Raw genomic sequence first — 576,716 nt, 5'->3', positions numbered from 1 at the left:
TTTGAAGCAACTGTTTTCATTGCAGTAATTTTTCCAAATGATGCTAACAACCTTACTGCATCACATTATTTGAAAATTGATAAACATTGTTATTTTTTTCTGATATTTTATTTAGCACTATGCCACTGTGCCTTATGATACATGTTCACCATTGATATCAGTCACAACCTCAGTTGAATTTACACTGTAGGTAACCTACCAACATGCACTATAGATTCTGGGCATGACTGTAAGGCCCTGTACACACGGGGAGACATGTCCGATGAAATCGGTCCGCGGACTGTTTTCATCGGACATGTCTCCCGCGGACAGAGAACGCGGTGACGTGACGGTGACGCGGCGACGTGCGCAAACCAGGAAGTTCAATGCTTCCACGCATGCGTCGAATCAATTTGACGAATGCACGGGATTTCGGTCCGCTGGTTAGACGTACTAACCAGCGGACATGTCCGATGGACAGGTTTCCAGTGGACAAGTTTCTAAGCATGCTAAGAAACTTTTGTCCGCTGGAAAACGGTCCGATAGGCCGTACACACGACCGTACAGACGACCGTACACACGACCGAACATGTCCGATGAAACTGGTCCGCGGACCAGTTTCATCGGACATGTTCGGTTGTGTGTACTGGGCCTTAAAATACTAAAGCCGGCCACAGACAGATTAAAATTCAGCTGGTTCAGCAGGAACTGGCCGAATATCCACCTGTCTTTGGGCAGGCTGGTTGTGCTGAAGACAATCCATCAATCAACTTTAGTACAACCTGCCTGTTGAGTTTTTTTCACCTTCGGTGATCATTGTATCCTGTAGGTGTAGAAGGCTCCACATTAAAGTTGATGGGGGAATCAAGCAATTTTGCATAATGTAAAATTGCATAATATATGACCTTAATAAAAAAAGAGAAAAGAACTCTGCGCTTGACCTAATATAAAGTGAAGATAAATTGAGCAGACAATATAAAAATATTAGAGAATAAGTGAAAAAAATATATTATTCAGAGGATGGTGCTGCTGCTCGTGAAAGCCCAAATACTTAAAGCCCAACAAAACATACAAACAATAAACAAGCGCGCAACCAAACCAAATATTCAAGTGAAGTTAACTCAAAATATTAATGCATATAAAAAAATATAATAAAATAAAGTCCCAAACATGAAGTGAGGAAATTATTAACAGTAGGACTCTTCTAGGGTTTAATCCAATGATTACTGTAATATTCGATGGAGTATCTAGAAGAAGCCTGGATCTTATTTTCAGCCAAAAAAGTGTGATATAACTGCCTCTTACCGGACTAGAAGGATCTCGGGTTAGGGAGATCAGTAGAGCGTGTGCATCAGCCTGCCGGCTCCAGTAACGAACAACTCAAATCAGGGAGGGATGCTTCCGTCTTGCAGGACGAGGACAAACACCTTCAGCTGTTTCCTCAGACCGGATCACACAGAAGATAATAGGCAAAATCCATTCGGCTCCGCTGAACACTAGATCTGAGAATGGTAACAGATGGGGAGCAGCCCCGTTACTCACCCCCCCCCTCGCGGGTCTCACGCAGCTGGAATGGAAGGAGATATCACAAAGGTTCTAGAAGGTTGGAGCAGATCCCACTGGAGCGCACGAGTGGGATCTGTTCCAACTTTCTAGAACCTTTGTGATATCTTCTTCGCCTCCAGCTGCGTGAGAGCCAGCGGGGTGAGTAACGGGGATGCTCCCGATCTGTTACCATTCTCAGATCTAGTGTTCAGCGGAGCCAATTGGATTCTGCCTATTATCTTCTGTGTGATCCGGTCTGAGGAAACAGCTGAAGGTGTTTGTCCTCGTCCTGCAAGACGGAAGCATCCCTCCCTGATTTGAGTGGTTCGTTACCGTAGCCAGCAGGCTGATGCACACGCTCTACTGATCTCCCTAAACCAGGGGTCTCAAACTCAAATTACCTGAGGGCCACAAGACAAGTTTTCATATGCCATGGGGGGCCGCATGCAAACTTTCAAACTTCAAAAACAACAGTACTGGTGTCAGCGAACACATTATTAACCCCCAGCACTGGTGTCAGCGAGCGCATTATTACCACCAGCACTGGTGTAAGTCAGGGTTTGACAAATTTGCTTGGAATCTAGGAGCCAGCTAAAAAAGTTAGGAGCCAGAAAACGCACCCCGTCCCGACGAGCTTGCGTGCAGAAGCGAACACATACGTGAGCAGCGCCCACATATGTAAACGGTGTTCAAACCACACATGTGAGGTATCGCCGCGATTGGTAGAGTGAGAGCAATAGTTCTAGCTCCTCTGTAACTTAAAACATGCAACCTGTAGATTTTTTTAAACGTCGCCTATGAAGATTTTAAAGGGTAAAAAAGTTTGTCGGCATTCCACAAGCGGACACAATTTTGAAGCGTGACATGTTGGGTATGAATTTACTCGGCGTAACATTATCTTTCATAATATTAAAAAAAATGGGGATAACTTTACTGTTGTCTTATTTTTTAATTAAAAAAAGTGTAATTTTTCCCAAAAAAGTGCGCTTGTAAGACCGCTGCGCAAATACGGCGTAACAGAAAGTATTGCAACGATCGCTATTTTATTCTCTAGGGTGTTAGGATAAAAAATATATATAATGTTTGGGGGTTCTAATTAGAGGAAAGAATATGGCAGTGAAAATACTGTAAAATGACATTAGAATTGCTGTTTAACTTGTAATGCTTAACTTGTAATACCAACGGCCACCACCAGATGGCGCCAGCTCACATCTGGTGGTAATAACTTGTAATACCAACGGCTCACCACCAGATGGCGCCAGCTCACCCCACTTCCACCCTGCCTGGGGGCCATTTAGAACTGGTCCGCGGGCCGCAAATGGCCCGCGGGCCGGTACTTTGAGACCACTGCCCTAAACCAAGATCCTTCTAGTCCGGTAAGAGGAAGTTATATCACACTTTTTTGGCTGAAAATAAGATCCAGGCTTCTTCTAGATACTCCATCGAATATTCCATCGAATATTACAGTGATCATTGGATTAATCCCTAGAAGAGTCCTACTGTTAATAATTTCCTCACTTCATGTTTGGGACATTATTTTATTATCTTTTTTTACACAGCGGTTATTTAACACTTAGTTACTTTGGTAACATTTGTTTACTGTTTTTTGTGTATTTATACGTACAAACATATATAGTTACTGTGATAACTATTTTTTCACTGTTATAATTTTTTTACATTTTATATGCACTACTATTTTGAGTTAACTTCACTTGAATATTTGGTTTCATATGGCCTGCCTTAAAGCAATGATATGACAGTTATGCAATAAAAACCAGGAGGGAGGCTACACTAAGTAGTCTCTACCTGCTCCAAAGTTTATACTGGTGCCACAGCTTTGATTTTCAAAACACAAAAAAAAACATCAAAACCCTAAAATAAAAAAAAAAACAGGACTTTTTAGGTACCACACCAAAAAAGAAAAAAACGTATATAAAGTTTTTTTTTTTTTACAAACATTAAAAAGGTTTAAAACGCAAACCCTAACACATAGCTAACAATAATGAACATCACAGTTATATATTTGCCATTGATTAATAATCATGCCCTCTGATGATCATAGGGAACTTTCCTAGTAAAAATTTTGACGTGTTTCACAGTACAATGCCCGCTTCCTCAGGGAGGACTGGAAAAAGTTTTTAAGCATACAAACAAAGTAACTCTCGAACATCGCAAAAGATCAGACCTGAACGACGAAACCCATTGAAGTTTATGGGACCCGAACTTGAAAAATTTGAAAGTTCCCATTTTGAAGGCTTTTATGTAAGTTATTGGCCGTAAAAAGGGTATGGGAGCCTGGCTACTGCCCAGGGGACATGTACCAATGCAAAAAAAAACTTTGAAAAAGATTGTTTTGGTGGCTATATGTGTAAGTGCATACAGCATCATTTGATTTTTGTATGTCTGTTCACCAATAAATACTGTACTTCCCCAATGTTTTTTTTTCTCTTTGTTAATGGTGATTCACTTTTTTGGATGGGATCACTGAGTCTTAGAGCATTTTAAAGAATATGGGAGAGAGAATCTTCTGGAATACAACAAATATATCTGAGCATATTTAAGAGACAGTCCTCTGGAATGGGAATAGCTTGATGTCTTGTGGAAAGAACAACAGTTTTCATCTTATGACCGATACCATGTAATATGCAAGATTTGCTGTTCTATATTCTAGACAGCAACTACATATGGTGAGTGTGGAGTTCTACTTTTGGTGGAGGCGACACTGGGTGTAAGAATCACATTGGTGGGGTGACTGACCACCCTGGATAAGTTATCCTTTCACTTTACGCAAGGTTCACTTTGGACTCTCATTAGTTGAATTTTGGACTTGATTTAGATCACTAAGGCCCCATTTCACACTAAGGAGTTTTTCAGGCATTTTAGCACTAAAAATAGCTCCTAAATAACGCCTGAAAAAATCTTGTCCTGCAGTCTTCAGTGTGAAAGCCCGGAGGCTTTCACACTGAAGCGGTGCGCTAGCAGGACCGCTCCAAAAGTCCTGCTAGCTGCATCTTTGGAGCGGTGAAGGAGCGGTGTGTTTACCACTCCTTTACCACTGCTGCCCATTGAAATCAATGGGACAGCACGGCTATACCGCCGGCAATGCGCTGCTTCAGCAGCGCATTGCGGGCCGTTTTAACCCTTTCTCGGCCGCTAGCGGGGGTTAAAACCGCACTGCTAGCGGCCGAATATCGTGGCAAAAACGACGGTATAGTGGTGCAAAAAATAGTGAGGCTATACTGCCAGCGCACCTCCCGCGCCCAGTGTGAAAGTGGCCTCAAGGTGTTCATATACTTTTTAGCACTGCAAATTTTTTGTTTCAGTTTCTGTATAGTGCCTTTTGTATGTCTGCACTTATTGCATGTAGCCATAAAGCAGTGACAAAGCATCTTCATAATGAGAGGGACCAGCCTGCAGGAAACTGTGGAAAATGATGTTAAATTACGGGGAGCATGTATAGATCCTATAGAGATTCGATTAAATGGGAGAACTTAGGTCAAAAATCTTTCAACACTCTTTAAATAGGCTAATAAATATTGGCCAAATCATATAAACAACCATATCTACATGCAAATCATAGCCATGGTGGCTCAAAGGTCTCTGAGCTACACCCCTACTTCCCTCTTTAATAAAAACCTAAATGTCTAAGGACCCCTGATGTCTCACCTTTGCTCCAATAAAATGAGAGAGTGGGTAACCGCTCAAAGAGAACCAGGTAATCTGATTCCTATGGTCCGAGCCAAGGGTGCAGGCAGTGCAATCAAAATGCAGGTTAGGATGAAGGAAAAAAGCTGGGACAGCCGCACTCCAAAAAAACTCCTCCTTTAATTAAAAATCACAAAATACATGCCACAGCAAAAAACAGCACAACAAAAGAAAAGCTGACGTTTCGCACTATGCCTTAGTGCTTCTTCATAGCTTTTCATAGCTTTTCTTTTGTTGTGCTGTTTTTTGCTGTGGCATGTATTTTGTGATTTTTAATTAAAGGAGGAGTTTTTTTGGAGTGCGGCTGTCCCAGCTTTTTTCCTTCATCCTAACCTGCATTTTGCTCCAATAAAGCTGATAGAATGCCAAGCACATCCATTTAAGCTGCTTCTTTCTCTCGATCTACTGAGTGTTTTGACATGTGGTTTTCAGTAAAGGTAACTACTGCTTATTTATTTTACTACTTTTCCATGTTCTCAGTTAACAAGTTTAATGTTCCCTGGTTTGTGGCAGTTTTTATTTTAAGGTTCATCAGCGTTACAAAAGGCCTGATGTGTGTGGGCTGAAAGTTGATCTTTCTTGCTGCCCATAGCAACCATTGAGCTTCTTATTTTTAAACCTGGAGCACGTAGGATGAATTTTTGCTACAGACAACACATTTGACATTGCCGGTTCACACAGGGGCAACCCAACTTACAGCATGACTTTGCAAGGCGATTTGGAGGCACTTCAGCCCGACTTCAGTACGACTTCAGCGTGACTTTGGGCAACTTACAACGCGACTTGAAGTTGCCTCCAGGACAGGCGACTTTGACTGTGGACAGGGATGGACTGGCCATAGGGACTACAGGGAGATTCCCGGTGGGCCGATGGCTCAGTGGGCCGTTTTTTTAAAACAGAAATGCTGCTTGGAGGACTTTTTGTAATGCCCTGGCAGCGCCCCAGTGTGAAAGCACTCAGGCTTTCACACTGGGACTGCAGCGGAAGCGTTTTTCAGTCGCTTTACAGGCGCTATTTTTAGCCCAAAAGCGCCTAAAAACGCCTCAGTGTAAAAAGGGGTCCTACACTCACCCCCTCTCTTTTACACTCACTCTCTTTTTCTTACACTCAGCATTTTATTGAATTAAAGTGGGCCGGTCTGGATGAAGTCCAGGGCCAAATTTTTGTCCCAGTCCAGCCCTGACTGTGGCCAATCACAGAAAAATTAGCTCTGTTGGAGGGAGGAGTTTGCCTGGGTAAACTATTTTCTTTTCCTGTAAAGTTGCTTCAGTTAAGATGGAGATCTGACTTTAAAGTCAACTTCCATTGAAATCCATGGGTACAAGTTGCCTAGAAGTCGCCTTGAAGTAGTACAGGAACCTTTTCTGAAGTCGGAGCAAATTCCAGTAGTGTACATTAAGACGGCTCTCATTCACTTCAATGGAATTTCTTATGTCCAGCGACTTGGGGCAACTTGAGGTCTGACATGTCGGATCCCAAGTCGCTGTAGTGTGAACCGGCACTTAATGAACTGTTTATCAATATTTTTACTTTAAATTCATATAACATTTACACCAAAAATTGACTCCACTTAAACATACGGTTAATTTAGAAAATGTATTAATCTTGGGTGAAAGTTATATGGATCATGGGTGAAAACCTTGATAATTATACACCTTAGTCCACTTCTGGGTGGACGTGTGTTATGTCATTCTGGGTTGCTAGGCCAGAAGCCTTTGGCCTATCCCGGCAACACCTCCTGGCTGCTAGACTCTCTGAGGCCTATCCAGGAGCAGGAATAGCAGCGTAGGGTTGGGACTGCAGGATTATAGTCCAACTGAGTTACAGAGGTTCAGCCGGACAGGGAACCAGTCCTGGTCAGATGTAAAGGGGAAGCAGTCGCCACTAGGAGACCAGCCACCTTTTTGCCAGAGACTACTGTGAGTAAGCTGAAGAAGAACCAGAGGAGTCTTCTCACCAGTCAGGGACGGTGAAGACGTGGGGAATCTTCAGCAAGTGCCAAGCCAGGGACCCAGCGGATTAGCGGGGGTGACGCTTGATGAATATACAGTGGGTTAGCTCAGGGGATCTGGAAGTCTAGTGAGAGACTGGGAGCTCAGTGATTGAAGAACTACAGTGGTAAACTGTAAGATAAGAGAAGAACCATACTCTATTGCCAAGTTCTATGTGTATAGATCTTTGGAAACTGTTAAAAGCTTAGTTGCCATAGGAGGCGGCGGTCCTGCCTATTGTGTCTCGGAGTCTGCTAATTGTTATTGCATCTAACTAAGGGTGTCCTGGCCCTAACCCTCTCTCCCACAGTTCTTGGTATGAGTCAATAAATCTCTGTATTTACATTCAAAAAGTGACTGGTGCCCATCATTTCATCTTGCATTACACCCACCATGCCTGGCAACCCACTCTATGAAGATGGATGTCAGCTTTCCTGACTCTGGAGGTTATCATCAGGCCTCTAGAGGTCTGGGAAGCCGCTATACCTTTATGCATAGAATGCATAAAGGTATAAAACCTTCAGGCTTTAGAACCTCTTTAATTCCGCCCACCACCATTCACCCTAAACATAATTTTTTGCTTACGGAATAATAACCCATGAACCTGAGGTATCTTCTAAAGATGGCTTGACTTGAACATTTGTAAATTTCCAAGGCCCTCTAGATGCAGACTTTTAGGGCCAGATTCACAAAAGGGATACGACGGCGTTTCTCCTGATACGCCGTCGTATCCCTGTTTCTATCTATGCGACTGATTCATAGAATCAGTTACGCATAGATAGCCATAAGATCCGACAGGTGTAATTGTTTTACACTGTCGGATCTTAAGATGCAGTACCGTGGCCGCCGCTGGGGGGAGTTTGCGTCGTAAACCAGCGTCGGGTATGCAAATTAGGAGTTACGGCGATTCCCGACGGTTTTTCGCGTTCGCTACATCGCCGCTAGTCTAGTTTCCCGTCGCAAAGTTAGTCGTTTTTTTTGGTGCCTTAACTTTACACAGCAATCGTATTGCTGTATAAAGTATGGCCGTCATTCCCGCGTCGAAATTTAAAAAATAACGTCGTTTGCGTAAGCCGTCCGGGAATACGGAATTACGCTACACGCGTCGCCGTTCGAAAAAATTACGTCACGGCGCGCAATGCGCGGTGGGAGTTCGGAAACGGAGCATGAGTGGTAGGTCCGGCGCGGGAGCGCGCCTAATTTAAATGGCACACGCCCATTTAAATTGGCCCGCCTTGTGCCGGAGGCCGCCGGCGTAGGTTTTCATCGCAAGTGCTTGGTGAATCAGGCACTTGCGATGAAAAATTGCGGCGGTGTAACGTATCTACGATACGTTACGCCGCCGCTGCCCTACGTGAATCTGGCCCTATGTCCTTTACAGATACATGTAAAAAAAACTTAAATTAGGGTAGGGGTGAAACTGATTAAACCCCTGTACGTGGAGACTGAAATCAAATTACAGAGAAAGAAACAAGATATTCTTCCTAAAATATAAAATATAGTATAATTATAGCTAGGCAGCCAACTCAGAAAGAACACAGGGCTCCTACTAAATATAAACAAGTGATAGTAAGACAGAATGAGCAAATTATTCGATAATGGTTCCTCTGTGGACAGACAAGGTATCGGTTTCAATATAACTGTAGTGCTACCCCCGATGGAGCTGCTTACGTTTTTTCAGTCCGTTACTCTGCCTCTCAACCCCAAGAACTGTCCCAGCCCCTCTGGCACACCTGGCCTATAGTGTAAGTGCAATGACCAATGAGAAAAACACACGTTATGATAAAACACAATAAGTGTCTTTATTGCAATATTTCTATGGAAGAATAACAAAGAGTAACAGCATATATTCAAGTAATCAACTAGAGAGCAATAACTGAGATTTAAGAGCAATATTGCTTTCAATATCATATTCAAGCTGCTTCTAGGGGATTTCAAACCTGAGAATGTCCCCAAGAGCAGAGGAACACTTAAATGTTAAATAAAGCACAATATGACACTTTAAATCAGATTGGTTACCTTTACTCAGGTTGGCTCTATGAGTCCAGGCAGGAGGAGATCAGGGGAATGATCCTCTTTGTGTCAGGCCTCTTTCTCCTGTCCCCTGACACCACAGGCCCAACTTTAAACACTTTATTCAAATCAACATACAATGGCTTAACCTCCTAGATAAGCTGTCCCACACACACCCACTGCATATACAGAGTCCTGAATATGTGTGTGCAGATCCGTATGGCACTAGTAGCTTCAGTCCTTTTGAAGAAAAGGTAAAACTTTGTGTCTTCAGCTAGCCACTTTCATTGTTGCACATAAACTTTTGGATAGCAGGGCCAAACACCACAACTGGCCCAGATTATCAAGTAAAACAGTCAGGATCTTTTTCAGCAAGGTGAAAGGACAATGATGTCTGTATACAGTGTCCCCAGAAATAGATGGCCTTATCCTTTATCCCTGTGGCACTACAAGTGTCAGCAAGATGACTACCAGCAATGATGTTTGTATACAGTTTTCATTAAACTCCTTCTGTGGTGTAGTGTCCCTGTTTCCTGCAAATGGGCAAATGCCCCCTCACTAAATCCTGTGGTCAAGGCCAAAATGAAACACCCTGGAACAGCAGGCTCTCCTGGTGACCCGACTGGTCACCTCACACTGTAACGCTTCACCGTTGGTGCAGATAAGCCTGGATGTGCACCTGGGATCCCCTGGGAAACTGACAGGCAGCTCTCCATCTGTGAAAAACTTGTGTACTCGTGACAGTCAAGGGAAGAACACCTGCTACTTAACATTTAGGTACCCGATAAAAAACAACACCCCCAGGTCGGTTGGAGGGTCACCCACACCTCACCCCCCGTGGGTCGGTCGTTCTTACAGTCGGTCACACTGGGGACTGTCGCTCCTCTCTGCCCATACTCAGCTCTGATAAGCAGCTCCTCCTCTGTACAGTTCAGAGACCGCAAAGCTCTCCAGCAGCTCCAGAGGCCTCTTCCATACTGTCCCCACCCTCTGCCTCCCTCCTCCTATGTCAAAGGGCTCACTTCTCCTTTTGGCCAATCGTGACACGGGTCTCAGGACCAACTTTGTGATTGGCCGGGAGAAGAATCAGTGTGACAAAAGCGAATATTCAATTGCTCTTGTCACACAACTGGGTGGGCTCTGCCCCCCCGAGCCCACCCTTTCTGGAAGCCTATTAGAGCCTCTGGCTCTAATCACATACAAAAAAAACACTGGAATCCATGCGTCCTGCACCCTGCATGTAGATTAGGGGGCCAAATGCATGAATGGGGGGGCAATGCCCATGCCCCCCTAATGGATGGGCCGCCACTTTTAATAGGACAGAATGGCATTTTCTCTAAGATTTATTCAGTTTCAAAACGACTCTACAGTTTTATTTTCCACTTTACAGAGCTAGTCCACCCAAAACTATTATTGCACTTTTAATCTCATGGGCTGCCTCATTTTCTGGCTAAAATCTCACTGTTATGGTATGGCTCACAGGATAAAGAATGACTGGTTTGTGAGCCAACTGTGGGTGCACAAGGCCTAGCCGGGATACAGTACATACTACTCTTGGAAAACACAAAAAAAACAAAGGCACAGGCTACGCGACCGCTATTTACTTCCTTCAAGAAAATTCAACATCCTGCAAGGCATAGGCTCATCTCTTGATGTGTTTTGCCCTTGTATAGGGCTTGAGCATAGAGTCTCTATGATTAAGTTCTATATTAGAGCAAAGTGCATCGGGTGAGGACTTGGAGTCTGTGTCAGATTGGATATTGATGTTCTTTGAACCATAGTAGGATTTTTGTACTCGTAAAATCTTTCGCTCAATTGAGGGACACAGAAAGTATGAAACCATCGCTTTATACTGCAGGACATTTGGACATTGGTAAGTCAAATAACTCAGCCATAGATATAACCCCTCCTACTACCAGCATGCCTTAGATTAGACGCAAAGTCATAAAAGAGCTTGATTATCAATACAATGTGGTGGGACCTGTGTCTTTCAAAGGAGATAAAAAAAATCCTGTTTTCTCTCACAGCCACTGAGGTACCTTATGCCTGAAATTGACACCAGATGAGGTAGAAACATTCACTTGGTTAAAACCTATTGAGTTGTTACACACTTACATGAAATAGATGCTACCCATACATTTTATTGCATTTTTAGAGTCCACCAACCCTTGGCTGTATAGCTGGAGGCAGCCTTTCTCACGAGACCTCCATTGGATCGACTGGGTTCCTTTAGCGGGAATACACCATTGATCTTTCCATAAGGCAAAAGCGAAGTTGGTTCTTTTAATTAACACACGGCTGTATATTAATCTGATCATCTCATTTGGTAGGTGATCTTTGCATAATAATACAGATGAAATCTCTTGTTTGCTGTATGTGTACCAATAATAAATGTCATGTTTTCTATTCATAGAAACCTAGGGCCAGATCCACATATAATTGGATAGGCGCAGCGTATCAGAGATACGCTACGCCGCCGTATCTTACCTGGCTTTAAGTCAAATCCAGGAAGATTTCGCACCGTAAGTTAGGGCGGCGTAGTGTATTTCTGGCGGCGGAATTCAAATCGGCGGGTAGGGGGCGTGATTCATTTAAATGAAGCGCGTCCCCGCGCCGATTGAACTGCGCATGCTCCGTTTCGAAATTTCCCGCCGTGCTTTGCGTGAAATAACGTCTCAACAACGTCATTTTTTGAACTTAGACGTGACTTACGTCCATCCCTATTCACGGACGACTTACGCAAAAAAATAATAATTCAAATTTCGACGTGGGAACGACGGCCATACTTTAACATGGCAAGTCTATCTATACGCCGCAAAATAGCAGCTTTAACTATACGCCGGAAAAAGCCGACTAGAGACGACGTAAGAGAATGCGACAGCCGCGCGTACGTTCGTGGATCGTCGGAAAAAGCTAATTTGCATACCCGACGCGGAAAACGACGCGAACTCTATCCAGCGGGTGCCGAAGTATTGCACCTACGATCCAAAGGCGTACGAAGCCGTACGCCTGTCGGATCAAACCCAGAAGCCGTCGTATCTTGGTTTGAGGATTCAAACTAAAGATACGACGCGGGTAATTTAAAAAGTAAGCCGGCGTATCAGTAGATACGCCGGCGTACTCGCTATGTGGATCTGGCCCCTAGGTTCTATGAATCTCCCCCATAAAACCCTTGAAGAAAGCATTGACCTCTTTCTGAAACGCATTGGGTTGCAGTGGAGACATTATGGTGTCATATACATATATCACAATAATATAAAATATACCAGCGCAAAAAAATTACAAATGTACAGCAGCTGAACACTCCAGGTAAATTTACAACACCCCAGATAGATATAATCCAAAAATAGTGCAGCGCTAGTTAAAGTTCATAAAGAAAAGAGTTTATGTAGAAAAGCACACAGATCTCCGGTGGTTTTTAACCTTTTCTCGGCTGCTAGCGGAGGTAAAACCGCCCCACTAGTGGCCAAATAACGCAGCGAAATTGACGGTAAATCGTCGCTAAAAATAGCGCGCTTTACCGCCGACGCCGCCCCCGCCTCAGTGTGAAAGAGGCCTTACAAGTGCACTTGTAGTGCAAAGTGGATTTGTCTTTCCTAAATAACCCCCAAAGTGTTTTGAAAAACAATGGACACCGTGCTGGAAGTGTAAAGCCTCCACCTTCATTTTCAAATTTTAATTAATTTTGTTCTAATTTATTTCAGATTCATTGAAATTCTTTACTATTGTCATTCTGATACTTGGATACATTCGAATCTTCGAACAACATTTTTTCAGAATTCATAACAAACAAATTGCACAGGTCTAATATTAATATGGTAAATAAACTGAGAGAATGGGACACTTATGCCGCGCACACACCATCACTTTATGTGATGAAAAAAAACGACATTTTCTGTGAAGTAAAAAACAACGTTTTTGAAACTTCAATTTTCAAAAACGACGTTGCCTATACACCATCGTTTTTTCACAATGCTCTAGCAAAGCGAAGTTACGTTCACCACTCTTTTCCATTGAAGCTCGCTTCATAACTAGCTTCTGGGCATGCGCGGGTTTAAAAACGTTGTTTTAAACGTCGTTTTTTGCTACACACAGTGAATTTCTGTGAAACAAAAAACGACGTTTTGAAAAACGACACATAAAATTGAAGCATGCTTCAATTTTTTTTGTCGTTTTTCACAAGACATAAAACAACGTTTTCCCCCACACACGATCATTGAAATTTACGTTTTTAAAAACGTTGTTTTTTTTCATCACATAAAGTGATGGTGTGTACGCGGCATTACATACAATATCACTTTTCTGCTGTTGTAGCCTCCTCAGTGACATAGTGACATCATAAATTAGCTAACCATCTATTTATTCCTATTGTACAACCTCAGATCAACCATTAACTATATAATTCAAGTCCCGGTTTGATTTGATACAATGAATGGATTTGTCCTCATATGAAATTGTTTTGGTAAATTGAAAGAAGATACAGTTTTAGATACATGAAAATACCTGCTTGTTCAAAATACCACACTCAACCTATAACAGCTGAGTCATGGGTGAAGAGATACACTTTATTATCAAAAGTATTGGGACACCTGCCTTTACACGCACATGAACTTTATTGGCATCCCAGTCTTATGCCACGTACACATGACCGTTATTCATGTCATGGAAAGTTTTCCTTGACGTGATTCCTCCCAAGCCTGCCTTGCATACACATGATCGTGATAGAAAATGCTCGAGCAAAGCGCGGTGACATACAACATGTACGACGGCACTATAAAGGGGAAGTTCCATTCGAATGGCGTCACCCTTTGGGCTGATTATGCTGATTTCCCGTCTCAGAACTTGATTCTGAGCATGCATGGTTTTCCCCCCCTCGTTAAAGTGTACACACGACCGTTTTTCACGACTAGAAAAACGACGAGAAAAAATAGAGCAGGTTCTAAATTTTTAATGCCCATTTTTTTCGTTGAGAAAAATGCTCTGGAGCCTATACGCGACCGTTTTTCACGACCAAATTTAAAAAATTGAATTTTTCTTGTCATGAAAAATGGTCGTGTGTAAGCGGCATTAGTCCATAGGATTCAATATTGAGTTGGCCCACCCTTTTCAGCTATAACAGCTTCAACTCTTCTGGGAAGGCTGTCCACAAGGTTTAGAAGTGTCTACAGGAATGTTTAACTATTCTTCCAGAATTTGTGAGGTCAGGCACTGATTTTGGACGAGAAGGCCTGGCTTGCAGTCTCTGCTCTAATTCATCCCAAAGGTGTTCATTTAGGAGATATTTACAGTATCTCTACAGGTAGGTACTATATAATAGGCTTACCTATAGGTACAAATAATCTATGGAAGTTTACTTCCACTTTAAGCTGGCTACATAGTTTTCTTTCATCTGTTTTACCAATTTAATCTTTAATTACATCTCTGTAACACTGTAGCATTTGATCATATTAAATCGTTTTTTGAAACCTAAGGTTTTGTTTTTTTCTGCATAAAAGCAGTTTCTAGTTGTTTGGATACTCTGACGACTTTCTCTTTTTTTTGCCCATGTCTTCAGTTTCCACGACATCCTTTGCTTTGACCAGTTTATGGCTTATAAAAACAAAAATATCCTTTAATTTCTCTATATCAACATTTTTAACTAACTCCAGATGGTAAGTAAAATATTCTAATACTTGATGTATTGTCCTTATTTCACAGCAACCTAAAATTAACTGCCTTTCATTGATAAAAAAAAAAAGAGTATTATATCTTAGGAAATGAAGGGAAATAAATGACTTAGTGGCAATTTGCCCAACGTCTTCTGGGCAACACTTTCCCTATGTAAAAAGGCAAATTATAGAAAATGTGTGCAATATTTGCCCAGTGAAAATGATATTTCCTGACATTTGGCAACATCTGTTCATCAATAGGAGAAGGTCTTTACTGTAACATTTACCCCATATAACAAAGGGGTTATATGGGGCACATTCCTTAACGTAAAATTTGCCTGGTTGAGCTGAACTGTTGAACCATTGCATTTTCAGTAAAAAAAAAAAAATGTATGACATGCACTCTATGAAGAGTGCTAAAATTCTTTTTTTTCTTTTAATACAGGTTCAATATTTTTTGAGGGAACCCCACTGGAAGCCCCTCCTGCACAATGGCATGCAGGCTGAGTGGTATCAATATAGCAGGGGGCTGCACACATGCATTGCTCGCTTGTTATGGTAATATAAGCTTACATTGATGTATTTTGTACTAGTTCTAGGTACTAGCCTACATGCCTGGTATGCTGAGCTGGTTAGCTCTATAAGGGGGAGTTTTAGTTTTGGCCCTATGGAGAGGTCCTGCCAGCAAGTGTCATTGTCAAGTTTAAAGCTGTTGTAACATCTTGATGTACTTGTGACATTCAATGTTTCTTCATTGGTTGCTATATCACCTTGTGCACATTCATCCTATTATAAATAGCCTAAATGCGACTGTGGCATGCTAGGCGAATGCAGTTGAATGTCACTTGAGCAAATAGCACTAAAGATTCTTTGAGAACAGTTCTCAGTGAATCAGTTATACATTTTTATATAATCTTTTTTTTATTTTACATTTTAAGCCATTCAAAAACTGTGTACAGATAAAGGGGTAAGGGGAAAGGGAAGGGAAAATGCACCTTAAGGGCAAATACTGTCATCGGTAGCGCCACAATACCTTACACCATAAGTGTAATTATTACTAGTACGAGCCCATCCCTGTCCTAGATTTTCGATCCAAGTGGACATTCCCCCTCACACTTTGGGGGAAGGAGATGGGACTTGTTCAATAAATCAGAGCAGATACCTTACAGCATCCTAGGCTCACATAAAGTAAAGTACGAACATAGAAGACATGGAGAAAAAAAAATGTACAAAAAAAATTATATCTACAAGTACCGCTGAGGCCTTTGTAAATCGCCAAACACACCTGGTTCATTGGCTAGTTGTGGTATAACTATACTAGGAACATAAATTAGAATTCCATGTCTGGTTCTGAACCTGATTCAGGGTCCAGTACGCTTGGACAAGTTGCCCGAAGGCAGGATCCGCCAAAGTTAACAGAGCAATATCTAGACTAGAGGAGACTGGGGCCTGTTCAGAAGTATGTCTCCGCCATGAGGCCCAGATCAAGTCAAAGCGCTCATGAGTTCCCTTGCATTCCTCTGCTTCCATGATCTCCGTCACCTTCCCAAGCCAGTCCAACTCGCTCAGAAATCGCAGGCTTTTCAGTGGACCATTTATAACAAATTAAAAAAATAATGTATTTTCCGGAAGGAAGCAGTTACATTGAGATACACTCTGATGGTCCTGACAATATCCAGAGAATCTTTTTTTTTTTTTTAAGATATTTTTATTAGGTTGAAGACAAACCAAGAAACAGAAAGAAACATAAAAAAAAAACAACAATACCATCAGACAACCTGGTCATAAACGTTAGGCAATACACTCAAACATAGAAAAATAAACTGACATCAGTGCAAAATATAAAGTAGGCACAGTGGTATGGTACTGTTCCCTTTAAATCTCCTGTGATCACCTTCAACCTCCGATATATCAGCTCAGCAACATGTTAAAATAAAGCACATATGCCTCCCTAATGCCCCGTACACACGATCGGAATTTCCGATGGCCTAAAATCCGATGGAATTTTTCATCGGAATTCCGTTCAAGCTGTTTTGCATACACACTGTCAGACCAAATTCCGACCGTCCAAAACGCAGTGACGTAAAACACTACGTCAATGCTTCCGAGCACGCGTCGACTTGATTCTGAGCATGCGTGGGTTTTTTCTCCGTTGGAGTTGCACAAGGACGATAGGAATTTCCTATCGTTTTTTTTTCCATCGGAAAAAATAAAACATGTTCTATTTCTAAACACCGACTGAAAAAAAGTCAGATGGCACCCACACGTGATCGGAATTTCCGATGAAGTCCATCTGATGTTTTTCATTGGAAATTCCGATCGTGTGTACGCGGCATTAGAGTATAATTGCATACACAACCCTTTATTTAGAATAGGAGAGACTCTTACATTCAAAACATTAAAACAGTGCATGTAGTATGTATAATACTCGCATGGTGTCTCCCATCACTTCCGGTCACAGCGGCCCTACACAGTGCGTCATGTCACATGAATTCAGTCATGTTCCCTGATGAAGTCACATGAATTCATCAGTCATGTTCCCTGATGAAGTCACGTGATGCAATGCGTAGGACCCCCATGAATATCACCTGACTAGAAGAAGGCAATTGATACACATCACGTTTGGAATTGGGACTGTATTATATGATTTTATTTATTCATCAATTGCAGTGGCACTTTTTATTTTTAGCAAACAAAAAAAACTCTTCCCTATGCTATTCAACACAAAAGAAAAGACAAAATAGTTTGGGTATAGATATACTTTTATTAATAGGAAACATTAAGTTAATCTAGAATAATTTTTAATGAGATACTTGGAGATGAAAGACTTTGGCCCAGATTCAAGTAGCAATTGCGCCTGTGTAACCATAGGTTACACAGCGCAATTGCTTACTTGCCCCGGCGTTACGAATGCTCCTGATTCAGGAACATCGTAACGCCGACTGCAGCCTAAAATCTGCGTGGCATAAGGCTCTTATGCCACGCATATCTAGGCTGCATTCTTGCGATGACCGCTAGGGGGCGTTCCCATTGTGGTCAGCGTATAGTATGCAAATTGCATACTAACACCGATTCACAATGTTGCGCGAGCCCTGCGTACGCAATTTACGTTGTTTCCGTACGGCGTGTTTAGCGTAAGGCTGCCCCTTCTAATAGCAGGGGCAGCCAATGCTAAAGTATACCCGTCGTTCCCGCGTCGCGACGTTCAAATTTTACGTAATTTGCGTAAGTGATTCGTGAATGGCGCTGGACGCCATTCACGTTCACTTTGAAGCAAATGACGTCCTTGCGACGTCATTTGCCGCAATGCACGTCGGGAAAGTTTCCCGACGGAGCATGCGCTCTATGCTCGGCGCGGGAGCGCGCCTAATTTAAATGATTCCCGCCCCCTACGGGATCATTTACATTAGGCGCCCTTACGCAGGGCAAGTTTACACAGCGCACACGCAATTTACGGAGCTACTGCTCCGTGAATCGCGGGTAGCACAGTAAATTTGCGGGGGCGCAGGGCAAAAACGCTGCCCTGCGCCTCCGTAAATAAGGGGCAAATCTACCTGAATCCGGGCCTTTGAGAGTATTTTTGAGGCATTTTAAAGGACTTTCACTTTAAAATTTACTTTCAGCCAGAAAAAAAACCTGTAAAACGTAATATTAAATTGTGTGCTTCCAATACTGTGGTGTCCACAACAAATACATTCAGGTTGTCACTGCAAAGCTTTTACTGTTGTTGTGAGTCTGGAATCTGGTCTGGAACAATAGACGACAGACACTCAAATTATACATTACTTCATTGTTAATTGCAAAAAAAAACAAAAAAACTTTTGCTAAGTTAAATATTCAGGCTGAAAAGTCTTGGATAAATGTAAGAAGAACTGTCAGCTCTACAAATACTCCAAGGATTAATACACATGCATTTAATTAAGGAGGTCTAGATAGTGGTTGGCAGGATAGGAATTGACCTCAACAACTTTCCATGGTGTTGATGTTTGAAGGAAACCTGCTGTGCTCCTGCTATTCTGAAACTACAAGTCTCAGCACATCGGCATCCTAATGATTATTTGTCCTGTTCACAGCTTTGGTTGAGGACTGTGTGATTAAAGTGACAGTCTTCCTAAAAGAGAAGTATGGCCAAAGCTAAGTTGGTCATACTTCTCCTGTGGGTCAGATGAGTGCACTTACCTGTGCTTTCCTGTGACACAGAATCAGCGGCTGTTGGCTGCAGTCACAGAGCCCTGGAAGGATCCTGTCAATAATTTTGGAATCCATCCATAAGTCTGACCGGCAGCTGGCTCTGTTTTGAAATCGCGGACACAATTGGGGCAAATCTGCCCACGCTTCAAAAAGCCCAGGTGTGAATGCAGCCTTCTTGAGAAGCGAGACTTCTTGTCCCTCCTTGATAGCTGATGTACTGTATGCCACCACTGTGGCACTGTCCAAATGAACATCACAAACAAATTTTTTCCCAGGACACTTATCAGCCAGCTGGCAAAACAACCACATTGGACACAATAAAAGTTTACATTAGGAAAAGAGGGGTTTGTTTGCACACATTTGCAAATATATGTGTAAGCTGCAGTGCCCATGCCAAGGGACCTCTATATACAGTGCCTTGCAAAAGTATTCACGCCTTTGGAATATGTCATGTTTTGTTGACTCACAACCTGGAATTAACATGAATTGTTTGAGGATTTGCATCATTTAATTTACAGAACATGCCCACAACTTTGAAGATGTTTTTTTTTTTGTTATTGTGAAGCAAACAACAAATAGGACAAAATAACAGAAAAAGTCAATGTGCATAACTATTCACCCCCCTAAAGTCAATACTTTGTAGAGCCACCTTTTGCAGCTATCACAGCTCCAACTCGTTTTGGATAAGTCTCTAGGGGCCAGATCCACAAAAGGGATACGCAGGCGTATCTACTGATACGCCGTCGTATCCCTGTTTCTAACTATGCGGCTGATTCAGAGAATCAGTTACGCATAGATATTCCTAAGATCCGGCAGGTGTAATAGTTTTACACTGTCGGATCTTAGGATGCAGTACCTCGGCCGCCGCTGGGGGCATTTCTCGTCGAAATTCCGCGTCGGGTATGCAAATTAGCACTTACGGAGATCCACTAAGCTTTTTCCCTTCGTTTGTTTTTCCGTAAGTGTTAGTTTGCCGTCGCAAAATTAGGGCTGCTTTTACAAAGTGTAAACTTAGTACACCATGTAAAAGTATACCCTTCTTTCCCGCGTCGCTGTCAAATTTTTTTAAAACATTTTTTTTCCCGCCGCAACTCTTTTTTTTTCTTTTACACCCGTCGCGATTCTCAAAACTTGGCGCAACGTAAATCCGCGCAAAGCACGTCGGGAAAATCGCGTCGGGAGCATGCGCAGTACGTCCGGCGCCGGAGCGCGCCTAATTTAAATGGGACTCGCCCCATTAGATTGGGCACGCCTTGCGCCGGACGGATTTAAGTTACACCGCTGAAAATTTCTAGGTAAGTGCTTTGTGGATCGGGCACTTAGGTAGAAATTTTGCGGCGGTGTAACTTAAATAGGAACATTTAAGTTAAGCCCGCTGGCTATGGATCTGGCCCTAAGAGCTTGCCACATCTTACCACTGGGATTTTTGGCCATTCCTCCTTGCAAAACTTCTCTAGCTTCTTCAAATTGGATGGTTTGCACTTGTGAACAGCAATCTTTAGGTCTGACCACAGATTTTCCATTGGATTGAGGTCTGGGCTTTGACTAGGCCATTCCAACACATTTACATGTTTCCCCTTAAACCACTCAAGTGTTGCAGGTTTTGATTAAGAAATATCCCTGTATTTAGCACCATCCATCTTTCCCTTAACTCTGACCAGTTTCCCAGTCCCGAATGCTGAAAATGGGATGGTGTTCTTTGGGTGATGTGATATGTTCGGTTTGTGCCAGACATAGCGTTTTCTTTGATGGCCAAAAAGTTCAACTTTAGTCTCATCAGACCAGAGCACCTTCCTCCATACATTTTGGGAGTCTCCCACATGCCTTTTCACAAACTCAAATCGTACCATTTTGTTTTTTTGCTGAAAGTAATGGCTTTCTTCTGGCCACTCTGCCATAAAGCCCAACTCTATGGAGCATGCAACTTATTGTCGTCCTATGTACAGAAACTACATTCTCTGCTGTGGAACTCCAGTGACATAGAGCTAGTTTTATTGACCTGAGCTCCAGAATGTTGATGGAGAGCTTTTCTTCTCTTGGAGATCAGGTTTCCTGAAAAATATTAGAACATTCCTAACCAGCCTGTGAGGCTAATATCGGCTGTTATCAGCTTCTATGAGTATTTAAGAATCTACTTCCCCATTGACAAGGTTGGGTTGGAAATCCACCAAGTTAGGGATTTCCTTGCTTGATTGAAAAGATGGATAAGGGGAGTGTATTAGTTCCAAGCCAGGAAAATGTTGTGCTAAAGATGCCTTGAAGGGAACTGAGTGAAAGGAACAGCATTGATCGAAGCCACCAAGGACCCCTATGGAAAAAAATTATAGATGTGTGTCTTTTTGAGCTTAACGTCTCAGTATGGGATCTTAAATGGGCAAGTTTGTTTGCTGAAAGTAAAACTTTTAGCTAGGTCATGTCTAGAAAGAAGGTTCTGATGCGAACCAAAGGGGGGGGGGGATGTTCGGCTTATCCCTACTCACCATGCCTCTTAGCACATACCTCGGGGCGTCTACTTTCCAAAATTGGATCATTTGGGGGGGGGGGGGGGGTTTGTGCTATCTGGGCATTTCATGGCCTCCGAAACTGTGATACATAGTAACAAGTGAAATCACCATTTTACGCCCTTAGAAATTCTGAAGGTGGTGATTGGTTTTCGGGGACCTGTACGCAGCTAGGCTCCCAAAAAGTCTCACACATGTGGTATCCCCGTACTCAGGAGAAGCAGCAGAATGTATTTTGGAGTGTAATTTTACATATATTCATGGCATGTTGGGCAATATATCATTTAGTGACAACTTTGTGAAAAAAATAAAAATAAAGACTTAACATGCCTATCAGCAAATAGCTTGTGCTGTCATCTTTCCAAAATGGGGTCATTTGAGGGGGTTTTAAACTGTCCTGGTATTTTATGCACAACATTAGAAGCGTTTGTCATACATCACCCACTCTTCTAACCACTTGAAGACAAAGCCCTTCTGGCACTTCTTGTTTACATGAAAAAATTTAGCCCCAAACAATATATATATTTTTTCTAAAGCAAAGGGCCTACAGATTAAATTGGTGTGTGTTGCAAAAAAAATTCACATAGCATCTGCGCAGTGATTTTTCAAATGCGATTTTTGTTTGGGGAAAATATATATATATTTAATTTGAATGTACTATAACACACCCAAATGTTTCGTAAAATATACAAGATGATCTTATGCCGAGTACATAGATATGTACAAATCTTATCTATTGCTGCTCCCCGGAATTCGTGCTTCCCCCAAAGCACAAATCCCTCCCCCAGAACAAATCTTACCTATTGCTGCTCCCTGGAATTTGTGCTTCCCCCAAAGCACAAATCCATCCTCCTGGCACAAATTGTTGGATCCTGCTATTTCTCAGGACACCATTACTTTGCCTCACTCTGGTCTGATTATTCTCCTCCACTTTTGCTCCTGCAAAGGAGCGTGCATTCTGTGAAAAAAAAAAAAAAGTTGATTAGTGGATATAACACAGGACTATCACCTTTCAGCTACATCACAGACAGCCTGGCACTTCTGCAATACTCCAAAGTATAGGACTTGGTCATTTATCATTCTGTATATATGTTTCTGCAAAAATGGCAGTTTTTATAGGGTAGTTTTCTCCATAGAGGAGTTCAGCCTAAAATGTAGCTGAAAATTTGGTGTAAAGTATGGAAGCCCTTTCTATATGTTCAGCCAGTGTCATAATTGTATCACCTTAAGAGTATAAACGTCAAAAGGGGAGAACATTATTTACTATGAGTCCTGAGGGATATATGATGGACCCTAATGGGACGCCTTGACCAGGCTAAATAATCATTGCTGATTATTCCCTCTCCTGTGCATCCCCTTTCACTTCCCCTTTCACTTCCCTCTCCTGTGTGTTCTTCCCCTTTGCTTCCCTCTCCTGTGCGTGCTTCCTCTTCCCTTTCTTCTCCTGTGAATTCTTTCGCTTCACTTCTTTCTCCTGTGCATTCTTCCCCTTTGCTTCCTTCTCCTGTGCGTTCTTCCCCTTCACTTCCCTCTTTTGTGTGTTTTTTCACTTCCTTCTCCTGTGCATTCTTCCTCTTCACTTCCTTTTTCTGTGCATTCTTCACCTTCCCTCTCCTGTGCGTTTGTCCCCTTCACTTCCCTCTCCTGTGCATTCTTCCTCTTCACTTCCATTTTCTGTTCATTCTTCCCCTTCCCTTCCTTCTCCTGTGCATTTATCCCCTTCACTTTCCTCTCCTGTAAGTTCTTCCCCTTCCCTTGCTTTTTCTGTGCATTCTTCCCCTTCCCTCTCCTGTGCGTTTGTCCCCTTCACTTCCCTCTCCTGTGAGTTCTTCCCCTTCACTTCCCTCTCCTGTGAGTTCTTCCCCTTCACTTCCTTTTTCTGTGCATTATTCCCCTTCACTTCCCTCCCCTGTGAGTTCTTCCCCTTCACTTCCCTCTCCTGTGAGTTCTTCCCCTTCACTTCCCTCTCCTGTAAATTCTTCCCCTTCACTTCCCTCTCCTGTGAGTTCTTCCCCTTCGCTTCCCTCTCCTGTGCATTCTTCCCCTTTACTTAATTTTTCTGTGCATTCTTACCCTTCCCTTCCCTCTCCTGTGCGTTCTTCCCTTTCACTTCCCTCTCCTTTGCATTCTTCCCCTTCACTTCCCTTTTCTGTGCATTCTTCCCCTTCCCTTCCCTTTCCTGTGCGTTCTTCCCCTTCACCTTCCCTCTCCTGTGCGTTTGTCCCCTTCACTTCCCTCTCCTGTGCATTCTTCCTCTTCACTTCCATTTTCTGTTCATTCTTCCCCTTCCCTTCCTTCTCCTGTGCATTTATCCCCTTCACTTCCCTCTCCTGTAAGTTCTTCCCCTTCCATTGCTTTTTCTGTGCATTCTTCCCCTTCCCTCTCCTGTGCGTTTGTCCCCTTCACTTCCCTCTCCTGTGAGTTCTTCCCCTTCACTTCCCTCTCCTGTGAGTTCTTCCCCTTCACTTCCCTTTTCTGTGCATTATTCCCCTTCACTTCCCTCCCCTGTGAGTTCTTCCCCTTCACTTCCCTCTCCTATGAGTTCTTCCCCTTCACTTCCCTCTCCTGTGAGTTCTTCCCCTTCGCTTCCCTCTCCTGTGCATTCTTCCCCTTTACTTAATTTTTCTGCGCATTCTTACCCTTCCCTTCCCTCTCCTGTGCGTTCTTCCCTTTTACTTCCCTCTCCTTTGCATTCTTCCCCTTCACTTCCCTTTTCTGTGCATTCTTCCCCTTCCCTTCCCTTTCCTGTGCGTTCTTCCCCTTCACTTCCCTCTCCTGTGAGTTTTCCTCCTTCATTTACTTTTTCTGTGCATTCTTCCCCTTCCTTTCCCTTTCCTGTGTGTTCTTCCCCTTCAATTCCCTCTCCTGTGACTTCTTCCCCTTCACTTCCATCTCCTGTGAGTTCTTCCCCTTCACTTCCCTCTCCTGTGAGTTCTCCCCCTTCACTTCCCTCTCCTGTCCGATCTTCCCCTTCACTTCCCTCTCCTGTGCGTTCTTCCCCTTCACTTCCCTCTCCTTTGAGTTCTTCCCCTTCCCTTCCCTCCCCTGTGAGTTCTTCCCTTTCACTTCCCTCCCCTGTGAGTTCTTCCCCTTCACTTCCCTCTCCTGTGAGTTCTTCCCCTTCACTTCCCTCTCCTGTGCATTCTTCCTCTTCACTTCCTTTTTCTGTGCATTCATCCCCTTCCCTTCCCTCTCCTGTGCGTTTGTCCCCTTCACTTCCCTCTCCTGTGCGTTTGTCCCCTTCACTTCCCTCTCCTGTGAGTTCTTCCCCTTCATTTCCCTCCCCTGTGGGTACTTCCACTTCACTTCCCTCTCCTGTGAGTTCTTCCCCTTCACTTCCCTCTCCTGTGAGTTCTTCCCCTTCACTTCCTTTTTCTGTGCATTCTTCCCCTTCACTTCCCTCCCCTGTGAGTTCTTCCCCTTCACTTCCCTCTCCTGTGAGTTCTTCCCCTTCACTTCCTTCTACTGTGAGTTCTTCCCCTTTACTTCCCTCTCATGTGAGTTCTTCCCCTTCACTTCCCTCTCATGTGAGTTCTTCCCCTTTACTTTCCTCTCCTGTGGGTTCTTCCCCTTCGCTTCCCTCTCCTGTGCATTCTTCCCCCTCACTTAATTTTTCTGTGCATTCTTTCCCTTCCCTTCCATCTCCTGTGCGTTCTTCCCCTTCACTTCCCTCTCCTGTGAGTTCTTCCCCTTCACTTCCTTTTCTGTGCATTCTTCCCCTTCACTTCCCTCTCCTGTGAAATCTTCCCTTTCACTTCCATCTCCTGTGAGTTCTTCCCCTTCGCTTCCCTCTCCTGTGCATTCTTCCCCTTCACTTCCTTTTTCTGTGCATTCTTCCCCTTCCCTTCCCTCTCCTGTGCGTTCTTCCCCTTCACTTTCTTCTCCTGTGAGTTTCTCCCCTTCATTTACTTTTTCTGTGCATTCTTCCCCTTTCTTTTCCCTTTCCTGTGTGTTCTTCCCCTTCACTTCCCTCTCCTTTGAGTTCTTCCCCTTCCCTTCCCTCCCCTGTGAGTTCTTCCCTTTCACTTCCCTCCCCTGTGAGTTCTTCCCCTTCACTTCCCTCTCCTGTGAGTTCTTCCCCTTCACTTCCCTCTCCTGTGCATTCTTCCTCTTCACTTCCTTTTTCTGTGCATTCATCCCCTTCCCTTCCCTCTCCTGTGCGTTTGTCCCCTTCACTTCCCTCTCCTGTGCGTTTGTCCCCTTCACTTCCCTCTCCTGTGAGTTCTTCCCCTTCACTTCCCTCCCCTGTGGGTACTTCCACTTCACTTCCCTCTCCTGTGAGTTCTTCCCCTTCACTTCCCTCTCCTGTGAGTTCTTCCCCTTCACTTCCTTTTTCTGTGCATTCTTCCCCTTCACTTCCCTCCCCTGTGAGTTCTTCCCCTTCACTTCCCTCTCCTGTGAGTTCTTCCCCTTCACTTCCTTCTACTGTGAGTTCTTCCCCTTCACTTCCCTCTCATGTGAGTTCTTCCCCTTCACTTCCCTCTCATGTGAGTTCTTCCCCTTTACTTTCCTCTCCTGTGGGTTCTTCCCCTTCGCTTCCCTCTCCTGTGCATTCTTCCCCCTCACTTAATTTTTCTGTGCATTCTTTCCCTTCCCTTCCATCTCCTGTGCGTTCTTCCCCTTCACTTCCCTCTCCTGTGAGTTCTTCCCCTTCACTTCCTTTTCTGTGCATTCTTCCCCTTCACTTCCCTCTCCTGTGAATTCTTCCCTTTCACTTCCATCTCCTGTGAGTTCTTCCCCTTCGCTTCCCTCTCCTGTGCATTCTTCCCCTTCACTTCCTTTTTCTGTGCATTCTTCCCCTTCCCTTCCCTCTCCTGTGCGTTCTTCCCCTTCACTTTCTTCTCCTGTGAGTTTCTCCCCTTCATTTACTTTTTCTGTGCATTCTTCCCCTTTCTTTTCCCTTTCCTGTGTGTTCTTCCCCTTCACTTCCCTCTCCTGTGAGTTCTTCCCCTTCACTTCCCTCTCCTGTGAGTTCTTCCCCTTCACTTCCCCCTCCTGTGAGTTCCTCCCCTTCACTTCCCTCTCCTGTGAGTTCTCCCCCTTCACTTCCCTCTCCTGTCTGTTCTTCCCCTTCACTTCCCTCTCCTGTCTGTTCTTCCCCTTCACTTCCCTCTCCTGTGAGTTCTTCCCCTTCACTTCCCTCTCATGTGAGTTCTTCCCCTTCACTTCCCTCTCATGTGAGTTCTTCCCCTTCACTTCCCTCTCCTTTGCATTCATCCCCTTCACTTCCCTCTCCTGTGCGTTCTTCCCCTTCACTTCCCTCTCCTGTGAGTTTTCCCCTTCATTTACTGTTTCTGTGCATTCTTCCCCTTCCTTTCCATTTCCTGTGTGTTCTTCCCCTTCAATTCCCTCTCCTGTGACTTCTTCCCCTTCATTTCCCTCTCCTGTGAGTTCTTCCCCTTCACTTCCCTCTCCTGTGAGTTCTCCCCCTTCACTTCCCTCTACTGTCTGTTCTTCCCCTTCAATTGCCTCTCCTGTCTGTTCTTCCCCTTCACTTCCCTCTCCTGTGAGTTCTTCCTCTTCACTCCCCTCCCCTGTGAGCTCTTCCCCTTCACTTCCCTCTCCTGTGAGTTCTTCCCCTTCACTTCCCTCTCCTGTGAGTTCTTCCCCTTCACTTCCCTCTCCTGTGCATTTTTCCTCGTCACTTCCCTTTTCTGTGCATTCTTCCCCTTCCTTCTCCTGTGCGTTTGTCCCCTTCACTTCCCTGTCCTGTGAGTTCTTCCCATTCACTTCCTTTTTCTGTGCATTCTTCCCCTTCCCTTCCCTCTCCTGTGCGTTTGTCCCCTTCACTTCCCTCTCCTGTGAGTTCTTCCCCTTCACTTTCCTCCCCTGTGGGTTCTTCCCCTTCACTTCCCTCTCCTGTGAGTTCTTCCCCTTCACTTCCCTCTCCTGTGAGTTCTTCCCATTCACTTCCTTTTTCTGTGCATTCTTCCCCTTCCCTTCCCTCTCCTGTGCGTTTGTCCCCCTCACTTCCCTCTTCTGTGAGTTCTTCCCCTTCACTTTCCTCCCCTGTGGGTTCTTCGCCTTCACTTCCCTCTCCTGTGAGTTCTTCCCCTTCACTTCCCTCTCCTGTGAGTTCTTCCCCTTCACTTCCTTTTTCTGTGCATTCTTCCCCTTCACTTCCCTCCCCTGTGAGTTCTTCCCCTTCACTTCCCTCTCCTGTGAGTTCTTCCCCTTCACTTCCCTCTCCTGTGAGTTCTTCCCCTTCACTTCCCTCTCCTGTGAGTTCTTCCCCTTCACTTCCCTCTCCTGTGCATTTTTCCTCTTCACTTCCTTTTTCTGTGCATTCTTCCCCTTCCCTTCCCTCTCCTGTGCGTTTGTCTCCTTCACTTCCCTCTCCTGTGAGTTCTTCCCTTCACTTCCTGTTTCTGTGCATTTTTCCCCTTCCCTTCCCTCTCCTGTGCGTTTGTCCCCTTCACTTCACTTCTACATGTTGTAGAACTACAGCAAGAGAACGGAAAAAAAAAACACACTTATTTATTTTTTTTTTTCATCCACAACTGCCACATTTTTTTTTTGTTTTTGTAATATTATTTAAATTTTATATATATTTTTATTGTTTTTATAATATTATTTATATTATAAAAAATAATAATAACACAATTATATATATATATATATATATATATATATATATATATATATATATATATATATATATATATATATATATATATATATATATATTTAGCGCCTGGCTATTTTCAGAGCCGGTGCTATTCTAAATTTAGGGGGAGTTCAGAGAGATAGGGCTAGATTCACGTAGGGTTACGCTGGCGTATCAATAGATACGCCGTCGTAACTCTGAATCTACGCCGTCGTGAATTTAAGCGTATTCTGGAAACCAGATACGCTTAAATTAGGCTAAGATACGAGCGGCGTAAGTCTCCTACGCCGTCGTATCTTAGGGTGCAATATTTACGCTGGCCGCTAGGTGGCGCTTCCGTCGTTTTCGGCGTAGAATATGCAAATGACCTATATACGCCGATTCACAATTGTACGTACGCCCGGCGCTATTTTTTTACGTAGTTTACGTTAGGTTTTTTCGGCGTAGGGTTACTCCTGCTATTAGGAGGCGTACGCCATGTTAAGTATGGCCGTCGTTCCCGCGTTGAAATTTGAAAATGTTACGTCGTTTGCGTAACTCGTCCGTGAATGGGGCTGGACATAATTTACGTAAATACGATACGCTGCGCCGCCGTAACAATGCACGAAGCTACCTCAATCTAGCCCATAGTTGGCTCTGAACATGTTATTTGGTTAAATTTGGGGTCTCTGCTCTAGCTTGCCTGTACTGTGTGCTGTCCTTTTGTCCGGGGACTCCCCTCACCCCCGGTCGGCAGGTGGCAGCAGTGTGTTTGAGTATCACTCATCAGCAGCCTATCAGGACGGTGGGCCACCTTGCTGTGCATGCTGGGGAGGGTTTTTTAAGGGGCAGACACCATTAGTTCAGGTCGCTGTGTTCCTGCCCTTGAGCTGGGCAGTCGTCCCACCACCCCCGTGTATGGCCACACTGGCCGTGGTGTGTGTTCTTGGCTCCGGGACCACGTTGGTCTGGAGCACATTCATCCGTTTGATGGATCCATAGCTCCCAACTGTCCCTGATTTCAAGGGACTGTCCCTGATTTGGAGCAATGTCCCTCTGTCCCTCATTCCTCCTCATTTGTCCCTCATTTTTAATTGATCTATATAGATGTATATAAAATGCACTTTTTATCTATCAAAAAGTGTTTCCCAGTGCTAAATCTTTCATCTGATTTCTAAATTGCTGTATCTGTAAACTCCAAAAGCCAATATAAAGGAATAGTAGTGGTAAAAAAAGCACTTGTCGGTTTAACCAATCTTATTTTTTGTATAAATCTCCTTTAAGGGGGCGTAGCAAGGGGTGTGTCCTATGCCTGCATACTTTTGCTGATAGGTGTACCCTCATTCCCATCTCAAAACATTGGGAGGTATGTGGATCCAGTGAGTTGACTGGATCCCTAAATTTGCCAGATGGTCCTGGGCTGTCCGTCCAATGGGAGGAAGTCGCCTGATGAGGAACCTGTCCAAGGGATACCGAGCACGAGGCTGGTGTTTCAGGAAAGGCCTGTCCATTTGTCAGAGGACAACTTTGGTTCTGCGAGGCTGGACGCAGGTCGCCTATCAGTTGCTGATTTGATCGAAGCTCTGTGAAGGAGAACCGGGTGCTGCATCCACTAAGAAGGGATTTTGGACCGAAATTGTCTCCAATCTTCAGGAGGGTCTGTGGCAGAGACTTAATCCTATTAACCGAGTGTCACGCTGGCTGCCAGGCTGGTGAGAGAGGCCTGTCCAGATGCACTATAGTTTTGGGAATGGAAAGGGGACAATGCACTGGGGATTATATGAAGGTCCACATTTAAATTATTTATAGTGGAAAAATTGATGTTGCCAATAGAGATGCTTTACTTGAATATCGATAGTAACTGCAAGACATCTTTACTACCTTTTTCTGCCCAACAGCCAGTTCTAAAACATAAAGTCAACTATTAGTTCTGTAAATAAATTGATATACCTATGAACACTGAATTACATTGTTTGTCTCGGTGGGCCTCTGCTCTTATTACACTGCAATGGTTTAAAACATTTTATTAGGCAGGAGAAGAGAAGGCTAAGAAAAATGCATATAGAGTAAAAGTGAGTTCAGTTATGAAGTATGCGGGATTTCCTTTAGGCCTCTCAAAATCCAGCATTCCAAGCTTTTTACTCACCAGTTGTCTTAGAAACAGGTCCCTAAAGGTGTACACCAGAGACCAGCAACAAAATGCTTCATGCCTTAACTATACTCTGCCAAACTGCCCAGAGGAGTCAAGCAAAAAGCCTTTCACATACGAGGCCTGTAACGCCTGGCTTCATCAAAGCTCTCTTTTAATAGCAGGACTGTGAAGGGCTGTGACTTGATAACAACTTAAGTAAATCATTATGAGGTAATGATATGTTACATCCGACCATCTTGCCAAACTGCAAATATGCACATACACTCAGGCGAATAGTGCCTTACTGGCAGCTGTGCTGAGAAGTTTATGGTGTTTTCATTATTTTATTTTTTAATAGAGTGTAGCTAGAGAATCTCTATTATTAGTACTATGCATCTTGCTTACTCGCTACTGGTAGATTATCCATGCAATTAGTGTATTTTTACTTGATCACTTGATTTTACTTGATTCAAATCTAATATTTCAGTTTCGGGTGGATGCCCAGCTGAATAACCATATTTCAGCATCTCAAGTTTTTAAAGAATATCCATAAGCTTGACCAGCATAGCTGCTTCAGTCAACTGTCAATTTTAAGCCAACCCACTTTCACTGCATCTCAAGTTTTTAATCACTTAACCCCCGGACCATATTGCTGGTCAAAGACTTTTTGCGATTCGGCACTGCGTCGCTTTAACTGACAATTGCGCGGTCGTGCAACGTGGCTCCCAAACAAAATTGGCATTCTTTTTTCCCCACAAATAGAGCTTTCTTTTGGTGGTATTTGATCACCTCTGCGGTTTTTCATTTTTGCGCTATAAACAAAAATAGAGCGACAATTTTGAAAAAAATGAATATTTTTTACTTTTTGCTGTAATAAATATCCCCCAAAAATATATAAAAAAAACTATTTTTTTCCTCAGTTTAGGCCGATACGTATTCTTCTACATATTTTTCGTAAAAAAAAATCGCAATAAGCGTTTATTGATTGGTTTGCGCAAAAGTTATAGTGTTTACAAAATAGGGGGTATTTTTATGGCATTTTTATTAATATTTTTTTTTTACTAGTAATGGCGGCGATCAGCGATTTTTTCCGGTACTGCAACATTATGGCGGACACTTCGGACACTTTTGACACATTTTTGAGATCATTGGCATTTCTATAGCGATCAGTGCTATAAAAATGCATTGGATTACTATGAAAATGCCACTGGCAGTGAAGGGGTTAACACTAGGGGGCGGGGAAGGGGTTAAGTATGTCCCTGGGTGTGTTCTTACTGTGGAGGGGGGCAGTGTCATCTTAGGAGCATTATAGGCCCCCGGGCAATAGAGTACACTGGGGCCCTGTCTACACAATTAAGCACAAGAATTTACTGACAAAAATCATGAAATTTACTGGCAGAACCACATTTTTTTACTGGCACTGCAAAAAAGTACCTAAAATTACAGTTTTCAGTGCCAAACAATGCAAATGTCAGTATTTAAACTATAAACACATAGCTAGTGCTATTAGCATGAAGGTTAGGTTACTATAACCCAGCCTGCACAGAGTTTCCTCTTACATCAGAGTCTGCAGGATTCCCCCTTACAGTGAAAGGGAACTCTTATGTAAAGGGGAACGCTGCAGATCATGATCTAAGGGGGAACTCTGATGTGGAGGGGGGCTCTGGTGACAAGAGACCACCTTATATCAGAGTTCCCACTTACATCAGGGTCCTCAGACTAAGTTCCCCCTTGCATTGTAAGGAGGAATCCTGCAGACTCTGATTTAAAGGGGAACACCAGGAACTCTGATGTGGGGGGCACTCTGGTGACCAGAGACCACCTTCCGTAGAGTAAATACACTAAGGTAAGGGGGGTCACTATTTTTGTATTCACTCCCTCCTTACATCACTGAGCTCCTCTCAGGTGCACCGTGCAAGGCTCAGTCAGATGGCTCCAGCTTGGCTGCTCTGGTTTTATCCTACAGTCTCCCCATGTCTGACTTCTCCCGTGACCCCCGTCTCGTCGGCACTCCCACTCCTGACTCCTCTCCAGACTCTTCCTCAGAGACTGTAGACACGATACAGTTCTACAGTTCTGACCTTCCGCTCTCCACCATTTTTTACTGGGGTCGCTGGGCAGCTGATGGGGCCCCCCAGGCAAGTGAGGCCCCCGGGCAACTTCCCAGCGTGCCCAATGGAAAAGACAGCCCTGGAGGGGGGGGGTTTGGTCTCACTAGGGGAAACACTGATCTTCTGTTCATACATTGTATGAACAGAAGATCAGCATTTCTCCCCCTGACAGGACCAGGAGCTGTGTGTTTACACACACAGCTCCCGGTCCCCGCTCTGTAACGAGCGATCGTGTGTGCCCGGGGGCAATCGCACCCACCAGGCACGGGAGTCAGGGGCAAGCGGGACGTGTGCCCCAGGTAGCCTGCGAGAGTGCCGACGTAGATTGACAGGCTCTCGCGCAGGAGAGCCAACCTGCCGCCGTAGAATGGCAGCAGCAGGTCGGCAAGCAGTTAAAGAATATCCATAAGCTTGACCGGCCAGGGCTGTCTTAATGAGAGGGCACACCTGGGCCCTGCCCAGGGGCCCCAGCTGCATGGGGGGCCCCTGCACTTTCCTCCAGGCAGCTGGTCCTTGAGCCCACACTGCCCAGAAATTGGGGGCCCCATGATGGCACAGAGAGTGATAGATGCAAAGGGGAGGCAGTCTGCCTCCTACCTACTTAATGTCTGTTTACCTGCACTGTCATCATTATAGGGGCCCCAGAGCATTACTTTGCCCAGGGGCCCATGATGCTATTAAGATGGCCCTGTGACCGGCATAGCTGCTTCAGTCAACTGTCAATTTGAAAGGGGTTGTAAAGGTTCGTTTTTTATTTTCTAAATTGGTTCCTTTAAGCTAGTGCATTGTTGGTTCACTTACCTTTTCCTTTGATTTCCCTTCTAAATGTTTTTTTTCTTTGTCTGAATTTCTCACTTCCTGTTTCTCCACAGTAAGCTTTCCACCATCATCTGAGCTGTTCTGGCTGGGGTTTAGTCAGCATGCTCGCCCCTTCCCTTGAGACTACATCCCTACGGGTGTTCACAGCGTCTCTCCGCAGGGATGTAGTCCTAAGGAAGGGGGTGAGCATGCTGACTAACCCCCAGCCAGAACAGCTCGGGTGATGGGGGCAAGCTTACTGAGGAGAAACAGGAAGTGAGAAATTCAGACAAAGAAAAAAAAACATTTAGAAGAGGAAATCGAAAGAAAAGGCAAGTGAACCAACAATGCACTAGCTTAAAGGAACCTATTTAGAAAATAAAAAACGGACCTTTACAACCCCTTTAACCACTTAAGACCCGGACCTTTATGCAGGTAAAGGACCTGGTCAGTTTTTGCGATTCGGCACTGCGTCGCTTTAACTGACAATTGCGTGGTCGTGCGATGTGGCTCCCAAACAAAATTGGCGTCCTTTTTTTTCCCCCACAAATAGAGCTTTCTTTTGGTGGTATTTGATCACCTCTGCGGTTTTTATTTTTTGCGCTATAAACAAAAATAGAGCGACAATTTTGAAAAAAATTCAATAATTTTTACTTTTTGCTATAATAAATATCCCCCAAAAAGATATAAAAAAACTTTTTTTCCCTCAGTTTAGGCCGATACGTATTCTTCTACCTATTTTTGGTAAAAAAAAATCGCATAAGCGTTTATCAATTGGTTTGCGCAAAATTTATAGCGTTTACAAAATAGGAGATAGTTTTGTTGCATTTTTATTAATTATTATTTTTTTACTACTAATGGCGGCGATCAGCGTTTTTTTTTTGTGACGGCGACATTATGGAGGACACCCACTTTCACTGCTTTCACATTCTGGAGCAAGAGAAATGATACTAGTCATTTGGCTTTGTAATGCTGGTGGTGATAGGGGTAGTATAAGGAATTCTAGTGAAGGAGGTCTCACCACTGGACCCCTAAAAGACCTAAGATGCCCATTAGTAAAAACTCTGGTATCCACACAAGGCTGAAAAATTCTATTTTGGGTGAATTGAGTGTAAAGTAGGGCAAAAGAAAAACGGCAACACCTATAATTTAGTAGACAGGAAGCCCTCCACTGTGTACCCGCCTGAAGATGGTTTCACAATAATGTTAAGGGCTTGGCTTTTCTAAGGGCAAGACTAAATTTAGCACACCTGATCCAACTCTGTCCAATGTGAGTTTCTCAATAGTCACTAAAGATGCTTTAATTAAATAGGTGTTGTACAGATGGGCAGAGCTGAGCTCTGAGCTTAGGGAAGTTAAGCCCTTAGAATCAGAGGGAACACACTTTCAGGGGCTCCACACAAGAGCAGTTTTGGCTAATGAAGTGCAGAACAACTCATTCCAAGAAGTTCCAATGTCTGCTCCAGAGATGGGCTACGGGTCACATGACTTTGTGCTATGTTGAGATGATCGATCTGCACATTTGCAAGTTGAGCCATTGATGTGCTCAGAACGCAAGTTTACTGGTAATTCGATTTTATTCAGCAAGATGTGATATGACTATGCCTGGATAACTGTAAAAAACAGGTAGAAAGATTAAGATTAATTTACAGTTTTGACTGTGGTCTGCACTTAACATACCGCGTTTCCCCGAAAATAAGACCTACCCCGAAAATAAGACCTACCCCAATTTTCAGGAAGGGCTGCAATATAAGCCCTACCCCGAAAATAAGCCCTAGTTTGAAGTGATTGTGGACTGCTGGAATCCTCTGTATTGTAGTATTTTGTGTGGAGGGTGTGTTTCTCTCGTATAGTTGAGTGAGATGCCTTCTTACCGTAGAACGCCGCTCAGCTGACCTCCCGCAGCTCGCCCCTGGCCCCCCCTCTGCAAGGCTTTGAGCAGGAAAGAGATTTAATGCGGGCCATCGGAAAGCGCCGAGCCGCGCTGAGCTGATCCCCACAGCTCTTCTCTTCTGCCAACTGTCAGCGGGGGATCTCTGGCCCCCCTCCCTCTGTAAAGCTTGGAGTGGGTAAGAGAGCACAGGAGGACCATCGGAAAGCGCAGAGCCGCGCTCAGTTGATCCCCACAGCTCTTCTTTTCTGCCAACTGTCAGCCGGGGATCTCTGCCCCCCCTCCCTCTGTAAAGCTTGGAGTAGGTAAAAGATCACAAGAGGACCATCGGAAAGCGCAGAGCCGCGCTTAGTTGATCCCCACAGCTCTCCTCTTCTCAGCGGGGATCTTGGCCCCCTACCTCTGCAATGCTTGTGCCAGGGAAGACGATCAGGGGGGGTCACGGAAGCTCCGAACTGCACTATAGGAAGGTATGTGGCACAGCACAGATTGCAGACACACATACTTTTTACATTACATTGTACTGTGGTGGTGAGGATTCTAGCAATTTGTAAGCATTTTTACTCTCTTCACACTGAGGATTAAATGGCAAGCCCGAACCCGAAAATAAGCCCTAGTGTGTTTTTGGGTGCCAAAATTAATATAAGACCGGGCTTATTTTTGGGGAAACACGGTAGCTAAAACCAGTCCCCAGAAGTAAACTGAGGCATATGCAAAAGCTGTTGACAGGATGTTGGAATTCTAGATCCTACTTCTGCCTTTTAACAATGTTGGGGCTTTTGCCATAACACAATTATGCATGCGGGTCGGGTGGGGATTCACAAGTAGGTTCAGAGCTTCGGGGGCAGCAACTGAAGCACATTTGTTTAATATTAGTAGACATTTTAGTTGTTCCCATAAGTCTAGTTCCTCTAGCAGCTCTTGGCTGCCATATTGGACCTGTGTTAGGACACTTTCATATAAGGAGCGTTGTTCAACACTTCCTTTATGTCTGTTTTTGTGGGCAGGTACCCCCTGTATTTAAAGTGAAAATACATGTTGGTTCCAGCCACCAAAAGAGTATACAGTAAATCCTTGTATTGCGAGCATAATTCGTTCTGGAAACATGCTTGTAATCCAAAGCACTTGTATATCAAATCGAATTTCCCCATAAGAAAAAAATGAAAACTCAAATGATTCCTTACACAACACAAATGTGATAGGTTCTGTAACCATAAAATGTCCATCCACAAATGGAAGCCTCCACAGGGGGATTAGAAGCAAAATCCAGCAGGAGCTACACGGTATAAAAGAGAGGTGCCTCTAAGTGTCAGCTTTACCGGGTGCCTGCATACTTAGATGCAGGGCCTTTTTTATCAGAGAATAGGTGCAGGAACTCCCCCCTTTTGAATTCCCAATTGTCTATGCGCCCTACGCTCCTCCCAACCCCGTCCCTTGGCCCCAAGTATAATTTTGTGGTGCTAAATAATTTTCTAAGGAATTTGCTATTGTGCTCTTGAGTGTCGCGCGAACGTTCGGTCCGTTCGAAGGTTCTGGTGCGAACCCGAACGGGGGGGGGGGGGGGGGCGGGTGTTCGGCTCTAGTACAGAGTTTCCTGTCTCCGGGACCACGTTGGTCTGGAGTCGTACCCTGCTGAGCAGGCCCAGTAGTCAGACTGGGTCTGCATTGCTAAAGAGGTCCTACGCTATCCATCCTAGAGGGAGGAAGCCATTGAATTAAGTACCTGTCTGGAGAGCACCCAGCACGAGGCTGGTACACTCAGGGGAGGCCTGAACTTCATTGGAGGACCTATCATTACTGAAAGGCTGAGCAGTGATCGCCCGTCAGTTACCTGATCAAACAAGTTATTACTTTGAGAAGAGATCCGGGTGCTTAATCCTGAACTGAAAGGATTCAGGACCAATCGTATCTCCACCTTTTCGAAGGTCAGTGGCAGAGACTGTACCAAGGTTCCGTGTGACGCCCTGGCTGCTAGGACTAGTGAGAGAGGCCTATCTGTAGTGATAATGTATAGTGTCCAGTACTCCGGTTAGATAATTGATATCTTAGATGTTAGTACGATGACTATAAATTACGTTGTTTCGCAGCAACTCACACCAGGTTCTCCAGAGAACGCAAATTTTATTAACTTCCAATAACACACAAAGTATGTTAAAATAAATAAAACCAGACCCATCCTGTCTTTTTTGCCCATTGACAATAGACAAACCTCTTTTGATGTGTAACATGTAACTACAGGTTACTGAAATCTGGCCTGATCAATCTTGGACTTATACAATACATATAAATAAATATATAAATATACACACATACACATATATATATATATATATATATATATATATATATATATATATATACTGGCCCAGATTCAGGTAGATCCGCGCAATATTTGCGTGGGCAAAGGGCAACGATTTTTGCTCTGCGCCCACGCAAATATTTTGATTTGCCCGCGATTCACGGAGCAGTAGCTCCGTAAATTGCGTGGGCGCTATGCTAATTTGCCCTGCGTAAGGGCGCCTAATGTAAATGATCCCGCCGGGGGCGGGAATCATTTAAATTAGGCGCGCTCCCGCGCCGAGCGAACAGCACATGCTTCGTCGGGAAACTTTCCGTCGGGAAACGTAAGGACGTCATTTGCTTCTAAGTGAACGTGAATGGCGTCCAGCGCCATTCACGAATCACTTACGTAAACGACGTGAAATTCAAATTTCACGAGCGGGAAGGGTGGCTATACTTTAGCATTGGCTGCGTCTACTATGAGTAGGAGCAGCCTTATGCTAAAGTCGCCGTACGGAAACTCCGTACCTTGCGTGCGCAGGGCCCGCGCAACTTTTGTGAATCGGTGGTAGTATGCAATTTGCATACTATACGCCGATCACAATGGCCGCGCCCCCTAGCGGCCAACGCAAGAATGCAGCCTGAGATATGAAGGCATAAGGAGGCTTATGTCTGTCATATCCTAGGCTGCAGTCCGCGTAGCGATGTTCCTGAATCAGGGGCATTCGCTACGCGGGAGCAAAACAGCTATTGCGCCGCGCAACCTATGGTTGCGCGGGCGCAATAGCTTCTTGAATCTGGGCCACTGTATATAGAGTGGCGACGAGAGTTTATGTTTGGGAGCAGGAGTGCTTCTTATCAAGTTCTACACCTGAACCCACTACCTGTACCCTACCTCACCTCTTCAACCTATTGTTCGTTCTTTTACCATGTTTGGTAAATAAAGCAGAGAAAAAGGAATGCATCGTGTGGACATTGACATTGTTTCAGCTCTCATCCAGTAACCTAGACAGCGGAGAAACAGATGAAATCAAATGTAGCCTCACCAGTGCCCCTTAAATGCAGCCTACCTGTGCCCATCAATGAATGCTTGCTTTCTTCCATTCATTCGGGAGTCGGGACACAGACACAGTTCTCCGCTGTGCCTCTGACACTATGCACACATAGAGTGGCCGCTGCCAGCTGATGCTGAGACTTAGTTGCTTGCTGCAGAGAGAAGAGAGTAGGGTGCTCTAGGCGGCAGCCTAGTTTGCGTAGTGGCAGCACCGACCCTGCACACAGGAGGAGGAGGGGGAGTAGGGACGTGCTGATTGAGGTCTTTAGAAAGTTTTTATTATGCTCTGTAGATAGACAGGGGGAGAGAGTGGCTGGGAAGGAGAACAACCTAAAATATGTGTAGTGACTGAGGGATTAAGAGGATATGTACTTGGGGGGGTGCTTTGGTAAGGAAATTGACTGATTTGAAACCTGACAACCCCTTCTAGCACTAGACCTCACCCCTCTCAAAGCACCGTCCCCCCAGCACATATCCAACCCCCCTTGCACTAGACCTCTCCCCTCTTAAAGAACCCCCCAGCAAATATCTGATCCCCCCCTACCCCCCCCCCCCATCTTGCACTAGCACTCTACCATCATAAAGCCTTCTGCCAGCACATATCCGACCCCCCCCTTGCATTAGCCCTCTTCCCTCTTAAAGCACCCCCTCCCAGCACATATCTGACCCCCCCCCATCTTGCACTAGCCCTCTCCCCTCCTAAAGCGTCCCCCTAGCACATATCCGACCCCCCACCCCCATCTTTCTATAGCCAAACCACCACTTCGGCACATATCTGTCTCTCCCTTGCTAGCTCTAGCTCTCTCCCCTCCCAAAGCACCCCCTAGCACATATCCAAGCCCACCTGCTAGCTCTCTCCCCTCTCAAACTGCCCCCCATTGCTAGCTCTTGCTCTCTCCCCTCCCAAAGTGCCCCCCCCCCCGCTAGCTCTAGATCTCTCCCCTACAAAAGTGCCCCCCCCCTGCTAGGCTTTCTCCCCTCCAAAAGTACCACATAGCACATATCTGACCCCCCACCAGCACTAGCCCTCTCCTCTCCCAAAGCATCCCCCCAGCACACATCCAACCCCCCTGCAAGCACTAGCCCTCTCTCCTCACCAGACCCTTATCCAAGCATGTAACCTGGCAGGCTGCAGAAAAAGGAGTGGGGGGACGAGCACCCCCCCTCCTGAACCATACCAGGCCACATGCCCTCAACATCGGGAGGGTGCTTTGGGGACATGGGCTTCATCACCACAACTCTTGCCTGGTGGTTAACAAGTGGGCCCTCAGATCCCGCCCCCCCCATGTGAATGGGTATCGGGTACATTGTACCCCACCCATTCACCAAAAAAAGTGTCAAAAAAGTAAAAACAATAGTTTTTGACAATATCTTTAAAAAAAGTGTCCATCTTCAATCACAGTGTCGATGAACCCGAAAAAAACAACAACAACCCCCCAGAAAAACTCTGCCTCCATGGAAAGCGTCCCTGCGGCTGTCGTCCTTTCTCTTTGACAGCTGTTATATGATGTCACATGACGTCAGAAGGGGGCGGGTCACTCAGTTACATCACTGAGTGACCCCGCAATTCCTTATACAACAGCTGTCAAAGCGAAAAGACTGCAGTCGGCGGGGAAGCCTCCCATGGAGGCAAAGTTTTTCTTTATTTTTTTATATTTTGCGAGTCTGACTTTGCCGTGATTGAAGATGGATGGACATCGCGGTCCACTTTTTTTTTTTTAATAAAGAAATTGAAAAAAAACTGCCTGCTGTCGTTTTTACTTTTTTGACATTTTTGGGGTGAATGGGTAGGGGTACAATGTCCCTGGTATCCATTCACATGGGGGGGGGGGTGGGATCTGGGGGTCCCCTTGTTAAAGAAGGCTTCCAGATTTTGATAAGCCGCAAACCCCAACAACCACCAGGCAAGGTTTTTTTTGCATTGATATATGTCCCCTGGGTCAGTACCTGGGTCCCCATACACTTTTTATTGCAAAAACTTGCATATAAGCCTTTTAAATGAGCACTTTTGTTTTTTCATGTTCGTGACTCATATACTTTAACGGTGTTTGCACAATTTTTTTGCCTGTTCGCATGTTCTGGTGCGAACCGAACAGGGGGTGTTTGGGGTCATCCCTAGTTACCTAGGGTAGCCTTTAAAGCTGAACTCTGATTTCCTCCCACTCCTACTTCTTTCACCCAACAAATGCTGGCAAAAAAACCCCCCATAGAATCCCTCCCTAAATTCTAATTTTATGCCCTTAATACACAAAGCACATTACTGTGAAGCAATCTTCCTGTGACATTGAACAGCTTCCTTCCTGAATGCAGTATTTTGTATTCTGAGAGGACCCCATGGAGCCTGGGTCCCTCTCCACCAGCCCAGCCATGCTTTGCCACCTCATTCCTAGTGACAATGTACAACAGCAAGAACGCTTTGAGGATGCACTTCTTTCACTCTCCCAGTACTTTCTGTTAGGTCTATAGGTATCCTGTGCCACAAGTTTGGTCTCGGATACAGAGGGACACTGTTCACAAAGGGAGGGGATCAGACCACCAAGCCCCTCCCTACCAGGGGACACTATCAGCCATGACCTGTACTACCTTCCCACCAGCTGGCTTCTAAAGCATTCCCACCAAACCTAGTTACTCATAGCAATGGCATGTTAGATCTTCCCCCCAACAATGCTGTACAATTAACCCCTTCATGTTGGCTCTCTTTAGTCTCCTCTTCATTCCATTTGATGTTACAGGCCCTGGTCTGTTGTATACACCATGCAACTTAATGCACCCCTTTAAAGGACTTCAGACCAGACATTCTGTTTACTGAAGTTCCTTACAAGTACAGAGTTAAAGTGGAGCTCCACCCAAAATGGGAAGCTCCGTTTATCTGCCTCCACCCCTCCCCCTCCTCCGTTGCCACATTTGGCACCTTTTGGGGGGGAGGGAGTCAAAACCAGGTACCCGCTCCCACATCCGGATGATCTTGCCATGTCCCCCCTCCTCCTTTCCTCGCCTCCGGACCATTCACAAAGCGCAGCGCGCTTCACACATGTGCAGTAGGAAACCGGCTGTGAAGCTACAAGGCTTCACTGCCAGTTTCTTCTAAAAGCAATGGCAGCGGCAGCACTCGAGAGTCGATGGAAAAATCGACTGGAGTGCCAACATCGCTGGATTCCTGGACTGGTAAGTATCTAATATTAAAAGTCAGCAGCTACAGTATTTGTATTTGTCTCTGAAGGAGCTCCTCTTTAACAGTTTGCAGTCTTTTTCAGTTCATTGTAAACACATTTCAGTTAATTCTAACTCAGGCTGATTCAGGCAGCCCATGCCTTACCTCTTAATCAAGGAAGAGTGCTCTAATAGAGTCTATAATCTGGCTTCAGCACCACGACTGGGTACCCCAAAAGAGTGTCTCTGTGTTCCATCAAAGAGTTATATCTTGAAGTAGAGCTTTCTGCTAGTTCACATGTGGAAGGTCCAGTGACCCAGATAGTCTGCCTCTCCTTGTATTTATAGTCCACCACAAGGGGGCAGAGCCATGAAAATCCAGAAGTATGCAGACTTAACCCCTTCCTAACCCTTGGGCAGCCTACGAACTCACTAACACAATACTGACAGAACAGATACTATATACCGGTACATATTTTACATCCCTCTTAAACAACAGTAAAAATAAAGTGAACTTTATTTTGTACCGAAAACCTGTAAGCACCCTGACACTGTACTGTACGTTATATACACTGGTCTGTATATGATGTACAGTATGGTGTCAGGGTATAAGACCAGTCTGTACCCTGCTGGCACCGTACTGTACATTATATACAAACCAATCTGTCCCCTGACACCATGCTGTACATCATATACAGACCATTTTGTACCCCTGTTACATACACTGGTCTGTATATAATGTACGGTGTGGTGTCAGACTGGTTTGTATATAATATACAGCATAGTTTTACAGTATAAGATCAGTCTGTACCCTGCTGACAACATACTGTACAATATATACAGACCAGCATGTACCCTGCTGACACCATACCGTACATTATATACAGATCAGCATGTACCCTGCTGACACCATACCATACATTATATAGAGACCAGCATGTACTCTGCTGACTCCGAACCGTACATTATAAACAGACCAGTCTATACACTGATACTGAATGGTGCGTTATCTATATGTTACTGTACTGAGCGGTATGCCGGGACAGTCAGTGAGCAGTATGTTCCAGCTGTCACTAAATATACTGGACTTTACTAACATTTTAAAGATTAAGTTTAGCTAAAAAAATAATCTCTATAGCTTTAGTGAGCTTACTTAACACTATTATTATTATTATTATACAGGATTTATATAGCGCCAACAGTTTGCGCAGCACTAGTAAAGGTTATCCCAAGCCGCTGGATCCTGGAGAATCTTCTGTGCAGGGAAGTGCCATCTTCTTCTAGTCTCTGAACTTCCATTGCAGTGGTTAAAAGCCCCCCAGCACACCTCTTCTACTGATGCCCCCCCATCAGACCTCTGTACTCCCCCAGCATTATTATACCACCAATATGCCCCCAATAGACTGCCTCCTCCATTGCCACCCCACCACACCTATGACTTAAATACCCTCCTCATCCAGCACATCTATGCCTTCAATCAGACACCTCCCCATCCAGCACACCTATTGCTCCATTCACCCCCCCATCCTGCATCTAGAACACCTATGGCTCCATTCACCCCCCCCCCCATCCAGCACACCTGTGGCTCTATTCACCCCTTCCCCCTCCAGCACACCTGCGACTCCATTCACCCCTCCCCATCCAGCACATCTGTGGCTCCATTCATCCCTCCCCCACCCCATCCATCACACCTGTGGCATTAACATTCTCCTATCCTCTTTTCTGGTGTATACAGGTCAGGCATTGGTGCACACTGAGGGTGGACATAGAGGACTTAAAGCAGGAATACACAGTTAGAACATTGACTAATCGCTCACCCGTTGATCAAGTGGGAGTACCACATCTGATTGGGCCACTTTGGAGCTATGAGGATCACTGAGATGACCTCCATTTTGAGCCTGTGTAGTAGAAAAAAGGCAGGAGTTGTAAAGGGGAAAAGGCATAGATCAGGCTGTACTGATCCCATGGAGTCACTAAATCCTTCACTGCTTCCATCAGAAGACCTCTGCATCTGGAGACAATCCAGCTTAGTTTTGTGTTGAACCTAGAGGCCAGGAGGTCCATGTCTGATGTCCCCAGCCTGTGACATAGGTTCTGAAACACTTCTGGGTGTAGGGATTCCTGCAGGTCCAGGTGCTGAAGGATAAGGTAGTCTGTCTGCCTGGATTGTGAACAGCAGACAAAGTTGGAATGTGAAGTTCTGCCCGGGCTAGCATTCCTTCTACCTCTCTTGCCACAGCAAGGCATTTGGTTCCTCCCTGAGTATTGATGTAAGCTATTGTGCAGTAGAAACTTTCGACGTTGCAAATACAACTCGTAACTATAGCCTCGTACACACACATGTTTTTCTCGGCAAGAACCATCAAGAAAACTGCTGGCAGAGCTTTTTGCCGAGAAAACTGTGCGTGTGTATGGTTTTTCGTTGAGAAAACTGCCGGGAATCTAGATGAGAAAAATAGAGAACCTACTCTCTATTTTCTCTTTGGGATTCTCGGCAGTTTTCTTGCCGAGAAACACAAGCGTGTGTATACTTAACTGCCTCCATGGAAACCTGTGCATGCTCGATGAGACTTTGGTGCATGCGCGGTAGCTTCCAAGGCATAGTGTAGGGTGTAGCAAGATGGCGGCGACGGCATCAAATGTGATGAGCGCATGGTCATCGTAGTCGATGACATCACCGCGTTCTTGCCATTCAAAAGAACGGCGGTTCTTTTGAATGGCCGCGTGTACACTCGGCGAGCAAGGAAAGCTTGCCAGGAATCTCGTCAGGAAAAACAACGTTTTTTTTCCTGACAAGATTCCCGGCTGTGTGTACAGGGCTTCACTCAGAACTCCTGATTGTTGATATATATTGTTATTCAAAGCCAGAATGTTGAGTTGTAATGGTCTGAAGTAAAATTGATATAATAGAACTGCTTTGGAAAAAGCTACCATCAAACCCAGAAGTCTCATGCAGAATTGCATGAAATGGTTCCTGGACAGCAGAATCCATGTCTGGGAATGGAGAGTCAGAAGTGTTTTTTGGGGTAGGACTAGACCCATGCATTCCAAGCAATGTGTAATTTCCAAGGTAGATTTTTGAAGGTTCAGAATCCTACCAGAGTCTGGACTGTCCATATCACATTAACGGTCAGAACGTGAGCCGATTTTTCTCTCAACGGAAGGTCATCAAAGTATTCTACATTAAGAATACCATGGGTGTAAAGAAAAGATAGCACTGGGGCCAGAACCTTGGTGAATACTTAAATTCAAGTGAATTCAAGTGAAAGGCCAAAAGGTAGGGCTATAAACTGGTAGTGTTGTGTGCTCACAGCAAAACGTAGATAACACTGATACATTGGAAAGATGTGACATGCAAATATGCATTTTTGATGTCCACTGAGGCCAGAAAAAATCCCTGATGGAGAGAGACTACAAGGTTGATTTACTACAACTGGAAAGTACAAATATGGTGCAGCTGTGCAATCAACTTCCATTTTTATTTTGTCAAAGCTTAATTTAACAAGCTAAAGTTAGAAGCTGATTGACTACCATGCACAGCTGCACCAGATTTTGCACAAATATTTTTTTTTTAGAATTAGACACTTAAGACTTCAATGTCGAGGATAAGGTAAATGCTGCCTTTTGGTTTTGAAGCAGTGAAACAATTTGATTAAAACCCCTGAAACCTTTCCTCCAATTGTTCTTTTGAAATAACTCCTTGGTTCAAAAGGTCTGCTAGTGCAGAATGGAGGTCTGTTAACTGTTGCAGAGACAAGGGTAGGTTGTATCTCATGAAGCTAGGTGAAAACAGAGAGCAGAACTGTAGCTTGTAGCTCCTGGACACCACATTTCTGATCCTGGCAATGGACATGCTCTAACCAGCTGTCCACAAAGGTCAACAGATGCTCCCCACTGAGAAAAACATCCCTTCATGATGAAGAAGACTTTTCTGCAGGCTTACAGTGGTTCTAGGCCCCTTCCTTACGCTTGGCTATGTAGTGAAATGCCTCAGAGAAACTCATTATGGCTTCAAAGGCAGAAAAAGATTTGCTAGGTTAAGGTTAGGCTTCCTCTGCTGGTCTTACCACTGGTGATGTCCTTTCTAAAATTATGTGAAACACCAAAAAGACATTCACCATCAAAGGGTTAAATTGTTTTTTTCAGACCAAAATTTTAGCCACAGAGACCTTTTGTATAATTATAGACAGGATACAGTGTATATGTATATATATATATATATATATATATATATATATATATATATATATATATATATATATATATATATATATATATATATATATATATATAAATATAAGATTGGGTGCTGTTGATGGTTTCCTCTATGTTTCAACTTCTGCTAAACAATTTATTAACTGTGTTGAATCCACTGGATTTATTTCTTGTGGACTTTTTTTCAAGCTCTGCACCTCATTCATAAAAAGTTAGGGGTGACCCAGGAAGGTCTTAACAGTCTAAAGCTGTTTCGGGGGTCCCACACTGGTAAAAGCTATGGGCTGCATCAATAAAAGTTGATATGGTATCTTTTGGTTGGGGATTTCAGCAGTTTGTGATTACTCAGGAACAACGGTATCGGTCCATATAATCTAGAAACCGCTGAAAATTCTTCCTTGAATAAAGCAGAAGCATGGACCACATCTAATGGAGTTATGGGAGACTCTATGAAGTAAGTTGTTTCAAGTTCAACCAGAGAAAAATAATGCAGGCTATCAGCATCAGCTCTCTTAGAAGGGACACCGCACATCACCGCAGAACTGTTAGTGGATATTGAGCTGGAGAGACTCAATGCTGCAGGACTACTTCCCTTGTGTTTGAGATTCAACATGTTATACTATGTTAACAGAATTAATTAATATAAAAAACAGGTAGAAACCTTAGTTTACCCACAATCAACTGCTTGAGCCAAAGAGGCAACGAGATCACTGTAAGTGGCAGTAAGGACTAAGGGCTTGTTCACACCAGCTACTACATTGCAGCACAGTGACAGGTGTGCAGTTTGATCTGGCTAAGATCAGTTCAGTGATGATGTGCGGAGATTGGTGAATAACACTAGAAAAAAGCAGGAAAACCCCCAAATCTGCCTAAAAAAAAGTCCCAGAACTTGTTTGAGCTTCAGGCGTTTTAGAGCTTCTGGCTTCAGGCGTTTTGGAGTGGAGATGTGAACCATCTCCATAGAGAATAATAGATTTTTTCCCCTCCAGCGTTTTGTAACTTCAGGCTTCAAGCTACAAAACGCTCAGGTGTCAATGGGGTCTAAAAGCTGACCACAGCAACAAACACTTGAGACATTCTCTTCAGTTGTCCACAGGAATCGTCTATTGGTTAACGTTAAAATGTTCTATTTCTCCTTTTGCTATTTAACAAGGCACATGTGTACATAACGTAGTGTTGAAAAGCTGCGTATGTGAACAAGACCTAACATAGACATCACTTGCTTCAACAGTGGTCATGTAAATGGCCAATGCGCTTGAACATTTAAACTTTATTCTTACATTGCAAGTGGCTCATAACTTTTCTTTGTATTTCCTTTGTTACTTAGCATTAATTATCCACAAATGATCTATGCCCTCAGCTCCCCATTATTCTAGACTTGATCCTTTGTGCCCGAGCTAATCTGAATCACTTACATCAGCCAATGTTTTATGTCTTCCTGGCTGCCCAGCATTGTTCATCTTTGTGACTCTTGCCATTAAGCACTTTAATTTGCTGCTTTTTTACTCGATGTCCTCACATGCCCATTCCCTTGCTAATGACTCTTAGCCACCGCCTCTATATACAGTAATTTTTTTTCATTGGTAGCCTTCCCACTGACTGGTTAAGATATATAACAAAAAGAGAAATCAATAAAACACACTTGTTCACTCTACTTTGATGTTAAAATTAATATTTTATTATATTCATTAAAAGGCAAATTACAGTGTGTAATTGTCTCCTATGTACTATATATATTATTAATTTAAAAACCGCCATTCTGCACATAATTGTTTAACATTGATTTTTTACTTACTTTTATCTCTAGGCTCATGCCTCAGCAATGACCCTGTTTTAATATTTTTTTTACATAACTCAATTACTGATCTAACAGAAACGAGATCAGTGTGAGAAGTTGTGGGGATTTGGAGACAAAAAAGATAATTCTCTTCTTTTTAAAACTGGGGACTCCACAGTGGTACATAATATAATAAAAAGTAAGTAAAAAAATAAGTATATTTATTTCATTTAAAATAAATAAGAAAAAGCATAAAAACACTAGTAAAATACTGTATAAAACAAACAAGTTTTGCAAAATCAAAAACTGTATTGAGAGAAATAAGAAGGTAAAAATAGTATAGAAAAACCTTGCGCTAAATATAGGTAAGACTGCTGCACTTTTACTACTCCTCGATCATGAGGAGATGAATATACATTGTTCAAAATATAAAAGATATACGCTGTCTCATGTGAATCAATAAAGTGAAATATTGTGAACAAGTGAAATTTGTGAAGTTCATCAGAAAATTATTCATCCAAAAAATATTATTCATCAAAAAAAATATTATTCATCAAAAAATAAAAGTTCATCAAAAAAATATAAAATTATACTTGTTTATCAAAAAAATATACATATAAAGTGTCTAATTTACTAATGAGGTGGCTTCTGAAGGCAACTGGTTCCACTAAATTTTGGTTGGAGGTATCAGAGTAAAGGGGGCTGAATACAAATGTACGCCACATTTTTCACATATTCATTTGTAAAAAAAATGTTTTAACTATTTATCATTTTCCTCCCACTTCACAATTTTGTGCCACTTTGTGTTGGTCTATCATATAAAATCCCAATAAAATAAATTTAAGTTTTTGGTTGTAACATGACAAAATATGGAAAATTTCAAGGGGTATGAATACTTTTTTAAGGCACTTTTTGTATCTTATCATGAGTCTTCCTAAAAATAAAAAATAAATAAAAAGAGGAGGGTAGTGGGGGGATTACATTAGCTGACAGTAATCAAGCCCAAGAAATCTACTTGTAATTATACAAAATTAGCTTTATTGATGTACTTATTTGGCTAATTTGTCCACGGTATATGCCATCTACAAAACGACTTACATTGATGAGTTGAATTCTGCAGGACTTTATAGAATACGCATTTATTCGTAAGGGTTAACCACTTGTAGGCTATATTCCAGGGAGGTAAAACTTAGCAAGACTTCCAAAATATGCCAAATGGAACAGGAGAAAATTGGTGCAACTCAAAATAGTGCTTTGAGAAAATTTCACTAATTGTAACTCACTAACTGATTCATGAAATGCAAGATTAGTAATTTATATTACAAACAGGAACAAGGAAAAAAGGCCCCCACAATCTAAACTGAGTTTTCAAATTTTAGTCAAATATAATAATATAAAATAGTAAAAAGTGTTTTTCTCCAACAATCAGTTTTAATCATTTCCTACTCAAGCCACAAAATGTTTTGATACTTTAAATGTTTAACCACTTGCCGACCAGCTCACACCGATAAAAGTAGTCAGAATGGCTCTCCTGCACAAACTGATGTACCTGTACGTCAGTTCCTAAAAGCAGGATAGCGTGCCCACGGGTCCCACTGACTCTATGTCCGTCGGCATTTCCCCAATCTGCCTAGTGACATGACATGGATCTACTGTTCTCAGTGATCGGAAGCAGTGATCTCTGTCATGTTACAGTTAGCCGACCCCCCTACAGTTAGCACACGCTGAGGGAACATACTTAACTTCTTGATCCGACATTTGTCTGCCGCACTAAAAATTCCATATACATAGTTTGTAGGCACTATAACTTTTGTGCAAACCAATCACTATACGCTTATTGGAATTTATTTTACCTAAAATATGTAGCAAAATACATATTGATGTAAAGTTATGAAAAAAATAGATTTTTGTACACTTTTCTATTAGATATGTTTTATAGCAAAAAGTAAAAAATATAGTTATTTTTTCAAAATTTTCAGATTTTTTTTGTTTATAGGGAAACATTTTTTTAAAACCGCAGAGGTGATCAAATACCACCAAAAGAAAGCTCTATTTGTGGGAAAGAAAGGACATATTTTTTTGGGGGTACAGCGTTGCATGACTGCGCAATTGTCAGTTAAAATAATTAGTGCTGTATTGCAGAAAAATGGCCTGGTCATGAAGAGGGGTAAATCTTCTGGCACCGCTGAAATGAATAAAAATACTTACTCTGATCTGTGTAAAAGCAGAAGCATTTGATTTACGAAAAAGTTGGGTTTGCCACTTTAAAAAGTTCTGTTGCTACATTGTTGAGCAGGATATATCCTCGGATGAAGCTTGATGTTCAGTGCATAGGACCCCGATTGACTCATTTATACTGTAGTTTCCCACAGCAGCTATTTTCGCACTGTAGTTAAAATAGGTAAAGTATGTTATATTTGGTAATGTAATGAAAAAAGCAATTGAATGGTCTGATCTATATTAAATAACACTAGCACTGAAAAATATTAGATTTTTTAAACTATGTTCTCAATTTATTCATCCAAAGAATTCAATTTAATCATACTGAATCCAACTATTAAAATCCAATTATTTAAAACTTATATTTATATTTGATAATATATAATTATATGTTATATTTGATAATGTAATGACCAAAATAATTTACTGTTCTGGCCTCTATTAAATAACAATAGCATTAAAAACTCTTTGCTTTTTTTTCTTATTATGCCCCCAATTTAGTTATCCCAAGAATTCAATTTTATCAAACTGCATCCAACCATTAAAATTCAATTATTTCAAAATTCCAGTGATAGAGACTCTTTTCCAAATCGACCTCATCCAACCTATAAATCATTTCCATAACTCCAGGTTTGCTCCAAGCACTTTCAGATCTAGTATGTACGAAAATCTTCCCAGTGACATAAATTAAATTATCATTACGCATTATAGAGCAACTGAAAACAGTTAGCAGTCGGTACACTGCCGGAGATTGACAGGGAAAGGATGACGTGTTTGCTTTTAAATCCTGGAAAAATAAAATTGGCTACAGCTTACAATTCCATTAAATGGAATAATGCTATAGAGGTTCTAAAAAAAGAGTAGCTTTCTAATACCTTAGCAGTAATTTTTTGGCATGTGAACTGAGTTAGAAAATTAGGTGGAAATGACTAAAGTCAAAAGCATGAAATATTTCCCTAAATACCTCAATAGATAAAGCAACAAAGCAGATGATTGGCCACTAATACAAGCCACAAATTTTCAGAGCTAGGTGAGAATCTGTCAGGCGGCTGAAAAATGATCACTGCAGGCAAGAAGAAGAGGTGATGATGGTGTGCATGTCAATGAAAATATACTTTATACTGTCATATTTTCCAAGATTTGTTATCTTTTGAAGATAGAGGATCGGTAATGTCACCACTGGTTACAAAAGTTGCAGCCTGCCTGGCGAGAGATTTGCAGAATTTGACTTATATTATCAAGCCTCAGAGAACACTGTTCAGTATCATTAGTAGTGACCCTGAACTCCTCTTTAAACCAGAGGTGAGGAACTGTTAATTTTACAAGAATCAAGTCTATTCATCAAAGCTTTGTGATAAAGAAATACTGACATGTATTCTAATTCTAGTGATATATATATTTTTTTTAGTTGTCTGTGAAATACCATCAAGGCCAAGGTATGTGTGGTATTTAAATAGCAATTACAGTGATCTGTTAATGCTATCCAGCAAACATTTCAAGTGAACTAAAATTATGTCCACTCAAGTTACCCTAAACAAGTATTTTAAGGAGATGTATGAGGTTACTAAAAAAAATATGTATACTAAAAAATACATGCTCACCTCTATGCTGGAGCATCACTGTGAAGTTGCAGTTATCTCCGGCCGGCTCTAAGCCCAAGAACTGGGTGATCACATGACTGCTTGACCGCTGATCGCTCTGTTCTTTGTCAGCTCTGAGCAGAGAGAGTGGTGACCAGGGATGGACTGGCCATTGGGACTACAGGGAGTTTCCTGGTGGGCCGGTGGCTCAGTGGGCTGGCTTCAGTGATATCGGACCGCCGCTCCCCTATGCTCCTCTGTCTCTCCCTTCCCGTATCTCTCACCTCCTCTGCCTACTCGCAGCACTCACCTGGGGGGAACAAAGAGGCAGGGGGAGTACCAGAGGAGCATGGGGGAGGGGACAGACAGCTGACTCAACATCTATGGCCTGGGAGTTTCTCACTTCTGCCTAATCTTGTCCCATAAGGGGGGGGCACCGAACTGATTCTTTGCCCCGGGTGAAATAATGTCTAGCTTCCCCACTGGTACTGCCTATAAGATTACCAGCACCAGCCGTTCTACTCTAATAAAGTAGAACAGCTAGTGAAGGGGGAGAGGGGGCTTGGATGGGCGGGAGGGGTGCAGGAGTTGTCCGGCTGCCATGGGAGAGACCTGTCAAAGTGGGCCAGTCTGGATGAAGTCCAGAGCCAAATTTCTGTCCCAGTCCAGCCCTGGGGGTGACACCTCAGTCACCATGCTCCACTCTGCCCCTGCGGTGCTCACTGAAGTGCTGGGCTGGTGAGCGGCAGTGCGCCGGTGGCTTTGGCACTGAGCCAAGCACTGAGAGTCAGAGCCAACTGTCATGTCAGGCAGCTGGGTGAATCCTGATGATATGGCTAGAGGCCTTCCAGAGTCTGTAACATCAGCCAACAGCTGGCTTTAGCTCGCTGTTGGCTGATTTTGGGCCACATAAGAAGTATGGCCAAAAAAGCTTTGGTCATATGTCTTATTTAAGAGCAGAAGCCACTGGATCTCGCTGCTATCTATCACAGCCAGTGCAAAGGGAGCGAGGGGAAGGGCCAAGCACTGCTCTGTGTGTCTTATGGACACAGAGAAAGAGGCTAAGGAGCAAGCATGCACAAGTGTCCCCATAGCAAAAAAAGCTTTGGCCATGTTTCTCTTTTAAGAGTGGGAACCACTGGCTTTCGCCGCTGTCAGTCAAAGCCAGTGCAAAGGAAGCAAGGGCCAAGCCCTCTTCTGTGTGACTTATGGACACACAGAGAGAGGCTCGGGAGCAAGCACGCTAGAGTGTCCCTATAGCAAACGGCTTGCTATGAGGGCACTAAGCAAGGAGGAGGAGCCAGGAGCGCCAGTAAGGGACCCCAGAGGGGGAAGATAAGAGTTGCTCTGTGAAAAAAACTTGCACAGTGCAGGTAAGTATAACATGTTTGCTATTTTAAAAAAAAGAACTAAACCTGCACTACTGCCTGGACTTGTACCAGCCCCAAACTTCTCAGTTTTTCTATACTTCATATACTACTCTGATGATGGCCAACACACCTGAAACAGCTGTATGCAGTTTGAAACAAGTGTCTAGACAATATCTGTGTTGGAAACCAGCAGTTGTGGAAGCATAGTTGGACCAGGGGCAAAAAGGAATTGTACCCCTAACCATAACCTGCCTGGTTATATTAATAAATGGCAGTTTATAGCTGAATACTACATTGCTGCTTTATCTGGCCCTAGTAGATACAGCTACAAAGGTGTGAATTATAGACAAATCTAGAGAAAATTCCCAGCTCAACTCACCAACCATTCTGCTTACCAACCAAATTAACCTGTCCAACAGTATGCTTTCAAAACAGGGGTTTAGTTAGCACACATTTGCAAACGTATGCATAAGCTGCAAGGCCTCTTCAGAGCACTCTGTTTCACTTGCGGTCCTAACCGTTCTAAATTTATGAGATTCTCCACAATGGGAGACAAACATACATTCTAATGGATAGAAAAGGGGCATGTGGGTCTGGAGGTAGCCCAATCCTCCTTAAAGGCACAGGGGCACATTGAGCACCAAGTGCATAGCACATTGGCAGCAAAGGTGCCCAGTGTGTCCCCATATTAAATTTACACTAGTAACAAAGAGATGGCCCCTGCCCCCACCTATAACTTCCCATTCTGGAGGCTCTCATAAATTTAGAAGAGTTAGGACTGTAAGTGATACAGGGTGCTGTAAGGAGGCCTTGTAGTTTACACATGTGTTTGCAAATGTGTGCTAACTAAACCCCTGTTTTAACACATACTGTTGGAGAGGTTAATTTGGCTGGTAAGCAGACTGGTTGGTGAGTTGAGCTGGGAATTTTCTCTTGTTTTGTCTTTCATGTGTTTGACCTTCCATGTGCTCCTTGCTGTGAAGGCCAGTTATAGGTGGGGGCAGGGGCCATCTCTGTTAGTTGTGTGAAATAGTCCTTTGCGGTTGCGCTGGATAAAATCGGTACTACATCTACTGAAGCTGGCAGATGTACTGTAGATAGATACAAATACTACAAATACTACTAATATGCCAGTGATGCCCAGGTCCAGATGCTCCCCGGAGGTTGGTGACCATGTGGGGCAGTGACCGCAATACTAATGGTCGCCTTAAAATGTTTTTAAATAAAGAGTACTGTACTCGCTCGATCAATTGACCAGTCTGGGTGAGTTTTTCACTCCATTATAAGGCATGCTGCTTGGATTATGTTATAAAATGTTTACAACTACTGTATAAACTTGCTTGTATATTTATATGTTTTATGCATATCTTGTAGACAAACCCCCTCCTGAAGAAGCGGTACACTACCGCGAAACCGGTCGAGGCGATCAACTCCTTACATGCAGACATAGTTTGTGTATAACTTACTGTTGTGCAATGTGGGGATTGTCTTTAAATGTTGTTTTATGATACCTGTTTTATGTTCAATAAATACTTGTTATTTTTTATTATACTGTGTTTAACCAGTGCCGTGAATAGTCCCCCCCAAAATCCCCTTTCCCCCTTTCCCTTGACCTAATTGGTGACAAACATTTGGTTTCAAGCAGCCAATGGTGTCTTAATTAATTAGGTCTCCTTATTTTACAGTACTGTGCTATAGTTACATCCTAGATACTGTGCCTATGTCCCCCCCCCCCTTTTTTAACTATTATTTCCCCCGCTCCTTTCCTATTCCAAAGTTTCTGCGTTTATCCACGCAAGGTTCATGTTATTTTTGGTACTGACTGTAATTTTGAGAACTGTTTTTCACACATGTATATTTTTTATGCCTAGTATCGTAAGCTTAGTGGCATCTGTTTACCACTGCTCTCCCTTACCCTTTACTTTATTTTGTAGCCCCTATTGCTTTACTTAAAAATATATTCAACCTTAATATGCCAGTCACTTAGTCCCCATTCACACCTAGGCGTTTTGTCGCCTGTAGTGTGACGCCGCTGCCGCCAGAGGGCTGGAAACACATTGCCCTCTATGGAGATGGTTCACATCTCCACGCCGAACGCCGGACGCCTGAAAAAAGGTCCCGGACCTTTTTTTCAGGCGGCTTTCGGCGTTCGGGGACCATCTCCATAGAGGGGCACATCTAGGCAGACAATCGCAGCGTTTTGTCGCCGCAAATCGCGGTACAAAACGCCGCTATTTGCCGCCGCAATTCGCGGGACAAAACGCCGCGATTTCGTCCGCCTAGATGTGAATGGAGCCTAAGTGATTGAGCTACAAAACAACAGAGCTCAAAACAATATAACCTCCTAAAAGTCACCAAAAAGTTGAACTAGCTTAATGCCAGAAAATAAATACATTAAAGAATACTGTACATGAAATGGCTTGGTTCACACATGTTTGGCTTGGCTCATTTTTGGAATGCCAGGTTGCAGGCGACAAGGTACAGTAACTTCTGCATGCATGGCCTTCATGTTGTCAAAGAGGATGACCATAGGAACATAAGACCTGGAAGGAGAAAGAGGGTGAAGATGTCAGCAGTGGGAGACAAAGTACTGACAGGATCGTGGGCCATCATTACTGGAGGACAGCACAGTAGGAGGTAAATTATACCATAATCTACAAGTATGTTCTACATACTTGCAGATTATAGCAAAAGCTCTTGACCATGTTTAATACCACTTTAATGTAAGTTGTGAACAAGCCCTATGCGTAGTATAGTCACAATAATTAAATTGTTATAGGTACACCTAAATCAAGAAGCCTAAAGGCCACCCATTCTAATGAATAGGCTGCTGTGCCTGTGCAAACACGGCCACCGGGAACTTGGCATAGTGTAATCCTTGCCTTATAGTATTGCAGACCGTGACTGCGAATATTGTGATAACAAGACACACCAGCTAGAGCAACCTTTCTCAACTAGGGTTCCATGGAACCCCAATGTTTTTCCTGAGGTTGCTAGGGGATCCTTGTGCAATGAGCAATGGCAAATGTATTCCTATACCTTTGAGATCCCCATTGAAGCTGGAAATGATTTCCGGAGACTGCTCGCTCTGCACAGGCACCATTCAGAGAACACTGCATTTTCTTAATGAGCGTAAAGCATTCTCTGATTGGAGGAGGTGGGATGTGATGTCATTATTTCAGCCTTGAATGCTTTGCAAATGTTCTCTGAATGACGACTGTGCAGAGTGACCTCCTTAATTCACTAAGCATCAGGTATCAATGCCTAGTACAGTGCATTCCAACTTCCATGGGAATCAGCCAGGTATGACACATGGAAACTTACATTGGTCCTACCGTTTTTGTGAAATTTGATTGACCACACCCACTGTTTGATGTGATTTGAAGGGTGTGTATAGGGGGAGGGATTTGTGGGCCCGTGGTCAAGTTCCAGCACCTACTATTTGAGGGAAAAAGCCCTGCTTGTGACCACTGCCTCCTGTTAAATAAAAAAACATCCAGGGCTCAGTGCAAAGAACTTCCCAAAAGGACTATGGCAGGCAATGGTGTCACTGATGTAGCCCTCCTCAGACTGGGCGATCTTCAGGATCTTGCCTCCTTCACTCCTGTGCCTTTCTGGGGTGGTGTATTATCTCGTTCTACTCACACTCTCTAAATTTTGTCTGTCATGTCTCATTCCTATGCTACATCTTTCTTCTCCCAACACTTAATCATGTTTTCTCTGTATCTTTCCCACCTCCTGCTTTAGACCCCTTCTCTTTTTCTCTTCTACTCTCCACTTCTTTACTTCTTGTTTCTCCATTTCTTTCTCTTTGTTGTCTTCTCTGCTGTTTTTTCTCTAATTTTCGTTTATCCTCCTAGTTATATCACAGTTATAATATACTTTATTGGCTCCTATCTGCCTTTAGGCATGCCACTTAGTCTAAGTAGCAGTGCAGTGCTGAGAAGAAGCCCTGATCCAATGCCCCACAGAGCATATAACTACAAAAATGTTATGGCTGCCCAATGACTGGTGCATGCATACAGAGCTGGATGTAGAAGACAGTCCAGAGCCAAGACTGATGGACTACTCAGTCAATCACCAGTTCCTAATGAACAGGTAATCATTTACAGGCACGTGCTGTCTCTATCATTGTTATAGCTGGGCAGGACATCATGTTTTCCGCAAAACTTTTTTTTTTAAGTTACTATAGCAACCTGGTTACTGGGATTCATCCAGCGTCGTAAGATATAATAACAAACTATATAAGACTTTAACATCATATACACGCATTGGTAAAATTATTCACATTAGGTTGATCACACGCGTGTAAAAACTTTACAATGACTAATGATTCCCTTAAACTTCTCATGGACACATCATCAAGGCAAATAAATCCCAACTCACAATTCAGCAGCATCAGTTGCTAAATTCTTATTTGTGGAGATAATATAAAAAATCGTGTTTTATTTCTGAGCACATCTCACCTTCTATTTTTATTTCATTGCTACGCTTTTTTTTAATCATTAGATACAGACTATGCACACAGTGTTCTGTTACAAATATAACTGTCTGGATCTCTTTGAAAACAGTCCAATAGTCTTGGCATCTTTTGTATTGCATATAAATATTCATGTGCTTTGAGGGTCACTCTGCTTCCATATAAGCTGTTAGCTGAGTCGTGACCATTACCATTATTTTGCTTTTTAAAGCGCTTTCTACACCTGTAACCAAATAAAGACAAAATAGGGTTATTCACAAAAACGTAAAAAAAAAGTACAGTTGGATATAACAACCAATCAGGTCCTGGCTAGCATGAATCTAGTGTTGGCTATATAATGAAAAGTGATATCTGATTTTTGGAACAAGACAGACTTTTTCATCTTTCATTTAGCTTTTATTTGTAATTCCAAGCCTTGTTAGGCAGAACAAAGCCAATAGCCTTATGTAATTGCACCACTGTGCAGTAATAAAAAAACTATTTATACATGGCTTTTGTCAAGAAGGTTTAGAAAGTGGTTTGAAACAACAAAGGGGGTTATTAGAAAATGCCTAATTATTGGCCAGTGTTTCACCAAGTATTTGCCAGTTTTTACATCTGTGTTGCTTATGAAGCCTATTCAGTGCTATTATTCACTTGTATTAACGGTTTTATAAATACATTCATAAACAGGTATTAACATCAACATTTGGTAAATCCAGGTGTGAATAAATGGTCTGTGTTTGTCCCATCTCTATAAACTGTCCCCAAAAAATAAAATTTTAACCACATAGGATTCTTTGAGAAATAACCACAAAACAGGAGAATCAAAACAAAAATCTTACAATGTAAATTTTTTTTGTTATGCTAAAAATAAAAAAAGAATATACAACAAGTATTTCTACATAAATGGATCATTTAGTGGCGTTAACCCCAAAAGCAAACATTTGTCACAGTATATTGCAGCTTAACAATTAGATGTGGTGGCTGCATTCATTTTCTTTGTAGGCTTTCTTTCCTTTATTTTCAACTGGGGATTGAGCCAGTAAGTCTGTTGCTTTTCATCAGAACAAGCTTTCCTGTAGATGTAACAGTTACAGGAATGAGGGAAATCATTTAACACTACAGGGGTATGTAAAATCTGTTTGCTGTGCACTGCTTAACCACTTGTCTACTAGCCACTTTTACCTCCCATCCCGACCAAGCCAATTTTAAGCATTTAGCACTGTCACAATTTATATGATAATTGCGTGTCATGCTATACTGTACCCATATGACATTTTTATATATAAAAAAAAATTGCACAGCTAGAGCTTTCTTTTGCTGGTATTTAATCACCATTGGGTTTTTCGTTTTTTTTGCAAAATAAGTGAAAATAGACCCCAAATTTTGAAAAAATAAATGTTTTTCTTAGTTTGTTATAAAACTTTGCAAACAAGTTATTTTTCTACTTCACTGATGTGCGCTGATGATGTTGCACTGATGGACACTCATGAAGTAGCACTGATGGGCACTAATGAGGTGTCACTGGTGGGCACTGATGAGGAGGCAGTGATGGGCACTGAAAGGTGGCACTGATAGGCAGCACTGATGGGCACTGATAGGTTACACTGATGGGCACTGATTGACAGCAGCAGCACTGATGGGCACTGATTGGCAGCACTGATTGTCAGCACCAGTGGGCACTATTAGGACTCCACTGATAATCAGGGCAGTGATAATCACTACTCTGATTATCAGTGTAGATGTCCCTTTCAAGCAAGCCAGTTATCGCTTCTCCTCTCCGAATGAGAGGAATGGTGATAACCGGCTTGTGTTCACATCGTGATCAGCTGTAATTGGACACAGCTAATCATGTGGTAAAGGGCTGCTGTGATTGGCCCTTTACCCTGATCTGTAATCAGCTGTGCCCTAAGGACACATCGATCACAGAGCATGCCACCCATGTGCCACGGCGGGCGCGGTCACCAGAGGAAGTCATATGGTGCCCTCCCAGAACTGGCCAGCCATGCTGTAGTCGTCAATCAGCTATAGCGCAGGCAGCAAGTGGTTAAAAAGAGTTAAGCCAGCCATACATGGATTGAAATACAGCTTGGTCAGCAGGCACCGACCAAATTTTGATCCATCTATAGTCAGGCAGGTTGTACATAAGTCGATCTACTAATCGACTTCTATTCAACCACCATGTCTGATTTTCCCCAATCGATCAGCACTAATGGCTATAGAAAGCAGCACTGATCAATGTGTTCTGATGGTTGGGACGCTGTCAAAATATAATAATTACTTGCTTGAATTTTGAGACACATATTTCCTATGCCCTGTGATTAGGCACTGCTGTGATTAGGCACTGCTGTGTCACAGAATTCACAGAGCCTGCCTTCTGAACTACTATTTGTTCAACTCCACTGTACACATAAGCACATGCAATAAGCGTCCATGCAAGTCTGTGTGCACCAACACAAATGTGCACAATTCTATGTGCAGAACCATGTAGATGACTACATGAATGCGCAGATGCTACAAGCTTACGTCTGGCTATACAGGCTGGCACAATTTTACTGGCACTAAAAGTACTGGACCAATTATGCTAATCAGTAAAACCCATGAACTGACATTTTAAGAATAATCATTTCGAAAAATGACTCACTACTGGTAAACCATGTCTATAAATGAATTTATCCTACATTCAGCAGTCCCTGACTATATTCTAATTGAAATTTAATTTATTTTTTTAAAAATGTATCAAAAGCTTTTCATTTTTTATTTTTTTATTGTGCGAGGAGATGAACATGTACAATATAATTTCATCCGCAAATTGTTTTTTATGTGCTTAAAATATGGAACTTATTAGTTATCAGAAAGGCCAAATGTTCTGTAGAATTAATTTTGTTATTTGCAGAGCCCTAAGGACACTAAAAATAACATATAAAGGTGCGAATGACTACTTTTTCCAATTGTTCACAGATCATTTACCAATTATTTGCAATTTTCCATTCAACCAATTTATATATTTTTACCTTTTAATCTTTAATGCTTCAACTCCCATTTTCTTTGCTATTTAATCTCAGATTTTTTTTTTTAAGTGAACCCGTGAGGATAAGAAATGTTTGAGCTGGCATTGCTGATAGTTTTTAAAAGTGTGATCTTTAGGGCTGTCATCCTTATCCTGGATTTCCTACCTAGTGAGTCTCTGACTTAGAACATGCATGGAGAGACTGAAGTCTGAAAGTCCCCCACCACTTGGTTCTGTCACTTAAGCTTATGAGTTTTGCCTTTCTGCTTTACAAAGTTTTATTGAATTTTCCATAAACGGGAAACAAACAGTAAATAAATAATCAATTCTGGTGAAAGCTATATACTAGGATATACTGTAGTAAAAGAGCATAGTTCCACATAAAAAAATAAATAAGTATGTAAGCAAATGATAGATGAGAAAACTTTACAAGAGAGAATAAAATATCTGAGTTAACGTAAACATTTTAATGAATTTGGTAAATTTAGACTTAGAAAAGGTTCTTTCTTTTGTCTGATAAAATATAACATAACATATTTAGACAAAATAAGGAGATAGGAGTATATTAAAAATGTAATGATGTAAAATTAAAATAAATTGCATAATAAAGGTTAAAAAAAGTGGGAGGAGGGGAAGGAGAGTTAAGGTGGATGGAAGGAGAGGGGTATCACATGTAGTCTAGATGCAGAGGCAAGACATAAAAAGGTGATATTAAATAATAAAAATTACACAGAGAGGAGGGCATAGTTGATATTTAGATCATTGACATAATCTAACCATGGACTCCAAATTTGAAGGTATTTAGCATGTGTATCATTAAGAATGGAGGATAATTTTTCATACCCAGCCAATTTCTGTTGAAGTTTATTGAGATGTGAAATGGGTTTATGTAGGAGAGCTTCTCAAGGGTTTTTGTTGGAGAGTAATATGGAGAACTGGATTTAGTAAATTATAAACCTTAATCCAAAAGTGAGAAGCCACAGTACAAGTCCATCAAGCATGAATTAAGTTGGAGATTTGATTAAGACAGAGTTTTGCCTTTATGTATGTTTAAACTTGCACAGGATTTAGAAAGCTCCCTTGTCACCTCCATGTGACAACATTTGGCAATGACAATTGAGCATTTAGATATCAAATGCTGCATTATGGGAGGCAGTGTTCATGTTTGACCCATACCCAGAAATATGCTTTATTTTATTGGGTTTATGGCTACAGATTGGGGCAATAGAGCGAGCACAATAAAGGTAAAAGAAGGCATATGGCACCTACTATGTTGCATACATGTAACATGTACATATGTAGCACCTTCCTAGATATATGCTAGGATTAGTTAGATTTAGTGTTGGCTTACTGTGTTTAGTGGAACTGTATTTTTTTTTTTTTTTAAGTGTATTTTTGTGCGTGTACTCGAGAGAGGAGCCGGACTGCAGGAGTTGGGAGTAGGCAGGCCTCCCCCAGAGGCAATCTGCCACCTTTCTCCATGCCCCGGGTGGCAATGGCGGGTGTGTGAGGGGGTCCTCCCACACAGCCCGCCCTACCTGCTCCGCTTTGAAGCCCAACGGGGCAGAGGGACTCCCTATAAGGGAGTGAGAGGATTAGCCCGCTCAACCAGCCCCATTAGTCCTTCGCCTCTCTTTTAGAGACCGCGTGGTCAATGTGAGTGTGTTAACCCAATTTAGAGTGCGTGTGTAGGTGTGGTGGTTTTTGTGGGAGGGGGGTGGGCGTACTAAGCACAGGCTTACCTTGCATAGCACACCCACCGGGAGCCGGGCTGAGACCACCAAACTCAATTCACATGAAGCCGAGACCGGGATCCGAACCTCTAGCTGCAGAGGTGAATGGCTTGTCAGCGCAGTGCCAATCGCGTTGAGCCACCACAGCTCCCATTGGAACTGTATTTTTGATTGCTAGGTATTAAAAATGTAGCTTGTCTCACTGTAAGCAGTGTGGCTGTAATTATTGTGTTAGGCAAATTTAGTTGTGCTCACTATAATCAGTGCAGCTGCATGTGATTAGTTAGCCCTGAATGTGATTAGTTAGCCTGCTCAGTGTTTCAGCTGCTGCTAGTTTCCTTGTGAGCTGGCAAACTCTCTGGAACATAGGTGTAAGCAATGCAAGTAGCAGCATGAATATTTGTACAGCCCTGGCCAATCCCAGAGAGGATGGCCCTGAAGGCTGCTGGGAGTCTGTATAAATACTCTGAAACTTATTGCTGCTAGGTCTTTTCCTGTAGAGCATCAGTCCAGCCTGGAGGACTACTGTCCTCCAGAGCAACACTACCATGTGCATAGTGTATGTGAGGCCTCAGGTGGGGGACCTGAGGGCCTGGATGCTGAAGCTACAAAGTACTGACTAAGGGGCTGTCTGCTGAAGATCTATCACTGGAGAAAGGTGTCGCATGGAAGATGGAAGGAGACAGTCAACTGTCCCTGGAAGTTTTAAGAGTACAGACTGCTGTGAGAGATCATAGTGACTGTTGGGCTGCTGCCCTCCCTCTTGTGCTAGTGAGTCAGCTGTGGCTAGTGTTCTATCAAACTCGGTGTGAAGGGACTTGTGTTTTTTCACCTTAAGGCAACTTGTGACACTAACTGACCCCCTAGCCCCCCCCCCCCCTCTTGTGAAAGAGCTCAAGGGATCCTGTGATGACTGGGATCTTGAAGTCTAGTGACAGACCAGGAGCTCAATGAGTGAAGATCTACAGTAAGATCCTGTGAGATGTGTGAAAAGATCTATAACTGGTTACTGTGAGTTACATTTATGGATCTCTATTGACTGTTCAAAGTTCAGTTGCCATAGTAGACAGCAGATCTACAAATACAGTTGTGGCATCCAGCTTAAAGGCCCTCTACCTGTATAGCTGTCTGCCTATTTTTGTCTCGGAGTCTGCCAATTTCTATTGCATCTGTCAAGAGGTGTCCTGGCCCTAAACCCTCTCTCACTCAGTTCTTGTTAAGAGACCATAAATCTCTTTTGTTTGCATCCAAAAAGTGACTGGCGCCCATGTTTTCAACTTGCATTACACCCACCATGCCTAGTAACCCATACTTTAAAGAAGGATGTCAGCTTTCCCTAACTCTGGAGGTCACCATTAGGCCTTTGGAGGTTGGGGATGCCGCTACAATAGTAAATAAATAAAAATATCCCATAGTTTGTAGACGCTATGGGCCAGATTATTGTAGAACGGCGTATCCTTGCGGCGGCGTAACGTATCCGATTTACGTTACGCCTCCGCAACTTAGACGGGCAACTGCTGTATTCTCAAAGCACTTGCTCTGTAAGTTGTGGCGGTGTAGCGTAATTCGGCCAGCGTAAGCCCGCCTAATTCAAATTTGGATCGGGGGGGGCGTGTTTTATGCAAAACTACTGTGACCCGTCGTGATTGACATTTTTTCGGAACGGCGCAATTTCCCAGTGTGCATTGCTCCAAAGTACGCCGCAAGGACGTCATTGGTTTCGACGTGAATGTAAATGACGTCCAGCCCCATTCACGGACAACTTACGCAAACAACGTAACTTTTTAAAATTTCGTCGCGGAAACGACGGCCATACTTAACATTGTTGCACCGCACTTATGCCACCATATAGCAGGGGCAACATTACGCCGGGAAATGCCTAACGTAAACGTTGTAACTTTACTGCGTCGGCCCGCGTACGTTCGGGAATTCACGTATCTAGCTAATTTGCATACTCAACGCAGAATTTGACGGAAGCGCCACCTAGCGGTCAACATAAAAATGCAGTTTAGATCCGACGGCGTAAGAGACTTACGCCTGTCGAATCTAATGAATATCTATGTGTAACTGATTCTAAGAATCAGTGGCATAGATACGACGGGTCAGATTAGAACTTACGACGGCATACATGGCGCTGCGCCGTCGTAAGTCCTTTGAGAATCTGGGCCTGTAACTTTTGCTACTAAAAGGTATGTGGGGAAAGAACCCACTCAGTTGTTCAAATACAACGGGCAAACCATAGTTATCTCCTTAAAAAATATATATATTTTACAAAATATTTATTTAATTGACACACATGGTATCAGACTTACACAATAGTAATATAAAATGATAATGTTGTCACAGATTAAAAACCCTGGGGTCCATCGAGACGGTGGTGTTACGAGCACACAGGAAGTACGGAGAGACAATTGGGGATGCCGCTGCTCCCACGACAATAAGGCTGAATTGTAGCGTAATTTCTGTAAGTGCATCTATTATCCAATAAATATTTTTTTAATTGAACATACTGCACCATGAAGGTTTCTGTCTTTTAATTCTGAGTCATCATTGGAACATTGGCGGTTATATTCTGACATTTTGAAAGATTATCTTCATATGGACTTTCTTTGTTACTATTTAGATTTACCCATTACACATGGCTTGCTATGGAGCACTTGAAACAGAGGAGTGGAGAGCACTGGCAGGGGACCACCAAGGAGAGATATAGGACCACTCAGCAGCTAAGTATAAAATGTTTTTTTATTTTTAATAAAATTAAACTTTTACTTTAATATAATTTCAAGGATATGGCTTTCCTACAATACACGTTCCTGTCGCGCCATGGGCGCATGCGTGCACCTCCTATCGGTCTTAAACGGCCCATGTACACCTACGGCAAAGCGCGCAGCCGTGCTAACACCCTAGAGAATAAAATGGCAGTCATTGCAATACTTTTTGTCACACCGTATTTGCGCAACGGTCTTACAAGCACACTTTTTTTTGAAAAAAGTCACTTTTTTAAATAAAAAAATAAGAAAACAATAAATTTGGCCCAATTTTTTTACATATTGTGAAAGATAATGTTATGCCGAGTAAAATGACACCCAACATGTCACGCTTAAAAATTGCGCCCGCTCGTGGCATGGCGTCAAACTTTTACCCTTAAAAATCTTGATAGGCGACGTTTAAAAAATTCTACAGGTTGCATTTTTTTAGTTACAGAGTAGGTCTAGGGCTATAATTATTGCTCTCGCTCTAACGATCACGGCGATACCTCACTTGTGTGGTTTGAACACCGTTTTCATATGCGGGCGCTACTCGCGTATGCGTTCGCTTCTGCGCGCGAGCTCGTCGGGACAGGGCGCTTTAAAAAAAAAATTCGGGGTTTTCGTATTTTTTTTTATTTTACAATTTTTAACACTGAAATAAAAAAAAAAATTATCACTTTTATTTCTATTTTATTTCTATTACAAGGAATGTAAACATCCCTTGTAATAGAAAAAAGCATGACAGGTCCTCTTAAATATGAGATCTGGGGTCAAAAAGACCTCACATCTCATATTTAGGCTTAAATGCAAAAAAAAAAAAAAATATTGAAACTGTCATTTTTTCAAATGACAAAAAAAAAATATGTTTCTTTAAGACGCTGGGCGGGACTGACGTTTTGACGTCACTTCCGCCCAGCAGATCTATGGGGACGGGTGAAGGACATTTTTCCCTCACTCGCGTCCCCAGTCAGCAGCTGAGCGGACCCGATCGCCTCCGCTGCTACCGACAGCTACGGTAAGCGGCGGAGGGTGCGGGAGAGCGGCGGGAGGGGCCCTCTCCTGCCACCGATAATGGCGATTTGCCATGGAGACCGCTGTTATCGTTGACATGACCGCCCACTGAAGAGATAAATATCTCGGTTGTGGCAGCAGCTGCAAGTGCCGACGTATAACGACGGTGGGCGGTCAGTAACTAGTTAATAGTTCACAATTTTATAAGTTAATATCTGGTAACAGGTTTAAGTACATTTTTTATTCAGTATATTTGAGTTTAGTGCATGTTTTTGTTGAGAAGGCTGAACCAACCCAACTATATTTGGGAAGACCACTGCACGCCTTTGACTTCCTTATCTATATAAAGCTGTACACACATTAACCCAGCCCATTCCTGATGGGTAAGGTTTGGAAGGCCACTAAGAGCCTACTGGCGATCACTGGACATAGTCGGTGTTGCCATGCCTATTTGTAGTGATTTTTTTTAGCATACACTGTATTTGTTAGTTAGTATAGCATAGATATTTTTTGAGACCATGTTGCTACAAGTTAAGGCCCCCCTATTGAAGAGGGTAGAATAAGTTCTCTGCAGAATATGCTGCAACAGGAAGTAGGGGGAGGAAGGATAATTGACTTGTAATCTAGGAATTGCATTGTATTGTGTATCCTATAGTTGGATGTGCAGCTTAGTAAAGCATTGATACACTACAGAAGTCTAAGCTTCCTTGGTGTTACCGCAGGAACCTTTAATAGATAGACGTCAGAAAAACATTGGGGACGCGTGGCCTGGATTTGCACTAAAAGCTCAACTGAAGCAGACCTGTTTTCTGTGGTGTGTTTTGTTGTTTGTGCTGGGGGAAAATGCTGTGTTCAGTCTTTAGGAAGAGTAGGGCTGCAAAGGTTTCTGGTGTCCAGGAGGAGAAGACGTACACCCTTCCTACCTGGGACAGAGATAGTCAGTGGATGTCTTTTGCTGGCTAGATATTCTTCTCGTTTGAACAGAGCTTGGGGGGACAGAGTTTCTGATCTTTCCTCAGATTTTTGTCTCAAAAGTTTTGGGCTCAGTGAGGAGGAAATGAGAGCAGTTGCTTTGTTTGGTTTGCACTTACTGTATACTCACATATTGAATCTGAAAATAGGAAAAAAGCAGAATCAGAATTTTTTTTATCGAAGGAGCAGCTTGCAGTGAAATCCAAGTGTTTGGAAGACACTGCAAGCAAGGCAAAATATTTAGAAAGTAGGGTAATTAAAGTTAAACCTGCAGTGACTTCTAAGTCTGTTCAAACCCTTGTAGGCAGAGCTAAAGATTTGAATGAGCGGTATGCAGCCCTCATAAACAAGTCTAATGATGTTCTAACAAAGGACAAAAGTCCTAAGCCTATAAGCAGAAGTAGGACATGTGCCACTGTTACTTCCCATAAGCGGGAAGCTGAGGATCTGATCAGCTCAAATAGTAATGGCCGAGTTCAGTCAGATACAAGGAAGGCAAAGTCTATGGTCTCCAGGAGACATATGTGGATTAACTTACTTTTGGTGGGGGTCCCTAGAGAGGAATAGATGGGATTCCTACACCAGCATTGCTTAAGAAGTGTAAGCAAGTGGTTGGGAATGGTAGATTCAGTCACATTAAGTGTTTTTGTTGCCATAGAATTGGGCATTTTGCTAGAATGTGCCATGCTTTAAGCACTGGACTGTGGTAAATGTGAGCAGTGAGCTATGTTTCTGGAACAGTTGGAAGGAACAGATATTCTATTTTGTCTCTTGCTTTTTTCAGGAACTGAGCATCGAGAAGTGGAGCAAGCAGAGCAGATGACCAGGCTAGATGGGAGGAGGCAGACCAGAGGAGTCTGAGGAAGATGGTGGCTGAATTAGAGTGGACTTTCATCTGAGCATTTCCTAATGACTAGAAGGACAAGAGACTTATCTCTGACTTTCTTTCCACAGACTGCCGAGGACATTGCTAATCCTGCTCAAAAGTAATTTTGCAGCCTTCCAGGGACAAAAGAAAAAAAAGTCTGACCGCCCAGAAGATACAGTGGTCGAAAGGGAATTTTTTCCTCCCATTTACAATACAGGGGGTTTATTTTGCCCATTCCTGGACAAAGACTTTTAGGGCTGTTGGAGTTTCAATTCTTTTGTATATTATGCTATAAAGTCAAGAGGTGGTATGTGTTGCCATGGCTATTTGTAGTGATTTTATAGTATACACTGACTGTATGTATTTGTTAGTTAGTTTAGCATAGTTATATTTTTGAGACCATGTTGTTACAATCTAAGGCTCTCCTCATTAATATGCAAATGTACCAGTTGGACTGGTAGCAGAGGAAGTTCTCTGCAGGATATGATGCAACAGGATGTAGGGGGAGGAGATTAGGTTTTGAAACAAGCATGTGGTGAGACAAAGGTAGTTGGTTTTTGGGAGGACAAAGAGCAAGACATGGCTGCCAGAAGAACTATAAAAGAAAATTACATCTTGATCCCTAAGTTGACATAACTGTTTAGTTTACTTAATGTGTACATATTGTACATGCTTATATTTTGCTAGAAAGGATAATTGGCTTGTGCATGTTGTAGGCATATTTTGTAAGCTATGAATTGCGTTGTATTGTGTATCCTACAGTTGTATGTGCAGCTTTTTTTGTTTCGTAAAGCATTGGTACATTACAGAAGTCTAAGCTTCCTTGGTTTTAATGCAAGTTTTTCACCTCTACTCAGATGGTTGCCTTAAAACCTTTAAAAATATACATTTGGAATTTGAACGTGACCAGAAATGGTTTCATAAAAGCTTACTGTTACAACATACACTCCATATCTTCTTCTCTCCTACCTGTCTATTTGATACTTTGGTCTAAGCAGAGGGTACTTAAGACCTTATTTCCAAAGCATATACACATTTGCTAATTAAATTCTCTCCGGATGCTTAGGAAAATTGCTCCTCCCCAGTCCAGTCTACGTTGTTAACATGTGTGAGATGGCCTCACCCTTGCACCACTTCCCAAGCCATGCCCTCTGACACGTTTCGCCCCACCCACCAGGGCTTAGTCATAGAGCTAAAGGGCAGAAGCAGGACAGAATAACTTATGCATCACTGGCCGTAAAAATGAGGAGATAAACATGTGCAAGTGTGATGAAGTGGATGTATGAGATATGGGGAAAGAGTCTGAAACTGAAAGAGAGGCTGACAATGTATATGCCGAAAATAACAGAAGAAAATTTATATTAGGAAAGATAATACAAAAAAAAAATTGGAAAAATGGAAAAATAATGAATAAAAAATAATGAAATAAAAATAACTGAAAATGAAAATTGGAAAGAAAAAATTAACAAAAGTGGAAAAAAAAAATAATGATGTGAAAGAAGTAATAAAGAATAAATAGTGATCAATTCAAAAAAGCAATGAATGATGAGTCAAATAATGAAGAACACTATGGGGTTTATTTACTATAGCACCTAGTCGGCAAATGGGGGAACAAATGGTCACAAACTACTAAAATCCATAGACACAACTACAGTAGGTGACCGCGCTATTGTGTCAATCTCGCTCCTTTTCTTGGCGAGATTGACAACCTACGAGTCCCGTCGCGGGAGCCAGCACCGAGCCGGCTCGCCGTGACGGGAAAAAGCCGACATAGGTCCCAGAGCATGCTGTGACGTCATTAGAGGCCTATATAAATTGTTGCGCACTGCACACCCGGCATTACAGCGGGAGGAAGCGTTGAGTTAACATCGGAAGAAAAGAAGAAGGCAGAAGACCGGGCTGGCCACCGCTAGTAAAAGAGCTTCAAAGATAGCGGCGGCCAGCCCCGAAGAATGCACCGGAGAGTGAGCGGGAGAAAAACAGGGGAGCGCTGAGACGACACCGGACAGCAGAAGAAGAGAGTGGAGAAGACGAAAGACGACCCCCGAAGTCAAAAGAAGACCCCCGGAGAGCGGAGAAGACCCCCGGAGCTGACTAATAAATTATTTTAAAAACCTGTTTTGTGTGTTTATTTTTTTGACACTTTTCCTCCAGGTGAATGGGTAGGGGTACGATGTACGAGAGAGTGTTTTTCGCGCCAAATGAAAATATACTAAAAATGTGGGATATATAAAATACAATAAATCAAAAAGCAGCTCCCCTAGAAAGAAGAGAACATATAGGTCTCTGATTCAGTGAATAGTTGGGTGATAGGGGGCGCTGTGACCGATACCTGATTAAATGTATCAGAAAAGAAGAGAACATATACTAGCTAGAATATATGCGCAAAGTGAATATAAATATAAAAATATAAAAGTGCAATTCAGGCCCTAACAGCAGGAACTGCATAAGGTGATATAGTAGCTGAATCTTGAATGAATAAATATAAAGTGCCAATAACCATATGATAGGTGTACAGGTGAACAATATACATGTGATAACACAATATAAAAATATATAAGTGCTCCCAAAAAACAAGAAACCAAAAAAAAAAGGAGTCCAAAAAAAATTATATGTATATATATTAAAAACAAAGTCCATGCACTCTTATGCCCCATACAGACGGTCGTTTTTTGTGATGAAAAAAAAATGACGTTTGAAGTGATGAAAAAAAACGACATTTTTGAAACTTCATTTTCAAAAACGATGTAGCATACACACCATCATTTTGAAAAATGATGAACAAAGTGACGGCACTCTAAAGGGGAAGTTCTATTCGCCTTGAGGCTGCTTTTAGCTGGTTACTTGTTAGTAAAAGATGATTCGTGCTTTTTTGTCTGTTAAAGCGTGATGAATGTGCTTACTCCATTATGAATGGTAGTTTTACCTCCCGTCTCAAAACTTGCTTCTGGGCATGTGCGGGTTTAAAAACGTCGTTTTGCCCACACACTATCATTTTCATTGACACAAAAAATGACATTTTGAAAAACGACACAAAAAATTCGAGCATGTTCGAATTTTTTTTTGGTCGTTTTTCTGAAGACATAAAACGACATTTTCCCCACACACTATCATTTTAAATGACGTTTTCAAAAACGTCATTTTTTTTCATCACAAAAAACGATCGTCTGTATGCGGCATTAGAGTGATAGTTGGCATTCTTCCAAATGGCAATAAATCAGCTTGACAGAGAGGCATGCAATCTTCTTTCAATCATGTGCCTATAATTAAGATTCTTCCACCACTTAAGAGTTAACACCCGAGAAGTGCTGATAAAAAATGGACTCTTACCAGAGCGATAGGGCTTGCTTAATTAAAAGAAAGCCAAAATCGCATGTAGCAGAATAATGTCTGCAAGCATTAGGTGCGTCCTCCACTGGTGTCACAGGCTATCTCACTCCAAGAAATTAAGGCAGATGGGACATGAAAAGGCAGAGAAACAACTCATAGTGCAACCGGTTTATTTAAAAATAAAGTTTAAAAACAAAGGGGGCCAAAAGGCCACTTACAATAACAGATGCCCAACCCGGCACTAGGACTGCAGGCTCAAATGAGGAGGCGTCAGCCTATACTTCCGTAGCGGCTCGGTCCCGTCGGGTTTCCTCGCTACAGCCAAAAGCGGGTGGGGGATTGAGTACAAAAGGGTGACCAGGCTACGCCGCCGACGATCGTTTCGTTAATACGTCTTCAGGGGGGCGTATTTTTTTTGGTTTCTTGTTTTTTGGGAGCACTTATATATTTTTATATTGTGTTATCACATGTATATTGTTCACCTGTACACCTATCATATGGTTATTGGCACTTTATATTTATTCATTCAAGATTCAGCTACTATATCACCTTATGCAGTTCCTGCTGTTAGGGGTACGATGTACCCCATACTCATTCACCTAGGGTGGGGGGTCAGTATCTGGGGGCCCCCTTATTAAAGGGGGCTCCCGGATTCCGATAAGCTCCCCCCCCAAAAACCCAGACGACCAACGGCCAGGGTTGTCGGGAAGAGGCCCTGTCCTTATCAACATGGGGACAGGGTGCTTTGGGGTGGGGGGCCGCAGGGCGCCACCCTGCCCCAAAGCACCCACCCCCCATGTTGAGGGCATGCGGCCTGGTACGGTTCAGGAGGAGGGGGGCGCTTGCTCGTCCCCACTCCTTTTCTGACCGACCGGGTGGCGTGCTCGGACACGGGTCTGGTATGGATTGTGGGGGAACTCCCACTCTGTTTTTTCAGCGGAGGGGGTTCTCCTTACAATCCATACCAGACCTAAGGGTGGTTTTTCCAATGAAATAATTCCACTCAAGCTTGGCTTGCATACACACGGCCACACAAAAGTTCTCTGAACTTTCGTCTGTCAAGAACACGTTGGAATTGCCACAGACGATTGGATTTTCCGATAGACCAGCTCTCAATCTTTTGCTGGTGGAAATTCCGACAGAAAAAGTCCAAGAAACATACTTAACACCTTGATCCAACGGATCACTTATGCCCCGTACACACGATCGGAATTTCCAATGGCCTAAAATCCGATGGAATTTTTCGTCGGAATTCCGTTCAAGCTGTCTTGCATACACACTGTCAGATCTAATTCCGACCCTCCAAAGCGCAGTGACGTAAAACACTACGACGAGCTGAGAAAATGAAGTTCAATGCTTCCGAGCATGCGTCGACTTGATTCTTTTTTTTTCATTCAAATTTAAGTTTATTTTCAATAAAAGAAGAGCATACAATTGTATTAAAATAGTAGGACATATGAAAATAGCATACATAAATATAATAAATATAATAAATATAATAAATATAATAAATTAAGTGTATTCTATATCATTTAATCCCATCATACTAACTCCCTCTCATATCTAGCAATTCCACATGCTAAGCATATAGGATAAAGTAATCTAAAATATTAATTCATTTTTGAAAGAGAGAAAAAAAAAAAGGAATATCTTTATAATTTAAGGAATCCCTAGGTCTATTACTACCACACAGTATATAAGAAGAAAAAAAAAAAGAAACACAGTGTGTGTATCAGACCAAATTATAGAGATCAATTAAAGGAAAAGATTTCCGGATTACCCCAACCTCCCCGACACCCCCAACGGGAACATTCTGTGTCCCAGAGGCTGAGCCAACCCTCCAATCCCCCCCCCTCCGAAAACGAATACTTTAACACACCCTTAACTGATAACATATTTTCAAAATCCTTTACAAACCTAAATTCCCCAAAGGCTGGATGGAATTCTTCAATTACCTCAAAATAAACAGATCTTTTGAAAGTAAAACGTACTGAGGATGTACAACATTGTAAATTTCATCCTCATAGAAAATAAAAACAACTAAATAAAACCAAAGAAGAATCAAAGGTAAGATGAGAGAAGAACACAAGACAGAAGGGGGGGTGAAAAAGGAAAGAGAGTTAGAAGACGATCAGAAGAGATAGGCAGCCTGCCTGCCATTAATGCACATCAACCTGAAGACATATATGTCATCAAAACCTGCACGGGGTATAAGATATCCCCATGTATTTCAACCAGGGTTCCCAGATCTCATAAAAAAGAGTAGACCTATCCAACATGGAACAGACCCTCTTTTCTTGTTCCATAATCCATGTAACCTTCCTTTTCATATATAAGATGGATACAGTCGACTTTTTCCATGCAGCTGCGAGGGTGATCCTGGCGCCTGTCATAATGTATAGGATGAGCTGTCTAGTAACCTTGGAAATCTGAGGTAACTTTCCATTAAGTAAAGCAATTGTAGGGGATTGATGCAAGTTACATCCTGTGACTCGTCTGACAATATTAAACACCTTATTCCAGTATCCCCATATTTTGGGACATTCCCACCAAATGTGTATCATAGACCCTAATCCCTGGCAGTTTCTAAAGCATAGGGATGAAGTTGATGGATACATGGAGGCCAGTTTAAGAGGAACTAAATACCATCTTGTATAAATTTTGACATTAGCTTCTATAAGAGATATATTGACAAAACCTTTGATGGATCTAGTATAATTTTTATACCAGTCCGATAAGTCCCAATCATTATTAAGTTCCCTTTCCCAAGCCAGCATGTGAGGTAATTTGATGTTATTAGTAGCAAGCGATTTATAGATAACTGAAATATTTCCCTTCCTGATCAAATCCTGATCACATTTACTTTCATAAGGTGTCAAATGTCCAGAGATCAAGTCCCTATCCCATAGGCTTTGTGCGCGATCATGCAGCTGAGAAAATCGTAGTTTTTCTGAAACAGGAAGACCTAGTTTGTCAATGAAATGCTGTTCAGGGAGAGGACCTGAACGTGAAAAGAAGCGTCCTATACGATACAACCCCTTATCATGCCACCATTTGAAGGAGTCTTTATCTATTTTAGAAACAAAAGATTGGTCTTGAAATATACTCGATAAAGGCCTACCCTTAGAAACTAGAGAGGAATTGTTCATAAGCGAATCCCATAAGACTAAAGCCTGAGATAGAGTCGGTGATAATATAGAAGGCCTCTTTTTGGTAGGACACCACATTAAATCCTCTATCGTTAGATTTGGGGTCGCCTGCTCTTCAATGTCTATCCAATCAGGACGATCGTGTTCGAGATAAATTTCTGACAATTGCGCTAATCTTGCTGATTGATAGTACCATATTAAATTAGGTACCCCCAGACCTCCCTGTTCAGGTAGGTTATAGAGAGTACGTGATGGAAGGCGTGGACCCTTTCCGTTCCAAATAAACTTGGTAATCTTGCCTTGAAAAGATTTTAGTTGACTTTTTATTATCGGTATGGGCAATGATCGAAAAAGATACAAAATCCTAGGAAGAAGAGTCATCTTGACCGAATTAATTCTACCAATCCAGCCTATATTCTGAGTACCCCATTCTTTTAAATCCTTCTCTAGTTTCTTATACATCGGGGGAAAATTGGCCAAATATAGATTCTGTATATGTCGACTTGATTCTGAGCATCCGTGTGCTTTTTTCTCCATCGGAGTTGCACACAGATGATAGGAATTTCCTATCGTTTTTTTTTCATTGGAAAAAAAAAACATGTTCTATTTGTAAACACCAATGGAAATAAGTCCGATGGGGCCCACATCGGACTATTTTCATTGGAAATTCCGATTGTGTGTACGCGGCATTAGTGTGCAATTTGTCTGCCGCAATGTTGCAGTCCTACTAAAAATTGCTGATCATCGGCATTACTAGTAAATTTTTTTTTATAAAAACTCCATAAATCTATCCCATAGTTTATAGGCGCTATAACATTTGCTCAAACCATTCAATATACGCTTATTGGGATTTTTTTACCAAAAATATGTAGCAGAATACATATTGGCCTAAATTGCTTTTAATTTTTTATTGGATATGTTTTATAGCAGAAAGTAAGAAATATTTTGCTCTATTTGTGAGAAAATTTTCTTTGGGTACAATGCCACTTGACAATTGTCAGTTAAAGTAACGCAGTACCGTATTGCTTAAAATGGCCTGGTCAAGAAGAGTGGTAAACCTTCCAGGGGACAAGTGGTTAAAGTCAGTGAGCCAGTACATACATGTTATACACATTCATTTAACGGCAGCCAGTCTGATCTCATCCATGTAGAAGCCATGCCATAAATTTAGTAAGTTCCAAGTAAATGACAGTTGGGATTTGAAGCATTATGCTGACCCAGGAGTTAGATGGCACGTTTTATTGTTTTATCTTCTGTAACAGCAAACCAAAGAGTTATGTAAGCTGCCCCCTGTGGACACTGCTCGTGCCCAAAGAATGAGCGCAGAATGGAGTGAGGCACACTCTAAATCCGCTTAGTAAAACCTCTTCTCCATCAATTAATTCTTCAGGGTTCTGTATAAATATATTTCATCCTCCTAAGTGTTCCGGAAACCTTTAATGGTAACTGTTAGCAGCACACTGTTTACTATTAACACTTTTATGCCTGACCCAAACCACCAGTTCTATGGCACAGAATTGAGGTCTTAGAAGAGCATTATCTTATAAAATTATAAAATGAGAAGCATCTCTACTGCCTATGCGTCTACTTTCTATTATGTTTATAAAATAGTCCTGCTGAAGTGTTTTAAGTTACCAGGGCCACAAGTCTGTAATATATATGGCTGGGATGCCTGTAGAAAATAACCCTGTTGACAATTTTAGCTCTAAAAAATGTCCTGCCTGCACAACCTCACCACTTAAGGCAGACCTAAATACATTCTGATACAGACCTAAATACATTTAAATGATAAATGTGAGTACTCTGGAATTCTTTTTTTGGAATAAATGATATACTAATTTGATATACTGCACCATGAGGGGTTACTTTCTCTTATTTTAATGCATGAACTTGTGGATCCAAGACATGCAGACCAATTTGATGCAGTGTGCACCGTATGGTCTGAGCATTGACAGGCTGCCCCCCCCCCACCCCTTCAACCTCTGCAGCAATGCTACCAGCACTCATACATCTATTTCCCAAAGACAACCTCTGGATATGACATTGAGCACATGCACTCAACTTCTTTGGTGGACCATAGCAAAGCCTGTTCTGAGTGGAACCTGCCCTGTTATTCCGCTGTATGGTCTTGGCCACCGTGCTGAAGATCAGTTTCAGGGTCTTGGCAATCTTCTTATAGTCTAGGTCATCTTTATTTAGAGTTACAATTCCTTTTTTCAGATCCTCAGAGAGTTCTTAGCCATGAGGTGCCATGTTGAACTTCCAGTGACCAGTATGAGAGAGTGAGAGCAATAACACCATATTTAACACACCTGCTTGCCATTCACACCTGAGACCTTGTAACACTAACAAGTCACATGACACCAAAGAGGGAAAATGGCTAATTGGGCCCACTTTGGACATGTTCACCTAGGAGTGTGCTCACTTTTGTTGCCAGCGGTTTAGACATTAATGGCTGTGTGTTAAGTTATTTTGAGGGGACAGCAAATTTACACTGTTATACAAGCTGTACACTCACTACTTTACATTGTAGCAAAGTATAATTTCTTCAGTGTTGTCACATGAAAAGATACAATAAAATATTTATAAAAATGTGAGGGTGTACTCACATTTGTGAGATACTGTATTTATTTTCAGTGCTGCATATACCCATTTTTTCCCATGTTATTATTGCACCTACAATTCTATACTAGCTGCTCCTTAGAACCCAATTGCAGTGAGCAGTCTCTATTTTTATTAAACACTCTCTATGTTGGATTGTTTTTGGGGGGTTATAAGGTATATAACACATGTCCCTGACAACAGAAAGTGCAAGATTATAGTGTTGAGTATACTGTTTATCTTCTTTCTATCCACAATGAGAAAATTATAGTTGTAAATAAATCATGGTGTACTGTTATCTGCATTTAGCCCATGTTTGTACCTTGCAAGTCACTCTATTAAAAATGTAAATGTCCAAGTATTAACGTGTATTAATTGTATGCCATTTTTGTAGACCCTTTTACAATTTTTAATACTTCTGGAAAAAACGTAAAAAATAAAGTATGTTAACAAAAACAAAACACAAAAAAAGGCAAGGGTAAATTATAATATGAAACTCAAATTTAGTACAGATTGTGATTATTTTTTAATGTTTTTTAATGTATAATTTTTTTAAGTGGTTCAATGAATGACTGACTGCAGTTGGCCCAAAGTATTATTATGTATGTAGAAAGGAGAGGTCAAATAAAAATTCTGTGATAGTACTGTGAAAGGGTGCTCAAAGTTTAATGCCTCCTTCATTAAGTCTGATAAAACATTTGATTAAAAGTATGCTCTTTGAAGACATTTGTCAAACTATCAGACTGTTTTTTGGCACAAAAGTGACATAGAAAATGTCACTTTGAATTTGCGCCTGCATGCCCTTTTTTTCTCCCTGTGTAATGTGTCTTTCAGCTAATGGTATTGAAGGTTCTATGTTCTATGAAGGAACAAGACAAATTAGGGGAGCTATTACATCATTCACATTAGTGAGACCATTTATCAAACTTTCCTGCCTGCCAAACTGAGCCAAAGAGATATTACAGAAACCTAGTGTGCATCCTATTTTGTCTTTCTTGTCCTGATTTAAGTATGGCAATTGCTACCCTTGTTTGTGTTGCAACCACCCTTTACTGGAAAACCATTTCATACACTGACTACATTATTTATACTATGCTTTAGATAAGCAATAACTAGGTCACTCCTGCCTGGAACATGACATCATTTTGCTCCTAAAGGCTTCAGCTGCAATTTGGTTTTATAAAGCAGGGCATGCCGTACCAAGAAACCTGCACTTCACCCTAGCTTATAAAACACCTATAACTTACAAGGCTTCTAAAGCCAGTCTGTGGATTTTACAAGTGATTTGAGCTGTGGTCATGTAGTAAAAACAGAAGCAGGACCACATTCCAAATGTATTTTTTACTTGCAACCGCAAGACATATAGTAAATTTCATGTTTCATATTATATGGGTTTTCAGTTCTTAATTGGTGGCAAGTTTAAAGGCAAACTCTACTCATTTTGAATTCTTGGTTAGAAGAAACACATGTGTAAATATCTTTTATCTCTATTCCTTATTACAAAAATCCACTACAGTTAAAGTCCAGAAATAACTGCTTCTACTCCCAGGCTGTACTGACTGTGCTTTATGTGCCTCAACAATATTCTTGGATCATTCATTTGAATAGGTAACTTACCTACTAATGGCCAAGAAATCTTAGAGTTCAGCTACTATTGCAATGTTAATTGTGATCCTTAGCCATAGTTGCCCTTTTTTCATTGGAACTGAATTATTTCATCAATATTCAGTAGCTCTCAGGCTTCGGGCATGAACTTGTAGTGAATTAATAGGACTGATTTTAATAGCAACAAAGGGGTAAGCTAAAACACAGTGACATCATTTTTCCAAGTTAACACTACGGAGAAATATAATAGGTGGCAATATAAAAAATATATATATAATTTAAGGAGCCTTATACAGTCAGTTCTTTAACCACTTCAATACAGGGCTTTTACACCACTTCCATACCGGGCCTATTCTGGCACTTCTCTCCTACATGTACAAATCATTATTCTTTTGCTAGAAAATTACTCAAAACCCCCAAACATTATATATGATTTTTTAGCAGACACCCTAGGAAATAAAATTACGGTCATTGCAACTTTTTATCTTGCATGGTATTTGCGCAATAATTTTTCAAACGCCTTTTTTTGTAAAAAAAAAATGGTTTAATGAATTAAAAAGTAACAAAACAGTAAAGTTAGTCCAATTTTTTTGTAAAATATGAAAGATGTTACGGTGAGTAAATAGGTACCTAACATGTCACGCTTTAAATGGAATGGCGCCAAATTTCGGTACTTAAAAATCTCCATAGGCGACACTTTTAAATTTTTACAGGTTACCAGTTTAGAGTTACAGAGGACGTCTAGTGCTAAAATTGTTGCTCTCGCTCTAACGCATGCGGCGATACCTCACATATGTGGTTTGAACTGCGTTTACATATGTGGGCGGGACTTACGTGTGCGTTTGCTTTTTTTTTTACACTTTTTTACATTTTTTTTATCACTTTTATTCCTATTACAAGGAATGTAAACATCCCTTGTAATAGAAATGGTGTGTGACAGGTCCTCTTTATGGAGAGATGCGGGGTCAATAAGACCCCACATCTCTCCTCCAGGCTGGAAAGCATGAGACCGTGAAAAAATTCACAGATCTCATGCTTATTAGCCACAATCGCAGCTTTGTTAACTTCAGGTAACCCGGGCGTGACGTCATCACATCGCGCCCGGGACTTCCGACGGTCATAGAGATTACTGGTGACCATCTGGTCACCAGCCATGTCTATGTCTATGTACAGTAGGAAGGCTGCCGCTCCAGGTGAGCACACTAGAACAATCAATGTCCACTCAGAAACCAATGGGTGCAGGCAATGCACGGGATATGCAAAAGAGGAAAGATATGGACAGCCGCACTCCAATTTCTTAAAAAGACGTGCCCTTTATTGGGTAAAGGAAAAATGCACTACAGGTATCAGCACACAGTGGGAAAAAACAGCTGACGCGTTTCGCATTGGATATCAATGCTTAGTCATAGCAGCTATGCTCTATGTCTATGCTCCATGTCTATGCTCGTCATGTGACAAGACAATGACAATGTCCTCTAGCTGCAGACATCATTCAGATATCCCCCCACAAAGCCCAGGACGTAATATGACGTCCACCCAGGATGGTAGATCCCATCTGTGGACGTCATATTACTATGGCTGGGTATTGAAGTGATTAAATTGTGTTTAACTTGGAGTGTATTGTATGCTTAATTTATTAAAATGGATTTGAAGTATTTTACAGAATAACATTGGTCTTGTTGAAAATCATTATATCATTGTAAAAATATTAGCAGTCAAAATCATAGAATAAAATCTAATTTTACTTTTTAACTTACTTTTATCCAAAATAAGAAAACATTTATTATGGGGTCCCATGTCTCATTAAAAATTTTCCTCCAAATGGTGTGCCAGTGCCCTTCAGCTAAACTATATTATCTATATTATCCTAAATAATCAGACCTTTTTTTATCCCAGTTGACATGAAAAAAGGAATAAAGGGAAAGACCACACATATTTCCTAATTTTCAGAAATTCTTTGACATGTCATGTCTGATGATTAAACGTATTTAAGAACCCATAGATGGTGTTTTTTCACAGAATGTGTTGTTTTTATGAGACTGGTTGATTACAGTGCTTACTGGCCTTTTGTAGATCCTATTTAAATGTACAATTTTCCCTTGAATTTACATTGCATTATTAAACCAATCATATTCATCAAAAAGAAAAGTAACTATAATATATATGTGTGTGTGTGTGTGTGTTAGCACATACACACTTTAATTAGAAGACTTTGTTCTGTCTCTAAATTTGTTCTCAATTTATGATATGAAAATTTAAATATGAGATATATTATTGGTAATGATAGCACTTTACTTTTTTGAGATTTTACATGTTTTGTAAATTTGTTGAAGGTAGATAATAAAAAGAAATAAAAATGGAAAGTGGGATGGGGTAGTGGCGCTGCCCTACTTATAAACTGTGTAAATAATATAATAAAGTAAACAGTGACCCTAAGGGGTGCGTGAATAAGTGAATAAGTATAATATTAATAAACCGTGGAAACCAACAGATGTGGACCTGCTGGGTAGTAAGTGTAATATCAGTGACCAGAAACTGGCATGTAAAGACTGAACTCAACCAAAGGTGATACACTATACGAATAAACCAAGCTGTGCTATTACTGATAGGCTATGCGCTAGCCTGTGTGTGTGTTTCCACTAAGTGGGTGCAATACGCTCATAGGGCCCATAAACATATGGGAATTACAATATAATAAATGCAAACAATAACTCAATTAATATAGTACAGTGGGACAATCAATCTTCATAGATATTGAAGATATAAAAATGTAAAAAATAAAAATAAAAATAAAAATAAAATTAAAAATACAAATAGTCCAAAACTGTGAGGCAATATGAGAGACAGTCTTCATAAAAAATAATAATTAAATGAATTAACAAGGGATAAAGTCCATCCAAGAATTGAAGGGATCCGTGCTTGTAAAGGTGCACCTAAAAAAGGTGAGTGCTCAATTGAACATTGGTGACAATTCCACGCAGTGATCACGGTGCTCCCCCTTTTGGGTCCCCACTCACCAGAGGCACTAACCCCTGCAGGGGTACAGTGCAAGAAGTATGCCTCCTACGGTTCTAGGATCTCCCACGGTTCCTCTGTTGTCCTTGGTGTCTCCTTTCCTCCTTATTGGTGGAATTCCGGGTTCAAGAATGGTGGTAGTGTTTATTGGTCCGCAGTCCTCCGATAAAGCAAATAGACTAGCATAGCGTAGTAGGTTTGATCAAACGCTAATTTATTAACACTAGCAATAGCATGCGCAGTGTATAAAATATAAAAAATAAAAATACTGGGAAATAAAAACAATAGAGCAAGGAAAATACTCTATGTAAGATAAAAGCTAAAAGCAAGAGTTGCAGGTGGAGCGGCTAACATAAGCTAGCATAGCTCCTAGCGCCGCACTGCGTGTACCAGGAAGTGTCGGCAATAGCCTGGGAACGGCGTGCGTTCCACCAACGACCAGCTGGAAACCGGAAGTGCGTGCGTGTGTGCGTGTATCCGCTTTACGTACGTTTCGTTCAGATACGTCTTCAGAAGCGGGTGCACGCATACAGCAGAGGGTTGCCTATATAGCTGACTTCATTATGCAAACGCCTCCCACCAGCGGCGGTAGCCAATCGTGTTTATTTGAATTCGTTTCCCATCGAATCATATATGAAGGGGGTGAGCCCTTGGGTTGTTCTATTTGCATATTTATGCCTCGGCGTCCCAAGTGAGGCCAATAGTGTGAATGAGATGTCAGCAATATAGGCGCAGATCGATAAGCATTACTATTATCACGGTATAACATTAGGCAACCTGCTCTGCTAAAATAAGCCCTGTATGGACAATCATGGGCAAGTATAGATATACAGACTAAATAAAGGAAATTGTATAAAAGTTAAATAGGGGAGATATAAGGTATAAGGTACAAACAGATATTTTGTTCTAGGGGGATAGGGTCAAGTACATTAACCAGGGGCTAGCTATCATAGGCTAGTTGTTGGAGAACGAAATATCCCCTCGGTCGTGGGTGGCTACATTTAAAGATGAAAAAATGTATATAAAAGATGTATATTAAAGCCACCATAGTCTCATGGCAATCCAATGGTAAGGTAGATGATAAATAATAGTTGATAATTAGTTAGCAAACAAAGGTGTATGTTAGCTAGCATTATATGAAAAGGCTCCCAAAGAGATCTTGCTAGTGATCCCTACTAGGCAATATGAATATTATTAATTTTGGTAATTACTTCGAAGGGGTAAGTACCTAGAGATCATCTTATTGAGAACTGTTCTCTTATTGAAGTAAAAACCTTCTAGGTGATGGGCAGAGGTGTGGTTGTGGTACACGGTCTAAATGACCTACTAGCAACATTTATAGTGGAAGTAAACGTAAATGTGAGTCACCCCATATCCGCTAAGTGATCATCAGTCAGATAAAGTTTGAAATAAGGGGGACAAAATATCAGCGGATGGTATAATACATGACCCAGCTAACATATAATTCTGTATCACCCCAAAAAAGGTGGGGGTGTACAGCGTGGGTGAAATCCCATACGGTATGTCAAAGGATAGGAGGCGACGAGATAGATGGAAGGTGAAGATTTCGCCTAATAAAGGAATAGTGTTCAGAATTAGTCAGATTGATATATGATGGTACATATGTCACGTTTTTAAATGGTCAAATTCAGGGGTTTGCCAAGAAACAGTTTAAATCTATGTCCTTATTTAACCCATAAGGCGCCAATGTTCCCAGACGGTAGATCCAACTGGTTTCGTTCTGGGAGATGGCGGTGGTTTTATTGCCACCTCTCCAGTTGTCTTTTACAAGATCTATACCGTAAAAAATCAAGCCACTAGGGTCTTTGTGGTGGACCTCTTTAAAGTGGCGTGAGAGGTAATGTTTGTCATATCCTGTTTTGATCCTATTTATATGCTCACGAATTCTCACTTTAAGAGGTCTGGTGGTTCTTCCCACATATTGTAGGTGGCAGGGACATTCGATGATATACGTCACATGGGTGGTGCTGCAGGTGATGAGTTCTTTGATCTTGTGTTCTTTAAAGTCAGTTCTTGATTTGAAACTTATTTTTCGTCTCGGTTGGCTTTTGCTCACTCTGCAGGGCAGGCATTTCTGGCATTTATAAAAACCTTTAAGTTCAGGGCATATATTGACTGATTTTGGTGGGTCTATGACGTTATGCACAAGGAGATGGCGAAGAGAAGGGGCACGCCTGTAGATAAAATTGGGTTTTTTCCCCAATATTTTAGTAAGAGCATGGTCTTCTTGTAGGATTGGCCAGTATTTTTTGATTATGTGCTCAAAATCCTTATATTGAGAGTTAAAACCTGTGATGAATGCTACATTTCGCTTATTCTGCTTGTTCTTTGTTTTAGGTGCCAGCATGTTGTTCCTATCCATATTAAGAACTTCTTCTTTCAATTTTAACAGGTTTTGCTCCTTATACCCCTTTTCCTTGAATCTATCTACGATTATGTCGGCTTGTATTTTGTAATCTGCAATCGAACTACAATTTCTCCGGAGCCGCATCATTTGTCCTTTAGGTATGTTTGACTTCCACCTAGGGTGGTGGCAGCTGGCTGATGGAATGTATCCATTGCGGTCCGTTGATTTGAAATGTGTTCTGGTCTGTAATGTTGAGCCGTCTTTGAAGATCTGAAGATCAAGGAAATCTATACATTCTCTGTCGCATTTTCCCGTGAAGGTGAGGCCATATCTGTTGGAATTCAGCTCCTCTAGGAATTCCTGGAAGCTGTCGACCGTCCCATCCCACAGGATGATGACGTCATCGATATACCGACGGTATAGTTTGATATGGGGAATGTTTCTATTGTAAACGTATTCCTCTTCCCAACAGTCCATTAATAAATTTGCAACACTGGGGGCATAACGTGCCCCCATCGCCACGCCTCTGGTTTGAACATAGTAGGTTCTATTGTACCAGAAATAATTGCATTTCATGGCCATTTCAAGTCCTTCTACAATGAAATTAATCTGTTGTTGCTTTAGCCCTGTGCTTTGATGTAGCGCTTTTTCCACCCCCATAATGCCATCTTTCTGTGATATACTGGTGTACAGTGAGTTGACATCTATAGTGGCTAATAATAGATCTTGTACTTCATCAATATGTTGCAATTCGTTAATGAGTTGCAGGCTGTCCCGAAGATGTGATCTCCCCTCTTTAACAATCGGTTGTAGGTAAGTATCCAGATATTCCCCCAGACGGGAAAAAATGGAGTTTATCCCGCTTATAATGGGGCGACCTGGGGGTTTGAGCAGTCTCTTATGGATCTTCGGAGTGTAGTAGATCACTGGTGTTTTAGTGGAGTTGGACACCAAATACTCTGCCTCCTTCTTATTGAGTATCCCCATGGTGGCACCCTTTTTGACATATTTAATCAATTTTTTGATATATCGCGCTTTCGGGTTGCCTTTGAGTTTTTTATAGGTGTTTTCAACCCTCAATAGGTTCTCCATTTCTTCCTCATAATCTGCTTTATTTAGGATTACCAATCCACCCCCCTTGTCAGCTGGTCTGATAATAACCTCATTTTTGTTGCCAATTTCCTTGATAGTTTTCCACACATTTTTATTTTTATTTTTAAATGTTTTCTGTAGTTTCCTTAAATCCCCCTCCACCATCTTTTTAAACGCTCCTATACACTGGTTGCCCGGTGTATTGGGATTAAACGTGGAGTTATTCTTCAGGCTAGTTTGAATGTACTCTGAAACTTCCATACCACTCTCCTCTGTGTTATTCAGAAAGAATTTTTGTAGGATAAGTTTTCTAAGGAATTAATAAAAAGAAATAATCACAGGCCCACGCAAATGCTGGACAGAGATTTACAACTTCCAAAAGATCTGTACACCACTTCACAGAGGTCTGCTGTCCAAGGTACTGAACAGCAGAGATCATAGCAATGACCTATAAGTAAGATATCACAAAAAAACATCCATATCCTGAATTGTAGGGAGTTGTTGAAAAGAGGTAAATGGCTCTAAGAGCGGATACAATAAGGTTACCAAGAATAAAGGGTAATCCTGAAGTGCAATAGCCATATAACGATTTTCAGTAATTATTAGATATGTGCATTCCCGTTCGTACGAATGTTATTTTCGTACGAAAATGTTCATTTTCGTACCCGCAGAATAATGTGTACATACGAAAAAATTAAAGCACCAAAATACAAAAACGACGGGATTACGAATGAGCCGCATAACGAACAACCGCAAATACGAACGAACGATCCAACGAAAATACGAAAAAACGAAAACGGCAAAAGAACGAAAATGACAAAATGACATTGTGTATTTTGTTTAAATCCTTGTTCTGTTCGTATTTTGATTTTCAGTCGTATGTTCATATGACATCTAACAAAAGATTTTCGTTCTGTATTTTGTTTGAATCCTTTTTCTGTTTGTATGTTCATATGACATCTTATAACAAAAGATTTGTATTCTGTATTCTGAATTCCTTTTTTCTGTTCGTAATTTGGTTTCAAAATACAGAATGGAAATCTTTTGTTATAAGATGTAATTTTCGTTTTTTTGAATGGGCAGTGAGTGTAGTTAGTTAGTGAAGCAGCTTCTCTTTTGTGCTGAGTACAGTACTTTTCTGTGGATTTTCGTCTGAAGGGAGATCAGTTGGCCAGACTTTTGAACCTGGAACCCAAAAATGGTTTTCTGATGGAGTTTAAAAACGAACGAACGTTCGGTAAAACGATCGTTTTTATGTTTGTTGTTAAAGTCTGACCAAGTGTATGGGGCTTAACAATAGTTAATATGGATGAGCTGCGTGTTGAAAGTGCCGCGAATCCCGCGATATATTTACAAAAGTACAAAATGAAGAAAATTCACGAAAATGATTGTCTAACAAGTAACGAACATGAATTAAACAGAATAACGAACCATCCCTCATGTACGAAAATAAAACGGTAACCAAAATACGAAACGATCGGAATACGAAAAAATCGCGTCGTACGAAAAACGCGAACGAACAGGAAAACGGGCGACTTGCGAAAAACGAACGGGAACGAACCTACGGAACGATACGAAACGGAACAAAAAAAAACGAAAAAATTTTCTGTGCACATGTCTAGTAATTATATTGTTATAAAGGTGTTCACAAACATAACAGCAATGTCTTCCGATCAGCCATACAACTCAACTCAGTAAGCATTAGATCCATTACAGTGAGAGTTTCCTAACAATTGCACATTATAACATAGGCCCTGTTAATATCTTTAGACTTAAACAGTATGTATTTCCTAAGTACTGTAGTCAAAGTTTTCATATTATTATTTTTTTTTTTCCTGGATCATTTTGGTAAAAAAGAAAGAACCCGGAAGGTCACAGATTTAACCAGATCCTCTGGTAACAGGAACTGAACTGTGTTTCCCTGGTTCTACAACTACGATGTCTTCACTGCCACTGTTTCCTATGTTTACTTTACACACCCATTGCAGGACCACTTCTGCACCTGTTCTCTTTTCTGCACATTTCCGTGGTGATAAAGGCTAGGGTTTATCATATTCACTGAAAGATTGTTCAGGAAGAAAAACGTTTGAAAAAAATTCAATGTGGAGTGTTACACGTGATTGATGGGCCCTTGGTGTTTACAGCATACTTGGTTGCTAGGATGCAAGTGACTCCTGTCAAGTAGCATTCTAGGATGCATTCAGCTGGTAGCAGCCAACAGGCTGCATTTATTTTGAACACTTATAATGTTATAATTTTCCATTTTTGCAGCTCAATATTATAGCCTTGGATGCACCTGTGTGAATGAGTCCAAAGACTTATATACTGCTGCATACAGATGCATGCAAAACCATACAATATACATAAGTGGACAGCATTTTTACCACCTGTGTAAATGAGCCCAATGGGGGCAGCTAAATGTATTCTATACATACATATTACATATTTATATTACTTAAAATGCTTAATGCTTATGCTCCAGTCTAATTATGGCAGCATCATATAATGCTGGTATGTCATATCCAGTGTTGTCAGTAACAGCGTTAAAATAAACACCGTTACCTAACGATGCCCCTTTTGAGGGTAACGAGTAATCTACCTAATTACTCTTCCCCTCACGGTAACGCCATCCCCATTACTTGGGCAGTGTTACCACAATTACATCTACCTGTGTGTCAGCCGTCGGCCATCCATTATTAAAAAAGCGCGCCTTCTCCTCTGACTGTTCCGTGATAGGCGGAACACTAATTTTCCCAGCAGAGCCTCTGTTTAGTGTTCAGCCTATCATGGATGCCTTCTCATCCTTAGCCTCGTCCTCGGACAAGAGGACATCCGTGATAGGCGGAACACTGAACAGAGGCTCTGCTGGCAAAATTACTGTTCCGCCTATCACGGAACAGCCTGAGGAGGAGGCGCGACTTTTGAATAATGGATGGCCGCCGTCTGACATCTCTGTAAACAGGAGAAGGTAGGGAGATCATCGAGGCATGTTTACAGATGGCACAGTGAGGCATGTTTACAGATGGCACAGTGAGGCATGTTACAGATGGCACAGTGAGGCATGTTACAGATGGGACAGTGAGGCATGTTACAGATGGCACAGTGAGGCATGTTACAGATGGGACAGTGAGGCATGTTACAGATGGCACAGTGAGGCATGTTACATATGGCACAGTGAGGCATGTTACAGATAGCACAGTGAGGCATGTTGTAGAATATAAAAAAAAAGTCACAGTTACTTTGCTGAGTAACTAATTACTTTTTCAATGTAGTAAATGTGTCACTAACGCAATTACTTTTTCGGAAGAAGTAATTTGTAACTGTAACTAATTACATTTTTAAAGTAAGATGAGCAACAATGGTCATAACACATATTAATGGCTATATATGAGGAACATGATATCTGCCCTTATGTCAGAGTGTTACACATAACGAAAAATTGTTATCAGATACTTACTGTAATTTTCCTTTTTCTGTCCTATCCTCAGCAAATGGGTTGACTCCTCCTCTGGAACCCACAGGACCACCTCCTCCTAACTAAGTAAAAGACAGCCCCTCCCCAACTGATGTATTCAATAAACTATGAGAAGAGGGGGGAAAAAGGGGGTAACCAAAAGGACCCCGGGGCTTTTGAACGGTGCAAATAGATAATCAGACAAAATTTGATTATAAAATTAGAAAATATAATTTATTACACAAATAATTAGTATGCCATAAATACGATAAATTTGAAATACATCTCGATTAAATACGTGATATCAAGACGAAGCATTGTTTAAGTCAGCTCTACATGTTTCACTCCGACGAGTTTCTTCAGGAGCTTTCAGACATACAATGCTAAATATCAGAAGAAAAAACAACAAGACATATAATTAAATGACTGTTGAAAACAATCATTTATATATCAATACATTTTGGTAAATAATGTCAAAAAAGGGAAAAGAAAAATATTGATCATGAATACATCAGTTATTGTAGATAATGCATGCTCAAGGATCTCAACTACATATAAACAGGGGCCAAAAGTAAAAACAATAATATTTACTTACCAAAGAGGTAAAACAGCAAAAGACAGCAGACCATACAGGAAGGAACCAGAGTCCTCAGGGAAAGACAGAATAGTTCAGGAGAACCACAGCAGGATTTTAAGCCATTGATAGAATTAATCTGAAAAATCAGGAAAGCACACGTGGAAACACATATGCAAACTACTCTCAGTTGTATTGTGCAACAATGGGTAAAGAGAATATACACTCCAAAAACTTGTTATAATGGACAATATATATAATATATATACCTGTCAATAGTAAGCAAAAATGCCTATTGTCAGTAGAGACAGTCTAATGTTTGCCATAGATATGGATTGAAAGAGGATAAAGGGGAAGGAAGACACTCTCACAACCCCTCAAATAACCTGATCAAAAAGCGGCAACCGCTCTGTTAAGAAAAAAAGGGAGAAATAAAAAAGTATATTATAAGTAAATAGGAATAGTTCAGTGCCAAAAAATGCACAGAACAAACAAATCCCTAATGCTCACAGTGTGTAAGCACAAAGCCAAAAAGCTTGTAAGGTAAATACCTGATTAGGATAAAGTCCAAAGATGAAAAGGCAGAGTCACCTAGATAGCTGTGCATACAGCAGCCTTTCCTTGCATTAATTAGGTCTGGTCTCAGCTGGAGCGCCTAACACAGCGCTCGGGCTTTAAATCTGCCACCACGGCGATGATTGACCAATCAAAACGCTGCGGTGCAGACACGTGACCTGGGCGTCAGCAGAAGGAAAACAATCAATCCACCCAGCTGACAAGCTCAGCTGATCCCAATGTAGCCAAAAGTAATGACAGCACACATGAGACCAAGGAAAAGGTCTCTGTGGGCGGTCCAAAAACGATCGGCGCCATTTTGGAGGCTGGAAAGGTTTCCAGTACAAGATAGCTGGAAGGCAAATGGAATAGACAGCGCGGAAGCGCTGAAAAAACACACAAAACTCAAGCTGGGAATGGATGTGCTGGCATAATTGGTCTAAAAGAAAGGGATCTGAGGGGAAACAATAATGAAAGGGGAGTGATAAACCCTCTTAACCCCTGCAGCTCCCTACGTGTCCGTATGGCTCTCCTGAATCCATCCTGCGCCCAGAGGCATGAGGGAAAAACATTCCTTGGTCTGCCGTCATTATGAATAGAAGTAATACAATGAAAATAAAAATAAATATAAATAATAAAACAGTATGATATATTGTTATTTTCATTGTATTACTTCCATTCATAATGACGGCAGACCAAGGAATGTTTCAATCCATATCTATGGCAAACATTAGACTGTCTCTACTGACAATAGGCATTTTTGCTTACTATTGACAGGTATATATATTATATATATTGTCCATTATAACAAGTTTTTGGAGTGTATATTCTCTTTACCCATTGTTGCACAATACAACTGAGAGTAGTTTGCATATGTGTTTCCACATGTGCTTTCCTGATTTTTCAGATTAATTCTATCAATGGCTTAAAATCCTGCTGTGGTTCTCCTGAACTATTCTGTTTTTCCCTGAGGACTCTGGTTCCTTCCTGTATGGTCTGCTGTCTTTTGCTGTTTTACCTCTTTGGTAAGTAAATATTATTGTTTTTACTTTTGGCCCCTGTTTATATGTAGTTGAGATCCTTGAGCATGCATTATCTACAATAACTGATGTATTCATGATCAATATTTTTCTTTTCCCTTTTTTGACATTATTTACCAAAATGTATTGATATATAAATGATTGTTTTCAACAGTCATTTAATTATATGTCTTGTTGTTTTTTCTTCTGATATTTAGCATTGTATGTCTGAAAGCTCCTGAAGAAACTCGTCGGAGTGAAACATGTAGAGCTGACTTAAACAATGCTTCGTCTTGATATCACGTATTTAATCGAGATGTATTTCAAATTTATCGTATTTATGGCATACTAATTATTTGTGTAATAAATTATATTTTCTAATTTTATAATCAAATTTTGTCTGATTATCTATTTGCACCGTTCAAAAGCCCCGGGGTCCTTTTGGTTACCCCCTTTTTCCCCCCTCTTCTCATTTTTTCTTATCATTGGGGTGAGGTGCCTGTGACTACTGATACTTGTCCACAAAACGTATTCTTTCGTATTCAATAAACTAGCCTGCTACAGGCCACTAGGGTGGGAGTCCTGTGCTGAGGTGAGGATAGGTCAGGAAAGGAAAATTACAGTTAGGCCCCTTTCACACTGGGGCGTTTTTTGAGCGTTATTCGAGTGCTTTTCGCGCGTCATTTGAGCGTTATTCGAGTGAAGCCTCATCTGCAATCCCAATGTGCTGGTAAAGCACTGCTAAGACCCTAACGTTTTAGGGCATTTTTGCAGTGCGCTTTCAATTCATTTCAATGGAGAGGGGTGTTTTTGGAGAGTTTTTTTAGTGCCCAAAAGCTGCTCCAAAGATGCTGCTTGCAGGACTCAGTGTGAAAGGGTCAATTGAGATGCATAGAGAGCATTTTATTAGCGTTTTAATATAGCTATTTTTAACGCTAAAACACTGTAAAAACACTTCAGTGTGAAAGGGGTCTAAATAACTGATAACAATTTTCCATTCTCCTCGCCCCAACCTTACGTTAGCACACAACAGGGTATAACTAGCTGAATAAAAGGAGCAGAAAAGAACACGACAAAAAACACTGACAATCAAAGGAAAGCGGCTAAACACAAAGAAGTTATGTCTATTGTCCCAAACTTTGCAGAACTTGCTGACCGCACGTCTAGCTTGCAAAGTCAAAACAAAAACTTAAGCTAGCTGTCTCACATATATCTTCCACCAAAATCCTGGCATAACTGCTCCAAAGGCTGCCACCCCTTTGGTCGAAGGAGCTTGCCCCTTTTCCAAAGAAGAAAGACCTACTTCCTGCAATCAGCAGCCTCGAGTAGGACTAAAAAGAAGAACACTTAGTTTGGGGAGGGGCTGTCTTTAATTGGTCCTGCAGGTTCTAGTGGAGGAGTTGACCCATTGTGTGCTGACGTGGGGTAGGACCAGGAAATGTATTGTGTCCCTTATAAAAGCCCAGAACTTTAATGAATATATTTTAATATTGTTTATCATTGTCCTTATGAACTCTACGATTATGGTACACTTGCAGAGGGATTGTAGGAATGTTTTAATGACAGAGATATATTGTATCTAATTGAAATATTGCAGCCAGAAGCGAGTGTATTAAGGTCGCAGGGACACCCGTTGAGCCTATGGAGAGGCGATAGTGGAGATCATTCTTCCACCCATAGTCGGAGGATGGTGTTTTACTTTCGACCCGAGTTCACGTGGGGGGATAAAAGAAGGGTTTGCTGCGCCACACAGCCAATCCCATCAATCCCATGACTAAGTCTTTTATGACGAAATATGTCGGGGCGTGGCTGTGCAGCAACCATCTGAAGTGAACGTGTGACATATCAAGGCTGATCAAAGAAGCAGAGATCCAGGAAGGAACAGCGGGGAGGTGGTGAGCGATCAGTGGACACCTTGGGTCCACCGCGACCAATATACTCTGTGTTTAGTTCATCTCTGAACAAGTGTTTGCTGTGCAGTGTATTGCTCTATTTTTTGAGATTCATGTGAGTGCTATATTTGAAGATTCAAGTGTGTTATTAAAGCGGTGGTTCCCCTAAAAATCAACTTTTAACATTGCTTTTCCCACATTAATTACGATTAGAATCGGCTGGTTTTATTAAAAAAAAGCGTCCGTACATACCGTTAGCTATATTCGTTCTCACCGCCACTTCCGGGTACGATGCTGGCAGTGGGCGTTCCTAATTGATGGACAGGCATCCGACCGACGCATACATCGCGTCACGAGATGCCGAAAGAAGCCGAACGTCGGTGCGTATGCGCCGTATAGAGCCGCACCGACGTTCGGCTTCTTTCGGCATCTCGTGACGCGATGTATGCGTCGGTCGGATGCCTGTCCATCAATTAGGAACGCCCACCGCCAGCATCGTACCCGGAAGTGGCGGTGAGAACGAATATAGCTAACGGTATGTACGGACGTTTTTTTTTTTAATAAAACCAGCCGATTCTAATCGTAATTAATGTGGGAAAAGCAATGTTAAAAGTTGATTTTTAGGGGAACCACCGCTTTAAACTGATTTTACGGTATCATGCTATTTTGAGCACTTCTTTTATTTACATGCAGAGCTTTCTGGCAGTGAATTGGTTGGAACTGGGATTATCTGCTATACCTACCAGTGAGGTTTGTACATGTTTACACTCCAAACACGAGAGTGTAAGGCAAATTGAGTTGGTGAGTTTTGCATCTGATGGGAGAGGATTCACTGACACCGGGTGTGGTGGAAGATTGGAAGCTATTATCATAATTTTTTCACAAACCTACTTGATGTGATATATGGACTTATATTTAATTAATATTTAAACACAATTATATATATTTTTGGGAATTTGTGCACATATTTACTTTTGTCACATGGTGATGTTTATGGACATTAGCATTATTTTTGAATACCTGTGAAAACGGATATTTCATCTTACATTGTTTACAGCGCTGCTTATATTTTGTGCTAGCTGGCTTTTGGGATTACCACAATATCCACTCTGGAGTTCCAGGAACATTGGAATGTTGCATCGTTGGAGGATCGCAACAACCCAAGCTGGGTGTTAAGTCAATCTAGCTTGATTAGCTTGTAAGCCTTCATTCTGCATGGTGGCGGATTCACAGTGTCCCGTTCTATTGAAGACTTGTCTCAGGGTGTTGCAGCGTATGCTGTTCTTGAACATCCATGAAAGACACCATTATATGGTTTAATCTCACTTGATAATATTATGATTTATTGAAGCCATTTTTATGGGGTTTCAGTATACAATCTTTTTGGCAATTTTCACCTCATTTTCTTTGGTGTGTTTATCACTTTGCATTTAGTTTATGTCACTGGTTAACACATTTTATTCGATATTAGGGCAGCTTCTTTTTATTACATACCTTTGCTTGTGAATGCCTGGGAATACCGAGTAGAGTGGTTGGTTAATTCCAGGACATTTCTTTGTCCACTGGAGTCAGGCTCCCCATATAAGAAATCAACGTACAGCAATTCCATTGATGCTTGACTTTGTTGATGGCTCAAGTGTGTGGCTTTGGTTGGTAAAGTCTTTACTAAATATACCTTAAGCAAGAGTGACAGTAACCCTCTAATTTGGCTCACATACAAGGCCAGTTTAAGTGATCTCTAACTAGCTTGAAAGTCCTCTCTGTGCCTAGGTGGCCATGCTCATCATGTAAAGCTGTTAATACAACCTCTATGTATTTTTCTGCTAGGAACACTGCCACACCTGCCATCTGTCATTAGGTTTGCCCAAGGGGCTCCTTCGGTAGACAAAATCCCATCTCTCAGCTGCAACCAATTCCATTCACTGTGGGCTAATTGTGCTTCTTTCAGAGTATCTGTTAGTAGCAAGTCTTGGTTTTGACTCTCTAAAGTTTTCAGCTTTAGATTTCCGAAGGAATCTTCTTGTTGGTTTTTCAGTAGACCCTTTTTGGCAACCTGGGCAGGCCCTCGCCTCTTATTTGTGAAAGCTTACAGTAATATTTGGCAATGCCAGCTGTGGTGACTCTAACAACATCAAGTCATGTCGCCCCTTTGGGGCAGTACCCTACCCCTGGACACAGGGCGTGTACTTATTCTGGAGTTAGCTGCATCTAGCTGTTTATGGGGATGTCTGAGCCATAAGACCTTCTAGAGAAAGCATTGGCTCTCTGTTTCTGACTCCATGGCGATACTTTCGTGACTTGGAACCCAAACAGAGCAGCCAACCACCAGTGCCCTGTAGCATCTAGCTTGGCCATGGTGAAAATAAAGGTATGTGGGCTGTTGTTAGTTATGACAATGAAGTCTGCACCATACAGGTAGCCCTTTAGCTTGTCTATCAATGCATACTTCTGCTCACATATGGGACTAGGAACAGATGCTCACTGTGCTCTTGGAAGGGTACCCTGTCCAGTCTGTCTCTACTAACATTGATGTGTAGTTCATATGGTTTAAAGGGTGTTAGCATATGCTATAACCAGAACATTGGTTAGATTGCTCTTTATCTGGCAAAATACCTGCTCGCCCTTACAGTATAAACAAAAAAAGACCAACAATCTTGAAAAAACTATATTTTTAACTTTCTGCTATAAAACATATCCAATAAAAAAATTGAAAACAATCAGATTTCTTAAAAAATGTAAGCCAATATGTATTTTGCTACATATTTTTGGTAAAAATCCAAACAATCATAAATTTTACTAGTATTGGTGGCGATCAGCAACTTTTAGCGGGACTGCGATATTGCGGCAGACATTCTGACACTCTTTGTGGACTAGTGACACGAATACAGTGATCAGCACTGTCACTGTACTAAGGACACTGGCTGGGAAGGGGTTAACATCAGGGGGTGATTAAAGGATTAACTGTGTGTCTAGCCTGTGTTTTGCTACAGTATGGGAGGTGCTTTTACTAGGGAAAGACATGGATCCTTGTCCCTGCTTTGCAGAGACATAGGATCAATGTCTTCCCTCCTGTCAGAACCTGCCTTGTTTACATAGGCAGACTGACATTCTGCCTCTCTGTTGGATGATTGGCGAGTGGCAGCAGACATTGAGTCTGCAGTATATGCCGCTGGGCTGTATGATCACAGCGGGAGCGAGACGCTACCGGCACGCATGTGCTCCCCATACTCAGATCACGTATATAGACAGGTATAGGGTGAAACGTAAGGGGTTAAATATATTTTTTCTTTTTTACATACAGTGACCAGAGCAATACAGTGTTACCATAGTAACAGTGTACTACTTTGGGGAGATGATCAGGATTTTTAACACACTATAATTGCTTATAACTGTAAATTTTAATTATAAGCAACCATTTTTTCTGAATAACATTTTTTTATTTAGTGTTTGTGATTGGCCACAGCTAATCCCATGGTGGGATGAGCTGTAATTGGCCCTATCTGTACGATGGTATAATAAACACTAGTCAATCAATTTTAAAAACTAAACATTTTTATTCAATTTTTTTAAAAAAAAACATATCCTCAAAACAGTTGTCCAGAATGATGTTACCCCCCCCATGTTACATTGCTCCACATATAAGCCAGGTCACGTGGCAGGGAGTTTCAGCCTGCCATTTTTGGACACACAGGTAATTTACTATTTTAGGGGATGTAACACACCTCCCCATATGCCTTATTTATGTTTCTTTCATTTGCTATGTTCAAACACAGCTCTACTGCAGTCAGCCGACTTGGTAGCGCCCAAACGTAAAACCTGCATCCGGAAATACAACTCCAGCTGGTTTAACTACCAGCTGTCGTTGTTTAAGCAGGAACGCAGAAGAGCGGAAGCAGCTTGGAAAAGAAGCACTACAGACGAAAACCACGCCATCTACAAGGAAACAACAAAACAATACCACAAAGAAATTTTCCAGGCAAGCCAATGACCTAAACCGTCCCCGCAAACTCTTCAAGTTGGTCAGTCAGACCATGAACCCAGCCTGTCTTGAAGCCCCCAATTCTGATACCCAAGGATTTTGCAATGAATTATCGGATCATTTCCTTAACAAAATTGAAAGGATCCGTGAAAGCAGTCAGAAAAACAGTACCCCCCTCAATCCCCCCTCAGTCGCACTCCCAATCCCCACAGGAATCAGGACCAATCAACAATGTTTACTCTAAAACCCATCTCCCTCGAGGCCACAAAAAATATCATCAGTGCCCTGCGAAATAGCACGGCGCCTAACGATATTATCCCCACCAAACTGCTGAAGGAATGTGCCGATATTCTGGCACCACCCATCAAGCAGCTGATTAACCAGTCATTCAGGGAAGGCATAGTGCCCACCCTGTTGAAACAAGGTATATAAAAGCCTACAACCCCAATCGCGCTCTGCGATCCTCCAACCAAAATTTACTCCAAATCCCCAAAACCAGATACAAGTCCAAAGGAGAAAGAAGATTTGCTGTCCAAGGCCCTCGACTTTGGAACACTTTACCAACCTCCATTCGGTTGGAGGAGAACCACTTGGCCTTTAGGAGAAAGATCAAAACCCATCTCTTCTGAGCTCAAAGGAGAAGTGGTCAATCAAGCGCCCAGAGGCGATTCAGTTCGCATGTGCAGCGCTATATACGTTTTTCACTCACTCACTCACTCAAACTATATTCTATGAACATTTAAATACTTATTATATAGTTGATCCTTCGTTGTTTGATTTATTCCTTATCTAGCACTAAGAAGTGTTATTGGAATAATACTACCTGTTCCTAATCGAGGTCTCTTGCTTCCTGTCTGCCCATCACCTCTGTATTACCTGGCTAAATAGTCTATGCTTGCAGGAATATTGGGTAAGTGGTTCCTAGTGTCTAGTGGTTTTCTCTATCACTCCATCCCTCCCATTTTCTTCCTTTCTTTCCTCTTTCACCTTTTCTCTGTCCTCTCTTTCCCTCTTCTTTCCCCCACCTCCTATTTTTTTCCTTCTTTTCTTTCCTCCTTCCCTTCCTCCCGAATACTTTTCATCCCCCCTCCTTCCCCCCCCCTTCTCTTCTCCTCCCCTCTCTCATTTTCCTTTCTGTTTCTCCTCCTTCTTACCCTGCCTTTTCCCTCCCTTTCCTCCCTTTCCCCTCCCCCTCCTTTTCCTGCCCTTTTTTACCCTTCCCTTCCAGCCATTTTAAACACTCAGATGTGAGCTTTTGGTCGGAAAATCCGACCGTGTGTATCCTCCATCGGACATTTGCTGTCGGAATTTCCGCCAACAAAAGATTGAGAGCAGGTTCTTTATTTTTCCAATGGAAAAAGTTCCTATCAGAAAATCCGCTCCTCTTAATGCAATTCCGACACGCAAAAACCACGTATGCTCAGAATCAAGAAGAGCCGAACCGCCTATTAAACTTCATTGATCTCAGCTTGTCGTACGTCTTGTACGTCACCACATTCTTGACGGTCGGAATTTACAACAAGATTTGTGTGACCGTGTGTATGCTACACAAGTTTGAGCCAACATTCCGTCAGAAAAAAATACGCGGTTTTCTTGTCGGAATTTCAAATCGTGTGTACGCAGCATTAGGTACATGGGGCCAGATCCTCAAAAGAGATACTCCGACTTAAGTGCTGTTCAGTCTGTGTGTAACTTTGGAAACGATCCTCAAAAGGCTTTTTCCAAAGTTACACAGAAGATCCGGCATGTGTAATTGATTTACACTGCCTAATTTTAGGATGCAGTACCGCATCCGCCGCTGGGGGCATTTCGAGTCGAAATGCCGTTGCTAGTATGCAAATTAGCACTTAAGGCGATCCACAAAGCTTTCTAGCTTCTTTTTTGCGCCGTAAGTGTTATTTTGCAAGTGTAAAATTAGGGCTCGTTTTACAAAGTGTAAAGTTAGTCACACCTTGTAAAGGCCCATTGCAGCGACGGCATTTGGTATGCTTTCCCGAGGGAGAACTCCACGTCAATTTGTAAAAAACAAAACCGGCATGGGTTCCCCCCCAGGAGCATACCAGGCCCTTAGGTCTGGTATGGGTTGTAAGGGGACCCCCCCTACGCCGAAAAATTGACGTAGGGGGTCCCCCTACAATCCATACCAGACCCGTATCCAAAGCACGGTACCCGGCCGGCCAGGAAGGGAGTGGGGACGAGCGAGCGCCCCCCCCCTCCTGAGCCGTGCCAGGCCGCGTGCCCTCAACATGGGGGGGTTGGGTGCTCTGGGGCAGGGGGGCGCACTGCGGGCCCCCCCACCCCAGAGCACCCTGTCCCCATGTTGATGAGGACAGGACCTCTTCCCGACAACCCTTGCCATTGGTTGTCGGGGTCTGCGGGCGGAGGCTTATCGGAATCTGGGAGTCCCCTTTAATAAGGGGGCCCCCAGATACCGGCCCCCCACCCTAAGTGAATGGATATGGGGTACATCGTACCCCTATCCATTCACCTGGAGGCAAAAAGTAAAAGTTAATAAACACACAACACAAGGCTTTTTAAAATAGTTTATTATTCTGCTCCGGACGCCCCCCCTGTCTTCGTTATTAGCTCAATTACCAGGGGGGGCTTCTTCTTCCGCTCTCCGGGGGTCTTCTTCCACTCTCCGGGGGTCTTCCGCTCTCCGGGGGGGCTTCTCCGGACTCCGGGGGGGCTTCTCCGGACTCCGGGGGGCTTCTTCCATCTTCTCCCCTCTTCCGCTCTTGACTCGGCGAACCCCGGTTCTTCTGCAGCTCTCCGGTGCCTTCTTCTTCAGCGCTGGCTGCCTGCTATGTTTGTGTGTTAGCTCGATTTCAAACAGGCAGCCGGCGCGGTCTTCTGTGGCGTCAGGGTCTTCTGGTCTTCTGTTCTTCCGATGTTGTCTCGTCGCCTGTTGTCGCTGTAATGATGGAAGCGCGCCTTGCATCCCATTTATATAGGCATCACCGTCCCATCATGCTCCGGTAGGTACCCACGTGGTGGGTGCCTACCCACGTGCACCCACCACGTGGGTACCTACCGGAGCATGATGGGACGGTGATGCCTATATAAATGGGATGCAAGGCGCGCTTCCATCATTACAGCGACAACAGGCGACGAGACAACATCGGAAGAACAGAAGACCAGAAGACCCTGACGCCACAGAAGACCGCGCCGGCTGCCTGTTTGAAATCGAGCTAACACACAAACATAGCAGGCAGCCAGCGCTGAAGAAGAAGGCACCGGAGAGCTGCAGAAGAACCGGGGTTCGCCGAGTCAAGAGCGGAAGAGGGGAGAAGATGGAAGAAGCCCCCCGGAGTCCGGAGAAGCCCCCCCGGAGTCCGGAGAAGCCCCCCCGGAGAGCGGAAGACCCCCGGAGAGTGGAAGAAGACCCCCGGAGAGCGGAAGAAGAAGCCCCCCCTGGTAATTGAGCTAATAACGAAGACAGGGGGGGCGTCCGGAGCAGAATAATAAACTATTTTAAAAAGCCTTGTGTTGTGTGTTTATTAACTTTTACTTTTTGCCTCCAGGTGAATGGATAGGGGTACGATGTACCCCATATCCATTCACTTAGGGTGGGGGGCCGGTATCTGGGGGCCCCCTTATTAAAGGGGACTCCCAGATTCCGATAAGCCTCCGCCCGCAGACCCCGACAACCAATGGCAAGGGTTGTCGGGAAGAGGTCCTGTCCTCATCAACATGGGGACAGGGTGCTCTGGGGTGGGGGGGCCCGCAGTGCGCCCCCCTGCCCCAGAGCACCCAACCCCCCCATGTTGAGGGCACGCGGCCTGGCACGGCTCAGGAGGGGGGGGGGGCGCTCGCTCGTCCCCACTCCCTTCCTGGCCGGCTGGGTACCGTGCTTTGGATACGGGTCTGGTATGGATTGTAGGGGGACCCCCTACGTCAATTTTTCGGCGTGGGGGGGTCTCCTTACAACCCATGCCAGTCCTAAGGACCTGGTATGCTCCTGGGGGGGGAACCCATGCCGATTTTTTCTTTGAAAATTGGCATGGAGTTCTCCCTCAGGAATGCATGCCGCTGTCATTTTTTTTTTCCCCGACGCAACTTTAAGCCGTCGCGATCCTCAAAACTCGGCGTAACGTAACTTCGCGCATGCGCAGTACGGCCGACGCGCATGCGCAGTACGGCCGGCGCGGGAGCGCGCCTCATTTAAATGGGACTCGCCCCATTTGAATAGGAACGCCTTGCGCCGGCGGAATTTTAGTTACACAGCCTGAATTTTCTAGATAAGTGCTTTGTGGATCAGGCACTTAGGTAGAAACTTTAAGCCAGTGTAACTTAAATTGGATTTTTTAAGTTACGTCAGGTTTTTGTGGATCTGGCCCATTATCTTCTGATATCTAGATTTGTGTCAGGGACCATTCTCGGATGTGGGTAATTCTTTGAGGGTTTGGAAAAATTCCACACAGGCCAGCCAGGCTATTTATTACCAACTAATATGCACAATTTTACAGGTGATTATGTTTGTACCAATTACTCAATATTATAAAGGTTATTCTTTCGTTTATTTTTGTATTGAAGTAGATAATATTACCTAAATCAATTCACCCCTTTTATAAGCATTCATAATGGATATGATTCTTTAAGATATCACTTGATTTTGAGACATAATACGATACAATATGTGATATACTGTGTTGTTAAATACTTATTGTTTCACGTGTGTTTTTCTGTATCCTATTGCAGCACTAGATGACAAAATCTGAGGCCCTGATGAAGCGGGTCAGAACACAAAATGTGTTGGCCTATTAAATCAAATCTCAAGGCCAGAATAACATCTCCCTGGACAACTGTTTTGAGGATATGTTTTAAAAAAAAAACTTTTTAAGATGTTGAATACATTTTTTTAACTTTTATAATTGATTGACTAGTGTTTATTATACTCAAATGGGGTACATTTAAAGTCCCGAACAACTTTGTATTTCCATATTCGCTTTTTAAAAGATGGTACCTCCTTAGGGTAGGAATTGTGTACCACTCTACCACCACACACCACACTTTGATCAAAGCCATCCACTGTGTACAATTGTCATGTGATCTGCTGTGATTGGTTACAGTGATCACATGGTACTGGCAACAGGCCAGTACAGTGATCTGTCATTGGCTGTATCTGGTGGAAACAGCAGGTGACAGATCCACCAGAACATGGCCTGTATGGCACGCATGAGGCATAATCCTGGGAGGATGTATAATGATGTCCTTGCAGGAAAACAGGGCTACCGCTCGGCCCTCATATTACAATATGCCAGGAGAGAAGCAGTTAACAACTCAATAAGTAGTTGGGATATTTTAGCAAACCCTCCAACAAATCTTCTCTAGTAGGAGCAGAAACCTAATAATGAACTTAGTTCAGTGACATTATTTGGTCTAGCCCAGAAAGTGACAGCTTCTACCTTTTTTGGGTTGGTGGCGACTCCGTCTGTGAAGACAACATGCCCCTGAAAGGTTATTGAGGGTTGATAGAATTGACATTTCTGCAATGGAAATGTTAACCTTTCTTAACCACTTCCAGACCCTGCACTGTATATATACGTCGTAATTTTAAAGATGGATATCTCGGTAACGGCAGCAGCTGCTGCCACAACCGAGGAATCCATCTTTAGTGCTAAGGGTCCTGTACATGATAACGGTGGTCTTCACGGCGGATTTGCCGCAAGATCGCCGTTATCGGTGGCGGGAGAGGGCCCCCCCCCTCCCGCCGCTCTCCCGCGCCCTCCGCCGCTTACCGTTGCCGTCGGTAGCAGCGGAGGCGATCGGGCCTGTTCGGCAGCTGACTGGGGATGCGAGTGAGGGAAAAATGTCCTTCACCCATCCCCATAGCTCTGCTGGGCGGAAGTGACGTCAAAACGTCAGTCCCGCCCAGCGTCTTAAAGAAACATTTTTTTTTTGTCATTTGAAAAAATGACAGTTTCAATATTTTTTTCTTGCATTTTTGTCTAAATATGAGATCTGAGGTCTTTTTGACCCCAGATCTCATATTTAAGAGGACCTGTCATGCTTTTTTCTATTACAAGGAATGTTTACATTCCTTATAATAGGAATAAAAGTAATCCCCAAAAAAAATTCAGTGTAAAAAGTAATAAAATAAATAAAAATAAATAAGAAAACAAAAAAAACATTTTTTAAAGCGCCCCGTCCCAACGAGCTCGCGCGCAGAAGCGAACGCATACGCGAGTAGAGCCTGCATGAAAATGGTGTTCAAATCACACAAGTGAGGTATCGCCGCCATCGTTAGAGCGAAAGCAATAATTATAGCCCTAGACCTCTTCTGTAACTCAAAAAATGCAACCTATAGAATTTTTTAAACGTCGCCTATCGAGATTTTTAAGGGTAAAAGTTTGACGCCATGCCACGAGCGGGCGCAATTTTTAAGCGTGACATGTTGGATATCATTTTACTCGGCGTAACATTATCTTTCACAATATATTACAAAATGTGGGCCAAATTTATTGTTGTCTTATTTTTTTATTCAAAAAAGTGATTTTTTTTCCAAGAAAGTGCGCTTGTAAGACCGCTACGTAAATACGGTGTGACAAAAAGTATTGCAATGACCACTATTTTATTCTCTAGGGTGTTAGAAAAAAAATATATAATGTTTGGGGGTTTTAAGTAATTTTCTAGCAGAAAAAACTGTTTTAGTCTTGCAAACACCAAATCTGAAAAACACCTAAGTTCCTTAAGTGGTTAATGGAGTATCTGCAGTATCTTTTTAAGGCACACATATTCCTCAAGAGGCCTCCTGAAGACGATGACATCATCAAGATACACCAGTGGCAAAATCAGGTTCACGTCTCTTAAGGTACGTTCTATTGACCTTTGAATTTTTAGGGGCTCTTGACAATCTACAAGGCATTCTGTTGAATTTGAAAAACCTCAGTGGGCAGATGAAGGCAATCTTCCTCATCTTCTGGGTGCAAAGAGATTTGGGAATACCCGCTTTTCAGATCTAACATGTTGAACCACTCTGCCACTGATAGGCACTGGAGACTGTTCTCTAAACGTTGAGTTGTGTATTGGTCAGGAATTGTTCACTGGTGGAGTGTTCGATAATTGATGCTCATCCTGAGGGAGCCATTATTTTACCTTACCACCACTTTGGGCTTTGCAACTCTCCGATAATGCCTATCTACTTCAACTTGCTCTTAAAGATCTCCCAAGTGATCCAACAGGATTTGCTGACTTCTTGAAAGTGAATTCCTTGTTGAGAACTCTCAGCACAGCACATGTCGTAGACATTTTTTAAGAACATCACCGGCCATTTCACGATGTGTCTAACTTGCCATACATCATCAGTTTGCACCATGCCCTCCAATTTATTGACAAAATCGTAAGTGTTTTCAATGTAAGACAACAACATATACATATGATCGCATAATGAAATTTATGTATTGACTGGCACTCTCTGTCATATTTTGGTTGCTGTGTGGTTTAGACTTATGTTTATGTATTTTAGGCAGTGCGCAGAATGTGGCAATCACAGGGTGATCAAAGGGTGGTAATTGATGATGTATGCTAACTCATCTTTGGACAAGATCTCCCTTACAGTATTTAAATATGTCAATCCGAATTAAACAGTGGTGGAGACTGCATGATTACTACCATGGTTACCATATAGCTCAATTTGTGTCTGTAGAGGTGTTGCTATAGTGATATTTAAATAATACAGTCTAGAGGTTAGATACAGGCTAGATTTTTATCTCCCAATTTGTTTGGAGGTTCATGGAGGTTTCAGGGTCCCCATCCTAAGAATATTCATAACACATACAGTAGTCCTGCCATTAATCTCTTAAAGTCCTAATAAACGTTAGGCCATTTGCTCTTCATGTGGCTTTGGTGCGTGGGTTTGCGCACTCCTGTTGTTTAAGTGCAAAAGTCTGGTGTACAGAGGGATGAGTAGGCAGATTGTCTTTAGAGGTGGTAGCTGTGGTGTGCTGACCTTGGTGCCGTGGCTGGGAGCTGAAGTTTTGAGATAGAGTGTGATAAATATGTTGCATACGATGCAACTGAGTGTCTGCTGTTGTTATGTCCTTCCCTTTTACTAAAAGCTTGCTCTTAAACTTTCAACCTTGTTATGGCAGGCTCACATTGTTTCTCCAAAGCTTCCATCTCTGCTCCTTGTCTGCAGCTTCTGCTTTTGCCTCTGCTTCTATCTCAGATTTCTTGCATGCAGTTTCTGCTTCTATCTCTGCTTTCATTTGTGCTTCCTTGTGTGCAGTTTCTGTGGCTTCTGCTTCCATCTCTGCTTTCTTTTGTGCAATAGATGACTTGATTTTAGAAGCTTCAGTTTTGGCATAGGCTTTAATAAGTTGTTGGCTTAGAGCAGAAGACCTTGATTATAGAGACTTGGTTGATCTGGAGGAGTGTCTTGTAGATGAAGAGTGATGAGATTTAGATTCATGAAGTTGTGTGATTCACTTCGACTTTTGTTTGTAGTACTAAACCATCTCTAGATTAAAGGGTTTGTAAAGGAATTTTTTTATCTTAATAGCTTCCTTTACCTTAATGCAGTGCTGTTTTCATGTCCTCATTGTTCGTTTTTGCTCTCAAGTTGCTGTAATTCTTCTCTGATCTCCACACTTCCTGGTTGTCTGTTTCCTGATAACCACAGTACTGGGAGCTTTCTCTCTGTGGTCATTAATCAAGGAGGTGTGATTACTGTGTGTATAAAACCCCTCAGCACCAATCAGTTTTGTTTTCCAAACCATCACTGCCCTGTATTGGCTCTGTGGCTCTGTACATCACAGAGGCAGGAAACAACATGCAAAAACGAAACTACAAACTGCAGGTACATTATATGATTGATTTTTATCTATTTTTAATCATTTTTTTTAAAAGGAATCAGATAACTGTTATGTCTCTAATGTTTTCCTTTACAACTCCTTTAAGCTCATCAAATCCCTTTAATTCTTCATTTGACTCTTCAGTGTTGTATTGCTTTAAGAGGTTTGTATATTGAAGGCACAGTCATTGACAACTCTTCTTACAGGTAGCAATGAATTGTTTGAGGGTGCCCTCTAGTTGAACTACCTCGTGAGAAGGCTGAGGAAGATATGACATGTCATCAACCATTTTGTACCATAAGTGATTAACATTAACCAGCAGACTCATAATTTTGTAGAACTTTCCAAGTTAACTTAAAGTCATACGTTTTTTTTTTTTTACCTTAATGCTTTCTATGCATTAAGGTAAAAAAAACTTTCACTGCCTGTTTTCCCCCTCCCCATAAATACTTACCTGTGTCGAGCCAAAGCTGTGCAGGTCTTCTCTCCACTCTCTCACAGGCTTTGGCCACATGCAATTTTGTCAATGGCCAAGAAGAGGAGGAGCTTGGAACATCAGCAGGGGACCCAGAATAGGAGGTTCAGGACTGCGCTGTGTAATACTATCGCACAGAGCAGGTATGTATAACAGTTTTTTTTGTTTTAGGATTTTTTTTTTACTTTACAACTGTTTTAACCAAGTGTTTACCTTGTTTACTCCTGATCTTTAGGTAATGAATGCAAAATATATATATATATATATATATATATATATATATATATATATATATATATATATATGGTATATATATATATATATATATATATATACATACATATATCAGCTTCTGAACTGGGTTCAGCAGCAGAACCTAATGTCTTAGACTCTCTCCCTTTCTTCGCTTCCTTCCTCCTGATGTGGTTTTTAAACCAACAACCCAGAGAAAGGATGTGCAATACATAATTCATTTTTTGATAAGCAGCACAGCTATTTAAAAATACAGACAGTAGAGGGCAGCAGATCCTTACACTTGCATGCTTTGCAGCTTTTACTCTGCTGTTTACTTTTGATTTCTAAGGACTACATATGCCATGGCTCTTTGATGCCTACTTTTGATTTCTAAGGACTACATATGCCATGGCTCTTTGATGCCTACTTTTGACTTACCCTCTATTTTCAGGGTAACAAAATAGTGTGTATTACGCCAATAAATACAGTAATACATATATTCGAAAACAACGGAGTAGGTAAACGTATGTAATTTATATTCCATAAATAATGAAACAGTGCACAACTTTAATTAGTGAACACAGTAATTGGTAAATTAAAGAATACATTCAATGCCTATTAACTACTCACACATTTAAATTGGTCCCAAATGTGTTATTTTACTGTCATATTCATATAAATAGAGAATAGCGTAAACTGAATCATGTGCAAATGTGGAAATACAGAAAACAGAATTGATTGATTTACTAAAGAGGTAAAACATGTTAACCATGCAAGGTGAATGTTCACCCAGCTTAGTGAATGAGGTAAAGCTAAAGGAAAATAAAAAAAGTATTTTTTGCTTGCACATGATTGGATAATTGAACTTTGCACGGCTTCACCTCATTCACCAAGTAACTTTTTTTTTATGATTTGGCAGGTGTATTGTGCATTTTAGAGGCAAATTGCAAGCATTACACATGACTGTTGAGGAGCAATGAGCCCAGGTACCCCTTAGCTGTAATATATATGTATATATAAAAATCTTCCCCCTTGCCTCTTCACCCTATTAAATAATCACGCTTACAAGCATTAGGTTGGAAAGGGCAAGGCCACAGCTTTATTAAAAGCCAACATAACATTTTGAACATTGAACATTTTCAACCAGTGCCAGTCACAGTTGTACTGTAAGCACACAACTCCAAAAGGGGGAGGGGCCTGTCCTTATCATAAGTGCTGGACAGGCCACCTACTTCCGGCTTCTATCAAGGGCATGTCCCGTTATAGCCATTTTATGCTGGCAATGTCAAGAAAACCGCAGCAAGCTGTGACATACCATAAAAAAAAGGGGCGGGAGGGTGGGCAGCTCTTGCAAACACGTTTCCCAAAAGACCCAGAATTCCCTGGGGCGATCCCTTTTACCCGAGCTCAGGCCCATCCCATCCCCCAAATTAACCAATCCTTTAGCGACCACCACCTTGTCCAGTACCTGGCCATGCCCCCATCAGTCAAGGCTCTCTTTCCCTAAGGGGCTCAAGGGGCCTTCATGTGTATTCAAGTGTCACAGACCAGTTCTTACAGATGCTCCCATTCAAACCCATGGGACCTCAAAATGTAGCTTTTGGAGAGTCAGGTGTTGAGTTACAGATGCCTGAGTGCTTATATGAACCATTGAAACACATGGGAATGTGTATGTTAAGCATTTTGGAACATTGAGCTACAAAACACTTAGATATGAATGGGGAGTCTAAAGGGAATGCTGTGCTGGCTTCCATCATCAGACAGACTTCTCATCTAATGTCAGGGTTGGATTTACATCTTGGGAGCCTATAAACACAGAACACCTTGTTTCTTTAACCCCACACATAAACAGCCCACAGCCCTGATGTTGCTTAACCACTTTCATACTGGCCATAGTAAAATGATGCTGGCAGGAACACTCTCTCATCCTGAGCGGGCGTCATATGATGTTTTCCCGTTCTTTCCGCTCCTGCTGGCCCCGCAGCACAGCGATCGGGGATGAGGCGTGTCCTAGGGGACACAACCCAGCCCAGATAAGTGGAAAGAGACAATAAAAATGGCTCTTTACCACGTGATTGGACACAGCTGGTCACAAGCACTGTCCCTAGAGGCGTGCAGAGCGGCTTTTGGGACAAGGCTTGTTGCCCTGACACAGTCCATCCCTGATCGTGGTAAAGAGCCAATGAAATTGAAATTAAATTGGCTCTTTACCATGTGACCGGCTGTGTCCAATCAGAGCCAGTCACAGAATGTAAACAAACCATGGTAATGAGCTGTTACCGGGTTCTCCTCCTCACACACTGATCGTGGGTGAGGAGTAGATTGCGGTAACAGCTCGTTACCGCTTACAGTGCACACCAACACACACTGATTGCCCCCCAGTAATAAAGAAGACCTGTATCAAGCCCATCAAAGTACCTGTCACCTGCCCATCTGAGTACCTGTCACCAGCCCATCGGAGTACCCAAGTACCTGCCACCAGCCCATCAGAGTACCCAAGTACCTGTCACTAGCCCATCAGAGTACCCAAGTTCCTGTCACTAGAGTAATGAGTAGCTGTCACCAGCCCATCAGAGAACCCGCATAGCTGTCACCAGCTCATCAGAGTAGCCGAGTACCTGTCACCAGCCCATCAGAGTACCTGAGTACCTGTCACCAGCCCATCAGAGCATCCGAGTACCTATCTGAAGCCCATCAGAGTACCCAAGTACCTATCTGTAGCTCATGCCTCATAGAATATACCTGAAGGTACTACTTCAATGTTGGGCCTCTGTATGTGACCAGGCTGTGTAAAAGGCTCACATGTGCTATACTCAGGAAGAGTAGAAGAATGTATTTTGGGGCATAATTTTTTCTGTGTACATGCTATGTGCTAGAAATATCTTATAACTGACCACTTTGTGTAAAACAAAAAATGTTTTTTATTTTCTTTCCACGTTTTTCAAAGACTTGGAAATAAATGCAAGAGAAAGTACATTTGATCATGTGTGCTCGATCAGCTGAATAAAGAGAGAGTAGCTAATTAGAACCTGAATAAAACAGTAATATAAAACTCTCAGGCCTCATACACACGGACGGACTGTCCGCTGAAAACGGTCCGCCGGACCTTTTTCAGCGGACATGTCCGCCCGGAGATTTCTGTCTGATGGTTGTACACACCATCAGACAGAAATCCGCGCGTACACGATACGCGGTGATGTGGCCGCGCGCTGTCGCCGCGACGATGACGCGGCGACGTGCGCGGCCCTGGAAGTTCAATGCTTCCACGCATGTGTCGAATCACTTTGACGCATGCGAGGGATGGCGGCCGTTCGGACATGTCCGGTGAGTCTGTACAGACGACCGAACATGTCCGACGGACAGGCTTCCAGCATGCTAAGAAACATTTGTCCGCTGGAAAACGGTCGGCTGGACAAATGTCCGCTGGAAACCTGTCCGGTCAGCCTTACACACGACCGAACATGTCTGCTGAAACTGGTCCGCGGACCAGTTTCAGCAGACATGTTCGGTCGTGTGTACGGGGCCTCAAAGTCACAGAGTCCACAATAGCACTGTAGCAGCGCTTCAATCAAGCCAACGTTTGAAAGAATTCTATATGTAATAGTAGTGATGCAGAGGAGAATGGATGTGATTAATCAAGAGTCTTTAAACCGTGCTCCTTTCACCAAGGGATAATCACCACATGGGGGGATGTATTTCCCCTTTTGGGGATGCACTCACCAAATGTAAGAATCAGATATGCATAAAACCATCATGGCCATCCACCGTTTGTACTGCACTCTCCACCAATTGCACTTGCTTGATATAAGGCAGAGAGGCATCTAACGATGCTGAAAAAACAACCTACTCTGGAAATCCAGAATACATCCCCAGAAATGCTAAATCTCCAATTAAATAAACCGCTCATTTAGCTTAATAGTGTAACGTTTATAGAGCGGTCAGTGCAGACAGCAGGATTCCTCTCCCTCCACATCCAGTACATTCAAGCACCATGGGTAGTGTCACTGGCTCCTCCTGACCGGTTTCATCACCTGTCACGTGATTTTTTCAAGGGTCCTCTTTGGACTTAGGGAGGCTTAAGCACCTTTCTGTTTAGCTAATTAGAACCCTCTTTCACATGAAGTTCGTGTGGTGGAGTACATTTGTGGCACAAGGACAGTTGAAGTGTTCTTAGATAAGCTAAGACATTTTATTTCATAAAAGACAATTGGTAACTCACAAGATGTCTGAGATGTCAGCGAGTGTGGGATTAATAATGTGGTTTATCCGCTCGTGGAAAAGACGATCTTCTCACTGGTGAAGAGGCAGCTGATGGGTCCAGGGGTGCCAGAGGTGCTCCTTCATCGGGCTGTATATAACTTCTTTTTACAACCAGACTAACTATCCAAATATGTAGGTATTGATAACCCTAGTTAGGCGGTCAGGCTCATTTATCCACTGCTATTCCAACAATCAAAACTGAAAACCAAGCCTAGTCCAAGTAGGGCTGAAATCTGCTACTCCCATCTGCTTAGACCGCTGTTGCTACTATTCCTCTCCAAGGATGAAAATGGTGCCTACTCAATTTTTTGTTATAATTTCCAAGTTTGTATAACTACCTTCTTTCAGTAAGAAATAACACCTACATATTGCATACATTAGCTCTGTGTTTAACCATCATGAGAAAGTTGCCATTTAAAATGTTATAAAGTTATTAAATCTTTCTACCGATTTATTATTTACTGTACTACATTTTATGCAATTTAAAAGGAAACATAAACTCCAATGCAATTTTTAGAAAACCAACATCTTTTTTTTGTAAAAGCAGTAAAATAATCTTTAATGCTGACCTCATCTGAACCAGGAAGAAAAAGATTCCCGTACTCTGCTTTAAGCATCTAGTGGAGGGGGCTGGCACAGTTTTTACAAAGTAATGTGTCAACTATGTATTTTTAGTGACTGAAACGCCTTTTTAGGTCAGGACAATATTTTGCTTTTCAATCAGCCCAATTCACTTTAATTAGCAAACTAAGAAAAGGGCTATCTACACACATCTTTTAAAGTACAAGGAGTAATGTATCAGCCAACCACAGTAGTATTCATTGTGCAAAGTTAAATTATTTGTTTCTTGGTGATGACTACAAAGGTGAGTACGCCAGGAACACTTCTCTACTCCAGTACCCTGCCAGACATGTTATTTTTCCTTACTAAAACACCCTAATAGCTTGCCTTTGCTAGTCTTGGCTCAGGAAGCAAGGGTATCGTAAAGAAATAAACCCTTGTAATTTTGTGGTGTGCAATCTACATTCTAAGGATATTTGGAAAGAACAAGGTTTATGTACTCTGTGGTCATAGTGGATGCAGAAAAATCACTCGGGAGTTTGCGTTATACCATTAATGCAAGACAGTACAGGTGAAAAAAAACACGCATCCAATATGGGTGCAATTACTGTTGCTGTCCAAGGTGCTAAAAAGCCTGCCCATTGTCATCAGCACTGGGAAATCTAGGCAGGAATGTGATTAGAACTTGTAGAGAAGCCTAGATAACACACACAATTCTTTAGCCCTGCAGAGAAGACATTAAAAGGTTAAATTTGATCCTCCATCCCACCCCCACATTCCCTCCACAATGTTAACCTTGACTTTCTTGATTATAACATTTGTGCCAGACCTTTGTTTTCTTTTTCTCCCCCCCCCCCCCCTTACTCTTGTATTCCCTCCCGATTCTTTCTGTCTTTAGTTTATCCTGCAGGATATTGCCAAGGCTGTGCCATATTTTATTTCATATTTGTTTTCTGCCTTTAGCTCCTTCTCTGGTTTAATGCCAGGAACAAAACCACCAGCCCTGCCAAACAACATTGTTCTCTGAAATAATAATAATAATATATAAAAATTGGCGAAAAAAACACCTCTCAATTTTCTCCCAATTCTCTGTTCTCTCACTTGGTCTATATATTTCTGAAATAATTATTTCTTAAATTGTTACAGTTCCCTACATAACCCATTCATTACCAGTTTCCAGAGTTATAGCATACTATTTTTTTCTAATTGAGAAATATTATTCCATATTTTGGGAAAATTGCAGTAACAGAATACATTTTCTATTTGTAATTTTTCCAGCTATATTTTAGCCATGGAGTGAAGCAGTCTTTTGTGGGCTGGTCATCATTCAACATACCATTTGAGGGGATTGAGGAAAAAATTGTCTTATGTGAAGTAAACCTTTCCTATTGGAAATAAAGGGGTTGCCTTTGCTGATATCCTTCTGAACATGCTAGTTGATATTCTGACCCAGTAGCTCTGATTCTTTTTAAGTTAAAACAGTACTAAACCTCAAAACAAAAGATTATCATATTGCAGCTTACCTGCAATTAGATGTGATAGCTGCATTCATTTTCTTTTTTATCTTTTTAAAATGTGTGTTTACCTGTTGATCTAGTCAGTATTTATTTTTAAACTTCCCTTTTAACAAATCAATTTGGGTTGAGGAAAACCATCTAATGGTGACAGGGGATCTTGCAATGGTCAGGTTTTACTCATCATTGTAAAACCTTTATCCCAAAAAGGGATGCACAGCTCACCTTACAGTGGCTGGGCTGACCATGTATGTTGGGATGACTAGCTCCTGAGCAGAAGTGATGTCATTCCGCACTGGCCAATGAAGATGGATAAAATCTGGCACACAAGGGAAGATGCTGGTGCCAGCAAGGGAGTGTTGGGAAGGTGAGTAAAAGAAAGAGAAAGGCGCCGTTAAGTACAGTAGTTAAAATATTTATTACAGACACAATGGGCCAGATTCACGTAGATCTCCGGCGGCATAACGTATCGCATTTACGTTACGCCGCCACAAGTTTTACGGGCAAGTGCTTGATTCACAAAGCACTTGCCTGTAAAGTTGCGGCGGTGTAGCGTAAATCCCCCAGCGCAAGCCCGCCTAATTCAAATGATCCAGGTAGGGGGCGTGGATCATTTAAATTAGGCGCGTTCCCGCGCCGGACGTACTGCGCATGCGCCGTCCCTAAATTTGCCCAACGTGCATTGCGCTAAATGACGTCGCAAGGACGTCATTGGTTTAGACGTGAACATAAATGGAGTCCAGCCCCATTCATGGACAAGTTACGCAAACAACGTAAAATTTTCAAATTTCGATGTGGGAACGATGGCCATACTTAACATTGGATACGCCACCTAGGGGGCATGTTTATCTTTACGCCGCGTATCTCTTACGGAAACGGCGTAAATGTACTGCGACGGGCAAGCATGCGTTTGTGAATCGGCGTAACGACTCATTTGCATATTCTACGCCGACCTCAATGGAAGCGCCACCTAGCGGCCAGCGTAAATATTGCACCCTAAGATACGACGGCGCAGGCTGTCATATCTTAGACATGTTTAAGTGTATCTCAGTTTGAGAATACACCTAAACATACGACGGGCTTAGATTCAGAGTTACGTCGGCGTATGTGCTGATACGCCGGCGTAACTCTTTGAGAATCTGGCCCAACGGGATTAAAAACACTTACAACAGAGTAAGAGGTCATAGGCATATAATGATTCGTCCTCATGTGAATCACTGTAATTCTGGTCTGTCTAGGGAAGAGAGAGAGACGTCCTGCAGCTGTCAGATTCCCTGGTGACGTGAATTAGCGGCCGATGTAGGCGGCCCGGGTTCTAGAGTGGTGGGCGGTAATACGTTTTGGAGCATGCAGGGCTTCTTCATCAGTCGCGTGCATCACAGTTTGGTTCCAGAACCCAGGCCGCCTTCACCTCCTCGTTATTCTATGTCACCAGGGAGTCTGACAGCTGCAGGACGGCTCTCTCTCCCCCCCGGACAGACAAGGATTATGACGATCCACATGAGGACTAATCATTATACAGTATCTCACAAAAGTGAGTACACCCCTCACATTTTTGTAAATATTTTATTATATCTTTTAATGTGACAACACTGAAGAAATTACACTTTGCTACAATGTAAAGTAGTGAGTGTACAGCTTGTATAACAGTGTAAATTTGCTGTCCCCTCAAAATAACTCAACACAGCCATTAATGTCTAAACAGCTGGCAACAAAAGCGAGTACACTCCTAAGTGAAAATTTGGCTCAATGTCTCAATATTTTGTGTGGCCACCATTATTTTACAGCACTGATTTTACCCTCTTGGGCATGGAGTTCACCAGAGCTTTACAGGTTGCCACTGGAGTCCTCTTTCACTCCTCCATGACGACATCACGGAGCTGGGGGATGTTAGAGACCTTGCGCTCCTCCACCTTCCATTTGAGGATGCCCCACAGATGCTCAATAGGGTTTAGGTCTGGAGACATGCTTGGCTAGGCCATCAGCTTTACCCTCAGCTTCTTTAGAAAGGCAGTGGTGGTCTTGGAGGCGTGTTTGGGGGTCATTATCATGTTGGAATACTGCTCTGCGGCTCAGTCTCTGAAGGGAGGGGATCATGTTCTGCTTCAGTATGTCACAGTACATGTTAGTATTCATTATTCCCTCAATAAACTGTAGCTCCGCAGTGACAGCAGGACTCATGCAGCCCCAGACCATGACACTCCCACCACCATGCTTGACTGTAGGCAAGACACACTTGTCTTTGTTCTCCTCACCTGGTTGCCACCACACACGCTTGACACCATCCGAACCAAATACGTTTATCTTGGTCTCATCAGACCACAGGACATGGTTCCAGTAATCCATGTCCTTAGTCTGCTTGTATTCAGCAAACTGTTTGCAGGCTTTCTTGTGCATCATCTTTTAAAGAGGCTTCTTTCTGGGACGACAGCCATGCAGACCGATTTGATGCAGTGTGCGGCGTATGGTCTTAGCACTGACAGTCTGCCCCCCACATCTTCAACCTCTGCAGCAATGCTGGCAGCACTCATACATCTATTTCCCAAAGACAACCTCTGGATATGACGCTGAGCACGTGCAATCAACTTCTTTGTTCGGCCATGGTGAGGCCTGTTCTGAGTTGAACCTGTCCTGTTAAATCGCTGTATGGTCTCAGCCATCGTGCTGCAGCTCAATTTCAGGGTCTTAGCAATCTTCTCATAGCCTAGGCCAGTGTTTTTCAACTCCAGTCCTCAAGGCACACCAACAGGTCATGTTTTCAGGATTTCCTTTAGATGAAACGGCTGTGGTGATTACTAAGGCAGTGAAACTGATCAAATCACCTGTGCAAAATAATGGAAAGCCTGAAAACATGACCTGTTGGTGTGCCTTGAGGACTGGAGTTGAAAAACACTGGCCTAGGCCATCTTTATGTAGAGCAACAATTCCTTTTTCAGATCATCGGAGAGTTCTTTGTAATAAGGTGCCATGTTGAACTTCCAGTGACCAGTATGAGAGAGTGAGAGCGATAACACCAAATTTAACACACCTACTCCCCTGAGACCTTGTAACACTAACAAGTCACTTAACACCGGGGAGGGAAAATGGCTAATTGGGCCCAATTTGGAAATTTTTTCTTAGGGGTGTACTCACTTTTGTTGCCAGCAGTTTAGACAAATGCATACTGTTATACAAGCTGTACACTCACTACTTTACACTGTAACAAAGTGTAATTTCTTCAGTGTTATCACATGAGACAATATAATAAAATATTTACAAAAATGTGAGACGTGTACTCACTTTAGTGAGATTTCATGTATGCCTATGACTTCTTACTCTCTTGTAAGTGTTTTTAATCCCATTGTGCCTCTAAAAAATCTTTTAACTACTGCACTTAGAGGCGCCTTTCTCTTTCTTTTATGACCCTCGAGAGCTGCTTCTTCTCTACAAAGCTCTGCCTTCAGTGCCATCTCTTCACTGATACAAAGGACCAGATAGATACCCAGCCTCATCAGAGCACCCTCATCTCTCCCTCTTGTTTGGGATGGTGAGTATCCTCCCTTTAGATCTGCTTTGAGAGTGTTAGCTGGAGTTATACTTTACTTTGTCAGTTAAGTCCATCTAAATCTGCTGGTACATCTAACACCCTCTCCCCAGACTGACAATGCTGCTGTCCAAGCATGTGTCCATTGCTCCTTTCAGACTGAAGCATGAAGCGTGTTACTGCCTGAATCACCACTTAAGCCGAAAGATACTCCTAATGCAGCCGGTGGGCCAGATTCAGGTAGGGAGCGCATATTTGTGTGCGGGCGTAGCGTATCCTATTTACGCTACGCCTCCGCAACTTTGACAGGCAAGTGCAGTAATCACAAAGCACTTGCTCCGTAAGTTGCGGCGGCATAGTGTAAATAGGCCGGCGTAAGCCCGCCTAATTCAAATGTGGAAGATGCGGGCGTGTTTTATGTAAATTTATTGTGACCCCGCGTAAATGACGCTTTTTCCGAACAGCGCATGCGCCGTCCGTGAAAGTATCCCAGTGCGCATGCTCCAAATCACCCCCCGCAAAGACTCATTGGTTTCGACGTGAACGTAACTTACGCCCGGCCCCATTCACAGATGACTTACGCAAACTACGTAAAACGTGAAAAATTATACGCGGTCCCGACGTCCATACTTAACATTGGCTGCGCCTCCTATAGCAGGGGTAACTATACGCCGGAAAAAAACTAACGTAAAAAAATGCGCCGGGCAAACGTACGTTTCTGAATCGGCGTATCTACCTAATTTGCATATTCAGGGCCAGATTCACGTAGCTCAGCGGATCTATAGATCCGCTCGATCTACGTGAATTAAGATCCGCTCGCGCAAGTTTAGGAGGCAAGTGGCTAATTCACAAACAACTTACCTCCAAACTTGCGACGGCGGATCCTAAATCCCCCGGCGGAATTCAAATTCCGCGGCTAGGGGAGTGTACTATTTAAATCAGGCGCGTTCCCGCGCCGATTTAAATGCGCAGGCACCGTCCGCGAAATTTCCCGGCGTGCATTGCTCCCACTGACGTCGCTAGGACGTCAGTGGTTTAGACGCTTACGTAAACGACATCCGTCTGTATTCGAGAACGTCTTACGCAAACGACGTTAAAAAATTCAAATTCGACGCGGGAACGCCGGCTATACTTAACATTGGCTGCGCCTGATAAAAGAAGGGGTAAGTATACGACGGGTACGCCGCTACGGAAACGTCGTAAGAAGACTGCGTCGGGTCCGCGTACGTTCGTGAATTTGCGTATCTCGCTGATTTACATATTATTTATCGTAAATCAGCGGGAACGCCCCCGGCGCCATTTTTAAATTGAAAAATAGATCCGACAGTGTAACACAGTGTAACACTGTCAGATCTTAGTCCTATCTATGCGTATCTGATTCTATGAATCAGGCGCATAGATAGGACCAGTGTAAGTCAGAGATACGATGGTGTATCTGTAGATACACCGTCGTATCTCTTTGTGAATCTGGCCCCCAATGCGTAAATATATGGAAGCGCCACCTAGCAGCCAGCGTAAAATTGCAACTAAGATACAACGGCGTAAGAGACTTACGCCGGTCGGATCTTAGTCAAATCTATGCGTAACTGATTCTAAGAATCAGGCGCATAGATACGACTCCGCACACTCAGAGATACGACGGCGTATCTGGACATACGCAGTCGTATCTCCTATCTGAATCTGGCCCATTATATTTAAGAATTGGTAAGCTGCAATATATTATATTTTTGTTTTATGATTTAATATCACTTTAATATCCGAGAAAAGGTATTCAATTGAAAAAAGTCAGAGCAAAGTCTTTATCTGTTTACTTGTTCGGCTTTAGTCACTCAAACTATTAAAGCAAGAGCATTAGCATGACAGCCAAGCAACTCATTTTTGCTGAATGAGAAGACAGTAATGGAAGCCTGAGTCTCCCATGAAGAACAACTGTTTCTATGGTGGCAGTTTTTTTTTTGTTTCTTTAAGAAGTAAGCACAGCAGCAATTAAATGGTGCAATGCTCAATGTGTGTTGAGTTACTTCTTGGACAGTCTAACCTTATTTACACGTCCTAATCAAATTCCAAGAAATAAAGTTTAGGATCAAAGAATTCAAAGGGTACTCATTAGTAGAGACTGTAGCCCAATAGGCCATTAAAAATACTTAATGTCCTCTTTAAGTTTCATCTTCCCAGAAATGAAGGTCAACATTGAAACATCATAATGTTTCAAAGCATAACATTTCAAGAACAGCTATTATACAAACGGTTTATCTTTCGAAACATTACACTTTTATGGCTTATTACATATGGAAGATTAACATTTAAAAAAAGAATGGAATCACCCATGTGAGATTATTTTTTGCTTATTTATGGCCATCCATCCAAAAGTAAGGCCCCATTCACACAAACGTCATTCATTCAGTCACATTTTTTCCAAAGAAAAAACGGATTTAGATTACATAGGTTTACATTAGTGTGCATATCTGTTTTCAGATCAGTTTACATAAGTTTGCACTTCAGTTCAGTGCAGTCTACATCTGTTTCCTTTTAGTTGTTGCAGAGACCAATCAGAGGAGACAAAAGCAAAAACAAAAAGGGCCAGATTCTCGTAGAATCTGCGGCGGCGTAGTGTAAGCCATTTACACTACGCCGCCGCAAATTACTGGAGCAAGTGCCGTATTCTCCAAGCACTTGCTCCGTAATTTGCGGCGGCGTAGTGTAAATGGCCCGGCGTAAGGCCGCGACATTCAAAGGGGGCGGCTTGTATTTAAATTAAGCGCGCCCCCGCGCCGATCGAACTGCGCATGCGCCGGGCGTAAAAATAGCCCAGTGCGCATGCTCCAGCTCACGACGGAAAACGTCAATGCCGCCGACGTGAGCGTCATTGACGTAAAGTCCTATTCGCGAACGAGTTAGGAAAACGACGTAAACAACAGAAAAAGACGACGCTGACCCGACGCCATGCTTAACATGGTATACGACGGACCTTTGTAAATATATAGCAGGGGCAAGTTTACGCTTACGTAAACGTCGTAAATTCACTGCGTCGACCGCGCATAGGTTTGGGAATTCGCGTAAATAGCTAATTTGCATAGAGGACAGGGAAAACGACGTTGGCGAGACCTAGATGCAGGAAAAAAAATTGCATCTAAGATCTGACAGCGTAAGAGCCTTACGCCTGTCAGATCTAATGGATATCTATCTGTAACTGATTCTAAGAATCAGTCGCATAGATACGACGGCCCAGATTAGGACTTACGACGGCGCAACGCCATGGCGTTGCGCCGTCGTAAGCCTGAATCTGGGCCAAAATGTTTCTTGCCTAAAAACGGACATAAACGGTGCTAAATGGATTGCATCCATTCACATCCCTTCCATTAATGGATCTGGCTGCACCGTTTAAAAAAACGGACCTGAAGGAACATGGATGTAAGCAGATGTTACCTGGTAACTCATAGGTAGGTATACATTGTGGTTCTGTCTCAATAGATCTGAAAAACTGACAGATGGATCTAGACTGAATGGCCATGCGAAAGGGGTCTAAATGACTGCATTGTTTGACAAAACAGTTTTCTCCTTAATTTCCCAGTTTTCAAACTTACTTTCTTTATTACTGTTTATTTAATGTATTAAAGTTTTATTGAATCTGCACGTATATCACAATTTGTTTGTCCTTCTTTTATGTCCTGCTCTTTGCCCCTTTTCCTCCATCTCTCTCTCTCTCTCTCTCTCTCTCTCTCTCTGTCGCTAAATTTATATCTCTGTGGATATTTGTCTCCAACAAACCACCATTTCTCCTTTTCTGCTTCACATACTATGCCTGGTTCCTCTAATTTCTTTCTAGAATTTGTATTATATTTCTAAAAGCCCAAAGAGACTTGATGGCTTCTGAGGTGGAGTCTGGGGTTTATTGTGTATTGTGTTGCCATGTTTTGCTATATTTTGGCCAATGCCTGGCCTAACTACTAAGAGACAGTTAGCAGAAACAGTCGGCTTTATCCAGCCAAATAATAACTATCCAGACACTCATGGCTTTGAGGCAATGGTGGGGGTTTGACTGAAATCGAGACCTACTGGATGGTGATTCTGTCACAACATGTGGATAAGCTTTTCTTAATAAACCTAAAGAGCAATGTGCAGAGTAGAAGACTTATGATAGGTTACTATTGATTGCTGCTCAAAGAAACCACTTAAAAATCATCTTTCATCAGTCGGACTACACTAAATGGATGAAATCTAACTTTGTGCTCTAGATTACTATGCCTCATAGGTTTTTGCTGTTTGTGGTTGAAAACAACCAATACATTAACATTTCCTTCAAAACTTGCCAAGTAAAGCAGTATTATACCAGCCTTTATATTGTGGTAGTCATAGTTACTTAGTTAGTCATGTTAAAAAAGGTCCATCTAGTTCAACCAATAAAAGGGAAACAAATCATGCAATCCCATATACACAATCCTATACCCACAGTTGATCCAGATGAAGTAAAAAAAAAAAAAAAAACAGCAAAGCATGATCCAATTTGCTCCAGCATAGGGAAAAAATCCTTCCTGGTCCCCCGAGAGGCAATCGGATAGTCTCTGGATCAACTTTACCTATAAATATTAGTATCCAGTTATATTATGTAAATTTAGGAAAAAATCCAGTCCTTTTTTAAAGCAAGCTACTGAGCTAGACAGAACCAGCTCTTGAGGGAGTCTATTCCACATTTTCACAGCTCTAATGCCTCATACACACACGACCGGTTTTCCCGATGGGAAAACTGCCGTGTTTGCATTTGGTCGGGAAAACCGGCCGTGTGTATGCTCCGTAGCAGTTTTCCCGACAAGAAAACTGCGAGCAAAAAAATGAGAACTCGTTCTCTTTTTTCCCACCGTGATTCTCTGCGTTTTTTTTGCTTGGCAGTTTTCCTAAGGGAAAGCATACACACAGCCGTCCAAAGATGTCATGGCAGTTTTCATGTTGGGAAAACCGGCCGTGTGTACACAGGGAAAAGCAACCAAGCAGGTTTTCGGTTTTCCCCTCGGTTTTCCCGGCAGACTTTTGACCGTCGGGAAAACAGTTTGTGTGTACAAGGCATTACTGTGAAGAAGCTTCTCTGTATTTGGAGTTTACATTTATATTCCTCCAGACGTAAAGGGTGCCCCCTTGTCCTCTGTGATGACCTTAAAGTAAATAACTCAACACCAAGTTCACTATATGGACCAATTATGTATTTATACATGTTGATCATATCCCCCTTAATCTCCTCTTCTCAAAAGATAACAAATTCAGTTCCTCTAATCTTTCCTCATAGCTGAGCTCCTCCATGCCTCTTATCAGTTTGGTTGCCCTTCTCTGCACTTTCTCCAGTTCCCCAATATCCTTTTTGTGAACTGGTGTCCAAAATTGAACTATATATTCTAGAAGAGGTCATACTAATGATTTGTACAGGGAAAAATTATCTCCCTCTCTCTGGAGTTTATACCTCTCCTAATACAAGAAATAATTTTGCACGCTTTGGAAAACGCAGCTTGGCATTGCATGCTATTGTTAAGCATATGATCTAGCAAAACACCCAGATCCTTCTCCACTATGGATTTCCCCAGTTATACTCCCCCTCGTATGTATGATGCATGCATATTCTTAGCCCCAAGTGCATAACTTGCCATTTATAAAAATTAAACCAAATTTGCCACATAGTTTCTCAATTAAACAGTTCATTGTGGTCAGCTTGTGGTCAACTTAGTAAACACAAAGGGTCTCAAGTGCAGTTTCGCAATATGTCAGGATAGTTGCACAATAGTTTTTTTGGGTACATTTTCTGTTATCAATTATTAAGATGTCATAAATAAGTTATTAAAATAAAAGTGTTTTATCTTTACTGTAGACAAACTGCCACTCTTATAGAATGATATACTAAGGGACCCAACAATTAATGGGAAAAGGGGATCATTTGTTTAATGGTTTTAAATCATGTATTTTGTTTGCCTATTGTTTTTAAAAGTAATAAATCAGGAAAGGGGGTTGAAAATGCAAATTTTGCATTTTTGAACATTAGGCACATACTTTATGAATGGGTCTGAAAGTAAACAAAGGTATTCATTATTGAGATCCCCGGGCGTTGCTTCTGTGTGTGTGTGTTAAAACCAGTGGTCAGAAAGAGCTGGGACTGCAACATTCTGGGGAGAGGTGGTTGGGATCAGAGAAGTTTAGGAAGAGATGGCCAAGCCAGAACACATCAGCAAGGAGGGGTGGGTGGGCCACATTAAGCAAATCCTGAAAAGTACCGATCTTTCAGTACTCCTTCATAAATTAGCTGGCAGCTTTGTTTTCACTCGCTCAATAGCGCTCATAGAGGCTCATGTACAAATATAAGTAAAGGCTTTATTATACAGGCATGCTGCTGCAACAAACCAGGACTCATTGTGACAGTTCACTCCCAGCAATTTCAGCCAGTAATCAGATCTGCTCTGGTCAAAGACTAATCACACAAAATAACAGGGGCTGAGCACAGTGGGTCTCAACAGTGGTAGGCCATGTAAAAGAACACCAGAGCTTTATACTAAAAACATGATACATGAGAATAAGTACTATGTCACTCCTAATATTAATACAAAATATTTTATAATTTAACCCAGCATTCTAAACTGATGAAGAACAAATGCCCCCATGTGTTACATGAACATAAATTGAAGTATTTTTTAAATTGTTTGTTCGCTAGACAGGGTGGGGTTTAATGTTTAAAGGGGGATAGGAGGGGAGGGGTAAATTAGGCTACATAAATTGTAAGTAAAAACAAATTTCTGACTACTATTGGCTAAATCCCTTTGGAATCACACCAAAGTAGTACAGGAAGTCCCCACTAATGACTAAATACACCTGTGAACTGGGAGCCATTTGCTTTGAGTATTTGCTTTCCTTTGTGTCAAGATGCTTAATTTGTAGGTTCTTTGTTGTCTGCAACTTGCAAGATTTTTGTTGCTCATTTTGGTAGGATCTCACTGGTGAGGAACTTTTGGGAAGCAAGTATATTCTGCACCGCAGAATTTCAAGAGATAAAACATGGGGAGATGTGTTGTTGAAATGTATTGAATATGTTTGTTGTCACCAGAAAAGGTGTCCCTATTGGAAAGTTTACTCTCTTTCTAGCCCAGTTGACTATGAACACTATGACAGATAGTTGTTAACCCCCTATAATATGATCATGCCATCCATCTCCTCTTATATAATGTTATGTGCCCCTGTGCTGTATAAAAAAAAAAAGCCCATTATACCATATATCAGAGCCTCTCTCAGCACATGACTCCTTGGCTCTCTCCGGCTAACAGCTATAGTGGGTTGGGCCAAGCACTGCCGCTGACGTCAGCCTGGGAGGAGAGAGGAGAGAGATCCAAGGAGTCATGGGAGCTCTGGGAGACGCTCTGATATACAGTATAATCTGCATATTTTTTATACATCACAGGCACAGGGGCACATAACTTTATATAACAGAGGTGATGGCATTTTCATAGTATAGATTTGATTGCACCAGGAGGGGAGGACTGTGGAGTGGACAGAGTTCACAGGCATGGAAGGGGGGGGGAGGAGGACAGAGAAGGACACAGAAGAGAAGAGAGCAGGGCTGTGGCTAATGGGGGCATGTAAACTGACCACGTTGTCAGGACTCATCAGCCATGATATACCGTGGTCAGTTTACAGGGGGGGAAGGGCATAGCCAGGCAGGATCATCCAGGTTTTTTAGGTGATACGGGGGGCCAAGTTAAACAGAACAAGCCCTGTGCTGTATAACATGCTGTAAGGGAACAGGATCCATTTTTTTTCCAGGTTAACAAACACTTTAAGGTGCAGTTTGTAACGCCGTCAGCGTTACTCCTTCCACATGGAGCGCAGACTTGTCACTTATGACAGTTGCGCTCCATTCAGATACACGTCCGCGTCACTTCCGGTGCGCGGACGTCTGCGCTCCACGTTGGAACGCGGAAGTGCGTTCCAACGTGCGGCGCTCAGCTCAGCCACTGCCCGGGCTATTTAAACTCCCGGGAATGGCGGCAGGGTGTTCGGATATTCCTGTTGGACCCTGCCGCCACCTGGGAACCCAGAACGAGCTACAGAGTCCCTGTAGCACCTGTCTTCACAGCGCACCTGTTCAGAGACCCAAGACATCACTAGCTTCTGCTGGAGATTCACCACCATTGCTCACTACAGGCTAGATACCACCACCACCTGTGCGGACTTTCCTGGTACAAACCACCTCCTAAACCGCAAGTATATCTAAACCACATTACTGCTGTATAAGGTACCATCAACACCTGTGCGGACTTTCCTGGTACAGACCACCTCCTAAACCGCAAGTATATGTAATACCAGCTTGTTGCTAATAGTGATTGCTAGTATATGCCTGAACTATATCCTAGACTCTATACTTATTACTATATACTAGCACCAGATACAGCAGAGTACTTCATACTATTCATATGTGTGTGGTGAGATACTACAATACCAGTAATTTCTACTACCTTTATTTGATGCAAATACCTAAATTAGATTTACGATTATAGTATCTGGGTTTTGTCTATCAATTAAGCTTAAGAGGAATTAAGCTACTACTTTTATGTGTTACCTTCATTAGAGGATATGATGATAATACCCCAAACTCTTATTGTTCTGTGAGAGTGAAGTGGTGGTTGATTTCTGATAAGCCTCTACACCTGCGGTCTAAACATTAAGTAGAGTCTTATCATTTTCAGGGTCATAACATAATATCCGAACCCAAAAAGATAAAGGATATAATTACATATATCTTTTAAATGGATCCAGCTGACCTTGCAAATCATTTAGTTGCACTCTCTCAAAGAGTTGATAATCTTACTAACAACATGAATGAGTTACGTATGCAGAATGATGCTTTAAGAGATCAAAATTTGGCACAAGCCAGGCAAAGACCTGAACCAAAGGCCTGTTCACCGGAACCATTTTTTGGAGATAGAAAAAATTACAGACAATTTATTAGTTCATGTCGACTGATGTTTGAACTACAGCCACGTACTTATCATTCTGATAGGATAAAGATCCTTACATTAATTTCTTTTCTTAGAGGTGAGCCCAGGGTATGGGCTGACACCTATGTAGAAGAACACGGAGATCTCTTAGGAGATTTTGACACATTTCTTGATGAGATGTCTTTGTTATACGAAGATCCCAACAAACAGTTAACAGCTGAGAATTCAATCAGGAGTCTTAGACAGGGAAGGCGTCCTGTTGAAGATTTTATTTCAGAATTCAAATGTTGGTGCAGAGAAACTCAATGGTCTGATATTTCTCTCAGAAACCAGTTCCGTTTGGGTTTATCTGAAGCTATGAAGGATGAGTTAGCTCGTGTTGACCTACCCACTACTTTGGAAGATCTTATGCACCTCTCAGTCACTATTGATCGTCGCCTTCGCGAAAGAAAGACCGAACGTGCCACTACCTATTCTGTCACTCCCTTCAGGAGATCTAGATCACCTCCCAAAGATTCTCCAATGGATCTTAGTGTTATTAAAGGACCTTTAACCTCTGCAGAGAAAAAGCATCGCAGAGCTAACAATCTTTGCCTATATTGTTCTGCTCCTGACCACATCGTTTCCACCTGCCCTCTTCTCAAGAAGAATTCAGAAGGTAATTTCTCCCACATTAATAAATTAAATTCACCCGGAACCATATCTAATCATTATATTTTTGTTCCTCTCACCCTACAGTGGGATCAAGGAAAGATTTCCATTGAAGCAATGGTCGACAGCGGGGCATGTGGCAACTTCATTGACTCAAATGTTGTAAAAGCAAATAAAATTCCCAGTGTGTTAAAGCAGATTCCAGTGTCACTCACATTTATTGATGGATCTAACTCTTCTTTCGGTCCAGTTACATCTCAGACAGTTCCTTTAATAGTTTCTTGTGCCAATGGCCACACAGAGACTCTCAATTTTGATATTATTTCATCTCCAGTTTTCCCTATAGTTTTAGGTTTACCATGGTTGCATCTTCATCAGCCTACTATTCTTTGGCCCACAAGATCTCTTTCTTTACAGTCTACTTACTGTACAGAATTTTGTCATCCTCCATGTATCATCTCCTTCTCAGAGATTCATCCTACTAATTTACCAGATTACTTACAAGATTTTGCTGATGTGTTCAGTAAGACTAACGCGGAGAAACTCCCTCCACATAGGATTTACGATTGTCCTATTGACTTAATTCCTGACAGTCCTATCCCTACCGCTCGGATCTACCCCCTTTCACAACCAGAGCTTATACACCTAAAAGTTTACTTGGATGAGAACCTTAAAAAAGGATTTATAAGGCCCTCCACTTCTTCTGCCAGTGCAGCTCTATTTTTTGTAAAAAATAAGGATGGATCACTTCGACCGATAATAGATTATCGATCCCTCAATAACATCACAGTAAAGAATAGATATCCATTACCACTCATTCCAGAGCTTATTGAAAGGTTACAGACAGCTAAGATCTACACAAAGCTGGACCTCAGAGGTGCTTATAATCTTATAAGGATTCGCTCTGGAGATGAGTGGAAAACTGCTTTTAAAACTCGATACGGGCTTTTCGAGTACTGTGTAATGCCTTTCGGCTTATGTAATGCCCCAGCAACTTTTCAGTGGTTTATTAACGATATTTTTCATGATCTGCTTGACATTTGTGTTGTTATCTACTTAGATGACATATTAATTTATTCTGATACTCTCGAGGAACATCACAAACATGTGCGTTGGATTCTGGAGAGACTCAGAATTCACTCTCTATATGCAAAACTTGAGAAGTGCGTCTTCAGTCAGACTACTATCTCCTTTCTTGGTTATCAAATCACTCCAGATGGAGTTCAGATGGACCATACTAAAGTGGATTGCATTTTGTCTTGGCCTTCTCCCCAGTCCAGAAAGGCCCTTCAGAGATTGCTTGGATTTTCTAATTATTATAGAAAATTCATTAAAAATTTCTCATCAATTGTGAGACCACTTACTAGTCTAACCAGTTCTAAGATACCTTTCATTTGGTCCAAGGAAGCACAGAAATCATTTGAAACACTTAAGCTTAGTTACTCTTCAGCTCCCATTCTCCAACTTCCCAATCCAATGTTTCATTTTACGTTGGAAGTTGATGCTTCACAATTTGCCTTGGGTGCTGTACTTTCCCAACGACCCACATTATCACACCCACTACATCCTGTTGCCTTTTATTCCAGAACTTTATCACCAGCTGAAAAGAACTATCCGATTGGAGAAAAGGAACTGTTAGCAATAAAGGACGCTCTCGCAAACTGGAGACACCTTCTGGAGGGTTCTACACACCCTATCACTATCCTCACTGACCATCGTAATTTACAGCATCTCAAAACTTGTAAAACTCTTTCTGCCCGTCAAGTCAGATGGAGTTTATTTTTTGATCGTTTTGATTTTGTCATCTCATACCTCCCTGGTACTCAAAATATCAAAGCAGATTCTCTATCTCGTATGAATGAAGATCAATCCATGGACATTCCACCACTTTCCATTATTCCTTCCAACCGAATTATTGGAACAACTTTGACATTCGATAAATTGCTCATTCAAACTCTTTCTAAAGATAAATCTCAACTCCCTAAAGGTCTACAACAGCAGTCTAATGGACTATTTACTTTCAACGACAAGATCTACGTTCCACCAAGTTTACAACTCACACTATTAAAACAACTCCACGATGCCCCACTTGCAGGTCATCCTGGTATTAGTAAAACCATTCTTTTACTGAAGAGAAGTTATTGGTGGCCCCATATGACAAAGACTGTTCATGACTATGTGAGTTCTTGCCACACTTGTGCAATCAACAAACATTCGAGGAAACCACCCTATGGGTTATTAACCTCCATCCCAATACCTGACAGACCTTGGGATGTTATATCCATGGATTTCATAGTAGACCTTCCTAGATCAAATGGATTTAACACCATCATGGTCACTGTTGACATATTAACCAAGATGGCCCATTTTGTACCTTTGAAAAAGTTACCTACTTCTCAAGAAACAGCAAGGGCTTTTGTATCTAATATTCTTAAATTGCATGGCCTTCCATCCCAAATCATTTCGGATCGTGGGTCACAGTTTATTTCCAAGTTTTGGAGAGCCCTTTGCCAAACCTTACAAATAGATCATCGTAGATCTACTGCTTATCATCCCCAAACAAATGGGCAAACGGAACGTGTTAACCAAACTCTTGAGCAATATTTGCGCTGTTATTGCACCCATCTTCAAGATGACTGGGTTGACTTACTTCCACATGCAGAGTTTGCATATAACAATGCTTCCAATTCATCTTCTCAGTTTTCACCCTTTTACGCAAATTATGGGTTTCATCCTAATAGTTTACCTTCTACTTTTTCTCCAAGTAATGTTCCGGCTGTTGAGAATTTCTTATCAACCATAAAAAACACTCTAAACACTCTTCGTTCTAATCTAAAGACTGCTCAAATTAGACAAAAGAAATATTACGACTCTCATAGAACAATATCACCTCCATACAAGATTGGAGATTTGGTATGGTTATCCACTCGGAATTTACGACTTAATATTCCTTCAAAGAAACTTGGTCGTCAATATACAGGACCTTTCTCAATTTCTCATGTAATAAATAAAAATGCTGTTAGATTACTTCTACCTCCAGATTGGAAGATTCATCCATCTTTTCATGTTTCACTAATCAAGCCTTATAAATCTAACCCCTTTCCAAATAGAGATCCACAACCTCCTCCTCCAATTCAAGTTTTTGGTGAAACTGAATATCAGGTAGAGAAGATTCTTGATTCTAGGAAAAGAGGATCCTCTATTCAATATTTGATTCGTTGGAAAGGCTATTCTCCCACAGATGATTCCTGGGAATGTTCTTCAAATATTCATGCTCCTCGGCTCATTAAGCAGTTTCATCATAAATATCCTGATAAACCATGTCTCACTGGGCGCTCCGGAGGTGCCCCCTTGAGGAGGGGGGTATGTAACGCCGTCAGCGTTACTCCTTCCACATGGAGCGCAGACTTGTCACTTATGACAGTTGCGCTCCATTCAGATACACGTCCGCGTCACTTCCGGTGCGCGGACGTCTGCGCTCCACGTTGGAACGCGGAAGTGCGTTCCAACGTGCGGCGCTCAGCTCAGCCACTGCCCGGGCTATTTAAACTCCCGGGAATGGCGGCAGGGTGTTCGGATATTCCTGTTGGACCCTGCCGCCACCTGGGAACCCAGAACGAGCTACAGAGTCCCTGTAGCACCTGTCTTCACAGCGCACCTGTTCAGAGACCCAAGACATCACTAGCTTCTGCTGGAGATTCACCACCATTGCTCACTACAGGCTAGATACCACCACCACCTGTGCGGACTTTCCTGGTACAAACCACCTCCTAAACCGCAAGTATATCTAAACCACATTACTGCTGTATAAGGTACCATCAACACCTGTGCGGACTTTCCTGGTACAGACCACCTCCTAAACCGCAAGTATATGTAATACCAGCTTGTTGCTAATAGTGATTGCTAGTATATGCCTGAACTATATCCTAGACTCTATACTTATTACTATATACTAGCACCAGATACAGCAGAGTACTTCATACTATTCATATGTGTGTGGTGAGATACTACAATACCAGTAATTTCTACTACCTTTATTTGATGCAAATACCTAAATTAGATTTACGATTATAGTATCTGGGTTGTGTCTATCAATTAAGCTTAAGAGGAATTAAGCTACTACTTTTATGTGTTACCTTCATTAGAGGATATGATGATAATACCCCAAACTCTTATTGTTCTGTGAGAGTGAAGTGGTGGTTGATTTCTGATAAGCCTCTACACCTGCGGTCTAAACATTAAGTAGAGTCTTATCATTTTCAGGGTCATAACACAGTTTTATATTTCCGTCTATCCAGGCTTGAGATTTAGCAGAGATTTTAGCTTTGAGATACAACAGAGTCCTGCCTGGCTGGAAAGGGGATCTGATTGTTCTCTGCTATAGTTTAACTTTCACTTGAGGGTCTCCTCTCCACCCTGTGATTGGTCAGTTAATGAAAAGCAGCGCATAGATATGCTCACTCTGCTTTCTCCTCCTATTAGCAAGTTTATTCCACTGAAACACATCCAATTTGGCTCCTTGTGCTGACTCTCCCTCCCCCTCTATTGCACAGGGACTGCAAGATGTTGATGACAAGCCAAATTAAGGTACGTACACTGTGTGCATTAGAAAAAAAAAAACACATTTGAGAATGTACTTTTGAGTATAGAGCTGTGTTATTGTGTGTCTTTTCTATCTGCCTGGAGATCATCTTTAAATCAGGTATCTGTTGCAGATAACCTGTTTCACACTGGATGCATGAGACAGAATGACAAGCTTTAGCTGCAGATGTTGTAAAGTCTCAAAATGATTTTTGGCTTCCAAAGGTCATTTGTGTGTTCTCCTAAGTGCCAGTTCACACTATAGCAACTCGGTATCCGACTTGTCAGACCTCAAGTTGCCCCAAGTTGCTTGACATCAGTAATCCCATGTTAGTCAATTAGAGCCGTCTTAATGTACACTACTGAAGTTGCTCCGACTTCAGAAAAGTTTCCTGTACTACTTCAAAGAGACTTTTAGGCAACTTGTACCCATAGATTTCAATAGAAGTTGCCTCAAAAGTCAGATCTCCATCTTAACTGAAGCAACTTTACAGGAAAAGAAAATAGTTTACTCAGGCAAACCCCTCCCTCCCACAGAGCTGATTATTCTGTGATTGGCCACAGCCAAAGTCGCCCGTCCTGAAGGCAACTTTAAGTTGCGTTGTAAGTTGCTCCAAGTTGCGTTGAAGTGGCCTTGCAAAGTCGCTCTGTAAGCAGGGTTGTGTGAACCGGCACTTATGTCTGTGCACATGTTTCTAAGTGTTACAAATTTTGACCACAGATGAAAAATACACACAAGGTTAGCCCTAAATTAGTTTGAGCACTTATTGGTTTGAGTCAGGCATGGTAGATTGCAAGCTCCAATTCAATGTGAACTTCAGTGAATGTGAAAGATCTGCACATATGTTGTTTTTGTTGCCGTGCATGTGGACGTAATAGTAAAGCTACTCATTTGAAAATATTGTAGCTTGCATAGCTTTACTCTTTAGTCGTGGTTTACTTATAAAAGCTCTCAGTTGATCTGAAGTTTAGGTCAATGTTTGCATATGAAGTCATTAAAGGATAATTTCTCCAGTTCATTTATCTGCTTCCTAAACAGAAGGCGTGCCAGTAACACAACATTAACCCTCCAGGCAAAGCTAGTAGTGGGAAGCGTTGTTAAAGAGCGTAATTTATTTTAACAACCCTATACATCCGCAGACCCCACACTGCTTGCTAGCCTGTAAGCTACAGGGAAAGGAGGTAGTGTGGGGTGAAAGTTCTTCTGAGGTGATCTAACGATTCTCACAGCAAATTTTTGTGTGGGGGTCTGGACACTAAGCAGATTTTTCACACTCCTGATTCCAGAAGAGCTCTTGCTTTTTTGTGCTTTACTCTTCAATTACTTCGCCCCCACCACCACCAACAGATTGATTAGTAATTAGCCCCTTGCTGCACTCGAAGAAGCTTTTAGCTGTGACGAGCTTGCATCGATTGCCCGTTTTGCATCTCCAGAGGGACACTTTGAACAAGGGAGGACATACTGTACATCGTCAAAGTGCTGTCAGAGACCCCTATATATCAATAAGATTAGAGCCTCTTGTCGGATGTGCCTAAGATATTGAGATCTCTGTTTGGCTTTGAACCTAAAGATCTTCTATGTCCTTTTTTTAAATAAAGTATGACTTTCACATGAGCTGTGAAATGTCTTTAAGAAGGATTAAGTCTTCGTGAAAATTCTGCAGAGATAGAGAGGATCGTTAGTGATAACTAAAGCAAAGAAAGCTGTTATGCCGAATACACATGACCGTTTTTCGGGTTGTAAAAAATGAAATTTTTAATGGTCTAGAAAAAACTATGGGGCAGATTCACGTATAAATCTGTTACGCTGCGGAGGCGTAACCTATCCCATTTACGTTACACCGCCGCAGGTTTACAGCGTAAGTGCCTGATTCACAAAGCACTTACCTGTAAACTTGTGGCAGCGTAGCGTAAATTCGCTCAGCGCAAGCCCGCCTAAATCAAATGGGGCGGGCACCATTAAAATTAGGCGCGTTCCTGCGCCAAACGTACTGCGCATGCTCCGTCCCTAACATTTCCCAACGTGCATTGCGCTAAATGACGCCGCAAGGACGTCATTGGTTTCGACGTTAACGTAAATGGCGTCCAGCGCCATTCACGGACGACTTACGTAAACAACGTGAAATTTAAAAATTTGACGCAGGAACGACGGCCATACTTAACATGGGTTACACCACCTAGAGGGCATGCTTAGTTTTACGCGACGCATCTCTATGGAAACAACGTAAATTTAGATCGACGGGCAAAGCGGACGTTCGCGAATCGGCGTAACTAGTCATTTGCATATTCTACGCCGACCGCAATGGAATCGCCACCTAGCGGCCGGCCTAGAATTGCAGCCTAAGATCCGACGGTGTAACACAGTTACACCTGTCGGATCTTAGGGCTATCTATGCGTAACCTGATTCTATGAATTAGGCGCATAGATACGACAATCGTATCTCAGAGATACGACGGCGTATCAGGAGATACGCCGTCGTATCTCTTTTGTAAATCTGGTCCACTGTTTTTTTCAACCCGATCGTAAAACGGCCTTGCCTACACACGATTGTGAAAAAAAAAAATGCTCTAGCAAAGCGCGGTGACGTACAACACATACAACGGCACTATAAAGGGGAAGTTCCATTCGGATGACGCCACCCTGCTTTTGCTCATTTTGTGTTAGTAAAAGACGATTCGCACTTTTCAGTCTGTTACAGCGTGATGAATGTGCTTACTCCATTACGAACGCTAGTTTTACCAGAACAAGCACTCCCGTCTCATAACTTGCTTCTGAGCATTTTTTTCACGTCGTTAAAGCCCACACACAACCATTTTTTTTAACGTTAAAAACGACAACGTTAAAAACGTTGTGAAAAATTAGAGCATGTTCGAAATTTTTAATGACCATTTCTTACATCGTGAAAAATGCTCTGGAGCCCACACACAATCGTTTTTAATGACATAAAAAAAAAACGTAATTTATTACAACCCGAAAAACGTTGTCTGTACGCGGCATAAATGTTCTCCAATAAGCCACTTTTTTTAGTGCATGCTACAGATAGTGCAAGCTACGACATCTTGAAATGTGCAGAACAGAAAAAAAGTGTTTTGCTTTGTTATGTTTGTTTTGTTTTGGAAATTCGTTAAGTGTGGTTTCGGAATTTGTTAAAATTCGTTTTGTTTTACCCCCTAGCTGACCGCGGTCGTGCAACATGGTACCCAAACAAAATGAAAGTCCTTTTTTTCCCACAAATAGAGCTTTCTTTTGGTGGCATTTGATCACCTCTGCGTTTTAAATTTTTTGTGCTATAAACAAAAAAAGAGCGTCCATTTTGAAAAAAAAAAGCAATATTTTTTACTTCTTGCTATAATAAATATCCTCCAAAATATTTTTTTTCCTTGGTTTAGGCCGATACGTATTCTTCTACATATTTTTGGTAAAAAAAATTGCAATAAGCTTATATTGATTGGTTTGTGCAAAAGTTATAGCGTCTACAAAATAGGGGATAGTTTTATGGCATTTTTATTATAATTTTTTTTCTTATTAGTAATGGCGGAGATCAGCGATTTTTATCATGACTGCGACATTATGGTGGACACATCGGACACTTTTGACACTATTTTGGGACCATTGTCATTTATACAGTGATCAGTGCTATAAAAATGCACTGATTACTGTGTAAATGACACTGGCAGAGAAGGGGTTAACCACTAGGGCAGACCTGGGCAAACTACGGCCCGCGGGCCGTATACGGCCCGCCGGACCTTTTAATCCGGCCCCCAGGCAGCGTTGCCAACCGTCCGTAGAATTACGGACAGTACGTAAATAAAAGGCACTTTTTCCCTGTTCGTAAAAGTCCGTAATAAGGGAAATGTGCCCGTAAAAAGATCCGAATGTGAGCCGCAGCGCAGGCAGCGTCTAGTCCTCCTACATTATGCATAGCCTCGCCCTCTCTGACCGCCCAGCCCACCACCACCCGCCGCGCAGCCAATTATCAAAGCGCATTTTCGCGCTAACAACACTGCTGCCAGCCTATTCAAAAGAGCAGCGTGGGGAAACTGAGGAACATCGTAGAATGTGTGGACTCTGTGGAGAGCGGCACCGGCGGGATAGCACACAGCAGCAGATGTAGTGGACACACTGCAGACGCACTCCCACTGTGACGGAGTGGACTGAGTGAAGGCAGACGGAGACCGACCAGTGCGCCTGCCTGCTCTGCCCGCCCGACTGACTGAAGCAGTCGGCCAGCCGCCATGCTGGTGCCCGGACCTGGAGTGGACCCTGGTCTCCACTCTCTTCGTTGGAGTAGGACTCCTCGCGACGCCTGCTGCCTGCCCTCAGTGCCACTGCCCTGGCCTTGTCTGGTGAGTCCTCCTCAGTCCAGCAGCAGAGTGTGAAGTGCTATCCTACCTAGACATCATCAGTATGCTGTGTCCTCCTCCTGTGCCCCTTTCACCTCTCCACAGGTCAGATCTGTGGAGAGGTGAAAGGGGCACAGGAGGAAGACACAGCATACTGATGATGTGAAGAAGTGATATGATAATTTATTTGCAGCCTCTGTGCCATGTCCCCAGCCTCTGTCCCCCTCCTGTGTCATGTCCCCAGCCTCTGTCCCCCTCCTGTGTCATGTCCCCAGCGTCTGTCCCCCTCCTGTGTCATGTCCCCAGCGTCTGTCCCCCTCCTGTGTCATGTCCCCAGCGTCTGTCCCCCTCCTGTGTCATGTCCCCAGCGTCTGTCCCCCTCCTGTGTCATGTCCCCAGCCTCTGTCCCCCTCCTGTGTCATGTCCCCAGCCTCTGTCCCCCTCCTGTGTCATGTCCCCAGCCTCTGTCCCCCTCCTGTGTCATGTCCCCAGCCTCTGTCCCCCTCCTGTGTCATGTCCCCAGCCTCTGTCCCCCTCCTATGTCATGTCCCCAGCCTCTGTCCCCCTCCTGTGCCATGTCCCCAGCCTCTGTCCCCCTCCTGTGCCATGTCCCCAGCCTCTGTCCCCCTCCTGTGCCATGTCCCCAGCCTCTGTCCCCCTCCTGTGCCATGTCCCCAGCCTCTGTCCCCCTCCTGTGCCATGTCTATAACAAGTACTCGTACCAGTTGTCCAACAATGATATTTACTGCTTTTTTTAAAGAAATACAATTGATTTTATGCAGTATTGAGTTTAGCCTTTTGGTCCGGCCCTCCAAAATATTTTTAGTTTCTCATGTGGCCCCATCGAAAAAATAATTGCCCACCCCTGCACTAGGGGGCAAGGAAGGGGTTAAGTGTATCCTAAGGAGTGATTCTAATTGTGTGGGGGGTGGGTTACAAGTGACTCGACAGTGATCACTGCTCTCGATGCCAGGAAGCAGTAGACATCGAGTCCGCGATAAAAATGCAATAAAACTATCCCCTATTTTGTAAACGCTATAAATTTTGCGCAAACCAATCGATAAACGCTTATTGCGGTTTTTTTTTACCAAAAATAGGTAGAAGAATACATATCGGCCTAAACTGAGGAAAAAACATTTTTTTTATATATTTTTGGGGGATATTTATTATAGCAAAAAGTAAATATAGCATTTTTTCCAAAATTGTCTCTCTATTTTTGTTTATAGCGCAAAAAATAAAGAGGTGATCAAATACCACTAAAATAAAGCTCTATTTGTGGGAAAAAAAGAACTCCGATTTTGTTTGGGAGCCACGTCGCACGACCGCGCAATTGTCAGTTAAAGCGACGCAGTGCCAAATTGCAAAAACTGGCCAGGTCCTTTACCTGCCTAAGGGTCCGGTTCTTAAGTGGTTAACTGATGAGTCTTCAACTGGATTCCCCACTGACAGCTGAAATGTAAACACAACAATGCCGGCAATAGAAAATTCTGAAAAAAAAAACGACGTGGGGTTCTCCCCCCAGTCCATACTACGCCAAAATTAAAAAAGAAAAAAAAACGTAGGGTCCTCCCCAAAACCCATACCAGACCCTTATGTGAGCATGCAGCCAGGGAGGTCAGGAAAGCGGGGGATGAGAGAATGCCCCCCCAACCATACCAGGCCACATGCCCTCAACATGGGAGGATGGGTGCTTTTGGGCAGTGCACAAAGCAAACTCCATAAAGATATGGATGGAGCGAGTTTGGGGTGGAGGAACTTGACTGGTCTGCACAGAGTCCTGACCTTAACCGGATAGAACACCTTAGGGGTGATTTCGAGTGGAGACTATGAGCCAGGCCTTCTCATCCAACATCAGTGCCTGACCTCAAAAATCTGCTTCTGTAAGAATTTTTAAACATTCCCATAGGCACACTCCTAATGCCCTGTACACACGATTGGTTCATCCGATGAAAACGGACTGATGGATTTTTTCATCAGATATCCGATGAAGCTGACTTTCATCAGTCGTGCCTACACACCATCAGTTAAAAAAACGATCGTGTCAGAACGCGGTGACGTAAAACACAATGACGTGCTGAGAAAAATTAAAGCGGGGGTTCACCCTTAGAGGGCACTTTTCCCCCTTAGATTCCTGCTCGTTTTTACTAGGGGAATCGGCTATTTATTTTAAAATATGTGCAGTACTTACCCGTTTACGTGATGCATCCTCTCCGTCGCTTCCGGGTATGGGCTGCGGGACTGGGCGTTCCTTCTTGATTGACAGGCTTCCGAGAGGCTTCCGACGGTCGCATCCATCGCATCACGATTTTCCGAAAGAAGCCGAACGTCGGTGCGCAGGCGCAGTATAGAGCCGCACCGACGTTCGGCTTCTTTCGGCTACGAGTGACGCGATAGATGCGACCGTCGGAAGCCTCTCGGAAGGCTGTCAATCAAGAAGGAACGCCCGCTCCCGAAGACCCATACCCGGAAGCGACGGAAGAAGATGCAGCTCGAAAACGGGTAAGTACTGCTCATATTTTAATACAAATAGCCGATTCCCCTAGACCGAACGAGCAGGAAGCTAAGGGGAGAAAATTTTTTTTTTTACAAATGGGTGAACTCCCGCTTTAAGTTCAATGCTTCCAAGCATGCGTCGACTTGATTCTGAGCATGCGTGGATTTTTAACCGATGGACGTGCCCACAGACGATCGTTTTTTTCTATCGATTAGTTAACCATCAGATAATTTTAAAACAAGTTTAAAACAAGTTCCTAAACGATGGGGCCCACACATGATCGGTTAGTCTGATGAGAACAGTCCATCAGACCGTTTTCATCAGACAAACCGATCGTGTGTACGCGGCATAAACCTTGTGGACAACCTTCCCAGAAGAGTTGAAGCTGTTCAAGCTGCAAAGGGTGGGCCAACTCAATATTGAACCCTAGGGACTAACACTGAAGTCATGTATTTGCATGTAATACTATAATCCATGGCTGTTCATTCTAAATGGCACTCCAATGAACCATGCTAATGGATATGTAGTACAGTCCCCCCCACAATGCACACTTTTGCATCCGGGATAAACACTACAAATGTTATGCACATCATATTTTTTGGTCTCTTGCTGCCCATGTGCATGAGGCCTACCACTTCTAGGGGATGGTAAACTACAACATATTACATTTTTTTATCATATACTTTAATAGTGAAATACAGTATGTTTTTTTTTGGTTGATGCAGCATTGATCCGATGCTGCATCTGTCCCTCACCGATTCTAAGACAGAACCGAGCGATCAAACACTGCTGATCGCTCAGTTCTCAGTGCTCCGTGAGCAGAGAGCAGTCACTCACTGGCTCTCTGCTCTGTACCCACTCCCCTGCGCTCACTGGAGCACCGGGCCGTGTAGGGGGTGGGAGTGGCTGTCCCAGGCTCTCAGCGGCTCACTGAGAGGCTGAGCCAGCTGTCAGTCCAGGCTCCTGGGTAGATCCCAACCATATGGTCACGATCTTTCCCCAGCCCGGACTGGCTCTGTGACATCAATCGACAGCAGACTTCAGCCCTGTGTCTACTGAAAACAGGTCACAGGAGTGCAGTGGCGGTGCATCAATAAGGGTCGCATGGGTGCCGCCTCCTCTCTCCTGGCACTGCTCCATCACCATAGATAGATTCATGCATTGCATGAATCTATCTATGGTCACCGCGGACACCCCATATTCAGGTGTCCGGCCCCTTTTTGGTCTCCGGGCACCTGAATTACAGAGGCGGGGGTGTTTTTTGGAAGCACCCGATTAGAGCCTTAGGCGACCATGCTGGGCACTCGCTGTTTGCTCAGCGTTGTGTTAGCAAAGCGAGGGAATTCACTTTGCTAACACTGAACCACCTCTCAGCCAAATATGATGCTCGGGTCTGTTACTTTTCGGGTCTGTTACCTGAAACGTCAGGCGGAAAAGAGGACATTGAGGAGCGTGGACGTGCAGGACATTGCCGCTGACCCGCGGCAAGACAGGTAAGTGCTGGGCGATTGATGGGCACACTGGCAACAATTGATGGTCACAATGTCAGCAATTGATGGGCACACTGGCAGCAATTGATGGGCACAATGTCAGCAATTGATGGGCACACTGGCAGCAATTGATGGGCACAATGTCAGCAATTGATGGGCACACTGGCAGCAATTGATGGGCACAGTTGCTGCGTTGTATGGCACAGTAGCTGCGTTTGATGGGCACAGTGGGCAAGTTTGTACATTTTCAAGTGTCCCAATTTCCGTATAATTCCTTTACTTACATTTTACATTACTAGGAATGTTACAAAGAGATAACCTGTATCCTACATTAACTGGTTCCTTAAATTGGGGCCCAATAAAGCATTGTTCATGAAAGACTTCAAAACATTTTTTCTTTTTATCTGATATACATTTTTCAGTCTACAGAGTGTGTGGGGCAAGGATTTTATATCATATCAGAATGATTAAAACGATATTTGGTTGATTTGTTGCAGCTCAGCCTGTTTCAGATATGTTGGGAGTGTTATGCCGCGTACACACGATAATTTTTCTGATTGTAAAAAACAATGTTTTTCAGCCTCTAGAAAAAACAATGTTTTTTCCAACTTCATCATTAAAACGACAATGCCCACACACGATCGTGAAAAAAAAATGCTCTAACAAAGCGCGGTGACGTACAACACGTACAACAGCACTATAAAGGGGAAGTTCCATGCGGATGACGCCACCCTTGGGGCTGCTTTTGCTGATTTTGTGTTTGTAAAAGACGATTCACGCTTTTCTGTCTGTTACAGCGTGATACATGTGCTTACTCCATTACGAATGGTAGTTTTACCAGAACGAGCGCTCCCGTCTCATAACTTGCTTCTGAGCATACGCAGGTTTTTCACGTCGTTAAAGCCCACACACGATCATTTTTTACAACCCGAAAAACGACAATGTTTTAAACATTGTTAAAAAATAGAGCATGTTCAAATTTTTTTTTTTGTCGTTTTTCAGAACCCGAAAAAAGCTCTGAAGCCCACACACGATCATTTTAAATGACATTTTTAAAAACCAACGTTTTTTACAACCCCTAAAAATGATCGTGTGTACGCGGCATAAGTCTTAGGAACTCCTGTTTGTTGAACTGCTAGTTTGCAGAGTTTGGAGTTTCCAATGTACCTACTAGCTGGCAGCGTATCAGGATGATGTTTACAGAGTCTACTGGAAAACTCTAGTGAACTTCATGGCAGAAACAGCTCTGAGGTAGGAATTCTTCACATTCTACTGTTACGTGGAGGAAGTTCAGTCTAAAAGTAAAGTTGCTAGATTTTTGTAAGACTGTTAATTTGCCGGTATTAATTTTCAAAACATTTGGCTTTACAGAACATGTTTATGTTATATAGCTGCCTTACCTCCAGTGTGGATAAGAGGAGCTCTTGACTTACTGTATAAGGCATGCAGTTTACAGCTCAATTTGAGGCAAAAATTTGCATCTACAATGAAACAGCAATGTTTAAATAAAAATCTTTTTTAGGAGTCCTTTTAAAGTAACATTAAAAAAAAAAAAAGACTGGTCTCTTTTAATTTCACTAATCACAGCCCATCTGTTAAGTATAGCCTTAAACACATGACCGTTTTTTCTGCCTGGAAAACTGCCAGAAGAGCTTTTGGCTGGAAAAACCGGCTGTGTGTATGCTTCCTCACAGTTTTCCCGACAGGAAAACTGCTGGGAATCCCAACGGGAAAATAGAGAACCTGCTCTCTATTTTCCCGCCGTGATTCCCAGTGGTTTTAAACCCGGCAATTTTCCTATGGGGAAACGCTGCGAGGGAGCATACACATGGCCAGGATTCCCGGCCAAAGCTCTCGCTGCAGTTTTCCCGACGGGAAACCCGGCCGCGTGTACACAGGGAAACTTATCGAGCAGGTTCTCGGTTTTCCCGTTGGGATTCCCGGCGGACTTTATACCCCGGGAATCCCGGTCATATGTACAGGGCTTGACAGTTACTTCTATCTGTCTATTAGTCATTTCCAACTTGTTACTTACCTACTACCCATTTACTCATCTTGAGCTTCCCTACACTATAAATTACTGAATGTACTTCAATCTGAGCAAGTAAAAAGACAGGCTAAGTATTCCCAGTCTCCAAGACATACATACCAATTATCTGTCTCAGAAAGGGGGGCGGTGCACAGAAGGGGTCTTCTGTGACGTTTTATATGAGTTAAATGAGCCCTCGACATAATTTTTACTTGCTGTGTATGAAGCTGTTTAAAAAGGAGGTAGTGAAAACAGCATCTACAACTTATGCCACGTACACACGACCGGTTTTCCTGGCAGGAAAACTGCCTTCAGAGCTTTTGGCTCGGGAATCCCGGCCATGTGTATGCTCCATCGCAATTTTGCCGACAGGAAAACTGTGGGGAAAAAAAAGAGAACATGTCTTCTTTTTTCCCGCCGGGATTCCCGGCAGGCGGACTTTTTCCCGTTGGGAAAACCGGTCATGTGTATGCTTTTGCGAGGGGAAAAAAAACGCATGCTCAGAATCAAGTATGAGACGGTAATGCTCGTTCTGGTAAAACTAGCGTTCGTAATGGAGATAGCACATTCTTCACGCTTTAACCGACTGAAAAGCCCGAAGACTGAAAAGTGCGAATCATCTCTAACCAAACTTTTACTAACACTAGGATCAGCAAAAGCAGCCCAAAGGGTGGCGCCGCTTGAATGGAACTTCCCCTTTATAGTCCCGTTGTACGCGATGTAAGTCACTGTGCATTGCATGGGCGGTATTTGGCCTGAACGTGTGTATGCAAGGGGAATCCGGATGGGAAAAATGTGGTGTGTACAGGGCATTATATCAGAAAGATTAAGGCTCGGTTCACAATTATGCAAATTGGATATGGGTTTCCCCAAATCCAATTTGCATAGCAGGAGATTGTGACCAGGTCTCTATGGAGCCACTTCACACATCTCCGCAGCGGCTCTGGTGCGAATTGCACAGGAGACCTGTGCATCTTTATGTCTGTTTCAGGTCTGAATTCAAACCAAAATTCGGGCTGAAATCTGACCCGATATAGTGAATGGAGATGCACCGGACTCCTGCTGTAAGCCGCTGCTTGTTCTAGTGTGAACCCAGCCTAAAGGCTCACTGAAAAAAAAGGGTGAAAGTGCCATTTAGCTCCTTTAACCTGCATTGAAGACACATATGGAGGCCCTATTATAGTAAGTTGGCATAGATGGTGTATGCATTGTGAAATACACATTGCTGCCAAGGTGTGTACTCAATATAGTGATCAAGATAGCCTGCAGTCACTCAAAGCAAGCATAGAATTAGTAATTGGGAATCAAACTCACAATAAATCAAAGGTAACATGTTCATTTCAATATGTGTTCTTGAATTTAAAATTGGAAGAAGCCTGTAATGATTTTGATTTGGGAAACAATAAAAATTATTACTTACCTTAAAATCTTCTTCTTGAAGTCCATACATCTGGGGCATCCAAAGGCAGTCCAAATGGGAAGAGGGGGAAGAACCTCTACTGAGATATTCAATGGATGTTGAATCTTACTACAAGTATCAGAAATCAACACCCAAATGAGGACTAGATGAAAAAAAAGGAAAAAAGCAAATATGAAATGTGTCATGACCAAGAAAAGACACAGACATTCAACCTGTTTTTTTAGAGCAGGACAGGAGATTACCGCTAAGAGTCAACTAAATTAATGACCTCAACTAACAATCTGGAGGTGAAAAAACGTAGATAAACAATGAAGATGATCAACAAAAAAACAAATGTATATTGATTGGTTTGCGTGAAAGTTATATCATCTACACACCATGGTATATATACTGAAATTTTTCTTTCTTTCTTTTTTTAAATACTAGTAATGGCTGTGTGGGAACTGACATTGACATCACCAGTAACACTAATACTGTGCTAATACTATACACTGCCACTGTACTAATGACACTGACTGGGAAGGGGTTAACATCCAGGGCAATCAAAGGTTTAACTGTGTGCCTAACAAGTGTTAACGTGTGCTGCTTTTTACTAAAAATCTATTTGTTTCGTATCCCGGCTTTGCAGGGAAAAGAAACAGAGCGATAGTTCCCTCAGTACAGAGCCTTGTGTTGTTTGTCAACACAGGGCTCTTGACTGCAATCAGAAACAGCCAATCAGCAGGTCCCGGCCATGAGTCATTGGCCAGGATTTGCTGACATAATCCTATTGTGCCTAATCACAGTGGGTGTTGGCATGGGGGCTTGCATGTACACACCCTAAACCCGGAACATACATTTTTGTACGTTCAGTGGGCATCAAGTGAACAACTTCTTCCAGACCAACTGCCCATAATGTACTGCGGATGGGTTGCCCATACAGGTACAGCAACATACCTGTATGAACCACCCGTCCGCAGTATATAATGAGCAGTCGGTGGCGGAAGAGGTTGTTCACTTGATGCCCACTGAACGTACAAAAATGGAATTGATGCAATGGCTTTTGTATAATTTTGTACAGTTGGGAGTTGGCTAGTCAGTAACTGTAATCTGGGCAGCTCTACAGCCATCTAATCTAACCATTTTCAATTTAGAAGACCAGCATCCTCAACCCCCTACATTTGAGTGAAACTGAAAATTCCAACAGCTGTCATTTTACTCTCCAAAGCGTCCATTTTTCGAAAATGTGTAATATATTACGGGGGGGATCTAGGTAATTTTCTAACAAAACATTCTGATTTTAACATGTGCGTGAAAAATGAAGTCATCATTCCGGTATCAACATTTTCAGCAGCTGATGCCCTAATATGTAGAAGTGATTTGCGTGGCCTCATGTTCGCTGCACAGAGAGAGAGAAACGGACATTGTTCTTTCCTCTCAGTGAGATTAGAGACGAGAAGCAACAAGGATTTAGTCACTTCCGGTTTCGGTTTTATGTTTACAAGCTGTTCCTGGTACAAACATCTGATTAAAGCGATCTTGCTATGATTAGATGCTTTGGAGGCCAAAGGAGACATTTGGGGTCCAATAGACTACAGATCTCTCGAAGAGGAACTGTCAAGCTTTAAATAAAATAAATAATAATAAAAACATTTCTTAAAGCATTGCCATCCCCCTAAGCTCACACGAAAATGGGAACACATACGTAAGCCCTTCACGCATATGAAAATGGTGATTGCGCCACACATGTGAGGTATAGCTGTAAACGAGTCAGAGCAATAACTTTAGCTCTAAACCTCCTGTGTAAATGTTTTTAAAGCTTTTAAAGCATCGCCTATGGAGATTTTTAGTTACCATAGATTGGGGTTTTTAAAGTGGGAAATTTAAGGTATCTATTGATTTGGCGTTACATCATCTTTTATATTTCACAAAATAATTGGATATTATATTGTGTTTGTGTGCACTGTGTTCATTATCAAGTGTATTTTTTCCAAATAAATAGAGTTTTTTCTTAATTTTCTAGCATTTATTTTTATATTTTACATGTATGTGAGAAGCATCAGAATTGGCATGGGAATAAGTTGGTTAAAGTGGGGAACATCAGATGCAAGAATCTGTAAGGCCCCGTACACACGGTCGGACCAAACCGATGAGACTAGCCTGTCGGACCGTTTTCAGCGGTTCACCTCTGAAGTGGCCTGACGGCCTGATGTGTGTACACACCATCAGTTCAAAATCCGATCGGGTCAGAACGTGGTGACGTAAAACACACGACGTGCTGAATAAAACGAAGTTTAATGCTTCCAAGCATGGTTTGACTTGATTCTGAGCATGCACGGGTTTTGAACCGATGCTTTTCTGTACTAATCATCGGTTTGGTCCGATGGGGCAGCGGTCCATCGGTTCGGTTTTGAAACATGTTTAGAAATTGAACTTCGGTTTATTCTCATCGGACCAAACCGACCGTGTGTACGGGGCCTAAGACATGCTCAAGTCTATAAGATAAATATTGTGGAGAAAAAGACATACTCAACACTTTTTAGTATCATCCATTCAGTCAGTTGCAGAAGTCCTCAAATTTTTTCAGAGATGATGGTCTTGTGTGGGAGGTTTGTGTAGAAGACTTGGATGACAATGATGGAAATAGGGTTCCAAGGATCTGTTTTGTGGACTTGGGTCCCTTGATACCAAGTTTGTATTAACAATGGAAGAGAACGGGCTGGGGTCACTTATTGCAAGGGGAACTGTCCTCTGTGTGTCTTTAAAAAAGACAGGTTGCATCACATACCTGAAAATAACAAACTGAGGCAAAAGCTAGCATACTCACCAACCCTAGCTGGGTCACAAGAGGCCAGAGTGACTAAGTTACTGTATGCGGGCGGTGGAGTGGAACTGGAGAGCAGATGATCCACTAAGCACTTCAGAAAAAGGAGCAGGAAGATTTTCTTGTAGACTGAATAATGGGAAAAACAACGTGGAGCATGCACATGTAATATTCCACCTAGTTGATGATGTCAATAGTAATATCCCTTAGAACTAATTGTCACTGGTGTAACATGGTGGAATTTAAAATGGCAACTGTGAGGTAGCTCCCAGTGTTTCAGCCTTTAGAGACTGGGTCATGCCAGAGGCTGTGCCACAGCTCTGGACCTGGAGCTAACACAGTACACAAAGGTATGAAAAGGGCAACAATGCAAAGCCCCGTACCTGAAGGCCACATTCCGGGCTACATTCATAACCTTTGTTCCAGTGCTGTCCAGGTATGGCTTATCTGGATAGTTGCTGTGTAAAGACTAGCTCAAAGCACAATTTGTTGAAATTTTGATTGAGGTCACTTAAAATATCTATATCTTTGGAACATTTCAAATGAAGAAAACACAAAATTGAATAAAAATAAAAAGAGCAAATTTATATTTAGAATCTTTCTCTGTAGAGCTAAGGAAAAGCATCCAACCCTTTAGAACACTAGCGAAAAACTAAGACATGCCAGCTGGAGTTGGGTTATTCAGGGACTGGATTAAACATTGTTTTTTTTTTCTTTTTTGCTTGCCAATATTCAAACCCCCTGAAGAGAGCAGTATAACCCAAATGTCTAAGAATTACTCAATGCATGATAAAGAAAAATACTTCAGTTTCTTCATGTTCAAGATCCTTTCTAAATGGAGCACTTACAGCAACAGGCATTGTGGCAGATTTCCTCTGTGATTGCCTACTGTGCACCTGATCTACTTGTCTAATTATTCCCCTACTTTTTTTATTGCTTTTTGCAATTTTGGTCCAATTGGCTAGTTCCTATTCTGTGTTCTTGGTCTGCTTTGTCCCTCTAATTTCAGTTTGCATTATTTTTTTTTAATAAAAGTAGTCAACTGTTTTTCTTAATGCAATTTCTGCTGCATAAAAGTGCATACATGCAACATAGTTTGAGGTTCACTGGCAGGAAATCCCCACGGACTATTTTCCACCCCATACCTGAGTATGTCAGAGCCTTCTGATATGTTTATGTTGCCCAGTTGAAAGGACCAGTTGTATCTGTGTTCTGTCTAAACAGTCTCCAATAAGGTTTTTTTGTGCATGATATCAGTTGTGTATGACCCTCCTTCTTAACTGGCATAGAACTGTATTGTTCTCATAATAATTATAAGCAGATGTCAGGAGTCCCCAACCCTCCCTTACATCACTGTGCACCCCCATTACCTTACTACTGCTGAGAAGAAGCTAGGGGCCGAGCTCCCTCTTTACCCTCTCCTTTTTGATTTCTTCCATTTTTCCTGCCCCTGATCTTCTAACCCTTTTCATCCTCTTCCTGCCACCACCATGACAGCAAAATGGTGCAACTTTGCCCAAATCTTATACTTTATGCACAAAGTCAAGGTGGGTGATCTCTTTTAAGAAACCCACCTTCGTGCTAATCGCATTCCCACCTCTCACAATCGGTACTACTCTAGGTGTCATCACAGCAAGCCCCCACATGACTAAAAAGGCAAGAAGTGTCTCCATAGCAATACCTAAAACATCTTTCTTTTCACCTAGAGGGACAACTTATTAACCTGGGAAGGAGACCACAATCAGGTGACAATGGGCGACTGAAATGACCACTAGGGGAATTCTCCATGGGAACTATTCGTCTAGGCAGACACCTCAATCTCACCCTTGAACCTCATCTAGATACCTGATCTAATATGTTAAATATCTATTTTAGCCAACTGAACTATTGTAAGCAACAACTATTCAATTGCCACTTGGCAGATATTTGGTGGATCCTTTAACCCCAGTCCAGAAATTAAACTTTTTATTCAGCCTCCCATCAGTCATATAGTTGCTACCATATCCTGAAATGGAACTCCTCTTCCAAATTTTGTTTACTAATATGGTCTGATCACTCCCTCTTATGCTCACCCTAGAAGTTCCAAACATGCCACACCCAGATGGCTAAATTACACCCATGTTAGAGGACCCTTTATGCCAATGGGTTGAAGTTGACATCATCACCAATTTTTTAACTGCCCATGCTAGGAACACCCTCCCGTTTCTCCCATATCAATGGGAAGCATTAAACACTGTCCTCAGAGAGGTTATCATCCAACATAGAGACAAAGTCCAGAAAGAAAGTGAAAGCAATTTACTTAAAGCCCCGTTCTAATTGAATTTCCTGGGTAATAGCCTCAAACAATCCTACTCAAGAGACATCCTCTCAGAAGTCTTGCAGGCGCAAGGAGCTCAAGGTTCAGCAGAAACAGAGCACAAGGCAAGATTGTCCAACAAATCAGACAGGGTGCAGTCCAGCATCTCAGGTGGCTCAGCAAGAAGAGACATTGGCAGACACAGCAGAGGTCGCAGGTTCCGACCCAGGTCTTGACAGTACTCTTCTGCTCCCAGGAATGTCCCCTGGATGTCTCAGGGCCAGGTTTGTAAAGTAACCTCTGGTGGAATTCTCTTGTTAATAAAGGGGCTTGAGTGTTCTCCTTAGGTTCCCAAAAACGTTCATACAGTATTTGGTTCCTTCACATTGAACCAAATACTGTAATTTGTTTCTAAAGATACTGGAATCAATAATTTCTCAACCACCAATTTTTCTTCCCCTTGCACCTTAACAAGTGGAGGTGGTGGAAGAATTCTCCCAGAGAAGGGGTTTTAATGAAATGGCTTGAGCAAGGATACATGAAACAGTGGGTGAATCTTCATACTGTCAGGAAGTTTTAAGCAAAAAGTAACTGGGTTAATTTGAGCTGAAATCTGGAAAAGTCCCACAAACGTTTGAATCAGCTTAGCAGATGCAAGGTGTAGCTTCCAATTTTTTGCTTGATAACCAAACTTTTTCATCCACATGAAAGGTAGGGAGTGATCTGAAATGTCTGTCGTCAGTCTTTTTGTAATATTCCTGAGCTTCCCTCAAAGTCCAGATCAATTTCTCCTGAATCTCCTGCAATGTAGTTAATTTGTTGGTAACTGCAGGAATTGGAGTTAAAATAAAGAGATCAGGAATAAAAACGGTATCCGGTATTCGTGATAAAAGGACTTTGGGAAGTGGAGCCATGTTTCGAATTGTTATACACAAATTCTGCAGTAGGAAGATAGTCCACCCATCTATCCTGAAGATAACTAACAAAAAATCTAAGGTACTGCTCTAAAACTTGATTGGTTCGCTTGGTCTGACAATTAGAATGATGATGAAAAGTAGAAGACATATTAATTGTTACACCCAAAGCTGAGCAAAAGCTTTTCAAAAATTTCAACTAAACTGTACTCCTCTGTCAAACACCACACCATCAGGAATTCCATATAGTCTATAGTCCAAAGACTTCTCATACCATCAACTCTGCAGTTTGTTCAGCAGAGGGTACCCCCCTTAACAGGTATAAAGTGAGCCATTATAGAAGTCTATAGAAATTTACCCCCATGGTCTTGATGGAACAGGGAGTGGCTGGAGCAACTCCAGAAAAACTTGGGATGTCATTGCGTTCACAAGGCAAAATAGCTTTTGACATCTTTCTTAAACCCCATACACACAATCTGACTTTTTGACAAAACTTCAAAATAAGCAGGTTTTCAAAAAAATTCCAACTGTATGTACGCTCCATTGGACAAACTTTTTCAGTTTTCATCGGCCAAAAGTTCGCTCTGCAAACGGACAAACTTTCGGCAACAAAAGTCCTATCGTGTGTACAGAAATCCATCGGACTTTAGTCCAAAGTACAAGCACGCATGCCCAGAACCAATCTTAAAATAAACCAACAATAGCAGAAGTTGACCAAAGGGTGGCGGTAAAGAGCAGAAAAGAGCAGAAAAATCACATGATTTTGGGAAAGTTTGCAGAAAAAGTCCTGCCGTGTGTATGCTATGGGTGTTCCCGGGCCAACACCCTTCAAACAAAAATGCGTTCACGAGGCAAAATAGCTTTTGACATCTTTCTTAAGCCCCATACACACGATCTGACTTTTTGACAACAAACTGCAAAATAAGCAGGTTTTAAAAAAAAAAATCCAACTGTATGTACGCTCCATTGGACAAACTTTTCGGCAACAAAAGTCCTATCGTGTATACAGAAATCCATCGGACTTTAGTCCAAAGTACAAGCATGTATGCCCATAACCAATGTTAAAATCAACCAACAATAGCAGAAGTTGACAAAAGGGTGGCGGTAAAGAGCAGAAAAGAGCAGAAAAATCACGTGATTTGGGGAAAGTTTGCAGAAAAAGTCCTGCCGTGTGTATGCTATGGGTGTTCCCGGCCAACACTCTTCAAACAAAAATCCACAGAAAAGTTTGTTTGAAGTCCTACCGTGTGTATGGGGCTTTACTCTAACAAAGCCACCAAAGAGAATGTGATCAAAGTTCTTCTGTCTTAGAAACTAAACATGTGCATTAGTTTTTGTTCCGAATGCATTTTCATTCGAATTTCAGGAATTTTCAAATTCGTTTTAACAAACAATAATGAACACGCAGAATCCGAAAGATCCAACATAAAAAATGCTTTCTTTTGTTGCGACAACAGTTCGATATAGATAGATATAAGATTTGACATGACGGTGACAATAGTGATCTGTGTCTATTGAACCTGCGGTTGAATATGCCTAACCTAACTCTATTAGTCCAAGATTATTCAACATAGAGAGAAAAGAATCAACATTATAGAGACATGAAGATTCGACGAAGCAGCTAAAAACATACGATCACCGTCAGCGGACATTTATGGTCAAATGCTCCGCCCATAGGCTATAGAAGAATTCTAATGTTAGTTGACTAGTTATAATAATTAATAAATATAATAATTACTAGTCATACAACACTAGTATTCTACTATAGCTTGTGGGCGGAACTTTTGACTGGAAATGTACGATTGCGGCATTGTACAGTTTAGCTGCTTCGTCGAATCTTCTTAGAACATTCGACAGACACCATAAGCCTTCAATTGACAGATTTAAATAGATCTTGCTAAAGAAAGTGCATAAAACACAGGGCGACTAAATGCTGTGAATGCCAGTATTAGAGTGTACCAACGTCCCGATAATATGTAACTGGAACCAGATTAGGTTCCAGTTACAATTGACAGATTCAACCTTAATTTGGATTATCGGACGAATGCATTTTTTAACGAAAATAAATAAATAAAAACAAATTTCGGGAGTAACTAAATACATATTTTTTTGGACTAAAATCAAATTCCGAAACAAAGTATTTCAGTGTGCAGGTGTCTATTACAAACCCCAAAAAGCCCAGCAAGTGTGGAGTCATAAACCAACCTGAGGGCTTCCAACAGCCATTTTTGGACACAAGTTTGAAGTCCTCCTAAGGTTGATTGAGTTGTGGGTAATTTTCATACCCATCTCTGAGGAGACTCAGTATTGTCTTCCTGGAGTTTCCTAGAGAGGCTCAGACAACATCCTCGATAAGGTATCAGCCTTACCATTTCTTGACCCAGGTCGACACGAGATGATAAAATTGAACCCTGTAAAAAATAGAGAAACATGCTTGTCTAGAAGACAATCCCTTGTCAGAATTAATTCATTCCAAATTTTTATGATCAGTAAAAACAGTTAAAGAATAAATAGCCTCTTCCAGCAGTTGCCTCCATTCAGAAAAGGTTTTCTTAATTGTCAGCAACTCCTTATTGCCAATGCCATATTTCCTTTCAGCTGAAGACTGTACATGAGATAAATAAGCACAAAGATGAAGCGACATCTTTTCTCAGTTTCACTGAGAAATTATAGCTCCCTTGGTGAGTTTAAAGCATGCTCTTCCACAATAAACAAAGGTTCAGGAATGGGATACACCAATATTGATGCCGAAGTAAAAAGAGTCTTTAGCTTTCTAAAGGGAGTCTGTGCTTGAGGAGGCCACACAAAGGGCATTCCTTTCTTTGTCAGTTGCGTAATTGGTGCCACAACGTATTTGCATAGAACACGCCCCCATCACTCCCATTTGAAATTGCGCGCCCTTACGCCGCAATAGATACACTACACCGCCGTAACTTACCGCGCAGATTCTTTGAGGATTCACAAGAAGAAAAAGTAAGTTACAGCGGCGTAGTGTATCTTAGATTTTATCCACGACAGTTTTCTCGACGAAAAACATACACACGACCAATTTTCTGGGCAAAAATGCTCTGCCAGCATTTTTCTTGATGGATTTTGCCGGGGAAAACGGTTGTGTGTACGAGGCCTGACTTTCTGCTTTCAAGCAATGCATCCAACGTCTTCCCAGCTGCAGCATAAGGAAAGGGGGGTGCACTGTGATGTAAGGGAGAGTGGGGGAGAGTGGGGGACTTCTGATGGTGGGGTGGGTCTTGACATCTAATGTAAGGAGAAGGGATCCACTGGACATCTAATCTCACAGATACAACCGGCCCTTTTGAGGGCAATCATAATGCTGATGAGGCCCACAATGAAATTGAGTTTGACACCCTTGTTCTAGAGCATCCTATCTGCCTGATTATCTTGCCACCCTAACTTTAATCATAGGATTAGAGTTAGGGTAATTTCATTTGGAGACCATATTTCCTAGTAATATATATCACCCTTATTCTCTTTTGCGCACACCAAGATGAATATTCAAACGCTCTACTTTATACAACCTTGCTAATTCACAAGGTTTGCCAAATATCCTAGGAGATATGGTTCTTTTTCTTTCTTTTCCAATAATTTTTATTGGCAAGTTTTACAATATGGATACAATACAAGTATAAAAGTCTGCAGAGTCAATTCACTAACATAACCAAATCAGCAAGTGAGCAGGTATGGCTCTTTTTAAATGTCAAAACATTATACCAGGATTATGATTTTCCCTAAAGTTGCCTACCTATGCACATACTAAAAATGTTGTGGTCTTAATTTGTTAACCTCCTTTTTTCTCTATGTACTGTACTTGGTATTTGTTAAACCATAAACACCTAATAAACTCAGATGGAGCTAAAAATACATAGCCTAGCAGATGAATGATTACAGAGCGGTGTTCATTTGTGTTTTATCTGTCCAGTGTTTAGCTGTATAGCTAGTAGGGTAACACCACTTCCATTATTACAGTAGGCTACAACAGTGTTTCTCAACTCCAGTCCTCAAGGCGCCCCAACAGGTCATGTTTTCAGGATTTCCCTCAGATGAAACAGCTGTGGTAATTACTAAGGCAGTGAAACTGATCAAATCCCCTGTGCAAAATAAAGGAAAGCCTGAAAACATGACCTGTTGGGGCGCCTTGAGGACTGGAGTTGAGAAACACTGGGCTACAACATCGAGCTGCTGAGGAGTGTGCCTGTTGGAAATCCCTCCATTATTTGGTGATCTCTCAATCACCCAGAGTCCATTTTTATCACTAACAAATAAAGGCTGCAAGCGCTGAGGAAATGGTCATCCTTCAAACCAACCAAAGTGTTTTGGCTACCCTTGAGGAGCTCTAGTGGACTATTTTATTAGAATAAAAATGTTGTACTCTAGTCTTAATTTTACTTTGGGGATGGGGGGCACCCCCTCATTTACTACCTGGTTCCCCTATGTATGGTCTTTAAGACCCTTTTGAGTATGAAAATTGCCTAATTAGTGCAAATATGCTACAATTCTACTCCACATCATTCTGCAGAAATTGCACCTACTCTGGGTGTTTAGTGCCGTTTACCTTAGAACTCGACCGACCGAAGAACTCGTTGGAAAAGACACATCATTTTCCTCGACGAGTTCCTTGTTAGACTTGTCGAGGAACTCGACAAGCTTGCTTTGCGTACACACGGTCAAGACAAAATCTTCTCATTCTCAAATGCGGTGACGTACAACACATACAATGGCAGGGGAAGTTAGATTCCACTGGCACAACCCTTGGGGCTGCTTTTGCTAATCTCATGTTACTGCGTGTTAAGTAAAAGTTTGGTAAGAGACGATTTGCACTTTTCAGTCTGTTACAGCTTGAAAAATGTGTTATCTCCATTACAAATGCTACTTTTACCGAAGGTGCGCTCCCGTCTCATACTTTATTCTGAGCATGCGCGGGTTTCTTAGTATACTCACGCTCGTGTTTCTCGTTGAAAACCAGCCCGACAAGGAACAGGACGAGGAAATTGAGACTCCCGTCGAGGAAAAATAGAACTTGTTCTCTTTTTTCCTCGTCAAGTTCCTCAACAGTTTCCTCGATGAAAAACGTACACAAGATTGTTTTCCTCATCAAAAAGCTCTCCCACCAAGTTTCTTGATGGATTCTATCAAGGAAAACGGTTGTGTGTACGAGGCCTTACAGGTGTTTATTGATGTCTGTGTCTCTGGTTAGGATATTAATCCTCTCTATTTGTCCTAGTAACCATTGCCAACAGGTCTTAAAGCAAGATAACATGTAAAAAAAATGAAGTTCTTACAGTTGTGGTAACAATTTTCTGAGAGAGACAGTTTTCTCACTCTTGAGATTTCTCCACACGTCCCCGATGGGACACAGATGATAAAAAAAACACTGCCAAGAGTTATATACCTTTCTTACTCCATCTCAAGCTGAAAACAGGCTGTGTTTGCAGGTTTTCCTTTATCTTGCACAGGTGCTTCAAATCAGAGTCAATGACATGGTATTATGGACAGCTATTTTATCTAAGAGAAATTCCCAAAACATGGCCTGTTGGGGGTACTTGAGGACGAGGTTGAAGTAACCCATAACAACCATTTTGATTTTTGTTAATTATGATCCGATTGATAACATTTAAATACTCCCTGGCTACTGCTCCTGTCTGACCCTCTACCCCCTTCTATTTCTCCCCTGTTCTACTCAGGTGGGTGCCTAGTCTCTACTCCATCTTTTATACCACTTCTTCTTTGTTCTATATAGGTTATGACAGATAAGATGGTATGATTAGATGGTATGTAGACTGGAATTGTACATAGAGTTTTTAGTTGCGGTGCATACAGTATGACCCTTGATCTTTCAATATATGTTATTTTAGGGGCCTTGAGTGCCTTTATGGGGACCATTGGCATATGCATCAGCAACTCTTTACTACCCCCTGACATTATGTATGACTCAGTTCTATAGCGTTTGCTTCAATGATGACATGCACACCAATAAACTCTGCCCTATGTGTTACATCATAACAGGGGTGGATTTAAAACACTCAGGGCCCCCAGACTAAATAAAAAAAGGGCCACCTGTTAAGCTCCACCTCTGAACCCGCCCCTAAATTTTGCACAAAGTACCACTTGTGCCTTTTTTTTAATGGGACCTGGAGGTGGGTCTCTATCTAACAGTGTTCATTATACAGTCTGTTAGAATGCGTCCCCTCCAGGCTCCAGTAGAGTCTACAACAGAGCCTAATGGCACCTGGAGGGGGGTCTCTCTCTAACAGAGTCCATTAGAGATTCTCTGTTAGATTGAGACCCCCCCAGGACCCATTAGAGACTTCAAAGGAGTATAATGGGACCTGAAGGGGGCCTCTTTCTAATAGAGTGTACAGTGAACACCTTCATTCACTCTGGTCCTGACAGCACCCCCTCCTTGTGCCATGGCTCTCACCCCTGCCCAAACCTCTCACAAAGTAAAAATAAAATTGGCGCTCCTCTTATCTTAACTATGGGTACTGTAGCTGTGGCTGGTTCCTGCATCCTCTGTGGCTGGCTCCTGCACCCTCTGTGGATGGGTGGATGGCTGGCACCCTGCTGTGGCTGGCTCCCTAGTGTAAGCAGGTCACCATGGGTGGCTGGTTAGCACCCTGGCCCTGCTGTGGGTGGGTGGCTGGCTGGAACCCTGGCCCTACTGTGGATGGGTCACCAGTGTGGGTGGCTAGCTGGCTGGCATCCTGGTCTTGCTATAGCTGGCATGTCCACTCCTCTTCCGCTCTTCCAGGCACTGTTTGTCGAGGCGAGGGAGGGACTTGGAGAGAGGGGGCAGGCTTTTCCCTATCCAGGACGGTAGAACTAGGTTTGCAGAAGGCCCAGCGTAAGGAGGCTTGTGGCACAAAACATAATGACATTGTGTGCAAGTGCGGGTCCTCTCTGTGTCCATTTGAGAGTCTATGTTAGAAATAGACCCCCAATGCAGCCTCATCAGTGTCCATTAATGCAGCCTGATCAGTGGCCATTAATGCAGCCTCACCAGTGCCCATGAATGCAGCCTCACCAGTGCCCCTCAATGCAGCCTTTACCAGTGCCCACCAATGCAGCCTCACCAGTGCTTATCAATTTAGCCTCATCAGTGCCCATTAATGTAGCCCGAGCAGTAACTATCAGCGCAGCCTCACCAGTGCCTATCAACGCAGCCTCAACGGTGCCCGCCCCTCAATGCAGCCTCATCAGTGCCCCTCAATGCAGCCTCATCAGTGTTCCCTGAATGCAGCCAGATCAGTGTTCCCTCAGTGCAGCCAGATCTGTGTCCCCTCAATGCCACCAGATCATTGTCCCCTCAGTGCAGCCAAATCAATGTCCCCTCAACGCAGCCTGATCAGTTTCCCCTCGGGGGTTAGTGAAGAGAGCCGCCGAATCACACAGAGCAGGTATCTCCTGCTGTGATACCTGCCGACTGCTGTTATCCAATGTCCCGCCTCCTTCCGGGCTTTTTAGATAGACGTCAGACATCCCAGGATTGGACCAGTGTGACGTTTATTAAAAAAGTGAGTGTAGGTGGTAGGGCACCGGATGATGGCATTAAGTGGGACATCCACACTCTTAGCTGGATTCATAAAGACCGCCGCATCTTTAAGGCAGCGTAGCATATCGTATTTACGCTACGCCACCTTAAGTTAGATAGGCAAGTACTGTATTCACAAAGTACTTGCCTCCTAACTTACGGCGGCGTAGCGTAAATGGGGCCGGCGTAAGCGCGCCTAATTCAAATTAGGCGGAGGGGGCGTGTTTTATGTTAATGGGGGGTAACCTGACGTGATTGACGTTTTTTACGAACGGCGCATGCGCCGTCCGTGTACATATCCCAGTGTGCATTGCAGCAAAGTACGCTGCAAGGACGTATTGGTTTCGACGTGGACGTAAATTACGTCGAGCCCTATTCACGGACAACTTACGCAAACGATGTAAAATTTTCACATTTTGATGCGGGAACGACGGCCATACTTAACATACTAGTCCAGCTATTTGATGGAATAACTTTACGCCTGAAAATGCCTTACGTAAACGGCGTATCTTTACTGCGACGGGCGCACATACGTTCGTGAATCGGCATATCTACAGTATGCATTTACATATTCTATGCCGAACTCAATGGAAGCGCCACCTAGCGGCCAGCCTAAATATTGCACCCTAAGATACGACGGCGCAAGCCGTCGTATCTTAGATAGGTTTAAGTGTATCTCAGTTTGACAATACAGTATCTCAGTTTGAGAATACACTTAAACTTAGGACGGTGCAGATTCCGAGTTAGGTCGGCGTATTTACTGATACGCCGGCCTAAATCTTTCTGAATCCACCTATCTGTGTGATTTGTCAGTGCTCGCCCTCCTCCCTTACCCTCTGAGACCGGCCCTGAGAGTTCCCGCAGGTGGTGCTGGCGGGTCCCCCTCAGCAGCCGGGCTCTCGGATAGTTGCCTGTTAGTGGAAGCAGCAGCAGATCTTTCTGTGTTGAAGGAGCGTATATTAACTATTCACATTGTCTATATTGGCAACCCATGATCCTGCTGCCTGTTTTCCTTCCTTGGACCACTTTTGGTAGGTCCTAAACACTGCAGACCAGAAGAATCCCTGTCGAATATATCCCACCCTCTTTCAGTTGCCATTGTAACAAAATAGTATTCAGTGATCATTATGTTATGACTGATCAGTGTATGTTCTTTATTAAAGAGGAACTTTCCTCTGCTGCTGGCATTAGTAAATACACTGAGCAAAATTATAAACGCAACACTTTTGTGTTTGCCACTATTTATCACGAGTTAAACTCAAAGATCTACAACTTTTTCTATGTGTACAAAAGGCCTATTTCTCTCAAATCTGTCTAAATCTGTGTTAGTGAGCACTTCTCCTTTGCCGAGATAATCCATCCACCTCACAGGTGTGGCATATTAAGATGCTGATTAGACAGCATGGTTATTGCACAGGTGTGCCTTAGGCTGGCTACAATAAAAGGCCAGTATTCCAACATGATAATGACTTCAAACACACCTCCAAGATGACCACTGCATTGCTAAAGAAGCTGAGGGTAAAGGTGATGGACTGGCCAAGCATGTCTCCAGACCTTAACCTTATTAAGCATCTGTGAGGCATCGTCAAACCGTAAGGCGGAGGGGTGCAAGGTCTCTAACATCCACCAGCTCTGTGATGTTGTCATGGAGGAGTGGAAGAGGACTCCAGTCTCAATCTGAGAAGCTCTGGTGAACTCCATGCCCAAGAGGATTAAAGGGGTTGTAAAGGTTTGTGTTTTTTCACTTTAATGCATTCTATGCATTAGCCTAGGTTCACACTGCTGCGAATTCAAAATCGCGGTAAAATGCGATTTTTCGGCTGTGATTTTGCCGCGATTTTGCAGCGATTTCGGCCGCAATTTAATGTAAATCGCGGCCCGAAATCGCAAAAAGTAGTACAGGAACTACTTTTTGAAATCGCAGATGCGGCGTCGCACTGATTAGGACAGTGCCATTGCCGACAATTGCCGCCGATTTGAGATGCGATTTGACATGTCAAATCGCATCTCAAATCGTTCCAAATCGTACCCAGTGTAAACCAGGGCTGAAGGTGAAAAAACACCTGGCAATGATGACCCACCCAGCCCCCCCGTTTTACTTACCTGAGCCCGTTCACCTGCTGTGTGTGTCCTCCAGCATCCTCTTCTCCACTGCTTCTCGGCGTTGATTGGATAGATTGATAGCAGCGCAGCTATTGGCTCGCGCTGCTGTCATTCAAATCAAATAACGCGCCCGCTGGGGGGCGGGACCGTGACATACACTCTGTGTCTATGGACGCAGAGTGTATGAGACGGGAGCGCGCCCACAGGGTAACCCCCTCGGGAGAGAGCTTCCCGAGGGGGTTTAGCTATTGCGGGGAAGAGCAGAGACAGCCACCGAGGGACCCCAGAAAAAATAAGCTTTATGCCGCGTACACACCATCACTTTATGTGATGAAAAAAAATGACTGTGTGTGGGGGAAAACGTCGTTTTATGTCTTGTAAAAAACGACCAAAAAAAATTGAAGCATGCTTCAATTTTATGTGTCGTTTTTCAAAAGTGCACTTTTTACTTCACAGAAATTGACCGTGTGTAGCAAAAAACGTTGTTTTCTAAGACGTGTTTTCATCCACGCATGCCCAGAAGCTACTTATGAAGCGAGCTTCAATGGAAAAACGTGGTGGAACGTAACTTCACTTTGCAAGAACATTGTGAGAAAAACGATGGTGTGTAGGCAACTTCGTCTTTGAAAATTGAAGTTTCAAAAACGTAATTTTTTACTTCACAGAAAGTGTCGTTTTTTTTCCATCACATAAAGTGATGGTGTGTATGCGGCATTACAACCCCTTTAAGGCAGTGCTGTAAAATAATGGTGGCCACACAAAATATCGACACTTTGGACCCAATTTGGACATTTTCACTTAGGGGTGTACTCACTTTTGTTGCCAGCGATTTAGACATTAATGGCTGTGTGTTATTTTGGAGGGGACAGCAAATTTGCACTGTTATACAAGCTGTACACTCACTACTTTACTTTGTAGCAAAGTGTAATTTCTTCAGTGTTGTCACATGAAAAAATATAATAAAATATTTACAAAAATGTGAGAATGTGAGAATTGTGCTAGAATGGCAAGGCGATGGCTCAGATAAGGTACTGGAATGCAGCAAACACCTAGTACAGAGCTTGCTTCAATCTGCTCCACCATAGAACATAAATTCACTTGGAGTGGGGTTAATCCTGTCTAGGTAACATTGCCCACAGAAGAATTCACTATTCCCCAACTTCTGCCAAAAACAGTGTGTACACAACACCAGATACGCATTAGGCAGGGGCGGACTGACCATTCGGGCACTGCCGGAGGGCCCCATGCCACTAGGGGGCCCCATCATGGTTGCCAGCCTCAGTAAACCCAAGGACAGTATGTAAAAATCTGTGTTTTTAAAAAAATCCCCAAATTATAGCTGCCCCACCTCTCCAGTACCTTTTCAGTGTGTGTACAGTTTAACCTCGGATTACGAGCATACTCCGTTCCAGGAGTATGCTTGTAATCCAAATCGAGTTTTCCCATTGAAGTCAATGGAAATGAAAATAATTTGTTCCGAATTTACTTCAAAGGGATGCAATACCGAATGCGGGCAGAGGTGCCAAAAGTGCCAAAAACGGCGAAAAGGTCAGAGGACACTTAGGCTTGTTTCCTGCACCCCCGTACCTCAGGCCAAATGAGGTACTGCAGGCCAATGTTCGGCTTTTCTTGGCTCCTGCGCCCCTGTACCTCAGGCCAAATGAGGTACTGCAGGCCTATTTTCAGCTCTGCTCGGCTTCTGCGCCCCCGTACGTTAGGCTAAATGAGGTACTGCAGGCCTATTTAGCTGGAATTCTGCTCGTCTTGCCAGTCAACACTCGCAAAAAGAGTCTGAATTTTTTTAAAAAAAAGGTCGCAAATCAAAACGCTCTCAAACCAAGTTACTCTTAAACCGAGGTTCCACTGTATGTGTATTCTGTGTGTATGTATACTGTGGCCCGGATTCAGATAGGAGATACGACGGCGTATCTCCTGATACGCCGTCGTATCTCTGAGTGCGGGCCGTCGTATCTATGCGCCTGATTCAGAGAATCAGTTACGCATAGATTTCCCTAAGATCCGTGCGGCGTAAGCGTCTTACACCGTCGTATCTTAGGCTGCATATTTACGCTGGCCGCTAGGTGGCGCTTCCGTATAGTTACGCGAGGAATATGCTAATTAGGTATTTACTCCGATTCAGAAACGTACGTCCCGCCGGCGCATTTTTTTGTACGTCGTTTACGTTAGGCTTTTTTCGGCGTATAGTTACCCCTGCTATATGAGGCGTAGCTAATGTTAAGTATGGACGTCGTTCCTGCGCCGAGTTTTTAAAATTTTACGTCGTTTGCGTAAGTCGTTCGCGAATAGGGCTGGACGTCATTTACGTTCACGTCGAATCCAATACGTCCTTGCGGCGTACTTTGGAGCAATGCACACTGGGATATTTCACGGACGGCGCATGCGCGGTTAAAAAAAAACTTCAAAAACACGGGGTCATCTTAAATTTCAATAAAACACGCCCACAACATCCCCATTTGAATTAGGCGGGCTTACGCCACCACACATACGTTACGCCGCCGTAACTAAGGGCGCAAGTTTTTTCTGCATACGGAACTTGCGCCCAAAGTTACAGCGGCGTAACGTATCTAAGATACGTTACGCCCGCAGATAGATAGAGCATTCTATCTGAATCCGGGCCTGTGTGTGCATATTGTGTGTATACTGTGTATGTATACTGTATGTGTATACTGTGTGGCCCCATAATCTATTGCCCGGGGGCCCCATAATCTCCTATTGCCCGGGGGCCCCATAATCTCCTATTGCCCGGGAGCCCCAAAATCTCCTATTGCCCAGGGGCCCCATGAGTTGTCAGTCCACCCCTGGCATTAGAATTAGTGATCACATGTAAATAACCTTAGGGAAACAGCAGCTAAGACAGTTTCGTTACTTTTTCCCAAAATATCCTACCTAAACTAGCAGAAAACATTGCTACCCCCTTACACACACACACGTGCATACCTAGACCTGTCCTTACACTACACTTAAGCCAGGCAGGTGAATGATTCTACGATCACTTGTACTATTACTGATTATTTTCTGACCTTTGTTTAACTCTCTTCATCATCACGATTCGCACAAAGCTCAGAGCTCCAGCTTTAGCCAAGTCTATTCAACGTACTGCATTACACACTGGCTGCTTCCACTTCACCACAATGAGAGGTGAGCCCAGCCAATACAAGGCAAAAATGTATCAGAGCTTTGTCACAGCCAACCCAGCACTCCTTCGCGGCCGCTGAAGTCTGTAAGTGCATAGCTTTAGAAAACAACTGACGGCCACATTGGCACAGAATCAGTTAAAGGATACGTGTTATTATATCGTTTTTTTTTTTCTAAGTTAGAACATTGCACAGAGCCATTTACAGTTGTGATCAAGTGAACTGCGGCCTTTCCGCTGCGTTAGGCTATAAGCATAAGCTTACGTTCTGTATGCCTTAGAACTACTACTGCCCATACCCCCTCCTCTATTAAATCCTATCCAGATCATTCCCAATGGTCTGGAATCCTCCTCTCTATCCAGCGTGTGCTGGTGGAAGATTTGAGCCAGTACCCTGCAAAGGGCCCCTAGCACTTGCTGGCAGAAATGACTTGCTCCGATCAGCACAGATAGTACTTCAGAGAGGGAGAGAAAAAAAAAAAGAAAAGGGGGGAGACAGAAAGAAATACAGGGTGAGAAGTCTAAAAGAAGAGAGAGAGAGGGGAGAGAAAGAGGTATGTAAGTGAGTGGCAAAGCAGGGAAGAGAGATCTGTGTTCAGTAGAAAACATGAGAAATCAGAAATAAGAGATAAGAATGGACTGCATATGGTTGAAATGTGATTCGCAAAGAGGAGTCAGCATTATAAAATGGCAAAATAACGAAAAGAATATCATGTTTTTAGGATGAGGGATAAATAAAATAGTCAGCACTGGAGGATATGACTTAAAGGGTTTTGTTATGTGCATGGCTGCCTGCAGGCACTATATTGATCTTACCATTTTTAACAATACGGAGCTAACTAGTGGGCTTTGCTGCCTATTTCTACATCTGCATTTCTAAACCTTAAAGGGGTTGTAAAGGTAAACATTTTTTTTCCTAAATAGCTTCCTTTACTGCAGTCCCCCTTCACTTACCTCATCCTTCCATTTTGCTTTTAAATGTCCTTATTTCTTCTGAGAAATCCTCACTTCCTGTTCTTCTGTCTGTAACTCCACACAGTAATGCAAGGCTTTCTCCCTGATGTGGAGTGTCCTGCTCGCCACCTCCATTGGACTTTAGGAGAGTCAGGATGCCCACTAACACACAGCTCCTTTCTTTATCTGCAATGTAGAGAGCGTCCTGACTCTCCAGTAGTCCAAGGGAGGGGGCGAGCATGACACTCCACACCAGGGAGAAAGCCTCGCATTACTGTGTGTAGTTACAGACAGAAGAACAGGAAGTGAGGATTTCTCAGAAGAAATAAGTACATTTAAAAGCCAAATGGAAGGATGAGGTAAGTGAAGGAGGACTGCACTAAGGTAAAGGAAGCTATTTAGGGAAAACATTTTTTACCTTTACAACCCCTTTAAAGCAGTGGTCATCAACCCTGTCCTCAGGGCCCACTAACAGGCCAGATTTTATGTAATACCTTGGGGGAGATGCAGACTAGAATATTGCAATCACTGAGCACTAGACATGTGCATTTGTTTTCGTCTGAATGCATTTTCGTCCGAATTTTGGGTATTTTCGTAATAATTTTAACAAACGAAAACGAACCCGCAGAATCCGAAATCCGAAAGATCCGACATAAAAAATGCTTTATTTTCGTTTTCGTTGCTACAACAGTTCGATATAGATAGGAGATTCGACATGACGCTGACAATAGCAATCTGTGTCTATCGAACCTGTGGTCGAATGTGCCTAACCTTAACTCTATTAGTCCAAGATTATTCTACATAGAGAGAAAAGATTCGACATTATAAAGACAGTGTTGGGGTAGACCATTCGTCATGAACGACGAAGATTCGACGAAGCAGCGAAAAAACATACAAACGTTGAATCTGTCATTGAACGCTTATGGTGTCTGTCGAAAGTTCTAAGAAGATTTGACAAGCAGATAAACTGTACGACGCCGCAATCATACATTTCCGGTCAAATGCTCCGCCCATAGGCTGTAGAAGAATTTGAATGTTGGTTGACTAGTAATAATAATTTATAAATATAATTACTACTAGTGTCATACAACATTAGAATTCCTCTATAGCTTGTAGGCGGAACATTCGACCGGAAATGTACGATTGCGGCGTCATACAGTTTAGCTGCTCCATCAAATCTTCTTAGAACATTCGACAGACACTGGGCCAGATTCTCATACATTCGCGCTGCTCCTGGGCAGCGGAATATATGAGATCTACGTTACACCGCCGCAGGTCTACAGGTTTACATCCTGATTCTCAGAACACTTACCTGTAAACTTGCGGCGGTGTAGCGTTAGATTGCTCGTCGCAAGCCCGCCCAATTCAAATGGGGCGGGCACCATTTAAATTAGGCGCGCTCCCGCGCCGAGCGTACTGCGCATGCTCCGTCGGGTAAATTACCCGACGTGCATTGCGCTAAATGACGTCGCCCCGACGTCATTTGCCTAGATGTATACGTAAATGGCGTCCAGCGCCATTCACGGACATCTTACGCAAACGACGTAATTTTTATAGAATTCGACGCGGGAACGACGGCCATCGTTAACATTGGTTGCGCCTGCTAATTAGCAGGGGCAACCTTACGCGTCGGGTACGCTACGCAAACGACGTTAATTCGCTGCGTCGACCTCGCGTATGTTCGGGAATCGCCGTACTTACCTCATTTGCATAGACGACGGGGAAAAGCGACGATGCGACACCTAGCGGCGGGAAAAAAAAATACATTTAAGATCTGACAGCGTAACAGCCTTACGCATGTCAGATCTAATGGGTACCTATGCGCAACTGATTCTGAGAATCAGTCGCATAGATACCCGGGGCCAGATGAGGTGTTACGACGGCGCTAATGGTGTTGCGCCGTCGTAACGCCTTTGAGAATCTGGCCCACTGTTCTTATCTTTTTTAGAAGGTAAAACATTTCTGTCATGTGATCATGCAGCTCTTCCTTCTGAAGGTGGGGGCGGTGGGGCTACAGGACACTGTGCAGACACTTAGGGGTTGATTTACTAAAGGCAAATAGACTGTGTACTTTGCAAAGTGTAGTTGCTCCAGAGCTTATTAACCACTTCAGCCCAGGAGGATTTGGCTGCCAAATGGTCATTTTTTGCGATTCGGCACTGCGTCGGCTCCCAAACAAAATTGACGTCCTTTTTTTCCCACAAATAGAGCTTTCTTTTGGTATTTGATCACCTCTGCAGTTTTTATTCTTTGCGCTATAAACAAAAAAAGAGCGTAAATTTTGAAGAAAAAAAACACAATGGGGGTTATTAACGAAAGGCAAATCCACTTTTCACTACAAGTGCACTTGGAAGTGCAGTCGCTGTAAATCTGAGGGGAATCTCTGCTGATTTTTCTATCCAATCATGTGCAAGCTAAAATGCTGTTTTTTAATTTCCTTGCATGTCCCCCTCAGATCTACAGCGACTGCACTTCCATATGCACTTTCAGTGCAATTTCAAATGCACTTTGCATTTGTAGTGCAAACTGGATTTGCCTTTAGTAAATAACCCCCAATATTTTTGTACTTTTTGCTATAATAAATACCCCCAATTTTTTTTTAAAGTGAATTTTTTCTCAGTTTAGGCTGATATGTAAAAAAAATCGTAAAAAAGCGTATATTGATTGGTTTGCGCAAAAGTTATAGCGTCTACAAAATAGGGAATTTATAGCATTTTTATTATTATTATTATTATTTTTTACTAGTAATGGCAGCGATCTGCGATTTTTTAGCAGGATGGTGACATTATGTTTGACACACTGGACACTTTTGACACATTTTTGGGACCATTGGCATTTATACAGCGATCAGTGCTATAAAAATGCACTGATTACCGTAAAAATTTCACTGGTAGGGAAGGGGTTAATACTAGGGGGCGATCAAGGGGTTAATTGTGTTCCCTAATGTGTGTTCTAAATAAAGGGGGATGGGATTGACCTAAAGGAAATTACAGATCGTGGTTCCTAGCTATTTGGAGGCTATCTGTCTTTCCTCAGCTCACGAATAAAGCGACCCACATACAGCTACGACGGTTTGCGCAGCGGAGCCAACCAGCCGCAGTTATATAACTGCGGTGAAATACAAAAAAGGTACAGCGCTAAAGTATTAATTGATGATAACCAAATAAGTGAAAAATGTGACAAATTCAAGATAAAAAGTGAATAAGATGATATAAAACAAATGTTTGAAACCAGTATTATATCAATGTAAAAGTCCCAAGTAGTGAAGTGGTTAATGATTTTGAAAAGAGAAGGGAGGTGCACTGAAAAAATCTTCTTCCACCAAAAGGGACACCCAGTTAGTGAGATGTAGTCTCCTTACCGAATCCACTGACCGCTAAAACAGCGGTCAGTAAGGCACAGGGATGATTATAGTCTTCCCAATCAGACTTTCTCCAGCAGGTGGATGAAAAGGGCAGATCCTCAGCAACAGTCCCCAACACATGGAATAATATGGCTCATATATAGTGGAAAAATGAACAAAAACACTCCATAGTGAAGTACTGCAAATTCATGGGTTTAATAAAAGTTTGGGTTGCACTTACAGTTAAGTTGAGTTAAAACGGCATGGGATAGACAGAAAGCGGCGTTTTCAACCGATCCAGTCCTGTCAGCTGGTCTCCGTATGTGTGTGTGTCTCCTCGTAAGCGTGATGACGTTCCACGCAAAATCCGGCCGTTCCTACGTACGTTTCGTCGTAAATGACGTCGTCGGGGATAGGCGATATAACTGCGGCGGCTTGTCCGCAAGCAGTTAAATGAGCAAAAGCTCTGTTGACTACCATTATCCATTTATGTGCAAGCAAAAATACTTTTTTACATTTTCCTTGTACACGATTGTTTTTTTTCCCCAAAGATTATCTCATTTACTAAGCTCTGGAGCAAATGCACTTTGCAAAGTGCACAATCTAGTTGCCTTTAGTAACTCAACCCCACAGTCTGCCCATATTCCATAATCTGTTCAGCCTGAGGCAAGATGCAGACTCTGCTTGAGCAGGGGGTGTGTTCAAGAGGCAGGCTGTAATTGGGAGGGTGTGTGTGGCAGAGTCAGGCTGTGATTGGTTGGAGGGTGTGATGGCTGAACAAACTATCCAATAAAGGCATTCTGTGTGTTTGCACAGTGTCCTGTACCTCTGAATAGCCAGCCAAAGGATGAAAATTTACCACAACTTCTGTGCTTTGTGTGGTCAGTTTAGAACGAAGAAGAAAGGTGACTGGACGAAGTCTAGGAAAATGATAGACTATGATTTATAATATACATCTACACTATATTACCAAAAGTATTGGGACACCTGCCTTTACACGCACATGAACTTTAATGGCATCCCAGTCATAGTCCGTAGGGTTCAATATTGAGTTGCCCCCCCCCCCCCCTTTGTAGTTATAATAGCTTCAACTCTTCTGGGAAGACTGTCCACAAGGTTTAGTAATGTGTCTATGGGAATGTTTGACCATTCTTCCAGAAGCAGATTTGTGAGGTCAGGCACTGATGTGGATCAGAAGACCTGACTCGCAGTGTCTGCTCTAATTCATCCCAAAGGTGTTCTATCGCGTTGAGGTCAGGACTTTGTGTAGACTAGTCAAGTTCCTTCACTCCAAACTTGCTCATCTATGTCTTTATGGACCTTGTTTGTGCACTGGTCCAAATAATTTGTTGGGGGGGTTATGGTGTGTGTTTGTTTTTCAGGGGTAGGTCTTGACCCCTTAGTTTCAGTGAAGGGAACTGTTAAGGCGTCAGCATACCAAGACATTTTGGACAATTTCATGCTCCCAACTTTGTGGGAACAGTTTGGGGATGGCCCCTTCCTGTTCCAACATGACTGCACACCAGTGCACAAACAAGGTCCATAAAGATATGGATCAGCGAGGTTGGGGTGGAGGAACTTGACTGGCCTGCACAGAGTCTGGACCTCAACCCGATAGAACACCTTTGGAATGAATTAAAGCAGAGACTGCATGCCAAGCCTTCTTGTCCACATCAGTGCCTGAGCTCACAAATGCTCTTCTGGAAGAATGGTCAAAAAATTCCCATAGACACACTTCTAAACCTTGTGGACAGCCTATCCAGAAAAGTTGAAACTGCTATAGCTGCAAAATGGGGGCCAACTCAATAATGAACTCTACGGACTAATGCTGCGTACACACCATCACTTTATGTGATGAAAAAAAACGACATTTTCTGTGAAGTAAAAAACAAAGTTTTTGAAACTTTAATTTTCAAAGACGAAGTTGCCTGCACACCATCGTTTTTTCACAATGCTCTAGCAAAGCGAGGTTACGTTCACCACGTTTTTCCATTGAAGCTCGCTTCATAACTAGCTTCTGGGCATGCGCGGGTGTAAAAACGTTGTTTTAAACGTAATTTTTTGCTACACACAGTCAATTTCTGTGAAGTAAAAAACAACGTTTTGAAAAACGACACATAAAATTGAAGCATGCTTTAATTTTTTTTTGTCGTTTTTCACAAGACAAAGAAACAACGTTTTCCCCCCCACACGGTCATTTAAAGTGACGTTTTTAAAAACATTGTTTTTTTTCATCACATAAAGTGATGGTGTGTACGCGGCATTAGACTGGGATGCCATTAAAGTTCATGTGAGTGTAAAGGCCGGCATCCCAATACTTTTGGTAATATAGTGAATTTTTGGGTAACATATACTTTAACAATGATTGATTACACATATGTGTATTTAGAACTAGTATTAATATCCATTTTACTGATCACCACATCATAATGTTGTAATTTCTTTTTTTTTTATTATTATTTAAATAAAATTAAAATGATGTGTGGTAATCTGGAAGTCGCAAGGTAGGCCACCAAATATAGCTTGCCATAACATTATGACCACTAAAAACAGCCCTTACCCATTCAGTAGCAGATCCTTTAAAGCGGTAGTAAACCGCAGCAGAAAAAAACAAAAAAAAAACAAATGGGCCCGGGCAGTTTAAGTCATAACATTCTAGTATGGACCACATTATAGCAAATATTGACAGACTTACCTGAAAACTAAGCTGTCATCACTGTAGGCACTTCAATCTTCACCCGGTCTTTCATCTGTGTTCACCGGCTTTGACCATGGCACAGAGGTCAGAATGGACAGCACGGTCCATTCAAAGCTCAATGCTTATTGCCTCGCTGACATCGCTGGCCACTCCTAAAGTAATTATCTCCTAAACTGGGCATGTTTAGGAGATATTTACTGTGCCTATAGGTAAGCCTTATTATAGGTTTACCTACATGTAAAAATCAACAAAGGGAGTTTTATTTCACTTTATGTCCTGTAAGTTGTGAGCTCATTGTCATGTTCAAGAAACCAGTTTGAGATGATTTGAGATTTGTGACACGGTGCATTATCCTGCTGGTAGGAGCCATCAGAAGATGGGTACACTGTAGTCATAAAGGGATAGACATGGTCAGCAACAATACTCGGGTAGGCCGTGGCGTTTAGTTGTGAGGTGGGGCTTCCATGGATTGGACTTGTTTTACCAGCACATCCCACAGATACTTGATTGGATTGAGATCTGGAAAATGTGGAGGCCATATCCACACCTCACACTGCAATGCTCTGTATGTTCTGACACCTTTTTATCAGAAGCAGCATTAACTTTTTCAGCAATTAGAGTTACAGTAGCTCTTCTATTGGAATAGACTACACAGACATTGGGCTTTATGGGCCAGCCTTTGCTCCCCATATACATCAATGAGCCTTGGCTGCCCATGACCCTGTCCCAGTTCCTCAGTTTTCCCTCCTTGGATCACTTTTGGAAAATTCCACAAGAGCTGCCGTTTTGGAGTTACTCTGACCCAGTTGTATTACAATTTGGCTCTCGTTAAAGTTAAACAAATCCTTTGCTTGCCCATTTTTTCTGCTTTCAACACATGAACTTTAGAAACAAAATTTTCATGTTCTGCCTAACATATTCCACCAATTTATTCCTTTGTAACAAGATGTATGTATATATATATGTGTAAAAAAATAATAACTGCGCTGTTCCTAAAAAGCCTAATAAGTGATACTGCTGCAACTTTATGTGAGACACACAATAAGGTAAAACAATAAAGTGATGTGTCAATTGAAAATGGCACGTGAATAAACCCCCTTTTTGCTTTCAGAACTGCCTAAGTTCTTTGTGGCATAGATTCAACAAGGTTTTAAAAACATTCCTCAGAGATTTTGGTTCATATTGCTGCAGGTTTGCCGGCTGCACATCCTTGATGAGAATCTCCCGTTCCACCACATCATAAAGGTGCTGTGTTGGATTGAGATCTGGTGACTGTGGAGGCCATTGGAGTACAGTGACCTCATTGTCATGTTCAAGAAATCAGTTTGAGATGATTTGAGATTTGTGACATGAAGCATTATCCTGCTGGTAGTAGCCATCAGAAGATGGGTACACTGTAGTCATAATGCTTCTTCATGATGCTCTCTGCGCTTGAGGCTGGGTTCACACTACTACACTACTTTCATCCTACTTTGCTCTGTGTTCAATGTTTCCCTATGAGAGCGTCTTGTAGCGTCCTACACAAGTCGGTCGGACTTTGAAAATGCTCTCTGTACTACTTTTGGTCCTACATTGATCCTACTTCAGGCCCATTGAATATCATTGAAGTCGGACCAAAGTAGTATCCTGTTCATGAAAGTAGGATGGATGTAGGACCAATGTAGGATAACTGTAGGACCAATGTAGCAGAGCAAAGTAGGATCAAAGTAGTGTAGTAGTGTGAACCCAGCCTTAAACAGACCTCTGAGACTATCACAGTGCAGATGCATTTATACGGAGACTTGATTACACACAGGTGGATTCTATTTATCATCATTAGTCATTTAGGTCAACATTGGATCATTCAGAGATCCTCACTGAACTTCTGGAGAGAGTTTGCTGCACTGAAAGTAAAGGGGCTGAATAATTTTGCACGCCCAATTTTTCAGTTTTTTATTTGTTAAAAAAGTTTGAAATATCCAATACATTTCGTTCCACTTCATGATTGTGTCCCACTTGTTGTTGACTCTTCAACATTTTTTACAGTTTTATATCTTTATTTCAATAGTTTTTTTATTGAAATATCCATAAACATACAACAATGACGATACAGGTAAAACTGTCATGAAGCATTAAGCATAGCAGTGCAACAAATAACAGATCGCATGTCAAAAAGGAAGACATCAAACAGGCTCCCAAGGGGGCCTAATTAAGAACAACCGCTATCACAGACCACCCCCCCCAGCACCCCTCATGGGTTCAGACTGTGCTGGGAGGAGAGACTCCGCCCCCCGGACTAAAATTAAGCAGTTAAAATACAGATGTCCCGAGAAACATAAATTAACTACATTGTGAAGAGAGAGAGAGAGAAAAAAAATAGAATCACTGTGGAAATACTTAGCAAGCCAAACAAGCCTAGACTCTCGATTAGACCACTACTATCGAACGATACAACCACTTGTATGCATCAAGTAAACAGGAAAAGTCACAGTAAGAGTCCAGAAAACATAAAAAAACAATAAGAACTAACCGTTGAAGCCTCTCTCGCATATCAGGAGCAACCAAAGTAGTGTCTCCAAGAAGAAGGCAATAAGTAATACCTGTAGGGTGATACCGTATATAAGAGAAAAAGAAAGAAAAGAGAAGAAGGAAAAAAAGGAAAGAGAAAGTAGAGGTGACACATTGAAGATGGTGCAGAACTCGCTCATCTATCCGGGCCTGGGCGGTAGGCAAGTGGAAGTCGGTAAGGAGAGGTATCTGGACCATGGCTCCCAAATGGCATCGTGTTTATCAGTAGAATCCAAAAGGATGCTAACTGTTTTCTCTTGGGCCATGATCCAGGAGATCTTTCTTTTGACCAAGAGAAACGATACAGTCGGTGTTTTCCAAGCCCGAGCAATCGTCATCCGGTTCCCAAGGAAGACAAACAAAAGAAGACGTTGAGTCAGTTTAGGGATTCCGGGGCACAGAAAATTCAAGAGAGGGAGGTGAGAAGACTTTTGGATGGGCAAGCCTGTGATTTTCTGGATGATACAAAATATTTTATTCCATAGACCCCTGATTTTGGGACATTCCCACCATATGTGTAGCATCGATCCCATGAGCCCGCATTCGCGAAAGCACAAGGGTGAAGCGGTAGGATACATTTTGGAGAGTTTTAGGGGGACCATGTACCACCTCATCAGGACTTTCAAGTTTGCCTCAATCAATGCCACATTTAGGATGCCTTTGGATGCAGCAGTAGATGCCCTATACCATTCCTCAATTTTCCAAGTGCATTGTAAGTCATTTTCCCACTCCCACTTCCATATTAGTTGCCTTGTCCCCTACCTTAGCAAGTGACTGGTAAATCACCGAGACTCCCCCCCTCTGCCCCATGGCTTGACCACACCACCGTTCATAGTCCGTGATGGCGAGTGGGACTCAGGGAGAGGACCTAAGGGACTGGATAAAGTGCACTATTTGACGGTATCTAAACTGTTCTGTGCTTGGCATGTCAAGTTTACTTATGCATTGAGCCATGGTGAGAGGTCCCTCAGGGTTGACAAAATGGCCTATCCTGAACAAACCCTTATTAAGCCACCATTGAAAGGCTTTAATATCCATCCCAGGAGGAAACAAAGGATTTCGGAAGATATGCGATAGGGGGTTCCAGTGCGAGATCAGTTGCTTATTTGATTTAAGTGAGTCCCATAAAACAAGGGAGTGCGACAGAGTGGGGACCATAATGGCAGGTCTGGATTTAGTTGGGGACCAAAGGCAGTTTTATATCTTTATGTTTAAAGCCTGAAATGTGGCAAAAGGTTGCAAAGTTCAAGGGGGCCGAATACTTTCGCAAGGCACTGTATAATGCCCTGAAAAATTATTCATACCCAGTGAAAATTTTACACATTTTTGTCATTTTACAACCAAAAACGTAAATGTATTTTATTGGGATTTTATGTGATAGACCAACACAAAGGGGCACACAATTGTGAAGTGGAAGGAAAATGATAAATGGTTTTATTTTTTTTTACAAACAAATATGTGAAAAGGGTTATGTGCATTTGTATTCAGCCCCCTTTACTCTGATACCCCTAACTAAAATCTAGGTGAACCAATTGCCTACAGAAGTTACCTAATTACTAAATAGAGTCCACCTGTGTGTAATTTAATCTCAGTATAAATACAGCTGTTCTGTGAAGCCCTAGTTTCTGTTAGAGAACCTGAGTGAACAAACACATCATTAAGGTCAAGGAACACACCAGACAGGTCAGGGATAAAGTTGCGGAGAAGTTTAAAGCAGGGTTAGGTTGATAAAAAAATATCCCAAGCTTTGAACATCTCACGGAGCACTGTTCAATCCATCATCCGAAAATGGAAAGAGTATGGCACAACTGCAAACCTAGCACCTAAACTGACAGGCCGGGCAAGGAGAGCATTAATCAGTGAAGCAGCCAGGAGGCCCATGGTAACTCTGGAGGAGCTGCAGAGATGACAACTATTAGTCATGCACTCCACAAAACTGGCTTTTATGGAAGTGTGGCAAGAAGAAAGCCATTGTTAAAAGAAAGCCATAAAAAGTCCCATTTGTTTGCGAGAAGCCATGTAAACACAGTGTCATGAACCTTGGAATACTGAAGTATTTCTCCTTTGATGCTAATACCCGGGGGGGGGGGGATTCTCTGCCCTGTCTTAAAGTTAACCCCCTCCAGTTGGCTCCATGGTCTGGAAGGAAGGCATTGTTCTGTGTTTGACCATTTGTTTGTTTATGTACTTGAATTACCCCCTGGGGCTTCTCTGTGTCATTACACATATCAGTTCTCCTATTCAAGCTATCGGGCCAATCCCTGCTGACCCTGTTTCAAGTCCTCATTTGCATGGCACAGAGGACTTAAGTAAGGACTAGAGTGTACTTTACAATTGACCAATAGGAAAGTGTTTTTTTGTGCGGGGTGTTCAAACTGCTATGTATAAAAGTGTGTTGTGTGCATCCAATAAAGGGTGATTCCAGTTTGAACTTACATACAGCCTGCCTGTTGTTTGTTCTGAGCTATCACAACTGGATTCGAACAGCACATAGCTGTAGTTTGAATCCTGGCGCGTCGGATGACCGAACCATCAGACGTTGCGATCTGCAATCTCATTCAATGACAACAGAGGAGTATTGGGAGAGTGTAACCAGGCGAGCAGGGGCTTGTTACACACAGCAAACATGGAAAAACGTGCTCTGGTCAGATGAGACCAAAATTAAAAATTTTGGCCTAAAAGCAAAACGCTACATGTGGCCGAAAACGTCCACTGCACACTGAACACACCATCCCCACTGTGAAACATGGTGGTGGTGGCATCATGTTGTGGGGATGCTTTTCTTCTGCAGGGACAGAGAAGCTGGTAAGAGTTGATGGGAAGATGGGGAGACAAATTCAGCGGTGAACCGATGGAAATGGCCCGTCGGACCATTCTCATCGGTTTGGAACGACCGAGTGTACGCGGCCTCAGAGTCTGCAAAAGACTTGAGCCTGGGGCAGAGGTTCACCTTCCAGCAGCACAAGGACCCAAAACATACAGCCAGAGCTACAATGGAATGATTTAGATCAAAGCATATTCATGTGCTGGAATGACCCAGTCAAAGTCCAGACCTAAATCCAATTGAGAATCTGTGGCAAGACTGAAAATTGCTGTTCACAACGTATTGACTGAATGGGGGCTGAATACAAATGTACATCACACTTTTCACATATTTATTTATTTATTTTACTTTCACTTCACAATTATATGCCACTTTGTGTTGGTCTATCACATAAAATCTCAATAATATACATTTACGTTTTTGGCTGTAAAATTAGAACATTTTGAGGGGTATGATACTTATTCTTTCCTTTTTTTCAATTTGTTTTTATTAATCTTTTTCTTAATACAAACATTTTACATTTAAACGAGATTCTATCACACTATATAACTGTTCCTGGTCATTATTCAATAAAAAGAAGCTTGATCAATATCCGTAAATCATATTACCGTATTTTCTGGCGTATAAGACGACTGGGCGTATAAGACGACCCCCTAATTTTCCAGGAAAATTTTTGATTTTGGGATATACTCACTGTATAAGACTACCCCCTTCTTACTAGTCTTTCTGGAAGCTGAGGGGTAGCCAGAACCGCTGACAGAAACAGGCTTTTTTAAATCTCACTGTGCCATTACATTACATTCCTCACTGTGCCATTACATTACATGCCCCGACTGTGCCATTACATTACATTCCTCACTGTGCCACTGTGCCATTAAATTACATGCCCCCACATTGCCATCACTTGCCCCTCACTGTACCATCACTTGCCCCTCACTTGCCTCTCACTGTGTCATCACTTGCCCCCACTGTGCCTGAACTTGTTGCCCCCCAGTGCAATAACCGCAAACACTCACTTTTTTTTCCAGCGGTGACAGTCTCCATGCTGCGAGCGCGAGCATCAATGATTTGAAAGCCGCGCCTTCTCTTCAGAGTGTTCTGTGATAGGCGGAACACAAAATTTCCCAGCAGCGCCTCTGTTCTGTTTTCCGCCTATCACGGACGTCTTCTCATCTCGTTTGAGGATGAGAAGGCATCTGTGATAGGAGGAACACAGAACAGAGGCGCTGCTGGGAAGATTTGTGTTCCTCCTATCACAGAACACTCTGAAGAGAAGGCGCGGCTTTGAAATCATTCACGCTCACGCTCGCAGCATTGGAGACTGTCACCGCTGGAAAAAAAAGTGAGTACTGAGACCGTACCCGGCGTATAAGACGACCCCCGACTTTGGATGCATGTTTTTGCATCCAGAAAGTCGTCTTATACGCCGGAAAATACGGTACCTTTAAAACAACATTTCTTACAAGATATACCTACATATATCCTACTATCTTCCATTCACTTTCACCCTCACATCCATGTATCCATCCCTAAACACTCAAAAAAAAAAACATAACCCGCCCTGTATTCTCCCCCATTATTTTATACTTCATTTCCATTTCCTCTTCATATTCTTCCTTACTTTCCCTTTATAAGTATTCTTTGATTCTTTTTGAGAGCCGAAATTCATCCCATTTTTGCCTTATTTCTGGCATTTGACTGTTTATATATCCTTCTTCTCTTATCTGTCTTTCCATATATTGTATTTAGTTCATTTCACATATCCAATCTACTATATTTGGGCTTTTGTTTTCTCTCCAGTTGCGAGCTATTATTGTTCTAGCTGCCGTTGTCATATGATGAAAAATATCTTTCTTGATGCTCTTTATCGAGTCTGGAATTAATGATAACAAGGAAATATCTATGTTTAGATTCCTTTCTATTCCCGACACCTTCCAATATATCTCGTGAACTTTTTCCCAGAAATTTCTTGCCAAATGATAACTATACCAAATGTGTTCCATGGTCCCCCTTGAGACCTTACATCTCTAACAGATCATTGATTGTCCAATACTTTTTCAAGGCACTGTATACAGGTATATAAAAGGACATGGAAAAAAAATAACTAAATGAAACAAGATCTCCAATTTAAGCTTTAAAAAGTATCACTATGAGAGGATAACAAGGCTTGCCTAAAAATAAGCTCCTTCTTGGCAGCAGACACTTGTCAGCGGGTGGCTGTATTCCAGACAGGTTTTTATCACCTGGATGATGGATGCATGCTAAGATCCATTGCCTAGATTATTGACATTGCACCAGACTTTGGAGACATGAATTGGATTTGCCTCACAAAAGAGTTATATGTGTCTTGATTTGAGAACTGAACATCTTCATTACTTTCACATTTTACTGACAAGCCAATTAAACCTTGTTTTCTGGGTTTTTAAACCCTCTGTGTTTTATTACAATATAAATTCCAGTTAAGTAATATTTTTTCATTTTGATATCAGAGCAAACATAATGAAAAAAGCGCAAGTCCTCCCTTAGAATTTAGAGAGCATGATCAGTAGACATAAACCATGCAAAGCATTGTATAAACTTGCCAGCTTGGTTCTGCTGACCTCTGAAGTTGAAGTCAATGCGGAGTGGAGGCAGTAGCAGGATGCAGATGCTGTCGGCACTGCTTGTCTTGGACCACAAAAATAGTGATTGGTTTTATAACTTGCTCGGAATCAGCCAGATTAGGTGACTGTTGTCTTTATTCTATAATGTATAGGAAATAGTGCAGCGCAATATAAATACAATTTAAACTAAAGTGCAAAACACAGTTGTTATACCAATAACAAATTAGTCATGAATGGTGCATAAATAATGCTCCTTCCCCCGTACGCGTTACGTTGTAGCAACTTCCCCAGCGGGGCGGGGCCTTAAGTCGCTTGCTACCATCTCTGAGAAGACACATGTTGTGTGTATTTCCTTTCTGCCGTTTTGCCTTTCGGGCTAATGTGAGTAGCCTGTTAATGCCTTTTTAATAAACCTAAGCCGTTTTTTAAAGCAGAGAGCACTTAGATCTGTTTTTTCTCTTATCCTCGATCTCAATGCTGCCAATCCTAAGAAGTTTGCTATCCACATATTGCACCAATCTGTCTATCGATTTCTGCTGGTATGACTGCCTGGTAAAACAGGGGTCCATACCTTAACCACTTCCCGCCCGGCCTATAGCCGATTTACGTCCGGGAAGTGGTTATGAAGTCCTGACAGGACGTTCCAGAACATCCTGCATGATTTCATGCCGCGCGCGCCCGTGGGGGCGTGCATCGCGGCGATCGGTGATGCGGGGTGTCAGTCTGACACCCTGCATCTCCGATCTCGTTGATGGCTCTTCCTCACTCGCGTCTGACAGACGCGAGTAGAGGAGAGCCGATCGGCGGCTCTCCTGACAGGGGGGGTTTGCGCTGATTGTTTATCAGCGCAGCCCCCCCTCGGATCGCCACACTGGACCACCAGGGATGCCCACCCTGGACCACCAGGATGGGCAAAAAAAAAATAAAGCCTGCAAAAAAAAAAAAAAAAGCATTCAAAAAAAGAAGTCTAAAAAAAAACAAAAAAAACATTCAAAAAAAGAAAAAATATGCCAATCAGTGCCCACAAATGGGCACTGACTAGCAACCTGGCAAAATCAGTGCTGCCCCACAGTGTCCATCAGTGCCACCCCACAGTGTCCATCAGTGCCACCCCACAGTGCCCATCCATGCCCAGTGCCCACCTATCAGTGCCCATCTGTGCCACCCATAAGTATCCATCAGTGCCACCCATAAGTGCCGCCCATGAGTGCCCATCTGTGCCGCCTATGAGTGCCCAGTGCCGCCCATCAGTGCCGCCTATGTGTGCCCATCAGTGCCACCTATGTGTGCCCATCAGTGCCGCCTATGAGTGCCCATCAGTGTTGCATACCAGCGCCGCCAATCAGTGCCACCTCATCTGTGCCCGTCAGTACTACCTCATCGATGTCCATAAGTGCCATCTCATCGATGCCCATTAGTGCCGCCATATCAGTGCCCGTAATTGAAAGAGAAAACTTATTTACAAAAAATTAACAGAAAAAAATAAAAACGTAATTTTTTTTCCAAATTTTCAGTCTTTTTTTAGTTGTTGCGCAAAAAAAAATCGCAGAGGTGATCAAATACCACCAAAAGAAAGCTCTATTTGTGGGGAAAAAAGGACGCCAATCTTGTTTGGGTACAGTGTAGCATGACCGCGCAATTGCCATTCAAAGTGCGACAGTGCTGAAAGCTGAAAATTGGCTTGGGCGGGAAGCTGCGTAAGTGCCTGGTATGGAAGTGGTTAAGGTGAGAGTAGCCATTCTTAATGGTGGAGGGATCACTTATTTAAAGTTAAAGTCACCGGTGAAGATTTGGAGTGGTTGTCACCCTATTCCTTTGGAATTTTTTCACTTTTTGGACTGTTTTTTTTTTGCATTATTTATGCACCATTCATGTGTTTTGCACTTTAGTTTAAATTGTATTTATATTGCGCTGCACTATTTCCTATACATTTTTGCAATTTTGGAATTTTGTGATTGTCCTGTCAGTGTTTAGCTTGCATTTGTGAAGGGGGAGGTTTATTTTATTTAATTTTTGCGCTGATTGCACCCTTTTCGTCTATATATTTTATAAGCTGCTTGTATCAGCCTGAAAAAAAAATCATATTTTTAAACAAAACAACAGAAAAATCAACCCAGCCTTCATTACAAGCATGCAAACCTATGTACAGTATGTAGAGGTAATCATGTTAAATGAGAAAAGTTCAATTTTACTTTTAATTTCTAAAATGTAAAGCCTCATACACACCATCAGATTTTCTGCGGACAAAGCATAGGACATTTGTTGCTCGGAATCAGCCAGATTAGGTGACTGTTGTCTTTATTCTATAATGTATAGGAAATAGTGCAGCGCAATATAAATACAATTTAAACTATGGTCTGCGTGCTCGGAAAAGGGTCTGGTATGGATTTTTCGGCATAGGTAGTGCCCCTTAAAATCCATACCAGACCTGAAGCACCTGGTATCGTCCAAGGGGGAACCTCATGCCAATTTTTTTTTAATTTTTGGCAGGGTTCTCCTTCATCCTCAGCACACAAGTCACACCGCAAGTCGGATCATAAAATGTGCTGAGGACAAGGGCCTCTTCCCGACAACCCTGGCCATTGGTTGTCAGGGTCTGCGGTCGAGGGGCTTATAAGAATCTGGTCCCCCACCCTATGTGAATGAGTATGGGGTACATCGTGCCCCTACCCATTCACCTGGGGAAAAAAGTGTCAAAAATAAAACACACTACACAGGTTCTTAAAGTCATTTGTTAGGCAGCTCCGGTATCTCTTCCGACTTCGGGGGTCTCTTCCAACTTGTCCGCTCTCTCCGGCCTCTTCTCCTGCTGTCTGGTGTCTTCTACCGGGCTCCTCCACTATCTTCTTCTCTTTTGCCGGCTCTTTTGCTAGCGGTTGCCCGGTCTTCTTCGTCGTCTTCTTCCCTCTTCTCTTCTTCCGATGTTGACACGACGCTGCCTAATAAATTACTAGAAAAACCTGTGTAGTGTGTTTTTTTAACACTTTTTTCCCCAGGTGAATGGGTAGGGGGGCCGGGACAGGGCCCCCCTGCCCCAAAGCACCTACCCCCCCATGTTGAGGGCATGTGGCCTGGTATGGTTCACGGGGGGGGGGCGCTCGCTCGTCCCCAACCCCTTTCTTGGCTGCGTGCTTAGATAGTGGTCTGGTGTGGATTTTGGGGGGACCCCAATCCTGTTTTTTTCGACGTAGGGGGTGCCACTTAAAATCCATACCAGACCGAAGGACCTGGTATAGTCCAAGGGGGAACCCCCCGCCAATTTCTTTCATTTTTGGTGGGGTTTCCATTCATCCTCAGCACACAAGTCACACCTTAAGTTGGATCATGATGATCCAACTTGCGCTGCGACTTCTAATCAAATCAATTGTCTCCCATTCCTGTGTGCATGGAGGGTAAATATTACGAAGGTATAGAGTTAAAAAAAAATGTTTAATGATTTTTTTTGGGTGTTTTTGCATAAAAAGCAGCTGCACATACATTTGTGTGATACTTTTTCAACTTGCACTAACAGTCCATTTCTGTGGACATGCTTTTGAGAAACCCATTCCATCCATCTTCATATCATCAAGGCAGATGAAGAAGGAGAGTTGACCACTTGAACGCTTGCCCAGAAAAATGAATTGTACAAATATAGAAAACATTGCATACATTACTCAATAATTTTGTTAAAAGTGGACAACTATCATTACATTTATCTTACATATTTATTGCAAGAAATAGTTGTTTATCATTGAATTTTTTTTTTTTTTTTATCGCTAATGTGTATTTTCTCTCTACCTAAATGATTTGTTTTTTACTCTCCCAATAGGCAGTTGACGGAACCTCACAATTATCACTGCCCAGAAGTCTGCAGTATCTGATGGAGCAATAACCCATGCAATAATCTTGGTGAATATACATTTACATATATAATAATGAAAACAAAATCACCAAACAGGCATAGTTTGTAAACCAGTTAAAAAAAATGAATTTGTTAAGTTTACTTTTCTGTAATGCAGGCCAACCTACTGACACAGTGATGAACTGTCATTTGCAATATTTGGGGTGTCACACGCTTGCTACCCCTGATTCAGAAGTGGAGGGAGGGGTCAGTAATACAAATGTATTTAAGATGAACTGAACCAGAAAATGAGCTACTTCACAGTAACAGTGTTCTTAAACTAGTCTTGCAGAAAGATAACATCCAATTAGTGCTAAAAGAAGCAACCTCAGGGTCACTTTCAAGCACAAGAGGACCCAGGGAAAATATTTAATTAATGGCACATTTAATTATGATAACAGAACAATTGCACTGAATTAGGATTAGAACCTGTTAGGCAAAAAAAAAAAAAAAAAAGTTATATTTCTTTAATGAGACTGCATAACCTGACCTCATATTGATCAGGTGGAAACCCAAAGTGGTTGTAAACCCATTCAGTTTAAAATATAAATGAAAGGCAAAACATTTGTGTATAGATACAAAAAAACATTATAAATACCTATTTTTATTTTGTTTTATATAAGGGATCACATTCCCTCTGTTCTAAGCTGCATAAAAGCTAGGGGAGGAGAAGCTGAGCTTCTCAGTAAATGGCTGTGCAGGGGGGCGTTTCAGGACAAGTCTGATCAGAGAGCATTGGAGGAGAGCAGGCTGAGTTCCCAGAGCAGCTGGAGAATTTACCACAGTGTGTTCTCCTGCTTAGGCTGCATTACATAGTTACATAGTTAGTCAGGTTGAAAAAAGACACAAGTCCATCCAGTTCAACCACAAAAAATAAACAAACAAAATAAAAAACACAGTACAATCCCATACACCCAACTCCATACCCACAGTTGATCCAGAGGAAGGCAAAAAAAAACAGCAGAGCATGATCCAATTTGCTACAGCAGGGGAAAAAATTCCTTCCTGATCCCCCGAGAGGCAATCGGATTTACCCTGGATCAACTTTACCTACAAATCTTTGTACTCAGTTATTTTATGTACATTTAGGAAAGTATCCAGGCCTTTCTTAAAGCAATCTACTGAGCTGGCCAGAACCACCTCTGGAGGGAGTCTGTTCCACATTTTCACAGCTCTTACTGTGAAAAAACCTTTCCGTATTTGGAGGTGAAATCTCTTTTCCTCTAAGCGTATCGTTTTTTTAGGCAGAAAGGCGCACGTTTTTACAACGATTTGCCGCAATTTTTTACAGGTCAAATGGTCACCAATGCAAAAAAAGAAGAAAAACGCCTTTATTCTGCCTAAAAAGAAACTCCAGAACTTGTTTGAGCTTTAGGCATTTTGGATAGGGTAACCAGACATCCCCGGTTTCTTGGGACAGTCCACGGATTGAGGACACTGTCCCCAGACAAAGTCTGTCCCCGGTATTGTCTCCCGATTGGATTTGAACAGGAGCTGGGACAATTTCAAAGACAGTGAGTGCAGAATTAAAAAAAAATCAGAATTACACCCCCCCGCTCTGCCGCTGCTACTAACTTAGGTGGGAAGGGGGGGTGTATTTTTTTCATTATCTGTGCCCCTTTCTGATGATCATGTGCTGGTCGGAGCGGAGGGATTATTTCTTCCATTCGGGTGCATGCCTGTTCCACTCCCACTCGCATGTTCTTCTGCCTTGGCTCAAGTCCTGGCCAGCCGCCTGCCTATCTCCTTGCCTTCCCTGATGGAGTGATCTTCCTCCGCTCTCCACCCAGTAGTAGCCGGGGGCGGAGAGTTCATTGTATGAACTGCATGTAACAATCTCAAACTCAGCCAATCAGAGGAAGCTTTGTGTTCATTCATAAAATCCAAAATTCCTGGTAAAAGGCTGAGCAGCACTCAGCCTGACTTGATTTTGTTCAAGTAGTGGGACAGAAAGGTTACCATCCTACTGCCAAAATACACTGATGTATACTGTATGTAGCTAAGGCAGTTTATACAGAGCATCCAGCTGCTGCATTTGTTAGTGAAGGTAATGATTCATTTGGTATATATATCAGTATATACAGTGCATTGAAAAGGTATTCAAACCCCTTGAAATTTTCCACATTTTGTCAAAAAATCACAAAGTTACAACCAAAAATGTAAATGTATTTTATTGGGATTTTATGTGATTGACCAACACAAAGTGACACATAATTGTGAAGTGGAAGGAAAATGATAAATGGATTTTTTTTACAAATAAATATGTGAAAAGTGTGGCGTGTATTTGTATTCAGCCTCCCTGAGTCAATAATTTACAGAACCACCCTTCCCTGCAATTATAGCTGCAAGTATTTTTGGCAATGTCTCTATTAACTTTGCACATCTAGAGAGCTCAAGCTCTGTCAGATTGGATGGAGAGCATCTGTGAACAGCAATTTTCAAGTCTTGCCACAGATTCTCAATTGGATTTAGGTCTGGACTATGATTGGGCCATTCTAACACATAAAATTGCTTTGAGCTAAATCATTCCATTGTAGCTCTGGCTGTATGTTTAGAGTCATTGTTATGCTGGAAGGTGAACCTCTGCCCAGTCTCAAGTCTTTTACAGACTCTTAGGCCCTGTACACACGACCAGTTCATCCGATGAGAATGGTCCACAGCTGAAATGGCCTGATTGTCAGATGTGTGTACACACCATCAGTTCAAAAACCGATCGGGTCAGAACGCGGTGACGTAAAACACACAATGTGCTGAAAAAACGAAGTTCAATGCTTCCAAGCATGCGTCGACTTGATTCTGAGCATGCGCGGGTTTTGAACCAATGCTTTTGTGTACTAACCATCGGTTTGACCCAATCGGTTAGCGGTCCATCGGTTCGATTTTAAAGCAAGTTTTAAAATTTTGGTCCGAAGGACAAAAGACCGATGGGCCATACACACGGTCGGTTTGGACCGATGAAACTGAACCTCGGTCCATTCTCATCGGTTTTGACCGGTCGTGTGTTCGCGGCCTAACAGGTTTCCTTCTAAGATTGCCCTGTATTTGGCTCCATCCTTCTTCCCATCAACTCTGACCATCTTCCCTGTCCCTGCTGAAGAAAAGCATCCCCACAACATGATGCTGCCACCATGTTTCACGGTAGGGATGGTGTGTTCAGGGTGATGTGCAGTGTTAGTTTTCCGCCACACATAGCATTTTGCTTTTAGGCCAAAAATTTTATTTTGGTCTCATCTGACCAGAGCACCTTCTTCCACATGTTTGCTGTGTCCCCCACATGGCTTCTGGCAAACTGCAAACTAGACTTCTTATGGCTTTCTTTCAACAATGGCTTTCTTCTTGCCACTCTTCCATAAAGGGCAGATTTGTGGAGTGTCCGACTAATAGTTGTCCTGAGGACAGATTCCCCCACCTGACCTGTGAATCTCTGCAGCCCCTCCAGAGTTGCCATGGGCCTCTTGGCTGCTTCTCTGATTTAATGCTCTTCTTGCCTAGCCTGTCAGTTTAGGTGGACAACCATGTCTTTGTAGATTTGCAGTTGTGCCATACACTTTCCATTTTCAGATGATGGATTGAACAGTGTTCTGTGAGATGTTCAAAGTTTGGGATATTTTTTTTATAATCTAACTCTGCTTTAAACTTTTTCATAACTTCTTAACTTATCCCTGCCTGACCTGTCTGGTGTGTTCCTTGGCCTTCATGATGCTGTTTGTTCACTAAGGTTCTCTAACAAATCTCAGAGGGCTTCACAGAAAAGCTATATTTATATTGAGATTAAATTACACACAGGTGGACTCTATTTACTAATTAGGTGACTTCTGAATGCAATTGGTTCCACTAAATTTTAGTTAGGGATATCAGAGTAAAGGGGGCTGAATACAAATGCTTGCCACACTTTTCAGATATTTATTTGTAAAAAAAATGAAAACCATTTATTATTTCCCTTCCATTTCACAATTATGTGGCACTTTGTGTTGATCTATCACATAAAATCCCAAGAAAATACATATACGTTTTTGGTTGTAACATGCCAAAATGTGGAAAATTTCAATGGTTATGAATACTCTTTCAAGGCACTGTATGTATGTGTATATATATATATATATATATATATATATATATATATATATATATATATATATATATATATACTGTGCTGTACTGTATATATAAAATAAACTACCCAATTATTGATATACTTTCCTTTAACCAGTTCACAAGATTTAGCATTTATCCCAATGCTAAAACAATCTGTCAATGTCACCTTCAGAGCTGGGGTGCTCTAAAAACCACTCCAGGAAAACAGCACTGAAGACAACAATGTCAAGCCAATGAGGTAAGTAAAATTTCTCCTTTGCTGATGTTTTGCTGTGTAAATGTAATTTAAGATGAACTTCAGGGACTGTAATGTAGCGTACTGAGACTTAGCATACTAGAAGGAAAGATAAAATGCGGTTTACTGTTTGGAGCTCTTACACAGCTAAGAAATGCAAAGCCAACCTGGCTAAGCTAGAAAATGGCAACAGCCTTGATTCAACAAAGTGCAGGAAGCATTACCAATCATATTTTATATAAAATTATTGCCTGTTAACTATTTGCAATTGTATCCAAGAGCCTAAGAAAATTTCTTTGCAATGTTTGTGTTACTGCTTTACGTTTTCTGTACATGTGTTATTTTCACCTGTAAAAGCTTGTATGCAAATATAAAAACAAAATCACTCATCTTTCAACCCTCTGTAATTATCATTAAGATGAGGAAAGTCAAAATAGCATTTTGTCTGTGTGAAATCATTTGTATGGTCTTGGAGTAGTTTAACCCTTTTGAAAAATTGTAAAATCTGGGAGGGAGGAAGATGAAGATCTTGTGTTTCTGCCAAGCAGAAACACGGATCTCTTTGTTCCTCCAGTCACAGTATTCCCCCCACAGTTGGAAGGCACTCCCTAGGAGCACACTTAACCCCTTGATCATCTCTGATGTTAATCCCTTCCCTGTCAGTGTCATTAGTACAATTACTATATTATTATTTAGCACTGATCACTGAATTAGTATCACTGATCCCCACAAAGTGTAAAAAGTGTCAGTTGGGTGCCCAATTTGTCGACTACATTGTCGCAGTTCCACTAAAAATCGCTGATCGCCCCCATTACTAGTAAATAAATAAATAAAAATTCCATGAAAATATCTCCTAGTTTATAGACACTATAACATTTTTACGCAAACCAATCAATATACACTTATCGGGATTTTTTTTACCAAAAATTGTCGGTCTGTTTTTCTTTATAGCACAAAAAAAAATGCAGAAGTGATCAAATACCACCAAAAGAAATCTCTATTTGTGGGAAAAAATGCTATCAATTTTATTTGTGTACAGCGTCGCATGACTGCGCAATTGTGAGTTAAAGTAACAAGATGCCGTATTGCAAAAAACGGCCTGGTAATGAAGGGGGTAAACCTTCCAGGGCTGAAGTGGTTAAACAATACAAAGCTCCACATATGGATAAATGCAGCTGTCGTAGATATATTATAACAGATATTATATCTATGCAGTTTATAATATAATAGGTCATTAGGACAAAATATAATGTAGCGCTACCCCCTCAGGAGCCGCTGGTTTGTTTTGGGATCGGCATATTTAAGTTACCTCTCAGTGTTGTCTAGGGGTGTAGTTGATGAGTAGAGTAGTGAGTGAATGTCCAGTCAATAAAATAAGGTTTTTAATGCTTTATTTCCAGGCCCAACATGGCCAACATCAACATGAAGTAGAGCAAAAAGGTTGATGAAGCGATAGAGAACTTTGCGGTATCAGGCCTGGATATGAAAGGAGCAATCCTGCTCTCAACAGCACAGTAGTAGTTACGGTTCGTCGCCACTCCAGCCATAGTGGGTGAAGTGCCCCTGGACAGACTCCTGCCACGAGCCTGGCAGCCAAAGTGTCACTTTAGGTTGCTGGGAGGAACAGGCCTCTCTCACAGACCCGGCTCTAGGGACCTCTGCCACAGGTCTAGTACTTGGATGAGCTGAATGGATTGAGCGAATCCTCACAGTAGATTAAATTAGGGTCAACGGGTGACAGTAGAAATGTACCTGTCAATGTCCCGGTCACCAGATCCCCGATGGTAGGCCATATCACCGGGGTCCGTTGGATGCGCACACCCTAAAGGTGGGTGCCGCACCTGGAACCTGGAACCCGCGAAGAACCAACAAAAATGGCGTCTGCCACTGATATACCCTCCCCCAGCATGCCCCGTGAGGGAAAACTCTTCTAATTGGCTGCTGGGGAAAAGTGGCTCTGCCAGAACCCCTCTAGCACCACCTGTCACCCAGGGGTGGAATCAGCACCCCTGGAGCGCAGACTGACCTACAGGACAGTTCAGGAATGACAGCAGCTCAGAATTTAGCAAATTGTAAATGGGAGCAAAATAACTCTCCCATTCCCCACTAACCTTAGCGTAGTGCCCAAACTGAAAGTAAGGGGGGCGCTACAATAACAAAAAAAATTATAAGTCTCAAAAAAGTCACAAGGTAAAAATGCAATGTACATCTCATGGTTAAGAATGAAAAAGTGGTAGAAAATAGACTAGGCTGAAATTAAGGTCATTAAGAAGAGTTGTAGCAGACCCCATAACAAGAGGCATAATTCAAGCATTATATCATGTAAGCCAAGGTTTCTAGGCTTTCTCAAAGGCAGACAATGGGGGTTATTTACGAAAGGCAAATCCACTTTGCACTATGGCCCAGATTCTCAAAGGGCTTACGTCGGCGTACATGGCGTTGCGTCGTCGTAAGCCCTTTTAAGTCCTAATCTGGGCCGTCGTATCTATGCGACTGATTCTTAGAATCAGTTACGCATAAATATCCATTAGATCCGACAGGCGTAAGGCTCTTACGCTGTCGGATCTTAAATGTAATTTTTTTTTGGCCGCTAGGTGTCGCCTCCGTCGTTTTCCCCGTCGAGTATGCAAATGAGCTAAATACGCGAATTCCCAAACGTACACGCGGTCGACGCAGTGAAATTACGACGTTTACGTTAGGTTTGCGCGCCGTAAAGTTGCCCCTGCTATATGAGGGGCAACCAATGTTAAGTAGGGCCATCGTTCCCGCGTCAAAATTTAAAAATTTACGTTGTTTGCGTAAGTCGTCCGTGAATGGGGCTGGACGCCATTTACGTTCACGTCGAAACCAATGACATCCCTGCAACGTCATTTGGAGCAATGCACCCTGGGATATTTTCCGGACGGCGCATGCGCAGTACGTTCGGGGCGGGAACGCGCTTAATTTAAATGCTCCACGCCCCCTACCTGGCTAATTTGAATTAGGCGGGCTTGCGCCGGGTGATTTACGCTATGCCGCCGCAACTTTACAGGCAAGTTGTGAATAAAGCACTTGCCTGTAAAACTTGCGGCGGCGTAACGTAAATCAGATACGTTACGCCCGCTGAGTTTTACGCCCATCTACGAGAATCTGGGCCTATAAGTGCAAACTACTAGCCAGATTCACGTATGGCGGCGTAACTTTATGCCGGTGTAGCACATCCCATTTGCACTACGCCAACGTAACATAGTGAGGCAAGTACTGTATTCACAAAGCACTTGCCTCCTAAGTTACATTGGCATAGCGCAAATGGCCTGACGTAACCCCTGCCTAATTCAAATTTGGCAGGTAGTGGGCGTGCTACATGTAAAGTAGCCGTGACCCCATGTAAATGAGGGCCGTTTGTATGGTGCATGCGGACGCATGCTCAGAATCACGTCGGAAATACTCAGATGATCTTGGATTCTCTTAGCAAATGGCCGTTTAGTTTTGCCGATATAGAATGCACCACATCGGCATGTGGCCAAATAGACGATACCAATAGTTGTACAATCAGCAAATGCCCTTGACTTAAGGAAGCCACCTCTAAGTAGGGGACATCCATCACCTTCTTTAATCCATGGGCACTGATCACAATGGCCACATTGATAAGTTCCAAGTCCCCCAGATGCTCCTGTCTCTAATGTGTCAGGAGAAAGATGACTATGTATTAGACCATCTTTATTGACCTAGATTTTCTGTAGACAATTTCTGGTCTTACTGAGACATATTTAGAAATGACAGGGTCCTCTGACAGAAAGTGCCAATTGTTGTTAATCAATTGGCGAAAAATATTTTGATGGGCACTGAAAGTTGTAATGAATTTGGTGGTAGAATTAGGTTCCTTCTTTTTAGATTTAAATAGCAACATCTCTTGCGTATTCATTTTGGTCTTGGCATACACCTTTTTCAGTACTTTTTTGCTGTATCCTCTTTGCAATAGACGTAGGTACAAGGCATGCGCCTCTTGTTCAAAATCCTCTTCCCTTGTACAATTGCGACGCAACCTAAGATATTGGCTGTATGGAAGGCTTTGCACTAGGGGCCACGGGTGGGAGCTCGAACAGTGCAAAATGGTATTTCCCGCTGTTTCCTTTCTATATAAATTACTGAAGAGTGTGCCATCATCATTAAGACAAAGTCTAAGGTCAAGGAAAGGGATACTTTTGGTATCCGACTGGATGGTAAATTTTAGATTGAAATCATTTCTAGATAAATACTGCATGAACTCAGACAGCAGAACAGCTGATCCAGTCCAGATGACCAGCACATCATCGATATACCTCCGCCACAAAAGAATGTAGCGGAGGTATATCATGGCGGCGTCATCTGAAAACACGGCTCTCTCCCACCCCCCCAGGTACAGGTTGGCATACCATGGGGCACAATAAGTCCCCATCGCAACCCCCTGTACCTGGAGGTAAGTGGAGCCATTGAATACAAACAGGTTGTTTGTCAAGATGTGCTCGAGTAGTGTAGTGACAAATTTACAGACTTTCCAGTTGTTATGGTCCTGCTCTGTCAAGAAGCGGGATACCACCTCCACCCCTTTTGGTATCCGACTGGATGGTAAATTTTAGATTGAAATCATTTCTAGATAAATACTGCATGAACTCAGACAGCAGAACAGCTGATCCAGTCCAGATGACCAGCACATCATCGATATACCTCCGCCACAAAAGAATGTAGCGGAGGTATATCATGGCGGCGTCATCTGAAAACACGGCTCTCTCCCACCCCCCCAGGTACAGGTTGGCATACCATGGGGCACAATAAGTCCCCATCGCAACCCCCTGTACCTGGAGGTAAGTGGAGCCATTGAATACAAACAGGTTGTTTGTCAAGATGTGCTCGAGTAGTGTAGTGACAAATTTACAGACTTTCCAGTTGTTATGGTCCTGCTCTCTCAAGAAGCGGGATACCACCTCCACCCCTTTGTCATGGGGGATACTGGAGTAGAGCGCTTCAATGTCTATCGCTGTCATGATAGCACCAGCTGGCACCGTCATGCCTTCGATCACTTTCAGCAGCTCAAGCGTGTCTTTGAGGTATGAGGGTAGGCCCATTACATGAGGTCTTAACTGTGTGTCCACATATTTACTGGCCGTTTCAGTATGGCTGCCAATGCCAGATATGATGGGACGACCAGGAGGGTCTTTGATATTTTTGTGCACTTTTGGAAGTGAGTAAAACGTAGGGGTTATAGGCCATTTTATCTATAGGTATTCCCGTAAGTCTTTATCAATAAGATTTTGCTGATACGCTTCTGTAATAATTGACAGATACTGGGACCTGGCTTCAGATACATCTTCTTGTGGCACTTCCCTATACCAATCTTTGTTGTTCAATATTTTATTGCACATTTTAATATACTGGGCTCTGTCCATGACCACAACATTGCCTCCCTTGTCTGAGGGTTTGATAATCAATTCAATGTTAGATGTTAATTGGGTCAGTGCCTGCTGCTGTACACGAGATAGGTTGTGATCCAATGTCTTAGGAAACACAAAATTCTCAATCTGCTTCTTAGTCTGTTTCAAAAACGCCCAAACCGCAGGTGAAGTCTGAAGGTTTGGGAATTTTTGAGATTTAGGTTTAAATTTGCATGGTTCAGGTGCCTCTTCAGTTTCAGAGTCCACATCCTCATTCATAGAATCAGCTGGTTCATCTGATCTTTCATTTTCATCAAGTAATTGAATAATAATTTTTAGGGCCCTAAAATCCTGTACCTGAAAGCCCTTATATAATTCCTCCTCCTTCCCCACTACTCGTCCCCTGTCAGAGTCAAAAATATATTTATAGGTAAGATTTCTCACAAAAAGGTGCAAGTCTTTAGCTAGTGTAAATTTATTGATCGTTTGCAATGGACAGAAACAAAGTCCTAGTCGCAGGACCTCGATTTCAACCGGGGAAAGAGTATATGAGGACAGGTTAACTACGTCTAATCCTGATTGATCTGTGTTTACTTTACCATGAACGGGTCCATCTTTCCCATTCTCATCTGAGGAATGGGTGTCGGTGGAATTTGTGATGGCCCTAAAGGGGCAGGACCAGAGTTAGTATGTCTACAATAAATTTTAGGAGTAGCTCCTAGGTCTCTTGGGTTAGTATGTTCCCTATCCATGGCAAACATTGAAAGAGGAGTGCTACCCATCACCAGGTCACCATGTGTTTCTAACCCTTGTTCTTTACTGGTATTAGAAGGATTACTCTGTAATTGAGGTGATACTATACGTTTTTTATTTGTCCCCCCTTGTGCATTATGCCCACCACCATTACCACGTTTCAGTGAGCGTCCTCTTCCCAATGATCCTCGTGGTGTTTTATTTGCAAATTTCTGGGAGGAAATAGAAGAAGATGAAACAGAGGCGTCAGAATCAGATTTATATACCATACTATCTTGGTGGTTATTCCGTCTAAATGCTTTATTCCCTTTATTAAATGGATTTTTCTGCCACTTATATGCATAACCCCCTAAAAAGGCTAGCTGATCTTTGTAGAATTTTTGATCCTTTTTCAGGACAGCATTTTTATTGTATTTTTCCAAGTGCTGTACAAGCTCTTGTTCCTTCTTTTTGAAGTCAGCATTGGAGGAAAACTGGCTCCCCGAAATTCGTAGATTTTCTATTTCTTTTTTTTTTTTTTCCATAAAAGATTTTTATTTATGCAAAACATACCATGAAATACATGACAAGATAATTAACACACAACAGACACCATGAAGACAGCATAATGCGAAACACTACAGATAGGCATCAATCAACATTTTTAGACCCTGCATGAGGCACATAAGGCTAAATAAGCGGAGTAGGGCGGAGGATCTTAACTCACAATCTTCCCCTCCCCCCAAACCCCTCATGCCAAACGCATGAGGGGAAGGTGGAACAAGGCCTCAGTCTCGGTCAGTAATTAAAGTGTGACGTATCATGAAAATAAAGGGAACAAGTGTCTGTGTAGAGGAAGAGTAAAGAACGGTGGGGAGGGGATGGGGGGGGAAGGGAAGGGAGAGGAGAGAGGTGTAAAGGGGGTGACAAAAGCCAAAGCAGAAGTAAAGAAGGGAAAGAACCGGAAAGGAGTGAGTTGGGAGAGTGGGTCCGTGCCTGCCCTCCCCCCCCGATGATCAGGGAGGGGGGGGGGCCTCCTTCGTCGCTGTCGACTCAGGAAACGCATTGTCGGTAGCGGTCAGTGGTGACAAAATGATTCCAGCAAGCCCAAGTAAAGGAGAACTTCTGCACTCTATCCTGGGAGATGTGGATCAGCTCCTCCATTTCTTTTATCAAAGAGATCCGTGCCAGCCATTCTCGTATTGTCGGGACATCGGTAGAGCGCCAATGCCTGGGGATGCAAACCCTGGCAGCATTAACCATGTGCATGGCCAGGGACTTGAAATAGTCTCTTTTGGGGATCGAGGAATGATGCAAAAGGAATTGAGAGGGAGTGTAATCCAGGGTGTAGGTAGTGACATGTGAGATGAGGTCGTGAACCCCCCTCCAAAAAGGTTGGAGGGCGCCACAATCCCACCACACATGGAGCATAGTCCCCACTCCCGCACCACATCTCCAGGAAGTGTCGGGGATATCAGGGGAAAATTTATGGAGGCGCGACGGAGTTCTGTACCACTTGGTGATCACTTTGTAGCCGTTCTCTTGAACCGCCACGTTTGCAGAGCCTTTATGGGCAAATTCATAGATAGTGTGCCAATCTTCTGCTGACAGGGAGGCTTGAAGGTCTTTGTTCCAAGCGAGCTGTGGCGAGGACGGCGTTTGCGACTGGCCTTCCATTAAGAGGGCATATAGAAGAGAGATCAGGTGCCTTTGCGGCGTTTTGCGATGGCACAAAGACTCGAAAGGCGTAAGTTGTCGCGTCCATAGCGATTGGTCCGCCACGGACGCGAGGAAATGACGAATCTGTCTATATGTCCAGAAGGAGAAAGAAGATGTCTTGGAGCCAGTTTTCACGGCCTCAAAGGATAAAGGCTTCCCAGCGGAAAAAAGTTGAAGGGCTAGCACGTCCTCAAAGGGCCATTCCTGGCTCAGAAAGTCATCCGACATGCCAGGTGGAAAATCTAGGTTTCCCCGCAGGGATGTCAGGGGATTCGGTTGGGAGGACGGGGGACCCAACGTTGAGGCTTTCTTGAAGACTAGGAGTGAGGGGTAAATGAGTGGATGGGTCCGCAAGGATTGAGGCCAATTCCTGGGCGGCAGCCATGGGAGTAAATGTAGGGGGCTTGGCGAGGAGCTCCTCTCCAGAAGGACCCAAAGCTTCCCGGCATGGATATTCCAGTCTGCTATCCTCGCGAGGTGACATGCACTATGGTACTTCTGGAGGTCTGGGAGGCCAATGCCTCCTCTAGATTTAGGTAAAGTGAGTCTGGAGTATTTTATTCGGGGTTGAGACCCCCTCCAAAGGAATGTTGAGCATGCCTTCCTGTATGATGTGAAGAAACCCGAGGGCAAGGAGATGGGCACCGATTGTAGCAGGTAGAGTAAGCGTGGCAGAATTATCATTTTAATCAAGGCCGCACGGCCGAACCAAGAGACATTCATACCCATCCACTCTCCAAGGCATGATTGGGCTTTAAGCAGGGCTGGGTGGAAGTTCTTCGCAGGTCCGCCAAATTGGGGGGTATTCGGATACCAAGATAAGTGAGAGAATCTTGCGTCCATCTAAAGGGGAAAGATTCCCGACAGTGCGACACTTCCATGGAGGGAAGGGAGACATTAAGCGCTTGGGATTTTGTGTAGATTTTCTATTTCTATATCAAGTTCCACTAGTTCAACATGATGTTTATCTCTCAGGATCACCATCATGTTAGCTGAGCATTGATTTAAGGTAGCTTCCCATTTTTCCTTGAATGCCGCTTCTGTTACCTCAAATGTGGGAAAAATCTGTACCCTAAGTCCCTGAGGGTTAACTCGCTCCCTCAAATATCAGTCAAAAAATCTGATATGCCAGCCCAGATTGGATTTCTTCTCCATAAGTCTCCTTAATTTAATAAAAAATACATCAAGTCCAACTTCGGTTTTGACTTGTGGAGTACAAGAATTTTGAATAGACTCTAGGAATTTTTCCCAGTCTGGGCCTGAGAACTGCGACATTGAGCAAGAAAGAAAAAAAAAAGAAAAAACACACAACCAAGCCCTCCCTCCCACCTAGAATTATCCTCCTATCTAGTACAGCATACTATGCAAAGCAGATTTGGCACTACATTTAGTTAAAACATTTAACACGACATATGTGAGTAGTTAATTTGGTATCACCTTTTACTAGGAAACGATTCCCCACCATATAACGGTATAGTTCTATGTGCTTAAGAAAAATTGTGCCAATACCTGCAGCTAAAGCAAATAACTCCAAAAAGAAGAGAAGGTCAATGTGCCATCACTGAAACATGGTGAAAAGACATGGTTGAACTATTCAAATGCTTACACTACCTTAAAAAGTAAAAAGCCACAACCCGCAGTCAGCCCTCGTCTTGAATTTACAAGATACAATCTGTTGTGAATTAGTGACATTTTCTGGTAAATATCAAGAACCACTGAATTGTATTCAGGCAGACCTGGCATTGTGACCAGATCAGTATAGTTGTTATCTTACCGAAACCCATTTAAAACCCATGATAAAAGCTGATCTAGTGTCAGCAATGAAATCCTAAAAGAAGCATAACCAAAATGTCATAAGCTTGGCATAAAGAACCTTGTCCCCAGCATACAAGATGGTAATCTTGATATAGTATTGTAGCACCCTCTAGTGTGTGCTAGAGTTAGTGTAGGATGTGTTAAAATAGGTAAACCAAAGTTAGCTCAGGACTAAGCTTGAGCTGTGGAATCTGGGTCAGGGTTCAGTGACTCAGGACTGGGTGCCTCACCCTGTTTCTGGGACAATAAAGAGTGTTCTAGAGCTAGTAGGTGGAGGTAAGGAGGAGCTGCCTGGAATATTTTTTGAGGCCGCGGCCAATCCTCAGTAGTGGGCTGGCAGAGGGCAGAGAGTTTATCTCACAAATAGGTCAGTCAGATAGAAGGTGGATATACAGTGCTGAGGAAGCTGTCGGTGGCCCTTAGGGGTTTTCACTGGTCTGGGGGGGGGGGTGTTCTGGCTTGGGCTGGGGCTCGGGTGCTGGAAAGATCCTGCCACAATACATCAAAGGAAGACCTTCCTGGAGGTACGGGAGCAAGAGAGAGGACAGCTTAGGGGGGGGGGGTGGCGGGACAGCATATAGCCAGTCTTCCTGAAGACAGAGGTGAGCTTAAAAAGTCTTCATCCTTCCATTGGAGATCCCCTGAGAGCCAGCTGGATGGACTGGTGAAGAGACAGTCTGAAGGGCTGGTATGGAGAAGCTAGCCTGGAGGGCTAGTGAAAGGGGCAGCTGCAGCCAGGTGGTAGTGCTAAAGAGGTAGTTCTGGGATCAGTAGCCACAGAGGAGAAGTGCAAGCTGTTCACTGTAATTTTTTCTACACCCCAAGGGGCTATGAGTTTCATTGCTAAAAATCTGACTGAGAACCGATCAGAGCAACTAATGGTGACTCAGCTGGAGTCTGCAAGCAAGTGTGTGCAGGAGGAGAGTAAAGGAGATTGTATATAGACTGTATATAGCAGCCCTCAAAATGTACACTCGCCGCTCGCATTTTGCGAGTAAATTTTGAGTGCTGGCGAGTGTCTGGCTGGCTGCTTGGGAGCAGGGGGCAAGCGAGGAGAGCAGAGCCGCCTCCGCCGCAGCGTTCAAACCGCAGGGAACATTACAGCTTTCGATTCAATAGCTGTGTTCCCCGCAGCGCGCATCTTATACAGCCCCTCCCCTCTTGTCCGGGAAACTTTGATAGACAGATCACCCATCCCAGGATTGGATGGGTGATCTGTCTATCAGAGTTTCCCGGACAAGAGGGGAGGGGCTGTATAAGACGCGCGCTGCGGGGAACACAGCTATTGAATTGAAAGCTGTAATGTTCCCTGCGGTTTGAACCATTTGGCGGTGGCTCCTCCTCTCCTACCCAGCACAGGTAGGATGCGAGGGGGGAAGAACTCTGGCTAATATATGTGTGTGGGGGGGAGAACTCTGGCTAATATGTGTGTGTGGGGTGGAGAACTCTGACTAATATGTGTGGGGGGGACTCTGGCTAATATGTGGGGGGGAGAACTCTGGCTAATATGTGTGTGGGGGGGAGAACTCTGGCTAATATGTGTGTGTGGGGGGACTCTGGCTAATATGTGTGGGGGGGACTCTGGCTAATATGTGTGTGGGGGGCCTATGGCTGCAATATGTGTGGGGGGGACTCTGGCTGCAATATGTGTGGGGGGGACTCTGGCTGCAATATGTGTGGGGGGGACTCTGGCTGCAATATGTGTGGGGGGGACTCTGGCTGCAAAATGTGTGGGTGAGGGGACTCTGGCTGCAATGTGGGTGAGGGGACTCTGGCTGCAATGTGGGTGAGGGAACTCTGGCTGCAATTGTGGGGGGACTCTGGCTGGAAAATGGGGACATTTTGCTGCATTGGTAGACATGGGCAGGCTGCATTTTTGGGCACGGATTAAGTTGTTAATATTTATTACTTAATTCTACATAAAACATTTAAGTGTAATTTCATGAGATTTATGAGGGCGTGTCTAGGGGCGGGACATGGTAGGGGTTGGGCGGGGCAACTGGTGGCGAGTATGCCTTGAGGCCTGGCTAGTAGCTCAGGACTTGAAATTTTGAGCCCTGGTATATAGGAAGATGCCATTGAAGCTGTTGCCAAAGTGTTTTTGCTGAAGTCAAGTGGGCATCCCATAACCTCCCATCCCTATGCAAGTTATTAACCCTCAATAAATAACAAAAACAAAATCATGAACTGTTCCATGAATCTGAAGTTCCTGTAAAAATTTGCTGTGCCACGCTGTGCAGCAGTGGAGGATCCAGCTCATCTAGGCTTCTAAGGTGGTGATTCTTGCACCTACAGGTAAGCCTGTAGGTTAAAGTGGTTGTAAAGGGTTTTACACCCGCGCATGCCCAGAAGTGAGCTTCAATGGAAAAAGTGGTAACCTCGCTTTGCTAGAACATTGTGAGAAAAACGATGGTGAGTAGGCAACTTCGTCTTTGAAAAGTGAAGTTTCAAAAATGTCGTTTTTTACTTCACAGAAAATGTCGTTTTTGTTCATCACATAAAGTGATGGTGTGTATGCGGCATTAGTGATAGCCACATATTCAGGGTTCTTGGGTAAGGTAGCAAATAGTCTATCCATGGAGATCAGAATTTAAAAAATGTCTCATATTTGTCCAATGAGACAGCCATTCATTTTCCATTAATTGTCATCTAACCGTGTTTTAATCACTTGGAAGCTTAACACAGGAGACTTTCATGATTGGGCCATGGTTTGGCTAATGGCACTGAATATAAAGCCAACATTTTTTATCACATTATGCTGGACATCTTGATTTTTTTTTTTAAGAGGGTCTCAATAGGGTCTTGCAGATTACCACTCAAGACTATTTAAGAGTAACCCCTAATCCACAGCTTTTGAGTTTTCAGACATGACCAGTAAATATGAAGCATAATTTCCTCTTCTGCACAGTACCAAAAGGGGTTAGTTAGAAATATAAGAGGAAGTTAAATAAGAATGAACTAGAATTTTCCAGTGCTAGAATGTTAAAAGAGCTCCATTCTGTGGAAGTCCAAATTTCTGTACAATCTTCATTCGATACAGTCTTAATTCTTTCTCCTACTCTAGCATATAATACGTTTTAAGAGGTACCTTAAAAGAGCTAACAGATGCTTGTGTGAGGGAAATAAGTTTTGGAGAATAGGGTACAGCACACCACTTACTCTCAAAAACAGTATGATCAATTGGGGCCTCAGTCTTATGCAAGAGCGCAGCAGTAAAATGGCATAATTGTATGTAGCAGAAAAATTCCCGCATCATGCTTTTCTTGAAAATACTTAAAGATTTAATTCTATCAAATTTTAGGAGGGAGTACACATGTGTAAAGCATTGTTGAATCCTCTAACCAAATCTACCTAAAGCTTACCTTCTAGACGGAAACAAGGGGCATGTCACCAGACCTGATAAGGGTAAATAAATAGGTCTAAAACAGGGGTGCCCAACCTTTTGAAGAGCAAGGGCCACTTAAGTGACTGGATGGCAGCCCACCTGGCTCTATAGAGCCCACTCTACTCTCAGCACACCAAACTCGCAGGTAAGAGAAGTCTATGGCTCAGTGCAGGTAACCCGCAGGTGCACTTCTCTGCACCTGTAGATCAGTTTGAAAGCAGCCCAGTAACCACTGCAGAACAGATATGCCCATATATACACTGTGATTTTAGTAATAAACTTAACTTTAATAACAGTATTCTATTCTATTTTATTCCATTCCAATGCGGAAGGTCGCGGGCCACATCAGAGGGCTATGCGGGCCACATCAGAGGGCTCCGCGGGCCACTGGTTGGGCACCCCTGGTCTACAGAGTACATAATAGAATCCCACACCTTAAGCTAGTGTGTCAAAGAAAGGTTTAATTGCAATGGTTGCAAATTAAGCGGAAGCACAAAAATCACACTAGGGTCACAAAAAATGGCATCAAGCAGAACCGAAAAAGGGACTTCCAATTGCTTATGATGGAGAACAAATGGAGATACGTGAGCTGCTCTATATTGGTCAATAGCGGAACTCCCAAACCGCCACTAGTTTTATGTTAAAAAAGGGTAGCCCTATTAACAGTGGGAACTGAACTCTATAAAAACTCCATTCTTTTATATTGGAGTAGCCACAGAACACAATTAGGGACCATAATGGGTAATATCCAAAATAAATATGCTTGCAGTCACACAGTCAAAGTGTCAACTTGTTCTAAAAGCTATCATTACTCCCCTTTGTTGGTCTAGGCTTTAGCTTTGAAAACTTGAAAGTAGACACCAAAATATTATAAGAGGCAAAATTCAGGCGGTTCAGCCAGACAAATTTAGACCAGTATGTGGCAGTTCCCACTCAACCAAAGTAAACCATTTAATCAACTTCTATTAAAGAGATATGTTGAAAAAAAATACTCAATCAGCAACTGCAGCCATTCTGCTGCAGCTGCTGATCAATAGATTCTGATAGCAACAGGGGGAAGAATTCCTCCATCCACTTTGTGTGGAAGGAAGAGTATGTTGGTTTTTTTGTTTTGTTTTTTTGACCCATTATATACAATACTGAACTCAGGTGGGGCAGAGATAGTATGTCTCTGTAAATCATATCTGCTACTGAAATGTGAAAGCAGTGCCAAGGCAAACTTAGAAGTTTCACAGACTGGAATAGAATTCTTAGTGTAGGTTGCTTCACTTCTGTAAATCTAGAGTGTGACACTTGCATGGATCTTATTATAAGGCAGTTAGTGGATTCTCAATGCTAGGAGAAAGGAATTTGTAGGCAATTCTGAGCACTCCTCCTGAAATCAAAGAGACAACCTAAATGTATCTCTATTATATAGGAAGCCTTAGTTGATGCATGATCAGGTTAGTTAAATCTTTGCAAAAATTGCAAGAACAGAGATCCCGTTTTTGGGAATATGATCACTGTTTTCATAAAGGATGGACGATCAAACTAATTACTGCCAAAGCTAATACGTTCCTGAACAGGAGAGATACAAACTTTTACTTGGTCTGAGGGAAACCCAAAACAGTAGTTCTCAGTACTCACAGCTTAGCCGAAGTATCTTTAAGTGTCAAGTATTGAGGATTTAGAATGACTGCTCTGAACGAAGGACCAAGTTACAATACATAAAAAGTTTAATTTTATAGGGTTAGTCTAAAAATGATGTGTTATGTTGACTTCACATTCAGAGATTAGCAGATTTAGCGCAGGGGAGCTTTGACAAAAAGAAAACATGGAAGCTGATTGGTTTATATGCAAAACTGCACCAGATTTTACACCATGCAGTTTTAGTAAATCAACCCCTAAATTATTAGCCGAATGATGATAACCCCAACTTAAGCTCATCCATTGGAATACAGCAAGTGGATATCAAAATTTGTACAGTGATAAGTCAATTATTTGTGTATTTAAAATATGAATCACTGTATGTTCTACCATAAAGACTGGACAACCATCATCTTTCAGTAAAGATAAAATTAAACAATGGTTACTGACAGCAACAATGCATAAACACATGAAAAAAAATGCAAGGAAATATGGCAAAACACTTGGTTCACTGAAAGAGACAATTTCTGACCAAAACATTTCTCATGCATGACAATCCCTCAGTGTGTAATTGTTCTGAGTTTAATGTCCAGTTAATGAAGTTCCAAACTTTCTTACTGACAATGACTTCTCATAACTCGCCTGCAGTGCCAAAGTCATTGCTTACGCAAGTAATTGTTGGTGTTTCATTATTAACTTTTAATGATTCCTTTTCGCTGTTCTTCTTTTAAGTAATTCCCCGATAATGTTACAGTGGCTTAAAAAAGCCTTGCCATACTACATCCATCACCATCTGTCCAACAGATGAACATTATGCCTGACAACCAGGGAGAACACAGACCCTCTGTAAAGTATACTTAATACATAAATAGTTTACATGTTTTTTTTTATCCTAAAGATGGATCGCTTTATGGAGTAGAATAATAATAATACAAAAAGCACACAGGTACTTAAGAGAGGAAACATATAAATCATTTGTAATGAACATTATCCCTAGAAGCCAAATTTGATGTTATGTAGCTTAGGCTGTTATTTATTACTTATGACTTGCTATTTTGCAAAGAGAATTCACGACTGATGCAAGAAAGCACTTTCTACAGATTTTTTGTTTGTGTGATTTTAGTTGCAAAAGCTTACCCAAAAAGCTGCCTAACCTATATAGTTTAGGCATTCTGCACTTTTTTTTTAAATACTCATCTCCAGTGCCTATAAAATACTGCTGTATTGTGCTGCCAAACAAGCTACTGATTAGGCCTGTGCTTTCTACTCACACTGGAATAAATACCATTGTAAGCCCAGTTCACTACTGGTTTGTTCACTTGGTTGCTAGTCAAGCCCCGATGAAGGGGGAGCGTAGACCCCTGAAACATGTTGGCTATTTTTTGATCTGTACTCCTGACCGTTAATGGAATAAACTTTGATCTGGGCCTCTTAGCAGCGGTGTGCCACTTAAATTTCAACCCCTGCATATGTATCTCTTGGTGGAACTGTTTGTGGACCTCTGGGTTTCAATGCTCTATGAGCATCAAAATTAATTGGGGATTCAGGGGTGTCTCTCAAAGAAATTAATAAAAATTGAGCATAGGGCAGGTTTGATTTGGCCAGTAACTACCCACTGCTTCAAGGACCCCCTAAATTTTGTTTCTTCTGCCCCTATTGTCCAGGTCCTCTAGTTGTCTGTTCATAGTGATGAGGTGTAATGAGTGTGTGCTGGTAATTTTCTACAGCCTGTTTATGGCTCTCTCCTTCTGTTTGCCTGATCTTTCTTCAGAAGACAACAGTTCTGTAAGGACCAAGATGTCAGCTTTTAAATCTTTGATAGCTGTCGAAAATTAGATCTTGATATCTGCAGCAAAGACATGTCTGCAAATGTTAGTGGGTGATTCGGGTGCATTGTGTCTCTCACTGAATCTTCCGAAGCAGGCAGGGATTCCTCGTCAAAGTCATCCTCGTGTCATGCCGTGGCCATCTTATTTGTAGTTGGGCTACTTCTAGCCTAGGCTTATGTCTTAAAAATAGCTGGGTTATGTCACGCTGAAGCCACTGAGGACTTGTGTGTGATCAAATGTGTGGGTTAGATTTAGTCAATCTACCTATTTTAGAGTAAATACTGTATCGCCTGTGTGCTAGAAAGCTGATGCAGACTCTGAGCTTCTCTAGCATGCCACCATCTCCGTTGCATGCCATGCCACCCTTTGGCCCATTTTTTATGCTTTTTGTAACATGACAGCGACATTTCCTCCTAGCAACGACTAGTTTACAAACTGCACATAACAAGGGAGTGAAAAAGCCATGTTTGATACTAAAAGAGCTAATCGAGGTAGTGAGGGCAAGACCTTTTCTCTATGACTCATCCGACAACACCTACAAAGCATGTGAGGGGGCATGGCAGGTCATTGCCCATAATGTGTACGATAGTTACTTGACCACACAGAAAGAAAGAAAACGTTAGTTTCTTCTGGACATAACTTTATTGCACAAGCTAATGTTTGCTTATTAAAATTACATTTACATCTAAATAGAAGCATTCTTGCTCTATTGTCACTAGGCAAAAAAAAAATTCATTGCTTGTCATTGGCCAAAACCATAAAAGCAGGACAATACAAACAATGCATTACAAACACATTAAACATAGACTTAGACTTGTAAAAAATGTACTGCAAAAAAGCACAAAAAAATAAAAATAAAACATATACTAGCAGAAGCACAAGTGTGAACCTAGCACCATTGAGTATATGTGTACATGTTGTACCTTTTGGTGCGATCAGTGGCATATGATGTTGTACGCCCCCCGCTGTTTATCCCTAATGTGGTGTGTTTTTCCTGTGTTATTCTAACTTTAGTGAGTGTATTTACTGTTAATAAATCATGTGGTTTTGGCATACACCTCTATGTTCTTTGTTCTTTCTCCTACCCATTATTACTTTGAGGCGCCGGCTTTGGATAACCGGTGAAGGACAGTGGAGTCAGTGGTATCTTGAGTAATGGCCCCCCAAAAGGATGATTTCCCTGCTGTTGATCTCTTATAATTTGGAGATCATCATTGTTTGGTAAAGGAACTGACATGCTTGTCTTTTAAAAGTACAGCTCCTGCAAATGAATAATCATTTTGGCATCCAGAATGTACATTTGTAAAACAGTGTTTTTTAATTCTACACAAACAATGTGAACGTCTATATGTGCTTTTTTTGTGTATTTGAAATAGATTTTGTAATATTTTGTATATACATCTGTTGCACTACTCTACTTTAGCACCACTCAAAAAGTACCTTGGGCGAATTCTCATTTTGGTTGTTCATGTATTTTGAGGACTGAGTGCTGCTTAGGTCTGAGCCTAATTGAATTCTATGTTATGCAACTGCTTTTTTTAACCATTTATTTGATGCACATTGTATTTTATTGTTCAATACAAAGTTAACCTTATTGTTTTTTTTCACACACATATTTTTAATCACTACAGAGATATTGGTTTTGCGCAATTTTTAGAGTAATTATTATACCATTTGACACCTTCTTTTCGAAGAGTGTACAATGGGTGTGGAAAACATATGATTGTGGGCCCCGTTTAAGCTGGGTATACGCGGATTGAAAATCAGTTTCGCAGGCCTAATTTTGATTTGTGTGTAGCCCTCCTTGTTCAGCAGAAGTCAATCTTTAGATCGGCTTCTGTCGAATGACCCAGCTGGAAAACCATCCACGATCTGTAGGCTGCAGTAGGCTGCAGCCAGTCGGCTGTACATATAGTTACTGTATGAGCAGATTGCAGGTTCAATCTGTAGGTAGCAGTTATACTTTGGGGTTGATTTACTCAAACTGGAGAGTGCAAAATCTGGTGAAGCTCTGCAAAGAAACCAATTGTCAGGTCACCTGTGGCCAGATGACAGATGCACCCTGTTGGAGTCAGGAGTACACCACAAGGTAGTGAACCCTGTGGCAGACTGCTGTGGATGGAACACAGAGTGGATATGGAAGGCAGGTCCACTTGAGCACAAACAGGAATCTCACAGGAAGCTTGAGCCCAAGATTCCCCAGGGCGCGGAGTCTTAGATTCAGTGGGTATTCAACAGAGCCTCTAGTGGTGAGGATGGCCTTGGCTGCAACTACAGTAAATCCAGAGTCCCCCAGCTCACGCTCCGTAGGGCATAGAGGAGAGAGGGGAAGCAGCCACTCAGGATACAAGAGATAGTGAGGGGTAAGCCAAGTTCAGGGCAACAAGCAGACAAGGATAAACAAAGGACAGGCCAAAGGTCAGGGGCACAAGCAAACAGGAATAGTCGGGGACAAGCCAAGATCGGTACACAGAGCTAAACGTAGCACACGGCAAGCAGGAACACACTGCTTAACAAACAACGTTGATCAGCAAGGCAGACCTGCAGTGCACTGGTTAATATAGAGTTCCTGATATGGCCTGGGGTGGAGCCATACAGGGAGGAGAGATGATAAAGGCAGCCAGGTAAGAGGGTCTGGCCTCTAAGGTCAACACATGGAGAGGAAGGTAAGCTGCCAGACATTACTGCATATCCATGACACCAATCAGCTTAAATTTTTTTTGTATTTTTGTGAAAGTTTAATTGAACAAGCTGAAGTTATGCAGGCCATACACGGGTTGAAATCAGAACAAATTTTCTTTCGAAAATCAAAAATTGTGTGCGTTTTGTGATCGGATGATGCTACCATTGATTTAGAAATTGGACTAACAAAGCCTCATGTTGCTACAGAAAACAATTCTTGTGGCCGGGAATCTTCTTTTCTTTCTGGCCTCATCGTTGATTAGAAAATTGTTAATTTTTCAAAGAATTGCCAATCCATCGTTGCTGTGGCCCACTAATGGTGCTAAATTCGAATGAAAATTCTTAGAAAAGATTTTCAAAAGAAAATTCTTTCAGAATTCGACTTATGTATGGCCGGCCCTAGAAGCTGCTTGGCTACCATGCACAGCTGCACTAAATTTTGCACTCTGCAGTATTAGTAAATCAACCACTATATGTCATTATCATTAGTTACATGCAATTACATGTAAACCAAATTACTAAAATCTATGAAAAAGTTTAAATGTTAAAGCGGATGTGCCACGGGAAAAATATATTAAAAGCCAGCAGCTACAAATACTGCAGCTGCTGACTTTTAATATTAGGACACTTACCTGTCCTGGAGTCCAGCGCCGATGGCAGCAGATGACGAGCGATCGCTCGTCACTCTGCTGCTCCCCCCGCCATCCACGCTGAGGGAACCAGGAAGTGAAGCGCTGCGGCTTCACTGCCCGGTTCCCTACGGCGCATGCGCGAGTCGTGCCGCGCCCGCCGATTGGCTCCCGCTGTGTGCTGGGAGCCGAGTGTTCCCAGCACACAACGGGGGGGCGACGGGATATGACGGAATGCCCATCTTTTGCCCGAAATGCCGGGCCGGAAGTGGGTGCAAATACCTGTCTTTAGACAGGTATCTGCACCCCCCTCCCCCCTGAAAGGTGTCAAATGTGACACCGGAGGGGGGGAGGGTTCCGATCAGCGGGACTCCACTTTAGGGTGGAGAACCGCTTTAATGTAAAATCAAAACTTATATTTGATATTTTAATATGTCACTGCCTTCCAATTATGCATCTGCATCACCCCACCCTTCATCCAGTCACATTAGCCTCTGGTGGGTACTATAAGTGGTCCACTGTTGTCACCATCAGGAAACCTTAAGAACCCTAAGAAATGTCATGAGCTATACCTGGAGTACATGCAGACAGGAAGTAGCTACCACAGGGGTTGCATGAGCTTAGTAGCACTGAAATGCAAAAAAACAAAAAAAAACAAAAACAAACAAGGATTGTATTAAAAATAATTTGATGGCAATTGGTGAATAAACACTGTATTTTAGCAAACTGAATGTTATTCAGTTGTTCTCTCCTGCTATGGTAATGTGCATTTTACTCCAACTCTTAGTAATGTGTTTTGGTGTGATGAGGTGCCATGAATGTTCCTACTGTGTTTAAGTCAAAGCAGTATATGGGATGCAAATGGAAGGGTCAATTTGTGGTTTATAAGTGTATGTGAAGATCTTTGGAGGGTACAATGGCTTGGTGACCATACAATAGCTGTGATTCAACTAACACATGTCTCTATAAACTTGTATGGACTTGTATGGACCCTTTTGTACTTAACAACTATGAACAGCAGCTGGGAATAAGTTAAAATTATTTCAACATCTGGGACAGCAGATTTGTTGTTAGATAGACAGCTCATTATTGGCTGCTGGATCATCACTGCTAATAATACAGAGTAAAGGGGAAAATTAGTAAAGTCCAAAACAGTAAAAAAAATCTTTGAGCTGCGGAATTAAAGGACAACCACCAAAATTCACAATTTAGGCCAAATGTCTTAGATCTCATGAAATCCAAACAATTGTTTACCTCCTTCTGAAAAGCCTCAAGGATTATCCAAAATGTCACTGAAATTACTTGGCTACCATAATTTAAAAGATATCATAAGTTGAAGGGTGGTTAAAACAATCAGTGTGTATCCAAGATTGAAATATCAATGTTGAGTACAGTTGTCTTCTAAAGTGGACCTGTCACTCTTTTTCCCACTGCAGCCAAAAGTAAGAACACATTTAAGCACTACCTCATTCCCATGTGACAGTGCTTGGGCCTTGGTGACTGGTCATGGTCATACATGTTACCTGCAATGCAAAGTAGAAGGAAAGTCAAAAGGTTACATATTTCCCCATACTCAGAAATAATGAGTATTTCCAAGGTCTCTGACTGGAGAATCGGGCAGCAGGAAAGTATAAGGAAAGTATTAGCAGCCGGACAGGGGGGCTATGATAAGAATAAAAAACAGGCTTTTTATTGCTCCACTCCAGCCCCCCTCCTTAACAGCACATATTTACTTCCTCCTTGTTCCCAGGGCTGTCTTAATAGCATCATGGGCCCCTGGGCAAAGTAATGCTCTGGGGCCCCTACAATAACGACAGTGCAGGTAAACAGACATCAAGTAGGTAGGTGGCAGACTGCCTCCCCTTTGCATCCATCACTCTCAGTGCCATCATGGGGCCCCCAATTTCAAGGCAGTTCGGGCTCAAGGACCAGCTGCTTTGGGGAAAGTGCAGGGGCCCTCCCATGCAGCTGGGGCCCCTGGGCAGTGCCCAGGTGTGCCCTCTCATTAAGACAGCCCTGCTTGTTCCTCCACAGCTCCATTTTACTCTCAGAACTAAGGAAAGGAAACCCTTTGTTGACTCGTGTTAACTTGTGTTATTTTGAGTTTGGCTAAGGATTATCCTTCAACCCTATGTGACAGCATTAACGATAAAAAATAAACACCAGCACTGTCCAATCAGAAGAAGGGGAGTGAGTGACATGCTCCTCTATAGCTGGAAGTACCTAGTATTTTGCTTTGCTGAATGGTGCAGTAAGGAAAGGTATTTGCCTCTAAGAAAGAAAGTAAAATAATCATACTGCTTTTCATGTTTGCTTTAAATCTATTATAAAAACGCAGTTCATGTATTAAAACTACAACTATGAAAAGTGAAAGTCATGAGCACACAAAATTCTAGATTACATTTTTCTGGTGTAGGCAAAGCAGAAAGGTATCTTAGTGGTTTCTAAAAGGCATCTTCCTTGGCTTATTTTATAGATATCTAAAAAAAAAAAAAAAACAGCAATTGTTAATAAACAACAGACCCAGCAATAGCATGCAATGCCAAACTGCAACAAGCAAGGCCAGCAGACTATTTGCATGCATTAAAAAGGGTATTTACTCCAGAAAAAAACTAGTTCTACCACTTTACAGAACCCTTGAGTATACTGTCCAATTAAAAAATTGTTGGTTCACTTACCTTTTCCTTCGATTTCCCTTCTAAATGTTTTTTTTCTTTGTCTGAATATCTCACTTCCTGTTCCTCCTCAGTAAGCTTGCCCCCATCATCCAAGCCGTTCTGGCTGGGGGTTAGTCAGCATGCTCGCCCCTTCCCTTGGGACTACATCCCTGCGGGTGTTCACGCGGGTGGTATTTAAACACTACTTTTTGTGCTATAAATAAAAAAAATACCGAAAATTTATACTGCTACATATCTTTGGTAAAAATAACCCAAATCAGTGTATATTATATGATCTTTGTGAAAGTTATAATCTACAAGCTATGGTGCCAATCATTGAAAATTGATCACACCTGATGTACAGAAGGCCTATCTAATTTCTTGAGACAATAACAAGCCAGGAAAGTACACATATCCCCCAAACTACTCCTTTTTGGAAAGTAGACATTCTAAGGTATTTAGCAAGTCGCATGGTGAGTTTTTTGGAGTTGTAATTTTTCCCCACAATTCTTCTCTAGGAGCATAAATTACACATATAATTTCATGACGACCTATCACACTTTTGAAGACCTTGGAACACCTGGACAATGGAAACGCCCACAAAATGACCACATTTTGGAAAGCAAACACATTAACGTATATGCTATGATGCATTTTGAGTCTTTTGAATGGTTCATTTTTTTCCACAAGTTTTTGGAAAATATGGAAAGAAAACGAAAACACTTTTGTGTTACACAAGTGTTTCCATTTATACAATATTTCTAACACATAGCATGTACTTAGCAAAAATTGCACCCCGAAATACATTTTTCTACTGCTCCTGAGTATGGCAATACCATATGTGTGAGACTTTTACACAGCCTGGCCACATACAGAGGCCCAACATTCAAGTAGCACCTTCAGGCATTCTAGGAACATAAATTACACATCTAGTAGTTGATAGATGTACTTTGTTATAGTTGATTAACAACAGTAATAATCTTTAACATAATCTTCCTTACTTGTAAATCTCATGTAATGCATTTCTCTTGTAATGCAGTTCATTCCTCACACTGGAAATGGTGCGTGAAGTTGTAACAGCCAGTTACCAGTCTGTGTTTACATTTGTGATTGGCTGTGAATGGATCACAGACGATCATGTGGTAAACAGCTGCCGGCCAAAGGCTGTTTACCAGTGTTGATGATGAGCAGTGTTCCCGGGAACATGCCGCCACCGACATCCCTGCACAGTGTGCTCCCGGTCGCGCGCATGCACCGTGTTCACGGGGGAAGTACCATGTGTGATCGACCGTGATTAGATCATGGCTGATCAGGTGGTAAACAGCCATTCCCATTGGCTGTTCACCCCTGTTGGTGATGAACTGTGTCTCTAGGACACGCCGCCACTGACAGTGCAGGGCTGCACGTACTAATTCGGGCGCATGTCCTGTTTAAATGGGTCAACGCAATATGACGTCCACCCAGAACGAGAGCTGCACCGCCCCTCTGTAATTTGATGGTGGCAACTTGTTAAACTGCTTAAGGGACTCTTTACTGTTAGAACAGTAAGAATGTGGATCTCCCTTTTCGCATTTGGAGGTGTTTAGTGGGGGTGTAGATGAATTCAAAAAAACTTTTGATGTGATTCTAAGGGAACACAATGAACAAGGATATTGAAAATGGTAGTGAAAAACACACACTAAGGTTGAAATGGAAGGACCGTTGTATTTATTCAACCTTACCAACTACAGTGACTTGAAAAAGTATTCATACCCCTTGAAATTTTCCAAATTTTTCCATGTTACAACCAAAAATTTAAATGTATTTTATTGGGATTTTATGTGATAGACCAACACAAACTGGCACATAATTGTGAAGTGGAAGGAAAATGATAAATGGTTTTCAAAATATTTTACAAATAAATATACTGAAAAGTGTGGCATGCATTTGTGTTCAACCCTCTTAACTCTGATACCCCTAACTAAAATCTAGTGAAACCAATTGCCTTCAGAAGTCTCCAAATTAGTAAATAGAGTCTACCTGTGTGTAATTTAATCTCAGTATAAATATAGCTGTTCTGTGAAACCCACAGAGGTTTGTTAGAGAACCTTAGTGAACAAACAGCATAAAAGCATAAAAAAAGCCAAGGAGCACACCAGACAGGTCAGGAAAAAAGTTGGGTCGAAGTTTAAAGGAGGGTTAGGTTATAAAAACACATCCCAAGCTTTGAACATCTCATGAAGCACTGTTCAATCCATCATTTGATAATGAAAAGAGTATGGCACAACTGCAAACCTACCAAGACATGGGCGTCCACCTAAACTGACAGGCTGGGCAAGGAGAGCATTAATCAGAGAAGCAGCTAAGAGACCCATGGTAACTCTGGAGGAACTGCAGAGATCCACAGCTCAGGTTGGAGAACTGTCCACAGGACAACTATTAGTTGTGCACTCCACTAATCTGGCCTTTATGGAAGAGTGGCAAGAAAGCTATTGTTGAAAGAAATCCGTAAGAAGTCCTGTTTGCAGTTTGCGAGAAGCCATGTGAGGAACATAACAGACATGTGAAAGAAGGTGCTCTGGTCAGATGAGACCAAAATTTTACTTGTTGGCCTAAAAGCAAAATGCTATGTGTGACGGAAAACTAACAATGCACATCACCCTGAACACTCCATCTCTACCGTGAAGCATAGTGGTGGCAGCATCATGTTATGGGATGCTTTTCTTCAGCAGGGACAGGGACAGGGACAGAGAAGCTGGCCAGAGTTGATGGGAAGATGGATGGAGCCAAATACAGGGCAATCTTAGGCCCCGTACACACGAGAGGATCGATCCGCTGGAATTTATCCGCGGACCAGTTTCAGCGGATAGATCCCCTGGTGTGTACGATCCAGCGGATATTATCCAGCGGATATTTTCAAAATTTCTTGACATGCTAAGAAATCGATCCGCTGGAATCCAGTCCAGCGGATTGATCCGATGGTCTGTACAGACTCACCGGATCAATCCGTCCGAATCCATCCCTCGCATGCGTCGTAATGATTAGACGCATGCGTGGAAGTCCTTATATTACAGCGTCGCGCACGTCGCCGCGTCATCTTCGCGGCGACGGCGCGACACGTCACCGCGGAGAGAATTCCGCTGGGATTTTGATCTCATGGTTAGTACAACCATGAGATCAAAATCCGCCAGAGGATTTACCCGCGGAAACGGTCCGGAGGACCATTTCCGCGGATCGATCCTCTCGTGTGTACTAGGCCTTAGAGTAAAACCTGTAAAGCCTCGTACACGTGCTGGCAGAGCTTTCTTGCCGAGTAAACCATGCGTGTGTACGAGGCTTTGAGGTTTCTCGTCAGGAAAACTGCCCAGAATCTAGACGAGAAAAATAGAGAACCTGCTCTCTATTTTCTTGTATAGGTAGGGTGTAGCAAGATGGTGGTGACGGCATTGAATGTGACGAGCGCATGCTCGTCGTAGTCGATGATGTCACCGCGTTCGTGCCATTAAAAAGAACAGCGGTTCTTTTGAATGGTCCATGTGTACACTCGGCCGGCAAGAGAATCTTGTTAAGAATCTCGTCCTGACGAGATTCTGGGCCGTGTGTACAGGGCTTTAGAGTCTGCAAATGACTTTAGACTGGGGCCGAGGTTCACCTTCCAGCAGGACACTGACCCTAAACATACAGCCAGAGTTACAATGGAATGGTTTAGATCAAAGCATATTCATGTGTTAGAATGACCCAGTCAAAGTCCTGACCTAAATCAAATTGAGCATCTGTAACAAGACTTGAAAATTGCTGTTCACAGACAGTCTCTGACAGAGCTTGACTTATTTTGCAAAGAAGAATGAGCAAAAATGTCATTTTCTAGATGTACAAAGCTGGTAGAGAAATCCCCAAAAACACTTGGTTCTACAAAGTATTGACCCGGGGGGCTGAATGCAAATGCACTCCACACTTTTCAGATATTTATTTGTAAAAAAAATTTAAAACAATTTATCATTTTACTTCCACTTCATAAGTTTGCCACTTTGTGTTGGTCTATCACATAAAACTCCAATAAAATACATTTAAGTTTTTGGTTGGAACATGACAAAATGTGGAAAATTCCAAGGGGTATTAATACTTTTTCAATGTGCTGTATGTAACTATGCAAATGGTATGTGTGAGACTACTGAAAACTGAGAAGGACATACCACTTGGGGACTAAATACAGGACAGACACAATCTACTACCACTTAAATGTGGAAGATACAAAAAGGCATAAGGCTGAAACCTACTGAAGCACAGTAATCTCTATGTACCCACTATATGGACAATTTGTTTACCATATCTCAATATTACATATACTGGAGGGCAGCATTTGCTTTCCCTCAACAACAGACAGTTGCCCAAGCTGGACAGAACTGCAGTCCTTTGTCAAATGATTCTGTGCTGCACGGTTTCACTGGCACAACACTGCAAAGCAAAGTGCTTAAAACCTGTCATTATTGGGCTGTATTTATAAAGACTCACATTTAGGATCATTCAGAAAATAAGGATACTGGCAGCCACAAAAATGTAGCAAGTGGGGCAGCCAGCTGTACAAGACGAAAGTCAGGATGAAATTGTAGTCACTCAGCAGGTGGCTGCGTCCCCTGAGTGAATTTCAGTGGAAAGTTTTCATGTTTGACTGAAGTGAGCCTTTACGTTATGACATAATGGGAGAAACGGCACACTCGTAAGAGTCTGACGACTTACTAGAAGACTCGGTTTTAGCACTGATGTTTAACATCTATGGCAACTTAAAGGAAATGAACAGAAGCTGCTGGCTAGCCTCGGATGCCACCTTATCCCTGCCTGTGATTATACGCACTGGTTTAAGCATTAAGTAAATTCTGGCTAAAGCGCGGCACACCAGGAAAAGTAACACTACCGCGTCATTTTGGCCGTCATGGCTGATGATGTCAGTACCTGGAAAATCTCCCATCAAAACGCAAGTTAAGCAAATATTTGTTGAGTACCTCTACGCGCCAGTCTACTGCTAATCTAACCAGCAACGAAAACAGAACTAGTCGATCATTCATTTAATTTTATTTTTAAATTTGTAATGAGAATACAGACAGTTCTTATTGAACCACCAAACTATTTTACAGACAATCAGCCTACTTATCCTAAACACAGACTATAGTACTGCAGTACTTAAGATACAGTTGTACCTCTTGATTATGAAGCTCTTTCAATGAAAAGATAAATAAGAATTATTATTCCGATTTTGTTTTTTACAACTGCGTTCTCAGATGCATTTATTTTTGTAAACTTACAATACCAACTTGCTTGATTCCATAGGTCTTTGTACTGTGATGTATCTACTTTAACTGAGTCGTTATATGATATGTTGTTCAGGAATTTGTAAAACACAATACAATTCCTGTAAAAGAAAAGAGAGTAGCAAATTGTTAATGAGTAAAAATACAAAAAATACTATATTTTTATAAAAAATATTAAATATTAGGAAACATTTTAAATGCATTCAGTATAAATTACAACGGCATACAGTCAATTTATGTAAATCAGGTACAAAATAAAATTAGTAAATCAAGGAGGGGAAGGAAAGCGCAATCATACAGAGATAGCAAAGAGATATGGAGCACCAATGAGCAGGTTCGAGATGTCAAAACAAAATTATAAAATGAGGAAAACACTGAAATGTTTGAACAATTTTTATTTTTTTTGTTGTTGTTCACTTTAAGCTGCCAAAATTTTGAAGTGAAGAGTGGTGAGCTTGGGAATGAAAGAGAAAGGGGTGGAGAGTATGAGAGAAAGAGAGAGAGAGAGACAGAGAGAGAGAGAGGGAGACAAGAGACGAAACTGCCCGGGATCTTGATGTGGAAACGATCAAACTTGTTATGAATGGATTAGTAGCAACAGCAAGAGAAGCTGCACAGCCAGATAACAGCGTGCCAACCTAGGTAATATAAGCGCTTGCAAGCCTAGGTAAGAGCATGCTGCTGATTTTATGAATGAAGTGCTGTCCTCCCACACTCAGCTGACTGTCTGTGTCTGTGAACTGGTGACCCTGCATCTCTGTCCTATCTCTCACTTCACCAGCATTTTTTGCTTTCTGTTTTTCTCTCTACATTGTGTGTTATTCCCTGATCTCCCTATTTCAACCTCTATCCTCTCTGCAGTATCCACCTTTTTTTATTGTATATATATATATATATATATATATATATATATATATATATATATGTATGTATATATATATATATATATATGTATATATATATATATATATGTATATATATATATATATATATATATATATATATATATATATATATATATATGTATGTATGTATATATATATATATATATATATATATATATATATATATATATATATATATATTTACTTGTCATGTCAATTAATCTGTAGTATTAAAGAGCAAGTGCTGACAAACCTTGCATCAGTTACATTACCCTCTTGTGAAGTCATATCTGATTGCAAGCTCTTGCGCACCAACATGTGTTGCATATCTTCTTGAAGTGCAAATCAATTAACAATTAATCTGCAGTGCTACCTTGTAAGCACAGACAGCTAAAAAGCTTTGAATATATTTAATAGATGTAGAGACCATTATGTTAATCTTTTATTTCCACCAATTGCAGAATTCTGCTTGAATTTACTTTTTCTTCTCTCTGTTTGTTTTAGCAACACCTCCATGTGCCTGTCTTTCCAGTATCTTTTTCCCCTCTCTCCCTTGCTTTTTTTTTTTTTTCTTCTCCTGGAGAATGAATAAAGTAGTACAGTATGTGCAAACGTAAATCAGAGCTTAGCATGGGGGTCTGAAGAGGGGCATAGAGATTTTATTTTTGTACTCTGCAACTGTGACTTGTCGTTTTGCAAGGCAAGCAGGTGTGAAAGCAGTAATGTTCTCGGAGATCTGAACAGCACTCATCAAAACAAGTCGTGAGTGAGCGTAGTAAATAGTGAGTTATTTATTTATTTTAAGGCAAGAGAAGGGATTAGCTCATCCTGATATTAGTGTTGAGCAGAATATGCCATATTCGATTTCGCGATATATCTCGAATATATATTCGAATATTCGAGATATATTCGCTAAATTCGAATATTCGTGATATTTTATCGAAAGTAAATGATTGCGATTTTTCGCTATTGCGAATGCGAAAATAATTGCGATTTTTTGATAACTGCGGTAGGAGCACTCTGATTGGCTCAGAATATTCGTGATATTTTATCGAAATATCGCAACATGCGAATGCGATATTTATTGCGCAATTTCGAGAAATGCTGGAGGAGCGCTCTGATTGGCTCAGAATATTCGTGATATTTTATCGAAATATCGCAACATGCGAATGCGATATTTATTGCGCAATTTCGAGAAATGCTGTAGGAGCACTCTGATTGGCTCAGAATATTCGTGATATTTTACAATACAAAATAATTGCGAATATTCGGCAAATGCGGAAGGAGCACTCTGATTGGCTCAGAATATTCTTGATATTTTACAATACAAAATAATTGCGAATATTCGGCAAATGCAGAAGGAGCACTCTGATTGGCTCAGAATATTCTTGATATTTTACAATACAAAATAATTGCGAATATTCGGCAAATGCAGAAGGAGCACTCTGATTGGCTCAGAATATTCTTGATATTTTACAATACAAAATAATTGCGAATATTCGGCAAATGCGGAAGGAGCACTCTGATTGGCTCAGAATATTCTTGATATTTTACAATAGAAAATAAAAAGTGTTTTGCATTGGTGGTGATTCTTTACTCTATCCATCTGTCACAGCCGTTTGTCAATCAAACACCTTAAAGATTGAACACGTTCATGCTGCATGCTTTGGACTTTTTTTCACTTCACATATCAAAGACATTTTTATGAAAGATTATTTTTCTATTATTGGGACTATATTTCTTTATATATTTGTTTCACTGTGTATTTCACAAGTTATTTGCGCTTGCTTATTTTATAATTTGCCCACATGTCTTGTCACTAGACATATTTTTTATTCTTGTAGAGCGACTCCATTTTCTGTCTTGTATTAATTTATGTTGTATAACATTTTTGAGTTGCTGCTGTATTCTCCCCTTTTTTAAGGTATGCGCAATTTTTTCCTTCTTACAAAAAATAATAATATCAAACATACAAATATTCATAACATACACATACACATACACAAAGCCCCCCCCTTTTGCATCAGAGACAATCAGAGTTCTCCTACCACAGTTATCGAAAATTCGCAATCATTTTCGCATTCGCAATAGCGAAAAATCGCAATTTTTTTTTTTCAATTTGGCAACATAATAGGATCGCCTCAGCTTAGCTACTCGGCCCAGGGTCTCTAATCATACCAGCAATGCTTTTAGACGTCGATAGGATGTGATCTGTTTTAAAAATCAAATTGAAAAAATGCGAATATTCGGAATTGCGAATATTCACCGCGAAATTCGAAATATAGCGCGATTTCTCGAATATGCTATATTCGAGTCGAATATTCGCAATGCGAATATTCGTGAGCAACACTACCTGATATATATAAAAAAAAAAAACCCACCTGAATAGGGACCTGCTGCCAAAGGAGAGGGGGTTGCATAGCGTGAAGGGAGGGGCCTGAAACTGAAAAAAAAAAGGGGGCGAAATGAGGAGAGGAGATCCTGAGTATGAATAGGAGGAAGGGGGACAGAAAAAGGGGCGCCTAGAGGGGGCAGAGGGGAACAAGGGATAAAAACAGAGATAAAAGGGACACAGAGATGTAGTCGTAAAGGAGACGAGAAAAGTAAAGGAGCTTCTGTTACTTTATCCAAGAGGAGTTCTAGGTAGGTCAGTAGACACATGCAACTTGTATGCAACATGATGCTGAAACAGATATACACCCAACCAGATGAGATGCGTCGGCTGTTGACTCACTTTTCAGATGAAAAGAACCACTAGAGCTCATTCATTGACAGACCTCCTATACTGAGAGCAGTGGTGCTGTCTGGTAAAGTATCTAGAGTTCATTACCCAACTGATGGAAGCAACTGATTTCATTTGTCCCAGGTATGTGAAATATATTCTTCTGCCAGCGATGATCAAAGCATGCTTTTGTCTTTTTGGTTGATTATAGCAGTTATCATGCAAAATCTAGTTTGGAAAAGAGAGGGATGGAGGACCACAGCAGCAGGGATGGCTGCAGTAGCATTTTAGGATTCTTCCTTCCATCTTCAATGCTCTCTACCTTACGTATTCAATTGAGTGATTTTATTGTGGTCATATTGTAAAAAATGTTTCAAAGCGAACCTGTCGTTTGTGAAACAAGATCGCAGTATTGTAGAGTAAAAAATAAAAAATAGAAATCACTTAAATGTTAATTACAGGGGTATCAGCCTATAGCAGAAGGCTACTAGTACGCTGGAGGTAATTATTCAAAAAGGCTGCTTACACCCTGATTTTAGTATGACAGTGTAATATAAAATCAGGCACAGATAGACAAAAAAAACATAAAATAATACCAGCGCTGGGATTAACTTGCAGGTAGAGAAGATCTATTTTAATCCCTATATTAAGGGGTAGCCCAATACTACTTTACACTATATACACAGCGCTGACCTGTAACATCAATGTTTTACAGGTCAGCGCTCTGTATATACTGTGAAATAGTACAGATAGATAAAAACTCTCCTTTAATTACTGTACTGCTACGTTTCTGTTGCACGTTTTTCTCGGGTTCAGATTGCAATTAAGTGGACTGAGTAAATCTAATGAGATAAATTCTGCCTCTAATTAATCTTGATCTCCAAGTTTGGTCCTTCCTGTTAAAGGGGTTGTAAAGGTTAGTTTTTTATTTTCTAAATAGGTTACTTTAACCACTTAGGACCCGGACCATTATGCAGGTTAAGGACCTTGCACCTTTTTGCGTTTCGGCACTGCGTCGCTTTAACTGAAAATTGCGCGGTCGTGCAACGTGGCTTCCAAACAAAATTGGCATCCTTTTTTTCCCCACAAATAGAGCTTTCTTTTGGTGGTATTTGATATTTGGTATTTTTATTTTTTGCGCTATAAACAAAAATAGAGCGACAATGTTAAAAAATGCAATATTTTTTACTTTTTGCTATAATAAATATCCCGAAAAAATGATATATAAAAAAAAAATTTCCTCAGTTTAGGCCCATACGTAATATCGCAATAAGCATTTATCGATTGGTTTGCGCAAAATTTATAACGTTTACAAAATAGGGGATAATTTTATGGCATTTTTATTAATAATTATTTTTTTACTACTAATGGCGGCGATCAGCGATTTTTTTCATGACTGCGACATTAAGGCAGGCACATCGGACAATTTTGACACATTTTTGGGACCATTGTCATTTTCACAGCGAAAAGTGCTATAAAAATGCACTTCTTACTGTGAAAATGACAATTGCAGTTTTTTTTCTTTCTTTCTTTTTTTTAAAGTGTATTTTGTGCATGTACTCGAGAGAGGAGCTGGACTGCAGGAGTTGGGAGTAGGCAGGCCTCCCCCAGAGGCAATCTGCCACCTTTCTCCATGCCCCAGGTGGCAATGGCAGGTGCGTGAGGGGGTCCTCCCACACAGCCCGCCCTACCTGCTCCGCAATTGCAGTTTAGGAGTTAACCACTAGGGGGCGCTGTAGGGGTTAAGTGTGACCTCATATGTGTTTCTAACTGTAGGGGGCGGGGCTGGACGTGTGAGGTCAGTGATCGTCTTTCCCTATATCAGGGAACAGACAATCACTGACATTGCTTGTTCTTCAGCTCCTGTGACCAATCGCGGGAAACCGGCGGCGATCGGGGTCCGCGGGCGTAGTCACAGAGCCTCGAACCGGGTCGCGAGCGCTCCGCCGGCAGCGTGCTTGCAACCCCACGGCTGGGCTCTTAAAGAGGACGTACAGGTACGTGCTTGTGCCCAGCCGTGCCATTCTGCCGACGTATATCAGCGCAAAGGGGTCCTTAAGTGATTAAGCTAGTGCATTGTTGGTTAACTTACCTTTTACTTCAATTTCCATTCTGAATGTTTTTTTTTCTTTGTCTGAATTTCTCAATTCCTGTTTCTCCTCAGTAAGCTTGCCCCCATCATCTGGCTGGGGGTTAGTCAGCCAGAACAGCTTACTGAGGAGGAAACGGAAGTGAGAAATTCAGACAAAGAAAACAAAGAAAACATTTAGAAGGGAAATCGAAGGAAAAGGTAAGTGAACCAACAAAGCACTAGCTTAAAGGAACATATTTAGAAAATAAAAAACAAACCTTTACAACCCCTTTAAGAATGAGAAAACACAATTTTATTTACCTTTTTTGTGGCAATTATTTATTTCAGGTACTTATATAGCGCCTCCTCTATTGACATAATAGAATTTGCAATATAAAGACCATACGTTTAGGCTCTGTTTTAACAGTAGCAGTCCAAATAGGTTCATACTATCAATTATTTAAAGTGACAGCGCTGTGGGAACGGCATACACTTATATACTGGTAGACGCCATCAATTTACACAGCGTGTATTTCACTTGTAATGCACTGATTTCAACTAGTTGTCAATAATGGGGGTTTAAATTTCTTGTTGACATGCAAAATCAATGAGACGTAGTAAGCCATAACAACCAATATGACTTCAGTTTCCATCAGTTTGGATACATCAATGAATGAGGATTTTGGAGTGCATTCTATACATCTCTCTCTGTCTTATTAAATAATGTGCTTTTTAATTTTCTGCTTAAACCAAACTACAAAGAGAATTGCTAATACACAAAAGTATTAGATAAAAGTAAAATAGATACGTAAATGACACAGGAAAAGAAGAAAAAGCCATGTTCCCCATCAGCAGAGTAACCAATGGGTTTACTTCATTGTAGTTTTAATTTAGAAGCCAATATATAAGGATGTATGAGTCTGTACATAGGCTGCTGCCTGGAACAGCTGACGACACACTTGCTGGAAGTGTAGGACAGCTCTGACTAATGTAATGTATAAGTGACACTCTAAGATCACAGCCATACAGGAAGCATGCAGGGGGGCAAAAGCACAAATCCACAATTCATAATCAGAGGTGAGAAACGTTCAGCAAAGCGCGAGGCAAATAATACAGTAATTAAGGGCCAGATTCTCAAAGGGCTTACGACGGCGCAACGCCATTTGCACGTCGTAATTCCTAATCTGGCCCGGCGTATCTATGCGACTGATTCTTAGAATCAGTTACGCATAGATATCCATTAGATCTGACAGGCGTAAGGCTCTTACGCTGTCAGATCTTAGATGCATTTTTTTTCCCCATCGCTAGGTGTCGCCGACGTGGTTTTCCCCGTCGTCTATGCAAATTAGCTATTTACGCAAGATTCCTGAACGTACGCACGTGGACGACGCAGTGAATTTACGACATTTCCGTAGCTTTTGAGACGCGTAAAGTTGCCCCTGCTATATGAGGGGCAACCAATGTTAAGTATGGCCGCCGTTCCCGCGTCGAAATTTAAAAAAGTACATCGTTTGCGTAAGTCGTCCGTGAATGGCGCTGGACGCCATTTACGTTAACGTCGAAACCAATGACGTCCTTGCGACGTCATTTAGCGCAATGCACGTCGGGAAATTTTAGGGACGGCGCATGCGCAGTACGATCGGCGTGGGAACGCGCCTAATTTAAATGATCCACGTCCCCTACCTGGATCATTTGAATTAGGCGGGCTTGTGCCGGAGAATTTACGCCGCAACTTTACAGGCAAGTGCTTTGTGAACCAAGCACTTGCCCGTAAAACTTGCAGCCACGTAACGTAAACGAGATGCGTTACAGCCGCATAGTTTAACGCCGATCTACGAGAATCTGGCCCTAAGAACCTAAAAAAGCGTTTAATATGAATATAGAGGCAGAGCTGATAAATAACTAGACTGCTCATTAAAGGGGTTGTAAAGGCACATTTTCCCCCCTAAAAAGCTTCCTTTACCTCAGTGCAGTCCTCCTTCACTTACCTCATCCTTCCATTTTGCATTTAAATTTAAATTACTCCACACAGCAATGCAAGGCTTTCTCCCTGGTGTGGAGTGTCGTGCTCGCCCCCTCCCTTGGACTACAGGAGAGTCAGGACGCCCACTAACACACAGCTCCTTTCTCTATCTGCAACGTAGAGAGCGTCCTGACTTTCCTGTAATCCAAGGGAGGGGGCGAGCACGACACTCCACACCAGGGAGAAAGCCTTGCATTACTGTGTGGAGTTACAGACAGAAGAACAGGAAGTAAAGATTTCTCAGAAGAAATAAGGACATTTAAAAGCAAAATGGAAGGATGAGGTAAGTGAAGGAGGACTGTACTAAGGTAAAGGAAGCTATTTAGGAAAAAAAAATGCACCTTTACAACCCCTTTAGGCTGCCTTGATGTTTCACTATCAGGCTAGGTTCACACCTATGCGAATTGAGTGCGGTTTAAACCGCATCTAATTCGCAGGACATTTCAAAATACATTGTTTTCAATGAGGCTGGTTCACATATGTGCGATGCATTCGCACTGCGTATTGCCTCCAAACCGCATGCGGTTTTTATGTCTTGCGGTGCGGCTCAGGTGCGAATTCAGTCCCATTATCTTCTATGGGTACGCATCTAATTCGCACATGTGTTCAGTTCTCTGCAGGAGTTTCTCTCATTCAGCTCAATACAATTCTCCCCCACTCTCCTCTCACCCGGAAGTTCTCCCAGGTCTCCAAATTCGCACCTGATCTGCAGCTAAACCGCAGTTGATCTGCAGAACACCCTCTAGAGAAATCTGCAACGACAACGCAGCTCAAAAAAGCAACGCACTAGTGTGATTCCGGCCTCAGTGTTGTCTTGTGCTCTGTTACCTTTAAAGCGCAAATCCAATCAAATGTTGGGTAGAGTAGGTAAGGGTTAGATCTTCTGTCCGGTTTTTATCTCTACGTGTTCCTCCGTTGGTTTACTGGTTCTGATCTTTCTCTTCCCTATTTAAAAGTTACAGAATTAGATAATAAAGTTTTGAATTTTTATTGCTGTAGTTAGACTTTATGTAGTGCAGCAACTGTCAGTTTGATCAAACTAAACTGCATTATAATAGCAACCTGGGAAAGTGTTGATAGGTTTAAGGGCCAGTTCACACCAGACACAGTTCCGTTCAGTTTCGTGTGCATTTTTTCTGCACTAAAAATGCATGCACAGTGTTTTCCATGTATTTCAATGGCTCCTGTTGGCTCTAGTTCACACCATGCAGTCAGTTTCTGGTCAGTTTCTGCATCGGATACTGGCCGGAAACTTACTGCACTGTTGTGAACTAGATCCATTGAAATACTTGGAAAACACTGTGCATGCATTTTTAGTGCAGAAAAAATGCACACAAGACTGCACTGATCTGCGTCTGGTGTGAACTGGCCCTAAATGTATTGATATGATAACCTTGTAGGCTGTGTGTACACCACTGCTATGAGCCGCACCGCATTCCTGTGCATTCCTGTGCAAAGTACATGTGATTCTGTGCAGTGCGATTTGAGCCCATCATTTTGTGTGGCTCAAATTGCACTGCATTCCAACAAAAAAGGAACAGGCTCCTTTTTTTGCCATACTGGAATCAGGTCACAATTGGGTTTTAATACCTATGCGATCTGATTCAAGCAAACTCACTGCGTTCTGTGACCTGCTTTTGGGGTGTCATTAACTTAAAGCGGAGTTCATACTAAATAATTTTTTTTTTAAATATAGTTTTTACAATACTATTAATTAAAACACTCACGTATTGCGCTTCGATCGCCACTCGATTGAAGATTTCCGATCATCGGATATCTTACAATCTTCTGCCCCTGGCATGTTCCATTTTGCTTGTGGGCATGTGAAGCCCACAAGCACTATCTTCCGGGTTTCGGTGCAGCTGAGCGACCAGCATGCACCGCCCGTTTTCACACAAGCGCAGTATGTATGGCTCACAGCACCGTACACTTCCGACGTGGCCATCACAACAGGCGGCGGCGTCAGAAGTGCCCACCCCGTTGTGATGCCAACCAAGATAATCACTTGCGCATGCTTAGTATGTACGGCTCACAGCACCGTACACTTTCGACGTTGACATCACAACGGGTGGCGTCGTCGGAAGGGCTCACCCTGTTGTGATGGCAACCAAGATAATCACTGGCGTCATGGCATCAATTCCGGTTTCAGAGTATCACGAGAACGAGCGGCGGCCATCCACACCCACTCCTGGGAATTATGACACAGCTCCCAGGAGACAGTGTGCCGCCGGAAATGACGGCATGTCTGCGGGTGGCAGAGACTGTCAACGCCATTAAAAGCTCTCCTACACAGGTAACCCTTAGCAAAAAAAAAATAAATACATTCCATTGGACAATGATTTGATTGCTAGAATGCTATTAATGTAAAGTTGAAAAATTGTGTGGAACGCCACTTTAAAGGCTCGGTACACTTAGGCCTCATACACACGGACAGACTGTCCGCTGAAAGCGGTCCGCTGGACAGTTTTCAGCGGACATGTCCGCTCGGAGATTTCTGTCTGATGGTTGTACACACCATCAGACAGAAATCCACGCAGACGATGACGCGGCGACGTGCGCGGCCCTGGAAGGTCAATGCTTCCACGCATGCGTCGAATCACTGTGACGCATGCAAGGGCTTTCGACCGAGCGGACATGTACGGTGAGTCTGTACAGACGACCGAACATGTCCGACGGACAGGCTTCCAGCGGACATGTTTCTTAGCATGCTAAGAAACATTTCTCCGCTGGAAACCTATCCGATCCGCTGGAAAATTGTCCGGTCGGACGTACAGACGACCGAACATGTCCGCTGAAACTGGTCTGCGGACCAGTTTCAGCAGACATGTTCGGTCGTGTGTACGGGGCCTAACAGTAAAACCTTGGTTTAAGAGTAACTTGGTTTGAAACCGTTTTGCAAGACAAGCAACATTTTTAATACATTTTGACTTGATATACAAGCGATGTCTTGATATACAAGTAGCGTCATGTCACAACTGAGTTTAAAAGAATGGAAGCCTCCACAAGGGGATTAGAAGAAAAATCCAGCAGGAGCTACAAAGTATAAAAGAGAAGAGAGGTGCCTCTAAGGCCTCGTAAAGGCGAGAGGATTTACGCTGGAAACGGTCCGACGGACCGTTTCCAGCGGATAAATTCTCTGGCGGATTTTGATCTGATGGCTGTACACACCATCAGATCAAAATCCCCGTGGAATACATCCGCGGTGACGTGGCCGCGCCGTCGCCGCGACGATGACGCGGCGACGTGCGCGACCCTGGAAGGTAAATACGAATCGAATCAATACGACGCATGCGAGGGATGGGATCGGACGGACTTATCCGGTGAGTCTGTACAGACGACCGTATAAGTCAGGCGGACAGGATTCCAGCGGATAGATTTCTCAGCATGCTAAGAATTTTTTATCCGCTGAAAATACGTCGGCTGGATTTTTATGTCCGCTAGGCCGTACACACGACCGGATCTATCTGCTGGAACTGATCCGCGGATAAATCCCAGCGGACAGATCCGGTCGTGTGTACGGGGCCTCAGTGTAGCAATAATATGGTTATATTTAATGAGGGTACAACATTTAGCAACCTATTGCTACACTTAGAGGCGCCTCTCTTCTCTTTTATACTTTGTAGCTTCTACTTGATTTTGCTTCTAATCCCCCTGTGGAGGCTTCCAATTGTGGATGGACATTTTATGGTTACACAACCTATAATTTTTTATATGGACAATAAACTGAAGGACTTATGAATAAATGGTTGTGGAACGAATCATTTGAGTTTCTATTATTTCTTATGGGGAAATTCGCTTTGAAATAAGAGATAAAATATAAGTTTCTGGAGCGAATTATGATCGCAATCCAAGGTTTTACTGTATATGAAAATTGGATGTGCTTTAAACCTCATCCGATTCGCATGACATGTGAGCCAAACTGGCTTTCTATGGAACCGGTTCACATATCTGTGGGCCAGCCGCAGTGCATTTTTTAAAAGAGTACTGTACTGTTTAACCACTTGCTTACTGGGCACATATACCCCCTTCCTGCCCAGGTGAAATTTCAGCTTTCAGCAATGTTCCGCTTTGAATGACAATTGCGCGGTCGTGCGACGTGGCTCCCAAACAAAATTGGCGTCCTTTTTTTCCCACAAATAGAGCGTCTTTTGGTGGTATTTGATCACCTCTGCGGTTTTTATTTTTTGCGCTATAAACAAAAATAGAGCGACAATTTTGAAAAAAAACAATTTTTTTTACTTTTTGCTATAATAATAATCCAATAAAAAAATAATAATAATAATTTTTCTCAGTTTAGTCCGATACGTATTCTTCTACATATTTTTGGTAAAAAATAAATCGCAATAAGCGTATAGTGATTGGTTTGTGCAAACGTTATAGCGTCTACAAAATAGGGGATAGAATTATGATTTTTTTTTTTATTATTATTTTTTTACTAGTAATGGCGGCGATCTGCGATTTTTGTCAGGACTGCGATATTGCAGCGGACACATCGGACACTTTTGACACATTTTTGGGATCATTCGCATTTATACAGTGAACAATGATATAAATATGCACTGATTACTGTATAAATGTGACTGGCAGGGAAGGGGTTAACACTAGGGGGCGAGGAAGCGGATAATGTATTCCCTAATTAGTGATTCTTACTGTGGGGGAGGGGGGTGACTGGGGGAGGTGACCGATGGTTGTCCCTATGTACAAGGAACCCACCATCAGTCTCCTCTCCCTGACAGGACGTGGAGCTCCATGTCCCTGTCTCCGTGACCGCCGATCGCGGGTGCCTGGCAGACATCGCGGCCTGCCAGGCACGCACATCGGCACCTGACTGACGCGGCGGGCGTGCGCGCACACCGCCGGCGCCCCCCAGTGGCCTGGAGGCGGGAGGCCGTATATAGACGGCCTCCCGGCAATTCAGAGCCACAATGTTGCCATAAAAACCCGCCGTGCGGGCGGGAAGTGGTTAAGGTTATGATTCAGGTGCAATTTCAAGTGTCATACACATAACAAATTCACATCTGAACAGATGAATGAAACTGCATCGGACTCCTTTGAAAAGCCGCACTGAAACTGTGTCCAGACATATTTGAAACAAGCCTTAAAGGAACACTAAAGGTTTGTTTTTTATTAGATCAATTGATTGCTGTAAGCTAGAGCATTTAAATATCACTTACTTCGTTTTTCCTTTTGACCTCCAAAATACAGTAATCCAGGTTTGAAAATGCCATTTCCTGTCTCTCCTCTTTTTGCTTTCCACCAGCATCTGAGCCGTTTTGCATGGTGGAAAGCAGAATGTGCTCTCCCCCTCCCTATGACTACAGCTCTGCGTGAAGATGCTCTCTTATCCCTCACAGGCATGGAGGCTAAGCCTAATGGGAACTGTAGTTCCCATTAGGCCGTGATGTAGCAAGAATGAATGCGCACCGCAAACCAGGAAGTCAGTGAGAATAACGATTCAGGAGTGCTGGAGGTGAATAAAACAGCTCAATTTCAACAGGTATCAAACTAGTTATAATGCAAAACATTACTTTTTACTTTATCAGCTACTGTCAGACTTTAATTTAAGAGGAAAATAGTTTTGTCTTTACAACCCCTTTAATTGACACCCGCAACAGATCACATGAACACAGTGCTATGCGGGGAAATGCAGCAATTGCTGTCCGTTTCCCGCAATGCATCAGTGTGAACCGAGCCTCAAGGCAATAGGAGATCAGGTATATACAGAAAAAAACTGTTGGTTTTGCATTTATTTATAATGTTGGCATTAGGGACTTTTCTTCCAATTTGATGAAGTGCATTTAAAGATAATTAGTTTGTTTCAGGTTTTAAATGATTGCAAGTCGGCAGATAACCTGTCAAATATCAGGCAGACTTTTCAAAAGCACGGGAAATCATTCTCATTAGAAATTCTCTGTTTAATACATTTCTATACCACTAATGTATATGATCAGAATATATGATTTAATAGAAAACAGATCAATTCCCATCTAGCAATTTCTTGCATTTGAAAGTCAATACATTTATGTGATCATGTAGAACGTGTGTGTATGATCAAATGTTCATAACAGACAACAAAATAATCCTAAGGTGAGGCTTAGAGCTTGTGCAGATGGACCTCAGACTCAAGTCGGGTCGAATGTAATATTCTTTCAGGCCTTTTAGATGTTTCACAATTTCAATGAGCTGATTCAAGCTACTTTTCACACTGCGTTTTATAGGAATGATGAAGAAGCTCAGACAAATACAAAATCCCATGTATATTAGCCTTTAGAAATAAAAAATACACACCAGATTGGTGTTTTATATCCACCGCTTCCTTGCATAGGCTACATAATAAGCCAACGCTATATTTGCAATATTACCAAAGCTGCATACCTTTGCCACCTTCATTAACTCATATAGATGGAAAATAGCTACTAATTTAGATCTTAACTTCAGGCAAACAGATAAGAGTTCTCCTGATCCCGACACCCCTGCTAAACAGAACAGCCAGGTCCTGAAATCCCTGAAACCCTATACGGACAATGATACAGAAGTACATCAATGAGATCTATACTCTGCTATCTCCTCCTCTCACAAAGCTAAAAAGGACAGCACTACCGTATGTAATACAGAAGTCCCTGACTGATTTACAGAGATAATTTTTCTGTGAGGGAGAAAAAACAGCATTTGAAACACATTTTGACAATTACAATTGGAGTAAAAATAAATATCAATAAACTGTTTTAAATTGCCATACAAGTATATATTTGAAATTAAATCTTTATTATTTTTGCCAATAACATGGTGTGGGTGAATTTCTGCCAGTCACAGTCGGTGTCAAATTCCTCCAGTTTGTGTCTGAGGCCCCGTACACACGACCGAGTTTCTCGGCAAAATTCAGCCAGAAACTCGATCGGAGCTGGATTCTGCCGAGAAACTCGGTCTTGTGTACACTTTTCACCGAGGAAGCCGACGAGGAACTCGTCGGACCAAATAGAGAACATGTTCTCTATTTCCTCGTTGTTCAATGAGGAAAGTTGGCCCGCCGAGATCCTCGGCGGCTTCAACACAGAACTCGACGAGGAACTCGATGTGTTTGGCACGTCGAGTTCCTCGGACGTGTGTACGGGGCCTTAGAATTAGAAGGAGGTGAAGCCTCTATTAGTATACATGTAATATCCCACCACCAGTGTGTTAGGTGGTAAGCGGACATGGAGGAGAAGGTAGGGAGTGGGTTTTCATTCACCACTGTGTATACGCCACTATAGTAGGGTGACCAGATGTCCCCGGTTTCTGGGGACAGTCCCCGGACTGAGTACACTGTCCCTGCACCAAGTCTGTTCCCGGTTTTGTCCCGGATTGCAGTGGTATAGCATGGGGGGGAAGCTGGCACTCTTGTCCTGGGCGTAATATTTAGGGGGCGCAAAATTATTACTGAGCCCCCCCCCCCCCCCAAGTGTTCTATTGCAGCCATGTGCAGCATGTCATGACCGGCCCCCTACACCTTTGATGAGGCATGTACTGACTTGGCCCGCGTGTGTGAGAACGGGGAAGGGAGAGGAGTGGAGGGGCGGAGCATACAGCGGCTGTAGGATGAGCTCTCGGCAGGTGATACTGAGGTGCGGCTGAGTGGCAAGACTTCAGAAAAGTCTCCTGCTCCAATGGATGATGATGGAGGCCATGGAGAGTTGAGCAAAATCAATCAATTTACACTGTAAATGTGTGTGTGTGTGGGGGGGGTGAGTAATGCAGGATGTAGGAATCAGGTAGGCCAGTGTAGTGGTCAGTGTAGGGATTAACTAGGTCAGTATAAGAATCAGGTAGGTCAGTGTTGTGGTCAGGTAGGACAGTGTAGTGGTTAGTGTAATGGTCAGATAGGTCAGTGTAATGGTCAGGTAGGTCAGTGTAGTGGCCAGTGTAGGGATCAGGTAGGTCAGTGTAGTGGTCAGCATAAAAATCAGGTAGGTCAGTGTAGGAATCAGGTAGTGTAGTGGTCAGTATAGGAATCAGATAGGTCAGTGTAGTGGTCAGGTAGATCATTGTAGGAATCAAGTAAGTTAGTGTAGTGGTCTGTGTAGGAATCGAGTAGGTCAGTGTAGTGGTCAGTGTAGGAATCAAGTGGGTCAGTATAGAAATCAGGTAGGTCAGTGGTCTGGTAGGTCAGTGTAGGAATCAGGTAGGTCAGTGGTCAGGTAGGTCAGTGTAGGAATCAGGTAGGTTAGTGTATTGATCGGTTAGGTCAGTGTAGGAATCAGGTAGGTTAGTGCAGTAGTCAGGTAGGTCAGATAGGAATCAGGTAGGTTGGTACTACTGTACTGCCACATACACTCGAGCGGTGATGGTTTTCCCGACGGAATTCGCTCAAGCTTGTCTTGCGTACACACGATCACACCAAATTCCGACAGTCAAAAACGCAGTGACGTACAACAATACGACAAAGTTAAATGCTTCCAAGCATGCGTCGACTTGATTCTGAGAATGCACTTTTTTTGCGCGTTGAAATTGCATACAGACAATTGGTTTTCACGCTAGGATTTTTCCTGATGAAAAAAAAAGAGATCCTGCTCTTTTTTTTTCCAGCCGGGTTTTCCTGTTGGAAAAAGTCAGATGGAGCATACACACGGTCAGGATTCCCGGCCGAAGGCTCTCATCGGACTTTTTCCGATGAGAAAACCAGTCGTGTGTATGGGGCATACTAGTGGAAAGGACTCAGAAAGTGCTAAAAGTCTGCGGGTTAGAGGGCAAAAATGTCTTGCCTTGCCCCGGATGCTGACAACCCACACTCTGAGTGCATAATTTAAGGATATGCTTATAAAATAGTTTACCATTTGCCCAAAAAAATAAAAACATGTCCCTGGATTTCATTAAAAAAATCTGGTCACCTTACTCTATAGTCACACGAACTGCTCAAATGTAATAAAGTGGAAATGCTGAGCATAGAAACGCACTGCAAACTGAGCATGTGCAGAGCTGCCAACACAGCTGTGCAAAGTCCCTAGCTGAATTGTGGACTTAGACAGAGGAAGATAGAGAGCAGCAGGATCAACCAGTTTTTTTTGCAGTATAGAAAAAACAAATCTTAGGCCCCATACACACGAGAGGATTTATCCGCAGATACGGTCCAGCGGACCGTATCCGCGGATAAATCCTCTCGAGGATTTCAGAAGATTTCTATGCGATGGCGTGTACACACCATCGCATTGAAATCCGCGCTGAAATCCTCTGCCGATGACGTGTCGCGCCGTCGCCGCTATTATGACGCGGCGACGGGCGCGACGCTGTCATATAAGGAATTCCACGCATGCGTCAAATCATTACGACGCGTGCGGGGAATCCCTTTGGACGAATGGATCCGGTAAGTCTGTACAGACGAGCGGATCCATCCGTTGGAATGGATTCCAGCAGATGGATTTGTTGTGCATGTCAGCAAATATCCGATCTGCTGGAATCCATCCCAGAGGAGATTTCTCTGCGGAAACGGATCCGCTGGCGTGTACACACCATAGGATCTATCCGCAGAAACCCATTTGCTGGGATTTATCTGCGGATGGATTCTATTGTGTGTATGGGGCCGTACAGTGACTGAGTGAGTATGAACAGCGTGTAATACACCATTTACTGGTAGTTTTTTTATGGTGTGGACTTAGTGACACTTTAAGTATGACTAAAGGCAAAACTTTATTTTGAGTGGAGAGAGATTTAAACATCTGTCAAAATTTTGTTGCTGTCTGTGCCCCTGTTAGACAGATTCACCCTCTCTATTTGTTTATCACTGAGAGTTAAAATTAAATCCTTTCCTCAGACACGAGTGACAACCAGGGATTCCCTTACTTTGAAGGAATTTCCTCTCACTTCCTGTTTTGGCTACGGGACAGAAAATGGGAAATCTCTCCAATGGGTCACAGATGTCACTGTCTGGTTATAATTCTCTCTTTACAATATCCAAAATAAAAACTGTTTTGCCTTTAGTTTTACTTTAAAGTGTAACTCCAGTTTTGTACAGAGTGGGAACAGGTTAAAACTTTTCAGAATTGTATTGCTGTCTTGAGGTCTCAATGGGGTGATTTACCCTCACTGTCTACCCTAGTCAATGGGATGGAATACGAGGAAGTCTACAATGGGTCTAATAAAAAGCTAATAGGGGGTTCTAGCCTTCCTCTAATCTGCCAAAAAGAAGGTGTTTTATTGCTGCCTGTGTCCCTGGGGCAAGTTAGGCTGGGTACACACGTGCTAGATATCGGCTGGTATCAAACAGTTTCTGTTGAACATTTGGTCGGTGTGTACAGCTGTCTATCCGACAGAAGCCTGACTAACGACTTTTGTAAAAGGGACATACTTGAAAACCAGCATCTGATCAGCTCTTACAGTCAATGGCTGCGAGTGCAGAATAGTGCATTCTGGTGGTGGGTGGAGCCTGGCCCATAATCTAGATTGGGGCCTTACATCTGCCAGGTTAACTTCCCTACGAGATTCATCAGCTGGAGAAGCTGCCATGTCTTAAAGTGATATTAAAGCTTTGTTTTTTCTTTTAAATAAAATAACAAACATGTTCTACTTAGCTGCTCTGTGCAATGGTTTTGCACAGAGCAGCTTCAATCCTCTACTTCTGGGGTCCCCCACCAGTACTCCTGGCTCCTCCTCCTCAGCAAGTGCCTCCATAGAAAGCCATAGAATGAATGCATTAAGGTAAAAAACCTTTTGGCTTTAGAACCACTTTAAGGCTTGGATGCTGATCTATATTGATGCTAATAAGGGTCTTGGCTGTGGCTAGGGTTGCCACCTCATCCCCTTAAACCCGAACACATATTAATTACACAGGTTCTGTGGCTGTGTTATTAATATGTGTTCAGATTCAAAGGGATGAGGTGGCAACCCTTGCCGTGGCAAAGCCAGGGGGTCTATACCTGCAACTTCAGAGTCACCCCTGAGGCTTCGCCCTTGAGGTTCCAGTCTACTAACACTTCACTAGAAGGCAACAGGAAGTTAAAACGGAGCTCCCGGCTCCTTCAGAACAAACTTAAAGTCAGCAGCTACAAATACTGTAGCTGCTAACTTTTATTAATAGGGCACTTACCTGTCCACAAATTCAACGGTGTCCTCATCCGAGCTGATTTCTTGGGTGCTGCTGCAACCATCTTGGTTAAGGGTGATAAACAGTGAAACCTTGCACCTTCATAGCCACTTCCTTACTGCATATGCACGAAGGGCACTTCACTTTGTAAATGGCCCAGCCGTTGGGGAAGGAGGAGGAGGGGGGCTGAACTCAAAAGTCAAGAAGTTCTATTTACAGGACAGTGAAGTTAGTGTCCTCTTATTTGGAGCTAGCAGTGATTGGAGTATCCCATGCCCCATACCCCTCCCCAGTTACACGTTTTTCAGCATTAAAAACTCAAAAGACATCCCCTAGACTGGTTACTGGGTCAGTGTGCATTGAGTCCTCATTGGGTGTGTGGTAGTGACCTCTGCATAATCAGGAAAATAACCCTGGTCATCAGCATCATTTGTGCTGGCATTATCTGGATGACTGTGTTTTTACTACATTCAATCATCACTAATCAGTGACTCTATAGGGGGTACCGCTACACCCTCTTTCCTGCAATTCGAATTAAGCAGGACTTTTATTTTTCTTTCATTATTTTTTTTTTTTCACATAATAGGAATGTATATACAGTACATATGTGGATTCATAACTGTTTCTGTTTGCTTGTTATGGTTTATTAATATACGTCCCTCAACTTAATTGATACATTGGAACACAACTTCAGGGCTGTAAAAAAAAAAAAAAAGATTTTTGTACTTACAGTAAAATTTTTCTTGCAGTCTATTAAGGAAAACAGGCATTCTTAACTGTTAGGTTATATGGCCATCTAGAGGAGGATTAGATACTGGCAAATAGAAAAAACACAATTTAGCCTCCACTATAACCCTTCCTCTAACTAACATGCTTAAGGTTTTTGAACAAGCAGTACGAGAGACAATAAAAAGGCAGAGGGGTGGAATCTTTGTGCCTCAATAGACTTCAGGGGCCAGATCCACAAAAACGGGCGTATATTTAGGCGGGCGTAGCGCATCTCATATGCGCTACGCCGCCGTAAATCAGAGTGGCTTCTAGGGTATCCACAAAGAACTTGCTCCCATATGCGGGCCGGCGTAACGTAAATCTGCCGGCGTAAGCCCGCGTAATTCAAAGTAGGCTTGGAGTGGGCGTGTTGTATGGTAATCTGGTATGACCCCAAGTAATTGACGCTTTTTACGAATGGCGCATGCGCCATCCGTGGATGTATCCCAGTGCGCATGGGCAAAATCACGTCGCAAATAGTCAATGCTTTCGACGTGAACGTAACTTACGCAAAGCCCTATTCCCGGCGTCCATACCTAACATTGCATACACCTCATAGAGGCAGGGGTAACGTTACGCCGAAAAAAGCCTTATGTAAACGACGTAAAAAAATGCGCCGGGCGGACGTACGTTTGAGAATCGACGCATCTAGCTAATTTGCATACTCTACGTGGAAATCAACAGAAGCGCCACCTAGCGGCCAGCGTAAATATGCACCTAAGATCCGACGGCGTACTAAGACGTACGTCAGTTGGATCTAGCCCACATTCAGGCGTACCTTGTTTTGTGGATACAAAACAAAGATACGACAGCGCATCGTAGAACTTTTGCGGCGTATCAATAGATACGCCGCCGTAAGTTCTTTGTGGATCTGGTCCCAGGTATTTTACAGTAAGTACTAAAATCCTTTTTTGTTTCTTCGTCTATTAAAGACACAGGAATTCCTAAATAGTAGTTACATCCAAGAGAAATCCAATCGAGTGGTGGACAGGAGCCACTAAAAGGTCCAAGAAGAACTTGAAACTAAATTTTGAAACAGAAGTATCTGAAAACGAATGCTGAATCAAAACCATATGAGGAAAGGATCCAACCACAAGGGAAACTACCATTAATGAGAGGTATGGAGAATCAACCTAACATTCCAGACACGGACAGGAGCTGCTATCAGGACCTTCAGCCCAGACCAGCAAGAACTTAGAGACTCCGACAACCATCTACCAAACAGAGGCAGAAGGCTGAAGGGCACCATGTACCATAAAGAGCTAAACAGTGTCTAAAGACAAAGAATTCACCTGACACGAGTTGGGAGTGTCTGTGTGGGGTGACATCCTACCAGATGAATTCCTATTAGAATAGAAACACACAAATTCAGGGTATGGAGTACCTGGAACAGCCTGGGAAGAGACCCTGTTAAGTGTATTAACACTTAAAGCTGAAGGACAGTTAGCAGGGAAGCCCAATTCAAAGGTTAAATCAGGGAACTACAGGGAGTTTTCAAATGCCTAGAAAGAAAACTACCCAAGTATTCATCAAAATTCTCAAACAGTCCTCCACTTGTAGAAGTGGGGGTTATGCCTTCATGAAGAAGGGTTAACAGAGGAATTAACTGAAGTCAGGCCTCAAACCTAAGGCCTTAATCTCCTCAACAACTGCTTAATGATTGAAAGAAGAAGTGTTGAGCCCCTCCGACTCCTTTAAAGACCTCTTGCCTTAGCCTGAATCTGCTGCCAGATGTGTTGCTAAATACAGTGTCAAAAGCAGGTCCAAAGAGGTGATGTTCCTCAAAGGGTTTTCTAGTCAAATGCTCCTTGGATTGATCATCAGCATATCAGCATGCAGTCATGGTGCCCTACACAAAGACATCAGTCCCAAGCTGGACACCAGTTTTGAGGCTTGCAACAAGACATCGCAGCTAAAACGTAAGGCTCCAGATACAATTAAAAACAGTTACAGAGGTGTCCACCCTGATTGCTTTCAAACATTCTTACAAGCTTTGTCAGATTAAGCTACCACCAGTATGGGACAGAGAGCCACACCAGTTAATTCAAACTGGCATTTAAGACTAGAACAAAAGTGCCTGTCAGTGGCATAGGCCACTGGTCTTTATACTCCTTTGGAAAGGGAACATCTCCAAAACATTGCAGAGTAGGGCCCAAGATCCTGTGGGATGTTCTCAGTCATCGTACAGAAAATACTGAAATAGTAGGTATAGTGGGTAGGTCTTTGCAGCTATAGGATCTCTGAAACAACCAATGCCTGAAATACCAGGCTGATCCTACAGGCACAAAGTGTCATGCATAATTTAGATGTTAGAAACAATCCCCTGCATACCTGGGGCATCCACATGAAAATATAACAAAGTTTCTTTAAAGATAAAAAGAGTCAAGGATAGATTCTTCTAAGTACAGCATAAAATCAAAAATGTAACTCCAGGGGCGGAGACCTGTCGCAGGCTACTATGATGGCAAGGAACAATCTAGTTCCTATCACTAAAATCCTGTGCAAACATAAAATAATAATAAGCGGGCATTTCCAGTCAAACTAATTGTAGAAAGAAACAACGAATCCTCTGTGATGTCTCTGGAGAAGGGCCTGGAGCTTTTGCTCAATTTTACCAAGCACTGAGGCTGGAAATACTAACACGCCTCCACCAGCCGGGAATCCCTTCGCAGTGACACAACACCTGTGGATGATGTCCTTGTTACAGCATTACATTTGGAGAATTATACTATGAGTGTTAGTCTCCAGAGTTTCTATAATAAGTGCCTTGCACCATTTTCATTATACAGTACTTTACAAGTTCCACTTCCTGGTGTGCGGCTGAACGTAATGATTCTACCCTCTATGATGTTTTACAGGGCATTCCTGTATTCAAATCTTTTAAGGCAGCTGGCAAGAACCCGTTTTGTATATTGTAGTTTCCTGTGTTGTCAGACTATTATGGAAGTACTTCTAGCTCTACACTTAATTTTCAGTTACTCATCTTCCCCCAATCCACCAGTTCCAGGTTTTTAATAGCTAATGCTCCTACCAAGCATAATGGATTATTAGTAGCCATACAGGACTCTGTTGCTTTTACTTCAATGGACAAACGTATTGACGAACAAGGTAGATATATCATATTAGTGGCTCAACAAAACTAAATATATTCTGGTGAATTTGTATGCTCCCAACAAATGCCCTATAAAGTTTTACTGTAAAGTTTTAAAACTAGCTAAGCAAATGCGGAAGGGCAATATAATAATTTGTGGTTATTATAATATAGTGTTAAATGTGTCTATGGACTCCTAGTCCTATGAGGAGGCAGAAAGATTTAGGTCCACTTTGCTTTACAGAGGACCTTTATGATCCCTGACGCTGCCTTCATACCACAGAGAAGGACTTTACCTATTAATCTGCTGTGCATAATAGCTATTCTAGGATTGATTTCTTTCCCATGGATAAATATATATTACCCTTCGTGTCTAAAGTGTGCATCCACAATATCACATGGTCTGACCATGCTACAATAACCTTAGATATCAAGGACTCACATAAAGGTTCCAATACTGCATTGTAGCGTAAAAACATATTTCTTCTGTCTTATCCTAAACATAGACCAGATCTGGAGGATTTCTATTCTTAACAAAAATGGAAATAGTTTCTCCACTATGGTATGGTGCACCCATAAGGCATTTATGATGGGTATATTAATACAATTGGCCTCTCGGGAAAGGAAACAAAGGCTGTATAGCATATCACAACCATATAATGAGATAGCTGAATTGGAAGCCCATCACAAGAAAGCCCTCTCTGTTTAATCCGCTCTTTTGCCACGCCTTACTGCTTGTAAAAATTAGCTCTGACAGGCTTTATATTGAGCTAAGACAAATATCTTAAACGCTTGAAGCTATCTCAAAGCAATAAAGCAGCAAAATCTTAGCAATGCAAATAAAACAGCGTCAAGCGAGAACTAACCTTAAACACTACAATAAAAACTTTTTTTACAATCCGCGGGACATAGCTAATGCGTTTAGGGAATACTATGAATCCCTTTACAATCTTAATAAAGTTTCTGATACTTACCAACCATCTGAGGCAGATATAGCAGACTTTCTTAAACCTCGACATCTCCCCACTGTAGCTGCAGAGGCCCTCCAACAACTTTATAAACCGATTGATATTGGGGAAGTGTTGGCAGTAATCAAAGAGTTGCCATTACATAAATGGCTTTTCAGCCTAATATAAAGCCTTTGTGGAGGTCCCTGCTCCGCACATAACAATTTGTTTTAATGATACAGCAGCTTTGGGTTCCTTTCCTAAAGAGATTCTCTAAGCCATAATAGTGATACTTTTGAAACTAGGGGAAGGCCCTACTATTCCACAAAACATTCAGCCTATATCTATTGAACTTGGATCCCAAGATTCATGCTAAAATACTTGCCAACAGAATGATGGAGGTTACTTCACTTTAATTAGGGTTAGAGCAAGTTCGTTTTGTTAAAGGCATTTAGGCACCCGATAGGACCAGGAGAATAATTGACCAGATCAGATTTTCGGAATTAACTAAAAAACTCACATATTTTTAGCTCTACATCCCGAAAAAGCTTTTGAAGGGGGGAAACTGTGTATACCTTTCCCAGACCTTGTCAAAACTTGGGCTAACAGGATTTATCCACTGAGCAATTTTGTCCCTTTACACTTGTTCTACAGCAAGTATTTACCTCAGGAATGCGGTCCACCAAATTTGAACTGACGAATGAGACTCGGCAGGGATGCCCCCTTTCTCCTAGAATTTTTTCCCTGACCATTGAGCCCTTGGCAGAGAATATTAGCTCCCACACCTCAATACCGGGAATTAAAATAGGCGGAAGAGAATGCAAACTGGGTTTGTTCACGGACAATATTATAGTGACACTATCTGAGCCCGACACGAGAAATGTCATGGTTTGGTAAAATCTCCTACTACAAGGTAAACACATCTAAGTGTTACGCTCTCTCTTTGGGCACTCCCCTCTAATGTAGTCTTCTAAAACCTATGGGCCAGATTCACGTAGAATTCCGGCGGCGTAACGTATTGCATTTACGTTACACCGCCGCAAGTTTTATGGGCAAGTGCTTGATTCACAAAGCACTTGCCTGTAAAGTTGCGGCGGCGTAGCGTAAATCCGTCCGGTGCAAGCCCACATAATTCAAATGGGGCGTGTATCATTTAAATTAGGCGCATTCCCGCGCCGAACGTACTGCGCATGCTCCGTTTTGAAATTTCCCGCCTTGCTTTCTTGCGTCATTTTTTGAACGTCGACGTGAGTTACGTCCTTTCCTATTCACGGACGACTTACGCAAAAAAGAAAAAAAATTGAAATTCGACGCGGGAAAGACGTCCATACTTTAACATGGCAGGTCTAAAGATAGGCCACGAAATACCAGCTTTAACTATACGCCGGGAAAAGCCGACTAGCGACGACGTAAGAGAATGCAACGGCCGCGCGTACCTTCGTGAATCGCCGTAAACAGCTAATTAGCATAGCCGACACGGAAAACGAAAACCGCACGCCTGTCGGATCGAAGCCAGAAGCCGTCGTATCTTGGTTTGAGGATTCAAGCTAAAGATACGACGCGGCAAATTTGAAAGTACGCCGGAGTATCAGCAGATACTCCGGTGTACTTCTTCTCTGAATCTGGCCCTATATTTCTATGCAACTAGGACAATCCATCTGATACATATCTGTGCATACAGTTAAGCTCCCCGACATCTAATTTGTACTCAGTAAATTTCCCTAAGCTTCTTGACCAAGTTTCGCTTGAAATTACTCAAATAGGTAAAACCCAAATTCCATGTATAGGGAAAATTGCATCCTACAAAATGCAAATATTGCCTAAACTAATATACTGTTTTAGATTACTCCCTTTTCCCATCTCCCCACAATTTTTCTCCATTGAGACTTCATTAATTTAAGCCAGAATCCTCCCTCCTATGTTGAAGGAATTGTCACTAAGTAGGGAACCGACAACACATCTTATGGGGGTGTGACAATCTCCTGGAGTTCCAGAAGGATGTTTCCTTACTTATCTCTGATATTACGGGTATACATAAACCTATTACACCAGCTTTAATGCTTTTAAGCATTGGATTTGAGTGCTACCCCCAAACCACTAGAACTGTGGTAATTCACATATTATTTTCTCAGCAGATTTCTCTTTGAGAATGTAAGCTCTTGTAATCAGACTTCTTATCCATCATGCAATGGTGGATTTTGAAGCAGGGTGTCCCTTGCAAGAACACAGCAAACATGGAATCCAGCTGTCTGACTGGAGAAGTAGCCTTGGGGTACACTCATACCTCTTCATAAATACTTCATAACTACAGGCAATGTAGAGGGATTTATTTTTTCATGCTTTGGAGCAGGGCATAAGAATGGAAGGACTATGTCCTCACTGAGGTGGAATGCTGAGAACACTTTTGAGAGAAAGGATGGGTGTAAAATAAACTTGTCATTGTGAAGTACTGTATAAGGAAAGGCTCTTTACAGGAAAGGGCAGCCAGTTTCGAAACACGTCTTGAAGACATGATAGAGACTTACTTTGCATAAGCGCTTCTTGAGGGGTTATCCCTGATAAGTTCAAAGGGTGGTTTCTGCAGGGCAGAGAGAACCAGGTTGAGATACTGTGGAAGCACAGGGTGCTGCAAGGGGCTATAAGTTACACTTGAACAAAGGTTTTTACAATGAAGAGTGATGCCAAAGGCCATAGAAAAGGAACGTATAAGCCAAGGCCTGAAGTTTAAGAGTACTCAAGGCTGATTTCGAGTCAAGATCTGTGGCCAAGTCCATAATCTCCTCCAGCCACAGTTTAGTTCAAAGCTAATTTCTACAGTAGTAGCTGGTGGCATGTATTGTGTGAATAACAATCATTCACAAAAACACAAGCCGATAACAGCATGTCGCCAGGTACAACACTAGTTTATCTTTGACAGATGTATTAGCTGCCAGCATGTGCTGTTGTCAGCTTGTGTTTTTGTGAATGAATAGCACTTTGGTGCTATTAGGACAGGGTGTTGGCACAGTGCCAATCGCAGTTGAACAGTCCCCGACTTTTGCAGAGGGTAACTTCCCCTGCCAGCAGGTTTCCAGGCAGGATACTGACATGCACCCTCACAGCTGCAAGCAAATCCCCCATAAACAGGCTCCTCTATACTCATCCACACCACATCGACAACTTCCAGTCTTTTTTAAACCCACTTCCTCTGACCAGTGAGTCAACCCTGTTTTTCCCATAAAGGGACCATAGTTCAAACAGAGGGGAAATATAGCATCCTTCCAGGACCCAGCCCCAGCGTCCTGTACATATCCCCCTTTCCCCAACGCAATGAGGTGAAGGCAACAGTGGAGTTAAGACAATGGACTTGTGACACCTGCATTTTGATGTAGTCTCCCGGGCCTGTGCTCCACTGCAAACCTAAATTCCGGGAGTGCTAGAAACCAATAAGTAATCCTGGCATTGATCCCTTTGCCTTGTCTCCTCCATGTTAAAAGGGCATGGCTTTCCGAAATCAGCCTAAATTTCCTCCCCAAGAGATAATATCTGAGGGATTCTAAGGCCCACTTAATGGCCAGACACTTTCGCTCAACTATAGCATAGTATTTCTCTGCTGGTGTTAACCTCCTATTGAGGAGGACTACCGTAATATTGGAAAATTAATAATTTTTTAAAATTTGGTGCTATTAGGACAGGGTGTTTTCACAGTGCTGAGTTAAGTTTCAAAAAAGCCTTTTCAGCATCTGCATTTCACTTAATCATGACCGACTTCCGACCTTAGTCTTATCGGTCAATGGAGCCGCCAATGTGTCAAAATTGGGTACAAACCTCCTGTAGTATCCCATGCCTAGGAATGCACATACCTGCGTCTTTGTAAGGGACGGAGCCAGTTCTCTATAGCCTCTACCTTGTTGATCTGAGGTTTTTTCAGCCCTCTACCCATTATATACCCCAGGTATTTCACCTCCTCCATTCCCAAAGCAGATTTTTCAGGGTTAACTGTAAACCCACCTTTCCAAAGGGAGTCCAGTCTCTGCTAAAATTGACTATGCCATCCAAATAGATGGAGGCATGCTCCCAGTGAGGTCGTAAAATCATATCCATTGCTCGCTGGAACGTGGCTGGAGCAGTTTGTAGTCCAAAAGGCATTCTTTTGTACTGAAAACGCCGCTCTGGGGTAGAAAAAGTTTTCTCTCTAGCAGCCTTGGTCAACAGGATTTGCCAATATCCCTTAGTAAGGTCTAATATAGTGATAAACTTATCTGGGCCTTGTCTCTCAAAAAGCTCATCTACCTGGAGCATGGGGTAGGCATCAAACCTTGAATCTTCATAAAGTTTCCAGAAATCATTGCAGAATCTCAGAGTCCCGTTGGGCTTCAGTACCAACACAATCACGTCAGAAAAGCGCACGGTGTCATGTGGAGTCCCCCAAGGATCCCCCCTGTCACCAGTGCTTTTCAACATCTATCTTCGCCCTCTCTTTGACATTATCAGTAGCCAAGAACTACTCTATCACTCTTATGCAGACGATACGCAACTGTACTTGCGCATCGGCAACAAAAAGAATCATCATCCCAGTCTAGAGAAATGTCTCTCTTTGATTGACAACTGGATGACCAAGAGCTATCTTAAACTTAACAGTTCTAAAACAGAACTCCTTGTGTTTCAGGCCAGCCGAAAGAGTCAAGTGGTAACAACTTGGACACCACCGCCCATTCTGGGCCAAATCATCAACCCTAGCTCCAAAGTCAAAAGTCTCGGGGTCATTTTTGACACCTTCATGACAATGGACGCACAAATAGGGTCAGTAGTCAGCGGAGCGCACCATCTGTTGCGCCTACTACGCAGACTTATTCCATTTATCCCCAAAGAAGACGTAGCAGTCGTGGTGGGAACAATCGTGAATTCCAGACTGGACTATGCTAATGCCCTGTACCTCGGACTCCCAAAGTACCAAATCTCCCGTCTGCAAGTCGTTCAGAATACGGCCGCCAGACTGGTGACTGGGAAAAAAAAATGGGAATCAATCTCACCTTCGTTGAGAACCCTTCACTGGCTGCCAGTAAAAGACAGAATTGCATTTAAAGCACTCTGCCTGACACATAAGTGCATCCATGGGAAGGCTCCGCAATATCTTTGCGACAAGATAGAACCTCACAATTCGAATCGCGTTCTGCGATCCACCGACCAAAATCTGGTCAGGGTACCAAAAACTAAATACAAATCCAAAGGAGAAAGAAGGTTTGCTTTCCAGGGTCCTAGACTATGGAACGCTTTACCAACCAGCATTCGGTTGGAGGAAAACCACCTGACTTTCAGAAGACGAATCAAAACTCTGCTCTTTTGAGGTCATGAGTCATAAACAACTAGCGCCCAGAAGCGTTTCAGTTCGCATGTGCTGCGCTCTATACATTTTTCATTCATTCATTCATTCATTCAATCAGGCTTTACCACTCACTCTACGATTCTTCAATAAAATCCAGGACTAACATCTTCCACACTTCCTCTGAAACGGCCTTGCTCTGAGCCTCTGGGATACAGTATGGCCAGACACAAACTTTGACTCCTGGTTCCGTAATAATATCATGCTCTATGACATTAGTTAGACCTGGCAAGTCTGAAAACATTTTTTTTTATTTCTCTGCAAGAACGTTTTTGCTTGCTGACTTTTTTACAAAGGGTATTTGCTACTTGCACACTCTCCATGTATTGTAAAATCTTGGATGAGAACCTTCTTCCCTCTTCCAGCATGACAATAACCCATAACATAGCACCAAGGCAACAAAGGAGAGGCTCAAGAAGAAGCATGTTAAGGTCATGGAGTGGCCTAGTCAGTCTCCAGACCCTAATCCTATAGAAAATGTATGGAGGGAGCTGAAACTTTGAGTTACCAAGAGACAGCCAAGAAACCTTAAGGATTTAGAGAAAATATGTAAAAAAGAGTGGACCAAAATCCCTCCTGAGATGTGTGCAAACATCACCAACTACAAGAAACGTCTTACCTCTGTGCTTGCCAACAAGGGTTTCTCCACCAAATACTAAGTCATGTTTTGCTTGGGGATCAAATAAAGTATTTATCGGCGTATAACACACACTTTTTCCCCTGAAAGTAGGGGTCAAATCGGGTGTGCGTGTTATACGTCGATATGCTACCTAGCTGCCTCATAGGGGAAGGGGGGGCAAGCGCCACCGCATTACACAGAGCCGGGATCTCCTGTGTACTTACTCCAGTCACACACTGTCCAGCCTTCTGGACCAACTCTTAGGATAGATGTTACATGTCCCGGCATTGTACTAGTGTTCTGTCTATCATAGGAGCCAGTCAAGGAGGCAGGAGCGCAGAGCTAAACTGTGGACAGACATATAAGACACAAAAGAATGCAGCTCTGTAATCATTATTAAACTTTTGAATGTATTTTTCAATGCAATCGGCACAGGTACCAGTATTTGACCATGTATATGCAGTCTCTGTATAGCAGAGCTGGAGTGTGAAAGGAGGAAGCAACCAATCAGTTCATGTGCTGAAAAAAAGCATGTCCCTGCTTCTCCCTTTACTGTCCAGTTAAAGACCGTGGCAGGTCCATGATGACCTGGGTCAGAGGAAGTCAGATTATTGATGCTGGTCATCAGACTGAGGACATCTAGGGGTAGAAAAGTACTGCAAAGGAAATCTCTGCATGGAAGCTGAATAATGTGGCAAAAGCTGTTTTATGCTATTGTATCTCTTATTTTTTTATCTTGACATTATAAGCTCTGCTTTAAAGCATGGTGTGGGAAACACCATGCTGACAGTGATTCAAGATTACAATTCTATACTTTTTCCAAAAATACTTAATATGTGACATGTTTAGCACAATTTTTATTGACATTTTATGACACCACTTACAATACAGAGATTAGCTCTGAATGGAAAATGTATGATATTCCTTAACAGAATAAAAAAATCACAGGCACAAAAAAACTTGCATGTGACGTTGCCTTTAGGCTAGGACCACACAAGAGCTTTTGATGCCTGCAATTTCTCTCCCAAAAAGCACTGCATGTATACCGTGATCACAGCATTTCCCAATTACCGTATTTCTCTGCTGATTTGGAGCAAGAATTATAAGCTTAGTAAAGACTCGTCACTCTGCTTAAATGTGAATTCAGGCAAGCAGCAAAATACATAGTAGAAATGCACTCACTGGCCACTTTATTAGGTATACCTATAAGGGGGTTGGACCCCCTTTTGCCTTCATAACTGCCTTAGTTCTTCATGGCATAGATTCAAAAAGGTGTAGCAGCAGCATTTTGAAGATTCCTCATTTAGTTTACTCTGATCTTACCTCCTGCACAGTGGCGGCTAGCTCTAAACAAGTTCTTCATGTGCTTAAAAAAAATACACACCCTCCTCATTGGAATCCCTGTAGATCAGGGGGCCGGACGCATGGCTTGTGCGCCCCTAATGGATGGGCCGCCACTGCTCCTGCATCTCCTATTAACACATGTGCATTGCAGCTAAATCTGATTGGCTTCTAGTGCTGACCTCCCTCTCTAAGGGCTGCTATGTACAGGATGACAGAAAGATGACTCCAGGATAAATTCACTAGTTGCATTTAAACAAACATGTAAAGTATGAATTTGTTCTGGAGTCAGCTTTCTGTCCTACTGACAATGGTCACAGGACAAACTGAGAGGGTACATTTCCCCAGTGGGAACACACAGAGAGTGTTCTGTCCTCACCACACCTTACCTTGTGGTCTGTGTGCAGGTTAAAATGTAGCTAAACCCTCCAGTTCCTTCAATAAGCCTAAAGCCCTGTACACGCGATCGGATATCTGATGGAATCTAATCTGATGGATTTTTTTGTCTGATATCCGATGAAGCTGACTTTTATCAGTCTTGCCTACACACCATCGGTCAAAAATCCGACCGTGTCCAAGCGCGGTTACATAAACACTATGACGTGCTGAGGAAAATGAAGTTAAATGCTTCCGAGCATGCGTCGACTCGATTCTGAGCATGCATGGATTTTTGACCGATGGACTTCCACACAGACGATCGTTTTTTTTCTATCGTTTTTTTATCCAAAGGGAAATTTTAAAAGGTGTTCTGTTTTTTTTTCACCGATTGAAAACAAACCAACACACAATCGGTTTGTCTGATGAAAACGGTCCATCGGTCCGTTTTCATCAGACAAACCGATCGTTTGTACAGGGCTTAACTGTGTGTAGAAGTCTCTCAGTAGGCAACCCTGATCAAACAATTGGTCAAGCATTCCTAGGGATAGGTTTTCCAGTTGCAATATAGTAATTTTCCCAACACTGTTTTTTTGCTTGTACAGTGCGGGTGATGACTTTCTTAGATTGTTGGGAATTTGTGAGTGTAGCCATGTCATACCTTCAAAGATAATCTGTAAATATATATATATATATATATATATATATATATATATATATATTTTGCACACTTGCTATGTAAAAAAAAAAAAAACGAATTACATTTAACCACTTTCAATTTTGCAAATTTTCACATATATTTAGAAATCTACATTTTTTTTTTGCCCAAAAATTACTTAGAACCACCAAACATTATATATTTTCTGAAAGAGAGTCCATGGATAATAAAATGGTGATGGTTGCAGTTTTTTATGTCACATGATATTTGCAAAGCCATTTATCAAATGCAAATGTTCAGGAAAAAAAACACTTAAATGTATTTTACTGCACACAATAATACCCAATCTTTTGTAAAATATAAAATATTATATTGCATCAAGTAAATAGATGTCAAACATGTCAAGATTTAAAATTTCACACGCCCCCATGAAATGGTGACAATCTGCAATACCTAAAATCCTTTAGGCAAGGCTTTAAAGCTTTAAAGCAGTGTTTTTTTCTTACCTGAAAGGCAAAGACATACTAGCACAGGGCTCAAAATTCCAGGTCCTGAGCTACTAGCCAGTTCTTAATGGTTACTCAGCCCCAATGCATCCTGTGTCCCCAGTGCAGCCTGTGTCCCCCAGTGCAGCCTGTGCCTCTAATGCAGCCTGTGTCCCCAGTGCAGCCTGTGTCCCCCAGTGCAGCCTGTGTTCCCAGTGCAGCCCCAATGCAGCCCGTGTCCCCTAGTGCAGCCTGCGTCCCCTAGTGCAGCCTGCGTCCCCCAGTGCAGCCTGTGTCCCCCAGTACAGCCTGTGTCCCCAATGCAGCCTATCTGTGCAGAGAAGGAAGGAGGAGAGAGGAGAGCCGCCACCGCCGCCTGGTTGATTAGAGCACCGGGAAACATAACAGCTTTCATTTCAATAGCTATGTGTTCCTTGCCGTGCCGCGTCATATACAGCCCCTCCACCTTGTCTGGGGATCTTTGATAGACAGATCACCCATCCCAGGATTGGACGAGTGATCTGTCTATCAAAGTGCCCGGACAAAGAAGAGGGGCTGTATATGACGGCGCGTGGCAGGGAACACACAACTATGTTCCCCGGCGCTCTAATCAACCAGGCGGCAGCGGCGGCTCTCCTCTCTCTTCCCCTAGGATCGCTGGGAGAACAACTCCCACACAATTCAGGCTGCCAACAGTGCTTGCCCCCCTGCTCCCAGGCAGCCCACACTCGCCAGCCCTCAAAATTTACCTGCAAAATGCAAGCAGGCGAGTGGAATTTTTGAGTGCTGTACTAGCACATTATGTGAAACTTACCTCAAAACTAAGCCTTTCAGCGATGAAATGTCATCTCTTGAGACAGCTTCCATATTCACTAGTCTTGCTCCTGGGTTAGCGGACTCTGGCTCTGTGACTGGTCAGAGCCGCAATGACATCACTCCCGTGCGCATGACCGAACAGTCACACCACGTGTGGCCATTCCTTCAGAGTGTTTGTGACGGTGATGTCACTGGCTGAAAGTACAGTAAACAACGGTGCACGTTTAGGAGATATTTACACTACCTATACGTAAGCCTTATTATAGGCTTACCTATAGGTAAAATTTAAAGATGGAAGTTTACTTCCTCTTTAAAAGCCTTTACAGGTATGCAAGACACTGCACACCTCTTGCTCAATGGGTGGGGAGGAATGTGGATGGCCTCAGCCTTGAACTCCTCCTTAGCTATGTCCTTCTGATACATTTAGGCCCGCCCACCAGGGCTTAGTCATAGAGGTCTAGATTTTTTTTCTGGATCAAGAAAAATCCTCTTCGCTTCAAGGATCATTTGTCACAGAGGAGAGGGAGGAACGGATGCTCCTTTTTCTGCCCTGTGCTCAGCTAACACGACCACTTGCAGTGGTCATGGGCTCCCTGGTGGAACAGGAGAGCCCTGGAAGTGCGATGGTTGGAGGAAAGGGGCCACCTTCCAACCCCTGCAAAAGTGATTGGGTGGCTGTGGAGCCACTCGAATCACGTTCACCTGAAAGCCGGCAGTAAAAATTTATACCAGGATCATGGGTACAGTTTGGAAACAGTTAGAAAAACTTTTGAATAATGGGTTTGATACCTCTGGCTGTATCAAGGAAAGCAAGTCCCTCCCAGATTTAGCTCCATTAGCAATTCATATGGTTCCTTGAGAATCGGTAAACTTTAGATATTTCAGGAAAGCTATTAAGTTTTTTTTTTTGGCAGTGTGCTTTATATAGCTCTTGCTGAACCAGAACACTCATCATACGTCTTCCAAATCATTTTCAGGCCAGTCTCTGGGTAGTTTATATTTATCATACTGATTTGTCTGGTATGCTTAGCAGACTTGTTTTCAAGCCATTTGATCAAGAGATCTATCTGTTTACTGCATGACAATTCTATGCCTCTGATAGCATTGGGAGGAAGATCACCAGCTTTGTAGCCTTCATGGCAATCATTGAATATTTCAAGGCATTTAGTGACTAGGTCACATCATGCAATTAACTTGGCAAAGACCTTTTTGGAAAAATTAGTGGTTGAACAAGCTGGCTGTGTATTGCTAGGGTGAATGGGTAGTGTGTAATCAGGTTTGGTCTCTGGACATGTGTAATGAGAGGCTCCACCTTGTTTGGAGTTCTTGTGTTTGTAGAATGAAATGCCTTAGCTTTGACAGCTGCTGCTTCCTCTCACTGGCTAGTCTCCATAGGTTTGCTTTCTGAAGGGTTTTCTGCATTTCCAGTGAAGCCTCTGTCATTAACAAGAATGATTTCTGCATTGCCGCCTCTAGGAATACTGCTTGCTGCATCTTGGTTCTTAACCCAGGACATCTGCTGCATCTGGTAGTAGCTCTTCTTGTTGAGTAACCTGAGATGCTGGCCAGCTCTCTGCCCGGTTCCTTGGACAACCTTACTTTCTATCTTTTTCTGCTAAACTTTGAACTCCTTGCTCCTCTCATCAACTTCCTATTTAAGGCATGCCATTGCACTTCCTGTTTGCCAGGTTATTGTGCTCTTCTCCAGCCCATATCTTGCTCCCTGTGCTCCTGCGGCCGCCTGAATTTTCAGTATCAGTCTTTACTGACCTTTGGCTTGTACCTTGACTACGCTTTTGCTTGAGCCCAACCTGCAACCACTTGTTACCGACCTTTGGCTTGTTTACTGACTACACTTCTGTTTGATCCCTACCTGCTACATCTGCTACGGCACCATGGCTTGCGCACATCCTGGAGGAGCAATCCTGAGGCCCATGACCTGGTACTAGCATGCAGCAAAATCCATCTCCAGTTAAACCAGCGTCATCCACCAGGGGTATCTGCTCATGTGTTTGTCCTGCTAGTTTCTGCATGAGCCGTTCCACTGCTATATCTATTGGACTCTGAGCCTGACCCCGGACAATGACACTAATCTTGCTTTCTTTTTGATCATATACATTTCTTGCTCTGCAAAGGCTGCTCAAGCTTTGGGGACTTCAGCTTTTTGCATGGGTAATGGCTAGTGCATTACTTGTGGAAAGGCGTTTACAGGAACCAGAGACAAAGATGCCTAACTCTGTGCTAGAGACCTCTGTAGTGCAAGTGATTGTGCTGAGAGGGCGCAGGCCTTCTAGTAATCAGTATATTGTATCCTATTTGCTGGGTATCCGTTCTATCCTTCAAAAAGACAGATTGTGTGTGAAAGTCTTGGAGCTTTTTTAAGAAGTACAAGGTGAGGTCAAAACTAGGGGCAAACAATAGAAATGCATACAATAAACTACAATAAATAGCATCTGAACTGATAAAATATATGGTAGATTCAACAGGTTCTCACCAGCAATGCTGCCACTGGGGAATAGTCTTCACATATGCTCCTCTCCCCCCTTAAGAATGAGGGATCATGGAAGGATGGAAGCCTTAGGCCTTGTACTCACGACCGGATCTGTGCGCTGGAAACTGTCTGCCCGACAGTTTCCGGCGTACAAGGCTGATTTGTGTTTGGTTCCGCTGGCGTGTACACACCAGCGGACCAAATTACCGTCGTACCGGAACGCGTGCACGTAAACTACGTACGACGTCACTATAAAGGGGAAGACCAAACTTAATGGCGCCGCCCTCTGTTCCTCTTTTGCTAGTTACGGGTTTGCTCGTGTTAGTGAAGGTTTGGTTAGAGCTGATTCGCGCTTCTCGGTCTCCAGGCTTTGACAGCGTGTATTCACGGGTTCAGTGCGTGTGCTTGCGGTAACGTAGTTGTCATTCGGCTATAGGCTAGCAGGTTGTTTCTGCTTTAGCAGTTGCATCCTGTGCGCTCGTATCTGTTTGTCACGCGTTTGTCGCAGGTAGTGCTGGATTTGCGAGTGCTTTCTGTTTCAGTGTGTTCTTGACTGACCAGCCGGCCGGTTTGAAGCCATGATGGAGCAGCAGCGTCAATTTTCGCGAGTTGGTGCTGTTTATGGGATGGCTGCTGGATATATTCATTTGTCCAGTACTTTGGCCAGAAACAGGGGGCGGAGGCGTTTCTGGACCAAGAATTGGTTGCGCCAGCGTGACCAGTTCTCACATATGCCTCTGCTTAGGGAACTCCAGGAGAATAATCCTAATGACTTTAGGAATTTTCTCCGCATGACGGACCCCGTATTCAACAGTCTGCTGGAACTTCTGTCCCCCTATATCACGAGGCAGGACACTGTGATGCGCCAAGCCATCACGGCCGAGCAGAGGCTTATTGCCACGTTGCGGTACCTGGCGACTGGGAGGAGCCTGCAGGACCTCAAGTTCTCGACAGGCATCTCTCCGCAGGCGCTTGGGGTCATCATACCGGACACGTGTGCTGCCATCATCAAAGTTATGCATGAGGAGTATATTAAGGTAAGTTTCCTGGCTGTAATAATGTGGCCAACTAACTTTATTTTTATTTTCCCAGATATGCTGTGTGTTTAACTAACGTTACCTTTTCTCCCTATGCATGTTGATATCAGCTTTTACATGTTTTTTTCTTGACCTACCTGCATATTTGTCCCTTACCCAATATTAACCTGTCCAGCATGCTATCCTAGGGACAAACCCACCTTGCCATTTTTTAAAACAGGACTTTTTGTTTTTTGTGTCCCCCCCCCCCCCTTCAAACTTTTATTGTCCCCATCAGAGGGCTGTGGAGTCTCTTAATGAAGTGGCCCTATATATTTCATTTCCCAAATTCTCCATGCACATTTTTCTAATGCAATTTTAATACTGTGAACTGTCACAAGGATGCTTGTAGGATGTTTTTGTTACAAAGTACTAAATCTCTTTTTTTGTTTGTCCCCACAGCTACCCTCCACACCACAGGAATGGCAGTCTGTGGCTTCCCAATTTGCCCAGCGGTGGGATTTTCCAAACTGCGGTGGAGCAATAGATGGGAAACACGTCCGCATTGTGCCCCCACCCCGCTCGGGGTCCTACTATTATAATTACAAGGGTTATCATAGTATTGTGTTGATGGCGGTGGTGTCGGCACAGTATGAGTTTCTATATGTGGACGTGGGGAAGAACGGCCGGATGTCTGATGGGGGAGTGTTCGCACGGACTGATTTCTATGATCGTCTCCAAGCTGGTGGTCTGGCATTGCCACCAGATGAAGATAATGTGGAAGGACTTCCGTTTGTGTTCCTAGCGGACGAGGCTTTCGGGCTTGGTCCTCACCTCATGCGGCCTTTTCCCCAGAGGACCCTCACCTCAGAGAGGAGTGTGTTTAATTTTCGGTTGGCCAGGGCTCGGAGGGTAGTCGAGAATGCCTTTGGGATACTCACCAACCGGTTCCGCCTGTTCAGGACATCGATACATCTGGCGGAATATAAATTGGACACCGTTGTATTTGCCTGCTGCATTTTGCACAACTTTTTACGCAGGCACTCCCAGACGTACCTACCCGACATCGGTTCTGAGGCAAGACTACCCTCAGATCCCCTTCCCGGGCTGGACACTGGTCGCGCTGGCTTGGCCCCCCAATCAGCTCGTGAGGTACGCGACAAATATGTTGAGTACTTCATGGGTCGGGGGGCCATTGCTATGCCAGATCATATTTCTTTCTAATTCGGCCCCCAAAGAAAGGAATATTCTCAAAAATAATAAATAATTAGACCATTGGACTTTATACAGTTGTTTGTCATTAATGCTTTTTCTCTTTTTCTCTGTCTTCCTGGTTCTCTAACTAACTTCTTCAATTGTAATGCATAATTGATTTCTCCACTTTTAGTAACTAACCACATTTTGCACAGTATTCACTCATCTACAAACAGGGTATTGAGTCTAGAAATAAGAAGCAACTCCATTTGTAAATTTTGAGGTCAAGTATTTTAATTTTTGCTTGTTCATGACCCCAAAAATTATTTTATATTTTTTTTTTTTTTCAGGTAATTCAACCAAAAATATTATGCAGATTATACATTTATTAACAAGTTCACATTTTTTTTTATCAAATATAGTTAGATTTATTGTTTACATATATATATATATATATAGACTATTTTTGGTGGGGTGTTTACCGCCTTAATTTTTTTTTTTGGGCATATTTTTTATGCACAAAAAACGATAATTTTTTAACCATTTTTTTTGTTTTTGGTGTGTTTTTCAAAAAGTAAATTTTTAGGTGAGATTTTGGAGTCAAATCTCTACTTCACTAAATTCAGTGATTAGAGAGATTTATAATTCTATATATATATATTTAAATTTTTTTGGCGTTGTTTATTCTTTATGGTCTAAACTTTATAGTATCCCAAAATGTTCAACATGGTCAAAAAGTAACAAAATCCAATTCCAAAAATATAAAAACTCACAACAGCAGTCAGTCATGGTGTGCTTTCACACTGGAACACGCCAAAATTGGAAGATACACACATTCAGTGCAAACTCGCCAAATGTCATTGGTTCAACAGACAAATGGCCACATGTGCTATCTGACATCATGGGTGATCAATGTCTGTGTTCTGTGGGAGCAAACCCTTCCTCTCAACTACTTGAGGATGGAGGAGGGGGTTGGACCCACAAAGCACAGACATTAGATATTCTGTGATGGCAGATAGCACATGTTGGCACACTGTGTGTGTATCTTCAAATTTTGGCGTATTCATTATTAAAACTGTAAAAATGTTTGTGGGGGCGGGGGATGGGCGGGGGGTGTTTCAGTCTTTGACACGGCCCATCATGTCAATAATGTTTTTAAAATTAGATTCGATGACCATCATTCTTTGCCGCATATTGTCCATTTCCGTGCAGCATTCCAAAAGGACATTTGTTAAATTCTCTTCCATGACAACCATCCTTTCACGCATATTGTGCATTTCAGTGCTGCACTCCATTACCTGCTGAATAATTATAGCAGCACTTGCACGTGAAAATATTGGCACACCATCCTCCTCCCCTAAAAAAAAAAAAAAAAAAATGGCATTTACAACATTATTTTTCGATGAGGCCTATCTACATATGTTTTTTTGAATCAAGCTAGGGTGACACTGACCTGATGGGCTTCTCCTTTCCACCTCTTCGACATCTTCTATCACTCCTCCTTCTTCCACCACCTCCCCATCATCTTCTATCACTCCTCCTTCTTCCACCACTTCCCCATCATCTTGGACTCCTCCTTCATCCATCAATCCACCTTCTTTCAATTCGCCAAATTGTTCTTCCGCCACTTGCCCTTCATCTGCTATAACTTCTAAGTCCAAAATTACTTCTTCCTCCTCTCTTCCTTCCTCCTTTCTTCCTTCCTCCTCTCCTTCCACATCCTCTTCTCCTTCCACATCCTCTTCTCCTTCCACATCCTCTTCTCCTTCCACATCCTCTTCTCCTTCCACATCCTCCTCCTCCTCCACATGTTGAGATGGCAGATTTTGGCCTTGTCTGGCCCTCTCTGCCTCCTCCAAATGCTGGCGACTTCTTTCCCCTGAAATAAACCAAAAAAAATGTAGACTCATCAGCACACAGATATTGGAGAGCATAAATCGCACACATTGCTTAGAAGATGCTTTCATTTAGTTACTTTTATCTTTCACCAAACCTACATTTTGCAATTACTTCTATATGGCAAGCTCTGATCCTGCCCCTTTTTAGCAAAGTGACACACATGGATGTCCCCCCTAAACTGTATTTCTGGGAGACCCTACCAAAACCCATTTTTGATTTGGGGAGACACAGGTGCTCTGCATTGCAGATGTGAAAACATCTGCTTTATTACCACTGTTTTTAGAATGAATCCTGTTTGCCTTTCCCATTCTCATAATTTTATTTTCTAGAACTAGCTTTTACACAATGTTTACAAACAAAGTTTTTGGCCAGTGAGCCATGTCCAGGTGTGTTGTTCCTGGAATAACCGAGCCTTTCTGAGAAACTATGTGATGTTACGTTGTTTACTAAGAACACTATTTGTAAATATGTTGGTATTTAGGTCATAAAAAATAAATGACAACATGTCTTTAAAATTACAAGCAGGCCAAGGAGGCAGATGGTGAAATATACATGGCAACACATTATTGCAGACAATCACCCCCCCCCCCCCCCCCCAACCCCAATATATATTTACTTACTTTTACGCAGAATTTTAAGTATTTTCTTCATCTGATGTGGCTCCCTCAATTTTAAGTCTGACCATCGTTTCCTCAGCTGTTCCTTGGACCTGGTGATCCCAAACAGCCTCTGCATTCTCCTCGCCACCTTGTCCATAATATGTGCCTTTCGGCGGTTAGGGGTCTTGTATGGCCCTAATTCACCATCATAGTCCTTCTTTCGCATGATGTAAACTAACTCCACCATTTCCTGGAACCGCATATTAGTGGCTTTATATCTTCTTTGCCTTGATTGGGACGTCCCTGCCTCTGTCCCTTCACTTGTGGCATGAGAGCATCGTGCCCGCTCGTGTGACATCGCCATCTTTCCTTTCCCACAGAGATTATGGGCGTGGAAAAGATGAATTCTTACGCCATGGGCGGAGAAGAGGGCGGCGTTTAATACATACGCGGAGTGTAGAGAATGCAAACAACGTGTTTACGTCGGTTACGCGGAGAATCTTCGAGCGCATACAGAACATACACAGTTAACGCCATATTTCCTAAACTCATTGATTAGGGGCCTCGCAAAGGTGACGAGGGCGGGGTTTAATAAATACGCGGAGTGTTTAAAAGGTGCACGCCGTGATTACGCATCTTACGCGGTAATTAGGCGAGCGTGAGAAACGAGGAGCGAGAGACAGGAAGGTAAGGAAATTAAAAATGTGATCAGCAGAGGCCTTGAAAATGTAGACACATGGGATGGGGGTTTGGGCTGTTGGTTGCACCCTTTTTAAGCTATTCTGTCTATGGGGTACCACAATGTTATTTTGGTATCCAAATGCTTTTGGACACCTCACAAAATAGAGATGTGAACAATGCTGTACCTCATTGACAAGTTTTTGAATGGTGTATTCAGATCAGGCAAAGTATTGTTCAAGTGTTGGTTGTACAGAGGTCATTAGGAAGTGTCTTTTATGTCATCCATTGTCAGGGGCATGAGATTTACACATGAAAGAGTGCCTAGATGAATACTGTCATTTGTAAGCATTGTTTAGTTTTCTATATTAAAAATATTTACTGCAATGTTAACAATGGCTCTGCATCTAGCAAATCAATGTTTGGTACAAGCAATGCGGCCGAGCTGCCAATCATTGTTTAAACAAGAGAGACTGTGTTTGTAATTAGATATAGGTAATAAATTTGAAGACACATATTAGATCAAGGTCAACGCTGATCCTTTTGAATATTTATTTTTCTGTGGTTTATGTTTTTGGAATCTAGACTCAAAAAGAAATATAATTTTTCAAAAAATTCAATGGACCTCCTACAAACCAAGGAAGCTATAGAGGCCTTACTCCAAAAATATCAGGAGACGCCCATCCTGTGGAATTCCAAACACGCATTATATTGCAATAAAGAGGTACGAGCGGCAGCACTAGAAGAGCTAGCAAACTATATGCAAACTTGGGTGCCAGGATGCACTGCCAACATGGTGAAGGATAAACTTGCCAACCTCAGAAGCACATACAGGAGAGCATACAAAGCTAATAAAAGCAAAAAATCAGGAGCAGCAGCAAGACAAGCAAAGGAACCCAAACTGTGGTATTATAAACAGATGGCTTTTTTGCGGGACGAAATGGAAGGCAGGAAAACGATGTCGAGTCTTTCTTCCAACCTTTCCTCCATGCTACCTTCCAGCGGACCTTCCCCAGATGACCACAGCCCTGCAGAGTCGGAGGAAGAGGGCCTGGCTGACAGAGATGCAGATCTGCCACCCTTCGATGAGGAGGTATAGTAGTTTCCTCTATATTTCTTGCGTAAATAATTCTTGGTGGATTAATGATTAGATATTGTAAAAAAAAAGCCAAGCTGGGAAAAAGCAAAAAAAAAGGTGTTCAGACAAATAGGTGTCAGAGATGACAACTGCAGGGGTCAGAAGTAGAGTGTATTCAAGTAATAATGAACAGAAAATACTAAACGAAAAACATGAAAATGAGTGTGGTTTTATTTAGCGAAATTGTAAAAAATGTCCTTTTTTTTCCACACAGGAAGAAGAGATCAGCCAGGAGGTGGCAGATCCTCAGGTGTCTGTCAGCCAGGAGGAGGCCGGGGTCAGTGGCAGCCAGGAGGAGGCCGGGGTCAGTGGCAGCCAGGAGGAGGCCGGGGTCAGTGGCAGCCAGGAGGAGGCTGGGCCCAGTGGCCTGCAGCAGGTCCCCCCGGCCAGGAGAACCACCACCAGCCAGTCTTCTCCCCCCCAGGTGAGGCCATCAGGCCGAAGGAGGCAGTTGAGGCCTGTGGAGGAGGCAAGCCTCCGCATGATACAGGAGGCAAGCGCCATCATGAGGGCCCCCCTCAACCCCACAGAGGCCTTCAGTGCCTCATTGGCCCATGATTTAAATGAAGGGGAGGAGGACCAGAGAAGACTGGCAAAGGCCCTGATGAACCAGGTCCTTTGGTGGATGCAGAGGGGCCTGCTGACCCCAGAGACTGGGCTATGTGACCCGGCCCGGCTTGCGGAACACCATCCTCCTGCTGCCACATCGACCCCACCTGCAAGACCCCGTGTTAGATCCGCTGGAAGGCTGCCTGGAGGGAAGGCTGGAAAGAGGAGGAAACGTTGATTTTCTGCCTTCCATTTCCTTCCACATAAAGGACATCTTGTTTGTACTACCACAGTTTGGGTTCCTTTGTTTGTGTGCTGCTGCTTCATATTTTTGTGTTTGGCTCCTGAGGCTTGGAAGTTTATCCTTCACCATGTTGGAAATGCAAGTTTGCATATAGTTTGCTATCTATTCTAGTGCTGCCGTTCTTTTTATTTTTTGTGATGACATTTGCCTGAATAAAAGGCTTTTTGCTTTCATTTGAAAACATGTCTATTGTTTGTTATACTGTGGGGATTATTAGGCAGCAAACCTTTAATAAATATACAATGGGTAATTTACAAAGGACACACTCCTTGGGGGGGGGGGGGGACATTTGGTGTGCCAACATGGTTTAATATTCTCTAATGAAACACAAAAAAAAAAAAAAAAAAAAAAACATGTAAAAAAAAACTATTTTAAATGGTGACATAACTAGAAACAACAAAAAAAAAAAGAAAATATGCACATTCCTTTACAAAAATGACTACTATAAATTATGGAGGACCACCAACCAAAACACACGTCTGGCATAGAAAACATTATTAAAGGATTACATCACAAGCAAGAAATGTGACATTTCAGTATGGGACAACTCTATTGAAATTGCATCAGCAAGAGAACGGGGTTATTCTAGCAAGAGAAGAATTAATAAAACGAGGCAAGAAAATGTGGTTTAGTGCGCCTTTTTAAGACATTGTTCTCTTGCTAGAATAAAAGGTTTGTAATGACGAATGTGCCATATCCCAAACAAACGCGAGTTTTACCTGAACGAGCGCTCCCGTCTCCTCATTTGGACTGAGCATGCGCGGGGTTTTTGTACGCTGCTTTTGTGTACAGACGACCGAACATGTCTGACGGACACGATTCCAGCAGACTGTTTTAAAGCAAGACCAGGAAACAGTTGTTCGTTGGAAAACGGTCTGGCCGACGATTGTTTGCTGGAATCCTGTACGTTGCTGCCTATACACGAACGAACATGTCCGCTGAAACTGGTCCGCGGACCAGTTTCAGCAGACATGTTTGGTCGTGAGTACGGGGCCTCACAGTTACCAAAACACTGCTAAAACAGTGGATGGATGTGAAGCAGTGTTGCTTGACCACTAGATGGAGCTCAAAGCAAAAACAATAGAAATAACAATACATCTAATGAAGTTCTATGCTGGAAACATTACAGACAGCAAAAGGTATTTGACAGAAGGACTAAACCTTTCCTACTCTATCTAAATTTTTTTTACTATATTTGCTGTATACTTCAATTACTTTTTAATGAACACATAAAAATACATCACTGGTATGAAAAGGATTCATGCAATTCTGCTATAAGGGTAGTGTTAGACAACAGTTTTCTATGAATCATGCCGACTTTCTTGTCTGACAAAAGCATATTAGACCTAGACCTACAGCATGTTTTATAGATCGCAGTGTTTCCCACTGATGGCCATACAAAGTTAAAGGGGTTGTAAACCCTCATGTTTTTTCACCTTAATGCATTCTATGCATTAAGGTGAAAAAACTTCTGTCAGTCAATGGTCCCCCAGCCCCCCCCCCCTCCCCGTTTTACTCACCTGAGCCCTGGAACGTCCCAGGCCAAGTAAGAGCTGCCGAGGGACCCCAAAAGAGGACAATGGGGGCAAAACGAACTGCACAGTGGAGGTACGTATGACATGTTTGTTATTTAAAAAAAATAACAATTAAACTGCTAGTGTCACTTTAATGCAGAGACCATAAGGTAGGGTGACCAGACATCCCCAGTTTCAGGGGACAGTCCCCTGATTGAGGAAGATTTCAAAGACAGTCAGTGCAGAATTAAAATAAAAAAAAAATAGAATTACACACCCTTGCTCCGCCATGCCTACTAGCATAGGAGGGTTGTATTTTTCCTATTATCTGTGCCCCCTTCTGATGATCATGTGCTGGTCGGAGCGGAGGGAATATTTCTTCAATTTCGGGCGCATGCCCATTAAGCTCCACTTGCATGTTCTTCTGCCTTGGCTCAAATCCTGTCCAGCCACCTGTCTATCTCCTTGCCTTCCCTGGTGGAGTGATCTTCCTCCACTCCCCATCCAGTAGTAGCCGGGGCCTGAAGAGTAAGACTTGAGAGGCTGTGAGGCGGGTGGCAATGGGCAGAGAGTCGCTGATTGTTGACATTACTAATAAAGAAAAAATATGTCCCCGGATTTCATTTTAAAAATCTGGTCACCTTTTGGTATGACAGGCATACATGTGCCCTTCCTTACACCCGTGGAAGGATATCCCTCGATTCCCATATCAACAGTCAGTGCTAATGGAAGAATCCCATCCCGCCCGCAGTGCTTTTGTTTTTCCGCTCCCCACGGGCTCCTTGTGCCCCCCCTCCTCTGCCCGGCAGTGTTAATTTTGACTAATATATTTTCATAGACGAAATTAATACTATTTTAGTCGACTAAATACAACAAAAATTTTAACAATTGAAATAACTAAAATACAACCAAAACTAAAATGGCATTTTAGTCAAAAAACGAAAATACTGTAGTGGGACAAATCCCCCTATTGGGAAAATCAGGAGCAACCACACAGGACACAGACTTCTTAGGAAAACATACTTTTTATTTCACACCGGCTGGCGTGACACTCAACTCCAGCTCACGCTTTGAGGCGATTCGGTTCGCATTTGTCAGCGCTATACAAGTTACTCACTCACTCACTCACTCACGCTAGGTAGTCGAATGCCTAGACCATAGGTTTTGACAGCATACATATAGCATTTGCAATTACGTCCAGGGCGATATATTTCCTCTAGTAAAAGTTAACTCTTTGTACTTCTTAATACATCTTGCATGGCATTTACTGTTACCAGAATTTCCTGTGTCTTTAGCAGTTTGGCCTGCAGCAGTTAGCTTTATCTGTCTGACTTATCAATAAGCAAGCTGCTAACTGTTTTCAAAGACCAAAGAGAATCCTGTTTAAGTTTCCTTAGTTCAAAGGCTGCGTGGGTCCCAAGAGACAGGTGTCCCAAGGCTAAGGATTGTCATATCTTATAAATATGCTGTACTACACAAGTAAGGAAAAACATACTCTCCATTTTGTCTTCACCTCCATTTTGCTCTCCTTCAGTCATTAGCCCCCTAGCTCCTCCTACCACAATCCCCCCTTTGATTCTAAAGTCGCGAAAACTTGAGCGAGTTTCTCCTGAACCCATTTCCATATGTCCTGCATATTCTCCCCTAGTCTCTGTAACAGTTCACAGTTCACCACCCCACCTAACTGGTGTAAATCTCTCTTGATACTTTTTATGATAGGTGGGGGCCTACCATACAGTACTTCAAAAGGGGACAAATTTGTTCTCTTAGTTGGGGTACTCCAAATTCTCAGTAAAACAATGGGCATCATCAAGGTCCACTTCATTCAGGTTTCCTGACAGAGCTTGGCCAGTTGTAACTGAAGGGTGTGATTAATTCGTTCCACCTTTCCAGAACTTTGAGGCCTATATGCGGTGTGTAGTTCCCAAGTAATCTTAAGTGCTGTTGCTAATTCCTGGAGGCACTTGTGAATAAAGTTGAGCGGACACCTGGATGTTCGGGTTTGACGGGTTCGGCCGAACTTCGGAAAAAAGTCCGGGTTCGGGACCCGAACTTGACCCAAACTTGACCCCGAACCCCATTGAAGCCAATAGGGACCCGAACTTTTCAGTACTAAAATGTCTCTAAAAAACGAATGGAGGGAAATAACTTAAAATAACATAAAATACATAAAAATAAAAAAATGGAGGAAACACTGCAAACACTGGAGGAAACACTGCAAAATATATTTGTTTGCCCTAAATGGGTGTTTTTTGAATAGAACAATAGAAGAACAGTAGCTAAAGTGTTTATCTCACACGTACAGATATGGTGGAAACACTGCAATTTTTTTATTTTTTGCCCTAAATGGATGTTTTTTTGAATATCACAATAGAAGAAAAGTATCTAAAGGGTGTATCTCACAGTAACATATGCAGTGCTGGTGTAATTTGATTTCTGAAGCAGGACTGACTCCTATATATTTCTTTCCCTACAAGCAAAAGCAGGAACCTTTCCCTAAAGTATCTAATGCAGAGTATCTTACAGTAACATATGCAGTGCTGGTGTAATTTGATTTCTGAAGCAGGACTGACTCCTATATATTTCTCTCCCTTCAAGCAAAACCAGGAACCTTTCCCTAAAGTATCTAATGCAGAGTGACTTGCTGTGCTATGTAGATCGCTGAGTAATTTGATTTCTGAAGCAGGACAGTCCAACTCCTATCTAATTCATTCCCTCAGAGCAGCAGTAGCAGCCTTTCCCTACCCTATCTAAAGCAGAGTGACGTGCTGTGCTATGTGCCTCTAGCTTATATAGAGGCTGGGTCACATGCTGGGTCACATGCTGCACTGGCCAATCACAGCCATGCCATTAGTAGGCATATAAGAAGTGAAAAAATGCGCATACCAAAAAAAACTTAAAAAAGCAGCAAACTCAAAATGTTATACAGCATAAAAGTCAAATGTTAAAGAGTGGGAGTTGCGCTAAAAATAATAAATGAGTGACCATATAAAAATAAAAATAAAAAAGAGCTGAGCCAGAGTCAGCTCAATCAAAAATGGATTTTATACCATCGGAAATTCTGATCGTGTGTACGTGGCTTTAGAAGCAGTATGGGCCCCCTCTGAAGTTGCAGTGATCCACTGTAGGGGCCATCAGAAGGCTAGAGTAAATAGAAAAGCAGATCAAGCAGCCATGGATGCCGCATTTCAGCGGCCCCCACAACAGATAATGCCCCCCCTGTTTCCAGTACAGCTCTCTGAATGGGATCCAGTTTACACAAAGGCAGAACAAGAATGGATAGAGACTGAACCTGTGAAGTACAGGAAAGATCAGTGGTATCAACTGCAGGATGGGAGAATTGTCATCTCAGCTGCTGTATCTCCTAAATTAGTGTTAGGATTCCACAAAGGAACACACATGGGAAAAACAGCCATTGAAAATGCCCTAGAGAGACATTTTTATGTTCCCCCGGTTACCTATACTGGCACAAGCTGCAATCAGCAGATGTGTAGAATGTGCCTGCAACAACCCAAGACAAGGACCTGTACCGCCCCCTGGAGTACAAGCTGTAGGGACCTCACCAATGAAAGAATTAATGGTTGACTTCACTGTTATGCCCCCACAGGAGGATAAAAGTGTTTGCTAGTAGCAGTTTGTACCTATTCAGGCTGGGTATAGGCATGACCCACATGGACTGAGACTACAAAAGAAGTGGTAAAGTGCTTGACCCAGGAAGTTATTCCCAGATCTGGAATCCCCTTCACCATAGGGTCAGACAATGACCCTGCCTTTGTTCACAAGTAGGGTTGAGCGAACCTGAACTGTAAAGTTTGGGTTCGAGTTTGGGTTCGGCAATGTAATGGCACGCTGCAGGGCAGCCAATCAACATTTGTTTAACTTGTGTGACCTAGAAGCCATCACAGCCATGCCTACTAATGTTAAAGAGTGGGAGTTGCGCTAAAAATAATAAATGAGTGACCATATAAAAATAAAAATAAAAAAGAGCTGAGCCAGAGTCAGCTCAATCAAAAGCCAAGATATAAAATCTCAATGTGTGTACATAAACAAATCAATAAAGAATATAATTGTAAAAAGTCCCCAAAAAAAGTCCAAAACACTAGGAAGTGAATCCAATTCTGTGGTTAAAGTTGGGACAATATCCAAGTGAAAGAATTCAGGCTTGACCCTTACCGGAAGTATAGATCCCAAAGGATCAAGAAGAGCCGTCCATACTGTAGCCACAAATAGATCCTATGTGGAGCGATACAGGGGTTCCTACTTCCGTAGACTCAGCCCAGTGAAAAAAAGGAAAAAGAAAACAAAATAGTGCAAAAACGGATGATAGGCAAACACAGACTAACTCCCAGTGGCTAATGTTGACAGACACTGTGCAGTAAGGCTGGGGTCCCACCACCAAACGAACACACTGACCCTTACCAAAGATAGGCGACCCTCAAAGGATCAATTTTGCATGTCAGTGTGTAACGATCTACTGCAGGGAGACGCTTGTCAGGCAGGTCATTTTGATCCAGAGGTCAGGTAACCAGGAACCATGAAAGATATGCAAACTCTCATAGTGAAATACCATCAAGGTTTAATCGGTAAAAAAAGTAGAACACTTACAGTTAAGATGATTAAAAGCAGCAGAGATAAATTGTAGCCGGCCGGCAAACAAACAAACGAGGCACGTCCTCTGTACGCGGTGACGTCAGCACGCCAACCTGACGTCACCGCGTACAGAGGACGTGCCTCGTTTGTTTGTTTGCCGGCCGGCTACAATTTATCTCTGCTGCTTTTAATCATCTTAACTGTAAGTGTTCTACTTTTTTTACCGATTAAACCTTGATGGTATTTCACTATGAGAGTTTGCATATCTTTCATGGTTCCTGGTTACCTGACCTCTGGATCAAAATGACCTGCCTGACAAGCGTCTCCCTGCAGTAGATCGTTACACACTGACATGCAAAATTGATCCTTTGAGGGTCGCCTATCTTTGGTAAGGGTCAGTGTGTTCGTTTGGTGGTGGGACCCCAGCCTTACTGCACAGTGTCTGTCAACATTAGCCACTGGGAGTTAGTCTGTGTTTGCCTATCATCCGTTTTTGCACTATTTTGTTTTCTTTTTCCTTTTTTTCACTGGGCTGAGTCTACGGAAGTAGGAACCCCTGTATCGCTCCACATAGGATCTATTTGTGGCTACAGTATGGACGGCTCTTCTTGATCCTTTGGGATCTATACTTCCGGTAAGGGTCAAGCCTGAATTCTTTCACTTGGATATTGTCCCAACTTTAACCACAGAATTGGATTCACTTCCTAGTGTTTTGGACTTTTTTTGGGGACTTTTTACAATTATATTCTTTATTGATTTGTTTATGTACACACATTGAGATTTTATATCTTGGCTTTTGATTGAGCTGACTCTGGCTCAGCTCTTTTTTATTTTTATTTTTATATGGTCACTCATTTATTATTTTTAGCGCAACTCCCACTCTTTAACATTAGTAGGCATGGCTGTGATGGCTTCTAGGTCACACAAGTTAAACAAATGTTGATTGGCTGCCCTGCAGCGTGCCATTACATTGCCGAACCCAAACTCGAACCCAAACTTTACAGTTCAGGTTCGCTCAACCCTACTTGTGAACAAAGGCAGGGTCATTGTCTGACCCTATGGTGAAGGGGATTCCAGATCTGGGAATAACTTCCTGGGTCAAGCACTTTACCACTTCTTTTGTAGTCTCAGTCCATGTGGGTCATGCCTATACCCAGCATGAATAGGTACAAACTGCTACTAGCAAACACTTTTATCCTCCTGTGGGGGCATAACAGTGAAGTCAACCATTAATTCTTTCATTGGTGAGGTCCCTACAGCTTGTACTCCAGGGGGCGGTACAGGTCCTTGTCTTGGGTTGTTGCAGGCACATTCTACACATCTGCTGATTGCAGCTTGTGCCAGTATAGGTAACCGGGGGAACATAAAAATGTCTCTCTAGGGCATTTTCAATGGCTGTTTTTCCCATGTGTGTTCCTTTGTGGAATCCTAACACTAATTTAGGAGATACAGCAGCTGAGATGACAATTCTCCCATCCTGCAGTTGATACCACTGATCTTTCCTGTACTTCACAGGTTCAGTCTCTATCCATTCTTGTTCTGCCTTTGTGTAAACTGGATCCCATTCAGAGAGCTGTACTGGAAACAGGGGGGGCATTATCTGTTGTGGGGGCCGCTGAAATGCGGCATCCATGGCTGCTTGATCTGCTTTTCTATTTACTCTAGCCTTCTGATGGCCCCTACAGTGGATCACTGCAACTTCAGAGGGGGCCCATACTGCTTCTAAAGCCACGTACACACGATCAGAATTTCCGATGGTATAAAATCCAATGGAATTTTTCTTCGGAATTCCGATGAAGATGACTTCCATCAGTCTTGCATACACACTGTCAGGCTAAATTCCAACCGTCCAAAACGCGGTGACGTGGGTTTTTTTCTGTCGGAATTGCACACAAAAAATAAAACATGTTCTATTTCTAAACAACAACGAAAAAAAGTCTGATTGGGCCCACACACGTGTTATTCTGATCGTGTGTACGCGGCATTAGAGTTTCAGTATTTCTGTACCATATTTGATTCTTCTCCCTCTGGATGTAATAAGTCCTCTCTCCTTATACAAGTTTATCCCTTTTGGTTGGTTTTTGCAGCTGATGGGACTAATGGCCTAATGTCACTCCTGTGCTTCTGGAAACATTAATTAAATGGGCTTGTGATTTTTCCCAATTTGCAACTAATAAGCATATGGTTACATAGTCATTTATTGCATATAGTAAGTAAGTATCTCAGTTATAGTATTTCCTTATATGGTATGGTGGGGATGATCTGGTCCACAAATCATGGCATTGTACATGTTGCATCTATAGCACTTAATGCAGCCTTTTCATATGAGATTCGGAATTGATTTATCAGATATTTATTTGTTGGCTCTAACAAGGAGATTTTATCTAATTATCTAATTATGAATACAAATTAAGTGGGGATCTGTTGACCTCATGGTGGAGGTTGCTGCCAGTCTGACATCTAACTATGATGAAAGTGGTTGGTAACTTTGTCAATTCGATATGAGGGGAAATTGGGTGTCTGTATGAAGGGGGACCTCATTTAAGGTTTCTATAAGATTTGTAACACAAATCTCCCAGGCTTGCATGAGTGCTTTGTTGACAATGCCTATTGGGTGCCCCACTCAAGAAATTAATTCCCTATTATCTCAGTCTGTGTACTTTGATCATCTTCATTAGAACAGATGTGAAAGATTCTCAGGAATTTAGAAACTGGAAGATATTATGGGGATAGGCACTCAAAATATGTAAAATGCATTGTGATCAGTAGGTTTCAAAAATAGATCTGTGACCAGAGGTCCATCTTCCCCCAACTGTGACAGTTTTTTTCAGTTGGCTTTTTGTTTGATTCCCTTTTATATATTTTTGTCTAGTTACACGTTGGTATTGTGTCTGAAATTTTATTTCCAGTTTCCCAGAACCGTAATTTCCTGTATTTGGAAAGCATGCACAAAGGAATATATCTAGTCTGTGGAATCTGTGTACATGCACAAAAGTTATCCAGATATAGGGGTTTAGGACTTCTGGAACAAGTTACGGCAAGTTTACTTCCCTGTCCATAAATAGTGTTTTAAGGCTGGTGCCTTATTTATTTTCTCCCAGCTCTGTTTTCTCATGCCAGTTTTGGAGTATCTGTGATGAATAGGGTTAGGTTCTGCCATGATACCTTGAAAATTGGGTGAACAACACAAAGCATTTAAAAACCTCAGATACACACTGAAAAAAAACAAAACAGAAGTTCTAAACCTTCCATGGGGCCACATTACACAGGCGGTTTATGTACAGCAATTTTGTGTTTGTTTTCAAAGCCATTTCTCACTAAGGAAATCATAGTTATTTTCTATAGAATTGCTAACCTGCCAAAGCTCAGTCACTTGGCAATGTTGAGTTTGTGTTTTTCATATCAGGGACCAGCGACAATTACTTTGCATTCACCTCTACTCTCCACTGTAGAGCAATTTGTAGCATTGAACACTAATGTAATGACGTAGCACATGTTTTGACTTGTAGCTGTGATAAATTGCTTCTTAGCGACAAATCAAAAGCAACTATAGTGATTAAGTAGCTAGCTAAAAATCGCTACCCATACTAATTTAATTTACAAAATTGCCCATTTGACAGGGCCCTTACTTCATAAAAAATCTTCACACAGATAACAAAAAAACGTAAAGCAGGCCCCAAATGTTTTCTGATCTAACCAAAATATAATAGTCTTTTAGCTAACCAAGAGTTTTAAATAGAATTGTGTTTCAGGCTCCATGCACACTAGCATTTTTTTCTGCTCCCAGAAGCTAAATAGTGTTATCTATATGTGTCCACACTACATTAGGGTATAAGCATTTTTTGAGCTTCATCATTCTAGCAGCAGAAAAAAAAAAAATTAGGCTTTAAGCACACTAGCGTTTTTTATTAAGCTACAAAAATCTGGATAAAAAACGCTGGTAATAACTTTTTTAGTAGTGTTTTAGCAGCGTTTTAGCAGCGTTAGCAATTTAATAATGTTTTTTCAGTAAAAGGAATAAACGCTCAAAAAACACTATTAGTAGCGTTTAGTAGCATTTAGGAGCATTTAGAAACTTTTCTGCTGGAAAAACGCTCCAAGAAACTCTACAATTTATTTATTTTTTTCTGCTCCTAGACACTGAAGCTCAAAAAACGCTTATAGCCTAAAGTAGTGTGCATAGACACATATGATAACACTATTTAGCATCTAGGAGCAGGAAAAAATGCTAATAACTTCTAGAAGCTTAAAAAAAAGCTAGTGTGCATGGAGCCTTATAAAGTTTTTTGCAGTGTTACCCAGCTGAATAAAAATGCTAAACGCTTCTAAACGCTACTAAAACGGCTTTTTCTGAGCTTTTTTTTTTTCTCTTCTTTTAATGCTGTATAAATGCTATTACAATGCTAATGCTCCTAAAAGTTACTAAAACACTACTACAAGCCGGCACAAAAATGCTATTATCAGTATTTTTCATCCAGTGTTTTTTTCTAGTGTTTTTTGAGCATATAAAAAATAGCTAGTGTGCGTGGAGCCTAAAGTCAGATCAATTAACAGAACATTTCTAACGATTTCTAACTTATTGTACTATGTGTGTCACTACTGCTGTTTGCAATGTCTATATGTCTTTTTGTCTATCAAAAAAGATATGTTCATGCTGAAGATTAAAAACATTTTTATATGTAGCTTTTACCCTATTCTATATGTTTTTTTATCATTGTTTTTCTTGTTCTTTTTTCATAGGAACTAACGGAACAAAAGAATTAATTGCGAAAATTCAGTGTTGGACTAGCAGGTGTCAAGTCTGAAATTTCTCCAAACCAGCTTATTCTCTCTTGGTGTTTTCCAACTTTCATGAGTGGCAAAAACTAAAAAAAAAAAAAAAACATATATCTAAAAAGATCATATATGTTCAACATCCACTATGCAGTGAACATTACTTAGTTCCACACTATTCGTTTGAATAATTATTACATTTAGGCAATTTTATTTACAGCCCTGTGCTTATTACAAATTATACTCTTTCTAATGTAATTATTTCCATCTTTCATGTAGTGATTTGGTCTGTATCCCTTGCATAAGGCCTTTTAACTACTGCTTTTCTACACCTGACTAAATCCTAAGCTCCTGATATTGACTCATCCCCATCTGAAATAGCATCATACTTTCTAGTCACTATACACTGGCCACAAGAACCAGTTTTAGGAAAATGAAGAGGTAGCAAGCAGGCAAAGTAAATCTATAGAATGTATCTGCATGTGACGTTTGCAGAAATATTGTCTTAGAAAACATGTGTTAGACATATGTTACATGTGTGTTAACATCTGGCTAGGGAACATATGTTAGGAATCCACTGGGGGCTGTTACATCCCATCTACAACACACAAGAATCTCTATAGCTCCTGCACTACGCTCACAGATCAGGCTGCTAGTGAAGAAGAAAAATATGAAAATGTAGAAAATAGGAAGGAGATGTGCCACTAAATGCATGACAGACTTTGAACAGTACCAATACAATCTAGACATCATCTCTATAATAATAATAAAACAAAAATGTTGTAAAGCCCAAATAAAGATGGGAACCAGACTCTTCTCAACAATATGGAAGACGTAAACAAATGTATTCATGCCATGAAAATATATTCAAACTCATTAGACAGGCCATTGATATTCTATAAGACTAAGTTTTGATTTTTTTTTCTGTTGAGACCAGTTTTCTGCACCTGCCTTCAACATTGCTCAGTCATTGTATCAGTAAACTCTGGGAACTGTGAGCCAAGATGCAATGTTTGGAGATACCGTTTTTGACTCTGTTCCTCTTATCTTGTTGGGCAAGACCCTATAAAGATGATTATGTTCTTCAGCACAAACAAGAATTAGTACTAAATGCTGAGCATCTAAAGTTACTTTCAACAAAAGAGCCATGTAGGCTCAGTCCAAATAAAAGAACTGTAGTGAGCTTCCACCATCCACCTCAAGAAGTCTACACATCACAAGAGCAACGGTACATAGAAGACTTGGAATGCATGAAACATGGATCACATGGTTGCAGTGTAGAAAAACAAAAGAAAGAAAGATCCAGAGATATTAAAAGGGATACAAGAGTTAAATCACAGAACAAAAACGACTGGAATACAACATATAATTACAAACATCTTAAACACGTCTCAAAAATATTCAACAAAAATTCTCTCAGAAGGAGCCCTAGAGCAGTAAAAGAACATAATGATGCACAAAAGGAAAATAGAAGATACCCCAGAGAATCTGAGTTAATCAACTCACAGAGATTGTTTTCAAATTTCTCAGTACCTTTTGTACTGCATCAGAAGAATCCAATTGACAGGGCCCTTTACTTTCATGGTGCACACAGTCAGCTGGCCCTAAATCCAGAAGCTGAGCAGAAAATACCTCAAGAAACTTTCACTGTAGAACTGTGGGTGAGACCAGAGGGAGGTCAAAGCGATCCAGCAGTCATAACAAGTAAGAATTCTTCAAAAAATAATATTGTTTATTATTTTTTATAGGCGTGGTAAACTTCATTGGTGTAAGTTGCTAAAGTGCGAAAAGTACCCCTTCACTTGTCTAATATGCCAATACCATGTGTTTAATATGAATTCAAAATATAGGTTAACATGGAAGGTATATTCATGCAAATTTCTACAGCCACCTTGCATTAATCCTTAAATCCATAAATCCTTATTTTCATAAAAACTTGTTATACCTATCTGTGGAAGCAGTAGAAATGAAGTAGATTGGACGCCACTCACCAACTCTGTGCTAATATATGGCCTCAGCCAGCGCTGTTCCAGCCAAGCTACATGGATCACATGTTATACTGCTCTGTGTAATGCTTTTGCACAGATCAGTCCAGATCCTCCTGTTCTCAGGTCCCCCGCTGCCGCTTGCTTTGGGGGCACATATGTGTGGGAACCTTGGCTCTTGTGCATATCAATGTATCAATATTGGGTTTAGGTATTTAGGGGGAGCTGCGAGGGACGCTGCATGCAGAAGTTTTTTTTTACCTTACTGTATTATAATTAAGGTACAAAAACCTTCTCCCTTTACAACCACTTTACGTAAGAGGGCATTTCTGAAGAGGGAAGTAACATTAGAGTCCACTGATGTCAATAAAAATGTTTAAAAAGTTAATTGCCAGCTCTACTTTTTTTTAGGCATGTTTGCTACTTGTCTTCTAGATTTGAATAGCATATGCAGCTTTTTTGGGGGAAAAAAACAAAACAAAAAAAAAATCTATGTTATAACTAATATTTATAATCTCTAAACTTTTATTTTCTGTTCTATTTAATACAATTTAATAATGAAAGCAATGTTTTTGCAAAGTAGGGCTTAAACCATGGGTTGTTCCTTTTGTCACACTGCACTTCATGTGGCTCAGGGTTTAAGTGTGTAATCAGTGAAATAAAATGTATACATATACAGTATATAGATAGATAGATAGATAGATAGATAGATAGATAGATAGATAGATAGATAGATAGATAGATAGATAGATCCTCTATTTAGAAATTATTCCATTGTCTGACATTTAAAAAAAAACATGGATTTTTGTGCCTCGTCTGTTTTTATGGGCAACACAGTGTCATGACTGGATGCTGACATGTTGGTGAGTGGCAAAAAAGTAATACAATTAGTGCTTTGAGAAAAGGGTTATGAACAAAGGTTTGGAAACATTTCAAGTGACCCTGTTCCAAATACCAAAAAGATTAAATAATAGGCAGCCTTTAACCACTTGAGCTCTGGAAGGCTTTACCCCCTTCCTGACCAGGCCATTATTTGTGATACGGCACTACGTTACTTTAACTGACATTTGCATGGTCGTTCGACACTGTACAATTTTTGCCCTTTTTTCCACAAATAGAGCTTTCTTTTGGTGGTATTTGATGTTCCTTATTTGCATCGTACAAATCCATGTGTAGAGCTTTCCTCTGGTGCAAGAAACCTGCGTGGATAAGATGGTCTAATCTTGTAATGATGAAATCTTGTGGCGGAATTGGGCTCCCGGACTTACAGTATTATTACTGGGCTGCTCACCTGGCACGATTGGTCGACTGGAGAGTTCACGCCAATTGCAACAGCTGGGTAATCCTGGAGAAGCTGGCTTCGAACTCTGACTTTCGTAAGACTCCTTGGCTCCCCAAAGATCAGGCCCTGACAAGGCTATATTCTCATCCCCGGATAGGGGCTACTCTTCATGCCTTTAATAGAGCATGCGCCATGTACACATTGTCTGCAAAAATCTGCCCGATCACTCCGGTGCAAAACAATCCAGACTTCTCTCCAGGCCTACCTGAGACCTTTCTAGCGGCGGAATGGCCGTATACCGAAATGCTGGCAAAACCCTTTTTTTGTAGAGGCCGATTAATGAAACTCAATGAGCTGGCTGAGTTATCTAACACAGGTTTCTTTCCCTTCTGGTCATATATGTTATGCCAACACTATATGGCCTATCTATCTAGTAGAGCAGGCTTCACCAAGACTCCCAAGGTGTTTGAATCACTCTGCTCTCGATCTTCCCCCCAAAGTCATGTGACTTCAGCGCTTTATGCTTCCGTGCAGAGCACACATTCTTGGAGAAAGCACCAGGGACAGAGCTGGTGGAGGCCAACTGGTAATGCATCCATTTATACATTCATAAAGGATCCTTGAATGTCTTGACTCAAATAAAAAAATGCATATAAAATGAAGACACGGTGGTACAGATCACCAGATCTGATTTACAAATGTACCCCTTCTGTCCCCGACTCTTGTTTGAGATGTGGAAAAGAGAAATACACTCTCCTCCACATTTGGTGGGAATGCCCATTAATCCGATCTTACTGGCAGAAGGTTCATGATACGATATTGGCGGTCTTTTCATCCCCCATTGGAGTTCTCATCTGCACAATACCATCTGCATCATTAAAAGTTATCTCAAAAGCGCTACTGGGCTTTGCATCCCAGTACATTAGAGATCCAAAGACTCTCCTTCAATGAAGGAGTGGCTCTGGCATATTGGCCGCATAGCAGAGATGGAGGAGCTGATCCATATAACTCTTGACAAAGTCTCTAAATACTCTGACTCTTGGGTGCCCTGGATAACCTATTGAGGTTCAAGTTAATATCAAGCACTACAGTAAGCTATTCACTGATATCTGGGCATACCAGCGTGATGAAGAATTGTGCTTGGTCAAATCGCACGTCTGCCATGACATAGCTTTCCTACGTATTCGTCCTATATCTTTAAAAAAAAACATTAATTAAAATGTTTATGCAATTATTTTTTACCTTTTGTCTTGAATTGCTTTTGAAAAACAGCAGTGCAGTTACTGTGCCATGAACCTTACACTGTAGTTGTATATGTGAGAGGCATTGCTGTCTGTGACCACTAGTCTGAGGAGATTAAAAAAGTAGTAAATACAATTGCTTGGTGACTTGTACCTACCTTATAATAAAGCTTACCTGTAGGTTCAAGGAATATCTCCAAAATGTGTACCGTTTAGGAGATATTCCTGCAGCCAGTGATGTCACTGGCCCATGCACACTGTGCTCTGAATCAACAGCGCATCCATTCAGAGTGTTGTGCTGTGATTGTGGCTCCTGTGCACATGCGCAGGTGTGATGTCACTGCGGCTTGGCCTTTTAAACAGCCAGAGCCTGCGAACCTGATAGAAAGACTGGGTGAAGATGGAACCCCTGACAGCAGTGATAGCGTACTGCTAGAGGGCTTATTTTTCAGGTAAGTCTTTCATAATGTGCTATTATGTGGTGCTGCTTGGTACAGCATTCATCCCTGTCCAGCCAATGCGTATTTAAGTAGTGTGCAAATATCTTTAATCTCCTTAATCTCCCTCTCAGTCACTGCTATGAAACTTGCCCTTGCTGCTACTGTTCCGTTAGCTGTCTGGTCCAAGGGTTTGTGTCCTTCTCTTGCACTTCTTGTCCAGCACCACTGGCTGTGATGACAGGCGACGTAGGGACATAGAGTGGCACAAGAGCCAATGTTGCCAGCTGTTGGATGTAAGGCACAGACTACTGTGGACAACTTTGCAAGGACCAGAGGCAGAAACACAACAGCACCCAGTCAGTAGAAAAGAGCAAAGCCAGGACACAAGATGAAAGTCATCAGCAACCAGGCAGCAAAGTACTGAATCAGAAGGCAGGGGCAGCGTCAGGATAACATAAGTGCAGCTTACCAATCCTTAAATGCGGTGGCTGCATTTGTTTTCTTTTTCAGGCCATTTTTTCCCTGTGTTTCTTCCTGGTGATCTGGACAATAACACACTTCTTATATTAGAGTGTACGCACTATGAATGAAGGAGCACAAGGGTACCTTTGGACAACAGAATTGTCAGTCTGGGGAGAGGGGACTTGCCGTGGCCTGGTGGATCACAAGTCCATCGATGGGATCAGGGAAATTCTTCCTTCGATAGGTTTGTAAAGTTCTCATGCAGAATGCCTTCCTGCGGGGCTATTTAGCAGTTCTAGATTCGGTCTGTGCATTGTCGCTGGAGAAAGCTTGACTCCCGATCAAAATTCTGGAGCTCAGAGCAATTTGGTTATATTTTCGATGCTTGACTCTGCTTTGTGAGGTCTGCCAGTAGAATTCAATCAGACAATGCCATGGCAATGGCTTACATAAACCATCATGGAAGAACCAGAAAATTGCAGGTCAAAAAGAAGCAGATCAGATCCTGGCTTAAGAAGAACCTCATGCATTCTTGCAATTCTGCTATTGCACCTGGAAGGCGTATTTCACATGTTGTGAGGCATGGAACTTCTATCCCAGAGAGTATTCTGTAGGACAAATCCTATTTTTATTTCCAGTTGCATCTGGATCAACCATCAAGGGATAAGAATCGTGTTCTGTGGTTCCTTTTCCAACACTGCTTGCCTTTTGCTCTTTAGTGAAGGTCTTTGTACAGGGTGTCACTTTTATTATACCTTTTTGTATGCCCCCTTGTGACAATGAGCAACTTCAGATTTGTTCTGTCTATTCTTCAGAAATAACCCTTTGAATCTATCAGGGATATTCCTCTGTCTACTTTTACTCACAAGGTTGCCTTCCTCATTGGTGCCATTTGTGTGAGGTGAGTTTCTGTGTTGTTCTGTGTTCTGGGTAACCTGTACAGAACTTTTTCTTGATGAAGTTGTCTTGATACCCAAAGCTTATTTTTTTCACAAGGTGGTTTCTTCCTTTCACCGTAACCAGGACATTATTCATTGATCTTCCTTCGTTGTCTTGATGTGGTACACGCTGTTCAATTCTGTTTTCCAGCTATAGTTCCATTTACACACTTTGACACTGTTTATCATTCCTGAATGGCCCTGTAGGGGACAGGTTGCTTTTTATTCCACTATCATTAGATAGATTCTGCAACTCATCATTAAAGTCTATAGACTAAAGAACAAGGCTCCACCATTCCCAGTAAACACGTACTTCACCAGATCAGTGCTTCATGTACTATGCAGCATTCAACATCTGTTTTCACATTTGCAGGGCTGTCCTTTAGTTTTTGGATCACACGTTCATAAATTTTTTCAAGGTGAACATTCAGGCTAAATAAATACTTAATTCACTTTTATTTGGAGACACTGGAGTCAAAATAGAAAGTGGTGTTCTGATGCCCTGTACACACGTTCAGTTTTTCCGACATGAAAACCGTGGGTTTTTTTCAGCAGGAAAACAACTCAAACTTGTCTTCCACACGGTCACACAAATCTTGTCTGAAATTCCGAAGAACGCTGTGACGTACAACACTTACGATATCGAGTTCAATAGTCAGTTCGGCTCTTCTACTTGATTCTCAGCATGCACGTTTTTTTTGCGTCGTAATTGCATACAGATGACCGTGATTCCTGATAGGAATTTTTCTTGTCACGAAAATTTAGATCCTGCTCTCAATCTTTTCTTGGCAAGAATTCTCACAGAAAAAGTGCGATGGAGCATACACATGGTCGGAATTCCTGACAAAAAGCACACATAACACTTTTCTTGTCTGGAAAACTGATCGTGTGTACGAAGGCATTACACTGATGACCTATTAGGCCCCGTACACACGACCGGTTTTCTCGGCAGAATTCAGCAAGAAACTCGATGGGAGACGTATTCTGCAGAGAAAACCGGTCGTGTGTACACTTTTCGCCGAGGAAACCGACGAGGATTTCGTCGGGCCAAAAAGAGAACATGTTCTCTATTTCCTCGTTGGGCAATGGGAAAATTTGGCTCACCGAGATCCTCGGCGGCTTCACAATGAACTCGACGAGCAAAACGATGTGTTTTGCCCGTCGAGTTTCTCGGACGTGTGTACGGGGCCTTCGAGTGGAGTTGCCATTTTAGTGATTTGGATGTGAGTCCAGATATTCTGCAACAGGCTTGTGTAGACCACCTGTAGCTTAAGAGGTCCACACATGAAGGTAGGAGCATAGCTATATTATCACATGTGTGGTGTTGGCATTTGACTGGTGATGGTTTTTCAGGTAGAGGAGCCCTGTAGGGGACAGGTTGCTTTTTACTCCACTGTCGTTAGATGGATTCTGCAACTAATAATTAAAGCCTATAGAATAAAGAAGAAGGCTCCACGTAAACACACAAGATCAGTGCTTCATTGGCTTTTCAGCATCAGGTGTCTGCTTACAGATTTGCAGAGCTGTCACCTAGTTTTTGAATCACATGTATGTTAAGTTTTCCCAGTTGAACGTTCTGGTCTCTTCTATTGTCATCCTAATCTGTTGGTTCTTTAGCTGGCTGTGTGAACCTGTTGGTGCTTTGTTTGCTGTGTTGCCCACTCCTCACTTGGACAGCTTTAGGATGTTCTGATGTATCTCAATTACTTCATCCTGTGTCCCTTATAGGGTGCCTAAATATATTGCATCTTACTATTCCTTAAATGTGGTGGCTGCATTAGTTTTCTTTTTAAAAGTATTTTTCTGTTATTTTCACTTGGTGATCGTGCAAGAAAACACAGATTCTACCTTGGGGTCACTTCACTTTATGGAGGAGCGATGGAGATACCCCCCCTGGACATTGTCAACATGCGGAGAGCACATGTGTTAGACGCACTAACCAATTTAGATGGACTTGACTAGCAAATTAAAGTGGTTCAAAAATTTTCTATGCCTCTAAAAACTTATGCCCCCAGCCCCCTAAAACATCTGAGCCCCATTTTGATCCAGAAATGTGTACAAGGGCATCGGCTCTCCCAGGTCTTTCCCTCCTTATTGGCTGAGACAGCAGCACACGCCATTGGCTCCCGTTACTGTCAATCACAGCCAGTGAGCCTTTTAGGAGAGAGCGGGGGAGGGACTGAGCCACGCTTCATGTGTGAATGGACACATGGGCAGTGGCTCAAGAGTGAGCCTACTTGGCTGCCCCCATTGCAAGCTGCTTGCTATGGGGGCACTTGGCAGGAAGGAGAAGCCAGGAGAGCTGGCAGGGGGCCTGAGAGGAGGACGATTGGGGTTGCTCTTTGCAAAACCACTACACAGTGCAGGTAAGTATAACATGTTTGTTATTAAAAAAATAAAAAACTTTAATATCACTTTAAAAAAAGAATAGGCTTCCTCTACACTCAGAATAAGCAGATTGCTTGGGAAATGATAAGGGCCAGACAAAGTGGGTAGCGGAGACTTAAAAAACAATGGAAAACCCGCTTAATTGTTCTAAACAATCCTGCCCATTTACAATAAAAAAAAAACATTGGCCCAGATTCTCAAAGGGCTTACGACGGCGCAGCGCCATGTACGCCGTCGTAAGTCCTAATCTGGGCTGTCGTATCTATGCGACTGATTCTTAGAATCAGTTATGCATAGATATCCATTAGATCCGACAGGCGTAAGTCTCTTACGCCGTCGGATCTTAACTGCAATTTTTTTTTTGCCCGCTAGGTGGTGCTTCCGTCGATTTTCCCGTTGAGTATGCAAATTAGCTAGATACGCGAATTCCCGAACGTACGCGCGGCCGACGCAGTAAAGTTACGACGTTTACGTTAGGCTTTTCCCGTCGTAAAGTTGCCCCTGGGTCTATGAGGCGCAACCAAAGTATGGCCGTCGTTCCCGCGTCAAAATTTATAAATTTACGTTGTTTGCGTAAGTTGTCCGTGAATGGTGCTGGATGTAATTTACGTCCACGTCAAAACCAATGACGTCCTTGCGACTTCATTTAGAGCAATGCACGCCGGGATATTTTAGGGACGGCGCATGCGCAGTTCGTTCGGCGCGGGGACGCGCTTCATTTAAATGAAACACGCCCCCGACCCGCCAAATTTGAATTCCGCCGGGTGATTTACGTTACGCCACCGCAACTTTACACGCAAGTGCTTTGTGAATAAAGCACTTGCCTGAAAAACTTGCGGCGGCATAACGTAAATCAGATACGTTACGCCCGCCCATTTTTACGCCAATCTACGAGAATCTGGGCCATTATTTTTTCATTGATTTTCTATATTTTATATGTCTATAGCTGACACATGTAAAGACTACCATAAAAGATCATCCACAACCTTGAAAAAGCACAAGCAAAGCGCATGAAACGGCTGTTGGCCAGGTTACCTTGTTCTGTTCCCATGTTCTGATTTTAATGGTGTAACAATAAAACTTTCAGACGGCTACTTGGAGTGTGGGACTGAATCTTCCTTCATAATTCTACTATAAAAGATGCTTAAATTCTCGCTTTATTGGCTGAATAGTGAAAAGCCAGCCTGTGTAAATAACTGCACACAAGACAGCCAATCTCATTATTACACATTTTGTTAAAAGAGCATTGCATCCAGTAGAAGACCTAGAAGACCATTTTACACCTGAAGCTATAGATTAACAGGAGTCTTTTACAACTGCTTCCTTCAATTAATATTATTAAAAACTGTTTAATTAACTGTCGGATTTCAGAACTTTTTTCTGACAAGTGACAATGAATGTTGCTATAATACCTACAGTTAGCATGGATAATGCAAGATTCCTGGAACTGGAATTAATTGTTAACTGCCTTTTCTCCTTGGCATGAAATGCATTTTGCTGAAGCGCTCTGCTCCAGAGCTAAACACATAATAAACGGCTCTGTGTAATCTAACCCTAAAATCACTGCTGCCTTCTGTTTGTAATGTCTCTTGAGAGCCCTACTACTTTTCCCGCCAGTGGTGGCATTTATGCTTTGTACACACAATGAGAATCTTGTACGTATAATAATGCATTTTTTTTTTGCATGCTAGTCTCATAACGAAATTAAAGAAGTTACTAACTCGTACCACAGAATACAACTTCGGAAGTATTGTAAGGTATTCTTTCAGTTCTGAGGATGTGTGGTCTTGGTCTTGGCCTGATTTTTTTCGGACGAATACTGCACTGATTAACCACTGGCATATAGGGCACTTTTACACTCTTCCTGGCCAGGCCAATTTTTAGCTTTCAGCCCTGTCGCATTTTGAATGACAAAGGTCATGCAACACTGTGCCCAAACCAAATAGAGCTTTCTTTTGGTGGTATTTACCACTTAAGGACCCATTCGGCAGAATGGCACGGCTGGGCACATCCACATATCTGTATGTGGCCCTTTAAGCCCAGCCGTGGGGTCGTGCGTGCGCACCGCCGGCACGTGCACGCGACCCGGTCCGAAGCTCCGTGACTGCGCCCGCGGGATCCGTGGACGCGATCGCCACCGGTGTCCCGCGATCGGTCATCCGGAGCTGAAGAACAGGAAGAGGTGTGTGTAAACACACCTTTCCTGTTCTTCGTTGTGGCAGTGTCATTTTTTTTGTCTTTTTTTTTTGTCTATAGTTGTGGCAGTGTCATTGATCGTGGACCTGATTGTCGCCGGTGTCCCGCGATCGGTCACAGGAGCTGAAGAACGGGGAGAGGTGTGTGGGAAAAAAAAGCATGCCCATTTTGTTTGGGAGTCACATCACACGAACGCGTAATTGTCAGTGCCGAATCGCAAAAACTGGCCAGGTCCTTTGCCTGCATAAAGGTCCAGGTCTTAAGTGGTTAAAGCGGAGTTCCAATCAGAATTAGCATTTTTTAAATGTATGATCTTTCATCATGCGTTTTTATAATATAAATCCGGTCACTTACTATTTTACAATCCGCCACCGATCCGCATAGATATTCAAAAAAGATAGTTTATAAAACTATGTCTACACCATTGTCATTTTGCTTGTGGGCATTGTGAAGTCTACAAGCACTTACTTCCTGGAAGTCTTGGATGGGGAGTGATAATTGGACAGCGCACTGCATCCTAGGAAATGATGACACACATTTCCCAGGAGCATTAGAGGGAGATGATGTAAGAATCCTATGTGCTTTCAAAGGCAGATTTCGTGGGACCGCATAGCAACAGGCATTTCCAGATGAGTAAAAAAAAACATTTTTTTTTTTACTATTTTAGGTCTTATGAGCACAATAATGAAAAAAAAAAACATTTTGGGATGGAAACTCCACTTTAATCACCACTGTGTTTTTTATTTTTTGCTAAATAAACAAAAAAGACCAAAAATGTTGACTTACATATATCTGAGCTTATGGCAAAGAATCCCTCTTACTTCCTCTACTGTTTGTTTTTGGGAACCCATAAGATGGTACCCTTTTAGTCAGGTACTGAGATACGTTTAGTTAGTGGCTTGGATGAGCAAGTTATGGACTTTCTGTACAAAGTCCTTGTGCATTAAACTGTATTTTTTACTATTTCCTGAATAAAGCCTATTTCCCATGGTGGGGTAGCTGTGGCTGCCTGATTCCTGCGGCAAGAATCTGTGGATTCTTGCTAGCAGAATGACCATGTTATGCGATCAGCGGCTGCTGCTGTTCGCATGTAGCTGCACACAGAGTGGTTAGCTGCAGTTAGGAACAGAGGCCTGAGCCTGGATGTAGCCCAAGGAATCCAGTGGTCGCAGATATCTGGCCACGTGAAAGAGGCCTAGAAGTGCAGAAGAAACCTACTTGGCCTGTTCCTGGGTAGGGATGAGCTGAACACCCCCCCCCCCCCCCCCGGTTCGGTTTGCAGCAGAACATGCGAACAGGCAAAAAAGTTGTTCAAACACTTGAACACCGTTAAAGTCTATGGGACACGAACATGAAAAATAAAAAGTGCTAATTTTAAAGGTTAATATGCAAGTTATTGTCATAAAAAGTGTTTGGGGACCTGGGTCCTGCCCCAGGGGACATGTAATAAATGCAAAAAAAGTTTTAAAAACAGCCATGCTTAAAATGAAACAATAAAAGTGAAATATTCCTTTAAATTTCATACCTGGGGGTGTCTATAGTATGCCTGTAAAATATCGCATGTTTCCCGTGTTTATAACAGTCCCTGCACACATTTTTTTTTCTAAAGGAAAAAGTAATTTAAAACTGCTTGCGGCTATGTATTGTCGGGTCCCGGCAATAACGGCATGGATTTCCCCCAGTACATTACCAGGCCCTTTGGGTCTGGTATGAATATTAAGGGGAACCCCGAACCAAAATTTCCCTTCAGGTCTGTTATGGATTTTAAGGGGAACCCCGCGCCAAAAAAAAAAGGTTGTGGGGTTCCCCCAAAAATCCATAACAGACCCTTATCCGAGCACGCAACCTGGCAGGCCGCAGGGACAAGAGAGCGACCCCCCCTCCTGAACCATACCAGGCCATGCCCTCAACAAGGGGAGGATTTCCCCATGTTGATGGGGACAAGGGCCTCATCCCCACAACTTGGGTTGTCCCGATACCACTTTTTTAGGACCGAGTACAAGTACCGATACTTTTTTCATATACTCGCCGATTACCGATACTTTTTTCAAAATGTATCCATGTGTCCCTAAATGCAGCCATGTGTCCCCAAATGCAGCCTTGTCCCCAAATGCAGCCTTGTCCCCAAATGCAGCCAGGTCCCCAAATGCAGCCTTGTCCCCAAAGAGAAATCCAAGCCCTCCCCCCTGCCGCCGCCGCCGTCTAGTTGATCAGCGTGGGGAACATTACAGCTTTCATTTGAATAGCTGTGTATTCCTGCCGCGCCTCATCATATATAGCCCCTCCCCCTTGTCCGGGCACTTTGATAGACAGATCACCCAACCAATCCTGGGATGGGTGATCTGTCTATCAAAGTGCCCGGACAAGGGGGAGGGGCTATATATGATGAGGCGCGGTGGGATACACAGCTATTCAAATGAAAGCTGTAATGTTCCCCACGCTGATCAACTAGGCGGCGGGGGCGCGGGGGGAGGGCTTTGCTTTCTCTTTGGGGACAAGACGGCGGCAGCGGCAGCAGCTCTCCTCCATTAGTGACATACTCGAGGACTGCTCTGCTCCGCTCTCTGCCCCCTCTCCACCTGCTCTCTGGAAAAAAAAAGTATCGGTGAAGCATCGGGAGCATTTGCGCAAGTACAAGTACTCGCGCAAATGCTCAGTATCGGCCCCCGATACCGATACTTTTCACAAAAAAAGTGTCAAAAAATAAAAAAAACACAGTACACAGCTTGGGACAAGTGCTTTATAAAAAAGAAAAAAAAATCTAGCAATGTAATCCAGTCTCTATCTCCAGCGATGTAAATCCATTCTCAATGTCCAGCGAGAAAACAATGCCGACACCATCCTGCCTCCACGGGAGGCACAGGACGAATGACGCGCTCCAGCCTGACAACTCTTATATAGCTGAAGGGGGGCCACCCATCAGTGCGCATGTGACCCCCGCCCCCCTTTGACGCAACGGGGAAACGCCAGGGTTATTTAACTTTTATTGTTTCACTTTGCAGCATTATAAAAATCACTGCTCCCGAAAAAAAATCAAGTTTTTAAAACTTTTTTTTGCATTGGTACATGCCCCCTGGGGCAGGACCCAGGTCCCCAAACACTTTTTATGACAAAAAAATAATATTAACCTTTACAATTTTGATTTTTCCCATGGAGTTTTAAAGGATGTTCCGCGGTTTTTGAATTTGCCGCAAACACCCCAAATTGTTCGCTATTTGGCGAATGGGCGAACAGCCAAAGTTCGAGTCGAACTCATGCTCGACCTGAACATAAAGCTCATCCCTTTTCCTGGGAGTCTGTCTTGGGCATGGTTTACCACTGCCACTACCAGTTGAGTCTGCTTCCCTTATAGTTGTCTTCCCAAAATAATTCTAATGGGCAATTAAAAAAGAATTGCATGCACATTTTTTCCAATTTTGCATAATTTTTCTAAAAACAGGGGGGCAATTTGTTAATCTGCAACCCAGAGAACAAAGATAGAAACTGTACGACTAAGTACGGTGATTATTCCTTACTATTTCTGTCTAGTTTGGTTCTTCCTCTAAAGGCAGGAAAGCCAGAACAGCTGTAATGGCCACTAAAAATTAAGTTTTTGTGCTATCAGATCATATTTATTCTAAGGTACTAATCAATTTTAACATAAGCAAATTGAAGAACATTGGCCAGTAGCAGAGATTCTTGTATATAAACTTCAAGAATGAAAGGGCATCAATGTTTTACTCCTCATTTATAAAGCTGAAAAATTGGAATTTATAACATAAAATATTCAGTTTCAGCACAGTACTATAGCTGGCATTCGTAATTGCTTGTAAGGCGCTCTCTCTTCCTCTGCACAAGTTTGTTTGGCTTTGTTCTAGGTAGATACCTTGGTTATCATTCAAGAGTTTTGTTGGCTGGTTCCTCAAAACATTCAGCAATTTTTTTCTTAACTTCTAAACGCCAGTTTACTGTTTTTCTAGCTTGCTGCAGTATAAAAAACATGGGGAAATGGTCAGCAAAATCTGTCAAAATACTGGAAAAGCTGAACGTTGTGAACCCAATTCAGTTTACAAATTCTTTGTGAACGGGCCATGGTTATTTCTTTTTTTTCTTCCAAATTTTGTACTTTGGACACACTAGCTTAGCTTTTCATAATGTGTACATCAATTGCAACAGAATGGAATAATGCTGTTACTTACATACCAGGGCTATACATACTCAGAGACCACGTGACAGCTTTCTCTTAGGCCCCTTTCACACGTATGCGACTTCAAATTCGCGCAATTTTACCGTGAGTTTGCCGCGATTCGCGCCCCCGATTTTGACAAGACAGTCAAGTACGACTTCAATGAGCAGGGACGCGACTTTGATCACCCAATAATTAGGGGGAACTCCACTCCAATTTAAAAAAAAAACGGCATGGGTTTCCCATTCATGAGCATACCGGGCCCTTCGGTCTGGTATGGATTTTAAGGGGAAACCCCACGTGAAAAAATAGCGTGGGGTCCCCCCCAAAATCCATACCAGACCCTTATCCGAGCACCAGCCCGGCTGGTCAGGAAAGGGGGTGGGGGACGAGCGAGCACCCCCCCTCCTGAGCCGTACCAGGCCGCATGCCCTCAACATGGGGGGTGGGTGCTTTGGGGCAGGGGGGCCCTGCACCCCCCACCCCAAAGCACCTTGCCCCCATGTTGATGAGGACAGGGGCCCCTTCCTGACAACCCTGGCTGTTGGTTGTCGGGGTCTGCGGGCGGGGGGCTTATTGAAATCTGGGACCCCCTTTAATAAGGGGACCCCCAGATCCCTGCCCCCCACCCTAGGTGAATGAGTATGGGGTACATCGTACCCCTACCCATTCACCTGGAGGAAAAGTGTCAAAAAAATAAACATACTACACAGGTTTTTAAAATCATTTATTAGTCAGCTCCGGGGGTCTTCTTCCGACTTCTCCGCTCTCCGGGGGTCTTCTTCTGTCTTCGGGGGTTTTCTTTCGTCTTCTCCGATCTCTTCTTCTGCTCTTCGCGCTCCCCGGTTCTCCCGCTCTCCGGTGCCTTCTTCTGGGCTGGCTGCCACTATCTTCTTGCAGCTCTTTCACTATCGGCGGCCATCCCGGTCTTCCTCCGTCATCTCCTACTTCCCTCTTCTTTTCTTCCAAAAAGCCACCACGCCTCCCCCCGCTGTAATGCCGGGTGTACGGTGCACAACGATTTATATAGGCCCCTTATGATGTCACAGTCCCAGCATGCTCCGGGTGGTGACGACATAATTATCCGGCCCCCTTATACCATCACCACCCGGAGCATGCTGGGACTTTGACATCATAATAGGGCCCGGTATGCTCATGAAGGGGGAACCCATGCCTTTTTTTTTTCAAAAAAATTGGCGTGGAGTTCCCCTTAATGCACAAGTCGTGTACAAGTCACATGCCAAACTCGGATCTGTTAATATGGAATACGACTTTGATCCGACTTCAGAAAAAAAATTGTGCAGGAACTACTGAAGTCGACACGACTTAAAGTCGTATAAGTGTAAAAGGGGACTTAGAAATATTTGTGCTCTCCTTGCCAATTAATGCAGCATGTGAGCTGAGAACACTAATGCCGTGTACACACGATCAGAAATTCTGACCAAAAACTTGGATTTTTTCCCGATGCATTGTTGGCTCAAACTTGTGTTGCATACACGCGGTCACACAAAATTCCAACCGCCAAGAACACGGTGACATACAACACTACGACGAGGAGAGAAAAATTAAGTTCAATGATTCCGAGCATGCGTTCAATTGATTCCGAGCTGTGTGGTTTTTGCACGTCAGAAGTGCATACAGACAATCAGAATTTGGGGCAAGAACTTTTCTTGTCGAAAAAATTGAGAGCCAGCTCTCAAATTTTTGAGAAAAGTCCGATGGAGCCTACACACGGTCGGAATTTCCGACCAAAAGCTCAGATTTCAGTAATTCAGTTCAAAAAGTGATCAGCCCTTGGCACTGCTGAGGTGTTATGGAAGCCCAGGTTTCTTTGATAGCAGCTTTCAACTCATCTATATTGTTGGGTCTAGTGTCTCATCTTCTTCTTGACAATACCCCACAGATTCTCTATGGGGTTTAGGTCAGGCGAGTTTGCTGCCCAATCAAGCACAGTGATACTATGATCATTAAACCCGGTATTGGGTTTTGGCAGTGTGGGCAGGTGCCAAGTTCTGCTGGAAAATTAAATCAGCATTTCCATGAAGCTAGTTAGAGGGAAGAATGAAGTGCTCTAGAATTTCCTGGAAGAGGGGTGCACTGAATTTGGACTTGATAAAACACAGTGGACCAACATCATCAGATAACATGCCTCCCCAAATCATCACAGACTGTGGAAAATCTTGCATTTCATTTAGAAATCAAGGTCCCAGAGTCTGGGGGAAGAGTGGGGAGGCACATATTCCAAGTAGTATGAGGTCCAGTGTGAAGTTTCCAAGTCAGTGATGATTTGGGGAGCAATGTCATCTGATAGTGTTGGTCCACTGTGTTTATCAAGTCCAAAGTCAGTGCAGCTCTCTACCAGGAAATTTTAGAGCACTTCATGCTTCCCTCTGCTGACAAGCTTTATGGAGATGCTGCTTTAATTTTCCAGCAGGACTTGGCACCTGCCCACACTGCCAAAAGTACCAATTCTTGGTTTAATGATCACTGTACTTGATTGGCCAGCAAACTCGCCTGATCTACACCCCATAGAGAATCTGTAGGGTATTGTCAAGAGGAAGATGAGAGGCACCAGACCCAACAATGCAGACGAGCTGAAGGCCACTATCAAAGGAACCTGGGCTTCCATAACACCTCAGCAGTGCCACAGACTGATCGCCTCCATGCCACGCCGCATTGATGCAGTAATACATGCAAAAGGAGCCCCGACCAAGTACTGAATGCATACTATACTGTATATTACTTTTCAGTAAGCCAGAATTTCTGTATTAAAAATCTTTTGTCTATTGGTCTTATGCAGTATTTTAATTTTCTGAGATACTGAATTTTGAGTTTTCACTAGCTACAAGCCATAATCATCAAAATTAAAAGAAAGAAAGAAAAAAATGCTTGAAATATATCACTCTGTGTGTAACGCATCTTTAAAAATATCTGAGTTTCACGTTTTGAATTGAATTCCTGAAATAAATTAAGTCGTTGATGATTTTCTAATTTTATGAGATGCACCTGTATACATCATAAAACTTCCAGGGTACTCCCAGTGCAGAGGAGGTTACAGGTTTGTATATGCTTAGTAGATAATAGATATGTGCATTCCCGTTCGTAGAAATGTTATTTTCGTACGAAAATGTTCATTTTCGTACCCGCAGAATAATGTGTACATACGAAAAAATTAAAGCACCAAAATACAAAAATTACGGGATTAAGAATGAGCCGCATAACGAACAACCGCAAATACGAACGAACGATCCGACGAAAATACGACAAAACGAAAACAGCAAAAGAACGAAAATGATATTTTGTTTGAATCCTTGTTCTGTTCGTACTTTGATTTTCAGTCGTATGTTCATATGACATCTAACAAAAGATTTTCATTCTGTATTTTGTTTGAATCCTTTTTCTGTTTATATGTTCATATGACATCTATAACAAAAGATTTTCATTCTGTATTTTGTTTGAATCCTTTTTCTGTTTGTATGTTCATATGACATCTATAACAAAATATTTGTATTCTGTATTCTGAATTCCTTTTTTCTGTTCGTAATTTGGTTTCAAAATACAGAATACAAATCTTTTGTTATAAGATGTAATTTTCGTTTTTTTTGAATGGGCAGGGAGTGTAGTTAGTTAGTGAAGCAGCTTCTCTTTTGTGCTGAGTACAGTAGTACAGTAAAGCCAAATAAACTTTTCTGTGGATTTTCGTCTGAAGGGAGATCAGTTGGCCAGACTTTTGAACCTGGAACCCAAAAATGGTTTTCTGATGGAGTTTAAAAACGAACGAACGTTCGGTAAACCGATTGTTTTTATGTTTGTTGTTAAAAAAGTCTGACCAAGTATATGGGGCTTAACAATAGTTAATATGGATGAGCCGCGTGTTGAAAGTGCCGCGAATCCCGCGATATATTTACGAAAGTACAAAACGACGAAAATTCACGAAAATTATTGTCTAACAAGTAACGAACATGAATTAAACAGAATAACAAACCATCCCGCATGTACGAAAATAAAACGGTAACCAAAATACGAAACGATCGGAATACGAAAAAATTGCGTCTTACGAAAAACGAACGGAAACGAACCTACGGAACGATACGAAATGGAACAAAAAAAACGAAAACATTTTCTGTGCACATGTCTAGTAGATAATATCTCTCACATAAGCAAAATCTCCCTTCCTCACATGAGTACCCAGTGAAAAGAATGCTCCTTACACTTGTGGTCTTTGGGAAGACTTACCCCCTTATAGACTCTTTACCACTTGCCATCTGCCTAACGTAGATATACTTTGGCAGAATGGCACAGGCAGGCAAAGCAACGTATATATATTTTGCTATGAATCTGCCACCTAGCGGGCACGCACCCACCACGAGCCCTGTGACTGTGCCCGCGGGATCCGCAGACTCGATGTCCACCGGTGTCTTGTGATCGTGTCACAGAGCGTCAGAACGGGGGGAATGCCATTGTAAACAAGGCATCTCCCTGTTCTGCCTAGTGACAGAACACTGGTCGTCTGCTCCCTGTCATCGGGAGCAGCAATCAGTGTCATGTCACAGGTAGCCCAGCGCCCTCAGAGTTAGAATCACTCCCTAAGACACACTTAACCCCTTCCCCGCCCCCTACTGGTTAACCCCTTCCCTGCCCGTGTCATTTACACAGTAATCAGTGCATTTTTATTTTATTATACCTCTGGAGGAACCTTAGTTGAGAAAGCCTAGTTTACGGGGTCAAAAATTCCCCATTCTGCTGCAAAAGTAGCTCATGTACATGCTTGAGCATCATGCGTCAAGTTATAGGCATCTGAGCGCTCATAACAATTTTAAATGTGGGATTTTGGTTACTAGGTGCTTTGGAAGCTTTGTGTTTCCAGTTAAAAAACAGATGTGTGTGTGTGAATGGAGCCTCACAGCAACGCCATCTCAAAGATGTTTCTTTTTCTGGGTGGGTGTGGAGCAATATCAGATCCCTTGCCAGCTTCCCTGTACTGCTCCACTATGTTAACCAAGAGGTGTTGTCATTAATCTCTTTCTTTCTACAAATTTAAATATCAGATAAGTATTGAGTAAGTGTAGGCATTACTTTTTTCATGACGATATGAACACTGGTTTATATATCTACTTGTCTTTAATTATTTATTTCAGGTACTTATATAGCGAAGTCAATTTACTCAGCGCTTTACATATACATTATACATTCACATCAGTCCCTACCCTCAAGGAGCTTACAACCTAAGATCCCTAACTCACATTCATACATATACTAGAGCCAATTTAGACAGGATCCGATTAACCTACCAGCATGTCTTTTTAGTGAATGGGAACCCACGCAGGCACAGGGAGAACATGCAAACTCCAGGCAGATGGAGTCGTGGTTCGAACCAGCAACCCTTTTTGCTGCTAGGTGAAAGTGCCAACCACTATACTACTTTGCTGTCTTAGATATATAGTGTGGAAAATAATTATTTTATCCCCTGCAGATTTTGTAAGTTTGCCCACTTACAAAAAAATGAAGGGTCTATAATTTTTATCATAGGTGTATTTTAAATGATAGAGACAGAATATCAACCAAAAATCCAGTAAAAAACATAAAACAATTGCTATAAATTAAGTTGCAGTTAAGGGAGAAAAATAAGTATTTGATCCCCAAGCAAAACATGACTTGAGTGGAGAAACCCTTGTTGGCAAGCACAGAGGTAAGAAGTTTCTTGTAGTTGGTAATGTTTGCACACATCTCAGGAGGGATTTTGGTCCACTCTTTACAGATCGTCTCTAAATCCATAAGGTTTCTTGGCTGTCATTTGGCAACGCCCTCTATATATTTTCTATAAGATTAAGGTTTGGAGACTGGCTAGGCCACTCCATGACTTTAATATGTTTCTTCTTGAGCCACTCCTTTGGCTGTATGTTTTGGGTCATTGTCATGCTGGAAGACAATCCATGACCCATCTTTAGTGCTTTAGCTGAGGGAAGAATGTTCTCATCCAAGAATTTACAATACATGGCCCTGTCCATTGGCCCCTCAATGCGGCAAAGTCGGCCTGTACTTTTAGCAGACAAACACCCCCAAAGCATCATGTTTCCTTCTCCTTGCTTGACTGTAGGGATGGTGTTCTTAAGGTCATAATCAGCATTTTTTTCTCCAAACACGGCAAGTCAAGTTAATGCCAAAGAGCTTAATTTTGGTCTCATTTGACCACAGCACTTTCTCCCAATCCTTCTCTGAATCATTTAGATGCTCCTTGACATGACTGTACATGTGCCTTCTTGAGGAGGGGGGCTCACTATGTTTGGAGGAAGAAAATGCTGACTATGACCCTAAGAACACCGGGCCAGATTCACAGCGGAGATACGACAGAGTATCTCAGATACTCCGTCGTATCTCTCAGAGTATCTATGCGACTGATTCATAGAATCAGTTACACATAGATAGCCCTTAGATCCGACAGGTGTAATTGTTTTACACTGTCGGATCTTAGGATGCAGTACCGCGGCCGCCGCTGGGGGGAGTTTGCGTCGTAAACCAGCGTCGGGTATGCAAATTAGTAGTTACGGCGAGCCACGACGATTTTTCGCGTTCGCTACGTCGCTGCTAGTCTAGTTTCCCGTCGCAAATTTAGTCGTCGTTTTGGGTGCCCTAATTTTACACAGCACACGTATGTGCTGTATAAAGTATGGCCGTCGTTCCAGCGTTGAAATTTAAAAATTCACGTCATTTGCGTAAGACGTCCGGGAATACGGAAGTACGCTATGCACGTCGCCGTTCGAAAAAATGACGTCACTTCGTGCAAAGCACGGCGGGAATTTCGAAACGGAGCATGCGCAGTAGGTCCGGCGCGGGAGCGTGCCTAATTTAAATGGCACACGCCCATTTAAATTACGCGGGCTTACGCCGGAGGCCGCCAGCGTAGGTTTTCATTGCAAGTGCTTTGTGAATCAGGCACTTGCGATAAAAACTTGCGGCGGTGTAAATTATCTACGATACGTTACACCGCCGCTAGTCTACGTGAATCTGGCCCACCATCCCTACAATCAAGCATGGAGGTGTAAACATTATGCTTTGGGGCTGTTTCTCTTCTTAAGGTACAGACTGACTTTACTGCATTGAGGGGCCAATGGACGGGGCCATGTATTGTAAACTCTTGGATGAGAATTTTCTTCCCTCAGCCAGAACACTGAAGACAGGCCATGGATGAGTCTTTCAGCATTATGATGACCCAAGACATACAACCAAGGCAACAAAGGAGTATCTCAAGAAGAAGCACATTAAGGTCATGGAGTGGCCTAGCCAGTCTCCAGACCTTAATCTTTTAGAAAATCTATGGAGAGAGCTGAAACTTTGAGTTGCCAAGCGAGTTAAGGATTTAGAGATGATCTGTAAAAAAGAGTGGAACAAAATCCCTCCTGAGATTTGTACAAACCTGGTAACAAACTACAAGAAAGGTCTTACCTCTGTGCTTGCCAACAAGGGTTTTTTCCAGCGAGTACTAAGTCATGTTTTGCTTGGGGATCAAAAACGTATTTTACTCACTGAACTGCAACTAAATTGATAACATACGTACCACGTGTTTTTTCAGGATTTTTGGTTGATATTCTGTTTCTTTTATTTAAAATACACCAATGATAAAATGTATAGACCTTTAATTTCCTTGTAAATGAGCAAACTTACAAAATCTGCATCTAAAATCGTATTAAACCTATATATCTACCCATACTTTACACGTGGAACAAAGCATTTTTAACATTTTCGCACATCAGCTCAAAGTGCCCTATATTCATAAACAATATCCTATGTCAATCTAGCGTGCTGAGACTGTGTGGTTGAAAAATGTACTTGCTCAGCAGCTAGGTGTCCCAGGATATTTTATATGACTGTTGACAGCCATAGGGTCAGAGTTTGCAGTTCATTTGAACACAACTTCTAGATCTGCTGTTTAAAACGGGCTGTCTGGGCACTGAAAGAATAGAAGCTTAAACTGTCTTTGCCACACCACAAGGCAATGCTGGGCTCCCTCATATTTACTTTAATGTGTTTTGACAACCAAAAAAATGAATGTGACAGATGATAGCAAACAGGGAATGTGTATACCAGCTGTCTGTCAAATGGGGAACTCGCTGAGACTCCAAATCAAGTACTAAAAAAAATAGTAGCCATACATTGTTCTCTTAGGCATTAACAGCAAGCCAAGACATAAATATGCATATCAAGCACTCAGAGCAAAGGAATCCAACAGATGCCACAACTTTTTGTTTATCAAATGTTTTATTTTAAACATACAGAATGGCAGAAGCAAGATTATTAACTTTTTTTTTTTTTTACAATTTAGGCTCAAAAGGTTGTGACAAGCTAAATACACTACTTTAACTTGTGAATCGTCCTGACAGTGTTAGTATAATGCCAGGAGTAAACAAAAAGGATATAGATAGTTACCCTGGCAGGAACCTATTTAGGAAAATTTTTTTTACCAGATACCCTACCCTGCAAATGCGTTCATTTTTCCAAAGCATAGAAGGAATAAACTTATGATGACCAGGCTACAACTAGTCTTATAGGTGGATTCAGAAAGACTTAGGCCGGCGTATCAGTAGATACGCCGGCCTAAGTCTGAATTTGCGCCGGCGCTAATTTAAGCGTATTCTGGAAACCAGATAAGCCTAAATTAGGCTCAGATACGAGCGGCGTAAGTGTCTTACACCGTCGTATCCTAAAGTGTAATTTTTAGGCTGACCGCTAGGTGGCGCTTCCATTGCGGTCGGCGTAGAATATGTAAATCACTAGATACGCCTATTCACGAACCTACGCCCGGCCGACGCAGTACAGATATGCCGTTTACGTAACGCATTATCAGGCCTAAAGTTATTCAATCAAATAGCTGGAATAGTAATGTTAAGTATGGCCGTCGTTCCCGCGTTGAAATTCGAAAATTTTACGTTGTTTGCGTAAGTCGTCCGTAAATAGGGATTTACGTAATTTACGTCCACGTCGAAACCAATAGGACCGCGCAGCGTACTTTGCCGCAATGCACACTGGGATTTGTAGGCGGACGGCGCATGCACCATTCGTAAAATACGTCAATCACGTAAGGTCACCCCCCATTACCATAAAACACGCCCCCTCAGCTAAATTTGAATTAGGCGCCATTACGCCGGCCCGATTTACGCTACGCCGTCGTAAACCTAGCAGGCAAGTACTTTGTGAATTATGTACTTGCCTCGCTAACCTACTGCGGCGTAGTGTAAACACGATACACTAGGCCGCCACAACGATACGCCTGCCTACCTGAATCTAGCTATTAGGCTTTAGTAATGAATGACTTCTCTCCAAGTACTGCAATATCTTACTACAGCCTCCACCAAACATCCCAAGTGACTGTTACAATGTCTGGGCAAGAAAAACAGAATGTGAGGCCAATGATTGACAGATTTGGAAAGCAGCGTAGCAGCGAATGAAACATACTCAATCCACATTTCGCAGGAAAGTAGAGACTCCCTTTCAAAAAAATGTGCAGGCAAAATATTAAACTACTCTTATGATTCTGGGGGCACACCAGACCAAGAATCTACAAAATCGTCTAATATAAGACCAGAACCACTAGTGGATTAGGAAAACCTAATATTATGAAATTGTATTTTAAAAGTTATAAAACCTCCATTAAACTTCTGCACGGGCAAACAGAACTGCCTCATTGGGCTCAATTAGCTATAGTAGACAGCCATCCTAAAAATGTTTCCTGCATTCCTTGGCTTCCCCATGTCTTGAGGTCTGACTTGTTATTCACACTATTAAGCCATAACCTTAAAACATGTTTCTATTCATTATACTAGCATTTTACCAACTTGATGTCTTTCTCACCATTTCGCACTATATATCATTTTTCAAACTCTAACAAACTTTAAACTGAAATGCCTATGCAAGTCCCATGCACAGTCTTTGGGCCAGATTCACAAAGAGTTACGCCGGCGTATCAGTAGATACGCCGACGTAACTCCGAATCTAAGCCCGTCGTATGTCTAAATGTATTCTCAAACTGAGATACACTTAAACATGCCTAAGATACGACGGCCTGCGCCGCCGTATCTTAGGGTGCAATATTTACGCTGGCCGCTAGGTGGCGCGTCCATTGAGGTCGGAGTAGAATATGCTTATGAGTAGTTACGCTGATTCACGAACGTACGCTTGCCCGTCGCAGTAAAGATACGCCGTTTCCGTAAGTGATACGCGGCGTAAAGATAAACATGCCCCCTAGGTGGCGTATCCTATGTTAAGTATGGCCGTCGTTCCCGCGTCGAAATTTTGAAATTTAACGTCGTCTGCGTAACTTGTCCGTGAATAGGGCTGGATGCAGGCCCGGACTGGGACAAAAAATAGGCCCGGGCATTCTAAGCTGAGCAGCCCATTTTGTTAAAAACCAAAATTGGGGGGGCAATTTATCAGGGAAATGACTAATGTTAGCGATTCAATGATCATGGCACCATGGTTGTTATGGTATCAGGATGATTGAAGAGCATTATTTCTATTATTACCTTGTAATATAAAATTAATTGGTTCAACTCACCATAATATCGAATCAGTGGGAGCCCCGAGTGTGCCACTTGCCACGTCACTTGCCACAAGTTGCGGATTGTCACTTGCCACGTCACCTGCCACAAGTTGCTGATTGTTACTTGCCACATCACCTGCCACACATTGCGGATTATCACTTGCCACGTCACCTGCCACAAGTTGCAGATTATCCCTTTCACGTCACCTGCCACACATTGCAGATTGTCCCTTTCACATCACCTGCCACAAGTTGCAGATTGTCCTTTTCACGTCACCTGCCACAAGTTGCATATTGTCACTTGTCACATCACCTGCCACAAGTTGCAGATTGTCACTTGCCACGTCACCTGCCACAAGTTGCAGATTGTCACTTGCCACATCACCTGCCACAAGTTGCAGATTGTCCTTTTCACGTCACCTGCCACAAGTTGCAGATTGTCACTTGCCACGTCACCTGCCACAAGTTGCAGATTGTCACTTGCCACATCACCTGCCACAAGTTGCAGATTGTCACTTGCCACATCACCTGCCACAAGTTGCAGATTGTCCTTTTCACGTCACCTGCCACAAGTTGCAGATTGTCACTTGCCACATCACCTGCCACAAGTTGCAGATTGTCACTTGCCACATCACCTGCCACAAGTTGCAGATTGTCCTTTTCACGTCACCTGCCACAAGTTGCAGATTGTCACTTGCCACATCACCTGCCACAAGTTGCAGATTGTCACTTGCCACGTCACCTGCCACAAGTTGCGGATTGTTACTTGCCACATCACCTGCCACACGTTGCGGATTGTCACTTGCCACGTCACCTGCCACAAGTTGCGGATTGTTACTTGCCACATCACTTGCCACATGTTGCGGATTGTCACTTGCCACGTCACCTGCCACACGTTGCAGATTGTCACTTGCCACGTCACCTGCCACAAGTTGCAGATTGTCACTTGCCACGTCACCTGCCACAAGTTGCGGGTTGTTACTTGCCACATCACCTGCCACATGTTGCGGATTGTCACTTGCCACGTCACCTGCCACAAGTTGCGGATTTTTACTTGCCACATCACCTGCCACACATTGCGGATTGTCACTTGCCACGTCACTTGCCACATCACCTGCCACAAGTTGCAGATTGTCCCTTTCATGTCACCTGCCAAAAGTTGCGGATTGTCACTTACCACATCACCTGCCACACATTGTGGATTGTCACTTGCCACATCACCTGCCACAAGTTGCGGATTGTCACTTGCCACATCACCTGCCACACGTTGCGGATTGTCACTTGCCACGTCACCTGCCACAAGTTGCGGATTGTCACTTGCCACATCACCTGCCACAAGTTGCAGATTGTCCCTTTCATGTCACTTGCCACAAGTTGCGGATTGTCACTTACTACATCACCTGCCACACATTGTGGATTGCCACTTGCCACGTCACCTGCCACAAGTTGCGGATTGTCACTTACCACATCACCTGCCACACATTGTGGATTGCCACTTGCCACGTCACCTGCCACAAGTTGCAGATTGTCACTTGCCATGTCACCTGCCACATGTTGCGGATTGTCACTTGCCATATCACCTGCCACTTGTTGCTGATTGTCACTTGCCACAATTTGCGGAATGTAACTTGCCTGCCACCAGATGCAGATTGTCACTTGCCACCTCACCTGCCACACCTTGCGGATTGTCACTTGCTAAGGTGGTGTTTTGCTTGTCAGAGTCAGGTAGCAGAGAGATGATGTAATCTCCCTGCTGCCTGCACAGTGAGGGCGAAAATTACTGCCGGTATGCAAGGCGGGCACGGGGCGGTGAGAGATGATGTCATCTCTCTGCTCCCCCGGCCGCTGGCTTGTTGATTGGCCAGCCACCCACAGAGCCGACCAGCTGACCGCCCACTATCTGACTCTCACTCGCTGCTGAACCGCCCGCTCAGACTCTCTGGTGCCAAATTCCGCAACTAAAACTAATTTCTCTCGGGAGTGGCAATTTCCCTGCGTCTGCCTATTGAACACGGCCAAATTACAGTACCTATATGCCATAGTACCTATGGCAACGCTTTTAAAGTCTTTACAGTTACCAGTTTAGAGTTACACAGGAGGTCTGGTGCTAGAATGATTGCTCTCACTAGGTTTGCGGCGATACCTTACATGTGTGGTGCTATTGGCATTTATTTATTTTTCCTTTTGTCATTTTTTCAACTTTTTTTTTTTGATCAACTTTATTGCTGTTAAAATGGCATTACAAAGGCATGAACAACATCCCTTGTAATAGCATGGGCCGTGACAGTTCCTCTTTTATGGAGAGATCTGGGGTCTATTAGACATCAAATCTGTCCTCTGGCCTCCAATGGAGCCAATCAGTCTGATCGGTAATGGCCAGGTAACCAAAGAGCCAGAACAGGAAGTGACTAAACCCTCGCTCCTTGTTTCTGACGTCACAAGGTAAGAGGAATAAGATCAGTTCCTCTCACTGTGTGCCTAGAGCTGGATGCCACCAGTTGCATCCTTACTGGGTTGCCCACTCACACAGGAGAGCCTGGTGAAGGCGGCGGTGGGAGGGGGTATATATATGTGTGTATATGTATGTGTGTGTGTATATATAATATATATATATATATATATATATATATATATATATATATATATACCCAAAAGGTGTCCCAAAGTCGGACTGCATTGCATTGCCGGTTTGAAATCATGCGAGTTCAGATGAACTCGCACAATTTCAAACCGGCAATGCAGTCTGACTTTGGGGGAAGATTTGTCTATTCAAATTGCCCCCGAAGTCGGCAAAAGTAGTACAGGAACTTCTTTTGGGAATTGGTGCGGCGCTGCAAAGTCGATGACACACTGATTCGGACAGTGCTATTGCCGGCTATAGCCGCTGATTTGGTATGCGATTTGACATGTCAAATCGCATGCCAAATCGGCCCAATGTGAATGCAGGACGCCTTTTGGGTACAAGAACTGTCCTTCTCTCACACAATCTCTGACACCATCACTTTGCCCCTTTTACACTAGAGGCGCTTTTCAGCCCTTTTCAGGCATTTTAGAACTAAAAATAGTGCCTGAAAAGTGCTAGTAGGGTGCTTTTAACCCCCGCTAGCGGCCGCGGAAGGGTTAAAACCGGCCGCAAAGCGCTGCCCCTTTGATTTCAATGGTCAAGGGAACTTTAGGAGCGGTGTCCTGCTAGCAGCATCTTTGAGGCGCTGTAAGGAGTGGCAGTGCACCGCTCCAGTGTGAAAGCCCTCTGGCTTTCACATTGGAGTGAAAGGAACAGCTCTTTCAGGGCGCTTTGCAGGTGCTAGTTTTAGCGGTATAGTGCCTGCAAAGTAACCCAGTGTGAAAGGGGTACAGAGCATTGCTGGTTGGTTTGGAGAGTTTCGTAACCTGTAACAACCAGATTTCATGATTCTGCACTTAGGCTTCTTTCACACTGGGGTGCTTTGAGGGCGCTAAAGAGCTAAAAATAGCGCCTGCAAAGCGCCCTGAAAAAGCGTCTCCCAGGGCTTTCACACTGTAGCGGTGCGCTGGAAGCACGCTCAAAAAAGTCCTGCCAGCTGCATCTTTTGAGGCGCTGTAGGAGCGGTGTATCCACCGCTCCTAAAGTGCTCCTGCCCATTGGCGGTTTTAACCCTTTTTTGGCTGATAGCGGTGGTTAAAAGTGCCCCGCTAGCGGCCGAATAACGCCACAAAAAGGACAGTAAAGCGCCGCTAATAACAGCGGCGTTTTACCGCCGACAGCGCACCGATCCAGTGTGATAGTAGCAAGTTCTGATTGGCAGCTGTGGAGAAATACCTCCTGCTAGTAAATATATATATAATTTCATTGATATCATGAGACTGGCAGACTTTATCAGCTTCTTCTTGCTAGTGATCCAACTAGCAAGAAGAAGCTGATGAAGTCTGAAAGTCTCATGATATCAATGAAATTAAATATATATTTACTAGCAGGAGGTATTTCTCCACAGCTGCCAATCAGATTTCAGGGTCGTTTAGGCATTTTTATTTAACTGCTTATTAAAAACATTGACAGGCAAGCTATTAAAAAAAAAAAAAAAACATTGGCAGGCTGCCATACTGTGTCACTTACCTTTCTAGACGTCGAGCTCCCTTTAAGACACCAGGCCTCCTCCAGCAGCTCCTCCCCCTTCACAGTCACATGACCGGCCTGACGTATTGAAGCCCTTCTTGCTCCTTCCTTCTAAGCCTAGAACAGAAGGCTGGCCGGCGGCCGTGGAGGCGGCTGTGGAGCCTGCCGTGGTGAGCGGCGCAGCCATGCCAGCACAGGGAGAAGCCCAGACGCTGCCTCAGAGTGTGGGGGGGGACCCGGCCGGACACCTGCCTAATAGAAATGCGGCCGTCTCCGCGGAAATCGGCCGCGAATTCGGCCGCGATTTTAGAGCAGAGAGGCCGGCCAAGCAGCTGAGCATGGGGACATGTTAACTGTCGGCCTGGCTGCCGAGGCCCACCGGGCATATGCCCGGTGTGCCCTATGGCCAGTCCGGGCCTGGCTGGATGTCAATTACGTTCAGGTCGAAACCAATGACGTCCTTGCGACGTCATTTAGCGCAATGCACGTCGGGAAATTTTAGGGACGGCGCATGCGCATTAGGTTCGGCGCGGAAACGCGCCTTATTTAAATGCTCTACGCCCCCTACCTGGCTGATTTGAATTACGCGGGCTTGCGCCGGGGGATTTACACTACGCCGCCGCAACTTTACAGGCAAGTGCTTTGTGAATCAAGCACTTGCCCTTAAACTTGCGGCGGCGTAACGTAAATGAGATACGTTACGCTGCCGCAGATCTACGTGAATCTGGCCTTTTATCTCCTTATTTATGCATCCTTGACAACTTCCACAAAAGTGAACTCGCACATGTAGAAATGAGAAAAAAAAATGGAGAATGCACATATTTTTGCAGGAAAAAAAAAGTACATTTATTATAATTTTTCCTTAGTAGCACAGCATATCATCCACAAACAGTGGATCACATGTGCAATGTCACATTCTCTTACACACACTGCATAGAGGTCTCTGCTCATACCTCTGTATGGGCAAATAGTTCCTGAGCTCTAGGCAGTGTGAATAAACTACAAGCATGCTGATCAGTGCGCTCACAGTTCATTGATACTGCAGTGGTGCCAGATGGGACTTGTAGTTTTCTCATTCACAGATACCTGTAAATGAATGACACAGTTGTGCAGACGGAGCCCAGCATAGCCGCGCTGTTTTTGAATTGTGACAGTGCGTATGTTGTTACAGTGATGGATCGGGGGTACTGCCTAGTAACATGTTACATATTACGGTCGGTAAACGGTCCAGGGAAAGAACCCGGGATTTATCCCAATTGATGGGTAAGCTGGAATGAGCTACTAGTTGGTCAATTGTGCTCAAGGTGGATGCCAAGGAAGTTCTTGGATCCTCCAAATACAATATTGTGACATCAGCATACATGCCCCCTGTTTCCACCAGGTGACCAGAGTGGAGACCGTGTATGCTAGCATGGCATCTTAGGGATATAGCCAGGAGTTCTGCCGCAAGGGCATATAATAATGGGGAGAGAGGACATCCTTGACAGGTACCTTGGCTCACGGGGAAAGAATCTGACACCCAACCAATTGATGGAAACCCATGCTACTGGAGCCTGATATAATAACTGCAACCATTGTATATATTTGGGGGTCGAAACGAAAGCATCTTAGGCACGTTCATAGGTATCCCCACTCATCCGTACAATGCCACTCTGGTGCCAACCCCATTATGCAGCACCTGGATATTTATAAACAACTGCCTGCTGTAATTGGCTGTGTTTTTCCAAGGCAGCAAGCCTGTTTGATTGGGTGGAATATAGAATGACTTGGTTTAGGTGAGAGGCCAAAATCATTGCCAGAATCTTAACATCCACCTTCAGAAAAGAGAGAGGGTGATAGGTCCTTGCCTGGTTTAGGAAGAACAATGATCAAGGCTTGACACATGGTGGAATGGTCATCAGTGACAGTCACTAGGCAGAATAGGGGATGCCTTGTTTACAAAGGCATTCCCCCGTTCTGCTCTTGCCGACCGCAATCGCGGGACTTCCGGGAACATCGAGTTCTCAGGACCCGCAACCACACTCGAGAGGCCCGCTGGGCGGCGAATTCAAATGGACGTACCTGTTCGCCAATTTGCCTGCCCGTGCCATTCTGTTGACGTAAATAGGCATGCGGCGGTCGGCAAGTGGTTAATAACCTGGGTACTGCCAGGTATTGCTAGCTTAAGTATTCCAAAAGTGCATTTAATAAGTGTTTTGAGGATGGAGATTTAATGAATTTAACCACTTCCTTACTGGGCACTTAAACCCCCTTCCTACCCAGAGGACTTTTTGCGATTCGGCACTGCGTCGCTTTAACTGACAATTGCGCGGTCGTGCGACGTGGCTCCCAAACAAAATTGACGTCCTTTTTTTCTCACAAATAGAGCTTTCTTTTGGTGGTATTTGATCACCTCTGCGGTTTTTATTTTTTGCGCTATAAACAAAAATAGAGCGACAATTTTGAAAAAAAAATAAAAAATGTTTACTTGTTGCTGTAATAAATGGCTCAATTTAAAAAAAAATAAAAAATGTTTATCCTCAGTCTAGGCCGATACGCATTCTACATATTTTTAGTAAAAAAAAAAAAAAAAATCGCAATAAGCGACTGGTTTGCGCAAAAGTTATAGCGCCTACAAAATAAGGGACAGAATTATTATTTTTTTATTATTTATTTTTTTACTAGTAATGGCGGCGATCTGCGATTCTTATTGCGACTGTGATGTTATGGCGGACACATCGGACACTTTTGACACATGTTTGGCGCCATTCACATTTATACTGCAATCAGTGCTATAAATATGCACTAATTACTGTATAAATGTGACTGGCAGGGAAGGGGTTAACACTAGGGGGTGAGGAAGGGGTTAAATGTGTACCCTAATTAGTGTTCTAACTGTGGGGGAAGGGGGGTGACTGGGGGGAGGTGACCGATCTGTGTCTCTATGTACAAGAGACACAGATCCGTCTCCTCTCTCCCTGACAGCACCGCTGTCTGCGAGAGCCGGCAATGAGAGATGATCTCATATGTAAACATATGAGATCATCTCTCATTGGCCGCACAGATCGCCTAGGAAACGGCCGCTCCGATTGGCCGTTCACGGCGATCTGTGACTGGCTGTGTCCAAGGGACACGGCCAGCACAGCAGTTCCCTGCTGTGCGCTCGGGGAACGAGCAAAGGGGCGGACGTCTATTGATGGCGCCTCAGAGAATTAGAACCACCCCGCGGCCGTCAATAGTCGTACGGCCGTCGGGAAGTGGTTAAAACAGTTTTTAGATATTAATAAGCATGTTATGATTTGCAGGGATATTTTCAAGTCAGGTTATGTGAAAACAAACATGAAAAAACCCAGTTCTGGGTTACATTTCTGTTTTCCAAAAGCCATAACACAATGAAACCGCACACATTTTTTTTTTAATCAAGCTTGGGTTATTACACAAAGCTCCCCTATCATGATAACAAGAAACAATTCAAATGTGGTTTCCAATTGTAAGAAACATATTGCACTGCCTACAAAAATGTAGTGATTGTCTTGGTAAAATTTCTGAACAGGCTTCCCTCATTTAAAATACAAGAACTTTGCAGAATCCCATTTTATTGTGGTCCCGTGCTCTGAGCCATATCCTGGCTCTGAGTGTGGTACTAGTTGTACAGTGATCTCATATTTATATCTCCATTCACACTAGCATGTAGCTCCTGGAAGCTGATATTAGATTTTTTTTGCAAATTTCAACGTTAGCATAAAACAGAATTATAGAGGTATGCAATGAAATGGAAATAACAGTGAACCTAACAATAGAGGCCTACATATCTTAAGGGGGACCTTTGACTTATGCCCTGTACACACGATCGGGTATCTGATGGAATCTAAACCGATGGATTTTTTCATTGGATATCCGATGAAGCTGACTTTCATCAGTCTTGCCTACACACCATCGGTTAAAAATCCGATTGTGTCCAAGCGGTGACGTGAAACACTACGACGTGCTGAGAAAAATTAAGTTCAATGCTTCCGAGCATGCGTCAACTTGATTCTGAGAATGCATGGATTTTTGACCAATGGGTTTCCCCTCAAACGATCGTTTTTTTCTATCGGTTTTTTAACCATAAGAAAAATTTAAAACAGCTTCTATTTTTTTCCACTGAAATACAATGCAAAAATGTATATATAATTTTACACGTTGACAATAGATACACTTTCAAGATGCCCATTGTTGCTTGTAAGAGTTTTGGAAAGGACTGCCCACTTGGGCTGATGAGCTGTAAAGGGAGCAGTTTTCTACCTAGGTTTGATCTGAAAAGTGTTAGGAGGTTTGTGTCTAGAATTGGTAATAAATAGGGTGAAGAGTATGGTAAAGTGACTAAAGGTGACTATATACTAGGTTGGAAATATTTTTATGCTGACCCAACCAACGTAAAAATGTAAAAAGTAAAGTACACAGCAGGTAAATGGGTAAAGTGGAAGACTGCACCGGATTATCTGCATTTAGTGGTGGATTAGTACCCCACTCAGCTAAATGGTTGTGCAGCATCCATAATTACTTATTCTGTGACGTTCTCTATTAGGCCTCGTACACACGACTGAACATGTCTGCTGAAACTGGTCCGCAGACCAGTTTCCGCGGACATGTTTGGTCGTCTGTACGGCCGACCGGACCATTTTCCAGCGGAAATTTGTCCAGCCGACCGTTTTCCGGCGGACAAAAATTTCTTAGCATGCTAAGAAACTTGTCCGCTGGAACAATGTCCGCCGGACATGTCTGATGGTCAGTATGACCGATCGGACATGTCCGCTGGCCCGAAAACCCGCGCATGATGTCCAAGTGATTCGACGCATGCGTGGAAGCATTTAACTTCCGGGTTCGCACACGTCGCCGCGTCATCGTCGCCGTCACGTCGCCTTCACATCGTCGTCACGTCACCGCGTATTCTGTCCGGGCGGATTTTGGTCTGATGGTGTGTACAACCATCAGACCAAAATCTCCGAGCGGACATGTCCGATGAAAACGGTCCGCGGACCGTTTTCATCGGACAGATCCGGTCGTGTGTACGAGGCCTTAGAGTTAGGAACATGCACCATCAGTCCCTTTCTGTTCTATGTGGCATTGTGCACCTGGGGGGAAGGGGGAGGGGTGAACAATCCTGATTGGTATGGCTGCCAATAACCACATATCATTCTACAGTCTGGCTGTTCATTGTTGCATATTTGTTTGCTCATAACTGCAACCATATCGCTGATCCTGCATGTGCTGACCCTCACCTCACTGTGTCTTCAAACTTTGCCGTTATTTATTGGTACTTTTGGCACATCTCCTGAATATGTGTATGCCATATTTTAGCACTGTCAATGTTTGGACAGTTTAGAACTATGTCAGGCTCATGACAACCCTGTGCGAACTCTCTAGTACTGTGTAACTGTCCTATTCAATGCCTGCATTACTGGGTCATCAGCTAGACTTAGCCTACCTTATTGGGCTAATGACCACAACAGCCAGTTCATAAAGTATTCAGAACCCCTTTACTTTTTTCAATTTTGTTATGTTGGTCACCTCTCTTACTAAGGCCCTTCTCCCCTGATTGCTCAGTTTTGCCAGGTGATCAGCTCTTGGAAAAGCCCTGGCTTTGCTAAACGTCTTCCATTTGAGAATAATGGAGGCCACTGTGCTCTTGGGAATCTACGGTGCAGCAGAAATATTTTGTAGCCTTCCCCAGATCTGTGCCTTGCAATAATCCTGTCTCTGAGCTCTGCAGCTAGTTCCTTTGTCCTCAAGGCCTTTTCTCTGATACTGTGTGCATTGTCAGTTGTTAGGCCTTTTATAGAGAGTTGTGCCTTTCCAAATCATGTCCAATTAATTTACATAATTTATCACATGTGGACTCTAATCAAAGTGCAGAAACATCTCTGCAACGATCAAGAGAAGGTATGGATTATTGAGGAAAAAAAAGAATTTAAAGCAGAGGTTCACCCTAATTTTCAACATTACTATATCCACATCCTTTAAACATTTACTAACACATATGCCTAACCTTTTTTTTTCTAAGGCTCTAATTACCTTCACTCAGCGGCTCGAATCTCTACTTCCGGGTTTTCCTCCCGCGGGAGTGGGCGTGTACTTTGGTTTCCCCGGTGGCGCTATGTATGCTGGGAGGTCTCTGCAAGTGTCACGCTTTCAAGGAGACAAAGCCAGTGCCGTCCAGCCAGACACCGCTACCCGGAAGTCCGTGCTTGTGGGCTACGGTATGCCCACAAGCAAAATGGCAAATCACAGGATCATTTAATATAAGTTTTTCTTTTATACGAAAACAGACGGGGGGTGATTTCCATCGCTGGACGAGTGAGTACCAAATTTATTATACGAAACCACATTAAATGGTCTTTAAAAAAAAAAAAAACTATGTACCGCGGAACCCCCGCTTTAAACAAGTGTAGTATCAGGCTGCAACATAACAAATCTAAAAAAAGTGAAGGGGGTCTGAATATTTTATGAATGCACTGTATATTCTGCTACAAAATTGCTTATAGACACCCAAGTTCCAGTGCTTATATAAACCTACATGGTTAACGGCTGCTAAAGGTGCAGCAGTGGCTAAAGGTGCAGCAGTGGCTAAAGGACCTCATCTAGTGTCCACACAGTATACAAAAAATACCAATAACCTAAATTAAAAATACAGAATATCACCTTGCTCTCACTAAGTTGGAAACGAATCCTCAGTAAAAAAAAAAAAAAATGCAACATACTGGCAACATATAGCTGATTTTAAAATGAGACCTTAAATGGTAAGGGAGCTATTGGCATCATCAGTCTTAACTAAGGTTATACAAATGAATCTCTGATATACCATTTTAATACCAATTAGACCCTTTTACCTATTCTATGCATCTTATAATTTATTTTTCAGGACTTTTGCTGATTAAAACAAGGACATATCCATTGCTTCGTGATGAATAATTCAGTGGCTATTGATCAAACTCTAAGCATTTCAGAGAAATTTAATTCACGGGTTGCTGTACTTTCTTGCATAAAATGACTCCTGTAACTCCATACTGCCTGTGAACAGGTATTACAATCAGACAATTCCTGTAGGACATTTTGATGAATAAGCTGAACTGTTTCAGAGATTTAATTTTAGGTTGACTCTGATTTTTTTTCTCCAACATTTAAAGGACTAATGAATAAAAGGCCATGCATTTTATATACAACTACATAAATCAGACAAAAAAAAAGGGACAAATGAGGAAGAAAGAGGGCAAAGGGATTTTGTACCAAATCAGGGACAGTTGGGAGCTATGACATAGGCCCCTATCTTTTGCAAACCCCTTGCAAATATAATGTTCTAGCTAATATGCTGCAATACGGCTGCCATTCAGCTCCGCCCGCCTCCTCCTATAGGCTGCCATTTAGCTCGGCCTGCCTCCTCCTATAGGCTGCCATTCAGCTCCACCCGCCTCCTCCAGCAGAACTGCCCATTCAGCTCCGCCCGCCTCCTCCTACAGTACTGAGCAGGATAATCCCGCAGAATCTGTGCTTGTTGGGAGGTATGCATCTGTTTAACCCTATGAACAGGCAGGGAAAAAGCTGCTTAAAAACACAATTAAAAACTGTGTATTGCAAATGTTTTGGTGCCTCTAGCATTTGAGCGGTTATGCATTATATTGGCCAGAATAGTCATCTATTCTAGAATGCATTACTGCTCAGGCAGTAGGCAGGTTCTGCATTTCTCTGCTCTCTAGCTCCTCTTCTGAATGCGCCTTTAGTGTTCTGTTTTTTCATGTCTGTAAACGCTCATAGGCTTACAATGAGGTGATCTTACAGACTGAAAAAAATGCTCAATGACTAAAACAGTGACAATTTCTTATGCCGCGTACACACGATTGGTTCGTCTGATGAAAACGGTCTGATGGAAAAAACGTAGAACCTGTTTTACAATTATCTGATGGCTAAAAACCCGATAGAAAAAAAAGATCGTCTGTGGGGAAATCCATCGGTTAAAAATCAACGCATGCTCAGAATCAAGTCGACGCATGCTTGGAAGCATTGAACTTCATTTTTCTCAGCACGTCGTGTTTTACGTCACCGCGTTCTGACACGATCGTTTTTTTAACTGATGGTGTGTAGGCAAGACTGATGAAAGTCAGCTTCATCGGATATCTGATAAAAAAATCCATCCGTTTTTATCGGATGAACCGATCGTGTGTACAGGGCATAAGTGTATGAAAAATATTTTCTCTGGTTTTGGATAAAGTAGAGAGGGTCTAGAACACCTGTCCATTTGTATTGCTGTCTGTGCCCCCTTTAGAGAGATTCACCCTCTCTATTTGTCCTGTTTACTATTATCATTGAAAGTAAAAGTAAAGGAAAACACCAAATTTTGTCCCCAGCAAAGTATTAGAGGGAAACATTTCTAATAGGGACACTAGTTCTGGTGACCCGGAGTCCTCATGAGATTCTCTTAATTTTCAGGATTTCTTCTCACTTTCTGTTTGGCTATGGGACAGGAAGTGAAGGTAAATCTATTGGACAGGAAGTGAAGGTAAATCTACCCCACTGGGACAAATATGGAAAAAATAAACCTTACAGGGGTTATAACTCTCCCAAATGAGAAATAAAATGCTGCCTATAGTTCCACTTTAAGCTCTGTATGCATGCGCCCTAATAGTAGGTTAAAAAATATTATACACTATTCCTACCAGTATTCCCACCAGTAGAGAAAAACCCTGTGCTTACTGTATTAGTACAGGGAGCAGCCCCAGTTAGACAGGTTGATTGCACACAAAGAACTAATCAAGCGCACTCCGGATGCGATTGTAAAAAACACTACTACAAAAGTGGAGGGAAAATGAAGCAAAACATTCTGGGGGGACTGTATATGCTAGCCCATAATAGTGTGTCCATAAGAGACTGTGTCCATAAAAAACGAAGCTTCCGCAGAGGTGGCTGCCGGCTTGCAGATAGAAGAAAGATCTGAAAATATAGCAAAGGAAAGAAAAGCAGCGCCTTCTTAGCGTAGTGATGTAATTATTTTTAATATAAAATTGCAGGATACATAGGAAATAGTTTCACAAACAAGCTAAAACAATGGGCTTATCTGATTAGATCATCATCTGCCATGTCCCGGGTGCTGCTGGTGCTAGTGGTGTCCTGATACTGAAGGACGGGGTCCCAATATCTCCTCTCCTGTATCGGCTATGGTAATGTGACCAGATGCTATCGGCCGGTGGAGACGGAGGACGGTGATCCCTGAAGCACAGCGGCAGGTGTCGTCACTTCCAGATGTGAGGTCAGCGGGTAGGTGCACGCGTTCGAAGCATGCGTGCTTCTTCATCAGGCTTTATGATATAGATATATGACATACAGCCTGATGAAGAAGCACGCATGCTTCGAACGCGTGCACCTACCCGCTGACCTCACATCCGGAAGTGACGACACGGGTCCGAATAGGAAAACTTGCATCTTACGAAATTATGAATCTTTACGAATCCATGGAACGAGACGAAACAAAACAAACAAAAAAACAATTTTTTTTGTTGTGCAAATGTCTAGTTTTCCTATAAATCTAGTGTAACAGTTGTGCAGTGGCTAAAAGGGAGTGCCAAAAGTAAGTAGTGTTACTAACTAGTGGTCACCTGACAAAACAGGTTCCTATAAATGGTGATATGTGGTCAGTACCCTATGGTATGTAAAATTAAAAATAATCTTATGAAAAATTGAAACCCAATCTAGGCACGGCAATAGATAACTTCTGGCCGTTTACTGCTGTAACACAATGGTATTGAATACATAAATGTCCTGTAGCCAATCATGAAAACATCATTCATGACAGCTTCCCACAACGACATGCAACACTCTGAGCACTGGTGTCTCTCTGTAGGACAACTCATTTGATTTTAATGCCAGTTTCCTAACATGCAAACTGGCGATGATTCTTTCTGAATCTGTCACAGACATTGAAAAAGATTCTAAAAGTGGAGAGTAAAAACTACAGTAATCTGGTGCTCATGTCAGTACTAGTAATGAAACTGATGCTTACCTTTCAATTAGGCAAGTGTGTTGTTAATGGGTAGAGATGGGCTCGGACGTGTTCAGGATAATAGTCCCAACACACTTTGCCTGATCCTGCTATCAAGCCGACATTGCACACCGCTAATCACAGGCAGTGATACATTTCCCGGTTTGTGCAGGTGCAGACCGGGAAATGTCTCACTGCCTGTAATTAGCAGTAGGTGGATTGGGACTAGGTTCCCGAACACGCCCAAGCCCATCTCTATTAATGGGTTCATACCACCAGAAAATTGTTCTGATTAATTTATTAAATTCCCCCAAAGTCTTTTAGGTCTTTTTATCCATTCTTGGTAATTTGTTCATATGCAAGGAAAATGTAGAAGTTGCAAGGGTGGGCAAAAAGACCTAAAAGACTTTGGGGGAATTTAATTAAGCAATCAGGACACTATATAAAGTTTTATATATGTATACACTATATTGACAAAAGTATTGGGACACCCCTCCAAATCATTGGATTCAGGTGTTCCAATCACCTTCATGGCCATAGGTGTATAAAATCAAGCACCTTGGCATGCAGACTGCTTCTACAAACATTTGTGAAAGAATGGGTCGCTCTCAGGAGCTCAGTGAATTACATTTGTGGTATTCAGGAATTCATGGTACCGTGACAGGTTGCCACCTGTGCAAAGTCCTTCTGCGAAATTTCCTTGCTACTAAGTATTCCATGATCAACTGCTAGTGGTATTATAACAAAGTGGAAGCAACTGGGAACAACAGAAACTCAGCCACAAAGTGGTAGGCCACGTGAAATGACAGAGCGGGGTCAGCACATGCTGAAGCACACAGTGTGCAGAAGTCGCCAACTGTCTGCAGAATCAAATGCTACAGACCTCCAAACTTCATGTGGCCTTCAGATTAGCACAATAACAGTGCGTAGAGAGCTTCAGGGAATGGGTTTCAATGGCTGAGCAGCTGCATCTAAGCCTTACATCACCAAGTGCAATGCAAAGCATCAGGTGCAGTGGTGTAAAGCACGCCACCACTGGACTCTAGAGCAGTGGAGTTGTGTTCTCTGAAGTGACAAATCAGGCTTCTCTGTCTGTCTGGGTTTGGCAGTTGCCAGGAGAACGGTACCTGCCTGACTGCATAGTGCCAAGTGTAAAGTTTGGTGAAGGGGGATTATGGTGTGGGGTTGTTTTTCAGGGGTTGGGCTTGGCCCCTTTGTTCCAGTGAAGGGGACTCTTAAAGCGGAGGTTCGGCCCAATTTTTTTTTTAAAAGCCAGCAGCTACAATTACGGCAGCTGCTGACTTTTAAATAATGGACACTTACCTGTCCAGCGCGCCCGCGATGTCAGAAGCCTCGGCTGAGAAATCGCTCAGTCCTCGGCTGCTTCCGCCGCCATCCTCGCTGAGGGAATCAGAAAGTGAAGCCTTGCGGCTTCACTGCCCGATTCCCTACTGCGCATGCGCAGGGGGATGACGTGCCAGTCTGGATTCCCCGTGGGGATCCGAACCCGGAAGTGGTGCAAATACCTGTCTCAGACAGGTATCTGCACCCCCTCCCCCTGAAAGGTGTCAAATGTGACACTGGAGGGGGAGAGCGATCCAAAAAGCGGAGGTTCACTTTTTGTGTGAACCTCCGCTTTAAGGTGTCAGCATACCAAGACATTTTGGACAATTTCATGCTCCCAACTTTGTGACCCCCCTCCTGTTCCAACATGACTGCACACCAGTGCACAAAGCAAGGTCCAAAGCGAGTTTGGGGTGGAGGAACTTGACTGGCCTGACCTTAACCTGCTAGAACCCCTTTGGAATGAATTAGAGCTGAGACTGTGAGCCAGGCGTTCTTGTCCATCATCAGTGCCTGACCTCACTAATGCGCTTCTGGATGAATGGTTAAACATTCCCATAGACACACTTCTAAATCTCGTGAACAGCCTTCCCAGAAGAGTTGAAGCTGTTATAGCTTCAAAGGGTGGGCCAACCTATTTTTGAACCTCACGGTCTAAGACTGGGATGCCATTAAATTTAATGTGTCTGTAAAGGCAGGAGTCCCAATACTTTTGGTAATATTGTGTATTTATAAATAGGCAAACAGTATTAATATACCTCAAAATGATATGGGCTGTACAACTGTTGCTTTCTATGTCTTGTCCCTTATTTTGGAATATGTTTTTGGCTCACTGCATATCTCTAGTAAACACAAATGGTCTCAGAACAGTTCTTAATATATAAAAGACTTTTCTGCTCAATAGCACATAACATGCTAATAGCAGCTGAACAGCCTTCAGTTAGAGGTATCAAGAGTTTTGTATGTCAAAAGTGGTTTGAATCTGTCACTGAGCTACAAGAAAACAATATTTACAAAACTCTACTGTCACATAACAAGAGTCTGTGCAAAAGGAACACATTAGTTTTATATGCATTGATAAATACTATTTAGCAGTGTCGCATTAATAAACTTATTTGTTTTGCTTTAAAGGGAACAGTAATGGTTTTGAGTCAATTTTATTACATTTTTTGTTGATACATTTTTAAGGATTAACATTTAAAATATAATACACTTAATACATAATAAGGGATTTATAGGGAGCTGTACTTAGGAAGGGGGATACAGGGGACGAATACCTGTTGTGACTTATTCAGTTCCCTATACAGATTTCAGCTTAAGTTACTGAGCTCTGTAACCACCAACTGTTTTGTACAACAGGAGGTAGAGGGAAACTAGAAACATGTAAAATAGCCCAAGGTTGCAAAAGCAGTATGTTGCACTTGCGGTGCCATTCATTGGTAATGGAACCGCAAATACAAAAACATGCAACAAACTGAGCGAAAAAACATGCAAAGCTCAAAAAATGTATGAACTACTTTGCTGCATTTATCACATGTATGGCATTCTATAGCAGATGCGAAAACATACATATGGCATCACACATAAAATGAATGGGGCCTAACGCTGGAAAAAAGCAAACATAAACATAATATGCATTTTTCATATTAACCTGGCTCAAAAATATTTTACACTGTTTTATTTTTTTTAAATCCCCTTAAAGAAGTTGTATAGGATTTTTTTATTTTTTTGCCTAAAATGAATGTCTGCAAGGTAGACAGACAGAATAGTGTAATGATTCTGTTAAAAAACGAGTAAATACCTATTAATTCCTTCATCTATATCACCTCCGGCATTCTAGTTTCTGTTCTCTCATTCACTTCCTGGTTTGCATCGTTTGTTCATGTAAGAACTACATTTCCCAGTATGCATTGCGGCACACCCAGTAATTTACACCTCCTTGAGGTCTCTAACACGTAGCGAGCGTCCTGCCGCACAGATGTAGTTCCCAGGAGGGGGTGAGCACTTTACTGACCACCACAGTAAACCCTCCCGTCACGGTGGTCAGTAAAATCAGACAAGCAGGAAGTGAACAGAACAGAGAAGAAAAAGAGCAACTTCTGAGCAAAAACAAACAATGAGGAAGTGAAAAGAGGAAAGTCTGCAGGTAAAGGATGCTTATTATGAAAAAAAAATTTCCTTTACAACCCCTTTAAGATCAATATTTCAAATAATATTTAAAAGCTATCTTTAAAGCACATTTTGGTATATGAAACTCGGTAATAGGCAAGAGGATGAAGATCTTTAAGACCCCTTTCACACTTGAGCAGTTCAGACGTTAGCGGCAAAGTGCCGCTAGTTTTAGGGGCGCTTTACCGCTGTTATAGCGATGCTTTTCGGCCGCTAGCGGGGCACTTTTAACCTCCATCCTGCAAGCACACCGCCCCAGTGTGAAAGCATTCTGCTTCAGTTGAAGATAGAGCGGCAGTTGCTTGCTTTTGACTAGACCAACTTATGGTTCCTTCCCCATACTGGAAGATGAATCCACTTGTGGATTTGCAGTATGTGCAGTCACCGGCCCAATCAGCATCCACACATCTGACCAGTTTTGGATCTGATGTTGCTGGTAACCATAACCTCATCTGAATTGTCCTTTGAGGTATTGCATCACTCGTTTTACTGCGTTCCAGTCACGCTGACAGGGAGATGAAACTTTCCTGCATAGTATGCCCACTGCTGTGGCTATGTCTGGTCTTGCCACAGTGGCAACATACAGCAGCTTACCGGTTGCTCTGATACATATCATTGTTGGGTAGCAAGTTTTCTGCTTCATTGCTTTTTAGATAGCCTGGTTCCATAGGAGTTTTCACTTCCTTTGCATCTTGCATATGGAATTGTTCCAAGATTTCAGAGATTTTGTGAGATTGGTTTGAAGAAAACTTCCATCTTCTTCCCTCTCTATTTGGATTCCCAGATAGTAGCTAATGTTCCCTAGCTCCTTGATTTCAAAGTTTACTTTCCGCTTGTGAACTGATCTGATCTGATTTATAATTCCCTTCTTGTTCAAAACAAGTTACAATATCATCAACATTGATAAGGATGTATATCCATCTGTCTTCTTGATTCTTGGAGTAGAGACAGGGGTCTTCTTTACTTCTTGAGAATCCCTCTCTGGTAAGTACTTCATTCTCTTTCTCATTCCACATCCTTGCAGATTGCATAAGACCATAGATGCTCTTCTGAAGTTCACACACAAGGTTGTCTCCTTGCTCAAACCCTGGTGGTTGCTCCATGTAGAGGTCTTCCTAAATGTCTCAATATAGGCGGTTTTAACGTCTAGGGCCCGGATTCACAGACACTGGCGCATATTTATTCACGTCGGAACAACTGCCTAAGATACATCGGAACACTGCCTATGGCGTGAACGTAACCTACGCCTAGTCATATTCACGTCCTACGTAAACTACGTAAAATACCTCGGCTTGTGTTCCCTGGTGCAGCCCTTTGCATGGATGCTGCTGAGTTACACCTCCTTTATGGGGCATAATTTTACGCCGGACGTATGACTTTACGCGCACTGCGTCGGACGGACGTACGTTCGTGAATCGGCGTATCTCCCTCATTTGCATATGTGAATAGAAAATCAATGTGAGTGCCAAATACGTTCAGCGTAAATATGCGCCCACTCTATGCCGACGTAGGCAAGTTACAGGAGTATCTTAGTTTTGTGGTCATGGCGCACAGATACGACGGCGCATATTTGCACTTACGCGGCATATCTGGAGATACGTCGGCGCAAGTGCTTTGTGAATCCGGGCCTAGGTGTTTGACTTGCATGCCCTTTCCGGATGCAACGCTAAGAAGCACTCTGATGGTGGAGTGTTTTACTACGGGAGCGAAAGTTTTATCGTAATCTTCACTAAATTTCTTTCTTTTTTTGACCAAAAATATGAAGCAGAATACAACTTGGCCTAAATTGAAGAAATTTGTTTTTTTTTTTACATTTTTTTTCTTGGAAATGTTTTATAGCAGAAAGCAAATGATGTGTTTTTTTTTTCCAAAATTGTCGCTCGTTTTTTGTTTATAGAGTTAAAAAGAAAAAAAAACGCAGAGATGATCGAATGCCACCAAAAGAAAGCTCTATTTTTGGGGGGAAAAAAGGACATTAATTTTGTTTGGGTACAGCATTGCACGACCACGCAATTGTTAGTTAAAGTGCAGCAGTGCTGTATAGCAAAAAATGGCCTGATCATTGAGAGGGTAAATCCTGCCGGGGCTGAAGTGGTTAAATCTGGTAAGCAGTTTGGGATTAGTAGTGCACACCCAGGTGAAGAGTGTCACATATTTTACTGGATTATTGGATTTTATTGACACATACATTTTTTATGGACTGTACACTGAACACTTTCTGGATCATGTGGGATTTATTTGAAAGCACTTTTTTATATTTAATTTTATTTTGAACTTTTTGAACACATATATGTATTTATTAATTCCAGTTTTCCACTTGATGTATCTTTATATGTTTATATATGCATTTGCACTTTTCGGATAGCTCTACACTTTTGTGTTTTCTATTTGTTTATATGTGTATGTGGATCTTTGGTGAGTGCAGCTGTCACGGTAGTTCCTTTAGCTGTTGTTTTCACTTGAGACACCTAGCACAATCATTATTATTTTTATTCTGCATGGGATGCTCATAACTTTAGCAGCATAAGTACTGAACAACAAAGATAAGTGTGATTCTTATGGTTCCTTAGATTTGGGCTTTAACCTTTGAGATCAAATCTATGAAAGGAGGGAACCATGATTGACTCAGGCCAATCTGTGTATGTTTGAGCTTCTTTCATTTGTCATGTTAGAGGATTTGTGTTCTGTCAGGTCAGCACAAAGTGATATACTGTATGTGGTGTATGCTTCATAGTCTTAAACATGATTCAGTACATGGGAGAAAAGATTTTGGCTGGGCAACTAAAAATCTAAATAGCACCACATCCCTAAATACATAGGAACATATAAAGGAGGATTTTTCATGGGACTTTGAAGGCGCAAAAATACAAAAATATATAGAAAAATATAAATGTAATACATTCAAAAATGAATTCAAGATGAATACATAGAATACATTCAATAAATTGATCTTGATATACAGACAAGTGGTGTAAACTGATTTAGTCTCTACATGTTTCGCTGTTTCACAGACTTCTTCAGGAGAACTTTAATATCAGGCACTATGTATAAGTTCACTAAAATGAAAACATACAAATTAGAAAAAAGTATGTTTTTTTTTTTTCAAAAACGTTATTTCTACCACCAAGGGCGAGTCCAGATTCTCATAACAATCATATATAAACAGTTACATAAAAGATATATCAAAATACTCAATCAAAGAATAATAATCATATCCTTCATAGCACCCTCCCTGCACCCCCAGGGAGGATATCCTGCCGATTTTGCAGCGAGCAGGTGGACCACCACTGCTCACTGTATCTGGGATCGCCCTATCCATTTTCCATTTTCTCAGTATAAACAAAAACTCAAAGAAGATAAAAAAAAGAAAAAAAAAATACTTAAAAAAGAGGAGGGGGGATAGGGGAACAAATGGGAGGGAGGGGAATAAAGGTAGGGAATACCCTGAGTAGGCGATGGGTAACTAGTTATTAACTATTTTAAATTGTACTACCTATATCTGACCTTCATGAATTAAACAGGATCAAACCTTCTTCAGAAGCAATAAACCTATTCCACTGTCTCCATACCTCTGCATACTTTTCTTGTTGGTTTTTTACCTCCAACCGTAGGAGGTAGCGTATTTTTCCACCTAAGTGGAATACATGCTTTGGCCGCGTTTACTAAGTGTCGTAAGATAGATTTCTTATATTTTTAACAGGTATATTCATAACATGTAGTAAAAAAAAGGCTGGGTCCTACGGTATCTTGTAGTCTGTAAATTTTTGACTAATGTTCCGTACCTCCTTCCAGTAAGATGTTATTTTTGGGCACGACCAAAAAATATGTAACATCGTACATGTACAGTATATCATGTTTTCATTTTAGTGATCTTATACATAGTGCCTGATATTAAAGTTCTACTGAAGAAGCCTGTGGAGACTAAATCAGTTTGCACTACTTGTCTGTATATCAAGATGCATTAATCTTGAATGAATTTTTTAATGTTTTAAATTTATATTTTTCTATATATTTTTGCATTTTTAGCGCCTTAAAAGTCCCACAAAAAAAAATCATCCTTTATATGTTCCTATGATTCAGTACATGTTGGGAGGTGTGATCTACAATACCTCTGAATGTAACACAATTAGACAATGATGATATTCAACAGCCAGCAAAGGTTGATGTATATATTGCTTTATATCTATATAGACTGTGAAATAATTGCATTATCGCTAATGTAGAATTATAATTATCAGCATTGTACAACAAAATGGCTCAGCCCAGCTTATCAATAGTAGAATAATATTATATAGAAATTGAGCCACACTAATCAAATTACTAATCAAATTACTAATCAAATTACCAGGCTCTCTCAAATAATATCTACAGCCACATCATACACTTACATTTTATAACATCAGCATTTTAATAACAATACAAATAATAAAAATTTTAACAATCCAATATAAGCTTACTTGAAAAATCTCCTTTCATTTTGTGAGTTCTGCTTGTTTTCTGCTTGTCACTTTCCACAACTTTCTGAATTCCCAGCATACTTTGCAGCTTCTCCTCAATTTCTGAGGACTATATATCCCATGGTACTTTGCTGTGTGTAAGTAGAAATTCATATGTAGTTTAGAAGACTTAGTAGTTTAGTAGTTTAGGCTCTGTGAAATATGTGAAACAGCAGTGCCTACTTATAGGACACAGCGGTTATGTTTCACAGAATTCAGTAAAGTAAATTAGAGGAGATCTTCAAACTTCAAGATCATTCAGATTAATATGAGCAGGCTAGAAAAAAATGTAAAACAATTATATGATTTTACATATTGATCATTGAAGGTGCTAGGTGGAATAATAGTTTGCTAGGTAAACTCAGAGGCCCAGATTCTCAAAGACTTACAACGGCGTATCTCCAGATACGCCGTCGTAAGTCCGAATGGCCGCCGTCGTATCTATGCGCCTGATTCATAGAATCAGTTACGCATAGATTTGGCCAAGATACAAGTGGCATAAGTATCCTACGCCGTTGTATCTTGGGGTGCATATTTACGCTGGCCGCTAGGTGGCGCTTCCGTTGATTTCTGCGTTGAATATGTAAATGAGCAAGATACGCCGATTCACGAACGTATGTACGCCCATCGCAATTAGTTAAGCCGTTTAAGTAAGACATACGCCGGCGTAAAGATAAAGCTGGTCTCTAGGTGGCGCAGCCCATGCAAGGTATGGACATCGGAACAAGCGTATCTTTTTACGTCGTTTTATGTAAGTCGTACGTAAATTGGGCTGTGCGTAGGTTACGTTTATGTCACAGGCATTGAGCCGGCGTATCTTTGGGCGTAAATACGCCGTTCGTTCGGCCATGCATCTACATGGGGTCACGCTTAATTTAAATACAACACGCCCACGACCTGCCTACTTTGAATTACGCGCGCTTACGCCGGCCGATTCACGCTACGCCGCCGCAACTTAGGACGCAAGTGCTTTGTGAATACAGCCCTTGCCTCTCTAAGTAGCGGCGGCGTAGCGTAAATAGGATACGCTACGCCCGCACAACGTTATGCCGCCCTACGTGAATCTAGGCCAGAGTGTAATTCCCAGCAAAAGTAAACTGAGATAATACTGACACACACACTGGGGTTGATTTATTTAAAGTTGGGAGTGCGAAAATCTGGTGCAGCTGTCCATAAAAAAAATCAGCTTCTATTTTTTTTTGCCAAATCTTAATTGAAAAAGCTTACGCTGATTGGCTACAATGCACAGCTGCACCAGATTCTCCATTCTCAACTTATAGTAACTCAACCGCTATGTTACCAAAAGTTTTGGGACACTGCCTTTACAGGCACATGAATTTTAATGTCATCCCAGTCTTAGTCCGCAGGGTTCAATATCGAATTGGCCCACCCTTTGCAGATATAATAGCTTCAACTCTTCTGGGAAGGCTGTCCACAAGTTTTAGGAGTGTCTATGGGAATGTTTGAAGTGCATTTGTGAGGTAAGGCATTGATGTGGATCTAAAGGCCTGTCTCGCAGTCTCTGCTCTAATTCATCCCAAAGATGTTCTATTGGGTTGAGGTCAAGACTCTATGCAGTCCAGTCAAGTTCCTCCACCCCAAACTCATCCATGTCTTTATGGACCTTGCTTTGTGCACTGGTGTGCAGTCATGTTGCGACAGGAAGGGACCATCCCCAAACTGCTCCCACAAAGCAGGGAGCAAAACAAAATCCCAAATGTCTTGGTATGCTGACACCTTAAAGGTTTCATTCACTGGTCAAAACAATGGCTGGTCATTGAGCAGCCAAATCTTCCGGGGCTGAAGTGGTTAAATGAAAACATTTTTGGACCACTTTTGGACAAATATACAGTATGTAAAAACACAAAGGGGTATATTTATAAAGCAGTGAATGTTGCATTTACCAAGCATTCACTGAGGGTGTATCTCCCTGGTGCAGGGCTGACAGTTATTGACTGGTTTTGAATGACAGTTATTGACTCACCTGCAGAAAGTGTTTGGTGGTGAATATCACATTCACTGCTTTATAAATAGACAAGAAAATGTTAATAGCTGTGTTGATCCTGTAGGATGGCAGCCTGGGCTATGTGTCTCATGTAGCAGGAAATCAAACTTGAAATGCTTGTTTACTTTGTGTTATTGTATAAATTTGCAGTTTCCACTTTGGTGGAAGTTCAACTGGAAAATAAATTGATAATATGTGCTGCAAACTGCTTATACTGTACTGAAATACATTCTCGTGTTTCTTTGTGTAAGGATAAACAAGGCCTAGGGTTGCCACCTGTCCGGTTTTGACCCGGACATTCCGGGTTTTGACACATGTGCCTGGGTTTCAACCTGCCTGAAACCTGGACACATATAGCAACAATTCAACTGTGGCCCGGCCGCAACATCTAGAGCGGCGCATAATTTCCACAGCCTGCTGCCATCAATGTACACTGTCAAATACACTGCCTGTGCGAGAGCAGGGCAGTGGGCGCCCTGTAAATGGCTGAATGAGTCATGTGCACCCAGCGCTTGGGTCTGTGATTGGCGAGGCAGGGCTGGACTGTGGGTGTTTGCGGCCGCCCGGAGTCCCACCTCCCCGACTGGCACGCTGTGTTACTCCTGACTGAGGTGAGATCTCTCTGCAATCTGCTCTTCCACCCACCCGGCTGTCAGCCCGCCCTTCTCTATAAGCCACCCCCCTCTGTCAGCCCGCCTTTCTCTGTAAGCCACCCCCCTCTGTCAGCATCCCCCCTCTCTGTCAGCAACCCCCCGTCAGCCCCCATCTCTGTCAGCAACCCCCCTCTATCAGCAACCCCCCCTGTCAGCCCCCCCTCTCTGTCAGCAACCCCCCTGTCAGCCCCCCTCTCTGTCAGCAACCCCCCTCTATCAGCAACCCCCCTGTCAGCTCCCCCTCTCTGTCATCAACCCCCGTCTGTCAGCAACCCCCCTCTGTCAGCAACCCCCTTCTGTCAGCAACCCCCCTCTCTGTCAGCAACCCCCCTGTCAGCCCCCCTCTCTGTCAGAAACCCCTCTCTGTCAGCAACCCGCCCCTGTCAGCACCCTCTCTGTCAGCAACCCCCCCTGTCAGCCCCTCTCTCTGTCAGCAACCCCCCTGTCAGCCCCCCTCTCTGTCAGCAACCCCGCCCTGTCAGCCCCCCTCTCTGTCAGCAACCCCCCCTCTGTCAGCAACCCCCCTGTCAGCCCCACTCTTTGTCAGCAACCCCCCTCTATCAGCAACCTCCCTGTCAGCCCCCCTCGCTGTCAGGAACCCCCCCCCTCTATCAGCCCCCTCTCTGTCAGCAACCACCCCTCTATCAGAACCCCTTTCTGTTAGCAACCCCCCTCTATCAGCCCCCCTCTCTGTCAGGAACCCCCCTCTATCAGTCCCCCTCTCTGTCATCCCCCCTCTATCAGTCCCCCTCTCTGTTTGCAACCCCCCTTGTCAGCCCACTTCTCTGTCAGCAACCCCCTTCTCTGTCAGCCCCCCTCCCTGTCAGCAACCCCTGTCAGCCCCCCTCTCTGTCAGCAACCCCCTCCTTTGTCAGATCCCCTCTCTGTCAGCAACCCCCCTGTTAGCCCCCCTCTCTGTCAGCAACCCCCTCCTCTGTCATCCCCTCTCTCTGTCAGCAACCCCCTCCTCTGTCATCCCCCCTCTCTGTCAGCAACCCCCCCTTTCAGCAACCCCCCTGTCAGCCCCCTCTCTGTCAGCAAACCCCCTGTCAGCCCCCCTCTCTGTCAGCAACCCCCTCCTCTGCCAGCTAATTCTCTGTCAGCAACCCCCCTGTCAGCCCCCCTTTCTGTCAGCAACCCCCTCCTCTGTCAGCCCCCCTCTCTGTCAGCAAACCCCCCTCTTTCAGCCCCCCTCTATGTCAGCAACCCCCCTGTCAGCCCCCCTCTCTGTCAGCAACCCCCTCCTCTGCCAACTAACTCTCTGTCAGCAACACCCCTGTCAGCCCCCCTTTCTGTCAGCAACCCCCTCCTCTGTCAGCCCCCCTCTCTGTCAGCAAACCCCCCTCTATCAGCCCCCCTCTCTGTCAGCAACCCCCCTGTCAGCCCCCCTCTCTGTCAGCAACCCCCTCCTCTGTCAGTCCCTCTCTCTGTCAGCAACCACCTCCTCAGTCAACCCCCCTGTCTGTCAGCAACCCCCCCTGTCAGCCCCCTCTCTGTCAGCCAACCCCTCCTCTGTCAGTTACCCCCTTCCATCTGTCAGCTACCCCCCTCCTCTATAAGCCACCCTCTCCTCTGTCAGCTACCCCCCCTCTGTCAGCTACCCCCAAACAGCATGCAAACCCCCCATTCTTCTAATGTCCTGCAGCCGGGTTGCACCGTCTGTCTAAGTGATCTCTCTCCCCCACCCAGCAGCTGGCACCGATGCCACCAGAGACAGTGAATGGAGGGCCACTGGACTGGTGTCCTAGCAACCAGGGATGCTTTTGCAGGAGAAAGCATGATATTACAGACTCTGCCCCCTAACAGGTTCACACACACATCTTTGCAGCGGCTCCTGTAAGGTAAGGGGCTTTTGTCTCGCTGTAATGGAGGTCTCTTTTGGGGGGCACAGGCACTGTCTTATATTTATTAGTTATTTTCTTCTCTATTTGTGGGGTGCCTGTGGATTGCTTTTGATTTTTTTGTAGAATGTAGGGTTGTAAAATGTACAGTGCCACTTTGTGAACAGTTTGTCTGGGGTTGGGTTCAGTAGAGCTGATTCCGGTTTTTGGATGGAGGTACACTTCTCTACTGACACCGTCCACTGCCCTACTGACACCGTCCACTGCCCTACTGACACCGTTCACTGCCCTACTGACACCGTCCACTGCCCCACTGACACTGTCCACTGCCCTACTGACACCGCCCTTTGTTCTACTGACATTGTTGACTGATCTACTGGCTGACAGTGTCCACTTTTAAGGTAGGCTGGTTTCATATTTTAACTGACATTTCTTTTATTAATTAAATCATATTTTATGGGTACATGAATGCTTTAGTTTTGTTTAACCATGCCCCTTTAAGTCCCCCCACTGTTAATGCAATTTGGCCACCGCCACTGTTCACCGTAGCACACCTCATTACTACTCTCTTTGGGTAACCCAAAAGGTGTCCCAGGTATTTTACAATCCTATAGGGCCAGATTCTCAAAAGAATTACGCCGGTGTATCTACAGATACACCAGCGTAATTCGAAAATCCCGCCGGCGTATCATTGTTTTGTATTCTCAAAACAAGATACGCCAGAATTAGGCTAGGATCCGACTGGTGTAAGTCACTTACACAGTCAGATCCTAAATGCAATACTACGCTGGCCGCTAGGTGGCTTTTACGTCGATTTTAGCGTTGCATATGCAAATGAGCCGAATACGCCGATTCCCGAACGTTTTTGCGCCGCTTCGCCGTAGTTGTTTCCGTAAGCGTAAGGTTACCCCTGCTTAACATGGCATACGTCGGTCCAGCGTATGCCATGTTAAGTATGGCTGTCGGGACAGCGTCAGGTTTTTCCGTTGTTTACGTCGTTTACGTAACTTGTCGCGAATAGGGCTGTGCGTTAATTACGTTCACGTCGAAACCAATGTATTTGTGGCGTACTACGGAGCATGCGCACTGGGCTACGTTTAAGGCCGGCGCATGCGCAGTTCATTCGGCACGGGGGCGCGCTTAATTTAAATACAAGCCGCCCCCTTTGAATTACGAAGGGATACGCCGGGCCATTTACACCACGCCGCCGCAAATTGTGGAGCAAGTGCTTTGAGAATACGGCACTTGCTCCACTAAGTTGCGGCGGCGTAGTGTAAATAGCTTACGCTACGCTATGCCGGAATCTACGTGAATCTGGCCCATAGCGTGTACTACAAAAAATTTGCTGTGCGCCATGAAAGTGTTCGGGTTTGGCTTGATGAACAGGTGGCAACCCTAACAAGGCCCCTTTCACAGTTTGTCAGTTTTTCAAGTGGACCCGATCGGACTACCCATTTTTCTTTATGGGGAGGCAGATGTAAACGGATATGTGTCAGTTTACACCCGCCTGCATCCGATCTGATCTGGTCCGTCAAAAACAGACGGATGGGGACCCATTCCCCATCCATCTAGCAGAATGCATGACAGAAAGATAGCAATAGACAGTTGGTCTGATTCCATCCAACCACCACACAGAGAACAGTTGGCTATGTCTGCTCTGCATAGCGGGGCACTGGGGGGGGGCAGGGCGATGATGTCATCAAGAGCAATTTGGCCACACCAACTGTTGGCTTTGGCTTGCAATGCACACCAAATTACTACTCTCCTGGGGCCCCCAAAGGTGTCCCAGGCCACTAAAGTGTTCGGGATGGGCTTGAAGAAAAGGTGGCAACCCTAGTATAGGTATCAGTATTGGTGACAGTGTAGGGTTCCGTGTTAGTTACAGTGTAGGAGTCAGTGTTAGTGACAGTGTAGGGGTCAGTGTTAGTGACAGTGTAGGGGTCAGGTCAGTGTTAGTGACAGTGTAGGGGTCAGTGTTAGTGACAGTGTAGGGGTCAGTGTTAGTGACAGTGTAGGAGTCAGTGTTAGTGACAGTGTAGGGGTCAGTGTTAGTGACAGTGTAGGGGTCAGTGTTAGTGACAGTGTAGGGGTCAGGTCAGTGTTAGTGACAGTGTAGGGGTCAGTGTTAGTGACAGTGTAGGGGTCAGGTCAGTGTTAGTGACATTGTAGGGGTCAGTGTTAGTGACAGTGTAGGGGTCAGTGTTACTGACATTGTAGGGGCAGTGTTATTGACAGTGCATGGGTCACTGTTAGTGACAGTGTAGGAGTCAGTGTTAGTGACAGTGTAGGGGTCAGGTCAGTGTTAGTGACATTGTAGGGGTCAGTGTTAGTGACAGTGTAGGGGTCAGTGTTACTGACATTGTAGGGGCAGTGTTATTGACAGTGCATGGGTCACTGTTAGTGACAGTGTAGGAGTCAGTGTTAGTGACAGTGTAGGGGTCAGTGTTAGTGACATTGTAAGGGTCAGTGTTAGTGACAGTGTAGGGGTCAGTGTAGTGACAGTGTAGGGGTCAGTGTTAGTGACAGTGTAGGGGTCAGTGTTAGTGACAGTGTAGGGGTCAGGTAAGTGTTAGTGACAGTGTAGGGGTCAGTATTAGTGACAGTGTAGGGGTCAGGTAAGTGTTAGTGACAGTGTAGGGGTCAGTGTTAGTGACAGTGTAGGGGTCAGGTCAGTGTTATTGACAGTGTAGGGGTCAGTGTTAGTGACAGTGTAGGGGTCATTATTACTATGTAGATATCAATGGGGTTGATTTAAAAAAGATGAAAACTAATTTCAACATTTTTGGGTACATACAATGTTTGTTATTCTGAGCTGCACATGCCCAGTTGCCCACGTCTTTCCACTACTTTTATTAAATCCCATTCATATCTTGAAAGCTAGCAGAAGGGCTATAAAAATGTAAATGATCTACAGTATAACTGATAAAACATTATAGGCCAATTAGTAAATTTATGTCTAATAATTATGGAACGAACATGACAAAACTCTCTGTTTGTACATAAGGCGCTGACTACACATTTGAACTTTCTTATATCTGTTGAACAGATGGATATAATACTAATATTAATTAACCCTTGCTTGATAGCAATGCCCATTTTTAGCCACTAGAGGGAATTATTGCTTCATGGATAGAGCATTGAGAGATTATTATTTTCCAATGCTGCATTTTTTTTTCTTTCCCAAACGAAAGAGAATCTTATATAAGCAGTAATGAAGCAGAGCCTCTATTCTGGGACACTCATATCTATTGCTTTGCTGTGACCTTTTCACCAGTTCTAATTATGCATGAAAATTGACACAAGTCCCTGGCTTGTTAAGACATCACATTACTGCAACTGCCAGTAAGGTCCTGTGGGTTCCCTGGTCCGTGCGAATTGGGGGAAACTCTTAAAGATCCTGACATATTGTAACTTTCATTTTGCAGGCAATAATATTTGTCATTGTCTAATGTGTTCCAAGCCCATTCATTGGTAACGCTGCTGTTTTAGTATAAAATCTGCAGGGGGCAGTGTTAGTTTTCTTATTGCCACCTGCTTTCTACATTCTTGCTACTGTACATAAGTTTAGAAAAACGGCACCTTAGATCTAATAGATATTAACGCTATAGATTTTCAATATGATTTGTAAGATACATAATGTGTACTGAGAACATCTGTAGTATGCTGGATACCCACAACAAATAACTTGGTTATTAAAGTAAATTAACGCAGCTTGCTTAACGTTGGCAAATGAGCAATCTGGTATGCATTATGTCAAAATAATGTTCCTCTAGTGCAATTGTAGTTGTTTGTGCTGTTTACTGTATTTAAACAACAAACAATCTTACTTCTGAAGACAAAACATCAGCTTATGTTATCTTGTGCGTCCTGCACACAATTTTTTGTTGCAGTACAATTAGGACAAAAGCTACACTTATGTTGATACAACTAGAAAGAGACCTTATCAACACACCAACTGATTCTATCAGCTTCACCTTTTACCAGTATTGTACTGCAGTTTTTGGGCCGGATTCAGATACGAGATACGACGGCGTATCTCCTGATACGCCTTCGTATCTCTGAGTGCGGGCCGTCGTATCTATGCGCCTGATTCAGAGAATCAGCTCCGCATAGATTTCCCTAAGACCTGACCGGTGTAAGTGTCTTACACCGTCGTATCTTAGGCTGCATATTTACGCTGGCCACTAGGTGGCGCTTCCATATAGTTACGCAAGGAATATGCTAATTAGGTATTTACGCCGATTCAGAAACATACGTCCGGCCAGCGCATTTTTTTACGTCGTTTACGTTGGGCTTTTTCCGGCGTAAAGTTACCCCTGCTATATGAGGAGTAGCTAATGTTAAGTATGTTAAGTATGGACGTCGTTCCTGCGCCAAGTTTTGAAAATTTTACGTCGTTTGCGTAAGTCGTTCGCGAATAGGGCTGTAAGTAAGTTACGCTCACGTCTAAAGCAATGACGTCTTGCGGCGTAATTTCGAGCATGGGCCGTTCGTAAAAAACTTCAAACACGTGGGGTCACAGTGTATTTACATAAAACACGCCCACATCATCCCCATTTGAATTAGGCGGGCTTACGCCGACACACATACGTTACGCCGCCGTAACTAAGGGCGCAAGTTCTTTCTGCATACGGAACTTGCGCCCTAAGTTACGGCGGCATACCGTATGTGAGCTACGTTACGCCGCGCCGGCAGATACTGCAATGTATCTGAATTCGGCCCAGTGTCACTAAACCCACAACAGTAAAATCAGTCTGTATATGTTGTAAAGCATGATTGTTATACCCATTGTGGAACCTAAGGTGTTAATCCTCTGCATTGTGTATGAGGGTTGTTTGATCCTGTCTTCTATGATCCTCCCCTTCTTGCATCATTGGCCACACAACATGTCCAGATAAGACAGTTAGTGGAGTCAGGCTGCACATGCTCAGTCTGGTGTTTATTGCTGGAGAGGTTTTTTCTTTCTTGGTAGAGTGCATGTGATCATCACATGGCCAATCAGCACTGTGCAGCCTCCTAGGACTATCAGAGTAGAATGGAAACTCCTCGTACAAGCTTTAACCAGACACTGATAGAAGTCACAAGACTGCTATATACTGCTGATGAGAAAAGGTATTGAGCAGTTTATATTTACTAAAATAATTTCATTTTCATGTTCGGTGTACTGTGGGAGACCAGATTTAGTGAATGCAGGGTTTAGTAACACTTTAATCCCAAAAAGACCCAAAGTAATTATGCTAACACTTCACCTATTGATTGTTATAACACTTTAAATTGTATGTAGCACCCTTTACCCCTGGGTGGTAGATATAGTCCCACAGGTGGCTCAGTGGGCTAACATCTCAATAGTAGTAGCAGTAGGGCCTTTGGAAGCAGTATTTTGGTAAATATTTGGATAAATACTGCAGTCCTGTTCTCTGTTCAGTTGCAGAGGACCCCTTTCTTTAATCAAGACCCTTGACCCTCTAGAACAAACCTCTAGAACAGGGGTCTCCAAACTTTCTAAACAAAGAGTCAGTGTACCGTCCTCCAGACTTCAGATGGGCTGGACTGTGGCTATTGGGAGTAGAAAAAGTCCTGACGTCAGTGCGAATAAACAATGCCTCATCTATGGTATATATAGCATCCCATCATTGGTGCCAGTAGGGGGAACTGTGTCCCATTGCTGGTGTCAGTGTAAAGAATTGTGCCCCATCTTTGGTGTCATTGGGAGGAATTGTGCCTCACTGTTGGTGTCATTGAGAGAAATTCTGCCCTTTCATTGGTATCAGTAGGGGGAATTACGTCCCATCGTTGGTATGAGTGGATGTAAATAGTGCCCCAAGGGCCAGATAAAATCAAGAAAAGCGCCGCAGTTTGGGGACCACTGGTCTAGAAACACAGTACCCTTGTCATTTCTTGTCAGCCAAAAATAAATCACAAGCATAAAGTAGTTTACAAGGTTAAAAAAGACACAGGTTCATCGGGTTCAAGGGCATTCCTACTCTCTCCTGAGTTGCAGTGGACCTCTTTCTTTATTCAAGTTGTTCCTTGACCCTCTAGAACAGGGTACTCCAAACCTCTAGAACAGGGTTCTCCATACCTCTAGAACAGGGTTCTCCATACCTCTAGAACAGGGTTCTCCATACCTCTAGAACAGGGTACTCCAAACCTCTAGAACAGGGTTTTCCATACCTCTAGAACAGGGTTCTCCATACCTCTAGAACAGGGTTCTCCATACCTCTAGAACAGGGTACTCCAAACCTCTAGAACAGGGTTCTCCATACCTCTAGAGCAGGGGTCTCCAAATTTTCAAAACAAAGGGCCAGTTTTCTGTCCTCAAGACTTTAGGGGGGCTAAAGGGAGTAGAAAAGGTCCTGACGTCAGTGGGAAAAAATAATACCCCATCATTGGTGCCAGTGGGAGGAATTGTGATCCATCATTGATTTTACTGGGCCCCATTGTTGGTGTCATTAGGAAAAAAACGATCCTGTCAGAACGAGGTGACGTAAAACACAACGACGTGCTGAAAAAAACGAAGTTCAATGCTTCCAAGCATGCGTCGACTTGATTCTGAGCATGCATGGATTTTTAACCGATGGACGTGCCTACAAACAATCGTTTTTTTCTATCGGTTAGGTATCCATCGGTTAAATTTAAAACAAGATTGCTTTTTTTAACCTATGGATAAATATCCGATGGGGCCTACACACGATCGGTTTGGTCCGATGAAAACCTATCCATCAGACCGTTCTCATCGGTTTGACTGACTGTGTGTATGCGGCATTAGTGGCATTATGATATAGTACATTATGAAGTGCATAGTACATTATTATTTCTATATGATTATAATATAGTGTTATGATATTGTACATAATGAAGATATATAGTCTTCAAAATGTTTTAGCAATATTAAGAAGATGGAAATTTTGGCTCTGCCATACAATGATTCAAAAGCTATTCAGTACGTACGCATGTGTGTGTTAATGCAAGTACTGGTGTAAACTTGTGAGTAGCTGCATTGAATAACTGATTTCTATGGGCGACAGTATGCAACAGCTGTCGTGTCTGAACAGGGAAATATTTCAGAATTTTACATTCCAGGTGAACGTGTGTAATGAGGCCTTAATCTAGTCTTATGCCGCGTACACACGACCATTTTTTATGTCATTGAAAAAAACAAAGTTTTTCTCAATGTGATTCCTCTCAAGCCTGCCTTGCATACACACGATCGTGATAAAAAATGCTCGATCAAAGCGTGGTGACGTACAACACGTACAATGGCACTATAAAGATGACGTTCCATTCGAATGGCGCCACCCTTTGGGCTGATTATGCTAATTTCCTGTCTCATAACTTCCTTCTGAGCATGCACGTTTTTTTCTACGTCGTTAAAGCCTACACACATCCATTTTTCACAATGAGAAAAACAGTGAGAAAAAAAAGAGCATGTTCTAAATTTGTTGAGAAAAAAGCTCTGGAGCCTACACACGACCGTTTTTAATGACCAATTTAAAAATGGCATTTATTTCACCATGAAAAATGGTCGTGTGTACGCGGCATTGTGAACAGTGAGGTCCCAAAAAATTTTGCTATACAAATGGTATTAGTAAAAGGAGACTGTTGTCTTTCAATGCAAGATGACTGTAAAGTTGTAAATGTAAATAAAGTTGTACTTTACAAAAACAGCAAACAAATGCTCAATTGGCAATCACTTTGCATCTCTCTTCTTGAAGCTAACCTGTTGGCATATTGAAAAAAGAAAAAAACAATAAACTGGCAGTACATTAGAAAAATAAACTTCTTTTTGGGTGGGCAGCAGTGGTGCTCATTAGGGGCGCAGGGGTGCTGCCCTCCTAATCCATGCGCCCGGCCCCTAATCTGCATTGATTTTTTTTTAAGCACATGATTAGAGGCTAATGCCGCGTACACACGATCATTTTTCGGCATGAAAAAAACTTTGTTTTTAAAAAATTTCATTTAAAATTATGGTGTGTGGGCTTCACATCATTTTTCAGGTTCTGAAAAACGACAAAAAAAAATTGAACATGCTGCATTTTTTAACGTCGTTTTAAACAATGTCGTTTTTCGGGTTGTAAAAGATTATCGTGTGTGGGCTAAAACGACGTTAAAAACCTGCGCATGCTCAGAAGCAAGTTATGAGACGGGAGCGCTCGTTCTGGTAAAACTACCGTACATAATGGAGTAAGCACATTCATCACGCTGTAACAGACAAAAAAGCGTGAACCGTCTTTTACTAACACGGAATCAGCTAAAGCAGCCCCAAGGCGAATGGAACTTCCCCTTTATAGTGCCGCCGTACGTGTTGTACGTCACCGTGCTTTGCTAGATCATTTTTTAAAAACGATGGTGTATGGGCAACGTCGTTTTAATGATGAAGTTGGAAAAACGTTGTTTTTTCAACATGCTGAAAAACAACTTTTTTTCATGCTGAAAAATGATCGTGTGTACGCAGCATGAGGCTCTAATTGGCTTAAAAAAAAGGGTGAGCTTGGATCGCAGAGCACTGCGTCCGAAGCCCATCCAGTTGTGTGATGTTAGTGAATTCATTTTTACAAATGTCTTCCTGCTTCTCCTCCCGGCCAATCGAGTCTCAGGACTCCCGGGCAAACAGGTCTCAGGACCCACTTCCTGTTCGGCCGGTAGGAAAAGCAATGACCCCTTCAGCAACAGCCTCTTCCTGAAGCCCTACCCCGGAATCTCCTCCCCGCACCTGTACCGCAGCACCCTAGCATAAGGTAAGGCCATGAATCGCATGCTGGGGGGGTGCAAGTCGATCGCTCGAATTCCTGCTTGATTGTTTGATCGTGCGCAGAGGGTAGTGGTGGGTGTGAGTTGAACCTCAATCAAGCTAACGCCCGGGGGAGTAGTGCGAGTGCCTCCCCCCCACCCACAATATTAAGCACCGGCCACTACTGTTGGGCAGTGTGTTAAAACCTCACCCACTGGCTTCTCTGGGGTTGGCGGGGGGGGGGGGGGAACCACAGTTTTGGGGTGGGGGCGAACCAATATATAACATCCCCTGAAGTGTCAGATACCAGCGTTGGTGGGCTCTGCAAAGAAGCAAAAATTCAACATGCCACCCGTTAGAAATTAAAAGGTCACTAAAGGAATTTTTTTTAGCTAAATAGCTTCCTTTACCTTACTGCAGTCCTGGTTTAATGTCCTCATTGTTCGTTTTTGCTCTGATGTTGCTGTAATCCCTCTCTGTTCTGAACAGTCTGTTTCCTGATGAAAAAAGTCATGGGAGCTTTCTCTCTGTGGTCACTAATCAAGGAGGTGTGATTACTGTGTGTCTAAAACCCCTCAACACCAATCGGTTTCGTTTTACAAACCATCACTGCCCTGTATTGGCTCTTTGTCTCTGTTCATCACATAAGCATGAAACAGCATGCAAAAACTAAACTGAAACTGCAGGTACATTAAATGATTGATTTGTATCTATTTTTAATCATTTTTAAAAGGAATCAGTTAACTATTATGTCTCTATACCCTGTAAACAGTCATTTCAGCAAAAAAAAAATAATTTCCTTTACAACTCCTTTAATTAATCTGCTACTCTTTTTTTTTTTTACTTGTGATAACATTTTAGGGCTGTTATAATAAATGTGTATTAATGGGTCACTAAAGGATTTTTTTTTTTTAGCTAAATAGTTTAATTTACCTTACTGCAGTCCTGGTTTCATGTCCTCATTGTTAGTTTTTGCTTTGATGTTGCTGTAATTCCTCTCTGTTCTGGACACTTCCTGGTTGTCTGTTTCCTGATCACCGCAGTACTGGGAGATTTCTCACTGTGGTGACTAATCAAGGAGGTGTGATAACTGTGTGTCAGCACCAATCCAGTTTCGTTTTGCAAAACCTTCACTGCCCTCTATTGGCTCTCTGGCTCTGTACATCAGAGGAACCAGGAAACAACAGCAAAAACTAAACTAAACTGTAGGCACATTATATGATTGTTTTTTATCTATTTTCAATCATTTTTAAAAGGAATCAGTTAACTATTATGTCTCTATACCCTGTAAACAGTCATTTCAGCTAAAAAATGTTTTTCCTTTAGTGACCCTTTAAGTATCACATGACCTGATAAGAGTGTAAAAATGTAAAGTTTATCTGTATTTTCTATTTGCTATTTTATATGTAACACTGCTCCTTTAAGTAACTGACAAAATAAAGATGTTCACAAGCTACACTCTATTAAAAACAGTAGATTCCAATGCTAAAGTCCAAATGATTACAACAGAGCCTTGAAGAATTGATTATGCTGTTCACACACATAGATGCTAAGGACAATTTATGAGAAAACTTCTACTCTGAATAACTGTCAAGAACCTTTGGCAACCACTGTATTGCCTGCCATTTAGCAACAATAGCAAATATCAAAAGTTGACAGGTCTGTGCTTTAGTGCTTTAGACATTTGGCCACATAGAATAAGAAATGTTTACTAAACTTAAATACAAAGCTAAAAAACCTAGTCGCTTTTACAGGCGTTTGGCGGTTATTTTTTGTCAGCATGTAAATACACTAGTATATTAGCCTATTGTATCCATACACATATAGGGGTTTACAGACTCCCCAAAAAAATAAGAAATAATGCGCAAAGCTCTTGTTAACACTAAACGTGTTTAGTTGCATTCACGTGTTAATGTATTCTAATGGCTTAAATAAATGTTTTTCTGGCCTATAGAATACATCAATGTGAACTTGTATAAACGTGTGTGCAAAACACAGCTCTTAACACATTTTGTAAGTAGCTTTCTCCCACCAGGAGAAAAGGAGTTTGGAGGAGCTGAATAAATGCTTATAGCCAGATTCTGGTACGGCGGTGCATCTTTCAGGTGGCGTAGCGTATCGTATTTACTCTACGTCGCCGTAAGGCAGAGAGGCAAGTGCTGTATTCACAAAGCACTTGCCTCCTAAGTTACGGCGGCGTAGCGTAAATGGGGCCGGCATAAGCGCGCCTAATTCAAATGAGGATGAGGGGGCGTGTTTTATGTAAATGGGTGGTGACCCGACGTGATTGATGTTTTTTTACGAACGGCTCATGCGCCGTCCGTGTACATATCCCAGTGTGCATTGCTCCAAAGAACGCCGCAAGGACGTATTGGTTTCGACGTGAGCGTAAATTACGTCCAGCCCCATTCACAGACGACTTACGCCAACAACGTAAAAATGTCAAATTTCGACGCGGAAACGTCGGCCATACTTAACATTGACTAGGCCAGTTATTTGTTCGACTAACTTTACGCCGGAAAAAGCCGTATGTAAACGACGTAAAAAAAATGCGCCGGACGCACGTACGTTTCTGAATCGGCGTATCTAGTCATTTGCATATTCTACGCCAAACTCAACGGAAGCGCCACCTAGCGGCCAGCCTAAATATTGCACCCTAAGATACGACGGCGTAGGAGACTTACGCCGCTCGTATCTTAGCCTAATTTAAGCGTATCTGGTTTCCAGAATACGCTTAAATTTAGGACGGCGTAGATTCAGAGTTACGTCGGCGTATCTACTAATACGCCAGCGTAAAGCTATCTCAATCTGGCTATTAGTGTGGGTGAAGCCTAGTTTTCCCTGTAAACCAATAGTAGCCAGACACCCAGAGCAAGCCTACTAATCAAAATAGGGCCTCAGTTTTCACCGCCACCGCAAATTTTTGTTTTTACACTTTTTTTGTACTAACTTTATTGCAATCACAAGGGGTGAACAACATCCCTTGTGACAGCATGTGACAGCATGGGCAGTGACAGGTCCTCTTTATGGAGAGATTTGAGGTCTATTAGACCCCAAATCTCTCCTCTTGAGGCGGATCTAAGCTGCAATTTTTCGGCGGCCGATAGGTGGCGTTTACATCGAATTCCGTGTTGAGTATGCAAATTAGCTAGTTATGGCGATCCACGAACGTACGACCGGCCGGCGCATTTTTTTATGTCGTTTGCTTTCGGCTTTTTCCGGCGTATAGTTAAAGCTGCTGTTATGAGGCGTACTCAATGTTAAGTATGGCCGTCGTTCCCGCATACAATTTTGAATTTTTTACGTCGTTTGCATAAGTCCTTTGCGAATAGGGATTACGCGCAGGTACGTGGATCTGCCCCAATGTTTTTAAAAATCTTCTCTAATATTTTTCTTTTCTACAAGAAACCAAGAAACATTGGTGTTTGTAATTCACTTTCCTATACAGATAATAAATGGTGGCCTGAGTTGATCGTTTACATGTAGAGAAGTGTCACATAGTAAAGTTGCCTGGGGGCAAAAAAATCATGCCTGTATGTTCACACATTCAGTACCCATGTCATTGCAAGGCACACAATAGGCAGCTGCTGCTTAGCTCACCATGTACACCACCTTTTAGTGCCAAACTACAGTAGGCTGAGTTATAAAGGCTTAATGTATCCGCAACAAACATTACACATTTATTTACAATTTGTGTAATAATTTTGTGTTTTTTTAAATGTGGTGCTACAAGACTGATTTAACTAAGTGAAAACTAATAAAAAGGATTATATACAAAAGGCAAACATAAAAATCGGTAATGGATGAAGTGGAGAAGAGAGAAAGAGGTTTTAAAAACTCAACGTGTGTGTGTGTGTGTGTGTATGTATGTATGTATGTATGTTCCAGCATCACGTCCAAACGGCTAAAGATATTAACATGAAACTTGGCACACATGTTACTTATATGTCAGCAACAAACATAGGATAGGTGGTTTAACCCTTACCCACCCCCATTTGCCATGGTCAGGGTTTTCCTTTAAAGTTCCATTCAACTCTATGGGAAATACATGTTACTTCATAACTTCCAAACGGCTGTAGATATTTCGCTAACACTTGGTCACATGTTACTTATATGTCCACTTAAACTATAGGATAGTTAATTTATCCCTTAACTACCCCCATTTGTGAGGGTCGGGGTTTTTGTTTAAAGTCCCATGCAAATCAATGGGAAATGTATGTTCCCACATAACTTCTGTACGCCTGGAGATATTTCAATAATACCTGGTACACATATTACTTTTTTTGCCAAATAAAAATATATGACAGTTAAATTAACCCTTACCTACACCCTTATATAAAAGATGGGTATATTTATATTACTATGATTTTCCTTCCCAAAAGATTAAGATAGAAAGACCGGTCAACGCCGGGTATTCAGCTAGTTAAGGATAACAAATAAGTAAAAAAAAGGTTAAATAGGAAAAAATTTCATTTGATTTTCAAGTTTTCAAGAACTGATTTTATGTGCATATCAAAGTTAAATTAAATTTGATTTTCATTGTAAGCACTAGCCAAAATAATTTGTAGTAATAAATTAAGACCATTAGCTGGATTCACGTAGGGCGGCGTATGTTTCAGCCGGCGTAGCGTATCGTATTTATGCTACGCCGCCGTAAGTTAGAGAGGCAAGTGCTGTATTCACAAAGCACTTGCGCCCTAAGTTACGGCGGCGTAGCGTAAATGTGCAGGCCTAAGCGCGCCTAATTCAAATGAGGAACAGGGGGGCGTGTTTTATGTTAATAAATCGTGACCCGACGTGATTGACATTTTTTACGAACGGCGCATGCGCCGTCCGTGGACATATCCCAGTGTGCATTGCTCCAAAGTACGCCGCAAGGGCTTATTGGTTTCGACGTGAACGTAAATTACGTCCAGCCCCATTCATGGATGACTTACGCAAACAACGTAAAATTTTCAAAATTCGACGCGGGAACGACGTCCATACTTAACATTGGCTAGGCCAGCTTTTTGGTAGAATAACTTTACGCCTGAAAACGCCTTACGTAAACGGCGTATCTTTACTGCGACGGGAAAGCGTACGTTCGTGAATAGGCGTATCTCGCTGATTTGCGCTTTCTAGGCGTAAATCAGCGCTCACGCCCCTAGCGGCCGTCAGAACTAGACAGCTAAGATACGACGGCACAGGCCGTCGTATCTTAGCTACATTTAAGTGTATCTCAATTTGAGAATACACTTAAATGTACGACGTCGCAGATTCAGAGTTACGACGGCGTATCTACTCATACGCCAGCGTAAACCTCTCTGAATCTGGCTACATAAGTCCTTTTTTCAGGCTCTATTCATACAGAAAGAAAAAAAGGCAATATTTGGGACTTTAGATGAGACGCAAGGAAGGGTTTGCACCTCCAACCCTAATTGCTATGCAAAAAAAGAAGGGGGGAGGGTGGGACTTTGAATGATGTGCGTGGGGTAGAGCCAGACAACTCCATATGTACAGTATATGTAAATAATTATATTTATTATTAGATCAAATTAGGGCATGGATCAACCCATATAAATTCATAATAGCACATTGGCATATAAAATACAAAAAAACAACATACATATTGTGATTTATAACCAACATGACACAGAGAATAAATATTGTACATCACAGTCCCCCAAATGGGACTTGGGTTGGTAAAACAATAAAACCATCTAGAATCATAAATATGATGTAGATGTATCAAAAAAAGCTCAACAACGGAATTCATACAGAAACTACTATAAGTACTATTGATTCAGTTTAACCCTGACCTAAAGTTGTATTTATATTTATTATTGCTTAGTTGTAGAATTGCACAAACAAATCTATCTATCTATCTATCTATCTATCTATCTATCTATCTATCTATCTATCTATCTATCTATCTATCTATCTATCTATCTATCTTTTGCTCTTTCTTTCTTGCTATCTACCTATTTATCTTTCTCTTTCTTTCTTTCTTTCTTTCTTTCTTTCTTTCTTTCTTTCTTTCTTTCTTTCTTTCTTTCTTTCTTTCTTTCTTTCTTTCTACCCATCTATCTACATGTTTTCTATCTATGTTTAAAATTACTGTCATGAGTAGCAATAGATTCTTTTTTCTTTACGCATTTTACTATGACTGCTTTTGAGATGTTCATGCTGTCGTCTTTCCCCTTAATTTGTGAACTTCTGTGACTTATATAACATGAAATTGTGATAATGTGCACACAAGCCTTAATTGGCTTATAGGGGAAGTGGAGGAAAAGGTGTGCTTTTAAAAAAAATGTCAATTGTCATGCTGCTTTGACATGCTAAGAAAATGTTTACAAAAATCATCTTTTTTTTTATATTTAATTTTCAGTCGGGAAATGTATTTTTTAGAATGTGTTGATTAGGTCCTTGAGAAACTAATGATAGCATGAATCCAGGAGACTACCCGCAAGTGCATGATAATTGCAATTCACTGTGAAGAGATATTTTTTCCTGAAGTCATTGGGATAAAAGTCAAGTTGGCTTTATTACTTAGCCATCTCTGACTGGTTTTCAGATGGCTAGAGGTGAAGGTTTTTTTATTTTTTTCACAATGTGCTTTGATAACAAATAATTTAACCCTTGTTCCTAGATATGCCAAGTCCTTATCAGCTATCCCCCTTTGTGTCTTCTACCAGGCATGTTTGATAATTGCTCTCATGTGGGGAGTGACCGTGGTTGGTCTATTGGTATACGTCCTGCTGTGTTCGGGTCAAAAAAAGATGCACGTTTCTACTTCTCACTTCGAACTGATCGTTCCCCAACTGCTACTACCTTGCTGTCTCCACAAAGCTACAATGCTGGAACTTGGACTCATCTTGCTGCTAGCTATGATGGGCAACAAATGTTACTCTATGTGGATGGAGTACAAGTTGCAAGAGCAAAAGATCAACAGGGTCCCCTTCATAGTGCTTATATATCCTTATGCAGATCCCTCTTGGTTGGTGGAGACAACTCAGAGACTGGTAACCACTATCGAGGCCATCTCTTCTCCCTCTATCTGTGGAATGAGGTTAGGACTCAGAAACAGCTGAGATTTGAATCCATGAGAAGAATGTATCAGACCTCATTTGGAGTACAGAGCTTCTCATTATTGTCCAGGAATATATGGAATATATACAGAGATGGGGTATATCCAGAAGTTGTGCCGGGGCTTGTGCCAGTGAAGGGCATAATCTCATCCATCTCAGTCCCTCCTTGTGGGAAAACGTTATGTGATTTGCCAGATGTGTCTGCTGGATATAGCAGGCCTGAGTTAAAATGGGAAAAGGAGATCCATTACCGGGTGGTCAATCTGTGTGAAAATGATGGTTCCAGGCCTTTAATTAATGCTGAAAAAATACAGAGACAACATGAGGCTTTATCAGATGCTTATAGCCCACACGGCATTCACTGGCAGCTAAACGTAGTGGAGATCCATAACTCTAGCCTACGGAATCGAGTTGTGCTTCCTGGTTGTGAGCCAAGGAAAGTTGGCAATGATCAATGTGATCCTGAATGTAAGCATCTACTTACTGGCTATGATGGTGGTGATTGTAGGTTCTTCAGACCTTGCAGTTCCAGAAAAAAAGGTGATGGAATATGTCACCTTGAATGCAACACCGCAAGAGATGATTATGATGATGGGGACTGTTGTTTAACCAAAGGACCTGGCAATACTAGCAAAACTTGCTTTGATCCTGATGCACAGGGGAGGTAAGGATATATAAAACCTATTACAGAAATATTAAAATTGTGCGTATTAAATATTTCAATATTTCTGCATACATGTAATTGTGCTATTAATTTGTTATATTGGTGTATATTCTTGTTGATTATTTTGTATTTCATGTATCTGTAACCCATGTTAAAGGGTTGTAAAGGTAAAAAAATGTTTTCCTAAAAAGCTTCCTTTACCTTAGTGCAGTCCTCTTTTACTTATCTCATCCTTCGATTTTGCTTTTAAATGTCCTTATTTCTTCTGAGAAATCCTCACTTCCTGTTCTTCTGTCTGTAACTCCACACAGTGATGCAAGGCTTTCTCCCTGGTGTGGAGTGTCGTGCGAGCAGGAGAGTCAGGACACCCTCTAACACACAGCTCCTTTCTCTATATGCAATGTAGAGAGTGTCCTGACTCTTCTGCTCGCCCCCCCCTCAAGGGAGGGGGTGAGCACGACACTCCACATCAGGGAGAAAGCCTTGAATTACTGTGTGTAGTTACAGACAGAAGAACAGGAAGTGAGGATTTATCAGAAGAAATAAGGACATTTAAAAGCAAAATCGAAGGATGAGGTAAGTGAAGAAGGACTGCACTAAGGTAAAGGAAGCTATTTAGGAAAACATTTTTTTACCTTTACAACCCCTTTAAGTTATCAATGGTGCTATAATATTATGCATATATCTTACCACTACCATGGTCAAATCAAATTATTTAGGAAAGTCATAAAGTGAAACTGTGGAGAAAATATTTTTCAAAGTTCACAGCACAGCCACAGAAGTTGCTCTGCTTAGCTTTATATAATCAGAAAACACCAAGACTAAACTATTTATACCAAACTCAATATCATTTATGAACAAGTTAAACAGAATTGGTTCCAGGACAGAGCCTTGACGTAGCCCATTTACAGCTCCAGACAGTTCAGAAGATAAATAGCATATCTTGTGAATGGTCTAAAGTTTTAAGTGTGGTACCCCAAGGCTCTGTACTGGGAACAATTCTGTTTAACTTGTTCATAAATGATATTTAGGTTGGTATAATTAGTTCAGTCTCAGTGTTTACTGAGCATACTGTTGATAAAGCAACTTTTAGAGAAAGCCCTCAATAAAATAAACTACAACTACAACTACATAGCAAATAGAGTTTAATTTTGAAAAATATAAAGTAATTCACATAGGCGCTATGGGGGAGAACCTCTGGGGGATTCTAGAAAGAAAAAGGATCCGGGGATCCTAGTAATTCACATGCTCAGCAATAGCATGCAATGCCAAGCTTCAGTAAGCTAGAAGACTATTAGCATGCATTAAAAATGGTACCTTCTCAAGAGATAAAACTATAATTCTACCACTTTACAAAACACTGGTTCAGCCACATCTTGATTATGCCATCCAGTTCTGGAAAGCAGTCCTCTGGAGGGATGTGAGCAGGGGAGGGCTGGCAGCCTTAGGCCTGGGGGGCAAGTTTAGTCCAGTGGCCCATAGAGCGTGGAAAAGTGATGGATCCGCACAAAGCCTTACATCAGAGTCCGCAGAGAGGCCCCCTTACATCAGAGTCCGCACAGAGGCCCCCCTTACATCAGAGTCCGCACAGAGGCCCCCCATACATCGGAGTACGCACAGAGGCCCCCCTTGCACCAGAGGCCCCCCTTGCACCAGAGGCCCCCCTTGCACCAGAGGCCCCCCTTGCACCAGAGGCCCCCCTTACATCAGAGTCCGCACAGAGGCCCCCCTTTTATCAGAGTCTGCACAGAGGCCCCCCTTACATCAGAATCCACACAGAGGCTCCCCTTACATCAGAGTCTGCACAGAGCCTCCCCTTACATCAGAGTCCACACAGAGCCTCCCCTTACATCAGAGTCCACACAGAGGCCCCTCTTACATCAGAGTCCGCACAGAGGCCCCCCTTACATCAGAGTCTGCACAGAGCCTCCCCTTACATCAGAGTCCGCACAGACCCCATATACATCAGAGTCCGCACAGACCCCATATACATCAGATCTGACGTAAGGGGTGTTCTGGGAAACTTGATTTAAGGGTGCATGCTGTGGACTATTGTGTAAAGAGGGTCTCTGCTCACCAAAGTATGCCCCCCTCCCCCTTAACAAAGTCCACAGAGCACCCCTTTTTATACACTGGGAGACAGGAGAGACTAGAGAGGGTGAACTTACCAGGATGGAGGCTGAGGCGCAGGCAGGCTGTCTGATGCTTTTTTGGGTTCAAACTTCCTGTCCAGTGCCCACACATGCCCGGGAGTGTGGGCAGGGCAGACTCAGAAGGAGGAGGAGCAGATGAGCTCTATCTCTCCTTGTGTCTGTGCAGAGAGAGAAGGGGATGTCAGCGCTGGTGTGCGCTGAGCTATGTGTGAGACGAGACGTAGCTCAGCTCTGCAACCATCTACCTCTGAGCTGACACAGGCACGGTTGCACAGTGGGAGGTGAGAAGCGGCCGTGACCTGTGTTAACAGAGCTCCAGCAGGCATATTCCTGCTCTGTAAAAACAGCATTTGGTAGTGGCGGCCAGTGGATGTGCATAGTGTCACAAGCCCGGGGGGAGATTTCCACCCTGCCCCCCCTGCCAGCCCTCCCCTGGATGTGAGGGCAACAAATAAGGGGGTTGGAGAACCTCAGTTATGAGGAACGACTACAAACATTAAACTTTTTCTCCCTGGAGAAGAGATGCTTGAGAGGAGATATGATGGCAATATACAAATATCTAAAGGGTGATTCCAGCATAGGGAGAATACTATTCAGTCTTAGGTCTCCTAGGAAGACACACGGCCACTCATTGAAGATGGATGAGAAGTTGTTTAGCCTTAACCCCTGCCCGACCAGCCACTGCAGTTGTACTGCGGCAAGTTGGCTCCCCTGGGCGAACCGACGTAGCTTTGTGTAAACACACAAATCCTGGTTCTCTCAGGGAAGAGGAGACAGATCGTGTGTTCACCCCCCACAGTTGGAACACACCTAGGAAACAAAGTTAACCCCTTGGTCACCCCCTAGTGCAGTGATATGCAATTAGCGGACCTCCAGCTGTTGCAAAACTACAAGTCCCATCATGCCTCTGCCTCTTGGTGTCATGCTTGTGGCTGTGGCTGTCTTGCTATGTCTCATGGGACTTGTAGTTCTGCAACAGCTGGAGGTCCACATATCCCTGCCCTAGTGTTTACCCATTCTCCCTGCCAGTGACATTTATACAGTAATCAGTGCATTTTTATATCATTGATCGCTGTATAATTGTCAATGGTTCCAAAAATGTATCAAAAGTGTCCAATTTTCCAGCCGCAATATCGCAGTCCCGATATAAATCGCAGATTACCACCATTACTAGTAAAAAAAATGGCATAAATATATCCCCTATTTTGTAGACGCTATAACTTGTGTGCAAACCAATCAATAGATGCTTATTTCGATTTTTTTTTACCAAAAATATGTAGAAGAATACATATTGGCCTAAACTCAGGAATAAATGTGTTTAAAAAAAATGGGATATTTATTATAGCAAAAAGTAAAAGATATCGGGGTAATTTACGAAAGGCAAATCCACTTTGCACTACAAGTGCAGTCACTGTAGATCTGAGGGGGACATGCAAGGAAAATAAAAAACAGAATTTTTTCTTGCACATGATTAGATGATAAAATCTGCAGAGCTTCCCCTGATTTCAGAGCTTCCCCTCAGAGCTACAGCAATCTACAGCAACTGCACTTACTTGCCTTTACTTGCCTTTCGTAAATAAACCCCATCGTGTTTTTTTCAAAATTGTCACTCTTCTTTTGTTTATAGCGCAAAAAAAAACCGCAGAGGTGATCAAATACCTAAAGAAAGCTCTATTTGTGAGACAAAAAAATGAGGACATCAATTTTGTTTGGGTACAGCGTCGCAATTGTCAGTTAAAGCGACGCAGTGCCGTATCGCAAAAAATGGGGTTGCATAAGGGAATGTAGAACTCCCTTCTGCAGTTGGTGGCATTAGCAGGTAGTGTCGATAATTTCAAAGAACTTATAGATGAGCATTTTAGTAAACGCAATACACAGGGATATGGGAAATGTGACAGGGTAGTGACATAAACATGTTAAACCAGATGAACTGGAGTCTTTACTCAACTTTACCAACTATGTAGCTATACTGTACTGTATATGTAAGGTTTATTCCTATTGCTTTGTATTGTACCAGAATTTTGGCGACCTGCCAGCCTTCTAATGCAAGTAGATGTTTCTAAACTGTAATGCCCTGTACACACAGTCGGGATTCCCGACGGGTCAGGGTCCGTCGGAAATACCGACGGAAAAAAAGAGAACCTGCTCTCCCGTACACACGAGCGGGTTTTCTGACAGGAAAACTCAGATGAAAGCTTTTGGCCGTGTGTATGCTCCATCTGAGTTTTTCCGCCAGGAAAAAGTCCCCCGGGAATCCCGGTGGGAAAAAAAGAGATCAGGTTCTCTTTTTTTGTCCGGCGGTTTTTGGGCAGTTTTCCCGTCGTAAAAATGGTGAGGAGCATACACACGGCCGGGATTCCCAGCCAAAAGCTTGTCTCGCAGTTTTCCCGTCGGGAAACCTGGTACTGTGTACGGGGCATAAGAAAGTAACTGAAATCTGACTTTAGATGCTTTGTTTTGATCTTTGAGGAGAATGAACCCAAAGCTTAGATTAGCAATGGCTTAGTCAGGAATGGCTTATTTTAAAGCTCTCTTATCAATTGTTAATATGCTAGGCTGGAGTTAAGCCCCATACACACTATCAGTTTTCCTGCTGGTTTTCTCTTCAGGTTTACCAAAACCATCTAATATAAGGTCAAACCTCAAGAGTTTCAATTTTTATGCAATCAGGCAGGCCCTTGCACTACATTGTTTTGGTAAACCTGAAGAGAAAACCAGCAGGAAAACTGATAGTGTGTATGGGGCTTTACACTGTCATGCATGCGTGTTTACATGCATTGTGCTGTGCTTTAACATGCATCGCTTTAAGGCAGCACTTTTATTTGAATGCACTGCCTTTTGCACCAAAACCACCAAAAATAGTGTATGCACATTTTTTTTTAACATGTGGCATAGCGCATGGTAGTGTGTTATTGTACATTGTGGAGCACATGGGCATGGGTACATTCCTGTAATACAATTTTCCATAATTTGTAAAAAATTATTGCTTGGAAATGCCTTCGATTAGCCTTTGTTCTTCGGGGAAATGTGCTTCCTACTCTCTCCCTCTCCAGTGCTCTATGCTGGGATGAATAAGTAATTGCCACATAGTTTATCGAACCGTCCTCACAATAAATTGCAGTGAGGAGGAACAGATCAGGGGTGTGTTTCACCATGTCTGGTTTTTTTTTGGAGTCCACTAGGGGGCACACTAAAGGGCCGGTGCTTATAGGACTGTGCAAGTATAGACACACTACATAAAGCTTTAACTGGATCTGATGTCTTTGAAAAAGTCAGAATATTTGTTTCTGTGACTTCAGTTTGGATTTGAAATTATCATAATTTTTTGGACAGTTATAAAGCATGCAGTGTGAGTGCCCAGAACACAAATTCTCAACTATTCTCTGTTTAAACTGGCCCTGTAAGACTGAATAATCCAGCTAGGCTTGAATTAGGTAGCAGTATTCGTCCAGTTAGTAATGATTTTTCCTAAGCTAAATTGACCTTGTTAAATGCCCCCTCAAGGTATGCACAGGAGCTTGTGGTTTATGAAAGATGATACTGTATCTCTACCAATGCCTTAAGCTGCAGTAAAATACAACACAAGTGAAAGTGCCATTTCAATCTTTATTGTTTCCATTGCATTGCAATAATGACACCTTATTCAGGAAGGTGCCTGACTACTGTGCATACAGTATTTTCACTAAAGGGCTTTTAAAATGATCATAAACAAAAACATTCAAGATCAATTTTAACCACGTCAGCCCCGGACCATTTCGCTGGTCAAAGACCAGGCCACTTTTTGCGATTCGGCACTGCGTCGCTTTAACGGATAATTGCGTGGTCGTGCGTCGTGGCTCCCAAACAAAAAAATGTACGTCCTTTTTTCCCCACAAATGGAGCTTACTGTATTTGCTCACCTCTGCGTTTTAATTTTTTTTGCGCTCTAAACAAAAATAGAGCGACAATTTTGAAAAAAATTCAATATTTTTTAACTTTTTGCTATAATAAGTATCTCCAAAAAATATATAAAACATTTTTTTTCCTCAGTTTAGGCCGATACGTATTCTTCTACATATTTTTGGTAAAAAAAATCGGAATAATCGTTTATTGATTGGTTTGCACAAAAGTTATAGCATCTACAAAATAGAGGATAGTTTTATGGCATTTTTATTAAAGGGGTGTTCCGCCTAAAACAAAAATATTAAAAGTCTGCAGCTACAAATACTGCAGCTGCTGACTTTTAATAATCAGCCACTTACCTGTCCCAAGGTCCAGCGAAGCGGGGGAACGAAGCCCCGCTCGTCTCCCCCTCCTCTCCGCGGCACCGGCACCGTGATTGGCGGAGCAATCACCTGGGACTTGTGAAGTGTCCCAAGTGATTGTGGAGAGGGAGGGAGGAGAGGTGACTTGCTTCTGGTTGCCGAGGTGACCTAGGGAGGAATTGGGAGCCTGAACTCTCTAAAAAGAGGATTGCCGCCCCCCCCAAAAATGACAAGCCAAATGTGGCATGTCAGGGGGTCACCTTCCCTTAAAGTGGAAGTTCCATTTTTGGGTGGAACTCCACTTTAATATTTTTTTTTACTAGTAATGGCGGCGATCATTGATTTTTATTGTGACTGCGACATTATGGCGGACACATCGGACACCTTTGACACCATTTTGGGACCATTGTCATTTTTGAAACGATCAGTGCTATAAAAATGAACTGATTAATGTAAAAATTACACTGGCAGTGAAGGGGTTAACCACTAGGTGGTGCTGTAGGGGTTAAGTGTGACCTGGTGAGTGATTCTTACTGTAGGGGGGATGGGCTGTGACACGGAGCGGAGATCAGTGTCATTGTCACTAGGCAGAGCAGGGAGATGCTTGTTTACATTAGCATCTCCCCGCTCTATCTCTCCATGAGGCGATTGTGGGTATCCCCACGGTGATCGAGTTCCGCGGGACCCACTGTCGGGCACACGGAACTCGCAGCAGGGTCACGAGCACGCCACTGGTGGCGTGCGCGACCACACGGCGGCATCTTAAAGGGGAAGTATCTGTACGCCCATATGCCTGTCCCTGCCATTCTGCCAACGTAAATAGACATGTGGCAGTCCTTAAGCGGTTAAAACATGGAATCATGATAGAGAAGGGTGAAAGCTATACTCCAATATTAGCTCTTCTTAGGCATTTTTTATTCAGTTACATACATGATATCTCCAAAAGACCAGATCTCCTTAAAGCGGAACTAAACCATCCTATCCTTTTCAGCCAAGGAGTCTCAAGCCTCGTACACACGTGCGAGGAACTCGACGGGCGAAACACATCGTTTTGCTCGTCGAGTTCCTTGTGAAGCCGCCGAGGATTTCGGCGAGCCAAATTTTCCCATTCCCGTCGAGGAAAAAGAAAACATGCTTTCTCTTTGGCCCGACGAGATCCTCGACGGTTTCCTCTGCAAAAAACAAAAACAGCAAGCTTCTTGCTGGTTTTTGCCGTGTGTATGAGGCCTTAGCCTCAGTTTGATCTGCAACTGCCATGGTGCTGCACATGTGATCAGTTATGACACCAACCATTTGAAGGTGTGACAGTTTGATTGATAACACAAGCAAATGTGACAATTAATATTGCATACCAGGAATGTAACTGTTTTTTCAAACTGAAATGCCGCATACACACCATCACTTTATGTGATGAAAAAAAAACGACACTTTCTGTGAAGTAAAAAATGACGTTTTTGAAACTTCAATTTTCAAAGACGAAGTTGCCTACACACCATCGTTTTCTCACAATGATCTTGCAAAGTGAGGTTACGTTCCACCACGTTTTACCATTGAAGCTTGCTTCATAAGTAGCTTCTGGGCATGCGTGGATGAAAAAACGTCTTAGAAAACGACGTTTTTTGCTACACACGGTCAATTTCTGTGAAGTAAAAAGTGCACTTTTGAAAAACGACACATAAAATTGAAGCATGCTTCAATTTTTTTTGGTCGTTTTTTAAAAGACATAAAACGACGTTTTCCCCCACACACAGTCAATTAAAGTGACGTTTTTAAAAACGTCATTTTTTTTCATCACATAAAGTGATGGTGTGTACGCAGCATTAGATCTCTTTCACACTGGGGCGTTTTTCAGGCGTTTTAGTTTTAAAAAAGTGCATGTAAAGCACCTGAAAGAAGCCTCATCTGCAATCCCAATGTGAAAGCCTGAGTGCTTTCACACTGAAACCCCTTTCACACTGGGGCGTTTTTCTCTGCAGAGGCGCTTTGCCGGTGGTATAGCCACAGTGCCCCATTGATTTAAATCACATCACCATTAAGATTCAATGGCCCATCCTTTGTCAGTGCTTACTCCTATACCCTGCAGGTGGATCATACGACCAGACCAGAGTGACCTAAAAAATAGGTAAGTATACAACTCTTTCTTACACAGGTTAGTTAGAATAGGCCAATGGGAGGGGGGCATTTTTTTTTCAATTCGTCCAGTTTATTTAAATAGTAGTTGGCCGCAGAGGTGTAAACAAAGCATCTGTTTCCGCTACATTTCGGTAGTTCGAGATCACAGCTGTTTTTCTTTCAGTCAACGTCAACCAGTTCCACTTCAAAAAACAGCTTGGCTTGGGTGAGATTGTGCCGTCAGGTTGACCCTTCTTACCATAGGCCCATTCAGACTTGATTTCAAGTTTAGCTTTTTCACCTTTGCTCATGGTGAGAAGAGCTTCATCCCAACCTCTAATGACTTTGCCAACATGACTTTAAAGGACAAGGACTTTGTACCTTTCTTCTTCTGTTCACTTTTTGGTATATTTTTGTCAAACACTATTCCATCCTCCAAAGTCCCAGTGTACAAACAATGCACAGTGTCTCTTTTCTTTGCAAAGTTGGTCTTGTATCCCTTCTTCAGGATGGTCTTGGTGTATTTGGGGGGGGGGGGGCTCTCATCAACCACCTCTTCTGTCTTGGTTTCAGCAGGCTTTCCATCATCGACTTTTCACTTCTTTTGTCTCACTTTCAGCACTGTCTGTTCCCTTGAAATGCTTTATAGTTTATTATAGGCTGTGATGAGACGATCCTTCTTGGCTGTTTTTGCTACATTTTTGAAATTTTTGAGCAACTTATGTTCTGCCAGGAATGACACCGTGGCAAGCTGCTGCAGGAAGGCGATCACATCCTTCTTTGGCAGATCGTCGCTGTGAAGATGCTCTTTGCTCCACCCTCAGCTCAGCTTGCCGGCTGTGGCAGCCATGACATGTGCTCCCCCCCCCCCGGATAATTTTTAAGATTAATTATGTGGTGCCTGGAATTCCACTTTAAATGTGTAACACCTCCCGCTTACACAAACACATGCACTTTGTTAGGAGCACACCAGCTTTTATGGTTTGCTTTGTGAATGATTCCCAGAAATATGTTTTGCATACATGTTTTTTGTTCTGAAAGGTTTGCTTTAATAGAAAAGAATATCTCAGTGTAACAGCGAAAGCCCCACAAGTCCAACATGATGCACTGCTTCATTAGCGCCGCTTGGCAACTGCTTCAAGGATGGACAGATCACATACTGCCTACCAGACATGCCCTTATGCCTTAGGCTTTACTCAGTTTCCCTTATTTGGGTCTTGTTCATGTCCCTTTTGTGAAACACATGCTTTATTACCATATAAATAAAGATGAACTTATAATAGAGAAAACCTAAACAGCTTGATTTGCTAATTCACACACATTTTAACTGAGCTTCAATCGTGCATGAAATTAATATATATTACAAATATGCTGACTGTTTGTTATTTTTTTTCTAGACAGATGATATTTAACTGACTTTTCACATTTATTAAATTTAACACATATATTAACTCATCTGAACTAAGAAATAGATTAATCAAGTCAGCAACAGTTTCCTGGCCAATTTCAGCTTATTCAACAGGTTCTGAATAATAATAAGGCCTCTGGGTAAAACTAAGTTGAGTTGCAACACTTTTATCATCAGTTAAAGTGTATAATTTTTTAAACAAATCAAAGAAATTCCAAATAAACTTGAGTCATTGGCATTGAGTCATTGAGTCATTATTAAGGTGAAACAGAAATAAATTCAGATTGAACCTTTCTCATCAGTCTTTTCAATCAGTATTCCTCATATCATAATCATTAGAGTTCCCCCTTACATCAGGACCCCCATCAGAGTCCATCCTTATTTTACACTTGCAGCAGGACTATAGCAGCAGGGTGGGAGTTGGAGGCAGAATATATCTACATGCTAGGGCAAGCATGTGATTGGTTGCTAAGAGGTTCTAGGAACCAACAGCAAGGAGGATGACAGCAAAGCTGGGGGAACGTGCACTGAAAATTGGTGGGAGGGGGAGTATTATAGCAGACCTCTGCTGACCTAAATTGAAACCTGTTTAAGAGTGCAGTGGGACCTGAGGAAACACCACTGACCCTAGTTAAGGGCCAGATAAACTCTTGTATAGAGTGGCAACGTTTTGATACTCCTGTTATAGAGCACCTAATTAAGAACTTATATTCATTCACACCAATGCCCAGGGAATATTTGGGTCAACTGAATCCAGCTTCTTGTATTTCATTCACCCGAAAACGTATACATGGGATTTGAACCAGTCTATCAGCATGAGAGTAGCTGAATGAAATCTGCCTTCCACAAATTACACAGACTTCAGAAACTGCTTCTTTAGATTGGTATAATACTGCAGCCATTAAAGTGGTATTAAAGTAAAAAAAAAATACTGTTTGGTATACTTACCTGCTCTGTGCTGTTGTTTTGCACAGAAAAGTTTTCATCCTCTTCTTTTCAGGTCTCGTGGTTACTCCCCCTTGAGCAGTGCCCCCAGAGAAAGGCGCTTGCCCTGGTGGTACTGGTGTATGTGTGTTCCCGATCCGCTGCTCTATGTGCTTATAAGACACATAGAGCCGCAGCTCGCCTTTGACCCCTCTCCTCATTGGCTTACTGACTGTGATTGACAGCAGTATGAGCAGGCAGAGTCCCGGGCCAGCCGAGTCGATTGTGAACATCGCTGGATCAGAGGGAGCTCAGATAAGGATTGGGGGGGCTGGGAGGGCACTGCACAGAGAAGGTTTTTTACCTTCTTGCATAGGATATAGGAAGGTAAAAAAACTTCAGCCTTTAGAACCACCTTATCTCAGGGATAGCTATGTGTGCTGTTATTTAGTTGTGGCTACATGTAAATTCGCTTAGGGTATGGGTCTTCAAACTATGGCCCTCCAGTTGTTCAGGAACTACAATTCCCATCATGCCTAGTCATGTCTGTGAATGTCGGTGTGTTACAATGCCTCATGGGATGTGTAGTTCTACAACAGCTGGAGGGCCGTAGTTTGAGGATCCCTGGCTTAGGGCATGACCAGCTTTACTTTCAGGCTGACACTTTTACACTGACAGGGAGAGAATGCAAGTGAATTATCAAAATCAACTAATCCCTGAGAAGAAATTCTACACTTTTATAACAATTTAGAAGTGGAGATATAGATTATTAAAAATGCCTATTGGTAATACATTTTCTTTTATACAAGCTACATTTTGAGTGGATCAATTTCAGTAGCAGTTTGCCAACACAGAGGATCTTCTTGCTTGGGTAGGATTTAGCAGGGTATTACACTCTGCCCAATTACTACATTGTTGGGGTAAATGCTTCTGTACCAAATGATAACACAGGTGAGAAAGGTGTTTTGTGGCAAGAATCTCTTGCAGACTTTAATTAACTGTATAATAGGAGATATGAGAAATTAGACTATAATTTATTAAACCAGCAGTGTTTGAACATAATGGGGCAGAGTGGCATTGTGTGACCATAATCTAGAGCATGATTTGTAATGATGCTCAGAGAAATCAGAACCCTGGAAAGAACTCATCAACTGCATTCCTGGCTAATTCAGAAGACCTTGGCTAATCACCGTTTGTATCCAAACTGACCATGTAACTCAAACCCATTCAATTTCAGAAAAACTGCAACCCTTTAGATCAGGGATCTTCAAACTTTCTAAACAAAGGGCCGATTTATTGTCCTTTAAACTGTAGGAGGGGGGGGGGGGGTGGACTGTGGTCAGTGGGAGTAGGAAATGACCTGGTGTCAGTGTGAGTAAACAGTTCCCCATCTTTGTTATTAGAGGGAGGAATAGTGCCTCATCGTTGGTGTCAGTGGGAGGAATAGTGCCCATCATTGGTGTCAAAGGGAGGAACAGTTCCCCGTTGTTGGTGTCAGTGGAAAGAATAATGCCCCATCACTGGTGTCAGTGGGAGGAATAGTGCCCCATCGTCGGTGTCAGTGGGAGGAATAGTGCCCCATCACTGATGTCAGTGGGAGGAATAGAGTGGCAGTAACTATGACCCACTGTGGCAGAAAGTGGAGATAATAATGCCCCAAGGGCCAAATAAATGCAGTTGGAGACCAATACAGTGGCTACAATTGATGGCACAGTGGCGACAATTGATGGCACAGTGGCTGCGTTTGATGGCATGGCACAGTGGTGACAATTAATGGGCACAGTGGCGACAATTGATGGCACAGTGACTGCGTTTGATGGCATGGCACAGTGGTGACAATTTATGGGCACAGTGGTGATAAATGATGGCACAGTGACTGCGTTGCATGGCACAGTGGCTGCATTTGGAGGCATGGCACAGTGGCGACAATTGTCGGCACAGTGGCGACAATTGATGGCATGGCACAGTGGCTGCATTTGATGGGCACAGCGGCTGCATTTGATGGGCACAGTGAGGTTGCAATTGTTTTTTTTTGTTTTTTTGTTTGTTTGCTCCCCCCAAAATTTTTGAGCATCAGCCGCCACTGTATATATATGATCCATATAAGTATTAACTGGGGTTGAAGTATTAAAACTTTGTTTCTTACAAAGTGAATAATCACTTTGTTTACTCAATAAGGTGATTCTTTAATTGGTCACTTTGCTGATTATAAGAAAGTAAGGTGAAGCTTCAATCATCCAATCATGCACATAAAAGAATGGGCATTTTTTAAATTTCTCTTACACATGATTAGGTTATTCAAAATGAACACCTTATTAATAAGCCAACAGTCTTTTATCTTTTACTAAATCAACCCTATAAAATCCAGTAGGTTCTCATTTTAAAACAAGGTCATTTTTTTTGCATTAGAACTAGATTTGTCTTTTATTAGTTTTAGTTAGTATTTATACTTTAGTTACCTAAAATATAATATAATACAGTGGTACAATTTTATGGAAATAATTGAAGAATCTCTATTCCTGTAATTATTAAAGAGATGTAAACAAAAAAGTGATGTTTGGCGGTAACTTGCCAGTTAGATTAAAAAAATAAAACATATTTCCCAAGATGTTCCTACCTACCTTGGAGTGTCACTCTGCCTGCCACAAAATTAAACCAAAAGTTATTATATACATAGGACTTTTCAGGGGCCAAGAAATAAAAAAAAAGATAAAAATAATGCTTTTTATTGAACAATATTTAAAACCTTTTTTTACAGTAACACTCCATACATCAAGCCTTAGGTTTACATAAATACCTCTGAAAATCATCCTTTTATATACATTTTGCTAATAATGTACTCATAATTAGATAGCTCAGGACCTGATAACAATCATAAATATTCTAATAACACTGTATTATGTGTTATATACCTGGCTTTAACACATCATTTTTTATTTCGGTCTTCCTAATGAAGCTGACTGCAAAACGGGTCAAAGTGAACAACCTTAATTCTGCTTATCGAAGGAACTTTATATAGTACATGACAGTGTCCATAGACTATTTAAGACTGTAAGTAGGTTCTCAGCTATGTATTCATGTCATGTGTGCAAAATTAGCAGAGGTTGCATAAAGGGGTGATTATTATAGGTATTTTTATGATCCTAAACATTGTAGTATGTAGTTTTATTGCAATTAATTAGGTTTATACAAAAACATTGCAATATGTAACGGTATTCAATAAAAAGCATGATTTACATTTTTTAATGGTTTTTGGCATCTAAAAAGTCCCATGTATATAAACACCTTTTCTTATTTTATTAGGTTTATTAGACAATACTTTGGAAATAATAAAATAGACTCAAAGTCACAAAGTGGTGTACACAGTAGAGTAATGTACAGAAGGCATAAAGGTATGAACAAGGATGTAGATGTATGAAGGTACACAAACATATCATATAGGTAAAACCACTTTGATTATTTAGTAGTGGCATGTTGAGAGTTCTCTTCTTATCTCAGCAAAAAAAAAAATCTAGTGTCACCTTAAAGTGAAGTTCCAGTTCCCCAAAATACTTTTTTTTTAACATTCCTCCGTACATATCTAGCAACATTTCGAACATGTCATATATGTAGTCCCTGTAGTTTGTGTTAAATTATTTGAAGACTAACCAGATCTAGGAAACAGGCAGGTTCCATGTCATCTGTGGGCATCTGAAGCCCTCTTCTCTTGATTTCCGTGATTTAGTGCAGCTAGCTACCCAGCATGCACCTCCCGATTTTCCACCTACACAGTAAAGCCACTGAGCGTCTATTTCTCTTCCCAACAGGTTGCCATAGCAATGGCAGTGTCGGCGCAAGTTCCTGCCCTGTTGCTATTGCAACCTGTCAATCATGACCTCACAGTCCTCTCGTTCGCGTAATTTCCAGACTGGAAATAACACAAGATTTTGTCACTAGGCGATTTGCAAGGACTCCTGGCCTGGGATACAGTACATGATGCCGCTATTTCAGGAGCCCTTGCAATTAGTCTAGTGAAGTAATTGCTAGGCAGCAGCAGCCGAAAGTTTTTCAGAAAAAAAGTGAAGAAAGGTGTTTACAAAGACAAAAAAAACATTTATTCCCATATATTACAGCGCTCAGGATGGCATGACAGTAATTGGACTTTCAAAAAACGGGTGGAACTGATACTCATCTAAAGGAGTAGTGTGTAGTATATACTTATTTTTGATTAATATTAACAAAGGATGTGTTGCTTTGATCACCCATGCTACAAAAAGAAGTTGATTTACTAGGAAAGGTTTGTTCACGTCAATGTTCCAATCACGTACAAACAAATATCCTGCTGTTTTTATATTTTCTTTGCACATGACTTGATATGCAACATTAATACAGCTTGTTGACTAAGCTAAATGAACATTTACTGTGCAAAGTGAACATTTTCTTCTCTTTTAATAAATCATCCCCATTGGGTACTCCAACTTTTGCTGTAATCTCCATAATATAAAATGAATTAGAACTCCAACAGGGGCAGTGGAATACATTAATAATTGCCCCTGCTGTTGTGCTGACTGGGAACTCATGCACAAGGGTGTCCTGTACTTGAGAACAGTAGTTTATTTAGGTTTTGTGCTGCCCTAGGCCTGACTAAACTTGTGCACCCCCTAATTGAAATATGATTAACCCCTTCCTGTTAAGGCCACACCCCTTTCTGTTTAGGACCCACCCTGAAATTTTCAACACTAGTTCTGAGGGCTGGGTGGGGGGGCAATGGATTCCCTTAATTTGCATAGATTTCCTCTCACTTCATGGGGCAGGAAGTTAAGGGAAATCTCTGCAATGGGACAGGGATGGTAAAAAATAAACTGACAGGTGCTATAACCCTCCCTTACTCTATCCAAAATGAAAAGTGTTGCCTATAGTTCTACTGTAAGAACAAATTTCTGATAATTTTATGGCGAGGACTAAGAAGATATAACCATACCAATGGTGCAGCAGAAAACATATAGCACAGTGAGGAAGGTTTGTAGTCCAGGATGATAGGACAGTCAAAATTACAAGCAGTGCCGCCCCCTCCACACAGTTGCGGAATGCCGGCCGCCCACATACCGGAAGCAGTATGGCTGCTTTATGGGGGCACTAGACTAATTTGCCTCTCAGCCCGGTCCACCCCATAAGACTGGCGCTACACTAACAAGGTAGCGCAAGCTGGCGGAGACTCTTTCGGTGCTGCCCCCCTGTAAAGTGCTGCCCTAGGCCTGGGCCTTGTTGGCCTAGGCCAGGATACAGCGTTGCTTGAGAGGCAAAGAAAAATGGGTAATGGTATAATTCTTCAGTGTGCATCAAAAGCTGAAATTGTTTTGTGGGTCCTTCAGTAATATCGTAGCAATACGAGGCAGAATACATAAAACTCAAAGGAAAACAGTTGAGTCAGTTCATAGTAATGCTAACATGATATATTTCATTGCTTTCTCTCTATAGATTACAGCACATCTAGAAAGAATGTTAGCAATGTTCGAAATATGCATCTGGTAGTTAGTTTGCCAGGCTGGCAAAGGTGGCTCCAAGAAGTCTGCTATTGATTCCACAGGGTTGTGGTAAGATTAAGGTTTGGGCTCTGTCCCAGCACCCATTCTTACAATTCCCTGGAAGAAGGAAGAAACATCATCCAAAGGAATTTTATAAAATAAAGAGAATAATGAACGTTGACCAATTCTGATACCACTACAGTAACACTAGATTTTGCAGTAGACCTCCTGGAGCCTGGCTGGAACACTGCCAGTCAATACTTGGGTTATATGACGTTTGGGCTATAAAAGATATAAGGTACTCTAATCCTTAATGGTAACCAAAGTTCAGTAGAACATATAACATATTATTATTTCCTACTATAAATATCTAACAGCTATTCAGCACCATAGCAATGATGTATAATAACAGAAAAATATCAAACGTGAGTCTGTGTTTATTTTAAACAGTGGTTCTAGAAGAATTCACAGAGTAACCACTGAAAGTCTTTTGCTGATAACCATATTACAGGAAATAATAATAATTTAGAAAATTATGTACAGAATGTTTTAGTCTAGATTAGTGCAGTTTGCTATATTGATGTTGTTTTACAATCCTTGTGTTGTGAAATTTGGAAGAGGCTAAAATATGTAGAATAGAAAGTACTGGTTTGGTTACAAAAAAAAGGACAAACTTTCTTTCTAAAGAGATTCTGTGAGTATAGAAATATGGGAGCAAGCATTGATTACTTGTTTTAAAAGCTCCAATGCTGTCATCCTAATTATGGGTGTGCTACCTAGTGGGCCACTGGCCTGGAACAAACATAAAGTCAATAAAGAATAGAAGTCCAAACTCTCATCCTACTTATCCCAGGTCAGTAGTTCAGTAAATAGGAAACTATCATTAAGATGACAGTCTGAACTTTTACTTTTTAACAAAGTCCGTTCTGGCATCCCCACAAAGTGACCCTGTCAAAACATTAAGAAACTGCAGCTAAGTGCACAGAAATGTCAAGTATTTTAAAAAATAACTCTACTTTTGTTGATTAAAAGTACATTCCCCTCTGGGTGATCTATGTACAGTACATTACAGAGATGTTGTTCTGAAGAAATTCTTGTGTATCTGTTTCCATGAGCTAAGTGAATGTGACTGGGAGTAGTTATCAACCAGCTGCTGCACCTGCAGGGCTTTAATGAGGGAAATTGCAGGGTCTGCTTCCCTTTAGACGTGATTTCCTATTTGGAGTATCTCACCAAAAATGAAATTTTTGTTGCAGGGGATGCCTACAATCTGACTTGTATCTTAGTGCAGACTTCTGGGAAAATCAATGAGCCAATCACACAAGCAGAAAATTATGTTTCTGGGGAGCATTTTGTACACATTATGGGGCAGATCCACAGAGAGAGTACGCCGGCGTATCTACTGATACGCCGGCGTACTTTCAAATTTCCCGCGTCATATCTTTGTTTTGAATCCTCAAAACAAGATACGACGGCATCTGGGTTAGATCCGACAGGCATACGGCTTCGTACACCTTCGGATCTAAGATGCAATTCTTCGGCGTCCGCTGGGTGGCGTTCCTGTCTTTTTCCGCGTCGAGTATGCAAATTAGCTATTTTCGACGGTCCACGAACGTACGAGCGGCCGTCGCATTCTTTTACGTCGTCTCTAGGCGGCTCTTTCCGGCGTATAGTTAAAGCTGCTGTTTCGTGGCGTATAGTTAGACTTGCTATGTTAAGTATGGCCGTCGTTCCCGCGTTTAATTTGAATTTTTTTTGGTTTGCATAAGTCGTCCGTGAATCGTGGGATGGACGTAATTTACATCCAAGTCTAAACAATGACGTTCTTGCGACGTCATTTCGCGCAATGCACGGCGGGAAATTTAGGGACGGTGCATGCGCAGTTCGTTCAGCGCGGGGACACGCTTCATTTAAATGAAAAACGCCCCCTACCCGCCCAACTTGAATTCCGCGCCGTTACGCCGCTTGAGATACACTACGCCGTCGTAACTTACCACACAAAATCTTTATGGATTCGAACCAAAGCCAGGTAAGGTACGGCGGCGTAGCGTATCTCAGATACGATGCGCCGGGGCAGATCTTTGTGGATCTGCCCCTATGTGTACAGAACATCTTCAGGTAGCCATATTGCATTGCACTTTACAGAAAATTATAAAAAAGGAAAGGTAATTTTTATTAACATTCAATTACAATATAACTTGAGTTGCAATTGTATATGCTATATTATTATTATTATTATTATTATTTTATTGCTATTTTTCCCCCACAAATGTGGAGTTAACCTTTAAATGCTAATTTGTGGTGTTTTTCCTTTCAATACATTTTTTTTAAATGACCTGCAATGTTCCATAGAACTTGCAAGTCAAGAGGAGTCAATTCCATAAACATTCTTCTGCGAATGTAAAAGTTTGTGCTGGCCTTCTCTTCCACCCTTTTCTTCACCTCCCTACAGGATTAGGAGCAAAGGGAATATTGAGTGATAGAGTGTCAGTTAAGTGACAGCTCTGTCACCTGGGACTGCTGACACAAGGTAGGCATTTATAGGTAAATAACATACATTAAAGGGTCACTAAAGGAAAACATTTTTTTTTTTTGCTGAAAAGACTGTTTACAGGGTATAGAGACATAAAAGTTAACTGATTCCTTTTAAAAATGATTACAAATAGATAAAAATCAATCCTATAATGTGCCTGCAGGTTAGTTTCACTTTTAAACTGGTTTCATGTTCCTCTGAACTAGATAGACACCCAGAACAAAAACAAACAAATCCAGGGCAGTGTTTTGTTTTTAGACACACAGTAATGACAGCTTAGACCATCGTGAAAAGCTCCCAGTACTGTGGTTATAAGGAGCCAGACAACCAGGAAGTGTGGAGATCACAGCAGAATTACAGCAACTTCAAAGCAAAAAATTAACAATAAGGACATGAAACCAGTGCTGCAGTAAGGTAAAGGAAGCTATTTAGCTAAAAAAAAAAATCCTTTAGTGATCCTTTAAATGCAAATATGTTATGAAAGATTTTGTTAAAATAAGTCATCTGGCAACAGAGTCCCATTAAGGAGAGACCTGACTACCCACTCGTTTTATAAGGACCTTAAAAATATAGAATAGCTCAATAAGGAAACCGGTGCAGAACTTACCATCTTTAAATGCCTAAAATGTGGTCTATTAAAACCCTTGTTGTCTCACTGGTTGTGGTTGTCCTTCTATAACTGCCTTCTGGAATCAAGTGAGAATATACATACTCCCTATAACCTGCATGTTGCCGCCATGCAATCTTTTTCTCCTCGTATTCAGCTATGTGGACTGAACTATGAACTCTCGCTTAAACCCATGTCTCTCCAACTCAGAGGGGATCTGTGTGTGACGCGTGTTTATTAGCTGCCAGACACTTAATCATCAACAGATGGAACTCTACTCAGGCTCCTACTATTGCCAAGGTCAAACCATCCATTTAAAAACCCCATGCTGATGTGAATTCTCATTTTGCAACACTCACACTTTGAGCAAAAATAGAGACATTACACAATCAGCTCCTTTACAGCCTTTTGCAACCCTGGGTGCCTTCAGATTTCTTCAGGGGTGCTTTGGCAAATCGCCTATAAATTGCCCAAAATTGCCCAAAAAGTGCCCAAAAAGTGTCAGCAGGCCAGCGGGTGGAAGATGCTTACAACCTCCCAGCCGCTGACCTCCTAACAACCAATGGCATTAAAGGGTTGATAGGGGGGATGTTTGGTGCCTGCACAGCATACTTGTTTCCCTCTCTGCTTCCCCTCCTTGTCAGCACTGGGGTCACATTAGCTGAGTCAGGGAGACAAACTGAGGGAGAAGAGAAACGTCATCTATAACTTTGGATGCCCTACATGTGTGGATGTTGCTTCAATATGTAAAACTATTCGTTTCGTTTTTTTTACATTTTAGAATGGGGTGCCTCAAGATTGTGCAGAATTTTAAAAGGTGCTTTGAGGTGCAGAAACTCTGGCCTAAAGCAATCCCATTAAAGCTTTATAGCAGGGATATGCAATTAGCGGACCTCCAGCTGTTGCAAAACTACAAGTCCCATCATGCCTCTGCATCTGGGTCTTGCTATGCCTCATGGGAATTGTAGTTCTGCAACAGCTGGAGGTCCACTAATTGCAAATCCCTGCTTTATAGCTTCAACTTTTCCTTTCTTTTTGTGATTTCTGATGCCACCTAATCATATAGCACGGGTTGCTATTTTATATTCAAGTATATTACAGTGTCATGTTACTCTTTGTTCATCTCCCGCTTCTCCTTTTCCTTTTTCTAGTTCAAAAATACAATTTACAAAAGCTCACAATGTTCTGAATTCCCCCACTCTCTTAGGCCCTGTACACATGATCAGTCCAAACTGATGAAAACGGACGGAAGTTCAGTTTCATCGGTTAACCGATGAAGCAGACTGATGGTCTGATGTGCGTACACACCATCAGTTCAAAAACCGATTGAGTCCAACGCGGTGACGTAAAACACAACGACGTGCTGAAAAAAACGAAGTTTAATGCCTCGAAGCATGCGTCGACTTGATTGTGAGCATGTGCAGGTTTTGAACCGATGCTTTTGCGTACTTACCATCGGTTTTGACTGATCGGTCAGGCGTCCATCAGTCTGATTTTAAAGCAAGTTCTAAAACTTTGGACTGAAGGACAAAAGTCTGATGGGGCATACACACGGTAGGTTTGGACTGATGAAACTGAACTTCAGTCCTTTTTCATCAGTTTGGACTGATCGTGTGTACAAGGCCTTAGGCCGCGTACACACGGTCGTTCCAAACCAATGAGAATGGTCCGACGGGCCATTTCCATCAGTTCACCGCTGAAGTGCCCTGATGGTCCGATGTGCGTACACACCATCGTTCAAAAAACCGATCGGGTCAGAACGCGGTGACGTCAAACACACGACGTGCTGAATAAAACAAAGTTCAATGCTTCCAAGCATGCGTCGACTTGATTGTGAGCATGTGCGGGTTTTGAACCAATGCTTTTCTGTACTAACCATCGGTTTGGACCGATCGGGCAGCGGTCCATCAGTTTGATTTTAAAGCATGTTTTAAAATTTTGTACCAAAAGACAACAGACCGATGGGCTATACACACGGTCGGTTTGGACCGATGAAACTGAACCTCGGTCCATTCTCATCGGTTTTGTCCGACCGTGTACGCGGCCTTAGAGATTTAATTTAAAAAATCCAAGCGGCCAACTCCTAGCATTATTTCCTAATGTGTAATCTTTTATATGCAGTATATATCGGGGTGCGTTTTAACTACTTTTTGGTCAAAAAGCTGTCAAAGTGTGAATGTACTGTATATACATTGACATTATTTATTATATGTTGACGTTTATTTAAAAAATGAAAAAAAAATGGTTTAAGAAAAATGGAAAATGAACACTATACATCCAAATTTGCATTCAGGTACAGTACATTTTACAGAAAATCCAGTATAGTTTCCTTCTAAAACAGCCTAATCTGTCCAATAATCAGAACTTGTAGGGGCACCATAATAATACATTGACACAGACACTTTATCATGAATCTGATCAACACTTAAACGAAAATCAAATGTCTTTATATTTAACAGATAAATGCAGAAAGTCTTCGGTGCGCTCCAGTGTGTCACAGTGTTAATCTATTTCCAAAGTTTGCTTGCTTTTAATCCTGAACACAAAGTATAGTTAGCACGTACCCTGTGCACCCAGAATCCACTTATCTCTGACAGAGCTGCAGACTGTGCAATGTTCTCACTATGAAACTGAAATCCTGCTTTATACCTTTTGAATTAATGAGGCTTGCTGGCATCAACCAGCAATTGATGAAGCTGTCTGAGCTCTATAGTGATTTTGCCACTAACTACACCACGGGTGTTTAAGAGTATTTACCAGCAAACTGAATGTAACTCATATCAACTTCATTGTCTAGCTCAAGAGGAGAAAATAACTGTAAGGTACACTAATGCTTTGCATAATGGAAGCAAAGCAACCGCTCTAAACATGTATATGTAAGTTTGATGTTATATGGGTGCTTTTCTTTAAAAAAACAGTGACACACTAGCTATTAAAGCTAATGACCTCTGAATCCAAAGCAAGCCATCGATGGTCCAGTGTCTTATTGGCAATGATGGATGGTAAATTGTCTCACTGTATAAGGAACCCCCACATAGCCTGATCTATTAGGCTGGTTTACACCAGGGATCGAAAAGAAATGTGCTGTGCATTCCTTTTGCAATTGACATGCAGTTTTGTGTGGTGGGATGTCAGCCCATTCAAAAAGGAATCGTACAGGTACCACACCAAAAGTAGAGCATGCGCTACTTTTGGAAACTCACTGCAACCACTTTTGTTTGCGAACCTGCATTTGGGGTGTCAATAACTAAATATTGCCACCCGCTGCAAATCGCAACCACAGTACACCTTAGGCATTAGATTATCAATATATACTAGGGATGAACCGATATATCAGCGGCCGATACATATCGGGCGAAAATAGCTGTTTTGGGGAAATGCCGAAACAGCTTAAAAATTGCCGATAATGACTAGTGGTGCAATGCGGGATTGCAGAGTGGTAAAACACACATTGAAATTGTCTCCACTCTGCTCGCACACAGCTCCGCCTGCTCCTAACCACGCTGTGATAGACAGAATGCGAGTCTAATGCTGAGATGTGTTCTGTCTATCACAGCGTGGGGTTAGGAGGAGGCGGGGCTGTGTGCGAGCAGCGTGGAGACAGTTTCAACATACGGGCGGTGAGTTGCTTTCCTTTCTAGCATAACATGTTTGCATCCATCCGTCCTCCCCTCTCCCCCCACATACATCCCTCGTCTGGCTCTATCTTTGGGTCTCTGTCCTCCCCCCGGCTGCCTAGTCTGGCTCCTGTCCCTGCCGCAAATGCACTCCTGTTTTGGAGGTGACAGGGTTAATAAAGAGAACCTGTCACCACCAATTGCTATCACACAGGGAATTATTTTCTCCTGTGTGATAGCAATAAAGTTAAGTGTAAAAAAAAATAAGAAATAATAATTAAATTAATAAAAGAAGTAATTAAAAAGTAAAGAATAAGTAAAGAATAAGAAAAATAATATTAAAAATAAGATAATTATACAAAAATAAAAAAAGTAAAACGACAAGCTACAAAAAAAAAAGTGATAAAGTAATAAAAAAAGAAAAAAGAAACAAGAGGCGGCAATTGGGGGACAGTGATAGGATGCTCCATACATTTTTTAAATCTGACTGTACTGTTTTAACATTTATTTATAAAAATAGAAAAGTCATTTTCGGTTTCGGCCTGACATTTTTTTTTATTTTGGTTTCATTTCGGTTCTGAAATTTCCATTTCGGTGCACCTCTAATATATACACATACAATGAGTGATCAAAAAACAACCTGGTAGGGCGCTAGTCTGCTCCATATCCCTTTTGGTAAGAACCCACAGCCATAATTGTTTAAAATGTTGATTGTCTGTGAAAAGGGCTGCCTCAGCCTTACAATAGTAAATTGTTATAAATATAAATATATTGCCCTACCCCTTTAAGAGAATGTGCAATCACAGAAAATTATTATCACAAAAACAACATTACTGCAGATCAAAGTGATCAACTTAAAATGTGCCATGAAGTGATGTTGACAATCAGATGTGACAATATTGCATAGTAATAAAAGTCCAAATTAACTGTGTGATCTGTGTAAAAATAAATTACCATTACCAATATAAGATGAAGCATTTTACTAAAAACGTAAAACCACTAAACATCACTGCAGCCCAGCAATTAAGGTTTTGGCTGGGTGCATATCTATGCAGTTTTCTTTTTGCGTTTTTGCACGCGCAATTTTACCATGATTTTGCCATGATTTTCTTTTTGCCTTTTTTATGTTTTTTTTTTTTCCCCAATTTGTTGTTGGGCAGATTAAAAAAAATGCAAAATGAAAAATTGTGGCAAAATGCGGGCAAAACTCACTACATGCTTTTCTGCAGCTTCTTCATTAACGTGTAGTATATATAAAAAAAAATAACTTTTTGCATTTAAAAAAGTCCCTGACCCTTTCCATCATTACAGTGACTGAAAAAAGCAAAAAGTTAATGTGTATATCGCCTCAGGGGCGGACTGACCATTTGGGCACTTGCGCACTGCCCAAGGGCCCCATGCCACTAGGGGGCCCCATCAGAGTCTCCTATTGCCTGGGGGCCCCATAATCTCATATTGCCTGGGGGCCCCATGAGTTGTCAGTCCGCCCCTGTATCGCCTTAATCTTCCTTATGTATCCATATGCCGTTCTGTACCCAGGTACACACCCAACTCACAAACTGCTAACCGACAAGTAAGACCTCAGATACGGAGGCCTGGTTGCACTTTTTAGGAGAGATGCCTGCTGGGATGGATGGCACACTTCAGGAAACAGAATAAGGGCTCCCAGAACACTCCTCAGAAGAAGCTCCGGGGAATTTAGAGATAAGGAAGGAACTCATAGTGTAGTAGTATAAAACGTCACCAGTTTACAGTATTTAAAAATAATACTACTCACACAAGGCAGATAAAATCAGGGAAGTAAAAGAAAATCAGCACAGTTGTCACTAGTATTGAGGCAAACACCCCCCTGTTCGGTTTGCACCAGAACTCCTAAACAGAGAAAAAGTTTGGGCCCAAGGCACAAACTCTATTAACCATTTGCTTACTAGGCACTTAAACCCGCTTCCTGCCCAGGCCAATTTTCAGCTTTCAGCGCTGTCACACCTTGAATGACAATTGCATGATCGTGCCCAAATGAAATTGTTATCATTTTTCACACAAATAGAGCTTACTTTTGGTGGTATTTAATCAGTACTGGGGTTTTTATGTTTTGCTAAACAAAAAAAAAAAGACAGAAAATGGTAGAAAAAAAAAAGGTGATAGGTGGCACTGATGGGCATTGATAGGTGGCACTGATGGGCATTGATAGGTGACACTGATAGGCACTAATAGGCACTTGTGGGTAACACTGATAGGAAGCACTGATAGGTGGCACTGATGGTGAGGCACTGATGGGCACTGATAGGTGGCACTGGTGGGCATTGATAGGTGGCACTGGTAGGTGGCACTGTTGGACACTGGTAGGTGGTACTGGTGGGCAATTCTGCCGCAAAGCACCTTGTCCCCATGCTGATGGGGACAAGGGCTTCTTCCCGGCAACCCTGGGTGGTGGCTGTGGGGGTCTTCGGGCAGGGAACCTATCAAAATCTGGAAGCCCCCTTTAACAAGGGAGCCCCCAGAACCTGGCCCCCCCACTGACCCCTACTCCTTCACCAAAAAAGTGTCAGAAATAAAGACATGAGACAGTTTTTGACTATTCCTTTATTAGAAAAATAAAAAACAACGCCCCCAATGTAGATCCATCGTCAATCACGATGCCCGCCACACTGCTGGACCCGTAAGAAATGCTCCGCCCATGAGGAAGGCTAACCACGGAATCCCTGTTCCTTCGTCTGACAGTTCTTGAATAGGTAAGGCTCGGGTCCACCTGGCGACGTCACCTGCTGGCGCATCCCTTACCTATTTAAGAACTGACACCCGGCGGAGCAGGCATTCGGCGGTCAGCCTTCCTCACTGGTGACGCATTTTTTTTTTCTTTTTTAGGTCCAGCGATGTGGCAGGCATCGTGATTGACAATAGATCTACATCGGGAAAAAATTTTTTGAATTTTTTTACAAAGGAATTGTCAAAAACTGTCTTTCAATCTTCATGAACCAAAATAAATAAATAAAAATAGGTATTTAATTATAAAATATGCCTTACTTATTTTGTTTGTCTCCTCTTTGTCACCCTAATAGGGCTTACATGAGTGTGAAAGAACTGAGGGATGCCTTGCAGTTGAACAACACCTTGTTCCTGAACATTTTTTTTGCTGGTTCTGCAGGGGATGAGTTAGCTGGAGCAGCGACCTGGCCATGGGACAAGGAGGCCCTTAGTGTGCAAGGTAAGTGTATCATTATTTTTAACAGACAACCCAATGAAACAGCTAAGATTTTTCTCTTTAATCAAAGCTTTGTTTATGGCCCCTAAATAATTTTCTCCCTCCTTCAGTCTTAGCATTTTTTTCTCTGAACTTAGTAAATGAGGTGAAGCTCTTCTGGCTTCCATCATCCAATCATGTGCAAGCAAAAATGCTGTTTTTTTTCTTTTCCTTGCATATGATTGGGTAGTCTTTGCAAAGTGAAGCTTTTACTAAGCTCTGGGGCAACTGCACTTGCACAGTGTGCACTGCACAGTCTATTTGTTTTTAGTAAATCAACCCCTGTGTGGGCATTAGGCACAGCAAGGTTTAAAAATGATTTGTACATAGCATCTTTCTATTTATCGTATTGTACAGATCAAGGCATCTGCTCGCTGGAATGCAAGTGATCTTGTTTTACAGAGCTATTTGCAACATTGCTCCATGTTTGTATATTATTTTTCATATAAAATGTATCAAACAGATAGAACCAAGGTCCAATTGATAAAACAGTGTGAAGACTGGGAACTGATGTAGGGTGCACTTCAGATCCAATCCTAGAAGCACTTACCACCTTAGAACTGTGATCCTGTTATACCTCTTTAGGATCATTTTACTCATTTTATGTGGAGTTGGACTTTATCCAATATTAGCGCTGTTTTATCAATTGGACCTTGGTTCTATGTGTTTGATACATTTTATATGCTTTTTATAGAGGTTTTTTTCATTTATTTTTTAAACAGCTGCTGCCTTTTATTTATATATCTTAATATTATTTGGATATTAATATATTTATTTATTATTTATTTATTTCCTGTATGATATATATATTTACTAGTGGAGTCTCATAGACAGCTAATTTATTTTCTTTGGCGCCGAGAAGTGCACTGTGGGCCTCTTATCTGTGCACCTTCTTTTGATATTATTTTTCATGTTGTACTGTATTTGATATTTAAAATTGTTTTGTGCCCAACAGACATCCATGCACGCGTTCACACCAGTCTACACAATAAAATAGGTGCAAGCTAGTATCCACTATGCAGTGGTGGTGGGGGGAGCTGTCTTGCATTGTTACAAGACATGGGGTGAGATATCTACATTTTTATGCAACAAACTGCAAGTGTCAGTGAAATGAGGCTAGATATCTAAATTTTTAAAGAAAAAAACTGCAACCCACTTCAAGGCAGTGTTGTGGTGTGAACAGGGCACATAAAAGACAATTGTTTTCTATGTGCCCTAGCATTGAACCTGCATTGATCTATGCAGATCAAACAGCTCAACTGGAGTAGTGTGAATGATTTGTAAGATGAATCTGATAAAAGAACCCCATTTTTCTAAGCTTCATTGCTAGGCAGCAGCAAAACTCCAAACACAAGCATGTTAAGAAGATGACTATCTGAACTTACAATATGTTTGCATTAGAAATATCTATGCAAGGCACATATGTTTCACTGTGCTAAATTACATGAAGAGTCCATTTTTTTTAAGTGTATGTATAAGCAAAAAAATGTTTTTGTTTTAGATTGAATAGGGAATGGTCAAAATCCCTGGCATATTTTGTGTTTATTTTTTGCTGTCTATGTGCCTTTGAGGAATTTCTCTTTACTACTACTCCCAGGAGTGGACACAACAGGAAGTTAGGTATAAGTGAGGAACAAGTGCTCATATTGGAAGATCTCCCCTTACTTCCTGTTCTGGAGACAACTCTAAAATTTTGGGTTACCCTTTTCTTTCTCCCTTGTTGACAATGGTCACATGAACAAAGAGAGAGGGTGAATCGACCCAACAGGGACTCAGGCAAAAATAAGTCATGCCATATGATCTAAGCTTTCCCCATTTATCCAAAATAGTAAAAAAAAAGGTTTTGCCTAGAGATACCTTTTAAAGAGTAGGTCCACTCAACCGATAATGTATGTCAAAGAAAAAAGAAAAAATCGCGCCAGCCTAATTAAATAACGATCAAGTCCTTGTGAATACACAAAATAAATGTGATAATAAAGTCCAAAAAAACACTGAAGATCTGGAACGAACAACACCCGGTGCACTGATGATTATGTGAGCCACCACCACATGGACTGAGGCTTACCAGAAAATAAATAAATAACAGCGTTATCTATTGATCCACAGCAGGATATCCAGGGGATGTAGTCACAACACAGGATGAAATCAGATGTGCAGCATAGATCCTTAAGCCATAAATCCACGGAGGGATATACCAGACTTGACACAGACAGACCCTCTTAGACCGTTTCAGGAGCCCAGCAGTATGTCATTAAGGAAGAGAACCGCACATAGCGTAATACGTGGGTCAACGGCGTGCAGTGATGTCACCGCGTTTGTACGAGGAGGAAGGGCTCCTGTCTATGCCGGCCGGCATTTGTTTCCTATATGCCTGTATTGCATTTTAATGATGTGAGTAGGTTTTTACTCTTTTGAATAAAATAATTTTGGACGTATTACGCTATGTGCGGTTCTCTTCCTATATGACATACTGCTGGGCTCCTGAAATGGTCTAAGAGGGTCTGTCTGTGTCAAGTCTGGTATATCTGACTACATACCCTGGATATCCTGCTGTGGATCAATAGATAACGCTGTTATTTATTTATTTTCTGGTAAGCCTCAGTCCATGTGGTGGTGGCTCACATAATCATCAGTGCACAGGGTGTTGTTCGTTCCAGATCTTCAGTGTTTTTTTGGACTTTATTATCACATTTATTTTGTGTATTCACAAGGACTTGATCGTTATTTAATTAGGCTGGCGCGATTTTTTCTTTTTTCTATATGCTTGTGTTAGGTCACGTTATTGCTGCCTCCTATATATTCACTTATTAATCACTATTGTTTTGGTTAGCGCAATTTTTTTCTTCCCACCCCCGATAATGTATGTCAGCCTTCAAAAGATGACAGTGGGGTTGAAACATCCACCAGTTACTAATACATTTTGGGTAGCTGTGTGGTAAGCTCAAAGCACCCGAGGTCCACACTTCAACCATTTGTAGCGACTAATACTATGTAGGCTCATTTCTATTGCAGTTTTCATCTGTTTAAATTACAAAGAATTCAGGAAAAAGGATGGCCACATATAGTCTAAGAAGAGTAAGCAATGTAAGGTAAATGTCAGGTAAAACAGCTCAGGCCATGTAGCTATTTGGCCTTCTGGGTGCGCCTCTGGGTATTGAAATCTCTGCGACTTGTGAGCTATTGTTCTGTTTTGCCTTCATTCTTGAACTTCATGCGTGTACATCCAGAGGTCACACAAATCATCCACAGGCATGAAGTCGGTCATATATTATGTCAAACTCCGAACTCCAATTTGTTTATTTGCAAGAGAACATATTCATATATATACATTTGTTGCGCTGCACTATGAAGGTATAAACTATTGTTTGGTGATGTGAGATCACCAAGTGTTCAGCTTGCAACAACTTTGAAACTATTTTGAGTTACTTATCTGAGTTATAAAGTTTTTTTAGGTTCACATATGTTGAGATATTTTTGAATGCGCTGGTCGTCACCATATATTTGTATCTTTCACTTGTTATTGTTCTTTGAGGGATCTGCCTGTTTTTGGCAGTCCTTGAGAGAAATAAGTATAAATTATAGGGTGGTAACATTAGTATACATAATGTCAATAAAAGGAAAAAGTCTCTTCCTGATATCTAAATGGCAATTAGCTATATCAACATGCTGTTTTAACTTTAAAAATAAAAATACTATAAATAGACAAAAACAACACCCTCATGAAGCACTGCAAAATAATTTTGCTCCAGGCAGACTTCTGGTTATTCTTTCCTAGCCATAAATAGAAGAAACTAATACAAAAACCTGCCCGTCTGATGAATTCTCTTTTTCTTCAATCAACATTATTGAGCTGTGTCATACGTTGACCTTATCGCCCTACTGCCTGACCCTCCACTTCTTAATCCCCTTATGAGGTGAAACGCGTTTGAGGAGGAGGAGCAGAAACAGGATCTGGTAGTGAGAATTTTTAATGTATGACTCTTAGTAAAGTTGCTTGAATCTACGTTGTGGGAATCTGCCACAGTCAGCACCATCATTCTTCGAGACGGTCAGTGACCTAAACTATCAATGTTACATGGAAAAGAGGTTTGCTACCCGAAATCTCTTTTTTGCTAAATTTGTTGATTCTTGGTCTTTATAGTTGCATAATCCTAAATGCATGGTTTCATTCTGATAGCTCAAACAATAATGGAGTATGTAACGTCAATGTTATTTAGACTGGTATCTTGATTACCCCCAGTTTATATAGTTGTATCCTTATTCCTCCTCTCTCCTTTCTAGTTCCCCCACTACCCTATTCCTACACCCCTCACCCTATACTTTTTTCCGAGTTCACGCTGTTGGCAGAAGTTCCACACAACCTATGTACTCTTCTCAGGCCACTCTATGGCCTCGTACACACGATAGGTTAAACAGAGGACAACGGTCTGATGGACCGCCTTCATCGATCAAAACCGATCGTGTGTGGGCCCCATAGGTTATTTAACCATCGGTTAAAAAAAAACAACTTGTTTTAAATGTAACCAATGGATTCCTAACCCATAGGACAAAACCGATCATTAGTAGGCACGACCATCGGTTAAAAATCCACGCATGCTCAGAATCAAGTCGATGCATGCTTGGAAGCATTGAACTTCGTTTTTTTCAGCACGACGTTGTGTTTTACATGACCGTGTTCTGACACGATCGTTTTTTTAACCGATGGTGTGTAGGCGCGAGGGACTATCAGTCACCTTCATCGGTTAACCGATGAAACCGGTCCATTCTCATCGGATGGACCGATCGTGTGTACGCGGCATAAGACTTCACTGCATTGCGTTAGAGTTGCAGACTCGTTATATGTCATACTGTATAACTGTGATCTCACACATCTCATTTTGTTTGTGTACTTGTTTAAAATGATTTAATAACATGTATTTGAAATATATAAGTTGGTTGAAAAAAAAAGAGGATTTATCAGATATGCAACTTTTTGTATGACTTTTTGTATTTTTTCCCAGTAAAGAAATTGAACATTAGACACACCAAGCAAAGCATAATTCACATAAACACAGTGGTACAAATATTAGTTATTTTATAAATCATTGTGGGTTGAAGGGTTTGATGTGCAGTTCAATAAATGTCAGGAGACCATATGTCTGTTCATTACAATAAATAACTAATATGACAGGTAGACTGTTAATACTTGAAGATCGAGGAGCTTAGCCCAGAAAACCACCTGGTAGGGCTCAGGCTAAAAAAACATTTCTATATACAAAAACCCCAGATGACAAAACACATCTTTTCCTACTGATTCCCTGTCATATGTCAATTTGTCAGTTTGTTTTTGTTTTTTAATCTTTTTTGTCAAACGTTAATTTAGACTTGGCTACTTACAATAAATGCCAGACATATTAATTACGCAGCAGTTGTTTTATGCCAGCCTGTGCCCTTTCATTTAAGTATCAGAATGGAATATAGCAAAAACTATCTTACTAGGCAAGATAACGGCCAAAACTAAAAAAGTTTGTTTCTTTAAACATTGGGTAAATTTCTTCCTGTAATAAGTAATGGTTATCTAAGTGCTTAGTGATTTATTTGGCTGTATTATTCAGTCTTCTTTTGGAAATGTCCCTATTTAAATTATAGACACGCTATTTAATTTCACACTTCTAAAAAAACACTGACTCTTCTGTAATTACAGCTGGAAGGGAAGTTACTGGAATATGACCAGATCAGTGGACAATGTAGAGCCAATTTAATTACATCAAGAGGGATGGATGCTCGAGACATTAAGCATTTCATTGTGGTTAAAAGTCGTTTTGTATTGCACTAAATGACCATCAGGATGCTTCACGTTGAAGTAAATGAAACTTCAATGTCATATGTATTGTCCCTATCTATTTTTATTAGCTTGCCGGTCCGTTCTGGAGCATAATATGAATGTACTGTCAGGGGCTCAAGTAGCTTGTTTTTAATTCAACTTTACTTACTTTCTATATAACTTATTTGGGTAATGCCCAGTAAAGATAGCCATAGACGGGAGACATCCTTTTAAAGTTACAAGGTGTTCAGACATGACCGTTCAAGTGTCTGTATTTTTGATTCATGAATGGCTTTGCAGTATATTCGAATTAAGAGTCTATTAGACATGCTTAAAAACATAAGACTGCAACGGTCATTTCAAAGTTAAACTTTGAATTTCTGCATTGACTAATGATTGGTGCCTGTGTTAGGAAAAGTTACAAGATAACATGGAAGGAAATTGCAGAAGTGTGATAGGTATGAACATATACACACTATGACCAAAAGTTTGAGGACAACTGGGAATTACACCTATATCTACTTGTTTGACGTATACTGAAACCATGGACATTAATATGGATTAATGTTAGGGTACAGGAAGGGTTAATAAAGGGCTGTCCCTTGTTAGTTATAGATAAAACATTTAGATGATACTAGACATGAGTGATTTGTTTCATTACGAATTAAAATTTTGTCAAAATTTTCCTTGTTCGGAGATTCGGATATAAATGAGTCTCCAAATCACAAAAGTAATGAGTTTCAATGAATCTGAAATAAATGATAACAAAGCAATGAATCCATTCTTGTTCATTCTTTTTATTCAGATGACATGACACAATAATTTGTTTTGGGGCCTTTTCTTAAAGCGGAGGTTCACCGGTATAATGCATTTTTTTCCCTTAGATTCCTGCTCATTTAGTCTAGGGGAATCGGCTATTTGTTTTAAAATCCGAGCATTACTTACCGCCACTTCAGGGTATGAGCTGCGGGACTGGGCGTTCCTTCTTGATCGACAGTCTTCCGACAGGTCTTCCGAAAGGCTTCCGACGGTCACATCCATCGCGTCACGATTTTCCGAAAGTAGCCGAACGTCGGTGCGCAGGCGCAGTATAGAGCCGCACGTTCGGCTTCTTTCGGCTACTCGTGACGCGATGGATGCGACCGTCGGAAGCCTTTCGGAAGCCTGTCTGAAGACTGTCAATCAAGAAGGAACGCCCAGTCCCGAAGACCCATACCCGGAAGTGGCGGAGAAGATCACCCTCTACAACAGTAAGTAATGCTCGGATTTTAAAATAAATAGCCGATTCCCCTAGACTAAATGAGCAGGAATCTAAGGGTATCTAAGGTTAAAAAAAAAATTATGGGAGAACCCCCTCTTTAATGTTTAAAGCATCCAAAATGATGTAACGAATGATCCAAATTGATTCGGATCCATTTAATTTTTATGTTGGATTACCATTTTTTATTATTATAAAAAATGAACTACATATGAAATGGAAGCATATTGCAATAAATGCAGTAAAGTATAAAATAAGAAAATAAAGACTATTCATACTTATTGTGTTTGAGTTGGATGGAGGTGAAACCATCAGAATCTCTGAATCATAACATAATTAGTTAATTAATTTTATTCCATTTGTTATGTTATAATTCAGAGATTCTGATGGATCCACTTATATCAAACCCAAACAGATAGCTGGATTCACAACGAGTTACGCCGGCGTATCAGTAGATACGCCGTCGTAACTCGGAATCTAAGCCGTTGTATGTTTAAGTGTATGCTCAAACTGAGATACACTTAAACCTAGCTAAGATACGACGGCCTGCGCCGTCGTATCTTAGGGTGCAATATTTCCACTGGCCGCTAGGTGGCACTTCCGTTGAGTTCGGCGTAGAATATGCAAATGACTATATACGCCGATTCATGAACGTACGCTTGCCCGTCACAGTAAAGATACGCCGTTTCCGTAAGTGGTACGCCGGCGTAAAGATAAAGCTGCCCCCTAGGTGGCCTAGCCAATGTTAAGTATGGCCGTCGTTCCCGCGTCGAAATTTCAAAATTTTACGTCGTTTGCGTAAGTCGTCCGTGAATGGGGCTGGCCGTAATTTACGTTCACGCCGAAACCAATACGTCCTTGCGGCGTACTTTGGAGCAATGCACACTGGGATATGTCCACGGACGGCGCTTGCACCGTTTGTAAAAAACGTCAATCACGTCGGGTCACTAGTCATTTACATAAAACACGCCCCCTGTTCCTAATTTGAATTAGGCGCGCTTACGCCGGCCCATTTACGCTACGCCGCCGTAACTTAGGAGGCAAGCACTTGCCTCTCTGACTTAAGGTGGCGTCGCGTAAATACGCTACACCGCCTGAAAGTTACGCTGCCCTACCTGAATCCAGCTAAGAATGCATAGGTTATCTCCTGAAATAAGGAAATAACACATTAAAACGAATATAGGCAATCTTATGAAATACTAATCGATTTGGAACAATTATTATATACAATTTCACCTCCCCGCAAGAGCTAACCCCCTCTGGGAATCTTTCTCTCTCTTGCAGGTGCGCTCCCGTGTTATACATTTGGTGTGCATAGCTGCCGAGTGTATGACTCGGCCCCGCGACGGCCACGTCATTGGATTTGATTGACAGCAGTGGGAGCCAATGGCTGTGCTGCTATCAATCTATCCAATGAGGAGCCGATCAGACATTCAAGAGAATGATGCAGGATCGCGGAGATCCGGGGCTCAGGTAAGTAAAATGGGGGCTTGGGGGGGGGGGGGTGGAGAGTGCAAGGTGTTTTTTCACCTTAAAGCATAGGATACCTTAAAGGGGTTGTAAGGTACCATTTTCTTTTCCTAAATAGCTTCCTTTACCTTAGTGCAGTCCTCCTTTACATACCTCATCCTTCAATTTTGCTTTTAAATGTCCTTTTTTCTTCTGAGAAATCCTCACTTCCTGTTCTTCTGTCTGTAACTCCACACAGTAATGCAAGGCTTTCTCCCTGGTGTGGAGTGTTGTGCTCGCCTGAAGGATGAGGTATGTAAAGGAGGACTGCACTAAGGTACAGGAAGCTATTTATGAAAAAGAATTGTACCTTCACAACCCCTTTAACACACAAATTGCAAAGGAGAGAAAAAAAGCATATTTCAAATTGCTAAATTTTCACATTTGCCTAAACACAATCAAGACACTGCAGAGAAATGAAATGAAATCATACAGTGAGTATATTGAATGTTTGATACACCACTTGAGTAAAATCTGGGGCATGATTTGTCATGCAATTTCCTATTCTTCACCTTTGTTTTCCTTTTCAGTCAGTCATTTTCAGTTTAGTTTCTATGTCAGTGGTGACGTCCATCATCAGGTATTACCACTTGATTTTATTTGAGGCATTTAATGACGTGTCCTGAATAGTTTCAGAAAGCTTTTGCATGCTTTGTGAATAAATGATCAATATCTCAGGTAAATGACCACTTCAACAACTGTGAAATATTATTGAATCTCTCAGCATGTTCCTTCACAGTCAAAAATAGATTAACAAAAATAAACATATCTTTTAAAATTGTGCTTCTGGAAAAATGTTGCATATGCAATGACCTCCTGTAAAACCTCATGTCGTTATTCTCTGCAGGGGGATTATTGGTGAATCCGTCTTATTATGGAGTTCCAGGCCATACAAACACGTTGATTCATGAAGTGGGCCATGCCCTTGGACTTTACCATGTTTTTAAAGGTGTGAGTGAGCGAGAATCTTGCGATGACCCTTGCAGTGAGACTGAACCTTCTATGGAGACGGGGGATCTATGTGCTGACACTGCGCCTACCCCAAAGAATAAACTTTGTCGAGATCCAGATCCAGCAAATGACACATGTGGGCCACTGTTTTACACTGGAACTCCATACAACAACTACATGAGCTACTCAGGTAAGATTTTATCTCAGTGATCTGTTGAGAACATTAATGTTACTTATGTGTATAAATAATACATTTTATCATTGGTTGTGCAATTTTCTAATTAAAAAAAGCACTCTTTATTACCTCCCCATCAGAGAAAGTTACCGTAAATATACTCGAGTATAAGCCGACCCGAAAATAAGCCGAGGCACCTAATTTTACCACAAAAAAAATGAGAAAATGTATTGACTTGGGTATAAGCCTAGGGTGTCCATCTGCATGCCTCACTGTGCCCATGCCTCACTGTGTCCATGCCCCACTGTGTCCATGTCTGAGGCCTTGTACACACGACCGAGTTTCTCGGCAAAAACCAGCAAGAAACTTGCTGGGAGCAGGAACGACGGCCATACTTAACATTGAGTACGCCACCATATAGCAGCTTTAACTATACGCCGGAAAAAGCCGAACGGAAACTACGTAAAAAAATGCGCCGGCCGGTCGTATGTTCGTGGATCGGCGGAAATAGCTAATTTGCATACTCGACGCGGAAACGCCACCTAGCAGCCGCCGAAAAATTGCATTTAAGATCCGACGGCGTACTAAGACGTATGCCTGTCGGATCGATCCCAGATGCCGTCATATCTTGTTTTGTGGATTCAAAACAAAGATACAACGCGGGAAATTTAAAATTATTAATCCTTTTGTGGATCTGCCCCTAAGACTGGGATGCCATTAAACTATATGTCTCTGTAAAGGCAGGTGTCCCAATACTTTTGGCAATAAAGTGTATTTTTAAACATATATATATATATATATATATATATATATATATATATATATATATATATATAGAGCAAAAAAAATATTGCACTTATCTTTTTCAAGTATTAACAGGAATGTTTGCTTCTAAAAACAGCCATGTGCAATTGTCATTCAAAGTGCGACAGAGCTGAAAATTGGCCTGGGCAGGAAGGGGGTAAAAGTGCCCATTATTGAAGTGATTAAGGGCCATTTCACACTAAAGCAGACTTGTCTGGAATCTGTCTGCTCTCGCCAAAGCTATGGGGCAGTGTGGAGCGTGAATCTGGGCATCACACGGCTCAATTTTTTAATTTATTTTTTACAAACTTAATTTGAAGTGTACATTGTACAATGTGCTGGGCTACTGTACAGAGCCATGCGATTCTGTACAGTGCACTGCAAAAATAAATGCAGGATGTCTGCATTTTATCGCAGCTACAGTTTGTATTGCAGTGTGAATGGAACACACAGGAAACAATTGTTTTCTGTGTGTCCATGCAGTACAGGAATTTTACAATGTAGTTAAACGTCTGTCACCGCATAGTGTGTGAATTAGACATGTGCAATTTGTTTAGCTTCAAATTTGTTTTTTAACAAATTCCCGATTTTCGCATTTCCAAATTTTTAAATTTCCAAATTTCCGGATTTCCGAAATGTCAAATTTTCTTATTTCCGAATTGTTAAATTTCCGAATTTTCGGATTTCCAAAATTTCGAATTTCCGGATTTCCAAAATTTCGAATTTCCGGATTTCAGAAATTTTTAATTTACGGATCTCCGTATTTCCAAATTTCCGAATTTTTGAATTTCTGAATATTCGTATTTCCGAATGTTTGAATTTCCGAGTTTCTGAATGTTTGAATTTCCGAATTTTCGTATTTTTGTATTTCCGAATTTTCGAATTTCGGAGATTCGAAAATTCGGAAATTCAGAAATACAAAACATTTTTTTTAATTTTATATTTTCAAATTTTGTAATTTCGAATTTTTTCATTTTCAAATGTTTTTTATTTTCGAATTTTCGAAATTCCAAATTTCCGAATTTCCGAAATTTTGGAATTTGGAAATTTGAAAATACGAAACATTTTAGAATTTTAGATTTTGTAATTTCGAATTTTTAAATTTTCGATTTTTTGAATTTTTGAATTTTCGAAATTATCGGAAATTTGAAAATTCGAAAATTCGAAAATTAACCACTTTCCCACCGGACCATTTGTCAGCCTTAAGACCAGAGGTGTTGGGCGTGGCTTGGCTGAGCCTAGAGATGGCAGCTTGAACGGGGAGCTCCTGCCGCCGCGGACTTCATGCTTATCCTGTAGGTGCTGGTAAGAAGACCGATCACCCCGAATACACAGGAAATCTCCCCAATTACTTGGAGATTCGTTCGGTGCAACTCCGGGTCCTTTCCGAGGATTTTTGAGCTAGTTCTCGGACTTTGATCCCACACGCCTTTGAATATAATGGCCGAATCAAAAAGCCTCCATACGGGAGCTAGCGGGACTGCTACAGGTACCAATGACATTCCGGTAAACCCGCTCAACGGAGGGGAAAATACATTCCCGCATGATTTAACATTGACCCCCAATCTTCATGACCTTTATTCGGTAGCAGCAGATATTAAAACAACCCTGTCGGCTGCTATTGCAGGGTTGAGTATGGAAATACGCGCAGTTGCAGCGCGTGTACAAGAAGTAGAATTAGTAACTGCGCAACAAAGCACTGCACTGCGTCATGTAAATAACAAGACTGATGCTAACACGTACCAACTCAGAGAATTGAATCGCCAAATTGAAGATTTGGAAAATAGAAGTAGACGCCATAATGTGAGAATTAGGGGACTCCCCGAATCGGTGGATGTGGACCACATTACCCCAGTCGTTACTGGGATTTTTAATGACTTACTGGGACGTCCCCCGCTCACGGTCATCAAAATGGAGCGTCTACATAGAGCGCTAAGACCAAAAGGCAGACCGAATGACCCTCCTAGGGACGTGATCTGCCACGTCGATGATTTTATTCTTAAAGAAAACATTCTCAGGAACGCCAAATTGAGAGCAAAATTCACTTATGAAGGGCACTCCATATCCTTCTTTCAAGACTTGTCTCAAATCACCCTCCAAAATAGAAGGGATCTGAGACCCTTATTGGATAAACTGCGCAACAAGGGAATTATTTACAAATGGAGATTCCCATTCGGTCTGCAGGCTACCAACCAGGGGCACACTGCTATTCTGAGAGTCCCAGAAGACCTCCAGGCATTTTGTAAGACAATGGACATACAATTTATTGAACTCCCTAATTGGTATGCCGAATTTCACTGCAAAATCCCGGTCAGAGAGACTAATAAGGAGGATTTCATGGAGACAACCCAATCCAGATTTCGGAGACGTCGTTCCCACTCGAATGAAAACAGAAAGGATCCCTCTCTAGATCTGAATGTAGATCCTCGATCAACATCGTCACCACGCTCCAGGAGACCAAGAAAGGAATAGTGATATGTTGTGACATTATATGTTTTTGTTTCTCCCATTAATTAATACAATATTTTCTCTCTAATCTCTATTCTCACATGTCATATATATCCATCAAGTGAAGAAGAGAAATAGACAACCTTAGTCCAGGTTTTAGAGTGGTCCTGGCGATATAAGTTTTAACAAAAAATAAAAATAAAATAAAGAAATAATAATTAAAAAATGAAAAAAAAAAATAAATAAAAAAGAAAAGAATGAGACGCAAAAATCTACAATGTTATGTAAACAACGTGGTTTGCTTCTCTTCAATTGATGGGTCTGTTGACTGTTTTTGATTCAAAGTATGTTTTGACCCCAATTAGTTATGTGATGTTGATGTTATTGTATGGATTGCAGGTCTTGTTATCCAGAAGGCTACAGAAATATTTAACCTGTTTTTTCCTTCAGATTGCTTTCTAGGACTGCTTTAATGTTTTTGCCTAATACTGGTCCTACTTTAATTTAGATATTTTTAACAGGTCTGTGGCGGCGGGCAGTCGAATGGTTCTGGTTGTTGTTTTTGGGCTTCGCCCTTTCAACCCCCAAGTAGCAAATATTTCTGTCTATTTTTCCTTTTAGGAATAGGTCAGAAAGACTTTGCTACATCCAATATTTTTTTTTTTCCTTCATTCCTCTTGAAAGAGGATCATTGATACTTTGTTATATTTCGATTGTTTCAATTTCCCCTCTACTTGATTTACTCGATACATATTCTTTTAATTGAATATAATAAACAAGTAATTCTTCTAGTTTATCCTTCCTAGTCACCCCTTGACTGTTTCTCCCCCCTCAGGCTTTTGTAGCTAATCCTCTTCATAGTGCTTGTCATGTCTTCTTCCACTGGCAATATTATTGTATCAAAAAGGAAAATCAAATTTTATTCCATCAATACAAAAGGCCTCAATATACCAGAGAAAAGATCAAAACTCTTACTAATGCTGAAAAGATCTAACTCCGATATAGTATTCCTGCAGGAAACGCACTTTAGAACAGATAATACAGGGAGTGCAGAATTATTAGGCAAATGAGTATTTTGACCACATCATCCTCTTTATGCATGTTGTCTTACTCCAAGCTGTATAGGCTCGAAAGCCTACTACCAATTAAGCATATTAGGTGATGTGCATCTCTGTAATGAGAAGGGGTGTGGTCTAATGACATCAACACCCTATATCAGGTGTGCATAATTATTAGGCAACTTCCTTTCCTTTGGCAAAATGGGTCAAAAGAAGGACTTGACAGGCTCAGAAAAGTCAAACATAGTGAGATATCTTGCAGAGGGATGCAGCACTCTTAAAATTGCAAAGCTTCTGAAGCGTGATCATCGAACAATCAAGCGTTTCATTCAAAATAGTCAACAGGGTCGCAAGAAGCGTGTGGAAAAACCAAGGCGCAAAATAACTGCCCGTGAACTGAGAAAAGTCAAGCGTGCAGCTGCCAAGATGCCACTTGCCACCAGTTTGGCCATATTTCAGAGCTGCAACATCACTGGAGTGCCCAAAAGCACAAGGTGTGCAATACTCAGAGACATGGCCAAGGTAAGAAAGGCTGAAAGACGACCACCACTGAACAAGACACACAAGCTGAAACGTCAAGACTGGGCCAAGAAATATCTCAAGACGGATTTTTCTAAGATTTTATGGACTGATGAAATGAGAGTGAGTCTTGATGGGCCAGATGGATGGGCCCGTGGCTGGATTGGTAAAGGGCAGAGAGCTCCAGTCCGACTCAGACGCCAGCAAGGTGGAGGTGGAGTACTGGTTTGGGCTGGTATCATCAAAGATGAGCTTGTGGGGCCTTTTCGGGTTGAGGATGGAGTCAAGCTCAACTCCCAGTCCTACTGCCAGTTTCTGGAAGACACCTTCTTCAAGCAGTGGTACAGGAAGAAGTCTGCATCCTTCAAGAAAAACATGATTTTCATGCAGGACAATGCTCCATCACACGCGTCCAAGTACTCCACAGCGTGGCTGGCAAGAAAGGGTATAAAAGAAGAAAAACTAATGACATGGCCTCCTTGTTCACCTGATCTGAACCCCATTGAGAACCTGTGGTCCATCATCAAATGTGAGATTTACAAGGAGGGAAAACAGTACACCTCTCTGAACAGTGTCTGGGAGGCTGTGGTTGCTGCTGCACGCAATGTTGATGGTGAACAGATCAAAACACTGACAGAATCCATGGATGTCAGGCTTTTGAGTGTCCTTGCAAAGAAAGATGGCTATATTGGTCACTGATTTGTTTTTGTTTTGTTTTTGAATGTCAGAAATGTATATTTGTGAATGTTGAGATGTTATATTGGGTTCACTGGTAAAAATAAATCATTGAAATGGGTATATATTTTTTTTTGTTAAGTTGCCTAATAATTATGCACAGTAATAGTCACCTGCACACACAGATATCCCCCTAAAATAGCTAAAACTAAAAACAAACTAAAAACTACTTCCAAAAATATTCAGCTTTGATATTAATGAGTTTTTTGGGTTCATTGAGAACATGGTTGTTGTTCAATAATAAAATTAATCCTCAAAAATACAACTTGCCTAATAATTCTGCACTCCCTGTATTCCTACTTTTACAGATAAGAAATTTGCACATATTTTTCACGCCACTAACCCGGATTCCAAGAATAGAGGAGTCTCTATACTAATTTCAAAACACTGCCCCCTCCATGTATTGGATACGAAGTTTGACAAAGAAGGTAGATACTTATTTGTGAAAGGCTCACTTTTTGATAAGACTTTCACGCTAATAAACATCTATGCCCCCAATAGACTCCACGCCTCTTTTTATAAAGCGATGGTGGAGTCCCTTGAGGCATTCGCTAGTGGTACGGTGATAATGGGAGGTGATTTCAACCTGGCCCTAAATCCAGTTATTGATACATCATCTGGATCTTCCAAAACCCCATATCGAACACTAAATATAGTTAAGGGATTATTGCATCGCTTTTCCTTACACGATTCCTGGAGAACATTAAATCCGTCTTCAAGAGATTTCACATATTACTCACCCCCACATAATACTTACTCCAGGTTGGATTATTTTTTTATTTCCCAAGGGGATCTAGAACTACTAGATGATGCTTCCATTGATCCTATGATCCTTTCGGATCACAATCCCATTTCTATGAGTATAACAATTGGGGACAAGCCCTCTCTGGGAAAATCTTGGAGATTAGACAATTCGCTACTCAGCGACGCGAACACGGTCCTGAAGATAAAATCTTTACATTCTAATTATTTTAAAGAGAATTCAACAAATGATGTGAACCCTCCGACAATATGGCTTGCTCATAAGTGTGTGGTCAGAGGAGAACTGATCTCCATAATGGCAAAACGCAATAAGGATAGAAGGGAACTCATAAAGAATCTCACAAATAGGATAGAGGCTTTGGAAAAAACCCATAAACAATCTCTCGATTCAGTTGTTTTCACCGAATTATTCAACACTAGAAAAGAATTGCTTGAAATATTAGATAGGAAAATTAAACGCAACAAAATTTATTCGCAGAAGTTTTTCTACGAATACGGCAATAAAACAGGTAGATTACTGGCCAATACCTTAAATGCTTCAAGCAAAAAATTCGACAATATTCACTCTATTGTCGACTCGAAAGGCAACAAATTTACACGTTCATCTGACATTGCTAAACAATTTCAGTTATATTATTCTAATTTATACAACTTAGGATCTACAGGCTCGATTACAAACCCGCAATTGAGGAAAAAAATGCTTACTGACTTCCTCGACTCATATTGCCCTAAATCAATTAATCCAGAGGCAGCAAGGGACTTAGATAAACCATTAGAAATCTCAGAGGCCCTTACAGCTCTTAACCAACTTAATATGGGTAAGAGCCCAGGTCCAGACGGTTTCACAGTCAATTACTATAAAATTTTCAAGGACTCTCTACTTCCCCACTTTATATCTACTTTTAACTCTCCCCCTGCTCAATGGACGTCGTCTAGAGACCTTCTCGAGGCTCACATAGTGATGATACCCAAACCTAACAAAGATAAGAACCTAGTAACCAACTATAGGCCTATCTCTCTCCTGAATGTGGATATCAAGTTGTATGCCAAAATTCTAGCGAACCGTCTCTTACCCCTTCTAAACAACCTGATATCATTAGACCAAGTGGGTTTTACACCAGGAAGAGAAGCCAGGGACAACACCATCAAGGCCCTGTGCATTCAAAATTGGCTTAGTGAAACGAAATCTCCCGGATTCCTACTTTCCCTCGACGCGGAGAAAGCTTTCGACAGAATTGCTTGGGATTACATGCATGCTGCATTGGAATCTTTAGGCCTCCAAGAGCGCATGTTGCAATTCATAAACCTTCTTTACTCATCCCCAACAGCTAAAATCAAAGTCAACGGATGCCTGTCGGAAGCTTTCTCCGTGGCGAATGGAACACGCCAGGGATGCCCATTGTCACCAATAATTTTCATTCTAATACTGGAACCCCTCCTTTGCAGAATACGAGCAAACCAAGATATAGTGGGTATCAACATAGGAAACAAACAATACAAATTGGCAGCATTTGCCGACGATGTGCTACTGTTTCTGACCAACCCCTTAATCACGATCCCTAATCTACTTAATGATTTTTCTATGTTTAATGATATTTCCAATCTGAAAATTAATTTTGCCAAGTCCAGAGCTCTCAATATCTCACTACCCACTGCCACGGTGGAACTATGTAAGCTGAACTTCCCCTTTACATGGGAGGACGAACATCTTTCTTATCTAGGAATCAAATTGACTCCCAATATTAAGGACTTGTATGCCAAAAACTTTGTACCTTTATTAAATACAATTCGATCCGACATGTTAAGGTGGGATAAGAACATGTTCTCATGGTTCGGTAGAGCAAACGTAATTAAAATGAACATTCTCCCTAGGTTCTTATACCTCTTCCAGACCCTTCCCATAACCATCCCGGGTCCATTTTTTGAATCTTTTAGGAAAATTAGCATGAAATTTATCTGGGGTGGTAAACAACCGAGAATTAAATGGGACAAATTAGTGACACCAAAGCTTATGGGTGGAATAGGAGTCCCAGACCTACGCAAGTACTATTGGGCTTGCCACCTATCCAGGATAGTTGATTGGCATGTACACGCTCTTTCTAAAGACTGGATAGAATTAGAGGAGAAGTCTGTACCTGCGAATGTACCTATCAAACACCTGCCATGGACTAGTGTCAGAAAAATCCCGAACAGTACTAAGGCACATCCGGTGACAGGTTCGTCACTAAAGATCTTCAGACACTTATGCAAGACGTTAGATTTATCATCTGTATACGGACCAATCACTCCAATTACCCATAATCTCGAGCTATCTCTTCCAGACTATAATAGTACTCAGCTAGGCAACTCTACAGCGGTAACGCTTAGGGCATCAGACTTCTTTTCGCACCAAAATCCACTTACATATGATATATTCGGATCCAACAATCCTGAATGCAATTTGTCTATTTGTAGCTTTAACAAGGTCATTAGATTTCTCCAGAAAATCAATCCTATGGGAGGGTGGTGTAGAACTAAGACATTGTTTGAATCTGTATGCCTCAGGGGTTCCCCCCAGAAACACTTGATTTCCTTGATGTACACTCTTCTCAACTCGAATTTTGATATCCAAAAGGACAGTGCCAGTATATTTTGGGAAAGGGAATTAAGTATATCTGTAACCAATGAAGAGTGGGCTACCATTTTCAAGAGAATACATAAGGGCACGCTAAATGTATTAACTCAAGAAAATGGATACAAGATTTACTCAAGGTGGTATAAAACTCCTTCAACCATCCATAAATACAACCCTGATACTTCACCCATGTGTTGGAGGTGTGGAATTGAACAAGGTACTCTGTTACACGTTTGGTGGAATTGCACCGCTTTGTCTAAATTTTGGTCGGAAGTTCACAGGCTGATAACACATATAACTTCCTTCTCTCCAGACTTCACTCCGGGACAATATTTGTTACACCATTCTACTCTCTCCCATTCAACCTACAAAAACACCATAGTCATACACCTTGTTAACGCGGCGAGACTATGTATACCCATAAAATGGAAACAATCCTCCCCGCCGACTATTTCAGATTGGTTCCGCAGGATCAATCATATTGCCAACATGGAAGAACTAATACACCTATCAAATGAATCCTCCAAGGACTATCATGATATGTGGTCATGCTGGAAGCATTTTACGAGTACTACAGAATATCATATGCTGATGACATCCTGAATTTGTGTCACATCCTCTTATTTATTGGTCTTTTCACAGTGGTAAGGAGACTATTAATCTTTATCCACCTAGTCTACTAAACCCAGGCAAGCTCTGCTACATCTATCAAAGCCTGAACTTTTATATTACATACCCTCCCTTAGTGGACTTTAGTTCCCCCCCCCCTTTTTCCTCTCCCCTTCCTCACCCCTCCATTACTTTTATTTATAGAGGTGATTAACTTTGCATGTTATGATTTATTCCATGCATTTATGTTGCTTATTATTTAATAAGTTTCTTATGACACCGCAATAGGTGTAATGCCTTCATGAAGATGTTTGTACCTATATAAATGTGAAAACTTAATAAACATATTTAAAAAAAAAAAAAAGACCAGAGGTGTTTTTACAATTTTCCACTGCGCTGCTTTAACTGGTAATTGCGCGGCCATACAATGTTGTACCCAAACAAAATTTGCGTCCTTTTTTTCCCACAAATAGAGCTTTCTTTTGATGGTATTTGATTGCCTCTGCGATTTTTAATGTTTGCGATATAAACGGAAAAAGAGCGAAAATTTTGAGAAAAAATGATATTTTCTACTTTTTGTTATAAGAAAAATCGAACAAACTCAATTTTAGTCATACATTTTGGCCAAAATGTATTCAGCCACATGTCTTTAGTAAAAAAAATGCCAATAAGCGTATATTTATTGGTTTGCGCAAAAGTTATAGCATCTACAAACTAGGGTACATTTTCTGGAATTTACACAGCTTTTATTTTATGACTGCCTATCTCAATTCTTGAGGTGCCAAAATAGCAGGGAAGTACAAAACCCCCCCAAATGACCCCATTTTGGAAAGTAGACACCCCAAGGAACCTGCTGAAAGGCATGTTGAGTCCATTGAATATTTTTTTTTTTTGTAACAAGTGATTGAATAATGACAAAAAAAATTAATAAATAAAAGAAATTACAAAAAGTTGTCACTAAATGATATATTGCTCACACATGCCATAGTTATATGTGGAATTGCATCCCAAAATACATTCTCCTGCTTCTCCTGAGTACGGGGATACCACATGTGTGAGACTTTTTGGGAGCCCAACCACGTACGGGGCCCCGAAAATCAAGCACCGCCTTCAGGATTTCTAAGGGCGCAAATTTTTGATTTCACTTCTCACTACCTAAGACAGTTTTGAAGGCCATAAAATGCCCAAATAGCACAAAATCCCCCCAAATGACCCCATTTTGGAAAGTAGACACCCCAAGGAATCTGCTGAGGGGCATATTGAGCCCACTGAATATTTTTTTTTTTGTACCAAGTGATTGAATAATGACAAAAAAAAAAAAGAAAAAAGAAATTACAAAAAGTTGTAACTAAATGATATATTGCTCATACATGCCATGGTTATATGTGGAATTGCACCCCAAAATACATTCTGCTGCTTCTCCTGAGTACGGGGATACCATATGTGTGGGACTTTTTGCGAGTCTAGCCGCGTACGGGACCCCGAAAACCAAGCATCGCCTTCAGGATTTCTAAGGGCGCAAATTTTTTATTTCACTCCTCACTACCTATCACAGTTTTGAAGGCCATAAAATGCCCAAATAGCACAAACCCCCCCCAAATGACCCCATTTTGGAAAGTAGACACCCCAGGCTATTTGCTGAGAGGCATGTTGAGTCCATGGAATATTTAATATTTTGCCACAAGTTGCGGGAATATGAAATTTTTTTTTTTTTTGCACAAAGTTGTCACTAAATGATATATTGCTCACACATGCCATGGGCATATGTGGAATTACACCCCAAAATACATTCTGCAGCTTCTCCTGAGTACGGGGATACCACATGTGTGGGACTTTTTGGGAGCCTAGCCGCGTACGGGACCCCGAAAACCAAGCACCGCCTTCAGGATTTCTAAGGGCATACATTTTTGATTTCACTCCTCACTACCGATCACTACCTATCACAGTATTGAAGGCCATAAAAGGCCAAGATGGCACACAACCCCCCCAAATGACCCCATTTTGGAAAGTAGACACCCCAAGCTATTTTCTGAGAGGCATTTTGAGTTCATGGAATATTTTATATCTTGCCACCAGTTGCTGGAATATGACAAACTTTTTTTTTTTTTTTTGCACAAAGTTGTCACTAAATGATATATTGCTCACACATGCCATGGTTATATGTGGAATTGCACCCCAAAATACATTCTGCTGCTTCTCCTGAGTACGGGGATACCACATGTGTGGGACTTTTCGGGAGCCTAGCCGCGTACGGGGCCCCGAAAACCAAGCACCGCCTTCAGGATTTCTAAGGGCGCAGATTTTTGATTTCACTCCTCGCTGCCTATCACAGTTTCGGAGGCCATGGAATTCCCAGATGGCACACAACCCCCCCAAATGACCCCATTTTGGAAAGTAGACACCCCAAGCTATTTGCTGAGAGGCATGGTGAGTATTTTACAGCGCTCATTTATTTTTGAAAATGAAGAAAGATATATATATATATTTTTTTTTTTTTTTTTTCAATTTTCAAATCTTTGTGACAAAAAGCAAGATCTGCAAAATACTCAACATACCTCTCAGCAAATAGCTTGGGGTGTCTACTTTCCAAAATGGGGTCATTTGGGGGGGTTTTGTGCCATCTGGGCATTCCATGGCCTCCGAAACTGTGATAGGTAGTGAGGAGTGAAATCAAAAATTTACACCCTTAGAAAGCCTGAAGGTGGTGATTGGTTTTTGGGGTCCCGTACGCGGCTAGGCTCCCAAAAAGTCTCACACATGTGGTATCCCCGTACTCAGGAGAAGCAGCAGAATGTATTTTGGGGTGTAATTCCACATATGCCCATGGCATGTTTGAGCAATATATCATTTAGTGACAACTTTGTGCAAAAAAATAAAATAAAATAATAATAATTCTCTTTCCTACAACTTGTGTCAAAATATAAAATATTCCATGGACTCGAGATGCCTCTCAGCAAATAGCTTGGGGTGTCTACTTTCCAAAATGGGGTCATTTGGGGGGATTTTGAACTGTCCTGGCATTTTATGAACAACATTTAGAAGCTTATGTCACACATTACCCACTCTTCTAACCACTTGAAGAAAAAGCCCTTTCTGACACTGTTTGTTTACATAAAAACATATTATTTTTTTGCAAGAAAGTTAAGTTGAACCCCCAAACATTATATATTATTTTAAAGCAAAGGCCCTACAGATTAAAATGGTGGGTGTTGCATTTTTTTTTACCACGCAGTATTTGCGCAGCGATTTTTCAAATGCATTTTTTTGGGCAAAAATACATATTTTTTTATTTTAATGCACTAAAACACACTATATTGCCCAAATGTTTGATGAAATAAAAAAGATGATCTTAGGCCGAGTACATAGATACCAAACACGACATGCTTTAAAATTGCGCACAAATGCGCAGTGGCGACAAACTACATACATTTTTAAAAGCCTTTAAAAGCCTCTACGGGTTACCACATTAGATTTACAGAGGAGGTCTACTGCTAAAATTACTGCCCTCGATCTGACCTTCGCGGTGATACCTCACATGCATGGTACAATTGCTGTTTACATATGACGCCAAACCGACGCTTGCGTTCGCCTTTGCGCAAGAGCAGGGGGGGACAGGGGTGCTTTTTTTTTTTTTTTTTTATTATTATTTAATTTGCTTTTTTAATTTTATTTTAAACTGTTCCTTACTTTTTTTTATTATTTTTATAATTTTTATTGCCATCTTAGGGCATGTAAATATCCCCTATGATAGCAATAGTTAGTGACAGGTACTCTTTTTTGAAAAAATTGGGGTCTATTAGACCCTAGATCTCTCCTCTGCCCTTAAAGCATCTGACCACACCAAGATCGGTGTGATAAAATGTTTTCCCACTTTCCCAATGGCGCAGTTTATATCCGGGGAGGGGACATACCCTCCCACTGCTTGTAAAAGCAGTTTAGAGGCTAATTAGCCGCTAGGACTGCTTTTACATGAAAGCCGACCGCTGGCTGAAAAGAATGATACCAAGATGATACCTAAACCCGCAGGCATCATTCTGGTATAACCATTCAAAGTCCAGCAACATACCATACGTTGATGGTTCTTGTTGGACATGTATTGTAATCTTTTTTTTTTTTCATGCAGCCTGTTGGCTGAACGAAAAAAAGATTGATCGGTGGGTATGCCCTCCATTAGAATACCTCCCTTCATCCACCCACTTCTAATGATGGGCATACATGCACCATTTATATATGCCGAAGCATGGGGGCATCCTCCCGCAAAAAAGTTATGCCGCTCACACACGTATGTACGCCGCATAAAAAGTTATGGCGCATACACACGGTCGGACTTTTCCACGGGCAAGCTTCCGACGGAATTTCGACCGTATGTACGCGGCATTAGGAGCAAAATCGCTCCTTCCCCCTTAATGCCCCCATGCTTCGGCATATATGCTCTTTTTTTAACTGTGGTGGTGAAATCACCTCCCACAGTGTTGGAGTCGCGGCTTTATGTATCGTGGGAGCAAACGCTGTTGCTGTCACGCTAAATAAATCCGCGCTGCAACTGAATGGCGTACCTGCTAAGCAAATGATGGTTAACATTATAACAAAGTAACATTACATTTTAACAGTAAGATCTTACCATACCTGCAAAGCAAATATCAAAAAAAAAAAAAACATTTTTTAACGCAACCTGTGCCTAAAAAATATATATGCCGAAGCATGGGGGCATCCTCCCGCAAAAAAAGTTATGCCGCGTACACACGGTCGAACTTTTCCACGGGCAAGCCTCCGTCGGAATTTCGACCGTATGTACGCGGCATTAGGAGCAAAATCGCTCCTCCGCCCCTAATGCCCCCATGCTTCGGCATATATGCTCTTTTTTTAACTGTGGTGGTGAAATCACCTCCTACAGCGTTGGAGTCGCGGCTTTATATATCGTGGGAGCAAACGCTGTTGCTGTCACGCTAAATAAATCCGCGATGCAACTGAATAGCGTACCTGCTAAGCAAATGATGGTTAACAATAAAACAAACATTACAGTATAACATACCATACCTGCAAAGCAAATACAATAAAACATTGTAAAATAGAGAGAATAGATATAGAACAATAGTGAGTGGACAGTAGAGAGTGAACATAAGAGAACAATAAAGAGAGGAGAAAAATACAACCACAACTATTTTTGGATTTTTTATTTTATATTTTTTTTGTGTTTTTGTGTGTTTTTTTATTTTTTTTCTACTTTTTTTCACTTTTTTGAAAACTATAAACTGAACGTTGCAGATTATGGTCTCTCAAAATGTGATGGCCATCACATATTCCGAGACCCTGTGTTGGTGTGCCTAGGACTGTGTGGTGCTGTAACCTACGCTAAAACTGAACTAGTGTGTGGTAGCGTTTGAAACATACACCAATGCAGAGACCAGGTTGGTCAGGACAGTCGGGACAATAAAAGCGGGTGTCACGCCTAAATCCGAGTTTGCTGCAGACACGGCATCTTTTTTGGGGGGTTTTTCTGGTAGGGGTACCAGGGAGGACAAAAGGAAAATGCCTCTCATACAGCCGGCTCACTGCATTTGCGTTGGGAAGGTGGGGCACAGCACCATCTGGAAACAGAAGGGCTTCGACGATCTCTTCCTGGAATTTTAGGAAGGATCCAGTCCATCCTGAAGCTCTGTATAGCACATGAGCGTTCAGCAAAGCCAATTGAAACAAATACACTGATACTTTTTTGTACCAGCGTTTGGACCTCCGGGCAATTAGGTACGGCGCCAACAACTGGTCATTGAGGTCCACCCCTCCCATGTTAAGGTTGTACTCGTGGATACAGAGGGGTTTCTCCACAAAACCAGTCGCCGTAGGAATTTGGACTGCCGTGTCTGCGTGAAGCGAGGACAGAACGAAAACATTCCGTGAATCCCTCCACTTCACTGCTAACAAATTATTACACCGTAAGCAGGCTCTCTCCCCCCGACTAAGACGGGATTCTACAAGCCGTTGGGGGATGCCCCGGCGATTAGGTCGCACGGTGCCACATGCGCCAATTCCATAATCAAAAAGGTGACTAAAAAGTGGCACGCTTGTGTAATAATTGTCCACGTACAAGTGGTACCCCTTTCCGAATAAGGGTGACACCAATTCCCACACTATCCTACCAGCGCTCCCTATGTAATCAGGGCAATTCTCCGGCTCTACGTGACTGTCTTTTCCCTCGTAAACCATAAAGCTAGATGTATAGCCTGTTGCCCTGTCACAGAGCTTATACAACTTGACCCCGTATCTGGCACGCTTGCTGGGAAGGAATTGTTTGAATGACAAGCGGCCAGAAAACTTAATCAGGGACTCATCAACGCAGACAACTTGTTGGGGATTATACAAGGCTGCAAACCGTTCGTTGAAGTGGTTTACGAGGGGCCGAATTTTGTAGAGCCGATCGAATTCAGGGTCTCCCCGAGGACGACAGAGTTCATTGTCACTAAAATGCATGAACCGCAAGATCTGCTCGTATCGTGTCCTGGCCATGGAGGCAGAGAAAATGGGCATATGGTGAACTGGGTGCGTGGACCAATACATCCGCAGCTCACTCTTTTTAGTAATGCCCATGATGAGGGAAAGGCCCAGAAAGATCTTAAATTCGGAAACCGTAATTGGCTTCCAATCTCTGGCAAGGGACAGCTGGGGATTAGCGGCGATGAATTGACCAGCGTACAAATTGCTTTGGTCCACAATAGATCTATAGAGATCTTCCGTGAAATACAGCGAATAAAAATCCAGTGACGTAAAATCAACTGTATTCACCTGAATTCCGGGTTGGCCAGTGAATGGGGGAAGTACGGGTGCTGCAGAAGTGGTGGGTACCCAATCAGGATTGGCGAATGCAGCAGGAAGGGTACTATGGGGACGGGCCTGTCTTTGTCGTCTTCTTCTTGGTGGCAGCGGGACACTACTCGTGCTTGCCACCTCTCCAGCTTGAACTGCACTTATGGGACTCGCCACGTCACCAAGTGTTACTGCAGTGCTGGATATATGACCAGGATGTACTAGGCCGCTGGTGCTTGCCAGTTCACCAGAAGGAATAGCGGCGCTAGTACTTCTCTCCTCCATACGAGAGCCCTGCGGTTCTTGCACCTCAGCGACAGCAGAAGATCGGGGTCTGGTACGCCTGACCCTAGCAGGGACCACAACTCCGTCGTCAGAGCTATCTGTCAGGGAGCCACTGTCGTCTACAGGATCGTATTCTGAGCAAGAATTTGACAGATGCGTGACCTCCTCATCACTATCTGTCAGGCTCATAAACAAGTAGGCCTCTTCATCACTGTACCATCGATTTGCCATTTTGGGCTCTAAATTTAGGGGTACAGTGGTGAGATTCACAGGCAAAAAAGCACCTGACCTGTTAGCGACTGAGTCAAGCGCTACCAAAAAAACTGTTAGCGATCGCAGAGATCAGGCCTGACTCTGCGAACGCTGCAGTTATGTGTTTTTGTGTTTTGTGTCAGTGATCGATCGATCGATACTGCACTTCGGTGGGTTGGGCTGGGCGAAGGGGCTAAACGCAGGTGCTAGCAGGTATCTGGGCTGATCCCGCTAACAATGCGTTTTTGGGAACCCTAAACTGCAGGGGACGCTAGTATAGATCTGATCAGATCAGGTATCGATCCGATCAGATACTATACCACTAAAGGGAGGCGTATGGTGCGTGCGTGGGTGTTAGCGCTACTGGCACTAATCTGACGCTGCCTGGGGCGACGCAGACCCTATCTGGCGCTAAAACCAAACTTTTATCACACGCCGGGCGATCAGGGGGTTAAAACTTTATTTAAAAAAATATGGCGGGTGCCCTGATGCTATAGAAAATAAACAAACTAAACTGCGTCACCTGTGACACTTATACTGTGATCACTGGTGACAGGGGGTAATGAAGGGGTTAAACCTTTATTGGGGGGGGTTAGGGGGGGTCCCTAGACTTTTTATGGCCTAAGACTGATTACCTAAACACTTATTTTTGTCACTAATGACACTAGTACAGCGATCAAAAAAAATCTGATCGCTGTACTGGGTGACACAGTGACAGGCAGTGAATGGGTTAATTTGGGGGGTGATCAGGGGGTGATCAGGGGGGTTAAATGTGTGCCTATGTGACCTGGTGTTAGAGTAGTGTTGTGCAACTCACGTTTCAGATGCTCTCTCCCTCTCGGTCTGGAACGGAAAGACCGACACGAGGGAGAGAGCAGTACTTCCCCTGCCAATGTTTACAAAACATTGCCAGGGGAAGACAACCATTGGTTAGTGTGATCACCAGGTCCAGGCCAGATTTTATTGGCCTGGACCTGGTGATTGATCAGTTCTGAAACGAATCTGATCATCGGGAACGGCGGGGGGGGCGCGCGCGCGCGCCCCATCGCCGTTCACGCGCAGGACGTATAGCTACGGGCTCTCGCCTGGGAGAGCCGACCTGCCGCCGTATTATGACGGTGCGCGGTCGGCAAGTAGTTAAAAAATGCGAAAAATAAAAAATTAGAAATTTTGCAAATCTAAAATTCGAAAATCTAAAATTCGAAAATGGGAAATTTCCGAATTCTTAGAATTTCCGAATTACCAAAAAAATATTTCATTGTCGTTTCATTCGTTTTTTGCTTTCTTCGGAAATTCGAAAAATTTGTGTTTTCCATTTTATTTGTCTTTTGCTTTTTCGGAAATTTGAAAATTTAGAATTTAGAATTTCCCAAATTTCCGAATTTCCGAAAAAAACAAATAAAACAAAAAAATAAGAATTTTTCGAATTTCCCGAGTTTCCGACAAAACAAAAAAATGAGAATGATTTTCTTTTTGAATTTCCGAAAAAAGCAAAAAAAAGAATGAAGCGAAAACGAAGAAAACACATTTTTCGGCAGTGCAAATTTTGCAAACAATAAAAAAAAAAAGTTTTTTTGTTTTATTCCTTTTTTGCTTTTTCGGAAATTCGGAATTCGGAAATTTGGAATTTCACGAATTTCCGAATTTTTGAAAAAAGCAAAAAAACGAATAAAACACATTTTTTGAATTTCCGAAAAAAAAGCAAAAAAACGAATAAAACTAAAATGAAAAAAAAATTTTTTTTTGAATTTCCTGAAACTCCGAATTTCCGAAAAAAGCAAAAAAGCGAAACAAAGACGAAAAAAAAGAATTTTTCGGCAGTGCACATGTCTATGTGAATACAACCTTAATCTACACTCTTTATTGTAAAATGCTGTATCTGTTTTGTACTTATGATGTTTTGTAAAATGTATTTAAAAAATTGCTAATTTTGCAAACGATAAAAAAAAAAAAAAAGGAATACAACTAAACTTTCCTTATATATAATACTGAACATGTTGGTTCTTGGCGTTCAGTTTAGTTTATATTCTCTTAAAATGTAGTATGATTTATTTTTTCACTTACATTTGCATGCTAAAATACTACATGGCAGTGATGAATCATGCTCTTAATAAGAAGCAAGCCCTTGTAAACATGTTTTTATATGTAACTGCTTCATTTATCTACTTTTAATGAAGCCCTTGGTGTTCATAATTTATCTATCACTGTTAAAAAAAGATATTTATTAAATGGAGTCCTTTTAGAAACAGATGTCACTAAACAATTACAAACAGCTTTAATACATAATCAGCATAGAGCAAAGTTGTAAGGAAAGATTTTCAGTTACAAACTTTATCAATATGAGTAGCTGTTATTTTTTCTATTTAAAGGGGCTCCTAAAACAACTTTTAGCTCTAATCTTCTTCCTATATTCCGATTTTCTCAGAGTTCCCCCACGTGTTAGGTGCTGCCTTGGATACTGCCAATAGAATTCTGCAAGTACTTTAGAAATCATGAGAAGCCTTACAACTAATGAATTATTTCTAGTGCCCCTAGCCCTAAAATGGAAATAACCAAAAATATAACAAAGGGTACTAAACAATATTATTTTTGCTAAACCCTTAAGACATTTTAATATTCTTCAATTTGGAAAAAACACAATAACAAGAACATATTAAACAGCATTATATTTATTTTTACAACATATATTCATTCCTAAGGTGTTCAAAACAATTTTATTATAGTAAAAGTGGTCTATATGACACTACCATAGATCTGAAGAAACATTAGACAATAAAATGTGTTTATTACAGATTCCCTTTAATGATACACAAAAAGCAATGATCGTTTTCATTACTGCACAGAGCTATTTAAATTTTCCACGCTGTGTTTTTTTAAGATATTATGTGATTTTTTTTTTTATTCACTCTTTGTGTTTTTACTGGTTTTCTGTTCTCTTATATATTCTTGGGTTGTTTTATTTTCCTGCTCTGAAATGTGATTATAAAATATAATTTTACAATTAACATTGTTAACATTACTTTGATGGCTATCACTGAAACTTCTGTCTTATGGAAATGCAGGATGTTGAATAATCTCAAACAGGGTTACTCTAAAGCAGTGGTTCTCAACATAGGGTCCGGACCCCCTCGGGGGTCAACAGACGATTTGCCAGGGGTCCCCGAATCCTGGGCTGTTCCTGAAGCCTGCACCGCTCTACCAGCCTTTTAACAGCTGCCCAGCAGGGCTGTCCCTGGAGTCTGTGGCCGTCCAGCTGGGCTGTTCCTGGAGCATGCGGCCACCCACTCAGCTTCATCACAGCCGCACATTCAGTTCACGGCATGGCTAGGGGGCAGAGACTAGAGGTCAGCTGACTGGTGAGGAGTGTGAAGTGGGAGGGGCTGGAGGTGACCCTATCTCCTGATTTCGGCATAGGTGTCACTGCTATGAGACACCACAAAGTCGGAGACACAGTGATTAACACTACCTTTGATTATAGTTTCCATTAAAAGCCCATACTACAGTTCTCAGATCAGCAGATGACCTTGATCAAGAGCACCAAACTTGGCTCATGAGAACCCCCCGCTGCACTGCCACTCATCCCATTTCCCCCACCCCCCATCAAAGAGTAAGAGAAGGAATAAAAAATAAAGAATACATGAAAAGAGGGGGAGGAACAAAGAAAAAGGGAGAGAAAGAATAAGAGAAAGAACAAGAAAGATGGCTAGAGAGCGAGGGATGAGGGAAAAAAAAATTTGGAAATTTTATCAAGGGGTCACTACACTAGAAGGTTGAGAACCATTGCTCCAAAGGTTGCTCGGGGTTCCTTGAGCTGTGGATGATTTACAGTTTACAGTTGTGCAAAAAAGTTTGCATACCGTGGCAGAAATTTGGAAATTTTGGCAAATATTGAAAATATGACTGATGGTGCCGCCGGAGGCATGCGCGCCCCCTGCTCTCCCCTCGACTCCCGTGCGCGTGCCCGGCAGGCGCGATCGCCACCAGCACATGCGATCGCTTGTTACAGAGCGAGGACCAGGAGCTGTGTGTGTAAACACACAGCTCCCGTTCCTGTCAGGGAGAGAAATGCTGATCTTTTGTTCATACAATGTATGAACAGAAGATCATTAATTTCCCCATGTCAGTCCACCCCCCCCCACAGTTAGAACACACCCAGGGAACATACCTAACCCCTTCCCCGCCCCCTAGTGTTAACCCCTTCACTGCCAGTGGCATTTTTATAGTAATCCAATGCATTTTTATAGCACTGATCGCTATAAAAATTACAATGGTCCAAAAAATGTGTCAAAAGTGTCCGAAGAGTCCGCCATAATGTCGCATTACCGAAAAAAATCGCTGATCGCCGCCATTACTAGTAAAATAAAATATTAATAAAAATGCCATAAAAATAATGCGCAAACCAATCAATAAACGCTTATTGTGATTTTTTTTTACGAAAAATATGTAGAAGAATACGTATCGGCCTAAACTGAGGAAAAAAAATGTTTTTATATATATTTTTGGGTGATATTTATTATAGCAAAAAGTAAAAAATATTCATTTTTTTCAAAATTGTCGCTCTATTTTTGTTTATAGCGCAAAAAATTTAAACCGCAGAGGTTATCCTTACCACCAAAAGAAAGCTTTATTTGTGGGGAAAAAAGGACACCAATTTTGTTTGGGAGCCATGTCACACGACCGCGCAATTGTCAGTTAAAGCGATGCAGTGCCGAATCACAAAAAGTGCTCTGGTCTTTGACCAGCAATATGGTCCAGGGGTTAAGTGGTTAAGGATAGTGATCATATGAAGCCATTTATTATCTCATAGTTTGGCTCCTCTTTAAATCATAATGATAACAGAAATCACCCAAATAGCCCTGATCAATGTCATGTTTGGCAAAAGACCGCGCACCCAACAATATATAATGCTAGATAAATACAAAATTAAATACAGTGAATAACACAAATATCAATACAAATTGTGTGAATTTGTGAATAAATGTCATGTTTGGCCTTGGTACAGACACACAAGGTGATACACACAGGTTAAAATGGAAACTAAAGGTTAATTTCCAAATATCTGTGGCTTTTTAAATTGCAATTAGTGTCTGCGTCTAAATTGTCAATGAGTTTGTTACCTCTCATGTGAATGCATTGAGCAGGCTGGATACAGAGCCATGGAGAGCAGAAAAGAACTGTCAAAAGGCCTGCAGAATAAGGTAATGGAACTTTAAAAAGATGGAAAAGGATATAAAAAGATACCCAAAGCCTTAAATTTGCTATTTGCTATAAGTACTATTTGATCGTTTATTAAGAAGTGGAAAATTGGGGGATCTTTTGATACCAAGCCAAGGTAGACCAAGAAAGAATGAGGCCACAATTACCAGAAGAATTGTTCGGGATACAAAGGCAAAACCCATGGGTAACCTTGGGAGAAATCCAGGCTGCGCTGGAAAAAAAGGGTATAGTTGTTGTTAAGGAGCACAATACAATGATACTTGAATAAAAATGATCTACGCATGGTCTAGTTTCCAGAAAGAAGCCTTTACTGCACCAGTACCACAAAAAAGGCCAACTACAATATTCCCAACAACACCTTGACGTGCCTCACCGGGCTTTTTTGTGGCATTGGCTCAGTAAAGGCTTCTTTCTGGCGAGTCGACCATGCGTAAACTGTACCACCTATTTCAAAGTGTCTATGTAGTTCCAATGATGTTTTTAGCTTCCTTTAATGGTAACATTCTGGCCACCACTGGCCATGGTTGTAAGAGGCATTTATCTCACTGGCCCCCAATGAATTGCTTTTATCAAGGGGTCCCTTGAAAAATAATTTTAGGGGTTCCCCTGGGCTACAAAAGTTAAAGGAATGCAGGTCTATAGAATGAAGATGGGTTAGAACACCTGTTAATTATCATTTGTGTTCCTCTTGGGAAGGTTTGAACTTGCATGCTGTGTGGTTGAACAAGGAATGATGGAACATTTCTTTAGTAAGGACAAAGACAACAATAAAAACCCAACAGAAGTTCTAACTCTTCCTCACTCTATTTCAAACCTGAAAAATCTTTGGCTGGATATGTATTTTTAGAAAAAAAAGGTAGTGAAGATGAACAATGGCAGTATTATATACTTCAAACATAGGCAGAACGAGTTGTTTGATGCTTCCCGTTTGTTTCTAGCAGCTCAGTGTATTACAATTTTGCCCATTCTGACAGTATTAACATGGCATGGTTACAGGCTGTAAGACTCTTATTTAGCTCATATAGTACTTAATATACTTAAGATTTCATATTTGTAAATCTCACTTTCTCCTCAATTCTTGTTCCATTTTTTTTTACATATCAGATGATGACTGTGCCAACAGCTTTACCCCAAACCAAGTTGCCCGCATGCATTGTTACCTCGATCTCAAATATCAAGGATGGACCCGGACTCACAAACCTTTACCTATTCCTTTGGCACCAATAGTTGTTAAACAGAGCATGGATTCTCTCACTATTCACTGGCCACCTCCTATCAGTGGAGAACTCTATGAAAGGTAGAATGGAAGTTTTAATACTTAAATATACTTGTCTATATTTGTAATTTAATTAATTAGATACACATAGAAGATACATTTTACTGACATTAAAACAGTCTTATGGCGTGTACACACGACCGTTTTTAATGTCATAGAAAAAAACAAAGGTTTTCTCTACGTGATTCTTGTCAAGTCTGCCTTGCATACACACAACCGTGAAAAAAAATGCTTGTGTAAAGCACAGTGAAGTACAACACGTACGACGGCACTATAAAGGGGAAGTTCTATTCGGATGTTGCCACCCTTTGGGCTGCTTTTGCTGATTTCGTTTTACCGCGTGTTAGTAAAAGTTTGGTGAGAGGCGATTTGTGCTTTTCAGTCTTCATGCTTTTTAGTCTGTTACAGCGTGATGAATGTGCTATCTCCATTACAAACGCTAGTTTTACCAGAACGAGTGATCCCGTCTCATAACTTGCTTCTGAGCATACGTGTTTTTTTCCCGTCGTTAAAGGGCATGTTCTAAATTTTTAATGCCCATTTTTCACGTCAAGAAAAATGCTCTGGAGCCTACACACAATCGTTTTTAATGACCAATTTAAAAAATGGCATTTTTCTCGTCATGAAAAGCGGTTGTGTGTATGCGGCATTAGGCAGTTTAGACGGCGGACCTGAACCTGGCCGATCCATTCATCAATATGGAGCGTCGGATGTCAGCGGAGACATGTCCACTGAAATTCGACTCGATCCGATCCACTAAAAACAGACGTATGGGGATAGGTCCCCATCCGTCCATGGCGGATCGGGTAAGATCTGATTAAAACGGACTTGCTGTCCGTTTTCATCAAATCGTTCTATAGGAGACAGCGGCACCCGACAAGCCCCTCCCCACTCAGTGAGCAGAGAGGAGATTTTCATCCGCCTCCCACTGAGCTGGCGGGAGCAGGCGGACTCCGCCTAGTGTGAAAGAAGCCTTACTGTGTGTCTTTTGTATTGATAAAGCTTTGTAGTTTTTTTTTTTAAGTCAAACTTCAGCCAGAACTTTATATTCCATTTTGTATAGAGTTGGGAAGGGTTAGAACCTCTGTCAGGATTTCATTGCCAGCTGTGCACCTGTTGGGGGGGTTTCCCCTCACTTCTGATCGGGTTTTCTTGCTGTCTGTGCCTTCCTATCCTGATGATGCCCCCATTTCTATTTATTTTGCAGATATTACAGGAATAGTGAAGGAAAATCTCTCCATTGGGGCCACAGAAAGAAATAAAACCTGATAAAAATACTCAATCAGAAACTAGAAGAAGAAAAAAATTGGACTGGAGTTAGGCTTTTAACCATAATAATTTGCTGGGCTGTATTTAGGAGGCAGCACTGCCATTTCCCCTACAACAGTCTACATCTATGTATATAACCAAACGTTTCCTAAACTTATCAGAGCAGTAAATTTACCTTTGTAGTCTAGTATTTTGGCTGTTTATTTACCTGAGGTTACAACCGAACTCCAGAGGAATAGGCTACTACCCAAATGGAATTCAAATATGGGAGCTGTTATACCTGCCAAATGATTTCTTTCAGGTAGTGGCTGAATTTGTTTTCTTTTTTTTTCAGTCTTTTGTTTAATTGAATGGTCAAGTTCAGTTAAATCTGCTAGTGCATCTAACAATACCATAGACTGACAGTGCTGTTTTCCAAAGGTGTCTCAGTTGCTCGACCATCTAGAGTGGAGACACCCTAAAGGCCCTTACACACGATAAGATAATCGGAAGTAAAATGTCGTCCAACAAACGATCTGCCGATTTTCGTTAGTTTGGTGCTTTCGACAGCCGATTACGAATGTTATGCAGCCTATAACATTTTGTGGTACATTCCAAATATATATTTTTTATATTCTTTATGTATTTCAACAATAACATTTATATTTCTTCTATATACAATCCAACTTCAGTGCCTTTAAAGTCCAGTTAGGGGATACTCTCTCTTTCTGCTGAGTTTTTTGGATGTGGCACCCTACAGAGACATTCTAACCGATACTTAGTATTTTTGTTGTACGTGAACACAGCGTCCAATTTTCGTTTATTTAGTACAGTTTTCATCCCAAAAAATTGTAAGAGCAAGACTACCCAATGCGCAGAAACGAAAAATACATATAAAACAATTCATCACATGACATAATTTCTGAAGTTCCTTCGTACGAGAATTTTCATATGAAAATAACCTCTTCACTTTCGATATAAGACTAGCATGCAACAAAAGACGCATGAATGCATGAACTACATTTAAGGATTAAGTTGCAAATTTTTTTTTTTAGCTTGGATTTAATATGGCTTTAAGCAACACTTAGGCCCTGTACACACAATCAGTCCAAACTGATGAAAACGGACTGAAGTTCAGTTTCATCAGTCCAAACCTACCGTGTGTATGGCCCATCAGACTTTTGTCCTTCAGACCAAAGTTTTAAAACTTGCTTTAAAATCGGACTGATGACCGATCGGTCAAAACCGATGGTTAGTACGCAAAAGCATCAGTTCAAAATCCGCGCATGCTCAGAATCAAGTCGACGCATGCTTGGAAGCATTGAACTTCGTTTTTTTAGCACGTCGTTGTGTTTTACGTCACCGCGTTGGACTCGATCGGATTTTGAACTGATGGTGTGTACACACATCAGACCATCAGACCATCAGTCCATCACACTTCAGCCTTCAGTCCGTTTTCATCAGTTTGGACTGATCGTGTGTACAGGGCCTTACAAGTCTTGTCCTTCACCCAGCCTGTGACTGGACAGTGAAAGGAAAAGCAGTAGACGCACCTCTATTTGTCACCCTGCTTTCTCCTCCTATTAGCATGTCTCTTGTTATCACATGAGCATTGCAGCATAACTCATTAGCTCCTTGTGATGCTTCTCCTTCTGAAGCCCCATACACACTATCAGTTTTCCTGCAGGTTTTTGTTCTCAGGTTTACCAAAACCATGTAGTGCAAGGGCCTGCCTGATTGCATGCGAATTGAGACTCTTATGCCCTGTATACACGATCGGTCAATCCGATGAGAACGGTCTGATGGATTTTTCCATCAGTTAACCGATGAAGCTGACTGATGGTCAGTCGTGCCTACACACCATCAGTGTCAAAAACCATCAAAAACCGATCGTGTCAAAACGCGGTGACGAAAAACGAAGTTCAATGCTTCCAAGCATGCGTCGACTTGATTCTGAGCATGTGTGGATTTTTAACCAATGGACGTTCCTACAAACAATCGTTTTTTTTCTATCGGTTAGGTATCCATCGGTTAATTTTAAAACAAGTTTCACATTTTTTAACCGATGGATAAATAACCGATGGGGCCCACACACGATCGGTTTGATCTGATGAAAACGGTCCATCAGACCGTTCTCATCGGATTGACCGATCGTGTGTATGCGGCATTAATGTTTGACCTTGTATTATATGGTTTTGGTAAACCTGAAGACAAAAACCTGCAGGAAAACTGATAGTGTGTATGGGGCTTTACAGTCAAAGTGTTGCTCTACAGTTGTTACAAGAGGCTGATACAATTCAGATACTTACACTGGTTGTACAATAGAAATAAAATACATTAAAATATGCATTATTCAATACAGAGCTGCAGTAATTTGTATCTTTTACACATACCTAGAGTTCAGCTCGAAGGTAGGCTCTGATCAAGCCACATGCACTCAAATATGTAAAACATACATACCAACCTATCTGACCGGTCTATCCCAGGACATTGTCCCCTGCATTGTGGCAATGCCTGCATTATGCTTATAATATGGTGAATCTGACAAAACTTTATTCATACAGAGATGACAATGATATGAATTTTAAAACTGGCAGAACTGCAGTATGGATCAGCAATGGCAGCATGGCAGATATTAATGGTGCAATATAAATTAGCAATATTGTTTTAGAATGCATATGCACATGTATTATTGATTATATTTTTTTATTACTTTTTCAAAGCTATAATTGTATTTAATTCTCAAAAACTTGAAAGATTTTTTGTTTATCTTCTGCAGAGAGTTAGGATCTATGTGTGAGTTGTGTACTGCTGATGGGTCTTTCCAACAATATGCTTACCAAGCTTCCTCTCCTCGTGTATGTGACAAGTCTGGTTATTGGACCCCAGAAGAAGCTGTTGGTATGGATTTTGCAATACTGTCCAAATAAACCTTTCCTTACTTAAATCATCTAAAAAAAATAAAACATTTGTTTTGTCTTTGCTCTGTTTTAATATTGGTCATGTCGCACCATTTGGGTGCTAGATAATTATTTGTTACATAGTTACATAGTAGGTGAGGTTGAAAAAAGACACAAGTCCATCAAGTCCAACCTATGTGTATGATTATATGTCAGTATTACATTGTATATCCCTGTATGTTGTGGTCGTTCAGGTGCTTATCTAATAGTTTTTTAAAACTATCGATGCCCCCCACTGAAACCACCGGCGGTGGAAGGGAATTCCTCTTCCTTGCCGCTCTTACAGTAAAGAACCCTCCATGTAGTTTAAGGTTAAAGCTCTTTTCTTCTAATTTTAATGAGTGGCCACGTGTCTTGTTAATCTCCCTTTCCGCAATTTTTTTTTATCCCTATTGTGGAGTCTCCAGTGCGGTATTTGTAAATTGAAATCATATCCCTTCTCAAGCATCTCTTCTCCAGAGAGAATAAGTTTAGTGCTCGCAACCTTTCATCATAACTAATATCCTCCAGACCCTTTATTAACTTTATTGCGCTTCTTTGTACTCGCTCCATTTCCAGTACATCCTTCCTGAGGACTTGTGCCCAGAACTGGACAGCATACTCCAGGTGCGGCCGGACCAGAGTCTTGTAGAGTGGGAGAATTATCGCTTTATCCCTGGAGTTAATCCCCTTATTAATGCATGCCAATATTCTGTTTGCTTTGTTAGCAGCAGCTTGGCATTGCATGCAATTGCTGAGCATGTCATATACTAGGACCCCCAGGTCCTTTTCCATCCTAGATTCCCCCAGAGATTCTCCCCCCAGTGTATAGATTGCATTCATATTTTTGCCACCCAAATGCATTATTTTTCTACATTAAACCTCATTTGCCATGTAGTTGCCCACCCCATTAATTTGTTCAGATCTTCTTGCAAGGTTTCCACATCCTGCAGAGAAGTTATTACCCTGCTTAGCTTAGTATCATCCGCAAATGCAGAGATTGAACTGTTTACCCGATTCTCCAGGTCAGGTTGTTTATGAACAAATTAAATGGGATTGGACCCAGCACAGAACCCTGGGGGACCCCACTGCTCGAGTCCTGACTATTCCAAGTATTCCCCATTTATCACCACTCTCTGAACTCACCCTTGTAGCCAGTTTTCAAACCATGTACTCACCCTATTGTCCATGCCAACGGACCTTACTTTGTACAGTAAACCTTTATGGGGAACTGTGTCAAATGCTTTTGCAAAATCCAGATACACCACGTCTACGGGCCTTCCTTTATCTAGATGGCAGCTCACCGCCTCATTGAAGGTTAATAGATTGGTTTGGCAAGAACAATTCTTCATGAATCCATGCCGATTACTGTTAATGATACTGTTTTCATTTGTGTGTGGCATTTGTAGTTCAGTTGTATGCTCAAAAATCATTTGCCACTAGTAGTAAACTGAACTTTTTTTAAATATCTAATAATGTAGTATGTACACATGCCCTGGAAGATGTCTTTTGGTAATTTTATGTAGTTGGTAAAATAAGTGGAAAGTACTTAACTTGTTCTTTTTTGATCTAGGTCCTCCAGATGTAGACCGGCCTTGCCAGCCAAGCTTACATGCATGGAGTCCTGAGCTTCACATCTTCAATACTAATATGTCGGTCCCTTGTAATCTGCCACTGGGGTGTATTCTGGAGCTCAATTTCCTAAAAGCTGTCCAACCCCAGGCCCTCACCATTTGGATAACTTATCTATCCACTCATTTGCCCACCACTCTGTCCGATGTTGAGTTAGTGACAGAACATAATGAATCATTGCACCTGGGAAGTATGGAAGCCTTCTGTGATACCCCCCTGACCATCAGGCTGACCACAGACCAGAAAGTGTCTACAGTCCGTATTTACACATTTGATGAAAGAATGGAGATAGATGCAGTTCTTCTGGTATCTGTACCTCTTAATCCTATTTGCTCAGCCTGCAGACCTGTAAAGTACAGAGTAATTCGAAATCCTCCTTTTCCGAGAGATCAACAGCTGACAAGAACCCAGAGAGAGCGCTTTTATACAGACACGTGAGTAGAACCAATAGGACCCAAGCAAGGTGAATACAAGAAGGATGTAGTTTTGTTTACAATGAAAGTCAACAAATTGTGTACCTATTGAAATTCCATAAAGTATGAGTATTAGATACCACTACTTTTAGGAGCTTGTGAGCTGCTTGTGTTACTTTACTCATGAATCAATAGGCTTATTGTGTTTAGTAATATTATACCTACCAATGCTTATTATTAATATTATACAGGATTTATATAGAGCCAATAGTTTGTGCAACACTTTACAAAATAAAAGCAGGCAGTACAGTGCAATGCAATTCAATGCAGCAAGAATCAGAGGGCCCTGCTCATTAGAGCTTACAATCCAAAGGGGAAGGGGGTCAAATGATACAAAAGATGATAACTAAGGGGGATAAGCTGATGGTAAAAGTAAAAAAAAATTGTTTATTAGTTAGAAGAAGAGGCTTATTTATATAAAGGCTTATATAAAGAGATTGTTTTTCAGGGATCGCTAACAGTGGATAGAGTAGGAGATAAACACATTTAGGTAAGGTGTTCCAGAGGATGTGAGAGGCTCTGGAGAGGTCCTGGAGGTGAGCATGATAGGAAATGAGGAGGGAGCTAAAAAGCAGGAGGTCTTATGAGAGCCAAAGAAAATGGTTTTGTTGGTATTTTGAGACAAGGTTAGTCATGTAGATGGGGACAGAGCAGTGGTGTATTTAGGTTTTATGCTGCCCTAGGCCTGACTACACATGACTACTCATGCACCCCCTAATTTAAATATGACACACCCCTTCCCGCCAAGGCCACACCCCTTCCTGTTTAAGACACGCCCTATCATATGTAAACCACACCCCTTCCTCTTTAGACTCCAATTTTTTCTCTTAAAGCCCCACCTCTTCCTCTCTATACATTAGCACACACAATCATGCACCATTCACTCCATACTTACATCAATCTCTCTACCCTGCCCCGCCTCTAAACACGCCATCGTAAATTATCTCATGAAATTACACTGTTAAACGTTTTACACAGATTTAAGTTCCAAAAATAAATATTAACAACATAAAGCATATCAGTACCTATCAGTGCTGCCTCATCAGTGCCGCCTATCAGTGCAGCCTCATCCGTGCCCATCAGTGCAGCCTCATCAGGGGCTACCAGCGCAACCCATCAGTGCCCATCAGTGCCGCCTATCAGTGCAGCCTCTTCAGTGCCGCCTATCAGTAGACATGTGCAATTTGTTTAGTTTCAAATTAGTTTTTTAATGAATTTTGAGAAATTAGTTAATTCCAAATTTTCGTATTTCCGATTTATCGTATTTACGAATTTTTGAATTTCCGAATTTTCGGGTTTCCGAAATGTCGAATTTGCGAATTTGCAAATTTTCGTATTTACGAATTTCCAAATTTTCGTATTTCAGAATTTTCGTATTTCCGAATTTTTGAATTTCCGAATTTTTGAATTTCAGAATTTTTGTATTTCTGAATTTACGAATTTTAGGAAATTCAGGTTTTCGAATTTTCGAAATTCGGAAATTCAGAGTTTCGAATTTTTCAAAATTCGGAAATTTGAAAATTCTAATTTCGGAAATTCGGAATTTTCAAAAAATTCTAATTTCGGAAATTCAGAATTTTAAAAAAGGGAAAATTTAAAAATTCGAGATTCGGAAATTCGAAATTGCAAAATTCGAAAATCTAAAATTCGGAATTCTGAAATTCGAAAATGGGGAATTTCCGAATTCCACATTTTTTGAATTTCCGAAAATTCGTTTTTTTTTTCGTTTTCCTTTCATTCATTTTTTTCTGAAATTCGGGAAATTCGAAAAAAAGATGTTTTTTTTTATTCGTTTTTTGCTTTTTCTGTAATTCAAAAATTCTGAATTCCAAATTTTCGATTTTCGATTTTCTGAAAAAAGCAAAAAAACAAATAAAACAAAAAAAGAGATTTTTAATACAGCTTACCTGTAAAATCTTTTTCTTGGAGTACATCACGGGACACAGAGCGGCATTCATTACTATATGGGTTATATGGAGTACCTTCAGGTGTAGACACTGGCAATCTTCAAACAGGAAATGCCCCTCCCTATATAACCCCCTCCCATAGGAGGAGTACCTCAGTTTTGTAGCAAGCAGTATGCCTCCCAAAATGGTCCTCAAAAGAGGGGTGGGAGCTCTGTGTCCCGTGATGTACTCCAAGAAAAAGATTTTACAGGTAAGCTGTATTAAAAATCTCTTTTTCTTTATCGTTACATCACGGGACACAGAGCGGCATTCATTACTATATGGGATGTCCCAAAGCAATGCTTACAATGAGGGGAGGGAGAACATCTCCAAGACAAAAGGATTTAATTTAGAGATATACTCAAATCATAATAAATCCAACTTATTTGAGAAAAATAATCTTAAATTTTAAATTTAACTCAAAAAAAGAGGAGCCCCCGGAATCCGAGGGTCTCAAACTGCAGCCTGCAGCACTGCCTGCCCGAAGGCAGTATCAGTATTCCTTCTTACGTCCAACTTGTAGAATTTTGTAAATGTGTGGACAGAAGACCAGGTTGCCGCCTTGCAAACTTGAGCCATAGAGATCTGGTGGTGCGCTGCCCAGGAGGCGCCCATGGCTCTAGTAGAATGAGCCCTTAATGATACTGGAGGAGGCAACCCTTTCAAGCCGTAGGCCTGAGTGATCAATTGCTTAATCCACCTAGAAATGGTGGACTTCGCAGCTGCCTGCCCCTTCTTGGGCCCATCCGGTAGAATAAACAGCACATCTGTTTTCCGGATCTTCTCTGTAGCTTTAAGATAGGCCTTCATGGCCCTGACAATATCCAAGGTATGCAGCAACCCTTCCTTTCTGGAAGTAGGTTTAGGGAAGAAGGATGGTAATACCAAATCCTGGTTCAAATGAAAACTGGATATGACCTTCGGTAAGAAGGAAGGATGAGGGCGGAGAACGACCTTGTCCTTATGAAATATAAGATATGGTTCCTTACAGGATAAGGCTGCCAGTTCCGAAACTCTTCTTGCGGAAACTATGGCAACCAAAAACACCAACTTCCTTGTCAGTAGAACCAAAGGAACTTCAGCCAACGGCTCAAACGGTTGTTTCTGTAAACTCGACAGAACAAGATTTAAATCCCACGGACAAAGCGGGGATTTAACTGGAGGTTTAATACGTAAGACCCCCTGAAGGAAGGTCTTAACCAGCGAGTGGGTGGCCAGTGGCCGCTGAAACCACACTGACAGGGCAGAAATCTGTCCTTTGATTGTGCTTAATGCCAATCCTTTATCCACTCCTAGCTGGAGAAAACTTAAAACTCTATCTATGGTGAACTTGCGAGGAAGCCATAGCTTGGACTCGCACCAGCCTATATAGGCCTTCCAGACCCTGTGATAAATCACCCTAGAGACCGGTTTCCTGGCTCTGATTAGGGTAGAGATTACTTTCTGAGACAGACCTCTACCCCTGAGAATCAAGGATTCAGCTTCCAGGCCGTCAAATTTAGATGCCGTAAGGCAGGGTGGAGGATCGGACCTTGCGATAGCAGGTCTGGCCTTAGAGGCAGAGTCCAAGGGTTTCCCACTACCATCCTTAGGATTAGTGAGTACCAAGCCCTTCTGGGCCATGCTGGAGCTACCAGGATAACTGGTATGTGCTCCACCCGGATCCTGCGCAGCAGGCGGGGTAGTAACTGGAGCGGGGGAAACGCATAAAGAAGCTTGAACTGATGCCAAGGGCAAACCAGAGCATCGGTTCCGCAGGCCATCGGATCCCTTGAGCGGGACATGAACCTGTCTAGCTTCTTGTTGAGTCTCGATGCCATGATATCCACCTCCGGCACTCCCCATCTTTGGCAGAGTGCTTGAAAGACTTGTGGATGCAGAGACCATTCCCCCGGCCATAGAGTCTGGCGGCTTAAGAAGTCCGCCTGAAAGTTGTCCACTCCGGGAATGAATACTGCCGATATGCAGGGCACATGAGCCTCTGCCCATAAGAGAATCAAGCTCACTTCTCTCTGAGCGGCCTGACTCCTGGTCCCCCCTTGGTGATTTATGTATGCCACTGCCGTGGCATTGTCTGATTGAATTCTCACCGGGAGCCCCTGCAATTTCGACGTCCAAGCCCTGAGGGCTAGTCGAACAGCTCTGAGCTCCAAGATGTTGATGGGTAAAAGCTTCTCTGGCTTTGCCCAAATACCTTGGCGAGTGGAACCATCCACAATCGCTCCCCAGCCCGTCAGGCTGGCGTCTGTGGTCACTATCTTCCAAGCCACTGGGCTGAAAGATTTTCCCTTCAGTAGATTCTGAGGGTCTAACCACCAACACAGACTTTGCCGGACTCTTGATGAGAGAGGCAACGGGATATCCAAGGCCTGTGGCCTTCTGCTCCATGCTGACAGGATGGCTGCCTGCAGGATGCGAGTGTGGCTCTGGGCGTATGGCACCGCCTCGAAAGTAGCCACCATCTTGCCTAGTAATCTCATACATAGGCGAATAGTCGGTTTTTTCTTGCTTAGAACCAGTAGGATTAATTCCTTGATGGCTTTGACCTTCCTCAGAGGTAGGAACACCCCTTGTTGTTCCGTGTCTAATCTCATGCCGAGATATTCCAACTGCCTTGTGGGCTGGAATGTTGACTTTTCTTGATTTAGGACCCAGCCGAACCTCTCGAGGTATTGGACCGTGAGGGCCACTGCTCGTTCCAAGCCGGGAGATGAGTGGTCTATGACTAGGAGGTCGTCCAGGTATGCTAGGATCGTGACCCCTTGGATCCTTAGCTTGGCTAGGATTGGAGCTAGAACCTTCGTGAACACCCGGGGGGCCGTAGCCAACCCGAAGGGAAGCGCCACGAATTGGAAATGACGCGAAGCCACCATAAAGCGTAGATATCTTTGATGTGGCTGATAAATTGGAACATGAAGGTAGGCATCCTTTATGTCTATGGACGCCATGAAGTCGTCTTTTTGGAGTGTGGCAGCTGCTGACCGCACGGATTCCATCCGAAATGAGCGGACTTTTAAGTATGCATTTACCATCTTTAGGTCCAAAATTGGCCTGACATCTCCATTGGGCTTTAGGATGATGAATAGGTTGGAGTAGAAACCCAGCCCCTGTTCCAGGACTGGTACCTCTACTATTACTTCCTGGGAAAGTAGATGATCTAGAGCCGACCTTAATGCGGCTCTTTTCTCCAGATCGTTTGGAATCCTCGACTCCTGGAAATGAGGAGGAGGAAACCTTAGGAATTCTAGCTTGTAGCCTGTGGCCACGGAAGACCGTACCCACTCGTCGGGAATGCTGGCTTCCCAAATCTCCGAAAAGAGTCGCAGCCTTCCCCCCACCTTCGTGGGTGGGGGCGCCCCTTCATGAGGTAGACTTGGGGGCTGGTTTTGCTGGCTTGCGAAACCACTGCCTCTTGCCCCTAACAGCCTGTCCTCGTGATCTGCTGTTGAAGCCGAAGTTTGTTCTTGCAGGAGGCCGTCGATACTGCTTGGCATTAGAGGGCCCCTGCCCAGGGGAGGACTGTCGTTTAAACGCAGGTCCCTGAACCCTCTTCTTAGTTGGCAAGAGAGTACTCTTGCCGCTTGAAATGGTCTGAATGTATTTATCTAAGTCCTCTCCGAAGAGCCGTCCTCCATGGAAGGGAAACCCTGCCAGGAGCTTCTTGCATGGGGGCTCAGCCTCCCAGCTTTTTAACCATAAGAGTCTTCTCATATGGATAAGGGATAATGATAAACGTGACGCTTGTTGGATAGAATCCTTGATTGCGTCTACCGTAAAACATATGGCCTTAGGGACATCCGAAAATTCTTCTGCCTGCTCGGCAGGAATAAGTTCAAGCATTTGCTTAAATTGATCCGATAAAGCTTGAGCGACTCCAATCGCAGCCACGGCTGGCTGTACTACTGCCCCTGCAGAAGTGAAGGAGTTCTTAAGTAGGGCTTCCAAGCGTCTATCAACTGGATCTTTGAAAACCTGTACGTTTTCTACAGGACATGTTAACGATCTGTTAACACATGAGATGGCTGCGTCTACTGCAGGAGAAGCCCATCTCTTGGAAAACTTTTCTTCCATAGGATATAAGACAGAAAATTTCTTAGGTGGAAAGAAAACCTTGTCTGGTTTGTTCCACTCTTGGAACAAGACTTCCTCCAATAGAGGATGGATCGGAAACACAGCACTGCTTTGAGGCGCCCTCAGTGAGCCCAAAGCTGAAACCGTGGATACCTGGAGATCTGGTACAGGCAGGTTGAATGCCTTATGGACCAAGTCCGTCAAGCCCTGAATCCACCAGCTCTCCCTCAGGGAGACTGCCCCAGACTCCTCTGTATCCGGATCTTCGATCCCTGAACCTACTTGGTCTCTGTCCAAGAGGTCCAATTCCCCAGAGGAAAGGACCTCCTCTTCCGAGGGTCCGCGCACGGGTGACGGAGATCTATTCCGCTTACTACCCCGCATGGCTGCGGCTATCATTTCTCCCATGCTTCTCCGCATCTCATTTAAAGAGGCGAGTAACACCTCCTCCGTGACCACCTTAGGGTTGGGTTGACTCGCGTCAGCTCTAGCCCCAGACCCCGATGGCCCAAAGGCTCCCTGTGGGGAAAGCAGCGGCATAGCTCTATCCGAGACCTCAGATTCTGCGGGGGAATCCCCACCTTTTGTACCCTCTGCTCTTGATGCCATGGTACAATACCGAGGTACACCTGCTACTTATTGGTACCTGGGACTTATAATAGTTAAATGCCCAAACACCTGTTTGGGGAATAAAAAATGTTTCCTCTACCCTAGATGACACTTTTTTTTTTTTTTTTTTTTTTTTCAAAGAAAAACTTTTCTTCTTTTTCTTTTTTTTTTTTTTTTTTTTTTTTTCTCAATCTAGGCAAGAAAAAACATTCTATCCCCCTGAGTAGTATTGCCAAAGAAAAGACTATGAGATGGAAAAGAAAACCAGCCTATTCCTAGGCTAAACCACAATCTTCTGAAGACTGTAGTATTCTTTCTGGCCACTGTGTGTCCTCAGCGCCCCGTGCTTCACTCCAGTCCTTCCTCCCTTAAGCCAGAGAAATGAATGAGCTGTGGCATCTAAGGAAGGGCCGCCCCTTCCTTTAAACCACTGACCCGCCCTTCCCCCCCAGCTAAAACGGCGCCAAATGCGTCTATAACACGTGCACGCGCACCGCGCGCGCGCCCGCCGACGGGGGGGGGGGTTGGGAGGAAGGGCCTCTCCGTTCCTGCAGCCGCAGGCCTGGAACACACGAGGAGGTCAGCGTTTTGCCTGCCTTGCAGGCATGAGGGAGAGGACTGGATAGAGCATCGCCTGGAGGCTTGCAGGTAAGCATAGCTCTCTGACACACACATACACTTGTACATAAAAGGCCCCACTCACAGCTTTTGCAACACTACCAGGGAGGTCACTTTTTATGGGGAAATATAACATATAGAGCCATCCTATCTTCATGATATGTGACTGGTTTGCCAGATGCAATGCATAACCTTAGGCATGTCCCCTGTGACCTCCCAGAAAAAACTTGCTAAGAGCCAAGCCCCGCAGGTTTTTTCCCCTTACTTACCTGCTCCATGCCGCAGGACTTTGCCAAGCAAGAGGTCCAATCTTCCCCCATCTCCGTGGGGATGTCTAGACCTTCAGGCCCTGGGAACCTTCTTCTTCCATGAAGGATCCACTGTCCTGGGCCCATACAGCACCCTGGCAAACAGAAAACATTAGGCGCCCCAAAGGTTTTCTAAGTTCTGGGCCCAGGGTCCAGCTCTCTTAAAAAGAAAGCATTATGGGCTATACCCCAAGGGTTTGGGGTCCGGTTACTGACCACTTTAGCGCGCAGGCTTTTTTGGACAGAACCGGTAGCTCACCTAATCCCAAGGATGCGGAGGCAAGCTAAACCATGACTAACACCTAAGACACTGGCGTAAAAACTGAGGTACTCCTCCTATGGGAGGGGGTTATATAGGGAGGGGCATTTCCTGTTTGAAGATTGCCAGTGTCTACACCTGAAGGTACTCCATATAACCCATATAGTAATGAATGCCGCTCTGTGTCCCGTGATGTAACGATAAAGAAACATTTTTTTTTGAACCTCTATGGTAACAGGATTAAACAAGGGAAGTGTTGAATATGCAGGTGGATATAAAATGTTAGGTGAGGGGAGATATCTGTACAGTGCAAATCTCTTCACAAATTGTATCAATTTTATTTGCTATCTTCTAGCCATTGAGTAAGCTTGTGGGATGAGGGAATAAAGTACAAAGTAGAGAGTTAAAGGTAGAAAAGTGTTAACTAACTGTGTGAGAGGTCGTTAATGAGAGTGATAAAAATGTTACATGGATTTATTAGCGTGTTTGCTGTATTGTCCACCCCTCATTTGGACTGCTTTTAGACATACAATGGTTTAAGACTCCAATTCTGTGCCCTGTAATATATGGTTAGGAAAATAGGATTTTTTACTTACCTGTAAAATTCTTAACATTACAGGGCATATGTCTTTCGTCTGTTTCTTACAATTCACTCCTCGTTGCTTGCTTAAAAAAATTAGGCTTGCTAGAAGTGGGAGGGGTTTTAGTAGGGTTGTTCTTACCATCTGAAGACAACTGCATACAACCCATTGTCTAAGGCTGCATACACACGATCGGTCCATCCGATGAGAATGGTCTGATGGACCGTTTTCATCAGTCCAAACCTATCGTGTGTGGGCCCCATCGGTTTGTTAACCTTCGGTCAAAAAAATAGGAACTTGCTTTAAAATTTAACCGATGGACGCCTAGCCGATAGGTCAAAACCGATCGTTAGTACGCACGACCATCGGTTAAAAATCCACGCATGCTCAGACTAAATTAGGGGACGGGAGCGCTTGTTCATGTAAAACTAGCGTTCGTTTTGGAGATAGCACATTCATCACGCTGTAACAGACAGAAAAGCGCAAATCATATTTTACTAACACAAAATCAGCTAAAGCAGCCCCAAGGGTGGCGCCATTGGATTTGAACTTCCCCATTATAGTGCCATCGTATGTGGTTTACGTGTCCGCGTTCTGAAACGATTGGTTAATTAACCTATGGTGTGTAGGCACATCAGACCTGATCGTGTGTACGAGGCCTAAGACTCTGATCCTGTGTCTTATAGGGCTCGTACAGATGGACGGACTGTCCGCCCGGAGATTTCTGTCTGATGGTTGTACACACCATCAGACAGAAATCCCCGCGTACACGATACGTGGGGACGTGGCCACGCCGTCGCCGCGACGATGACGTGGCGACGTGCGCGGCCCTGGAAGTTCAAAGCTTCCACGCATGCGTCGAAATCACTTCGACGCATGCGAGGGATGGCGGCCGATCGGACATGTACGGTGAGTCTGTACAGACGACCAAACATGTCCGACGGACAGGCTTCCAGCGGACATGTTTCATAGCATGCTAAGAAACATTTGTGAAAATGATTTTACAGATACTGTATATACTCGAGTATAAGCCAAGTTTTTCAGACCATTATTTAGGCTGAAAAACTACCCCCCCAGCTTATACTCGAGTCAGCAGTAAAACAGCGTGTCTTCCTCTGTGTAATCCATATGCAGCCGTACCTTTTTATTAGTAAAACAGCATGTGTCTGCCGCTGTATAATCCAGTCTGTTTGGCCGTCCATTGTAAGACAGCCCCGCCTCCTCCTCGTCTGTGATAGGCGGAACACTGATACAGTTTCCCAGCATCGTATCAGTGTTCCTCTATCACGGACGGACGAGGAGGAGGAGGCGGGGCTTTCTTACAATGGACGGCCAAACAGACTGGATTATACAGCGGCAGACACACGCTGTTTAACTAATGAAAGGTACGGCTGCATATGGATTACACAATGGCAGACACACTGTTTTACTGCTGACAGTGAGAGACTGCATATGTGGGCACAGTGAGAGACTGCATATGTGGGCACAGTGAGAGACTGCATATGGGCACAGTGAAGCCCTGTACACACGATGGATATCTGATGGAATATAATCTGATGGATTTTTTCATCGGATATCCGATGAAGCTGACTTTCATCAGTCTTGCCTACACACCATCGGTTAAAAATCTGATCGTGTCCAACGCAGTGACGTAAAACACCACGACGTGCTGAGAAAAATTAAGTTCAATGCTTCCGAGCATGCGTTGTCTTGATTCTGAGCATGCGTGGATTTTTGACCGATGGACTTTCCCACAGACGATCATTTTTTTCTATCGGTTTTTTAACCATAGGAAAAATTTGGAAATGGATGGAAAAAAAAATGATGGGGCCCACACACGATCGGTTCGTCAGATGAAAACGGTCCATCGGTCCGTTTTCATCAGACAAACCGATTGTGTGTACAGGGGTTGAGAGACTGCATATGGGCACAGTGAGAGACTGCATATGGGCACAGTGAGAGACTGCAACTGGGAAAAGTGAGACTGCAACTGGGAACAGTGAGAAACTTTTCCCACCCTAGGCTTATACTCGAGTCAATATGTTTTCCCAGTTTTTGTGGTAAAATTAGGTGCCTCGGCTTATATTCGGGTTGGCTTATACTCGAGTATATACGGTAAGTCAAAAATGTTTTGGGGGATAACATGCTAGAAAATGTTGGTTACATTTGTTTTTAGTTATTGTAATACTTACATAGTTCTTTCAGCAGCTAGACACATAAATGGATAAAATGGCTGAGATAAAAACTTCTTATTGAGGTTTGTAGCGCATCTGAATCACAACTTTTGACTCAAGTGCTTACACTGCTGAACTAAAACTTTGATCATCCATCAAGTCTAGATTGGGCTAAACTGCTCATATAGCAAGCTGTGAGACCGGAAGTGAAGAAACCACTAATGCAGCATCCTGTCCTCCATATAAACGTTAGATGAAAATACTCTGCTGTTGTGTTTTCTGCACTTTTTATGCTTAAAGTGTGGTCTACCAATATTCTTTGCCTTTTTTAATCATGCATTTTATGTAAATGCGCCCCACTTTTGAGATTATCAATGACAAAAGCACTCTGTATAGGGTATTAGTGTCTCCTGTACATGGTTTGTCAGGGGAGGCCTTGCAGCATGAGATCTCCCCTTTTGGTTGCTTAGGAGTAGGGTGACCACATTTCCAAACTACAATTCAGGGACACCCCCTTCCCAAAAATCAGCTTGTGTTGTAATGAATCACAGCACAGTGATTGGACACAAGAGCCGGGATTAATGATTTCTCCAATCACAAACAGGGGGTGGGATTGTGCTCCTCCAGGCATTCCCGGCCAGGACAAGTACTGTCAGTGAATAAAGCGGTGAAGGGGCAGCCTTTTTTGGGGGCATCAGATTGGCCCGGGGGGGGGGGGGGTGACTGTGTCAGTTTCATTCCGGGACACTGTATTGTGCTGGAATGAAGGTGCCCGGGACAGACCTGCAAAATATGGGATTGTCCCGGGCTTAATCTACTTAGGAGTAGATTAAGTTGATGTTCTTCCATATCTACATAAACCACCTTTTAAATTTAGCATTCTAGAAATAGGCAAATCTGACATTAATTAATGACTGCCACCGACATGCCACATATATAAGGCTTTACATCTACTGGGTAAATAATCACTAAAATGCTTACCTTTCAGGAGAAAATTATACTTCACACTTTCTTGTTTCCAGTAATATTACTAAATGCGTAAGGCCGCGTACACACGATCGTGTGTGGGCGCCATCAGTTATTTATCCATCGGTTAAAAAAAAGCCAACTTGTTTTAAATTTAACTGATGGATTCCTAAAAAAATGATCGTTAGTAGGCATGACCATCGGTTAAAAATCCATGCATGCTCAGAATCATGCATGGAAGCATTAAACTTATTTTTTTTCAGCACGTCGTTGTGTTTTACGTCACAGTGTTCTGACACGATAGTTTTTTTAACTGATGGTGTGTAGGCACGACTAACCAATGAAAATGGTCCATCAGACCGTTTTCATCGGATGGACCGATCGTGTGTACAGGGCTTAAGAATTAGGTCATGTGATCTCTGCTACCTCTGACCCTCCCATTTAATAGAGGTTCCTCTGCTTTTGGTCTCATGTATAATAATGCTGTAGGGAATTTGGAGTAGCATTTTTATCAGAAAAGTAAATATTTTAGCACGATCATTACTTTTTTGGCACACCCCACTTAAAATGTTGCAATGAATCTATTTGCTTTAAGTTGTTCTAACCCCACTTGCTTCCTTTTGTTTTTTGTTTTTTTTAGTTTGAAGTATTGAAGCATGCATATAATAGTTATTTTAAACTCCCTGTCAAACATCTCTAAAACTCCTCCAGGGTAGAATACCTGATGAGGCACAGGAAAGGGGTTAACACATCAGAGAACGCAAGAAATGTAGAACATATGACAGAGACAAATGCCAGCCCATTATTAGACTGATGTGAATGACTAATGTGTCTATGTGTGAGGAATAGTGTAGGACACAGTGGGTGGGGATCTGTGATGAAGATAATAAGTCATTATCCTTGAAACTAATGAACCATACTGAATGTGGGTGGTATATTTTTTAAAATAAATTTTGTGATTAATTTCACTTTAAACTAGTAATTGCATTTCTTCTCCTAAATAATGCAGTTGAAACTGCATTCTGGAGATTGGCTTTTCTAAAATATGCAGTTCAATTGAATACTTTTCTGGTGATTACTTTTTATAGAGCTTAGTGGCCTAGAAAAGCTGACTGTGGCATCTTTAATGAATTTGGAACTGCAAATCCCAGAATCCTTTGTTCTTTTCATTAAAGTTTTGATAATTATGATGATTATATGTCAATCAACATGAAGACAAATGTGGTCCCTAATCTTAAACAGAGCATCCCAACTTTGGGAATATACTGTATACAGTGCCTTGAAAAAGTATTCATACCTCTTTTCATGTTGCAACCAAAAAACGTAAATGTGTTTTTTTGGATTTTATGTGATAGACCAACACAAAGTGGCACATAATTGTGAAGTGGAAGAAAAATGCTAAATGGTTTTCATTTTTTTTATAAATAAATATGTGAAAAGTATAAAAAAAATACTTTGTAGAACCACCTTTCACTGCAATTACAGCTGGTCTTTTTGGGTATGTCTCTACCAGCTTTTCACATCTAGAGAGTGAAATGTTTGCCCATTTTAATAGCTCAAACTCTGTCAGATTGGATGGAGAGTGTCTGTGAACAGGAATTTTTAAGTCTTGCCACATATTGTCAATTGGATTTAGGTCTTGACTGGGCCATTCTTACACATGAATATTCTTTGATCAAAACCATTCCATTGAAGCTCTGGCTGTATGTTTAGGGTCATCTTCCCATTAACTCTGACAAGCTTCTCCATCCCTGCTGAAGAAAATCATCCCCACAACATGATGCTGCCCCCACCATGTTTCACAGTTGGGATGGTGTGTTCAGAGTTATGTGCAGTGTTAGTTTTCTGCCACACATAGCATTTTGCTTTTAGACCAAAAAGTTACATTTTGGTCTCATCTGACTAGAGCACCTCAAGCTATGTTTGATGTGTCCCCCAAATGGCTTCTCGCAAACTACAAACAGGACTTATTATGGCATTCTTTCAACTATGACTTTCTTCTTGCCACTCTTCCATAAAGGCCATACTGTATTTGTGGAGCACACGACTAATAGTTGTCCTGTGCCTCATGCACACTGGACATTTTTACAACTGCTGTTTTTGGCTTCAGACGTTTTTTTCCCTGCAGCCAGTAAACTCCCCTGAAACCATAAGCTTTTGTGAGAGTATAGCTTTGCTAAAAAATACAAACGCTGAAAAACGCTAATGCAAAAACACAGCAAAAGTCAAGTTTTTATTTTTATTTTTATTGTATTCTACAGATAAAGCCACTGGCATTTTTATAATGTCCAGTTTGCACGAGGCCTAATGCCACGTACACACGATAATTTTTCAGCATGAAAAAAAAAGCAGTTTTTCAGCATGTAGAAAAACTATGTTTTTCCAACTTCATCATTAAAACGACGTTGCCCACACACCATCGTTTTAAAAAAATGATCTAGCAAAGCGCGGTGATGTACAACACGTATGACGGCACTATAAAGGGAAAGTTCCATTCGCCTTTGGGCTGCTTTAGCTGATTCCGTGTTAGTAAAAGACGATTCACGCTTTTTTGTCTGTTACAGTGTGATGATTGTGCTTACTCCATTATGAACGGTAATTTTACCTGAACGAGCGCTCCCGTCTCATAACTTGCTTCTGAGCATGCGTGGGTTTTTAACGTCATTTTAGCCCACACACAATCATTTTTTACAACCCAAAAAACAACATAGTTTAAAACGACGTTAAAAAATGCAACATGTTCGATTTTTTTTTCAGAACCTGAAAAATGATGTGAAGCCCACACACGATCACTTTAAATGACATTTAAAAAAAAAAAAAAAATTCTTGCCGAAAAATGATCGTGTGTTACGCGGAATTATAGTCAACAAAGGTAAAAGCTTCTGTTTTTAGGAAGGACTTTTAAAAGTTTCAAATTCCAGACAGGGGTAGGTTCAGGTTGAGAACAGATTAAAAACATCCCTTAAAAATTACATTTATTACAAAGTTTGTGCAGAGCCACAAACATCTCCATTCTCCAGAGACTTATTTGTATCATGTTAGTATTTCTTCATGTGAAGTGGAAGGAAACTCACATAATTAAAAAGTAAATACATTCTCACTAAAGCTGTGGATATCTAACATTCGGGCTCCTTGCTGAATGATTGTGTTCTTTGAGACCAAGCAAATAAGGTGAGAGAAAAAGTGTTGCAAAATCTTCTTGAATCTGAAACTCGAGGCATCAAAATCAGATCAATATTCCTTTTTGAACTGTATTCTTAAGCTGCGTACACATGATCGGAATTTCCGACAACAAATGTTCGATGTGAGCTTTTGGTCGGACCGTGTGTACGCTCCATCGGACATTTGCTGTCAGAATTTCCGACAACAAATGTTAAAGAGCTGGTTCTCAATTTTTCCAAAAACAAAAGTTCTTGTCGGAAATTCCGATCGTGTGTTTGCAATTCCGAAGCACAAAAATCCTACGCATGCTCGGGATCAATTTTCTTTCAAATATTTTATTAGGTTTCATATGAAATACAGTGTACAATTAAATATTGTACGTCGTGCAACAACGTTGTTCACAATAACATGGAATAAGTAGGCAAGGTCACTAACGAGATACTATTTATAATATAATAATAGTAACAACAGGCAAGGCTGGATAATATTAATAATATTTTGAGCATAACCAGTCCCTTCCACTAGAGCGGCACCCCGAATGGGAACTTTAGTGCCACTAAAGCGGGAGGGGCCCGCACAACCTACAACATATTTCGGTATTGAAGCTGAAATAACAAGGTACAAAACAATTAACAATGCACAGGTCTAAAGTATTGCTCGGTCAGCTCGGAATCAATTTGACGCATGCTCGGAATCATTGAACTTCCTTTTTCTCAGCTCGTTGTAGTGTTGTACGTCACCGCGTTCTTGCCGGTCAGAATTTCCGACAACATTTGTGTGACCGTGTGTATGCAGGACAAGTTTGAGCGAACATTCCGTTGGAAAAAAAATCCACGGTTTTGTTGTCAGAGTGTCCAATCGTGTATATGCGGCATAACACTTAAAAAAAACTGCTTACTCATCTCCTTTTCAGCTTAAAGCAGAACTCCAGTTTTGAGTAGTAAAAGTGACTCACTACCCAAAACCCCCCAAACCCCCCTAAACCTTATACATACTTTGTTCCTTCAGTCTTTTAGCCGGTGTGACGATGTCATTGGTACTTCCTCTTCTTTCTTAGCAGCAGCAAGGGGTGGGCATTCTACCTAGACTGTTACATTGCTCAGTCCTGAACTATTGTGAGCCCAGAATTTGTGATGACCCCTAGAATGTGTGTCAGCAACCGGTTGGGTTCACAGGAAATGGGCAGAATGATATATCTGTCGCTCTGCCTGAAGAGAACCAGTGGCATGAAGAGAATAAGTACAGCTAGGGCACTTTTTTAATACAGGATTGGGAAGCCTAAAAATACTAAATTGAAGAACTTCGACTTTAAAGAAGAATTCCAAGTATGGATATTTTATGCACAATTACATTGGTCCAGCTTGGATCATTGTACAGTACATTATAACAATGCATATACCATACCCGGCCGATCCCGCTGGAAATCACTAATACAGTAATCTCCACTTGCTTCCAGGTCTCATGCTGAGCTGCTGCCCTGCTGCATTCTTACCACAGAAGGTCGGCCACTTGGCATGGGTGCCATTCAGAGAATGCTTTGTATTTTCTGAATGAATGCAAAGCATTCTCTGATTGGACAAGGTGGAGAGCGTGACGCAATTACCCTGTGGCTCCACCTCGTTCAATCAGAGAGTGCTTTGCATTCATTCATAAAATCAGTGGTGTATTTAGGTTTTGTGCTGCCCTAGGCCTGACTAAACTTGTGCACCCCCTAATTTAAATAGGATCCACCCCTTCCTGTCAAGGTCACACCCCTTCCTGTTTAAGACCTGCCCTGAAATTTTCCTGTGGGGACCCTACTTCTGAGGTTCTTGGGGAGGGGTTCGCTTAATCTGAAGAGATTTCCTCTCACTTCCTGTTTGGCTATGGGGCAGGAAGTGAAGGGAAATAAACGGATGGCAAAACAAAATTAACTGGGACTATAACCATCCCTTACTCAATCCAAAATGGAAAAAACTATGCCAGTGGTGCAGCAGAAAACATATAGCACAGTGATGAAGGTATGTGGTCCAGGCAGTGAGCAAAGGAAGGATTGGGGGCAGAAACAAATAAATTCATCTGTTTATTTTTCTCATCAGCAATCAATAGAAATAAAATTAAGATTCCTTAATATGTACAACCAATACAAGCAAAGGATTGCAGGAGAGTCCTACTACCTACCTGCCAGGTATAGGTGACCATGTCAGTGTCCTTTTTGTCTGCACCATCCCTATCAAACCGGCAGCAGTGTGGCTGCATTATAGGGGCGCCAGACCGATTTGTCTTGCGGCCCAGTCCATTTCATAAGACTGGTGCTACACTAAAAGTGTAACGCAAGCTGGCGGGGACTCTTTTCATGCTGCCCCCCTGCAAAGTACTGCCCTAGGCCTGGGCCTTGTTGGCCTAGGCCAAGATACAGTATTGCATAAAATACAAAGCATTCTCTAAACAGCACCACTGCTAAGCGGCGGATCTCCTGTGCCTTTGCATCATCAGAGGGAGGCAGAGGCAGTGAGAGGGGCATCATTTCAATTTGCCAAAATGTATATAAGATTTGCAGAACATACCAGCGACACAGGCATCGGATGCAGTAAGAGGAATATCAGTCGAATCCTGTGCTGTAATATTAAATGTGGCTGTGTACACTTTTTTGATCTGAGTTCAGGTACACTTTACCTTTAATATTACACACACGTCGTGTTTTCTTGTATTTCTCCATTAATGAAACCCATATGCTTATATGTCAGCTGTAAATGAATGGATTGGCAGCACCTGCTTCACCCTCTGTCACACACCAGTAGGTGCATTCATGTTGTACATAATAAATGTGGGCATATGTAATATCTTAGAATTGGCAGTGGCTTTAAATGTACCACTGAGAAACTTAACTTGTTCTGTGTGCAGCTTCACCACGGGGTATGATATTATTTTACTTGGCACTTCTTTCCATGCCATCTTTGAATGAGCCTCCCTGCGACTCTTGTCATTCCTTGATCTTTAGATTTGTTTATACAGGTAAACACCGTAATAAATACACAAACAAACCTATCTCTTTAGATTGAAGAGTGCAATTGCCCAGTTCCTTTTAGAGCACTAGAATTTGTCTTGTCTCCATTATTAGTTCAGCAGTACAAACAGTAGTTTATTTCTCTGTAAAGTGGACCAGACAGTTAAATAAAGTACTCTCATTACAGGGTCTGAAAATGTTCTAAATTGATTTGGATCTTTACTAATTTAGGTAAATATTGATTTGTGTCTTGGGCTACAGATCTGCATTGGTTTGCTTCTGATCTCTTACCTGCAACCCTAACCACAATCCGCTTGTACTTGCCACCCAGACCGACAAGTTTGCATCTTCCACATTGCCAAAAGTCTGTAATATTTCATAAAATTGCTAATTACTGCAGCTATGTTATGTTATTTTGTCTCATTGCTACCTTGTTACTGCAGACTGCAGCCATAGGACAGGGACTTGAAAGATCCTAGGGTGGATGCCTGGAGGCTACCATTGCTGACCTCTCCTTCTCAATATAATGTTTCATAATAGGCAAATTGTAAACCTCAGTGCACATTACCATAACAAATACTAATTTACTGGCAGGCAGGTGATTGTGCTAGCTGCAGTATTCTCACGTGGTGTACTGTCTGTGTCCTCTGCAGTGTGCACCTAAAGCTACGTGGTGTGTACTACCTGTGTCCTCTGCAGTGTGCACCTAAAGCTATGTGGTGTGTGAACTGCCTGTGTCCTCTGCAGTGTGCACCTAAAGCTACGTGGTGTGTGTACTGCCTGTGTCCTCTGCACTGTGCACCTAAAGCTACATGGTGTGTGTAATGCCCGTGTCCTCTGCAGTGTGCACCTAAAGCTACGTGGTGTGTACTGCCCATGTCCTCTGCAGTGCGCACCTAAAGCTACGTGGTGTGAACTGCCTGTGTCCTCTGCAGTGTGCACCTAAAGCTACATGTTGTGTACTGCCCGTGTCCTCTGCAGTGCGCACCAAAGCTACGTGGTGTGAACTGCCTGTGTCCTCTGCAGTGTGCACCTAAAGCTACGTGGTGTGTACTGCCTGTGTCCTCTGCAGTGTGCACCTAAAGCTACGTGGTGTGTGTACTGCCCATGTCCTCTGCAGTATGCACCTAAACCTAGTGGTGTGTGTACTGACTGTGTCTGTGCTATTTTTCTCAATGATTTTCATCCATATTGCAGGGACCAGACATTACATTAAAGCCGCAAGCAGTTTTAAATTACTTTTTTCTTATAGTAATCTCATTTTGTGCAGGGACAGTTCTAAACATGTGCCACTTCACAGGCATACTATAGACACCCAGCAGGTACGATATTTAAAGGATTTTTTTTTTCACTTTAAGCATCATTAAAATCACTGCTCCAGAAAAAACTTTTTTTCCATTGATACATGTTCCCTGGGGCAAGACCCGGGTTCTCACAGATGTTTTACAACAATAACTTGCATATTAGGCTTTAAAATGAGCACTTTTGAATTCAAACGTTCAAGTCTCATAGACATCCATGGGGTTCTAAATGTTCGTGCGAACGGTCGGTCCGTTCGAAGGTTCTGGTGCGAACCGAACAGGGGGGTGTTCGGCTCATCCCTATTCTTCAGTCAGGATCATATCAGGGCTCCCATTGAGCCACAGCCTAGTAATAAATTCTACCCTCTGTTACTCTTCCTACTCTCTATAATGTAAATAAAAAGTGAAAGGGATAATTAAAGATAATGGGCCAGATTCACAGAAGAAATACGCGTATTTTCAAATTTGCCGCGTCGTATCTTTATTTTGAATCCTCAAACCAAGATACGACGGCTTCTGGCTTCGATCCGACAGGCGTACGGCTTCGTACGCCTTCGGATCGTAGGTGTAATACTTTGGCACTCGCTGGGTGGAGTTTGCGTCGTTTTCCGCGTCGGGTATGCTAATTAGCTGTTTACGGCGATTCACGAAGGTACGCGCGGCCGTCATATTCTCTTACGTCGTCGCTAGTCGGCTTTTCCCGGCGTATGTTAAAGTATGGCCGTCGTTCCCGCGTCGTATTTTAAATTTTTTTTTTTTGCGTAAGTCGTCCGTGAATAGGAAAGGACGTAACTCACGTCAACGTTCAAAAAATCACGTCGGTGCAACGTCATTTAGCGCAAAGCACGGCGGGAAATTTCAAAACGGAGCATGCGCAGTCGGTTCGGCGCGGGAATGCGCCTAATTTAAATGATCCACGCCCCATTTGAATTAGGCGGGCTTGCGCCAGAGGGATTTACGCTACGCCGCCGCAACTTTACAGGCAAGTGCTTTGTGAACCAAGCACTTACCCGGAAAACTTGCGGCAGTGTAACGTAAATTCTATACGTTACCCCTGCCGCAAATGTACATGAATCTGGCCCAATGCATATAAAGATCTCATAGCTGAAGAATTAAGGTGCTGGTAGGTGACATTATGAATTGTCTGCTACTATTTATATATATATATATAGTTTCTCACAAAAGTGAGTACACCCCTCACATTTTTCTAAATATTTTATTATATCTTTTCATGTGACAACACTGAAGAAATTACACTTTTCTACAATGTAAAGTAGTGTATCTACAGCATGCATAACAGTGTAAACGTGCTGTTCCCTCAATATAACTCAACACACAGCCATTAATATCTATACCGCTGGTAACAAAAGTGAGTACACCCCTAAGTGATGTCCAAATTGGGCCCAAAGCATCAATATTTTGTGTGGCCCCCATAATTTTCCAGCACTGCCTTAACCCACATGGGCATGGAGTTCACCAGAGCTTCACAGATTGCCACTGGAGACCTCCTCCACTCCTCCATGATGGCATCATGGAGCAGGTGGATGTTAGAGACCTTGCGCTCCTCCACCTTCAGTTTGAGGATGCCCTACAGATGCTCAATAGGGTTTAGGTCTGTAGACATGCTTGGACTGTCCATCACCTTTACCCTCAGCTTTACTAGCAAGGCAGTGGTTGTCTTGGAGGTGTATTTGGGGTCGTTATCATGTTGGAATTCTGCCCTGTGGTCCAATCTTCGAAGGGAGGGGATCATGCTCTGCTTCAGTATGTCACGGTACACATTGGCATTCATTGTTCCCTCAATGAATTGTAGCTCCCTAGTGCCGACAGCACTCATGCAGCCCCAGACCATGACAGTCCCACCACCATGCTTGACTGTAGACAATACACACTTTTCTTTGTACTCCTCACCTGGTTGCTGCCACACACTCTTAACACTGAATCAAATAAGTTTTTCTTGGTCTCATCAGACCACAGGACATGGTTCCAGTAATCCATGTCCTTACTCTGCTTGTCTTCAGCAAACTGTTTGTGGGCTTTCTTGTGCATCATCTTTAGAAGAGGCTTCCTTCTAGGGTAACACCCATGCAGACCAATTTAATGCAGTGTGTGGTGTATGGTCTGAGCACTGACAGGCTGACCCCCCACCCTTTCAAACTCTGAACCAATGCTGGCAGCACTCGTATGTCTATTTCCCACAGACAACCTCTGGATATGACACTTAGCATGTTCTGAATTGAACCTGTCCTGTTAAATCACTGTATGGTCTTGGCCACCGTGCTGCAGCTCAGTTTCAGGGTCTTGGCAATCTTCTTATAGCCTTGACATCTTTATGTAGAGCAACAATTTTTTTTTCAGATCCTTAGAGAGTTCTTTGACATGAGGTGCCAAGTTGAACTTCCAGTGAACAATAGAAGAAATGGCTGCACTCCAAGATTGTTTAAAATTATTTTATTCAGAACATCCCAAGTGTTACAAACAGAAAAGCTGGTAGACGCGTTTTTTACACACTAACAGGTGCGCTTTATTAAGCGCACCTGTTAGTGTGTTAAACGCGTCTACCAGCTCTTCTGTTTGTAACACTTGAGATGTTCTGAATAAAATAATTTTGATCGATCTTGGAGTGCAGCCATTTCTAAAAAATGTTGGCTGTTTACAGAGGCGAGCCGGGTGGGCACCCGAGAGATCATCAGGCTTCTTGTCTCACCCGGAGCAACGAGTTTTCTTGTTAGGACATTGAACTTCCAGTGATCAGAATGAGAGCAATAACACCAAATTTAACACACCTGCTTCCCATTCACACCTGAGACCTTGTAACAATAACGAGTCACATGACACCGGGGAGGGAAAATGGCTAATTGGATGTTAAAATATTAAAATATTTACATAAATGTGAGAGGTGTACTCATTTACTTTTGTGAGATACTGTATGTATTTCATTTATGTAGTTAGCCTGGAGGTCATTATGCTCTCTTGCCCTTGAATTTTAAAATGGGTATCTTTATTTCTAAAGTTTATTCCCATATTTTCTTGATAAACACATTATATATATATATATATATATATATATATATATATATATATATATATATATATATATATATATATATATATATATATATATATATATATATATATATATATATATATATTCTGTATATATATTGGAAAATACATTTCCCATCATGGTTACTGTTTAAGAGTTTGAAAAGAACAGCAGAGATCGGCATACATTCACAGCCATCAAAACATCTGAATTATACAGTGGCACATTTTCAAATATGCAGAGAAATGTAGAAAACTCTGGATAGAAAAATGTGTCAAACAGAGGTGAAAGCAAACAATAAACATAATACCCCAAGCTAATACACTAACTGTCTAGAGCTGTAACAAAATAAAAAGAAACAGAAAGAAACAAAAGACTAGAAAACAAAAACAACAGAAAAAAAAGAACAGTGTTTTTCTGGGTAGTGGTAATTAGACAAGTGTTCCATATTTTATTTTTCCTCTTGGTGGTGCTATTGCTTAATATGTAGTGAATGCTTGTGTGTCACCGACATATGTGTCCAGTCAGTTGATTTGCTGGAGAGACTTCGTTATTTGCCCAGATTTTGGTGAAAAGGCTAAATATAGACCACAGGAAACGTTTGCTTCCTTTTTTATATTGTTAAATTAACTGGTGTTATAGGGTGGTAGGCAGTAGGTGACATATACTGTAGATAATAGTTCTTTGGAGTTCAAAACCTTTACTCAACTTCAGAGATGTAAAAAAAAAAGACTTGGTGGTTTAGCAGACAGACCTTAGGCCTCTTACACACGACCGTTTTCCTTGACAAAATCCATCAAGAAAATTGGTGGCAGAGCTTTTTTGCCGAGGAAAACGGTCGTGTGTATGTTTTTCGTCGAGAAAACTGTTGTGGATCTCGACGAGAAAAAAAGAGAACAAGTTCTCTTTTTTCTCGCTGGGAGTCTCAATTTCCTCGTGGTGTTTCTCGTCGGGCTGGTTTATGATGAGAAACACGTTCGTGTGTTTGCTTAGAAACTCGCGCATGCTCAGAATAAAGTATGAGACGTGAGCGCACCTTCGGTAAAAGTAGCGTTCGTAATGGAGATAGCACATTCGTCACGCTGTAACAGACTGAAAAGCGCAAATTGTCTCTCACCAAACTTTTACTTAACATGCAGTAACATGAGATTAGTAAAAGCAGCCCCAAGGGTGGCGTAAGTGGAATCTAACTTCCCCTTTATAGTGCCGTCGTACGCGCTGTACATCACCACGTTTGAGATTGACGAGATTTTGTCTTGACAGTGTATATGCAAAGAAAGCTTGACAAGATTCTCCACAAGCCTGACAAGGAACTCGTCGAGGAAAGCAATGTTTCTTTTACGACGAGTTTCTCGGTCGTGTGTACGAGGCCTTACTCCTACAGCTTTACTATTACCTTTTGCAGATCCAACCATACATGCCTAGAGAACACCAGGAGCAAAATCTCTGGCACTCTAGTGGATATTGTGAAGCCCTAGAAATGTTAATGGCGACATCTTTCATGATATCTTATCATTATCAATTATCACCTAGATTAAAACCAGGGTGATTGACCAGAGACAGCATGTCCTCTATTTGGCAGAGGTTCCATTGGACTGTTAAGACCACCAATAAAGAGACTACAGGGCAATACAGTAAAACCTTGGTTTGAGAGTAACTTGGCTTGAAAGCGTTTTGCAAGACAAGCTAAATTTTGAAATAAATTTTGACTTCATATACAAGCGATGTCTTGAAATACAAGCAGCATCACGTCACAACTGAGTATAAAAGATACAAGAGGTGCCTCTAGGTGTAGCAATACGGTTACATTTAATGAAGGTACAACATTTAGCAACATATTGCTACACTTAGAGACACCGCTCCTCTCTATAATACTCTTGTAGCTCCTGCTGGGTTTTTCTTCTAATCCCCTTATGGAGGCTTCCCTTTGTGGATGGATATTTTATGGTTACACAACCTGGTCACATTTCTACAATCTTTTTATATGGACTATAAACTGAAAGATTTATGAATAAATGGTTGTGGAACGAATCCTCCGAGTTTCCATTATGTCTTATGGGGAAATTTGCTTTGATATACAAGTGCTTTGGATTACAAGCATGTTTCTGGAACGAATTATGCTTGTAATCCAAAGTTTTACTGTAATAGATATCTATAAAGAGATGAACACACAGGGGTGTGACATATGTAATGAATCCAAGTTATAGCGTGGTTTCCGGGCATAATTTTTTTTGCAAGCTAAAATTAATCACATTAGATAGTCCCTAAGGTCTCGTACACACCAGCGGACAGTCGGATGAAAATGGTCCGCCGTACCGTTTTTATCGGACATGTCCGCTGGGAGATTTCGGTCTGATGGTTGTACACACCATCAAACCGAAATCCGCGCGGACAGACAGCGCGGTTATGTGTCCGCGCCGTCGCTGCCACGATGACGCGGCGACGTGCTCGACGCTGGAAGGTCAATGCTTCTTTACAGACGACCGAACATGTCCGACGGACAGGATTCCAGCGGACATGTTTCTTAGCATGCTAAGAAACATTTGTCCGCTCGAAAACGGTCGGGTGGACAAATGTCCGCTGGAAACCTGTCCGGTCGGCCGTACACATGACCGGTCATGTCTGCTGAAACTGGTCAGCGGACCAGTTTCAGCAGACATGTTCGGTCATCTGTACGAGGCCTAAAACATATTAATAGCTCCCCAATCATTCCAGAAATCATTGAAAACACTTGCCTTATATCCTCCAGCTCATGTTGTGCCCGTATCCATTATATGTGTGGGCATGTGAGGCCCAGTTCCTTTTTCTTCCTGGTTTTCATGCAGAGGTGCATGCTGGGCGATTTTTAGGCACAGTAATGCCCAGAGACTCCTGGAAAATGAGTGTCATAATTTCCCAGGAGGCAATGGGGTCTTAGGACAGGAAGTTGAACCACCTAGGACCAGGTATTGGCAGATTACAAAATCTGCCTAGTAACAGCCAGATAGTAACAGCCTTTTTTTACATTAAAGGCAAGCTGTTAATAGAAAGTACATTTTTAGGGTGGAACTTCGCTTTAAGATGTCATTGCCATTCTTTATAAACTGTCAGATTACACTAAAATATAATTTATGTTTTTTTATCCCTACAGGGAAGTGACCCCAGGCCAGAAATTCCAATACCAGGTGCAGGTTGTTGCTGGGTCAGTGGCTGGAGAGCCTTCACCACCACTATTTCACACGCATTGTTCTCCTTTCTGTGGGGATGGAGAAGTTAATGAGTAAGTTAGAAGAGACTGATAAAGCTGAAGTTTACTTTGTTTAGGATCTTAAATTGGGATTATCTTGTACATCATCAAGTAATCCCACCATTTAAAATGCAGCTTTGGCCATAAAAGTTTGATAACAATTAATGTTCTGTAACAAAAGAACATACATTTTGCATTAATATTTATGCTACCAAAATTAGTGTGTGCTGTAAATTGCCTCCAGCATTATTCTTGTTTCTGGAAGCTGCCATTTTGTTGATGCTCAGAGCAGTCACTTCCATATGAGAAACTCCCTCTCTCATTGATTTCAAACACTATGGGGGTTATTTTCTAAAGGCAAATCCACTTTGCACTACAAGTGCAAACTACGAGTGCAAAGTGCACTTGGGAGTGCAGTCGCTGTAAATCTGAGTGGTAGATTTGTTCAAGCTAAAATGCTGTTTTTTATTTTTCTTACACGTCCCCCTCGGATCTACAGCGACTGCACTTCCAAGTGCACTTTCAGTGCATTTTCAAGTGCACTTTGCAGTGGATTTGCCAGTGGATTTGCCTTTAGTAAATAACCACCAACATGTCCCCTTTTTATGTCATTTTCTTTATATGTAATTTTAATTAAAATACAGTATGTACATTTCAAGCCATGATTGTATGTCTTGGCTCAATTACACAGCCCATACACACTTAATTTTATTCCCTTAACCATTAGGTTGAAAAAACAAAATGCCTTGATTCCCCCATCCACACACTTGATGTGGATGGGGGGAATAACTTCCGTTGAGCTATTGTATTCTGCTCTCAGAATACACTGATCAGTGCTGCAGACTATAGCCGGCAGCTATGATCAGTCAGGAAAAACCCAACAAGGTGGTTATACAGAAGTTGATCTCTAGACTGACTTCTGTACAATCAGCCTGCCCATACATGTATTCGAATTTGGCTGGCCATACACGGATTTAAACCATTGATGGGGAAGCTGAATGTACCAAGTTGATTGATCAATCAACTTGGGTACAACCAGCCTGACAGATTATCTTGCGATTATCGCAAGCAGCTGCTATAGCTGCTAGCAATAATCACTGTTTTCTCCAGGCGGGGACGACCTCCCTCAAGACAATGGCAGGAGGGGTTTCCATATCAACGAAGTCTGTGTTGATGAGGTAATCGAGAAAATTTGTTCTGTGTATAGCCGGCCTAACTCTTTTGTGTCTCCTTGGCAGCAGAGTTTGTCCTGTCACCTCTCTTGATTTTCCTTTCTCCCTACTAATTTGAGTTCCCTATGCACAATCACAAACCAAATGTGACACTGGGAGGAACTCCGCTTTAATTTTCTAACTAAAACTCCACTTTAACTCAAGTGTAATCACTGTGAGAGCTTCCCTACATTATAAGGTTTATTTGACACCATGAGCATGTGAGCCATTTTAAATGCTTAACAATATACACTGTGGGCCAGATTCAGAAAGACTTACGATGGGCGTATCTGTAGATACGCCGTCGTAAGTCCGAATTCGCACCGTCGCAACTTTAAGCGTATGCTCAAACTGAGATGCACTTAAATGTTGCTAAGATACGACCGGCGTAAGTCTCCTACGCCGTCGTATCTTAACTGCATATTTACGCTGGCCGCTAGGGGCGTGTACGCTGATTTACACCTAGAATATGTAAATCAGCTAGATACGCCTATTCAGGAACGTACGCCCGGCCGACACAGTACAGATACGCCGTTTACATTAGGCTTTTTCTGGCGTAAAGTTACCCCTGCTATATGAGGTGCAGCCAATGTTAAGTATGGACGTCGGGCCAGCGTCAAATTTTCCGTCGATTACGTCGTTTGCGTAAGTTGTTCGCGAATAGGGCTGGACGTAATTTACGTTCACGTCGAAAGCATTGGCTTTTTGCAGGTTAATTTGGAGCATGCGCACTGGGATACTTTCACGGACGGTGCATGCGCCGTTCGGAAAAAGTGTCATTTACGTGGGGTCACAATACATTTACATAATACACGCCCACATCTTCCACATTTGAATTAGGCGGGCCTACGCCGGCCTATTTACGCTACGCCGCCGCAACTTTGCTTGGTGAATACTGCACTTGCCTGTCAAAGTTGCGGAGGCGTAACGTAAATAGGATACGTTACGCCCGCACAAAAATACGCGGTCCCTACCTGAATCTACCCCCATGTCTAGAAATTATCACCAAGAGGTGCCTATTTAATTTTTTTTCCTTTTTGGCTCAATTTCTCAACTTTAGAGGTAATAAGGAGGCTTGCCTTAACAATCTATACAATGTATATTCAGTCATGTAAAACACAGCGTAGTTGTTTCTAAATCCAAAAGGGATTGTACAATCAGATAATAATGTGTGTGGTCACATTTCTTTTTATTCACAGGGAGCTGGGAGAGGAGTGTGATGATGGTGCGCTGCAAAATGGAGATGGCTGTTCTCGAAAGTGCCAACTGGAGCCAAATTATATGTGCACAGGTATGTAGTATGTCTTAGTCCCAGCAGACAAGATAAACAAAAGATGCCACATATTCACTTTACATACATATTTATTTTGGCAGGAAAACCTAGCCTCTGCTACATTCTCAGTGCAGACAGTGTTGGTGACTTTCCTGACAATAGCATTGGCGTGTCCAATTGTGCTGGGCAAACAACACAGGAATATGTTGATCAGTGGGCTTCTCAAGCTGTGGCTTCTCATGAAGACGCCTGTAAGTGCCCAGTTTCTGCACTCATCGGAGAGCCAGTGCACAAGGTGATTTTTTTCTATGTGTGGGTGTGTTGAAAGTCTTGGGGCCTATTTACATCTGTGTGCAGTATTTAACGAATGTCATGTTATGAATTTGAATACACTACGACACGCGCTAAAATGTTGCAGTGCAAGTGTGTTGACAAAGTGCCTACCATGCATACCAACATGCATAAGATGCATTGACACGCATTATAGTAACATGCACATTAACACACACATTACTACAAAGCAACCTTGCAACTAGCCTTCAGCCTCATACTTACTACTTGTTTTTTTTCCCTCCAACCTAGCGGCTTGAAGGAAAAAGACCTGACAGCTCAGTTCAGAGCCTCTGTACTTACAACCCAATGTTAGAACAGCGATCTCCCCTGCTGAGCTATTGTGTTTTGACAGGGGGACACTCCCCCGACAGAACACGCTGTCCAGTGGGAGCCAGTCGGTAGACCTTTTCCGGTCACAAACCTTCGACAGAAGCCAGCCGAATGGCCGGTTTCTGTCTGACTGGCTGCCATACACAGGGGTAAACACCCCAGGGTTAGGCTTGTAATTGAGCTTAAAATGGAGCTCAGGTCAAACAGCTAGATTGACAGTTGAAATAGTGGGATTTGTAATTCTGTATAGCCAGTCTTGTGATTTTGCTCAGCCCTGCTACACACTGCATAGGCAAACAGGTGACATCACTATTTTCTGTTCAGCTTTGCAGATTTCAGTGTGACCTGCATGCTCATTGGACAATGGTCTGAGCACTGTAGGCCAAAATGTTTTTAAATAAACAGGAATTAACAGGAATAACTGGTCGAGGGCCAGTTTTTCTATTTCATGTATGTTTAAGGGGATAGTTTTAAATAATTTAAGGTATACACATAAAAGAGATCAGTTCAATGTAAATAATCTTAGCACGTTCTAATGATCTTGACACCTAGGCCCGGATTCAGAGAGCAGTTACGACGGCGTATCTCCGGATACGCCGTCGTAACTCTGAGTTGTGGGGTCGTATCTATGCGACTGATTCAAACGCATAGATTTCTAGATGTCTTACACCGTCGTATCTTAGGCTGCATATTTATGCTGGCCGCTAGGTGGCGCTTCCGTATATTTACGCAAGCAATATGCAAATTAGGTAGATACGCCGATTCAGAAATGTACGTCCGCCCGGCGCATTTTTTTACGTTGTTTACGTTAGACTTTTTCCGGCGTAAAGTTACCCCTGCTATATGAGGGGTATCCTATGTTAAGTATGGACGTCGTTCCCGCATCGAATTTTGAAAATTTTACGTCGTTTGCGTAAGTCGTTCGCGAATAGGGCTGTACGTAAGTTACGTTCACGTCTAAAACATTGACGATTTGTGGCGTAATTTCGAGCATGTGCACGGGGATTCTTTCACGAACGGCGCATGCGCCGTTCATAAAAAACTTCAAATACGCGGGGTCACACTACATTTGCATAAAACACGCCCACATTATCCACATTTGAATTAGGCAGGCTTATGCCGGACCACATACGTTACCCTGCCGTAACTTAGGGCGCAAGTTCTTTCTGAATACGGAACTTGCGCCCTAATTTAAGGCGGCGTAACATATATGAGATACGTTACGCCCACCGAGAGATAGGTAGATCTCTCTGAATCCGGGCCCTAGTCTGTATGCATAAGTTGTAACCACATATGATTTGTGTCTAAAAAGTTTGGTGAATGGTATCAAAAAACAAGAAAAACAGAAGATAAAAATTACCTTTATCGGCCTTCGAAATAATCATCATTCATCACAACACACTTTTGGCAACATTCATAAAGCTTTTGGAAACTGTAAGCAAAGGCCTCAATCGCAGAACCGTTTTTACACATTTATGGATTGCCACCACGTCCACAAAATCTGCACCTTTCATGACGCTCTTCAGGATGGAGAAACAGAAAGAAGTTTGCAGGTGCAAGATCAGGGGAGTACGATGGATGATCAAGAATAGGTACACCATGCTGTGCCAAGAATTGGCGCACAAGTCTCATCCTCTGTGACGATGGTTCGCAGAAAGGATGGATCCTGGTTACACATGGTAATAAAATCTACAGAGGTTTCTATCCGTTCGTCGGTCAGCTTGTGCGGCACAAACCGAGAACAGATCTTCTACTTACCCAAATCTTAATGGACAATGGTGCGCATCGCGTCCTTACTAATGCCCAATTCCTTCGCCATCAATCAGAGAGTCAGTCGCCGATCTCATGCCAGCATTTGTCGCACGATCATGTCTGGGGTTTTGCTTGTCGACGGCCATCCCGAACATGTCTCATCCTTCCCAGTGAGAAAGTAGTTGAACCAGTCATAAACGCATTTTCTGCTCACGGCTTCCTTCCTGTACACTTGCACCAACATTTCATGCATCTCCATTGCTGTTTTCCCCAATTTGGAGGATAACTTGATGCTCCATTGCACTGTGACTCTACCTCTCACATTGACTATGTTCAACTGCCCACAGTGGGTTAACCCTGATGATCACCTGTACTAAACGCTAGGTAGAGCTTCTCAACATGTCTCTGGATAGCCATGTGCATGCCATCGCACCTGGCTCATGTTGCTGTTGAGATATCAGACCATTCACTAAACTTTTTAGATACACCTCGTATGTACATGGGGACAGACATTGATGCACAAATATACAGAGTCAGCTTTCTGATTAAAAAGTGCTGCACAGTGGCAGTACCATACTGAACCTCTAATCTCATTGCAAGTTTACTAGACAAGATCAGTCTGACTGAAAACAATAGCCTTTCTACAGTCTCTAATGTTATAATCCAGTGACAATGCTCCTGGCAAAGCTCTTTGCTGTGATCTTTGCCTAGGCTTTAGGTCATTTGAGGTAGCTTGGGAGTGGAATTTTTTTTTATTGATGGCAGGAAAGAGGCATTTTATTTTACTCAGAATAATTGGTTCATGCAAAGTATGAGTTTTATTAATAGGCCTTTTTTCAGAATAATAAAAAAAAGTCAGCCTTCCTTTTATTAGAGTGTCATCATTTTTTAAATCAAGTTACATCTGGTGAAACACACCCTTACAGCTGTGATCCAGGTAATGTTTTGTGCCAGGGTAATGACAAATGTGGATTTCCGCTGTAGTCTCACAAAGTAGAAAAAGCTGAAAATGTGTTTGATGCCCATGTGACAAATATTTTTTTATTCCCACTAGAAGCTATATAAAGTATTTCTCAAGTTGTTAGCAGTGCAGCCTGAAATGCTAGTGTTGGCTATTTTACAAAGTGATTATCCGCACACCTATCGCCTATGTGACAGATTTTAGTTACTCTTGTGGGTTTGTCTCCTATGCATGCAGCATTTTGTCTCCATTATATTGTTAAGTAACTGACTGAATAAAATGCAGGAAAAAAGGAATTTAAGGATGCAAAATTTGTCTTTTATAGACTTGTCTAAAAAAATGTGTTTGCTATTGTGGTCCATTACTGTCTGGCTAGACAGTATGGCCCTGATGTATCTGGTGTAGAATTACATGCTGCATATTAAAACTGCTAAAAGTTTAAAATAAAACATTATTGCGTGCAGTTAAAATGCTAAATTTTTCAAGGACAGAAAAGGTTCAGACGTCATTCACTACCCTCTGCAAAGTCTAATAATTTATTAAAGGAGACCTGTCATGAGAGAAGTGTGGACGCTTAGTCAAAGTTGTAGTAGTCATAGTAAAAATGTCCTTATTTTCTATGCAATTTATGGATAAAAATACATACATAGTTACATACCGTATTTATCGGCGTATACCGCGCACTTTTTTCCACTTAAAATGGGTGCGCGATATACGCCGATAGCCGCTTCCCGCGCTCAGTTTGAACGCCTCATATACCGAGCGCAGTACACTCGGGTACATTCGGCCAGGCTCGGCTTCGCTCGTGGTCACGCTCTGTGACGTTTATGCGTGAGAAGCCGAGCGTGGCCGAACGTGCCCGAGTGTACTGCGCTCGGTATATGTCGGCGGAGGCGTTTAAACTGAGCGCGGGAAGCGAGGATTCGACTCGGAGACAGCGCGGGAGAAGCCGGGAGGACACCACCGAGGCCGCAGACGGAGACGGAGGCCAGACCGGACAAGGCCGCCGATGGATGCCGGGCAAGACACCAAAACTGTAAGTAATAATTTTTTTTTTTTTTACAGGATTTTCGGGTCTACATTAGGGGTGCGCGCTATACGCCGGAGCGCGCAATACCCCGATAAATACGGTAGTTTCTCTGGTTAAAAAAAACATACAAGTCCATCTAGTTAAACCAATAAAAGGGGGGAAAAATATCATTAAAATAAAAAAAAACATACAATCCAGAGGAAGGCAAAAAAAAAAAAAAAAACAGCAAAGCTTGAACCAATTTGATCCAGTAGGGGAAGAATTCCTTCTTGATCCCCCGAGTGACTATCGGATATTCCCCGGATCAACTTTACCTATAAATGTTAGTATCCAGTTATATTATGTACATTTAGGAAAGAATCCAGGCCTTTTTAAAGCAATCTACTGAGCTGGCCAGAACCACCCCTGGAGGGAGTCTATTCCACATTTTTACAGCTCTTACTGTGAAGAAACCTTTCTGTATTTGGAGATGAACTCTATTTTCCTCTAGATGTAAAGAGTGCCCCCTTGTCCTCACTTGTTCACTATATGGACCCCTCTCTTAATACAAAAAAGGATTTTGCTCACTTTGGAAACAAAGCTTGGCATTGCATGTCATTATTAAGCTTATGATCTACCAAAACCCCCAGAGCCTTCTCCACCATTGATTCCCCTAGTTGTACTCCCCCTAGTATGTATGACACATGCACATTCTTGGCCTCCAAGTGCACAGGTCAGCTTGTAAGTTGGAGACATCCTGTAAGGACGTTATTCCACTGCATAGCTTGGTGTCATCTGCAAAAAATTAAATGGTACTTTTAATCCCAGACCCAATATCATTTATAAAGATATTAAAACGTAAGGGTCCCAATAATGAACCTTGGAGTACACCACTGATAACCTTAGACCATTCAAAAACAGATCAATTAACTACTACTCTCTGAATTTGGTCTTTTTAACCAATTTTCTATCCATTTACAAACTGATTTTTCCAAGCCTGCAGACTATACCTTAAACATGAGCCGTGTGTGGAGAACTGTGTCAAATTCTTTTGCAAAATCCAAGTATACCACGTCCACAGCCACCCCTCTGTCCAAGGTTTTACTTTTCTCTTTATAAAAAGAACTTCTGGCTTTCATAAATCCATGCTGTTTGCAGCTTAACTTTTTTTTTTCAAGCAAGAACTCATCTATGTGGTCTTTTATTGAACTCTCCAGAGGGTTTCCGACTATAGAAGTAAAAAAAGAAAGAAATAAGTAATAGCACCCCAATGATCCCCACTGATCCCTGGAAGCATGGTGGTGCTCCTATAGAAAGGGTGGGCTAACATTTAACCTCAGGGTATAGATTACTTAGGCGCTTTCACACTGGTGCATTTTGGCCACAGCTCAAAATTCTAATGTAATTGATGAACCAGAAATAAAACAGAAGAACCTACAAAGCACATGCTTCATGAAGTAATCTGTACATCAATATGTTGATTTTAAATGTGTTGGATTAAAGATATATTTTATTTAGTTAAATTTAGAGATCTTTGTGATTTTGCCACAGTTATAGTGTTTGCTGAATAGCATTAGTACCTTACTACTTGATTTCACTTGTTACCTGAAAATGTTGTTAACATTTTGGTATGAAAGATTATTCTTTAGATTTAGATTTAGATTTTTTTTTTCTTTAGAGCTGTCAGCCTCTCAATGGGTTATCTGGATCTCAAACGGCTGGATGGTTCCCTTGTAATGTGCTTCCAGAGCAAAATGTATGGTTAAAGGTAATATGTCTACCATTTATCTTGTCTCTTCCACAGTATTTGAGGCTAAAAATTATAACAGTTTTTTTTCATACTGTATGTCAAAATAGCTCAATCATTTCTTCTCAGTTCAGATATTTAGCTACCCTGATGTTCTCTGATGAACAGCTATTTCTTAGCCACATGCACAGTGCAGGAACCATTGTAATCGCGCGGCTTTTGGAAGGGAAACTTAAATAGTTACTGGACAATGTTGCTTTGGTTGTTTATTTTTATTTGTAAGCAAAAACGGAAACAGTGAGCGCTCAAACACAAAACAGAGAGCGGCTTGCACTAAATACGTGACTACCCTAACAAACAGTCAATCATAAAGGGAAGTACAGCGCTTATAAAACATAAATTATACCTTATAAACAATATTATGAATAAAGTGCATATAAATAAAACGAGTGCCAAAAAATTGTATAACATTTAAAGTGTATACCATATTTTGCGCTCCATAAGATGCACTTATTTCCCCCCAAAAAATGGGGGAAAATGTCTGTGCATCTTATGGAGTGAATATTGATCACCCCAAGTCTCCCCCGAGCTCAGCCACAAACATAAGACAGAGCAGCCAGAGCGGCCGAATGGAGTATGGCAATGGCGGCTGCTTGGGCTGCTCTGTCTTCTATTTGAGTGACAGGCGGATCAGTGTGAGGTGTGACATAGGAGGTGGAAATGTGTTACAGTGATCACTGGGATATTCCATGACAGAGCTCTGTGTGGTAATGCTACATTTCATGGGACTGGTAAGGCTGCATTTCATAGGCACAGAAACATAAAAATAAAAGGTCTGGTGTCACCCCAACATCACCTCCATCCCCAATATAATACATATATACAAAGGATTTGCCCCAGGACTTTAAATGGGGTGAGTATGGTTAGCCAAAAAACATATCATGAGTATATAAAAAGTACATTTATTGTAAAAACAGTATACAAGAATCAGAATTATATGCAGCCATCAGTAGTACCGAATGTGTTTCGTGAGACCACGTTAGCTCTTCAGGGGTAGATGCTTTATTATATCTGCAATACAAGTAGAAAGCTAAATAAATGTATGTTGCACAGCATTTGCAGTGAGGTGAGTGATCATAGTGGTTTGGATGTGCCACCCCATACTCACCAATGGGCTGGGCCAGATCAACAATCACTGACTCCACAGGTGGCGGCAGCAACAGACATCCAGCATGGGAGCTGAGGGGGCGGAGCAACCGGAAACCCCAATAGGAGAACAACCGGAGAACCGACATGGCTTTGATAGGTGCAAATGTCCCTAGAAGTCTCATGTTGTCCATGATGAATGACTGCTGAAAAGTATTCAAAAAAGTATATGTGCATGTCAAAAAAGACCCTGCAAGTGCAGATCAACTTAATGATGTAAATTGGTATGCAAATGAATATACATAAACCAGCATGAGGCAAATGCTGGTATGGACTAAGGGGACTGAAGGGACAGTGAAGTATCTCGTTACAAACATGTGAAATGATATTGACAAGTAGTGTGAAGGTACAATGTGGATGGAAATAATGTGAGGTATCAAGGACAAATATACTGAGGTGTGGGCTAAACTAAAAAGCAACAGTGATTACCTGAGTGCAGTGTGAAAACCAGAGAATGATGTCTTCCCCCCATGGAGGTGCAACTGTTGTGTGCGTGGTCAGGCTGTGAATGGGAAACACTGCAATGTCATAGACAATTTCATAGGCACAGGTCAGGCTGCCTTTCATGGGCACTGGCAAGGCTACATTTAATTGGCACTGGTAAGGCTGCATATAATTGGTACTGGTAAGGCTTCATTTAATTGGCATTGGTCAGGCTGCATTGCATGGGCACTGGCAAGGCTTCATTTAATTGGCACTGGTCAGGCTGCATTTCATGGGCACTGGCAAGGCTGCATTTAATTGGCACTGGTCAGAATATTTTTTTCTTGTCTTCCTTCACTGAAACCTAGGTGCTTCTTATGGTAAGGTGTGTCTTATGGAGCGAAAACTACAGTATGTCCAAAAGATCATATCATAATGAAAGTTCATAAATGAATTTGCTAAAAAAAAGTATGACAGGTGCTAGTCCTTTAAATAGTCCAGAATGCAATAATCTAAAAATACGGATATCATTCCTAGTTGCCAACCACAAAGTACTTTAGTACAAAAAAAGTGTGTGTGTGTGTGGGTGGGGGGGGGGGGGTAGTCCATAATCCTCTACCACATTACACTCACCAGAAGACTAATAGATTTTAGCCTGTAGTAATAATCCACGTTCTCGGGGGCTCTTTAGTATCCATGCTACTAAGTATAAAGTGCTGCCAAACATCCATCCTGTTATGGAAATGCTCACCACACAGAGCCAGAAAAGTGGTAAATAGATTAGTATTTCTTGATATTTCAGTACATTCAAAAAAATTAAATAAAATCTATGGGCCAGATTCACATAGAGATACGACGGTGTATCTCCTGATACACCGTCGTATCTCTGAGTTGTGCCGGTCGTATCTATGCGACTGATTCATAGAATCAGTTACGCATAGATATGCCTAAGATCCGACAGGTGTAACTGTGTTACACCGTCGGATCTTAGGCTGCAATTCCAGGCCAGCCGCTAGGTGGCGTTTCGGTTTATTTACGCAACGATTATGCAAATGAAAAGATACGCCGATTCCGAAACGAACGACCGCCCGTCGCTTGTTTTTTACATCATTTGCGTTCGGCTTTTTCGGGCGTATAGTTACCCCTGCTTCTATGAGGCGCAGCCAATGTTAAGTATGGCCGTCGTTCCCGCGTCGAATTTTGAAATTTTTCGTCGTTTGCGTCCGTCGATTCACAAAAGCGCTGGACGCAAGTTACGCTCCTAGCGTCCTAGCGACGTCATTGGGAGCAATGCACACCGGGAAAATTCGCGGACGGCGCATGTGCTGTTAAATACTTCACTCCGCCTAGCCGCGGAATTTGAATTCCGCCGGGGGATTTAAGATACGCCGCCGCAAGTTTTGAGGTAAGTTTTTGAACTTACATTATGATATGATCTTTATTTGGCCATATATACAATTTTTTATTTAAATGTTATACAATTTGTTGGAACTCCTTTGATGTATATGCAATTTATGCATAATACTATGTATATTTTATTAATTCATGCTTTATAAGTGCTGCACTTCCTTTTTTGAATTAATGTTTATTAAAAATTTTAAACGTTAGTGCAATGTTTATATATACAGTTTGTATATACTGTAATATATGTATATATATATATATATATATATATATATATATATATATATATATATATATATATAGTCATGGTCGAAATTGTTGGCACCCCAGACATTTTTCAAGAAAATCAAGTTTTTCCTTTGTGTATATTGGAAACAAACAAAAAAAGGGAGGAAAAAAAGCAAATTGGACATAATGTCACACACAACTCCAAAAATGGGCTGGTCAAAATTCTTAGCACCCTTAACTTAATATTTGGTTGGACACCCTTTGGGAAAACATAACTGAAATCAGTCGCTTCCTATAACCATCAATAAGCTTCTTACACCTCTCCCCCCCGGAATTTTGGACCACTCTTTGCAAACTGCTCCAGGTCTCTCTTATTGGAAGGGCGCCTTTTCCCAACAGCAATTTTAAGATCCCTCCACAGGTGTTCAATGGGATTTAGATCTGGACTCATTGCTGGCCACTTTAGAACTCTCCAGCGCTTTGTTGCCATCCATTTATGGGTGCTTTTTGATGTATGTTTGGGGTCATTGTCCTGCTGGAAGACCCAAGATCTCAAATGCAAACCCAGCTTTCTGACACTGGGCTCTACAATGTGACCCAAAATGCTTTGGTAATCCTCAGATTTCATGATGTCTTGCACACATTCATGGCACCCAGTGCCAGAGGCAGCAAAACAACCCCAAAACATCATTCAACCTCCACCATATTTCACTGTAGGTACTGTGTTCTTTTCTTTGTAGGCCTCTTTCCATTTTCGGTAAACCGTAGAATGATGTGCTTTAACAAAAAGCTCTATCTTGGTCTTATCTGTCCACAAGATGTTTTCCCAGAAGGATTTTGGCTTACTCAAGTACATTTTGGCAAACTGTAGTCTTGCTTTTTTATGTCTCTGGGTCTCCTGCCATAGCGATTAATTTCATTTAAATGTCGATGGATAGTTGGCGCTGACACTAATGCTCCCTGAGCCTGCAGGACAGCTTGAATTTCTTTGGAACTTGTTTGGGGCTGCTTATCCACCATCCGGACTATCCTACGTTGCAACCTTTCATCAATTTTTCTCTTTCGTCCACGCCCAGAGAGATTAGCTATCGTGCCATGGGTTTCGCAAACTTCTTGATAATGTTGTGCACTGTGGACGAAGGCAAATCTAGATCTCTGGAGATGGACTTGTAACCTTAAGATTGTTGATATTTTCCACAATTTTTGTTCTCAAGTCCTCAGACAGTTCTCTTCTCCTCTTTCTGTTGTCCATGCTTAGTGTGGCACACGCAGACACACAATACAAAGACTAAGTGAACTTCTCTCCTTTTTATCTGCTTGCAGGTGTGATTTTTATATTGCCCACACCTGTTACAGGTGAGTTTAAAGGAGCATCACATGCTTGAAACAATCTTATTCATCCACAATTTTGAAAGGATGCCAAGAATTTTGACCAGCCCATTTTTGGAGTTTTGTGTGACATTATGTCCAATTTTTTTTTCCCTCCCTTTTTTTGTTTTGTTCCAATATACACAAAGGGATTAAACATGTGTATAGCAAAACGTGTTACTGCAATACTTTTCTGTGAGAATTTTTTTTTCTGGGGTGCCAACAATTTTGGTCATGACTGTGTATATATATATATATATATATATATATATATATATATATATATATATATATATATATACTGTATATATGCTTTTTTTTAATGTATAAGTAAACCTATAATAGATAGGATTTCCAAAGTACTATAAGTTAGATAAGAGACAAGGAAGCAGCTTGTATACTGGCTGACTTGTGGAATCTTATGCCGCGTACACACGATCAGTCCATCCGATGAGAACGGACCGATGGACCATTTTCATCGGTTAACCGATGAAGCTGACTGATGGTCCGTCACGCCTACACACCATCGGTTAAAAAAACGATCGTGTCAGAACCGGTGACGTAAAACACAACGACGTGCTGAAAAAAACGAAGTTCAGTGCTTCCAAGCATGCGTCGACTTGATTCTGAGCATTTTGGATTTTTAACTGATGATTGTGCCTACTAACGATCGTTTTTTTCCCATCGGTTAGGAATCCATTGGTTAAATTTAAAGCAAGTTGGCTTTTTTTTAACCAATTGTTAAATAACCTATGGGGCCCACACACGATCGGTTTTGACCGATGAAAACGGTCCATCAGACCGCTGTCCTCTGTTTAACCTATCATGTGTACGAGGCCTTAGGCCTCGTACACACGACTGAACATGTCTGCTGAAACTGGTCTGCGGACCAGTTTCAGCAGACATGTTCGGTCGTGTGTACAGCCGACCGGACCGGATTCCCAGCCTAGCGGACAGATTTCCAGCGGACAAATGTTTCATAGCATGCTATGAAACATGTCCGCTGGAAGCCTGCCTGTCGGACATGTTCAGTCGTCTGTACGACTCACCGGACATGTCCGCTCGGCCGAAAGCCCTCGCATGCGTCAAAGTAATTTGACGCATGCATGGAAGCATTGACCTTCCAGGGTGGTGCACGTCGCCGCGTCATCGTCGCGGCGATGGCGCGGCCACGTCACCGCATTCGCTGTCCGCGGGAAATTTGGTCTGATGGTGTGTACAGCCATCAGACCAAAATCCGCCAGCGGACATGTCCGATGAAAACGGTCCGCGGACCATTTTCATCGGACATGTCCCGTCGTGTGTACGAGGCCTCAGACTGACATGGTAGTCATTGGAAGATACCTATACTCAAAAACGTTTTTATTTTATTTTTTGCAAAAAGCGTGCCATCTCCAGTCAAACTAGTAATAAACGGGAAATTCTAGCAGTTTTCTTTGCACTGCTTGGCTGATGGCTATTAATAATAAAGGATATTTTTTTAAAGGTAAAAGGTGTTGCATCATGTGCTATACCTTTTTACTATCTTTATCTAAGGTATAGCTATCTTTTAAATGGCTATAAACCAGACATTATAAGCTGAAGCTACAAAAAACATTTTAGTAAGAGTCATGGATAATATTTAATAATTTGTAATCTTATCAGAAAATTTTAATTTTAAAGGCAAAAGAAAACCAGCTGATGCTCAACAGAATGCTGCAGTTTGGGGTTTTCTTTAATTGCATAATTTTTAATATTAAATGTTAACCGTTACCTATTTGTGTTTCATCTACCTTCGCTTAGGTGAGTTTTGATAAGCCCAGTCTGGCACATTCATTCCACATTTACCTTTCCACGGATGGCAGCCTTCCCAGCAGCACCTCGAAGGCCATTGTCACTGCTTATCTGACTGATGTGACGGGACAGAGCCATATACTAGGTGAGTCAAGTGGATAGAAATCACTATTCATTAAACAATGTCACTCCATAGAAGGAAAAATTGCTGCTGCCGGTACGCTCACTGCCAGTCTCTAAAATGACCCTACATTTTCTTATGTTGAGATAACTGATAGGAGCAGTAAAACTGTAATACTATCAGTATTGTATTAAAATACCAACACATTAAGGTTTTCTTTTCTTTTGAGTGCGAAAGTCTTTAAAGTGAACCTGTTATCCGGGTAGAACCATCAATGTCACTGTAGCACAAAAATAAAGGCTGGATGGCCGCACTCCAATGCAATCTCCTTTATTCCATGTAATGTAAAAACATATACAGCACAAGTGGTGAACTAACAGTCCTAACGCGTTTCACACCTAAAAACGGTGCTTAACCACTAACCAACCAGCTGCCGCAGTTATACGGCGGCAGGTCGGCTCGGCAGCATGAAATCACGTAGCTATACGTCATTTCGCAATCCTGGTGCATCACTGGTGCTGACGCGCGTTCCCGGCGGGTGCGATCACCGCCGGGCACCCGCAATCGCTTGTTACAGAGCGAGAACCGGGAGCTCCCAGTCCTGTCAGGGGGAGAAGTGACTGATCGCATGTTCATACAATGTATGAACAGCAATCTGTCATTTCCCCTAGTCAGTCCCACCCCCCTTCAGTTAGAACACACCTAGGGAACATAATTAACCCCTTCCTCTCCCCCTAGTGTTAACCCCTTTCCTGCCAGTGGCATTTTTACAGTAATCAATGCATTTTTATAGCACTGATCGCTATAAAAATGCCAATGGTCCCAAATATGTGTCAAAAGTGTCCAAAGTGTCCGCCATAATGTCGCAGTATCGATAAAAATCGCTGATCGCCGCCATTACTAGTAAAACAAAAATATATTAATAAAAATGCCATAAAACTATCCCCTATTTTGTAGACGCTATAATTTTTGCGCAAACCAATCAATAAACGCTTATTGCGATTTTTTTTTACGAAAAATATGTAGAAGAATCCGTATCGGCCTAAACTGAGGAAAAATTATTATGTTTTTATATATTTTTGGGGGATATTTATTACAGCAAAAAGTTAAAAATATTTTTTTTTTCAAAATTGTCGCTCTATTTTTGTTTATAGTGCAAAAAATATAAACCACAGAGGTGATCAAATACCAACAAAAGAAAGCTCTATTTGTGGGAAAAAAAGGACGCCAATTTTGTTTGGGAGACACGTCTCACGACAATTGTCAGTTAAAGCGACGCAGTGCCGAATCGCAAAAAGTGGCCTGGTCATTGACCAGCAAAATGGTCCGATGCTGAAGTGGTTAATCACTGCGTTCTGGGGTGTGAAGTTTGTGTGAAGCCGAGAGAAGACAGTGATTATCGCTAGCGGCTATAGCAGCCGCTAGTGATAATCACAGGTAAAACCTGGCATGCTGGTTGTACCCAAGTTGATCGATTGATCAACTTGGTACATTCAGCCTGCCCATACACGGTTCAAAGGGTCGAGATTCCAAGCATGTATGGCCTGGCCTAAGAATGATAGTTCTATTTGACACAAAAGATAACGGCCTAAATTCAGATAAGTTCTTTCTCTCTATCTTATCGAACTATGCTAGTTTTATTACCATTGCTGTGTACATTTGTTTGTGTGTTGTTTTCTTTCTTTTTTTTCAGAGATTGTTTTTTTTTTACATTTTGCTAAAAGTTTTGTGAATTAGTACTGCCTGGACCTTGAAGAAGGTGACATAAAAATGACCTGAAAATTTGTATTAAAATAGTGTAAAAAAAAGGCCTATTATACACTGCCTAGCGTCACTTGGATAAATACCTACACAAACCTTAGAGTAGAGAATACAGATCTACACCAACAGCTCACTTCCCTCATGCGTATCGTGGCTGTGCACGCCACTTAATCATAGGCTATCCCTGCCGAGAGCGGAGACGACGTCACAAATTACAATATAAACAAAATATACCGAATAGTGGAACGAAATTCCAATTGAAATTGAAATTTGAATATAATCTTACATCAAACTCCAGTCAAATTAAAATTTCTAAACATATTTCTGAATTTAAAGACTGTGTGTGTTTTAATGCCCTGTACACACGATCAGTTCACCCGATGAAAACGGTCTGATGGATTTTTTCATCAGATATCCGATGAAGCTGACTTTCATCAGTCTTGCCTATACAACATCAGTTAAAAAAACGATCGTGTCAGAACGCGGTGACGTAAAACACAACAACGTGCTGAGAAAAATTAAGTTTAATGCTTCCGAGCATGTGTCGACTTAATTCTGAGCATGCGTTGATTTTTAACCAATGGATTTCCCCACAGATGATCATTTTTTAACCATCAGATAATTTTAAAACAGGTTTTAAGTTTTTTCACAGATGGGAAAAAAACTGATGGGGCCCACACTCGGTTTATCTGATGAATACGATCCATCAGGCCGCTTTCATCAGACGAACCGATCGTGTGTACGTGGCATTAGAGTATCATTTCGAAATAATGCTGCTTTTGTTAAGCCAAAGGTGATTTAAAGAGCCGTTGTTATCATTTGATGACGATTTTTCTTTTGTTTGTTCACTTCACTGCCATATTCATATCAGAAGAAAAAAAATCTAAAGGTTTCGATTAGATCGATTCAAAATGTATAGATTTGAATGTTTTAAATCAAAAAAATCTGTAAATTCGAAAAAGACATAAAATTAATTCTGAATACGAATTCCGATTATGAATCCCAAATACTGATTTAACAAATCAACCCAATTTAACAAAACAAAATAACTAGATTAACGGATATAAACAAAACAAAATCATTTTTTTCGTCATGCATGTATATTTGTTTCTGTCGCAGGTGCACTAATATTAGCACACTATGAAACATAGTTAAATAGTTAAAAAACATCCCCCTGGGTGATCTATGTATATTACAAGGATTTTAACAAACCTTGTTGCAGATTGCTACCTTTTTGTATTCTGAAGAAATCCCTGTGTGTTTGTCTGTGTCCATGTTGGAAAGTGAGTCTAATGGGAGTGGTTTCATAATTATGAATCAGTTGCTGCTTGTGCTGGGCTCTAATGAGGAAATCTGATGGGCCTGCATCCCTTTAGACGTGATTTTCTATTGGGAGTATCTACCAAAAATTTGAATTTTTTGCAGGGGGTGCCTAAAATCTTACTGATATCTTAGTGCAGACCTCTATGGGGAAAATCAGTGAGCCAATCACACAAGCAGGAAATTATGTTTCTGGGAGGCGTTCTGTACACATTGTACAGAACCCCTCCAGGTTGCCATATTGCATTTTACAGAAAATTACAGAGCTGCAGATTGAAAAGGAAAGCACATTTTTAATAACATTTAATTACACCATGACTTTGTCGCAACTGTATATGCTATATTATTTATTATTTTTTTTTGCTATTTTTTCCCCACAAAAGTGGAGTTACCCTTTAAGTATGCAAGGCTAATATATATACAGTATGTAAGGTTGATGGGGGCTGATCTAAAGATCATTAGAAAATATCATACAAACTATAACATTTTTTTCTACACGGTGGGCCATTTATATGGATACACCAAAAACAAAAGTTGGATTCAAAATGGCCGACTTCAAAATGGCCGCCATGGTCACCACCCATCTTGAAAAGTTTCCCCCCTTACATATACTAATGTGCCACAAACAGGAAGTTAATATCACCAACCATTCATATAAATGGCCCACCCTGTACATTTAACCAACCACTTTGTTTTAGTTATTAATCTGATGCATTCTCAAATTTTTATATTTTTGGTGCTTCCCAGACACTGTTTAGTTCTGTATGTCATGCAGCATCCTGCGCTGAGATACCAACATAATCCAGGCATCCTATTACGCACAACATTTAAGTGTTAACAATTAATATCATTAGTAAAATGTCAATAGAAATTCTGAGCTATTAATTATCTCTTATTTTATAATTGCTTGCATTGGTAATGTTTTATTTCAACTAATGCTGTAGAGCTTTGTAATTTTCAGAAAATAATTAACATACAAAGGTTACCCTAACATCACAAATAGAGCCTTTGTCTGCAAGAGTTAATAATCTAAAGGAAATTGGGGAAGTAAAATATGAAGAATATGTGTTTATACTGTACAAAGGAACAGCCTTATCTAATTATAAAACATAATAACATTTTATTAAACCTACATGAAACAGTTAGCATTTATGCAAATACAGACATAAATTGAAGGTTGGAAGCAGGTATTGGTAAAATACATAAAGTATACAGCAGTGGCAGCCGCTCCATTAGGGGCCCCCCTTATCCATGCGCCCGGCCTTTAATCTACATGCAAGGCACCGAACGCATAGATTTCAATGGGGTTTTTTATTTTTTTAAGCACATGATTAGAGCCCGAAGCTCTAATTGACTTAAAAAAGGGTGGGTTTGGGGTGCAGAGCATTGCGCCCCGAGCCCACCCACTTGTGTAACAATAGCGAATTAATATTCACTATTGTCTTCCTGCTTCTTCTCCTGGTCAATCAGGAAGCGGGTATTAAGATCCGATCGGCTGAGAGGAGAAGCAATTGTATTTACCAGCTGGGAGCAGAAGCAGGGGGAAAGCCGCCAAAGCTGCCCCCGACCAGGATGGGGTAAGTTCAGGGCTGGTGGACGGACGGGCAAGCAACAAGGGGTTGGGGAGGGGGCTTTAGTTTGCAGAGTGACATGGGGGGTTTGATCGACTGACCGATTGAATGCATCGGGGGAGGGGTCGGGTGGTATGTTTTCCGACCCCCCAAAAATGGAGCACCAGCCGCCACTGGTATACAGCATAGTCTAAAAAGGTATTTAACCACTTCCCGCCCGGCCTATGGCCGTTTTACGTCCGGGAAGTGGTTATGAAATCCTGACAGGACGTTCTAGAACGTCCTGCAGGATTTCATGCCGCGCGCGCCCGTGGGGGCGCGCATCGCGGCGATCGGTGATGCGGGGTGTCAGTCTGACACCCTGCATCTCCGATCTCGGTAAAGAGCCTCCGGCGGAGACTCTTTACCACGTGATCAGCAGTGTCCAACCACGGCTGATCACGATGTAAACAGGAAGAGCCGCCGATGGCTCTTCCTCACTCGCGTCTGACAGACGCGAGTAGAGGATAGCCGATCGGCGGCTCTCCTCACAGGGGGGGTTAGCGCTGATTGTTTATCAGCGCAGCCCCCCCTCGGATCGCCACACTGGACCACCAGGGATGCCCACCCTGGAGCACCAGGGTGGAAAAAAAAAAAAAAAAAAAAACCAACAAAAAAAAAAAAAAACTAAAAAAAAAAAAAAAAAAAAAACATAAAGAAAAAAGATGCCAGTCAGTGCCCACAAATGGGCACTGACTGGCAACAATCAGTGCTGCCACCCCAGTGTCCATCAGCGCCACCCCAGTGTCCATCAGCGCCACCCCAGTGTCCATCAGCGCCACCCCAGTGTCCATCAGTGCCACCCCACAGTGCCCATCCATGCCCAGTGCCCACCTAGCAGTGCCCATCTGTGCCACCCATAAGTATCCATCAGTGCCGCCCATGAGTGCCCATCTGTGCCGCCTATGAGTGCCCAGTGCCGCCCATGAGTGCCCATCAGTGCCGCCTATGTGTGCCCATCAGTGCCGCCTATGTGTGCCCATCAGTGCCGCCTATGTGTGCCCATCAGTGCCGCCTATGTGTGCCCATCAGTGCCGCCTATGTGTGCCCATCAGTGTCGCATACCAGCGCCGCCAATCAGTGCCACCTCATCTGTGCCCGTCAGTACTACCTCATCGATGTCCATCAGTGCCATCTCATCGGTGCCCATTAGTGCCGCCATATCAGTGCCCGTAATTGAAAGAGAAAACTTATTTACAAAAAAATTAACAGAAAAAAATAAAAACGTAATTTTTTTTCCAAATTTTCAGCCTTTTTTTAGTTGTTGCGCAAAAAAAAAAAATCGCAGAGGTGATCAAATACCACCAAAAGAAAGCTCTATTTGTGGGGAAAAACGGACGCCAATTTTGTTTGGGTACAGTGTAGCATGACCGCGCAATTGCCATTCAAAGTGCGACAGTGCTGAAAGCTGAAAATTGGCTTGGGCGGGAAGCTGCGTAAGTACCTGGTATGGAAGTGGTTAAAGAGCTTGAAATATTGGATTTTTTTTAGTCAGCAGCTACAAGTACTGCAGCTGCTAACTTTTAAAATAAGGACACTTACCTGTCCAGGGCGCCCGCTATGTCTGCACCTGAAGCCAAGCTATCGCTCAACGCTCGGGTGCTGCTGCCGCCATCTTTGGTAAGGGAATCAAGAAGTGAAGCCTTACCTAATGCGCATGCACGTCTGGCTCTGCACAATCCCACTCATCACTGCTGTCTTCTGGGACATGTGTGTCTCCCAGAAGACAGTTGGGGTGGGGCGAAGGAAGTGGTGTAAATACCCGCGGGTGGCTCAGGTATCTATGCCTGGAAGTGGGAGCAAAATACCTGTATTACACAGGTATCTGCCCCCCCTCCCCCCTAAAAAAAGTGCCAAATGCTGCACCGGAGGGGGGAGGGTTCTGAAAAGAGGAAGTTACATTTTTGGGTGGAACTCCGCTTTAAGTAGAATAGTATGTGAGAATTAATTTCATAGAATTGCTGAATCTTGGGGGAAATTTTGGAGAAAGAAGTAGAAAGAAGCTTTAAAAGAATTTGAGAGCTATAAAGGTGCCCATAAACATAAGATGTTTGTAGAGTGATGAATACGCGAAAAAAATCACCTTCAGGTTGCCATTTTAACATCTAGCATATGTTTTATTAAAAAAAAAAAAAAAAAACTTTCATTAAGTCACAGAATCTGCAGATTAGAATGAAAAAGAAATTCCCAAATGGCTGGTATAGCAATTTTAAACGTTGTATATATATATTTTTTAAGGTGGAGTATTTCCTTTAATTGTTAGGATCAACTTAAAAGATCAACATGTTGGGGCCATTTTCTTTCACATATGTTCAGCTTCTAATGCTGGCCATACACTATACGAAAATTCGGCCGACATTCGGTCATTAACCACTTAACCCCCGGACCATATTGCTGCCCAAACACCAGAGCACTTTTTGCGATTCGGGACTGTGCCGCTTTAACTGACAATTGCGCGGTCATGCGATGTGGCTCCCAAACAAAATTGGCGTCCTTTTTTTCCCATAAATAGAGCTTTCTTTTGGTGGTATTTGATCACCTCTGCGGTTTTTATTTTTTGCGCTATAAACAAAAATAGAGCGACAATTTTGAAAAAAAATTATATTTTTTACTTTTTGCTGTAATAAATATCCCCCAAAAATATATAAAAAAACATTTTTTTCCTCAGTTTAGGCCGATACGTATTCTTCTACATATTTTTCGTAAAAAAAATCGCAATAAGCGTTTATTGATTGGTTTGCGCAAAAGTTATAGCGTTTACAAAATAGGGGGTATTTTTATGGCATTTTTATTAATATATTTTTTTTACTAGTAATGGCGGCGATCAGCGTTTTTTTTTCGGTACTGCGACATTATGGCGGACACTTCGGACACTTTTGACACATTTTTGGGACCATTGGCATTTTTATAGCGATCAGTGCTATAAAAATGCATTGGATTACTATAAAAATGCCACTGGCAGTGAAGGGGTTAACACTAGGGGGCGGGGAAGGGGTTAAGTATGTCCCTGGGTGTGTTCTTACTGTGGGGGGGGGGGGTGGGACTGACTGGGGGAAACACTGATCCTCTGTTCATACATTGTATGAACAGAGGATCAGCATTTCCCCCCCTGATAGGACCGAGAGCTGTGTGTTTACACAAACACAGCTCCCGGTCCCGCTCTGTAATGAGCAATCGCGGCCCCTAGTGGCCGCTCAAAAAGCCGCCGTATAGCTACAAACTCTTGCCCAGGAGAGCCGACCTGCCGCCGTATAATGACGGTGCGCGGTCGGCAAGTAGTTAAGAAAAATCTTTTGTTTTTGGAACAATTAATGGGCACAAAATCGATAATCGTTTGGAGGTTTTTGAGCCAAAAAAACGAAGGACAAGTTTAAAATAAAAAACTACTGTTATTTTTTTGTTCCTAAAACAGTGGATGCAGTATGCAGTGGATACATATAAAGATTGTATTCAGTATATTAAGCTTGATGGGTGATATACATCATCTGCTATCAGACTAGAGAGTCCTTCTATAAAATCCAATGGCATACACCAATCAATATCCTGCAAGGGTAAGGTCGGTTAGAGGTGGATGCACCTGTTTGTCTGCTAAAACTTCAGAGGCCATATCCTCTTTGGAATCTAAGTGCCCTTCTTCTCTGCTATGCGACCTGAAAGATTCAACAGCTTGTGCTATTTTCCCGCTGAGCCTTACAAGCATTTGTGTAGCTTATAAGGATGTATTTACCGAGACCAGCGGGAGTTGTTTTGCGGCATGTATTGTGATTCTTTATGCTGTTTACTAAAGAATTGCTTTAAACGTGGAATGTTCTGCTAGTCACACATCAAGTTGCCAAATGTCAATCTCAGTATATACAAGTCATATAACCCTCTTAATGTATTTTTTTGAGTGTTTACTTTGTAAAGAAGTATGCTGCTTCGTATTTCTTTTTAGTTCTCTGCAGAAGTAGCATACACTGGTAGATAGACATTCCTCATGCAAGTTAAAGTGGATGTGTACCTAGATGTTAACATAAGACAACTTTTGCAGTATCGCTGGGAAAAAATAAAGAATAAAAAGTAATATGAACGTTAAAATGCTTTCCTATTCTGGAGAAAACTCTGCATCAAGCTCCTTTCAGTGCTAGCCAGATGTCTGAAGGCCTAGGCATTTGGTCACAGGACCCTTCAGCAAATGTGCCCAGACCTCCACACTTAGAACAGCCTTTTTGTTCTGGAAAAGTAAGTACCCATTTTTAAACAAGTGTTACAAACTTAAAACACTATTAGCACTAAAAATCTGATTACGTATGCATGCATATATTAACCACCATACATATAGGGGCAGATCCACAAAGAGAGTATCAGTAGATACGCCGGCGTACTTTCAAATTTCCCGCGTCGTATCTTTGGTTTGAATCCTCAAACCGAGATACGACGGCATCTGGGTTAGATCCGACAGGTGTACGGCTTCGTACGCCTTCGGATCTTAGATGCAATACTTCGGCGTCCGCTGGGTGGAGTTCCCGTCGTTTTCCGCGTTGAGTATGCAAATTAGCCATTTCCGACGATCCACGAACGTACGAGCGGCCGTCGCATTCTTTTACGTCGTCTCTAGTCGGCTTTTTCCCGGCGTACAGTTAAAGCTGCTGTTTTGTGGCGTATAGTTAAACCTGCCATGTTAAGTATGGCCGTCGTTCCCGCGTTTAATTTGAATTTTTTTTTCCGTTTGGGTAAGTCGTCCGTGAATCGGGATGGACGTAATTTACGTCCACGTCCAAAAAAATGACGTCCTTGCGATGTCATTTAGCGCAATGCACGGCGGGAAATTTAGGGACGGTGCATGCGCAGTTCGTTCGGAGCGGGGACGCGCTTCATTTAAATGAAACACGCCCCCCTACTCGCCGATTTGAATCAGGCGCGTTACGCTGCGAGAGATACACTACGCCGCCGTAACTTACGGCGCAAATTCTTCCAGGATTCGAAACAAAAAAAGGAAGTTACGGCGGCGTAGCGTATCTCAGATACGCTGCGCCGGGGCAGATCTTTGTGGATCTGCCCCATAGTATCTACCATGATTAGTGTAAAGTCCACCATATTTGAATATGCACGATGAACAGAGATAGGGCTTAAGGGACACCAAAGACCCAAAAGACCAGAAGCAAAAAGCTAAGGAAAAAGGAGGGCAGTAGGACTATAGTGGTAAAGGATAAACAGGTAAACTCAAAAGAGCAATTATTATAAAAAATATAAATTTATTAACATAATATTAAGAAAATACAAGACATAAAAAAAAAATCACAATACAAAGAGCAACGTGAGTCAACCGTACAGATCACCGGTAGAAGATTATCCCAGGAAGGGGAAGATCACAGTGAAAATAGGGGTCACGTAGAGGAAGGGAGTTTCTCAACTAGTTTCGCCAATAAATTGCTTCGTCAGGAGAGTTCTATAATTAATTTGCATTCATTAACATTAGCAATAGAAGAGGTTGAGCTAAATATGCAAAAACACATGAAGACCAACCTTACACTAAAAACATTATAGATAATAGACAGTTGGAGGAACAAAAAACATTGTGCCGCTTACCTGAAAAAAATATCCCATCAGCTCAGACGCCAAAGCCACCATGAGGAGAGGTCTCCCACTGCACTATATTACCAAAAGTATTGGGATGCCTGCGTTTACACACACATGAACTTTAATTGCATCCCAGTCTTAGTCTGTAGGGTTCAATATTGAGTTGGCCCACCCTTTGCAGTTATAACAGCTTCAACTCTTCTGGGAAGGCTGTACACAAGGTTTAGGAGTGTCTATGGGAATGTTTGATCATTCTTCCAGAAGCACATTTGTAAGGTCACGTGCTCATGTTGGACAAGGTGCGCAGTCATGTTGGAACAGGAAAAGGCCATCCCCAAACTGTTCCCACAATGTTGGGAGCATGAAATTGCTGACGCCTTAAGATTTCCCTTTGCTGGAACTAAGGGGCCAAGCCCTACCCCTGAAAAATAACCCCACACCATAATCCGCCCTCCACTACATGATTTGGACCAGTGCACAAACCAAGCTCTATTAAGACATGGATGAGAGAGTTTTTGGGGTGGACGAACTTGACTGACCCACACAGATTCCTGACCTCTCAAATGCGCTTCTAGAAGAATGGTCAAACATTCCCATAGACACACTCCTAATCCTTATGGAAGCCTTCCCAGAAGAGTTGAAGCTGTTATAGCTGCAAAGGGTGGGCCAACTCAATATTGAACCCTACAGGCTAAGACTGGGATGCCATTAAAGTTCATGTGCATGTAAAGGCAGGTGTCCCAATACTTTGAAGCTGTTATAGCTCCATTTTGGACAATTTCACGCTTCCGACTTTGTGCAAACAGTTTGGGGATGGCTCCTTCTTGTTCCAACTTGACTGGGCACCAATGCACAAAGCAAGGTCCATAAAGACATGGACGAGAGAGATTATGTTTGAGGAACTTGACTAGCCTGAACAGAGTTCTGACCTCCACCCAATAGAATTTGAGCGGAGACTGCAAGCCAGGCCTTCTTGTCCAACATCAGTGCCTGACCTCACAAATGCGCTTCTGGAAGAATGGTCAAACATTCCCATAGACACTCCTAAATCTTGTGGAGAGCATTGCCAGAAGAGTTGAAGCTGTTATAGCAGCAATGGGTGGGCCAACTCAATATTGAACCCTACAGACTAAGACTGAGATGCCTTTAAATTTCATGTGCGTTTAAAGGCAGGCGTCCCTATACTTTTGACAATATAGTGTATATGAGACCTTGCGCAGAGTTGCCGCCCTGTAGCATAGGATGGGCAGCCAGTGGTTAAGAGTAAGGGTTTATATTTACAAAAAGACTTCGTATTCCTTCATTCAAGGTGTTGGGCATTTTAATCTTCCAAAATGGTTTCTCCAATGTCCAGCTTCAAACTTATAAGCATGATACACACTGAGGCCCGGATTCAGAAAGGACTTACGCCGACGTATCTTCTGATACGCCGCGTAAGTCCACCGATGTGCCGTCGTATCTATGCGCCTTATTCAGCAAACAAGATACGCCTGAATTTTGGCTTCATACGACCGACATAGGTCTCCTACGCCGTCGTATCTTGGGCGCATATTACGCTGACCGCAAGGGGCGCTTCCATTGATTTACGCGTCGAATATGTAAATGACCCAGATACGCCGATTCACGAATGTACTTTCGCCCGTTGCTGTAATCTATGCCGTTTACGTAAGGCGCACGTCCGGCGTAAAGTTATTCCACCTAAAGCAGGGGTAGGGTATGGACGACGGAACAGCAACGGAACAGCCGTCGTATTTTGCGTTGTTTACGTAAGTCGTACGTGAATGGGGCTGGGCGTAGGTTACATTCATGTCGTAGGCATTGAGCCGTCATATCTTAGGGAGTATATGCAACGTGATTCTGAGCATGCGTGCGCATGCGCCGTTCGTTCGGCCATTCATTTGCATGGGGTCACGGTTCATTTACATGTATCACGCCCTCCTTCAACCTACTTTGAATTAGGCGGGCTTACGCCGGACAATTTACGTTACGCCGGTGCAAGTTTGGGAGCGAGTGCTTTGTGAATACTGCTCTTGCCTCTCAGAGTTACGTTGGCGTAGCGCATATGAGATGCGCTACGCCGGCACAAAGATGCGCCGATCTACGTGAATCTGGGCCTGATATTCTATAGCTGGAATATATCATTACCAATACTATTTCTATAGTGTAATGGAAAAAAATACTTTTCTAGCAATAAGGATCAAGTTCAAGCCGTTCAAACACTTCATTAACATTTCTAGTAAAATGAAAGTTACTTTGTAGAAAGTCACAAATAAATGAAGAGATTTATCCTTTCACATTCTGGTAAATCTAAATGGGAAGAACTGCTAAAATAATAAATGAGAGCCACAATTATCTGAAGGATTTGGAGAAAAGTCAAGTTTTACAATTGATAAATAGATCCTAATTATGTCCATAAAAATAGTGCAAGGTTACAACCCTGAACTGAAATGAAAGACCTTTTGGTTGCTTAGCAACCGCCCAGGTATGGTGCATGCTCGGTGCCATAAGTGTCACAACATGATCCTTGATTTTTTTTTGTAATAATTAAGTCGTGCCATCTGGAGAAGCTATTTTGGTTTGATTATTGTCACATGTTTAGTTATTACTTAACAACTCGTGAAGGTGTTTACAGATATTGATGCAATAACAAAACACTGTGTCATTGTCAGTAAATTGCTAACATTGGGAGACATCTGCTCAGTGAAAAGAATAGTAAGTCCGACCACTTGTTTACTAATGCATAGTAAAATCCGTGCCAAATCTGGAGCTGATTTATAGAAACGGGAGAAAAGTTTCTGTAGCAGCTGTTCACCTGTTCCCTGTAAAGGCTTATTTTAGAAATGTGGTTGGGGGGCAGAAAAAAGGTGCAGTTGAGACACATTTTTGCTGCCAACCAACTGCCCCCCCTTAAAGCGTTTGTTTCTAGACATGCACACTGACAAAAACTTTATTAGTTTTCATTTCTTTTTTTTTCAGGTCATTCGTTATGATTCATTATAAATTGGTAAAAATTCAAATTCGTTATGTTCCATACCTTTAGATGCGGTATTCGTTATTTCGATAATTCTGAGAAATACAAAATTCGAACATCCCAAATTAGAAAATACAGAAATTAAAAAAACTGAAAATCTGAAAATAAGAACGAAAATCCAAAATAATAATTAACTAAAATAACTATTAAATTATAGGTATTGGGATTTCCTTTCGAATTTGGCTGTTAGCGAATGTAACAAATTTATCCAAAATTATCTGAAATAATGAATGCCGCATCTAAACGAATGGAACGTAACAAATTAATAATAATAATAAAAAAAAGAATAAAACGTTTTTCTTATTATTATTTATAAATGTTAATTTGTTACGTCTCATTCGTTTAGATGCGGCATTCGTTATTTCAAATGATTCGTATCTTCGGATAAATTCAATATCGTTTGGTTCACTAATAGCCAAATTTGAAAGGAAATTCCAATAACTATAATTTATTAGTTAGTTATAGTTATTATCATTAGTTAGTTAGTTCATAATTTTGATTTTTGGGTTTTTCGAATTTAGGGATTTTCATTCTTATTTTCGGATTATCGGAATTATTCGGAATATTCTTTTTTGTATTTTCGGATTATCATTCCTTGTTTCAGATTTATAATTTTCCTAATTTTTGGGATTTTCGAATTTTCGAATTTCCAGCAAAAATTTGTTAAAATGTGTTTTCGTTAATTTTAATATTTCCGAATAAACAAATTTGTTGAATTTCATAAAAAAACAAATTTGGAACGAAACGAATTGCACATGTCTATTTGTTACCCCAACACTTCATATTCCTGATATATGCCTGCTGTACCATATACTTGTATGAAAGAGTATCCTGTTCTCTTTGTATGGCTTCCTTTATGTAAAATCCCTGGTGTTCCTGTTAGTCTTTACTTTCCTATAAAAACTGACCACACTTAAGCAGGAGAACCAGGGCCGGATTAACAATGGGGCTGATGGAGCTGCAGCTCCAGGCCCCTTTCTCAAGATAGGCCCATTTGCCCAAAAAAAAAAAAAAAAATTTTTTTTTTTTTTTTTAAGATTTTTTTTTTTTAAGATCGAATTTGGGGGGGTTGTAGCTCAATGACCAGAGGTCACAGAAACCCCACATTTGGGGGTAGGCATGGGAAGAGCTACCCCACAACTGGTTAAAATATGGGACGGCTATCATTTATGGTTCCGGAGATACGGGCCTGCTTGCACAGCCTGTCAGAAGCTACATTCAGAGCGGCCAATATAAATACAAGCTGACACACTGCAGCAGACTGATAGGATCACAGTGCTTATAATAATTATTTGTATATTACTCATGGTAATTAACCCCTTGCCACCCAGGCCAATTCTGACACTTCTCTACTACATGTAAAAATCATCATTTGTTTGTTGCTAGAAAATTACTCTATGGTGGTCTTTGCACTTTTTATGTTGCAGGGTATAGAGCTGCACGATTCTGGCTAAAATGAGAATTGCAATTTTTTTGCTTAGAAGATAGATCACGATTCTCGCGGCGTAACATCATCTTTCACATTAAAACAAAAAAAAAAAATGGGCTAACTTCACTGTTTTGTTTTTATGGTTTTTATTATTCATTGAAGTGGGAAAATGCAGTGTGACATAACATATTGCAGCAATAGCCATTGTATTCCCTAGAGTCTCTGCTAAAATATATATAATGTTTGGCGGTTCCAAGTAATTTTCTAGCAAATAATATTGCTTTCTAACTTAAGAAACAAGTGTTGGACTTTAAGTGGTTAAATTTAGTTACAATGTTAGTTAGTTACAATGTTTCATTTTGTTTACAAACTTTGCAGACTGCCCAGATGTGTTCTTTACACACAGAAGTGTATCCCTTTGATCTAAGAAGGAAGTGTCAGTTACAATGTTTCCTGTTAAAAACTTGGCAGACTGCCCGGATATTTTCTTTTGACAGCTGAAAGTCTCTCCACTTGTTATATGAAAGAATCAGCAAACTCTGCATTGGAGATCGTCAGGGGGGTTGAATCGAGATCACGATTTTTTTAATGATTAATTGTGCAGCTCTAGCACGGTATTTGCGCAGCAATTTTTCAAACATGTTTTTTTGGAAAAAAATGTTTCATTCATTAAAAAAACAGTTAGTTAGTTAAGTTAGCACAATTTTTTTTGGTATCCTAAGCGATGCTTTACATTTCTTTAGGTTACATGTTTAGAGTTACAGAGGAGGTCTAGTACTAGAAGTATTGTTCTCGCTCTAACGATCGTGGCGTATGTAACCTGTGTGTATCTGGCTCTGATACTACCAGTGCCTACCCAGCCACTGACTAGTATCTCTCCCCAGCCTGTCCCCCACACACCCTCTCACCTGCTGACCTGTGGATGGGGGAATCACTCCTGCAGTGTTATTGTGTTCTGCCAGTGCGTACAATGATCAGTGTTGCTAACTTTAGCTGGCAGCACTGATTGTTTTAAGAAAAAGAAAAAAACAGGCTGGTTGTACTCAAGTTGATTAATAGATTGACTTGTGTAAAACCAGCTAGCCCATACATAGATTGACTATGGCTGGTCTCTGCATAATTGGCGTAATTTCAATCCATGTATGACCCGCTTAACCACTACTCAATCCCTAAATATCCTTCCACTCCTGTACATAGTGCTCACTGTCATACTCTCCACACTCCTCTCCTGTACATAGTGCCCACTGTCATACTCTCCACACTTCTCTCCTATACATAGTAGCCACTGTCATACCCTACACACTCCTCTCCTGTACATAGTGCCCACTGTCATACCCTCCACACTTCTCTCCTATACATAGCGCCCACTGTCATACCCTTCACACTCCTCTCCTGTACATAGTGCCTGCTGTCATACACTTCTCTCCTGTACTTAGTGCCCACTGTCGCACCCTCCACACTCCTCTCCTGTACATACTGCTCACTGTCATACCCTCCACACTCCTCTCCTATACATAGTGCCCACTGTTATACCCTCCACACTCCTCTCCTATACATAGTGTTCACTGTCATACCCTCCACACTCCTCTCCTATACATAGAGCCCACTATCATACCGTCTACATTCCTCTCCTGTACATACTGCCCACTGTCATACCCTCCACACTCCTCTCCTGTACATACTGCCCCATCATACCCTCCACACTTCTCTCTGGTACGTAATACCCTCTGTCATACCCCCTCACTCTTCCTGTACATACTGCCCATTGTCATACCCTTCACACTCCTCTCCTGTACATAGTGATTTTTTCCGTACCCTTTGTACTCCTCTCCTGTACATAGTGCCCACTGTTAGACCCTCCACATACCTCTCCCTCACCTGCACATACTTCCCACTTATATACCGTCCATACTCCTCCCCTATGTCGCTTACCCACAAAAACAGTTCTTTAAAATTATACTGAATATCCTCAATGTTACCAGCTCTAGAATGGACACACTTTTGTTAGTTCAACTAAAGGAAATATCAGTTCTCATATTTGTTCTGCCCCATTATTAGTACTCATTTAATTTTGTGATTACTACTATGATGTATAGAGGAACATCGGGGATCTCAGCTACTCTAAATATAGCACTTATATAAAAAAGTGGCCCTGAAAATATTTTTTAAATGTTGGCAACTGTGCACTTAGGCACTGCCCAAGGGCCACTGGGTCAGTAGGAGGCCCCATGAGAGGCTCCTGTGATAATAAAGCGGTAGTAAACTTTCCTGACAATACTACTTTTTAGAGGCCCTGGGGTAGGTTATGCCACAACGTACAAGTATACACAGCATATTAGCACATTAGGGTACACTTAAATTTTCAGACTGAACCCTCCAGTGCTGCGATGAATCAGGCGGGGCCTGGACACTTCCATCTTCACCCGGTCTTCCTTCTGGGTTCTGTGCCTTTGGTCACTTGCCTTGGCTGGGCTGCGTTCATGTCATTCCCACGCATTTATTTATTATTTATTACACCCCATTCACACCTCCGCGACAAAACGCCTGACGCCGGCCGCTCGTGCCGCTCGTGCCGCTGGAGGGGAGAATTCCCATTGCTGTCTATGAGATGGTTCACATCTCATAGACGCCGTACACCTGCGGCATGAAAAAAAGTCCCGGACCCTTTTTTTCAGGCGGCATTGGCGTTCGGCCATACAAAGCAATAGGAAGGATTTGTAAAAAAAAAGTTACACTATTCGCAGCAAAATACGCCGCGTACGCGGCGTTACTTGTCGCGGAGGTGTGAATGCAGCCTAAAAGGCCCCACCAAAATCCTCAGCACCAGGCCCATGATGTTCTTAATCTGGCCCTGAGGAGAACACACCGTTCTCTAGCTATGCTGGGAACTCAGTGTGCTCTCCTCCAATGATCAGACTTGTCCTGATATGCCATTTACTGGGAAGCTCAGTGTGATGCTGCTTTTCCTTCCCCCAGCTCTTATGCAACTGAGAACAAGGGGAAGGTGATCACAGGTAAAAAAGGGAAAACAGGTATTTATAATTTTTTTAAATCTATACAAATATGTTTACCTTTCATCTCTATTTTAAACTGAATGGGTTGTTTTACAAGGTGATAGTTTTACAATCACTTTAAGCTGCAATAGTCACCGTTTTGAGGTGTTTACATGCTGGCAAAGTTTACCTGACATGTAGCTATCAGCAACCGCATGTTTGTCAGCACAAATAGGGTTAAACAGGTGGTGAAGAGGCGTTGCATTGCTTCCTCATCACCTGTCAATAACAGAACAAATCAATGTGCCTAACTATTCACCCCCCTAAAGTCAATACTTTATAGAGCCACCTTTTGTGGTTATCACAGCTCCAAGTCGCTTTGGATAAGTCTCTATGAGCTTGCCACATCTTACCACTGGGATGTTTGCCCATTCTTCTCCAGCTCCTTCAAGTTGGATGGTTTGCACTTGTGAACAGCAATCTTTAAGTCTGACCACAGATTTTCTATTGGATTGAGGTCTGGGCTTTGACTAGGCCATTCCAACACATTTACATGTTTCCGGTTAAACCACTCGAGTGTTGTTTTAGCAGTGTGTTTGGGGTCATTGTCCTGCTGGAAGGTGAACCTCCATCCTAACCTCAAATCACACACAGAGTGTTACAGGTTTTGCTCAAGAATATCCCTGTATTTAGCACCATCCATCTTTCCCTCAACTCTGACCAGTTTCCCAGTCTCAACTGCTGAAAAACATCCCCACAGCATGGGGATGGTGTTCTTTGGGTGATGTGATGTGTTAGGTCTGCGCCAGACATAGTGTTTTCTTTGATGGCCAAAAAGTTCAATTTTAGTCTCATCATACCAGAGCACCTTCCTCCATCCAAACTCAAAACTTGGCATTTTTTCGTTTGGCTTATTGTCGTCCTATGTACAGATACTCCAGTCTCTGCAGCTTCTCCAAGGCTACCTCAGGCCCTTTTCACACTGGGGCCGCGACGGCGGTAAAGCGGCGCTTTACCATCAATTTTGCTGCGCTATTCACGCGATATTCGGCCGCTAGCAGGGCTCTTTTACCACCCATTAGCAGCCTACAAAGGGTTAAGACCACTGCAAAGCACCTCTGCAGAGGCACTTTTCCAGCAGTATAGCCGCGGTTCCCCATTGATTTCCATGGGCAGGAGAGGTGGAGAAGCGGTATACATGTACTGTAGTTCCTTGGTCTTCATGGCAGTGTTTGGTTAGTGGTTCTAGGTGTTGCAGCCTCTGGGGCCTTTCAAAAAGGTGTGTATATGTAATGACAGATCATGTGACACTTAGATTGCACACAGGGGGACATAATTTCACAAATTATATGACTTGAAGGTAATTGGTTGCACCAGAGCTTTTTATGGGCTTCATAACAAAGGGGTGAATACATACGCACATGCCAATTATCAGTTTTATTTCTGAAAAATAGTTTTATGTATACATTTTTTAGACTTTTACCTTACCAACTTAGACTATTGTGTTCTGATCCATCACATATCATTCAGATTAAAAAAAACATTGAACTAAAGGCTGTAATGTAACAAAATAGGTAAAAAGCCAAGGGGGGTGAATACTTTTGCAAGGCACAGTAGGTCATGTATCATTGTTCACCAGGTTTTACATGATTGACAGTGGCTGTCAAGAATGCATGAGAATGATCTGTCAGTTTGACAGCCGGTTTCTGCTCTTTGTATCAGGATAGCTGATTGCGACTCCTGCAATTATGATAAGATGTATTTTAAAATTGTACATATGTAACTATTTCACCTGTTGATCAATTTTGAAAATGTATATTTCTTTACAATTTATGTGTATCCTATGTCTCAAGTTCAATAATGGGGGAAGGGAGTGTGGGTGGGATAGACTATTTGTTTATATGTTCTTTTTTATATTTTTTAAACTGTTGGAGGGTATCATTTATATATTTATACAGAGGCAAGTTCACAAAAACTTGTTGTGTGATATACTTTATTTTCAACCAGTCAAAGCCTACATCAGACTTCCTTGCTGTTTTACCACTTCAGCCCCGGAAGATTTTACCCCCTTCCTGACCAGAGCATTTTTTACAATTTGGCACTGCCTCACTTTAACCTTCAATTGCGCAGTCGTGTGATGCTGTACCCAAAATAACATTTGCATTTTTTTTCCCCCACAAATAGAGCTTTCTTTCGGTGGTATTTGATCACCTCTGCAGTTTTAATTTTTTGCGCTATAAACAAAAAAGACGAACAATTAAAAAAAAAAACACATTGTTTTTTTACTTTCTGCTATAATAAATATCCCCAAAAATATATAAAAAAATGAATTTCTTCCTCAGTTTAGGCCGATATGTATTCTTCTACATATTTTTGTTTGAAAAAAATCGTAATAAGTGTATATTAATTGGTTTGTGCAAAAGTTAAAGCATCTACAGAATAGGGGATAGATTTATGGCATTTTTTTTATTAGTAAATGGCGGTGATCTGCAAATTTTTCCAGGACTGTGACATTGCGGTGGACAGATCGTTTACTTTTAACACTCATTTTGGACCATTGACATTTATGCAGGGATCAGAGCAAAAAATAGCCACTGATTACTGTAATAATGCCACTGGCAGGGAAAGGATTAAACACTAGGGGGTGATCAAGGGGTTACATGTGTTCCTTCAGCATGTTCTAACTGTAGGGGGGATGGGCTACCACTGACAGGACAGAGATTGATATTCCCGATGACAGATCATGATAAATCTCTGTCGTGTTACTAGGTAGAACAGGGAAAGAACAGGGAAATGCCTTGTTTACATAGGCAGTTCCACGTTCTGCCTCTCCTCACCATGATCGTGGGCCACCGGCAGACATTCAGTCCGCGAGACCCATGGGCACACTCCCGTGGCGCGCGCAGCCAGTGGTGCACATGCGCCCGCTATCCTGCTTTTGCGGACTGACGTACAGGTACATCAGTTTGCACAACATATATCGGCGTGAACTGGTCAGCAATCGGTTAAAGAAAACTTTTTACTAATTAATATTGTGTATAAATAGTATATAGGCAACCAGCAAGTTCAGTTCTCCCTTTCACCCCTTTTATATGTTTTATTGTCCATTCTTATCTCCTGTTGAAAAAAATTGTGGCTTACAGTGCTAAGTAGCTAAAACCTAGATGTACACAATCACGTGAAAGAAGGAATCAGAGAAGTGACTTTTTTCTTAGTTTAGCTATACAGTGTTTCAGTGAGAGACTTAGCTTAGTGAAGGAGTTGAGGCTCTACTGACTTACACAGGGCTTTTTTTTCTCAGAGAACAGGTGCAGGTAATCCCTATTCTGATTAAACCCTTGTCTCCACCCCCTAGACACCTCAGATGACTGTACATTGGTTCCACCCCCTATCCACCCCCCCAGAACTGCCAATGTTAGAGAATACAGACCCAGGTATCATTTTGTGGCTAAGTAATTTGTTAATGAAAACATGAAAAGCAGTAAAATAGATCCCCTGCAGCCAGCAAAAATAGAACTCACCACCAGCAACAATAGATCTCCCAGGAGCCAGCTGCCACTGAAAAAATGCCCTGGGCTTACACCATCCAATCACGTGCAAACAAAAACATATACATATGCACACCCATAGCATACACACGGCAGAACTTTTCTGCAAACTTTCCCAAAACTTTCCCAACATCACGTGGTTTTTCTGCTCTTTTCTGCTCTTTATCGCCACCCTTTGGTCAACTTCTGCTATTGTTGGTTGATTTTAACATTGGTTCTGGGCATGCGTGTTTGTACTTCGGACAAAAGTCTGATGTATTTCTGTACACACGATAGGACTTTGCACCATAGGACTTTTGTTGCTGAAAAGTTTGTCCGTTTGCAGAGCAAACTTTTGTCTGATGAAAACCCAAAAAATTGGTCCGATGGAGCGTACACATGGTGGGATTTTTTTGAAAACGTGCTCATTTTGAAGTTTGTTGTCAAAAAGTCCGACCATGTTTATGGGGCTTTAAGCTAATCCAGAGAGAATCCTGTGTCATACTTAAAAAAATAATAATTGTTAAACAAAGATTGCAAGTGGATTTTTATAATAAACAACAGATACAAATTGTATTGAAATGATGTTAAACACAATTATAATTAAAATAGACCTTTATCGTTAGAAAAGATTGAGGACCTCTGTCAGGTTCTTTTTGCACGCTGTTTTGGTGATACATCCCTGTATTTTCTGTCTCATGAGACTTTTTGTGTGTAAGTAGAAAACAAACAGAAGAGTCAGCTCCCTGAAGGGGTCTAGTTACATATGTAGTTGGTTAGGATGGAAAAAGACACATATCCATCAAGTTCAAACAAAAGACAAAAATCAATAAATAATACAAATAAAATTGCCTTATATCATCTTGAAAAAATAACAAAAGAAATATATCAGAGGTTTCCCGGTGGTGGTTAGCTCATTTGATATTGGGGCTTCAAATTGATATAACCAAAAGGCTGCACATAATATTCAGTAAATATAAGGTCAGCAATTGCTTTTTTACTACAAGGGATGGTCAGAGACTGCAGGTATGCTATAAGACGGTGATGGCAAACCTTGGCACCCCAGATGTTTTTGAACTACACTTCCCATAATGCTCATGCACTCTGCAGTATAGAAAAAGAGGGTGGGGGAGCTAAGTTGAATACAAATAATAAATTGTGAATAAGGTAATATACATATGTAAATAAGAATAAATTAAATGAAAATACCGCACCAATAAATCAATCACGTGCTGTGTAAATTAGTGGTGTGAAAATGACAGAAATTATATCCCCAACAAGGTTAATACAATTACGTCAAAAACGACTGTAGCCAATGTGCAACAGTGCAATCCATTGATGTGGTGGATACCACTAGTGTAGAAATAGCTGTAACAAAGTCCTTTAATAAAGTGCTTTAGTGCATGGTAATTAGCTTTCAAATTCGCTGTGAATAGCTCCACCTTCACCGACCACGTGAGATCACCCAAAAAAGTGCTCTGAATAAGGATGGCACCTTACCAAATGTTGTTGACCCTTTTAGCCAAAAAAGAGGTCAATATAGGCTCAAACCGCAGGTGTATAACTGCATATCAGACTCAGACTCCTTGGGTGAGACCAGGCTCCATTGGCAATATACGGAATGAAGAAAAAGCCACAATGGTATAATTCCGTTTTATTTAAAAATTGTTAAAAACAGGATGCCAAGTGGTGTTGTGTTGTGGTGCTGCTTACTTTTGTTGGTGCTCCGGACCCAGCACTGAGGCTGGAAAGGGTGTCAATGTTGTGGAGAGATGGTCCCTTCGCTGGGGAGGCTGGCATGCATTCCACCTCCTAGACTGGAGAGCCAGCGGGACCGGAAGTTGCGTAGCTGTGCGTGACCATGTACCGCCTCGACGTACGTTTCGTTACCACGTCATCAGGAAGCATACCTGGTCACGCGTTGAGTAAGCTTCATTATGTCTATCAATCAACAAGTGGGAGGGGAATCTATTGACGTCAGCCTCTGTCCCGACTCCAAAAGCCAAACACTAAACACTAGCACATTTAAATATCAACATAATCGGACAACATAGCAAAATATCAGCCAAACTTGCAAAAAGTAACTAGTTACATTGATGTACCTTAGTTAACGGCACAAATAAATTAAAATATTAAGTATTTAAAATACGTTTTTAGAGTACTCATAAGGAATACAAGTAAATAACAAAAAATGATAATAATACCATAAATTAATAATAAGGTGAACAACCAGGGTCCCTATTCAACAGGGTAGTTTACTCATTGGTTATAAAGCAATTGAGGTCAAGTTCAATGTTGAGACCCAACGGCTGCATAAACCTCAACCGGTACAGCCACTGGGTCTCATTTTGGGATATTGCTTTTTTAAGGTCAGTGCCTCTCCAATGACTGTTGGCCCTGTCTATCCCATAAAAAAATAATTAACGAGGGTCCTTATCATGGCATAAGGCAAAATGCCTCGAGACGCTATGATTAGGGAAACCTTTGATGATATTGGCCACATGCTCATTTATTCTGACCCTCAGCTCTCTAGTCGTCCGTCCTACATACTGGAGGGAGCAGGGACATTCCAGTACATAGGTAAAATTTTTGGACTGGCAGGTAATGAGCGGCTTAATAGTACATTCTTGGTTGGTCACATTAGACCTAAACAAATTAGATGGAGGTTAGATGTGCAGGCCCACTCTAACCACCAAAAGATCATTACTTCATATAATTCAGTTAGAATACCACTTGGATTTCCCTATTGTGCATGGTAATGTCTAGAGAGCGGTGAGAACATTCAGGCTCCAACCTGTTTTCAGGAGAAACATTGATGGTTAGCTGATACCATACCATACCAAAACTGTGTGCTCAGTTTTGGTATGGAAAGGGATTTGTGCCTGCTCTTCCTCTACCTCACAAGTCTGGGATGAGTTTCCTGGCATAAATAGGGGGTGGTTTTTGGTTCCCCCCTATTTAAATGGAAAAAAATATATCATCTTGTCTGTTCCTACAGTTAGCTAGTCTATCAAAGTCCTGGTAATATTAATGGTGATAATATGTTAACAATTAGGGATGAGCCGGTTTGGTTCACACTGGAACATGAGAACAGAAGAATAAAATTAGTGCAAACACTGTTAAAGTCTATGGGACACAAACGTGAAAAATGTTCATTTGAAAGGCCCCGTACACACGACCAGTTTTCTCGGCAGAATTCAGCTTCCGACCGAGTTTCTGGCTGAATTCTGCCGAGAAACCCGGCCGTGTGTACACTTTCGGCCGAGGAAGCCGACGAGGACCTCGGCGAGGAAATAGAGAACATGTTCTCTATTTCCTCGTTGTTCTATGGGAGCTCTCGGCCCGCCGAGGTCCTCGGCGGCTTCAGGGCTGAACTGGCCGAGGAACTCGATGTGTTTGGCACGTCGAGTTCCTCGGCCGTGTGTACGGGGCCAAAGGCTTATATGCAAGTTATTGTCATAAAAAGTGTATGGTGACCCGGGTACTGCACTAGGGGACATGTATCAATGCATTTTTTTTTAAACTGACCTTTTTTCAGGAGAAGTGTTTTTATGAATGCTTAAAGTGAAACCATAAATATGAAATATTCCTTTAAATATCATTTAAATATCTCCTTATTCTGCCTGTAAAGTAGCACACTGTTCCCATGTTTATAACAATACCACAGCAAAATGAAATTTATAAAGGATTTAAAAAAAAAAAAAAATTGCTTGCATTGTCAAATCCAGGCAAGATAAAACACCATTGAAAAAAATGGCGTAGGTTCCTCCCCAGTCCATAGCAGGCCCTTCGGGTCTGGTATGGATATTAAGGGAACTCCACTGCAAAATGTAAAAAAAGGGGGACCAAAGAGCGGCTCCTCTCCTGAACCAGGAGACGAGGGTGCTTTGGAGTCTGCACGGTGTTTGTGGGCGACTGCGGGCTTATCGGCATCTGTAAGACCCCTAGATCCCGCAGCCCCCATTCACCCAAAAAGTGTATAAAAAAACGACAAGAAGTAGTTTTTGACAACTCCTTTAAAAAAAGTGTCCCACAATGTAAATCACAGCGTCAGATGGTCCAGAAAGAAAAAAAAGAAAAAAAAACTCCACCGACTGCTGTCTTTTCGCTGTGACAGCTGTTATATAGGCAAGGGCGGAGCCACCCAGTGACGTATACGGGTGACCCTGCCCCATCTGACATCACCGGGTGGCCCTGCCCTTGCCTATATAACAGCTGTCACTGTTTAAAGACAGCAGTCGGCGGGACGCCTCCCATCAAGGTGGATGTTTTTTTGGGGGGGCCTGTCGGGGCCGTGATTGAAGATGGATGAACATTGTGGGACACTATTTTTTCTTTTTTTTAATAAAGGAGTTGTCAAAAACTGTCTCCTGTTGTTTTTACCTTTTTGATACTTTTTTGGGTAGGGGTATAATTTACCCTATACCCATTCTCATGGGGGGGATCTGGGGGCCCCTTGTTAAGGGGACCCCCAGATCTGGGACCCTGGAGGACCCCAAAACATCCACCCCATGTTAAGGGCATGTGGCCTGGTACAATTCAGGAGGGGGGCACTCTCTCATCCCCCCTTTCCTGCGGCCTGCATGGTATGGATTTTGGGGGGACCCCCGCATTTTTTTAATTTTGGCTAGGGGTTCCCCTTAAAATCCAGACCTGAAGGGCCTGGTATGGATTTTGAGGGGTCCCCCACGCCATTTTTCATTTTCATTTTCAGTCCTGGTATTCTTCTAAATAAAGAATAAAAAATGAGGATGGAAGGGCAGATAGAGAGTTGCAACATATCAAAAGGTAGTTCCACAAATCAGTAGAGAAATGGCTGTTACATAGGTCACACCATCCAAAAGGTCTCAAGGGAATTGGAGAGAGTAGCAGGATCTTCCATATGGTGGTCTTGTGGAGAGTTCTGAGTCCTGAGTGTGATGCAACCGATAGAGGATTAAGAACATGGTGCACAAAAAAAAACAGTCAGTAACATAATAGAGACAACTAGTAATAATATTGTGAGTATTCTCACTGAGCAGAAAATGCTGCACTCAGTAATTGGAGGATCTTTGGAATTGGAACTGAAGCGTGACCTTCGCAAAACATTGTTTCACTTTCACAAGATTGTGAAAAAGATTTATTCAGGGAGCATGAAAGACATAATTTCACAAAATCAACGATCAGACCACCACAGTTTCCCAACTAGGAGACAATGGACCTCTGGGACTTCTATTTTTGAGAGCCCTCAGGGGATGGAAAAATACCCCAATTTCTAGCCAGATGAAGCCCATCATCCACTGAGGTCACAGTATAAGGGGAGCTCTCATGTACCTGGTAGGAATAGCCTCATATGCAGAGGAAGGCCTCTCTTACACCTGACTTTGGGCCCCTGATGGAGCAGGCAGGTGGTGCAGGAGTGCAGAGTCACACAAATGCCAGTAGTTGTGCTAGCTGCTGGGCTTCTGGTTGAGTAGAATGCCAGATGACAGGGCTGGAACAAGCTGGAACTTGGATGAAGTCAGCGGAAGAGCAGGTCCCAATGGCAGATGGACAGATGCTTGCAGGTAGATAGGTCCATAGTCAGACAAGCGGGGTCATACACAGGTACAGATGCAGAGAAGCCGTGGTAAGTGTAGGTGGAGAGCAGGAGTTCTCAGAGCAAGCCAGGTAGGTGACTGGAATCAGATGCAGATAAACAGGGAACAGGACAATCACTGGAACACTGTAGACAAGACAGCACTGATCCTGGGTACTGGCCTAGTTAAAATAGCTCATTTGGCGCCCTCAGCTGTCATGGGATGTCACACGCATATTAATTGCGCGCATGCACATATCTATTCGCATTCTGACGCATATGCGAACGCACGTTAGCACACGCTAATGCACCTTTTCTAAGACAAGTTTGGGGAACAGAAGTTAGCCTGCAGAAACCATCTCATCTTCTGGGAAGCCTTTCCTGACAGGAGACATCTTGAGTGATGAGTAGTTTTGCTGGATATCTCCATTGGTAGATCAAAAAGTGATTGCACAGTAGCTTTGCAATGTGCAAAAACTGTTTATGGGCCTGAATAGTGTGCTGAGATAGATCAGTGAAGAGGGAAATGCCTGAGTAGGGGTCTGGCAGGGGAGAGATGCATCTAGCAAATTGCATAAGATCCTCTTTCACATGGAAAAAGTGGGTTTTTGCAATGACAACCCTGGGGACATTTTCTGGTAGATGAGGAGAGCTAGGGAGCCAATGAGCTTTATCTACTACAAACTCTCTTTCAGGCACTGAGGGGAGCAAAGTAGAGATCATTTGCTGCACATACTGGTCGAGATCTGCAGGGAGAACTCTTTCTGTTACCCCTCTGAACTTCGCATTGTCCCTACGAGATCTGTCCTCCGGGTCAGTCATTGATTCTTCACCTCTTCTTCCTGCTCATTGTGTGCATCCCCTAATTCATTATGAGCAATAGCAAAATCTCCCATCTTGTTTTCTATATGGTGCACCCTATCCTCCAGCTCAGCTACCTCATCCTTAACTTACCAGACAAAGGACATGATGTTTCTGTGTATAATGCCTTTTAAAGACATGAACATCTCTTTCAAGGTGGTGTCCATTACAGACTGACCTTTGTTTGGAAATTCCTCTATCATTTCAACCGACTCCCTAATATTGTCCTTTGAGTTGCAGTCATCCTCAGTGTACCCATTTTCAGTCCTAAAGTTTTCAGGAAGGAGCAAATAAAAAGACAAGCAGCATTTTTTTTTTAAAGTAATGCTATGGAACATAATAAATATAAGGCAGGTGTTATTTCAATTTAGCTTCACAAGTAAAAATACAAAAGTAGTACAAATTTGTGGTATTGGATCCATGGAGAGAGGTTGCAGACATGTTCAGATGGTAGAACAGAAGTACTTTGGAACTGCATTCCTCTCCAGAACATATTGCCCAACGTTATGCACTCCTTTTCTGTATATACTGTCTCTCTCTTACCCTCCGAATTGCTGCACATACTGCCTGCTAAAACAATCACTATCTGTAATATTCCAACACGTGCCCAATGTTAAAGTGGTTGTAAAGTCCACACATTCCCTGCATTAAGTTAAAAAATGTTTAGGTATCAGCTTCGCCCCCTCAACCCCCCTTTGCTTACCTGAGACCCCATTCGATCCAGCGCCATGCAGATCTGCAGATCTTCTCTCACCTCAGTTCCGGCTCTTGCCATGGGGGCACTAGCCAGAGAGTAGGGACCAGGAGCGCCAGCGGGGGACCCTAAAAGACGAGATTCCCGGACACTCTGTGCGATTTCATTGCACAGAGTAGGTGAGTATAGATATGTTTGTTTACTGGTATATAAAAACAAGAAAAAAATAGCTTTACAACCCCTTTAAGCAGGCACACTTTTGTTAGTAATGTATATATAGCAGGGTATATGTTACCCTATATGAGGCTCTACCAATGTTTTATTGCATTATTTCAAGGTACAAGTTCTATGCAGTAATAGGATCTCTTTGTGAACTATTTGAACATTGTTTTGCACACAGTTTGACAACTGAACAGAAGATTATTACTGGGTTCAACAATATCAGTGACAGATTGCACAGAGATGTACCACCTCCAAATGCTCATTATCAAATATTTGTGTGGAATGCATAACCTGATTATTGCAAGAAATGCTCTTTTCTGTATTAGTCAAAATGGGGCTATCGCATGAAAAGTCTTACTGATCATTAGGGTTTCTCAAGCACATTACTGTGCAGCCAAGAAATCCTAAAGGCAGCCCTGTTATCCCACTACATGATATATATTCACTTTGTTTACTGTTCAAAGAAAGTAATTATTTATCATGTTTTGTTTTCTACATGCCATGCTGTCCTACAGCATAAAATTTAATCAATATCATTAGGTGTATGCAATAAATCACAGTATCAGCATTCATTGTGCAACTGACAAAAAATGTTTCTGAGGCTTGTTGAAGAATTTTATCAAAATGAAGAATTATAAATAGAATCTTTTCTGTAGAGGTAATAAAAAATCACACAGTGGTTCTGCAAGGTGCAATATATCAAAGATAAAATAGTAAAACTTTTTAAAGAATAGCATACACATAAAAATGTAAAAAATGGTTAGGACTCTGACTTCAAGTTATATACTGTATACATATATCTGTGTGTATGCATGTCAGGGTAATTGACTAGATAACCTTAAAGGGAAGTTTTATTTATGGTGTCAGGTGGGAATAGGTAATCTGTGTTCTGTAAATGTATAAATACATTTTTGTATCTACTGTTATTCTCAGGGAACACTGTTTTGGAAGACCTCTAGTATCTTCTGTTAAAGCGGTGGTTCACCCTATAAAACATTTCTAACACTACATCCAGCCCAGTTCTGCAAATAAAATTACACTGACCTTTTTTTTTTTGTCGCCCAAGATAGTGTTTATCGTTAGAATTCACCGCGGCTTCCGGGTAGGGAATTCCGTGGGAGTGGGCGTTCCTATTGACATGCCAATTGATTGACATGCTAAACGACGGCGCATACAGCGTGTCACGACTTCCCGAAAGGAGCTCGGGTCGGCTCTATTTGGCGCCGGTGTGGAGGCGCCCAATAGAGCCGACCCGAGCTTCTTTCGGGAAGTCGTGACGCGCTGTATGCGCCGTCGTTTAGCATGTCAATCAATTGGCATGTCAATAGGAATGCCCACTCCCGCGGATTCCCTACCCGGAAGCCGCGGTGAATTCTAACGATAAACGCTATCTACGGCGACAAAAAAGTTCAGTGTAATTTTATTTGCAGAACTGAGCTGGATGTAGTGTTAGAATTTTTTTATAGGGTGAACCACCGCTTTAAGGTGTTGCATTGAATGCAGACATGAGACCCATGGTACTCATTCATGCAAGCTCAATGCAAAGACAAACTTCAGATGAGAAAGCTGAGGCTTGGCCACCCTCTCCTGCACCTCTTTGTTGGTCCATGAAGCTGCATATTCTATTGATGGATTGGTAGAGAGACGCAGAATGGGATGGGCTGATACGCTGAAGGAAAGATCTTGTGTTTATAAGTAGGGCAATAACATCACAGCAGGCTATATAAACTTTACAAGAGGACCTCAATAAATTAATGGGGTGGGCAACTACATGGCAAATGAGGTTTAATATTAAAGAGTGTAAAATAATGCACTTGGTTAAAAATATAAACGCAAATTATTCACTAAAGGAAGATACTCTGGGGGAAATAAGGATAGAGAAGGATCTGGAGGTCCTAGAAAAAGACAGGTGGAGCAATAACAGGCAATGTCAAGCTGCAGTAAGCAAAGCCAGCAGACTATTAGCATGCATTAAAAAGGGAATTTACTCCAGAGATAAAATTATAATCGTGCCACTTTATAAAACTCTGGTGTGGCCACATCTGAAGTATTCCTTCCAGTTCTGTACATCAATACTCAGGACGGATGTGCTGGAACTGGAGAGAGTCCAGAGAAGGGCAATGAAATTAATAAGGGGACTGGAGGACCTCCATTATAAGGAATGACTACAAGCTCTAAATGTATTCTACCTGGAGAAGATACGATTGAGAGGAGATATGATAGCGATATACAAATACCTCAATGGTGATCCCAGTGTAGATAGGAAACGATTTAGTCTCAGGGAGTGTAAGAAGACACGCGGCCACAGAATAAGACTGGAGGAGAAGCGGTTTAACCTTAAGCTTCGTAGGTTGTTTTTTTTTACTGTCAGGTTGATAAGGATGTTGAACACTCTTTTACAATTGGTGGTGAAAGCAGGAAGTATTAATAGTTTTAAAAGACTATTGGATGTGCATCTTAGCAAACACAATATAGTTCGATATCGGAAATTAATATTGAGACCAACAACCATTGTAGAAACCCACACAGGTTGAACTGGATGAACTAGTGTCATTTTTCAACCTTACCAACTATGTAACTATGGTATATTGCATTTCTAATGCAAGTTTTAACACTATTACATAATATTTTGCTCTCCCGTAATGGACTGCTCATCCTTGAATTGATTTAATGGAAGCCTGAGATACTGGATCATGAGACTGGGATATTTAAATTTTGTTACTACAAAATATTTTTGGATGTATCCAGCTCTTGGACTCACAAAGATGATGTATTGTGTTTCAAAAAGGACCCGGATGCTTGATAAGTATCTGGTTGCTTCTTACACATATATCTTAAAGTGATATTAAAGGTTGTTATACTTACCTCCACTGTGCAGTTTGTTTTGCACAGAGTGGCCCCAATCCACCTGTTCTGGGGTACCACTACGGCTCTCGCGGCTCCTCCCCGCATTAGATAACCACCTCTGGGAAACTCTCTCCTGAGGGGGTTACCTTGCGGGCACACACCTGTGTCATACACTCAGCATCCATAGTTGCCGAGTATATGACTCGGCCCCACCCCCCCCAGCGCCCGTGTCATTGGATTTAATTGACAGCAGCAGGAGACAATGGCTGTGCTGCTATCAATTTATCTAATGAAGAGCCGAGAACCCATGGAGAGAGCGATGCGGGACCGCGCCCACGGAAATTCGGGGCTCAGGTAAGTAAAACGGGGGTGAGCTGGGGGGCCAGGCACTGCAATGTCTTTGTCTTTTTCACCTTAATGCATAGAATTAAAAAATTTGAAAATAAAAAAAAAAAGAAAAAAATTGTATTTCCAAATTTCGGAAATATGAAAATTCGGAAATAAAAAATTCGGAAATTCGAAATTTCAGAAGTCTGAAAATTCGGAAATTGAAAAATTTGAAAATACGAAAATTCGGAAATTCGAATTTTCGGAAATTAGAATTTTTAGAAATCCGAAAAATCGGAAATTCAAAATTTGTTAATACGAAAATTCGGAATTAACAAATTTCTGAATTTTCGTTAAAAAAACGAATTAGAAACTAAACGAATTGCACATGTCTACTGTCTATTATGCTGATTTATTATTAGTTCTATCACATAACAATTTTGACCTCTGTTAATGTCTGGGCCCGCCATTAAGTGGAAGCTTCTGTGGATGCCAATAACTATAAATAAATGAGTTGTTTACTTTTTCTTACTTTCCTTTACTTTTTTTTTTAGAGTTTAGGCCATGATGCATTGGCATGTTATCCACATTGGGGGAGTTTGTTTTTAAACTAAGCCATGGAGTGTTGTCTTTTTTTTTTATAATCTTTATTTTGGTTTTCGTAAGAAAAAAATAAAACATACAATAAATAATAAAAAAAGAAAGGCACCTAGAGGGGCAACCGACCATGAATCACAAACTTTCAAAGTAAACATCAAGCTCTCGCTGGTACATGTAAATGTGAACGTCATGTGACTCCACCTGAACTAATGCTCCAACAAAAGCCAAACACCCATATAGGACATCATAAATGGAATGTGACATGGGACAGACATAAGAGGGGATGTATGGAGTGGGGGAGGGGGGTATAGGGTAGAAAAAAGGGGGGAATTGAGTAGTGGAATAGGCCATACTGCCTATCAACTTTAATTAGAACAAAAACAGTCAGTACTATAACCAGGATCGGAAATATGAGGTAGTAAAGGTGTTCTGGGGGTCTTTAGGAAGCCCATCTGAATCTCAGCTACACAAAACTACACAAAGGCAATTCAGTTCAGAGTTTTCAGCAATAGGTATAGAGACAAATAGGGTCCAGAATTAATAGGCTAGGGTGCCTGTGGGGCACTAGAAGTATAATGTATTCAGGTAGCCCAAACACTATAAAACTTCTCATGTCTGTTATTGTGTATGTTATTAATCAGACGGATCCAGTCAGCCCGTCCAGGAATCTTGTCTGACTTCCAATGGATGGGAATCAGACAACTGGCTGCACTTAGAAGGTGGGGAAAAACCGATTATAGTAATTACTCAGAGGGATGGATGACACGTGGAGCAAAAGCACCAAGGAAGAGTCACTCACTTCGATATCCAATATTATCTTTATCTGGGCTCTAATATCTAGCCAAAAAGGTCTAAGCTTTGGTGCACTCCCACCATATATGCAAACAGGTGCCTCGAAGCCCGCAACCCCTCCAACAGACCGGCCTGTTGTGAATTTGTCCAATGGATCAACTGAATTGCCCGGTTAAAGTTGTCCCTAGCCTCCCTCCCCTTTATGAATCCTGTTTGGTCCGAGTATATTACCATCTGTAGTATGGGTCTGTAGTATGGGTTTCAATCAATTTGACAAGATCTTTGCCAGAATTTTAATGTTGGTATTCAACAGCGATATTAGTCTATAGCTACTTGGGGCAGTAGGGTTTTTCCTCTTCTTAGGGAGAACTGTGATGTGGGCCAACAGGGCTTCCTTTGGGACATTAGTTCCCAATGCTAGGACATTAAAGTATGTACACATTACAGTGATTAAAAAGGAGGGGAGAACATTTTTGATAATAGGCATTAGTGGACTTTTGCTTTTAGGCAATTCTTTGATTACAGAGAAATAGGTTCGTCCAACTGTTTACTGATTTGTGTTGTCAGTTGAGGAGCTTGAGCCTCATCAAGATATTGTGAGAGAAGCTCTCCTTTCTGCATCTGTGAATAGCAGGCGAGCGTGTTAGGAAGCTGATAAGTTGAGCATAGTAGTCCCTGAAAGCCTCAGCAATTTTAGAGGATAGCACAGTCGGAGATCCTGGGGTGATTTGGAGTTTATGGACATGACTCAACATGCGCTGGCATCCAAGAGCCCTCACCAGGAGTCTCCCACATATATTTTCAAACTCACAAAATTAATGAGAAACGTTCCGCAGTCTATCTAGTATACGGGTTTCCAAGAGGTTACAAAGTTCCTCTCTAAGGGCCATAAATTCTGCGGTCAAAGACGAGGTCATGTGGCGTTTATGTTTAAACTCTGTGGCCCGAAGTTTAACCAATAAGGCCTGTAATCCCCTATTGCATTCTTTTTTTCAGCATAGAACCCTGGGAGAGGAATTCCCCCTAACCACAGCTTTGTGTCCCTCTTATACTGACGCCATCCTCGTCTCTCCCAATATGTTCTCTGTGAAATATAGGAAAATGGTATCAGAGACCTGTTTTTGTGCCACAGCTTCATCCAGCAGGTTCTCATTTAATTGCCAAGGGCACTGTCTTGAATCTGGAGACAATGGGGCGAGGGAGAAAGAGATAGGTGCATGATCTGATATAGTAAGTGATTCGATTGACGCACCGGAGAGCGACTCCAAAAAATTTGGTCCACCACTATGAGATCTATTTGTGGGTAGCAGGGTAGTAACTAAAATCTTTGTGGGGTGGACCACTCTCCAGCAGTCAACCAGATGATGGGCATGTATGAATTTACGGACATTTTTAAAAAATGCGAAGGAGTGCGTTGAGTGGCCAGAGGAGGTATCCATCTGCGGGTCGGGGCATACGTTGAAATCACGCCCACTACCAACTGTCCTTCCCGGAATGTAGAGAGAGATTCCAGGACCTTATTCAAGAGCTTAAGCTGCCAGGTATTTAGAGCATACACCACCACAAGGGTAAACTTACGCTCAAACATGGTGCCCTTGAGAAACACAAACCTACCCTCCAGATCTGTATAGTGATCTAATGGGATAATGTTTATGGATAGTGATTGCCACGCCACCAGGTTTTAGCCGGGGTGAATTGCTAAGATACCACTATCTCTATATCTCTACTTGACTACTTAAATACAATAAAACCTTGGTCTGAGAGCGTTTTGCAAGACAAGCAAGATTTTTTAATACATTTTGACTTGATATACAAGCGATGTCTTGATATAAGAGTAGTGTTATGTCACAACCAAGTATAAAATAGAAGAGAGGCGCCTTTAAGTGTAGCAATATGGTTACATTTAATGAAGGTACAACATTTAGAAACTCCCATAGTTAATGATTAAAACAGGCACATCTAAGTATGCAGGCATCCAGGATAAATCTGTCTACATAGACCATCCTCCTCACCGCCATTGATGTCGTCCCATCCAACGAGCCGTTCACGCCTCGCTTTCAGATCGCTCTACTGCAGGGTAGTCTTCCCGGTCAGGATTGCAGACTGATAGCGGCGAGAGACGGCAGTGAGGAGGACAGTCTATGTGGACAGCTTTACCCCAGATGCCTGCATACTTAGATAAGCCTCTTTTAATCATCAAACATGTGAGTTGCTAAATGTTGTACCTTCATTAAATGTAACCATATTGCTAAACTTAGAGGTGCCTCTCTTCTCTTTTATACTCTGTAGCTCCTGCTGGATTTTGCTTCTAATCCCCTTGTGGAGGCTGCCATTTGTGGATGGACATTTAATGGTTACACAACTTATCACATTGCTATAATATTTGTATGTGGACTATAAACTGAAGGACTTATGAATCAATGCATATGAAACAAATCATTTGAGTTTCCATTATTTCTTATGGGAAAATTTGCTTTGATATACAAGTGCTTTGGATTACAAGCATGCTTCCGGAACAAAATATGCTTACAATCCAAGGTTTTACTGTATATATTGTTACTGTCTGTTATTCTTTCACAGACATATTGCAGTAAAGACAATTTCTGTGTTTTATCATAATGTGTGTCTTTCCCATTGGTCACTTGGTACTTGCACTATTGCCAGGTGTGCCAGAGGGGGCTGAGGCTGTTATTAGGGTTGAGAGGCTGAGTAACAGACTGAACAAACAAAAGGAGCTTCTTCGGGGGTATCGCTACAGTAGTTAAAGAGCAAACTCAGCACAAATCATATGCTGTCAGATAACATCAGATTTCTCCAGCCTGTCCCCCATAAATATGAAAGATGTGCCTATATTATTCAATTTGTTATCATGAAAGCGTCTCTTCTGAAAAAAATGTAAGTTGTATCTTTACTAACAAATGTAACAGTATAAATAAAGGCTACTGCTATAAATTTGTTAAATATTTGTTACAGTATATTCAGCCATGCAATAGGCACACTAGGGTTGATTTACTAAAACAGGAGAGTGCAAAATCTGGTGCAGCTCTGCCGAGAAACCAATCAGCTTATGTTTTTTGTCAAAGCCGAATTGAACAAGCTAAGGTTAGAAGCTGATTATCCATGCACAGCTGCACCAGATTTTGCACACAGTTTTAGTAAATAACCCCCATGCATGAAACAAAGGGGTTAAATTGCTGTAGAAAAATAAGCCCCCCCCTTCCTGAGCTGAATCAATTAAGTGAAGCTCTGCTGACTTCCATCATCCAATCACCTGCATGGAAAATTCTGTTTTTGTTTTTTGTTTTTTCATTTTCCTTGAAAATAATTGAGTATTTTTTGCATTTCACATTCAGTAAGCGGTGAGAAGATTTCTTGGCAAAGTGCAACTTCCCTTGCAAAGTGCATGGCCCATTTACCTTTAGGAAATCATTCCCAAAGAGGCTGATTTATAACAGATTTGAGAATGTTCACACAGTAAATTGTGAGAAGATTCACTTCAATTATCCTATTGTGCAAAGAAAATCCATGTTTACCTAATTCCTCTGCACAAATGAATAACTGGAGTGAATAATCACACAATTTATTATGGCTGAGTTACTAAAATATTTTAAATTAGTCTCATTGTGAGAACATTTTCAAATCCTTCAGTAAATCAGGTTTAAAGTGTCTACACCTACACACCTAATATTGCTAATATTTTGTGAGGAATGGACCCTTATTTTTTTATTGAATAATCCAATAATGCAAATGAGTGTCTTTTAGCTTCTGTTAGACATTTTAAAAGATTAAACTCATTATCAGATACATTTCTAAGTCATAGAAAATCAACTGTAGTCATTCTTATTCCCTGTGATCCTGAATAAATTAAGCTTCTCCGTAATAGACTCCACTTGATTATAACATAGAAATTGAAATAATTTTACTCAACAAGTTATTGGCAGTATTTCGTTTTGCAGCCCTAGTAAATAGGGTTAAGGTTTTTATTTGTCTTCAGTTAAAGCATGGAAACAAAGCTTGGGCAAAATACAAGTGTGGAATATTGAAGCAGCTAGCTGGAATACTTCAATATACTTATCTTAAACTGATGGACAGCAACACCATGTTTGAGTCACGATGCTTAATTCATCACACACCCCCCTTCTGCAAACCAAAGACAGCAAATATTTATTATCTTAAACTTAGTGTGAGATTCACATTTCACCAATGCATTATTTTGTATATTTTTTATTTTGTTAATTTTGATATATTGCTTGAATTTCCCATATTTTGTTCCAGGTTAATAATTTTTGGCATTGGACTAATATCTATTCTGTCTAGCAAAAAGTAACACTGTTGGATGGTATACAGAGGAATCGGTATAATCTAGATATTAAAGGGGTTGTAAAGGTTTGTTTTTTATTTTATAAATAGGTTCCTTTAAGCTAGTGGAAAATGGGAAAACAACTGCGCTAAGATATAATAGATAACCTACGGCTGATAGTTGAAGCAGCAGCTAACCTGCAAACAAACAGTGAATAACATAGAAAAAGATGGGGGGTGGTGACGTCAGCACGCCGCTCGTTCCGCCCTACGTGTTTTGTGATAGGTCACATTGTCTCGGGGCACGAAGACGACGATTTTTTGCAGATCTCATCATATGCATGGTTCATTGTTATATGCTACCCTTATATGTTTCACTTATGCACATGCTAATGCTCCTTCATTGGTAGCGTTCACAAATTTACTTGATTTAGCGCAGCTATTATTTTTTCTCTCCTTTAAGCTATTGCATTGTTGGTTCACTTACCTTTTTCTTCGATTTCCCTTCTAAATGTTTTTTTTCTTTGTCTGAATTTCTCACTTCCTGTTCCTCCTCAGTAAGCTTGCCCCCATCATCCGAGCTGTTCTGGATGGGGGTTGGTCAGCCAGAACAGCTTACTGAGGAGGAACAGGAAGTTAGAAATTCAGACAAAGAAAAAAAACATTTAGAAGGGAAATCAAAGGAAAAGGTAAGTGAACCAACAATGCACTAGCTTATAGGAACCTATTTAGAAAAAAAAACGAACCTTTAAGCTCTCTTGTAACCCATATGTCCTCAAGCAGTGTTTTTATGTCTGGAAATACTTTTTTTTTTTTAGCTTTTGAAACACAAGCAACACAGTTAATCAATAAAAAACACATTTTTCTGTCTTCTAGGATCTCAGGAGCTTTCATGCCAGAAGAATCCTGTGGTTTTAAGTGCTTTACATGGCCCGAATAGCCCAATGTACAGAACAATGTCACTTACATTGTACTTCTCTTCTTCGATCATTGGAGTACTTGGAGTGGCCTTGAGATCTCCAGCTAGTATGAGCCATCCAGGCAATAAAGGAAATCAACCACCCTCTGGACAGGGTTGCAGGTAACAAATATGTTTCTTGTAAGGGTAAAGTAGTCAAAACTGTTTTACATTTTGGTAAAACAACCAGATTTTTGTGCTCATGTACATTTTACTGTGGTTCAGACCTCTTTCAGATGGAGCGGAATCCATCCAAGTGGATGTCAGGTCCGTGTCTGCTCCACTTTGCAGAGTGGACATGGACACAGCCTGCTGTTCTCTATGGGGTGGTCGGATGGAAACAGACTGTCTGTCCGTTTCCATCAAATTGACGTTCCTCTGGATCCCCATCCATCTATTTTTAATGGACTGGATTGGATCGGATTCCAGTGGGAGACAGTGGACACATCTACCACCTCATAGAGAACAATGGGTGGTCTTTTTTGTTTGAGTTGATATTCTAAGTCAAAGCAGCAAAATAATCAACTTTGTAAACACAACTTAATTTTGTATTGTTCTATTATGCTTGTACAATGTGTTCAAGTTTCTGCTACCACACCTATTGATATGGAATAGAACAATGCAATACTTTTTGCAGATCTAATTACAACCTGTACTGTAATAATTAGTCATCTTATGCCGCATACAGATGATCGGAAATTCCGACAACAAAACAGTGGATTCTTTTCTGACGGATGTTGGCTCAAACTTGTCTTGCATACAGTAGGTGTTTGTGATATTGTGCTTTTAGCACGACAGCGTCGCGCTGATTCTCGGCGACAGGGTGCCGAGATCTCGCCGGCATCTCACACTCACTGGAATAGTGACAGCACATCCCAGCAAGCGCGTCATAGAAGCGACGGGAGATCCGACTTGGATTCCCGCCAATTCTACACGTGTGCGGCGTGTTATGAATCCTGAGGGGGAAGTCCCCGCCGGATTTTAAATAAAAATCCGGCATGGGTCCCCCCCTCAGGAGCATACCGGACCCTTAGGTCTGTTATGGGTTGTAAGGAGAGCCCCCCTACGCCGAAAAAAACGGCGTAGGGGGTCCCCCTACAATCCATACCAGACCCGTATCCAAAGCACGCTACCCGGCCAGCCAGGAAGGGAGTGGGGACGAGCGAGCGCCCCCCCCCCCCTCCTGAGCCGTACCAGGCTGCATGCCCTCAACATGGGGGGGTTGGGTGCTCTGGGGCAGGGGGGGCGCACTGCGGCCCCCCCACCTCAGAGCACCCTGTCCCCATGTTGATGAGGACAGGGCCCCTTCCCGACAACCCTGGCCGTTGGTTGTCGGGGTATGCGGGCGGGAGGCTTATCGGAATCTGGGAGCCCCCTTTAATAAGGGGGCCCCCAGATACCGGCCTCCCCACCCTAAGTGAATGAGTATGGGGTACATCGTACCCCTACCCATTCACCTGCAAGAAAAGTGGTAAAAACACAAATAAACCACACAGTGTATTAAAATATTTTATTTTTCTGCTCCGGAGGCCGCCCCCTGTCTTCTTTATTAGCTCTTTTACCAGGGGGGGCTTCTTCTTTGACGTCTTCGGGTGGGTGGGGGCCGCCGTCTGGTTCTCTTCCACCGCCGGGGGGGGGTGGCTTTTAAAAAAGCCCCCACCCCCCCGGCGGGTTAACTCCGGCGTCTTCGGCGGGGCTCTTCTTCTTCCGCTATCCCGACGGGTCTTCTCCGCTATCCGGGGGGTCTCGCCGCTCTCCGCTGTTGACTCGTCGCACCCCGGTTCTTCGTCTCGCAGTCCGGTCCCTTCTTCCGTGCTGTACGTCTTCTTCTGTGCTGTGAGTTCTTCTTCCGCGCTGTGACGTCATGTTCTTCACTTCTCTTCTTCTCCCCATGTTGACTCGCCGGTCCTCCTCGCTGAAATGACGGATGCGCGCCTTGCATCGGACCTATATAGGCCTCACAATCCCATCATGCTCTGTACCTACCCATGTGATACCTACCCACGTGGGTAGGTATCACATGGGTAGGTACAGAGCATGATGGGACTGCGAGGCCTATATAGGTCCGATGCAAGGCGCGCATCCGTCATTTCAGCGAGGAGGACCGGCGAGTCAACATGGGGAGAAGAAGAGAAGTGAAGAACATGACGTCACAGCGCGGAAGAAGAACTCACAGCACAGAAGAAGACGTACAGCACGGAAGAAGGGACCGGACTGCGAGACGAAGAACCGGGGTGCGACGAGTCAACAGCGGAGAGCGGCGAGACCCCCCGGATAGCGGAGAAGACCCGTCGGGATAGCGGAAGAAGAAGAGCCCCGCCGAAGACGCCGGAGTTAACCCGCCGGGGGGGTGGGGGCTTTTTTAAAAGCCACCCCCCCCCGGCGGTGGAAGAGAACCAGACGGCGGCCCCCCCCCACCCGAAGACGTCAAAGAAGAAGCCCCCCCTGGTAAAAGAGCTAATAAAGAAGACAGGGGGCGGCCTCCGGAGCAGAAAAATAAAATATTTTAATACACTGTGTGGTTTATTTGTGTTTTTACCACTTTTCTTGCAGGTGAATGGGTAGGGGTACGATGTACCCCATACTCATTCACTTAGGGTGGGGGGCCGGTATCTGGGGGCCCCCTTATTAAAGGGGGCTCCCAGATTCCGATAAGCCTCCCGCCCGCATACCCCGACAACCAACGGCCAGGGTTGTCGGGAAGGGGCCCTGTCCTCATCAACATGGGGACAGGGTGCTCTGAGGTGGGGGGGCCGCAGTGCGCCCCCCTGCCCCAGAGCACCCAACCCCCCCATGTTGAGGGCATGCAGCCTGGTACGGCTCAGGAGGGGGGGGGCGCTCGCTCGTCCCCACTCCCTTCCTGGCTGGCCGGGTAGCGTGCTTTGGATACGGGTCTGGTATGGATTGTAGGGGGACCCCCTACGCCGTTTTTTCGGCGTAGGGGGGCTCTCCTTACAACCCATAACAGACCTAAGGGCCCGGTATGCTCCTGAGGGGGGGACCCATGCCGGATTTTTATTTAAAATCCGGCGGGGACTTCCCCCTCAGGATTCATAACAAACGCCGCACACGTGTAGAATTGGCGGGAATCCAAGTCGGATCTCCCGTCGCTTCTATGACGGCTCTGTCTCCATCGCGGCAAGCCAGCTCGGCGCTGGCTCCCGCGATGGGGCTCGTAGGTGCTCAATCTCGCTGAGAAAGAGAGCGAGATTGACACAAAATCGGCTTCACCTACTGTACACACGGTCGCACAAATGTTGTCGGAAATTCCGAATGCCAAGAACGCGGTGACGTACAAGATGTAAGACAGCACTATTAAAGGAAAGTCTAATACCAGTCCTGTTAGTAGAAGTTTGGTGAGAGACGATTCGCGCTTTTCAACCTCGTGCTTTTCAGTCCATAACAGCGTGACGGATGTGTTATCTCCATTATAAACGCTAGTTTTACCAGACCGAGCGCTTCCGTCTTGTACTTGATTCAGAGCATGGAATTTTGTGCGTCAGGATTGTCCACACACGATCAAAATTTATGAGAACGGATTTTGTTGTCGGAAAATTTGAGAACAAGCGCTCAAATTTTTGTTGTCGGAAATTCCGACAGCAAATGTCTGTTGGAGCCTACATGCGGCATTAGAGCACGAAAACTTTACGGAATCTAAAACAAATTCCTGATGCCATTGGGTCAATTTCCAACAGTCAACCATTTACTTCACATATTTAGGTAGATATTCACAGCTGAATATACAGTGTCTTGAAAAAGTATTCATACCCCTTTTCCACATTTTGTCATGTTACAACCAAAAACATGTAATGTATTTTATTGGGATTTTATGTGATAGATTAACACAAAGTGGCACATTATTGTGAAGTGGAAGGAAAATTATAAATAAGTGTGGTGTGCATTTGTATTTAGCCCCCTATACTCTGATACCCCTAACTAAAATCTAGTGGAACCAATTGCCTTCAGAAGTCACCTAATTAGTAAATAGAGTATAAATAAGTGATAAAGTCTTTCACTCTACTGTGAGTAAAAATTAATAAACCTATACAGACACTGTGATAATAACTAAAAAGCTGCAAAATCTAACAGTGTACACTAATCACAAAATATCAAAATAAATACAAAAGTGATTTTGCTCTAAAAAGTGATATCACTACAAATGGCCCTGTGATATATAAATGTGAAAACAAGACCTAATAAACTAGTGTGCAAACAATAATGTGATATAATAGAGATCAATACTTAATGTCCTACTACTGGAAGTTGTTACAAATCTATATTATAGTTCAAAAAACTATAATGAACATGTGGTAGAGATGAACGATTCGATGGATTGGGGGACTTTGTGTGTGTTAGTCCCATTTCAAGTATCCAAAATGCATGGGGAAGGTTGTTAGATCTTATCCGCAGACTAGTCTCCTAGAACTTTCACCTGAATAAGGGTTGTAATTCGCATAAACTCAACAAGTATATGGTCCGGCCTCGATCTATGTGTTCTCCAATCCCTTTCTTCTATTCTCCTTCCGGCTCTGTAGTGGCTCTAACTGTCAGATGCTGCTATTCCTGCAGATGGTCAATATCTTCCACTAACCTAACCCAAAGTACTCCAGACCATGGAGTATAAGTATGGAAAAGGAGAGAAGAAAATGCTTCCAATAGTGTAGTATGTAAGATGAACAAACTTTATTGGGCTCTAAAAGGTGGACTCTTACATAGAAAATTGTCAAACAAGCCAACATTAAAAGATTGCGTAGTTTCCAGCACCTTCTTACTCTACTTCCGGTCTATGTTCGCCTCTCGCCCTCCCTACGCTGTTATGTCACACCTCGTGACTTCTTCAGGGGCTGAAACCTGCAGGTATTTTCAGCATGGAAATATGTACAAAATGTTGTGATACATTTTTTCAAATATTTATTACTAAATTATTTAAAGTGATATTAAAGTTTTATTTTAATAACAAACATGTCATACTTACATGCTCTGTGTAGTGGTTTTGCACAGAGTATCCCTGATCCTCCTATTATCAGGTCCCCTACCAGTGCTCCAGGCTCCTTCCTCCTGCCTAGTGCCCACATAGTGAGTGAGTGAGAAACTTATATAGCGCAACACATGCAAACTGAATCGCCTCTGGGCGCTTGGTATCCATTCCCTGGGCCCTCAAAAGAGATGGGTCTTGATCTTTCTCCTGAAGGCCAAGTGGTTTACCTCCAATCGGATGGTGGTTGGTAGAGCTTTCCATAGTCCTATTGTTATAGGGGCCCCTGAGCAGTCTCGCTCCTGAACCCCTTCTCTGTGTGTCCATTCACACACAGAGTGCGTCTCACCCCTGCTCTCTCCTAATTGGCTCACTGGCTGTGATTGACAGTAGCTGCGGCCAAATGCCACCGCTGCTGTCTAAGCCAATGAGGAGGGAGAGCTGAGGCTCAGGAATGTTTTAGAGGGGGCTGGGGGTGCTTCTGAAGGTAAAAAACCTTCAACCTTTACAACCACTTTAACATACAGTATTAATGTTATATATATTAAGTGCCTCCTCTAGCTAGGGGAAAAACAATGAGGGCCTGATTGTTTTGATTAAATCATTTTCTGAACATGATAGCTTTAGAAAGCCTTCTGATGAAAAATATAGAAATGGAAATGCATTGAGATTTTTAGAACAGAAAACATTGGGGATTAAGACATGTAATTGCTGTTTGATTCTTGTATGTACTACTAGGTCTAGAATGACTCTAATATTATGAGAAGCTTGGAAAAACAGTATATAACAGATTTTTAAATATCAAAGTATATTGCAGTTTTTTATGCTGGTTAAAATAGTTAGCTGTATATTCAATGGGCCTACAGTTATTGATGACATAAGAGGTTCTTGTTGGATTATGGAATAACAGTAGTAGTAAATACTGAAATAAATACATTGGCTATGGAATATTCATCCACAATCTGATTGCAGAAGTATTGATAGAATGTAATATTTTCTTCAGTCGTCTATGGCTAACAAAGGCCATCATAACCAGCAGTTGATAGTTTGTAGAACGCATTCCTCCATAACTTTCCTTATGTGTTAATGTTAGACAAAGTATTTCATTTAGGAAGCCTGAAATCTCATAAGGATCAGTAGTGGTTTGCAGGTTATAAAAGTTTTTGATAATATTGTAAAGCAGCAGCATAAATGGTGTTAGGCTAATGCCGCGTACACATGATCGGAAAATCTGACAAGAAAACAGTGGTTTTTGTTCCGACGGAATCTTGGCTCAAACTTGTTTTGCATACACACGGTCACACCAAATTCCGACCATCAAGAACGCGGTGATGTACAACACTACGACGAGCCGAAAAAAATGAAGTTCAATACTTCTGAGCATGGGTCGACTTGATTCCGAGCATGCATGGTTTTTGGTGTGTCGGAATTGCATACAGACGATCAAAATTTCCTCCAAGAACTTTTCCTGTCTGAACATTTGAGAACCAGCTCTCAAATTTTTCTTGGTGGAAATGCAGACAGAAAGATTCTGATGGAGCCTACACACGGTCGAAATTTCAAGCCAAAAGCTCTCTTCTGACTTTTCTTGTCGGAATTTCCGATCATGTGTACGTGGCATTAGACTGCCAGAAGGTGTACTTAGACAAACATTTCTCTTTAGCTCTCAGTTTCTGAACAAGTCACTTATCTGGTTTGTTTCCAAACTTATAGTACCACGCTAGAGTACAATATAAATCCCTCTTAGTAAAATAGGAAAAAACTCTGTAAAAATATTTGTATCAGTTGTAATGAACTGAAGAAGAGATTACTGGTTGGCAAATTCCAGATTTTGTAGTTTTGTATCTCAGTTTTTTTTCTCTTCTTTCTGGCAGAATGTCGGGAGACAATTGCAGGTTAAAAAAAAAAAATGTCCTGTGTGTGTCGGCCTGTTTGACAGAAGCCGGCCATTTTGACAGCTTCTGTCAGACGTGCGTACTGGAAAACCAGCAGCCAGCCGACTCCCGATCAGGGCTCTCAGCCAATGGCTGAACAGAAATAACAAAATACGTTAACTTAATTATTTAGCAGACCAAATGGGAGAAGATAAGAGATGTTCTTTGTTAGACTTTACATATTTTTTAAGAAAGAGTATGTACTGTAGATCTGGCCTACAGGAGGAGGAAACAACATCTCCTACATACACCAGACAGTGATTAAACTAGCTAACTTGCATGAACAGGCTAAATGGGGGTTGGAAAAATATTTTTATAAGAATATGTTGGAGTAGGCATATTTCCATGATCTGCGAATAAGCCATATTATAAATAAAGAAATTTGTACTGGAAGATTTTCAGTGCTAAAATAAAATACTGAATATGGAAAATATGCTTTTCTCCTGACACATCTGGAATTTTATGCTACGTGAGAAAATATTATACATAGTTGTACTAAATACAGCCACTGAGTAATTTGGTTAAATGAATTGGTATAGCTAATTATACAATTGACATGGAAAGCAGAGTTTTTTCAAATATAAAAAGCTCTAGTTAAGTATATTGTGAATTTATGTAAACAATAAACAAGAAATTTAAGATTGTTGTAAAAATTATAGTGTTAGGTAAGAAACAGAAATGCATACCTGGAGTAGTGTTGGTTTAACCCTTGCTAGTCTTGGTGTAAAAGTCTAATTTGTTCTGAATAATTGTCCTTGATGTGAGATGAAAAAGACAAAAGTAAAGAAGAAAACTTGATTAAGATTTTAGTTTCGTTTTTTTAGTTATTTTTTTAATCTAAGGATTAATGTGATACATAAAGTGAATACACTAAATAACAGGTAGAGGTAAAATGCAAGAAAATATATTGGACCCGCTATAACGTGCTATCCTCCTCTCATTTCAGATAGGAGCTGGCTACTAGGCCTTGAGGGATTAAAACTAGGTGGGTTCCATTGGGATATGTTTAGCAATAAGAGTCACAGCTGTAAGAGATTGATGATCTTCCTTCAGTCCGGGTTCACACTGGTACGACACGACAGTCGTATTACTTTGGATCAGACTTTGCCCTGTGACCCATGCATCCGACTTCAATAAACAGGGATCCGACTTTGATCCCCGACAATGCCAGGCACTGTGTCTGGTATGAATCTTTAGGGGTCCCCCCAAAATCCATACCAGACCCTTATCCGAGCATGCAGCCCCGCAGGTAAGGAAAGGGGGTGGGGATGAGCGAGCATCCCCCCCGAACCGTACCAGGCCCCATGCCCTCAACATGGGGGGGGGGTGCTTTGGGATCAAAGCCGGACCAAAGTAGTGCAGGGAGCATTTTCAAAGCATTTTCAAAGTCGGACTGACTTGTGTCAGACCAGTTAAAGCGGAAGTAAACCCATTCATAAAACAGTTTGGTTTCTGGCATGTGCCGGAAATGTAACACTCCCATTGGTTGTGCTCTCAACCAAACTGTCAAACCATCCGATGGCTGGTGTCATAACTGATCACATGTGCAGCATAATGGCAGTTGTAGATTAAGCATAGGCAAAGATGGCAGCTTCCTTGACTGAAAACGATAGGGGGGTTTACTTACACTTTAAGACGGCTCCCATAGGGAAACATTGATTTTCACACATCATGCAACATGAGCTCACAATGTCAGAGCGTTTGTCGTACTAATGTGAACCCAGCCTATAAGGAGTTTATAGAATAGGAGTATTTATTCATTTGGAACAGCATTTAAATTGACAGTCCTACTTGTGTTGGATTTCTGTTCTTTGTAGAATGGTGGTATATAGGTTTGAAGGCTTTTTTGCTCAGAGGGAGACATTGAGAGACAATCAGTAAAAATTGGTACTGCCTGGTTAGGCCTTTAGAATTCACAGCAGCTGCCAGGATTCAGTCTGTTGCTTCTGGGCACTGTTGCTTTAATATATCTCTTGGTAGGTATATTTCAAGCTGGAACTGCATGGAGAGGGTTTCAAGCATCCAGTACTCACCTTTTCTTGTAAGGGGCAGGTAGTTGCTAACCATATCAGCTGAGCAGGTAAAGTGGTCAACTGAAGCCTTTAACAATTACCCACATTTAAGCAAGGCTTGGTCTAAATGGTGTAGACCAATTCTTGGTTACTAGGGATGAGCCAACCCCCCCCCCCCCCTCTGTTCGGTTCGCACCAGAACCTTTGAACGGACCGAACATTGGCGCAAACATTTAGAACCCCATTGACATCTATGGGACTCGAACGTTCAAATTCAAAAGTGCTAATTTTAAAGTTATTGTCGTAAAACGTCTTTGAGAACCCGGGTCTTTCCCCCTGGGAACATGTATCAATGGAAAAAAAGTTTTGAAACGGTAGTTTTTTCCAGGACTCCTGAAAAAACGACCGTTTTTAAAACTTTTTTTCCATTGATACATATTTCCTCGGGCAAGACCTGGTTCTCAAAGACGTTTTCACAGCCATACTATAGACACCCAGCAGGTACAATATTTAAAGGAATTTTTAATTTTTAATTTTTTTTTTAATTTAAGTATCGTTAAAATCACTGCTCCTGAATCTTTAGGTGCAAACTACAGAGCACACAGCCAGTACACACCAAGTAGCTTTAGGTGCAAACTACAGAGCACACGACCAGTACACACCAAGTAGCTTTAGGTGTAAACTACAGTGGACACAGGCAATAAACCACGTAAGAATACTGCAGCTAGCACAATCACCTGCCTGCCAGTAAATTAGGAAGAACTGACCTAGCTAAACTATACAGCGTATAAATATATGTACAACACCTGGGATGTATATATATCCTCTACACACTGTAACATTAACTGACTTGCCTACCTGCCTTCTCTATCTACCTGCAAAAAATTACACTCTCTCTGTCCTCTCTTAACCACTGCAACACACTACACAAGGCCCACCTGCAGGCGGCCTTTTATAGTGTGGGGCGTGTACTAAACCCCCTAAACCATAATTGGCCAAAGCCACCCTGGCTTTGGCCAATTATGGCTCTCCGTTTTTTGCGCGCTGTGATTGGCCAAGCATGCGGGTCATAGTGCATGCTTGGCCAATCATCAGTCAGCGATGCCGCAGTGAATTATGGTCTGTGTAATGTACCGTATTTATCGCGGTATAATGCGCTCCCGCGTATACCGCGCACCCCTAAAGTTGCCCTGAATCGTGTGAAAAAAAAGTTTTTTTTGTACTTACAGTTTGGTGTCTTGCGCGGCATCCATCGGCGGCCTCGTCGGGTCCGGCGTCCGTCTCCGGGTGTCCTCTTCGTTGGGTCCGGCGTCCTTCTGCGGCTTCGGGTGTCCTCTTCGTCGGGTCCAGCGTCCGTCTGCGGCTTCGGGTGTCCTCTTCGTCGGGTCCGGCATCCTTCTGCGGCGTCCTCGCGTCCTCCCCGCTCGTTTCCCTTGCCGAGTTTGAATACTGCGCCGACATATACAGAGCGCAGTACACTCGTGTATTGTCGGCAATGCTCGGCAACTCTCGCGCTGACGTCCTGTACGTCCAGGACGTGAGCGCGGAAGGAGCCCTTGACTCCCTGACTATACCCGATTGTACTGCGCTCGGTATATGTCGGCGCAGCATTCAAAACTCGGCGCGGGAAAGCGGGTATCAGCATTAACGGCGCACCCACGATTTTGCCCTGATTTTCAGGGCAAAAAAGTGCGCGGTATGCGCCGATAAATACGGTAACTCGAATTTGCCGCGAGCGACCCGTTTTGTCTGTATTTCGACGAACGATCGAACATAGGATGTTCGAGTCAAACATGAGTTTGACTCGAATACGAAGCTCATCCCTATTGGTTACATTGGGAATTTAGTTTAGCAGGATACTTTTAACAACTTACCTGCCTTTTACCAAGATTTTATTTCAGATCTATCTTCTTGACAATTTCCTCACCTAATGAGCGATAATTAAGGGTTCCTCCTATAACTGACTTACCCGTTTGATTGGGCATAGCCAATCAATGTATTTTTCAAGGTAATGTCACTTAACATTTCACCTAATTTAGTAAGGAGGCCTATAGACATGAGGTGACCAGTCAATGCTGAATGCCAAGCAAAAGTTTTTCTAGTTTTGGCTAAATTGGTTAAGGGTCAGGTTTTTAGCACTGTGTATATCCCAATTAGACAAAGAATATCCCAAATGTTATGGAAAAACCCGCCTTTGACAGCTATTACTGGAAGAGGTGTATCAATTGTGAGATTTCCCCTCACCTTTTGTTCCAATGGCAACTGCAAAATTTGAGCCTTATCTTCATTTTCTGTCTTGGTGAAAATAGTCACTAAGACAAATGAGGGAGTGGCTCTGCACATATGAGCAGCACGGACTGCAACAAAACCGGACAAATTTGTCTATCCCTCTGTAGTATACCTAATGCTAATACATGGATTACTTTAATCCAGCAGATAACAAATGGATTGAGAATGATTTTATATCTGCAGACTACTCCAGACCTATGTAGCCATATTGAAAGTAATCATACTTGGAGGAAAAATTGGTTGGCTTGAATCATTTTTGCCAGCTGATTGCTGTTGTTCTCTGAGATATGGTTGATGCCAGCGGTGTCTTCACAGTACATAAATATATACAATGTGCCATGGTGAGTTTACTTGTATTTGGCACACCTGCTGTACGTGTACCTGCTGACTAACCTAAATTGGACATATTTTGAATAATTTAAATCTATAAATAATACTGCAAACCAATGCTATAATCAAAGTTTTAATTGGTAAAAAACAACAGCGACAATATGCTAGTCCAGAACAATCAGAATTCAGTTTATTTTGATTATATTTGTTAAAAATTGAAAAGTACTTGTAGTAATTTATACATTTTACTGTTATCCCCAATTCATCCACTAGGTCATGCTCCCCACTGCATGTGGCACATGGTTCTACCCATTGTTCCGTAGATATGGATGGAGAAATTCAGTGCTCTGTGACATGTGACGAGGGCCATGTTCTTCACTCAGTCAGTAAGACAGGACATAATGTCTTACAGGTAAGGCTCAGGTTAATTAATTTTGAATGTTGAATAGGTACAACCTGCCGTAAGTGATTCTGTTCTTGCGTTAAACTTTTCTAAGGTGACAACAGTGTTGTAGTGCAGGCACCTGTGTTTCTCAATAAAATGAGCTTCTAAAAGCTAAGGTGACCACTGTGTTGCCCATAGGCTTTACAAAGAGCAGAGCTGTGGGAGGAACCCAGAAACTCTGCACAATACAAGCTGCCTGCAGGAAACTGCAAGAGGGGGTGGAGTCAAGACCAGTCACCCTGCACAGAGAGAGAGCAGCAGTGACCGTTTTTTTTTTACTGGAAAATCCTCCACTAAGGCCCCTTTCATACTGGAGCGGGAGCAGCATCTGCGGTAAAGCGCCGCTATTTTACCGCCAATTTTGCGGCGCTATACCCCCTGCTAACGGTCGAGAAAGGGTTAAAACCGTCTGCAATGCACCTCTGCAGGCGCATTGCCGGCAGTATAGCCGCGGTGTCCCATTGATTTCAATGGACAGGAGCGGTGAAGGAGCGATATACACACCGCTCCTTCACCGCTTCAAAGGTGCGGCTAGCAGGACTTTTTTTTACCGTCCTGCTAGCGCACCGCTCCAGTGTGAAAGCCCGAGAGACAGCAGCGGCTGTTTAGGGTTGGTTTGCAGGTGCTATTTTTAGCGCAATAGCGCCTGCAAACCGCTCCAGTGTGAATAAGGGGTCTGAGAGAAAATTTCTCACTGGATAACTGCACAGATTCGGAAAAAATACAAATACATCAGACATTTAGACAATATTTGCTTATGTCTGAGTTAAACTTGAAGTTGATTTGGGTGTGACTCAAGGCATAAGCATAATTTCTGCTGAGTCTTTGATTGTGGATCCAAATCTCAGTGTGTCATTGAGGAAGACTCCTGTAAGGCTTCGTACACACGACCGAGGAACTCCACGGGCGAAACACATCGTTTTCCTCGTCGAGTTCCTTGTTAGGCTAGTCAAGGAACTCGACAAGCTTGCTTTGCGTACATACTGTCAAGACAAAATCTCCTCGTTCTCAAACCCGATGACATACAACACATACAACGGCAGGGGAAGTTCGATTCCACTGGCTAAACTCTTGGGGCTGGTTTTGCTAATCTCATGTGTTTGCGTGTTAAGTAAAAGTTTGTTAAGAGACAATTTGCACTTTTCAGTCTGTTACAGCTTAAAAAATGTGTTATCTCCATTACAAATTCTACTTTTACTCCCGTCTCATACTTTATTCTGAGCAAGCGCGGGTTTCTAAGCATACACACGCTCGAGTTTCTCGTCGGAAACCAACCCGACCAGGAACTCGGCGAGCCAATTTGAGACTCCCGTCGGGAAAATAGAGAACTTGCTCTCTTTTTGGCTCGTCGAGTTTCTCGACAGTTTCCTCGACGAAAATGTACACACGACCGGTTTCCTCGGCAACAAAAATATCTCCCAGCAAGTTTATTGCTGGTTTTTGCCGAGAAACTCGGTCGTGTGTAACTTGGAGCCCCAGAGACTCAGTAGGAAGTGAGAGAAAATATCTCCTAAATGAAATCCCCTCTTAGACAGTTGTCACTGGAAGGGGTTTCCCTATTGGAGAATTTCTTTCTCACTTCCTGTTCCAGGGACAACCTTAAAAAATGTAAGTTCCTATTACCAGAACAAATGGGAATAGACACTTTGGAGGCACAGACAGCAATAAAAACACTTTCTGACTATACTAATAAAAAAAATATAAAAAATAAATAAATAATGTAATCTTACATCATTAGAGTAGTACAATTTCATTATGGGAAGCACTATTTGAATATGATATACTGGGCCATTAGGATACACTTTTAGAACAGTAGTTTAGACAGAATTTGCCAGGATTCATAACATCCCACCAAATTTTTTAAAAATGTATTTGTCACACTAACTTTCTTTATTATTTGTCTTTAATAATTCCTATGCTCTTTTCTAATTTATTTCAGGATGCAGTGCTTAAATGCTCTTTTGGAAAATGGAATTTGATGGTAACTTGTGAACGTCTGGATTGTGGAGTTCCCCCTTCATCACTTGTATTTCATGCAAGTTTTTCTTGCCCTGAAGGTACAGGCTTGGGGAAACAATGCTTTTTTACCTGCCTGCCTCCTGCAAAATTCCAAGGTAAGTAATTCAGAGAGACACTTTGGGTGATTTGTGAAAGCTGGAGCTAAACAATTTTGAACAAAAGCAACTGTTGTCCACTTGTTCAGATGATTTATATTATGTGCTTGTCAACATAAAACTTAATCTGGTGCACTGTATGATCTATTTGAGGCACCTTCATCTACAGCCGTTACCAAAAGTTTGGAGAAAGACACAAATATTAATATTTCACAATGTTTGCTGCTTCAATGTCTTTAGATCTTTTTGTCAGATGCCACTATGGTATACCAAAGTATAATTACAAACATTTCATTAGTGCCAAAGGCTTTTATTGGCAATTACATTAAGTTTATGCAAAGAGTCAAAATTTGCAGTGTTGACCCTTTTTTGTCAAGACTTCTGCAATTTGCCCTATCATGCTTTCAATCAACTTCTTTGCCATATCCTGACTGATGGCAGCCCATTCTTGCATAATCAATGCTTAGGGCCAGATCCACATACATGTAGATCGGCACAGCGTATCAGAGATACACTACGCCGCCGTACCTTACCTGTCGCATTTTAGAATCCTCAGCGAGTTCGCGCCGTAAGTTACGGCGGCGTATTGTATTTCTGGCGGCGGATTTGAAATTGGGCGGGTTGGGGGCGGGTTTCATTTAAATGAAGCGCGTCCCCGCGCCGAATGTACTGCGCATGCGTCGTCCCGAAAGTTCCCGCCGTGCATTGCGCTAAATGACGTCGCTAGGATGTCATTTTTTTAACTTAGACGTGAGTTACGTCTATCCCTATTCACGGACGACTTACGCAAAAAAAAAAAATTCTAATTTCGACGCGGGAACGACGGCCATACTTAACATGGCAAGTCTATGTATACGCCGAAAAATACCAGATTTAGCTATACGCCGGAAAAAGCCAACTACAGAGGATGTTAGAAAATGCGACGGCCGCGCGTACGTTCGTGGATCGTCGTAAATCGCTAATTTGCATACCCGACGCGGAAAACGCCACCCAGCGGACGCCAAAGTATTGCATCTTAGATCCGAAGGCGTACAAAGACGTACACCTGTCGGATCTAACCCAGAAGCCGTCGTATCTTGGTTTGAGGATTCAAACTAAAGATACGACGCGGAAAATTTGAAAGTACACCGGCGTATCAGTAGATACGCCGGCGTACTTCGTCTGTGGATGTGGCCCACAGAGTTTATCAGAATTTGTGTTTTTTTTGTTTTTTTTCATTTGAGGATTAGCCACGAGTTATGAATGGGACTAAGGTCTGGAGAGTTTCTTGGCCACGGACCCAAAATGTCATTGTTTTGATCCCCAAGCCACTTAGTTATCACTTTTGCCTTATGGCAAGGTGCTCCATCATGCTGGAAAAGGCATTGTTTGTCACAAAACTGTTCTTGGCTGGTTGGGAGAAGTTGCTCTCAGAGGTTGTTTTGTGTATCATTGTTTATTCATGGCTGGGTTCTTAGGCAAAATTGTGAGTGATCCCACTCCCTTGGCTGAGAAGCAACCCCACATATGAATAGTCTCGGGATGCTTTACTGTTGGCATAACACAGGACTGATGGTAGTGCTCACCTTTTCTTCTCCAGACAAGGATTTTTCCAGATGCCTAAAACAATTGGAAAGGGGATTTATTCGAAAAAATCAGCAGTCCAATCCCTGTACCCTTTGCAGAATGTTAGTCTGTCCCTGATGTTTTTCCTGGGGAGAAGTGGCTCTAATTGGCTTACAAAAGGGGACCCAGTTGTGCGACAAAAGCAAATTAAAATTTGCTCCCTCCACCATCCTCCAAAAGTCTTTGCCTCACTGTGCGTGCAGATGTACTCACACCTGCCTGCTGCCATTCTTGAGCAAGCTCTGCACTGATAGTGCTCAATCAACTGTAGGAGACAATCCTGGTGCTTGCTGGACTTTCTTGGGTGCCCTGAAGCCTTCTTCACAAATGCAGTGGAAATTTTTTTTATGGGATTAAGTTCATTTTCATGGCAAAGAGAGACTTTGCATCTAATTGCAATTCATCTGATTACTCTTCATAACATTCTGGAGTATATACAAATCATAAAAACTGAAGGCAACAGACTTTGTGAAAATGAATATTTGTGTCATTCTCAAAGTTCTTGGCCAAGGCTTTATTATACCCACAACCAGTGGGCCGAATGCATAGATTTCAATGTTTTTTTTTTTGGAGGCACATGATCAGAGCCTGAGGCTCTAATTGGCTTCATGCTATTATCATACTGATTCTCTTCCCGGCCAATCAGGAAATGGGTCTTAAGACCCAATTGGTCGAGAGGAAAAGTGACCATATTGGCCGCCAAGGAGGAAGCCGTTGTGAAGTCGACAAGGAGGAGGAGGAGAGGCAGGAAGGAGCCAAAGCTGCCCGCGACCTAGATGGGGTAAATGCGGGGCTGGTGGGAGGACAAGCTAGCAATGGAGGGTTTGGGGGATCGCCCGAGTGATGAGGGGGGGATTGACCGGCCGAGATACTGCCGGGGTGGTGGCCCACTGCCCACAACGCTTCAAGAAGCAAAACCAGTGTGGACCTGTATTTATATTATTCAATGCATTCATCTTTAGCTGCTCTATCTCTAGATGCTTTCCAGTGCATTGTTAAACCACATCCAGAACGCATGCACTGTATTTGCCATCATTCCAATGGCCCTAGTGCACACCAATTTGGTCAGTCCAGTTTTTTCAACAACAGTAAAACATGCTGCATTTTTGGTTTCGAGTGCATTAAAAAATGCATGAAAAAGGGAACAGAATGCACCTTGCTCTAATGAAAATTAAGATTTTTCAAGTGTCGAAATAAAAAAGAGGAAAAAAATGCATCGTAACGCATTGAAATTGCATTAAAAATGCATTTAAAAATGAGCGTAAATGTGTATGCAAAAACACATCTACAAAGCTAAAATTCTGGTATGAAAAAACCTTAAAGTGGAGGTTCACCCCAAAAAAAAAAATTTTTAACATTAGATTGAGGCTAATTGCGGGAAGCGGAATCGGGTGTTTTTTTTTAATCAATGCAGTACTTACCGTTTTAGAGATAGATGTTCTCCGCCGCTTCCGGGTATGGGCTGCGGGACTGGGCGTTCCTATTTGATTGACAGCCTTCCGACCGTCGCATACAGCGCGTCACGAGTTTCGGAAAGTAGCCGAACGTCGGTGCGCAGGCGCCGTATAGAGCCGCACCGACATTGGGCAACTCATGACGCGCTGTATGAGACCGTCGGAAGGCTGTCAATCAAATAGGAACGCCCAGTCCCGAAGACCATACCCGGAAGCGGCGGAGAACATTGATCTCTAAAACGGTAAGTACTGCATTGATTTAAAAAAAAAACACCTGATTCTGCTTCCCGTAATTAGCCTCAATCTAATGTTCACATTTTTTTTTCGGTGAACCCCCACTTTAAGGGCACTTTTATTAGATTGGTGTACAGTGGGTAGGTGTGCCATTGCTCCTAGACTGGACCTTACCTTAACCACTTGCTTACCGGGCACATATACCCCCCTCCTGCCCAGGTGAAATTTCAGCTTCCGGCACTGCGTCGCTTTAACTGACAATTGCACGGTCGTGCGACGTGGCTCCCAAACAAAATTGACGTCCTTTTTTCCCCACAAATAGAGCTTTCTTTTGGTGGTATTTGATCACCTCTGCGGTTTTTATTTTTTGCGCTATAAACAAAAAAAAGCAACAATTTTGAAAAAAAAACCAATATTTTTTACTTGTTGCTATAATAAATAGCCCAATTTTTTTTCCAAAAAATTTTTTTTCTCAGTTTAGGCCGATACGTATTCTTCTACATATTTTTGGTAAAAAAAAAAAAATCGCAATAAGCGCTTACAAAATATGGGACAGAATTATTATTATTATTATTATTTTTTTTTTTTATTTATTTTTTTACTAGTAATGGCGGCGATCTGCGATTTTTTTTATTGGGACTGCGACATTATGGCGGACACATCGGACACTTTTGACACATTTTTGGCGCCATTCACATTTATACAGCGATCAGTGCGATAAATATGCACTAATTACTGTATAAATGTGACTGGCATTCAAGGGGTTAACACAAGGGGGTGAGGAAGGGGTTAAATGTGTGCCTGTATTGTGTTCTCACTGTGTGTGGAGGGGGGTGACTGGGGGAGGTGACCGATCTATGTCCCTATGTACAAGGGACACAGATCGGTCTCCTCTCTCCCCTGACAGGACGGGGAGCTCTGTGTTTACACACAGAGCTCCACGTTCCTGCTCTGTCATTACCGATCGCGGGTACCTGGCGGACATCGCGACCGCCAGGCACGCGCATCGGCATCTCGGGGACGCGCCGGGCCCGCCCCCCAGTGGCCGGGGGAATCCAGGACGTCAATTGACGTCCTGTTGGATATTCAGAGCCACCGTGAAGCCGTCATTTGACGATGGCCCGGGGCTCAAGTGGTTAAAGTTGGACATATTGACCTGTCTGGAACACAGGTGAGTGTCTGGTAAAAGCAGACTTTTAGTGCCTGCTCTAAGAAAGGGCTTTTGGTTTTGTATCTTTACTTGGTTTTGTTTTCATCCTTTTATATGTTGAAAACATGAGAACATTTCAATAAAATTTACCCTTTTACAGATAGGGCTTTACTGAAATTAGTTAAACTGACATTAAACTCAGGCTAAACAAATAATAAAAATTCTATTCAATTATGTATCCGTAACTCAAAAAAGTCCCTCCAAATTCCTTTTCTTTGCTGCTGTGATTCAACTTCCTGTTAGATCGTGGCTACGCTTGTTCTACAAGGTCCCAATTTATAAATGTAGCCAACCTCTCTCGCTCACTCCTGAGATGGACTATGAACTACAGCCTGTGGGATTTGTAGTGTGCATAGAGCCAAGGCTGTCTTGTTGATATCAATGTTGGGAGCTAGACTTAAAATCAGTTTACTGTATCAGATCAGGCAGTGATTGCGATTGGTTGCCAGTAGGGATGAGCTTCGAATTCGAGTCAAACTCATGTTCGACTCGAACATTGCCTGTTCATCGAACAGCGAACAATTATGGGTGTTTGCGGCAAATTCGAAAGGCCGCAGAACACCCTGAAAAAGTCTATGGGAGAAATCTAAAGTGCTAATTTTAAAGGCTTATATGCAAGTTATTGTCATAAAAAGTGTTTTTGGACCTGGGTCCTGCCCCAGGGCACATGTATCAATGCAAAAAAAGTTTTTAAAAAACTACCTTTTTTGGGAGCAGTGATTTTAATAATGCTTAAAATAAAACATTAAAAGTGAAATATTCCTTTAAATTTCGTACCTAGGGGGTGTGTAAAGTATGCCTGTAAAGCAGTGCCTGTTTCCCGTGCTTAGAACTGTCCCTGCACAAAGTGTAATTTCTGAAGGATAAAAAGTCATTTAAAATCACTGCACCCAAAAAAAAATGCTGTTTTTAAAACTTTTTTTGCATTGATATATGTCCCCGGGGGCAGGACCTGGGTCTCCAAACACTTTTTAGGACAATAACTTGCGTATTAGCCTTTAAAATTATCACTTTAGATTTCAAACGTTCGAGTCCCATAGACTTTAATGGGGTTATAAAGTTCACACAAACTTTTGGTTCTGTTCACAGGAACGGGGGGGGGGGTGTTCGGCACATCCATAGTTGCCAGAGGTTACAGTATATCATTACCACTTACTGACTGGTAGCTAGACTAGAGATTACAGAACACATTACGGCTCACTAATTAGTTGCTAGAGGTTACAGCACATGATTTCTTCTTGTTGATTGATCGCTAGAGATTACTGTACAGTAATACTGCTCACTGATTGGTTGCTAGAGGTTACAGCACATCATCTCTTCACTGCAGAGGGGCATAATAAACATATGAATACTGCCTTTATTTATATATGAATGCTGCCGGCCTAAGCTATTTACATATGAATGCTCCCGTTATTTACATATGAATTATGGTTTATATAAAAAAGGGTCTGCGGGTGAGTCATCTGTACACAAAAATAGGGCAGAGATGGGCAGCATTAGTAGCAGCACTTCACACAGAGATATCGGGACACAGCAAAGGATTAAAATTTCAAGGGACAAGGGAATTTAAACTGGGATAGTTGGCCGGTATGAGGCAGCTGTTTTGGGCCCCACAACAATGACAGGGCCCAGGACAGCTGCCCCTTTTTTTCCTGCCTTAAATACGGCCCTGCATAGAGCAGCACACATTACCACATTTAACGTGCACTGTGTATTTCAAACAGAAGGAAGTTAAGGTAAGAAGAGGTTCAGGAGCTCATGGAGGACATTACAAAAAGACAGCAAGAAACAATTTAATGAAAAATAGATTACATGGCTAAGAAGTAGTGGATGTCTTTGGATTTTTTTGACAGAATAAGGATATTGTTTAGTGTAACTTTTAATCATAAACAGGTTTGCCATGTGTTATTTTGTCTACTTCCTTCCTACACTACATCTGAGAGTACTAGGGCAGTAAAGTATATTGTAAAATTCTCACAATGAATGCTGATTATTCCTTAAAATGTTCTCTACATCCTAAATACAGTGACCATTTTTGTCTTGTGAAGGTTTTTTAAGGAAAGGATGGAAAGCTAACCTCTTTTCTCCTGGTTTCAGGAATGAATCGGTGGGTGACCTGTATGTGGGATGGTCTTTGGTCTCTCCCTGAGGGCTGCTGCAAGATTGAATGCGATGCTCCAACACCCATTCCCCATGCAAAGCTGATCACAACTCGCTGCCAACTGGGTAACCATGATGTGGGATCAACATGCAGATACAGGTGTAAGCCAGGCTACCATGTAGCAGAAGCACCTGAGCAACGACCTAGGAGGTTAAAGTTATTGTGTGCTTGTCTAAATTTACTACTAGCAGATGCTTTTGTCCTTTGAACAGTGCCTACTGTGCCTTTGTCTTAATCATTTTCAATTCTTTCTCTGACTTTCAGACTTCTCTTTCTAGTTAATGTCTTTTTCATGCTCTTCTCTATCAGTCATTTACATTCACAACAACCTCTGATCTTTAATTACACTGACTCTTCAAGGAAATGCGTGGTATTTTATTCAGATTATTTGGTTAGGACTTAAGGTGTTAGTTCACCTTAGTAAAAAAAAAAAACACATTATGAAGTTACACTATAACAAAACAGTGCCCTATGCTATTTAGTTCTTTTAACCATGCCTCTCCTTTGGTAACACACCCATGGACCTTATTCACAATAACAGCCACTGTTTTATATGTCTCTATCCATCTTCTTTAGCACAGAACTGGCAGAAACCAGTGGGACCCAGGTACACTCATATACTGTTTGCATAATATGGCTAGAAGTGGTGTTACTCTCAAGAATCTATATATTTAAGATTTACTATCTCAAAGATATGATATGGGTTAAATAAGAGTTCTTTTGACCAGAAGTGAAAGCTTTACTATAATAAGCATTTATTAAAGTATATACAAAGTCTAATCTAACACACCAAAACTATTTATAGTATTAAAGAAGCAGGAAATAGTAGTTTAAAATACAACGTATTTACATGGAGGGATATAGAGCATATTCCTCTAAAACATTAAAGTACAGACATATTCAGTTAGAGGTACCACTGACCCTTTTCCATAATTACCCTTTTAGAACCATCCTGCAGGGCATCCTTCCAAAAAGTGAGTTCCATTCTCCTCCCATCTTGAGTATATCTCTCTATGCTGATTTCTCATTGTATGGCCTAGCTTGGATCAGGATTGGAGGGCTTACTACATAAGTCAGGTCCCTTTCATGCAAATCCTGTTGACTATATCTGGGCAGGGCATTTAATAGAATTTTCCCAGAATTACAGGTGGGGCTATCTTCACTGCATATCCCAGCATGGGGTCAATTGAAGAGAGCAGGCTTAACTCAATGGAATTGTCTCTCCAAGCTTGTGGCTCCGCATAATCTACTGGTGCAGCTCTGCATAGTAACCACTCAGCTTCCAGGTTTTATTCCCAATTGAACAATTAATTAATTGAACAAGCCGAAGTTAGAAACTGATTGGCTCCTATGCACAGCTGCACTAAATTCTGGGAGCACAAGTTTTAGAAAATCTGCCCATCAGAGAGCTAAAATTTATCAGTATAGCTAAAAGCAAAATGTTTTCAGTTTTCGATACAGTGGAGCGGGATAAGAACACCTGTCAGGTTTCTATTGTTGCTGAGAGATTCACCCTCTCTATCTGTCCTGTTTACTGTTATTACTATGAATGAAAGTAAAATTAAATCTCAGATTACGGCAAGCAACCAGAACAGGATAATCTTCCAATTGGGACACTAGTTCTGGTGACCCTGAAGACAGCAAGAGATTTCCTCACTTTGGAGAGATTTCCTCTCACTTCCTGTCTTGATAATAGACAAGGAACTAAAGGAAAATCTCCCAAATAAAAAAAAATGCTTGCTGTAGCTGAAATTAAAGTTTTGAATTAACATACACTTTAAAGTGAAATAAAACATTCACTTTGACTCTCACACTAGAATGTGGATGAACACATGAAGAAGAGATTAAAGGAGAAGTCCAACCTCAGATCATTCAGCTGGGCTTCACTTATGGGTCACAGGAGTGCAATTCGTTTTGTACTCCTGTGACCCGTTTTCATCAGAGAGTGGTCTAAAGTCTGCTCTCTGCTGACATCACACAGATCAGTCCAGGCACCGCATCATCACGACTTTGGGAGTGTGGATCTGCCAGGTGCCTGGACTGATGGCAGTCTCAGCCTCTCAGCAAGTCGCTGAAAGGTTGAGATGGCCGCTTTCCACCCCTCCACAGCTCAGGGCTCCAGTGAGCATGGAGGAGCAGAGAGAAGAGATGATACTTAACAGCCAGCAGCTCTCCACTCCGGGAGGTGAGAGAACCGAGCCATCGGCGGTGTCTGGTGGCTCTATTCTTAGTGAAGAGGCGTCGGGGGACAGATGCAGCATCGGAACGATGCTGGATTCACCTTGTTAAGTATGATTATGGGATAAAAAATCCAATAATTCTCCTTTAACCTCTTTGCCACCGCGCTATAGACAAAACACGTCTACATCGCGGTGGAGTTATTCTGGGAGGACGTCCCTGGGACGTCCTCCCAGAATCCTCCTCTCGCGCGCCCCCTGGGGCGCGCTCCTGGAATCATCTGTGAGCGCCGGACCTAGAAGACCCGGCGCATCACAGATCGCGGTAAATTGCCACTGATATCGGCCGTTTACCACGTGATCGCTCCGTCAAATGACGGAGCGATCACTTGTAAACAAACCGGCGTCATGTGATGACGCCGGTTCCTCCCTCTCCTCTCTGTACCGATCGGTACAGTGTGAGAGGAGAGGGGGAGAGCGGGTGGCAGCAGCAGCTGCTGTGGCTGGATCTGTGACAAATGCAGTCACAGATCCAGCCATCCATCCCTCCCAGTGCAATACTCTGCAATACCAGCAATACTCTGCAATAACCCCCCCATACTCTGCAATAACCCCCCATACTCTGTGATAACCCCCCCATACTCTGCAAGAACCCCCCCCATACTCTGCAATAACCCCCCTTACTCTGCAATAACCCCCCCATACTCTGCAATAACCCCCCCTTACTCTGCAATAACCCCCCCATACTCTGCAAAAAACCCTTAATACTCTGCAATACCCCCAATACCCCACAATACCTGCTAATATGACAGAAACTAGTTTGTTTGTTTTTACAGAATTTTCAGTGTTTTTTCTTTTATAGCGCAAAAAATAAAAAACCAAGAGGTGATCAAATACCACCAAAAGAAAGCTCTATTTGTGGGAAAAAAAGGCCAAAAATTTCAGATGGGCACAATGTTGTATGACTGAGTAATTGTCATTCAAATTGTGAGAGCACCGAAAGCTGAAAATTGATCTGGTTAGGAAGGGGGTTTAAGTGCCCAGTGGTCAACTGGTTAAGTTGAATGTCAGAGAGTAGAATGTGGAGGGAAAATGTTTTTAATTCTTCAAACAAATTCAGATTTACAGTAGACAAGAGATTTTTTACTTGTTTCACTGCAGAAGGAATTGATTTTATTAGTATTATAGAAACAAACAGTCATACCAAAGGAGACTTAGTGTATTTACCAAAGACAGTTCTATATTCTCAAAGCAATTATGTAATCATGTTTTTTATGCTAAGCATTTCTCACCTTTCTCTATCACATCTGCACTCTACACAAATTCGGTATTTCAAACCTACTTCCATCTCCTCATTGCTACCAACTGTTAGAATGCATGACTGATGATGACACATTAACACTTACAGAGAGATTATTTTCTAAAACTGAACTTTTGCTCACTCGTACTTATAGTAATGTAAATAACTTATCTCACCCACCTCTCAAGCCAACTGTGTATGTGTCATATTTAATTTCTTATTTATTTATGAAGAATTATGTTCTAATTGTTGGCAGTTGCACTAATGAAACTCACTTGAATCACAAGGACTTGATAACATAGAGTTAATTTTGTGGACTTCTTTATTACTGCAGCATTAGAGTTTTAGAAAGCTCAAATACCTCCTGGACTCTCTAAGCCTTTGTTCTTGACCTAGTTATTAGTTATTTTGTCTGAAGATGAACAATCAAAGGAAATATAAAGTAAAAAAATCTATATAAAATGTGTGAAAAATGTTTTTGCTCAAACAAATTTGCTTGCAAGAGCGTTTTCCTGCTGAGTCTTGTACATGAGTACACAGTATAAAACAAAATCTGAGATTAGTCCTATTCTATAGAATATGTATCAATTGCTTGGAGGGCTAACTAATACTGAGTAGGTACTGTATATACAGTATATGTGTTAATAAAATACATTAGCATTTATCTGGATGCTTACAGACGCAGGTGGGTGGTTGGTCAAGCGGATCTGATCTGACTGATCTTTGGCATAAACAGGATTGAGTTCTCAATAAAGAAAAGCTTTCAGCCCAGCCTAGCTTTTGTGGCAAATCAAATCAAGGCAAGGGAGGAAGAGAAGAGTGGTGAATGCAAAGGGTGCCTTGAGTCACCAATTGGCAAAGGTGTTCCAACATGCAATTGCTGTTTCTCTGGACATTGATCAGCTAGCAACTGCCTTGCCTGGTTAACTTATCATCATTACTTTATATGACTGATTGGTTTGACTGATCTCATATGTGTTGACAGCTTTAGCCAACATTATATATTTGTATAAATAGTTATGCTGTATGTATATTAATATGGATAATACAGATATTACACTTGAAAGCCCAACTTTGCTTTTTAAGTTTTGGATAGAGTGGTTGAGAATAAGACCTTTTGTCAGATGTTTATTAATACCTGTGTCCACTTCTCAGGGGGTTTCCCTTCCCCCATTGAATATTCATACCCCATCTGCATATTTTCAGCATTTTTAGCACAAGAGATCAGCAATTGTAGCCTCTATATACTGTATCTATCCTGAATGATTTCTTTAAACAGTATGTGTAAAATAGTATTTAATAAATACCGTATTTAGTCACTATCACCTGATAAATTGTCAGTTTTGGATAGATTAGTGAGGGGTTGCAAATTCTGGTAGGTGTTTTTTGCTATCTATGACTTCATTGAGGACATTTTCCAACAGTACTGTACCAAAAAAATACTTATCTTGATAGTACAGGACACAGGTTGAGTATTCATAGACCCTGGGTTAAATGCTGGTACCTTCAGGTGACTGGACACTGGCAAGCTTTTCAGGACACGCCCTGGGCATCCCCCTATAACGCTACCCCACTCTGTGAGCCCTACATTTTTTGCTAGTGCCCTAAGGTGACTAACCTCTTTCTCCCTTACAGAGGAATCATTCTTAGCTTAACCACTATTATTTTCTCCTCAGATTCTTCAATCAACTTCATATCTTCTAATACAGCAGTAGAAGTAGTATATCCAGATTAGTGCAACCTCAGTAAAACCTTGGGGAATGCACCTGAATCCCATACTGTGGGGCAGCCTTTAAAGTTGTTTAGGGCACTGGATTAGAAAGGGTGCTCACTTCAGATCTGTATTCCATGCGTGTTAGCCACAGGGTGCTATACAGATCCATGTCTGTGGTCCATTCCTAAGGAACCCAGACCCATAAGACCCCTCTTGGGTTATGCTGATGGTGACATGAAGTCTGGACCTTATATAGGGACTGTGGATGTAGACAAGTAAGATAGGGTCACCCTGTATCTCTGATTTGTTACTGTAAAAACTGGAATTGTGTTTGGAATGTATTCACTTTACAGTGCAAACTTTTCAAACTTGGCTCTAAAACTCAACCACTCAGAGCTTAGTCTCAGGTTGATGACCAGGTGTTACATCATGCCACAGGTTTTACACTTTACCACCACCTCCCCCTACATCCAAGGTACCCAAACGCTTCCTTCCTCCATTTTGCTATGAGGACTTTGCTACAGGATGGCCTGCACTTAAAGTTGCTGTGTACTCCCTCTTAAGAATGCTTACCCTATTTTCACACCTTACTGCATGAGTACTCATATCATTCCCTGAAGAAATGTTGAAAACCAGGCAAAAGAAAAACAACAGGAACATTTTAGGCAAACATTTGCTCCGCCAAAGGGACACACAACATTTAACAAAAGTGGCAATGCTTCCCTTGCACTGGAGCAGGACCCAGTTTTAACACAACTTTCAGCATCTGATTCTTTCTCTAACTCAGGCATGCAACCAGCAACCTACCTCATCAAGGCAGTCTTATCTGCAACCATACTTCATATTGCCATTGCACACTTTCCTGGATCTGCTCTTGAGTTTGGGTGCTCGTAGCAACAACCAGCTGGATACTGGTATGCGTTAAATCTGCAACCATGTCACAATTCCTTGCAAACTAATGGATTTAATACAGTTGCATTTAATACAGTTAGCTTAAAAGAGGTGGAGATAGAAGGGAATCAAGAGGACCCAGGGGTGGTGTTAGACCAGGCCATGGAAAATATCTCTCCCCAGACTCCTACCTAATGTACAGCTTCATCCAATATGTTTTCCAATGTAGATAGGCTCACTGCTGCTGTGTGCAAAATCCTTGGTATTGTCACACTTGAATCTTCCCTGTTTTGTTTTCCCCCTTGGGTACAAAGAAATCTGCTAAATATAAAAATATACATTATTTTCTGGTCATGAACATATAGAATGGCAAATTTATGACAATAATGGTTGATCCAGAAAAAATATTTTGAGTAAGGCTTCTGGAGGTAAGTAAATAGCCAACTATAGCAAGGACATCGTTCAGTTTTGGTCAATGTTTTTATTTACAGGCTCTCTTTACCTACAAAAGCAGTTTTTGAAGATGTTCCATTATTCAAAGTTTCTGCAGAGACAGCATTTGAGATGCTCTTAAAGGCTCTCTTTACGTTTGCAAGCCCAGCTCTACAACCAGCTGTTGCTGCAATTTCTGTCTGTCCAACCAACCAAAACAATTTGTGGCTCAAATCCTAGTCAGCTGGACCTTCCTGTAAAAGATGGTTCACATGTGGATGTCTCTTTGATGAGACACTTAAAAAATTCATCAACAATGTCACAGGAGGAAAAATCCACTTCCTCAGTACTACCCTTAATGCTCTGCCCAGGTTTTAACTTCAACACTTAAAAGCTAGGTTTACCTTTTTTTATTATTATTATGAATGCACATCATTTTACAGGTAAATAAATGTGCAACTGCAGCCTGCAAAGCATTTCACTCATAAGTTAATTGTAGGTGCAATTCCAGGCTCTTCTAAACACTTAGTATAGCTGTCTGCCCATACCTCCCATATGGGCAGAGAGTTACTAAAGTGCAGGAAATGTCAACGAACTACAAAAGTACTCACCAGAGCCCTCATTGAGAACTACAAGCCACCTGCCATGCTGGTAGACAGATTTTGTAGTTTATTCATTCACAGATCACGGTGAATGAATGATGCTGCTGTGTGGGAGTGGGTGTTTTTAAATAGTGACAGTGGGTGAGGGAAAAAGATCCCTAAACATAGGTGTAACATTGCAAAAGGTGAACTTATCCTTTAAGTTCGGACCTTCCTTTCAGCATAAGACTGGGCCCACAAAGCCCTCAAAGCCCTCATCTGCAGGTTGAATCGGTGGTTGAAGGAAATTGTGGTGGGAGGAAAGAAAATCTAATAATCTACAGTAAATCCTGCTTTTGTTTTACTCTTTATTCTAGGTGTATGTTGCATCTAGCCACTCTTCAAGCATCTTGTACTACCTTAGAATCTTAACTTGGTTCTCTTTGCCCTGCAGAAAACACCCTTTGAACCCATCTGGGGAATCTTCTTTGATGACCTCCCCTGCAAACTGGCCTTCTTGGTTGCTATCATGTCTGTCAGACGTGTCTTTGAGTTAGCGGCTCTCTCTTCTAAGGAGCCTTTTTTCACAAAGACAAGACCAACTTTTCATCCTAAAGTGGTATTATCTTTGAAGACTTATGCCGCGTACAGACGGTCGTTTTTTGTGATGAATTTTTTTCCGAACATTCTTGAATTTTTTGTGTAGTTTTTCAAAACGTCGTTTTTTGTGTCAATTAAAATGATAGTGTGTGGGCAAAACAACGTTTTTAAACCCGCGCCTGCTTAGAAGCAAGTTATGAAGCTAGTTTCAATGGAAAAGAGTGCTGAACGTAACCGCGCTTTGCTAGAGCATTTTGAAAAAACGATGGTGTGTAGGCAACGTCGTTTTTGAAAATTAAGTTTCAAAAACTTCGTTTTATTTCATGATTTAAAACGTCGTTTTTTTTTTCATCACAAAAAACGACCGTCTGTACGCGGCATTAGTCCTGCCATCATTGTGCTCTGACCCAAGGCACTCAAAAGAAATCACTTTTTACTTTCCGGACCTAGTCTGAGCCATCAGAGTCTACCGTAAAGCAATAGCCTCTATTAGGAGGATGGACTCCTGCTTCCATCGCTTGGTGGATAAGACAATTAATTGCCAGAACTAACATTATAAAGGACAAAGCTCCTCCTTCACTTTTATGTGCACGCACCACCAGTTTGGTGGGTGTTTAATAGGTATTCCAGCACCAGGCCTCTGCTGCTTAGCTTTGTATGGTTGACACCGGGTCTTTTGTTTATATCTTTTCAAAGTTCTACCAAGTGATTGTCCAATGTTCTGCAGATGCAGCTTTTGACCACAAGATTATTTCTGTGTCACTCTGAACTCGGGTTGGTTGAACCTTGTTGTTGGGCCTATTAGCACAGTTCTTTTTTCCTGGTTGTTGCCCACCCTTCTCATTCATTTATTGGGGTTGTTCCAGGGTCTATGAATACTCAGCCTTAGTCCTGTACTGTACAAGTAAGATAAAAGGGATTTTGACCTGTATATTGCATATCTTGGAGTACAGTATAGAACAAAGGAAACTCCCCCCTTTCTATTTCTGGGTTTTGTAACATTGCTTGCTACAAAACGGAGCACTTATGGAGTGAGGTAATTATAGGGGGCACCCAGAGGGCATGTCTACAAAAGCTTGCCAGTGTCCAGTCACCTGAAGGTACCAGACTATATCCCACGGCCCAGGGCTGGACTGGGACAAAAATTTAGCCCTGGACTTCATCCAGACCTGCCCAATTTCATTTTGAGTGTCCCCATCGGCACCCCCTTACATCAGAGTGTCTTCAACAACATCCTTCATACATCAGAGTGTCTCCAACAACATCCTTTATACATCAGAGTGTCCCCAACAGCACCCCCTTACATCAGAGTGTCCCCAACAGCATCCTCCTTACATCAGTGTCCCAAAAGCATTCTCCTTACAACAGAGTGTCCCCAACAGCACCCCCTTACTTTAGAGTGTCCCCAATAGCACCCCCTTACATCAGAGTATCCCAATCAGCAGTCCCCTTACATCAGTGTCCCCATCACCAGCAGCCTCCTTACATCAGAGTGTCCCCATTACTAGCAGCCCTCTTACATCAGAGTGTCCTCCCTCTCCTTCCCCTCCCACGTGTACTCACGGTTCTCAAGACAACATCTTGTTTCTCTCTCCAGTCATGTGATAAGTGACAAGTGGTAAGTGGAGAGAGAAAGGAAAGTCTGCCAGCTGGAGGGAGCAGAAAGCCTAATGCCGCGTACACACCATCACTTTATGTGATGAAAAAAAACAACACTTTCTGTGAAGTAAAAACATTTTCAAAGACGAAGTTGCCTACACACCATCGTTTTCTCACAATGATCTTGCAAAGTGAGGTTACGTTCCACAACGTTTTACCATTGAAGCTTGCTTCATAAGTAGCTTCTGGGCATGCGTGGATGAAAAAACGTCTTAGAAAACGACGTTTTTTGCTACACACGGTCAATTTCTGTGAAGTAAAAAGTGCACTTTTGAAAAACGACACATAAAATTGAAGCATGCTTCAATTTTTTTTGGTCGTTTTTTACAAGACATAAAACGACGTTTTCCCCCACACACAGTCAATTAAAGTGACGTTTTTAAAAACGTCATTTTTTTTCATCACATAAAGTGATGGTGTGTACGCGGCATAATCCTCTCCCCAGCATGTGATGGCAGCATCTCCTCCTGACAAGTGAAATCGTGATCACTCACTGTCAGTGAGGAGCGACTCCAGGAATGCACCTGACTGGCCCACTGAGCCATCGGCCCACCGGGAAACTCCCGGTAGTCCCGATGGCCAGTATATACCTGCCACGGCCTGTGTATACTTAGTATATGTGATATGCTGTACTCCAAGATATGGAATTTGTAGGTAAGTAAAAATTTCCTATTTTCTGTTCCAAGTTTCTATCCCCACTGTAGAGATTTCCCATTACTTCTTATCCCACTGCTCACAAGACAAAAAGTGTTTGGAAATGTTCTCACTGGGGAAATAGATGGCAATAAAAACTAGAGAGAGGTTCTATCACTTTGTAATGCTAAATAAGACAAAAAAAATTAAGTTTTTGCTGCAGTTGAGATTAAGGTGACATTTTTTATTACAGGAAGTTCCTGAAAATACACTGTCTTCAGACCGCTCTGTGGGATGTTGGCCGATGCATTCCTATCCTGTGTGAACCCTTGCCCATCATTCTCTGGGGAATGTACAACTGTACCCGTGGACTAGAGGTGGACAGCAAATGTACCTTGTACTGCGGATCTTACACGGTATGAGCTAGATACCATTTCAAATGGAGCTTTATCTGTAATGGCACTAGAAATCGTGATTTTCAATGCAGTGCACTCTGTATTGTAGTGTTAGTGATGCAAGATTCAGTATGCATGGTTTGCTTTAAGGATGTTAGCGCTGTACTTGCTGTATTTGGTTGGTATCTTAAAATCACACATGTTAAGGTATATCTAAAGTCAAAACTTTTTTTAATATTGGATGGAGTACTGGAAGTTAAAACCACTGCCAGTTGTGTTTATTTTTGTTTTTTTGTCATCTGTGTATCCTTAGGGAGATTTCCTTTCACTACCTGTTCTGTAGACTTAGAAGGAAAAGGATACCCTTTCAATGTAGGAAAATCCCAATTAAGCTCTAAGCACTACTCCAGGCTGCTGCTCACCTGGCTCACTAATCACTGCATCACCACTTACAGTGGAAGCTCAGTCCATCAGCTGCATTGAAGAAATACAGATAGCTGAACTTCTTGATGTTTTTTTTTTCCGTAAAACCACTACATGGATAGAGGCCAACCGTTGGGGACAGGAGAGGACAAAGCATTTTGCTTATGATTATACATTGGTTGGGTAGGAAACGCGTTATTCTCTCCTGCCCCCACTGTTTGCATCTGTCCTTGTAGTGATTATACTAATACTCCTAATAAAGTCATCAAGAAGTGCAGCTATCTGGATTTTATCTTTGTCCTCCAATGAGGAAAACCCCTGTTAGACAATTGTCCCCTCTATTCCTGTTCTCAGAAACAGGCCAGTGACAATGGTAATCAGGGCACATGGTACTTAATTATTAACATTTTCTTACTTGCAGTGCAAATTGCTATAGCTATAAAAAACAAACAAACTTGGAAATGATAGCATATTGTCAATAAGTATACATTTTAAAATATAGTAGTAGCATGTCCATAAAAGTATTTTATTATGAAATCACTTTTTTTTTCTTGTTTGCTGTTTGTAAAAAATTGGACCAAGTGAACACCTGGTGGCAGTTTCTGTTATTGCCTAACCGGTATGTGATCACCTAGGAGGAGGACGGGTTGGACTATCTCGGTACTGATAGCATTGACACATATAGTATCATAAAAAATTATTTATTACATATAAAATTATACAAAATTCTAAAAAACACACATGCAATACCCCACCCAAAGACAAAAAGCTACTACTGGTGGGTGACCCCGTGAAGTTTCTGTTGCGGTGGAGTAAAGCAGTATCCTCTACCTGTTTCGCAGACTCAGCCGCTTCTTCAGGAGGAATAATCTGTATAGCAGATAATGCAGTAAACAAAAATATAATAAACAGCATACAAACAATAATACATAATATACAAGAGATTATGTGCAATCCTTGTTTATAATAAAGAGATCTACTCACCCAAAATAGGGCCGTAGGCTCATAAATACCCCCCCCCCCCCCCGTGGCGGACGAGGGGACATGTAAGTGCCACTCTCTAATAAAGATAAAGATGCTTTACTCCACCTCAACAGAAACTTCACAGGGGATAAATAATTTTCTATGATACTATATGTGTCAATGTTATCAGTACCAAGATAGTCCAACCCATCCTCCTCCTAGGTGAACACATACCTGTTAGGCAATATCAGCAACTGCCACCAGGTGTTTACTTGGTCTGATTTTTTACACTCAAATTTGGATAAGTGCCAAATTATTATTGAGCTCTACATGAGTCTATACTCAAAATGTTGTTACTTGTTTGCTGTTTGAAATGTTGATTTATTTTAGTACATTTGCAGGTTTGTAAATGCTCCCACTAATGGCCATATTTATATCAAAGCATATGATTATCAATTCTGCATAAAGTGATTGTAAATGATAATTTTTAACGTAAAAACATGTTATACTTACCTGCTCTGTGCGATGTAGCCCCAGTCTTTTTTTTCTGGCGCAGCCCTGCCCCCTCCTTATTGGCTGTGATTGAAAGCAGCAGGAGCCAATGGCTGCTGTCTCTCAGCCTATGAGGAGGGAGCAAGCCAAGAGAGCCTCTGCTCTCATGCACATTGCTGGATCAAGATTGGGATTAGGTAAGTATTTAGGAGGGGGCTGAGGTGGATCTGCATGTAGAAGTTTTCTTAGGTCAATGCATAGAATGCATTAAGGTAAAAAAATGATCTACCTTTATAACCACTTTAAGGACTGTTGGGATAATCATAGTTATGGTGATCATAGGCAGCCAAGTTTTTACTATAATTCCATCACTACTTGTGGTAACTGTTCATGAGTTTTATACCAGGATATAGCGTGCTTCTGGTTTGTTATTTCTCACTGTCAAAAGACAGGGTCCAATAAACACATTCCAGCTGTCCGGAGGGAGTGATTGACTTACTACTCTGCATGTCAGTGAAAGGCAATGTTTTCCTTTTTTTTTTTTGTATATGATTTTGCCCATGGCTCCTGTCTTCACATGTATTAATATGAGGGGTTGAACGGAGAGGATGTGCATTTTCCTTTTTCATTAGAAGCTCCTTGGTTTTCTAAAGGAGGGAGAGGACAACTGACCTCACATCTACTCATTTGTCCCAATGTAGTCACTTTCTGTATGAGAGAGATGCCTGCATTTGGGTTTCTAGATCTGCCTATCTGCCACAGCGAGTACAAAAAGTTCCTAATCTTCTTGTTGGAGCAAAAAATAAACAGTACATTTAGTTAGTTTCCCCAGAAAAAAATGGAGAATGTGGTGGTTCAGCTGTGTTCATGACCTAATTTTTGAGCAGAAAATATCTCATCTCTACATTTACCATTTGATGGCACTGCTGGACTATCCCTGCCTGCATAAGAAGCATGGGAAATGAGGTGTTGAGCCAGCAGTCTGACACTAGTTCTCTGAAAGCAGATCAATTGACAGCACCTTTATGTGTTAAACAGTGAGCTGCAATTATGACATGAGGAGGAATTTTGTGTTAGCTTAATCATCAACAATGTGCTAATGCAATCTGCCACACCTCCTTCACTCAGTAATTATTGCTTTAGACCGCATTCTAACCGTGACCCCTGTCAAACTTTTCTTCACTTGCAGCAACATTAGTCCTCACATCTGTATTTCTTTGTGGGCTAGTGCAGATGGTGGGATGGGTTCTTGTCCGGTAGCATTGTCAGAAAAGGAATGCGTGATGGTTTGGCTTTCTCAAGGGCTGCTGTTAACCTTTTCTGCATGTCTCTGAATTACTCCTACATTCTGTAATTTTAAATCAGGGCAGGAGAATGCATATTCAGGCAAAGGTCAATGACCTGGTATGGCCTGATTAGCTAAAGGGTGAAGTAAGGTAAAGTAAACCTGTGTTCACTTCAAACCTAAAGTTGTATGCAGTGCAATTACATTACCATGATTGGATGCCTGAAGTTAAAGGGGTTGTAAACCCTCACAAACAGGTGAAACTAGAAAAATTAGAATATTGTGCAAAAGTTCATTTATTTCACTAATGCAACTTAAAAGGTGAAACTAATATATGAGATAGTTCCAGCCGTTATTTGTCATAATTGTGATTTGTCATAAAAAGATCTTTACGGTCGGCGAATCAAAACCGTCTTATGCCGAAACCATATAATTTTGCGGCAGCTGGTGGAAAAACTCTCCAAGTCTTTGGTGTATTCCTATGGAATAATCTTCCTGAGAGTATGCGGAAAATGAACTCGCTAACTCATTTTAGCAAGGTACTGAAGACTCACTTACTTTCCAATGTATATGAATAAGGAACATGTGCTATTTACTACTAACCAGCTAATCAGTCTGCCCTGACTTGTTGCTGCCTATTTAAATGTGGACTGGTATTCTGCTTCTTCAACCTTTCTTTTTTTTTATTTCATGTTTTTCCCTCTGTTTAGATGATCCTCCTTGTGCTATTTCAGTTGTTATTTATTACTAATCGATTTTGTATGTGATATTTGCTATGGTTATTTCTTTGATTATCAGTATATGTATTTGGTCTGTCTAGCGCTTAGGCACAGTTTTTGAACTGTATTTGGCGCTTAACAAATAATCAAATCAAATTAAATCAAAAATCAAATCAAATCAAATTATTATGGCTTACAGCTCATGAAAACCCCAAATCCACAATCTCAGAAAATTAGAATATTGTGAAAAGGTGCAATATTCTAGGCTCAAAGTGTCCCACTCTAATCAGTTAATTAAGCCATAACATTGGCAAAGGGTTCCTGAGCCTTTTAATGGTCTCTCAGTCAGGTTCAGTAGGAATCACAATCATGGGAAAGACTGCTGACCTGACAGTTGTGCAGAAAACCATCATTGACACCCTCCATAAGGAGGGAAAGCCTCAAAAGGTAATTGCAAAATAATTGGATGTTCCCAAAGTGCTGTATCAAAGCACATTAATAGAAAGTTATGTGGAGGGGAAAAGTGTGGAAGAAAAAGGTGCACAAGCAGCAGGGATGACCGCAGCCTGGAGAGGATTGTCAGGAAAAGGCCATTCAAAGGTGTTGGGAACTTTCACAAGGAGTGGACTGAGGCTGGAGTCAGTACATCAAGAGCCACCACACACACAGACGGATCCTGAACATGGGCTTCAAATGTCGTATACCTCTTGTCAAGCCACTCCTGAACAACAAACATTGTCAGAAGTGTTTTACCTTGGCTAAAGAAAAACAGACCCGGTCTGTTGCTCAGTGGTCCAAAGTCCTCTTTTCTGAGAGCAAATTTTGCTACTCATTTGGAAACCAAGGAGCCGGAGTATGGAGGAAGAATGGAGAGGCAGACACTGCAAGATGCTTGAAGTCCAGTGTGAAGTTTCCACAGTCTGTGTTGATTCATCTGCTGGTGTTGGTCCACTGCGCTTCATTAAGTCCAGGGTCACCGCAGCCGTCTACCGATTTTGGAGAACTTCATGCTTTCTTCCGCAGACGAGCTCTATGGGGATGATGACTTTATTTTCCAGCAAAGTCCTGCTGGAAAATAAAGTCATCATCCCCATAGAGCTCGTCTGCGGAAGAAAGCATGAAGTTCTCCAAAATCGGTAGACGGCTGCGGTGACCCTGGACTTAATGAAGCGCAGTGGACCAGACCTGCCCACACTGCCAAAAGCACCAAAACCTAGTTCAATGACCGTGGGATTACTGTGCTTGATTGGCCAGCAAACTCACCTGACCTAAACCCCATAGAAAATCTATAGGGCATTGCCAAGAGAAAGATGAGAGACATGAGACCGAACAATGCAAAAGAGTCTTCCATAACACCTCAGCAGTGCTATAGGCTGATGGCTTCAATGCCACGCCGCATTAAGGCACTAATTGCTGCAAAAGGGGCCCAAACCAAGTACTGAGTACATATGCATGCTTATACTTTCCAGAGATCCAATATTTGTTCTATGTACAATCCTTGTTTTATTGATTGCATGTAATATTCTACCTTTCTGAGATTGTGGATTTGGGGTTTTCATGAGCTGTAAGCCATAATCATTACAATTATGACAAATCACAGCTTGAATTATCTTGCTTTGCATGTAATGAGTCTCTCTCATATACCAGTTTCACCTTTTAAGTTGCATTAGTGAAATAAATGAACGTTTGCACGATATTTAAATTTTTCGAGTTACACCTGCATACCCAGTGAAGTGAACGGCCTCAGATGACACACATAGATGAAACAAGTCCTCCTTAATAGGTTTTACTTATTTATTGGCTGTCTTTTCTTCACCAACAACCCTTCAAAGGGACAGATCCTGTTAAAAATCTTTCTTCATTTGTCAGGAGCACAGAGGAGGGGTCGGAGAGGCTGCAGTTACAGTGTGTGAAAGCTGATTTGAGGAAAGAAACACACCCCTCCACACAGCAAAAAAACTGTGTTTTGAATAGACAAGCTCCGTTCTAAGCTCCCTCCCCAATACAAATGTTATCTCATATGTTGGAAAAACTTCTCAGACGTGACTCAGGCTGATAATAGATTAACAAAGCATCAGAGAAAAACAACACTTAGGCTGGCCATACACGGTTAAAATCGCTTCCTGCTGAACCGGCCCGAGATTCAAACCATTAATGGACAGGCTGAATCTCCCAAGTTGATTGATTAATCAATTTGGGTACAAACAGCCTTCTGCATTCTCTTGCGATTATCGCTAGTGGCTGCTATACCCGTTAGCGATAATCACTGTCTTCTTCCGACAATGGTTCGGCAGGAGGGATTCCTGCATTAACTCTTTCTTTGTTGATGGGGGGAATAAAGTTAATTTCTTTCCTGCAATACGTCTTTGGCCAGCCTTAGATCTTTGGAGAGATAAGTAATCACTACAGATATACAGTATGGGCCAGATTCACAGCCAGCGGGCGCAACGTAACTTTTCTGATTTAAGTTACACCGCCGCAAATTACACAAGTTAGTGCCCGATCCACAAAGCACTTACCTGGAAATTTGCAGCGGTGTAACTTAAATCCGTCCGGCGCAAGGCGGGCCCAATCGAATGGGGCGAGTCCCATTTATATTAGGCGCGCTCCCGCGCCGGACGTACTGCGCATGCTCCCGACGCTATTTTCCCGATGTGCTTTACGCAAAGTTACATTGCGCCGAGTTTTGTGAATCGCGACGGGTAAAAAAGAGATGCGGCGGGAAAAATTAAAAAAATAAATAAAAATTGACAGCGACACGGGAAAGAAGGGTACACTTTTACATGGTGTACTAAATTTACACTTTGTAAAAGGTACCCTATCTTTGCGACGGCAAACTAACACTTACGGCGACTTAACGAAGGGAAAAAGCTTCATGGAATCACCGTAAGTGCTAATTTGCATACCCGACGCTGGATTACGACGAGAAATGCCCCCAGCCGCGGCCGCAGTACTGCATCCTAAGATCCGACAGTGTAAGACCATTACACCTGTCGGATCTTAGGACTAGCTATGCGTAACTGATTCTATGAATCAGCCGCATAGTTAGAAACAGAGATACGACGGCGTATCAGTAGATACGCCGTCGTATCTCTTTTGTGAATCTGGCCCTATGTGCTTTGCTCATATTCCATGACTGAGGTTTACAATCACTTCAATGCTTCCTGTTTTCACTTTTTCATTTTAGTAAACAATCCTCCAATATTTCACAGTGAATGGCACCATGACTAGTAGGGCCCCTTTCACATAGGTTTTTAATTGTATCCACCTTTCATTATTTCAGATGGGCCTGATCGTAAGCTCTATGCATGTCTACAGGTAGGCATATGTCAATGGTGTCTATGTATATCTGTCTACCTCCAAGTCCATCTAGATCTGAAAGCAAAAATGGAAAATGACTGCATCCTTTTCCGTTTTTTACCAGACCTAAATATGACAGATCAGATGTAGCCTAATGTAAATAGATTTTACATATTTTTCAAATAGTTGTTTACATCAGGCAGCCCATAAACCTAACCTGGGTTCACCTTGGTTCACAAACATCAAAATGGGGGCAAAAACTGAACGTGCACAGATGTCTTAATTTTAACATCTATCCCATTCTGTTTTGAATCAGTAGGAGATATGTGAATGGATCCCATGCTGAACGGCATGGAACACACCCATAAAAATGGACCCTAAAGCCTCACACGATCGGGTTTCCCGGCTGACTTTTTACCGTCAGAAAAGCTAAGAACCTGCTCGGTTCAGTCTTTACCCTACACAGGCCAGTTTTCCCGACAGGAAAACTGCGATGGAGCTTTGGCCAGGAATCCCGGTCGTGTGTATGCTCCATCACAGTTTTTCCTATAGGAAAACTGCCAAAAACCACCGGACAAAAGTCCACCGGCGGGAAAAAAAGAGAACTGGTTCTCTTTTCTTGCCTGGCGGATTTTGGGCAGTTTTCCCGTCTGAGAAACTGCGAGGCGCATACACACGGCCGGGATTCCCGGCCAAAAGCTCTTCCCGTCGGGAAAACTGATCGTGTGTACGAGGCTTTACTCTTGGAAACTCTAAACATCAAAATCCCTAAAACATGAGAAGCCAGTAAAAAAAAAAGTGCTGTATCTACCAAAACTTTAACAGTTTCGGATGGGCTGACTATTTCTGTCTTTTTTTTTGGGCCTTTTCATTGAAAAAGTGCGTTCTGCTTCACATCTCAATGTTATAAACACCATCTGTATTTTAAATAGTTTATGGGATTTAGTAATCAGTAATCAAATTACAATGGCACGCCCTGACCTTGAAACTTACTGCAAGGTATTGTTACAATCTACCTATAATGTTTTTTTTCTCTGTGTCAGAAAAACAGCTCAGCTCTCTTACAATGACACTGTAACCCCAACCTCACAGCTAACTTAATATTCTTGCCTGTCTTGTGAGCAGTTTACGTTAAGTAGTGATGAGCTGAAAGGCCCCTGGGTTTTGCAATTCTTGCAGGTGCAGAAAATAGGATAATACAAAATGTGTTATTTTCCCAAATTGCTCATCCAGCACAAACTGTTACTTTTTCATATTTTGAAAAAAAAAAGTAAAAAAAAAAAATATCTGATCAAGTCCTCCATGTACAGCACAATTTAAAAATAGCTATTGCGAAGAGTGGTGTACTTATGCGCTGGTAATATAGCTAATTTTGATTGTGTGCAGATATAGTCACATTTCATTTTAACAGTGAAATATAATTAACACCTAATTAAGTTGATTATCTGTGACAGTGATGAGAGTGTTGGAATAAATTTGTTTTTCACACCTTTGGTAGAAGTGCTTAGTTCACAATGTGCTGAACGAGATTTTTAATTGAACTTTGTGTCCCTTGTCTGCTTTAAAACAATCAGTCATTTAAATCTTTTAAATTGGATTGCAAAAGGTTCCATTTCACAAAGGAAAGGCTAACACATAGGTCAGCTTATGCACCCTTTAGTCTTTTTTTTTTCAATTTCAGCTGGAAACACACCTTGATTTCTAATGTCTTTTTTAGGAAGGTCACAAATGGCTGAATATTTGCACACCATGCAATAGATTTGAGCATAGGTTGCAATGATGAGGTGAGGATGGGCTGTTTATGGGTTCCCAAGAGGACTTTGGCCAGTTTTACTGTTGCTTAGAGGTCCCTAATTTAGTATACAATAATTTAATATCTGTTATTTGTTAAAAAAGTAATGAGACTGTCACCTAGTGCTAGAGGATGTTGGGTTTTTATTGCTGTCTGTTTTTTGCTTTAGGGAAGTTTCTTTTAACTTGTTGGCATGCTTAGAGCATGCTTATAGAAGAGGAAGTTAATGTGTACACTGACAGCAATGAACAAACTGATGGAGGATCCACATTTTTTTCTCTACTTAATAAGTGTTTTTACTGTTATAAAAAGGTCTTGGTGTGATAGGCATTATAGCAAGATTTGTAAGATCAAAGAAAATAAGTATCTGTGCTGCCGCTAGTAACCAATAATTTGACACTAGAAGTCTAAAAAAAACATAGCCATGCTCTTGAGAGCCTGTGGTGTGAAGGCCCATACCCACGATCGGACTCTCTGACAACAACGGTCCGACGGATGTGTTTTATTGGACAATCCGACCTTATGTATGCTCCATCGGACAATTGTAGTCGGAAATTTCCACGGACAAATTTTCGCTGTGCATGCTCTCAAACTTTCCGACAACAAATGTGTTCCATCGGATTATCCGATAGTGTATACACAAGTTCTTCGGACGAAAATCCAAAGTACAAACACGCATGCTCCAAACCAATGCTAACCATCAGACAACATTAGCAGAAGTTGCCCAAAGGGTGGCGCTAAAGAGCTGAAAAACAACGTAGTTTTGTGTATGTTGGCTGAAAAAGTTCTGCCGTCTGTATGCAGAACAAGTTCCCAGCCAACTCCCTGCGGACAAAAATCCACGGATTTGTCTGATGGAAGTCCGATCGTGTGTACGAGGCTTAAGTCTTAAGGCCCATACACACGATCGTACTTTCCGTCAATAACGGTCCGACGGACGTGTTTTATCGGACAATCCGACCATCTGCATGCTCCATCGGACAATTGTCAGAATTTCCACGGACAAATGTTTGCTGTGCATGCTCTCAAACTTTCTGACAACAAATGTGTTACGTCGGATCATCCGATCTTGTGTACACAAGTCCATCGGACTAAAATTCAAAGTACAAACACGCATGCTCAGAACCAATGCTAAACATCAGACAACAATAGCAGAAGTTGCCCAAAGGGTGAACTATAAAACCATGTTATTTCTTGAATGTTGGCTGAAAAATTTCTGCCGTGTGTATGCATATCAAGTTCATCGCCAACGCCTCTTCGGACAAAAATCCATGGAAAAGTCTGATGGAAGTCTGATCGTGTGTATGAGGCTTTAGAAAGATTTCAACCAATATAAATATGCCCTCCAAAATTAAAATTCCAGCCACCTCACTGCCAAGCAGACCTATTTTATCACTCTCATTAACAACTTATCATCCCGTCCATGTCAACTCTTCTCTACCTTCAACTCTCCATTTCGTCTTCCACTACCTCCACCCACTAACTCACTCACTGCCCAGGAGACCACTAATCACTTCAAACTCTGGATGCATTAAGGTGAAAAAACATGAACCTTTACAACCCCTCTCCTGGGAGAACTACCAATAGCCAACCAAGTAGAAATTTAATACCCTGGATTAATACCACCCCACAACCCTTGATTTACTATGAACTAGCGTGGGTAGGCAAGCTTCCTCTTCAACTGAATTTTCCAGAATTAATACCCATCATTCTAAAAAAAAACTTGTGGCTCCACTCAGCTCATTTGACCTTTAGCCACCAATCTGGAAAGACCTACACCCCTTCCACATTGAATGCACATTTTTACCCTTTTTCTGACCTCAAATGAATACAGGTGTGTAAGTGCTTCCACCTTCTCACATCGCAGCTCAGCCCGATACTCAGACCTACAGGCTGACAAAGCCTCACGTAACACGAATCACAAGGAGATGTCAGCACTTGGAATGACATCCAATAATGGTTATCCTGATGGCCGAAACACATTGACTGTTTTACAGCCGTTATACATTTTAACCATTAACCGTTGTTGGATGCCATTCCAAGTGCTGACTTCTCTTGTGATTCTTTTTCTGACCTGTTCTTCCCCTTATGACGCATACAGACGATCATTTTTCGGGTTCTAAAAAATTACGATTTTCATGCTCTAGAAAAAACAAATTTTTTTTCAACTTGATCATTAAAACGGCCTTGCCTGCACACGATCGTGAAAAAAAATGCTTTAGAAAAGTGCGGTGACGTACAACACGTACGACGGCACTATAAAGGGGAAGTTCCATGCAGATAGTGCCACCCTTGGGGCTGCTTTAGCTGATTTTGTGTTAGTAAAAGATGATTTGCTCTTTTCTGTCTGTTACAGCGTGATGAATGTGCTATTCCATTACGAACGGTAGTTTTACCAGAACGAGCGCTCCCGTCTCATAACTTGCTTCTGAGCATGCGCGGATTTTTCACAACGTTAAAGCCCACACACAACCATTTTTTACAACCCGAAAAACGACAATGTTAAAAACGTCGTTAATAAATAGAGCCTGTATTTTTTAGAACCCGAAAAATGCTCTGAAGCCCACACACAATCGTTTTTAAGAACCCGAAAAATGATTGTGTGTACGTGGCATAAGTCATGCAGAGACTCCATCCATTTTCTCTTCTTCAGGTCTCAGGTCTTCGGGTCTACAGGTCTCACTTTCTGTCCAAGTAAACAAGTTTCCTTCATTTTTTTGTGCTGGTGTCAAAAGAATAAAATCACCCCAAATGGGGCCACAAACATCAATAAAAATCATATACTAATACTTCCTTATGGATTAAAAACAAAACAAACAAGAAACACTTACCTGTAATTGGGGTTTACCAACTGAGTTCTGTCTTCTAAACTACACAATTCATTTCCAAATCTCATCTTTTCATATTTTTGCATCCATTGCTACAAATTGTTTTCAGTGCAAAATAACCATTTTCAATTGCTTATCACAAATTCATGACCTGAGTATTGCAAATGACACCCAAATCTCTATCACAGACAAAATAGATGCCCAATGTGATGATTTAGTGATGACTGGACACAAAATAATTCCTATTTAAGTCGCAGTCTCTTGCAGCTTTGTCTTTCTGATTTCCCTGTGGCTTTTGACACAAGAACAGCCAGTGCTTATCCTTGTTTTGTAGCACCTGTAACTTTGGTGGACTGTCTAGTCGATATAATGTTATGCAGCTTTGCAGCTTTCTGCCTTCATCCTTTTTTATCCTGCATGTCCTTTATTCTATTAACAGATTGTGCAGTGAAGTAGTGGCAGCTGTAGATTGCCTAAAGGCCTATCAAGAGGGCCTTATAAAAGAGAATACAATATAAGATGTGCACTCAGCAGTCAGCTGACATTCTATGCACCTTGGTGTTGCTAGTTCTGTGAGTTGTCTACCCTGCTACATTTATTGTTTAACATAGTTAGACTTCAACTTTTAACCACAGCCAGGTATATTAATATACTGATTGTATGGCACTGATGATGCCTTATGCCGCGTACACATGACCGTTTTTCATGATGTGAAAAATGCAATTTTTTTAATTGGTCATTAAAAACGATTGTGTGTAGGCTCCAGAGTATTTTTCTCGACGTAAAAAATGTCCATTAAAAATGTAGAACATGCTCTAATTTTTCTCGTCGTTTTTCACGTCGTGAAAAATGGTTGTGTGTAGACTTTAACGATGGGAAAAAAACGCACAGGCTCAGAAGTAAGTTATGAGACGGGAGCACTCGTTCTGGTAAAACTAGCGGTTGTAATGGAGATTGCACATTCGTCACGCTGTAACAGACTGAAAAGCACAAAGACTGAAAAGCGCAAATTGTCTCTCACCAAACTTTTACTAACACAAAATCAGCAAAAGCAGCCCAAAGGGTGGCGCCATCTGAATGGAACTTCCTCTTTATAGTGCCGTCGTACGTGTTGTACGTCACCGCGCTTTGCGCAAGCATTTTCTTTTTTTTGCGATCGTGTGTATGCAAGGCAGGCTTGACAAGAATCACGTTGAGAAAAACTTAGTTTTTTCTTGGACATTAAAAATGGTCGTTTGTATGCGGCTTTAGTGTAGATGTCTCCTCAGCATGTTGGAAACTGTATGCAATAATTGGTGCCTCTGACAACTGGAAGTGTTTGTTAAAAATGATGCTTGGATTATTGTATGTGATGCTTAAATCAGTCACTTTGAGATAATTGTGTCATAAATGGCCAACCTTAGGGTCACCACGTATGGCCCAGTTTTCAAAGCAAGTCAAGTTCTGCTTGTTATGCCACGTACACTTGATCTGATTTTCCGTCGTAAAAACCTTGGATGGTTTTTCCGACGGAATTCTGCTCAAGCTTGGCTTGCATACACATGGTCACACAAGTTCTCTGAACTTTCGTCCGTCAAGAATGCGGTGACGTACAACACTACGACGAGCCTAGAAAATTAAGTTCAATGCTTCCGAGCCTGCATCGAATTGTTTCCGAGCATGCATCCGAATTTTGCGCGTCAGAATTGCTACAGACGATCGAATTTTCCAATTTTTTCCATCTGAAAATTTGGGGAACAGCTCTCAATATTTTGTTGGCGGAAATTCTGACAGCAAAAGTCAGATGGAGCATACACACCGTCGGAATTTCCAGTCAAAAGCTCACATCGGATTTTTGCTGTCGGAATTTCCGATCGTGTGTATGGGGCATAACATTTTATTTTTAGGATATTCCTACAGAACATAAAAGATCATCTCAAGTTGGAATATCTAAATGCCATCAGAAACAGTTTTTTTTCTTTCTCAATGAAATAGTGACAAGGGGGGGGGGGGGGTAACAGTGTATATTCTACTGTCATATGTCACCTTAATAGAACTGGCACTCCAACTGGACAAGGCAGTGTAGCCAGCTGCCCTGCTAATTTTGCCATGTATGGCAACACTCTACCATTTTTTATCTCTCATATGACTTTCCTCTTGTCCTGCTATGAGGACATTATTTGCCTTGATCTGAAGATGTTTGGTGATCACCCTACTCTAGTCAATGGTTTTCTTGAAAAGCAGTTGTACATATGTAGACACATGACATCCTCAGCATTTTTTTGGGGGATGGGTTTTCTTAAAAAAAAAAACATTATTATTTTCCTGGAATAAACTTGATGACTGTGGAGGTTGCTCCATGCAATACACATCCTTCCCACAGCTCTGTACTTGCACTGGCAATTGCACTGTATAGTGCTGCCTACCATGCAACACTCCACATTAAGTGGTGATATCCAACCCAATTTAGGGATCCAACACTCCAACTCATTGTCTATCTTTATATCGTAAAAGATGTAGTGGGTGAATTAAACCTAATTGTTCAGGAAGACCGTAGAAAGTTTATTCATTCAAAAGCTCTTACTTTAAGTGGTTGTAAAGGTTTACATTTTTTTTTTAAAATAACAAACATGTCATACTTACATCCACTGTGCAGCTCGTATTGCACAGAGTGGCCTCGAACTGCGTTTTCTGGGGTCCCACGGCTGCTTTCTCGGCTCCTCCCTGCCTCAGTTAACCCCCTCTGGGAAGCGCTCTCCCAAGGAGGTTACCTTGCGGGGGCGCTCCCGAGTCCTGTATTCAGCATCCATAGCTGCCAATTGCAGGACTTGGCCACGCCCCCCAGCGCCCGCTTCATTGGATTTGATTGGCGGCAGCGCAAGCCAATGAAAAAACATGAACCTTTACAACCCCTGTGCATTTCCTGTCCTAGAAGCTTTATTTCTATATTATTTGGCACTTTTACCAGTGCATTTTGTGAACAATCTGTCTGTTTATAAAAAGGATCATTAGAGCAAATTACCATTCACACATCTGACAACCGCAGTTTAACTGCTTGCTGACCGCTCCCCTGCGCGAGAGCCCGTAGTATAACGTCTGCTCTCGCGCAGGCCACTAGGGGCGATCGCCCCCGACTCCCGTGCGCGTGCCCGGCGGGCACGATCGCCGCCGGGCACACGCGATCGCTCGTTACAGAGCGGGGACCGGGAGGTCTCACAGCTCCCGGTCCTGTCAGGGGGAGAAATGCTGATCTTCTGTTCATACAATGTATGAACAGAAGATCAGTAATTTCCCCTAGTGAGGCCACCCCCCTACAGTTAGAACACACCCAGGGAACATACTTAACCCCTTCCCTGCCCCCTAGTGTTAACCTCTTCACTGCCAGTGGCATTTTTATAGTAATCTAATGCATTTTATAGCACTGATCGCTATAAAAATGCCAATGGTCTCAAAAATGTGTCAAAAGTGTCCGAAGTGTCCGCCATAATGTCGCAGTACCGAAAAAAATCGCTGATCGCCGCCAATACTAGTAAATAAAAAAATATGAATAAAAATGCCATAAAAATACCCACTATTTTGTAAATGCTATAACTTTTGCGCAAACCAATCAATAAACGCTTATTGTGATTTTTTTTACGAAAAATATGTAGAAGAATACATTGTCGCTCTATTTTTGTTTATAGCGCAAAAACTAAAAACCGCAGAGGTGATAAAATACCACCAAAAGAAAGCTCTATTTGTGGGGAAAAAAGGACGCCAAATTTGTTTGGGAGCCACGTCGCACGACCGCACAATTGTCAGTTAAAGAGACGCAGTGCTGAATCGCAAAAAGTGCTCTGGTCTTTGGGCAGCAATATGGTCCGGGGGTTAAGTGGTTAATGTCAATGGGTAGCCTAAGTCAATCTTCCATTCATCTTTTGACTTCTTGGAGTTGATTTTGCTTGATAATATTCACTTGATGGAAGTCAGCAGAACGTTACCTCATTCATTAAGTAAGCAAAAATGTCATTGCACAGTAAGCATCCTACTTTATTTTAGTAAATTAACCCTTCTTATATACAAAATATTGAAAAAGCTATTTATTTTAAATTTCAGTGGTGTCTCATTGGTATGTTTCCAAGGGACTGGATGCATTTATTTTATTCAATAGTATGTTTTAATGTAGCATACCATATGTAGCGCTTTCCCCGAAGGAGCTGATTGGTAATTTGGGTTCTCTGTTCTGCGCCTCGACTCCAAGAACAACCTCTAGCCCTTCTGACACACATGGTTGAATGAAAGTCACTGCAAGCACTTGCACAGTGTAGATACCTTCCACTTGGCTGTGAATTAGTATCAGGAATTAGACACAAGACCGTTTAGTGATAAATGAACTTAGTGTATTGTTGGAATAAATAGTGGTTTGAGTATAAATGAGCTCACAATAGTTAGCTATAGACACAGTCTGCTAGACAATTTAATTGCTGTGCCAAAGTAACCTAGAATAGAGTTCTGTACCACTGGACTGAAATTAACTCATAAATCAGCAAATCTAGAAATTTACAATGAGTATAAACATTAGCTGCAGTGTGGTTAAGAATCAGTGGCGGCTGGTGTTTTTTTTTGGGGGGGGGGGGCGGCAAGTGATTAGGGCCTATAATCACGTGCTTAAAAAACAAACAACCACGATTAGAATCCATAAATCCGGCTCCCTGTATGTAGATTAGGGGGCCGGAAGCATGGATAGGGGGATGGCGCCCGTGTGCCACTGCTAACAATGCTGTAACCGGTTTTGAGTGCTCTCTAAGGCCCCGTACACACGAGAGGATCGATCCGCTGAAATGTATCCGCGGACCGGTTTCAGCGGATAGATCTCCTGGTGTGTACAACCCAGCGGATATTTATCCGCAGATTTTTTTCGGCCCGATGGATTTCCAGCGGATCAAAATTTCTTAGCATGCTAAGAAATCTATCCGCTGGAATCCAGTCCAGCGGATTGATCCGCTGGTCTGTACAGACACAGCGGATCAATCCGTCCGATTACATCCCTCGCATGCGTCGTAATGATACGACACATGCGTGGAATTCCTTATATTACAGCGTCGCGCACGTCGCCGCGTCATTATCGTGGCGACGGCGCAACACGTCACCGCGGAGGGAATTCCGCGTGGATTTTGATCTCATGGTTAGTACAACCATGAGATCAAAATCCGCCAGAGGATTTATCCGCGGAAACGGTCCTCCGGACCGTTTCCGCGGATCAATCCTCTCGTGTGTACTAGGCCTAAGAGAATTTCTGTATTGCAGGTATGGTGCAATGTTTCCAGAGAGGCACCTTTTAGACTAAGCAATGGGAAAAGGTGTCTGTGTAGTGATTGTAAAGGGGCAGTCTTCAGCTAGCTAGCATTGGGGCCCAATTGTGCCATTGCTGCACATAAGAACAATTCCACTCAAACCTGCAGACAGTACTAAGGCAAGGCTGCTAGGCAGCTGTGTATTAAGTCCCTACAGAGCCCAGTCTTTCTAGTAGTAACAGATTATGACCACATGGCCCTCTCGCCAGACCCAGCGACACAGCAGCATTGGTCCTTCTGGCTAGATGTTAAATTATTCTGGGTTGCCTGGGCAACTCTGGTCCTCAGCACAGTGTGGACAGTATCCTGGCCATGGCTTAGTCCCTCAGTACACAGGGCATGCTCGGAGCTCCAGCCTCTTTTGATTGTTCCTCTGCTGCTTACCAGAGGGAAGGGGAAGTGGGAGTAAATGGGGGAATCACACAGCGTTAGTGATTTGCCACTATTCACAGTAGAACTGCTTCAGCTAGCCTTCACACAACAGACAGATGTTTTCTACCTATTTTTTAGGCAAACAATTTTCAAAAGGTGTGCAGAAAATGCAGAATAATGTGTTAAACTTATCTATGATTGCCTTGTAGGCGCATTCTTGCCCCAGTGCATGTTGAAAATAGGTAAAATCTCATACATATTTACATTACAATAGTTATCATTGGGATCTGCATCCTGCTAACTGCAAACAATACAAAAAAAAAAAAACATTTCCACAGTTGCCTGTGGTATTTCTGGACTCTGACAGGCACAACAACTACAGAAAATTGTAATAGGGCCAATTAAACAACTGCCTCCAACTCATTTCAATGCATAGCCTATGTCTCCCTCTGGCAGTTTATTGATTCTTAGCCACGTGTTTGGAATCCAATGGAGATCCATTTAAATGGTATTCTTTTATAAGAATTTACATCTACATCATAACTAAAGAAAAGTTTCAGCATAAGCCATTAGATCATTCTGTCTATGGAAGTAAAATCCATGAAAAATTGATGAGTCACAGAAAGAGAGGGATGCCTGTGGACAACTCTTGTCTATCGGTTCAGGAATTGAACCTGCATCCTGTTGTGAGAGTGTTTTTAATAAACCTTGCATGCTGGCCTGAAGTGTATTTGCCGTCCATGGCTTATTGTGCCCTATTGACATCTGACAACTGTGCTGGAGATTAGTGCTGAACGCTGCTGCTTGGCTAAGTCATCTCGCTAAACACCCACCCTTTGCTGACTTCACTCTGTCGATCTTTACATCGACATCACTTAGCACAGGTGATTAGTACCTACAATAATGCTGCTTCACATCTTGGCCCTCTTAAAGGAAAGCTCACAATAAGACAAAGTACTGTTAAACAAACCTATAAACTAGCAATCATTTGCATCATTTTCTTTCTTTGTTAGATTTCTTCCAAGTGTTAGTAGAAAGAGGTGCTTTGTGTTTCTACTTAGACAGATTAAAGGATAGGTGCATTTAATCATACCTAAACCCAAGATCAAAATTTAGATTTCTGACAGGGTTAACAGGTATCACTTATTTAACAGATATATCAAAACAAATATTTAATATTTAAGCAAAAGGGACCAAATGTAGGGTTTACATACCCTTTAAAGTGGTTGTAAGTTAAAACCACTTTAACCTGCAGGTAAGCCTAGATTGAGGCTTACCTGTAGGGCCCCGTACAGACGAGCGGACATGTCCGCTCGGAGATTTCTGTTTGATGGTTGTACACACCATCAAACAGAAATCCGCCCAGACAGGATACGCGGTGACTTGCCGCGCCGTCGCCGCGATGATGACGTGGCGACGTGCGCGACCCTGGAAGGTCAATGCTTCCACGCATGCGTCTGTACAGACGACCGAACATGTCCGACGGACAGGCTTCCAGCGGACATGTTTCTTAGCATGCTAAGAAACATTTGTCCGCCGGAAACTGTCCGATCCGCCAGAAAATTGTCCGGTCGGACGTACAGACGACCGAACATGTCCGCTGAAACTGGTCTGCGGACCAGTTTCAGCGGACATGTTCGGTCGTGTGTACAGGGCCTAGGTGCAAGAAATATCTTATAAACCTCCACGGTTTAGGAGATATTTACAAAAATCACGGGCGCCGATGTCTACGGTGCAGGTGCACTTTAGCAATGGCAATCGTGCCATTCCTAAAAGAGGCCGTGACTGATGGCATGCGTGATAGTGACGTCATTGCGGCTCTTGAAAATCACAGCGCCGGAGCCACGATACCTGGAAGTAACACCCGGGAGAGATGTCGGTGAATGAGGATAGCTGCGGGGGCTTTGATCTGAGGTGAGGATTGCACAATGAGCTAGTATGCTATGCATACTAGCTCATTATGCCTTTGTCTTTCAGGTGGTGTTTTTTTTTAAGTGAGTTTACTTCCTCTTTAAAGTGGAATTCCAGGCTATACCTAACTAAGCTTAAAACAGTTCCCAACCCCTCCTAATTCCCATTTTAACTACCCTGTTGAATGAAGATGCATATACTAGGGATGTGCGGTGAGGTCAGTGACTGGTGAAGCACTGGCTAGTATCAAAGCCAGATACACAGAGGTTACATACGCCTTGATCATTAGCGATAATTCTAGCACTAGACCTCCTCTGTAACTCTAATTATGTAATCTGTAAAAAAAATGTAAAGCGTCGTCTATAGAGATTTTTAAGTACTGAAGTTTGGCGCCATTCCACAAGTGTATGCAATTTTAAAGCGTGACGTGTTAGGTAACTGTTTACTTGGCGTAACATCATCTTTCACTTTATACAAAAAAATCGGGTTATCGGAGTGTGCCAGCTTGTATTTTAACTGGCTGCTCTGTATGTGGCTTCTGATAGGCTGCTCAAGGAGCCCTGTATCTCCAGAACCATAGGTCGTAGGAGCCCCACATTTTTACCAAGGGTGGGATAGGACATAGCTCTCTGTTACCTCAGGTCGCCAAGGTGCGACCCTAAAAGCTTGTTTTTTTTTAATGTTCACCTGCCTCACCTGCCTCCCCCGACTGCACGTCCCTGGCCGTATACTTACCTAACAGGGCCCTACAGTGTGGTCAGATGATTGGCTCCCAGCTGCCAGCTTTAGGGGAAAAGAGGGACTGCCGACAACAGAGATACCCCATAGTAAGCCTATGGGTGAGGTCGTTGCACGGGCATTCCAGTAATTTTTGGCGCGCCCTCCTCTCTCCGGAAGTGCCCTGAGAATAGATACAGTATATACAAAGTAGAAAAATATCCGGCAATGCAGTGACCACTGCTCTCCAGCCGAAACGCATCTGCTTTTTTGTTTTCCTACATGTGCCAAAAAATTTTGCTTATGGATTGGATATGCCGTATATTGTTCTATTTTGACTACCTATTTGGGTGTTGTATGGAGGACACGGCAGCCTGAGCACCCACCTGTGGACACTACCCTGCCTGTTGGCATTCCCCTGTTTAGAGAGCTGCACCTTTCTGTTTGTATAACTACAGTATATGCATCTTCCTTCTACAGGGTGATAAAAACAGGAGTCAAAAGGGGGATGGCAGCGGTTTTACGGTTAGTTAGATGTAACTTAGAATCTTACTATAGGTGGATAAAAAGTGTGCTGAATGTTCCATTTCAAAACACAGCTATCCATGCAAGATATATGGCTGTCCTATAAGCACCCTACACACATCTCTATTCCCCTGTACATGCTGATCCTGTAGTATTGTGTACACTGTTGATGTTGCCTGCAGCAGACACATCCACTATGGAAGTAGACACGTGTGGTTTGTTTAGTTCCAAATTAATATTCGTTCCAAATTTTTCGCTATTCGGAGATTCAGATATAGCCGAATACCTGAATTATAGTATAAACAAAGTCTACCGAATGCTTCGAAAAACGAAATTAAATTTGTCTGAATTTCCAAAAGTCATATTAAAATTTAAATCAAATTTTAAATCGAAATCCATTTAAATTCGAACTGTAAACATATTTCTGAAATCAAACACTGTGTGTGTTACTAGAGTACCATTTCAAAATAATGTTTTTTTTTTTTAACCAAAAGGGATTTAAAGAGTCATTGTAATCATTTGCTGAAGATCTTTCCTTTGTTTGTTCACTTTGCCGCATTAGAATAAAAAAAAAAATAACATTTTCGATTCGACCGATACAAAATTAATCGATTCGAACAATTTTGAATCGAAAAAATCGAAAGAAAATTTGAAAAAAAGACAAAACAAATTCTGAACCCGAATTCCGAATACAAATTGAAAAAATTAATCGAATTTAACGAAACAAAATAACTAAATTAATGAATCTAAATGAAACGAAACAAAACCCTTTTTTTTTCATCATGCACATGTCCACATGTCTGTGCAGGCTGTGTATTTTAATTCATATTTACCCAGAGCTTTTTTTCTCAGAAAATAGGTGCAGGAACTCAACTACGACCCGTTCAGATTTCACAAACAGTAGAAGGGTCTTAAAGGGGCATTAAATACCAGGATTGCATTACATACAGAGTGCAGAGTTCAGGGGGTTACAAAGCTGTCACTTGTAAACACAGAAACCAGACTTCTGTGTTTACAAGTGATTGTGGTGAGCGGGCACCAAAGGGTCTGAGCCAGAGGTGGTGGAACTGAGTTCCCCCAAGTTCCCCCTGAAAAAAAGCCCTGTATTTACCTCCCTGTTAGGGGGATAGGAATTGCAGTCCCAAGATACTTCAGATCTGTATAGTTTGAATCACACAGGAGGCTTGAAATCTTGACTTCAGGGTTGCATTCAAAGGTTTTAATTTTATGTATTTTTGTGCGTTTTAGATGTAGTCTTTTTGTTATTCTGGTGGAAAACCCTCTTTTCAGTGCATCAGAAAAACAAAAATTACTTTTTACCTAAATTAATTAGATTAAAACTTTCACTCTTGTAAATGTTTGAATCATTAAATAAAGGAAGGAATATATTAAAACATTTATAGATATCTTTCCCTCCTCTATTGTTTGCAAAAAATTATCTTCTAAAGATATTAGTTACAATTTTTTAATAAAACTGAACCCTAAAGAAAAGGGAAAACCAATGAAATAATTGCCTCTTTTGATTAAATAATTCCTAGATGTATTTTATCAGACAGTAAAAGAAGAAAATCATTTATCATTATGTAAATACCTATGTTTTTATTCCCCTTTTCCCCAATTTTTTTCCCCCCCAAAATCTTTAAACAGGCTTATAATAACTGTTTCCCTTAGGCCCATTTCACACGATAAGCCCGCTTGGATCCACCTGTCCGTTTTTCAGGTCGGACCACCCATTGACTTCCATGGGCAGGCAGGTGCCATCTGATCCACTCAAGACAGACGTACAGCGATACGTTCAGCTATCCATCTGGCAGATCGGATGAGATCTCATGAAGACATGCTGTCTGTTATCGTCCGATCTCCCCATAGAAATCAGCTGGGCTCTCACAGGTCCCTCCCTGTTTAGTGAGCAGAGACGGATCTGTCATCCACTGGCTCAGCGGAGATCAACGGAGCAATTTTCCTCTAAGCTGGCAGACTCCGCTGAGCTGATCCGCCCCGTGTCAAAGGGGCCTTTACGTGAACCTGAAATGAAAATAAAATATAACTGATTCTGACATAGCATAACAGGTACCTTAATCCTGTTGTTTTCTGCATGTAAGGTCAGCTCTGCTATAAAAAATACTCTGGGTCCCCCGAATCCTCAGGCACATTGGTGTGCAAATATTGACTTACTGTTTCTCTGCTCCTTAAGTGTCACTATTAGCCAGTAAAGCCATCTTTGACAGTGGAGACCAAAGCTATTGACTAGACAAGCCAGTCGATATTTTCATCAAAGGGTGCCCTGTGTACTGCGCAGGAGGATTAACCAAATGAATCCTGGAGGTGCCTGCAATGTTTAGCTTGGAGCAGCTTAGAACTTAGTAACATTTTTCCCACTCAATTTTTATGTATCTATACACTATATTGCCAAAAGTATTGGGATGCCTCCCTTTACACCGATGGACCGTTTTCATCGGACGAACCGATCGTGTGTGGGCCCTATCAGTTTTTTTCCCCATCGGTGAAAAAAAATAGAACCTGTTTTAAAATTTTCTTATGGTTTAAAAAAAATGATAGAAAAAAACGGTTGTCTGTGGGGAAATCCATCGGTCAAAAATCCATGCATACTCAGAATCAAGTCGATGCATGCTCAGAAGCATTGAACTTCATTTTTCTCAGCACGTCGTTGTGTTTTACGTCACCACGTTGGATACGATCAGATTTTTAACCGATGGTGTGTAGGCAGGACTGATGAAAGTCAGCTTCATCAGATATCATTTTCATCAGACGAACCGATCGTGTGTACAGGGCATAAGTCCGTAGGGTTCAATGTACTAGTGCACAAAGTAAGGTCATAAAGACATGGATGAGCGAGTCGAGTTTGGGGTGGAGAAAATTGACTGGCCTGCACAGAGTCCTGACCTCAACACAATAGAACACCTTTGGAATTAATTAGAGTGGAGACTGCGAACCAGGCTTTTTTTGTCCAACATCAGTTCCTGACCTCACAAATGCGCTTCTGAAAGAATTGCCAAACATTCCCATAGACACACTTCTAAACCTTGTGGACAGCCTTCCTAGAGGAGTTGAAGCTGTTATAGCTGCAAAGGGTGGGCCAACTCAATACTGAACCCTACGGACTAGGACTGGGATGCCAACTTAACTTGGATTAAACTTCATGTACGTGTAAAGTCAGGCATCCCAATACTTTTGGTAATATAGTGTATGCTATATATAAACAGTTGCTGCATAGTTATTAATGAATGATGGGTAAATTAAACAAATGGCTTTTGCATAAGAAGGGCCATATTTGTTTGTATAGGTGTAGAATACCTATCAGTCATAAGTACAGAATACGCCTATTTCTTTTAAAGCATAAAATATTGCCTGAATAAAAAATCTAGTTATATTTGATCTTTTCTTGGCAGGAACATAGATAGAGTTTTTACAAAGTGTGAAAGCTGAGATTTATAGCTATAATGGGACAGGTTTAATCAGAAAATGTAAATTATTAGTATATACTATTGACCTAGAATAGATGTTGTGAAAAACAGGGGTGGTGGGTAACTGTATAGCAATCAAGGTCAGAGGAAGATTGGCAAAGAATACGATCTGCATGCTTCTTCTGTCTGACTGTCAAATCCAGTGATGGCATTCCCATGACATGGACCACTTAATAACAGCAGGAGGGAGGTGTTCAGAACGATATGATTTTAATATAACAGTTTTAGCACTCAAGTGTCACCACTGTTTGACATATCTGGACTGTGGGATAATTTAGTGGTGTTTTATCATCCTGTCATCAAAAGGCAGCTGAGAGTTATGTGAAATGATATTGATGTTTATATAGAGCAACCTCTAGCATCCTGCTTCATAAATGATATCCCTGAATAGACAACATGGCAACATTGTGATATACCGCTCACCTCATTACTTATAATATTCTATAAAGACAAAGCTGAAAACTTCAATATACACTGCTTGTGTGTACAAAAAAATATGGCGGTGCATTCATAAAGGGCGTACGGGCGCCGCCTCTTCTCTCCTGCCACCTCTCTCTCACCGTAGATAGTGTTAGGACATGGGCTTGAAAATGAGACCTCTGGTGTGTCTGGTGGTGACTCTGCTTGCTGAGCCACCTGGAATGCTGGACAGCTCCTTGGACAGTTCCTTGGATAGTTCCTCGAATGATCTTGTCTTGAATCTTGTTTGGCTTGAACCTTGAACCCTTTGCTCCTCCCATGAACTTCCTGATTTAAGCCATGTCCCTGCACTTCCTGGTTGCCAGAATATTGTGCCTTTACTAGCCAATATTTTGCTCTTTTCTCTCTTGCTGACGACCATATCTTTGCTACCATTCTCTACCGACATTTGGCTCGTCCCCGACTACTCTTCTGCTGAATCCCAATCTGCAACTATTTGTTACCGACTTTTGGCTCGTTCCCCGACTATGCTTTTGCTTTATCCCTACCTGTTATATCTGCTTCCGGACCCCAGCTGGCTCACCTTCTGGTGGGGCTATCCTGAGGACCGCGACCTGGCACTAACACGCAGCAAAGCCCATCTCTACCATCAGGAGCTCTGGTGAATACCGGTTAGTGCTTAGACCCCACACCTCAGACGAACCTGTGTCATCAGCCATGGTGACCTGTGTGAATATCTGCTCTGCTGCTATAGCTACTGGCCTCTGAGCCTAACACCAGACCGTGACAGAATATTCTGGCCCAAAACATGACGGCCATTATAGCAGCTGCTGTAGCTCCTCTCAGGGTGCAAATCGCTAAGTTGTAGACGTTTGGTGTTAACTACCAGGAAAACATTTCTGAGTTACAAATTGAAGTGAAAGCACTACAAGAGGAAATCCTTGATCTGAATAAACAATTGTGGAACTTTTGTGCCTAAGATACAGCTGCCGTAGATACTAATGCATGAGTGCCCCTACCGATTAAGTTTAACAGAGACCGCCGCCATTATAGAGGGTTCTTTAATCAATGTCGTACATACTTTCAGTTGCAACCTGCTGCATTTACTTCTGACAGGAAAATAGTGCTGTTTATTATCAACCTCCTGACTGAGGAAGCTTTAGCCTGGGCCTCCCCTTATGTGGAGAAAGATGATTTCGTCCTGGATGATTTTGATTCTTTTGTGACTGAGATGAAGCAAGTTTTCGATGATTCTAACCACTGCGCGACTGCTGAGGCAAAATTGCACAATTTACAGCAGGGTAAACGCTCTGTTGCAGAGTACACAACTGAATTCCGACATTGGATCTCAGATACCAATTGAAATCCAGCAGCACAAAAGAGTCAGTTTCGTCAAGGACTCTCGGAACTAGTAAAAAATGATCTTGCCAGAGTAGAAAGTCCTGACGACCTTGAGGCTTTTATTAAATTATGTATTCAAATTGATCAGAGACTTACTGAAAGGAGAGACTGGGAAGCTTAGACAGTAATGGTAGCATGCGTTTTTCTACTACTCAGTATCCTCCTAAGGGTCCAAGAGTTTTTCCTGATTCTGACACTCCTGAACCTATGCAGGTGGATGCTATTAAAAGATCTATTACTACTGAGGAGAAAGAAAGACGACGTTCAGAGAACTTATGTCTATATTGTGGAGACTCTGGACATTATGCAGTTAATTGTCCCAATAAATTTAAAAGAACAATTGCAGCAATGGATGTTACAGTATCTGAACAAATAAACTAAATTCCTCAGTCCGTCTCTCCTTTGATTCTGGAAGCAAATAAAGTTAATTCTTATCAACTCATTTTGTCATCCCAATAAGGCTTATCGTTGAAAGCAATGAAATACCTTGCTCTGCTATGCTGGACTCAGGGGCCGGGGGAAACTTCATGGACATCGAATTTGCCCAAAGTAATAACATTCAAATAAGAAATAAACTCGCCCCTATTGATTTGGAAACTGTGGATGGCTCACCTTTGTCTTCAGGACCAGTTACCCATGAGACCATCCTGCTTAAACTCCTAATTGAGAGTAACCATCAGGAGACTATCATCTTTGAGCTGATCACATCACCCAAGTTCCCTATTATCCTAGGCATTCCTTGGTTCTCTGTCCATAATCCCTCCATCAACTGGGAGACAGGTTTTTCAAGCTTTACATCTGACCATTGCAAAAAACATTGCAAAGAATCTTATCAAATAAGCCCTCCACCAACCCAAGATTTATAAGCAGTTTTGGCAACTATCAAGTCATACGACAAGCTACCTACACAATATCTTGAGTTTCGGGACATTTGTGATAAAAAGAACGCAGATCAGCTAACTCCTTATCGCTCTTATGATTGTCCCATTGAATTGCTTTCAGGGGCAGAAATACCATTTGGGTGCCTTTATTCTTTATCAGAACCTGAACTGAAGGTGGTCAAAGAGTGGATTAATGAGAATCTAGAGAAGGGTTTTATCAGACACTCAACCTCTCCAGCTGGGGCAGCCTTATTCTTTGTGGTGAAAAAGGACTCCACCCTGTGTCCGTGTATTGACTACAGATATTTAAATAGGATCACAATTAAGAATCAATATCCACTCCCACTGATTCCAGAAATGCTTGGGAGACTCCGCTTCACCAAGCTCTTTACAAAATTAGATTTACGGGGGGCATACAACCTTGTCCGCATTCGTCCCGGAGATGAATGGAAAACTGCTTTCAGAACCAGATATGGACATTTTGAATATTTGGACACGCCCTTTGGGCTTTGCAATGCTCCTGCAACTTTTCAACATTTTATTAATGATGCTTTTCGAGATTTGCTTGATCAGTTTGTAATAGCATATTTGGATGACATTATAATTTTCTCTGATACTTTGGAAGAACGCCGCAAGCATGTCTGTATTGTTTTTGAGAGATTAAGTTTGGTTATCTACCAAAAATGTAAAGGTTCAGGTTCCCTGTGCTAAGTTGGGTCAAAAGTTTATTGGACCTTTTGAGATTTATGCTCAATTCAACCTGGTCACTTTTCCCCTAAAAGTTCCTGACAATATGAAGATTCACCCTGTTTTTCATATATCGCTACTCAAACAGTTTCATGAATATACTTTTTCTGGAATAATTCATCCTCCTCCTCTACCTGTTGAGGTACAGGGTGAAGAAGAATTTGTGGTGGGAAAAATTCTTGACTCCAGGATCTCTAGGAACAAATTGCAACGTTTGTTTCAATGGGAATGATATGGGCCAGAAAAAAATTCTTGGGAGCCTTAACAAGGGAACTCCACCAGAGGTTTTCTCAGAATCCAGGACCTAAGACATCCAGGGGACACCCTGGGAGGAGGGGAGTGCTGAGCTTGAACCTGGGACCTCTGGTGTGTCTGGTGGTGACTCTGCTTGCTGAGCCACCTGGAATGCTGGACAGCTCCTTGGACAGTTCCTTGGATAGTTCCCTGAATGATCTTGTCTTGAATCTTGTTTGCCTTGAACCTTGAACCCTTTGCTCCTCCCATGAACTTCCTGATTTAAGCCATGTCCCTGCACTTCCTGTTTGCCAGAATATTGTGCCTTCACCAGCCAATTACTTGCTCCTGTCGCTTTTACTGCCGACCATATCTTTGCTACCATTCGCTACCGACATTTGGCTTGTCCTCCAACTATGCTTCTGCTATATCCCAACCTGCAACTATTTGTCACTGACTTTTGGCTCGTTCCCCGACTACACTTTTGCTTGATCTCTACCTGTTATATCTGCTTCCAGACCCCGGCTGGCTTACCTCCTGGTGGGGCTATCCTGAGGACCGCGACCTGGCACTAACACGCAGCAAAGCCCATCTCCACCATCAGGAGCTCTGGTGAATACTGGTTAGTGCTTAGACCCCGCACCTCAGGTGAACCCGTGTCCTCAGCCAGGGTGTCCTGTGTAAATATGTGCTCTGCTGCTATAGCTACTGGCCTCTAAGCCTGAAACCAGACCGTGACAGATAAATTTGCTGCCACCCCTACTCATGTGCCCGACCCCTTTTCGGGCACCGGGCACCTGAATTACAGTGGCGGGGTATTTTTTGGAAGCACCTGATTAGAGCCATAGGCGGGTCACAAGGACATCGCCGTGACCCGCTGCCCCACCGAGACAAGGGGATGCACAGGGGGATGCACAGTGGCAGCATTTGATGGGCACACTGGCAGCATTTTGATAGGCAAACTGGCAGCAGTTGATGGGCACAGTAGCGGCAGTTGATGGGCACAGTAGTGGCAGTTGATGGGCACAGTATCGGTAATTGATGGGCACACTGGCAGCAATTGATGGTCACAGTGTCAGCAATTGATGGGCACAATGGCAGCAATTGATGGGCACAGTAGTTGCAATTCATGAGGACATTGGCAGCAATTGATGGGCACAGTGTCAGCAATTGATGGGCACAGTGTCAGCAATTGATGGGCACAGTGGCTGTGTTTGATGGGCACAGTAGCTGCGTTTGACGTGCATAGTGGCTGCAATTGATGTTTTTTTTTCAGTTTTTTTGCGCTCCCCCAAAAATTTTGAGCACCAGCCGCCACTGGTACAAACACTAATATATATATATATATAAAATTAACCTTCTTAATATTTATGGTGCCCCAGGACTTCCCTCTGTCAGATGATTCCTACACTCAGTAACTAGGGGGCAAATTGACCATTTAAAACCTGCAGCTCTGCAGCTACCTGAATGGTCTTTCCTTCCATACCCTGGACACTGAATTTGGAATGACCATGACTATATTAGTGCGGTAGAGCCTGATTGTCTAACCATGCTGACACTGTAAGTGTGACTCTTTTTTATTACGATGCAAATAAAGTTACAAACTGCACTATGAGAAGCTTTCTTTCTCCTCCTTGATACATGTGATTTACCATACCCTCGCCCAGTGGGTGCACATATTTATGGGGCATTTTCCTTTCCCTGGAGTATACTGTACATCTCTGCCATACACGCCTATTATAACTACCTGTAATGGATGCCATATATGTCCGGTTAGTAGGATGTTTGCCTAGGGGCTGGTGAAAGAAGGCACTTTGGTTTTTCACATTATATTGATGAACTAATAAGAAGACATCACCTCACTTTCACTTGATTGGAGACATCTGGTGGTGGTGTATGGACATTACTAAAATGTATTAAGTTTAATCACCACATATCCTGTGTTGTACTATATATGTTTTTTTAATAGATGTTTGTATTTGGGAGCGCTGTATGAAAATTGTTTTCTTTTTACAATTTAGGCCACCTGAGTCTCACTATGGGCTGCTCTTTGTTTAAATATTACACATATTTTTTGGTTGCTCAAGAGTGCACAGGTTGAACGCTTTTTTTAACCTTATTTGTATATCATTGTAAACACTATTTTAAATATATGTATCCTTCTTCCTATGTTATTTTCAGCCTGTTTTGTTCTTAAAAATGCAGTGATTGTGTTTGCTGGACTTCAGTTTTTGCAATTTTCCTGACATAGCATACTGTTTGATATTAACATGGGTGTCTATTCTTAGGTGACTACTGTGTGTAGTAAAGATGGGACCTGGACAGAAAAACTGAGCCTTTGTAAGGGACTTACGGGGACGTGCCCTCCACCACCAGAAATCAATGACATCCACTACACATGTGAGAACGGAACCATGATTGGTGAGAAAAATTCAGAAGGGGGATACATTTATAAACTTTTTTAGATCCTTTCTGATAATTATTATCATTTTAAGATGATTTTTACGAACTGACTCACGGTTAGCAATGTGTGCCTAGATCATTTTAATAGCTTAGTAAATGGGTGGCAAATGAGTTGTTGTTGCCAGAGCTTACACAAGGGAATAGCACGCCTTTGCAAATATGAATCATGGATGTGTGTCTGTCATTTTATTTTTATCTTTGCTTTCTTAAACACATGACAACTGTTTCTGGGTGTTCTCTGCTCATAGGAGATAACTGCAAAGCTTCTTGTGTCTATCCATCCAATGACCCGGTGATCCTGCCAGGCAACATGACAGCTGATTCTGTAGAGCACTGGATGAACCCTACTAAGGTGCAGGTATGGCTGCAGTTGATATACTAGGACAATGCTTGTATAAATTGCCTGTGTTGAGGTTTTATGATGCTGGTAAAACCACTTGGAAGCAAATGAGTGCCTTTTTGCCATAAAAAAAGGTTTTGTAGAAAGGCAGCATGGGTTGCCTGAGTGAATTAGACCTAAAGCTGCCTATAGAGCATAGACGTTGAACAAATGTGCTAGGATGAAAAGCTGTCGCCAGAGCACTTTATTAAAGTACATGTGAACCTTGAGTTTAATCAACACACCCTGTTCATTAGTTAATCACAAAACCACACTGAATCATGGCAGGGTAGTTTTTCTCAAATCAGTGGGCCTGTGTGAAAGATCATAAGTTGGGCAGAGAAAAAAATGTGGCATAGCACACCATGGCAAAAAATGATAGTGGTTTTCATTGCACTGAATATTAGGTGTGGCTTAAAGAGTGGGGTAACTACAGCATACAGAATGAGCTGGTGCAGAATGGAATGTACAGAGCAGTGTACAGAATGAGGGGATGTGGAATAGGGAATGCAGAGCATAATGACAGTCAGTAAGTTGCCAGGCCTGTATATAGGAGGCGGGTTCCACTTGGTCAGGGTGACACCATAATACGCACTTATCTCTCATTAAAATGCATTCAGGAGGAACTATGGCAGAATACACTGAATAACCCCCTCTGATTTAACCCCTTGCCAGAGCTTCTTACTATCCATGATATACAAAGATGGTCCATTATGGGGACAAAGTGTTTACACCATTTATACCATGCTCAGGAATTAAAATTGTTCCCACACCTTAGTGAGAAATTTCACCTGCCAGCTACCTCTTCTATTACTACCGTCTGCGTCATGCTAGACGATCCCTTGGGAAGGCTTTTACAAACATCTGGTCCCACTAAACAGATCTCCGACTACTATTCCACAACCTGTGTCAAGACCTAGATATCCAGGTCCGCTCCAGAACTCCAGCTCATTCAACAAGAATAGTCGGAGTTTCAAGCCACCAATAAAAAGTCAGTTATTTCCTTCAGAAATAGGATTATTCACTTAAAGTTATTTTATCATTGTTACTTCACCCTGGTCAGATTGCATAGACTGGATCTACACCCCACTTCAGACTGCTTCCAGGGCTGTGGGACTAATGCAGATTTCCTACATTTGATTTGGATCAAATGGATTAGCCCCCGAGGCTCTGCTTTCTGGTCTAAGGTTAAAATTGTTATCTCCTCTGCCTATGTCTGCCCAATATATTACACCCTAAAAAACTGTCTGAGGTCTTTGGAGATTAACCTAACTCCTAATTTGATCATCATTTACAACGCATCCTTTTGCTGACATGTGGAAAGGGAAATTCCCCCTTATTATAGATACTTGAAATGGGTTGGTTAATGCTAGCCTTCTAAAATATAAACACATTTTTGAACTCAGGAAAAAACCACAGGCCTTTGAGAAAGTGTAGAATTGATGGATCTTAATGTTTTTACATGACTTCCATCTTGTGATGTCACATGCTATCTAAAGAGCCTTCTGCGTAGCCCTCACTGTATTGATATTGGTATAATGTGTATGACAATAAGAGATTATTGTTATTAATAGTGTTTAATTGTGATTTGCCTTCCTTTTGTTTTGTCTATAAAACCCAATAAACATACTTAGGTAGATTCAGGTAGGGGCGCGCTAATTTGCGGCGGCGTAGCCTAGCGTGTTTACACTACGCCGCCTTAAGTAAGAGAGGCAAGTACATGATTCTCAAAGCACTTACCTCCTTACTTAGGGCGGCGTAGTGTAAACGCAGCGGGCGTAAGGGCGCCTAATTCAAATGGGTTGGAGGGGGGCGTGTTTAATGGTAATGAGGCTTGACCTCACAACTTTGAAGTTTTTTGGCTACTACGCATGCGCCAGGCGCCTACATTTCCCAGTGTGCATTGCGGCTAAGTACGCCGAACGGGCCTATTGTTTTCGACATGGACGTAAACGACGTAAATCCTGATTCGCGGACGACTTACGCAAACAACGTAAAAATTTCGAATTTCGCGGTGGGAACAGCGGCCATACTTGACATTACTATTCCACTAGGGCCTAGCTCTAACTTTACGTGGCCTATCTCTTACGTAAACGGTGTAAAAGTACTGCGTCGGCCTGGCGTACGTTCGTGAATCGGCGTATACCCTCATTTACATATTCTATGCCGACCGCAATGGAAGCGCCACCTAGCGGCCATCCAAAATATTGCAATCTAAGATAGGACGGCGCAAGCCGTCATATCTTAGATATGTTTTAGCGTATCTCTGTTTGAGCATACGCTTAAACATAGGTCGGCTTAGATTCTGAGTTAGGTCGGCTTATCTACTGATAAGCCGGCCTAACTCTTACTGAATCTACCTAACTGTATATTTAAAATAAAGGAATGGGTATTTGCAATAATCTGAATCTCTACTATTAAGTTGTTATACCAATGCAGGCTTACCTCTTAAGAGTGGTAGTGTGCCGTTATGCACTTAAATTCTCTTAGGCCCCATACACACGAGAGGATCCATCCGCTGAAAAATCTCAGCGGATCGTTTTCAGCGGATGGATCCCCTGGTGTGTATGCTCCAGCGGATCTTTATCCGCGGATATTTCCGAATTCCAGCAGATAAAAATTTGTTGACATGCCAACAAATCTATCCGCTGGAATCGGATCCCACGGATCGATCCGCTGGTCTGTACAGACTCACCGGATCGATCCGTCCGAGGGGATCCCCCGCATGCGTCGTAATGATTCGACGCATGCGTGGAATTCCTTATATGACTGCGTCGCGCGCGTCGCCGCGTCATCATCGTGGCGACGGCGCGACACATCATCGCCAGAGGATTTCGGCGCGGATTTCGATTCGATGGTGAGTACACTCCATCGGATGGAAATCCGCGCAAATCCTCTCGTGTGTATGGGGCCTTAGAGTAATTTTTGACATGCACCTAAATCTCCCTTGCCTCAGAAACCTGATCCACATTCAGACTGCACTCCAGAGTCTACTGACAGGTGGTGAGGAAGCAATGGGATGCCTCCTCACTGCCTGTTTTAATCCCATTTTTGCTGACAAATACACCACAAGCGCGTTTTCGGAGCACTTGCGTTGCTTCTCCATTTACTTTATTTGCTTAAACATAGAATATCCAGGCTCAAACTTACCGACCAATCAGCAACCAACCAAATTCCCCTGTCTAACTGGTGCGTTAAAAACAGAGGCTTAGTTGCACACATCTGCAAATGCATGTGTAAGCTGCAGGCCCCGTCAAGGCGCTCTGTGTAAACTGCAGTCCTAACTGCAACATTGCATTTTATGTCTCCTCAGTGGGAGCACATGACTGCTGATGGATAGATAAGGGGCAGGTGACTGGAGGAGCCCAGCCCTCAATAAAGGGGCAGGAACACACTGCACACTAAGCACATGGAAGCAAAGGTGCTAGTGCGTTGCCTGACCACAATGACAAAAATTCAACAAACAATAGTCACTGCCCCTACCTATGAATGGTATAATAATTCATAATACCATTCATAGGTAGGGGCAGTGACTATTGTTTGTTGTACTTTATTTGCTTGCTGCCTGCCATTCGCTACAAGTTGGGTGAACTTTGCCACGGGTGCGAAGCTTCACGGCTGTGGCATGTAAGCACCCCAAAACACTGCCTGTTGCAGCTTAAAGGGGAAAGTTTCTAAATAAGAAAGCTGTTCAATAAGCTGTTCTGGCTGACTAACCACTGCTCGGATGCTGGTGGCAAGCTTATTGAGGAGAAACAGGAAGTGAGAAATTCAGACAAAGAAAAAAAACATTTAGAAGGGAAATCTAAGGAAAAAGTAAGTGAAGCAACAATGCACTAGCTTAAAGGAACCTATTTAGAAAATAAAAAATGAACCTTTACAACCCCTTTATGGTTGATTGGTGACACGTTTGTCTGGGCTGCTTGAGGAGAACTATTAACTAACAAAGCCAATATTTTTCCTTTATGTGATCTTGACAGCACCTTTGTTATATATCTGTGTTTGAGTCTGGGATTCTTACTAAGCTCAAAAAGATAGAATGGTCTTGCAGCATGACCCTGAACGCAACATGTCCTTTCTGACAAGTAGAAAAAATATAAAAATCATTACAGATGTCAGCGGTGACTGGTTCTCTTTAAAACAGAGAACTAGTTGAAGGATATGCCTCTGACTGCAGCATTTGAATAGAGAATGTTTGGGCACTAGCAGGGCTAATCCATTTTATGGGGAATGTTAATTTGGGCTTCTCAACCCTGTTGCAAATACATGGGTAATAACAGAAAAAAGAGACAGACAGACTAAACAGGTCAGAAATGGGGGAATCAGAGGAAAAAAAGAATTACATAACATCTTTGAACATCTAACTATAGCAGTGGATATTAAAAGCCAGGATCTGGGATTTCCTGACTGTAGGGATGAGCCGAACACCCCCCGTTCGGTTCGCACCAGAACCTTTGAACAGACCGAACGTTCGCGCAAACATTTAGAACCCCATTGACGTCTATGGGACTCGAACGTTCAAATTCAAAAGTTCTAATTTTAAAGCCTAATATGCAAGTTATTGTCGTAAAACATCTTTGAGAACCCAGGTCTTGCCCCAGGGAACATGTATCAATGGAAAAAAGTTTTAAAAACAGTAGTTTTTTTAGGAGCAGTGATTTTAATGATGCTTAAATTAAAGAAAAAAAAATGAAAAATTCCTTTTAATATTGTACCTGCTGGGTGTCTATAGTATGCCTGTGAAAACGTCTTTGAGAACCCGGGTCTTGCCCCAGGGAACATGTATCAATGGAAAAAAAGTTTTAAAAACAGTTTTTTTTTTCAGGACTCCTGAAAAAACAACCGTTTTTAAAACTTTTTTTCCATTGATATATGTTCCCTTGGGCAAGACCCTGGTTCTCAAAGACGTTTTCCCAGGCATATTATAGACACCCAGCAGGTACAATATTTAAAGGAATTTTTTTTTTTTAAGCATTATTAAAATCACTGCTCCTGCATCAGTTCCTTTAAATATTGTACCTGCTGGGTGTCTATAGTATGCCTGGGAAAACGTCTTTAAATAGCACAATCACCTGCCTGCCAGTAAATTAGGAAGAACCGATCTCTTAAACTATACAGTGTATAAATATATGTACAACACCTGGGATATATATATATCCTCTACACACTGTAACATTAACTGACTAGCCTACCTGCCTGCCTTCTCTATCTACCTGCAAAAAATGACACTCTGGCTCTCTCTGTTCTCTGTTAACTGCCGCAACACACTACACCCTGCAGGCGGCCTTTTATAGTGTGGGGCGTGTACTAAACCCCCTGAGCCATAATTGGCCAAAGCCACCCTGGCTTTGGCAAATTATGGCTCTCCGTTTTTTGCGCGCTGTGATTGGCCAAGCATGCTGGGCATAGTGCATGCTTGGCCAATCATCAGCCAGCGATGCCGCAGTGAATTATGGTCTGTGAAACGCGAACGACCCGTTTTGTTTGTATTTCGACGAACGATCGAACATACGATGTTCGAGTCGAACATGAGTTTGACTCGAATACGAAGCTCATCCCTACTTGACTGTTATAAGGACAGGCAAAAAATCATCATGAGGATTTATAAGGAAAACCAAGAAGAAGAAACATCATGGGAAGACCAGAGATGTATTAGTGGTGTGGAAGAAGACATAAAAAATCTAGTAGTCAGAATATTGATGATTGTGCTTGAATCAACAAATACAGCAAAATAGACTAACATTAGGCAAGAGACCAGGGCTCTTCAAGGACTATAGATCCAGAAAGAGAGAAGAGAGGTGGTTACTTACCTTTTATAGGATGCTTTAAAAATTCTCTCTTCCTATCTCCCATGCTTTATATAGTATGTCAGAAATTGAATAATCTAGATATAAAAATGTTTAGTAACGCTCCTGTTTCTGATGAATGTTAGTTCTGACATAATTACACGTGTAGTTAGGGCTGTAGGAAGCAGTTTTAAACACGGATTTGGCTGTCTTCCACCAACAAATCTTTTTTCCTATATTAATTTAAATAATTGTATTGTATTGTTTTAATTGCTAATACCTACAGGATATGGCTTCTGGCAATCCCATTTGCAATCTACTTTTCTCTCTGCAGTCATGTTTAATAATAAAAGAACATGGTCATATTATATGTACAGAAGCATCTTCTCACCCACTTCTCCTTGTCAGATCTTATTTACAATCACGTGAAAGACAAAGCCCAGTAAGACCTGCCAGATAACAATAGCTCTTAATGAAATAATGGATCTGCTGTGTCCATTGTCCCTGGCTGAAATGGAGTGAAATATCAGAGTGCCTCATAATATTTGCTTCTATGCTGGCTTTTCTTGGACTAGTTAAAGCCAGGCAAGATGGGAGTCAGAAGCACCGCAAAATAAGACTTAATGCGGGAGTCAACTGCATCTGAGCACCACAAACTGAAAAAGCTATTTAAAGCGGGAGTTCACCCCCAAATCAACTTTCTGACATTAGTTCCAGCATACTGCTAACATCTGCAGTATACTGTTTTTTTTTTTTCCCCGCTACTTATCGTTTTATGAGTCCTTGTTATCCAGCTCCGAGCGGGGGAATCCTGCGGGGAGTAGGCGTTCCTAAGCGAAGAGGAGTTGATTGACGGGATGCTAAAGCGCGTCACGGCTTCCGAAAATACCCGAAATGACACTCGGGTGTTTACGGCGCTAAACAGCGCCTGCGCCTGCCCTGTAGAGCTGACTGTGCAGGCGCAGTAAATACCCGAGTGTCACTCTCGGGTATTTTTGGAAGCCGTGACGCACTTTAGCATCCCGTCAATCAACTCCTCTTCGCTTAGGAACGCCTATACCCGGAAGCGATCCCCGCTCGGAGCCGGATAACAAGGGCTCATAAAACGATAAGTACCGGAAAAAAAAAAAACAGCATTCTGCAGATATTGGCAGTATGCTGAAAATAATGTCAGAAAGTTGATTTGGGGGTGAACTCCCGCTTTAATTCATTTTTAATAATTAAAGAAAATGCAACTCCTCCATCAATATCCTCATGCTTTTTTTTGATGAGAAATCGCATTGAAAAACACCCCTACGATTTCTAGCTGCAGGCATCTTATGTGCAGATGATTTATGTAGGAAAACAGTTTTAGGAAACACCCAAGAAAAAAGGAGCAAGATCATTTCTGTTGGTGAGCGAAACAAATCCTTCTTTAAAGGAGAAGTACAGCCAATGCTCATTAGGCTGTACTTCTCCTGTGGATCACATGAGTGCAGATTGTTTTGGACTCATGTGACCTGTTTTTAGCTGAAGCCCACTGTCTACTGACGTCACCGAGCTGGTCCAGGCTCAGAAAAGATTGCTACTATAATGTCGGGATCCACCCACATGCCTGGATCAGGACCCAGCTAAGCCTCCCCAGTGAGCCGATGAGAGCCTGAGCTAGCCACTTCCACCCTTTCCACAGCCCAGTGCTGCAGTAAGTGTGGCAGGGCAGAGCAGAGAGCCAGTGACTGACAGCCAAAGCAACTTGCATGACTTACAGGATCCTCTACTGATGGCTTGGTGCCAGATACCACAGCATACCTTCAATGGTCAAGTGGCATACATGCCTCTATGGGTCAGGGCTATTTTGGTGGCAAAAGGGGCTGTTTTGGCAGCAAAAAGGGGACCTACTCAGTATTAAGAGGGTGCTCAAAAAGTTATGGCTGATAGGCGTGCTCTGCTTTATTTATTATTATTATTACGTTTTTTTTTCTCACATCCAACACTTGTGGTTTTTAGGCCATGATTGGTTGGCAGTCCTAGTGGTGAGGAACACTGGGATGAGCAGGTATACATCAGTGGCACAGCAATGTAGCCAGAAGACTTTTGTAAGAAGAATTTATTGTATTTTGTCAAGATGGAATTTGGGGCAAGCAGTAGTTGACTGAATATGTCTTTTTGTCCCTGAATTCTAGGAGAGACTAGGCATGCATGAGAACCAAATGCTGGATACCACTCTTTAATGTCCATGTGCGCTTGCCCTTTCGTCTCTGTTCATACAAGCCAGTGAGCTGCATCTCTAAGCCCGGGTTACTCAACTAGATTTAAAAATGCCTGCCTTTTGTGAATAGAGCTTGAAATCCCTCTCATACTGACAAACAGCTTAGTTGTTGAAATTACTCTTCCGTTGTGCTGACATTTAACACTGAAATTATAGATAGAGACTAAAATACTTCTGCCTCAAAACCACGACAAAAAACAAAACCAAAAAAAAAACAAGCAATCTGTTATAGAACAGTGGAATGTAATAGAATTTTGTATATGGGTTTCTGCAACTGTTTGGAAAATAGCCAATTTTTGTATATTTTGTTGTACTAGCTCAAAGATCACTCCTTGCATTCCTAGCATCATTTTGCTACAGTTATCCTAGATGAGAATATAGCTGCACTGAACTTAATCTCTTCATCTGTCTTGTCTGCTCCGTTCACTGAAATTCCTACTGCCTCGTCTTATCACCGGCTACTTGCACCTTATGTTAATACCAATTTTGGCTGCAACACATGTGATGTCCTAAGATTCACAATTTTTTCAGAAAAATAATAATCCTGTTTAAATGCTGATCATCTGTGCTTATGTGCTCATTGATAAATGTATTTTTTTAATTCTGTCAACAGAGTATTATGTGTACAGGAACACTGAAATGGTACCCAGATCCTGCCATATTGCACTGCATCCCGTCTTGTGAGGTAAGACCACCATAGCTACTGATTAACAATGTTGTAACTTTAGTTTTGCAAGTACATACATGCTAGTTTTACATATTTGGCTATGCAATGGTACTGGCATCTATAAATGACAAGATTGGCAAAACAGAATATGAAATTCTTTGGCAGATAAGCCAATTCATATACACCGATCAGTCATAAATGTATGACAACCCACCTAATATTAAGTAGGTCCCCCTTTTGCCACCAAAACAGCTCTGACCCATCAAGGCATGGATGTCACTTGAGCTCTGAATGTATGCTGTGTTATCTGGGGGCAAGCAGTAAGTAGCAGATCCTTTAAGTTCTGTAAGCGGTGAGGTGAAGCTTCCATAAATTGGACTTGTTTTTTCAGCACATCTGACAGATGCAAAAGCGGATTGACGAATTTGGAAGCCAAGTCAACATCTCCAACTCATAGTTATGTTCATCAAACCCTTCTTCAACCATTTTTGCAGTGTGGCAGGGCACATTATCCTGCTAAATGAGGCCACTGGTATCAGGCAATATTATTTCCATGAAGTGTTGTACTTAATCAGGTGGTAGGTGGTGGTAAGTGTGAAATTAACATCCACATGAATCCCAGGATCTAAGATTCCCTTGCACAACATTGTCCAAAGCATCACACTGTCTCTACCAGCTTGTCTTTTTTCCATACAGCATACTGGTGCCATCTCTTCCCCGTAAGGGATGCACATGCACCTGGCCATCTACATGATGTAAATGAAAACGTGATTCATCAGACCAGGCCACCTTTTTCCATTGGCTATGAATACGTTATGTTTTTTACCAAAACACATAACCTGCTGTAATTTGCACATTGTACACTTTATCAATAAAGTAGTTTTATTGAGAGGAAGAGTTCCCAGCTCTTCACCTTATACTCTTATGCTATTTTAAGTACCATTCAAATGACATATATACAAAATCCTGTGATATTGATAACACTTAACTGTGGCAAAATTATACTAGAACTAGACGAGGGTGCGCTTCCCTATGCACCAAAAGGCCACATAACTAAAACGTAACCTTTATTGTAAATCATAAAAGTATGTAAATGACTAGATCAGGTATACCCATAGGATGAGATCAATGCCATTATATATAGGAGGAAATTATAACCCTCATATTGTCTATACGTATATATATCGAAAATACGTTTTGCAAATATAAACTTGATAGATGTTAAAGTGGATGTAAACCTGGATTTTTTTTTTTTTTTGCTGTCACAATGTAGCATATAAGATTTCCTATCATCTGTGCCCAGTCTTGCCACAAAGAGTTAATCCAGCTCTGAGCAATCCTCTTTTCTATTTTCAGTGATAAACAGACAAACAGGAGAAAACTTTTACATTTTATTTACATATCTCATGCACCATGAATCCCGTCTGTCTTGAAGCCCCCAATTCTGATACCCAAGAATTTTGCAATGAATTATCGGATTATTTCATCAACAAAATTGAGGGAATCCGTGAAAGCATTCAGCAAAATAGAACGCCCATCAACCTCCCCTGCAACCATATGCCTAATACCCACACAAATTTCCCTCAAGCAACAAAGTTCACTTTAAAACCCATTGTAATCGAGACCACAAAAAATATCATTGGTGCCTTGCGAAATAGCACAGCACTGAATGACATAATCCTCACCAAACTGCTGAAGGAATGTGCCGATATCCTGGCACCGCCCATCACGCAGCTTATAAACCAGTCCTTCAATGAAGGTATAGTGCCCATCCACTTAAAACAAGGTATAATTAAACCAATTTTAAAGAAACCCACCCTCGACCCCAATGACCCAAAACACCGCCGGCCTATAACAGGCCTAAATGTTCTCTCGAAAGTGATGGAGAAAGCAGTGGTACAACAGCTACAACATCACTTAGACACCCATAATCTGCTGGATCCTTTGCAATCAGGTTTCCGTCCAGGACACGGGACAGAAACAGCATTACTCAAAATATGGGATGATGCTCTCGAGGCCGCAGACGAAGGAGAATCTTGTCTTCTAGTTCTGTTGGACCTAAGCGCAGCTTTCGACACGGTGGATCACAAACTATTACTGACTCGGCTAGCTGAAGTAGCCAGAGTCACAGAAGGTGATCTATCTTGGTTCTCCTCCTTTTTGGAAAACCGATCACAAATAGTGAAATTAGGACCTTTCACTTCTGAAAAACGCATGGTCTCATGCGGAGTCCCTCAAGGATCCCCTCTGTCGCCGGTGCTTTTCAACATCTATCTTCGCCCTCTCTTTGAAATCATCAGCAGCCAAAAACTACTCTACCACTCTTATGCAGATGATACACAACTCTATTTTCGCATCTGCAACAAAAAGGATCATCATCTCAGTCTAGAGACATGCCTCTCTTTGATAGAAAACTGGATGACAAAGAGTTATCTTAAACTCAACAGCTCCAAAACAGAACTTCTCCTGTTTCATGCCAGTCGAAAGAATCAACTGGCAACAACTTGGACACCCCCGCTCATTCTCGGCCAAATCATCACCCCCAGCACCAAAGTCAAAAGTCTTGGGGTCATCTTCGACTCCTTCATGACAATGGATGCACAAATAGGGTCAGTAGTCAGCGGATCTCACCATCTACTGCGCCTACTACGTAGACTTATTCCATTTATTCCTAAAGAAGACATAGCAGTCGTGGTGGGAACAATTGTGAACTCCAGACTTGACTATGCCAATGCCCTCTATCTCGGACTCCCAAAGTATCAAATCGCCCGTCTGCAAGTCGTTCAAAATACGGCCGCCAGACTTGTGACTGGGAAAAAACCCTGGGAATCAATCTCACCTTTGCTGAGAACCCTTCATTGGTTGCCAGTAAAAGACAGAATTGTTTTTAAAGCACTCTGTCTGACGCATAGGTGCATCCATGGGAAGACCCCCCAATATCAATGCGAAAAAATAAAAGCTCACAACTCCAATCGCGTTCTGCGATCCACCAACCAAAATCTGCTCCAAATACCCAAAGCCAGATACAAGTCCAAAGGAGAAAGAAGATTTGCGATCCAAGGTCCCAGACTATGGAACGCTTTACCAACCAGCATTCGGTTGGAGGAAAACCACTTGGCCTTCAGAAGACAGATAAAAACTCATCTCTTTTTGATGTAAAAGGAGACAGGAACAACGAGCGCCCAGAGGCGATTTAGTTCGCATGTGCTGCGCTATATATGTTTTTCACTCACTCACTCACTCACTCACTCACTCACTAGCATGAGACAGGCATTATTTTTTAATTCCCGCAACCACTTCTTTTCTGAAGTCATGTGGTTACTTTTCTGGATTTTGACTGGATGTTAGTGATCATAGCAGAAGTCAGTGTAAGGGGAGTGTAGAGGAGGGCGGGGAGTCCACTGACATCACGACTCCACCCACTGAGCTCCAGACAATAGATCCACTCACAGAATCTGCAGTTTTTCAGTTCTTATAACAGACAGAGGGGAGACATTTGACAGGTGAGGATACATGCAGGAGGCATGTATATCCTCAGGCCCCGTACACACGACCGAGGAACTCGACGTGCCAAACACATCGAGTTCCTCGGCGAGTTCAGTGTGGAAGCCGCCGAGGAGCTCAGCGGGCCGACTTTCCTCATTGAACAACGAGGAAATAGAGAACATGTTCTCTTTTCGGCCCGACGAGTTCCTCGACGGGTTCCTCGCTGAAAAGTGTACACACGACCGAGTTTCTCGGCAGAATCCAGCTCTGACCGAGTTTCTGGCTGAATTCTGCCGAGAAACTCGGTCGTGTGTACGGGGCCTTATAGATATATAGATTATAGATCAGCACTATGGCAGTAGTTTAGAAAGGATGAGAGTGGGTTTACATCCACTCTAATATTACCACAAATAGATAGAATGTTGATTTTTTTATATATAATGACATTGATCTCATCCTAAGTATACCTAATATGGTCATTTATATACTTTTTATGATTTACAATAAAGGTTAAGTTTTAGTTAAGTGGCCTTTTGGTGCATAGGTAAGCACATCCTCTTTTAGTTCTAGTCTATTTTAAGTACCAGGAAGATACTGTCAGCTTTGGAGCACCGTTGGTCTACTTGGTGTATATCTTCGTTTGTGACCTTCTTTTATTACTCCATGGTCCAGTTCTGATACTCACATGCCCAATGTGGGTGCTTTTGGCTCTGGACACGGGTCAGTTTGATCACTGAACTGCAGCTTTGCAGCCCCATACACAACAAACTGCAATAACCAGGGCAGGACTTAGGGTGGTAGGGACCCCTGGACTTGAGTGTTGATTAAAGGGGCCCGCTGGAGCTGAGAAGCAGGTGGGATCGAAGTTGTTGTGCAGGGGGGGGGGGTACCGCTGACCAACAACCGATCATAGTTGTTGCACAGGGGGGTTCGATAGAAGTTGTTGAGCAGGGGGTGGTGGACGGACTTCTTACCTCTTCATCCACAACTGCATGGCTCTTCCTGCTTACTCCTCCAGTGCTGCATGGCTCTTCCTGCTTCCTTCTCCCGGGGCCACCTATTGGCTAGGGCCCATGCGCTTGAGCCAGTCAAGCCCAATGATAAGTCCGGCCCTGGCAATACAATAATGATCTTTTCTGCTTTCAGCATAATAACTGTAGGGCCAATATGTTTACTTGCTGCCTAATACAGTATATCTTACTGACTTTCAGATGCTATTGTAACGTTATAATCTGATTCATACACTTAAAGGAGAAGTGTGGGATATTAAAAAAACAAACATACATACCTATATGGCTTCAGCATCAGTTCAATGCTTCATCTGTCCCCGTTTGGCTCTAAGACCAAGAACTGATTGATCGCTGATTGCTCACTGAGGGCACTGTTAGTCATTGCTTTCTGCTGTGCCTCTCCAGTGCTCACTGGAGCTGCGGCTATGGAGGGGGTGGGAGTGACTGGCTGCTGGTCAGGCCTCTGGATATATCGACTCTGTGACATTGGCCGAAAGCAACCTTTGGCCCACTCTCGGCTAAATCTGGGTCACAAGAGTGTAGAAATAAGTGCACTATAATGTGACCTAGAAGAGAAGTTCAGCCAAAAAAGCATTGCCCATGTTTCTTTTTTAAGGTGTCAGTAGTCATAAGGTTATGACTGATCAGTGTATATGGGTTTCAATAGCATGTTTAACTGTTTGCCTTGAGGTCCGCTTTAAAAAAATCTACTGTACCTGCTAAAAATGATTTAAGGTGTTATGATGGGAGTTTTATATATGTATATGACAGCTAGATGCATAGTAGATGTTTGTTGCCTACTCGCTGGAAGTCTATACATCATGGATGCACTCAAAGATATAAGAACTTGCATGGTTTGAGCAGACAATAATTAAAATTCTGTACACTTTTTATGCCAATGGAACGGGAAAACAACTGCTTGTAAAATCCATATATTTTCTCATTTCACTGTAAGCCGACACATGTCCTATCTGACTTCTAGAGTGTATTTCTTTTTAATATTTTCGTGCTGGATTTATGTTTTGTTAATTCTGGCAAAATGAGATCACCACAAAGCCTTTGTTTTTCTCTGCTCTTGAAGCTGCTGAACACGAAAAAAATCCTCTGTGCTGACAAAGACGAGACTTTCTGGCAGTGGTACAGCTTTCAAAGTACGAAGCCATATGTCAGCTGAACTGACGGCTTTATAAGCACATGTTCTGGGATTTACTAAGTGTCAATGACTTCGGTGGCAATTTATTTCCAAATCAGGGTGTGATATCTCTCATTAGTGCCTGGTGAATCTGCTCCGCAGAGAGTGATTTACTTCTGCAAAAAGATCGAATGATCTTTGAGGAAGAAATTAAACACAGCCTTCTTTTTACCAGTGAAATCTCACAATATTTTAAAGGAATATAAATTCTGTTGAAATAGAGGCTATTACATGATATTTTTGGTATGGAGAATCATTTGATTTTGACTGGTGCGGTATATCACTTGCTTTATGTTTAATTTTTCGTGGAAATGTGAGACCCATTAAAATATTTTAAGTGGTAATTACAAAGCTTTATGTCTCGCTCATCTCCCCTTCAACTATGTTTGAAATGCCAGGCCATAATTGTGGTGGGCTTAGGGCATGCAGTGGGACTTGAGGTGCCAACACCTGTCCAGGACACATTATTATTTATGGGTTCTAAGGTAATATTTTAGAAACTGCTAAAAGCAGGCAGGTCACAAGGCGTCTTCCTGCAAACTGGGGATTACCCTTCTGTATTTAAACTGCCACAGCTAAATGCTAAAGCAACATATTAGCACTGTGGGTTAATACATTTCCCATTATCGGGTGTACCTTTTTGTGTTACCCTAAACCTAATGTATGTCATCTTAAATATCTTTGCTGTTATAATATTGAGGGTTCTATTTAAAAAGCAGTGGTATTGTCTTTCTGAGGCCATACTGCTGCTTTGAAAAAAAAGTCACATTTATTTATCACAATTCTTTGCTTTAATCCCCCTCCCGTCTCCAGTATATGGATACAAAATAGAAAATGGCTGCACACCAATGCCGGCCCAAAAAAAATGTATTCCATTAAGTGCAAAAAAAACTAATACCAGGACACATTCAAATGACTTGTTTCAGTTCACGCGTTTCGCGGGAAATGCATCAACTTACATCATTTGACTGTGTCCTGGTGTCAGTTTTTTTGCACTTTATGGAATAAAACTTTTTAGGACCACCCTTGGTGTGCAGCCATCTTCTATTTTGTATCCAGTCTACATGGAAGCGAGCCGGGGCTAGCACCCAGATTACTGAGTCCATTTGGACATTACCCTCACCTGGAGCAGCACATTTTCTTTTCCCCCAGTATATACTTACCGTTATTTAATTCTCCCTCCAAGCACCGGAAATCATAGCACTTCTGGGTATAAAGAATAAGGTGACTGTGAGCTATGGAACAATCAGCACTGATTGGTCCATAAGTCCATAGGGCCAGATTCACAGTAGAAATACGCCGGCGTATCTACTGATACTCCGGCGTATTTTCAAATTTGCCGTGTTGTATCTTTAGTTTGAATTCTCAAACCAAGATACGACGGCTTTAGGCTTCGATCCGACAGGCGTACGGCTTTGTACGCCTTCGGATCATAGGTGTAATACTTTGGTGCCCGCTGGGTGGAGTTTGCGTCGTTTTCCACGTCGGGTATGCTAATTAGCTGTTTACGGCGATCCACAAAGGTACGCGCGTTCGTCGCATTCTCTTATGTCGTCGCTAGTTGGCTTTTCCCGTTGGATAGTTACGGCTGCTATTTCATGGCTTATATTTAGACTGCCCATGTTAAAGTATGGCCGTCGTTCCCGCGTTTTATTTTTTTTGCGTAAGTCGTCCGGGAATAGGAATGGACGTAACGCACGTCGCCGTTCAAAAGATTACGTCGGTGCGACGTCATTTCACGCAAAGCACGGCGGGAAATTTCAAAACGGAGCATGCGCAGTACGTTCGGCACGGGAACGCACCTAATTTAAATGATACACGACCCATTTGAATTAGGCGGGCTTGCGCCGGACGCATTTACGCTACGCCGCCGCAAGTATATAGGCAAGTGCTTTGTAAATCAAGCACTTGCGCTTAAAACTTGCGGCGGTGTAACGTAAATGGGATACGTTAGACCGCCGCAAATGTACCTGAATCTGGCCCATAGTGTATGACTTCAGCAACTTAAAGTGCTTGTAAACCCTTACATAAACTCAATGAAGTGACTGGTCTCAAGTGAAATACAAATGCACACCACACTTTTCACATATTTATTTGTAAAGAAAATTGAAAACCATTTATCATTTTCCTTCCACTTCACAGTTATGTTCCCCTTTAAAATACATTTACGTTTTTGGTTGTAACATGACAAAATATGAACAACTTCAAGGGGTGTGAATACTTTTTCACGGCACTATAGGTATAACATTTTGACAAAATAAAGTTGGTATTGACATACAACACACCAAATAATTGTTGCCTAAAAATGTGCATTGAAATGTCTATGCCACACAGTGCTGGGACAAGGCTATTTGGTGCCCAGGGCGAAGATGGCAAACTGCACCCCCCCCCCCCCCCCCCCCCGTTTTTAAGAAAGAATCAACGTAGTTTCAGAACAAGAATATACTTAAAACAATACAAATTAAATTATCATCCCACACACAGTATTTTGCCCTTTACATGACCCCCCCCCCCCCACACACACAGTATTGCCCTTTTGCATATTCCCCACACAGAATTTCCATTTAGTGATGCCCGGCATAGGATAATGATACTCTTATGCCTGCTAACAACCCGCCCAGGGCTGTCTTTAATATTTTTTGTACCCTGGGCAACCATTTTCCTGGGGCCCCCATGCAATTTTGCTCTTCACCCCAACATCCCAAAAAATGTACACACAGGGCCTGATCCTCAAAAGGGATACGCCGGCGTATATACTGATACGCCGTCGTATTCCTGTTTCTATCTATGGAACTGATCCACAGAATCAGTTTCACATAGATACGGAGAAGATCCGACATGTGTAAGGGACTTACACTGTCGGATCTTAGGATGCAGTACCGCAGCCGCCGCTGGGGGCATTTCTCGTCAAAATGCCGCTTCGGGTATGCAAATTAGCACTTACGGTGATCCACGAAGCTTTTACGCTTCGTTTTTTCTCCGTAAGTATTAGTTTGCCGTCGCAATATTAGGGCTGCTTTTACAAGGCCTAAACTGTAGACCCTATCCCGCGTCGCTGTCTTTTTTTTTCTAATTTTTTTTTTTCCTGCCGCAACTCGTATTTTTTTTTTACGCCAGTCGCGATTCTCAAAATCCGGCGCAACGTAAAACCGTGCAAAGCACGTCGGGAAAATGACGTCGGGAGCATGCGCACTACGTCTGGCGCGGGAGCGGGCCTAATTTAAATGGGACTCGCCCCATTAAATTAGGAACGCCTTGCGCCGGCCGGTTTTAAGTTACACCGCAGAAAATTTCTAGGTAAGTGCTTTGTGGATCGGGCACTTAGGTAGAAATTTTCCGGTGGTGTAACTTAAATCTGAATATTTAAGTTACACCCGCTGGCTGTGGATCAGGCCCACACTGTGTAGCCCCCCTGTCCACCTCTGTACCCCCCGTCCACTGCCACCTCTGTATTCCCCCCTGTCCACATCCACCTCTGTACCCCATGTCCACGGCCACCTCTGTATTCCCCCCTGTCCACGTCCACCTCTGTACCCAATGTTCACCTCTCTATCCCCCTCTTGTCCACGACCACCTCTGTATTCCCCCCTGTCCACGTCTACCTCTGTACCCAATGTCCACCTCTGTATCCCCCTTCTGTCCACAGCCACCTCTGTACCCCATGTCCATGGCCACCTCTGTATCCCCCCTGTCCACAGCCACCTCTGTATACCCCCCCTTCCATAGCAACCTCTGTATACCCCCCCTTCCACAGCAACCTCTGTATACCCCTCCTCCATAGCAACCTCTGTATACCCCCCTTCCATAGCAACCTTTGTATACCCCCCCTTCCACAGCAACCTCTGTATACCCCTCCTCCATAGCATTCTCTGTATACCCCTCCTCCATAGAAACCTCTGTATACCCCCTCTTCCATAGCAACCTCTCTATACCCCCCCTTCCACAGCAACCTCTGTATACCCCTCCTCCATAGAAACCTCTGTATACCCCCCTTTCATAGCCACCTCTGTATACCCCCCCCTTCCACGGCAACCTCTGTATACCCCCCTTCCATAGACACCTCTGTATACCACCCTTCCATAGCAACCTCTGTATACCCCCCTTCCATAGCCACCTCTGTGTATCCCCCTTCCATAGCAACCTCTGTATACAGTACCCCTTCTCCATAGCAACCTCTGTATAACCCCCTTCCATAGCCACCTCTGTATCCAACCCCACCCCCCAATGTCCGTCCACAGCCACCATTGTAATCCTCCCTTTAAAGAGTTCTCACCTCTTTTCACAAATTCATCCCCCTCCTTCTCATAGTTCTTATCTTCACTGTGACACTGACTGCACCTTTCTGGAATGTGTGTGCTCACGAAAATAAATTTCCATTACAATCAATTAATGCTTTAACACTGGGGTGTTGCGCTGGTGGGGCAGTGAAAAAACTCCTGCAAGCAGCATCTTTGGAGCATGCTATAAAAAGCACCCTAAAAGCTCCCCTATACATTGAAATGAATGGGAAGCACCACAAAAGTGCCTGAAAAGCGCACGAAAAGCACTTCAAAAGTGCCTCAAAATGGTTCTTTTGAGTCACATGACCTTCAAAAAAAGCGCACCACTAAGGCCTCAAAAGTGCTTGAAAAGCACCTCAAATGCACCAAAAAGCGACCGGTGGGGCAGTTTTCAATGTGAACGTGGGCCCTAACCCTGTATAGTGAACCAAATTCAACCAAATTTAAGTCCATTACGAACGCTAGTTTTACCAGAACGAGCGCTCCCGTATCATAACTTGATTCTGAGCATGCGTGTTATTTTCATGTCGTTAAAGCCTACACAAGACTGTTTTTTACGAAATTAAAAACGACAACGTTAAAAACGGCACGAAAATTTAGAGCATGTTCTAAATTTTTAATGCCCATTTTTAGCGTCGCAAAAAATGCTCTGGAGCCCACACACACAATAGTTTTTAATGACATTAAAAAAAAAATCTAATTTTTCACATTGCAAAAAACGGTTGTGTGTACGCAACATAAGAGTTTAATCCTCTGCATCGTGTAAAAAGACTGTTTGGTCCTGTCTTCTCTGATCCTTGTCCTTTCCTTCTACTCTCCCCAATCCCTCCCCTGATAAAACAGCCTTTGGAGTCACTCTGCAAATGCTCAGTTTGGTGTGTATTACTAGAGAATTTGTATATTTTTTTCTTGGGAGGGTGCATGTGATCAGCAAAAGGCCAATCAGCACTGTTCAGACATAGGGTCAGGGGTCCTGTGGCCTTATAGGACAAACTTCTCCTACAAGCTTTAACCAGACACTGATAGAAGTCACAATGCTGCTATATACTGCTGATGAGAAAAGGTATTTACCAGATATAGTGAATGCAAGGTCCTGGGTTTAGTAACACTTTAAAATTATTTCCCCAATTCATCAGATTTGTAAAATCTCATGAACATATATTTGTGCACAAATGTGGCAAAGGGATCAAATTGCCACTGCTGTATATCTAAAGCTTTAAATAATATAGCAGTTAACTGTAGTAACATACCTGCATCTGCTGTTTACTATAGAAGGGATTATTTGGTAGAAAAATGTTGCCACATTCCTGTGTTACCTGTTTGGTGGGAGTTGCACTTTGACATCAGCAACTGAGGGTTGTAATTCCCCATTAATATGCTGGAACTTTTGATAAATATATCTTATTTGTAAAGCTGGTTATAACATTTAATTTTTTTTTGTGGAAACCGCTGTTGCTCTTGCTGGTACCATATTTTTTGCATCTGTAGCCTGAAGCAGAATCGTCTTGTTCTGATGCAGAAGATCTCCTGTGAGCTGCATACAAATGTGTCATAATAACTTCAGCTAATACATTCTGTTCAGACATCATTTGCTTGTTTACAATCTTTGATTTCTGAACAATTTCTGTGCATTGAAATGTTTTGCAGTACTGCACATTCACAGTACTGTGGTTGATATATTGGGACTGTTCAATAAATACATTATTTGAACATTTGGCTGTTTGCAAAACCAGGAACACTGAGGCCGCGTACACACGGTCGTTCCAAACAGATGAGAATGGTCTGACGGGCCGTTTCTATCGGTTCACCGCTGAATTGGCCTGATGGTCTGATGTGCGTACACTCCCCCCCCCCCCCCCAAAAAAAAATTACATGCCAAATGTGGCATGTAAGGGGGCAAGGAGTGGATTAAGCGGAAGTTCCATTTTTAGGTGGAACTCCGCTTTAAGATGCTTTTTGGCAAATATAAAGCTGGCCTTCACCCAACAAAACAATGTTTTTCACCTGGCCCCTCCCCCCACCCAGTTTACCCCTCTCTCTACCACTAGATATTAATTTTTTTTGGAAAGGGCTCTGAACTTTTCATGCAGCAGCACAGCACTTATTTCTTGCCTAGGCAGGAATGGTGTAGCGCCTCCTTCTGCCTCCTGGGATGTTCATGTCACAATTGAGTCCCAAGAGCCAGTCTTATGGATGGGGGCATGAACACTACAGAATTCTGTGGTTGCACAGAAGTGCTGCAGGTCTTTGCACCTGCTAGAGACCTGCAACGCATCTGCACACACACAGAGGTTTCTCAGAAATGCGCACAAATGCCACATGTATCAAGGTTTCAGATACCAGCGGTGTGTACGCATGTGTGAGAAACTCAGTGCATGCATAAATGTGATGGGTTCCCAAAGACTTGGCAGAGGCCTTCGATACGTCTGCACAGGCACGAGACATTCAAAGATGGCCGTGCGAGTGAGGAAGGGCGGGACGGAAATAACGAGGACTGAAGTTCAGTTTTAAGCATTTTTAAGCATTGGTCTATGAAAACATAAAGTGTAGCGCTAAATTACAAACAATTGATGAATATACTACATAAAAAGTATATATTATAAATCTGTGAGTACATATGGTAATTGAACGTGCAAACAGTCTCTATAGAAGCATTGGTCTATGGCCAACTTAAGTTTGATCTTTGGCAAACTTAGGACATGCAGCAGTGTATGCTGTTCAATGATGTTCTCATAATGGACGCATGAATAAAGAGTTTGGAGAGTTCACAAGATCTTTGAAGGCCCCTTGTTTATGTTGTAGGTCATGCTCTCTTTTACCTTCCTCTGCACTGTAGGTCACAGTTTTGCTGTGATCTTTGCAGGATGCCTGATCACGTGAGCCTAATGAAGAGGTTCTAGAGAGTTCCAAAACAATATAATTTAAAATGGGATCTCTTTGAAGGTTGAAGAAATTTTGAACTTTACGTTGTCCCATTTCAATGTGCTAACTGATCTCTCTTCATGTTTCTATTTGTGGCATCGTTATTGTTCTTTTCTTTATGATTTTTGTATATGATACAATTTAATAAAAATCTTATAATGAAAAAAAAAAAAAATAATAAATTTACGTTGTCCCACAACAATTTTATTTTTAAAAACCAGCAGCTACAAATACTGCAGCTGCTGACTTTTAATCACTTCAATACCGGGCATTTTCACCCCCTTCCTGCCCAGACCAATTTTTAGTTTTCAGCGCTGTCGCACTTTGAATGACAATTGCACGATCGTGCGACGTGGCTCCCAAACAAAATCTACGCCCTTTTTTTCCCCACAAATAGAGCTTTCTTTTGGTGGTATTTGATCACCTCTGCGGTTTTTATTTTTTGTGCTATAAACAAAAGAAGAGCGACAATTTTGGAAAAAAACACAATGGCCCAGATTCTCAAAGGAGTTACGACGTCGTATCTCCAGATACGCCGTCGTAACTCTGAGTGTGAGGCGTCGCATCTCCGCGCCTGATTCATAGAATCAGATACACCTCACAGTTTCCTAGATACGAGCGGCTTAAGTCTCTTACGCCGTCGTATCTTAGGGTGCATATTTATGCTGGGCGCTTCCGTATATTTCCGCATAGAATATGCAAATTAGCTAGATACACCGATTCACGAACGTACGTGCGCCCGGCGTATCAAGATACGTCGTTTACGTAAGGCGTCGGACCGGCGTAAAGTTACCCTTCACAAAGCAGGGGTAAGTCATGTTAGGTATGGATGTCGGAAACGTCCGAACAGCGTCGTAATTTACATTGTTTGCGTAAGTCGTCCGTGAATGGGGCTGGGCGTAGGTTACGTTCACGCCGCCTAAGCATTGAGCGGGCGTAATTTACTTTGAAAATTCGACGGGATACTGAGCATGCGTGCGCATGTGCCGTTCGTTCGGCCATGCATCTACATGGGGTCACGCTTAATTTAAATACATCACGCCCACGACCTGCCTACTTTTAAATACGGCGCTTACGCCGGTCCATTTACGCTACGCCGCTGTAACTTAGGACGCAAGTGCTTTGTGAATACTGCACTTGCCTCTCTAAGTTGCGGCGGCCCTACGTGAATCTGGGCCAATATCTTTTACTTTTTAAATTTAATAAATATCATATTTTTTTTTAAATAAAATATTTTTTTCCTCAGTTTAGACCGATACGCATTCTTCTACATATTTTTGGTAAAAAATCGCAATAACTGTATTTGATCGGTTTGTGCAAAAGTTCTAGCATCTACAAAATAGGGAATAGAATTATGGCATTTTTATTTATTTTTATTTTTTCACTAGTAATGGCGGCGATCTGCGATTTTTATTGTGACCGTGACATTGCGGCGGACATATCGGACACTTCTGTCACATTTTTGGGACTATTAATAATTATACAGCGATTAGTGCAATAAAATTTGAAAAAGAAGTGATTGATGTGTTTTCTATTAGATCCGGCACCTCATCCTTTTAGAATAACACAAGGTTGTGAAAAGGATAGGAGGATTATAATGGTGCCATTAAAAAATCACAACAGGTATTTAAAGACAATTTTTTTTTCAATATATACATTTATTAAAAACCTGGACAGTAAACTAGAAATTATACTGATTTAAAGTAATTGTATCATAAAATCCCGACATGTTTCGGCAAATCGTTGCCTTCTTCAGGGGTGTGAGGGTCAATCAGTAAATTTATTACAGTCTATTGAAAAAACATAATTAATTAATAAAGAAATATACATAAACGTTTCAAAACAAGGCTAAATCTGTCAAAAGGTATGCGGACAAAACGGATCCAAAGTGTGGGATAACCACACTTTTACTGTACTGCACTGATTACTGTGTAAATGTGACTGGCAGTGAAGGGGTTAACACTAGGGGCGAGGAAGGGGTTAATATGTTCCGTAAAGTGTGTTCTAACTGTAGGGGGAGGGGGACTCACAAGGGGAGGAGACCGATGTGTGTTCCTCTGTACTGGGAACACACAACGTCTCCTCACCGCTGACAGGACATGGATCTGTGTGTTTACACGCACAGGGCCAGATCCACAAAAACCTGGCGCAACTTAAAAAATCCCATTTAAGTTACACTGCCTTAAAATTTCTACCTAAGTGCCCGATCCACAAAGCACTTACGTAGAAATTTCAGGCTGTGTAACTTAAATCCGGCCGGTGCAAGGCGATCCTATTCAAATGGGGCGAGTCCCATTTAAATGAGGCGCGCTCCCGCTCCGGCCGTACTGCGCATGCGCGAAGTTACGTTACGCCGAGTTTTGTGAATCGCGCCGGCTTAAAAAAGTTGCGTCGGGAAAAAAAAAAAAAATTTGACAGCGTCGCTCGGCATGCATTCCTGAGGGAGAACTCCATGCCAATTTTCAAAGAAAAAACGGCATGGGTTCCCCCCCAGGAGCATACCAGGCCCTTAGGTCTGGTATGGGTTGTAAGGAGACCCCCCCTACGGCGAAAAATCGACGTAGGGGGTCCCCCTACAATCCATACCAGACCCGTATCCAAAGCACGCTACCCGGCCGGCCAGGAATGGGAGTGGGGACGAGCGAGCGCCCCCCCCTCCTGAGCCGTGCCAGGCCGCATGCCCTCAACATGGGGGGGTTGGGTGCTCTGGGGCAGGTGGGCGCACTGCGGGCCCCCCCACCCCAGAGCACCCTGTCCCCATGTTGATGAGGACAGGACCTCTTCCCGACAACCCTTGCCGTTGGTTGTCGGGGTCTGCAGGCGGGGGCTTATCGGAATCTGGGAGTCCCCTCAAATAAGGGGGCCCCCAGATACCGGCCCCCCAACCTAAGTGAATGGATATGGGGTACATCGTACCCCTACCCATTCACCTGGAGGCAAAAAGTTAAAGTTATTAAACACACAACACAAGGGTTTTTAAAATATTTTATTAGTCTGCTCCGGAGGCCCCCCCTGTCTTCTTTATTAGCTCTAATACCAGGGGGGGCTTCTTCTTCCACTCTCCGGGGGTCTTCTTCCACTCTCCGGGGGGGTTTCTTCTTCCGCTCTCCGGGGGGGGTCTTCTTCCGCTCTCCGGGGGTCTTCTTCTATCTCCGCCGCTCTCCGCTGTTGACTCGGCGAACCCCGGTTCTTCTGCAGCTGTCCGGTGCCTTCTCCTTCAGCGCTGGCTGCCTGCTATCTTCGTGTGTTAGCTCAATTACTAGCAGGCAGCCATCGCGGTCTTCTGTGACGTCACCTTCTTCTCTTCTGTTCTTCTCCCCTCTTCCGATGTTGACTCGTCGCCTCTTGTCACTGCAATGATGGAAGCGCGCCTTGCATCCCATTTATATAGGCATCACCGTCCCATCATGCTCCGGTAGGTACCCACGTGGTGGGTGCACGTGGGTAGGCACCCACCACGTGGGTACCTGCCGGAGCATGAAGATAGCACGAAGATAGCAGGCAGCCAGCGCTGAAGGAGAAGGCACCGGACAGCTGCAGAAGAACCGGGGTTCGCCGAGTCAACAGCGGAGAGCGGCGGAGATAGAAGAAGACCCCCGGAGAGCGGAAGAAGAAACCCCCCCGGAGAGTGGAAGAAGACCCCCGGAGAGTGGAAGAAGAAGCCCCCCCTGGTATTAGAGCTAATAAAGAAGACAGGGGGGCCTCCGGAGCAGACTAATAAAATATTTTAAAAACCCTTGTGTTGTGTGTTTAATAACTTTAACTTTTTGCCTCCAGGTGAATGGGTAGGGGTACGATGTACCCCATATCCATTCACTTAGGGTGGGGGGCCGGTATCTGGGGGCCCCCTTATTTGAGGGGACTCCCAGATTCCGATAAGCCCCCGCCCTCAGACCCCGACAACCAACGGCAAGGGTTGTCGGGAAGAGGTCCTGTCCTCATCAACATGGGGACAGGGTGCTCTGGGGTGGGGGGGCCCGCAGTGCGCCCCCCTGCCCCAGAGCACCCCACCCCCCCATGTTGAGGGCATGCGGCCTGGCACGGCTCAGGAGGGGGGGGGCACTCGCTTGTCCCCACTCCCATTCCTGGCCGGCCGGGTAGCGTGCTTTGGATACGGGTCTGGTATGGATTGTAGGGGCACCCCCTACGTCGATTTTTCGCCGTAGGGGGGTCTCCTTACAACCCATACCAGACCTAAGGGCCTGGTATGCTCCTGGGGGGGGAACCCATGCCGGTTTTGTTTTTACAAATTGCCGTGGAGTTCTCCCTCGGGAATGCATACCAAATGCCGTCGCTTGAATGGGCTTTTACATGGTGTTACTAGTTTACACTTTGTAACACCAGCCCTAGTTTTACACTTGCACTAAAACTTACGGCGAAAAAACGAAGCTGAAAAGCTTTGTGGATCGCCCTAAGTGCTAATTTGCATACTAGAAGCGGCATTTCGACTCGAAATGCCCCCAGCGGCGGATGCGGTACTGCATCCTAAGATTCGGCAGTGTAATTCAATTACACATGCCGGATCTTCTGCCTAACTTTGGAAAACTGCTTCTGTGGATCAGTTCCAAAGTTAGGACAAGGGATACGATGGAGTAACAGCAGTTACTCCGTCGTATCTCTTTTGTGGATCTGGCCCACAGATCCATGGTCCTGCTGTGATTGCAAGCAATCGTGGGTGCCCGGCGGACATCGCGGTCGCCCGCATGCGCACCACGGGGCCTGAGAAATGCGGCGGGGGTGCGGCTTCACTGCCCGATTTCCTACTGTAAATGCGCAAGTTCGTGCAGCGCATCCTCACTGGTCCCCACTGTCTCCTGGGACCAGTGGGGCAAATCCACAAAAAACCTGCCTAACTTAACTTTCAGCAGTTAAGTTACACTGGCGGAAAATTTCTACCTAAGTGCCTGATCCACAAAGCACTTACCTAGAAATTTTCGGCTGTGTAACTTAAGTGCCTCCGTCGCAAGGTGGTCTTCTCATCCAGGGGGCGATGACAATTTAAATGAGGCGCGCTCCCGTGCCGGACGTTCTGCGCATGCGTGTGACGTAATTTCTCCCGACGGGCATCGCACGCAATTACGTTACGTTGGGCTTTGTGTATTGCGACGGGACAATAAAGTTGCGTCGGGAAAAAAAAAAGTTACGCAGCGAAAACTAAAATTTGAAATTTAAAAAAAATAGCGGCGATCGAAAAAAAGGTATGTTTTTACAAGGTGTTACTAGTTTACACCGTGTAAAAGCATCCCTAATTTTACGCATGCAAAACGTAACTTACGCAGAAAACACAAAGCTAAAAAGCTTTGTGGATCTGCCTAAGTACTCATTTGCATACGCAAAGCGGCATTTCGACTCGAAATGCCCCCAGCGGCGGATGCGGTACTGCATCTTAAGATCTGACAGTGTAAGTGTCTTACAGATGTCAGATCTGCTGCCTATCTTTGGAAAAATCCTTTTGAGGATCAGATCCAAAGATAGGCACAGGGATATGCAGGCTGAACAGCAGTTCCGCCTGCGTATCTCCTTTGAGGATTTGGCCCAGTGTGTTTCCCAGAAGACAGTAGGGGGGAGTGACACAAAGGGGTGTGACTCCCGCGAGAGTCTATTCCCAGAGGTGGCTGCATATACCTTTATCACACAGGTATCTGCACCCCCTCCCTCCTGAAAGGAGGGGGGGGTTTGTTCTGAAAAATGGAGGTTCACTTTTTGTGTGGACCTATGCTTTAAGATCCAGCAATATAGTTAATCTATGCTTCTGTGTTACCAATTGTAGAACCCTACCTGTGAGGGTCAATTCCACGGAATAAATATGTTAATTTGGGCTTTTGCAGAATGCCTACTTGTAGAAAATAATGCATAAGTACTGTATTCCCTCCAGTGGTAGACAGTTTGACTGCACATTGATGACTGTGAACTAGATTTCTTTTGATGTCTTTTTTAACTTACATCTAATACATTTAGGGCATGGTTAACTTGAACACATTTTTCTTGAGAAAAAAAAAACAATCTTTGTATGCCTTCAAACTACACTGCTAATATAATTCTATTGATTGGAATATCTGCAACCACTTTCAAGATCTTGTTAGAGGTTTGCGAACTTTCTTCATCAAGGATCTTGACTCTTTAAATAAATTGCTCATTGAACACAAAGCAATGTAAATCTTTGTATGTATTGGCTTTTTTTTTGGCTATTATTGCTTGAATGCAAATCATATCGCATTCTAGGAGACATTTATTTGAAGAAGTTCCAAAGAGTTTTGAAAATATGTTCTTACACGTGGAACCAAGGAAACATGGCCCCCTCAATGCTACCAAATAAGGAGTAGGAGGAAGGCTTTGCAGTAGTTCTGTTGTCTCTGGTAACATCATAAGATGTAAGGTTATAGTGTAAAAGGTTTTGGACAAATATGGGAAATATTACCAAAGCAAAGGATACTACAGTGATACCTCGGTTCACGAACTTAATTCGTGAACTGACTCTGGTCACAAACCAAATTCGTCGCGAACCGAGGCACATTTTCCCAGAGGGTTCAATGTAAATCCGGTTAATCCGTGCTGACCTTTTTTTGGGGGTTTTTGAAGCACAAAAATATGAAACAAATTACAATACACATTAGTACATTATAGTAATGTATAAAGAGAGGACACTAACCTTGCTTGAGATGACTTCTGGCATGGAGGAAGGCAGGTGGGAGGCAGTTATTGTTTGGAGGGAGAGTCCCCCTCCATAAGGACATCAGGGGGATCTCCTTCAGGGGTTTCCTCTCTCCTTTGTCTCCTAGCTGCAGGCTCAGTTTTTCTGAAAAATCTGTCCAATGTCACTTTATCCACATTAGACCACATTATCATTCATGAGATTTAACACTCTGTTCACGACAGTTATGTTGGGGTGGTGCTTTTCAAAAAAAGCACTTTCTTCTTTCCACTATGCTTCTTGGGAGCCATATTGGATGTCCAGTGAACTGTACAATACAGCAAGGACAGTACTGTAGTACAGTACAGTATTGTATGTGCTAAAAAGCACACCAAAAATAAAAAAAACACTTAAAATGTTTGCAGAGTACTCACAGTACTTCTTTCTGTGTGTCTTCTTCTCTCCACGGTCTTCCTACAGGAAGTCACGACCATGTGACAGCCTGGAAATAGCATTAAAATGGCCGCGGCTCCTGTTCGTGAACTGAGGCGGAGTTCGTGAACCGGAGCATATTTTTATGAACTTTTCTGTTCGTGAACCGAGTTGTTCGTGAACAGAAGCGTTCGTGAACCGAGGTATCACTGTAGTTGTTATTTGCATTAAATAACTTGTTTTGTTGCATTCACAAACTATTCAATAAAAATTATACACTATCCAACGTATTAGAAGTTTGTCCCACTCCCAACCCATTGAGCTAAAATTAACCTACTTGCTTCAACTAACAGTTTTCTGTTTTGACAATCACTCAAATTTATAAAAGAGCTCCCAAGGGCAGATCAGCTTAAATTAGGTTTCTTAACAGAAGACCCTAATGTCCTCTGCCACCAGGGTTAGAAAGTTATGCCTACATTTTTTTAGCTATTAATATACTAGGTAATATATATTACTAAGTTACTATGCTGACTTTGCTTAATACTGTGTATTAACAGAAAACTTAAAAGCTGCCATTAAAAAAAGTATCAAAAATAATATTTCCTTAATAATAAATGTTTCACTTTCTTTCTGTATCTATTGTGAGGGAAGAAAAATTGTACAATATGGGAAAGAATAAGATGGGAAAGTAAATGGTAGGGTGATAAAAATGGGTAGAAAAGATGTACAGGAAAGAAAATGAGAGGGTAGAAGAAGAATGTGTAAAAATGCAAGAGAAATAAATAAAAAACCACGCTTAGTGTAATCAACTTTGTTGAGAAATAAATATAGTTAAAGTCAACAGCAGTACTCACAAAATTGTACACAGCAAGATAAAACATAATATAAGTCAGTGTTGCATTGTCAATCAATATACAATTGACTCTATTAGGTGGATTCAGAAAGATACGCCGGCCTAAGTCTGAATCTGCGCCGACGCAAATTTAAGCGTATTCTGGTAACCAGATACGCTTAAATTAGGCTAAGATACGAGCGGCGTAAGTGTCTTACACCGTCGTATCTTAAAGTGTAATTTTTAGGCTGACTGCTAGGTGGCGCTTCCATTGCGTTCGGCGTAGAATATGTAAATCACTAGATACGCCGATTCACGAACGTACGCCCGGCCGATGCAGTACAGATACACCATTTACGTAAGGCATTTTCAGACGTATAGTTATTCCATCAAATAGCTGGACTAGTAATGTTAAGTATGGCCGTCGTTCCCGTGTCGAAATTTGAAAATTTTACGTTGTTTGCGTAAGTCGTCCGTGAATAGGGCTGGACGTAATTTACGTCCACGTCAAAAGCAATACGTCCGTGCGGCGTACTTAGCCGCAATGCACACTGGGATATGTACACGGACGGCCGCCGTAATTTAGCAGGCAAGTACTTTGTGAATACAGTACTTGCCTTGCTAACTTACGGCGGCGTAGTGTAAATACGATACACTACGCCTTCTCAAAAAGTGCTAAATAGTATCAATATATGGCAAATGCCTAATATGGTTTATATATTCAGGTTCCATGATTATTTAAACCATATAGGCATTTGCCATATATTGATACTACTTTACACTTTTTGAGAAGGCACATAGAGTTAATTTTATATTGATTGACAGAGCAACACGTCCATATATTAAAACAAGAATGTGGTAGGAAAGATCATGATAGGATAGAAAACAGATGGCAAAAGAAAAAACGGGATGGTAAAGGTATTAATAGCGTGGAAAAGGGATGGGAAAAGATTTGACGGACCAAGGAAGAAATGGATATGGCGAATAAGAGATGGGAAAGGAAATAATAGGGTAGGAAAGGCAAGGCAGCAAAGGTTATATATTTGTATCTTTATATGGGGTGATAGCGACTAACACATATATTTTCTGTAAGGCACCGTCCCTTTCTAATTTTTTTTTATTTAAGTTTCACATATAAACATATAAACCAACAGCAATGGTGCAATTAATTTGAATAGGTAGATATTATCATAATCAGAGGCAAACAACATCACATGAGCTACCAGTAAACAGTGGCACAAACAGGAATGACCCTTCAAGTAAAGAAACTCATCCTGTGGTAGGGATAATCGATATCAGGGAAGAGAGTAGGGGGGGGGAGAGAAAAGGTTGGAAGGTAGGGGGCAAAAAAAGGGGGTGAGGGAGGGGGGGAGAATGTGGTCAGCAGAACAGTTAAAAGAGAGCCCCCAATGGTATACACAGAAATCCAAGCAGAGGCCTTGACTCTAATACAGAGTCAACTGTCTCTGCGTAACCCACGCTGCCCAAATATTATCAAACTTTTATGTCCCAGGTACATTAATTTATACAGTGGTAGGACCGTATTTACTAAAGTTTTCCATTGTTGTACCGCTGGGGGGTATGCCTTGTTCCATTGAAGGAGAATTGCCTTTCTAGCATAAAAAGCTGCATAAAATAGAAACAGTTTTTTGGCTTGGGAAGCTTCTAACGTACAATATCACATATACCAAGTAGTAAAGATAGTGGATCGCAGGGAAACCATAATTTACCAATCAAATTAATGTCATTAACCACTTCATTCCAAAAGTCCTGAAGCTGAGGGCACGACCAAACCACATGGGAAAAAAGTACCAGTGTCAGAATTACATTTGAGGCAAACCACCTTCCCAGTGGTGTAAATTCTTGCCAGAGGAATGAGGGAGTAGTAGGCCCGATGTAAAAACTTAAGCTGGGTAAATCTATCTTGTGAGGAGATCATGCACACAGTGGGCCATATTCTGAGTAAAGTTACGATGGAGTAACTCAGGATACTCCATCGTAACTCCCTTTTTTGACCCGTGTATCTATGCTCCTGATTCTCAGAATCAGTTTTGCATAGATACACTTAAGATCCGCCATCTGTAAGTCACTTACACTGGCGGATCTTAAATGCAATGACGCCGGCCGCCGCTAGATGGCATTTAAGTGAAGGAGTCATTTGCGTATGCAAATGATCCTTCTACGCCGATTCACGTACGAGTTCGCGTCGCGTAACCGTCGCTAACGTCGTTTGCGTAAGCCGAAACTTACCCCTGCTATATGAGGGGTAAGTTTCCGCAAGTCTCGCGTAGGCCATGTTACGGATGGCGTCGGGTCCCCGTCGTGTTTTTTCGTCGGATACGTCGTTTACGCAAGTCGTTCTTGAATACGACTTTACGTCAATGACGCACACGTCGGCGTCATTGACGTTTTCCGCCGAGAACTGGAGCATGCGCACTGGGCTTTTTGCAGCCCGGCGCATGCCCAGTTCTTTTGTATCGGGGGCGCGCTTCATTTGAATAGAAGCCGCCCCCTTGGAGATCCGCCAGGCTACGCCGGGACACTTACACTCCGCTGTCCCAACTTATGGAGCAAGTGGTTGGGGAATACAACACCTGCTCCAGTAAGTTGGGACAGCGGAGTGTAAGTGCCCTAAGCGAAGCTGGCGGAGATTTACTCAGAATATGGCCCAGTATGATTAAACTGTCTCTCATACATCCCAGTCAAGAGCTAAAAGTAATCAGCTTCATTACAAATTTAAAAAAAGAACTTTAAGAAGGATAGAAATGCCAACTTCCCATCAAGACATAACACATATATCATATATCATAACTTATGTAAAATCTCGGGGTAATTGCCAAAAATGCAGGTCAATTGACCTTAAATGGATGTCATGGAGCAATGCATTTCAACAAAGCTTGATCAGGACCCCATGACACGTGAGACAATAATTGTTCTGTAGTGGCGATCAGCCCAACCAAAATTTATAAGAAGACCATGTAGTGATCAAAGATAATGTGGGGTGATCAACAGCCATCTGATAGGTGAGACCGTTTCAATTCCTTGACAATTTGAAACACCAATTGTCAACCCCACAAACCCTTAGGCCCCGTACACACGTCCGAGAAACTCGACGGGCAAAACACATCGTTTTGCTCGTCGAGTTCCTTGTGAAGCCGCCGAGGATCTCGCCGAGCCAACTTTTCCCATTAACTAACGAGGAAATAGAGAACATGTTCTCTTTTTGGCCCGACGAGATCCTCGTCGGTTTCCTCGGCGAAAAGTGTACACACGACCAGTTTTCTCGGCAGAATACGTCTGCCATCGAGTTTCTGGCTGAATTCTGCCGAGAAACTCTGTCGTGTGTACGGGGCCTTAAAAAGATTAATCCAAAAGAGTCCTGCCGTCACCACTTACATTCCTCCAAAGTGCTTTGTGGGGCACTCCTCTAACCCCATCTTTTCTTAGATCTCTCTATGGTCCCATGACTGGGATATATGAGTTACAGTTCAATTATAATATATTAGGCAGGAAAGGTAATGATAGGGTCAAAATAAGGTTAGGCAGGAAGGGTAATGTTAGGGTGGAAAAGTTATGAAAAATGAAAGTGTGGACAGACAGAAAATGATAGGATGGAAAGTAGGATGGGAAAGAAGCCCGAGGGACCCATGCAAGGTGATATCCATCTTTAGTTTTCAGGAATTAGTTTATTTAACTTGTATTCACAATCATGCCATTAGCTCCTTCGTTTCACCATCTACTTTGGTTCTTTCTATTGTTTGCCACAAAATGTAGGCTGTATTCTATTCCATTCCTTTGATGGAAAGCGACACAGCGGACGCTACAGTTCTTGGTCTGCTAAAAGTGTTTCACATTTATCCACCTACACATTGGAAATGTATCTAACAGACAAAGCATTTCATCTCAGCAATTTTCTGCAAACCAGAAAAAAATATTGTTCTCTCTATACCCTCAGAGTCAAAGCTGTAAAGGTTATGTACGTTCTATTGATTTCCTCTGTGTATTGTGTTGACTGACTCTGTGTTCCTGTGTAGCCCTTTCAAGCAGATGACTGGTGTGACACAATTAATAACCGCGCGTATTGTCAGTATGACGGAGGAGACTGCTGTGCTTCTACCCTGTCCTCAAACAAGGTAAGGAAACAATTCAACCAGACAGATATATCTTTCCAAACAATGAGCTCTCTGTGCATGAACACCACTGCACACTTTCAAATTGCAATTTTATTGATGAAAAATTAATATCTTTTTTTTTCTCTCTCTATCGGCAATACAAGAAATTCCACTTGCTGTCTTGACATAGTAAGATAATCAGCCTGAAAAAGTGATATAGGTCGACATCAATATATTTTAAGTCTGCTCACCCAGGAAAAAACAAAAACAAAGTGAGCTAACTGACACTTTATTCTTACAGTGTAAGGTGGGGATGACTTTACACCATCAATTACAGATAACATTTAAACTCCAAGCAAAAAAAAATACCCTTTAAATCAGTTAAGCTTTATACAAAAAGCAAAAAGTTTCCTATACGTTTTGGATAGAGTGGGGTATGAATCAACACACAGTTTTTTTTTGCTATGTCCCTGGAGACACAGAAGGAATTATGAAGTTAGAGGAAATCCCTTCTAGAGAGTGGTCATTGGAAGACTGTCCTTCTATTCCTTTTACAGTGACACTGTAAAACCCCACAGGGAATGGGGACTTAACAAAAACACAGCTTTTCCAAAAATACCTACCTGTGTATGCTGTAAATGTGTATATTAAAGCTGAGTTCCAACCATATGTGGAACTTCCGATTTAAGTTCTCCACCCCGACTCCTGTTTATAAATTGAAACTTTTGGGGAGTGGGAAAGAGAAGTTACCCTGAATTTGACAGTTTCCAGCTCCCACTTCTGCTCCGGATGCCTTAGGTGATTGGAAGCGGAAGTTGTCCTTCCCCAAGTATTCTGGGACGCATAACAGGTCCTAGAAGACTTCGGGGCCAGTCAGAGACCGCAGCGCCACTTGCTCATGCGCAGTGGGCACCCAGCTGTGAAACCACAAGCTGTCAAAACCTGGTGCCCATAGTACAGATGCTGGCACCACCAAGGGAGGACACGGGGGAACACGGCTGCGGTGAGTACACCACTGGATCGTGGGACAGGTGAGTAGCTGTTTATTAAGTCAACAGCTACACTTGTTACACCAAACATTATCAGCAGAATATTGCACTTTGTAAAGAGGAATTTTGCATTTTATTTATTGCACTTGAAATTTCTTGCACCTTTTTTTACTAAACAGGAGTGCTGCTACCTCTTTGTGAAGTTTTTGTCTGTAGTATCAAAAGAGGGATACCAGTGTAGCAGCAGCTGATGAAGGTTTTTTTTTTGTTTTATCAGTTTTTATTCTCTTTTGTTTTATTTTGCTTTGTTGTTCGTCCAGTTAAGTTAAGTTTTCTGAGTGCAGATTGTTCTCTCATAGCTCTACAACTAATTTTGTGTGATCCTGTATGGGATGCTATGTGTATTTTGTAAGCTGTGCAAGAAATTAAATTTGTATAATGTACAATATGTCAGCTGCAATGTGGTTTTATGAGTTGTTATGTTTTTATGATGTAAGAAAAAAAACATGTTGGCAATTTTGAGTCTTATCACTCATAATTTAGCTACTGAGGACTTCAATTTGCATTTATTGCTTGCCTGTACAGTGGAACCTCGGATTACAAACATTATCCATTCCAGGAGGATGCTCGTAATCCAAAGTACTCGCATATCAAAACAAATTTCCTCATTGAAGTCAATGGAAATGAAAAAAATTTGTTCCACATTGACTTCAATGGCATGCAATACCGCATGCGGCCTGAGGTGGGGGGCGCCGTATAGCCTCAAAAACAGCCGGAAAGGCCTGGAGACAGCTCGGCTGACCTTGGCAAACCTTGGAAAGGCTCAGGAACGGAGTATTTCCGTGTCTTTCCGAGCATTTTCGAACAGCTCCGGCGCCCCCCCACCTACTGCACACCGCTTTGGCCTGAATCCTGCTCGTTTTGTGAGACAACACTTGCAAACCGAGTTAGGATTTTTTAAAATACAGTGCTCGTATTGCGAAATGCTTGTTAACTGCGTTACTCGCAATCCGAGGTTCCACTGTACTACCATATAATGCACAGAAAGATTATCAGGTAAATGACAAACAAATCTATACTCATTTTGCAGGGTCAGGTGGTTCCTTTTGGGGCAGAATGCGAAGAAGATGAATGTACCTGTCGTGACCCAAAGGCAGAAGAAAACAGATATCAAGGAATGGATTGGCCTGGACCTTCACCACTGGACCTTGGGGACCTACACAATCCACCAACTACTTGAGGAACTTCTGTAGGACATATCATGGTCAACAGTTGTGTCAGCATCATCATAATCATTTGGGACCAGTCGTGGCCTTTGGTTATAGAATATCTTAAACAGATATGTCAATATATAATATCAATGATCTGGATGAAAATTTGATGTGGAAGTATAGAACATTTGTACAAAATTACATCCACATCTAGGAATCGTATCATCCTGACCTCCCATTGATGTCTACCAAATTTGGACTGAAATTCCAGAGAGCCTCTGTTCACTGTATGACATTCCATGATCTGCCTATGTTATATAAACTAAAGCATAGTAATCAAAGGCAGATATCATTCTTTATGTCTCTGAGTGTTTGTCCCATCATTTGCATGACTACAGTATGTTGTGTATAATGGATTTATATATTGGATTAGCAACATGTCAGTATCTCTGCTGTCCAAGGTATTTTATAAGATTATAATATATGAATAAATATCAGGGTATCACTGTAATGTTTTAAAACATACATGGGTTCTTTTTTTATCATATCATCTTGGGGTTTGAACTTCAGTTCCTGACTTTTATTTAGATTTCCTACAAAATTTTATATTTCTGTCAGATTTGATATTGTAAACCAAGGCATTCAACACTGTAGATATTTACTTGGTTATGAGTTTAGGATGACAGGTTAAATCACTAAGAGGATACTTACACCCAAATTCCCAGCTCACGTGACTTAA

General features: G+C 42.2%; 1 protein-coding gene, 2 long non-coding RNA genes and 1 pseudogene across 4 annotated transcripts; 2 read left to right on the top strand and 2 right to left on the bottom strand.

Moving 5' to 3' along the window:
* Positions 1-88,523: 88,523 nt before the first annotated feature.
* Positions 88,524-89,134, bottom strand: LOC120944865. The gene is made up of 3 exons (XR_005750519.1): positions 89,000-89,134; positions 88,752-88,869; positions 88,524-88,539 (listed from the first exon to the last, which is right to left on the bottom strand). It is a non-coding gene; the product is annotated as an uncharacterized LOC120944865 (long non-coding RNA).
* Positions 89,135-89,990: 856 nt separating this feature from the next.
* On the top strand, positions 89,991-90,538 carry LOC120944864. Its single transcript, XR_005750518.1, has 3 exons — positions 89,991-90,062; positions 90,193-90,310; positions 90,523-90,538. It is a non-coding gene; the product is annotated as an uncharacterized LOC120944864 (long non-coding RNA).
* A 121,245-nt stretch (positions 90,539-211,783) lies between these two features.
* Positions 211,784-576,488, top strand: PAPPA2 (pappalysin 2). Of its 2 annotated transcripts, none has more exons than XM_040360367.1 (23): positions 211,784-211,895; positions 265,181-266,917; positions 332,839-333,895; positions 360,057-360,202; positions 369,656-369,949; positions 393,143-393,335; positions 397,342-397,463; positions 399,075-399,567; positions 424,764-424,892; positions 427,270-427,361; positions 427,445-427,638; positions 433,407-433,496; positions 439,887-440,022; positions 478,304-478,508; positions 490,199-490,337; positions 492,310-492,484; positions 499,085-499,298; positions 509,389-509,551; positions 539,626-539,758; positions 540,049-540,158; positions 548,827-548,898; positions 573,700-573,798; positions 575,857-576,488. In XM_040360367.1, exons 2-23 carry the CDS (start codon positions 266,218-266,220, stop codon positions 576,004-576,006), a joined length of 5,106 nt encoding a protein of 1,701 aa, XP_040216301.1. In that variant the 5' UTR covers positions 211,784-211,895; positions 265,181-266,217; the 3' UTR covers positions 576,007-576,488. The 2 variants fall into 2 exon arrangements, with proteins under 2 accessions (XP_040216301.1, XP_040216300.1); XM_040360366.1 differs by lacking the exon at positions 211,784-211,895 and adding an exon at positions 214,677-215,003.
* Positions 342,585-343,254, bottom strand: LOC120945852 (annotated as a pseudogene).
* Positions 576,489-576,716: the final 228 nt, after the last annotated feature.

This window comes from Rana temporaria, chromosome 7, assembly GCF_905171775.1.
Source record: "Rana temporaria chromosome 7, aRanTem1.1, whole genome shotgun sequence".
NCBI lineage: Eukaryota > Metazoa > Chordata > Amphibia > Anura > Ranidae > Rana > Rana temporaria.
This window is presented reverse-complemented; position numbering and strand designations above follow the sequence as displayed.

Excerpts from the sequence above, each read along its gene's own strand:
- PAPPA2 (XM_040360367.1), top strand. The coding sequence starts at position 266,218 with ATGCAATGTTTGGAGATACCGTTTTTGACTCTGTTCCTCTTATCTTGT. Across the intron at positions 360,203-369,655 it reads GGAGGCCCTTAGTGTGCAAG|GGGGATTATTGGTGAATCCG; the intron begins GTAAGTGTATCA and ends TATTCTCTGCAG. Across the intron at positions 399,568-424,763 it reads GAGCGCTTTTATACAGACAC|GGAAGTGACCCCAGGCCAGA; the intron begins GTGAGTAGAACC and ends TTATCCCTACAG.